We start from the raw sequence: 521,432 nt of genomic DNA, 5'->3' as shown, positions 1-521,432 counted from the left end.
TTGGGTCCATCTGGATCAGCTGAGTATAAAGATGCTATTAATTATTAATCAGGCACCTTGGAGTGTGCCAAGTTATTAATAGTTTCTGATCTTTAAAGGCTTTGAAACTAATATCTGAAGTACCAGTGATCTGAAGATCACTGGTATTTGTTGTAAGGAGGACATATCATAGAGAAGTGAGTGGTGATTGAAGTTGTACCTTGCAGATAGACGTGTAGTAAATGAAAAAAATACCAAGCATATAGTAGGTGCTTTACACATTAAAAATCACCATTCCTGCTTTGCAGTGTAGCCAACGTTTTTACCTATGGTTTTAGTCTTTAATGAATGAGGGAGGGCTAGGCAGGATTGATGCCCTTACGCAGCCTTGAAGCAATTTCAGAAGACTGACCTTCTTCCCTCTGCTTCCCATTAGAATATGGGAGTAAAATCTCTGAGGAGGGAATGAAACTCTAGGGAAGAGGGCATTCCCCTTTAAACAACCATTAAAAGAATGACAGCCATCAGTTCAGTTCAGTTCAGCCTGTCAGTCGTGTCCAACTCTTTGCAACCCCATGAATTGCAGCATGCCAGGCCTCCCTGTCCATCACCAACTCCTGGAGTTCACTCAAATTCATGTCCATCGAGTTGGTGATGCCATCCAGCCATCTCATCCTCTGTCGTCCCCTTCTCCTCCTGCTCCCAATCCCTCCCGGCATCAGGGTCTTTCCCAATGAGTCAACTCTTCGCATGAGGTGGCCAGAGTATTGGAGTTTCAGCTTTAGCATCAGTCCTTCCAGTGAACACCCAGGACTGATCAGATGTGACAAAAACTGGTTAGAACCAACTATCAACTAGATCCAAGATGGCAAAAGATTCAACTTCCAGTGGGCCTTGAGCCTCCATATATGCTTATTGTAATACATTAGCATATGCAAAATGACACCTACCAGTGCCATGACAGTTCCAGGACCAACCACTGAAAGGCCAAAAGGTGGGCAGTGGCCCAATTCCTGGACATCGCCGCCTCTTCCCCATAATAATTGGGATAATCCTCCCACTCATTAGCCTGTGAAATTACCCAGCCTGTGAAAACTAACCATTCCATATTTCAGGGCCTCTTGGCTTTTCAATTGGACTGTATTCTGTCTATGGAATGTGCATCTCTCTAAATTTGTTTGTTACCTATAAATAAACAAGCAAGCCAACAAACAAATGAGGGAGGGTGGGAGAAAGGATTATGTGAGCCATTCACTTGAATTTAATTAGGTTTGCATGGTAGGTATCCCTTCATTACAAATTGGAATGTAGCCTGAAACATCAAGTAGTTTGCCGAAGGGCACCAACTAATGACAAAGCCAGGCATGGAGAACCAGGTATTTTGACTCCCAAGTTTAATTTTCTTGCTTTGACTGCTCCAAATGGCTGTTCTGATTGAGACTTGTCTAGTCATTTGAATCCGCATAGGGCTACTTTAGAATAGTAAAAGGAGAAGAGATGTTGGTTGAAAATCAGAGTGAAAAGTCATTGAATTACAAAAATCCTTGCTTTATTTTTCTTGGCCATTATTGCCACCTGAAAACATTTATGCTTGTTTATTGACTCTTCCTAAAGTTAAGCTCCGTGTAGGCAACTAGTAAATATTTTCTGATTGAATGGATGGATGTACAGATGGATGGATGAAGACCATCCATAGACGGTTTACTACCAGTGATCTGTGTGATACATTAACTCTCTAAATTTTAGTTCTTCGTCTGTAAAATGAAAGCGGCATGTAATACGTGCTTCGTTGGATGGTTATAAAGATCAAATGAGAATAATACATAGAAAGGCCAACCTGCTATCAGGTAGGCCCTCAGGAAATGTCAGCTGACGGAGAATTTCTGTTACTAGAGGTCCTTTAAGAGAGAACAGGTATGCTTTTGCCCTGCATGGGTTAATCCTTCATTTCACTAAAACTCCTGGGGTTGAATCAGGTCATTTCCCAAGGCCCTTTCTAGTCCTGAGATTCTGAGATCTGATTCCTTTTTCAGAGGTGTTTCTACTGTTGGGGATATAAGAAATGTCTTCAGTGCCCCCCTCAAGGCTCGCTTTGCAGGCAAAAACCAGTTTGATTGTCTGGACACACTTCATCTGCCACTTTTTAAGTTCCATTTTGACCATGGTTAATGACAGTGAATAACCCAACAAGAAAAGGCTGCTGACAGGTTTTCGGCAAAGGACGCAGCTAAATAGCTACAAACAGATTAAAAATCATTCTCACCACCCAGAGAGCCTGTGCATAAAAACAAACACAACTCATCGATGATGATCAAAGAGCTGGGAATGGTTCTGCAGTTTCATGGACTAATAAAGCAGCGTCAGGCCCTCTGCCCTCTCCCAGAAGCCTGTCTGCATGATGGACATGAAAGGCTGGCAATGACTGAAAGCGAAGGGTCACCAAATGATCATTCTGTGAAGGATTCCACTGATGGACGTTTCCATCGAAAGTCTCATTCCCAAGGTGACAAGTGGGATTGTTACCCATTTTGGGAGAAGACAATGATAACTTTGGGAGCTTTGAAGAAAACCTTTGTCTAGACAAACAGCTTGGAAAGCTTGTGAAATGCACCATCTGAAACGTGGCTGACTTGGTTATAGCTAGGTAATGCTGACTCATCCTATGAAATACCTTCCCCGACCTGATGGGACTTTGGTCTCAAATTCAATTAAGGTTTATAGCACTTGGAGTCAGAGGATGAGTGTTAAGTTCAAGTGTCCTGAGTTGAAGGTATGTTGTTTGGTTGCTAAGTCATGCCTGACTTGCAGCCCCATGGACTGAAGCCCACCAGACTCTTCTGTTCATGGTGTTTCTCAGGCAAGAATACTGGAGTGGGTTGCCATTTCCTTCTCCAGGAGATCTTTCTGACCCAAGGATCGAACCCCCATCTGCATTCTCCTGCATTGCAGGTAGATTCTTTTTTACCACTGAGGCACCAGGGAAGCCCTTTGAAGTTATGTTACCCACAGATCAGAAATGGCTAGGCCAAAGAAGCAGACAACATCTCTCCAAATCTAAACAGCCCAAGGGCATCTCAATTCTACTCCCCTCCAAACCCTGTTCATTTTTCCTAAGTTATTTTTTCTTCCCTATGTCCAGACATTTCCACAAAGGGAAGAAAATAACGACTGTTTTTTTCTTTCTCACTAACCCTTGATACATTGCATCTCCTTTATACCGGTTCAGTAGAAGTTAGTCTCTCTGAGAATTTTATTTTTAGCCCTAGAAGCTACAGAGAAAAAATAAATTATTGAGCATCTGTTATTTGCTGCCTGACTCAGGCAAGGTGTGTTGTGTATATTATCATTATCTCATATAATAAACACTGGTGAACTTTCATAGTTAATTATAATCACAAAATTATAAAATATTAAATACAAATATCATTTAAGTTTCTGTATCATCACAGGAGTTTGTGCAACTTTTTAACGAAGTCATTAAAAACTGAATTCCATGCTTTTGAAGGCAGACAGTTCTATGGGACACTATTAAACTCGTACAGTCATACTTCTCACACAGCCCTTTTCTCATTGTCATCGCCGTTCCTGCAAATGGCAGGCATTTGCAGACATTGCTTCATCTTCTTCAGTGATTTAAAACACCCACCTTAGTCTCAACTGGTTACCTTCTAATCTGGTGCCCTCCCAGTTCTTTAATATTGCCAGTTTCTAGGACCTTCACCTCCAGACTTCAGACTCCTTGAAAAACTTTGTCATCCATGAGCTTCTGTGTTGACTTGAACTGTTTATAAGACCTCAAGCTCAGAACTGTCTTTGATGTGCCATGTTCTCCTCCAACTGGTCCCCTTTATATCATCCCAGCTGTCCTACTCTTTTCACTGTGAAGCATCTTGAAAGGGCAGTCTTTAGCCTTCCCTCTGCTTTGTTACCCCACTCCTTTCACAAAGGTCTCTGGAGATCTTTTAATGGCTAAATCTAATGGATCCCTCTCACATTTAAATCCCCTGACAGCTCTGACTCATATGATGCTGTCCACTCCCTCCTTCTTGCACAATGACATCTGCATTTAATTACCATGATCTCACACAGCCTGTTTCTCCTTCCAGCTTCTTGGTCCTCTTCAGAGACATTTTTATTGTGCCACTCCTTCAGAGTAGGCCTTCTTTCCCTGGGAAATCTCATCTGCTTCCTGTTCAGTCACTAAGTCTGTATGCGTGTGCCTCTCAGCCTACAGCTGTCCTTGATTTCCCTCCTGACTGCACTGCCAGCATTTTCAACTGCTTGTGGACAGGAGTAACCTGTTACTAGAAACCCAGCATCTCCCAAAACAAGCCGTGTCTCTTTTCAACCTGCTTTCTCCTTTGTGTTTTTTACTTCAGTTGGTGAGAACTCACTAGACACATCTCTTAACTTCTTCCTGTTCCTCATCCACAACCCCATCCTCTATGAGTAGCCAAGACCTATCAATGCTGCTCCCACTTTATCTCCCAGTCCATCCCTTCCCTTTCCCACCGCCACTGCCTTTGTTTAAGCCCTCACTTCCTCTTTCTTCATGATTGCAATAACCCTGTTGGTCTGCCGCTTCCTACCACCAGAGTGATTCTCAGCCACAGCGCTGAACAGTTTACCCTCTCTCCAAGCCAAAAAAAACGTTTTTTTTTTTTCAATAGTTTGCCATTGTCTACAAAATAAAGTTCAAGTTATTTTCACCTGGCTCTCAGTGCCTCCTAGAACCTTTTCTCAACCATCATTTCTAATCTCCTATTACTCAGGTTCTGTTCTCCAAATACAGTTCCTTGCTTAAGGCTACATCCCCCAATGCCTTTCCTCCTAGTCCTCACCTCACTTGAAGCTAGAATAAGCCCCTCTTTTCTTTGTATCATAACATTTTTCATTTTGAACACCAGTTATAACACATAACCTATTTTCTTCATACTGAGGTGAAATGGGTTCATTTTTCTTCCAGATCGTAAGATTATTCAAAGTCTACTCCACAAAAGATTATGAAGCTTGCCTTTTTAAAATGAAGTGTTGTAGTAGCAATTAGGATTCAGTAAAGTGTAAAAGTCTGCTCTGGGACTGGATCTTTCCAGTAGGAAGAGATGACACAGAAGCACAGAGCCACTGAGCTGTGTGGCAGGAAGTGGGCATGTCTCACCAACATCTGTTTCCCCTAGTCTAGGATTTCACACGTATCAGAAGAAAGGCATCTTCCAGCTTGAAGGCCTAAAAGATCATGCAGTCCAATCTTCATGTGCTCTAGCATGGGGAAGTGAGATCCCTGAAGTTAGGGACTCGCCCAAGGTTACCAGATTGGTGAGAGACTAAGCCGGAGGGCAAACTCCCACACCCCAGGACAGCCCCTCTGCCTTTGCGCCCTCAGGGTGGGGGTAAGGTGTCACAGTTGTTAATCAGTGTTATGAATATTCCAAAAGCAATACAGTGTAATTAATTACTATATTTGGGCTGAGTATCCAAATAAACAAGATCTTGAACGACATCAACGTTTCTCCTTTCCTGAAGGCATCATTTCCCTAAAACTCCCATTCACTCCATTGCTTTTATGTCACTTGTTGGTAGTTGATTTTGTCCTTTTTGAGTCTTTTTTTTTTTTTTTGAGTTTGCCACACAGCTGCAGGATCCTAGTTCCCTGATCAGGGAATGAACATGGATCCTCTGAGCAGTGAAAGCTCAGAGTCCTAACTACTGGCCCACTGGGGAATTCCTGAAAATCAAATTGTTCTATGGTTAGTTAGATGTTCAATCATAGAAAAGGGGAAGATGGAACATTTTAAGAGGTCTTATTCCTGGATTGGCATGCCTCCCTATGGCATTAGGAAAGTTGCAGAAAAACTGCCTGATTTTTCTTTCCCCCTTTAAAAAAAGTTACATGATTGACATGGGATTTTATTATTATTATTCCAAAAGGTTTCTCAAAATCATTGCTTTATTCTCAATAGGACTGAAAACAAAAGTCTCACCAGATGTCTCTCAAGGCATTTTATCCAGAAAGAAAGTTCTCTTAAAACTGCTTTGTCCCCTCTCTCTCCTTTTTTTTTTTTAATTTATTTATTTGGCCCCATCAGGTCTTAGCTGCAGCACTCGGGATCTTTAGTTGCAGCACATGGGACCTACTTCCCTGACCAGGGATTGAACCTGCATTGGGAGCTTGAAGTCTTAGCCATTGGACCACTAGAGAAGCCCCTGTTCTCTCTGTAAACTCATGTCTGCAAGGTGTAGTATATTTATTCATACATTTCATAACACATATTTTGAAGAAGTAAATGGAAAAAAAATCTTTATTTCTTTTTTCCTGCATTGAAAGCAACCACATAACCTGTACAGATTAAGAAAATATACTTAAAAAAAAATTATTACTACTTTAGAAAAGAGAATGTCAAGGTGCCTGCCCATTAGCTGGAGCAGAAAAAAGGAATGAAGAGTGTTATTACCACCTATACAAGGCTCCTGAGAAAAGTCTCTCAAGGTTCTCCAATGAACAGCATGGTTAGTTCGCCTCTCCTGCAACTCAGCCAGGAAGGTATTATAATAACATGAGTGTTTTCTCTTTTTTCTTTTTTTCTTGATTAGAAAATATATCTCACCTATACATACTTGCTTCACTGAAACTCCCACTGGAGTAAGAACCAGCTTGGAGAACAAAATGGACACATTACAGGAGTTTGTGAGAATGTAACTAAGTAATGGGTAAGAAAATAGCTGTTTCTTGCTCATTCAAACCACAAATCTCCACTTGCTTCTTAAGAAAAAGTAAAGCTTGGTGGTAGATCATGGCACAGCATTTATCTGAGCAGCCAGAAACAATAGAATCCCATAATTCATCATGATAAATATCAATAATACATTTTAACATGGATTCAGCATTCCACCGGTCATGTCTCCTGCTGCTGCTGCTAAGTCGCTTCAGTCATGTCCGACTCTGAGCGACCCCATAGACGGCAGCCCACCAGGCTCCCCCATCCCTGGGATTCTCCAGGCAAGAACACCAGAGTGGGTTGCCATTTCCCTCTCCAATGCATGAAAGTGAAAAGTGAAAGTGAAGTTGCTCAGTTGCATCTGACTCTTAGCGACCCCATGGACTGCAGCCTACCAGGCTCCTCTGTCCATGGGATTTTCCAGGCAAGAGTACTGGAGTGGGTTGCCATTGCCTTCTCCGTCATGTCTCCTAGAATCTTAAAATAGAAGATAGAATGCTAGTGAAGAGTGGTTTACTCTACCCTGCTTCTGAAACACTGAGGAAATCACACTCCATCTAGAGATCATTTTTAACCAGGCCTACTCTCTGTAGAGCTAATAAATAACACTACTAACTAAATCATTGGATTGTAGCTTGCAGATTACCAAGGTCTTTAATTTACGCTTCTGTGAAATAATAGGACAAGGAAGCTGAGATGCAGAGAGTTTAAGGACCATTTGCTCAGGCACCCAGTTAGCAGATGACAGGGCAAGGGAGAGCATGGTCAGAGAGAAAGCAAGCCTGGGCTTTGGGGTTAGGCCAACTTTGGACTAGATCTCAGCTCAGCTAATTCTTGAAACACTAACTACTGGGCAGGGCATGTAATCTCTCCCAGTCTTTTTTTCTTCTTCTTTTTTTAACTCCAAATACGTATAATACCCACCTCACAGATTTATGAGAATAAATTGGACAAAATGTGAAAAGCAGCAAAATTTCTGAAAAGACGTTCATTGCTTGTTAGCATCCCTTCATTCATATATCTGAAGAAAGGGGGTAATAAAACCTACCTCAGTGTGGAACTTCAGTGAATACCTGGAAAAGGCTCACCCTTGTTAGTTTCCTCTTTTCATCCTTTTCCTGGTTCCTCCACCCCTCCCTACCCCCTTATTAGCAAAGCTGTCTCTGTGGAAAGGGGAATGCAGCACATTAGAAAACTGGAGAGGAAGCTTATCTTCACATGTCAACAAGCATTTGACTTACCTACTGAATTTATAATTGTTTCTCAGGAAAAAAAAAAAAAGACCAGAATTAAGTATTTTTAAAAGACTGCCAAAGTCTTTCATTTCAATATAGTTGAAAGCCCTCAAGGTGATAGAAGTTTGAGAATGCACCAGCCTCCATCCCTCCCTCCCCTTCAACCTGGTTGAAAGGAGCAGGTCCTTTTCCTTTTCCTATTTTACAGTCACAGTGTTACTTTAACTGAAGGTTAGGTGGAGTGAGAACAAGGGGAGATGAAAGGAAAATGGACAAAACAACTAAGAGGAGAAATAAGTTTTCATACAAATCTGAGTTCTCTTCCAAAAAGATCATTGATACTAACATATGTTGTTATTCACTAAATACTACGAAGTTTCCACATGGCCACTTTCTGATAAAACAGGATGTTTCAAATATGTAATGTATTTTCTAGTACCAACGTTCAACATGCTCAGTCAACAGCACAGGCTGGTCTTGCAGGCTCTGGCAAATGTGTTTTCAAGTGTCAGCTTAGGATCACCTTCATCCAAAGCATGGTGTCATTGCATTTCTCATCAGTTCCCAAAGGCAGGAAAACCGTTCCTCTCATCTTAGGACTGTCATTTAGTTAGCTAGTTCGGAAAGTTCTTCTTTGGTTATTGGTTGAATTTGTTTCAGTATTTACATCCCTAATTTACCCACCCCTGCTGACTGTGGCAAATTTCCGTTTTGAGCAATTCAGAGTCTGGTACGTGCATAGTCGCTCAGTCTCCTCTGTCCATGGGATTTTTCAGGCAAGAATACTGGAGTGGGTTGCCATTTTCCTCCTCCAGGGGATCTTCCGGACCTAGGGATCAAACTGGCATCTCCGGCATTGCAGGCCGATTCTTTACCCGCTGATCCATCAGGGAAGCCCTTGAGTGTGGTACAGCTTTTATTTGATATCGGCAGAGTTTCATTAGCATCTTTAAGTTGCAGGCACATAACAAATAAGGGGTGGTGATGGTGGAGTGTGGATGGAAACAAATAGAGTGTCAAAATCTTTTTCTCCCTAGAGCACTCATTTCTATTTACTAAGATTTATTTCTGGAGAGCAGGATCGGAGTGGGGTGGGGTGGGGGTGTAGATAGCAAATGCAAACTACCTCCGAAGGGAACCTTAGAGCAGACGCCAAACGCGCGCAGAGCCGCTGGAGGGGGCTGGGCCGGGGGGGGCGCTCGCTAGCTGGCCCCGTCCTCGGGCTCGCTGCTGGGCGAAGGCGCCGATGAGGCCTTGGACTCGCCATCGCTGTTGCATTCGGCCCTGCGTGAGGAGCCGGCACCGGCCGCACCCTCCTGTCCCGGTGCGTGGCGCTCCAGCACCTCCTGGAGCTGCTTGATGTAGCCGATGGCGGCGCGGAGAGTCTCCACTTTGCTGAGGCGCCTGTCCGCCACCTCTCGGGGCAGGTGGTCTCGGAGGCGCGCGTACCCCTCGTTCACGCAGCGCACCCGCTGCCGCTCGCGCTCGTTGCGCTTGCGGAGGAAGGCGGGCTCGAAGGCGCCGTCCAGCCGTAGGGGCAGGTAGGGCCGCCTCGGGGCGCCGCCGCCGCCGAGCGCCGGCTCCCAACTCACGGAGACTCTGAAGGAGTCCCGCATGAGGAGGCGGGGCAGGGACCTCGGCACGCCCAGAGGCACCTGGCTCAGGTGATGCGGCAGGGTCAGCAGTCCGTCCTGTGGACGTTTCTCCATGATTCGCCAAAAAGAAAACCAATCACCCCAGAGATGAATCTCCCAGCAGAAGATGAGACTGAAAATCTTCAAAGCGGATATCCTGGTCCATTTAGACTGCCTGATACTGCTGGTCAGCTTTTGGAGAAGTTTCTGGGTCCGGAAGCTAGGTTTCAGAACAAGCTTCAAGAAAACGTTGCAGGATTCCCTTCCCTAAGTTCATTGCACTCCTCGATCTTTTTATAATGATCCAGGAGGAGGTGATAGGCAAAGATTTAGGAACCCCCAACCCACACTTCAAACCCTCTCTTCCCTTCTGATCTTCTTATTTCAAAAGATAACAAAAGGGGTTCCTCTCCTCGGTCCCGTGGCCTGGAAATGAGAATGCACACCAAACACTGAGTAATCTTCCAAAGCCACCAAAAGCTTTGCAATTACTGTAATCCACCGCTCTGGGTCTTCATGAGCACAGGAATCTTCAAGGTTTCAGAAGAGCTCCTCCCAGGAACCAACAGATCTACTGGCGGCTGAGCGAAAGTTTACCAGAGGCTTTCTCCTTGAAAATCAAAACTTGACTGCCCTTTGTGGTTTCCGGCGTCCAGGGCTAATGGAAGGAGCTTTTAGACTGTTTGCAAACTTACACTTGCCCTTTCATTTCTGGAGAGTTGGAGAGACCTCATCAAAGGGAAGACTGCTCCCTTGTGGTTAAAAAATGTGTCAAGTCAGGGAGGACCTCGGGGAAAGTTTGAGAGTTTTCTTCTCCAAAAGTTTGAGCGTTTTCTTCTCCAAAACTTTTAAAAACCCAAGTAGACATTTTTTGAAGGGAACAGAAAAGAAATACACTTTAGCAACAAATATATGTGTCTGCCTATTATTATGTTGAAGACTGGGCGGTGATGTATTTGTGCTGCTTTTTAAGAGCACATCAAAAGGCTGAGCAGTAACAAACACTTTTAGCCAAAGTTATTTCTCAGTGCTTACTGTAAACACAGCTTAAACACTGCTTCCAGACCTCTTCTAATCCCACCCAGGATATAAGGACATCATCTCTCCACAGTGTAAAGAGTATATTTCTATTGTATTCTTTTTGTTTAAAAGAGAGATGCAATTTATTTTCACCCTTGAGGGTGAGAAAGCAACATTTTAAAGGGGGAGAGCCTCATTTCCAAGGAGAAAAGATGATGGCTTTGAAGACTGTCTTTTTAAAACATAACTAAAAATGAATAATTAAACCACCGTGTTGGTGAAGAGCTTTGAAGATGACAGTGTCATTAAAAATCCAACTGTACTGGTTAATGTCAAAGAATGTGTTATCACACTGAAAATCAGATTTCCTGTTCTACAAACCAGCACATTAAAGGCAGCTTCTACTTTAAAAGTCCAATTTAAAAACAAGAGAAGCAAACCTCCCTACATTTATAATCAGACTCTCTGCCTGTTCCTCAGGAGCCAAGGTGTCGCCCTAACATGCTTTTTTGACAAGTCCTATGCGTCCCTGTTTACTCTAAATGATCAGCCCGAAGCAATTGGAAAAGTGCTTCCATCAAGGCAAATAAAATAGAAATAATTATTCCTTTCAGGCATAAGTTGTCACATTTTAAAAGGTGTAGCTTCCTCTGAGACTTATACCAGCAAACAAACTAATATGTCATCTTGATTTCTCAGGAGAGTAGAGACCCATTGGGAAAGCTCTACTGAGCAAAAAGCTCACCAGAGAGGCAGAAATTAGACCACAAGTTGCTTTTTGGCTGTGTCAAAACGTGACTCTTAGCCATTATTCTAAGAGTGATGGGAAATAAATAAGGCCTTTTGAGCAGAGAGATGATGTGGTAAAGTTTTTTTTGTTTTTGTTTTAAAGATCACTGCCAAATAGAGAATAGATTGGAGGGGAACAAAAGAGAAAATGCTTACAGATACCATTTTTCATCTTCAGATTGGCAAAAAATTAAAAGATTGCTAACATCCAGGACAGGCAAGGATTTGGTAAGTGGCAGAACATACATTTCTACAAGCTTTGGGAAAAGTAACTGTTAACATTAATAGTACACATCACATATCTTATGACTCAAGATCCCTGCAGTTTTATCCTGCAAAAATAAATGCACCAGTGTGGATTTACATATAATAATATTTATTGCAGCATTGTTTACAGTGATTAAAACAAGAAAACAAATGGAAATAGGCTAGATGTCCATCAATAGGGAAAGGGCTAATACTGTTAGGATATTATGCTATTAAAAATAATGGATTAGATCTGTACATAAGAAATTGCAGAGATGTCCACCATAATGTGTTAATTGAGAAAAAAAAGCAAATGGTAGAGTTAACACACAGCATGAACTTAAAACAAACTGGATGATGCATTTGTCTTTATATGTGTGTGAGCACAGAGGAAAAAGGTAGAAAGACACATACTAAACTTTTGTCATTGGCTGCCTAAATTGGATCGGGGATGGGAGGGTGGTTCATTTTACTTTATGGATATTTCTACTATTTAAATTATTACAGAAAACAAATATTACTTTTGCTTTTCTCTGATCTAGTGAAGCTTAAAATACTAAGATAAAATATATAAAAAACTCAAATGATAGTCTGCTGCTGCTGCTGCTGCTGCTAAATTGCTTCAGTCGCGTCCGACTCCATGCGACCCCATAGACGGCAGCCCACCAGGCTCCCCCGTCCCTGGGATTCTCCAGGCAAGAACACTGGAGTGGGTTGCCATTTCCTTCTCCAATGCATCAAAGTGAAAAGTGAAAGTGAAGTTGCTCAGTCATGTCCGACTCTTCTCGACCCCATGGACTGCAGGCTACGAGGCTCCTCCGTCTGGTTTGACGCAAATCAACAGATTTATAACATAATTTAAAGTGCTTGAGCCAGGTTTTCTGGCTTCTTAAAAATTCTCTCTCTGAGGAATAAATATCTACAGGATTTTTTTCCCCACTATAATTTGTTGTTATTTAGTGTCAGACTTTTGTGACCCCAATGGACTGTAGCCTGATAGGCACATTTGTTCATGGGATTTCCCGGGCAAGAATACTAGAGTGGGTTGCCATTTCCTTCTCCAGGGCATCTTCCCAACCCAGGGATTGAACCCTTGTCTCCTGCATTGCAGGCAGTTCCCTTACACTGAGTTACCGGGGAAGCTCTTTCCACAACTACTACCACAATCAAAAATAGTCAGATCCTGATCCCATAGTGGTGTTTTCATAGGGTGCAGTAATATTATGATTACTACATGGTCTACATGGTAGACAAAGAATGCTGACACTCTTTCTTACACTTTTTGAAGGTGCAAGTGCTTTGGAAATAAGTGGCTTTTCCAAAGGAAGAAGCACTGTTTTACTCGCATGGTGTATGTATATGTGGTGGGAGTAGGGTGTATTGGTTTGGGGAAGGAGCTGCCTTCTTTTTTACATAAGAAATCAAAAGAATAGCTTCTGACTTCCAGTCACTCCCCAGTCACTCCTCAGTCAGTTTTGATCCAGACAAATGTTCTCTCCAACTTTAAAAATGTCTTTCTTAAGACTGGCTAGATCAAGTTACAGATATGCAAAACTGCCAAGAATGCTAGGACTAGGTTTGTGTAGTCCAATTTAGATCTGCTTGTAAAAGGGGGAATAGGATTCCCCCAAACGTCAGGCTCCGTAGATTTAAAGATATCTCTAAGGCCAAGGAAACTAACTTTCCACCCCTAAAACTCAGATGGGTCCCTTATCACCTGCTTTAAGCATGTGGGGTTAAGAGACTTAGATGGGCTCTTTTTATGAAGTATTTGATATCATATTGTAGATTTTGGTTTCCTAAACCAATGGCACAGAGGGATGCATATCTTTCTGGCACCATACCTGCAGTTTGCACCAGCTGCCACAGGGGGAACAGGGAAACATATTTTATTACCTCGTCATATAAATAAGATTTAGGCTTCCCTGGTGGCTCAGTGGTAAAGAATCTGCCTGCCGATGCAGGAGATGTGGGTTTGATCCCTGGGTGGGGAATATTGCCTGGAGTAGGAATGGCAGCCCACTCTAGTATTCTTGTCTGGGAAATCCCATGAACAAAGGTGCCTGGTGGACTGTAGTCCATGGGGTCAAAAAAGGGTTGGACACAATGACTAAACGACAATAAAGGATAAATTAAAACCTAAAGCTTAAATAACCTTACCTTATAGATTTAAATTCAAAAATATCAACATCAACATTTCTTTGGTTAAACTCCACAGATTATTCCCTGCTGCCGCTGTCTGCTGCCAAGTCGCTTCAGTCGTGTCCGACTCTGCTACCCCATAGATGGCAGCCCATCAGACTCCCCCGTCCCTGGGATTCTCCAGGCAAGAACGCTGGAGTGGGTTGCCATTTCCTTCTCCAAGATTATTGGAGATTATTCCCGCCCCCTCACCCAATTTCTGATTCTACTCAGTCTCAAATAGAGGTGGTATACTGCCAAGACTGAGCAAAGTCAGGCTCCTTCAGCAGTTTTAGCCTAGGTGATCAGCCACTGAAATTCGTGTAGCTTCTTAAAATCTGAGGAATGGAATTAGTTCAGCCACACACATGTTCTTCTTTTTTAAGTCCATACAGCACACAAAATTATCCCAGTTCTAGTCCCATACCCACTACATTTTGAAAACAAGCCATTCTGCAGCCCTTAGAAAAGTTAAACCGAATACTTGGAACTTGTCATTGTTCTTCAGTTGTCCAGTCATCCCACTCTTTGCAACTCCATGGACTGCAGCATCCCAGGCCTCCCTGTCCCTCAACATCTCCTGGAGGTTGCTCAAGTTCATGTTCATTGCATGCATGTTCCAAACACCAGTGCTTACTCTTTTATACCCATGTAACGGTTTCCAAAGTTCAAAGCAGGAAATCAGTGGTATCCAAGAAAAGGCAGGCAGCCTCTCAGAATGGCCATCAAATAAACCATCCTCAGAATCAGTAGCTTAAGACAATAAACAACATTTAATTCTTGAGCCTGAGGGGCAAAGATTTAGGCTGAATTCTAGTATATGTCTAACATGCAAACTCAGAATCAAGGAGCAGAAAACAGCTTTTTCTCTTTTTCCTAGGATGATTGAACTATGAAGTCTCTCTGCAAAGGGCATGGTTACAAGAGGAGTGAAGAACTGGGGCCAGTAACATAATCATTAGAGATAAAATGACACAATTTAAAATTATACAGTTGTAACTAGGGACACTTCAGGGGCTCATTAACCACAAGTGGTTAGTGGCTCCCATACTGGGCCATCCAGTGCTAGTCACTGGCCTCCTTGCAGTTCCTCACACTTACCAGGGATTTTCTTGCCTCTGGGACTTTGTACTTGACGTTCCCTCTGAGTGAAACATTCTTCCAAACATGCACATGGGTCACTCCCTCATTTCCTTTGGTTCAAATGTCACCTTTTCAATGACAATTTTCCTGTCTACTGTATTTAAAGTTCCTGCTGCTATCCCTGAGCACTTTCTAGCTATATTCCTTGCCATATTTTTATGGTATTTGTTGTTATCTGGTATATTTTATATTTAATTACTTGTTTATTGTCCATCTTTCTTTGATATAATGTAAGCTCCATTGTTGTGGTGGTTTGTTGTTTAGTCACTCAGTCGCCTCCAATTCTGGACTGCAGTGTGCCAGGCTTCCCTGTCCTTCACCATCTTCTGGACAAGTTTGTTCAGACTCATGTCCATTGAGTCGGTGATGCCATCCAACCATCTTGGCCTCTGTCACCTGCTTCTCCTTCTGTCACCTGCTTCTCCTTCTGCCCTCAATCTCTCCCAACATCAGAATCTTTTCCGGTGAACCAGCTCTTTGCATCAGGTGGCCAAAGTATTGGAGCTTCAGCATCAGTCCTTCCAATGAATATTCTCGGTTGATTTCCTTTAGGATGGACTGGTTTGATCTCCTTGTAGTCCAAAGACCTCTCAAGAGTCTTCTCCAGCACAACAATTTGTTAGCTTCAATTCTTTTCTTCTTTATGGTCCAGGTCTCACATCTGTACATGACTGCTGGATATTTGTTTTGCAAATATTTTCTCCTTATCTCTGGCTTGATGTATCATTTTGTCAGCAGTGTCTTTTCAAGATCAAAAGTTTTAATTTTAATGAAGTTGAATTTGTCAAATTTTTAGTGGTTCCTGATTTTTGTTCCTATCAAGATTGTAAAGGTTTTCTCCTGTATCTCCTTCTGTCAGTAACATAGTTTTAGCTTTCATATTTGTCTGGTCTGATACTTACACTGTTGTTGTTGTTCAGTTGCCAAATCGTGTCTGACTCTTCACTACCCTGTGGACTGCAGCATGCCAGTCTTCCCTGTCCTTCACCATCTCCCAGAGTTTGCCCAAACTCATGTCCATCGAGTCAGTGATGCCATCCAACCATCTCGTCCTCTGTTGCCCTCTTCTCCTTCTGCCTTCCATCTTTCCTAGCATCAGGGTCTTTTCCAATGAGTCAGCTGGCCAAAGTTGGCCAAAGTATTGGAGCTTCAGCTTCAGTATATGTTTACATACTTCTGAAATTAAATAATTATTCAAAAAGAATAGGCAGAATGGAAAGCCAGAATGAAATTATTTAGCTTTTATAAGACATCATCATTCCCTAGGCCCCAGGTTTGATGTGACATTTTAGGGAAAAGTGTCTCTCTCTTGTGATATGAAGACTTTCTTGATTTAGGTTTCTATTTGTCCTCAACAAGTGAGCAGAACCAATGGGACCTGCCAAATGTTCAGTAATTAGTTCCCTCAACTTCTCCTTCTGAGAAGGAAGGGAAATATTGTTAGTTGATTCCTGTCTAGGCTCTCCTACAAAACTGTATATGCCTCTGTTTTCACATGAGACTGAATTTTCAAAACTCATCAGTCCCCACTACGTTGCAAGCTGTTGAAATGTACGTTTGAGATGTAATTCAATAAGTGTCTTCTGAATGAAAGGAGGAATTCCTGGGTCTCTTTTAGTCCGCTGGTGAAAGGAGGCTACCAGGTAGTGTGTTATAGACAATATCCAATCCTTGCGAATTTGGGACCATTTTCCTTTAAAGCCATCTCAGTATCCCTAGGGTTTAGCAAAGCGCTTGGCTTGCAGTAGGGAAAGAATGGCAAAGAGCGAATGGAAAGGTAATCTGTACAAAAATCCCCCAAACCACCCTTTATGACTTCAAGCAGGGAAATTGAGAGACCTTCAGGTGTAACTTGTGGTGACAAATATTTTGGATACAATCCCAATTCCTCCTGGACAACACCGCCAACATAGCTGGTTAAGTCCCTTATTTCAAATCTTGTAGGCTTGCGTGAACCCACGCTTTTCTAACTGAAGGATGCCACGAAGACCGAAACCCGAAGTCTAGGGGATTTTTGCGACTCAGAATCGGCTCCCAGGGCTCTGGCCAGCCCCGGTTGCTTAGCAACGGGGTCGATTGCTCGGCGATCGATTTGACCGGTCCGGACTGAGACGCGGCGCTCCAGGCCTAGCCTCTCACGGCCCGCCCCCTCCGGCCAGGGTCCTCGCCGCGCGCAAGCGCGGGAGTGGGGGGATGGGCCAGGGGAGGAGGAGTGAACGCGCGGGGCGCCGCTTGCAGGCCGTAGCGGGGAGGGGCGCACGCACGAGGGGCGGAGCGGCGGGCGCCGAGAGTGGCTGAGGAGCCGGAAACGCGCCTTGGAGGGTGCGGCCGGGAGGAGATCGCGGGCTGGGTCGGGCCGGGCCGGGCGGGAAACGTTAGGCGAGCGGCCCCCGGGGCGCGGGGGTCGTGCGGGCGGGGAGGGCCCCGAGGCGAGCTCTGCCCGGATGAGGAACAAAGCGGCGGGGCAGGCGCGCGCGCCCCCCCGCGCGACCGGCAGGTGGGCTGCGCGCGGGCCCTGCCGGGGCGGGGCGAGGGCGGCCTGCGAGCCCCAGGCCGGCGGGCGGGTGACTTGGCCGCCCTTGGGAGGCGGTGTCCGCAGGCCCAGGCTCTCCGGCGGCGGAGGACGGGGGCTGCATCCTCCTTACGTTTGGGTGACCGCCCTTGTCCTCTCCCTCAGGTCGGGCAGCCCCCCTCCCGAAGCTTCTGGAGGAAAGGCCCCGGGTGTCCCCTGGCATGCCCCATCTCGCGGCAGGGTGCGCGGCCGCCGACCCTCGGGAGAAGTTGGGCGGTCCCGGGCGGCCCCGGGGACGAGTGGCCGCGTTTGTGCAGCGGTTGTAAGCAAGATGCGGTAGCACGTGACCTTGGAACGCAAACCCTGATGCCGGTTCCCCGCCACCCGTGTGCGCTTTTCTCTGACCCTTGGCCCCCAGCAGATGCATCACAGGTGAGTAGCTTAGTGGGCCGAGCGCTGGTGACATGTTTGGAAAACATGTAGCAAATAAGACTTAAGAATGCCTTTGTTTGTGGTGCCGTTGGGCAGGTTACAGGTGCGATTTGCAAATGGATTTGTCCGAAAGGGAACAGGAAATCCAGAAACCAGTATTGGGTTGAATATACTCTGATTAGGCTTGATTTGCGCCACATGTGAGTAGTTATTCTGAATAGCCACACGTTGATTGTTGGCTTGTTGTGCATCCTCATCCTTGCCTTTGAGTTATTTGCGCCTTTAATTACATATTTGAATCTGAGTTTCGAGGTGTATTTTTAGCTCATTACCATGTTTCACCTTGAATTTGCTGGTTACCAGCTGGCTTGGCTGGTAATAGAGAGAAATTAAGTTCTTAATTCTTCAGACTTAATGTTGAAAGTACTATACTCCACAGTATAGAAATGTGCCAAAGAGTTACATTTGACTGTTCTTTAAAGGGCCCTTTCATAGGCTGTTGAGGATAAGGAAGATTTTAAAAATTCACTCGAATTACTGAAAATTGTCCATTGCATTTGCAAAGTGGCTGCATTTCAGTTAGGTTCTTACATGTCATTCTAACAAAAAGTTAGTAAGATGAGCGAATGGTTCGTACTTGTGTGTGTGCTCAGTTGTGTCGGACTCTCTGCAACCCCATGGACTGTAGCCCGCCAGGCTCCCCTGTCAATGGAATTCTCTAGACAAGAAGCGGGTAGCCATTTCCTTCTCCAGGGGATCTTCCCCACCCAGTGATTGAACCCAGGTCTCCTGTATTGGAGGCAGATAGATTCTTTACTGTCTGAGCCACCAGGGAAGCCCCATGGGTCATACATAGGTCATGTAAACTAGAGAAGATGAAGGGAATGATTCTACAACGAATATACGTAGGGAAGAATTTCGAGCTTAGTACAGTATCTTGATTCTGGCCCTTCTCCCAGCATTGCTTCCTAGAATCCTGTATGAAAAGTAGCTAGGATAGAATTGCACTTTGGAATGAGAGTGTCTTAGGAGGATCGTATTGTAAATTCCCTTCATCTGCTTTGTCTCTGTGGGATACTAGTTACCTTTGGTTTATGGCTGCTGAGATCATCACATTTTGGTGACTCACAACAAAGCAGAAATCTGCTGAGCCTCACATTAACTCTGGTTTGAACTGGTTTGAGAAGGTCTAAGAGTCAGCCTAGAAACACCATTTTGATTTTTATCTTGAGATTATTTGCACAGATTAATACTCAGGAATTTTCAGTATAGAGTTTGAAGCTACAGACTTTTAATTCTATGTATGTGAAAGTGGCTCAGTTGTGTCCAACTCTTTGCGACCATATGGACTGTAGCCTGCCAGGCAACTCTGTTCATTTCTTTCTCCAGGGGATCTTCCCGACCCAGGGATTGAACCCGGGTCTCCCGCATTGCAGGCAGACTCTTTACCGTCAAAGCCACCAGGGAAGCTTTTAATTGTACTTCAAAGAATTACTGTAATCGTTTTCTGTAGGTCATTCCTGCTCTACTGACTGTAAAGTTTTAATGTTTGTAGCTATAAAAAGTTACAGGAGAATCAAACCCAGAAACTTTGAAATTTATGGTAGCTATGGTGTCTTTAGGTTGTACGGAGTTTTGCACTTTTTTAAAGTTATTTTTTTAATTGAAGGATAATTGCTTTACAGAATTTTGTTGTTTTCTGTCAAGCCACTTCTTTTATTTTTAATTTTTGAATTTTTTTTGCCTCTCCTCATGGCATGCAGAATCTTGGTTCTGACCAGGAATCAAACCCATGGCCCTTGCGGTAGAAGCACAAAGCCCCAACCTCTGGACCACCAGGGAATTCCTACATTCCTTTCCTTTCCCTTCCTTCCTGTGCCGGGTCTTGGTTGCTGCATGCAGGCTTTCTCTAGTTGCAGTGAGCGGGAGCTACTCTGGTTGTGGTGCACGGGCTTCTTATTGCCGGAGCTGCTCTTGTTGCGGAGCACGGGCTGTAAAGTGTGCGGGCTCGGTGGTTGAGGCAGATAGGTTCAGTTGCTCAGCAGCATGTGGGATCTTCCTTGTATAGCATAATTAAATACAGTTATTAATGTGCCGTCCCTCATAAGGTGCACCTCATTTGCTAATGTGATTCTAGTTGTCTTTCTAGTAAGAATGAGTTTGCATTGCTTCATCCAAATCAGAGTGCCTACTCTGTACAGGGTACTGTCCTCAGTTAGTTTTGTACACTTAATTAATGTCTGGGAGCTGAGGTTTATGAGATACCTGGCCTGGGGTAAGGTTGAAGTCTGTAAATATGGAATAATGCAGGAATACGTTTATGTCTGGAGAAGGCAATGGCACCCCACTCCAGTACTCTTGCCTGGAGAATCCCATGGACGGAGGAGCCTGGTGGGCTACAGTCCATGGGGTCACAAAGAGTCAGACACGACTGAGCCACTTCACTTTCACGCACTGGGGAAGGAAATGGCAACCCACTCCAGTGTTCTTGCCTGGAGAGTCCCAGGGACGGGGCAGCCTGGTGGGCTGCCGTCTATGGGGTTGCACAGTTTATGTCAGACATTAAGCATACTCCACTGTGTAAACACACAGATCCTGAGTGTTGGAACTGACTGTCAAAGGCAAAACAGTTCTTTTATTGTAATTATCTTAGTTAAGAGCTTGGCTGTCTTAAATTAGGTGAACCTGGATTTAAATGCCAGTTCTGTGACTTCTGTAAATTAGGCAGATCTGGAGTTAAATCTGCCCCTTACTAGTTAATGTAATTTTGGGTTTCTTGGTCTGAGTCCCAGTTTCCTCATCTCTAAAATGGATTAAGAATAATACCTACTCACAGTAGTTATAAGGATTGCTGTTACTGTTGTTTTAGTCCCTCAGTCCTGTCCAACTCTTTTGAGACCCCATGGACTGTAGCCTGCCAGCTCCTCTGTCCATGGAATTTCCCATATAGAATACTGACTGGCGTGGGTTGCCATTTCCTTCTCCAGGGGATCTTCCCAACCCAGGGATAGAGCCCCCGTCTCCTACATTGCTAGGTGGATTAATCACCACTGAGCCACCAGGGAAGCCCAGTTATAAGGATTAGGTGAGATCATTACATGTTATCACAGCCCAGTGTCTAATACCTATAGTAAGGGAGTAATCAGTGTTAGTAATTACTATTTTCATGTTGATTCATAGCTGATGTAGCCATTTTTCAGGTTAAAAACCTATTATGTTTTGTTTTCACTGCTAAGGAGTGTGTAGATCCATTTGTCCCCTTCCTATTCTTCACTTCTCCCATGTACTTAGGCACACACATAAGACCTTGCATCACTGTGATATTCGATACAAGGACTGGAGGTTCCTGGTGACCTTCTTTGGATAACCTGTTGGCTGGACTCTTGAAATTGTTTATGATATGGCCGTCTCTGAAATTTTTTTTTTGGACAGTCTTTAAATTCTGACATAGGAACTAATACTTCCTGATAACCTCCAGTAGGGTCTTACGAGTGTTCCTGTTACTCTAATGATACTGCTAATGGCAGTGCAAGATAGATTGCATAGAAAAGGCAGTTCTCAGATTCTCAGCTTGCTGAAAATGGTCTGTAGATTTTAAAAAGTTTGATGTATTGAAAAGCTTTTTGACAGTGTTTTGCAGCATGATCTGTGTTCTTCCGTTTAATTGCTCTGTGATTTGGGGTGTATGATAAGCCCTCTTTGAGACTCAGTTTCCTCGATTCCCTTATTTTGAAGAATTAGTGAGCTAATATGAAGTAATTTTTTTATAAAGTATCTAGCTTACCTAATGAACCTTGTTATGTGGAGGATTTTACTAAGATTATTGATTAATTATTAAGGTATCTATACAGAGTTTTAATAAAATGCTGATCCATGGAGAAGATACTGTGCTTCTTCACACTGTTTGCAGTCTAATTCAGACCTAGTATCACTTTTAACCTCTGGTGAAAAGAGTTAGTAAAAATTCTTTGAGTAAGTTAAAACAAGTCCTGGTTTCAGGTAATAAACCAGTTGGAGAAACGAGATACTGTGAAAGAAAACAGGTGAATTAAAAACACAAAAACGCCTCATTGCGGGTGTACTCTAAGGATTGCAAACTTTGCTTTAAATAGCATGCTTAATATTTGGAACAAGGCACACCTGAGTTAAATCCTGTTTCTGCTATATGACAGCCAAGTTAACATCTCTGAATCCTGATTTCCTTATCAGTAGAAAGACTATCGGAGAGCTGTGTGCATAGAAATGAAGTTGTAGTTGATCAAATTGTATCTCTGCACCACCATTGTTTTAGGTTCTTCAGTACCTTAAACAGAGTCACTGAGGCAATTTTTGCATAACTGGTTGTGTCTAATCTTTCTTAGGATGAATGAAATGAACCTGAGTCCTGTGGGGATGGAGCAGCTGACTTCATCTTCTGTGAGCAATGCCTTGCCGGTCTCAGGGAGTCACCTGGGGTTGGCTGCCTCACCCACTCACAATGCCATCCCTGCTCCAGGTGAGTGGTAAGGGAGAGGGACTGGATTCCAACACTTAATTGCCTTAACCCTTCTAAATGGAATGGGTCAGAGCCCCTTTCAGAGTGGATGGGAGTAGCCCAGCAGGTCAATGGCAGTTTCACCTGTGGTAGCCATTTTTGTAGAGTACTGAAGTTCTAGTGGGTAGGATAGGGGTAGCAGGTTTTCCTGGTTGTACTCTTCTTGAGTTAGTGCCTTTTTGTCTAGAGCTGTAGTTGACTTGGCGTTTTATCTAAGATTACCCATTCATCTATCCTTGCCCTTGACATTCTGTCCCTGGGTTATTAGGAGAGAATTACTGTACTAACTCTTCCTAGAACACATGAGAAATTCAGCTTTGTTCTCTATCATACCTGAAACTGGCACCAGCCACAAATGCGCCAGACCTAGAATTATGGTCAAAGAAGAGGTCTCAGAGAGGGAGCTCCTACATGAACTCCCCCTGAGCCTCAGTACTCGGACAGAATAACAGTGTATGGAAAGCTCATTTTCCCCCAGCACTGTACATTTAAAACCTTTTTATCTGCCCAGTTGAATTTTTTCTTTCTATTGAAATAGAAAAGAAGCAAGCTCTTGAGTCTTATAGCAGTAAGCTAGTGCTTCTTGTGGGTCTCTGACATTGTAATGTATTGGACTCTGTTTATCAAAATAAGAGTTAATGCTTAAGAGTATTTTAAATCTGCAAGTTTAAATAGTTCTCTCTAGAGAATTACCTGCTTAATTACTAAAATGTAGAATCCCAGGAATGGGGGAGCCTGGTGGGCTGCCGTCTATGGGGTCGCACAGAGTCGGACACGACTGAAGCGACTTAGCAGCAGCAGCAGTTAAATAAGATTCATCTAAATTAGGGTCTCTTCACATTCCTTTTAGTGTCCACAAAAGAAATTTTTAAAAAATGTATTAGTTCTTAACTCATTTGTTTATTTCTTAGTCATTCCGTTTAGTAGACACTCTTATTAAGGAGGAAAAACCTGTTTAAAAATACTTCCAGTGGCAAAAATAGTGCAAATCTGCACTGCCCAAGTTGGTGAGTTCATTATGATGGGAAGCCACAGGGTCACTTCAGCATTGTGTGGCTAGATGTAGTCCAAGGTGGATATTGTGTGTGAATTTTTAAAAATCAGGAAGTATAGCATATATGCAAAAGATTATATCAAGAAATACATGTAGTTTTACATCTGACTTTAGGTTTTTTCCCCAAGTAGAAGCATATCTATGAAATTTTTAAAAGTGATACATTCTCACCATATAAAATGGAAAGTATAATAAAAAATATTTTTTAAAAATCTGTACTGTCACTACTTAGAGACCACTCTGAAGTTTGATATATTTCTTTGAAATTCGGTGTATATTTCTTTCCATTCTTTTTATGTCTAAATAAATTGTTTTCTTAAATTGTATTTAAACTAGGTTTTAAATTGTAGTTAAATGTTTTGGTACCCAAGAGCAATACAGATAACTGAACGATCAAGTTGGCATTTTAAAACTGACTTGCAGACTAAATTTAGGGCTTGTCTGTGGATGTCTGCCAGTACTGTCTGTCTGGGGATGTAAAGGGCTACTGGGTGAGATTTTTGCCTGTTGCAAAAATCTTTGTAAGAGTTTAGCCAGTGATTACAGAATTTTAAAGTACTTACTTTTAATTGAGGAAAACAATTTTTTTTTGTAGGCCTGCCAGTGGCGATTCCAAACCTGGGTCCCTCCCTGAGCTCTCTACCTTCTGCTTTGTCTCTGATGCTCCCAATGGGTATTGGGGATCGAGGGGTGATGTGTGGGTTACCTGAAAGAAACTACACCCTACCTCCACCACCTTACCCCCACCTTGAGAGCAGTTACTTCAGAACCATTTTACCTGGTAAGTGTTACAGTTATTTGGAAATTTACAAGAAATAATACATCCGACCCTTTTTGTTTTGTTTTAGTTATTTATTTAAATGCCCCGGGTCTTAGTTGTGGCACTTGGGATCTTCGATCTTTGTCAAGACATGTGGGATCTTCAGGTGTGGTGTGCAAAATCTTAGCTGCAGCATGTGGGATTAGTTCCCTGACCAGGGATCCAACCCAGGCCCCCCTGCATTGGGAGTATGGGGTCTTAGCCACAGGACCATCCGGGAAGTCCTTATAGCAGCCGACTGTTAACTTCAGTTCTCAAAGACTTGAATGATGCTTTTTTCTCTTTGTCACTGTTAGATATGTGGGGGGAAAATTGTATTTATGTACTTCTCCTCTTAGAACATATAGATAACATTATTAATATAACAGTTTGACAAAGGTTAATTTCTTAATGGCACATAAACAATTCTTCCCTTGTCTCTTCTAGGTTCAGTTTTTATAATTGGTTCAGTTTTTATAATTCTCCTTAGTTCAGTTTTTATAATTCTCCAATTCTAATTCCTACCAACCACATGTCCTGCTGTAGTGTCATTGTTTATTATAAAGTTTACTGAATTTTTATTCTAAAATATTATATACTCATATCAGAAAATTTAGCAAATAGGGAGGGGAATTATTCATAGTCCCATCATCCATCTTTCTGGTGTACTTCCATCCTACCTTTTTTTTTTGTGTAGCGGTTTTTACTGTTTTCCATAATGAAAACTGTAGTACTTGCAATACAATTATATACCCTTTTTTTTCCACTTAATGTTTTTCTCTATTTTTACATAGTTATTTTCCCCAGCTGTTACATGGTTTTCATAATCATCCTTTTTAATGACATATTACATTCTACTGATGGTTTATTCCATGGTTTATTATATCAGTCTTTATTGATGGACACTTTTTACCAGTTTGTTTATTACTGTTATGTAAATATTTTGGGGTATATTATTTACAAAATGCATTTTGGGCAGTTTACCGTAAGGAGTTTCTTATGCAAGAGGGTATGAATATTTTTGAGGTTTTTATTATATATACTCAATACTTTGCAAAGACATTTTAGAAATTTGGGCTTCTATTGGAGATACAGCATGTACCATTTCACCATATACTCATTAACAGGAATGTTCAAATATTTTTTCTGTTTTAATAAAGCAAGTATAATTGTGACTTATTTTGAATAGAGCCTAATGTTTCTTGATAGTTTAATAAAAACTTAGTTATATTTAATTAAATTTTATTTTTCATATGGAATATCTGCTTTTAAATGATTTGACCTTTTAGCTATTATAGAGCAAATTTCAGCATCTTGGGACTCAGGAAGTCCAACCATGTATATGTTATTAATGGCAGAAATGATTAATTTCTAGTGACTTCAAAGGAACGTTAATTTTTATGATTTCTGAGTTTCACAAAACTGAATTATGGTGTATTATGTTGCTATTTATAAAATATATATATATATATCAAACCAAAGAAATAGATAGGAGCTTATTTTACTTTAGTTGCATTTGTAAGAAAAATAGCTTTTAGCATTTGGAATTGTTAATATACTGAAAAGTTACTGATATCTCATCTTTTCCTTTTCCCAGGCATTTTGTCTTATTTAGCTGACAGACCACCTCCTCAGTATATTCACCCTAACTCCATAAATGTTGATGGTAATACAGCATTATCTATCGCCAATAACCCTTCAGCGCTAGATCCCTATCAGTCCAATGGAAATGTTGGATTAGAACCAGGCATTGTTTCAATAGACTCTCGCTCTGTGAACACACATGGTGCCCAAAGTCTTCATCCCACTGATGGTCATGAGGTGGCCTTGGACACAACAATCACCATGGAGAACGTCTCTAGGGTCACCAGCCCGATCTCTACAGATGGAATGGCAGAAGAGCTGACGATGGATGGTGTTGCAGGCGAGCATACCCAAATCCCAAATGGCTCCAGAAGTCATGAACCTCTGTCTGTGGACTCTGTGAGCAGCAACCTTGCAGCAGAAACTGTAGGACATGGTGGTGTGATACCCATGCATGGGAACGGCCTGGAGCTCCCTGTGGTCATGGAGACAGACCACATTGCAAGTCGGGTCAACGGGATGTCTGACAGTGCCCTCAGTGACTCCATCCACACCGTGGCCATGAGCACCAACTCTGTAAGCGTGGCACTCTCTACCTCACACAACCTCGCCTCCCTAGAGTCTGTTTCCCTCCATGAAGTTGGCCTAAGCCTAGAACCTGTGGCTGTCTCCTCCATCACCCAGGAGGTTGCTATGGGGACAGGTCATGTAGATGTTTCTTCAGACAGTCTTTCTTTTGTACCGCCTTCACTGCAAATGGAAGACTCCAATTCAAACAAGGAAAATATGGCAACCTTGTTTACAATTTGTGAGTGTGCTTAGCCTTTTTCTTTTGGAGATATTGATAGAAAGGGTCATCATCCTTAACAGGTTTAGTCGCAAAGTCAGGTGTTAATTACGGGAGTGTAGAAAGTAACTAGACTTTGAAACTTCTGTTTGCCTGTGTATTGTCCTTTGTGTTAATGTGGTGCCTTTTTCTCACATAAGCCAAGTGATATATAGACATTCTGTTGGTTCTTAAAAAATCTTCCTGAAGTAAGAAAACAGTCATTTCTGTATTTTACAGATAAGCTTAGCCTAGAAATACTTATTTCCCAAGGTTTCACAGAGTTAATTATATAAGTAAATTTCAGTAAGGTATTCTGTGTGACCTGCCATGCTCTTTTTCTACATAAGACGAATTTATTAGATCATGTGTAATTTTTCATCCCTGTGGAAAAATGTAAGTGGATACAAGTAAAATTTTGGGGGTTTTTTTTGCTCAGAATGCATATAAATTACCATAGTTTGGCAGGTAAAAATTCTTTTTATGGGGCAACAGTAACAAAAGCAATATAAAAAGTCTAGTTGTTGGTGTCACTACCGCTTCATTCACGCAGTAAACATGCTGAGTGCTAGCAGGCACCAGCCTCTGTACTAGATGCAGCATAAAAATAATCTGCGAGAGGCTTTAAGTAACCTACAGTCTGAAGGGAAGCACAGGCTAGTGAACAGGCTATTGCGTTATGGTATACTGAGTGGAAAGGTGGCATTAAGTGTATGGTGCTAAAGGAGCCTGAGCTGGGAGCGTCTCACCAGACTGTGGAAAGTGCAGGGAAGACTACATATGTGTTAACACAGACCTGAAGAGCAGACATGTCCAAAGTGGAGAATCAGGAGGAACAGTGTGCCCCGTGGGAACTGGCACCTGTAGTTTGAAAGAATTGTGAGTGGTTCAGGATTGCTGAAGCATAAAACAAGTGGAGAGGGATTTCCCTGGTGGTCCAGTGGTTGGGACTCTGAGCTTCCACTGCAGGGGGCACAAGTTCGATCCCTGATCGGGGGCTAGAATCCTACATGTGGTGCGGTACAACCAAAAAAATACAACCCTCCCCGCCTCAAAAAAAAAAAAAAACAAAACAGAGGTGGGGAGAGGGATATGTGATGAGAGAAGTAGGGGCCAGCACACAGAGGGTCTTCAAAGAGCAGACAGGGATTTTGAGGAGGGAGGGTTGGGATAGGGGTTCTGCTGCGGTGTGAGGGTAGCAGGCTTGTTAGTGGCAGAGAGGTAAAGATGCCATGGTTTAAGTGCAAGGTCATGGTATTCCAATCTAGAATATAGATAATGATGGAAAAAGTGGAAAATATTAACAGAAAACTGAATAGATCTTGTTGATTGGGTGAAGTTGGAGGAGAGAAGGTTTAAGGAGAAATTACTGGTTTCTGGCTGGGAAACTAGGTGGATAGTGACCATTCCTTAGGATGATGAACGATGGAGGTGGAGTGGTTTTTTTTTGGCTGCCCTTGATCTTCCTTACTCCGTGAGGTCTTTCTAGCTGTGGGCAGTGAAGGCCACTCTTGGTTGCGGTGTGTGGGCTGCTCACTGTGGCTTCTCTTGTTGTGAGGCACGGGTCCTAGAGCGTGGGCCTCAGTCTTTGAGGCCCATGGACTTAGGTGCTCTGAGGCATGTGGAATCTTCCTGGATCAGGGATCAAAGCCATGTCCCCTGCACTGGTAGGCAGGTTCCTCCTCCGGGCCACCAGGAAGTCCCTTGTTTTGTTTTTGATGCGTGTAGGTGAGTCCAGTGTCAGACATGTTGATTTCAGTATCCAGTGATACCTAGAGATGTCGGGTGAGAACTTGAGTCTGGAGCTCAGAGATCTATCCGGAAATATTCAGGAATCCTCAGCATTAAGGTGTTAATCATAGCCATGGAAGTGAGGTGAGATCCTATCCTAGTTAAGTGTGTGGAATGACAAGGCTAGGTATGCTAAGGTACAGTGGCAGAGGAAGAGCTTGTAAAGTAAGTTGAACAGGATGGTCAGAAAAGTAGGAGGCTTCTAGTGCTACTGAAGCCAAACCGTGGGGAGACCTTTCGTGTTAACCCTTTAAAGTCTCAAATTTATAATTTTAAAATAATTCAGGATCGTAATTAATGTATAGTCATTAATTGAGGAGAAGGTAAGAGGTGGTTTAAGTCAGTCTGTTTATCCTTCTGCGGGGAGGGTCTACATCTAGCGTCGTGTGGGATCCTCGTCCCCTGACCAGGGATCAGACTTGTGCCCCCTGCAGTCAAAACCTGTCGTCTTACCCACTGGACTGCCAGGGACGTCTCCTGTTGATCCTTTTTCAAGTGGGCAAGTGGAACCTCTTGCTTCTGAGTGTTTTTCAGAAGAAATGTAATTCACATACACATTTTAGTGTATGGTTTTTAGTATAATGGTGGTTTTTAGTATAATGACAAGGTTGTAGTGACAACAATCACTACTATCTAATTCAAAAATTTTTGTTACTTCATAAAGAAACCTTGTTAGCAGTTGCTCTTACCTCCACTCCCCATTCTCAGGTAACCACTAAACTGCTTTATCTATGGATTTGCCTAGTCTAGACATGTCATATAAATGGAATCCTACTGTATATGGCTGTGCCTGGCTTCTTTCCCTTAGCATAATGTTGTGATGGCTTATCCACGTTATAGCATGTATCAGAATAATATTCCATTGTATGGATATACCACATTTTGTTCATCCATTTATTTTTCATGAACATTTTGTTGTTTCTCCTTTTTGACTATTCAGTGCTGGTATGAACATTCACATACAGGTTTTTGAATGAACGTATGTTTTTAATTCTTGGATATATATGGGATTGAAATTCCTCTTTTTGAGGAATCGCCAGACTGTTTTCGAAAGTAGCTGCACCATTTTATATTCCCAGCATCAGTGTATGAAGGTTCCAGTTTCTCTACATCTTTGCCAAGATTTCCTTTTTTTTCTAGTAATAATTGAATTTTATTTGTAAAAAAAAAAAAATGTGTATTTATAGCAATCATAGTAGGTGTGAAATGGCATCTCATTGTTTTAATTTGCATTTCCTTAATAACTAATGATGTTCAGCATCTTACATGACTTATTCACCATTGGTATTCTCTTTGAAGGAAGCCTATGACCCTTTTTTTGTCATATGATATCTGAATCTCCTTTGTTTGAAGAGTTAACATGGTTTATAATTAGGAGCATTGGAGAATAAGTCCTCATAGAGTGTAGGGGATCTCTAGTCTGATTTTAAAGAATTTTAAATCAAGTAGTACTTGAAGAAGTAACGTATTATTACTACTTTGGCTAAATATGAAAACTTTAACTGATATTTTACGCCATTTAACTGGTAATTTCTAATAGGTTGTTTAGGGGAATAAAGGTGCCTAGAAGACTGTGGTTCTACGTATTTCAGCTGTTTTGTGAATGAATTTGGAAAATTTGAACAGTCATTGACGAAATAGGGTCATGAATACTACTCCTTATCAAGGAGAAAGGAAAGTAAAGAGCAAAAGATTTGTGGAGGAGGACACTCCTGAGCTTGTAAACGTGAAGTTACAATAAGCATAGAACAATGTATGAAGTCAGCATTGTTTTTTTGACAATACAAAAAGAGAGACCATATGAACAATAAGAAATTAAGAGTGTTAAGCAAACATGTCTGCAAGAGTATGATCCTACCTGCTGTCCTGAAGAGCAGACTGCATATTTTCTTTGTCTTAAGACCCTGTCATCCAAACGTGGTCAGCCAGTTTGTTAACAGTGAAGCAGGCTCGAGCGGTGGTGTCAGCGTCTCTGACTGCGTTGTGCTGTGTTGTCACTGCATCACCGACAGCGTTTCAGCTGTTTCCTCTCAGAGTTTGGTAGACTCTGAATCTTTTCGACTTCAGAACATCATATCTGAAGGAATTACTTGTCCACTTAATGTAAGAAATGACACACTTGATTCTTGAAGTAATGTGTTATTTTTTGATCAGCGTTTTTCTTATGCACTGAATAGGAAACTTGTCCATTTGTAGTAAAAAAAAAAAAAATCGAATCTTGCTGAAGAAGGATATGAGTGGGTATACATGTACGTGTAATAAAGTGGCCCTTTGATCAGAGCATTTCTCCTAGAACCTTGCTTCATACTGGTTACATTTTAATAATTCACATTTAAATAAAGCAGGTGGTCTTTGATCTGTCTGCTGGAACTGACCCCATTTATGTCTCACATTTGTCATCTGCAGGGTGCACTCTCTGTGACCGAGCCTATCCCTCAGACTGCCCTGATCATGGACCGGTGACTTTTGTTCCTGACACTCCAATAGAGAGCAGAGCCAGGCTTTCTCTCCCAAAGCAGCTTGTTCTCCGCCAGTCAATTGTGGGAGCAGATGTTGGTAAGACCCTGGGAACCATAAAACTTGATCAAAGTCTCTTCTTCCTTTGTAGGGTACAGTTGTAAAAGTGGATGTGTATAATTTAGAGGTTACTTGCTTGATCCAGAAGTCAGTGTATGGCTGAATATTTATCCTTTTATGGAATACTTGTCCAGTGGTGATAGCACTAAATCAGGTTGAACACTTTATTGGAAAAGTTCCCCTTAGGATCAGGATTGAATAGAGGAGAGAATCCTCCTCAAAGGCTGAATCTTTGAAGACTTGGCTTGTATTTTCAGCTGTATCATCCACTGTCAATTATCATGACAAATCACTCTTTGAAACTTAGTTTCTTTTATAAAACCTGGAAAATTTACCATTTATAACTTTTTATCACCAAAAATACTTTCTGTCAATGTCTATAAATTGCTTAATACTCCTTAGGAAAAGAGAGTAAGAAATACAGACTGCCACGGTATGCTTATCCATACTGGAATGTAACGTGGTATCTGAATCTTTGTGCCATTCTTTGAAAATACGATACTAGACTCATTGTTCTTTCAGGTGTAGCTTAGGCATCAGTCAGTTGAAAGCATTAAACCACCTAGGTAATAAAGAGCAGTGCTTTAAGCACAAATGATCTTAGAAGTTTGATTTATTTTGTAGTAATTGCTTTACTTTTTTATAATAGAGTAGTGTTGTCTGATCCTTTTTATGTATCAACTTTGAGGGACATGGTTCCTTGTGTATAAACATTGGTTCAGGAATTTCTGATACTGCTTCTTAATCTGCATATTTCTCCTGAGCCCAGTCTAATCTGTTCATTACTTTTTCCTTATTTATAGAATAGAACCCATAAGACGTACCTACCTTTCAGGAGTGCTAGAATATCAGCAGTTCATAGATTCATGGAAAATAAGACTCGTGGCATGAGTTAAGCTACTGTCTTCTCTATCCTATTAGACGTTTAAATCACTGATTGTGTAGTTGGTGTCCTTCCACTGATAGGTGTGTGGACTGGAGAAACCATCCCTGTTCGGACTTGCTTCGGGCCTCTCATTGGCCAGCAAAGTCACTCCATGGAAGTAGCAGAATGGACAGACAAGGCGGTTAATCATATCTGGAAGGTCAGTGTTTTTGGAAATTTTCTGTGACTTTTGGATGCTTTTAGAGTAATGAAGTAATTAAAAGCGATGTAAAAGTCAAACTTAGCCAAGATTCATACAGTGCCAGTCATCCATCAGTCATTGAATACTACTTTCTGTTCTTGGTAGCCAAATTATAATACATAGCAAAATGTCAGATATTGAATATAGAAGATAAACTGTTTTAGTCTCCATTTTGTTAGTAACCCAATGACTGCTCATTTTTATTACTTGTGGCAGCTCAGGCTTTGGACTTTGTTTATATGTTGAAAGTCTTATTTTGTAATCAGCTAAAGCATTCAAATATTTAGCTAGGGAAACAATTCTAGACTTGGAAGCTAAGATTATTTCTCTAGTTTTCTAATGAAAAGGGCTGAAAACTTAAGTTTCTGATATACACACCTGTTCCTATAACATGTTTATATAGAATCTTAGTAGTTTGGGAATGATGCTCGTTAACATTGAATTAAGGCAGAAATGGGTCTTGTGATAGTTGGAGAGGTGAAGTGCCACTGGCATTGGGGACTTTAGTTGTGTTGTCCAGACGAGAACACAGGAATGCTAGGTTGACTGGAGAAAAAAATAAGAGGTGGTTCTCTGACCTTAATGTTCATTTGTGTGGTGGGTGATGAAGACAACTAGAGTTTTTTATGTCTATTCCAGTCAAGCCAAAATGTGACTAATCAAGAGCAACAAGATTCTGTATACTGAGCACTAACTGTAGATCTCTAGTGGTCTTTATTGCTGGAAATAGGGTGACTGGTGAAATGACAGACACGTGAGAGGACAGCCATGTGTTTTCACACTGGCTAGGAAAGCTGGTACCTACTGCAAAGTAAATGAGATTATTGCAAGAACTTGTCAGTTCATTTGATGTGTATGTTTGCCTTCTGTTGGCAGATATACCACAATGGTGTCCTAGAATTCTGCATCATTACAACTGATGAAAATGAATGTAATTGGATGATGTTTGTGCGCAAAGCCAGGTGAGATGCAATAAATAGTTATGATTTGGATATTTTTCAGTAGGAAACTTTGAATGCAATAGGAAAGAATTGAAGAATCCAATGACAGTGATATCTGAACATAGCTTAAAGCCTAAGGCTTTTAATTTTCTTCACTCCAGTAGTTGTTGACTAATGGTGATTATAAATTAAAATATAAGAAATTATCCCCTTTTTATGAGCAGCTTGTTCAATTTACCAGTGCAATAAAAAATGATACAGTTACCATTGAATTTTTGAGTAGGTTCCTTTTCTTTATATTGGCTATTGGTCAACCCCTTGGGCTTCTCAGGCAGCGCTAGTGGTTAAGAACCTACCTGCCGGTACAGGCGACGTAAGAGATGCCAGTTTGATCCCTAGATCAGAAAGATCCCCTGGAGGAGGGCATGACAACCCCCTCCAGTATTCTTGCCTGGAGAATCCCCATGGACAGAGGGGCCTGGAGGGCTACTGTCTGTAGGGTTGCACAGAGTCAGACACAACTGAAGTGACTTAGCATGCACACATGCAATCAACCCCTTAGGCTGCTGTGTTAATTCTATTTCTGTGTCTTTGTCATAGTGTTTTAAGGCTTCATTTTACTTACTTTTCTTCTAGCAGTAGACTAGAGTGTTTTCTGACTATAAAGAGCAATGAGGTGATATACTGAAGTAAGAGTTCTGTTTCTAAACAAGTTAACCCTAACAGGTAGTATAGGTAATTAGAGAAATGACCTAGAGAAATAGTACATCTAAGTTTTCATGTAAGATTTCACTATAGGGATATGATATATTTAGTATATATTTCAAAATTAATATGCTTGATGGTCATTCCCTGGATGGGGAACTGAGATTCTACAAGCTATGCAGTGTGGCCCCCCAAAAATTTTTAAGTAAATAAATAATAAGATAAAATTAATATGTTTGATTTGTTAAAGGAATCGGGAAGAACAGAATTTGGTGGCTTATCCCCATGATGGAAAAATCTACTTCTGTACTTCCCAAGATATCCCTCCTGAAAATGAACTGCTTTTTTATTACAGCCGGGATTATGCTCAGCAGATTGGTAAGTTTATATATAAGATTTGTTTGTCATGAATCTAACACAGTAAAAATACCAAGGATCAGTAGTATAGTTTTGGTAATGATTTATGTGTAAGCAGAACACCCCACTCCAGCATTCTTGCCTGGAAAATCCCGTGGATGGAGGAGCCTGGTGGGCTAAAGTCCATGGGGTCGCTAAGAGTCGGACACGACTGAGCGACTTCACTTTCACTTTTCACTTTCATTCATTGGAGAAGGAAATGGCAACCCACTCCATCCAGTGTTCTTGCCTGGAGAATCCCAGGGACGGAGGAGCCTGGTAGGCTGCCGTCTATGGGGTCGCACAGAGTCGGACACGACTGAAGTGACTTAGCAGCAGCAAAAGCAAACCACATACCTTTGTGTATGTAAAAGCAAAATATTAACCTTACGATAGAAGTGTTAAGATCTGTGAAATTCTTCATATGCTGAAGAACCAGGCAGCCATACCAGCCAGGCAGCATGAACTTTGTGTTAGGACTTTGGGGAATTTGCAGTTCCTGGGTTCCTTTTCGAACCGTTAGTTTTAAGGTCATAAAGGACAATGCTGTGAGTTGATTTAACCTTCATAGTCTCTTTCTTTGCACTGTGTCATAATGACAAGTGATGACACTCCGTCCCCTTTCTGATGTCTGTGTCAGAAGCGTTCTCTGTCCTTTTTCACTGTAATAAAACTTCTGCCCCGCCCCCCCACACACAAGAGTTTGTGTGTAACAAAATCTTCAGTTTATTGCCTAGGAAGATGCCTTAAAGTTTAGTATTTACCAGGTCTTCCCTATGTGCCCGACACACTATTTGAGATGCTGGCACTAGACCATTGAACAAGATTTGTTTAATTCTACAGGTAGTGGGCAAGCTGGAAATTTTGATAGAAGGGAAATTAGAAGCAACAATCACTAAGTTTTAAAATTGAAGTAAGTACATTGAGTAATTTTATTTTTAAGGTGTTCCTGAACACCCAGATGTGCATCTCTGTAACTGTGGCAAGGAGTGCAGTTCCTATACTGAGTTCAAAGCCCACCTGAGCAGCCACATCCATAACCACCTTCCTAGCCACGGCCACAGCAGCAGCCATGGGCCGAGCCATAGCAAAGAGAGGAAGTGGAAGTGCTCCATGTGCCCCCAGGCTTTTATCTCTCCTTCCAAACTTCACGTCCACTTTATGGGTCACATGGGTATGAAGCCCCACAAGTGCGATTTCTGTAGCAAGGCTTTCAGTGATCCCAGCAACCTGCGGACCCATCTTAAGATACACACAGGTAAGCTGTCCTGGACCATGAAGTGGGATTTTGAAAAATTAGAAATTGGTAAGGGCGTGGCAGCAAGACAAGTTTTCCAAATAGGGTTGAGATTAGATGTTAGAGAATTGGCTGGCTGACAGGAGGACTTCATTGGGTCATGAATTGTGTGGAATAACTGCCTCCTCAGAGAATATTACTAAGTTGCTCCATCTTCCAGGTGGCCTAGTCATAGTTTGAAGGTGACTGGGAAAATGCAGTTAATAATCAGGGAGTTCATCTATGTGTTTGGACCTGAAGGTAATTCTTCAGAAACAGCTAGAGCGTACTATTAGAGGTCACCCCTGTCACTAGCCAGAGCCAGTTTCTGTCCTTTGAATATTGTTTGTTGAATACCACCAGAATTTATTGAGTTTCTATTTTCTAAACTCCATGCACACCAAACCCTTTCTCTTAGCTGTAAGGTTTTATCATATGCACTGTAACAATAACTGGTTTAGTTTGGTTTTCTTGGTTGGGTCATTTTCTCCAAAGCTTTGAAGGTAAAATTCTTCCTTATCCTTTTCCATTAAGACTGAGTAGTTCCAGCAGAGTGTGTGTGGCCCACAAACCTTAAGATTCGGAATGGCTTATAAGAAAAGGTTTGCTAACCTCTGACTTAGAGTAACTTTTTTTCTGCATTCTTAAAAAGATTTTATTTCATCCTTGGTTTATGAAGACATGTATTTTATTTAAAAAAGAAAACTAAAATTTAGGTTGTAAAAATATGTTTGCTTATGGACAAGTACTAGAATTCTTGAGGTCTTTTTTTAAAAAAAAAAAAAGATTGAATTAAGTTAGGCACTAGGGTTATAAGTGATTTTTTTCCCCCAGAACTTGTATCGTGTGTTAGCTGTAAACAGTAAAGAGTGTGTGTGTAGATAAGCAGTCATAGGTCAGGTTTGTTAGCTTCACTAGCTTTAGTCGCAGCATATAATTCAGTGGCTCTGAGTGGCTCTAGGTAGACAGTCCTAGAATGTGAGGTTCCATGTACCAGTCAATTCTGTTTTATTCCTGCCTCTGCCACATACCTGTACAATGTGTCTCTCCATGCCGAGAGTGCTCTTGGCACTTTGATTCACAGTGGGATCATTCGGGTTAATATGCAGGTCAGAAGAACTACAGGTGTACTTTGTGTGACAAGTCTTTCACCCAGAAGGCTCACCTGGAATCCCACATGGTCATCCACACGGGGGAGAAGAACCTCAAGTGTGACTACTGTGACAAGTTGTTCATGCGGAGGCAAGACCTCAAGCAGCACGTGCTCATCCACACGCAGTGAGTGACCTGTAGCTGACTGTTGCTCAGGCGATGAATGGGGGCTTGTGTGTGCCTGCTCACTGTCTCTCTCCCGCCGTGGCGCCTGTAGCTGTCTCCTGTGTTCCACACAGCCTGTGTTCTCTGACCACACAGATTGTGTTCGGACCACATAGGTCACAAAGCTAAGGTTCTCGTTTATCCTGGAAGAGTTTATGTGCTTGCTTTGTTTTCTTATTTTCACTTCTACTCTATTTCCTTTTTTCTTTTATATTTTTGAAACATACTTTCATTTGATTAACAAATTTTTAAGTACCTCCTTGAAGTTCAGTAATTTGCTAAATGGTGAAAATACAAAGATGAGAATGGTCCTTGGATTTAAAGAGCTCAGAGGCCGTTAAGAGAAACAGAAGAGTAAATACTTGCCATGCTGTGTTGCAGATGTTAGAGTAAGTGTAGGATCCTGAAAGACTATAGAAGAGGGTTACCTCGCCCAGTCTGCGAGTATCCTGAGAAAGCTTCCTGGTAGTTGGAGCTAAGTGTTAAGGTAAATTAGAGTTATTCAGGGAATAGTCTGCTAGACAGACGAAACGGGGTATGTAGAAACATGAATGTGAAAAGGACTATGAAATGAAAGTGGTTCTCTATAGTGAGAGCACCCCATGTATGTGAGAGCAGTAGCGGGAGGCAGCAGCCAGTAATGAAGAGCCTTTTATCCAGTTCAAAATTAAATTTCATTCTGGGAATAATGGAGAGTCATAGGGGCATTTTTCCTCCCCATGTACCAGGAATTACCCTGCTTTGTGCGTGTGTGTGCATGTGCGTATTTTCGTTATGGTATATAACACATAAATTTTTCTGTCTTAACCCTTTTTAAGTGTGTAGCTCAGTGATGTTAAATGTATTCACATTCTTGCACAAGCATTGAAGGATTTTAAGGGAAAGAATGTCATGGTGAGATGTCTGTTTTATAGAGACTACTCTGGCAGCAGGCCAAGGGGGTGGAAGGAGGAGAAGGCCAAATATTGGACAGCTCGTTAGGAATTTATTGCATGAATCCAACTGTAATTAATTGTCCAGCCTGTGTTATAGTTACAGTGACAAATAGAAGAGAGCAGGTTCTGTGGTCCTTCGCTTTTAGCAAGTGTTAGAAGAGGGAGAAAACATTAGCTTGTATTTTATTTAGAAATACATCAAAAATGGAACCTTTATTCTTTTTATTTTTTAAATTTTATTTTATTTTTAAACTTTAAAATATTGTATTAGTTTTGCCAAATATCGAAATGAATCCGCCACAGGTATACATGTGTTCCCCATCCTGAACCCTCCTCCCTCCCCCTCTCCCTCCCCATACCATCCCTCTGGGTCGTCCCAGTGCACCAGCCCCAAGCATCCAGTATCGTGCATCGAACCTGGACTGGCGACTCATTTCATACGTGATATTATACATATTTCAATGCCATTCTTCCAAATCTTCCCACCCTCTCCCTCTCCCACAGAGTCCATAAGACTGTTCTACACATCACTGTCTCTTTTGCTGTCTCGTACACAGGGTTATTGTTACCATCTTTCTAAATTCCATATATATGCGTTAGTATACTGTATCGGTGTTCTTATCATGGGTTTTAGATAAATATTTTGTTTTTGTATCAGCTCTTTTATCTGATTTGTAATCACAGTGCAACCTGAAACACTAAAATACCAAAGGAGTCTGGATCTACATTCCTGACTCTCAGAATGACCTTTTAAAACAAAGTTTTCATTAAGTGGTTTCATTATTAGTATGAAATTTTAGAAATTAGATACATTAATTATCAAATTTTATATATAGTTTTACATAGTTGGAACTGAAAGAGCTCTCTGGGGTCATTTAGTCTAGCTGCTTATATTAGCTTGAGCTGCCACATCAAAATACCATAGACTGAGTGGCGGCTTAAACAAAAGAAATTATATTCTTAAACTTCTGGAATCTGAAAGTTGAGACCAGGGTGCTAGCATGGTTGGGCTCTGATGAGGGCCTTCTTCCTGGCTTCCTTCTTGTTATGTGCTCAGGTGGAGGAGAGAGTGGACAAGCTCTGATCTCTCTTTCTCTTCTTCTGAGGATATAACCCCATCATTGGGGTCCCATCCTCATAACCTCATCTAAACCGTAGGTCCCTACCTCCAGCTCCCATCGCGTTATGAGCTGAAGCATCAGCATACCAATTTAGGTATTCAGCCCCTAGCACTGCTCGTGATAGTCACTTGGGAAATGTGAGAAACAATGATTGGTCCAAGGCCCCACCTCCAGGGATTCTGATTTAGCTGATCAGGGGCAGAGCCCTGGCCTTAGTATTTTTAAAAAGCTCGCCAAGTGGGTCTAAGGTTCAGTCAGGGTTGAGTGCCCCATTTTATCTGTTTAACATGTTGGATTTTCATTAAGAAACAGCGTTCAGATGCTCAAAAAAAGTTAAAAAATTCTTACTCTGTATGATCCCCAAGTTTCTTGTCAGCTCTAAGATGTCTGGGCCAGGGTTATTACTCCAGCCTTGACACTGCTGACGTCTTGAATTGGATACTTCTAGGGGCTACTGTTAACACTATAGTTAGATACCATTATGTTGGTCAGTTGGCAAACATTTTCAAATTTGAGTCTTCCAGTTAGTAAGAATGTGGGGCAACAGGAGCTCTGAAATGGCTGTTGATGGACGTGTATATTGATACAACAGCGTTGGAAAATAGCGTAGCATCATTGTGGTAAAAGTGAAGGTGTGCATATCCCTGGATCCAGCGGTGCCTCTCCTGAGTATATGCCCTAGAGGAACACCCACACACCGGTGTAGAAATGTTCACATAGCAGTCTTGCCTGTGGTGTTAAAAAACAAAACCCCCAGAGTACCCATTAACAACAGAGCCAGCGCCACAACCAAGTTGTGGTGTATTGGTAAGTAGCCTCCTGCCATGGAAGCAACTTGACTGAATTTCAAAAAGAAGCAAAAACACAAAAGAGATACATACAGTACAATCCCATTTACCTAGAATTCTAGAACAGGCAAAATCAGTCTGTGCTGTTTAAACTGCACACATGTCTTTTGGCTGTTCTATATGATACATCTCCTATAGAGAAGTTTGATTCTAGTTGGGTAGAGCTTCTCAAACAAAGGTCTTGAGGTTGTGCAGAGTAAGTGTGTGCCTCAGTTGTTTTTGTAACCCCAAATCAAATGTTTTGTTTTGTTTTTTCCTTGTGTTCCTCTTAGAGAACGCCAGATCAAGTGTCCCAAGTGTGACAAGTTGTTCTTGAGGACAAATCACTTAAAGAAACATCTCAATTCACATGAAGGAAAACGGGATTATGTCTGTGAAAAATGTACAAAGGCTTATCTAACCAAATATCATCTCACCCGACACCTAAAAACCTGCAAAGGGCCCACCTCCAGTTCATCAGCACAGGAGGAGGAGGAGGAAGATGACTCAGAGGAGGAAGAGCTGGTGGACTCGGTGGGGACAGAGGACTGTCGCATCGGCAGTGCTGTGTATTCAGCAGATGACTCTCTCTCTGCACATAAATAGAAAGAAGCTGACTATTCTGGATGGAAAATGCAAAAGGGAAAAACACATAACCAGTTATTCACTACAGTGGTTTTTATATAAAATAGTTTGATTCCTTCCAGCCAACAGTCAAAACAGACTAAATGGGAATGGATAAAGCACTTATAGAAGAGTATCCTAATGAAAACACTTTTAAAAATATTGAGAATAGAGCACGTGTCCTCTTTTTAAGTGGTGTATGGGGAGGCAGGTGTCAGGTTTTGGGATCTGTTCTTTATTTACATGATAATCTGGGTGATAACATGCCCAACAAATCAGATTTATTTTAAATTCTTTCATTATTTCGTTTTTCTCCCAACCCATTGATTTGGTAGCAACCGTTGACTTGGTCCCTGCGTCACAGTCGTCCTGATTGTGGTTCTGGTGTTACGTTTTATGCAGACTTGTGACTTAAACACATCCCGGAATGGATTGAAACGTAACAGTGTAAGCTTGTTACTCTGACGGCGGTTCACAGATTTAAAGCACCACCTGCCTTCATCTCTCCTGGCCGCTGGGGAGTTTAGGGTAGATCTTGCTTCCCAGAATTTCACAGGTACCTAGAGGGCAGGTGAGAAAGGAACAGCCAGGCAGCAGGCACTAATGGAGAGAAGAAAAGGAGAGGCGCCTGGGCCACTGTCCAGAGTGCTTCTGTCGCGTGCTCTGATGGAAGCTGGGGTGAGAGACCTGATTGCTGTTCCTTAGAGGTCTTTGAAGGTTTCGACACATCTCTCTCTCCAGTGAAGCTTCCAGCACCCGGGCAGAGTATCTGGAGGTCTAACAAGCCAAGTAACGCCTGCTGCGTTGTCTCCTGATAGCAAGGACATGTGGACCAACTGACAGAGAGGTACCTTGGCCCATGGAAAGAAGGAGGGAGTGATCCTTTCTATCTGGCTGATTCTCTGAAAAGGATCAAGACACCGTTAAAATGTTGCCAGCTCAGAATGAGAAGACATGTTGGTGTGTTTGCAAGGTTAGGCGCTCCCAGTTGTCTGTGGTGAAGGACCTCATCAGTTAAACACTGTGGATTCCAGAGGGTTTGGAAGGTGCAGAAGGTCAAATGGTCACCACGTGGATGTATTTTCAGGGTTCCAGCTTAATTCACCTACCCATCTGATCTGTCATCTGGTTTTTCTCATGTATAGCCTGCTTTCAGCAAGAAGCAAACATCCTGAAGTCAACGGTTGATGGAACATGCTCTCCTGCTCTAAGGCACAACCTCTGGGCTGGAGTGGAGAGGACTCTGGTGGGAAGGTTTTGCTGCTAATGTATTTATGGAATGAATGTATTTCATTCAAATCTGTATTCCTCTAGGAAGGATTAAAATAAAACCTTTTTAAAAAATACCTCTTGTAATCTCATTTTGTGGAAGGAGAAGATTGAAGCTTTTACAGGAAAATGAGGTCCAGCTTGAGTTTTTCTAAGGTCAGAAGCTGGAGAAAGTATTTCCTAACTACCTTAGCTTTGAAATTAAATTTTAGAATGCTTGTGCAAAACAGTGCTTAGATAAATCGTGCTTCCTGCATCTCCAGCTCTTGTCCCTGCCCTCTTCCTTCCTTAGGTAGTGCCTCTTCTTTGCTGCCTCCATGGAGAAGTACAGGTCTGCAGTTGAGGGAGTGGGTGAGGTGGTGTTGGTTAGAGGTGGCTGTCAACATGAGGTCATGAGCTGCCGTTAGGGAGCTCTGGTGGGGCTGAGACAACGCCACGTTCAGCTTCCAAGCTGGGAAAGGTGTCCTAGCGGCAGCCACTCCTGTCCCCAGGAAGCCACTGGTGCTGGAGCTCCAAGTGCCCTTTCTCTCTTTGACTCCTGCTGAGTTAAACTTCATCATCTCCAGATGCTGGTTGGAATGCTGCCCAAGATAGTTAAAAGTGTTGATCAGTCACATCTGACTCTTTGTGACCCCATTGATGGTAGCCTGCCAGGTTCCTCTGTCCATGGACCTCTTCAGGCAAGAATACTGGAGTTGGTACACATTCCCTCCTCCAGGGGATCTTCTGGAGCCAGGAATTGATCCTGGGTCTCCATTGCAGGTGGATTCTTTACTGTCTGAGCCACCAGGGAAGCCCAAGATAGTTATTAAAGCAAACAAAAACAGGAGAGGATTTCTGAAAAATAGTTTAAGTGAGAATGAAGATGTTATTTCTTGCTAATGACTGTCTTCCTTTTTTTTTTTTTTTTAACCTCTTAGACTTAAATAGCACGTTCTAAGTCTTTCTCACAAGATGAGGAAATAAGTAGCTGCCCCTTTACAAGATTTTACTCTGAGCCTTTTCTGCTCGTCACATGTCGCCTCGTCTCTTGCCGCTGTTGGGATCCAGCTGCTGTTGGGTGAATGGTCTCATGCAGAGGCAGGGTATTAAAAGGGTGGGCTCCCGAGCCTGGCTGATTGTTCTCTCATCTGGGCTTTGCTGCATGATGGTCTGGAAGCGTGGTCAAGTTGTGTAACCTCCCTGTGCCTCTGTTTACTTAACTGTAAGCAGAGACTACTCATAATAGTTCGAATTTCATAGCATTGTTTGATGTTAATTCATGCAAAGGGCTGGCGCAGTGTTGCAGTTCAGTCGCTCAGTTGTGTCCGACTCTTTGCGACCCCATGAATCGCAGCACGCCAGGCCTCCCTGTCCATCACCAACTCCTGGAGTTCACTCAGACTCAGGTCCATTGAGTCGGTGATGCCATCCAGCCATCTCAACCTCTGTCGTCCCCTTCTGTCCCCCCGATCCCTCCCATCATCAGAGTCTTCTCCAGTGAGTCAGCTCTTCACATGAGGTGGCCAAAGTACTGTAGTTTCAGCTTCAGCATCAGTCCCTCCAATGAACACCCAGGACTGATCTCCTTTAGGATAGACTGGTTGGATCTCCTTGCAGTCCAAGGGACTCTCAAGAGTCTTCTCCAACACCACAGTTCAAAAGCATCAGTTCTTCGGCGCTCAGCTTTCTTCACAGTCCAACTCTCACATCCACACATGACCACTGGAAAAACCATAGCCTTGACTAGACGGACCTTTGTTGGCAAAGTAATGTCTCTGCTTTCAAGATGCTGTCTAGGTTGGTCATAACTTTCCTTCCAAGGAGTAAGCGTCTTTTAATTTCATGGCTGCAGTCACCATCTGCAGTGATTTTGGAGCCCAGAAAAATAAAGTCTGACACTGTTTCCACTGTTTCTCCACCTGTTTCCCATGAAGTGATGGGACCTGATGCCATGATCTTTGTTTTCTGAATGTGAGCTTTAGGCCAACTTTTTCACTCTCCTCTTTCACTTTCATCACAAGGCTTTTTAGTTCCTCTTCAGTTTCTGCCGTAAGGTTGGTGTCATCTGCATATCTGAGGTTATTGATATTTCTCCCGGCAATCTTGATTCTAGCTTGTGCTTCTTCCAGCCCAGCGTTTGTCATGATGTACTCTGCATATAAGTTAAATAAGCAGGGTGACAATACACAGCCTTGACATACTCCTTTTCCTATTTGGAACCAGTCTGTTGTTCCATGTCCAGTTCTAACTGTTGCTTCCTGACCTGCATATAGGTTTCTCAAGAGGCAGGTCAGGTGGTCTGGTATTCCCATCTCTCTCAGAATTTTCCACAGTTGATTGTGATCCACACAGTCAAAGGCTTTGGCATAGTCAATAAAGCAGAAATAGATGTTTTTCTGGAACTCTCTTGCTTTTTCCATGATCCAGCGGATGTTGGCAATTTGATCTCTGGTTCCTCTGCCTTTTCTAAAACCAGCTTGAACATCTGGAAGTTCACGGTTCATGTACTGCTGAAGCCTGGCTTGCAGAATTTTGAGCATTACTTTACTAGGGGGTGAGATGAGTGCAATTGTGCAGTAGTTTGAGCATTCTTTGGCATTGCCTTTCTTTGGGATTGGAATGAAAACTGACCTCTTCCAGTCCTGTGGCCACTGCTGAGTTTCCCAAATTTGCTGGCATATTGAGTGCAGAGCACTGTCACAGCATCATCTTTCAGGATTTGAAATAGCTCGACTGGAATTCCATCACCTCCATCCACTAGCTTTGTTCATAGTGATGCTTTTTAAGGCCTACTTGACTTCACATTCCAGGATGTCTGGCTCTAGGTGAGTGATCACACCATTGTGATTATCTGGGTCGTGAAGATCTTTTTTGTATAGTTCTACTGTGTATTCTTGCCACCTCTTCTTAATATCTTCTGCTTCTGTTAGGTCCATACCATTTCTGTGCTTTATCGAGCCCATCTTTGCATGAAATGTTCCCTTGGTGTCTCTAATTTTCTTGAAGAGATCTCTAGTCTTTTCCATTCTGTTGTTTTCCTCTATTTCTTTGCATTGATCGCTGAGGAAATCTTTCTTTATCTCTGCTTGCTGTTCTTTGGAACTCTGCATTCAGATGCTTATATCTTTCCTTTTCTCCTTTGCTTTTTGCTTCTCTTCTTTTCACAGCTATTTGTAAGGCCTCCCCAGACAGCCATTTTGATTTTTTGCATTTCTTTTCCATGGGGATGGTCTTGATCCCTGTCTCCTGTACAATGTCACGAACCTCCGCCCATAGTTCATCAGGCACTCTGTTTATCAGATCTAGTCCCTTAAATCTATTTCTCACTTTCACTGTATAATCATAAGGGATTTGATTTAGGTCATACCTGAATGGCCTAGTGGTTTCCCCCACTTTCTTCAATTTAAGTCTGAATTTGGCAATAAGGAGTTCATGATCTGAGCCACAATCTGCTCCCATCAGAAGGGGGTAGAAAGAGTACCCCCTTGCTAGTGTTAGCAGTGGAGTTATATACTCTCCAATGAATGAACGTCTGGAGGTTGTAAAGACCTCACCACACTTATTCCCATAATTTGCGTTTTAAGATAACAGAATTAGAACGTTTAATCCAGAGACTGTCCTCAGGCAGGATACATTATTGTTATATAATCAGGAGCAGCTGAGAGGAGCTACCCCGTGTCCAAGGCCAGGGGCGGCGACCAAGAGGAGCTACCCAACGTCCTTCGGAGGTTAGGGGCGGCGGCTGAGACAAACTACCGCATGCCTGAGGTCCAGGCGGCGGCCGGGAGGAGCTACCCCATGCCTGAGGTCAGGGGAGGCGGCCCAGAGGAGCAACCCCACGTCCAAGGAGCGGCGGCTGCACTGGCAAAGGAGGGCTGAGAGGAGCTACTCCACGTTCAAGGTCAGGAGGGGCAGCCGTGAGGAGATACCCCTTGTCCAAGGTAAGGAGCAGCAGCTGCGCTTTGCTGGAGCAGCCGTGAAGAGATAACCCATGTCCAAGGTAAGAGAAACCCAAGTAAGACGGTAGGTGTCACGAGAGGGCATCAGAGGGCAGACACACTGAAACCATAATCACAGAAAACTAGCCAATCTGATCACACGGACCACAGCCTTGTCTAACTCAGTGAAACTAAGCCATGCTGTGTGGGGCCACCCAAGATGGGCGGGTCATGGTGGAGAGGTCTGACAGAATGTGGTCCACTGGAGAAGGGAATGGCAAACCACTTCAGTTTTCTTGCCTTGAGAACCCCATGAACAGTATGAAAAGGCAAAATGATAGGATACTGAAAGAGGAACTCCCCGGGTTGGTAGGTGCCCAATATGCTACAGGAGATCAGTGGAGAAATAACTTCAAAAGGAATGAAGGGATAGAGCCAAAACAAAAACAATACCCAGTTGTGGATGTGACTGGTGATAGAACTAAGGTCCGATGCTATAAAGAGCAATACTGCATAGGAACCTGGAATGTCAGGTCCATGAATCAAGGCAAATTGGAAGTGGTCAAACAGATGGCAAGAGTGAACGTACGTCGACATTCTAGGAATCAGCAAAATAAAATGGACTGGAATGGGTGAATTTAACGTCAATGACCATTATATCTACTACTGTGGGCGGGAATCCCTTAGAAGAAATGGAGTAGCCATCGTGGTCAACAAAAGAGTCCAAAATGCAGTACTTGGTTGTAATCTCAAAAACAGAATGATCTCTGTTCGTTTCCAAGGCAAACCATTCAGTATCACGGTAATCCAAGTCTATGCCCCTACCAGTAATGCTGAAGAGGCTGAAGTTGAACAGTTCTATGAAGACCTACAAGACCTTTTAGAACTAACACCCAAAAAAGCTGTCCTTTTCATTATAGGGGACTGGAATGCAAAAGTAGGAAGTCAAGAAACACCTGGAGTAACAGGCAAATTTGGCCTTGGAATACGGAATGAAGCAGGGCAAAGGCTAATAGAGTTCTGCCAAGAGAACGCACTGGCGCAGTGTTTACCATATGGCAAACACTGGCTGGTATCCCTTAGTTTTAGATTTACCAGCATAGATTTCTGTCCTAAAAATATGGCTGTTTATGACCCAAGAAGTGCTGGATTTTAGTAAGACAAGTAAAACTGGCATGAACTGAGTTTTCAAGACTAAAGTCTAGAAGTTACTGACCTATCTACACACTTCCCAGTCAGCACCCTTTTAACTGTGCCTTGAGGAACATAAACGTTGCTAGAGCTATCAGCCTCTTATCAAGTATGTAAACATGTATTACCTGATCACCGAGCTGCCTCTTAGAGTCAAACACTCGAAAACATATCTTCAGGAACATAAATGATATCTGTTGTGGGCAGAATTGTGTTCCTTCAAAGTTTGTGTTTTGAAGTTCTAACCCCAGTACCTCAGAATGTGAGAATATTTGGAGATAAGGTCTTCAAAAGAGTGATTAAATTAAAATGAGGTCCTCAGGGCACACCTTTGGAGAAGGCAATGGCAACCCACTCCGGTTCTCTTGCCTGGAAAATCCCATGGGCGGAGGAGCCTGGTAGGCTGCAGTCCATGGGGTCGCAAAGAGTCAGACATGACTGAGCGACTTCACTTTCACTTTTCACTTTCATGCATTGGAGAAGGAAATGGGAACCCACTCCAGTGTTCTTGCCTGGAGAATCCCAGGGATGGCAGAGCCTGGTGCGCTGCCATCTGTGGGGTCGCACAGAATCGGACACGACTGATGTGACTTAACAGCAGCAGCAGGGCACACCTTTATCCAGTGTGACTTGGTCTCCTTATAGAAGAGGAAATTTGAACAGACTGGCGTGGAGGGAAGACCCAGGGCGCTCTGTATCTGCAAGCCGAGGAGAAAGGTCTCGGAAGAAACAGCTCTGCTGGCATCTGGACCTCCGACTTTTGGCCTCCACAACTGTGAGAAGAATTTCGCTCGTTTGGGCCTCCCAGTCTTAGTTCTTTGTTGTGGCAGCCCTGGCAAAGGAAATACTGTCCACCTGAACACGTCATTGTTAGGAAGATAGCTTATGGAGGAGCAGCTGCCTGGGGAGTGATTGCAGTTTCACCACAGTTTGACAAGTCATGAGCTGCATCATGGCTGTGACAATCTGCAGTGGTGTGTTGCTGAAGCGATAGAATTGTTCCTTAGTTATTCCTTGTTTCTCTTGTGTATACACACTTGACAGTCTTGCAGCCCCCAGGCCTGTGTAGTCCTCCAACAAGGACAAGTTTCTTTTCAAAACCATCTATTGGCAAACAAAACAAAACCAAAATATTTATTTATCAAGTTCTGGCCCAGATTAAAGGCATTGGAGGAGAACAGGAAAATGACCAGAATTTATGCCTTTGTCCGGAAACTCAAAGATTTGCAGAGATGTGGATGCTTCGCTAGATCACCGGAGGAAATGAGAACAGTCAGGCGTCAGGTAGCTACTAATGAGCCTCCTGGGCTCGGCAGGTGATCCTGAAGCCGTCTGAGGGAGTCTTCTGTTGGAGACCACGCAAGAGACTGATGCAGACACCTACACCTAAGGTGAGCCAGAGATGGCAAGTGTTTCAGGTACGAGAGGTCTTAAGATCTAGGGGCAGAAGTGAAAAGTGCCATACTAAGAAAAGAACAGTAAGGAAAAGTGGGTGACACAGCCTGCATGCAGGCTACACGTCTTTAAAGGCAGTCACACAAAACATTTAAGTTATTCCGTTTAGACAGAGCATATTTATATACATGAATTAGGGAGCTTGTGGAAAGCATGCTTTGCTCTTTGTATTCTCCTCTGTGTTGAACGCCCCCACTACCCATCCCCTCCCCGTGTTTTGTCCTGAGGCATAGACTGGAGTTGGGCTTTAGGGTGGGACAAACGTCAAGATCTGCTGATGGCCAGAATGAGGAGAGAAGATCACTATGGGATAAAGTACTAACTTTGGGAAAGTCTGCTTCTGGACTGAGCTATCGCTGGTCAGTAGACAACTTCCAGCCCTTCTTGGCTACCACGTTACAGGACGTTTGAGACGCATTTATCTGTGGCTGTCCTCTGTGACAGCAGGAGTATATTTTAGTTTCGCATTTGTTGAGTCCTCATCAGTTCAGCTGCTTGGTCGTGTCTGACTGTTTGCAACCCCATATTATAAAAGTAGATTTTACCCTCATTTTATGGTTATTGAAAATGAAATTCAGAGAAAATTAAGATTTTCCACATTTCATATTCATTGCTTTGCTGCCTGGGAGCACTTTTTAAAAAGCACATTTTAAAATGTATGTATTTCTCCTGCAGGGATCTCTTCCATGTGAATCCACATGCTGCCATTCCCACAGCTCATGTCGGGGTGCACCACACTGCTACCTGTACTAGTTGTGTGTTTGTGCTGGGATTGTGAAATGCACTTTTATAAGCAGAGGACACCATTATGGACCATTGCATTTAATTGGTTAGAGACATTTGGCACTCAGCTATGAAAAGTGAATTAGTCTAGAGCATGCGCGATAACATAATATTCTGTCAGGGACTTTTTCAAGATGCCTGACCCAGATAGGCTGTAGCAAAAAAAGCGAATAAGGCTATTTTGCATCTGAAATTCACAAATGCAAATAATACTTTGAGGCAAAAGAATAACAGGATGATCCATTCATTCAATATATATTTGTTTTCTTTGAGAAAGGAACATTTTAGACTTTAAGGGGGTAGGGGAGGGAGATAAAAACAATGGCTCGTGACCAGGAAATCCAGTCCCCAGTTTTTTGTACACACATGTGGAAAAGTATATTCAGGATCCTAGTCCTTTCTTATGTGTGTGGTTAGGATGAAGGATACATCAGTGTTTTTAACAGCAATGACAAGAAACCTAAGTGTCCTCCAGAAAGGAAATGTTTAAATGATGGTGCATTCATAGTGAGCAATACAGTGCTGCTGTGAAAAAGGATGACTGCTTCCCAGACTCCTTTAGAGCTAAGATTCTGAACAAAACCAAAGTTCCTCTGATCAGATGCACTTGTGTGAGACTTTTGTTTCAGAACTGAGTTATGGGGGAGCAGAAGCAGGGAGGGCCTGAGGCATCTATTTATTATGTAGGCTTGGATCTTAACAAGAGTGACCTGGTTTTGGCGCTGGTGGCTCTGTGGATGGAAGCTCTCTGGTGTGACAGGTAGCTTCTTGATTGTAGAAGCAGCTCCATACCTTGCAAACTGACTTCTATGGTAAGGGATTAGGAGTCATTCTTATAATTCAGCTTATACTCCATTTCTAAGAGCTATCTCTACTGCTTCCCTGGTGGCTCAGCTGGTAAAGAATCCACCTGCAATGTGGGAGACCTGGGTTCAATCCCTGGGTTGGGAAGATCCCCTGGAGGAGGGCATGGCAACCCACTCTGGTATTCTTGCCTGGAGAATCCCCATGGACAGAGGAGCCTGGCGGGCTGCAGTCCATAGAGTTGCAAAGAGTTGGACATGACCGAGCAACTAAGCACAGCACATACTGCTCAGTAAATTCCTTTTGCTTAGCTTGAGAGGATTCTATTTTCTGAAAATAAGAAAGCTGATCACATAATTGGTATTCAGAAAGAGTATAGGAAGTAGATCCTCAAGGAAATAAGATCTTGCATTAGTTGTCTGACCTGGCTGGGTTTCAAGGCATTGAGGATCCAGCTACTGTTAGAGTATGGGGTACAAAACTGTACCTCTTCCCCCGGCTGAAACATGAGTTAGATCACCAGTGACCACTTATATTGAAATGTGCCCAAAACAACACATTCAGCTTCATCGAAATTATGTTTCTCCTTCCCAGTTTGGCATCCTTTGGACACATTCCTCAAGCATTAGGAAAGCCTTGTAATTCTGTTACTACATAACCTTTCTTTTCCAAATTTTGAAATTATAGAGAATTTGAGGGTTTGGTTTAGTCATAGGTTAGAGGCAGTAGGAGGCCCTAGGAGTGGTAAATGAAAGGAATTGGAATTTTATTTTGGTGTGGTCATTACAGGGTATTCAAGACAGTCAAAACCATTCTCATTAGGGGAGAAGCTGCTTCTATTGACAAGGGGAAATCTTAGGGCATTAGTAGTGAGTGGAGTTATTACGATTCTCTTAAATCTCACTGTTCCATTTTTCAGGGTGTACTCCCTCCCCACCAGTATTATAGTTTCCACTCAAGAAGTCTGCTGAAGCTCTGAATTCAACCTGTGTTGTAGACAGTACTCTACAGGATCAAACTCTGCTTCTGGTTTGTCATGTGTCAGCCTTATAGCTGCAAGAAGGAAGAAATTCTTTCAGGGCAGTCATGGACAACTCCATGGTTCCCTCACTTAGCTTATGTGTCGTCTATCAGGCAGTTAGATACGAATGTTAAGTGTGCTTCAGTATTCTGATTTTTTATTTTTATCACTTCTGATAAGTTATATATTTCTAGGAACTTTTACATCTTATTATACAGGTTTAAATTTCATCATATAAAGTTCCCATCTTATTAATGTCTTTTGGATCTGTAACAATCTCCCCCTTTTTGTTCCTGGTGTTGATAATGTGTGTTTGTATTTTATGATCAGTATTACTCATGGCTTTATCAACTTCCAGCGTTTTATGATATTATCAGGCATTTTAATTTTACAGACATCTTAAGTCCTACACAAATTTTTTGTTATTGCTTTATAAAGTAATACTTACTGAAATTTACCTATATTGATCATTATTCTTTCTTGCATTTCCATGTTCCCATCTGAGATCATTTTTCACTCTTAAGTTTAATGTAGGTCTAAAGATAATGTATTTTCTCAGTTTCAAGATACTTTGTCTTAAAATGTCTTTATTTCATCTTTAAGAAAAAATACCTTTAGGGATTCTCTGGTGGTTCACTGGTTAGGATTTGGTGCTTTCATTGCTAAGGCCTGACTTCAATTCCTGGTTGGAGAACTAAGATCTTGCAAAGTGCATGGTGCAGCAAAAAAAAAAAAAAACAAACACCTTTTTCTGAGGGTAATTTACTTACCATAAAATTCATTAATTTAAAATGGTTGAATAGGCAAAGAATCCACCTGCAGTGCAGGGTTCGATCCCCTAGGTTGGGAAGATCCCCTGGAGGAGGAAATGGCAATCCACTCCAGTATTGTTGCCTGGAGAATACCTCAAGGACAGAGGAGCCTGGCAGATTATAGTCCAAAGAGTTGCAAAGAGTCAGACGTGACTTCACACACAGGCACAGCACAGTGTTCAGAGATGTGCAACTGTTGTCACAATCTTATTTTAAAATGTATTCATCACCCCAGAAAGAGCCATTGTGCCTGTTGCAGTCACTCCCATTCTCTCATCCCAGGAAATCATTAATCTCCTGTCTATACAGATTTCCTTTTTCTGATAAATAATATAAATGGAATCATACAGTCTGTGAGCTCTTGTGTCTGTCTTATTTCATTTAGTGTGTTTTAAAGGCCCATGTATGTTGCAGTGTGTGTCAGGAGTTCATTCTTGCTTATCACAGAATAGAATTCCATTGTATGGATGTAGCACATCTTGTCTATTCACCAGTTGATAGACATTTGGCTTATTTCCACTTTATGGCTATTATGCATAATGCTGCTGAACGTTTGTATACAAGTTTTGTGTGGACATGTTTACATTTCTCTTGTGTATATAGAGTAGATTTACATTTTTGCATGGTAGATGTATGTTTTACTGTTTTCCAAAGCGGCTGCATGTCTTTACATTCCTGACTTGTATCTGAATCCCCATGTTCCACAATCCCTTGGGTCTGACCACCTCTGTTGCCTGTCTAATCCCTTGAATGTATTTGTCACTTCTACTGTAAAATCATAAGGGATTTGATTTAGGTCATACCTGAATGGCCTAGTGGTTTTTCCTACTTTCTTCAATTTAAGTCTGAATTTGGCAATAAGGAGTTCATGGTCTGAGTCACAATCAGCTCCTGGTCTTGTTTTTGCCGACTGTATAGAGCTTCTTCATCTTTGGCTTCAAAGAATATAATCAGTCTGCTTTAGGTATTGACCATCTGGTGATGTCCATGTGTAAAGTCTTCTCTTATGTTGTTGGAAGAGAGGGTGTTTGCTATGACCAGTGCTTTCTCTTGGCAAAACTCTATTAGCCTTTGCCCTGCTTCATTCTGTACTCCAAGACCAAATTTGCCTGTTACTATAGTTATTTCTTGACTTCCTATGTTTGCACTCCAGTCCCCTATAATGAAAAGGACATCTTGTTTGGGTGTTAGTTCTAGAAGTTCTTGTAGGTCTTCATAGAACCATTCAACTTCAGCTTCTTCAGCATTACTGGTTGGGGCATAGACTTGAATTACTGTGATATTGAATGGTTTGCCTTGGAAACGAACAGAGATCTTTCTGTCGTTTTTGAGATTGCATCCAAGTACTGTATTTTGGAGTCTTGTTGACTGGGATGGCTATTCCATTTCTTCTAAGGGATTCTTGCCCACAGTAGTAGATATAATGGTCATCTGATTTAAATTCACCCATTCCAGTCCATTTTATTTTGCTGATTCCTAAAATGTCAGTGTTAACTCTTGCCATCTGTTTGACCACTTCCAATTTGCCTTGATTCATGGACCTAACATTCCAGGTTCCTATGCAATATTGCTCTTTCCATCACTGGTCTCAGGATTCCCTTGGACTGCAAGGAGATCCAACCAGTCCATCCTAAAGGAAATCAGTCCTGAATATTCATTGGAAAGACTGATGCTGAAGCTGAAACTCCAATACTTGGCGACCTGATGTGAAGAGCTGACTCATTTGAAAAGACCCTGATGCTGGGGAAGATTGAAGGCAGGAGGAGAAGTGGACGACAGAGGATGAGATGGTTGGATGGCATCACCGACTCAATGGACATGAGTTTGAGTAAACTCTGGGAGTTGGTGATGGACATGGAAGCCTGGTGTGTTGCAGTCCCTGGTGTTGCGAAGAGTTGGACACGACTGAGCGACTGAACTGAACTGTTGCCTGTCTGCTCAGTCACCATGGCCTGTGCTGGCTTTTGGCAGTAGCTGCAAGCCTAGACCTGTTCTTTTTTTGCGACTTTTATTTTTTTTAATTGAAGGATAATCGCTTTACAGAATTTTGTGGTTTTCTGTCATACATAAATAAGAATCAACCATAGGTACAGCCATGTCCCCTAGACCCATTCTTTGATCCCAGGTGTCCAGATCTGCTCTAAGGGGTACTTCCTGCTTAGCGTTCATCACACCTAGTAGTTTCAAGCTGGAGATAGGAATGTCAGTCCTGTTTCGCCATTTAAAATGTTTATTATATGTGTTAAATAAGAATCCTTATGCATATTATACATATGTTTAGGCAGAGCCATACGTCTATATAAAATAGTGAAATATCTTTAATTTTTATACCTAACTTTTCCTGAGATATCCAGGAAAGATGCGTTTTTTGGGTAGCTATTCTTTAGGAGAATACAAAATTTGAAAGAGAATTAACTATTGAATTTAAATGCCAAGTCAGCCTCCAGCTGTCCCTAGTCCGGGGACGGTCATAAAGCCAAATCAAAACAAAACTAAAATAGTTACTCCATCCTTCAGTCTGCAGTCCTTTCTAGAGAGATTTAGTGAACCCAAGTTGCTGTACCTTTATACCAGTATCTAATTTGGAATGACACTCTGTAGGTGGTGTTCAGTTGCTCAGTCATGTCCGACTCTTTGTAACCCCATGGACTGCAACACGTTTGGCTCCTCTGTCCTTCACTATCTCCTGGAGTTTGCTCAAACTCATGTCCATTGAGTTGGTGATGCCATCCAACCATCTCATCTTCTGCTGCCCCTTCTCTTCCTGCCCTCAATCTTTCCCAGCATCAGGGTCTTTTCCAACGAGTCGGCTCTGCGTATCAGGTGGCCAAAGTATTGAAGCTTCAGCATAAGTCCTTCTAATGAAGACTGAGGGTTGATTTCCTTTGGGATTGACTGGTTTGATCTCTTTGTTGTCCAAAGGACTCTGAAGAGTCTTCTCCAGCGCAATTCAAAAGTATCAGTTCTTCGGTGCTCAACCTTCTTTTATGATCCAACTCTCACATGACTAGTGGAAAGACCATAGCTTTGACTATACGGATCTTTGTCAACAAAGTGATAGCTCTGCTTTTTAATATGTTGTCTAGGTTTGTCATAGTTTTCCTTCCAAGGAGCAAGTGTCTTTTAGCAGGATTCACACTAAAATGACTGAAGTCATGTTCATGAATTACACAGGAAATATTAATAGTTCATGAACTGATGATAGCTTTTATTTTATCGTTAAGTTTGGGTTTCATAAGCTAATTTTTACTGCTTGCTAAAATTCACTTTTAATAGGACTTAATAATTAGAATTGTCCCATTAGGAGTTTTGTTTTCTTATTCACATTGAATTTCCACATGTCTGTATGGCACTAGGTACAGAATAGGCATTCAGTATTTGAAAATGATTGAACAGTCTGCCTTTTCTCTCTTACTTTTCAATGTCCATTTATGTGTTGTCTGTGGCTACTTTTGTGCTACAACCGAGTTAAGTGTTGTGGCAGATGCAACTAGCTAGAAAGTTTACCACCTGGCTATTTTTTTGAAAACTTGCCAGCCCCCATTTTAGGTTATAGTGGTCAGAAAACTCTGTGGTTCTTGAAGGATATTTTGTGCTTCAAGAAACAGAATGCAATTCAAGCTTGGCTACTGACTTCTTTCAGAATTTTCTAGTGTCTGTTTTTTTCAGTTTTCAATTATGTTTTATTGTTTCTTTCTTTACCTGATTATTTTTATGCCCTGATTATTGCATATCAAAAATTTTAATAAAACTGTATTGACCAGTACTTTTCTTGGGACTTTGATCCTTTAGATTTCTCTTTGTCACAGAATTATCTTTTGTGTATTTTATTTTATTTTTAATAAGGGCTGAGCCCTGCTCGACTTCCTAGCAGCTTTTCGGTGGCTCTTAACAAGAGACGGTGGTGAGAAGAGCGCCTTCCTGAGCCTTGTGGAGCTGGGTATCCAGGCAGGAGAACACTCAGGATGAGCTTCTTCCATTCCCGACCTGCTCCCACACAGAGAGGTGCCAGTGGCTGAGCGGACACCACCTGGAGATTCCCTTTTGTGTATTTTAATATTTGCCTCTTCCATTTATTCTAGTGTAGGTCTTCTGACAGGAAGTTCTGTTTTTCATTTGAATGTAACTTTCACTTTTGTTCTTGAAGAATAATTTTGCTAGATATAGAACTGAAATTTGGCTGCTGTTTTCTTTCAGTACCTTAAATATATACTTCTATGATCTTCCAGCTTCCATTATTTTTGTTAAGAATTCATTGTATGTTGAATTGTTGCTCCTTTAAATTCTCCTCAAAAAAAAAAAAAAAAAAAAAGATTCTCCTCTCTGCCTCACTGTGGCTGTGTCTTAGCTTTTGCTACAGTTTTCAGCAGTTTACCATTGTGTACTTAAATAGGGTTTTCTTTGGTATATTCTGTAGTGGGGCTACGGTGCCTTCAAATCTGCCATTTGTTTAGTCATTAATTTGATGACTAAGTAGTCATGGAAACCTACTAGCCAGTAATTTTGCACGTATTGCTTCTATCCTAATCACTCTTTTTCTTCTAGAGAACCTCTTTTCAGTTACATCTGATCTGTTGTTAAGGCCATTTATGCAGTTTGTCATGTCTGTTATGAAGTCTTTCAGTTATAAACTTTACATCTTAAATAGAATTACTAGTTCTTGGCCAAAATTGTCCATTTTTAAGTTTCTTTGATCATGTTAAAGATAGTTATTGCAAAATCTGTTTCCTTTTTTAAAAAAAAATATGTAATTTTATTTATTTTTGGCAGTGCTGGGCTTTTCTCTGGTTGCAGAGAGCCTTGGGCTACTCTTCGTTTCAGTGTGTGGGCTTCTCATTGTGATGGCCTCTTTTGTTGAGGAGCAGGGGCTCTAGGGGACAGGGCTGCAGTCGTTGTGGCACATGGGCTCAACTTTTGTGGTTCCTGGGTGCACAGGCCTACTGCTCTGCGGCATGTGGGATCTTCCCAGACCAGGGATTGAACCTGTGTCTCCTGCATTGGCAGGCAGATTCTTTACCAGGGACGCCCCAAGATCTGTTTCTGATAACCCCTTTGTTTGGAAGTCTTGTGTGTTTCTATTATCTTTTTTTTGTTTTCTGTTTTCAATTATGTTTTGTTTCCTTCTATACCTGGTTATTTTTATGCCCTGATTTCATCACATATCAAATAATAAAAATGTATGGCCCAATATGATGCTATCTTCCTCTAGAGAGAACTTGTGGTTTTGGTAGGTGGCTCAGACGGTAACACAAGCTGGAATCAAGATTGCCGGGAGAAATATCAATAACCTCAGATATGCAGATGACACCACCCTTATGGCAGAAAGTGAAGAGGAACTCAAAAGCCTCTTGATGAAGGTGAAAGTGGAGAGTGAAAAAGTTGGCTTAAAGCTCAACATTCAGAAAACGAAGATCATGGCATCCAGTCCCATCACTTCATGGGAAATAGATGGGGAAACAGTGGAAACAGTGTCAGACTTTATTTATCTGGGCTCCAAAATCACTGCAGATGGTGACTGCAGCCATGAAATTAAAAGACACTTACTCCTTGGAGGGAAATTTATGACCAACCTAGATAGCATATTCAAAAGCAGAGACATTACTTTGCCAACAAAGGTTCGTCTAGTCAAGGCTATGGTTTTTCCTGTGGTCATGTATGGATGTGAGAGTTGGACTGTGAAGAAGGCTGAGCGCCGAAGAATTGATGCTTTTGAACTGTGGTGTTGGAGAAGACTCTTGAGAGTCCCTTGGACTGCAAAGAGATCCAACCAGTCCGTTCTAAAGGAGATCAGCCCTGGGATTTCTTTGGAAGTAATGATGCTAAAGCTGAAACTCCAGTACTTTGGCCACCTCATGCGAAGAGTTGACTCATTGGAAAAGACTCTGATGCTGGGAGGGATTGGGGGAAAGAGGAGAAGGGGACGACAGAAGATGAGATGGCTGGATGGCATCACTGACTCGATGAACATGAGTCTGAATGAACTCCGGGAGTTGGTGATGGACAGAGAGGCCTGACGTGCTGCGATTCATGGGGTCACAAAGAGTCGGACACGACTGAGCGACACTGATCTGATCAGACGGTAAAGCGTCTGTCTAGACTGCGGGAGACCCGGGTTCGAGCCCTGGGTTGGGAAGATCCCCTGGAGAAGGAAATGGCAATCCACTCCAGTACTATTGCCTGGAAAATCCCATGGACAGAGGGGCCTGGTAGGCTACAGTCTATGGGGTCACAAAGAGTCGGACACTACTGAGTGATTTCACAAGGGTATTAGCAGTCCTGGATTACATTAACTCAGATGGTTCAAAACTTGCCTTCAGTCTGCCTGTGGGAGGTACAGTTTCTGGCTAGTCATTACTTCTAGGCCAACCCAAAGCCCTGGGAGGTTATTCAGGTAGCACCTACTTGACGCCTCTCAATACCAATTGTTTCCTACTCTTGCCTGGAAAATCCCATGTACGGAGGAGCCTGGTAGGCTGCAGTCCATGGGGTTGCTAAGAGTCGGACACGACTGACTGAGTTCACTTTCACTTTTCACTTTCATACATTGGAGAAGGAAATGGCAACCCACTTCAGTGTTCTTGCCTGGAGAATCCCAGGGACGGCGGGGCCTGGTGGGCTGCCGTCTATGGGGTCGAACAGAGTCAGACACGACTGAAACGACTTAGCAGCAGCAGCAGCACTTCAGTGTAAAAAAAAAAAAAAAAAAAGCTCAGCTTCTCAGGCCCTTTGCTAGGTTTCTATAATCCACATGTTCCTAAGGAGCAAAAAATAGTTCCAAAATTCTGGTACAGTTTTCTCAGTCTGTTTTCTCCTGGCTGTTGGTGCTGTAGTTCCTCAATGACTTAGTTTCTTGGGATTTCCTATGATCTGTATTTCTTAGTCCCGCATTTGTGCAATAGATGTTGGACTGTGTAGTGGATGTTGGGCTGGACCGCCTAGAATCCTTTTCATGAACCTCTTTCCAGAGGTGCTGGCCTATGACTGCTCACAACTGAATTTTTCTCTGGAGATGGCTCTCAGCCTACGGCAGCTGCCTTGCTCGGGGAGACCGCTCATCCCTGTGGGCACCTAAACCAAATGACTGGCTGGTGTACAGGTAAAGGCTCAGTGACAGTTTAGGGCTTCCGGGACGGTCATTTCAGCATTAGGGCTAGAGATTTGAATGGGACATCTGTGGAAAGTTCCTATCAGGTTCACCTTACCACCGCATAATTCTGTTCCCTGTTTATTACAGATGTTTCAGAGAGTACTCCCAGTTACCCTGTCACAGAGTTCTAGGGCACTCTGAGTCTTCACTTTTAATATAGTTGTATCATTGCTTTTTTGTTATATTTAACTTATACTGGAAGAGAGAAAGTTCTTTTAGGAGAAATAGAAAGTTTGGGTGAAGTAATACACTTTGTCTACTGACAGAGGCAGTTAAGATACATTTTGTCTTTTGCTTGAGGGTGCACATCCTTACTGTTTTACATTCTTTCCCTTTTTTTATTGACATATAACATTAGTTTCAGATGTAAAACATAATGATTAATTTTGCATATATTGTGAAATTATTACCACAGTAAGTCCTAGTTAACATCATTCAACACAATTTTTATGATGAGAACTTTAAAAATTTACTCTTGCAACTTTCAAATATATAACACAGTGTTATGAACTATTGTCACCAAGCTGTATATCACATCCCCAGAACTTGATTTTGTAACTGGGAATTTATACCTTTGACCCACTTCACCCACTTCACCCACTCCCCATCTCTGGCAACAACCAGTGTCTTCTCTGTAGCTGAGCTTGAGTGGTAGTGTTTTGGTGTTTTTTTTTTTTAGATTCCACATAGAAGTGAAATCATACAGTTCAATATTTGTCTTTCTCTGACTTGACTTCACTGAACATAATAATGCCCTCAAGGGACATCCATGTCACGAACGGCAGGATTTCCTTCTTTTTTTATGACCAGTTTGTGTGTGTGTGTGTGTGTTTGTGTGTATACGTTTTCCTTATTCATCCACCCATAACATGTTTCTGTGTCTTGGCTATTGTACGTAACACTGCAGTGAACATTGGTGTTACATGTATCTGTTCGAGGTAAGTGTTTTCATTTTCTTTGGTTGAATACATAGATGTAGAATTTCTGGATCATTCATTACCGCTATTTTTAATTTTCTGAGTAGCTGCATCCATTTTCTGTAGTAGTTGTGCCAATTTACACTCCTTTTTCCCCAGATTCTTTGCCAAAACTTATTATTTCTGTTTTGATTAATAGTCATTCCAACAGGTATGAGGTGGTATCCGATTGTAGTTCTGATTTGCACTTACTGGATGATTAGTAATGTTGAATTTCTTTCCATGTACCTGTGGTTTCTGTATGTCTTTGGAAAACTGTCTATTCAGATTCTCTGTCCATTTTTAAACTGGATTTTTTTTTGCTCTTGAGTTGTATACGAGTTTTTGATATATTCTGGATCTTAGCTCCTTATCAAATATATAATTGCAAATATTTTCTCCCATTCTATAGATTGCCTTTTCATTGTTTGGTTTCATTTGCTGCATAGATGCTTTTTAGTTTGATGTAGTTCAACATATTTATTTTACTTTTATTCCTTTTGCTTTTTTAACCAATGGCAAGGAAATTAGTGCATAGGTTTCCAATAGTCATGTATGGATATGAGAGTTGTACTATAAAGAAATCTGAGTGCCCAAGAATGGATGCTTTTGAACTGTGGTGTTGGAGAAGACTCTAGAGAGTCCCTTGAACTGCAAGGAGATCCAACCATTCAATCCTAAAGGAAATCAGTCCTGAATATTCATTGGAAGGACTGATGCTGAAGCTGAAGCTCCAATACTTTGGCCACCTGATTGGAAGAACTGATTCATTTGAAAAGACCCTGATGCTGGGAAAGATTGAAGGCGGGAGGAGAAGGGGATGACAGAGGATGAGTTGGTTGGGTGGCATCACCAACTCGATGGACATGAGTTTGAGCAAGCTCCAGGAGTTGGTGATGGACAGGGAAGCCTGGTGTGCTGCAGTCCACAGGGTCGCAAAACAGTCGGACACAACTGAGCGACTGAACTGAGAGGTTTATGGTCTCAGGTCTACTGGTCAGGTCTTAGAGTTAATTTTAATTTTTGTGTATAGTCCAGTGGTCCAGTAAGACAGTGGTCCAGTTTCCCAACAGCTTTTATAGAAGAGATTGCCCTTTCCCACTGTATGTTCTTGCTTTTTGTAAATTAACCACGTGTGGGTTTATTTCTGGGCTTAATATTCTATTCCATGGGGCTATGTATGTTTTTATGCCAGTATTTTGATTACTATAGCTTTGTAATATAGTTTGAAATCAAGAAGCATGTGCCTTTAGCTTTTTTCTTTCTCAAGATTTGACTATTTAGGATCTTTTCTGGTTCCCCACAAATTTTAGGATTATTTATTCAATTTTCATGAAAAGTGCCATTTGAATTTTAACAAGAGTTGCACCGAAGATGTAGACTGCTCTGGTTAGTTTATGCATTTCAGTAGTATTCATCTAATCCATGGGCACTGACTATCTTTCCACTTATTTGTGTCTTTGGTTTCTTTCCTCAGTGTCTTAGTTTTAAATGTATAGATTTTTTTACCTCCTTGGTTGAATTTATTCTTAGGTAGTTTATTCTTTTTAATGCAATTGTGAATGGGATCGCCTTAATTTTTTCTGATAGTTTGTTATTGGTGTATAGAACTGCAACAGACTTCTTCTGTGTATTGATTTTGTATCCTGCAACTTTACTGAATTTATTAGTTCTAAGTTTTTTTTTTTTTTTTTTTAGCATCTTTAGGGTTTTCTATACATGTCATCTGTAAACAGTGATAATTTTACTACTTTCTGATTTGGATGCTTTTTATTTTTCCTGCTCTGGCTAAGGGTTCCAATACAGCACTGAATAAAAGTGGTAAGTTGAGGGCATCCTTGTCTTCTTCCGGATCTTCAAGGAAAAGCTTTCAATTTTTCACCACTGAATATGTTAGCTGTGGGCTTGTCACATATGGCCTTTATGTTGAGGTACATTCCCTTTGTACCACTTTATCATAAATGGATGTTGAATTGTCAGGTGTGTGTGTGTGTGTGTTTTTTCATCTATTGAGATGATCCTGACTTTTTTGTTAATGTCTCATTAATTGATGTGGTGTCATATTAATTGATGTCATGTTGATGTGCTGTCATATTAGTTGAGGTGGCGTCATTGGTTGGTTTGAGGATGTTGAACCACTCCTGCATCCCTGAGATAAATCTTAACCACGGAGTATGATCCTTTTAATGTGTTGTTGAATTCAGTTTGCTAATACTTTGTAGATTTTTTGTATCTATATTCATAAGGGATATTAAAATTAGCCTTTAATTTTCTTGTGGCATCCTTACCTGGTTTTGGTATCAGGGTAATGCTGGCCTTCTAAAATGAGTTTGGAAGCATTCCCTTCTCTTACATTTTATGGAAGTCTGAGGACCAAAAGAACATTTCATGCAAAGATGGGCTCAAAAAAGGACAGAAATGGTATGGACCTAACAGAAGCAGAAGATATTAAGAAGAGATGGCAAGAATACACAGAAGAACTGTACAAAAAAGATCTTCACGACCCAGATAATCACGATGGTGTGATCACTGACCTAGAGCCAGACATCCTGCAATGTGAAGTCAAGTGGGCCTTAGAAAGCATCACTATGAACAAAGCTAGTAGAGGTGATAGAATTCCAGTTGAGCTATTCCAAATCCTGAAAGTACTGCACTCAATATGCCAGCAAATTTGGAAAACTCAGCAGTGGCCACAGGACTGGAAAAGGTCAGTTTTCGTTCCAATCCCAAAGAAAGGCAATGCCAAAGAATGCTCAAACTACCGCACAATTGCACTCATCTCACACGCTAGTAATGCTCAAAATTCTCCAAGCCAGGCTTCAGCTATATGTGAACCATGAACTTCCTGATGTTCAAGCTGGTTTTAGAAAAGGCAGAGGTACCAGAGATCAAATTGCCAACATCCACTGGATCATGGAAAAAGCAAGAGAGTTCCAGAAAAACATCTATTTCTTCTTTATTGACTATGCCAAAGCCTTTGACTGTGTGGATCACAATCAACTGTGGAAAATTCTGAAAGAGATGGGAATACCAGACCACCTGACCTGCCTCTTGAGAAACCTATATACAGGTCAGGAAGCAACAGTTAGAACTGGACATGGAACAACAGACTGGTTCCAAATAGGAAAAGGAGTACATCAAAGCTGTATATTGTCACCCTGTTTATTTAACTTATATGCAGAGTACATCATGAGAAACGCTGGACTGGAAGAAACACAAGCTGGAATCAAGATTGCCGGGAGAAATATCAATAACCTCAGATATGCAGATGACACCACCCTTATGGCAGAAAGTGAAGAGGAACTAAAAAGCCTCTTGATGAAAGTGAAAGTGGAGAGTGAAAAAGTTGGCTTAAAGCTCAACATTCAGAAAACGAAGATTATGGCATCCGGTCCCATCACTTCATGGGAAATAGATGGGGAAACAGTGTCAGACTTTATTTATCTGGGCTCCAAAATCACTGCAGATGGTGACTGCAGCCATGAAATTAAAAGACGCTTACTCCTTGGAAGGAAAGTTATGACCAACCTAGATAGCATATTCAAAAGCAGAGACATTACTTTGCCAACAAAGGTTCGTCTAGTCAAGGCTATGGTTTTTCCTGTGGTAATGTATGGATGTGAGAGTTGGACTGTGAAGAAGGCTGAGCGCCGAAGAATTGATGCTTTTGAACTGTGGTGTTGGAGAAGATTCTTGAGAGTCCCTTGGATTGCAAGGAGATCCAACCAGTCCATTCTGAAGGAGATCAGCCCTGGGATTTCTTTGGAAGGAATGATGCTAAAGCTGAAACTCCAGTACTTTGGCCATCTCATGCGAAGAGTTGACTCATTGGAAAAGACTCTGATGCTGGGAGGGATTGGGGGCAAGAGGAGAAGGGGACGACAGAGGATGATATGGCTGGATGGCATCACTGACTCGAGGGACGTGAGTCTCAGTGAACTCTGGGAGTTGGTGATGGACAGGGAGGCCTAGCGTGCTGCGATTCACGGGGTCGGACACGACTGAGCGACTGATCTGATCTGAGGATTGGTTTAAAATTTAACTTGTTTAGTATACATAATTCACCAGTGAAGCCATCTGGTCCTGGACTTCGGTGGGAGGTTTTTGATTAGTGATTCAACATTCTTACTAGTAATTGGTATGTTCAGATTTTCTATTTCTTCATGATTCAGTCTTGGTATTTGTTGGTACACAGTTGCTCATAGAAGTCTCTTACTAACCTGTGTATTTCTGGGGTATCAAGGTATATAACATTTTCCCTTCAGTTCTAAGTCCTTATCTCTTTTTTCCTTACTGAGTCAATAAAGGTTGGTCAGTTTTACCTTTCCAAGAAAACAGCTCTTGGTTTCATTTTTTTATATTTTTTCTATTGTTTTTTTGGTCTCTATTTCCTTTCCCATGTTGACCTTTTCCCTTCCTTTTACTAAGTTTGGGCTTTTTTTTTTTTTTTTTTTCTAGTTCCTTGAGATGTAAAGTGAGGTGGTTTGAAAATTTTTTTCTTGATTGTAGGCATTTATTGCTAGGAACTTTCCTTAACTACTCTTGCTGTAGCCCATAAATTATGATATGTTGTATTTTCATTTTCATTGCTCGATTTCTTCTGACACATTAGTTGTTTAATCTCCACATTTGTAAAATTTTCCAATTTTTTTCTTGTAACTGATTTCAATGTTTTATAAGATTTTAAATTTATTGACTTGTTTTTGTGGTGTAACATCCTATGATCTGTGTATTCTATTGCTTTTGGATGGAATATTCTATGTATTATCTGAGTCCATTTGGTCTAATGAGTCTCTTACCATTTGCTTTATTTACAAATATTATATCCACTTGTGGACTGAGCCCTTTATCACTGTATCTCTTTTGTTTGGTAACAATACCATGCTGTGGACAGAAAAGGCATGCCACCTATAGACGAGCAGCACTAAGACTTCTAAACCTGAGCATTGACTGGAGAACAGTTGGTCAGGAAAAGTGTAGTCCCCCATGGACCTACCTCTATTCATGGTCTACTCTGGAGTCTTGGCCTGATCACCACCTTCCCAAGGCCTAGGTTTACCCATCTCTTAAGATTACAGGATTTTCTCCTTTTAAAATTCCATGAAGTATTACTTATTTTACATCCTAGACTACCTGTGACAGATGGCACATTTAAGGAATGAATTTCTAAAAACCTTTTTATTATTCCTTTCAAGAATGCAAGTGGAGCCCTGTATACCACACGCTTGAAAGCTAAGCACAAAGACCAGCCCCGTTTGTGCTGCCACCGTAGCTGCAAGGAGGAATGTCGGGCAGTTTTGGTTCCGTCATTTTGATGGCTGCAGCTACACAGGGAGCATCTTTAGGCCAGCTTTTAAAAACTGAGTTAGGATAAATAAAACAGGAAACTGTATGATCTTCATTAAGACTCCATTGGTGTTTCTGAGCTCCTGTTCCCAAAGGGGCCACTAATAGACGAAGTTCTTGCATTGCCGAGAACAAGCCTCTCTCGTCTTCCAAATGCTTCATTTACTAAAACATAAAATAAATGGTTAAGCAACTACCAGATCAGAAAATTGAGAACCTATAATATAAAAAAAGAGACTAAAATGCAGAAATGAACAATGAGGTTCTCTGCCCTGTGGTGGGAGATTTTGTTTTGAAAAACATGTTTAGCGCTTTATAAATAGGAAAGTAACCAACTCAAAGTCTAAAATGTTCTGAATGAGATTAACTGTTTTATACTGGTCTATTTTTTTTTATACTTTACTTTTTTTACCTTGTGCTAGATTTATTGAATCCACCTTGATAACAAATGCCCAATCCCTCATGACAGTGACTCTGTCTTTTCCTTATTATACTTATTTCTGATTATTTCCTGCCTTCATCTTTCTCTGTATCATGACCACAATAGAACTGTTTTGGATTTGGGACTTGTTTTCTTCAGGGAATTGAAGATTCAGGAATCAGAGTGGGGCTCCAGCATTCCAAATTACATCAAAGTAATAGAAGGGAACCTGGCCCCTTCAGGAAAGCTGGATTTTGGGAATATGGGAGGGGAGATCATGCTATATACCCTTCCAGCTTTCCAATAAAATCTTTCACTTTTAAAATTCAAATTTTGTCATAGATATTTTAAAATTAAAGTATGAAGACAAGCTTATTTGTGAATATGAACATTTCCAAATTACAATTTGATCTTGTCTGTTTCCTAAGCTGACTGTACTGGACGATGAACACTGGATCTGCCTTTGCTATCTCCTTGATGTATTCAAGCCACACATTCTATGTTAGCTCCTACAGAACTTATCCAGAAAAAGCAGAAAATGAAGATTCTTACCTGAAGAGACTGTGCTTATATCCCAGACCCGAAGCCCTTCCTTCTGACCTCCAAAAGCATAAATAAATGGCAAATCAGGGCAACAGGAAGAACAGAAGAGAACTCCCTGAGAAGAGAATACAAAGTCAGTGATTTCAGTCTTCCCAGAAAGTGCTAATCTTGATTTCCTACTCCTGTCGATTCCCTACTGCTGTCTACAAGACCCTACCATTGAATGTCACTGAAAACCAACCCACCAGAATCTCCTTCGGGGCGCCTGTAAAGGTACTTCACAGTCAAGTTGGCGGGATTATCTCTGTGAGAATGGGTGCAGTTCTGACCACTCAGGCTCACATCGCTATTATCATCTAACAGGGATTTCCTAGTAAATCTAATCTGCTTAATACTCCCAGAAACTAATTCTCCTTTTTAAGTTATAATGCTATAGTACAATCATTTAAAAGTTTAATGTTTTATTTTTTATTACTAGATAATAAAAAGTAATTTTTTGTTACTAGATAACACATGCATCATAGCCTTTCCCTTCTCCAGGGGATCTTCCCAACTCAGGGACTGAACCCAGGTCTCCGGCATTGCAGGCAGATTTTTTACCTGCTGAGCCACAAGGGAAGCCCAAGAAGACTGGAATGGCTAGCCTATCCCTTCTCCAGGGAATCTTCCTGATCCAGAAATCGAACCAGGGTCTCCTGCATTGCAAGCAGATTCTTTACCAACTGAGCTGTGAGGGAAGCCTACATGCATCATAGAAAATATAAACAAGAAGTATAAAAATAACTGAGATAATCAGCTGTTCATGTTTTGGGATAGGGTCTTCTAGATTTACATATAAGCATTCAACACTTAAGTACTTAAAATATATGCATCGGATACTACTATAAAAACTGCTCTGTAGGGTGGGGAGGGACGTTCAGGATCAGGGGGGCATGTATACCTATGGCCAATTCATACTGATATATGGCAAAAACCATCACAATATTGTAAAGTAATTATCCTCCAATTAAGATAAATACTTGAAAAAAATGCTTTACAAAACTAGCTACCCACATTTTAAAATACAAACATTCATGTATACAGTTTTAAACAGCTGTATAGTGTTCTATGTCTACAGTTGAATTTTTATGATGCCTGGTATGCACTATATGTTCAATAAATATTTGATGAATTGTTGAATTCTAATCATTTCTAAAACTTTTACTACTATGTAGTAATTTCAGTATAGTAAGAACTATTTAAATAGTTATACAAAGATGTAGGTGATAAACTGACCTCAACAGCTGTGGTACCCAAAAGGTTCATGATTTTCAGAGATGGGCTTGATTTTAAGGTTAAAAAACTGGAGCATACAGTTACCAGCAGGGAATGGGGGCGGGGGTGGGAGTTAGGAAGTGACGTGCACACTGCTGTATTTAAATGGATAACCAACAAGGACCTACTGTAATGCACAGGGAAGTCAGCTTAATATTATGTAACAATCTTAATGGGAAAATAACTTGAAAAAGAATAGATACATGTGTAAGTATAACTGAATCACTTTGCTGACACCCGCAACAACATTGTTCATCAACCATACTCCAATGTAAAGTTGATAAAAAAAATTGTAGCCATTCCACTTCTGTCCTAGAAGACCACCTCCTCCTCATCCTGGTTTTCCACAAGCATTTGTTAATCATGAAAGTTGGAAAAGGAAGCAGACAGTCATTGATTTCTCCCCAAACTGCCCTAAATTAGAAAACTTCCAGAAGTTGACTAAGCCCCAGATTAACTTGCCAACAAATCCATATTCTTTTGTGCAGGGATTCCTAGAGAAAAACAATAGATCAGAAACAGAAAGAACCAAGATGCCCACAAGTATTCTTACCATTTTCATATCCCGAGAGTGAACCAGACTTGGCCTGTCTCCTAATATGTCCCAGATCTTCACATACTTGTCTGCTGATGCAGTCACAAGACAGCCCTTGATTTGACTGCTTAGATCAAGACCTAGAGGAAGATAAGACTTGTTCAGGGACTCTCACTTTGAAATAAATTTACTTCATCATAGGTTAATAGAAATGAAAGAAACCATATTCTTGCTCACCAGAAATTTCATCATTGTGTGCGTTAAGTGTAAAAATTGGCTTATCTGAACGTGCATCCAAATTATATACAAAGCCATCATCTGTACTGGCCTGGAAAGAGTAAAAGAGCACAGCAATGTTACATGACAATAAAATTTAGCAATGGGTAAATAGTATAAATCCTTGTGAAAATCATCTATGGATCTGACATACCTGAGACACTTATTAAAAATTAACATGGACATAAAGAATTCACTTGTGGAACGCTGAGTTGGCTCTTACAAGGACTAGTTTAGCTGACATGTCTATTAGGCAGTTGGATATGAGTATGGAGCAATGGTAGTTGATACAGACTGGGGTCAGAAATATGGCGGCACAGAGGCAGAAGTTACATCCATGAGAAGAGAAGGGATTTGCTCTGTGAGTGCAGAATTTAGAGCACCGTGTTAAGGACAGAGACCTGGAGAGCACACCACTTAGGGTAAAGGCTGAGGAGGAGCTCACAGAAGTCAGAATCAAAGAGGGAGGAGAAAATAACAACCCAAGGAAGCAGGGCTTCTAAAGAAAGTAACAATGCTGTCAGTATTTTGGCAAAGAGGTTTAATTAGAAAAGGACTGAAAGGCAGATTACAGTCCACTTTCAAGAAAAGAAGAGAAAACTTTGAAGGGAGTAAGAGACAGACCTGGTCTCTGATGGGAGACAGACTTGAGCCTATATACAGGCCAAGGGCAAGAGTCAGGCAAGAGTGGCCAAAAAAGGGACAAGTGATGCAGTTTTATAGGTGGGGCTATAATGGGCACAAAAAAGGAAAAGGAGGGGCATTTCATCTTTTGAGACTTGAGGAATGGAGTATACCATTTTATTTTGATTACTTTCCATTTCCTTAAATATTTGTGATTTAAGGACCGATAACCATTTGGCAGCACATAAGCTAGGAAATGTGCGCGCCTGCCTGCTGAAAGCCAGCATTCAAATTTAACTGGGACTTCGCTTGAGAGAACTGCAAGATGGAATCTGGCTTGAGGTGGCTCAGGCTGGGAACTGCATGTGCCTCTGCACAAGGTTGAGATGATATGCCCCCAGAATCACAACTGCAGGAACCTTACTGAAACTTCACATATTCAAAGAAAGCTTTTTTTTTTCCCCCCAAAGAATTCTGTCCCTCTTTTACAAAGCACTAGATATTTGCTTTAGGAAAATTAGGAAATACATGATACCTTCTCTTCTGGATAAAAGCTGGGATTTTATTTTTCCATGAACTTAAATATCAGTGGCATCTTTGGATGCAACATGGAAAACTGTTCTCCTGCAGATATTATGGGTATTCATAAAATGATCATAAACTTTCTTCCCATATGGGAGACAGTGGTACATTAGTAAGTAAGTGTTAAGTCACTCAGTCGTTTCTGACTCTTTGTGACCCTATGGACTATAGCCCACCAGGCTTCTCTGTCCATGGAATTCTCCAGGCAAGAATACTGGAGTGGGTTGCCATTTCCTTCTCCACGGGATCTTCCCAACTCAGGAATCGAACCTGGGTTTCCTACACTGCAGGCAAATTCTCTACTGTCTGGACCACCAGAGAAGGTATATTAAGTGCTATATTAATTAAACATGCTAGCATTAGCATCACTGGAGCTCCATTTAAGTAGTAATATTTAAATAAAGGAACATTTTCTTCAACTGATTTAATCACTGGAAACAAAATGAATTTTTGTGATTTTAGTACTGATAACCATGTTAGCAAATAACCTAGAAAATATGTGTGCCTGCTTAGTATTTGTCATGCTCAGTATTACAAAATAATTTTACAATGATCAACTAATTATTACAACCAAAAAATGTGGCATGCTTTGGAATGGTTGGAAATTAGCAAAATTATTTACATGTTTACCATTTTTTTTTTGTGGTAAATTCACTGTTCTCTTGTTAAAGGGATCTTAAAAAAAAAAAAATAAATAAACCCCAAATGCAAATACTTCACACTGCTGATATAGAAAAAGCTTTTCTATAATGGAAGTAAAGAAAATAAGTGATTAATAATCTATTAAACAGTAATATGCGTATTCTTACCAAAAAATGACAAGGTGAAAAGTGATTCCAAGTCACTCTCTCAATCTGCCCACTGAAACGCCACATTCGATGGCTCTCCTCCGGACTCCGGCAGTCATACAGAGCCACGGACCTGGGCGTGTTCAGGCAAAGTTAGGAGTTCAATAAACACCACCATGAAATCAAGACCCAATTATTTACAGCCTATTTTAAGGTTCTAAAAGAACAGATGAACTGATTTTTACTAATTGGTGAACTCTGGTCCTGTCACTTGAAGACACTGGTGGCTCCGGATGTCACAGTGGCTTTGACATCCCCCAGATTGAATCCTCTACTTTCAAGATGAATCATCCCTATTTCCCAAAGAACAGGACAATTTCTAATTTGTCGTTCCTGAATACTGCTCAGAGCCAGTCTTAGCCACATTTACTTTTTATAAGCAGGCTACCGTGTTGGGGGAACAGATGAATGAAGTGAAGTGAAAGTTGCTCAGTCGTGTCCAACTCTTTGCGACCCCATGGACTATACAGTCCATGGAATTCTCTAGGCCAGAATACTGAACTAGGTAGCCTTTCCCTTCTCCATGGGATCTTCCCAACTCAGGGGTCGAACCCCAGGCTCCCGCATTGTAGGCAGATTCTTTACCAGCTGAGCCACAAGGGAAGCCCAAGAAAACTGGAGTGGGTAGCCTATCCCTTCTCCAGTGGATCTTCCCAACCCAGGAATCAAACCAGGGTCTCCTGCATTGCAGGTGGATTCACCAACTGAGCTATCAGGAAAGCCAGGTAACATGTCTCAATCACATTTACTCTCTACAAGCAGGTTACTGTGTTGGGGGAACAAGATGAATAGTCTTGTGTAGTTTTGCATGAATCCCAACTACAAAAGGACAGGGATACAAAATAAAAGACCGCATCTTAGTTTCTGTGTTTACTAGCTACCTCTCCCATCTCCAATCTGTAAAGAGCACACACATGATTTGGAAACCCCCTGTGATGACTGCAGTGGTCCAGGTCTTCATCTCTCCCCACATCCATGCCCTCTGTCAGTGATCTAGGAGTTCCTCCCCTAAAGGCAGAGTTCATCTTCTACTCCGTGTGATGTCTGTTTCGGCCTACAGTAAGACAGATATGTAGTAGGTCTGAGCCCATGTCTAAGAGGCCTTGGTGTCTCTGCTTGTACTCCTGACCTTGCTGTGGCAACGTACGTGGACTAGCCTGCTAGTTTTAAAAGGATGTAAAACAGGAGAGTCTCTGGGCCTAAACAAGTCAAGATTAGTAGAGCTATCAGTTGAATCTAGCCTCGATTAGTTCAACCTTGCAGAGGTCAAGAAGCAAATATTCATCGCTTAAGACACTGAATTTTGAGATGGCTTGCTTCAGAGCAATGTCTAACTCACACACCCTCTAAAAATTGAAGGAGTAGTTGGGAATTACAACAGAACCATATTCCCTTGCAGACCGAGAGGATCAAGCTGAAAGGACATATAAGTACTACTAAAGATTTAAACACATAAAAGCCATAGTAATAAATTCTATCTGAACACTCAGTGATACTTTCTGAATTAGTTCAAGAGGAAAAGAAAAAAAAGACAACAATTAATTCCTAAAATGCTTTCTTACTTATCATATGATCCAGAAATCAGAGTCTGGGCTTCAAATGGGTGAAACTGGAGAGTCTGGACCTAAGAGGAAGAAATATAAATTAATAGATGAATGTTTGTTTGGTTTTGGTAAAACTGCCTAATACGTGATGGGAATCAACTTAGCAGTGTTCCTACAAATTCTTTCCTTTGAAATGTATTATATGAAGAAGCATAAATGTATTACATAATTAAAAGGACAAAACATACTTCTAAATAAAAGCTGATACTTAAAAGACCCAATGCAGCATTCCCCAAATTGTGCTAGGCAGAATACATATGTCCCTCAGATGTTAAAGTATAATCAGAAGAAATAGGGGAGTAGTCAAACTTAACTGGGCAACGCTACACGTTCTGAAAGTTTCACAACGTGCATTAGCACATTAGATTCCTGGGTTCTGCAGTATCATCTGTTAAAATTCTTTAACTCCATTAAGTGACTGAAACCAGTCATCCCTTTCTAGGAGCCTCTGTAAAAATGCTGTAAAGCACTGATGTTCCTAGTCACTTTACCTTTCTGCACCTATTTCTGCAAAGCTCAAGAGGATCATAATTATAACTATCGCAAAAGGCCCTGTGAAGATCCAGTGGGCTAGCACGTCAAAGCACTGTGTAATTCACAAAAAGTCATATATAAGTGTTTGGGATTATTTGTTGTACTTCATACACGTCCCAGCTTTTTTAGAATGCCCTTTATCCACGAAATCACCATACCTTGTCTGTGTGAACGGCAAGGCTAGCTGCTGGCTTCCCCAAGGACATATCCCACAGAATAACAGTGTTATCAGCTGATGCACTGGCCAGCACATTTCTGAGAAAGGGAGGAAACAAATCGGGTAATCTTTTAAAAATCAAGAGCATTACATGTAAGAATTCTGCTTATAACCCTACCAAAAAATAAAATACCTAGGAGTAAATTTAACAGAAGAAATGCAAGATTTTCAATATTCTGAGAGGTTACCCAGAAGTTCCGATTTGCAGCTAAGTTTGGGAAATACTAACCTAAACAACATTCTCAAGTCCATTTGCCCAAACAATTGTAACTCTGTAGAGGTCCAAAGACAAATGAGAAGACAGGACATCCTTCAGTAAGCTAGCACTCTGGGACCTTCCTAAGAATGCTCAAATTATGACGTGTCCAGTGTAACAGAAATGCTTTTAAAAAGCTGTCTTGGGTATTCAAGTTTGTTCTTCCCCTCTAAGTAAGTTGTACTCAATGCTTACCTTCCTTGCCTCAATAGCCCCTCAAACCAACTGTATTATTAGGAAAATGGCCCTTTTGAGATAATAAGTATAAAAAAATACATGGATGACATGCAAAAGAATTAAGTTGAACTCTTACCTTACAGAGTATACAAAAATTAACTCAAAATATATCAAAGACTTAAACCTAAGAGCTAAAACTATCAAACTTTAAGGGGAAAATCTTCGTGACAGTGGATTTGCCAATGATTCCTTTGCTGTTACACTAAAAGCATAAGCAACAAAAGTGAAAATGAACCGCACCACTCAAAGCGAAAAACTTCTGTGCTTTGAAGGACACTTAGCAGAGTTAAAGTCAATCCACTGAATGGGGGAACATACTGCCAAATCACAAATCTCATAAGAGATTAATTTTCAGAATATATAAAGAACTCCTACAACTTAACAGCAAAGCGGATCTTCCCAACTTAGTGATCTAACCTGGGTCCCCTGCATTGCAGGTGGCTTCCTTACCATCTGAGCCACCAAGGAAACCACATTTCATTCATTTATGACAGCAAAAAACCAAACAACTAAAAAAATGGACAGAAGGATTTGGATAGACATTTCCCCAAAGAAGGTATACAATGGCCAACAAGTACTTGAAAAGGTGACTGACATCACTAGTCACCAGGGAAATGCAACCCAAAGCTACAATGAGGTACCACTTCACACCAGTTAGGATGGCTACTACGAAGACAACAATAACGAAAACAGCAAGTATCAAGTGTTCAAAAGGATGTGGAGAAACTGGAGCCCTTGTGCACTGCTGGTTAGAAGGTAAACGGTGCAACTGCTGTAGAAAACAGTATGGTGGTTTTTCAAGAAGTTAAATTTAGAAATACCATCAGCTCCAGCAATTTTAGCTGTATATTGAAAAGAACTCAAAGGAGGGACTCCAACAGATACATGTAAACCCATGTTATTATATGTATGTGAATAACACCAGCATTATTCACAAGAGCCAAGAAGTGGAAACAGACCAGGTGTCCATTCAGTTTAGTTCAGTCACTCAGTCGTGTCTGACTCTTTGCGACCCCATCGCCAGGCCTCCAGGTCCATCACCAACTCCCGGAGTTCACCCAAACTCACCTCCATCAAGTCTGTGATGTCATCCAACCATCTCATCCTCTGTTGTCCCCTTCTCCTCCTGCCCCCAATCCCTCCCAGCATCAGAGTCTTTTCCAATGAGTCAACTCTTCACATGAGGTGGCCAAAGTATTGGAGCTTCAGCATCAGTCCTTCCAATGAACAACCAGGACTGATCTCCTTCAGAATGGACTGGTTGGATCTCCTTGCAGTCCAAGGGACTCTCAAGAGTCTTCTCCAAAACCACAGTTTAAAAGCATCAATTCTTCAATGCTCAGCTTTCTTCACAGTCCAACTCTCACATCCATACACAACCACTAGAAAAACCATAGCCTTGACTAGATGGACCTTTGTTGGCAAAGTAATATCTCTGCTTTTCAATATGCTATCTAGGTTGGTCATAACTTTCCTTCCAAGTAGTAAGTGTCTTTTAACTTCATGGCTGCAGTCACCATCTTCAGTGATTTTGGAGCCCCAAAAAATAAAGTCTGACACTATTTCCACGGTTTCTCCATCTATTTCCCATGAAGTGATGGGGCCAGATGCCATAATCTTCGTTTCTTTGTTACTCTCCTTTTTCACTTTCATCAAGAGGCTTTTTAGTTCCTCTTCACTTTCTGCCATAAGGGTGGTGTCATTTGCATATGTGAGGTTATTGATATTTCTCCCGGCAATCTTGATTCCAGCTTGTGCTTCTTCCAGCCCAGCGTTTCTCATGATGTACTCTGCATATAAGTTAAACAGGCAGGGTGACAGTATACAGCTTTGACGTACTCCTTTTCCTATTTGGAACCAGTCTGTTGTTCCATGTCCAGTTCTAACTGTTGCTTCCTGACCTGCATACAAATTTCTCAAGAGGCAAGTCAGGTGGTCTGGTATTCCCATCTCTTTCAGAATTTTCCACAGTTGATTGTGATCCACACAGTCAAAAGCTTTGGCATAGTCAATAAAGCAGAAATAGACGTTTTTCTGGAACTCTCTTGCTTTTTCCATGATCTAGCGGATGTTGGCAATTTGATCTCTGGTTCCTCTGCTTTCTCTAAAACCAGCTTGAACACCAGGAAGTTGACAGTTCACATACTGCTGAATCCTGGCTTGGAGAATTTTGAGCATTATTTTACTAGTGTGTGAGGTGAGTGCAATTGTGCGATAGTTTGAGCATTCTTTGGCACTGCCTTTCTTTGAGATTGGAATGAAAACTGACCCTTTCCAGTCCTGTGGCCACTGCTGAGTTTTCCAAATTTGCTGGCATATTGAGTGCAGCACTTTCACAGCATCATCTTTCAGGATGTGAAATAGCTCAACTGGAATTCCATTACCTCCACTAGCTTTGTTCGTAGTGTCCATAACAGATGGATAAACAAAATATGGCAAATATGTACAATGGAGTATCATTTGGTCTTAAAAAGGAAGGAAATCCTGCTATATGCTACAACATGGATGAACCTTTTCTAAGTGAAATAAGCCAGTCACAAGAAGACAAATACTATGATTCCACTTATAAGAGGTACCTGGAGGAGTCAACTCATAGAGATAGAAACTAGAATGCTGGGTACTAAGACGTGGGTGGGCAGGAAATGGGGAGTTGCTGTTTATTGGACATATAGTTTCAGTTTTGGAAGCGGAAAAACTTCTGGAGTTGAATGGTGGTAATGGCTGCACAACAATGTGTGAGATGTCCAGAAAAACTGTGTCCAAAAAACTATACACCTAAACATGGTTAAAATGATATTTTACAAAAAAAGAACATGTGGACAAGATGTTGTCAAAACTAAATGAAGTGAGAACACGTCTTCCGTGCAGTAACGACTCTGCACCACTGGCACTGCGACCGCAGCACGTGCTGCTTTTCCCAGCGGTGCTGGAAGAAGGGCCTTGGTCCCCAAACATGTAGTGAGCATCTGCTAAGTGAGGAGACGGCAGGCGGGGTGGGGGTTGCAAGGATACAGACAGCGGCGTTCCTGCCTCCAGCAATGTGTACTGCAGGGAGAGAGAAGAAAGCAAGGACACAAGGACGCGAAACACAGTGCAGAGAGAGTAAATGGAGGCGGGAGGTAAAAAGCACAGTGGTTAGTCTTTAGCAAGCCTTCAAAGAGTATCTCTTCTTACCTGACCAGCTTATTCCAAGAAAGGTCAAGGACAGCATCTGTATGCCCATCTGCTGAGGAATTCTGTAATAATCGTTTAATTACTTTTGGTATTAAAGCATACCCCCAATAAAATTGGTTTATTAATTTGAAAGATTCTTTAAAACGTTAAGATTATTCTGATCTTAAGTAAACTTGCTCCAAGATCTAGGGAAAGAAACACCTTGTCTCCCTCTTACTTCAGAGATACGATAAATGTTCTTTACAGGGAAGAAACTACAGTAGTTCTTAACCTGTTATAATTCTATAAATCAACCCCCAACCCATCTCTCCCTCACCAAAAATGTAACAATTTTAAAAGCTATAGGAATACAAGGATATTTAGAATTCAACATACTCAAGGCTAAAGAGAAACATTTTAAAAGTTCAAAAACAGCACATTAGTGTGAATAGCTACTATACATAAAGGAGGCTCATAATCTAAGAGTAACTTGTCTTGTGCAAAGATGAATAATGTGCCAGTGTAGGTTTTATGTAATCAGAAATCAGTTTTTCCTTGGATGGGCTTTTTGAAACTAGAAACTACAGTAACTTTGTAACTACCTTATCTTATTCCACCAAAACCCTCTGGTTGAAACACTGTACGTTCTCAGCCCCTGTTCCCACCTCCCCCCAACCTATTTCTAGTTATCATTAGAGTTTAAATATCTATTAGCTTGTTTACCTTCTTTCCTTTCTTTTTCTTCTTTTTTGACAGCTTACTTCCAAGTGTGAAGACTGGCTCTAGAGAGTCCACTATATCCAGGTCCCACACTTCAATAACAGGGGTCATGTTTCCCACAGCAATGTAATTTCCTACAGGAGGAAATGATACATTTGTGATTTAAAAAATAACTTCTAATGAAATACATTATACTGCAGACTGAGCCACGGCTTAGAGCAAGTTCTCTCAAACTTTCATGTGCGTGTACATCACCTGGATGTTGTTAAAATGCAGATTGTTTCAAGAGGTCTTGAGTGGGGCCTTAAAGCTGCATTTGTAACCGGCTCCCAGATGGCTGCAATGCTGTGCTGCTGGTCCTCAGATCACAGTGTGAGTAACAAGGGCTCCATCTCCTGGTCCAGGGTCTTCACTGATAAAATGACAGACCCTTCCTACCTTCATGGCTGTGGTGAGGATGAGGATTTGCCTAGATCGTGAATGTGAACAAGCTTTGCAAACAAGACGTGAGGTGTATTAACAATTTTTACCCTAATTATTACGTGTGATGGGGCAATGAACAGTGTGCCAAAGGGACTAAGTGAAGATTCCAATTCTCTCTTCATTCTGGTTCTACTTGATGTTTTCTGAAAAGGGCCGTGCACTAAACTCTACCTGATGACACTGGACACAGCATGCCAGCTTATGCTGGGTTTTCAGGAGACGCCCTCACAGTTCTGAGCCCTCATCAGGCCCTGTCCTTCTGCCTAGTGAGCAGCTACCTCTTTAGCCCGTTGAAAGTCTGGAGACATACAGACCCCAAGCAATTAAGTGGCTGTGGTCTGAAAACTATGTAACTTCATGAAACATCAACCATTCTGGAAACACTCATACAAAACAGATGACATGTGTAGCTAGGAAAAACACACAGGAGTAGAACCACTGAGCAATCTTTTAAGTTTTCTAATTACCAGTTGAGTCATCAGGGCTAGGATCAAAATTTAGCCATTCCACACTCAAAGGGTATGCAGACAACAGGATATCATGGTGGACATAAAAAGAATCTTCTTCTTGATTATAAACTGAAAAGATTGGGAAGAGAGATTTTATTACATCAGAGTAAGAAATCATATCCCACTCAAAAGAAGAGAGACTCCCTTTTAAACCTATGGCAGTCACTTGCTTAAAGTCATACATTTAATACACTTAAAATGATGACACTAAAGAAATCCAAAGTATATACTGCTAGGCAAAAGTTTTTCATGTCTAATATATTCCTAGTACCTGGTGAGCCCCAAAGGGGAACAGAAACACTGACAGAGAATTTTCATCAGGCTGAATGCTCCATCTGCATGTTCCCTGGCTAAAACGGTCTGACCTTTTGGATCACCAACGACAGAAAACGTTCATAACGTCTCCATTAGAAGTGCTTCATCACTATTTTATCTTTTAAAGATCTATTTGGTCATAAGTCAGAACAAATCAGTACTGGAGAGAAATAACTCATAGTTTTAGAAATTTAAATGCTTATCAAAAATTGCTTCTTTAATATTTATTATTAAAATCAGTAAGAAATCTTAAAAATTATATAATGAAACACTGATAAACAGAGAGCCTAAGTAACCAGAAATTCTCCCCTAATATGCTTTTTACTAGAAAGAAGCAATTTAAGATGAGCTAAGGATTTTTAAAAAATTCTTCAGACCATGGTATCTGGGGTAGATCTTGGGACTAGCTGATTCCATGTAATGTTCTGGCGCATCACTTTATGATGAGAATGCATGTTCAAAAGCAACAGCTTGTGGTCCTGCAAGAACCTCAACCATGGTCAATGTACTCAGCTTACATTTTAAAGAAAGATGACGATGAAGCCTTAACATAATCTTCTTTTGACCATGCCTTTTTATTATTCAGATTTAGAGTAATTTTGAAATTATTCCTGAACAGAGATATACCACGTAACTTGGAGATTCACACCAAATCCAAATAAAACATATCATTAATGACCTAACTTAGAATGAAACAGGAATACAATTACTTTACTTCAACTTCTCAGCTCCTGTGTGATAACTCACAAGATTCAAAGGAATGACTAGTGTAAACTTTCAAATGAGAATGTATAAAAATCAGTGATGACTAACTGTAATAGCTCCAATTTTTTGAAACTGGAATTGGTCTTTAAAAAATTCCACCAATATGGTTTACGTTTAAAATATGTAAAAAGTTCAAAGATAATTAGAAGAATAACTTCACATTGAAATAATTGCTATTTAAAGCCTTTTTGATTGTATAAATAGATCACAATGGGCCATGGGATAAAAATGGCCTAATTGATAGGCTTCCTACAGGCAAACTTAAAGGCTGTAAAAAAAATCCAAGTTAATAAATAGAGTATGAGTAATCTAGAAGGTGCCAATGAACATTAAGCTCAAGGGATTTAATTTTCATACTATGTAACTGTGTTTCCTATTAAAAAAAGGTATTAACCTAATAATCTCTTTAAGCTTCAAAATTTTAAGACAGATGAATAGAATCAACTAAAATGAGATACAACAGGACGTGGTGCCTAGAAATCCATAGTAGTTACTATGGTGTTTATTTTAATATCACTTAAGTACAGAACTTTTTAGTAAGAGATGTATTCCACTTACCATGAACCTCTAAATTGCATTGGTCCTGTTCAGCTCTGCCACAAACTATGAGATTGTCACTGGGCTTAATCAAGAAATCTTCACGTTCATATTGCTCCTAAGTGGAGACAGGAAAAGTCATTGATTAGACTCAGCTATTTGGGAAGGTTTTTCAAACACTTGAGGATAATTAGAAAAACCACATAGGTATTTACCGTATCTTTCAGAGTGACGTAAGGATCTTGATCATTACTCCCATAGACTGTAAGACCCAAGAGAGATTCACCAAGAGTTTCAGCATCTATAAGAATTCATACAATGAAATGAATAAGCCAGTCCTTTTGACTAAAGCATTCTTCCTAAGACATGGGCTTCCCTGGTGGCTCAGACAGTAAAGAATCTGCCTGCAATGCTGGAGACCTGGGTTTGATCCCTGGGTCAGGAAGATCCCCTGGAGACAGAAATGGCTTCCCACTCCAGTATTCTTCGCTGAAGAATTCCATGCACAGAGGAGCCAAGCAGGCTACAGTCCATGGGGTCTCAAAGAGCTGGACACAACTGAGTGAGTCAAATACACACACACATCCCATCTTTAAACTTAGACCCTACTGTCTATTTCATAACTGAATCATTTATAATTGGGAAAGGAAATAGTAGATAATAAATAGGAATTTAAAAGCCATTTACTTTTGGCCCTGGAATGCACATCTAATAGTCTTGAAATATACACTCTTCCAATACAAGAATCAACTCAAACCAAGAAACTCCCTTTTAGAAAATATCAGAACTCTGCTCAGATCCTCTAGCTTGCTCCTTGTAATCATTCAAAACTGCTACAGAGAGGTGGCCTTGTAGACCTGGAAAGAAACAGGTCCCTAAAACACTGGTATCAACACATTAAGTGTTGCCTGGTCAAAGAAAACTGTAAACTGATGAGCCTCATACAGTTAAGTGGGCTTCTTTATTGCAAGATATCTCATAATTGCTGACAGGCTAACTTGCCCAGTGAATCTGAAAGAGGAGATACTACCCTTTACACCAAGTTTACCTCAAAGTGACATTCTTTCATGGCATGTCTACAAAGGTGACAGAGTAGACCCCGAGTAACAGAAAACTCAGGAGAAGGAAGATACTCTCAATTTCCAGGAGAAGCTACTTTAAGGAGGCAGGGCTCCTAGGTCTTAAACATCTGACAGGTAACAGACGGGAATTTCTATGGGACAAGGCAGACAGAGTCAGCAGGGAATGGAGTGTATGAGGAAGCAGTGTCTGAATGGCTTTTCTCTGGGCTGATTAGCTCTTCCTTCTCCGTATTTCAATGGTACTCTGTCCTAACAGGATGGAAGCAACCCAGAGCGGGGCCTACAACCCAGAGTCCAATGGAAAAAAAGTATCCTCTGCATCTGAGGAAGTACACTGAAAAGCATGAAGGTTTTAGAGTCAGAGGATATTCAAACCTCAGCTCCATTATTCACCAGCTGTGTGACACTGGTAAAGTTATTTCATCTCCGTAAGCCAGTATTTTTTCTGTAAAATGGAGGTAATAATTTCTCTCTCATAATTGCAGATAAAGAAAAATGAATTACAGATTAACCACTACTTGCAATAAAATATACAATACTATTTTTTTGCTTTGTATTTTAGATCTTAGATAAGTGGGTTGAACTGATTTTTTTAAACCAGTTTAGGAAACATGCTGTCTGCCTTGAGCCTTGACCCAGATTATCTGACTGACATAAAGGACAACGGGATTTCAGAGTAAAGCTTTGGAACCCTAGTAACATGATCTAATGCACTGAGCTTGGAATAAAAACCAGTGTAAGTGACTAAATTCTAACCTGGGTCGCCTTCCTCATCATATTTATCCAAGTCGTACTCAGCCAGCTCGTCATCATCCAGCGTCCTGTCATCTTCTGGGTCGCCATCCTCCAGGGGCTCCCGTGGTCGGGCCTGGGTACGTGCACTCTGCATGCCATCCTCTGAAGGATTGCCCGTTTCCTGTTCATCACTGCCACCTTCTTCTCTATGCCAGAGAAAAAAAGAAAAAGTAAAAAGATCAGCCAAAAGACACTGTTCAATAATAAGACCACCCTGTTATCACTGTTTAGCATTTACAGTTCATCTAGACTTGACTACAGGAATCAACATCCCCAAACTTACTGTAATTTTTCCTTTGCTTCAGCAATGAGACGTTTCACTTCTTCTTTACTAAGTTCTACCTATAAGAGAGCAAACATTTCATTATGATATATTTAAGGAAACCATTTTTAAGTCTCTGAATTAAAAAGATTGCAAATTAATCTAAAATATGGTTTTAAGAGACATCCAAAGTCAAATATCAATCCAAAGTCTCTAAATTTAATATAAATGGACTTCTGACATGTCCTTATAAATTAAGATCCCTCCTCACCCAGAACTGTTAAAAAATCATGTTCTCTCCAGACTTTTTTTTAAAAAAGATGGACTTGTATAAACTGCCTTCTAGGATAGCTCATCTCATTTTCTTCTGATTACCTCCGCTCGTTGGCCATTTCTCCCCATGTTCCCTGTGGATATTCCTAAACAAACCACTTTTGCCTTCATCCCCCACTCTGTTCCCTGGTATCACTGCCAAGTATTCACTCACTGTGCTGTCAACACCTTGCAAAGCTCATTCTCTCTGAATGGATTACTCCAAACTTTCCTTGCTCTATCCCTGTACACTGCAGTTTCATTTTTCTGACTGTCTATAAGACTCTCCACTTGGACATCCGGTTCAAAACTGGTCATCCTCTTTAGTGCCAAACTGTAAGCTCCTGGTTACTGTGTTCCACCATTCTTGATAGATGATGAACCAATCAATCACCCAGTTTGTACCAAAATGCCTTTAATAATATAGAAATCCTATTGGATAGGATTTCTATCCAGAAACTAAAGGGTCTTAAAATTTTAATTAGGAGATACTTATTTTTCTAATTTCTCTTTCTGGGACTTTGTAGAACAAATCCAATTTCTTCTTCCTACAAACTCTTATGCAATGGTTCCCAAATCTGTCTCACATTAGAATCACCTGAAGGACTCTTTAATCTCAGACTATACTCCAAACTAAATAAATCACAATACCTGGGAGCTGGTAGTTTTTGAAGCTCCCCAGGTGGTTTCAATGTGTGGACATATTTGGAAATCAGTGTCCTCAAGTATTTGAAGTCTCTGGTCCCCTTTTAACAACTCTTGGTTCCTTCAATAATTTTTAATATATTATTTCCTGTCCCCATTCTATATGCATGCTCAGTCGTGTCCGACTCTTTGCAATCGGATGGACTGTCCTCTGCCAGACTCCTATGTTCATGGGATTCTCTAGGCAAGAATACTGGAGTGGGTTGCCATGCCCTCCAGGGGGATCTTCCCACCCAGGGATAGAACCCGCCTCTCTTACGTCTCCTGCATTGGCAGGTGGGTTCTTTACCATTAGCGCCACACTGAATGCCTACCGTGTGCCAAATGCTGGGGAAACTGGAGAATAAAACAGTCTATGTCCTGGTGGAACTGGCTCAATAACCTGAAACAAACACTACCCCGCCCGTTTTTTTCCTTAACATTTATTCCCACTGACAAAGTATTATATATGCACATGTCAACTCCATAAAGGCAGGGAGGGACTTATCCTGTTTTGTTCATGCCTATCCCAGGACCCTGAACAATACTGGGAACGAGAAAGCACTTCGTTAAATATCTGTTGAATAACGTAGGTAATCTCCTCGGCTACAGACTCAGTCTCTCTTGTAGGCTTTTCCCCTTCATAAAGTGTCACCGTTTACCTCTACCCCACCGCCCGCGGCCTCATCAACATTTCATTTGCACTACTGCGAGAACTCCTAATTCAATTCTCGAGCTCACGACACCGTAGTCTCCACACCAGTTTTTCTACACCACGGTTTTCATCCAGTTCATTCCTCCCCGCCGAGGGGAGGAGGGGAAAGTGGAGTTTCGCCCCCTTTTCCCGGTTTGCCTGAAAACGCACTAGGGTGGTGGGAGACTATGTGGCGTCGTCAAGAGGTCTCGATGGAAGTTCTCAGCAAGCACCATCCCTCCTCCTTCCACGAGGTCCACATGCGTGCGAATCGCGGGGTGTGGGGTGGGTCGGGCTCGGGTGGGAAGGGACGGCGAGGAGGCGGGGCCCAAAGGGCCAGGAGTCCCAGACCCTCGTAACCACAGCCCTAGCCACGACAAACAGGCCACAGCCGGCCCCACCCCACGTCATTCCCACCAGCGGCGCCAGGGCCGCGCGTTCCGGGTCCAGGTTCCCAGGAGGCGCTGACCCAGGATGCTGCAGAGAGGCTGCTCCCCCTATACCACGGAGCGACCGGGCCTCACCTTGTCTGGCGTCTCTTTGGCCACGCCGCAGCGGACCCAAGCCACGCACGTCACCTGGCGGCTGCGGTTCATGGTCCTCGGCGCAGCGACGCCTCACGCTACAGACTTGGCCCCGGCGGGTCTGGAAACCCCCTCCGCCCTTCGGCCAGCAAGCTCCGTGAAGGCCTCCCGGCCGCAGCTTGGGGAAGAGCGCAGGCGCCGGCCACCTGGTCCTTAGGGGTCGGCGCCCGCTTCTGACGTCATTCGAAAGCGGCGAACGGGAAAGGGGTGGGGAAAGATTTGGTATCCGAGGCAGCGGGGTTAGGAGTCCACGAGGGCTAGACTGCTGTGTACGGTGGTGTGAATGGGTTTTACAAGACATCCGTGACGATGTCTGCGGGCTTCGTGGGAGTAATGAATAAATAAATTGGAACTGTAAAGGTCAGAGCCAGATTTACACCAACCTTTATTTTGCCTCCATATTCTCAGAGCTGACAATGGTAGAGGTTTTAGGTTTGTTTTTAAAAGCTTTCTCCAAAATGAACTTTTTTTTTTTTTTTTTTTCCTTCTCTGGCCAGGCGGTAGGGCTTGTGGAATCTTGGTTCCCCAAGCTCAGCAGAGCAGTGAAAGCCCCAGCCTTACACAGGATGACCAGGGAATTCTAAATGAATTATTTCAAGGAGATAGTTCAGCCATTACATTTCATTACATTCTTGCATGTTACTTATGTACTAAGTACAAGGTAGTGGTTGTAGCAGCAGCAAACACAGAGTGCTTGATATATACAGGAGGCACCATTTTAAGTGCCTTATGTAAACTTGGTAACTTCTTAACCCTTTGTGGGAGATCTTAGGGGGAATACTATCCTTCCCAAGGCCACACAGCTAGCAAGTAGCTAGGATACTGTCAACTACAAATTGGCACTTACCATGGGCACTTGCTTCCCTGGTGGCTCAGACAGTAAAGAATCTGCCTACCATGCGAGAGACCTGGGTCTGATCCCTGGGTTGGGAAGATCCCCTAGAGGAGGAAATGGCAACCCACTCCAGTATTCTTGCCTGGAAAATCCCATGAACAGAGGAGCCTGGTGGGCTACAGTCCATGGGGTTGCAGAGAGACACGACTGACCAACTAACACTTTCACACACTATGGACACTTGCCATCTACCTCTACAAGAATTAAATCATGATGGGCTTCTGGAGCTGCTGACCTTCAATGCACCGTGAGACTAGTTCAGGGTGGGGAGCAGAAATGAGGCTGTGTGCTGGGGAAAAACTGGCAGGACAGTCATCAGGTAGGTAGATATTTTCAAGAGCTGATTTTCTTGGCTGTGTGACCCTGTCTTGGTCACTTGCCCTCTCTGAGTTTTCATCTCTCTTCCCTACATCTGAGACTGGCAAGCAAAACAGGAGGGTGATTGCTATGGAGAGAGTGGTGGCAAAGAAAACCGGCAGCATATGCTCTGCTCCATTTTTATTGTCAGAATGGGCTGTCCACATATGGGGTCAATTTGTGGGCAGTTTGCAACACATTTTCCTCACATACTATAGTTTGCTTGGTTTTGCAACAATATTGATTAAACATGATGAAAAATTACCTCCATTTAATTTTTTCCAATATTTTGGCTGCACCATGTGCCTTGCAGCATCTCAGTTCCCTGACCAGGGATTGAACCCTGGCTGCAGGAGTGAAAGCCCCGAATCCTAACCCCTAGGTCAACAGGGAACTCCCCGTCTATTTTGAGATCACACTCAGTTAGGGACTGGCAGAACTACAACTAGACACCAGCAACTCTGTACACTCAGCTGGATCCCCTTGGAACTTGCCCAGCCCGGGGAGGGATCCTCTCAGGCGTGAACTGCTAACCCCTAGGGTAGGCTGAGTATGTGTTCATCTCTTCCAGGACTGTTTCTCTAAACCGATTCCTCTGTAGCTTCTTTGCTTTTGGTCCATTTTATTAAAAAACCCAAACCTTTTATTTATATTTATTTACTTATCTGGTGTGCCTGGTCCTGGTTGTGACATGTGGGATCTTTAGTTGCATTCGAACACTTAGTTGCAGAATGTGGGATCAAGTTCACTGACCAGGGATTGAACCCAGGCTTCCTGCATTGGGTGCACAGAGTCTTAGCTGCTGGATCACCAGGAAAGGGCCCTACTTTTGGCCCATTTTCAAAGGTGGTATGACAGGCTGTATTTTTTCAGAAATGACTGCAACAATATCTTCCTTCAGACGTGTTTTTCCACTATGTGTTCTTGATGCTCCCCCATGAAGACCCGGGGTCTAGCTCTACCCACCCCAGCCTTGAGTTTGGATAGGCTTATGACTGGTTTGACCAATATACAGCATGCCAGAAGTTCCAAGGTTAGGTCATAAATAGGATGCAAGTTCTGCCTTTTCTCCCCCCATGAGACACTTATGTTTGGAGTTCTGAGCTGCCATATAAAAAGTCTGACTACCCTGAGGCCACTGTGTTGTGAGGAAGCCAAACCACATAGAGAGGCCACACGTGGGTGCCCCAGTAGACAGTCCTAGATTTTGAGTCAAGCCAGACACAGAAATGAAAGAGCCTTCAGATGGTTTCAGCACACAGACACTAACCCCTCCTCTCAGCCTTTGAGTTTTTCCACCTGAGACCCAGACCTTGTGGAGCAGAGATGAGCCCTCCCCACTGTGCCTTGCCCCCAATTCTGACCGCTCTCCCCTGAATCTGTGAGCGTAGTTAAATGGTTGCTTCAAACCCTTAAGTTTTTTTTTTAATCCTTCCATAATTTATTGTGGTTAAATATACTATAAAATTTACCATTTTAACCATTTTTAAGTGTACAGTTCAGTAGCATTCAGTACCCAACTACTAAGCTTTGAGGTCATTTTAAAATGCAGCAATAATTATGGGAACAGGCAAGAACCTGGGCTATATTTAGACCAGAGCACATGAGCTGATTTATTAGTAAAGACTGACTTATTAACATCTGGCTGCACTTAGGTGTACACACCTGGTATGCAAGAGTGGGCTCGTATTTGAGTAGTTGCCTCTGGATTCATTCACTCTGGGGCTGCCCTATCATGAGACAGCTTCTGCTCCATGATGGTGCTGGTTCAGAGTGGGTATTTGATAAGTATTTGTTAAACGAGTAAATAAAGAATAGAAGGTGGAGTATGGCTCTAGCTACCTTGGGCCTGCTGAACTGACACTTTTTTTTTTTTTTTATTGGTTTTAGATCTGACATTCTGCCACTTCAACCCAAGCTGTGAATTCCCTTTAGGATTGAAAATCCAACTGCAGTTGGCGTTATTAGTTCCTTACAACAAGAATTGAAAGAGATCATGCTTAAGTAGTTCCGTTTCTAAGCTTGATTCTTGGGAACACTGATGAGCATATTTAACTCAGAAAAGCCTCTTTGCCAGAGGCCAGAACAAAATATACTTGGTAGCATGTTGGCTATAGAGCTAAAGGTCCCAGAAGATTGGACTCAAGCCCATGCAAGGCTATCATTACACCTTTTAGGCTCATAAACATGATTTCTGATTGGTCCTTAGCCAGAGAAGGAAGTGAAGTGCATGGTACCCCTACACCCATTACACTAGGCTCTACTTCTTGCCCCTTCTATAGCTAACCCTACAATATTAGTTAGCTGACAAGGAGTGGAAGGATAATAGCTACCAGTTGCTAAGTGCTAGAAACTTCTACTTCAAACAGATTTTGCCATGACACAATCAATTTTATTTTTTCTAGAACTGAACTTTTCATTTTCATGAAAATAGGAACCGTCAGGGCTTTGTTACTACAGTAGAGCCAATCAATACCTAGCATGGTGCCTGGCACAATAAATGCTGTTAGTATTTGTTGAATCAATGAATGATTTGCTGGCTTGCTCAGTTGCTTCAGTCACGTCCAACTCTTTGGACCCCATGGACTATAGCCTGCCAGGCTCCTCTGTCCATGGGGATTCTCCAGGCAAGAATACTGGAGTGGGTTGCCATTTCCTCCTCCAGGGGATCTTCCCAACCCAGGGATAGAACCCAGGTATCCTGCATTGTAGGCAGCTTCTTTACCATTGAACCACCGGGGAAGTCCCAAGTGAATGATTATCAGAGTTCTAAACTGAAGTCCACAGACATCAGGCAACTTGCCTAGAGTCACATAATTAGTAAACAGCAACATACCATCCTGAGTTTTAGCACAGAATCTTTTCCTCTATGCCTCAAGTTTTCTGGTAGATTTTTCATCCATTCATTTATCTGTCAGAACTCTTCCAGATGCAAGTGACAGATAACCAAACTCTAATTGACTTGGGCAAGAAATGGAATTTACATACTCTGACGACTCAAGGATGCAATGGCTTCAGACCTGAGCTGGATCCAGGGGCTTAACCCATATCATCAGGATTTGACCTCTCTCCTATTTTCTGTCTCTGTTTTGCAATGCACTTAACTAATTCCAGGCCTTCAGCAGTTTCCAGGTTGTACTACTTGCTGTCTTAACAGAAAAGCACTTGCCTTTATAAACTCTGCTTCTCTGTCTCATTTGTCTCCTTGGTTCTGAAATGGTCACTTGCCCACTCCTAAACCAGTCACTGTAGTCAGGAGAAGGTGATGTTTTGTTTAGCAGAGACATTACTTTGCCAACAAAGGTCTGTCTAGTCAAGGCTATGGTTTTTCCTGTGGTCATGTATGGATGTGAGAGTTGGACTGTGAAGAAAGCTGAGCACCGAAGAATTGATGCTTTTGAACTGTGGTGTTGGAGAAGACTCTTGAGAGTCCCTTGGACTGCAAGGAGATCCAACCAGTCCATTCTGAAGGAGGTCAGCCCTGGGAGTTCTTTGGAAGCAATGATGCTAAAGCTGAAACTCCAGTACTTTGGCCGCCTGATGCGGAGTTGACTCATTGGAAAAGGCTCTGATGCTGGGAGGGATTGGGGGTAGGAGGAAAAGGGGACGACAGAGGATGAGATGGCTGGATGGTATCACTGACTTGATGGATGTGAGTCTGAGTGAACTCCAGGAGTTGGTGATGGATAGGGAGGCCTGGTGTGCTGCGATTCATGGGGTCGCAGGGAGTTGGACGCGACTGAGCGACTGAACTGAACTGAAGCATGTGTCCAGCTCTGGAACCAGGGAGGGAGTCAGCTCTTACGTGGAGCATGTGGGTGAGAGTGGGGAAAAAGAGAGTTCTTTAGAAGAGAAACTGAGACACTGCTCCCAGCAGTGGGCTGGCAGGAAGAACTGATGCTCATGACATTCATAAAATATTTTCTCTGAGATTTCCACGGTGGTCCAGTGGCTAAGACTCTATTCTCCCAACGCAGGGGGCCCCATTTTGATCCCTAGTCAAGGAACTAGATCCCACAGGCTGTAACCAGGAGTCCACACGTTGCAACTAAAGATTCCACATGCCACAACGAAGAACGAAGATCCCCTGTGTGGCAACTAATACCCTATGCAGCCAGATAAATAAACAAATAGCTTAGAATTATTTTTTTTTTAAACCATTTTCTCTGACATCTTTGTGCAGAGCTCTGAGAGACAGGAAGCTACAAAGAGGAATATACCATAGTCCTCCCCCCAAGAGGAGTTGACACCCTAACGGAGGACCAGAGGTGCAGTTTCTCAAGGGAAAACTGAGAAGTGCAAGTGAATGTGGTTGTGGCGGCCTGATTCCGACTCACTTACCTGGTTCCCTGTCCAGATGCTGTGGGACAGCTGAAGTTTCTGACCACTTAGCCTGCACCGAAACTCTGCATTTTCCCAAACCCTCCCTTCTGGATGCCACCACCATCTCTACCTCTTAGGAAAGAAAACCCTTTCCCCAAGTTCAAGGAAGGTCCTGGGTAAGACCTCACTGTTTGTCTTAAGTCGAAACTTCAATCCCATAAGCTTGCTAACTCCAGTCCTACCTTGGTTTTCTGCTCTCTCCAGGTGACCAGCCGTGCGGTACTGAGGTTCCAACCCCAGACGTGAGGCTGGAGCAGAGTGGACAGGAGAAGACAGGTGGAGAGGTGGGGGCAGCCTGATGGCGACTGTCTTGGCAGCTGGTGGTAAGGGAGGCTGGGGGCCGTCATGGGGCATACGACAGACAAAGGGCGCATGTAACTTAACGTTTTCATGTCATCTGGTCTCCGGTGTGTAGAATGTGTGCTGGGGGACCAAGTGAATGTGGGGAAACCATCAGGAGGCCACCATATGGCTAACCTAGGGAGAGATGATGCCATTTGGATTACAGCAAGGCCGAGGAGGGATGGAGGGAAGTGGGAAAAGCCACCATCTGCTGATGGGAGGGTCTGTAAAGAATTGGTGGCTGTGTTTAATTTACCACAGATGAGAAGACTGAGACCCAGAAGAAGGATGTGACTGATCTAAGATACCGGATCAGGGCCTGAGTCTTCCAACTTCATTCTTAGTGGCTCCCTTCACACCTGCACGGCCCCTTCTGGAAGGGAAGGCAGGAATGTGCACCCTGGGAAGACGGAAGCCCCACCAAAGCCCCGGGTGAAAGAAATCAGTCACATCCCCGCCATCTCAAGTCCCACCTGGTGGCATTCAGACAGGTTTCTGAGGAGACAGAACCCTATTTCCATTGTCACGAGAACAAGGACTGGGAAACGGATCCAGTTGCCCACAAGAAGCAGAGAAAGGATGGGCGGGGCAAAGGTTTTGATATCCCTGCTTCAGGATGCCAACAGAGAACCGACTTGACGCTAAAGGGTCCTGGAGACATTTAAAGGCAAGTTCTGGGCTCCTCTGGCCAGCCTCTGGCAAACATCAGCCATCACACAGGTCAAGTTGAATGCCCGTGTTTGACTTGTTCACCAGAGAGTGATCCATCTTATGACTCCCAGAGCTTGGAGGAGAAGACAAGCCCAGTGAATATCTGAATAAGAAGGGGAAGCATGACATCTCTGGAGCCCTCTTAAGGATGGAGTGAGTAGAATGATGTAGTTGTTGCCTAGTTATGAGACATTAAAACAGAGTTATCAGATTCTAATTACAGGGTTTGTTAGTGCAGTGTTCACTGCTGTATCACCCTGCCTAGCACAGAGTAGGTACTGAGTTAATATTTACTGAGTGAATGAGTGAGTGAGTGAACGCATGAGACTCCTCAGTCACTCCTCTGGAGACAGTTTGAGAGCCCCCTGAATGTGGAAGTGTGGCTCCACCTAGTGGCCACTCAAGTTTTGTGCCTGGAGCTTGAGCATTCTTTGCCCCGACTTGTTCTTGAACTTAAGCATCTCTAACTGCGATCTCTAATTTCCCATTGGAAAAGACCCTGATGCTGGGAAAGATTGAGGGCAAGAGGAGAAGGGGGTGACAGAGGATGAGATGGTTAGATAACATCACTGACTCAATGGACATGAATTTGAGCAAACTCTGGGAGATAGTGAAGGAGTTGGACACGATTTAGCAACTGAACAACTCCACCCAGTTTGGCATGAACCACCACATAGGACAGCCCAGACTTGCAGGTGAGCAGAGTCTATCTGCAGCCCTGAAATGGGAAGCTTCAGAACGACACTATTTGGGGATGGGGGGACCGGCTATGTGAAATAACTGAGAATTGCTGATGTGTCAAGAATGCTGGACCAGGTGTCCAGAGGCCTGTCACTAGACTGCTGTGTGACCTTGGGCAACCAACTTGCTCTCTCTGAGCTTCAGTTTACCATCACACAGCTGTGCACCCTGTTGTACCCCTGTGCTAATTCTCAGATCCCAACACAGCTTCACTGGACACATGGGGACCACTTTGCCTATGTTCCAGCAGAGGAAACCAGCTTTAAATGAAGAAGCCCATGGCCGCATGGCTAACAAGGATCAGAATCAGGATTTGAGTTCAGATCTGTCTGACTCCAGCACCTGTACTGCTAGCATCAGTCACACTGATGCTAGAATTTCTAAAGCCATTCAGTGCTTCTGCACATCTTCTTGAGCCCCTGTCTTTCCTTTTGAGAGGCTATGTATCACAAGACTTAAGGGTGTGGCCTCCAGAGTCCACCTCCCTCAGCCTGAATCCTGGGTTTACTTATATACCTGATTCTACGAACATACCTAAAGTTCTAAAGTATGTGACCTTTGGCAAATCACTTGATTTCACTCCATTTCAGTTTTCCCTTCTGTAAAATGGAATTGAAAACAACATAGGATATTCATTTATTATTGATTTAACTCAGAATACTACCTAGGCCATCCAGTACTTATATGCATTGACCATAAATATATAGTTACACAGATACATACATACATAGGTAAGCTTTTATATGTTTTAACTATTACTTTCTGTCTTTGAACTTTTGCTGCTAATGACATAGCCTCAAAGAGCTGTACATTTAGATCTTTAATATTTTTCCAAGTAAAGTATATTTAGAGCTACAGACCAACAAGACTGAAGAAAAGACTTTCACTGTCCACCTATAAGGTTGTGTCCTATTATGGGACAACCTTGTTTGCAGGGCACTCTGAAATAACATTTGAATTTTATAAACATTGTAGTTATATTGCGAAGAGCACAAGTATATTGCATTCTATTATTCAGGGGTAGAAATATTAATTCCTTATATGCAAGTATTTAAAATTAATTGGTATTTTTGTAATCTTGTTTCTGCCTTTCTTTATTTTTATACTTGGAGCTTCCAAAATGGATATGACCTGGATTTCTCTTGACCTCCCAGAGGCCTCCATCTATGCCAAGATACCAGGATTGGAAGAAGCTAAACCTCAGAAATCCCCTTGGAGACTACAATGTAAATGAGGGGGCTTTGCCCTCCCACGAGGCCCTGTGGTAACATAGCTGAGGTGGCCGAACCTGGTGGTAGGGTCTGGAGCCATCTCGGCTCATTGCTAGAGTCTGTTCACGCAGACTTGCCTGTGACCCAAGAAACTATGGGAGGAAGTTCTGACCCAGATTCCTTCAACACCGCCGTGCTGAGCAGCGAATAAAAACACAAACCCATCTTCCCAGAACAGAGCTTCTCAACCTCAACACTGAAGACATTTAGGGTCCGATGATTCTGCCATGGAGCCTGTCCTGTGCCTCGTAGGAGGTTTAGCAGCATCCCAGCTCTGTCACTAGATGCCAGCAGCACCCCCTCCCTCAGCTGTGACACCAAAAATATCTCCAGACCTTGCCAAATCCCCGGGAGGGAAGCTCACAGCCCCCTCCCCTCGCTGAGAACCTCCATCATAGAGTAAGTGGAGGGTGTCACAGGCAGGTGGTTTGCTAAACCAAGTCCCAGTCACATGCACGGCTGGTGCCTGGGTCAGATAGTTTTGGAGAAGTCTGCGATGACGGTTTGTGTACACAGGTAGTTGGGGTGGGAGGTTGGCTTTGCTTATCTGGTTCGTTGACCAATACTCCTTCTCCACACTGCCTTTTAGGCAGGGCCTTGATCTCCTTTGGACGAAAAGACTTGCTTTTTGCAAAAAAGCAAAAAGATCATGTTTCATTAACAGGTATATAGAGACATAATCTAAAGGCTGAAATCGTAGGAGTTTGGGGCTGTCGGTAAACACCATAGTTTCTTGTTCTAATTTTTATGCTCTCAAAGGACGTTTCTAAGGAAGATGTTTCAGACAGTCAGCCCCACTCCCTCTGCCCATGTACCCTTGAAACATCCTCTTTCAAGCCATTCACACTTCTTTCCCTTAATCCCCTTCTCTGCTCCTGCCCATTGAGTGGCCTCTCTGTCCCACTTGGAACACAAGCTGCTTTTGGCCAATCTGACGCATGCATATGTGGTTTTAAAAAATGCCCTTAGCTTTCTGTGTCATCTCTCCCCAGAATGGACTGACTTATATCTAATGCTTGCTAAAGAAACTAATTCCTACATTGTCATCAGAAACAGGTGACTGGAAAGGGTGACTGCTTATATTTAATAATATATGTGGTGTTTCAAAGCTCTCTTCACAGTGCCCCCTGGTGAGACACAGCAGGAAATAAAAGCCACTCAGCAGGGAAGGCAATTTACCAGACATTTGCAGCGGGCTTGAAAAACATCTCACACCTCTAGTCAGGGAGAAGTGACTGGCAGCGAAAGGATGCACAAGTGACTATTAGAAAACGTCTCCGAGAACACGGAGGTCTTAGAACAACTTGTAACAGCTGAACAAAGAAAACATTACGAAAAGTCTTCTCCCACGTCCCGCCCTGGTCTGCCCCCCAAGTCCTGACATCTATAGATGGTCTTTTCAGGCATGTTTTGGGGTATCCTTTGCGAGATGCCTGATGCAGTCACAACGGCTTGGGAGGACAGAGCAGTATATCAGACCCCAGAGTACTCAGCAGTTGCTGCTGCTGCTGCTAAGTCGCTTCAGTCATGTCCGACTCTGTGCGACCCCATAGACGGCAGCCCACCAGGCTCTGCCATCCCTGGGATTCTCCAGGCAAGAACACTGGAGTGGGTTGCCATTTCCTTCTCCAACTCAGCAGTTACCTGGGTACAATGCGCAGTCCAGGGCTGTAGGTCTGGGGTGGTGGTGAGATTCTGCACTTCCTGCAAACTCCCAGTGGAGCTGATGCTACTGTCTGAGAAGCCCACTCAGAGAAGCAAGGAAGTCAAGTTGAGCACGTCTTTTAGAGAAAGCTACCTATCCTTGCACAGACAGAGAAGCAGGGGTCAAGCAGAGAGCCCTCTGACTTGCCCACAGTTGCCAATAATGGCCAGAGGGAGTGGAGTGTAGGGCTGGGTGGAGCCAGTGGTGTCTACTTCTCTCCTGTGCTCTTTCCCTCATTCCAAGCAGAAGCAGCAGTGGAAGCAGAAGGAGCCAGACTGTACCTTCCTCACTGGACAATTAAAGGATTTTACCCAACCGTGGGCTTCCCAGTTAGTGTTAGTGGTAAAGAACTTGCTTGCCGATGCAGGAGATAGAAGGGATACAAGGTCAGTCCCTGGGTGGAGAAGATCCCCTGGAGGAGGGAATGGCTACCCACTCTAGTATTCTTGCCTGGAGAATCCCATGGACAGAGGAGCCCCAAGGGCTGCAGTCCATGGGGTTGCAAAGAGTCAGACACGACTGAAGTGACTGAGTTCCCACCCAACGATACACAACCTCAGCTCATGCTGCATCCTGCCTGCATCCATGACCCTCCATCAACACAATCGATCAAGTAGTGAGGTGACCCCCATACATTAAGTCACAAACAAAGGCCAGTCCGTCTAACCCCAGGCTGCCACTGAGGACCCTTCCCTGCAGTTCAACCCTGAACCACTGATTTGATGTTGTCCAACGTCCTAACTTTCTGCTGCCTGGGCATCACAGTTATTCACTTATTTCCCTATTTCACTTTAAAAAAAAAAGCACTTGCTGGGCTTTCTCAGTCTGCTCTTGTTCCCCCAAACACAGATATTTTGAAGGTGAAGATGCTGTATGTACAGTAGGAAATGGGACAAACAGAACGATGTTTCAGTTCCAGCTGCTACTGCTGCTGCTGCTAAGTCGCTTCAGTCGTGTCCGACTCCGTGCAACCCCATAGGCGGCAGCCCACCAGGCTCCTCTGTCCCTGGGATACTCCAGGCAAGAATACTGGAGTGGGTTACCATTTCCTTCTCCAATGCATGCATGCATGCAAAGTCGCTTCAGTTGTATCTGACTGTGTGCGACCCAATGGACAGCAGCCTACCAGGCCTCTCTGTCCACGGGATTCTCTAGGCAAGAATACTGGAGTGGGTTGCCATTTCCTTCTCCTCGGTTCCAGCTGGTCTATTACAAAAACAAAACAAAGAACAGCCATGAAAAACCTCGGGTGCCTGTGGAAGTGTGAGGAGCTTCTGGTGGTTTATTCTTGAGGTGCTTCTGAAAGGTTGCAGCCAAAAGCAAAATTCATGTTCAAGGTGGTCTTAGCAATTGGGAGCAAACAAGTCTCTTGTCCTCCAGGTGGAAGTCAGATAAAGAGTCTAGTTGCTGCGCTGCACTGGGCCGTGGAGGGAATAAAGGGGGCCTTCAACCGCAGGCTCTGTGAGCCTTTCCTCGTTTAGAAAGCTCTAGGGACTTCCCTGGTGGTCCAGTGGCTAAAACTCCAAGCTCCCAGTGCAGGGGGCCTGGGTTCAATCCCTGGTCTGGGAACTAGATCCATATACTGCAATTAGGGTTGAAGATCCCAAGTGCTGCAACTAAGACCCAGCACAGCCAAATAAGACAACAACAACAACCGAAAAACCATTAAGAAGCAGTGGAGTCTTTGAAGCCTTTCTCAGCTTTAACAAGAGACTCAAACCCCAAACTCCCAAATTTAGATTGTTCCCTGTGTAGGGAAAGAGGAATAAATCCAATTCTGTGTTAACACAACCACATTCTGCTCCCCACGTCCTGCGGTAACAGAGTCTTGGAAGCCAGGAGATGCTTCATAGGTATGTGCCCTGGGGAAGTGATGGGAAGTTACTCCATCACTGAGTAACTCTTTGGGGGTGAAGTCAGCCTTCAAGAAACTTCCCTCTGATGCTTTTTCTATTTATCCACAAGGCTAGAGACTTAGGTCAGTGGGACCTTGGCCCAATAAAAGTCATATTTCTGAATTGGGAAAGGGGCGGGCTCAGAGGCATAAATGGGCCAATCACGTCTCCTGTTTGACCCATTGCCTGGCAAAGCATGATCACAACTGGTGACCCATCTGCCAAAGAGACATGGGGTTGATCCTGGGGTAGTGGGTCCCTGGAGGCTGTCTGCCCACCTCTCACCACCTCACTTTGCACGGAATCGGCCAGGCAGTAACTTGGTGCCCAGGCTGTGCCTGTGCGTCAGGGAGCACCTTGAGGGACCCATCATACTCCTCTCTGTCCCCAGTGAAATCAATACCCATGAAATATTGGCTGATCTGATCAAAACCCTGATAGCACTCAACACTCCTTTCTCCACCAAACAAAACTCACAACAAAACTACATCCCGAAGCAGCTGACCTTGGACTAATAGCTCACCATAGATATACACGATTAACCTCTGTCTTAGCCCATAAGGCTTTTTCTTCCTCTTCCGAATAGTTATCTGAATGGTCATTTTTAAAGCACTGGGGAGAAGAGAAGCATCATGCTTTCCCCAGCTCTCTTTATAGAAGGCAATGAATGAAGAGGTATGGGTTTGCTTAGAAGTCAGATCAGCCCTGGTCCACAGCCCAGCTCTGCACTTAGCTTTTATTTATTTATTTTTAGAAATATTTATTGATTTATTTGGCTGCACCGGGTTTTAGCTGTGGCATGTAGGATGTAGTGCCCTGACCAGGGATCAAACCCAAGCCCCCTGCCTTGGGAGCGTGATGTCCTGGACACTGGACCACCAAGGAGTTCCCTGCACTTGCCTTTCAGCTTTGCTCTCTGTGCCTCAGTTTTCCCACGTGTAAGATGGAAACCCAGATCCTTATCAGGTAGGGTTCATGGTGAGGACTGAGATAGTGCATATAAAGTACTTGGTATAGTATCTGCCACATGATGAAAGCTGAATAAGGGTTTGATATTACTATAATGTCCAAGTCAGAGCAATGCTGGATTTTACCTGTTTTCATGTTTATATACATGCAGAATGTCTTTCCATGGTAGGAATGTAAGTGATTTGCTGTGGTGATTGTTTACCTGTCAAAAAACCATTCTCTAAAACCAACACCATCCTGTCATGCCAATTTCTGCAAAGATATAAAAGAAGAACATGAAATATAAAGGAATGGGGAAAGGCCACTCTCCCACGCACTGAAAATGATATTTCGGTCACATAGAAGCGTCTCTGATGCAGTAAACAGAGGTTTCAAACTTGGGTGCCACTACCACCACCGCTCGGATGAAATGTGACAGCGACTGACACTCACAGAGTAAGGTTCCTTACCTGAGAGCTCAGAGCAGGAGTCCCCGGAGGCTCCGGGGAGTGAGGCTGTCAAGAGGGTGTCCAACTGGAATCTGGTGGGTGACTCCTCAAACTCAACAGTGTAGTAAGGGGGAGCTGTCAGGCTGCCCAGGGCTGGATGACAGACAGAGCCACTGCTGGCCTTTGGGGACCCGAGCCTGTGCGGGAGCTGGATTTAACTGATCAGAGAGTGATAAGACCGGAGGCAACCAGCGCCAGGGTAGACAAACCCCAGTTTACCTCCTGATCTCCCTGTTTGCCCAGCCCTTGGTGAACACTGCATTCTGCATTTTGACAGAACCTTCCTCCTCACTCCCCCCACTGCTGCAGAAGTGCCTCTGCACCTCTGGCTTCATCAGTGCAGTGACAGTCCCATTCTTCCTTTTCTTAATTTTAATTTTTTTGGCCATGCCATGCAGCTTGCAGGATCTTAGCTCCCCAACCAGAGACTGAACCTAGGTGCACAGCAGTGAAAGCACTGAGTCCTAACCACTGGACTACCAGGGAATTCCCCTGATGTTCCCATTCTGCAGGTGAGAAGACTGAGGCTGGCAGGGGACTCACTTACCAGGACTCGTGGCCAAACTAATGCACCACTCATGGTTTTTCTCTGAGTCTGCCTTTAAAAACGCATAAGAGTTGTGGCGTTAACACACATGATTTCACACACCTGGATATCTTTCTACTTTAAAAAATGGCCCTCCCTAACTTGATTGCTTTACTGAAATCTATTCTTTACCCCTTATAAAAAGGAGTCCCATTTTTCAGCGACTGAACTGCTTCTAGCTACTTTTTCTCTTTCCGGCTGGTGAGGCTTGGTAGAACATTTCTCTTCCTTCTGTATTTGATAAGTAAGACTAATGAATAGATCTGCTACCTCACTAACTGTATAAGGATAAATAAGGTGGCAGATTTTAATAAAATGAAGCCCTGGCAAAAGGTAAAGGCCGGGAGATCAAATTCTATGTAAGATCTATGAAGATTGATTTCTTTCTTAAGGCCAAATTGATGATTACTATCAGAAGGAAAGAACTAATTAGGACAAAATCCCTGACTTGTAAGAGACCTCTAAATTCTACCCTGCTCCTGTTTACTGCTTGAATCTCTAGCAAGTGGTGGACCAGGATTTTCTTGAGTGCTTCTGGTGGTGGGGAATTCACTACCTCATGAGAGAAGTCATTCATCTTGAGAAGGCTTTGTTCTGACTTCTAAAATTTCTTTTTTGTGCTTAGGTGAAATGCTTGAAGAGTCCATCATTGGAACAGCTCTAATCCCTGTGGCCATACTGAATGTGGCTAATTCCTTTTATGTATGAAATCTCTTGGAGAAGGCAATGGCACCCCACTCCAGCACTCTTGCCTGGAAAATCCCATGGACGGAAGAGCCTGGTGGGCCACAGTCCATGGGGTCATTAAGAGTCGGACAAGACTCAGCGACTTCACTTTCACTTTTCACTTTCATGCATTGGAGAAGGAAATGGCAACCCACTCCAGTGTTCTTGCCTGGAGAATCCCAGGGACGGGGGAGCCTCATGGGCTGCCGTCTATGGGGTCGCACAGAGTCAGACACGACTGAAGCGACTTAGCAGCAGCAGCAGCAGCATGAAATCTCTCCCTCAGAAGATGACCACGATGGTCACCCAAGTCCTCTCTTCTATGGAGAGAAGCAGCCCCACTTCTTCAGCTGTTCTGTCACTGTCCGATTATTTCCTTCTGATGAGGCTGCAGTTTCTCTGTGGCTTTTGTTACGTGCAGGGGACACCTGTCGTTTCATGGCCACCCATCATCTTTCTCTATTTGTAGAAATCCACGGTTTAGGTCCTGTCTCCCTAATGCGGCAGTAAGAACTGAAATTCCCAGCCTCCCCTGTACCGCAGACACAGTCCCATGTCTCAGGTTCCAGCAGTGGGCTTCACTGAGCTGAAACACTGTTCTCGCAGATGGAGGCAGAAGCACTGAGCATCTCAGGGAGGCTGAGTTCCTGGTGCAGGAATGGTACAGGTGCTTGTGGGTGTAGTAGTCACAGAAATCAAGCCCCTGGTAACTGCAGACCTGCTGTTGTCAATTCCTGCCTTCGCAGTATCTGCTGGCAGCCCTGACAGCAATGGCTTCATCAGGACTTTTCTGTGTCACGGTTTGTAAGTTATTCCTAAAAGCCTCGTCTTTCTCTAACCCTCTCAACAATTGCATGAATCATCTATGGGAGCATATTCACTACCATGCGTAAAGTAGGTAACAAATGGGAATTTGATGCATGACTCAAGGAACTCAAAGCTGGGCTCTGTAACAACTAAAGCAGTGGGAGCGGGTGGGACGCGGGAGGGAGGTTAAGGAGAGAGAGGTCATATGTGCACCTGTGGCTGATTCATGTTGATGGATGGCCGAGGCCAATACAGTATTGTGAAGCAATTTTCCTTCAATTAAAAAAATAAGTTTGGGAAAAAAAAATAATATCTTTGAATAAATTCCTTTTTTGTCTTAAATTAGCTGGAGTTGCTTGCTGCTGGGAACCCTGATTCATCCAGGCCCTCACTGGACACACAGCTCCAGCAGGGATCCCTCCAGAGCACAGAGAACCATCCCAGCCATCCTGCTTCTACTGACGAAGCCTGGACCCAGATTAACTCTCCTGAGTGACCATGCCACACACCTGACTCACATTAAATTTAACGGTCAACTGAAACCCTCACACTTCTGGGGCAGGGACTCACTCCCTGGTCCAGGGAATTTCTAGGAAAACAGACTTTATGTAGTTCCTTATTACTTGTTCAATGGAAAATGGTGTCTGAGCTTCCCCCCACCCCCAACCACGATATTTAATGTATGAGAGTGATGCCTTTGAAGTGCTGAAAAAGTGCAGTCATTCCCTTGACAAGGAAAGGGAGGAATTATGGATGAAATCCTGCCCCCTCCCTTCCCTGCAGCACATGCTGTCGGAGTCTCAAGGTCACCCGGCAGCCGTCTCAGGCAAATGCTTCTCTCTTCCCTCTTCACTATCAAAGTGTTTTCAAGGGAACCACAGAAGGGACAGCTGCCTTTGATTGTTCCCTTCTTGATCCTCCTGGGTCCCTAACCACTCCCAGGGGTCTCCGTGAGTGCAGAAAGAGGCCTCATAAAACAGCCTTAAAATAAACAAGAATTTTCTCCTTTTCTTCTACTGCCTGCCCTGAAGGAAAAAGGGAAAAGAAAAGCGAGGGAGAGGGTGGGTGTTTGATGGCAGAGAGGAGAGTCCCTTATGCATCTTACAACATCAGTAAACACCTGTGAGATAAATACATTTGATTTAGACCCAACGCAGATCAGGAAAAAGGGAGGGTAGTATGAAGTTCTGTGCAAATAATTCCTTAGGGATAATTCTGAAACCACCTAGAAAAACAGAATTCGAAATTATTTCCCCAGATGTACTAAATGTCTTCATGGTCTGGGTCAGAAAGACAGGCTCATAATAATCCACCTGGCCTTTCTAAAGGCCAGGTGATAGAACAAAAGCCCCAGGTTGGTCTGGCAGCAGGAAATGTTGGAGATGAATCTCCACACTCTACACCTTTGCTACTCAAAGTGCGGTCCCTGGACCAGCAGCATTGGCATCACCTGGATGCTTGTTCAAGATGCTGAATCTCAAGCTCGACCTAGCCCCACTGAATCAGAACCTGCATTTCAATGAGATGCCCCGTGATGTATATACAAAGTGAATGTGAGAAACCTTTTCCAATACCGTCAATGAGATGTTTGGGAAAAGTCAGTCAGTCTTAGAAGGACCTTTCTGCAGAGCTGAAAGACCCAAGTGAGCCCAAGTGAGAGCAGTGGCTCTCAGTGATTCATCACCCACACGGAACTGTAGGACTAACGTCATGGACAGCCTCCCCTCAGTGCTGTGGGGTGGGGCAGTCGTGTCCAGCTCTCAGGAGACACCGTTGTCTGGGAGCTCTGACCAGAGAGGCAGCTGCCACAGCCAAGCTGTCTCACTGCCATACTTCCTGACACGCTTGTGCTTTTGGTAAAAAGGAGATGGGACACTGGGGAATACTACTGAGCAACACAAAAGGAACAAACCCTTGACACACGCAATATTAATTCTTGGATGGATCTCAAGGGCATTGTGTCTGAGTGAAGAAAGCCACTTATTATATGGTTCCACTTATAGGACATTCTCAAGATGACAACACTACAGAGGAAAACAGGTCAGTGGTTGCCAGGGGTTCGGGATGGTGTGTGTGCAGGAAGCGGGTAGGAGTGACTATAAAGGGGCAGCACGAGGGGGAATCTTTGTGTGGATGGAATAATGATTGTGGTGGCAGTTAAACACACGTACCACGTCATAAATGGCTTAGGGCCATAAACTCACATTGTGCCCATGGCCGTTCTCAGGTCTGATACTATACTGGAGGCCCTTGAGATGTTCCCAATGGGGGAACTGGGTGAAGGGCACACAGAACCTCTCTGGACTCTCCTTGCAACTTCCTGTGAATCTATATTGAAAAACAAAAAGTTAAGAAAACAGAGGGAGATGGCAGTCATGAGGCCATGATCTGGTGAGACGCATCCTTATAGTGACATATCCTGGGGGCCTTGTTTGTGCTTGTGCTCAGTCACTAAGTCGTGTCTGACTCTTTGAGACCTCATGGACTGTAGTCCGCCAGGCTCCTCTGTCCATGGGATTCTCCAGGCGAGAATACTAGAGTGGGCTGCCATTTCCTTCTCCAGGGGGTCTTGCCAACCCAGGGATCGAACTTGTGTCTCCTGCTTGGCAGGTGGATTCTTTGCCATTGAGTCACCTGGGAATCCCGGGAGCCTTGTTGCAAGGCTTCTTTACTTTCCTGCCTGTTTTAACAGAAGACATCATCATCATACTCTGAGGTCCCTTTTCCTAAGTCCTCCTGCATGCAGTCCAGAACGTTCTATCACACTTAAACAGCATCACGACCATTCTGAGATATCTATCTATCTAATGTGTAAATGTAGTAAGAGGAGCGTGTGTGACATGTCCCAGCAGAACATCAGCTCAGAAAGACTCTCATTTTGAGTTGAGGAAACAGGTTTAGAATGGAGAAGAGGCCCTGCCAAGCTCACCCGAGCAGCTGACGGCAGCGATGGGCCCAGAGGTGAAATCTGGTGGCCAGCCTGGAGCCCTATGTTGTACCACCTGTCTCCTGTCTTTGCAGCTGAGTACCAGAGATTTGCAATGGCATTAAAATTCAGAATGCATCCAAAGGTTAACTCCGAAAAGCAACATCCAAAGAACGTATCAGCGACATCAGGGCATCTCTTTTAATTGCCTATTCACGCAGGCAGATAGTCTTTTCATATTCAGAGCTAAACTTAGAGATGTGTCCTTTTGCGGGGCTCTGTTATCTGACTGCCTCATCAGGAATGGGAACTAATGTGCAATGTGATTGCTGAGTTTGAGTTCTATTTTTTTTTCCCTATGAAGCAGGAAGTTTAAAATGTGCTGGGTTATTTTTAAAGAGGGTGAAAAAATAGGCATCCTACCAGCTTCTGTAACGGCCCTGTCGAAAGGCACGTGCTGCTTTATTCAGGCACTGGCCAGCTGGGAGGAACAGGAGTGGCTTGAAGTCTCACTGGGGAGGTTTCCTGGTGGACGGATTGGGGATGAGTGTCCCTACACTCAAGTGGCGGCAGAGGACATGGGCTTAGTTGCTGACTTGATGCGGACAGAGATCTTGGGGTTTTTTTTGGCAGTGATATCTAGTAGTTTGTTTCCTTTAGGAATTTCATGCTCGTGATCAGTCGTATCAGACACTTTGCGACCGCGTGGAGTGTAGCCTGCCAGGCTCCTCTGTCCTTGGGATTTGCTAGGCAAGAATACTGGAGTGGGTTGCCATTTTCTGCTCCAGGGGATCTTCCCGACACAGGGACCGAACCCCATGTCCCCTGCGACTCCTGCCCTGTCAGGTGGATTCTTTACCACTGCGCGCTGCCTGGGAATGACCGCCCACTCCAGTATTCTTGCCTGGAAAATCCCATAGACAGAGGAGCTCACTGACTCGATGGATGGGAGTCTGAGTGAACTCCGGGAGATGGTGATGGACAGGGAGGCTTGGCGTGCTGGGATTCATGGGGTCGCAGAGTTGGACACTACTGAGCAACTGAACTGAACTGAAGCAACCTAGTGTGCAGGCATGAAAGAAAATCTAGTTGAACTTGGTTTCATTAAGTTAAACATTTCTTGCTCACCGACATTGCATAGGGTACTGTCCTAGGAACAAGATTTGCAACACAATTGTTTTGGTGCAATTTTCTCACAGCCCCTGGAAGAGCAGCAAAACCCTAGAGAATCATAAACCACCATGGGGGAACACTGCAGCAGAAAGTTCCAGAAATGAATGGCAAACAGGTCAATCTTCCTTGTGTGAGTTATCAGTTTCCTCTTCTCTCTGCCCAGTCTCAGAAGTTCAGAACGCCTTTTCTCTGCTACTGCAAGTGGAAGCCCTGTCAAAATACCTTCTCTAATATCCTCCCAACAACCCTGTTAACTAGCTATTTTTTTTTAAATGCAGTTTAAAAAAGATGAAAATGAGAACTAGATGGTGCAGTAACTTGTCCATCAGTTCAAAATGAATCAGGGGCTGAATCAGCTGAGACCACGAACGTTTCAGGTTTCAGACCTGCATTGGATCCTGGTGCTGTGGAGAAGCTGGGAAATTTCTCCCTGACTTGAGCCCTGGGGCCAACAAGCCCAGGAAACGCTCCCCCAGTTGGGGAGGGTGTCCACCTGGGGCCGGTGGGAAAGGGAGTCAGGAGTGGGAGGATGTGAATACATCTCTGACCACTCAGCTGGGACTGAGGCTGGCGTATGTAAGGCCAGGGGCAGGGGGAGGTGAGTTGGGACCCCAGGATGATTGAAACAGATTTTTTTTCTCAAAGACTCACCTAGGATCCTTACCCTATATCCATGCCCAGAGCACACAGCCTGAGGTTAGTAAATACTGTGTGTTAACAGCCTACATGAGACAACCCTGAGTGAAACATCACCCAGCTGGAGTTAAAACTTTTTGCCTGAGGCTTCCCAGGAAATCTCAGGGGTGGAGAGGCTCGCAGATCTCCTCCAATCCTTACCTGTGGCCTGACCGCACTTTCTTCCAGCTTCTGCCTTCTTGTGTTGGGAGCTCACACCTTTATCTTGGTGCGATTTGGGTGAAGAATCCTTCTTCAGGGGAGAATGGGTGGCACTCAAACCTGGTGTATATAAGAACCATTGCAAGCTGAGAGGGAGGGGGCAGCAGAAGCCAAGTAGAGCCGTTTGTATTGATACTTGTGGCTGCAGGCGCAGGAGTCATGTGATTTCTCACTGCAAACGGAAGGGGTGCACGGAGCTGAGTGGCCGGTGGGGAGGCTCCCCTGCCTCCCCCAGATACTAAGGGGCCCTTGTACAGTGGCTAAGAACTGAGTGAAAAAGCCCCCTGCCGGACAAGTGAAAGGCAAATGTTGCAGACACTTTAGCTTCCAAAAGGAACACATTAAATGCCTTCTTCACACTGATGCTACACAGAGGGTGATGCACAGTTAAAAATAAACTGACCTTCTGTTCTCCTGCCCTGACTCAGAATTCTGGTCCCCTGGCACTCAGTTGCTTGGGTTGCTTCCTAAAGAAGAAACAGATGTCGAGTGCTAAGCAGGGGTGACCAGCCCTTGCCAGAGGTGCTTGTGACGTCTGCTGTGTACTGGGCCTCACTGTCCCAGGCTCCAGGGGACTGCCTGGGCCTCTCCCCAGCTCCCCAGAGGTCTCAGTGGGTACAGCAGGAGTCCTCTTCTCCACCAGACCTGGGCTGGGTCAGGAGCCAGAGGGGATCAGCTGGAGACTTGGTTTGACCTCCCAAGGGTGAACTTTGACCCTCCATGACCCTCACCCCAATCCCAGAATGCTACCCCCATCCATAAACATCATTTCATGCTGGCCCTTGGGGCGGGGCATGCCAGGTTGAGACAACCTGTTTTCCTCCACTGCCCACCCCTCCCCTCCCAAATCTTGGTCAAGGTACGCAAGTGACACTCAGAACTCCACTCTCTGCGGACGTGTTCACTGCAGGAGGCAAAAGTACTTCCAAGTGGCACCTATATGTCCTCTGCCTGACGGGAAGGAAATCCAAGGGTAGCACCCAGAGGCGTCTGCAGTCCCAGGGGGTAGAGCTTGGTTAGCCAAGTTCTAGTTGGCAGAGCAGAAGGTGCTCAGCGACACGAGCACCTATCTTGTGCCTTCTAGATAGCGCCTTCATTTCCCTTGACTTTTTTCCTGCGGGGTCATCTTTTCCGATTTCTTAACCGAGTGACTTTCTTAGGCTACAGCTGGGTACGAGTTCACAGGTACCATAAAAACAATGCGCGGCTTGGGAAAATCATTTCTTTTAATGACAGAGAAAGCACACCAAACTATAACAGAAGCCCATCAGGAGTTGCCACTGTACATAATCAATGCCCAAAGGCCCTGAGCTAGCATCAGACATTCACAGGGAAGTCAGGCGCAGTTAAGGAAACATCCAGGCAGCATCTCTGAGGACAGGAGGAGGTGAGAGACAGCGAAGACTCAGGACATGCTGTGTATCTGTAACTTGGATTCCTCTGTAGACAGTTTGTTTTTCCCCCCTTCCTCATTGGATGGTAGGGGCTGGGGAGGTTTGCAAATGACCAAGTGGAAGATAAGCCTTGCATCAGCATCAGAGAAGAGCCAATACTGTAGATGGACGTGGCCCGCGTACGCCATGGGTCATACCCAAGAAACAGGACTTGACCTTGGTCCTCTGAACAACGGCTCAGGGGCTAGTACAACGTTTGAACAGCAGCTCCTTTAGACTCTGGGGTCTGTGCACAAGTTCCCAAAGGCATGCTAGGAAATATGTTTATCAACAAAACTTTGCCATCCCAAAGGGTAAGAGTCATTCTCCTAGTTTTTAACCGCATGTTATCTAGGTTTCAAATGAAAGGACAAGAAAGAAAAGGCAGCAACTCAGAGATTGTTTGGAATATTGTGGCACTTCACTAATCTCTTCTGCTTATAATATATGGCAGAGCAAACGGAACCCTGTCGATATAAACTTTCATTATAGATAACCCTATACTGTACACTCTCGGAATACAGAGAGAATCCATCCTATCATACATCTTTCATCTTTAAAAATAATCTAACATAGTCATATTCTCTGGCTAGTAACAAACTATTAACATCTTCTGAGAATACAGAGAGAACTCTGGGATTAATAGTAAATCCTCCAACGTGCCCCGCCCCCCATCCCCTATGCAGCATCATCTATGAACACATTTCTGCAACAGCATCTCAGGGACATTCATAACTATGGAAGGGAATGGATATGTTAGTTTCACCAAATGGACTTTTAGCAAGAAGTGATGGGACATTTTTACCTTGGCAAAAATGAAGCACAAACATAACAGTTTACAGGTTCGGGCCATGCAAATGCATGTGTGAATTTTTTAATGTGGGGGGATTTTATTCTCACCCCGAAACCACAATCAGCATGCAGGTTTTTTTTTCAACTATTGAGTTAGAGATAATTGTTGGCAGTGCAGCTCTTTTGTGTAACCATGATCACTAAGGCAAGGTTATTATTTCACCTTGTGTAGAATATCAGCAATATCTTGTCAGATGCATGTTTATACAGTACAGATCTGCTACTTACTGTTTTTTTCTTCAAAAAAGAAAAGAAATCTCAAAACACAGATCCCTAAACACAATTCAGTTGAAAATGAACTGTTAAGCTTTTAGAAATATATTTTAAACTACAAGGCTGCCCTGTTTTGGGGGTTTTTTATATGAACATTTTAAAAGGTTCCCACCCCTAAAAATTTGTCTTCGTTATTGGTAACAGTCTCACCAATTTGCTATCATGTTGACTCTTACGGAACTGCAGCTACTAAGGTCCTTAATGTGTAATAAATATAATGCTATTCAGGGTCAGTACGGTGAAGTTCTCCAACTGTCAGCCTGGAACCTGAATGACCTTTAGTCCTCAGTCCACCCACTGGGCAGAGGCCCTTGGCAAGGGGTGTCCAACTGCCGCAGGGGGGCTTTCAGATGAGGCCAGTGTGGCTGCCCCCCGGCCTTCTACCTCTGGATCCGGGTGCACTCGGATCTGTAGGCCAGTGACATGTCCTTTGTTTCTCAACAGGAGCTCACGAGAGCTGCATTTGCTTTGTCAAGAGCAGCTGAGGCAGTAGAGGCAGCTCCTTGGCTCAGCCAAAAACAGATGCCAGGTGAGATTTGCAGGTTCGTGTGAAGCCAACGCAGCAGCAGAACTGGCAAGTCCCCGGGGAACATTCCCTGGACCGGACGTCTCATACAACAGAACCTTTGGAAGATGACAAGTGGATTGACTGAATCCTGATGGCCAACGTCCTCTGTAAGTCCTGCAGCACATCCTGGCCCGTGCCCTCGCCATTTTTGTCATATAGGAGCTGCTTGAAGGCTTCATTTTCGATAAGGACCATCATGTTTTTGAGAAAGTAGCCTTCGCAATATGCTGACAGCTCTGTGACTCCAAGAAACTGTGGAGAGGAAGCACGAGATGGTTATGTTTCTGAAAGCACCTGTTTTCATCTATATTCTGGTGAATACCTATTAAGGTAGCTTGACCGCGACAGTGGCCCTGATTCTGCGTCCTTTATTGTATTCACCCCAGTGGACATGACCTTGTAGCTCCTCCCATCGGAGGGCTGAGTTCATTTCTCCACGCCTTGGCCTTGTGAGTTGCTCTGGCTAAGAGGATGTAGCTCTGTGAGAGGTGCCAGTTTGGAGCTGGCTTGAAGTGTCTGTCTGTGCTTCTGCAAGCCCTCTCCCTGCCTGCAGACACAGTTCTAATCTCTTTACATGATTCATGCATGCTAAGTTGCTTCAGTTGTGTCCGATTCTCTGCAACCCTATGGGCCACACCCCTCCAGGCTCCCTGTCCATGGGATTCTCCAGGCAAGAATACTGGAGTGGGTTGCCATGCCCTCCTCCAGGGGATCTTTCTGACCCAGGGATCAAACTCGCATCTCTTACATCTCCTGTATTGGCGGGCAGGTTCTTTTCCAGTAGCGCCACCTGGGAAGCCCCCATAGAAGCTGCTAAATATCTTACCATGCAGAGGACAGACCCCTCGGCAGACAATTACGTAGCTCACATTATCAATAGTGCTAACGCTGAGAAACTGATGGAGAGACATAGTTCCTGACAGACTAAACCAATACAGCAGGGCTGACATCAACCTGCCTCATGTTACAACCCCAAGCAGAAGACTTGGCAGACGGCAGACACCGTACGGATTTGCTGAATGTGTGAATGAGCAGTTCACTCTCACAGTTACAGTACCAGCAGCAAATATGTATTGAGAGCATCATGCTTAGACACTTTATGTGCATCATCTCATTTAATCTTCAAATTTCCTTGAGGCAGGTACTGTTACCACCTCTGACTTATAGATGAGGAAACTGAGACAAGAGAGTAGCTGACAAAAATTCAGACAACATGTCAAAGGCAGAACCAGGAGGTGAACCCTGTAACTCAAGTCTTGAAGGCTGTGTGTTTAACCATTAGGATGCACTGCCTCTAGCCTGATACCATTAAATCTCAGAAACGTGCTTGCTAGAGGAATTCATGTTTGAGATGAAGAAACAAATGTGGGTATGAGGGCTGGCTGTCTGTCTTCAGGCCTTTTCTTTGGTTTTCAAAGCTTGCAAGTCTCTCTCTTGCCATGAGCTGCATGCTCAGAAGTTAGTTATGTGCTCCCTGAGATGATATCCTGCTGCTTTATTTAGATGCTGAATTATCTAAATTATCTGAATGTGGAATTCTTTGTTCTGAACTCCCTGATATTCTGTCCATTAAGCCACAGATGCATTTCCAGCTGCTTGCTGTGGATGGTGGAATGATAATGAGGCAGTGCCAACAGGGCAATGGAGGAATGAGTGGGAGACTTGGATTCAAATCAGGGCTCCCCCATTCTGAATTTGTACCAAAGCTGCTTTATTTGGCCTTTGGCTTTAGGTTCCTTATTTTCAAACTGGAAATTATGTCCTCGCATCATGGACCTGTTGGGGGTACTGAGTGGAACGTAACTGATGGTGGGACTCTGTCATCTGCACACTTAGGGAAGGCAGGATAGCAAGGGCACTGAGGGAGGGGGCTCTGGAATTTACTCCAGACTGTACCATTCCAGCCATCTGCTGCTGGCTGAGCTATTGAACCTCTGTGTCCCAGTATTCCTATCTCTAAAATGGGGGCAAATAATAATACCCACCTAATAAGCTGTTGCTGGCCTTAGGTGAGGTGATACATGGCACATTCGGAACAGTGGCTGTTTGCAGTCAGCATCAGCACTCACTCAATATTAGCTGTCATGCTAAATGTACACTATTTATAATTATTACTCTCATCTCACTCATTTATATCCAGGGTCCCACGTGGACAAAGTAGTGGCTAGGTTAGGATAAGGGGAATTGGCTGTATCTACAGAACCTAGTTCAGCTAACTGGCCCATAGTAGGACCAAGCCTGTAACCTTGAACTCACTGACCCCATGTGATAATTCAGTGAGCCAATGACCTGTCTTCATAAAAATCATATGCAACTTTGGGCAGGTCAAATCACTTCTCTGGGCCTCAGTTTCCCAAACCACAAAATGTGGGGGCTTGGACTAGTGAGTACCATGCTCTTGAGTATTTAAGACGTGGACATACCAGCTTATTCTGTGAGAGGCTTAGGGAGCTTATTGAGGTTTATCAAGTGAGTAGGTTTGTTATTACCCAAATGTTACACAGATGCATAGTATCCTGGAGCTGGAAGAGTTCTTGCTGCTGCTGCTGCTAAGTCGCTTCAGTTGTGTCCGATTCTGTGCAACCCCATAGACGGCAGCCCACCGGCTCCTCCATCCCTGGGATTCTCCAGGCAAGAATACTGGAGTGGGTTGCCATTTAGGAATGTTTTAATTCTTTCAAGATGAATCCAGTTTTTTGAGTTACAGAGAAAAGGCCTCATTGTACATGTGGGGAAACTGAGGCTCAGAGTTGCCTATCTCTGATTCTGGGGACACAGAGAGTCCCCTTCTCTTACCACTCCTAGCTACTTGCTTTGTATAGGAGCGTTTCTTATTGTAAGCTAGTGTAATTAGAGAATAATAAGTACTTTCATGCGAAGAGTTGACTCATTGGAAAAGACTCTGATGCTGGGAGGGACTGGGGGCAAGAGGAGAAGGGGACGACAGAGGATGAGATGGCTGGATGGCATCACTGACTCGATGGACGTGTCTCAGTGAACTCCGGGAGTTGGTGATGGACAGGGAGGCCTGGCGTGCTGTGATTCACAGGGTTGCAAAGAGTCAGACACGACTGAGCGACTGAACTGATCTGATCCAAGTTTATACATGGTGATATTTACTGAATGGTGACTATACATCATATGCTTGCCTACTTTTACATATCTAATTACAGACAGAACTGGGACTGGAACTCTCACCATCTAGACCAACAGTTGACAAACTACAGGCCTCAGTGCCAAATGTGGCCCACTATCTGGTTTTATAAATAAAGTTTTATTAGGACACAGCCACACCCATTCATTTGTATATTGTCTCTGGCTGCTTTTGCACTACAAAGGCAGAGCTGAGGAGGATCAAAGTGACCACATGGCCTCTGTGAATATATTTACCTGGATTGTCACAGAAGAATTTTGCTGACTCCTGTCCTAGACAAAATTTTTTCAAGTGCAGAGACCATGTCTTACCAGATGTGTATTACACATCTGAATACACACATTCAAATATGTATACAATTCCTGGTAAATAGTGGGCACTCAATAAATACTAGGGAACAAATCCCTTGGTTTCCAAACCCATGTTCTTCTCATCACAGTGCCCCATTGAGTTTACTGCCTTAGCTTAGATTCAATTTGATGAACAGGCTTGTTCTTTTTCTCAAGCTGAAAGACACCCTGCAAGAGCCATCAGAGGCTCCAGAGCCTCTTCTTCATGACTGAATAGTTTGGGACAGCTTTGCTAGGAAAACAAAGATGATGAAGCCATGCATTTATGGGCTGGACTTCTCTTCTCAATAAAACTCCACAGATGTCGCCAATGGTTATGTGCACAACAGAAGTAATGCTGCCAAGAACTTGCTGATATTTGAAACATGGTTGTTAGTACCTAAATGCCTGCATTTCTGAGGGTTCCAAACCAAGTGTTGGTTTCTTTCTTTTCTGGCTCTTTTACTAAACCAGCCTCAGTCTGCAGCACAATCTGCCAGTAACAGAATCCACATGGCAGGTGACTGTCAATGCTGCAGGATCCACAGCACAGGGGAAGCAGCGCATAGAGGGGGCACGGGGTCATGAAGGGCAGGTGTTGACCTTGGAAATGTCCCAGGATGAGGCTGAGAGGGTAGGCAGAAGCTGGCGTCTGCAAAAGGCCAAGCTCTGGCTGCAGAGGCACATACATGAAAGAGGCAGTTCTTTGCCATAGGTGCTGTAAGCCTGTAGCACAAACGTATTCCCAGTCCGGGCTCACGTTGCGTTGGCTGTGTTATTAAATAGCAAGAGAGCTACAGAAGCTGCCTGCCAAGGAGGCTGAAGTGATTAAAATGGGGCTGTGGCGTGCAGGCCTTGCTGCATTCCCAAGGACACAGGCCACGGCAAAGCCACTGTGGATGTGGGGTTCACAGGGCAATTTGGGCATCCATGGCCAGGGGACGGGGCAGAGGAAGGTGAAACTAATCAGGCCCTCTTCCTGGGTAGAGAGTTTTCTCTGGATGCTTTTTCTGCAAAGTAACCAGTTTAAGATAAAAAAATTTTTTTGTTGTGTCCCAGGAAACCAGGTTTTGGTAAAAGCCTCATTTAACCAAAACACCCACTGCTAGTGGGGAGCAAGTAGCCTCCCTGTATCTTTTGATTTACTAATGACCAATCAGAAAATCTTTTGAGTATCAAGAATTATCACAAATATTTCAAACATGTATTAGGCCAGACTGTAAACACAAGGAAGAACCTGTGCTCTGAAGTGAGGTCTACCCTTCTAGGCATATACACCCAAAGAACCGAAAGCAGAGACTGTAATGGATATTTGCACACCCCTGTTCACAGCAGCATTATTCACAGTAGCCAAGAGGTGGAAGCAACCCAAGTGTACACGGATGAATGCATGATATATGGTATATACATACAATGGAATATATTCAGCCTTAAAAAGAAATTAAATTCTGACACATGCTACATCATGGATGAACCTTAAAGACATTGTGCTAAATGAAAGAAGCCAGCCACAAAATAAGCCAAACAAATACTGTATGATTCCACTTAATATGAGGTACCCAGAGCAGTAGAACTCATAGAGACAGAGGGTAGGATGATGGCTGCCAGGGGCCATGGAGGAGGGGGGAATGGGGAGCTTGTATTTAATGGGTATAGAGTTTCAGTTTAGGAAGATGAAAAGTACTGGAGATGGATATTGATGATGGTTGTACAACAATGTGAATGTACTTAATGCCGCTGAGTTAGACACTTAGAAATGGTAAGTTTCGTGCTCGCTTCGGCAGCACATATACTAAAATTGGAACGATACAGAGAAGATTAGCATGGCCCCTGCGCAAGGATGACACGCAAATTCGTGAAGCGTTCCATATTTTTTCCACGCACATATGGACACCTTATCTTCGACAAAGGAGGCAAGAATATACAATGGATTAAAGACAATCTCTTTGGTGCTGGGAAATCTGGTCAACCACTTGTAAAAGAATGAAACTGGACCACTTTCTAACACCATACACAAAAATAAACTCAAAATGGATTAAAGATCTAAACGTAAGACCAGAAACTATAAAACTCCTAGAGGAGAACATAGGCAAAACACTCTCCGACATACATCACAGCAGGATCCTCTATGACCCACCTCCCAGAATATTGGAAATAAAAGCAAAGATAAACAAATGGGACCTAATTAACCTTAAAAGCTTCTGCACATCAAAGGAAACTATTAGCAAGGTGAAAAGACAGCCTTCAGAATGGGAGAAAATAATAGCAAATGAAGCAACCGACAAACAACTAATCTCAAAAATATACAAGCAACTCCTACAGCTCAACTCCAGAAAAATAAACGACCAATCAAAAAATGGGCCAAAGAACTAAATAGACATTTCTCCAAAGAAGACATACAGATGGCTAACAAACACATGAAAAGATGCTCAACATCACTCATTATCAGAGAAATGCAAATCAAAACCACTATGAGGTACCATTTCACACCAGTCAGAATGGCTGCGATCCAAAAGTCTACAAGCAATAAATGCTGGAGAGGGTGTGGAGAAAAGGGAACCCTCTTACACTGTTGGTGGGAATGCAAACTAGTACAGCCACTATGGAGAACAGTGTGGAGATTCCTTAAAAAACTGGAAATAGAACTGCCTTATGATCCAGCAACCCCACTGCTGGGCATACACACTGAGGAAACCAGAAGGGAAAGAGACACGTGTACCCCAATGTTCATCGCAGCACTGTTTATAATAGCCAAGACATGGAAGCAACCTAGTTGTCCATCAGCAGATGAATGGATAAGAAAGCTGTGGTACATATACACAATGGAGTATTACTCAGCCATTAAAAAGAATACATTTGAATCAGTTCTAATGAGGTGGATGAAACTGGAGCCTATTATACAGAGTGAAGTAAGCCAGAAGGAAAAACATAAATACAGTATACTAACGCATATATATGGAATTTAGAAAGATGGTAACAATAACCCGGTGTACGAGACAGCAAAAGAGACACTGATGTATAGAACAGTCTTATGGACTCTGTGGGAGAGGGAGAGGGTGGGAAGATTTGGGAGAATGGCAATGAAACATGTAAAATATCATGTAGGAAACGAGTTGCCAGTCCAGGTTCGATGCATGATGCTGGATGCTTGGGGCTGGTGCACTGGGACGGCCCAGAGGGATGGTATGGGGAGGGAGGAGGGAGGAGGGTTCGGGATGCGGAACACATGTATACCTGTGGCAGATTCATTTTGATATTTGGCAAAACTAATACAATTATGTAAAGTTTAAAAATAAAATAAAATTAGAAAAAAAAAAAAAAAAAGAAATGGTAAGTTTCATGGTAAACGGTAAGTTTCACATTGCATATATTTTACCACAGCGGAAAAAAAATCTCAGTCACAGTCGTGTGACCTTAAGCAAGTTACTTCACCTCTCTGAGCCTCTGCTTCCTTATTACAACATGGATTAATGAAAGGATTGTGGTGAGCATTAAAAAAGGTAATGCAACAAGGCTCTAAGCACAGGGGCTGTACATGAAAAGGGCTTAGACAATGTTGACTTAAGACAAAATAATATCTCAACCACGACTTGTTTTTTTTTTTAACAACAAGCAGAATAACTGTTATTCACATCAGTGGTTCCTCTACAGACTGTGGATGTGGGAGGCATATGTGCTGAGCTCCAGTTCTATCAAAGAGGCATGCTTTGTTTTAAATGAACTCCTAATTCATCTCATTGTTTCTTTCTAGCAGATGCTAATCCCCCTGTCCTGAGCACATGAACCAAAATTAAGTGGCACCTGGCCACATGATTTTAATCTCCACTTGTGAAATAAATTGGATGAAATTGGTGGTTCACTGATTTTACTCCAAAAACTGGAGTGAGGACTGGTCTTAGGGCTGAAATCACAACTGTCGCCCTAGGACCCTGCTTAAAATATAGATTCCTGGATTCCTCAGCAGAGATCTGGGATGAAAGGCCAAACAGATTCCAAATGTCTCCCCAGGTGTTGGGTCCACCTGAGTAGGAGGACTCCTTGGACTTCTTTAGCCTTGACAACATGTTCTCAACCTTGGCACATCTGAGAGTCACCCAGGAAGTTATGAAAAAAAATATCTCTTTTTCCCAGGTTCCACCCCCAGAGACTGATGAATTGGTCTGTGAGAGGTCCCAGACATGGGGATTTTAAGTGAGTGCCCAGCTGATTCTTCGATGCAGCTAGTGTTGGGAACCTCAGTTCCAGAATAATGGTTCTCCCCCATGAACAACCCCAGAATCACCTGGAGGGCTTGCGAAGCTGCACACGACCAGGCCTCACCCCCCAGTTTCTGACTCAGTAGGTCTGAGTGGGGCCTCTAATGTGCATTTCTGACAAGCTCCCGGATGATGCTGGTGCTGCCGGATTGAAGACCACTTGGAGAACCACTGTTCCAGAACTTTGCTGCTTAAGTGTGTGGCCTGTGGACTAGACCAGGTGCAGAGGCTTCACCTGAGAGCTTATAAGAAATGCAGAACCAGGGCCCAGCCTGGGCCTGCTGAAGCAGAGCCTGCAATGTGATTCATGCACACGCTGGAATTTGAGGATGTCTATGCTTTTAAAACTTCTGGCTTTCTGCTCCATTGTATTCTGGAGGGGCGTAAGAAGGGAAAGACATCTCTCTTAGAGCAGGAAGCAGACCTTAGGAAGAACGAGGTCAGCTTGGCCTGAATGCACAGACCCAGCATCCACCCTCTGCCCAGACTCAGAGCATCTGCAGAGAAAACCTCTCCCACAAAAGTGCATGGGGCATGCTTGGACAACGAGAATGGGATTGATTACCTTGGCATGGTTGTAAATATCCACACAGTTGTCAGTATTGATGCTTTTTGCACAGATAATCTCACAGTGTCGCTGCAAAGCCTCCAGCTGGAAAAATTTAGCAGCAGACAGGAGCTAAAAAGCATAAAAAGAGCCTGTTAGAGGTTGGGAGGTGGAAGGAAAGCAAAGACTGTGGTGAGAAAACCCTTCATCTCCTACAGTGGAACCCAAGGTGCAGGCACTGAGAATAAAGGGTTGATACACCACTTTAAGGCACAAAGGTTACACAGGCGGCCTAGGACCCGGCAACAGAACTCGACTGTGGGGGCAGATGGCAGAGGGGAGGCGTGGGGTCGAAGTGAATCAGATTTGCATCTATTGCAGCAGGAAGTCAATCAAAGATGCTTAAAATTGTTACGTCCAGAAATAAGGGTCAACTTTTTATTTGTGTGTGTGCTCAGTTGAGTCAGACTCTTTGTGACCCCACGGACTGTAGCCCACCAGGCTCCTCTGTCCATGGAATTTTCTAGGCAAGAATACTGGAGCCAGTTACCATTTCCTCTTCTAGGGGATCCTCCTGACCCAGGGATCCAATCTGTGTTTCTTGTACCTCCTGCATTGGCAGGCAGATTCTTCACCACTGAGCCACCTGGGAAGCCTGAATGCTCTTAGTTAGCAGGATGGATATCGAGGTGACTCACTTCCTCTGTTCATTCAGGTCTCAACACAGATATCACCTCAGGTCTCCTCGCTCCATCACTGTCTGTCTCCCTTAACCTGTCTTAGTCTTCTTCGCAGCCCTTCTCACACCAGACATGATGTCATGCCCATCACCTTCCCCAGAGACCTGGAGGGCAGGGATCTCTGCCCCTCTGCATCACAGTCATATCCCAGCCCTGAGCACGGTACCTGGCCTCGGAAGATGCTGAACAGAGGAAGGGGAAGAAAAGGACTGAAGCAAGAATTCAAAGGGATTGCCTTTGGGGAAAAGACTGAGGGATGGAAGGGAGATGGCTGGATGAGGGGCTTTTTAAGTATTACAAAGTTCTTCTGTATTATTTACATGATTGAAATGTATGTTCATTATTCTAATTTGAAAATAGCTTTTTAAAAGGTTTATAAAAGAGTCTGAGTCCTTAGAGTGCAGTCTAAGTTCTGAGGCTATGATTTGTCAGAGGAGTGGTCCAGAGGGACAAGAGAGGAACTTCGGGGGGTGGGGGAGTGACCACGGAAGGTTTCACAGAATAAGAACAAAGGGATAAAGGGCTCCACAGTGAACACACAGCCCCTGTGGTAAGCATCTTACAAACAGAAACTCTTAAGATCTTCAAAACCCAGTGGGGTAGATATCGTCGACCCCATTCTGTAAGTATGAAAGCTGAGGATGAGAGAGGTTAAATTACTGGTCCAAGATCACAGAAGGGGCAGAGCCTGGATTTGAAGCCAGTCTGGCCCAGAGTCCATGTGTGAACCACCATGAGGGGTCACTTCTTGAACGACTCCTCATGTTTTAACATCTCTCATCAGGCCCCCTGGACTTCTGGCACCTGAATGGGGTCCTGGCTCTTTCTCTCAGGACTAGCAGAGTCATTTTGGCTTCTGGTTTAAAGCTACCCTGGTGGCTCAGCTGGTAAAGAATCCGCCTGCAATGCAGGAGACCTGGGTTCAATCCCTGGGTTGGGAAGATCCCTTGGAGAAGGGAATGGCTACCCACTCCGGTATTCTGGACTGGAAAATTCCACGGACTGTATAGTTCATGGGGTCGCAAAGAGTTGGACATGAGCGACTTTCACTCACTTAAAGCTACGACCTTTGACACAAGAGTCCCACTCCTAGGAAGGAGCAGGGGAAATCTTGGCTTTGGACAGATGGGAGCAGAAACAAGGCCCGAGGAGCAAGGAGGGGGAGAACACAGAGTTACAAGAGGTGGACAGGAGATGGGGAGAGCCAGGGAGCTGCTGAGTGAAGCCGGGAGAGCTTGCAATTGCCTCTTAGCTTCTGCCTCAATGGACACGCTGAGATTTGAGGAAAGCTTTCAGATGAAATGTTTTTCCTACAAATGACAAGGGAGAAATCGTCAAGGATAGTTTCTGATGATGCTATTTGAGCCCCAGCTGTGCCTGGAACTAGAGGTAGCCTCAGACTCTTCAGTAAATTTCCTTTCCTCCACCCCCAGGGCCAGATAAAATTAGGCTTCACTCAGCTGCTATTGAAAGAGATCGGACTAGCACATCCAGCACCCCAGCCTTCCAGGGATGGGCTCTAGGGAGAAGTCCTTGAGAGATCTAAGGGAGGCAGGCAGGACCCCCAAGCCTGCATCCAAATGAAAACCAGACACAGGCTGCCCCCAGACACCACCCATGTAAGCCACCCACTCAGAACCACGGCAGGCTGCTCACCTCCATTATCTCGTTGTTTTTAATGAGAAGTGACTCTGGGCCACCGTAGTAGAGATACTGCATAACCAGCTGGAAAACAGAACATGGTGAGCAAAGAGCCCATGGCACACAGACACGGTCATCTTACAGCCACCCAGTCGAAGCCTCAGAGTGGCTCTGAGTCCCTGCGTGGCATCCTTTCACAGGGGTGGCCATTCCCCCTGGATTGCTGCCTTTCAGGAAGAAGTTCCATTCACAAGTTTTATAGGCCGGATATGTTTTCTTACACCATGCTGTAAATCTGTTGCCCTGTGGTTCACCCTCAGGGCCAAATTAAACAATTCTAAGCTCTGCTCCCCAGGACAGTTTTCCCCCATCTATGGGTGACAATCATGGGTTGTCTTTTCACCCCCACCCTCACTGAGCTGCCCAGAACTGTAGCACATGTGGCATGACTTAAAGACCCTGAACCAGCCGCAGTTCTCCTGGGACATGACCCGGTTTGACCGGAAACCTCTGGTTTCAGCTTCAGAGGGTGACTCTGAGCCACCACAAGACCACCTTCTCCTTATTATAGCTGGATAAGGGCCAAGATGAAGTCATTAAGGGTCCAGGGTCTCAGTGTTTTATTGATGGTGTGAACTGTCCAAGCCAGGCTTCATACACATGACTGGATGGTGTGTAAAGTCCCAGAGCTTTGGAAAGTGGTGTCTCTTGGGCAGAATGAAGCCCAAGGCTGCGATAGTATTGGCCGTCACCACCTCCCATGAAGCTAGTGTTAAAACTTTAGGTGGTGTGTACCCTTCCCACTGGCCACAGTCTCCACATTCTCTAGTGTTTTTTGCCTGCCTAGCTGACACACTGACCTCAGCTGCCTGACCCGAAGCCGCTGTGCTGGAAAAGCCTGCAGACTGTTTACATCCCATCCCTGGGCCTCTGGACAATGAGGTGACTGGACTGGGTTGCACTCTGTGGTCCCTTCCGGCTCTGACGGTCAGTGACCAATTCAGGACAGTGGTTAAGAGCAAGGTCCTGGAGTTGAACTGCTTTGGTTTCTGACTTGGCTCTGCCACTTAAAAGCTGTGAGACGTGAATTAAGTTAGGCCCTCTATGCCTCAGTTTCATCATCTGTAAAGTGGGGATAATATTACCCACCTCATGGGGTTGTGATGAAAATTAAATGAGTTAATACATGTAACAGGCCTAATAGGGACCTGGCAGATACATGGCAAGAACTCAGTAAATGTTAGCTTTTTAATTTTCTCTGAGGGTGAAAAATCTTTTTCTAGTATGACCTTCTAGTATGACCTTTCTAGAATGACCTTCCATTTTCTTTCTCAGGTCATTCAACATCGTTTGTGACTGATCTCAATCTACATTTTGCAGATTTAAAGTAATTTAAAGTAAAGGGTTTAAAGTAATCGCTTCTAATGTAACTCAATGACAAAAAACAAATAACCCAACCAAAAAATGGGCAGACGACCTAAATCAACATTTCTTCAAAGAAAACATACACATGGTCAATAGGCATATGAAAAGATGCTCAGCATGGCCAATTATTAGATAAATGCAAATCAAAACTATAACAAAGTTGTACCTCACACAGGCCAGAATGGCCATGATTAAAAAATCTACAAATAATAAATGCTGGAAAGGGTGTGGAGGAAAGGGAATGCCACCACACTGCTGGTGGAAATGTAAATGGGTGCAGCCACTGAGGAAAAGAGCATGGAGGCTCCTTAAAAAAACCTAAAAATAGTCTTGCTACGTGATCCAGCAATCCCAAATCCTGGGCATGTATCCAGACAAAACTGCAATTTGAAATGATACATGCACCCCAATGCTCACAGCAGCACTATTTACAATGGCTAAGACATGAAAACAACCTAAATGTCCACTGACAGATGAATGGATACAGAAGATGTGTGTGTGTACCTATATCTATCTATGAATACATATATATATATATACACACAATGGAATATTAGTCATAAAAAAAGACTGAAATGATGCCATTTGCAGCAACATGGATAGACCCAGAGATCATCATTCTAAGTGAAGTAAATCAGAAAGAAAAAGACCATATGATATCACCGATATGTGGAATCTAAAAATGTTTTGATTTAAAGTACAGAGTTCGGACTTTTCTGGTGGTACAGTGGTTAAAAACCCGCCTGCCAATGCAGGGGACCAGGTTTGATCCCTGGTCCAGGAAGATTCCACATGTCCTGGAGCAACTAAGCCTGTGAGCCACAACTATGAGCCCACGTGATGCAGCTACTGAAGTCCACATGCCTAGAGCCTGTGCCCTGCAATGAGAGGAGCCCCTGCAACGAGAAGCCGGCGCACCACACTAGAAAGTGGCCCCTGCTCGTCTCAGCTAGAGAAAGCCTGTGCACAGCAGTGAAGACCCAGTGCAACAAAAACCAAAGCACCCAGTTCAGTGGTTTTTAGTGTATTCAAAATGTACAACCACCACCACAAGCTAATTTTACTTTATTTTGGCCACATCACTTGGCATGCAGAATCTTAGTTCCCATGCCAGGGATCCAACCTGTGCCCCCTGCAGTGGCAGTGTGATCTTAACCACTGGACTGCCAGGGAAGTCCCACCACAATCTAATTTTAGAACATTTTCAACTCCCCCCTGGAGAAACCTCGTGCCCATTAGCAGTCTCACCCATTTCCTCCTTGGGTCAGTCATGACATCTACTATGATTTGCCTGTTCTGGACATTTCATATACATGAAATTGTACAACATGTGCTCTTTTGCATCTAGTTTTGTTCACTTGGTGTGGTATTTTCAAGGTCACACATATCACACTCCTTCACTTCTTTTTTACTGCTCAACAACATCCCATTGTATGGATGTCCTACAGTTTGTATATCCATTCATCAATTGATGGACATGTGGGTTGTTTCTGTTTTTTCACTGTTGCTGAAATGAATGCTGTTGCTTTGGATCGATTTACTTTTTCAGATCTCACCTGCCACTCCTCCCTCCTCTCCTTCTAATCTCAACTGTTGTTGTTCAGTCACTAAGCTGTGTCCGACTCTTTGCAAGCCCATGGAGTGAAGCACTCCAGGCTTCCCTGACCTTCACTATCTTCCACAGTTTTCTTAAACTCATGTCCATTGATGCCATCCAACCATCTCATCCTCTGTTGCCCTCTTCTTCTCCTGCCCTCTATCTTTCCCAGCATCAGGGTCTTTTCCAATGAGTCGGCTCTTTGCATCAGGTGGCCAAAGGATTGGAGCTTCAGCTTGAGTAGCAGTCCTTCCAGTGAGTATTCAGGGTTGATTTCCTTTAGGATTGACTGCTTTGGTTTCCCGCTCCCAACCACTTGCCTTTATCAGAACCTACTACCGTCTTTTTCACTCTGCTTTTGCCCACGCTCTTCCCTCTGCTTGGATGCCCTTCCCTTCTTCTCCACCTGTTGATCTCTGGCCCCTCTTTCAGGATCTGGCTCAGTAGTCACCTCTGCGAAGCTTCCGCAGATCTGCTTAGATCTCTTAGCTGCCTCCCACCCTGTGCTGGGCGGCACACTGCCCACGACTGCAGCGTTATTTCCCGCTGGGGTCTGAGGGCACAGAGTGGGTCTTACCCACCTCTGCATCCCTAGTGCCTGCCAGCGGCAAGGACACTTCAACCAGAAACACAATTCCTCCCCTTCCTCTTTTGTATCTGAGTCTCCCACTGGCCAACTGCCTGTGGCAGAGTGGGGCTTTAGTGTTGATGATTGAGGCTTTGTGAAATGATAACATAACACTGTTTACTCTTCCCCTGGACCCAGACAGGTCATAAACATCTAATCTTTGGCAAATGTTGAGACACTGGCTTTATTAAAATCCATTTATTCCCCAAGGACCTCTCTTTTATAAAGGCCAAATCAATAATAGTGATGGTAAGAGCCATAATAATAACTGTCCTGAAAACAGGGTCTCTCCAGTTACAAAGCACTTCTGCAGCATGCTATCTCATTTCCTCAAGGTTGCGTTGTTGACTGGAAATGTTGCTTTCAGGAGCAGGCATGGAGCCCCATTAACCATGGGGCTAATGGAATTAAATTGGGCTGTGCTGTGGCACCTTCAGACTCAGCCAGCACGAGCCTTTTATGCAAGGGAGTGAAACGGACCCTGATTAGGCCAAAGGGTCTGTTTATGGAGTTGTTTTTCTTGGCAGCTGCCAACCTGCATGAAGCAGGATGTAAATCGCGTCCACAGCCTGGTGGAGGCCCTGCTCCCGGGTGCAGCCTCAGTTGCAAGGGGCTCTTGCCCGCGTGTGATGTTAAACAGTCTTGCAGGGAGGAAACTCAAAGCCATCTCATTTACTAAAATTCTTCTGTTCAGCATGGAAGGGAAGTGAGCTGGCCCCTGGGAGCCTCCTTCTGGGTCAGATTCAGCCTGACTTGGCCTATTTTGAGCCACGAATGAGGCTTTTCTTCTTTTATGGGGAAGGGGCAGGCACGTGGAGAATTCCCCAGGGTCTGCTCAATCTTCTCTGCCAATTACAGTAACTCAAGGCTAACGTGGCTGGGAAGCTTTCCCTAGCCAAAAGTAAATACAGGCGTTCGATTCCTCTGGGGCTGTGCCTTCCTGTGTAGGTCTCTCATTCAACTAGCCCCCACAGCAAACATTTATTGAGTGCCTACCACAAGTCAGGTTCTGATGACAAGAACCCCTCCAATTAGTCCTAGGCTTGATGGCATAAGTGCCCTTCCATGAGCACTTGGAAAGCTGGGGAGGGGGGTGCACGGTTTTCAGCATTGGGCTCATGCTCCAAACACTAATGGGCCTTTCCTTGGGGCTGGGTGATTTTTAGGGAGGACCCAAGGCCCCATAGCAGGGAGACAGTTAAGAGATCAGGTCTGGAAGTCAGCCAGGCCTGGGTCTGAAGTTCAGCTTGGCCACTTCCTCTACCTGTTTGTCCAGGGGGAGAAGAGCCACCTGGAGAGGGAGCTGGGAGGCCTGAACTGAATTAGATGACACGGGGCATGGTTCTCAGAGTGGGTCCCTGGACCAGCAGCATCAGCATCACCTATGTTCTCATAAGAAATATGAATTTTCGGGCCCCATCCCAGGCCTATAGAATCAGGAACTCTGGGGGTGGGGCCCAGGAATCTGCATTTTAGCAAGTTTTGTGGCTTAACGGCAACTCTATTCACCCCCACTGCTTCCCCTGGAGATTCTGATGCTTCCTAAAATTCGAGAAACACTGTAACTTAGAGCACTGGTTCTCCACCTTGGCTGCACATGACTCTGGATGATGGCATAGGGTGGAGACTTAAAAATGCTGATGCCTGAGCTGCAGCCCAGATCCTGAATGACAGCCTGGACACTGGGAATCGTCAAAGCTCCTCAAATGATTCCACTGCACAGCTGAGCCTGAGCACTGCTGCTTTTGAGCCCTGCACATAGCTGCTGCACAAGAAACAGAGCTTCTATTATTATTGTTTCTCTTTGTGTTCAAACTGTGGTGCTGGAGAAGGAGAGTCCCTTGGACTGCAACGAAATCAAACCAGTCAATCCTAAAGGAAATCAATCCTTAATCTTTATCAGAAGGATTGATTCTGAAGCTGAAGCTCCAATACTTTGGCCACCTAATGCGAAGAGCCAACTCACTAGAAAAGACCCTGATGCTGGGAAAGATTGAGAGCAGGAGGAGAAGGGAGCAACAGAGAATGAGATAGTTGGAGGGCATCACCGACTCAATGAACATGAGCTTTAGCAAACTCTGGGAGATAGTGAAGGACAGGGAAGCCTGGCGTGCTGCAGTCTATGGGGTCACAGAGTTGGACACGACTTAGTGACTGAATAGCAACAACAAAGACCAGACTGGGTTCAAATAATGGCTCTGTCATTGACTGGCACCAAGGTCTCTGGACCTCAGTTTCCCTAACTCTAAAAGTGGCAAGATTTATCCAGATAACTACATGCAAGCAAAGGCCAGTGCCTCATTCATAGTTGGAGTTAAAAATGGGGAAAATGAGGTTCAGGGAAGAGAATGTCTTGCCCATGCTTATTCTATAAGGATTCTTTATTTTGAAGTTTCAACATAACCAAAGGAATGCATCTCTAATGGTGGAAATATAGGCACCTGAACAGGATTTAGGGCTTACTGTGAGGGCATGGTGGATTCCTGGTAGCACTCTGAATTACAGGATCTGGGGGACCAAGGTTAGTAAATGGAGGGAAGAACCATCATCTGGCCACTGGCATTTGGCATCTACTATGTTGAACTGTGGTATTGGAGAAGACTCTTGAGAGTCCCTTGGACTGCAAGGAGATCCAACCAGTCCATTCTGAAGGAGATCAGCCCTGGGATTTCTGTGGAAGGAATGATGCTAAGGCTGAAACTCCAGTACTTTGGCCACCTCATGAGAAGAGTTGACTCATTGGAAAAGACTCTGATGCTGGGAGGGATTGGGGGCAGGAGGAGAAGGGGACGACAGAGGATGAGATGGCTGGATGGCATCACTGACTCGATGGACGTGAGTCTCAGTGAACTCCGGGAGTTGGTGATGGACAGGGAGGCCAGGCGGGCTGCAATTCATGGGGTCACAAAGAGTCGGACACGACTGAGTGACTGATCTGATCTGATCTGATGTGGTTCCAATTTATCTTTTCAGTGTCCAGTCTACCTTAAGACACAGCCGAATGGACTATAATCACTTTCCTCTAACACACACCAGGACTTCCCACTTTTGTGCCTTTGTTTGTGCTCTTTCTCCCTCTGGAATACCCTTTCCCTCCTATTCACCAGATAAGGAAACTGAGGCTCAGAAAAGCTGGGTAGTTTTTTCAAGGTCACATGAAGGATAATGATTTTAAACAGGGGGATGCTGCTGTTTAAACCCAGGGGTGTAGCATTTAGATCCTGAAATGCAGCTCTGTCCTTCACAGCCCAGACCAGGACCTCTGCCCCGAGACCCTGGCCAGCCCTGACACCTGCTTATCTCTGTGTGGTCTCCTCAACCCTCCTGGAATGTGAGTCTCCTGAGGGCCAGGCTGTGTCTTCCCCACTTCTTCCCAGGGCTTTCCTTCTGGAACTGAACTGGAGGAATCAGGTCATGATCAGAATGCTATAAACTCCATCCCCAGGTCACCCACATTGGCCTACTAGCCCTGGCTATAGGAGGACAGCAGGGAGGAGCCGCAGTCTCCCCTGCAGGCTCCTTGATGATGTAAGCAGCCCACCAGCCTTCACATCCCTGATGAGATGCAGAACTCCAGAAATAGGGCTGTGAGGCTAGCTAGGGGTGTGAATTTCTATTAGCTGTGAGATGTCACTGAGGGGCTGGATTTATGAATCAGGCACGAAATCCAGGAGCATATGGCTTCACAGGTGTATTCTACCGAACAAAGAAGAACATACACCGGCCCTTCTCAAACTCTTCCAAAAGACTGAAGAGGAAGGACCACTCCCAAAGATCTTCTATGAAGCCACCATCAACCTGATACCAAAACCAGACAAAGACACCACCATACACACAAAACAATCGCCAATGAATCAGACATGAAGGATGGAGGAAAAGGAAGAATGTTGCTGTGCTCCCTTCAAAGGTGCCCGATAAACCAAACAGTATCGCCGTCAATCAAACAGAGATATGGCCATGTCATCTGGCCTCTGACAAGCCTTCCTTCCTATTTACATTAGGTTCAGGCCTATTAACCAGAACCTATTAATATTAACTATTAACCTATTGATATCAACTATTAATTAGCCTATTAATGTTAACATGACACTGGATTCCCTAAAGTCTACTGGTTCCTGATCACACTGGGCTCAATCTTCTTTGGGGACTTCATACCTCCTGTTCCCTGCCTGCAGTGTTCTAACTGGCCCCATCCCCGTTTTAAATTTATGTATTTGGCTGCACTGGGTCTTAGTTGCAGCATGTGGGATCTTCAATCTTCATTTCAGCATGCAGGATCTTCAGTTGTGGCATGTGAGATTTTTTTAGTCACGGCGTGTAAACTCTTTGTTGCATTATGTGGGATCTAGTTCCCTAACCAGGGATTGAACCCAGGCCCTCTGCATTGGAAACTCAGAGTCTTAACCACTAGACCACCAATGAAGTCTGTCTAACTCCCTTTCTTAAGCCCCAAGCCTCCCCACAGTTCACCAGGTTCTCTTCAGCTGCAATATTCCAGCTGGCACCCCATCAGGGGCCTTCCCCAGTCTCCCTGCTCTGAGTTGTCACAGCACATTGGTTCTCTGACGCTCACTCCAACTTTATATTGTAACTGACTAATTACTCAGAGTTATCCATTCTGGATTGTGAGGCCCCCGGAGGAGAATGTCCTTTATCCTTGTGTCTCCAGGCCCCAGCACAGTGTTGGGCACAGAGCAGGTGCTCAATTAACGCTGTGGGCTTGCATGGATGGTAAGAGGGACGGGCAGTGTGAAGACAAGGGCCAGAAGTGCAGGAGCTGAAGACAGTGCAGTGGCTGATCCACAGGTGGAGGCTCGGAGGGACCCACTGGCGCCCCGCACCCACAGGCAGACTCCCGGGTCACAGCAGGGGCTCACCTGGAAGATGGGGTACTTCACGTAGCCGATCTCTATGCAGGTGCTGTCGTTCGTTGGTTTGCTGGAGAGGAGGGCTTTGAACCTGAGCAAGAACATAAAAAGGGAGATAAGAAGACTCACAGAGACATCCACAGCTTGCAAGACTCAGCTCTCTGACGACAGAAACATGTAATATATCCCCCCAACTCGGAAATACGATGACATATCCATAGATTGTCTAATATAATGTCCACTGATATGATATCATAATCAAATTTGAAGTTAAAACGCTAAAGTTAAAAACAGTTCGATGCACGATACTGGATGCTTGGGGCTGGTGCACTGGGATGACCCAGAGGGATGGTATGGGGAGGGAGGAGGGAGCAGGGTTCAGGATGGGGAACACATGTATACCTGTGGCGGATTCATTTTGATATATGGCAAAACCAATACAATATTGTAAAGTTAAAAAATAAAATAAAATTAAAAACAAAAACAAAAACAAAACAGCATCTGCTGCTACTGCTGCTGCTGCTACGTCGCTTTAGTTGTGTCCGACTCTGTGCGACCCCATAGACGGCAGCCCACCAGGCTTCCCGTCCCTGGGATTCTCCAGGCAAGAACACTGGAGTGGGTCTAGAACTGTTAAATTACTTCTCAAGCAGGTGATTTGAAAAGAACAAATGCCTTTTAAAATGCTGTCCAGGGGGAGGGTATGGGGAGGGAGGAGGGAGGAGGGTTCAGGATGGGGAACACAGGTATACCTGTGGTGGATTCATTTCGATATTTGGCAAAACTAATACAATATTGTAAAGTTTAAAAATAAAATAAAATTAAAAAAATAAAATAAAAAAACAAAACAAAACAAAAATGCTGTCCAGGGAATTCCAGCTAGTGGTCCAGTGGTTAGGACTCAGAGCTTCCACTGCAGGGGACCCAGGTTTGATCCCCAGCTGGGTAACCAGGATTCCTCCCGTGAGGCCAAAAGAATAAATGAAGTAAGAAACAGAAAACCCCTTCCACCCTGCAGGCCCTCACAAAGGCTGCCTCCTTCCTGGAGTCCTTCCTGCCTCAAATTTCAAGCTCCTCAGGTGCCCATGGAGCTCTCCAACTCACTCCTTCCTCCTCCCACACAACCTTTGTTCCAAGAGGGGAGGGACTGCTGCTGACTCTAGCCTCTGCTGCATCCTCAGAGCCTGAGCCAGGCTGGCCCTGATGCATGGTGGGTATTTAACGTCATAGGCATCAACATCTGTTGATTACCCATCTCCCTAAATGAATACCTTCTGTTGAGAGTTTTAGATGCATTTTCCTGCCACTGGCTAAACTAGGTTCCTCGTGGGTAGAGACCCAGTCAGTGGATCGCATTGATACTCCATTTATTTACTTATTTGGCTGCATCGGGTCTTAGTTGCAGCATGTGGGATTTTCACTGCATCATGTGGGATCTTTCAAAATGGCACATAAACTCTCTCATAGTGGCGCTTAGGCCCAGTGGCTGCAGTGTGGGCTCGTTGCCCCATAGCATGTAAGATCTTAGTGCCCTGACTAGGGATTGAACCCTCGTCCCCTGCAGTGCAGGGGATTCTAGCAACTGAACCACCAGGCAAGTCTCCCATACTCAATACATTTAGAAATAAGCTAAGACGTGTCTCTTTTTATAAATTAAACTTTAAATTTGAAATACTTTCAGATTTATAGAAGAGTTGCAAACATAGCACAGAAAGTTCCAGTGTGCCCTTCACCAGTTTGCCCCAATGTTATCATCCGACATAGTCATGGTGCCTTGTTAAAACTAAGAAGTTATCATTGGTACAAGCTATAGTTCATGGGGTCGCAAAGAGTCGGACACAACTGAGCAAATGAACACACACACACAGAGTATTGATATAGCTCTTTCATGATGTCACAACAGAACCATGCAAAGGATAGTGTATTTTTCTTCCCTGTCCTTCACTATCTCCTGGAGTTTGCAGGGATGATGTTTTATTGTTGTCAACTCCAGGGTTCAGGAAAAGTAAGATTCAGGACCTGTGTATTTTGAGCGCCTCATGCCAAAGTTCCCTGATATTTGGAGAGCAGGCATTGCAAGGCTGCAGTGTGAGTTTTCAGGTTTCGTGAGGACACCTGGCTGAGGAAGCTACAATCCAATCCATTCTCCACTCATGAAGCTCTGTGCTCAGTATGTGCTCCATCTGCCCAGAGGAACAGTATCTTGTCTAAGCCACACAAAGACTGCTGATTATGCTAGAGACTGCCTGTATTCTTCTTCCAAATTGTGGTTAAAAAACACATAACATAAAATTTACTGTCTTAACCAGTTTTGAGTGTTTACTAATATTTACATGGAGTATATTCACATCATTGTGTGATCGATCTCCAAGACTTACCCTGTCCTCAAAAAACAACTCCTACTCCCCCTCCCCTAGCCCCAGTTCCCAGCCTACTGTTTACTGTCTCTATGAACTTGACCTTCCCTGGTAGCTCAGCTGGTAAAGAATCCGCCTGCAATGCGGAAGACCTATGTTCGATCCTTGGATTGGGAAGATCCCTTGGAGAAGGGAACAGCTACCCACTCCAGTATTCTGGCTTGGAGAAAAGAGTTGGACATAACTGAGCCGCTTTCATGTTCATGAACTTGATTATTGATGGTTCATATAAAAGGAATCATATAGTATAATGTCTTTTTATGACAGGCATATTTCACTTCATATAATGTCCCCATTCATATTGTGACATGTGTCGGAACTGGCTTCATTTTTAAGGCTGAATAATGTATGTATATGTGTGTGTGTGCTGTTGCTTCAGTCGTGTTTGACTCTTTGCAATCCCATGGACTGTAGCCCGCCAGGCTCCTCTGTCCATGGGATTCTCCAGGCAAGGATACTGGAGTTGGTTTCCATGACCTCCTCCAGGGGATCTTCCCGACCCAGGGATTGAACCTGCATCTCTTATGTCTCCTGCATTGGCAGGCAGGTTCTTTACTACTAGCGCTACCTGGGAAGCCCAAGGTATGTATATACTACATTTTAAAATCTAGTCCTCCATGGATGGACTCCTGGGTGGCTTCTTCCTTTTGTCTTTGTGAATCATGCTGCCTGAACAAGGTATACAAATGCCCTATAGTCTTGGAACCTTGATTTTGAGAAGAAAATCTGCCCGTTCAGTGATGACACCACCCAAACTGAATTTTAGAGAATAGTAATAACCACCCTTATAATTCAGTGCTTTCAAAACTGATGATACATACCTTGGAGATGCTGTAAATAACAGCACTTTGTGAGCATAAAATGGTCTTCCTTCTACCAGAAAGGTGACATCTGACATTTCTTTATTGTTCAGGAAATGAGGATCTGGAACAGGAAAGGGAGAGAGGGTAGCTTTAGAGGAGAGAAGGATTATGTTTGGATTCCTCTTTGGGAAAAGCGCCCGTAAGAGCTGACAAGGAGGCCATGGTGATAAAATACTCGCTGGAGAGACCGTGACCAAACAGGAAACAGGATCAGTTACAGGAACGTGCAATTAACTGGAATTCAATATTTCACAGGGACTCTTCACAGCTTACTTGTGATTAAAAGTAGCATTTCCCCTTAGGAGATTCACCCCCAGCCACAGTTCAGATGACTGTCAGCTGCAGAGAGTGACCATCTACCCACCTGGCCTCTAAGGAGGCCACCCACCCCACCTCACTCCTCCTTCTCCAGCTCAGCTCCCTCCTTTCCTGATGGAAGTGGTTCCTGCCTGCTTGCTGCTATGTTTCAGGTGATTCGAAATCCAAGCCTTCTCTCAGGATCAGAGGCAAATGAACCAGGCTCCTGCCCGCATCTCCAAGAAAAAAGAAGCTGTGTAACTAGTTGTACAGCGAGTACTCTAGTACTCACTGAGCATTCACGATGTGCCAGGCACCATGCAAGCTGGCACCTGCAGCCCTGGGAGAGAGGGACCACTGTCAGGCGAACGACAGGGACATGATGCCAGGAGTCACAGTGACTTGGTCAAGCGAGTGGCTGGTGGAGAAGCCAGGATGTGAACGTGGACATTCTGACTCCAGGGCCTGCATTGCTAAGCACTGGAATCCTCCGATTTGCCTGGCATCTTAGCCATTTCTCCTGGGGCTACAAAAGGCACCAGTCCGTCCTTAGCTCAGCACTTTGGTCTCTCTGGGAAAATCCACCAACTGGCCCATGCGTCTCTACCCCTACCAGACTCCACCATGCTCCGTTTCTAAGTCAGACCCCTGGTCTGGCCCCTTTCACAGACCCTGCTGTAACTTAGAACCAGAATTTGCCTTTTTGGCTGATTCTCCTCCTGGTTGATTCACCCTAGGTGGTGGTCCTGGGTATCCTCCACTCATATATCTCTGTCAGGACCTATAGCCTCTTGACCTCTTCCCAATAAAAAAGATTTAATCTAAAACATATTAAAAAAGGCACAAAAATGTCAAATCATCTGTAATTATACTCTTAAAAATTTTTTTATTAAAAAATGCAACAAAACCCAAACTTCTAAAACTTTTCAGGTAAAGGGAAGAGATTGGAGGAGGAAATCACAACCCACTCCAGTATACTTGCCCAGGAAGTCCCATGAACAGAGGAGCCTGACAGAGGGTCCACGGGGTCAGAAAAGAGTTGGACATGGCTTAGCGACTAAACAACAACAAAGAGAAGAAAGGCCACAGAGGAAGGCCAGAGAGCTGACTAACACTCGCCTCTCCACTTGCTTTAAAGACTGTTAGCAGGTCGGAGTGACATTCTCCCTCTTCTCAGCAACCCACCTCCCCTGCTCGGACTCTCAGTCCCACTGTCCACCTTCAACTAGCTCCCACTTCCCCTTCCCAAACTGCTGACATCTCCTACCTTTAGCTCTTTTTACCATTCTCCCCCAGAATTCACTGGGAGGGCAGAGGACAACACACTATAAAAAAAATCAGGCATGGGCTCTCCAGTTAGCCACAGTCCCCACCACTCCCTATTGTAACACAGCAAACCCATTTCATTCATTTACATGACCTTCCTGGCCTTTTGGAGATGCCACTTCGGGACTTTTGTCACTACTCACTCTTCTCTTTCCTTATAAGCAGGTCCCTAAGGAACAACTATTTGGCCACCTTTAGTTATCTGAGCTTGGAATGTTATACTGAAGATGCAAAACACTATATGCTTTGTGTTCCACTTATTAATTATTATATTATGTCCTTTTGCTTTCATCTGTGAGCTTTGAACTTCTCAGGCCTGCCTTCTTTCCTCTGGTGCTAATAACCTTTGGAATTCCAATGCTTGGCCTGAAAACCAGGCCCTTTTAATTGCTAGTGAAAGAAATCTCAGCAAATTCAGGAGGAAAAAAAAATGTTCTCTCCTCTCTTATAGCTACAGGAGAGCAGATTTTATGCTGTGTCACTGAAACAGCCCTTGCAAATGTTCGCTCTAACAGGGGTGTCTTGTAAAGCACCAGATGTCAGAAATTATTGCTATGCCCTAGCAGTGTAACCCTCACTCTCTGAAGTCTGTAAATTTGATGGATCTTTATGATTTGTTGCCCTGGTAATATTTTAATTAACACCTGCTTTCTACAAGGTAGAACTACTTGCAGTTTTAGTACATTTTGGATTGCCTACATGCTTAAAACATTCAGAAAACTACGATCATGGCATCCGGTCCCATCACTTTATGGGAAATAGATGGGGAAACAATGGAAACAGTGCCAGATTTTATTTTTTTGGGCTCCAAAATCATTGCAGATGGTGACTGACTGAAGCCATGAAATTAAAAGATGCTTGTTCCTTGGAAGAAAAGCTATGACCAACCTAGACAGCATATTAAAAAGAAGACAATACTTTGCTGACCAGGGTCCATCTAGTCAAAGCTATGTTTTTTCCAGTAGTCATGTATGGATGTGAGAGTTGGACTACAAAGAAAGCTGAGCACCAAAGAATAGATGCTTTTGAACTGGGATGTTGGAGAAGACTCTTGAGAGTCCCTTGGACTGCAAGGAGACCAAATCAGTCAATCCTAAAGGAAATCAGTCCTGAATATTCATTGGAAGGACTGATGAAGCTGAAGCTCCAATATGTTGGCCACCTGATGCAAAGAATTGACTCATTGGAAAAGACCCTGATGCTTGGAAAGACTGAAGGCAGGAGGAGAAAGGGATGACAGAGGATGAGATGGCTGGATGGCATCACCGACTCAATGGACATGAGTCTGAGGAGGCTCTGGGAATTGGTGATGGATAGGGAAGCCTGGCATGCTGCAGTCCATTTGGTCGCAAAGAGTCAGACACAACTGAGCTACTGAACTGACTGACATGAATGGGCATAAAGAAAACCAGGCAATCTTTGACTCAGCTGCTAAGTTTTCTACTTTAGCAAAAATTTGTGCCATTTAAATTAATAGGTTATTTGTGACAGGAACAAACATACTTAAAAGCATTTCCATGAATTAAGCCTTTTCACTAATTTAAACTACGTCACCTATTTCAAAAGTAGGGGCTTTGCTAAAGGATAGCATTTTTCAGCTGCTTCCATTTCTCCAGAGTTTCCTGGTCTTTATAGGAAAAGGAAACAGGAAGTAGGAAAGTCCCCAACCTTAATGGGAAGGGGAGTCCTTTATCTGTAATATTTTATCAGTCCCCAGGCAGTGAGAGACAAGCCTTTGCAAAAGAAGATTCGTGGTTCAGGCTTAAAGGCAGTCAGATATTTGCCTTTCCCCCTGGTTGATTCACCAGTTTGCCAGCAGCCCCAGGATCTGAATGAAACTGGTGCCTGATGGAAAGGTTTCTTCTGGAAAATCCCAGAGGCCAACTGGAGAAAGATGGGATTGTGGCTTTGGTGGGGGACTGGGTTCATGCTCCAGCTCCACCTGAACTGATGCTGAAGCCTCTGCAGAGCCTCCCTGTCTTCTTCAGCTGTAACCCAGATAATACTGCCTGTCCTGCCTGTCTCCCGGGTAGCCCAGGGATTGTTTGAGAGAGGGTAAGGAGGGGCTTGGCTAGGGCGAGCTCAAAGCAAGTGTCCAAAAAGGGTGATGAGTGATTACAGTTAACCTGATGGGAGTTCAGGGCATCCTGTCTCCTCAGTTCAGAGCCATTCCCCTCGTGTGTGTGTGTGTGTGTGTGTGCGTGCGTGTGATGTGTTTGTCTAGAGGGTGACGCTTGCTCATCTCTCCTTCCAGTTCCTTGCAGGACTTCCATTAGCAGCATCCTACCGGCCTGTCACTGTACCCTGCTCGTTCCATCTCAAGGAAGAGGAACTTCTTAGAGGAGAGGATGGGGGGGAGTGGCTATGCAGATCTCAGCCTTCTCTGGACTCTACCCGGCTACTGGAAGGGTGTGGGCAGTCATGACTGTCGGTGATGTGCAGAAGAAAGATGCTCAGTGGAGGGATGAGGTACTGGTGAGTCCTCTTGTCCATATCCCCAACATATGGTCTCCAAACAGTTTAATCATGTAACAAAGGTGATACCCCGATCTCCACCTGCCTCACTCCTGTATCCGCCCTGTTTGCCCTCCAACATGTCCAGTCTCTTCTTTGGCTGCGTTTGCTTCCTTCCTGTCCTCAAATCACAAAGCAACAGTTCAGGGCTGGACCCAGGAAGCCCCCACTCACCCAGGCGTGAGGTCTGCTTCCGTTTGATCTCTGTGAGCTTGGGGATGGGGTAGGGCCCGTAGCAGTGAGTGAAGATGACACACAGCTGCTGGCTGATCACTTCATTCTGTGGAAAGGAAAGAACAGCTCACATTGATGGGGGCTGTGTGAGACCTCATCCAAGCCCCTGTGTAAGAATGGGCCCCGTGCCCCCGCCGTAGGCCAGAGGAGCCCACAGACTGACTGCAGGTTCCGAGAGAAATTCCCTGGACATCACACCTTTGCTTTGCTCAATAGGCCCTGGGTTTGCTTGTTCAGTCTGTCCACCATTTCTAGCAGGTTTATGGTGGAAGTTTAATTTGTAATTAAATCTTTTCTTGCTCCAATCATTTTTTAAAAATTGGAATATAATTGCTTTACAATGTTATGTTAGTTTCTGATGTACAACAAAGTGAATCAGCTATATGTATACATATATTCCCTCCCTCTTGGGCCTCCATCCCATCCCCTTCCCAATCCCAACGCTCTAGGTCATCACAGAGCACTCAGCTGAGCTTCCTGTGCTTTATAGCTCTCCATTTTACACATGGAGGTGTATGTATGTCAGTCTCAATCTCCCAGTTTATCCCACCCTCCTCATCGCCCCACTGGGTCCACATGTCCATTCTCCATGTCTGCATCTCTATTCTGGCCTTGGAAATAGGTTCATCTGTACCATTTTTCTAGATTCCACCTATATCCGTTAATATACAATATTTGTTTTTCTCTGACTTTACTCTGTATGACAGATTCTGGATCCACCCATATCTCTAAAAATGACCTTATTTCATTCCTTTTAGTGGCTGGGTAATATTCCATTGTGTATATATACCACATCTTCTTTAACCATTCATCTGTCATTGGACAACAGTCCCACTACTGGTATCAGTTCAGTTCAGTCGCTTAGTCGTGTCTGACTCTTTGCAACCCCATGAATCACAGCATGCCAGGCCTCCCTGTCCATCACCAACTCCCAGAGCTCACCCAAACCCATGTCCATCAAGTCGGTGATGCCATCCAGCCATCTCATCCTCTGTTGTCCCCTTCTCCTGCCCCCAATCCCTCCCAGCATCAGAGTCTTTTCTAATGAGTCAACTCTTTGCATGAGGTGGCCAAAGTATTGGAGTTTCAGCTTTAGCATCATTCCTTCCAATGAACACCCAGCACTGATCTCCTTTAGGATGGACTGGTTGGATCTCTTTGCAGTCCAAGGGACTCTCAAGAGTCTTCTCCAACACCACAGTTCAAAAGCATCAATTCTTTGGCACTCAGCTTTCTTCACAGTCCAACTCTCACATCCATACATGACCACTGGAAAAACCATAGCCTTGACTAGACAGACCTTTGTTGGCAAAGTAATGTTTCTGCTTTTGAATATGCTATCTAGGTTGGTCATAACTTTCCTTCCAAGGAGTAAGTGTCTTTTAATTTCATGGCTGCAATCACCATCTGCAGTGATTTTGGAGCCCCCAAAAAGAAAGTCTGACATTGTTTGCACTGTTTCCGCATCTATTTCCCATGAAGTGATGGGACCAGATGCCATGATCTTAGGGTATATGCTGCTGCTGCTGCTGCTAAGTTGCTTCAGTCATGTCCGACTCTTAGCGACCCCATGGACTACAGCCTACCAGGCTCCTCTGTCCATGGGATTTTCCAGGCAAGAGTACTGGAGTGGGGTGCCATTGCCTTCTCCGGTAGCAGATAATTAGCCTAAAAATGGCAGCAGGAAGCCCTCTGGTCCTGTGCCCGCACTCTCCACCATCAAGACACAAATGCTCCTGATTTAGCTTTCCTGTGTACTTGATTATGGTGCTGAGGCATTTCTGGATCCAGAAGTGCTCAGCTGAATCACTTTCTCCTAAAAAAAAGTATGTGTGTGTTTTGGAGGAATAGTTCTGCGATGCAAAACTACGGCTGTTCCAGTACTCTGGGAGCCTGTTTCTGATCAACTTCCGTCCTTCACATCCTTCCCTCCTGTCCTACTGGGCCCATGCTGGTCCATTAATCTCCCTCAAACTGCAGGTGTGCAGGAGGGAAGCCAGGAATCATAGCATATTTTGGATGCTTTTTATTGGGTGAACGGGGTCGAAACCAGGGGCTAAAAACAGTGGTTAGATAGCTCGATATTTACAATATATTAAGAAAAGTAGGTTACAACACAGTTTGTACCATGTAGTTTTGGAAATAAAAGCCTACATATATATTTGGATTGATAGGTATAGAAAAAGGTCTGGAAAATAGAGTAGCTACCTTTGGGTGGGACGATGATGTTTTCTTCTTTTATATATATATATATCTTTTTACAATAAACAAGTGTTGCTTTGTACATAAATGCAATAAATGCTATTTTTGATTTTAAAAAGATAGGTTTGGGACTACTAATGATGTTATCGGTTCAAGCTATGCTTGAATCTACTTCACTGTGTTCCTGAAAGAGAGGGATTGCAGTTCAACAAATGAAAAGAAATCCAACCCTTTGATCCTACAAGACACCATGTTACCTCAGATGGGGTGCACAGAGGTGCCCAAGAGGAGGCAATTATATTGGATAGAAAAAGGGATTTTGCTTTCAAAGATGAAGGCCTTCTGACAGAAGGTGTTACCTGCTCCTCTCACTTAACCCTCACAAAGCAACTGGCTCATGGTTCCAGCGGTGGTTCTCAAAGTGTGGTCCCCAGACCGCCTAAGCTTGTTAGAAATGCATGCCCTCAGATCCCATCTCATACCTCTGACTCAGAAACACTGGGGGTGGGGCCCAGCAATCAGCATTTTAACAAGTTTTCTGCTGATTCTAATGCCCATTAGGTTTGAGAACCACAAGTGTAATGTCCTGAAATTCTGTCTTAGGTTTGACCTCAGCTGGCAACTGTAAATTTCCTCTGGTTTAAAGCCTAGCCATGGGCTTGCCTGGTGGCTCAGTGGTAAAGAATCTGCCTGCCAATACAGGGGACGCAGGAGACTTGGGTGTAATCCTGGGTCGGGAAGATCCCCTGGAGAAGGAAATGGCAACCCACTCCAGTGTTCTTTCCCGGACAATCCCATGCAGAGAGAAGCCTGGAAGGTTATAGTCCATGGGGCTGCAAAGAGTTGAACACAACTTAGTGACTAAACAACAAAGCCTGATCACAGAAATATGCTTCACTGACCAGCATGCGAGCTTTCGAGAAACAGACTCTCACCCTAGGCCCACTGAATCAGATCCTCATTAACATGCTCTGCAGGTGACTCCCATGCACACTGATGTTGCAGAAGCACCGGGTGGTAGGCAAAATTGTGGTCCCCAGTCCCCCACCTCCGGGATCTAATGACTGATGATCTGAGGTGGAGCCAACGTAATAGAAATAAAGTGTACAATGATTGTAATGTGCTTGAACCATCCTGAAACATTCCCTCCCGCTTCCCAGTCCATGGAAAAACTGTCTCCCATGAAACCGGCTCCTGATGCCAAAAATGGCTGGGAACCACTGCCCTAGAAGACGGTATGCCCTAACCCCTGGGACTAGGAACATGATGAGATACCATGCCCGTCAATCTGTTCTCTTTCAGGGCAAAAGGGACTTGGCAGCAGTAATTAAGGTCACTAAGTAGTTGCCCTTAAAAGAGGGAGATTACTTTGTATTATCTGTGTGGGCCCAGTGTAATCACGTAAGCACTTAAAATGCATGAAAAATTCAGAAGGGGTGGAGGAGAAGAGGAAGTCAGAGGGACTGGAAGCCTGAGAAGGACTTGATGAACTGTTGCTTGAAGACAGCAGGGGCCACATGATAAGCTTGAGAGGCAAAGCAGGCCCTGACACTGGGAAAAAATATGACCCCCTAGCTGACCCTCAACAAAGAAATGCAACCATGAGGAACTGAATTCCACCCAAACCCGAATGAGGTTGCAAGTGGATTCTTCCCGAGTGTCTAGGAAGGAACCCAGCTGCTGACACCTCGATATTGGTCTTGTGTGACCCTAAACAGAGAGCCCAGCTGAGACCCTGTGCCTGGACTTCTGACCCATGGAAACCACGGGTGTTGTCTTCAGCCTCTAAATCATAGTCACTGTTATTGTGGCAGTGGAAACTAATATAGTTCAACTAGCGTTTGCCTCAGGTGGACTCTATTTTGTCATCCCTATGACCCCAGGGAGTCTGACACATTAGGGATGCCCAGTGAGTACTTGCATGTCACGTGAAAGAGGAGATGGTGACCTGCAAAATGCTCTGTGCAAGCTGTGTTGACAAATGGTGCTGGACTCACTACCTGTGCCCAGGGTTGTCTCAGGAGCCTTGCTGGCGAGTCAGCCCCTGTCTCATCAACTCTGGGAAGGAATGAAGATGCCCTTCCTGGACTTGATGACCCTTGAAGCCTGGGAGCTTTCCTGGTGCCCAGTGGTTAAATATCCACCTGCCAATGCAGGGGACACAGGTTCAATCCCTGGTCTGGGAACTCAGATACCACATGCCACAGGGCGACTAAATCTGTGCCCCACAACTACTGGACCCATAAGCCTAGAGCCTGTGCTCCACAACAAAGAAGTCACTGCAATGAGAAGCCCGTGCACCGCAGCTAGAGAATAGCCCCCACCCTATCCACAGCTAGAGAAAGCTTGCGAGCAGCAATGCAGACCCAGAACAGCCAAAAATAAATAAATGAATAAATAAGTAAAAATATTAAAAAAAAAGAGAGAAGCCCGAGCAACCGGGCCCTTCATAGGGCTTTTTTGGTAGTGGTGGTGGTTGTTTAATTCAATTCAATAGGTACTTATTCAGCATCTTAAGAGGTGACCTGCACTGTGAAAGGAGCCATATTAGGGGCAACAAAGCAAGATCCCGTCTCTCCAGGACCTCACAACTTGCCCTTGCTTCTTCACTTCAGTATGTGTTGTATCACCCGAGGAAGTAAAGACAAGGGCTGCCTGTTCTGAAGGGACAATCCTCAAACACTTGGACATTATCTAGGAGGCACATAGCTCCCCAGTCCGATGTCAGGGCTGCACATAGTGATTTGGTCCCAAAGAGCACAGTCTGGAAAGTGAGAGGAAGGGGAGAGTAAGTTTGCAGTGGAGAAATTTGGCAAACACAGCATCAGCCAGGTGATCAAGGTCATCTTCTCCAGTGATGAGTCACACTGATAACATGTACCCTTGATGTGATAAGAAAGGCACTTTACTTCTGAGGTCATCCTCCCCAAACTCATGACCTCAGTCTAAATCATGAGACAATCAATGCCTATTCCACTAGAGGGGCAGCCTATAAAATAGTGACCAACACTTCCCAAAAAAGGTCATCAAAAACAAGGAAAGTCTGGGACTTCCCTGGAGGCCCAGTGGTTAAGAGTTCACCTTCCAGTGCAGGGGGTGCAGGGGATCCCTGGTCAGGGAGCTGAGATTCCCACATGCCTTAGGGCCAAAAAACCAAAACATAAAACAGAAGCAATACTGTAACAAGTCCAATAGAGACTTAAATTATCCACACAAAAAAATCTTAAAAAACCAACACACACAAGGAAAAAACAAGGAAAGGCTGGGATACTGTCTCAGCCAAGAGTGGCCTAAAGAGGTATGACAGCTAAATGTAACACGGTGTCCTGGATGGGGTCCCAGAGCAGAAAAAGACACTGGATACGGAGAAAATAGCAATAAAGTATGGGGTTTAGCTAACAATTGGAGAAGGAAATGGCAACCCACTCCAGTATTCTTCCATGGACAGAGGAGCCTGGAGGTCTATAGTCCGTGGGGTCGCAAAGAGTCAGACGCTACTGAGCGACTAACACTGAGCTAACAATAACAAATCCATGTTGGTTCACTGTTACAATGAACATACCACACTAACACAGGATGTTAATAATAGGAAGCAGGTGAGGACTTCTATGGGAACTCTCTGTGCTATCTTCTCTATTTTCCTATAAATCTAAAGTCATTCCAAAAATGAAGTATACTATTAAAAGAATCTGCTCCAGTGAGGAAATGGGGAAATGATGAAAGCACTATACATTCAGGAAAGAAAGGGAAAGAAGACAGTTCACCAACAGTTCCGTAGGCTTGACTTATTCATCCCCCAAAGTTTTCACAAATGTACCCCTTCCCCCATGCACTAAGCCATGCGTTCATCCATTCATAAATTCTTTCTTCAAATACTCATTGAGCATCTGCTAAGTGCCGGGTGCTGCCTAGGTCCCGAGGGATGGGCACTGTGTGAGGGATGATGGTGATGCCAGCTCCAAAGATGCTGCCGTTTCCAAGACTTTCTGGCTGCTTCTCTTTCAGAGACAAGAGCCTTCAGAGAAGACCCATCACTATGTCTTTGAACTCATCTGTTTGTCAAGGTGTCTGCTATGCATGCTTCTCTGTGCCTCCTCCAAGCAGTGAGGTTGTTGGGATAATTCCCTTTGCTTCCCTGGCATGCTGTCATCAGTCTCAGTTAACAGCTCTGGTGAGGTGAGATGGTCAGTTTCAGGCAGTGAACTGGGTTAACCTATGGGTTTGGTTAACTCTGGACCCAAACCTGAAGACAGCAGATGGAATTAACCAAGCCTGAGGCTCACCGTTTTCTGGAGCAGGAGAGGGTGGGGTGGCTGTGCTGGGACAGATGGGGACACTCTCCTCTGAGTGACACATTTAAACTTGGAGCTTTTAGCTCAAAGGGCCACAAGGCTCAAGCCTCCAGGGCAGCAGGGGATTTTAAAATGTTCACGTAGTCCACAGGAAGGCAGAAAAAGAAAAGACAGAGAGACCAAACAGAAAACAAAAAGTAAGATGGCAGATATAAGCCCTAAAGTAGTGATAATTGAATAAAATATAAAAGGTCTCAATATACCAATTAAAAGAGATTGGAAGAGTGGATGAAAAGCCCAACTATATGCTTGTTATAAGAAAGTCACTTCAAATCTAATAAAACAGGGAAGTTGAGAATGAAGGATGGAAAAATATATATCGCATGAACATTAATCAAAGGAAAGCAGGAGAGGCTATATTAATATTAGATAATGTAGATTTCAGAGCAAAAAAACTAGCAGAAGAGAGAAAGGCATTATAAAATGATAAAAGCGTTAATTTACGGAGAAGATGTTGCAGTCCTAAATGTGCATGCACTGAACAACAGATTTGCAAAATATGTGAATCAAAAATTGATAGAACCAAAAGAAGAAACAGACAAATCCACAATCATGGTTGGAGATTTTACTATTCCTCTCTCAACTGATGGAATAAATAATGAGACAGAAAATCTGTAGGATATGGAAGAACTCACCATCATCATCAACCAACAGGGTCTTATCAACAGTTACAGAACACTGCAGTCAACAATGGCAGAAAACAGTCCTTTTTCCTTTGGCCATGCCGCACAGCTTTTGGGATTTAAGTTCCCTGAGGGATCCGACGCCCAAACCCAGGTCCTGCCAGTGAAAGCACCGAATCCTAACCACTGGACCACCAGGGAATTCCCAAAACCAGTCTTTTTAAGTGCCCATGAAACATATACCTAGATAGACTATATCCTGGTTCATAAAACCAGCCTCAACATTTTAAAAGGATTGAAATAATACAGAATGTTCTCTGACCACAATGGAATCAACCTAGGAATCAATAACAGAAAGATAAGAGAAAAATCTCCAAACAATTGGAAACTAAATAACACATTTCTAAATAATTCATAAGTCAAAAAGGAAGTTCCAAGGGAAGTAAAAAACACACTGAACTGAATGAAAATGAGAATAAAACATATCAAATTCGATGGTACACAGCCAGAGTAGTGCTGAGAAAGATATGTACAGTATCAAATGTACATAAAAGAAAAAAAGGAAAAATCTCAAGCTTCTACCCAAAAAATCTGGAAAAAAAAAAAGTCAGAAAAAAAACCCCAAAGAAACAAATAATAAAGATAACTTAAGACAGAAGAGTAGTAGAGAGAGAAGACACAAACTAACAAATTTGTTCTAAAATTTACATAGAAGGCAAAGAATATGAATTCATTTCATAAAAGAATAACACGGGAGGAAACAATTTACCCAATTTCAAGATTTATTTTTTAGCTACAGTAATCAAGACCGTGCGTGGGGACTTCCCCGACAGTCCAGGGGTAAAGACTCTGAGCTTCTACTGCAGAGGGCACGGGTTTGATCCCTGGTCTGGGAACTAAGCTACAGCCACATGGCACGGATCAAAAAAAAAAAAAGCTGTGGTAATGGTGGAGTGACAGACACACAGATCAACGGAACAGAATGGAAATCCCAGGAACAGACCCACACAAATATGCCCAACTGACTTAACAAAGGTGTAAAAGTAATTGATGAAAGAGTCTTTTCAACAAAGATGCTGGAGCAAGTGAACCTCCACTGGCAAAGCAAAAACAAAACAGCAACTTTGATCAAAGTCCCACACCTCACGCAAAAATTAACTCAAGATGAAATAAACCACAGTCTTAAATGTAAAACATGAAACTATAAAGCTTCTAGAAAAAAAAATGAGGAGGAGACCTTCAAGATTTGGGCTAGGCAAAGCAGCTGGATGAATCACAAGTTGGAATCTAGCTTGCTGAGAGAAATATCAACAACTTTGTAGTTGCAGATGATACCACTCTAATGGCAGAAAATGAAGAGGAACTAAAGAGCCTCTTGATGAGGGTGAAAGAGGAGAGTGAAAAATCTGGCTTAAAACTCAACATTCAAAAAATGAAGATCATGGCATCCAGTCCCATCACTTCATGGCAAATAGATGAAGAAACAATGGAAACAGTGAGATATTTTATTTTCTTGGGCTCCAAAATCACTGCAGATGGTGACTGCAGCCACAAAATTAAAAAGATGCTTGCTCCTTGGAAGAAAAGCTATGACAAATCTAGACAGTATATTAAAAAGCAGAGACATCACTTTGCTTACAAAGGTACATACAGTTAACGCTATGGTTTTTCCAGTAGTCATGTATGGATGTGAGAGTTGGACCATAAAGAAGGCTGAGAGCCAAAGAATTGATGTTTTTGAATTGTGGTGTCAGAGAAGACTCTTGAGAGTCCCTTGGACAGCAAGGAGATCAAATCAGTCGATCCTAAAGGAAATCAACCCTGAATATTCATTGGAAGGACTGATGCTGAAGCTCCAATACTTTGGCTACTTGATGCGAAGAGCTGACTCACTGGAAAAGATCCTGATGCTGGGAAAGATTGAGGGCAGGAGGAGAAGGGGGCGACAGAGGATGAGATGATTGGATGGATTCACTGACTCCAATGGACATGAGTTTGAGCAAGCCCTGAGAGTTAGTGAAGGACAGAGAAGCCTGGCGCATTGCAGTCCACGGGGTTGCAAAGAGTCAGTCACAACTTAGCAACTGAATGACAATAAAGCGTTCTGATACTTGATACCAAAAGCAGAATCTCCACAGAAGGAAAAACTAAAATTGGACTTCCTTAAAATTAAAAGCTCTATAAAAGACCCTGTTAAGAGGATAAAAAGATAAGCTACTGAGTGGGAGAAAGAAAGTATTTGCAAACCATATATCTGACAAGAGATTATTTTCTAGAATTTACAAAGAACTTTCAACATTCAACAGTGAAAAACCAGTTTAATTAGAACATAGGCAAAGGACACAGACATTTCACTGAAGAGCATATACAGATGGCAAAAAAAAAAACACATGAAAATATGTTGAACATCATTAGCCATTTAGGGAAATGCAAATTAAAACCACAATGAGATACCACTTACACATCTAACAGAATGGCTAAAATAAAAAGATAGCAATAGCACCAAACATCGAGACTGTGGAGAAACTTCATTACTCATATTTTGCTGGTGGGAATGTAAAATGGTGCAGCCTGTCTCAAAAACAGTTCAGCAGCGTCTTTAGAAACTAAATATGCAACTACCATACAACCCAGAAATTGCACTCCTGAGCATTTATCCCAGAGAAATGAAGACATATTCACATCAAACACCTGTGCTGGAATGTTATAGCAGCTTTATTTGTAATAGCTCAAAACTGGAAACAACTCAGATGTCCTTCAGTGGGTGAGTGGTTAATAAACTGCGATCAGGCCACACCATAGAGTCCTAGGCAGCAACAGGAAGAAACAAACTACCAACACATGCGATGACCTGGGAGAACCTTCAGAGAAGTATACTGAGTGAGAAAAATCCAGTCCTAAAAAGTTACCTACTGTATGATTCCATTTAAATCATATTCTTGAAATGACAAGATTAGAGAAATGGAGACCAGATTAGTGGTTGCTGCTGCTGCTGCTACTGCTGCTAAGTCGCTTCAGACGTGTTTGACTCTGTGCGACCCCCTAAACGGCAGCCCACCAGGCTCCCCCGTCCCTGGGATTCTCCAGGCAAGAACACTGGAGTGGGTTGCCATTTCCTTCTCCAATGCAGGAAAGTGAAAAGTGAAAGGGAAGTCGCTCAGTCGTGTCTGACTCTTAGTGACCCCATGGACTGCAGCCCACCAGGCTCCTCTGTCCATGGGATTTCCCAGGCAAGAGTACTGGAGTGGGGTGCCATTGCCTTCTCCGAGATTAGTGGTTACCGGAGCATAAAGAGGGAGTTGGGGCAGAAGGATATGGGGGTAGCTAGAAAAGAGCAACATGAAAAAAAAAAAAAAGAAAAAAAGAAGGACTTCCTTGGCGTCCAGTGGTTAAGACTCTGCACTTCCACTGCAAGGGACCTGGGCTTGATTCCTGGTCAGGGAACTAAGATCCCCAAGCCAAAAAAAAAAAAGAGCAATTCGAGGGAGCCTTAGGGTGATGGAAATTTTCTGCATGTTGACAGTACCATGTCAGTATCTTGGTTGTGACATTTAACTGTCATTTTGCAAGATACTGTCAGTGGGGGAAGCAAAGTAATCTCTCTGTATGTTTTCTTACAACTGCATGAGAATCTACAACTGTCTCAAAATAAAAAGTTTAATTTACACAAGGTAAATTTTTAAAAAGTGGGGAAATAAAACTTAAAAAGTGTACAAGTCACAAGGGAAAAAAAAAAAAAGCTGCATAGTTCACATCTTGCCCTTGGCTAAAGTCCCCAGTGGTGTTCTATTCAGTGCACGTGGAGGAAAACCCAAGTGCACCCTGGAGAAAGGCCCGAAGTCTGACTTCACCTCTCACACTTCCTCCTGCGTCCCTCCACTTCCAGGCACTCCAGCACACCAGGCACATTCCCACCAGTAACTTCACTCCTCCAGGTTCCCGATCCCCCCGAGTGGAGTGCTTTTGCTCCAGGCCTGTGTGTGGCTGGCAGCTTTTCCTCACTTAGGTGGTTGTTCACACACTACCTCCTCTGGGAGACTTTTCTTATCATCCTGTCTAGATTAGACCTTGCCTGCCCCACCCCCCGGAGACTACATTATTGTCCAAGATCATTTTTTTTTTTTTCATAGCATTTATCTTGCTTTCACCCTCTTTTGCTGATTTATGTCCTTGCTTTCTGTGGGTCTGCCCCTTCCCTGGACACAGTAAGCTCCAGGAGGGTGAAGAACATCCCACCACTGCTGTAGCCTAGTGGGCACTCATGGCTATGGAATGGATAAACGTCCAGAAGAATTATGTATGCGAGAAATGGCCAGAAGCTCTCTTTGAACAGACCTATTTTTAAACAATGACTGCATTGTTCTACTCCTAGGGAAATCTAGAGAAACTGAATTCTTTAGATATTTAAAGATAAAATTTAGAAGTGGGGATGGGACTTCTTCGGTGGTCCAGTGGCTAAGACTCCATGCTCCTAATGCAGGGGTCCCCTGGTTGATCCCTGGTCAGGGAAGTAGATCCTATATGCCACAACGAAGATCGAAGATCCTGTGTGCAGCCACTAAGACCTGGTGCAGCCAAATAAATAAATGAATAGAAGTGGGAGCAAAAAAGCACATCTGCAACCAGATGTCAAGTAACATCTGACCAAGCACGCGTCAAAGATGGGGAGAAAGCATCCGCTTCACTTGACCGGATGGCTATGATTCTCCGAGTTGACTGCAAAGTGGATTTATTAATATTTACAGGAATTCTATATTCTTGTTCACTACTCTGATAGAACCAGATGTTTGTTCACACAGAGCAGCAGACATGATCTGAACACGAATTTATTAGTGGAGAGAGCAGGAACAATGCATTGCTACTCATGCCTTCCAAGAGGATACTTTCTGAGGGCAGAGCTTTGCAGCACCTTCTCAACTCTCTGCCATCATCTCTCTCCAGACATCTTCTGACCACAGGAATATCACTGTGCTTGGAGAATGCTTGACTTCACCCTGTAGCCACCAGAAACTGATCACCTCTTTTTTGCCCTCTGTAGAACTGTGGTGTTGGAGAAGACTCTTGAGAGTCCCTTGGACTGCAAGGAGATCAAACCAGTCAATTGTAAAGGAAATCAGTCCTAAATATTAATTGGAAGGACTGATGCTGAAGCTCCAATACTTTGACCACCTGATGCAAAGAACTGAATCATTGGAAAAGACCCTGATGCTGGGAAAGACTGAAGGCAGGAGGAGAAGGGGATGATGGAGGATGAGATGGTTGGATGGCATCACTGACTCGATGGACATGAGTTTGAGTAGGCTCCAGGAGTTGGTGCTGGACAGGGAAGCCTGGCATGCTGTAGTTCATGGGGTTGCAAAGTGCTGGACATGACTGAGTGACTGAACTGAACTGAGTCAGTATTAATACCACATCTCCCAAAGTCCCTAACAGTCTGTGAGTCTCCTTCTGTTTTGTCAGTTCATTTGTGTAATTTCTTCTTAGAGTCCACATACAAGGGATGTAATATGGTATTTCTCCTTCTCTGAGTTACTTCACTCACTATGACACTCTTTAGGCCCATCCATGTTGCCACAAATGGCATTATTTCACTCTTTTTAATGGCTGAATAATACTCCATTGTATATATGTACCACATCTTCTTTATTCATTCGTCTGTCAATGGACATTGACGTCTGTCAAAGCAACATAGGTTGCTTCCATTTTGGGAAGGTCATGTACACACTGCTAGATTTAAAATGGATAACCAACAAAGACCTATTGTATAGCATATGGAACTCTGCTCAATGTTATGTGGTAGCCTGGATGGGAGGGAGGTTTGGGGGATAATGGATACATGTACACGTATGGCTGAGTCCCTCCGCTATTCACCTGAAAGCGAATTGTTATTGTTAATTGGTTATACCTCAATGTGAAATGTTTTTGGTGTTAAAAAAATACCACAATTCACCAGTAGGGGTTGCCATTGACCACCCCCATTCCCACCTCTCCCCCGTTAGGGAAAACCTGACTTTAAAAAAAAAAAACATTTTTGTTTATTATTTCATGCAGTGAATATACTGGAGGAGGGCATGGCAACCCACTCCAGCATCCTTGCCTGCAGAATCCCATGAACAGAGGAGTCTGGTGGACTACAGTCCATAGGCGTGTAAAGAGTCAGACACGGCTGAAACGACTTAGTACCAAGCATGCTGTGAATTTACAATTTATTTGCCCATTCTACGTTAATGGGTATTGGAGGTGTTCCCAATTTTTTCCTATCACAGGTAACATTGCTATGGACACCCTTGTTGTGCATATGTGCTCAGTCATGTCTGACTGTCTGTGATCTCATGGACTGTAGCCTGCTAGGCTCTTCTGTTTGTGGGATTATCCCAGCAAGAATACTGGAGTGGGTTTTCCTTCTCTAGGGGATCTTTGCAACCCAAGGATCGAACCTGCATCTCCTGCATTGACAGGTGGACTCTTTACAACTGAGCCACCTATTTAATATGGACACTCATATATATATGTTACAGACATAGATGGGCTTTCCTGTTGGTCATATAGGGCAAACCTGACTCTTGAATGTGCCTTTTCCCAGACTGTCGTCTCCTGACCATGAGTGCTCCTGCCCCATCCCTGGCTCCCCGTCCCCTCCAAGATCAGGACAGCTGGACGGAGCAGGCTCTAGTACACGTGCATGTGTGTGGGTTAAGTCACTTCAGTCGTGTCCAACTCCGTGCGACCCCACGGATCGTAGCCTGCTGGGCTCTTTCATCCATGGGAATCTCCAGGCAAGAATATTGGAGTGGGTTGCCATGCCCTCCTCCAGGGGATCTTCCCAACCCAGGAACTGAACCCCCGTCTCTTAAGTCTCTTGCATTGGCAGGCAGGTTCTTTACCACTAGTGCCACCTGGGAAGCCCGCTCCAGTCCATGTCTCCTGCCAAAGGCCCCTCCCTCCTTTCTTTTAGGCCTCTAGCTACTGCCATCAGCTGCTGCTGGGTGCCCGTTGCGGGGGCGGGTAGTGGTTGAGTGGGACCCAAGGCACCTGCGGGAGTGCTAGCAGTGTTCTGTTTCTTGGTCCAGAAGCTGATCACACAGGTAAGTTTGCCTTGTGAAAATTCATTAGACTCCACAGCTATGACCTGGGCACTTTCCTGATGTATGCCATACTTCAAAATAAATTTACTTTAAAAATCCATAGAGTAGGTCTCCTTAATACACAGCAGGCCTTAGTAATTTCTGGAATTCCTATTACAGCCCATAGAAGGAAAAAAAAAAAAACAAAACCAAACCAAAAACCAATTACAACACCAGACCCTGGGAACAGACCCAGCAATGTTTTTCACTAAGGTGGCCTCTTAGGTAATTTCAGGGCTTATCTATTTATTTCTTTTCAAGCTGGGGGGATGGGTGAGGGCTGAGGGGCAGGGAGAGTTTGGTTTTGAAATGCTTCCAGTGGGTTCTGCTCTTAGTGGAATCGCTGAGGCTCATTACCTGAGGCCTGGCACACCTGCTCCCATTCTGGGTCTAAGTGGGGCTTGACATCAGGCACATATCCAGCCCACAGGGGCCCCTAAGTCTCTGGTGCTAATGAGAATAACTGAAGGGACCCACACTGGACTCTGGGCCAGGTGCTCCGAGGCTCAGAAATCAGCAGGACATGTTGCCGGGGCTTTGCTGTGGGCCGTCCCCCACACCCTACAGAGCAGGCTGCTCCACACTCCCCTCCCGCCTCTGGCAGGGAAATCCATGCAGCCCTTTTGGTTCAGAGGCCTAATTCCCTGACACTTCACAGCCTCCACAGGTCTTAGAAGGACCTGTTGTGCAGGGGTTGCAGCATTTTCCCGATGCTGGGAACGAAGTGTCAACAGAAACGCAGGGGCCCTTGAAGAATGGGTGAGTGAGCCTTAAGGGCTAGGCACGTGCTGTCCTCAGACTTGAAAAGCCTTCTTGGGGCCTGGCTTTCCAGGGACCCCTGTGGGGTCTGCATCCAAGGCAGTTACACCCATTTCCCTCTTCCCCTTGAATTCCCAATGTCCTATGTCCTACTGTCTGTCCAGGCCCGCCCTGGTCTCAGCATCTCAGTGACACCTTCCCCCAACCTTCCCACACTCCTCAGAGCCTTTGCCACCCAACTTAACACTGTTTCACAAGCCACCTCAGGTACCCTTGGGCTGTAGCACCCCCACTTTTGTGCAAGTTCCCTGGCTGCAAGGTATCCTTTACTTTGTCCCATGTGCCCAAGTGCCTGGGACGGAACATGTGCTCAGCAGAGCAGGTGCCTTGTGAGTGGCCGCACAAGCAGCTGTAAGCAGCCAGGGTACCAGACCAGTGCACCAGAGCAGTGACTGCAGGGTTCCCACCCGAGGGGCAGGAAGGCCAAGATCAGAACCCCCCGGCTGTGCTCTCTGCCCACAGGAGCCCCTCGTACCTTGCTGGCCTTCAAGATCTCAAACATCAGGGGCAGGCCCTGGGTGACCAGCTCCTCCGTGTACTCTTCCTCCTGAATGGTCTTGAACTCCTTCAACAGGCACTGAATGAGAGGTCTGCGGTGCTGCTGGAAGGCAATCCGCAAAGACTCCAGCCACGTGTGCAGGGTCCACGGGACACCTGGAAAGGGGGAGGGCGGGGTGAGGGAGGGGAGGGCAGACAACAACCAGAGGAGAAGGCGTGTTTTTATGTGGAAGCTGGCCTTTCCTGAGGACATTACCAGATCATGAGACCAAGAGACTGCCTTTCATTGCATAGAGTCAGAGCTGTTTTGTTTCTTCTTTCCCAAAGACTTGCAGAAGTTAAAATTAAAGGTCATAATTTGAGTCCGTTAACTATGGGTATCTAGTTGTACACACTCCTCGTGTTATTAGGGGCTGCTGCTGCTGCTGCTGCTAAGTCGCTTCAGTCGTGTCCGACTCTGTGCAACCCCATAGACGGCAGCCCACCAGGCTGCCCCGTCCCTGAGATTCTCCAGGCAAGAACACTGGAGTGGGTTGCCATTTCCTTCTCCAATGCATGAAAGTGAAAAGTGAAAGAGAAGTCGCTCAGTCGTTGTCTGACTGTTAGCGACCCCATGGACTGCAGCCTACCAGGCTCCTCCGTCCATGGGATTTTCCAGGCAAGAGTACTGGAGTGGGGTGCCATTGCCTTCTCCATATTAGGGGCTACATAGTTTACAAAGTATAATCACCATGTAGAATATTGAAACTGTAATGCAGACTGCAGCCTTCTGAGTTCTGACCTCTTCCTTCCCCATCCCCTCTGCCTCCATGCCCAGAGCTTCAAGCTGGTGAAACCCACAGTGGATCTCACTGTCAGCTGCTCTGGCCAGGGAGGGCATTTCCATTTGAATATGAAGACACAGGAGGATACCGCTGCCGTGTGCAAAACATTTCCATCTGCAGGCACTTCATCAGGTCTTCCTCCCTTAATAGAAATCTCTCCAGCAGCTGATGGCTGTGACTCGCTTCTCCCCCCACCGTGAGGCTGGGGCACCTGGTACTGCTTATAAATGCACCATTCAGAGTCTTGAGCCTCAGAATCCAGCTACACAGGTTGCCAGGGGAATGGTATAATATCCCCCATACTCAACAGCCACTCTCCGAGAGAGACAAGTTTCCAGAATAGCACTGGAGGCCTCAGCCTGCCTGACCTGCTACACCCTGTGCTTGCAGCCCTTGCTCCGCCCTGCTGTTTCTGGGCAGGGCTGGTGCCATTAGCTGGGTGAGGGCTGGGCTAGCCCATTCCCCAGATGCATGGAAGAGATGGCCCTGGGCTAGCCTGCTCAAGGGAGAGACACCCAACTTTTCCTTTGGCATGGCTTTGCTCCTGTAGTCGGGGGAGTCCCACTAGGGACCGGATGCCCTCATCCTAGCTGATGCTAGCAGCTGCTTCATGGATCTGAGTGCTCTCAGGCAGCGATTCTCCAACCACTGGGAACCACCTGGGATGATTGTTAAATATAAAGATTTCCAGCCTTTATCCATCCAGACCCTCGACAGCAGAGCCTCTGGGTGTAGGGCCTGGCAATCTGTATTCAGACAAGCTCCCCAGGTGATTCGGATTCCTAACTCAGGGTCCAGGGTTTGGGAATCGTGGAAGGGTGCCTTGAGGATGGGTTTCTGGGGCCGGCAGAATGCTGCTGTCCATGGGGACCATGTGGGGCCTTAGCCCAGAAGTGCTCCAACCAGCAAACGAGAAGTTCCCTGAGCTGCAAGGGGTGTGTGCACAGGGGTGTGTGCATGTATGTGCGTGCATATGTGTGTGTGTGCACGCGCATGTGGGTATGTGACCTGGAGCTGGGTGGATGCACCGTGCCCAGTGGTGGAAGGCCCCCAGACTGACCTATGCTCCTGATATCAATTGTGACATCCACGTAGCCATGCTCAGCGCTGTGATACATGGCCTCCCTCAGGGCTCTGAGTTTCGCCTTGCTGTTGCGGCTGGCGCACAGGGGGGGCGGGGCTGTCTCTGCCAGGTCAGTCCCCTCAGCCAGAATCTCCTCCAGGGACAGGATATCACTCTTCTCCTTCTCTGGCTGAGCGAGCAGTTTGCGGAACACATTCCTGTCAATCATAAACCCAGAGAGGAAGACACTCAGAGATGCAAGGGCTGTGCCAGGGTGGGGGCGGGGCGGGGCGGGGGATGTGGGGAACCCTCTCAACGTGGGACAAAAGAAGAACGGGACAACTCTGGGGTGGTGGTTTCAGAGGTGTGACCAGGGCACTACTGGTTGTGGCTGGAGCAGATGGTGGGGTGGGACTGGCTGCGTTTCCTTGAGGATGACTTGGGCTAAGTGCTTTCCCCAAATATCTAGAAGGTTCTAGAACTCTGCCTTTTTAACAGTCTGCCTGCACTCCCCCCATGGTGAATTTGCTTCATTTGGGGTTGCGCGTAGTAAAATCTGATGGGGTAAATCCTGAAGGAAATGTAGATGGGAAGTAACCAAACATGAGAGGTTTTATTATTCTTTAAATGGATTCTTCTCACTTCGTAACAGGTGATGTGATGAACTCTGACCAACACTGGCAAAGAGTGACATCTGTGAGATGAAAGCCGGTTGGGGAAGGACCCGTGGACGTGCAATGTGTGAAGTTGGCCAGGCCTGGACTGCCTCTGGGCCCCACATCCAGAGATGCAGTGAGTCTGGGGTAGGCCTGGGAATCTGCATTTTTAACAAGCACCACTTGGGACCTCATGGCCCATCCTAGCCTACCTGTGTCCATGGGCTGCGGCCTGGCTGAAAGAGTTCATATCACCCTGGGGGGTGGTAGAAATTCCATTCCTGTACATGGTTCCTATCAGGGGGTCCGCGCCTCGCTCCAACAGCAAACTAACCAGTTCAAAATTTCCTGCAAGCCCAGAGAAGGGGGTTTGATAAGAGAATCAAGCAAACACACAGTCACAGACACATCAAGGGACAGGGTGCTAGAGCCCCTTGGCTTGGACGAGCATCAGAGACTCTTACCTACGGCGGCTGCAAGCTGGAGGGGCGTTTCTGAGTAGTTCTCCTCGCCGTGCTCCACAGAGCCCTCCACCTTGGCCCCAGCGTCTAGGAGGAGCTGTGGAGGAAGAGTGGCCATTGAGATGTTTAAAGGACATGCCAGGAAAAGCTGGTGGAAATCAGTGTGGTGCCAATGTTCCTGCTGTCCTCTGGGTCCATGACCACGTGCACAGGGGGAGGGCAACTGCACCTCAGAGGGTGAACTGAGAGCCTCTCACATCTCCTAGGGCCTCAGACCACTCAAATCGCTCAAATTGTGGTCCATGGACGGTAGCACCAGCATCCCCTGGGAGTTTGTTTGAAATGCGGGTTCTCAGGCTCCACCCCAGAACAACTGATTAGAATCTGCATTTCAACAAGCTCTCCCGGTGATTTCTATGTACATTAACGTTTCTAGAAGCACTGAGCTAGAAGTTTGTGGCGCCACACTGCTAGAGAACTTCCTCTGGGGATCAGTGACAAAAAGCCTCAGAGTATTAGAGAGGTCTCTTAGAACCATAGAATCTTAAGAGTTCTGAAGGACTTTGGGGATCACTGGGCCAACCAGGACAAGAATGCCTTCTGGAACATCCTAGAAACTCAGCTTAGCAAATGCTGAGCTTCCTGGCCAGCAAGATCAGTGAATAAAGTGGCAGAATGAGCTTCCAGGAGAGCTGCTGCGTATGACTCCATTCTGTGCATTCTTTAGGATATCTGGGCTTCCTAAAAATGGAGATTCTGTCCATGCCGGGTCTCACAGTGATGTGCTGTCAGCACTGCTGATGTAAAATGAGGGGGAAATGCCTGTTTTACCTGCACAGGACTACCTGAGGGCATAGTCAGGAGGGGCTGCCTACTTGGTGCTCCATCATGTGTGCACCTGCAGCAGAGAGGTGACCTGACTTCCGTTTGGCTTTGTGTGGCTGCCCGCTGCTCTTATTCCTGATTTAAAGGCTGGGGATGCCACTGCACGTTAAGGGATGTTATTCGTATCCATTAGGCCACCCTCCAACCCTTTCTTTCTTAGATTCCTCTACTAGGACTGGGCTGGTCATGATGTTCTACAGGCAGAAGTCAGCTCTTGGTGTGACACGTCACACGCTCAACCTCCTGAAACATGCCTTTGATGTGTGTTAAGGATTCCCATGACCTAGGAAACAATAAAGGATTCCTATGGAACTCCAAGATTGCCAAGGGGTCCCTGACATACTATTTTCTGCTCTGTGTAATTCTAAGAGGCTTGGACCACATAAAAGGAGGGGAGTTCCTGATGTACCTGAAACTCAGCATTCACTATGGGGCCAGATGTGGTCAGGGAACTGGGGGGTGCCGATCTCTTTTTTCCAATGAAGTAAAGTTTTAAGATCTAGAGTGAACCGAGTTTAAGATCTAGAATATACTGGATGGCTGTCCATTGAATACCAACTCTACAACAACCGGAAATGGTGAGGGCAAAACAACTTATGTGCCCAAAGGATCTTGGATGAGGACATCTCTCCATATTTGGGTATCTGTTTCAGAAGACACACAAGAAAACCCTACCCTAGACCTCTTATGTGGGATTCTCCATAAGTGGGATCCAAGCAAGTGTCATTTGGAACCACTTCCTTGGTGGCTCGGCTGCTTCTTTCCACTGGTTGGAAACCCCTAGACTCTATGCAAGCACTGGGGTCACACCTAAGGGAAGTTTCTAAGGTCTCACACCAGCCACGTCTTAGGTTCACGTTATGACAAGTATAAATGAAAAAATCCACAAAATCATAGCTCAGGCCCCACCTTTGAGCCATTGGGAACAACTTGGTAGGTTTGCCACTCTGTGTGTAAGGCTGCATGTAGGTATGTGATAAGTTCATATTGGTTAAAGCCAGGCCATATAGATCATTCCATATAGTATTTTCATTCATATGATATGAATGTGCTGCATTTCATTGCAATTAACCAATATGAATCTCTGGGGGAATAGGCATGCCGGGAGAGGTACAGATTTGCGTAATGAAAGAGGTACAATTAAATGTCAGATGTGGATAGGGAAATACGTTAATACCTGAACTACAGGAATATGTCCATGCAACACAGCAAAAGTCAGAGCCGTCCAATGGCGGGTCTCAGGGTGGACGGATGGATATTTATGAGGAGTACTGACAACCTATAAACAAATTGAAATTATTTTCAAAATGTAACCTTCACAATACTTAGACTAGCAAATCTGACCTATCTGTGGCTGGGCACGCGGGCTAGAGATGTACAGAGGATGTCCTGGAAGGCGCCTTGGGCAATGCTGGAGACATACAGGGTAGTGACTTTATATCCTCTGTGCACAACAAAAACTCCTTTGCTGCTCATTAGAAGAGAGTTAAATGGGTGACTGCTGACCACCTCGAAGGAGTCTTGAAAAAATTGTAATGGTGGCTACAGTGAACCAGCTCACCTGCCTGGCTCCTCTTCCTGCTTAAGGGAGGGCAGGCTTCTGAGAGCTATAGGATGTCAGGTGAGGCCGCCACCATCACATCCACATCTTTAGGGGAAATTCTTGGCAGTGGCAAACCCCACACCAGGGGAGGTCTGCTTCAAGCTTCCAAGTCAAGCAAGACCATCGCCCATCTGATGGAGAAAGATCACTGCCTGGTCACAGCTCCTCCCACACTGTCCTAATTTCATATTTCTGCTGGCTTCCTGGTTGACAAGGACGCTCATGCTACTGGAAACCTAGGCACAAACCTTCCTTGGGCACGAATGAAAAATCTGATATTGGTCTTCCCACATGGGGACCTCAAAACACCCCAGACCAAGAGACAGGCTGCAGGACAGACAGGTTAGGGCCCCGTGGGATTGCCTGTCACCCATCCATGGCTTTTCTTCCAAACATCCCCGGGGCCATACAGCTGTGATGTCTGCTGCTTTCAGAAGAGTCGAGTTCACTAATCACTGGTTAGGCAAGGACCTTGAGCTGGGAGCTATGGGATGGGCTAGAGGACCAGAGACCAAAACTGAGGAGCTCTTGCAGGGATCTGCACGGTGCTTGGGGATTCATAGCAGGGAACAAAAATCCCCAATACTTGAAAACCTATAAGATCCCACATGGTTTTGGATCCAAAACCATATCTACTGCCTGTTTTCCTCAGATGAATATAAAGCATTTTTTTTTTTTTAAAGCACAGTACTAAGACTACAAGAGCATCTAATTTTGAACTAAAAAAAAAGTTTTCTGGAGTGGCTGAGTTAGCACTTCAGCAAGTCCATCAATCTTCCCAACCTCTGAACTGCTAGAAGAGAGTCGGTTGTTTTATGTCTCTTTTTAGTGAGAGTGGGTCCTAAGACAGCATAGAATATGATCAAGAAGTATAATTTCACCTATCATAAGCCCTGAGGGAGGAACCAATATTAACTGAATTCCAAACTGATGCTCCTCTATATTTATTTCTTCCAACAACTGTCTGAGATGGGTATGATTATTCTCCCATTTCACAAAGGGAAACACTGTGGCTCAGGAAGGTGAAACTACTCGCCCAAGCAGAAAAGCAAGTTACTAAGATGCGGCAGTTTCAGAATTTGAACCCACGTATCAAATTCTGAAGCCTGTGGGGGCATGCTTTCCACTATGTCACACGGCCTTGAGGAAGCTCTGCAATTAGCTTTAAGATCCGTGGCTTCAGCAGGCCAACCGAGTGGGCCAATCAGGATTCGGTGAGGGAGGGTGGAAGATCCGGGGGTCACAGGGGACGTGGATCAGCTTTGTATTTGGCAGTGGGAAGGGCTGGTGGTTCGGGAGAGCTCTCTCTGCCGGATCCCAGGAGGAATGGATCAGTGGGAAGGATCAGAGACTCGGTATTGCTGAGCCAAGGGAAAAGTTAGAGCTCTGTGCAGCCGCATGGGTTGTTTTAAAATGAAAAATGCTTGCAGGCAGCTCCTTGGAGTCTGGTTGGGCTGGGGCCTCAGGATGGATGGAGGAAATCCAACAGCTGGTCTGACCTATTTGCTGGACTGAGCACCCTCAGTGGTGGCTCTTGAGAGAGAAAGCCCCCCTCTCTTTGCTCGCCTTTCCCGGGGACTGCCAGGCCCAGGGGCCCTGCAGCCCTCTGTACCCTCACCTCCACATTCAGGTCAGCTCCGGCATCCAGCAGCATCTGAACCATCGCCTCGTCCCCACGGACACAGGCGTACATCAGGGGGGTCATGCCCTGCGGTGAGTTAAAAACCAGAGAACGGAAAAGGTTTACAAGGTGGCTGTGTCACTCGACAATAACAAACGGAAAATCTTACTCATGTGAAAGAGACTACGCTTGTTCTCCGAATCCAGCATTCTAAAGTAAATGTACAGCCCTACAATCCTCCATATTTTGAAAACCAATATGAAAGCAAGAAGAGAAACATAAATTGTCTTTTTTTTTTCATTTATCTGGGCTTAAGTTGGAGGATTTTGTGTGTTTGTGTGTCTTAGGGTGCAACAGATCTAAGAGTGTTTGCTAAAACAAGTGGCTGGTTTAACTGAAACCTCTTAGGAACTTTCTGGATTCTGTAATATCAGCCCTAAGCTATCTGATCGGTAAATACTGTTTCCATGGCATTTTCTCTGTCAGGATTTAACAAGTGTCGTCTTTGCTCTGTACGGCCTGCTGGTCAGTGTCAAATGAAATTGGTGCCTCTGAATATGACCCCAGCACTCATCTGCTTTGACATTATCATTTACAAGCAAAAGGCAAGAGAATGAGGAATGATTTTCAGGAATTCCATATTTGCCCATGATTCCTGCTTATTACAAAGTACCATAACCAACAGGAAGTAAGGGGTGGATTTTTCAATAAACAGTGCTGTGAAGAAAGCTATGTGGGAAAGTGTTAAAGTTAGAGCCTTATCTCATACCATACACCAAATCATTTACAGTTTGATTAGAAATGTAGAGAAAAAAATTAAAACCATAAAAGACATCTAACTGAATCTGTTTCTAAAAGGTATAAAGTAATGGAAGAAAGCACAAAAGAAAGTCTTGACAGCATTGAGGATGTGAGATTGAAAACATAAACAAAATTAAGAGGTAAACAATAAATTGAGACATATGTGTCACATTATCACAAAGGGTTATATGCCTAATATGTAAAGAGCACTTTGAAATAAAGAAGAAAACCAATTAAACTCTAATGAAAAACAAGCAAAAGAGAGTAAAAGATTAACAGGGTACACATAAATAGTTGGAGAGTGTGTACAAGGAAACAGTCCCTGAGGAAGTAATTTGAGATTGAAGACCTTAAGATAAATTGATGCATTTGAGCAACTATTTCCACTTTAAAAAATTTCTCTAATGAAATAATCAGATTTGAGCAAAGACTTGAGTAGTGAGTATATCTCTCTCAGTACTATTGATTTAAGTAATTTGAAACAATCCAACAACTGAACTATGTTTAACTGAACAAATAATATGACCACTTTGTTAGTTGCTCATTCGTGTCTGACTCTTTGCGACCCCATGGACTGTAGCCCCCCAGGCTTCTCTGTCCATGGAATTCTCCGGGCAAGAATACTGGAGTGCCTTGGCATTTTCTTCTCCAGGGGATCTTCCCAACCCAGGGATCGAACCCAGTTGGCCCACATTGCAGGCAGATTCTTTACCATCTGAGCCAATGTATCCATTTGAAGTGATTTTAAAGAGAATATTTAATGATATTATGAAGTATCTTAAATATAAAATACTGAAAAAAAGAAAAAATATAATAAATCCCTGTTTTTTTTTTTTTAAATAATGTGTGTGTGTGTGTGTGTATTAGGGCTCCATTGGTGTTGCTCAAAAAAAAATTACTAGCTAATATCCCATCTCTGGAACTTGCTGCATGAGCTGCTCATGTGAGAAACAGCTCCATCTGTCTTGTGATTTTCCATCTGGGGCTAACATTGAAAGCTGCTGTTTGTTTTCTCCACGCATGACATCTTTCACCCACACGGGGACATCTCCCCAATAGACACACAAGCTCTCTGGACGTCACTTTTAGGGGTTTGGGAGGTGGCTGACTAATTCTGAGGTATCTCCTAGGGTCCTTCAGAATGACTTTTGTGTATCTTAAACATATCCTGAAAGTTTGGTGAAAATCTGCTTGGATTAGTTCCATGATGCACTAAGAGGCCGGCAGAGAACTAATTTTAACCATGCCGGAAAAAGGACTTGAAGGATACATGCTAAATATAAATGATAGTTATTTGGATGATGGCATTATTTCCTTTCTGGAATAAGTCTATTTTTCTCTATTTTCCATTTCAGCTGCAATGATCACGTGAAACTTCTATAAGGATGAACAAGGATACTTTTATAAGATATTTTAAAAACTTAAAAAATAAAAACTAAGGGAAAAAAACCAATAGGAACAACAACAAAAAAAATCACTTTTCATCACCAGTAGAGGGAGCCTCTATTCAGTGCCTGCTGTTTCCCTCTTGCCCTAGGGCGGGGCATATGGTGGAGGCGGGGTGGCTATTCAGACATTGGGAGGACCCATACCTGTTCGCTCATGGTGTTGATCCCATCGGGCCCCAGGAGAGACACTGCCTGCTTCACCAGGTCTGTCCGCCCACAGTTCAGCATCCGGAAACCCAGGTCCTGCTTAAACTTGGCTTCGATGGCCACTGCGTCCAGCTTCCGAGAAGCGCAAAAGCAGTCGTCGGCCCTAAGGAAGGAAGAGATTGTCAGTTGGGTGCCGTGGCTTCATCAGGGCTGTTCCTTGGAGAGCACAGAGTTAGGAAGCACCAAGGAGACTTTTCATTTGCTGTTCATGTCAATTGCTCATTTCTAGGCTCCAGTTCCTGGATAAGGGCATGGCAACTCACTCCTGTATTCTTGCTTGGAGAAACCCATGGACAGAAGAGCCTGGTGGGCTACAGTGGTGGGCTGCAGTCCACAGGGTCGCAAAGAGTCAGACACAACTGAAGCGACTTAGCACACACACACAGGCTCCAGTTAGAATACGGATATCTCTTGATCCTTCCTGCTTTGTAACTGACGCTTAGCCTTGTCTCTCCTCTGCTCCCACAGCATACTGAGCTAAGAATAATCATGGCTAATATTTACTGATTGTATACTCTAGGCTAGGCTCTCTAGTATTGGAGAAGGCAATGGCACCCCACTCCAGTACTCTTGCCTGGAAAACCCTATAGACAGAGGAGCCTGGTAGGCTGCAGTCCATGGGGTCTCGAAGAGTCTGACACGACTGAGCGACTTCCCTTTCACTTTTCACTTTCATGCATTGGAGAAGGAAATGGCAACCCACTCCAGTGTTCTTGCCTGGAGAATCCCAGGGACAGGGGAGCCTGGTGGGCTACCGTCTATGGGGTCACACAGAGTTGGACACGACTGAAGTGACTTAGCAGCAGGCTCTCTGGTATAGTCTTTACATGAGTTAATTCGTTTACTCCCCACATAACCTCAAAAGGGAAGCACCCGCGCCTTTAACCATGGGAAACAGACACAGATATAGGACTCACCCAAGGCTACAGAGCCGATAAGCAGTGGAGCTGGGATGCGAGCCCAGGGCAGTCTGTGGAGAGCTGGCCTGGGTACCTGCTGTGTCACCCTGTCCCCTCACCACAACTCATACTGTTTGCCTCTTTCCTTGTTTAAATTCTCCTCCAGCCTGGGGACTTTTGAGAGCAGATACCCTGTCTAACAAGTCTCTGCATCTGGTCCAGACAGCACACAGTATGTGGAGGTATTAAAAATGTTAGCTGAATGGACACGGAAGGCCTGGAGTCTCTACTTCCAAAGTGGAAGCATGGCAGAAATCTGGCAAGATGAAATAAGAGTCCTAGTGGCAATATGCACCAGAAAGTAATCGAGCCAGTGAGGCACGGGGAGCCAGCTTAGGGAAGTGTAGGGAGGAGAGTCAGGGATTCAAGAAAGGCGTACAAATTCTACTTGTAAAGGATGTCACCTTCTCATGGTGAATTATCAAATCAAATGACCAAGCATTTACTGAGTGCCTGTTTGCAAGAGGTGCACAAGGTCCTGAAGGGCAGAGGGCACAGGTCCTGGTCACGGGGGTGCCTCGTGGTGACTGTGGTGACAGGTGATCAGAGACGTGCACCAAACAGAACCAAGGGGATCCAGCAAGGCTTCCTGGGGGGTGCCTTGAGATGTGTTTTAAATAAGGAGAGAGATGTGTTTAAATAAGGAGAGAGAAGGACAGAGTGTAGGAGAACCTGGAGCAGGTCTTGTCTGAGTAAAGGTGTAGACATGAGATGTGGTGGGCTACAGGAGCTAACTGGAGCCCAGGAGCTGAGGGAGGGGCACTTTACTTAATCCTAAGACTATCCTTAAGAGCCACTGAAGGTTTCTAAGCAGGCACCGGAGTGATATGGTTGGAGGGCCAACTCTGGGAGAGAGTGGAGGATGAATTTGAGGGGAGCTGGCCCTAGAGGTGGAGAGATGTGTTAGTGCTAAAAGAACCAGCTGGATGGGAAGAAGTCACTGCTCAAGCAGGAAGTGACAAAGGCTGAGTGCAGGCTGGGAGGAGCAGAGGACGAGGGTTTTGTCTTCTCTATGAGCAGGCACCCATTTCTCAGATGATGGCCCTTGTCCCGAGGCTGGTGAATTCCATGCCCTGCATCAGCGGGAGTCAGCGCTGGCACGGACCCCTTCATATTCCTGCTCCTTGCTGATTCTGGGGGCGGATACTCAGGAAAGGAGCCAGGGGTTTAGAATTCCTGGTTCTAGTCCTGCCTCTAACTAACCCACTTTGTGGCAAGAGGAATGGTTAAGTTTGCCAGGGAACTTTGGTTTTTATTCTTGGGGGAAATGAGAGGAAGTATTGTTCTGAGAGTTTGTGGCACTAAGGCTCCTCTGTAGGGCTAGGACCTGGGGGAAAGAACCTGGGGGATGAAGAGCAGAGGGAGTCCTAGGAATCGACCGAGATGGGTGTGCCCTTGGCCTTTCACCGGGTTCCTGATCTATCCCTCATTTCAGCTGGCAAAGGAACCTTGGAGGAAGGCTGTCCTGAAATAGGAACCCAGTCATAGGTGATGGTAGGGATCTTAGAGGACACTAGGAGTTTGCTTCTGGCCACCAGAGGGAGCTGATGCAGTGAAGATGGAGTCCAGAGAAAGGAAGCTAGATTAGACCTGGGGTAATTTGCACACAGGCCTCAGGGACTGGGCGTCACGCCAGGCCTCCAAGGGCCTATTTGTACAAGAGCCCTGGGAAGAACTAAGAAAGGTATTGCACTTGGACCCAGATTCTGGACTCCAAGATTAAGACTTTTTCACCGCAGGTAGGGGAGCCAAGACCACCCTGGTTGGAAGACTTTCCAGGGAAGCCCAAGAGCTCCCCAGGTGTGGGTGGGGAAGGGCTGAAGATGCCAAGTCTGACTTTAGGCCATGGCATCAGCACCCACGATGAGAAATTCTAGGGCACAGAATGTGGCTGTGCGCTAGGGTGTCTTAGTCCAGTTCATGGGAATTTGGACCTGGGGTTCTTATAGCTAACGTGGCCAGAGTCAGCAAATAAAAATACTCTCGCAAATACTGAGCAAATTGAACTTTAAAAAGAAATCTGGGCAAGGGTAGAGCCACGTGCCATGACTTGAAAAGAACAGGAAATGAGATCATGGACCCCACCAAAGTGTAGACAGAGGGAGGGGTGGTGCTTGGTGTGGTAGTGGGCTTTATTTAAGGGACACATGTTCTCCACACATTGATTAAGGCAGACACTTTGGCCAAAATGAACAGGACAGAGAGAAGAGGGCTAGATCCTGGGGCACACATCACAGAAGCCTCCAGAAAGGGAGAGGTGGGGCCTGCAGGTGCTATACTGAGGTATCTGGAGCCCTGAGGGGGATGTGTGTGCATATCTCAGGGAGGGGGTATCTGATCTGACTAGTGGTAAGGAAATCTTTCTTGTAACAGACCACTGTCCAACTCTGGAAGAGGTTGCATTGTGAAATCTTGGGGAGCAAAGATGCTGTGAATTGTCACCATCACTGAATTTGCAATTTCCTCTCCTGTCTGTATCTGAGGCCCTTCTGCTCTCCTCAGTGCCTGATTGCCTTTCTTAAATAAGCATCGTTTTTTGTTTTTGGAATCAAGCTAAGTTCTACGAGACTGGATGAAGGTTACTGGGGTGCGTCCTGTGAGTGGGCACCGGGAGGGGCGCTTATGGAAAGACACAGACACCACCCCATGTTCAGGGAGCTCCCAGGCTGGTAAAGCAATAATTCCAGGAACATTAGGAGAAGTGTTTACCAGCTACAGAGGTCCTTGATTTTAATTAGAAAGAGAAATGGCAAGAAAATTACTGTCGCTAAGATGATGAGGATGATAATTGTTATTACAGGGAGCCAACATTTATTGAATACTTACTATTGAAATCTAAGCTCTTTCATGTATTAACTCATACAACCAGCATGACAATGAAGGTCCTCTTGGGGGCCCTGTTCCAGAGATGAGGAAACTGCCCAAGTCATAGAGCTGGTAAGTGACAAGTCGGGAGTTGACCAGGCTGATCTGTGAGCCCTCACCCCGACGCTGGCACTTCTCTGTCATGCTGGCATGCTCACACATACAACTGCCTACTGGACCAAACAGCTTCAGTGGCTTTCAGACCCTCAAACTGAGCATGTCCCAGATGGAACTTTGTATGAACATTTGTCCACACCCACTCTTCATCCTCGTCCTCCTGTCATCCCACCTCCATAAAAGGCACCATTGCCCACCCCAGCGCTCTGGCTGGAACCTCCTCTCATTCCCATATCCATCCCATCAGCTGTTAATGCTGCCACTCAAATCTCAGACCCCAAATCCGCTCACTTCCCTCCACCTCCACGGCTCATACCCTGGTTCTAAACACCAGCATCTCTTGCTTAGAGGTCGTAACTTCAGTTCTAGGAAAGTGCTTGTAAGACAGAGTCTTTTCAGGTCTGGGCATATTTTTAAATCTCAGGTCTGTGATATTCTAGACACTTGCTGACAAACAAGGACTGTCGAGCACCAAGCACAGACGTAAGAATTCATCTTTCAGGCTCAGAATATGACAGAGCTTTGGCTTGGGTCATTAGCACGGGAGGACTGGAAAGGGACAGTTATTTAGGTTTTTATATTTTGGAAAGTCGTCTTTTGAAATATTTTAGTAAAAGTTTTCCATGTGATTTAATTTGTCACACACACACAAAAGCACTTTCATTCTTCTCTTTATCTGAACCAGTTTCTCACACAAGTTGAGAGTGAGCTTAAAACATCTATGGGGCAATTCCTTGGTGGGCCAGTGGTTAGGATTCTGGCATTTTCATTGCCAAGGGTATGGGTTCAATGCCTGGTTAGGGAACTCAGATCCCACAGGCTGCAGGGTGGGGCCAAAAAATTAATTAAAAAAATGTCTAAAGGACCATGTTCTGCCTCTGCTTAACATCTTTTAATGCCTTCCCATGTACTGAGAATAGACTCCAGCTCCCCATGCACGGCCTGCCAGGCTATGGGGTACTGGCCCTGACCTGCTCTCCAACACTCCCCTTCTGCCTTCACTCTCACTAGCAACTCATCTCTCTCGTCTGTCCCTTCAGCTGGCCAAGGTCCTTCCCACCTCGAGGACATTACTTGCATAGTTCCCTCTCGCTAGAATGCCCTTCCCCTGGCTCTTTGCAGGCCTGGATCCTTCTTGCTCCTCAAGTGTGAGCTTGGATGTCCTGTCCAAAGGACATCTTCATTGACCATCTAAAGGAAGGCAAATTTCTCTCCTATCTTTATATACCTCAGCTCCAGGCCAGTTTCATCTGTCTCCTTGTTAGCACTTTTCACAGCCTCTGACTATTTTATTGATTTACTTTTTCACTTTTTAAAAAGCTTTTTTTTTTTTGGCACACTTTTTAAATTAATTTTTTTGGCCACCCTGTGCGGCATGTGGGATCTTCCGACCAGAGATCAAACCCATGCCCCCTGCATTAGAAGTGGAGTCTTAACCACTGGACCTCCAGAAGAGTCCCTGGCACACTTTTTAAAAAAACTTTTTATTTTATAATGGAGAATAGATGCTATGGACTTTCCTGGTGGCTCAGGGGTAAAAGAATCCACCTGCCAATGCAGGAGACATGGGTTCCATCCTTGGCTCAGGAAGATGCCCTGGAGAAGGAAATGGCAACCCACTCCAGTATTCTTGCCTAGGAAATTCCATGGACAGAGGAGCCTGGGGGGCTATAGTCCATAGGATCGAAAAAGAGTTGAACATGACTCAGTGACTAAACAACAACAACAATAGCTGATTAACAAAGTTGTGATAGTTCCAGGTGGACAGCAAAGGGACCCAGTCATACATATACATATATCCATTCTTTCCCAAGGGCTTCCCTGGTGGTTGAGTTGGTAAAGAATCCCCCTGCAGTGCAGGAGACTCAGGCTGGGGAAGATCCCTTGAAGAAGGAAATGGCAGTCCACTCCAGTATTCTTGCCTGGAAAATCTCATGGACAGAGGAGCCTGGTGGGCTACAGTCCATGGGGTCTCAGAGTTGGACAGGACTTAGAGACTAAATCGCCACCACTACCACCATTCTCCCTCAAATTCCCCTCTCATCTGGGCTGCCACATAACATTGAGCAGAGTTCCCTGTACTATACAGGAGGTCCTTGTTGGTTATCCATTTTAAATACAGCAGTGTGTACCTGTCCATCCCAAACTCCCTAACTATCCATTCCCCTGTGAGCAGGTCAACTTCCTGAGGGTAGGACCGCATTTATCCTCTTATCTGTTGTATCCCCAACAGTGCCTGAAGCCTCATGGCACTAACTGATGTGTGATCCACGCATGAACCACCATTCGTTCTTGGGAACAGATCCCAGGAACCGCCTGTTCGTCAAGAATCCCTTGGTCATGCAAAATAAGTAATTGTTTTGGTTACTGAATTCTGCTAGCCCATGCAGGCAGGCAAACTGAAGCAGGTAAGAAACAATTGCCATAAAGGTCTATGAAAACACGACTTTCTGTTCAACTGGGTTTGTTAGAAAATTTAACTCTGCAAAATCTTAGTTCCTGCAGCATTCCTGTACACACGACTCAGAGCTCCATTTACTCTTTCTGGAAAGTCTTGAGGGATTGGTCTTAGAAGGACCAGCAGGTCCCCCTGTGGCCTGGACAAATGTGCGTGCCTGCCCACGTGCAGAATTTATTTACGCAGAAGTCTACTAAGCCAGTCGCCTGGGGCTTTACCAGAAGGTAATCAACCCTGTGGTTTTCCCTTTGAGTGACTTTCAGTGATGCCATACAAAATCTGATCAGTTTAAGTAAGAGGTCAGCTACCAACGTGGTCAATTTCTCTGATTTCTCAAGGGCCCCGGCCCCAAGAGACTATTTTCGGTATTTCCTACCACTTCAGGAACATGACTTCAGAAAGATGTTTTCCAGGAGGCCTGCAGGCCTGAGGACTGCAGTTAATTGCACTGCCTTTTCCCTCTGGGAAGGAGGCGGTATTGAGGCCAGAGCTGATACATTCTGCTGATATCTTTTTTTTTTCCCCTTGATGCACTCCAACTGACAGATTCAAGCTGGTGAAGCCTCAGACACATTTTATTCATTTATTAGTTTTAACGCTAGCATAGAGGTTCCGAGCATGACCTCTGGTTTTTCCCAGCTCTACTATTTAGCAGCTTCTTGATCACAGGGCAAGTTATTTAACCTCTGAGTTGTTCAGTTTTCTCATCTGTAAAATGAGCTTTTAGTAATAATACATTCCTTGTAGGACTTTGGGTGGGGATTAAATGAGATAATCCATGTACAGTGTGTGGAAGAGAACAGAGCTTAGCACACAGCACTCATTAAATGTGAGAGATCTCATAATCATTATTACAAATCACAAAGCGAGGTGTAGACTACAGAAAACACACTATATTTCAAAGAAGCAGATTCACAGACATGGAGACTAAAGAACATTTTAGGAATAGCACTTCTTAAGGCCTCACATTAGACACTGTATCTAACAAACTCTACCAGAATAAAGGCAGCCCTTTTCCTAGTGGGGAAACCTGCCCCAAGAAGGGCTGCCATTCCTGTCCTATGTGCTTCTGCAGGCAAACTGGAAGTGATGACAACAGCTGGGCAGGGAGGAGGGATGGGAGTCACATTCGACGAAAGCACAGTTTCTGGAACAGTTCAATAGCAAGAAAAGGCAGAACCTCTCAGGATGCGGTCGGCCTACCCAGCCAGGCTCCCAGACCCCTTCACCTCCTCCATCCCTAGGACCAATCCGGTATCCGGCAGCTTCCAGGTTCCCTGAGCTCCAGTGGAACGCTGCTAAATTCCCTAGGCTGTGGGCTCAGAAGCCAGACTGCCTGGGTTTACCGCTTGGCTCTGCCCTCACTCACTGGTAACGCTGCACAAGTGACTTAATCTCCTTTGTGTTTCTCCTGCGTAAAATAGGGACACTAACATTACATGCTTTACTCATCTAACAAAGACTTAGAAAGCAACGACCATGGACCAGGCATATCATAAATTTTTTTTACAAATATTCACTTGTTTAACTCTCATGATAACCCTATGATTGAAGTCGCTTAGTCATGTCTGACTCTTTGTGACCCCATGGACTATAGCTTGCCAGGTTCCTCCGTCCATGAGATTTTCCAGGCAAGAATACTGGAGTGGCTTGCCATTTCCTTCTCCAGGGGATCTTCCCAACCCAGGGATCAAACCCGGGTCTCCCGCACTGCAGGCAGACTCTTTACAGTCTGAGCCACCTGGGAAGCCTCAATAAACCCTATGAGAAAGGCATTACTGTTATCATGAACCTGTCTTACAGATGAGGAAAATGAGGCACAGAGTGGTTAATTAACTTGTTCATTGTCACACAGCTGACAAGGCGGAGTCAGGGTTTGAACTCAAGCAGTCTGGATCCAGAGTTGGTCCTACTGACTAGTCTTACACTGTCCAGTTCTTAGTGATGTGCTGGCAACCACTGGGTTTCCAAAGGGACTCCCCATAACCCTGGGACCTGTACCCCCAAAGGCCTACACAGTTCTCACAACCATGACCTCCTCATCAGTGATAATTAAAAAGAAGCTACGCTTCCTGCATGCTCATTATGTACCAGGTGCTGTGCGAAGTACAGCACCCACCACTTCAAAGGAGTCTCTCCTTGAAGGAACTGTTGCTATCATTATTCCCGTAATACTGGCAAGGAAACTGAGGCTCAAGTCTGAGCGACCAACGCCAAACCTCTGAAACAACGCAGGAAGCGGAGCCCAGGGCCCAGCACCAGACTCCACATCCCTGTCTGGCTTCTTCCTTGCTACCGGGGATGGGGAGCTTAACCTCCCTCAGCCTCCGTCCATTACAGCCTCTGTCTGTTACACTCTGCAAAGCAGGCGTGACAGCAACAGTACTCACTGTCTCTATCTTCAAGGAGGATTAAACATGATACTTTTGAACTGCTCAGCACAGTGTGTGACCATAATTGCCCAATACATGGGATGCATACTTAATACGACACTATTATGTTATAATTGCAGGTCCTCTTTCTAGGGATTTAATCAGGCCATCTGGAATCTCGGTCCCCCTTCCCCATCCTCCAACTGAACAATCCTCCAGTCCCAAGGCAGGTCTTTCCTCGCCCCCACTGACAGCTTCAGTTTCCTTGTGTATAAAATGGGGGTGTTGAGTTAGTCAAGCTCTTGTGCCTCCAAGCATGGACATTCTTTGAGTTTTTGATGGGTTTTCTGGTGCTTATATACCACTATTTACTGGGTGACAGCTTTTCTCCCTGACTCCATCCTGACATTTTAATTCTCAGTTTTTGCTTTTATTTCATGCAAATACTTATTACTGCAGCCAAGAGGGTCTCCTGGGAGAGAAACGCATCTAGTTTCCCAGCTTACTGGGCGCTGGATGAGGCCAACCTGGGAGGAAATAAGTCCAAGAATTTGCCAGTTTACACTTTTATTCAAAAACAGCCCAGTGGTTCTCGAAGAGCCACAAGGAAAGCCACCCTCTGTCTCTGCCTGGAAGGGAATTTTAGGAAGGAGGGACAGATGCCTGGCCTAGGAGCAGAGGGGCAAACTATAGGTCAGTGCATTCCTAACACCCATGTTGCTCACCAGCACAAGGTTTGAAAACAGCTGGAAAACTTTGATGTGAGGCATATACATGCCTCGTTCTTGTCTCATTTCCAGTCGAGTCCACTTATTGGTGTTCCTTGCCTGGTTCTGGGATGTCTGAGTTTGGACTATGGACTAGGGAAGGTTGGTATGTAATAAATTCTAGTATCATAGATGGGTATGAAGAAGCCAATATTTTACAAAATCTTGGTTAATTCATTCATTCAGAATGAATTATAATCACCTATTATATTTCAAGCAGTATGCCAGGCATACTAAAAATATTTTATTGGTTTTCAAACAATAATAGTGATATAATAATAACAAACTCATACAGTACTTATTGTGTATAAGGAATTGTTCTAATTTTAATATATATATTTTATTATATATATATGCTTTCAATAAACATATTTTGTTACATGCATATGTGTGTATGTGCTCAGTCATGTCTGACTCTTTGTGATCCCATGGATGGCATCCTGCCAGGATCCATGGGATTTTTCAGGCAAGAATACTAGAGCAGGTTGCCCTTTCCTCCTCCAGGGAATCTTCCTGACCCAGGGATCGAACCTGAGTCTCCTGCATTGCAGGCAGATTCTTTACCACTGAGCCACCAGGGAAACCCCGTTATATACATATACACACATATATATGTGCATGCACACATCCACAAATATACTCATTCACACATATGAACTTATCTAATCCTTACTTTAACCCTAGAAAATTTATCTTTGTTGTTCAGAAGAAGAAACTGCAGCACAGAGAGGCTAAGAAAATTGCCCCAGGTCACAGAGCCTGAAAGTAGTAAGCGGAACTGAGATTTGAACCAGGCAGGCTGTTGCTGGAGCCCTGCTCTTACCACCATACTCCCCTGTCTCTCTGTGCTACCAAAGGCCTCCCAAGTTCTTTTGATTCTATTCAAATGCTGCCTGGGTACCTACTAGATGCCAAGTCCTGGGCTGGGTGCCAAAGAAATATAAATTCCTAATCACAGGCTTCAAATTCAAGGTTGTCCGGTGGCTGTCCCTCTGGAACGTTCCCCACCTCCCAATCATTTCTTCCTTCTCACTGTTCCAGCCACGAGGCCTGCTTCCCACTCCATACACACATTTCCCTACCTCTTTCTTGCCTGCATGCATGCTGTGTCCCTCACTGAAAATTCTCCCCCCAAACTGTTCTTTCCTTCAAGTCAAATTCTAGACCCAAGGTTACAGCTTCTGACCTACAGAATCCCAGGAGGTCAGTGCTAAAGGACAGCACTCAGCTCAATACCTTATCTTCCTAAGGAAACTGGAAGCCTGAGGAGATTTCACTAATTTCTAGGGGTCATAGGGAGATTGCTTGGAGAAGGGAAAGGCAACCCACTCCAGTATTCTTGCCTGGGAAATCGCATGGACAGAGGAGCTCGGCGGGGTCCACCGGGTTGCAGAGAGTCAGACACGACTAAACGACTAACATTTTCACTTTCACACTAGATGTATTTAGGAGCAGAATTCATGTCTTCTAAGGTTATTTAGCAAGTCTTCCTATGGATACCTTTAGGTGTTGCAGGTATCTCAAACAAGGGTGATTTTGTCTCCCAGGGGACATCTGGTAATGTCTGGAGACATTTCTGGCTGTCCCAACTAGGAAGATGCTACTGGCATCTAGCAAGTAGAAGTGAAAGATGACACTAAACATTCTACAATACACAGGATGATGCCCCAACAGTGATTCAGCCCAAGATGTTAACAGTGCTGAGGCTGAGAAACCCTGGTGGAGGGAAATACAATTTTTTTTTTTGCATCATCTCATGTATCAGGCAGTTCTCATTACAGGATTCTGTAAGCGTGACAATAAAATGGTACCTTCAGAAATGAATCGTGAAATGGCAAATCAGAGAACTAGGCCTCACTTGGATAGAGGCCCTCAGGCCCCCTCCTCAACACATTTTCCCAAGGAAGCCAAAGTCCTTTTCACAGCCTTCAAGTCCCCTCAGTAAGGAGTTTTTCCTTTTCTTTTGGGTAGCAAAAAGACGAACAAATTGAGACTGTTTTGTGCTGAAGTAAGTCACACTGAGATCTCTGTGCACCTTTCTGAGAAAAAAATTACATGATTGCAGCAAATGGAACATATAATGCTTGCAAAGTTCGGAGAAATCTTTGTCCAAAAGTTGTGCCCACTTGCTGTTTAATGCTACTATTGAAGTACTCTGTACTTTAAAGAGCCAGCTCATTAAACCTGTCGTGGATAATGTAACAAAAGTGTGATTCCATATTCTCCTCCTCCCAGCCCATCTTTTCTGCCTTGTGAGATGTAGCAAGGGGCCTGAAAACTTTCTCCTCCTTAGAAGTAAATGCTCAGTTAGTGGCAAAACCCACTTTGCCAAAATAGAAATTCTAGGTCTGTTCAAATATGTGAAAAAAGACATCTCAAACACCAGGTGTAGGTAAACCAAACTGGTGTGTTCATATCTGAACATGTTGTCATGTTACTTTGAGTAGAAAATAATGAACCATAGTTACATGTCTCTTGCTCTGGCAGCATGGCTTATTTTATTCTATTATTTGGAGGGTAATTGCTTTACAATACTGTGTTGGCTTCTGCTGTACAACAACTGTGAATCAGCCATGAAAAAAAAAAGTGAAAGTGTTAGCTGCTCAGTCATATCCTGACTCTTTGCCACCCTATGGACTGTCCATGGAATTCTCCAGGTAAGAATAGTGGAGCAGGTTGCCATTCCCTTCTCCAGGGGATCTTCTCAATCCAGGGATCAGACCCAGGTTTCCTGCATTGCAGGCAGATTCTTTATATACCCCCTCCATGTTGAGCCTTCCTTCCTCCCACTCATGGCTTAAGAGTTGAAAATAAGGCCTTTCCTTACAGAAAGGAGTCACTATTGATTTTGGCAAGCCCTTAATGTATCTTTTTTTTGGGGCACAGATTCACTGCTGTCCTCCAGAATCCTTTACCTTTTTTTTATGTATGAATTGTAGAACCTGAATTTTTAGCTGGGCACATGTCTGCCCAGATAAAGACTACATTTCCCAGGTTCCCTTGCAGCTAAGTGCTGACCAATAGGGAGTGAGGGGAAGTGATGTGTGCAATCTCTGGAGCAGGCCCTATCCTACGTTCCCTCTTCCCACCCGACAGCCATAGCCCTGGTGGGTGGGGTCAGCCATGTTGGGCTATGCAGAGAAAGGTATCACCTAAGGGATCACAGAGCAACAAGAGGGAGGGTGCCTGGGTCTCTGACCTGGAGCTGCCATAACACCCCAGACTGCCCAAGCCTTGATTGTTAGATGAGGAAAATGTTAAGCTCCTGTTTTATCCAAGCCACAAGCATTTCCTATGTATGTTACAGCTAATGAATCTATATCCTAATTAATCCATTCCACAAATGGATCTTTAATTTAAATCAATTCAGTGAAGCACTAATATATAGTGGCTATTGCACTGGGTGCTGAAGGTCAAAGATGAAACACCACCTTCTAAGGGATTCTAGAAAGAATGGATAGTCTTCTTCATAAAAAATTTCACAAATAAATGAACCAATTCCTGAGATGTAAAGGGCAAAGTTCTATTGTTACAATCCCCAAATTAATTCCTAGTAACACCAATCCCATAAACAGATCTGCACATTGAAAACATTTTTTTCCCCTCTATTTTTTGGCCATGCCATGTGGCATACAGGATCTCAGTTCCCTAACCAGGGATCAAAATTGTGCCCTCTGCAGTGGAAGCATGGAGTCTTAAGCACTAGACTGCCAGGGAAGTAAGTCTCCAGATCTGCACATTTTTTTTTTTTCTGTAAAGGGCCAAAGAGTAAATATTTTAGGCTTCATGGGCCATTTGGTCTCTGCCACAAATACTCAGCTCTGCCTTGGTAGTGAAAGTAGTCATAAACAATGATAAACAAATGGGCATGCCTATTTCCCAATACAACTTCTTATACAAAAATAGGTGGCAGGCAGCTCTAGCTTGCTGACTCCTGATCTATGGTAAAATAATTTAATAGGACGACCTTCTTTTGGGGATTGACAAGAAACATGGGGTGTTAAAGACAGAATTTTTTTAAAAAATGTTAAATTTTATTTAATCCAGTGTCTTCCAAATTTATTGAACCACTTCAAATTTTAAAATAATATTTATTAGTATCCCAGGACCAGCCTTCGAGGGTGCTGTTCCAAACACTGGCTAAGTAATTTTTACTGTTAGTGGGTTATTTTAGGCATACATAAAATATATAGTAGTACAATGACCCCGACATGTCCACTACCCAACCCAACTGAAAAAATAAAGCATTTTAAATACAAAGACCTCTGTACACCTATCTTGATTCCATCATCTCTTCTACCCTCCTGAGATTACCACCTCCCCTGAATTTGACATTTATCATAGCTATCTTGCTTTATATATATACGCTTTTACTATTTTATGAATTCCTACTAATATGTAGACTATTTTGCATGTTGGTAGGCTTTATGTAAATGTTAGCATTAAACCCAAATCCTGCCTCAACTTGCTTTTTTTGCACAATATTGTCTCTGAGATTTATATAATAATATGTAGCTCTAGTTCATTTATTTTCTTTGCTAGTTGGCATTCCTGTGAATGAACATAGCAGCATTTATTCATCTGTTCTCCAGTAGAAAGCTCGTTCCTTTCTCTTTTCTTTTTTGTTTTTTGTTATTTGTTCTTTTTTGTATTTTGTTATTACAAACACTGCATCTATAAACATCTTTGTACACAGGGGAGAGTTTCTCCAGGGTATAGACCTAGGAGTAGCATTATGTGTTTTCAAGTTTACTTGAAAGTGGATTCAGAGTCCCCTCTGGTGCTGTTTAAGAGTCCGTGCTCTTCTATAGCTTTTCTCAAATCCGCCAGTCTAATGGGAATGAAATACACAGTAGGGTGTGGTTCCAGATCTCATTTCCAGGGTTACTAGGCAGGCTGAGCCTCTTTTCATACATTTCTTGGACTATTTTTATGTTACTTCTCAGGGATCTTTGGCCTTGGATGATGCTGACAGGGTAGATTGACACAGGAGACTGACAGGCATAAAAATTTCTAAGGAGAACTAAGGCTAGAGGCTGATCCTTCCAAGATGAACCAGTGTGCCTCGTTCAAAAGTCTGTTTCCCATTTCCCAATGCTGATTCTTTGACTGAAGTTACCTTAAAAACTAATTTTTATGGGAGTATAGTTGCCTTACAATGTTGTATTAGTTTCTTCTGTATAGCAAAGTGAATCAGCTAAACGTATACATATATCCCCCCTTTTTTGGATTTCCTTCCCATTTAGGTCACCACAGAGCACTGAATAGAGTTCCCTGAGCTATACAGTGGGTTCTTGTTAGTTATCTATTTTATAACTAATATCCATAGTGTATATATGTCAACCTCGATCTCCCAATTCATCCCACCCTCCCTTCCTCCCTTGGTGTCCATGCATTTGTTCTCTATGTCTGTGTCTCTATTTCTGTTTTGCAAATAAGATCATCTATACCATTTTTTTAGATTCCACATACATGCATTAATATATGATATTTGTTTCTGAAATTACTGTTTTAGTGGAGAGAACTTGGGCTTTGGAGTCAGACAGGCCTGGTTCTAATCCAAGATGAGGCTCTTTCTACATGTGATGGTAGCCAGATTTCCCAGCCTCCTGGAGCCCCAGTTCCCTCGGGTGTGAAGAGGAAAATAGTCTTGCATGCAGACAGGGGAGACTGAACAATGTGAGAAGCACCCAGGACAGTGTCTGGTCTACAACTCACGATCGTTCCCTCTGTCATCCTGTGCAATACAGGAGATGTGAGCTGAAGCTCCGCTCATTCTTTCACCCTCTGCACACCTCAGTTTCCTCCATGGGGAAAAGTGTCACACCATTTACACACAGAAAATCAGACCACAAAACTGAATAACCCACAGAGCTCGAAAAGACTTTGGAGATCACCCAGTCTGGTGGTTCTTCATCTGTCATAGGGTGATTCCATGAGCTTGTAAAAGACAAGTTCACTTTGGAAAAAACGGCACATATGCTCTAATCGCTGGGTTGACTACAAACTTTCTGAAGGATGGGACCTGCTCCTTCATCGTTACCCAGAGCACCACTGTCATGACCTTATATGAAGGACTTTGTATAAGGATATGGCTGTATGGTAAGTACTGGTTGGCTGGCTTATTGCTAAGGGAAGTTAACACTTCTGTGTAACTAACATTTTCACCTAGAGTTTGGGAGGTTTGCTCGCAGATGAGAAAATAAGCATCTTGGACAGAAATTTGACTCAAGAGGGGACCCCCTCCCCCCCAAAAAAAACCTGTTCCCAGGAAGTCAAATCTCATGTGGCAAACTACATACTCTCAAACTTCCGGACTGAATCTGAAGCCCCAGTCGGAAGTAAGCCCCAAATACCATTTAAGATTTAGTTTTCTGCCTTTCTGTAAGCACCAAATGTGTTTGTTTTACTTTCAACACTTTGGAAGCTCAGAACAAATTCCAAGTGTTGGCAAACTGTGTGCGGGTACAATCTGGTTTCTGCCCACGCTGGGCTGTTGAAACTGCTGCTTCGGGCCCTGGTGTCTCCCGCAGTGCCAAGCCGAGGCGCCTCCTGTTGGTCTGCATCTTCTCTGCCTGTGGATAGCCTCGGATGCTGGCAACCCCTCCCCATCTCAGTTTCCTACATCTGCTACCTCACTTTCTTCAGGCTTTTCTCGGACCTGGGAGCCCTCGCCTTCTGTCTCGTGATGACGCCTCTTCATTGGTCCTTTTCCTGGGCTTCAGGCCTACCCATGACTTCAGTGGCCACCAGTCTGCCAGCGTGCCTCCCCAAAGCATCTCAGTTAAGACCTTTCTTCTGAGTTCCCTGCCTGAACCTCACCTGCCTACCACTGTCTCCATGTTGCTTTGCATCTGAATTAGGTAGGAAAAGCCCTGTCTGTCACGTCTAGTATCAGCAACACACTTGGTAACAGCCCTTTGTATCATTCATTCATTCAACAAGTATTTACTGGGCTCCAACTATGTGCCCAGTAAACGTGGGCCTGCCCATGTTCTGTGGCAGGCCCCGCAATCAAGGAAACAGATTTCTGGCCCAGCCCTAAAGAGAGAAAGAAGCTACTCTTTGAGATAAAGGCTGAGCTATGACTTTTTCTTCTGGAGTATTCTATGCCCCCTCCCTAACCTCTGACCACTTGGGACAAGCCCCCATCAATGAAAGGCCGTATCTGTTGTCTACACATCTTCCTTTCTGTTGTTGTTTCCTGCTAGTGACTTCATCTAAGGTTGCAAGTACAGCTGGTAACAGACAATCAATGACTTTGGTCAAAGTTCCAGGATACCATCCAATGATGGTCTTCAAAAATCCCACACTTCAGAGAAAATATAAAACCTGAGTATCCCGAGGAACTCGGAAATCACTGAGGTGGGGACAGTGGCCCCCAAGCCAGTCAGCCCCAATCAATTTTCTTCCTGCACTTGGAGGGGGGACTGAGCCACCAGAGAAGAAGGGCCAGGACACACCTGCCTTCAGCCTGGGCTACAAACCACATCCCTTGTTGGCACACTAGCACATCGCTTCAAGATATTTATTCCTTGTCCCTCTTAGAGGAAGTTGAGGCTATTGTTTTTGGTAATCAGGAGAAGCTGACCTCCTTGGTCCCCAGTGGGGGAGCAAGGATATTCGCTAATATTTAATGTGCATCTTCTGTGACACGAGTATGCTACATGATTTACCTGCTGTGTGTGTGTTCAGTCACTCAGCCATGTCTGACTCGTTGCGATTCTACGGACTGTAACCCACCGGGCTCCTCTGTCCACGGGATTTTCATAGCAAGAATACTGGAGTGGGTTGCCATTTCCTTCTCCAGGGAATCTTCCAGACCCAGGAATTGAACCATGTCTCCCACGTCTCCTGCATTGCAGGCAGATTCTTTACTGCTGAGCCACCAGGGAAGCCCAGTTTACTTCCTACGTGGTGTTAAATGGTTTAATTATATCATTTTACTTAATTCTTCTGATAAAGAGTGGGAATATTATGGTTCCTATTTTATAGATACAGAAATTGAATCCCAGAGAAGTGCATAACTTGCCTAAGGTCACACAGAGAGTAAGTAGTCAAGCCAGGATTTGAACCCAGGCAGTCCGGCTATAGGCCTGCACTCCTAGGCACTCTGCTTGGCTCCTTCTCTAATTAGATGACAACATGAGCCCTTAATTCTCTGGCAATCTTCCTCTGATGGAGGAGCCAGACACAGACTCTCTCATTTCCATGGACAACCAAGTGGGCAGCATCTGGCACTCAACATTTTCAAAATTGAACCCACTGTTACTTCTCTGACATTGTCTGTGTCCTGTATTTGTTAATAGCGTCCTTAGCTACACACTCCCCAGAAACCTGAGTCAAACTCTAATATAAAAGTTTTTGGAGGGGAAAGGGTTATCACATGCACATGCTACCACATACAACAGGGGAATAAATTTCCCTCCCATTTCTGGCTCCCCCATATGATGGCTGAATTAGGTCTCCCCCACCCCCAAGAGATATGCTGAAGTCCTAAGCACCTAACCCACAACTATGAAGTGAAGGTAACTTTATTTAGAAATAGAGTCTTTGCAGATACAGTCAAGTTAGATGAGGTCATTGTTGTTGTTTAGTAACTAAGTCATGTCCTTGTGACCCCATGGACTATAGCCCACCAGGCTCATCTGTCCAGGGGATTCTCCAGGCAAGAACACTGGAGTGGGTTGCCATTTCCTTCTCCAGGGCATCTTCCTGACCCAGGGATCAAACCCTCATCTCTTGCATGGCAGGTGGATTCTTTACCACTGAGCCACTGGCAAAGCCCCACATGAAGTCATTGGGGGTGGGCCCTAATCCAGTTTAACTGGTGTCCTTTACAGGAAGGTGGAGGTTTAGACACAGAAACAGAGAGAAGACAGCCATGTGAAGGAGGAGGGCAAGACTGGAGTGATGCTAGCACAAGCCAAGGAACATGGGGCTACTAGAAGCTGGAAGGGAACAGAAAGGATCCCCCTCCAGGTACTTCGGAGGGAGCATGGCCCTGCTGACACCTTGATTTTGGACTCTAGTCTTCAGAACTGTGAGACAGTAAATGTCTGTTGTTTTAAGTCACCAAGTCTGTGGTGCTTTGTTTCAGGAGCCATAGAAAATGGATATGCTGCTGCTGCTGCTAAGTCGCTTCAGTCATGTCTGACTCTGACCGATCCCCTAGACGGCAGCCCACCAGGCTCCCCCGTCCCTGGGATTCTCCAGGCAAGAACACTGGAGTGGGTTGCTGTTTCCTTCTCCAATGCATGAAAGTGAAAAGTGAAAATGAAGTCACTCAGTCGTGTCTGACTCTTAGTGACCCCATGGACTGCAGCCTACCAGGCTCCTCTGTCCGTGGGATTTTCCAGGCAAGAGTACTGGAGTGGGCTGCCATTGCCTTCTCCGAGAAAATGAATATACCCAGTTTTCTAATTCCCCTCCTTGGCTGGTTATTGGTTTCATGCATACTCTTCCAGAGACAATCTAAACATGGATATAGAAAATACTCAGTTATGTTATTTCACACAAGGGCGACACCTCATACACTATTATCTATAGTCTTTTTCACTTGATAACCCATCAGGACTAATTTCAAAAATTATAATAAGTATATGTAACAGAAAAACTGACAATTTTAATATTAAACAAAAATTTTTTTCATGCCACACAGTATGTGGGATCTTAGTTTCCCAACCAGTGATCGAACCTGTACCCCCTGCACCAGAAACGCAGAGTCTTAACCACTGGACTGTCATGGAAGTCCCTATTTTTAACATTTTAAGTGTACAATTCTGTGGCATTAAGTAATTCACATTGTCATGCAACCACCATTACCAGCCACCTTCAGAACTCTTTCATCTTCCAAACTGCAACTTGGTACCCACACTAACCCCAGGCCCCTCTGTCCACAGCACACCAGGGCCATTTCCAACAATGCTCAGTCCCTCACCCCCTACATGTGTCCCCAGGTTTCATCTTCTCTAGCCTCTTTCCCCATCTCTCCATACCCACTGCTTCTGCATCAGTCCAGCTGCCAGCATCTCTCACCTGGATCCCTGTACGAGTGTCTTCGTTCCAGGCCCTTGCTGCCTCAGCCCATGTCTCTCACCTGGATCCCTGTAAGAGTGTCTTCGTTCCAGGCCCTTGCTGCCTCAGCCCACGTCCCCTGCCACCAGCCCCTCTCTCTAAAGCACTGCCGTCACTCTCATCCCTAACCATCTGGGATGGCTCCTCCCTCCCACAGAATAGTGGCAAAATCCTTTGGTGTGGCATAAAAGACCCTCCCTGGGCTGAGTTTAGCCGAGATTTCTCTGTGGTATCCAATGTCTGGTCCAGGGTCTGGCCTACAGGAGGTGCTCAGAGCACTGCTGGTTGAACCTGTGTTCTTAGTTTCAATTCCTTGTGTTTCTTCCAACACACAGTCCCACCTTGGCCTTTGTATATGTGGTTCCCTCTGTGTGGACTTATTTTTTTCTACTGCCCTCTCCCTTCCTCTTGTAGCTTCACCTTCTCTACCTAGCAAATCTGTTTATTCTCAGGATTCACATCAAATGGTACCTCTGGCATTTCAAGCTCCCAGACCTAGATCTTCACTGCCTTATAGTAGAGCATTTGCCAGATTTTTCCATAATCCCTTGACCTCTTTGCCCACCCACTCCCAGTCTAACTCCCAGTAAGCCAGGCACACAGTAGGGGCTGGTTTGGGCCTGCTGAGTGCAGGGCACCTCGCCAGCTCTGCTCCTGGACCTGCTCTGTGGCTCCTCCCTGACACCGAAAGGGGAGGACAGTCGAGCCCCAAAGCGCCCGCCTGGGAGCACGCAGAGCGCGGCTTCCCATCTTGCAGGAGGCGCTGATGCACTGACATCAGGCAAGAGTGGCAGCAGCTCCCACAGGGTCATCTCTGGGCCCAGAGGGCAGTTTCAGGTCCGCTGGAGGTGAAGGAACTGGCATCCCGTGCCTGCACTTTTAAGCCAGCCCAGCTGAAGAGGCCAGGAGTGGCAAGGACAAGGACACTCAAGAGGAGAAGTGAGGAGAGAGCAGTTCCCACTCTGAGAGGCTGGGGAGCCTTCCAGGGCCCCACAGAGGCACGTGCAGGGCCCAGGTGCTCCGCCTCTGCAGGTGATCTGACGGAGAGAACAGGGAGACCCAGGTCTGAATTCAGGGGCCCACGCGGACTTGACTGAGGGAAATGGCTGCCATAGATGCGGCTCTAGATGTCCCACCCCACCCAGTTTTTTCCAGAAGTCCCTGGCCAGGATACCAAGTATTCCTTTACAGCAGGAGCCTGAGGCTGTCCCATCCTCTCGAGGTCCCGAGGTGCTCCATCCCTCCCTCCTCAGTGCCCCTCTCCCCCACACTCTCCTTCGCTTTCTTTGTATTCAGACTCTGTGAGATTATCTTGCTAATCTGTTTGCCATTGCTTATTGTAGGCATCTCCCAGCAGCACTTCAGTCTCCTCTGAGCCCAGAAAAGACCTGGCTCCATAAGGCTGGGGAAGGAGTGGGTGGACAGCATCTTTCCTTCTGACACTAAGGGCCAGAATTCCCCTCAACCAGGTGATCCTCTTCTTAAAGGGCCACAGAAGCTTGTGGGAACAAGGACTAGCAGCTCCAGCAGCACCAGGCCTGCTTCCTATGTGATGGGCAGCAGCTGGGTTTTCCCTGGCTTGATGTCCCTGGATCCCACCCAGGTTCTGGCGGGCCATCAGCACCCCATACGTGTTTGGTAAATGAAACTGAATTTCCAGCTGTCATTATAAGGCTGTGTAAGAGGCAACAGAATTTCAGTTCAGGTGCCTCAGGGGCACAGTCTTTGTCTTAAAACCTAGTTTGACCTAAACTAGACAAATAACAAAACCTATTAACCTATTAACCTTGGGCAAACTTCAAGAGATGGTGAGGAACAGGGAGGCCTGGTGTGCTGCAGTTTATGGGGTAGCAAAGAGTCAGCCACAGCTTGGCGACTGAACAATGAACAACAAATTAACCTCAAAATGTGCCCAAGAGACCTAAAAAGTGCTAGGAGGGGCGGACCAAGCAGTGGTAAAATTTGTTAAATTCATATGTGACCTCTTAGTGAAGTTCCCCATTCCACAAAGCAGTCGTCACCCCCATCTTTACAGGGGATGAACCTGGTCCTGTGAGATGGGCAGAGTGACCTGCCCAAGGGGACCTGTTAGAAAGCAGCAGATCCAGATGAGAGCATATAGTGTGGGGCTTGGCCTTAGGAGCTTGAAAAATGTAACAGAAGAGCAAAGGAAAGAAAACAATGCGTGACCTTCGACAAGCTCTGTAGCCACAACTAGCCTCACCGTTCCTATTTTGTAATGTCCTGGTCTGATACTCCTAGCATCTTACCATCCCCAAACGTACCCCTTCTGGACAGCTCAAAGTCTGGTTTGGATTTAAGAAACACTTGCAAAAAGATTAGCCATTTCCTGGAGGGAGCTCATGGTTCCAACAAGCTCCAACTGCTGTCGGTCAGTGTCATTTATCAGCTAAGAAAGGATTTGAGAACACCCTTTCCTACCTTTATTTTAACACAGCCTCACTCTGGAGCAAAACTGCCTCTTACAAATGTGGGGAAAACAGCAGCATTTACTGTTCGTGTTTCTGAAATGTTTCAAGACCAATTATTAATAGGAAAATGTACAAAGCCTAATAAGAAAATGCTGCCGGGAGGTATTATTTATTTGTTCTTTCCTTTATTCTTACTTCCCTCCCATTTCCCAAAGGACAGGAAAAAAAAAAGAAAGATGATCTGATACTTTAATTAAGGAAGAATAAATGGGTCACCCTTGTCGGTTTACAACCTGCAGCTGCATTAAATGGTGTTCCTCTGGTATAAACTCGATTGCCACGGTGAGGCTTTACTGTAGCAGAATAAAGACAAAAGGGGAGCTCCCATAGGACTGACCAAGGTCACTGTGAAAACCAATGCAGCACTAGCGTCAGACCTGGGAATCCTTGACTGTGCTTGCTCTGTCCCGGCTGGTGTCCAGGCTGCCTCCCACCAGGAAACGTTGGTCGGCTGGTAGGTAATTATATGTTCTAATAGTCACTGACACTCCAGCTGCCAACACCACGTCCCAAGTTCCCGCATCGGTTAGAATACCAAACTACTTACACTGTTTCTAAGACTGATTACTTATAGCAGCATGTTAAGCTCCAAATGATTCAGAACTAGGAGTCTGCCTAGCAACTTCAAAGATGAACGTCTGAGACAGCAGAGACAAATCAACTTGCAAAGTCCTTCATCTTACACCTCATCTGCCTTACAGTAGCTATGTGATTTAGGACAAGTCCCATAAATGCAACTAGCCTCAGTGTTCCTATCTGTAAAATGGGACAATAAAGTCTGCCTTGCGGAATTTGTTTGGGATGGCACACTGTGAAGACTTAGTGCAAGGCAGGTGTCCAGTACCTATTGTTGGCTCTCTAAATGAACAACACTTCTTTGATCCCATCCCTTGAAAACTGGAGACAATAATTCCTACTTCACATCACACTAAATGTGATTGTAAAATATATGTATAGATGTATCTATATATTGCCCAGGCTGAAAAATAGATACTCAAAAAACAAACAAACAAACAAACAACTGGCTGATCATATCATGGACTGAATTTAGCCTAGTTGATGGAACTTATCTTACATTTATTACTTAGGAAAATTTTTAACTAAATATTTTAGTTCTTTTTGAAAATGATTTCCAAATGTGAGGAAAATTTAGCTGGAACAACCAATTAGCATATTTCCTAGACACAAATCATCTTGTGCACAAATGAGTCAAGAACTGAGAGAAAAATGCCTAAAAATAGCTTAGAGACGCAGGTGAACTGGCTTCCTTTGCTTCCCTGCTCACTGTGTGCGTCGTGGCCTGGCAGGTGATCACACTCACATCCCGAATGGCAAGGCTGATTCGTCAAACTGGACAAACCCTGAAACTGAAATCCTTGGTGCAACTGTCAGAGCAGCACACCCCTGGTCACTAGACCCTGCAGTGAAAGCTCTGTGCTGGGGGAGGGGCCTACAGATGACAGTGGTCCTTGGAGTTCATGTTCAGTCTATGGATTTAGGAAAGGAAAAGAAGCATCTGGAAGGTGATCAGCATCCAACAAGGGGGCTGACTCCAGATCCAGGGCAGGGGCCAGAAAAGTTGGTTATCTCTCTGGGCATCTGGGTTTGATGTTCGACTTCTAACTCTCACTTAACATCTGTGTGATGTTAGAAGAGTTACCTAATCTTGTTGGGCCTTGATATCTTTCTTTGTAAAATAGGGAAGCACTATTTTCCCAGTTAACAAGAGTGTTTGTTTTGAGGTTCAAATGAGAGCCTTAAGATAAAGCAATACCTAGATATGAACCTCCATTATTACTACAGCGATAGTAGAGATTTACACTGCTGCTGCTACTGCTGCTAAGTCACTTCAGTCGTGTCCGACTCTGTGCGACCCCATAGACGGCAGCTCACCAGGCTCCCCCGTCCCTGGGATTCTCCAGGCAAGAATGCTGGAGTGGGTTGCCATTTCTTTCTCCAATGCATGAAAGTGAAAAGTGAAAGGGAAGTCGTTCAGTCATGTCTGACTCTTCGCGACCCCATGGACTGCAGCCTACCAGGCTCCTCCATCCATGGAATTTTCCAGGCAAGAGTACTGGAGTGGGGTGCCATCGCCTTCTCTGAGAGACTTATAATGCTCACTAAAAATGACCGTGTCATGAATACTTACTTCCTCTTAGGCATTGTCAGTGTGGTCCTTTATGTTTGTGATCCTGCTTTGTGCTTGCACCAATATCTGAAGGGGTTGCTATTACTATGTCCATGTTACAGGTGGGAAATGAAGGTCCAGAGAGGTTAACTAGCTTGCCCAAGTTTGCACAGCTAATTAGTCATGTTGGTGGAATGTGGACTCAGGCAACCGGACTCGAGCCCAGGTGCCTACCCTTTAGGCTGTGAGGTTTCCTGAGAGCATGACAAACAACAAGTTCTTTATCAGCAAAAGTTAAGGAAGTATCCTACTTTCCCAGCCACCCAGCGGCCTCAGGTTTGCTTCAAGGAGGAGAGCTGGCGTCTCAAGGTCATCCCAGCCCAGAGCTGGGGACTGTGAGCAGCAGCAGCAGGAGTGAGCCTGCAGGTAGGGTGCCACACCCATGAAACAGGAGGCAGGAGAGTCTCATGGGCACAGGATGGGCTTCGGAGCAAGAGTCACAAGGATCGCCACCTTGACATCTACACTATCAGCTGTCCCACCAACAACTTCCCAGTCTGTAAAATGGGAAGTTTACACTACCCTCAGGAGGCTGCTTCAGGGATCAGAGTAATGAATGCAAATCTCCTGTTGCAATTAATACCCGCCACACAGCGGGTGCTCAGTAGATGGCTGCTCCTGTGTCTCTCTCCCTGAGACCCGTGGTTATTCTAGGTGATAAAATGTAAGGGATGGTGGCACTGACAGATTCTCTCTGGACAGAAACCTCCTGAGGAGAGTACAAATCAGGGCTTAGAACTATGGGGTCTGGGAGTATGGGCTGCCTGAATTCACATTCTGGTTCCACCACTTACAAATCTTGTGACCTTAGGCACGTTACTTAATCTATCTGTGCCTCAGTCTCCTTGTCTGTAAAGTGGGCATAATAACAATACCCACTTCATTCATTATTAATTAGTCTGTGTAAAGCAGTTATGACAGTGCTCACTTTGTGGCAAGCTTTCAGTAAATGCTTGCTGACTTGCATCAGGGCCCTGCATGTCCCTGGGTGGTGGGGCATTTATGAGCCTTCAGTGGGCTATGCTGTTTTCTGCAAACCCTCCCCTTCTTTGCAGACTTCCAATCAGATCTTGGAAGGGTGGAAATCTCTGAAGCCTGGCCACATGACAGGCTACCCTAACCTGGTGGGCAATGGGGATTTGAAAATGGTGTCCATGACACCTAGACAACAGACCTGGGAGTCGGGAAAGCACCCACACTCATGCACACACACCTATGTCTGAGTTTCTGTATTGTCTGCATTTACAGCCAGGTTTTGACTCAAATGAGTGGTTTCATTTCTTTCACTTTGGATAAAAGTGAGTCTCTCCCTACCCCTGCATGGGGTCCCTGAGTGGTGCATGAATAATTCCCACCTTGATGCAGTAGATACCTGGATGCAGGGGTGAGAAATGGAGGGCGAGCCAGTTCATTCCATGCAAGTGAAAAAGCACAGGCGCTCTCAGACCCAACCAGAAATTCTACTCTGCACGGTTTAGTTAGAAAACTACAGGGAGACAATAATTTACTTCTAGTAGAGAGAGGGAGAGAGGGAAGACGAGGGCGGGAGGGGGAGAGGGAAGGAGAGAAGGAGAGGGAAGGAAGAGAAGGAGAGAAGAGGGGCAGGATGAGAGGGAGAGAGAACGTAATCGAAAGAATACGCCTAGAATCAAGATCAAGGCACACGGATATCTTGTAATCTAAGAATCAGGAGCATTCCCATATAGCCTTGCTCCCAGCCCTCCTGCGTCCCTGCAACTCGAGGGACCTGCTTATTGTCAAGCCTGCGTCTCTCCTTTAAACCAGAGGAGCCTCGATCTTCGTGACAGCGAGGCTGCCCGCGCACACCGCCCAGGGCGCAAACCAGCCCAAAGCCCCCGCGCGCGGCGGCCGCGCTCCCCGCACCGGGGACGCGGGCTGGGTGTGAGAGGAAGGGCGCCCTCCCAGAGCCCCGCCGCCCCGGGATCTCCAGCCCGCCACCCTACCTGAGCTGGCGCGGCTCGCAGTCCACGCCGGGCAGCAGCAGCCGGGCGGCCTGGCGGACGTCGTCGCTGTCCATGGAGAAGCTGCGGCGGTGGCCGGCGTGCGCCACGGCCACCCGGATCCACTCCATCAGCGGCGGCAGCACGAGGAAGGGCCTGCGGCGAGGGAGGGACCGAGACGCGTTAGGGCGACAGTAGCAGGGGCTCCCTGCTCAGCCCCACCCCCTGCTCATCGCCGACTTCCCCACCACCCGCCTCCCCCTTTTCCCTGGAGACACTGTCTCTCAATTCAAAGTGAGAGAACCTTTGGAGACATCCGGACCGCACCGGTGACCTCGGGGCAGGCTCTCTGGAGTCTTTGGGCCTCAGTTTCCTCATCTGCAAATGGGGGATAATGTGACTGAAAGGATACGACGTGACTCTTCTGTGAGTGTAATCTCCCTCGGCGATCAAATGAACATTAAGGAAATGACTCACTTAAAGCACCAAGCACAGGGTCAGGTGCTTAGTAGAGAATCCAATCCACTCCTGGGGTTATTAGGACTTGGGGCTCCCCACGGTGAGCCCAATCTTAAAGTGCCCTCCAACATTCCCTTCCCACCGCTAGGCTGCTTCCTGTCATCATCCTTCCGAAGTTCTCCCAGGCCTCAGCTCTTCTCAAGGACCAGACTGCTGGCAGACTTCAGCATCTGGGAAGAAGCAGTCTTCTGGGAGAACCTGGAGGGGCAGCCCAGAACTGCCAGCGATGTGCGGGGGAGGAGGGGGCGGTGCTCTGGGGCCTTAGCCACACCCCCGTGCTGTGGGAAGTCTCGGCTCCCCACTAGCTAAAGGGGTCACAGCAGGGGTCCAACTCGCTGCATGAATTAACCGAGATCTTGCTTCTGGCTGAACTTTCTAGGTGTAATACATTTGTGCTATCTTCCTGTTCCTGAAAGTGATTATTATAAATTCCATCTTCTCATTAGGACTGAGGACAGGGAGCTTTTGCAAAATCCTGATACCCGAGTCCTATGCCAGGGATTCTAATTTAATTTATCTAGGATGATGCTGGACATTGATAGCTTTTAAAACCTCCCCCAGGTGAACACAACACGGCTCAGAATTCTCTGGAGAGTTTCTTAAAATGCAGATTGCTGGGCTCCACCCCCATAGTGTCCGATTCAGGAGATCAGGGGATGTGGCCAAGAATTTGCATTTCTAATGAGTCCTGGGTCTATGCTAAGGCTGATGCTACTGGTTAGAGGTGGGTGCGTGTTCAGTCTTGTCCAACTCTTTGAGACCCTAGGGGCTATAGCTCACCAGGCTCCTCTGTCCATGGAATTTCCCAGGCAAGAATCGTGGAGTGGGTTGCCATTGCCTACTTCAGGGGATCTTCCTCACCCAGGGACAGAACTCCCATTTCCTGTGTCTCCTGCATTGGTAGGCCGATTCTTTACCACCTTGCCATCTGGAAGCCCTAGAGGGGCACACTCAAAGAGCTTCTGCTCTAAAGTATGGTATAGGGCCTGGGGATCACCTGGTTTTGTGTGTGTATGTGTAAATGCAGATTTCCTGGCCTTATCTCCAGTAATGCTGATTGCACAGGGCTCATGAATATAGTTTTAATAAGCAGCCCCTATGATATTGATTTAGGTAGACCAGGGGCCACACTTTGAGAAATGCACGGTGCAGGTCAAAAAGGTTTCCTATTCATGCGTTATGGCTACAGTTGGGTTGAGGCATGCGGGGCATGTGGGTGTAAAATTTAGGAAGGCCAGATCATGTCAACATGTTCCAGCAGCTTTCTTGCTTCACCCTAGCCCTGGAGCTGCTGTTCAATCCAGCATGGCTGCCATGGGTGGGAGAAGAAAGTGGTAAGTAAAGGGTTTATTTACCCAAGGCAGGAGCACCTTCACTGTATGCAGTTGTCTCCCCATTTTGGTGGCAGGTTCCAGTTTTTCTAGAATGCTTTCTGGTTATCCAATGTTAAGACTTAACAGCTGTTACATTAATCTCAGTTAATCCCATTCATGATCTCAGCTAAATGCTTAGGACAACCTACAAGCTAGTCATGATTATGCCTATTTTCTAGATCAGGAGAATAAAGTGTACTGAGGTTAAGTAACATGCCCTGGCTCACAAGGTTGGCAAATATGAGAGCTGGGAATCAGACCCAAGACATTTGACTTCACAGCCCATGTGCAGTAACCCCATGTGGTACTTGTCCAACTTCCCAGCATGCACCTGTTACCCCAAGGGGGCCCATCTGGTCATGGACCTTTGATGGCAGGTCATTTTCATTCCTGCTCACTCAGCTCCATTCTCTCTCTATAATATAAGGTTTCCAATCCTTTGAAAATCCACACCCTACTTAACCTTCTGACCACAATTCAAATCCCACCTCTCCCTAAACATTTCTCCTGGGGACTCCTCCCAAAACAGACCCTTCCCACAGTGGCCCCCACCCCAGTGGCCTGACCTACCAGTCTTGCAGATGCCACATGAGAATGTGAACTCCATGAGATGGGGACCTGGGATTGCTGGATTCACCGACCCAGCCCCATCCCCAGTCGTGGGACAGTGCCCGGCAGGCTGTGAGCACTTAATAAATGACGTGTTCATGAAACGGACTAAGATTTATCAATTCCTCACTGGGAGAAACAGATAAAATCGAGTTTCTGAACCGGTGGACCTGTGGGGCAGGTTCCCAGGGAATTTCTGCCTGGATCAGCCTGCTGCTTAGGCTGTCGTCCTCATTCTCTCATTCTCTCCATCACCTAAACCGAATCAGGCACTCAATAAACACACACTGACTTGAAATTGAATTGGATTCTACAGTCTCAGGTGAGCAGAACTTATTTTTGTCACCATGACTCCATCACTGCTGAAGCCAAACCGGGTCGCCCCTCTGAGCTGTTTCCGCAGAGGCAGCACCCCCAGCCCCTGGCCTGCCTTTGCTTTGCACGGTCCCAGCCCCTCAAGCACAGCCCACAACTCCCAACCCCTCAGGGTCCTCTGGAACACTGCCCTTCAGCAGCTGTCTTTCACGTTAGATGCTGAGGCCTGGGGCACACAGTCAACTCCTGATGAATACAGAAGAGGAGAAAAAGACGCTCTACTGCGCCTTCGAAATAACACTTTTACCAAGACGAGCATTCGAATGAGAAACCTTGAACCCCAGATTCCACCGCCTCTGGAATTTTCTATGGACTTTTCTCCCCTTTCAACATTGCCTTCTTTTCGTCAGTCTGACCGCAATAGTTTATAAGCTCATGAATTCTTTGCCAGCAACTCATTTAAAAATCTTCTTATCTTGTCTACTCAGAGGGAAAGAAAAATAGTATTATTTGTGAAGTTTCTTTTGGAGGAGGTTGGAGATGGGAAAGAATGCTGGGGTCTTGAGTTAAGGAGAGGGTGGAGAATGCTAAGAGGGAAAAAGACTGCATTCTCCTGATACATTTTTTAAGAAAACACTTTGTTGGTGAAGTTGTCTGTAGTGACTAAAACCTAGAGGAGGCCCAAGGAACTCATGGTTTAGTGAAGCAGATTCAACCTAAGAATCAAGGCCCAGTGTGGGAGGTGGGTAGGGAGGGGGGTGGTAGATGGATGGGTAGGGTGTGGAGGGTGGGAGGGCAGCAAGGAGTGTGTGAAAATTGCCAAGGCTCTGATTTCACCCCCAGAGTTTTGGTTCAATAGGTCTTGGGTGGGGCCTGGGCACCTGCATTTTTAATAAAATCCCCTGGGAATTCAGGAGCAACCCAGATCTAATAACCTCTGACTAGGTGGCCTGAGGTGAACAGAGGAGTGGGGGAACACAATCAATTCAAACAGGGCAGTGCCATTAAAATTGTCATTGTGGCCTTAAAATACTGAAAACAGAGTTACCTACCATATGATCCAGTGATCCCACTCCTGGGCATAAATAACGACAAAATGCCAATTCAAAAAGATATATACATCCCAATGTTCATAGAAGTCCTACTTACAACAGTTAAGAAACGAAAGCAACCTAAATGTCTGTTGACAGATACATAGATAAAGAAGACGGTGATGGAATATTACTAAGCCATGAAAAAGAGCGAAATATTGTCATTTGCTGCAACATAGACAGACCTAGAGATTATCATACTAAGTGAAGTAAGTCAGATAGAGGAAGACAAATATTAATATGCTATTCTTTATATGTGGAACCTAAAAAATTATACAAATGAACTTGTTTACAAACAGAAACAGATCCACAGTTGTAGAAAACAAACTTATGGTTATCAAAGGGGAAAGGCAGGGAGGGATAAATTAGGGGTTTAGGATTAAAATGGTATTTCCAGAAGCTAGTGGTAAAGAGCCTGCCTGCTAATGCAGGAGACATAAGAGATGGGAGTTTGATCCCTGGGTCACGAAGATTCCCTGGAAGAGGGCCTGGCACCCACTCCAGTATTCTTGCCTGGAGAATCCTGTGAACAGAGGAGCCTGGCAGGCTACAATTACACCCTACTATATACAAAACATGGAGAAGGCAATGGCACCCCACTCCAGTACTCTTGCCTGGAAAATCCCATGGGCGGAGGAGCCTGGTGGGCTGCAGTCCATGGGGTCGCTGAGGGTTGGACATGACTGAGCGACTTCACTTTCACTTTTCACTTTCATGCGTTGGAGAGGGAAATGGCAACCCACTCCAGTGTTCTTGCCTGGAGAATCCCAGGGATGGGGGAGCCTGGTGGGCTGCCGTCTATGGGGTCACACAGAGTCGGACACGACTGAAGTGACTTAGCAATAGCAATATACAAAACAGCCAACAAGGTCCTACTGTCTGGCAGAGGGAACTATACTCAATATGTTGTAGACTGTAGTGTGCCTAGAACTAGCACAACACTGTAAATCAACTATATTTCAATAAAATTTAAAAAGTAAACCCTAAAAATCCTTTAGGTTGCACTCATATTGCAGGTATGCTTCCAGGGGCTGGAGATAGAGTGGAGAGCAAGACACATCTATGTTCTCATAGAGCTAATGGTCTAACAGGAAGACAGACATATAAGAAACCTGTAAACCAACCAAGTAATAAAGCAATTGCAAACTGTGATTGGTGCCAGGTTGCTGGGATAGAGAATAAATAGGTTGAGGTGGGATGGTGGGAAGGCCTCTCTGAAGAGGAGACAAAACCTCAAATATGGGAAGGAACTGACCCTATGCGAATGTGTAGAGAGATGGGTATTTTAGAGAGCAGTAATAGACTGCGCAAAGGCCTCGAGGCAGAAAAGACTTAGAGCTCAACCAAGGGACCTTCACGTGAATCATGTCCTATTTGGCCCTCCAGGACAGATGCGGGGGCCAGGACACATGTGAGGAAGAGTCACTGTGGTTGGCTGGATAATGGCCCTCAAAGATATCAGGTCATATTCCCACAGCCTGTGAATACTGATGGCACAAGTGAGTCTGAAGATATGGTCCAGTTAGGGAACTTGAGAAGATTAGCCTGGCTATCCAGGTAGGTCCTAAATACAATCGCACGGGTCCTTAGAAGAGGGAAATAGGGAGATTCAGTACAGGTGATACTGAAGCAAGATGCTCTGCTTTTGGGTTGAGCTGAAAGGAACCACAAGCCAAGGAATACAAGGAGTGCAGCTTTAGAAGCAGGAAAAGGTGAGGAAATGGTCTTCTCTCAGAGACTCCAGAATTTAGCAGACCTGCTGACAATTTGGTTTTGGCCAGTGAAATTGATTTTGGACTACTGACCTCTGGAACTGTACGAGAATGCGTGTGTGTTGTTTTAACCCACCAGGTTTGTGGTAATTTGTCCCAGCAGCCCCAGGAGACTAAACCAGGGTATTGACAGGGTAACTGCAGGTGAGTTTGGAGACCAGAGAGTGGAGAATGTGAACCAAATATTAAAGCTGGGAGTGAGGGCATCCAGAGGGCTCTGGAATCATCTCCGAGATCTGAGCTGCCTTGTTCCTGAGGTCAGAGCAGTTCTTGTTGATATGGGCTGAATGATATCAACCCCAAATTCATGCATCAAAGCCCTACATGCCAAAACCTCAAAATGTAACGGTATTAAAATAAGGCCATTGGAATGGGCCCTAATTCAGCGTGACTTATAAGTGTCCTTATAAGACGAGGAGACTGGGACACACGGAGAGACACAAAGAGCCAGCTATGCGAAAGATGCAGAGAGAGGGCAGCGGTCTATCAGCCAAGGAGAGAGGTCTTGGAAAAAACCGCACCTCTGACAAGTCTCTAGCACTGTAAAAAGATAAACTTCTTTTGTTGAAGCCACCCAGTTTGGGTTAATTTGTTATAGAAGCCCCAGCAGATGAAAATGCCTGTGGTTTGACTTAAATTTTGCTCACCCCTCAATATTTTAGTCTGTGGTAGAGGAACTTCCATTGGAAGCTGATTCTTTAGAGAGCTGCTGGTTTTCGTTCATTTCCTAGTGACAACGGAAGATGAATTCAAAGCCATTTGAAGGCTGTACCGTGCAGAGGTCAGAAGTTTGGGCTTTGGAGACAGGCTGAGTAAGAGCTGGATTCCAGCTCCACCCTCAAACTGTGTGACCTTGAACAAAGTATAGTTGTCCCTTGGTATGCACGGGGAATTGGTTTCAGGAACCTCATTGGTACCAAAATTCTCAAATCCTTTATATAAAATGGGATAGAACAGTACTCTGCATCTGCAGATTCAACCAACTGTGGATGTGGACCCTACAGATGGAGGACTCGCTGTATTCCAATGGTCATGCCTTGGTCCTCTCACTGGGAAAGTGGGGATAATAACAGTATCTACTTCAAGGGGTGTGGTTGGCCTAATAATGTCACCCCACTGAATGTCCACATCCTAATCCCCAGAACCTGCCAAGGTTATTTGGTAAAACAGAGTCTGCACATGAGATTAAGTTAAGGATTTTGAGCAGGAAAGACTAGCCTCAACTACCAAGGTGGGCCTGAAATGAAATCACAAGGGAACTTAGAAGAGGGAGGTGAGACAGTCAAAGGTGAGACTTTCCTGGTGGTTCAGTGGCTAAGACTCTGCACTCCCAATGCAGGGGGCTTGGGACTGATCCCTGGTCAGAGAACCAGATCTCACATGTTACAGCTAAGAGTTTGAATGCCAAAGTTAAAAGATCCCACGTGCTGCAACTAATACCTGGGAACAGTCCGGGGGAAAAAAAAAAAAAAAAAGGTCAAAGGAGGGAGTAGATGTGACGACAGAAGCAAAAAGTTGGACTAATACAGGAAAGGGACCAGGAGTTAAGGAACACAGGTGGCCTCCAGATGCTGGAAAAAGCAAGGAAACGGATTTTCCCCTGGAGACTCCAAAAGGAGGCAGCCCTGCCGACACTTTAAATTTAGCGAAACCGATTTTGTATTTGTGACCCCTAGACTGTAAGATAATCAATCTGTGTTGTTTTGAACCTCCACGTTTATACCAGTCTTTTTTTTTTTTTTTTAAACATCAGCCACGGGAAACTAGCACAGAGGGTTACTGTAAGAACTGCATGGGATGATGTGCATGTAGCCCGGCGCCTGGTACCAAAAAGTGCTCATAAGCAGTAGCTGTCATAATCGTCATCATAATCAGCATTGTTTTTAGCATCACTCAGCCTTCTCCCTCCTGGATGGAGGAAAAGGCCTTGCTACACAGAGCGATGCTCCCGTCTTTCTTCAAATTGAAGCAAATCTCTGCAGTTTCTATGCCTTTCTTTATAAATCATGTGGCCCTGACTTTTCATGTTTGTTATTTGTTGAGTCTTTCTTAGGCTGGAGAAGAATTTAGATGTTTGACTGTGGTTTGGGAGGCTCATAATTTCAGGGACACAGGGAGTGAAGGACAAGCAGCACAACTAGACAATATCCAGGGCTGGTTTCTATAGCAATATTCACTGCGATCTCACTGTAGTGGTGAGACCAAAGATAGGAAGATGATGGCAGAGGTCAGAAGTGGTCATGGCTGGTTACTGTAGTGACAGCCCTATGGTGCAAAGTACGGTGGGCTTGCCCAAGGGGGTGGTTCCTGAAGACAGCCTAGAGAGGGAGGAGCCAAGGGTGTGGGCTACAGCAGAGCTTCTTGAATATTAACATGCATATGAATATCTAGGATCTTTTTAAAATGAAGATTCTGATTCAGTAGGTCTAGGGTAGGGTCCAAGATTCTGCATATCTACCAAACTCTCTGGCAGTGATTCAGCCACCAATCCATGGACCACACTTAAATAACCAGGCCCTAGAGAGTATATATATGTGTGTGAGTGTGTGTGTGTGTATAATGAAAACTGGGGTATCTTTTTGATTTATGGTTTCTCCAAATATATGCCCAGGAAATCAGAAATGGTGAATTGTGTTATCATGTTTAAGGGGGAGAAGGTGAGGCCAGGAGGGTGAGCGCTGTAAGACGGTGAGAGGCCCAGGAGACAACAAAACAGAAGGAGGTGTTTGTACCTTGATCTCCTGATTAAAGCTGGGGGGTGGTGGTATGCTATACTGGATTGGCTAAACCTGGGTCACAAGCCTGCACCAAGCTGTAGGGGAGGTCGGGAGAGCAAGTTTCAGCCTTTATCAGGGGAGGTGGGTTCCACCTCCCACCAGGATTCTCCTTCAGTTTCCCAACAATCTTACAAAATATAATCTTTCAGTCTTGGGGAGTTTACTCTGAACCAAGCACGCATCTTATTGTCTGATAGGTATTTTATATTCATGACTGTGTTTAGCATCATCTTGAGAAAGTAAATACTCAAAAAATACACTTGGCAATGGTTATATCTAAGTAGACATTATCTCCAAAGATACCTAAGTAGACATTTATCCAAAGAAGACACACAGATGGCCAAAAAAGCACATGAAAATATGTTCAACATCATTGATTATCAGAGAAATGCAAATCAAAACTACAGTGAGGAATCAACTCAGTGGTAAGAATGGCCATCATCAAAAAAATCTACCAACAGTAAATGCTACAGAGTGTATAGAGAAAAGGGGAGCTTCCTACACTGTTCGTGAGAATGTAAACTGGTGTAGCCACTATGGAGAACAGTATGGAGGTTCCTAAAAATCTAAAAGTGGAACTACTATATGATCCAGCAATCCCACTCCTGGGCATATATTCGGAGAAACCATAAATCAAAAAGATACCCCAGTGTTCATTATACACACACACACACACTCACACACACATATATATATATAAAATGGAATATTACTCAGCCATAAAAAGAATGACATAATGCCTTTTGCAGCAACACGGATGGACCTAGAGATTATCATACTGAAGTCAGTTAGAGAAAGACAAATAGCTGTGAAATCTAAAGAAATGAAACAAATGCACTTATTTACAAAACAGGAATAGACTCACGGACACAGAAAACAAACTTATGTTTACCAAAGGAGAAATGTGGGGGGGTAGGAATAAATCAGGAGCACGGGATTAACATATGCACTACTATATATAGGATATGTAACTAACAAGGACCTATTGTACAGCACAGGACACTCTACTCAATATTCTGATAACCTTTATGAGAAAAGAATCTGAAAAAGAATGAATATATGTATATGTATAATTGAATATCTTCACTGAAATTAACACAACATTGTAAATCAACTGTACTCCAATAAAACTTAAAAATATATATATACTTTGTGGTGGTTAATTTTATATGTCAGCTTGGCTGGGTCACAGGTACCCAGACATATGGTCAAACACATATTACCAGATATATAGTCTGGATGTTGCTGGATATTGAAAGTATTTTTTAGATGAGATTAACAATTAAATCAGGGAACTTAAAGCAATTTATCTTCCACAAGGTAAAAGACATTTGTTCTTAAGAAAAGCTATGACAAACCTAGACAGAGTATTAAAAAACAGAGACACCACTTTGACCTCAAAGGTTCTTATTGTCAAAGCTATGTTTTTTTTTAGTGGTGCTGTACAGATGCAAGAGTTGGACCATAAAGAAGGCTGAGCACCAAAGAATTGATGCTTTCAAACTGTTGTGCTAGAGAAGACTCTTGAGAGTCCCTTGGACTGCAAGGAGATCAAACCAGTCAATCGTAAAGGAAATCAACCCTCGAATCTTCATTGGAAGTATTGATGTTAGAGCTGAAGCTCCAATCCTTTGGCCTCTTGATGTGAAGAGCCGACTCATTTGAAAAGACCCTGATGCTGGGAAAGGCTGAGGGCAAGAGAAGAAGGGGTCCACAGAAGATGAGATGCTTGGATGGCATCATCAACTCAATGAACATGAGTTTGAGCAAACTCTGGGGTATAGTGAAGGATGGGGAAGCCTGGTGTGCTGCAGTCCATGGGGTCACAAAAAGTCGGACGTAGCTTAGTGACTAAATAATAACAACAACAAGATGGGTAGGCCTCATCAATCAGTTAGAGGCCTGAAGAAAAAGAAAGACTGATCTCTTCCAAAGAATAAGGACTCTGCCAGCTCACTGCCTTCAGATCTGAGCTGCAGCATTGACTCTTCCCTGAGTGGATCATACACACATCCTGCTGGTTCTGTTTCTCTGGAAAACTCTGCCTAATACACACCTGCAATGGGTGCCATGGGACTTAACTGTCTGCAGAGAGGTAGCCTCCTCTTTCTACGTGGATCCCGCCCCCTTCAGCCTCATGCACAACTGGCAGGGGCAGGGAGGAAGCCGAGGCCTGGATCACAGAGGACCACTTCCTAGCATCCCAAGTGTGCCCACAACTCTTGGGAAATGAGACAAAGGAATCATGGGTAGGGTAAGGCCAATGCTTTTAGGAAAGAGAAAGCCATTCGGTACCAAAGCACAAGTCCTTTGCTATGTGAAAGTCCATATAATTACATAAATGCCCTGAAATGGGGCAAGTGCCAAGGGGCACTGGTGAGGAGGTGATTTCTGCTAATAATGCCAGCAGGTACATGTGAGTGATCACCCGACCTTCTTTGTCTTTCCTGTCACACATTCTGAAGAAGGTGATATAGAGGGCTGGGGGTTCATGAATGCAGTACTGAGGTTCAAGCAGGTTCAGGCAGAGCAAAAATGGTACACAAATTATAATAATCTCCTCATCTCCCGGCTGCCAACAAACAGCTGCACCTCCCCTAGTCTTCATCTTCCCTCCCACCCTGGAGAGGAGGGACTCCTCCAGTCCTACCCACCCCCCACTTCCCTGGGCACATGACTCCATCACTTCTCTCCCCACAGTCCCACAGCTCAACCTCCACCTCCTCTCTGGACTTTCTCATCAGCATTTAAGTGCTCAACATGTCTCTAACAATTTGAACCGGAGAGCAAGAATGCTGGCGAGTGCAAAATTCACAGTTCCCCTGAATTTCAATCTAGGTCCTCGGTCTAGTTTTCCGTATGGCAGAGGGAGCTCAAAATCATCTGGGAACTGAATGAAATGCATATTCCTGTGTTTCCTGTGGCTGCTTAACAAACCACCACAAACTTGGTGGCTTGAAACAACATAAATTAAGGGCCCATTTTATGCTAAGCATGGGTCTGAGCGTGAAAGGAAGCAGAGAGGTTATATAACTTGCCTAAGGGCACATAGTTATACGCAGCAGCACAGGCAGACAGACCTGGAGTTGAGGCTAGTAACTGCATTCTGTCATCTGCAGGCAGTGGCTACAGTATACACAGGCTGGAGCTGACGAGGAGGGGAGAGAGTGGTGGAGTGAGGTGGACGGGCAGGAGGCAACCCTGGAGAGAGACGAGGGAAGAACCACCCAGGGCCTTGTAACTTCTGGACTAAAACTGTAAACTCCTAATACTTGAATTGCAGTTGAAAAACACAAAATCAGAGAAACATTTGAAAAGAAATATTAAAAATGGGTTGACAAAAATATTCACTCTGAGCATGCAAAACAATGGGTTCACCATAACTGTTTGTTTAGAAAGAGAGCGGGGAGTTTTTTATATTCTGGCTGAGATTGCTGGCTCTCACCTTATATGTGTCTTCTTTCTGCTTTGTAATAAGACCCCTAATATTCACATGGGCTCATGACCACCTCGCTTACATTTTTCAGCCTCCCTTTCAGCTAGGAGACTGGTTCTTGCAAAGATATAAGCAGAAGTTTCTTGTGATACTTTTAGGAAAGTTCCTAAATAGAAGAGGCCCAACTTTCTCTGGTCTTTTTCCATTCTGCTGGCAAGAATGTAGACAGAATGGCTGGTGCTCAAGCAGCCAAACTGAGCTATGTGGTAGAAGCCACACGGCACAGCACAATGATAGAAGAAGGATGATTGGTTAGGTGGCCATACCTGCCCTGGATTCTTAATTCCAGACTTGGTTTATATGAGAAATGAATGTCTATCTTGTTTAAACACCTGCTATTTGAGTTTTCTGTCACTGACAGCCAAATCTAATTCTAAGTGACACTCACATCAATTCCTATAACATGTACATTAAATCTCTATTTTTCCTTTATTTTTGTCACCATGGATTTGAGTTTCTTTCTGTTTAGCAAAAAAAGATAAACATTTTTTCATAGTTATCTTCTAGAGACTATGAATCTGTAACCTTGAGATTGTATTAACATTTGTTCCTAGAAACTACATTTACTCAAGTATTTGTTACAGTGAATTGTTTATTCATTTCAAAATGTAAACTACGTCATAGGAAGTTGATTTTGTTCATCAGCTTCAGGAAATTTTACTGACAGTGGCTTGGAGCTCGTCATAATTAACCCACAAAAATCACAATACAGATACTCTTGGAGACAGAAACGTATCTCAAAGACTTCATCCTTGCAAAAGTTCTCTTATAAGGAATTTTAGCTATTTTCCCTCAACGTTATTGAGGTAGAGTTGACGCATACCAGAGTGTAAGTGTGGGGTGTACAGGATGACACTCTGATGCACATATATTATGATCACCATGGTAGGGTTAGTTAACACCTCCCTCACCTCACATAATTACCATTCTGTCTTTGTGGTGAGAACTTTTAAAATCTACTCACTTAGCAACTTTCAAGTGCATAATAAAATATTATTAACTACAGTCACCGTGCTGTATATTATTAGATCCTCAGAACTTATTCCTCTTATGACTGGAGGTTTGGATCCTTTGGCCAACATCTCTCCCCAATTCCCCTACCTCTTGCCACTGGCAGCCACCTCTCTACTCTGTTTCTCTGAGTTCAGGTTTTTCAGATTCCACTTATAAGTGAGATCATACAGCATTTGTCTTTGTCTGACTTATTTCAGTTTGCATAACGTCCTCAAGGTCCATCCACGCTGTCACTTATGTCAGGATTTTCTTTTTATTTTCTCTTAGCGGAATAATATTCCATTAACAGATCACTTTTTAAAACACCACGTAGAATCTCTTTTTTTAATACAACAAAAGAGGAGCTGAAGGTGAGGCTGGGCATAGTCTGGAGGTTCCCCTGTGTGTCCCTGGCGTCCTTGCCACTGGGCTGCAGCTTTGAGAAAATGATATTCCAGCTCTCTTGAGATAAACCCCTTGAACTCACATTACCCTGCACTTGGCAGTCTGACAGGATGGATTAAATTCATACTCCAGCCCTGATCAATCAAAACCCTACTCATCAAATCACAGACTGAAGACAGCTGATTCCCCAGGTCTCCGTGGAATGACTCATGCCCTGGGTTAGGAACATGTTTTAGAGCAGGCTCTGCCACTAACTGACCACGTGACTTGTGTGTCCTTGGGGCTTTGTGGGCCTTGAGTGTACTCACAGTAGAGTTAAGGGACCAGAGAACTAGAGTAACAGTATAATATTTTGAAATAAATAAATAAATCAATAACATACTGCCACAAGGAAGTTGGGGGGAAAAAAGCCACGAAGGCAGCTTCCAACAGAAGTTTTTGCTGTGATGGAAGTGCTTTGAATCTGTGCTGTCCAACACAATGGCCACAAGCTGCTGTGGCTACTGAACACTTGAAATGTGGCTAGTGCGACTGAGTAGCTAAATTCTAATTTTATTCAAGTTTAATTGATTTAACTTTGCGTGGTTTAGTCAGTAAGTCCTGTCCAACTCTTGCGACCCTATGGACTTTTAGCCTGCCAGACTTATCTGTTCATGGAATTTTCCAGGCAAGAATACTGGAGTGGGTTGCCATTTCCTTCTCCAGGGGATCTTCCTGACCCAGGGATTAAACTCAGGTCTCCTGCACTGCAGGTGGATTCTTTACCAACTGAACCACCACCTGCTAGTCACAAGTGGTTAGCGCCCACCTTACCGGATGGCGCAGTTCTAAGGAATATCCTTCAGTTCAGTATAGTTCCAGATAGGAATCCTGGTGAATGGGGAGGTGGAAAAAGGGCTACAGCAGATATCAAGCAACCTAATTTTGGACTCAGTTTTTCTTCCCATTATCATGGTCTACATCATTGTCATCATTATTAGGATTTTATAGCATCTACTGGAGTGCTTACAATGGGCCAGACTCTGTGCAAAAAGCTTAAATGTATATTATTTCATTGAATTACAGTAACAGCCTTGGAAGGTAATTATGATTATCATCCCTATTTACAGATAAGCAAACTGAGGCTTTGCTTTGCAAGAGTCAGTAACCTATAGGATACCACAAGTATTGGCACAGAGCTGGGATTTGATCCCACGTCTGCCAGAATCCAAACGCCTCCTACTTGGCCATTCTTATATGGCTCCTCCAAAGACCAGTGTGGCATTGACTGAGTCACCGAACATTGAGGCATTTCGGTTCATCATCTGTGGAGGAAGAGACTGGGCTACATGCAGTCTGTGACCCACTCACGTAAGAAAGCGTTGTGATTCCTATACTCTACTCTACCCCCTACCCAGGGGGCCACTTTTATATAATGAATGCTATTGTTTACAGATGGGACCGTGTGCCTCCAAAAGTACCTGACCGCTCTGAGCACAGATCAATAATTTCCCTCAGTGGAACCCATGACTTGGTTGCAGATTGTTTTTAAGAGCTTCTCTGTATTGTTGGGCTTCCCCTGTGGCTCAGCTGGTAAAGAATCCATCTACAAAGCAGGAGACCTGGGTTCAATCCCTGGGTTGGGAAGATCCCCTGAAGAAGGGAAAGGCTACCCACTCCAGTATTCTGGCCTGGAGAATTCCATGGATTGTATAGTCCATGGGGGTCACAAAGCGTCAGACATGACTGAGCAACTTTCACTAAACACTTCTGGTGATTCAGATCACCAGGAGGACCCGAGTATCAGCCCTGGACTGATCTTGCTAAAGTCAGAAAAGATTCTTTTTAAGTTAGATGATGAGTGCTTTATAATGCATGTTTCTCTTTTTGCCTTGGAGGCCAGGAAACTCAAAGCTAAATCTTGTTCTCAATTTTAATAATAAACCTTGGGGGAGATTTTTCTGGTACAGTGGTCTTCCTTAGTGTTAATTACATGAGGTTTTGGGGTTTTTTTTTGGTATTGTTTATCCTTGTTTTGTGGTTCTGATAGGGACGAAGTAAAAGGACAAAGTAGCTGATTAATAGTTAATCCCACTAAGGGATTAACTTAGTGAGTAAGTAAAGGAAATATATGGGAGACCTCTGCAAGTTAATGATCACTCAAGAAAGCAGTTTGCTTACCTGCAAAACCAAGCAGGCTTGCTTAGCAACAAAACCCATGTAGCAGAAGCATGAAACACACCCCCAAACAATGAAACAATGGTGAAATGAGACCCACACCTTGGCCAGTAATGTCAGTAATTTAATGATTCCTAGGACATACTCCTTTGCATACACTAAAAAAAATAAGGACATTATACTGAAACCGAGATGATTTACCGTATTTTAGTATATGTTGCCATCTTTTTGCTCATTTCCATTGTACCATGACAGTCCCAGTTTGACCATATAGGAACAAGAAAACTGTCCTGCTCTACATGGAGGAGGAGTTGATGCTGGAAGTTTGACATTTACTAAAAATGAAGAAGAAGGTGGTCTTCTGCCCCTCCCCACTTTTCCTTTGATTATAAAACTGCAGTCCATAAGTTCTCACTGTGGCACTCCCGGGTCTGCCCGCTTCTATCTCTCAGAAGCATCCTATACTAATAAACTCTTTCCTACCTGTACGCTGTTTCTCGCTGAATTTTTTCTGAGCCAGGACAGAAGAATCCACGTTTTATCAAGGCCAGAGACATGTCCTGCGATTTCAGTTCTATCTAACTCATATTGTGAGTCTAGCTCAAGTCTTTTTCAGAGTTAGTTATAAATGATGAGTGGATAACATCATCTGTCTCAGACTGTGCCAAGGCCCCAAGATTACCTGGGATAATAAAATAAAAAAGAGAATGTCACTATGTAGCATGTGGGCGGGGGGTCCTTTGGAAACATAGAGGATGAAAATGGGATAGAATTTCCCTGTAAAAAGGAAAATAAAGAAGGGATATGGAGAAAGGAAGGAAAGAAAAGAAAAATCCTGAGACTTAATAATCAAGGAAGGGACTAGAGCAGGAGGAGAGACAATTCTGATGCCTACACAAAGCAACCATTTGGCCATGGAGCAGACTTACGGACTCTCCATATGCATGAGAAGAAAACATATGCACAATTTACTTCTCTGACTAAATGTTAACAATTTTACACTTTGTTGAATCTGAAAGTGAGAGATGACAGAAACCAGGAAGGATTTAATTAAAGGAAAACCAAAAGGGCTATTTGTTAAGCTGGACTTTGGTGCTATCTTGGAAAGGATTCCTTGTCTAGGTCAGCACTCCCGGTGACCCTCTCCAGCCACATAAGTGAAATAATCAGGACTGATTAGCTGATGAGATGGAAAGGTCTGGGTGTTCCCTACCCACCTGCCACGACCTGTCCAATCCTCTCAGGAGCATTCCTGCTGCCTCTTCTAGTGAAGGGGTCAAGCTTTGGGCCAGTCTCAGGGGAGGCAGTGTAACGAGATCCCATCCAGGGATGAGCCTAGGTCAGGGAGGGGGACTGGGCCAGGTCAGGAGCAGTACTTCTCTGAGATGGAGGAATGGACTGGCAAGCAGGGTGGGGGTGGGATGTGTGTGTGGTCAGATGGGGTGCGGACATTGGTTCTGAATGGAAGCTGAGTGTGTGGTGAGTAGATAAAGCAAAGGTGTCATGAATCTCTTAGATTCCTCTCTCGCCTGAAGACGAGGATAATGTTCACTGGCCCTTCTTCACAAGGCCACTGAGAAGATGAGGTAATAGGTATGGAAGTACAATTAAAGATTTACATTTAGGCATTTTCATGTACACCAGGCACCTAACACACTTGGGCTAAGTTGCTATCAACTTAAACATCAGATTAAGATAAACACTTTTTTTCCAGTAGTCATGTACGGATCTGAGAGTTGGACCATAAAGAAGGAAGACTGCCAAAGAACTGATACTTTTGAACTGTGATTCTTGAGAGTCCCTGGGACTGCAAGGAGATCAAAACAATCAATCCTAAAGGAAATCAACCCTGAATATTCATTGGAAGAACTAATGCTGAAGCTGAAGCTCCCATACTCTGGCCACCTGATGCAAAGAGGCAACTCATTGGAAAAGACCCCAATGTTGGGAAAGATTGAGGGCAGGAGGAGAAGGGGGGGGGCAGAAGATAAGATGGTTGGATGGCATCATTGACTCAATGGACATGAACTTGAGCAAACTCCAGGAGACACTGAAGGACAGGGAAGCCTGGCGTGCTGCAGTCCATAGGGTGGCAAAGAGGTGGACATGACTGAGTGGCTAAACAACAACAACAACAAGGAAGGTAACTCTGATAACCAAAACCTCATCTTGTCAGCAGGAGAAGGCAATAGCACCCCACTCCAGTACTCTTGCCCGGAAAATCCCATGGATGGAGGAGCCTGGTAGGCTGCAGTCCATGGGGTCGCGAAGAGTCGGACACGATTGAGCGACTTCACTTTCCCTTTTCCCTTTAATGCATTGGAGACGGAAATGGCAACCCACTCCAGTGTTCTTGCCTGGAGAATCCCAGGGACGGGGGAGCCTGGTGGGCTGCACAGAGTCGGACACGACTGAAGCGGTTTAGCAGCAGCAGCATCTTGTCAGCGTCTTTCAGCCACAACTGTAGCAATACAACACACTGCCGAAAGAGGGAGCTCCTGCACACTTGCTCAGCACACAGGCTGGGTTCTCGTGGACTTTCCTATCAGTTCCTCACTCCTGTTCTCCTTCCGCTTCCAGCTTTCCAGCCTCTTAGTCTTGCTGTATTCCCCTTTCCTTATTACTGGAGCAGTCCACCTTTCTAGGTACATCTCTCTGCTGCATCCTCCTAGAGATCTTCTTTTCCAGACATGGCTCCTGCACTGGGCTGGCCTCAGCGCTACCCGCAGGAAGCAGGCTCATGACATGTGCCAAATATGAATCACTTATCTCCTGGAAAACTCAGACGGCAGGCCAAAGTCAAGGACACATTATCACAATGCCAGGGTATTAACTCCACTATTCAAATGACTAGAGTGTGGAGCGCTGGATTTCATTATCCATGCTTATTTATCTTCAGTTTTCCCTTTCTGTGATACCCAAGGCAAGGGGTTCAAAGGAGTAAGTGCTAAAAAGTGTCAAGTTAAACTGATAACTGTTTCTATGAGTTCAGGGTCTGGTGTCAGATGGTCGTGAGTTTTGGTCCTGGTGCTGCCAGTTAACTGAGTCAGTGACCAAATCTCAGCAAGTCACATGGCCAGGAGCCTCAGGATCTAATTGGGAAATGCGGAAATAGGGAAATACGTACCCTCCAAACTTTCCCGGCACGCAGAAAATAAATTTCAGTAAATGGCAATTGCTTTGAACAGCAAAATGGTGTGTCTGAATTAGAAATTGGACTGGTGTGTTCTGGAAATCTCAGGGAGCAAATGAAGAAGTAGTGGTGGAAGCTCCAGGGAGCAGATCTCATCTCCACTTAAGTAAGACCTCAGAGGAGTCTTGGCTGTCTGGAGCTAGGGTGGGAAGGAAGCCTCGAGGGCTGCTGCCTTGGCAGGGCAGTCCCTTGGGTAGGACCTTAGGAAGGAAGTTGAAACACTGAATAGGCAGTTGGTCTAGATGGCTATTTGGAATCCCTCTTCATCCTAAGGGTCCAACATTCCACATTTAACTGGTTGCCCACTGATGTAAGACTCTTTCTAGGATTGGACCATTGCATTATTTTCTAGTTTTTCTCTTGTATCTTTTCACATTGCTGTCACGATGAATGTGCTGAGACATAAATGGGGTCATCTGATAAAAGTATAAATTCCTCGGCCTGCCCATTTGTTAACGGGCTTCAACCCATGTCTTCACTCCATTCCCTTCATGCTGGTCCAGCACCACTGTGCTCCAGCCACATGAAACAACCAGCCGTTTCTGGAACACACATGTGCGCTCGCACCTCCCTGCCTCGCTCTTGCTGTTGTTCCCTCTCTCTATCCTCTCCATCCAGTTAAGTTCTACGCATCCTTTGAGAAACAGATCAAATCACTTCCTCTGGGAAGTATTCCCCAAGAGCCCCCCCCCCCCCCGCCATACTCATAATATAGTTAGTCCTTTGTTTCCCTCTGCCTTGATAAGCATTGTGTATGTAATTCCATAATACCATATGTATCATATTATTATTGCAATTTATGTCTTTACTACTATCCCAGCTAACTGTAGGGGCATGAACTATTCAGCTTTGTATCCCCCAAACTTGAACATCATAGTGCTTGCCACTCAGGATGACATTTGATATTAGTGTCCTGATTTATTCTGTCTCCTCCACTAGACTGTCAGCTTCATGAGAGCAGGGATTTATCCTGTGCTCTGCTTTATCCCAAACACTTCTGTGGTGCCTGGAACTTCGTAGGTCCTCAACCAACATTCTTTGAGTGAATGAAAGAATGACTGTTGAATGAATCAATAAATGTGTGTTAAATGAATCACTGAATGTGTGATTAAATCCTGTGAATTTGCTTAGCTTAATTCTGGTGGCTTTCTCACCTTACCGTGGGTGATGGGTCACTGGAGTGGTTTTTATAAGGACTAGGTAAAATGATAAAGATAGTCACATGTTGTTTATTTTCAGTTGTGTTAAGAGTAGGAATGCACATAATTAAAATTCAATGAGAACCAGGCTTGGGTAAAAACTCTATAAAAAGTTATGTTCAGGAACTTGGCCAAGTGTCCCAAATAAATCCCAGTGACCCTCAAAGACTTTAGACTCTGGGAAAATCAGACATGAAACATAAATGGTGGGCAGGCTTTGGGGCCACATTTCTCTTGTGTTGAGATGTTCCCTGTATCTGATTTACCACCACAATAAAACTAGGGAATGAGGGGAGGCTGGCAAATTGTCACTAGCAACAAGTTCTCTGGAATAATCTACAAGGCTGTGCCAGTTCCAGAACCGGTTTTAAAATTGCTAACTGGTTTTAAAATTGCTACTTCTAGTGCTTTTCCATTTGTAGATAACAAGGGCCAGCTTGTTAGGGATTTTGCATGTTTCAAACATTGTATGTGGTCTATATACCAAGAAAAGACACAGTTCTGTTCACTTCAGTGAACCAATTCAGTTCAGTTCAACTCAAATAATTCAGATTAACAAATATTTACTGAGTTTCTCATTGTACATGGACTAGAAATCAAACTCCTCTATATACTCAAAAAGTTCTGCAAGATCTAACACTGTCCACCTTGGACTTCATTTCCTACCATGCTCACTCATTCTGTTCCAGCCTCACTGAGCTCCTTGCTATTCCTTGCATGTTCCAAGAATGTTCCTGTACCAGGGCCTTGGCACTTGCTGTTCTCTTTGCCTGGCAAGATCTTTGCTCAGATAGCCACCTAGTTTCCTGTCTTGATTCCTTTATTTCTCTGCTCAAATTCTATTTCCTTGGAGGAAACTTCCCTGACCATCCTGGATAAAATTGTACCTCTCATCACTGTACTTGGTTCAGGTACCAGTTTTATTTCTGTTTATGTCACTTATCTGTGCCTGATACTTTACTATTTATGCATTTGTTCTTCCTCTGCACCCCCTAGTAGAAAGTAAGCTCCGTGAAGACAGATATTTCGCCTGGCATAGAATACATGTGCTATACATACAGTCAAATAGATGAATGAATAAAATGAGCTCCTACTATGCATCAGCTTCTATACTTGATGATATTGAAAAGACTTTAGTCTTCAACCAACTCATGATCTAATGTGAAAAACATGAGAAAAGTGGCTTATCTGAAAAGCCTTTTGATAAAGGAAGGTACAAAGTCTTATGGCAGAATGAATCAGAATCAGCTGGAGCTGAAGAGGGTAAGAGTATGTTGCAAAATGCCGTCCTGAGCCTGCAAGTGGGAGAGAGAAGGACTCAGAAGAGGAATCCAGGCAGAGGAAGTCAGATGAGGAACTGCAGAGCCAGCTTGGGGGGCTCTGTGTGGACCGGAGTAGCTGAAGGGATAAGTGGACGGGAGGTACTGGCGTGGATGAATCTGAGAGATGATAAAGGTGTGAACAGGGAGGACTATTCATGGAGCAGGCCAATCACTTAAAACTTGTTCCTTATTTACTGACTCTCTCCTTAGAGCGAGGGTCCATGTTGAGCTTTGTGGAAGACACAAGGATTTAAAACCTGAACCCTGGTGTTCAGTCTAGCAAGGGAGGTTAGTGTGGCCACATAACCCCAGTTTCCCAGGGCGTCCCTAATGGTGATGTCTGTTTGCCCTTAATTATCCTGTAAACTTGTTAGATCATGACTTTCAATTGGGGGATTGGAGCAGAAAGTGGCCATCAAAGAAGGAAGGGCAGATAACCATGATGCAAGGCTGATAATAAGTGCCTTGTGGGATGTTCCTGTAAAGTGCTCTGGGGTCTGGAAGGGGCAGCGCCTCCAGGGATGGATTTTTGGAGGCCGTAGAATCTGCAGTCAGTGTGAGTGTTTTCAGTAGGTTGGTCCTGGATTTTGACTATTTATTGGTTCCCTTTTTCCTTCATAACAATATTCTTTCCACACCATGCTGCCATAAGGGGCTGGAGAATGGCCATATGAGGGGTGGAATTCTATGTAATGAATTCATAGAGAGCAGCGTGACAAAGGACTGCCAAAGGACCAGCTCCAGCCTTGGAGTTTGAACTCTTCAGTGAGAACAAAGCCTGGGAAAATATGAACCTTCTTTTGCCAGCATGTTCTGCCCAAATTCCTGGGCAGGCCTGAACCTGACCTGCTGAATCTTGACCGAACTCCTCACACCAATTTGCAAGAACTGAGGAAGTCTTCCCTGGGAATGTTTCTTATCTACAGGGTGAAAACAGAGCGAAGACTTTAAATCCAGAGTTATAAACAAACACAGCCAACAAACAAACAATTCCTGGAATACTGGAAACTTCATTCTCTACAGACATGGCCAAGTACATGTGCAATGAACTCTGTACACTGTACAAGCTCAAAACTTGCTTGATGATGATGCTGGAATTCTCTTCTCTGTTCTAGAAACTACATGGGAAGGAGGGTGGGGAATTCCAGGGATCCCTAGAGCAGCCCCCTGGTTTCTTTTTATTTCTTTTTTTTTAAAGTTTAATTAATTAATTTAGCTGCACTGGGTCTTAGTTGGGCTTCCCTCGTGGCTCAGATGGTAAAAGAAATCCCCTGCAATGTGGGAGACCTGGGTTCGATCCCTGGGTCAGGAAGATTCCCTGGCAACCCACTCCAGTATCCTTGTCTGGAGAATCCCCCTGGACAGAGGAACATGGTATGCTGCAGTCCATGGGATCTCAAAGAGTAGGACATGATGAGGCATGTGGGATACTTCTTTTTGTAGTTCGGCAGTGTGTGGGATCTAGTTCCCTGACCAGAAATCAAACCCAGGCCCCCTGCGCTGGAGTGCAGAGTCATAGCCACTGGACCACCAGGGAATTCCCCGCCCTCTGGTTTTATCTGACTACTCACTGTATGGCTTTGGGCAAATCTCATGCTTTTCCTAGACTTTCCTTCCAGTCTCATAAGTTGTGAAAAGCAGCTCTGGCTGGTCTTTCCACTTTCGGAATCCAGGGAGGTTGCAAGTGTGGGCGATCCCCGGAAACCAAGAAGCACTCGCTCCAGGAGATTTTGATAATGACTGTGGTTAGAAGCGTTATAGACAGGGTGTTGCCCCTCCTGATATTTCCCACATGGCATTTCTTCCTGGAAAAAGCAGCAGGAGACAGGGCTGGGGAAGCCCACCTTCCTCTCAGGGCTCTCCCCCTCCTGCAATTTCTCCCTCACATGGGCCATCAGAGACCCGTGAATTAACCCCTCAGTTGCTCCAGGCAGACTACTCTTTTTATACCCATTCCCTCTACATTGGTGTTTTTATCACACCACTGTGGGCAGTTTTAAAAGAACAGCAATTCACAGATTGGAAACAAGTCAAATGCCCAGCAACCTGGGAACCGTTAGGCAAATTATGGTGCCTTCACAAGACGGAATATTTTGTAGTCATTAAAAATGATGTTTATGAATGCTCTGTAGTAGTGCTAGGATAATGCTTATGGCATACTAGTAAGTGAAATAAAAAAGATATAAAATTGTATATACGCCATACAGTTATTTTAATTTGTATTAAAAAAAGGAAAAAATATGTGAAACAATCATTTTGGCTACCTCTGGGTAGTAGAATTGTGGATAACTTTAATTTTCTTTCTTATATTTTTATGTATTTTCCAAAGTTAAAAAAAATGAGCATATACAACTTTTCAGTAAAAAGACAGATCTGTATAAAAATCTGTATTTATAGCACCTGTATTGCAGTTGTAAATATATGCAGTCCATGAGGACAGCAGAATGGTTGGAGGGGAGAATGTGATTAAATCAATAAACATAGCAAAACTGTAGACTGGGGTACATGGAGACATGTATAGGCTTTGTTTGGGAAGTCAAACTTTGAGGAATGAAAAGGCAACCCAGATGCTCTGTTGCTCAGGGCAAATGACCAGATTTACTGCCTGGACTCTTTCCTGTAACACGTGAAACCCAGGTCTGTCCTGGCAGCTGTCAATATCACTATTTCTGAAAGGATAAAAAAGGGGTGAAAACTTGGCACAGGAGCAGGTGGATTGAAAGCAGGCTGAGCCCAGAGAATGCCCTCCTCCTTCCCTCTCTTTCTCTTTCTCCAGGCCTTGCTGGTACCAGGCGCTCTGGCTCCCACTGCCTTTGCCACCCTGGGGCAGCCCACAGTTTACACCAGGCAGTTTCAAAGGCTCATTTGTGTTGCTGTTCTTTACAAAAATGCTTTCCTGCTTGTTCAGAACATTCACGTACGGTTCCTGAGGCCCTGGAAACAGGGCAGGCAAAGGGTTCTGGGCAAATGAGAAAGAGCCAGAAATCCAAGGAAGCTAATATAGCTTTCCTCTGGACCATTCAGCAGAGGGAGGAGGCCACTGGTGACCCCTCTCACTGGGGGACTCTGCCACTCCGCCAAGCCATCCTTGTGGGACTTTTGCAGGAACATTCTAACTGGTCCTTCCATCACCCCCTGCTCCATCCTCCCGCTGCCATGCACTCAGATCATCTTCATAGCCCCCTCTACTCTGTGCCAGGCTTGGCTGGCTGCCAGAGAGAGCAAGAGATGATCAAAGCCCAGTCCCTGCCGGCAAGGAGCTCAAAGTCTGGCAGCGAAGACAGACATTTGGAAGCAAATGAGGCCAGAGTGGTGACTGGGGCCACACAGGAGCAGGTCAAGGGGACACAGGCTCTGGAATCACAGTGCAAGGATCAGCCTCCAGCCCAGGCACTTACTAGCTTAGCTGTGTGACCTTGGGCCAGTCCTTAGACTTCTCCACTCCTCCCCATATGTATGTAGGCAGCGTTACAGTATCTCAGAGGCTTCCCTGGTGGCTCAGCGGTAAAGAAGCTTCCTGCAATCCAGGAGCTGCAGGAGACATTGGTTCGATCACTGGGTCGGGAAGATCCCCTGGAGGAGGGCACGGCAACCCAATTCAGTTTTCTTGCCTGGAGAATCCCATGGACAGAGGAGCCTGGCAGGCTACAGTCCATGGGGTAGCAAAGAGTTGGACATGACTGAAGCGACTTAGCATGCACGCACAGCATCTCAGAGAGAGACTGGGGCATTTAAGAGGAATAACCTGGAAAAGCTCATCACAGGGCCTGGCTCAGACTGGCATTCAAGAGTTGTTATAATCATTCACAGAGGCCTTCATGGGCACCAGGGGTGAAGGGCACAAAGGTTTCACAGCAGAGGTGAGGATGCAGTTGAGTCTTGAAAGATGAGCAGTTATTTGTACCTTGCTCAGGCGTTTCCCTTGTCCAAACCTTCACCCTAACTCCAGCATTGAAGGAACAGAGGCCCATCAACACCTACAGGATGTATTTTTCTTCCATAGACTTTCAACTCAGTGTGTATTTTCTAAATCCTTGACTGTGGGGGAGGCCCAGGCACCACCTAACTCCTATGGTCTTGATGCAGACAGGACCTTCTATGGGCCAGACACCCTGCTGCAGCAGCTGGACGGCAGGACACAGGCAGGGTGGGAAGAGGACAGGTGGGGCAGCAGCTTTTTATCAACCCCTACAGAAATATTTCAGCATTTTAACAACTGGCTGAACATCTGCACTTCTGCCAACCAGCTGAAGGTCAGTCTGGCCTCTGGTCTATGGCATGTGCTTCCTGCCTGCCCCCACCACCCCCCCGGCCCCACCCAACATGTATCTTGTGATTTCCTTTCTTGGAGCCTTTGCCAGCAGCTCCTCCCACCTAGAATGCCTGATCTCATCTGTCTTTCAAAGTCTGACTCAAAACCACCTTCCCTGAGCCTCCCAGCAGTTTATCTGCATCTGCCTTCTCACCCTTGGCACTTTCTATCTTTGATGATAAATGAGCTGCTCAGGGTAGAGCCTAGAGGTCTCTGGGCTTCCTCGCCTCCCCCCTCCCCCCAGCACGGGGCCACTTCTGAGCCCTGTGAACTTGGACAAGTTGCTGAACCTCTCTGCCTCACTTTCCACATCTATAAACGGGGGATGACGATAACAATACTTCCCTTCTGGGGTTCTCGTGAGGGATAAGTGAGTTAATTCATGCAAAGTGCTTATAATGGTGCCCAGCAAGCAGCTCTTCCAATTACTATGCTTGAAAGAGGCACTTGAGGGACTTCCCTGGTGGTTCAGTGACTGGGAGTCCACCTGCCAATGCAAGGGACATGGGTTCAATTCCTGGTCCAGGAAGATCCCACATGACATGCAGCAACTAAGCCCATGTGCCACAATTACTGAGCCTGTGCCCTGAAATAAGAGAAGCCACCACAATGAGAAGCTCACACACTACAATGAAGGACAGCCCCCCACTCATCGCAACCAGAGAAAGCCCTCCCATAGTAACAAAGACCCAGAACAGCCAAAAGTAAGTAATTTAATTAAATTAAAAAGAGGCACTGGATGTATGTTCAATGAATGAATGAAGAATGAACAACTGAATAAGAAGTCCATTAGTAAATAAAACAAGTAATTAAGAACATCGAAAAGTACAATAAGAAATGAAAAGCTCAAGCAGCACTGAGGTAAAGATTTAAGAGGCAGGGTCTGTATTTACATAGCCAGCTATTTGTTTCAGGAGGTTAACATTCTTCTCAAAGATTTTTTTTTTTTTGCTATTCTCTAACCAGATGAAGGCAATGGCACCCCACTCCAGTACTCTTGCCTAGTGTCCATGGGGTCACTAGGAGTCGGATACGACTGAGCAACTTCACTTTCCCTTTTCACTTTCATGCATTGGAGAAGGAAGTGGCAACCCACTCCAGTGCTCTTGCCTGGAGAATCCTAGGGATGGGGGAGCCTGGTGGGCTGCCGTCTATGGGGTCGAATAGAGTCGGACACGACTGAAGCGACTTAGCAGCAGCAGCAGCAGCAACCAGATGAAGTGATTTGATTATTATTATTCCACTTACATTAGTGATACTTACTGAAGCCTAAGCTGGGGGAAATATTAGCAGGAAAAGGGAAGAGGTGGGGGAAACATATTAAAACAAGAATCTCCTATTGGCCTTTACCCTTTCCAGGGAATCCTGTGCTCCCTGCTTTATGCCTGATATCCTGCCCATCCCAGTGGCAGGGCACCTGGTTAATGGAGCAAACTCTGGACTCTACCCTGACTTGCTGTGTGACCCAGGCAAGCTGCACAATCTCTCTGAGCCTGAAGTTCCTCAGAAGAAGGCAGACTGTGATAGTGTAAGATATGCTACTATACTCTTAGGATTCTAGTGAAGACCCAATGACTAATGCACTTAGTAGAGTCTGTGTGTGTGTTAGCTGCTCAGTTGTGTCCGAGTCTTTGTGACCCAATGGACTGTAGCCTGCCAGGCTCCTCTGTCCATGGGGATTCTCCAGGCAAGAATACTGGAGTGGGTTGCCATTTTCTTCTCCAGGTAGAGAGTCTAGTATGTCATAAATACGTGGTGATATTTGTCGGTGATGATGATGATGATGGCTGCTTTGAAAAACTTTGCTCTAAGATGATCAAAACACAGAAACAAGAAAAATGCCTCCACAGTGGAGCTGGTCCCTACACTTCTTACTTTATTGCTTCAGGTGTGTGAGTCTCATGGACTGTTTTTCCTTTAAGAGGGACACTATGTGCATTGAGTCTCTAGTTCAGTCTCTAGTTTTCTGTGATGTTGGTAATGTTTCCTATCTGGGGATCCAATACAGGAACCACTAGCCACATCTAGTTATTGAGCATTTGAAAAGAGGTAAGTGGTCCTAAGGAACCAAAGCTATAGTTTTAGTCAACTGAAGTTCATTTAAACAGTTTCACATGGCTACTGGTTACCATACTGGACACAGCAATGCTAGTTCCTTTATCTTTGTCATGAAGGTAAGGTTTTCCTTCCGTCCCATAAAATAAGGAGAAGCTGGTGTCAGACCAGACCAGATGGTTAACTGGGATTCAGAAAAGACTTGGATACTGAAATGAACAAGTGACATGCATGTGTTTGATCAGACTAACTCCCCAAGTTGGGAGAGGGGGCTGTTTTTAAACTTGAACCACCCAGCTTGTTACCTATGGTCAGGAGCAATCACTCCCCCATAGGCTGGGAAAAAACTCCAGGGTAATGGTATAAGCTGTTGGACTAGCCCTGAGGGCTGGAGGCGTTTAACAGCCCTGAAGCTGACATGGTTTAGGATCTGCCCTGCTGCCTCTCCCTGGGGAGGACACCTGTCAGATCCTGCCTCACCCTTCTCCTGCACGCTGTGGCTAATTTGCTATTTCCGAGCCTCTGCTGGCCACCTTGTTAATTGGACGATGATCATTATATTTGGATGCTCAGTGCTTTCCCTTGGTCACTGCTCCAAAGCCTGAGAGTTCTGCAGGCTGGTCACATCTGACCTCTGGAATCCATTCATTTTGGCAAACTGCAGCAGGATCCAGCATCTCCATGAATTAAGGGGAATTTGTCATTGTTGTTTAGTTGCTAAGTTGTGTCCGACTCTTTTGTAACCTCATGGACCATAGCCTGTGAGGTCCCTCTGTCCATGGGATTTTCCATACAAGAATACTGGAGTAGGTTTCATTTCCTTCTTCAGGGGTTCTTCCTGACCCAGGGATCAAACTTGTATCTCCTACATAGGCACACGGATTCTTTACCACTGAGCCACCAAGGAAGCCTGTGAGTGGGAATGGAGGCCTTGCAGAGCTCAATCTGGTCCCCCCAACTGGGGAAATATTTCTTGGACACCTATTACGTGTTGAACTCTGCCAGAGAGATGAAAATACCAAAAAAGGTTCATTCTTCCCTTTGTTGTTCAGTTGCTAAGTTGTGTCAAACTCTTGGACTGCAGCACATCAGGCTTCCCTGTCTTTCACTATTTCCCGGAGTTTGCCCAAACTCACTCACATTCATGGCTATCTAACCATCTCATCCTCTGTTGCCCTCTTCTCCTCTTGCCCTCAATCTTTCCCCGCATCAGGGTCTTTCCCAATGAGTCAGCTCTTCGCATCAAGTGGCCAAAGTACTGGAGTTTATGAAACTTGAAATGGGGGTAGGAGGAGGTTGGGGGAATGAATGACAAACACACAAATCCACAATACTGTTATTCACATGATGCTCTGTGGAGCACTGGCACTACCCGGCAGCCTGCTAGAAATGAAGCACTTCAGGAACTTCCGTGGTGATCCAGTGGTTAAGAATCTGCCTTCCAATGCAGGGGACACAGGTTCGATCCCTGATTGAACAACAAGACAACACGGCCCCCAGGGCAACTAAGCCCCTGCCAAGACTAGAGAAAGCCTGAGCTCCACAACGAAGAGCCTGGGTGTGGCAGAGAAGACAGCGCAGCCAAAATTTTTAAAAAAAAGAAGCACTTCAGGCCCTACCCCAGATATAATGAATAGAATCTGCATTTTAATGAGATCCCACGGGATTCAAATGCACTTTAAAATTTGAGGAGCCCTCCTACAGTATACCTCTAGGTTATAAGCACTGTGACTGTGAGACTAATAATGGCCGTTGTCTATAAAGAGCCTAATGCATGCTGGATTTTAAGTGCTTTCTATATATTAACACATAATAGCTTCACACTAGCCCTCTGAAGCAGATTCTATGACAGCTCCCACTTTACAGATAAGAAAACTGAGGCTCAGAGTGGTTAAGTGGTTGAGTTAAGGTCACAGAGATAGGAAGTGTCAGAACCTAGATATAAACTCAGGCATTATGGCTCCAGAATAAAAAATGTCCAGAGGTATAATTAATGCGCTATGAAGGTCCTTAGCATTACCTAAAGAGCTTCCAAATAGCATTTTCCTACTAGTAGTGACTAGACTTAACCATCTCACAGGTAGATGAAGGCATTTTTACCTCACAAGGTGGAGTGTAGTGGTTCGGTTAAACTCTGTAAGTAAAATAGCCCACGTAGCACACGGCACAATAATAGCTGCTTATCAAATGTTCATCACCTTTCTTTAGGCACACTTATGCCTCCATCAAGAGAGGGCTTATGAAGTACCAGATGGAGTTCTGGTCTCTCACCTTCCTTCTCGCTCCTCATTTCTTATAGGAGAAAGTGCTGATAGCCTGGCGGTTCTCTCAACCTTCTTTACTGCCTAATTTGTTCTTCCACCCAACAACTCTTCAGAACAAGGTCTTGTTTTCTGTTCTTTCGCCTTCCTTTCCCCCACCCCGTGGTATGCATTCCATTCCCTTAACAGAGAGAAACAGAGAGAGAGAGAGAGAGAAAGAGGGCTTCCTTCCCTCTGGCCACACAGCATTCATTTGATGTTTCTGATACTCTCAGACCTGCCCAGGGCTTCCCAGGTGGCACTGGTGGTACGCTGGTGGCAAAGAACCCGCCTGCCAATGCAGGAGACATAAGAGATGTGGGTTCAATCCTTGCGTAGTCCCAGTGCACCAGCCCCAAGCAACCAGTATCATGCATCGAACTTGGACTGGCGAGGAGGGAGCAGGGTTCGGGATGGGGAACACGTGTATACCTGTGGCGGATTCATGCTGATGTATGGAAAAACCAATACAATATTATAAAGTAATTAGCCTCCAATTAAAATAAATAAATTTATATTAAAAAAAAAATCCTTGGGTAGGCAAGATCCTCTGGAGAAGGGCATGGCAACCCACTTCAGTATTCTTGCCTGGAGAATCCCACAAACAGAGGAGCCTAGTGGGCTACAGTCCATAGGGTTGTAAAGAGTCAGACATGACTGAGGTGACTTAGCACGCACGCACACAGACTTGCCCAAGTGTATAACTTTTTTATTTAACCTCACCGCACCTCAGTTTCCTCATCTGTGAAATGGGGAGACGTGAGGCTAGCTCCTGCCTCAAGGGGTATTCCAAGGACTGAATTAGTTAATAACATAAAGTATGTAGAGCAGGATCTGCCATATACTAAGTGCTGGTCAAAATCTCTTATAATATCTAAGAAGACATCAATCTGGATTAAGGAAGTAAATAATAACCCCTGGTCATTTATGGATCACCTGTTAAATGTCAGTGATTACTTTTGGGGATAGCTAGGGAAATAAGCCTGGAGCATGCGAGCAGTAGAGCCAGTGCCAATCCGAGGGCTGCCAGCTGGCAATGGCCACATGGCTCTCTGGATGAGAGATAGAACATGCAGGTTTCAGACCCAGCTCTATTCAGTTCTGCAAACATTTACTGAGCACTTACTAAATGCTATCCACTGAGCTATGCCCTGGACACTCAGTGCATCCTCAGACAATAGGGAAGGATTTTTGGAGGAAGAGATGCTTAAAATGAATCTTGAAGGATGAAGTGAGATGACGGAGCAGAGGGGACAGTGGTCCAAGAAGAGGGCAAAGCATGTGCAAAGGCACTGAGGCACTGCCTTTGCAAATCCACTGAAAATACGCTTATGACTCCAGACAAGTACACTCATCCCTCTGGGCCTCAGTTTTATCATCTTCAACATGAAGTGTGTTCAACGTGCCTGTGCTCAGCTGTCTTGACTTTAAATTCCATATCCAATGATGGGACAGTCCATTGGAAAAATAATAATAATAATCCACGTCAATTCAATGACATGGATCAACTGCATTTACCATTGGGTCCTTATTTTGTGAAACAACCAAAAAACTTTTGCACATACACAGAAAACTAAGATTGGAAGGAAATTCCCTATAAGGTCTTAGTGCTCATTCCTGGATGCAGAGACTCTGGGTGACTCAAAGTTTCTCCTTCAAAGTTTTTGTATATTTATATTTTATTTAATAAGTATATTCATTTTATATCCTGTAAACACTCATAAAGATTATAAAAAGATTCTAGAGATTAGGGATGAGGCTTTCAAATATTTCTTTCAAACCATAATCCAGGGACAGCAAAACAGACTAGCAAAGACAAACACTGAGTAGGGCCTGATGCCAAGAGTTCAAAGACTAGTTCTGCAATGTTAGCTGCATGACTTTGGCAAGATTATCAACTCCAGTGAAGTTAATGTAAAAAAAAAAAAAAGTTTCAAGAAATATAGTTACCTTCCTCCAGGCAAGAGACTCTATTTTTTTTTCTATTAAATTTTACTTAATTTCTAAAAAAATGCAAGTTAACAACCACAGCATCAGGAACTAGCATCTTTTTTAAGAAAGGGCTAAATAGTATTTTCAGCCTGGTAGGTCATTTGGTCTCTGTCAGAACTAGCCACAAGTGCCAAAGAAGCTATAAATAATATGTAAACAAGTGAGTTTGGCTGTGTTCCAATAAAACTTTATAAAAACAGGCAGTGGGCCAAGCTTGGCCTGCGGGGTATCGTTTGCCAATCTCTGCACTGCGTTGATTTAATGGCTCATTAATGGGCTGTAACCTGCAGTTTGAAAAATATTGGGATTAGAGTTGCTTTTACCCTGGCCAGATGAAGTAAATTGCAGTGACACTCATGTCACACATAGATCATGTTTTAAAACTTTGTTTCTTAAGGTAATTATTTAGAATTCAACACGCATTTTTTTCATTAGAACTGTTTATACAATGGTTGGAATTGCAGGCAAGCCCACAAATAGCCCTGCAGAAAACAGGTCTAAAAACATGGTTCTCCCACTCTGGGTTGTCCCTATTCATCCACTGGTTCTGAATTTCTCCAGGACCCACTAGCACTGGGGGTACATTTTAGAGGACTTTTGTGCCAGATGTGATCATGGCCCTTAGGAAGATGAGAAAGTAGCATTCTTCCTCTGGGAAAAGGCATCCTGCATTGCTGCTTAGAATGCCAGGAAAAAAATAGTTCTCCTGTCTCTTCCTTCTTGCTGTCGAGGTTCCTAGGGTGTCAGCCGAAAGAGTCCATATGTTGGGGAGTATTCCCTGTGGTATATAAGCCAATCAGTTGTGAGCTGTGTGGCTAATCATGGTCAAAAGTACTGAACTGTGCAAATGATCCACTTATGTGTTATTTATTTTTTAAAAAGTAAAGTAGAAGAGTGTAGTGACCCTCTGTCAAGCTTTTGGGAGCCTGGAACCACTGATAACCTTACTGTTTGGAGAATTTCCCGTATCATAAGTTCATGGTTCAGTAAGGTAGAAATTCATGTTCCCAGTTGCCCCTCCTGCTTTGTGCAGGGATGTGGCCCAGGCTCCACTGATTTAGAAGCAAGTGGTGTGACATAAATGGAACATGACAAAGGAGGTAGCAGAGACATTTAGCATTCAAGGGTAATGGTGACAGAGGTCCTCTGGGAGTGACCATTGTCCAGCGTTAGTTGCAGCATGTGAACTCTTAGTTGCAACATATGGGATCTAGTTCCCTGACCAGGGATCGAACCTGAGTCTCCTGCATTGGGAATGCAGAGTCTTAGCCACTGGACCATAAGGGAAGTCCCACACCAGAAGTCTTCTTAAGCTCTACTAAACATATAGACTTATGGGACCATCATAGCCACTCTTGTCCTGTGTGACAACATCAGACGTTCCCTTTACTGGGAGGCCTTGTAACAATTCACCCAGCCATCTCAAAGCTATCTTCTACCCAGGTGATGCTCAGGTGCAAGAAGATAAGATCCAGTTGCCCTGATTTATGAATCCAAGCATCTCCTGTAACAACTCCACAGAAATAGCTTCCAAGGTTCTTGAAAGGAACATCACTATTATAGGGATCAGTGAATTCAAGGAAGCCCAAATCTCTGGATATTTACCAAGTATTTATAGTACTATAAGGCCAGATATAATGTGCCAATCTAGGGTCATTTTGACCATAAGCAATGTTCGTCTCAGGCATTACCGGCTAACCCAGGCAACAAAACACTCCTATTTATCCTCCTCTTTTTAATTTTATGGTGACAAATGACTGAAATTATTCATGTTCAAACACATCTAGGAATCACTAGTATTTCTAGTAATGATGTTGTTGTTGTTCAGTCACTAAGTCATGTCCAATTCATTGTGACCCATGGACTGCAGCATACTTGGCATCTCTGTGTTTCACTATTTCCTGGAGTTTGCTCAAATTCATGTCCATTGAGTCGGTGATGCCATCCAACCATGTCATCCTCTGTTGTCCCCTTCTCCTCCTGCCCTCAATCTTTCCCAGCATCAGGGTCTTTTCCAATGAGTCAGCTTTTTGCATCAGGTAGCCAAAATATTGGACCTTCAGCTTCAGCATAAGTCCTTCCAATGAGCATTCAGTGTTAATTTCCTTAAGGATTGACTACTTTGATCTCTTTGCAGTCCAAGAGACTCTCAAGAGTCTTCTCCAGCACCACACTTTGAAAGCATCAATTCTTTATTGAAAGCATCAATTCTTTGGCTCTCAGCCTTCTTTATGGTTCAGTTTTCACATCTGTACATGACTACTGGAAAAACCATAGGTTTGACTATATGGACTTTTGTTGGCAAAGTGAAGTCTCTGCTGTCTAGGTTTGTCATAGCTTTCCTTCTGAGGAGCAAGTGTCTCTTCCTGACCCAGGGATTGAACCCAGGTCTCCTGCATTGCAGGCAGATTCTTTACCATCTGAGCCTCTAGGGAAGCCCCAGTAATGATATAAGGCAGGAAAATCTTGTCATAGATTTAAGATGATTCTATTAAAAAACAGTAGTAGCCACACGTGACCCCTAACCTCAGAACTGAGGTGTTTACATTTATCATTATTGTTTGGGAAATACATATAGCTTAATCATAATCTTACAAAATTTATCTGAGTTTTTTTTTAACATAAAGTGAGAGATTTCAGAAGCTCAAAAAATAGTAGCCAAAGTTCTGGAACAACTTAAACTACAGAAATTTTATGCTGGCACTGAGCTTCTTCAAAACCCCACAATGAAAAATGAAACTATTCAAAACAAATGTAGCAACTCGAAAGCTATGCCCACATGAAAGAGGAAAATGGTATACGGAGACCTAGTTCCAGATACTCCAGCCAAGAAAGGCTCTTCTGACAAGCAGAGATGGTTTGAGGCACAGAACAATCTTTATTTCAGTCAACAAATATGTCTCAGACTTTCTGTTGGGTATGGATGAAAAGCACACAATATTCAGCTCCTGTTCTTGAAGAGTCTGTGATAAACATATAAGCACTGTAACCTTACCTGACTTTGCCAGCATAGATAATGAAAGCAATGTTGTTTGATTTTGGGGAAAAGGATACAGGAAGAAAGATAAAAAACAGCTCCAAATTAGGATGCTCCCTCCCACTGGAAACGTCTTGTTAGTAAGTTTTGGTATGAAGTGGCTGTAAATGTTTTACTGGAAACAGAGCCCTCTCTCCTCTGAAGCCCTTTCCTGCGTGTTTTCAGATGCTAGTAAATACCAAGCTCTATTCTAGCTCAGAATGGGAAGAAACAGCTTTTTGTCTAGAAGGAATCATACACAGGCTTCTTTAGGGACAACGACAACAGCATTTTAGAGCTAAAAAATAAAAAGATGTATATCAGCTACTCTCGCAGGATAAGGGGAGCTCTCCTCCTATTAAGCACGGCACTGGATGTCTTAGTTACAATATCTAATTTATGGCTTACACCAGTCCCAAGAGGCTGGTCTTATTCTCATTTTACAGTGGAAGAGAAGAGTTTCAATAGGGATGAGATGACTTGTTCAAGGTCCCAGAACTGGAAGAAGCAGAGCCGGGATCTGATTCCAAAGTTGTTCTGACTCCCAAATCCATATACTTTCTCAAAGACCAAAGTGAACAGAACTCAAAAAATGGTAAGTTCTTTCTGTTTTGTGTCATCCCCTGAAAGTTCAACCAAGGAGGAATGGAAATATTGACATAAAGGACTCCGACAAACTATAGAACATGTTCTCTTTACTGGGCTCTCCCTCACAGCTCATTCCTCTTTAAAACTTGTTCCAGAAAGTTTGCAACCCTTAGATGGTCTCCCTAGACTAATAGTCACTTCAACTACACTCTGAATTCTGAAAACAGATTCCAGAAGGGAAGATGGAAACTACATAACTGAAAATACAATGGGAGCCACGCAATGCTTGGGGAGTTGGGGACAGGGATAGGTCACAGGATGAGATATGTATTTTAGAGTTTCAGTTTGGTGGCCGTGAGGATGGAGCTGGTCAGAGAATATTAAGCTTCACACCCAGGGAGACCATTTAGAAATGAAATGCAGTGTCAGGTGTGACTTAGCGACTGAACAACGGCAGCAGTAAAGGGAACGAGGGGCTGGGCCTTGCAGTGTGGCAGCAATCTGGGGAGGAAGGGTTAGAATAGCAGTCCCCAACCTTTTTGGAACCAGGGACTGGTTTCATGGAAGACGAGTTTTCCACAGACCAAGGGTGGGGGATGGTTTCAGGACGATTCTTGTAAGGAGTGTGCACCCTAGGTCCCTCGCATGCACAGTTCACAGTGGGGTTTGTGCTCCTGTGAGAATCTACTGTGCCGCTCACCTGACAAGAGGTGGAGCTCAGGCAGTAACGTGAGCAATGAGGATATCCATCTGAGTAAATACAGATGACACTTCGTTCGCTTATCCACCGCTCACTTCTTGCTGTACAACCCAGTTTTTAAAAGGCCATGAATGTGGGAGGGGGGGCAGGGTTGGGGACCCCTGGACTAGAGGAATGGGAGATGGCACAGATATTGCCTCAGTAAGATCTACTGACTAGCTGGCTATAGGAAGGAGGGAAGGAAAGGAAGGAGTGTGGGGTGAGGCCCGGTTTTCTGACTGGTTTGACTAGGTTGATGGCGATGCCATTCTTGGAGACTGGGGAGAAAGGAGGAACAGTCGGTTTGAGGGGCAAGATGTTGGCCTTAGTTTTGAGGTGGTTGTGAACACTCCTGATGGAAATGTTCCATAGGCAGCTGGATCAATGGATTTGTCCATTCTTTCACCCTACAAATAATTATCGACTTTGTGATATATACCAGATGTTGAGTTTGGCATTAGGTATGGAGCGACAACCGAAACAGATGTGTTCTGTGTCCTCACAAAGCTCACAGGCAACACACACACACACACACACACACACACACACACACTTGCTGTGTTGGGCAGAAAAGAATAAGGTATCCTGAGAAGATCCAGCCTGAGAGTGTGAGACTTGACAGTGAAACTGGAAGGCTGAGTTGCATAAGGTTCTGGCGCTCAGTGGTGATGAGGTCTAACTGGAGATACAAGGGGGTCATCTACAAAGAGGCAGGAATTGAAGGGTGTGGGGAGGAGATGAATCAGAGGAACTACCCCATTCTACAGGCTTTTGGGTGGGGCTGAAGAACTAGATACCCCAAAGCTGAGACCAGTGGCTTCCATCCTCCCAGCCATCATGATTCATACTCAGAACACAAAGTCTTGGTGTGTCTGACTGAGGTTGTTTTCTGCCTGGTGACCATGTGCACGTTGCCACCTCTCCACTTTGGGTATGTTTGGCACATGAAAATATACACAGGGCACCACTGATTTGGCCTGGATACTGGCAGACGTGACTAATCCCCTGATTAAGTTAATTCCAGACTGGCTTGAAATATTGATGCTAACTTGGGATTCTTAAAAAAAAAAAAGAGAGGCAATTTCTGTCTCACCCATGCTCCATCCTCTTCTTTAACTGAAAGCCAAGAGACATGGTTTAGGAGCCCAATTAAATCCAATCCATTCTGGCAGAATTAGAGCATCCAATGAACATTTCAAAACCACTTGGAATCATTTAATAGAGAAAAAGTGCATTGAGCCCAAACTGGGAGCTGTTTAGCTATGTGTGGTAAGCTCTCCAACAACATTTATAAAAGGGAATGTTTATTAAGCATTTACTACATGCTGGGCACTGTTCAATGCATTCAGTCTTCAAACAGCCCTATGAAGGATTTATTCTTATTTTATAGATTTTATAGATGAAGAAACTGAGGCACAGGGAGGTTAAAGGCACTTTTCCAAGATACCCTAGCTTTTAATTGGAAGAGCCTGGATTCAAACCTACAAGTCTGGGTCACAGAGCCAGCTCTTTTAACCACTCAATAAACAGGGTCATTACTGTAGTAGTTACAGTGAACAAGCCTGTGTATATTGGAAGATGGGCCTGATTTGTGAGATGCTGGGGGAGATGAGGGGCTTCCTGGGTGGCTCAGTGGGTAAAGAATCTGCCTACAATGCAGGAGACGCAGATAGATGCAGTTTGATCCCCTGGTTGGGAAGATCCCTTGGAGGAGGGCATGGCGGCTCTCTTTAGTATTCTTGCCTGAAGAATCCCATGGACAGAAGAGCCTGGTGGGCCACAGTCCACGGTGTCACAAAGAGTCAGACACGAATGAAGCAACTGAGCACCCACGCATAGGGGAGATGAGCTTTGTGGACCTGTCTGCATGGAATGAGGGGACGCCTCCAGGCAGCCTTCTGGACTGATAGCAGTTTGGATGCCTTGCCTCTGACAGGGTGAAGTCATCCTCAGAAAATCCTGGGGTTTTCCAGGCAGAAGGGAACCTGGAAACCACTTAGTGTTGCTGCTGGTTTATGGACGAGGAGGTTGAGGCACAGGGGAGTAGATGGATGGTGCTGAGGAGCAGCAGAAGCTGGGTCAGAGGGAGCTTCCTCTTCCAGGAAGCCCTCCCTTCCTTCTCTGCCATGAGGACTCTGCCTCATGGAACCTGCTATGCTGTCCCCCATGCACCCGAGAAGCCCACTTCTGGGTGAGCAGGTGTGACAGTTTCCCCCTGAAGTGCCCAGGACAGCCAGGATGAAATGAAGACAGACATCTCCCACCCATAGGGCTGGCATCCCCCAAAGGTGCCTTCACAAGGAAGCCCACTGGCACTGCAGAAACCCTCATCTCTCTGGAATGTGAAGACCCACTCTTCTGACCCAGGCCACTTTTATCCCAAATTGGACCGGCCCTATGCAAACGCATTTCAAAGATCCCACTCAGGTCTCAGGGCTTCCCAGGTGGTGCTAGTGGTAAAGAACCCGCCTACCATTGCAGGAGACATAAGAGATGTTGGTTCAATCCCTGAGTCAGGAAGATCCCCTGGAGGAGGGCATGGCAATCCACTCCAGTATTTTTGTCTGGAGAATCCCCACGGACAGAGGAGCCTGGTGGGCTACAGTCCATAGGGTCACAAAGAGTTAGACGTGACTGAAGCACTTAGCACGCCTGAAGTCTCAGATACTCCTCAGGGCACAAGATTCAACCTCCAGTGAGTTTCTGGAAACTGGGCAGCTCTGGCCCCTCCCCTGCCCCACCCTTGCACCACCTCAGAGGCAATACCCACCCACCACAAAGTGGTGTCGACCCGAAGGGAGCTTCTCTCTCTGGTCATCCAAAGCCAACACATGTCTTACCTTTCCACCTGGAGGTTGACTTTGGAGGGCTCCACGTTGGGATTTTCCCATTCCATCTGCGGGCAGTGCATGAAATAGCAAAGGGTATACAGGGCCTCGGGCTCCCAGTAGAGCGCCCCCTGCTTGTGGTGCAGGGGAGTGCCATTGCCATGGTGCTTGGCATTGAGCGGCTGCAGGTGATGCATTGCTCGGGACACCAGGTCACCTGTGGACAGAAGCAAGATTTCAGATCCTTCAAGCAGCCAAGACTCACAGAGAAGGGGTGTAGAGATTCTCGAGATTCCCTCATTCAATGGAAATGGTCTCATCAGGCAGAGAGGGAAGCGTTTGTTCATTCACCACATGCCAGTCCACGACTTATCAGGTTTGGGGTGCTGCTTCAAGCAAAGCAGGCTGCTACGATAACTCCAGTCCTGCTCTTTGGAACCCACAATTTCTAACAAGGCACAGAAAGCCCTTTTGTACGTGTCTACTTCCAGCCTTCTTCATCTGGGACACACCCCTCTGTCACATCCTCTGCTGTAACCAGTACTGCCTCCCTTGCAATCACAAGAATGGACTATACTGTGTCTTTCCTCTGAGCCTGGGCATAAACTGTTATTCCCTCTATCTAGAACATTCTCTCTCTCCTCTTTTCCAGGCTAACTCCTGCTGATCATCCAGGTGTCGGCTTATATATTATATTCCAGGACACCATTCTGGAATTTCCCCCACTTCCCTGTGTCAGATGCCACACTGTACTTTCTTTATTACAGCACTTAGTACACTGTGACACAGTATTCTTTTTGTCCATCATTCCAAACGATAGCAACTCAGTCTGAAATGACACCTATTTGTGACAGCACAGTTAGAGCACTTTAACATTGAATTCTTATAACACCCTATGAAGTAGGCACCTTTATAAACCCATTTTACAGATGAGGACACAGAGGCCCAAAGAGGTGAAATAACTTCTCAGCAGGGCAGAGCCACTAACAGTAGAAGGAGGATTTGAACCCCAGCACTCCGGCTCCAGAGTCTATGCACTTAACCATGCTCCTTGAGGGGCATGTTTTACTATTCTCAGCACTGGCAAACTCTGAAAACACTCTGGTTTTTCTCATGCTTTCTTAGAAGAAAACTAGCTTTCTCCTTCATCAAACCAGACCTGCACGTTCCCAGGTTGGCCGTGGAGAGAATATCTTCTTACGGGAGACTGGTTGGGCCTGAAGCTCTGACTTTCCTTGACTAAGACTGTGTTTCTCAAATGTGGTTAGCTTGTAAGCAACCTTCAGGAATGTAGTTGTATCCAAGCACCACCTGTATCATTATTTACTTAATCTTCGATGGACTCATTTTATTTTTTAAATACATATATCTAAAAAAGAAACATTATGTCACTGCCATAAATGGGAAATCAGTATCCCTTGCTGTAAACAGAAGGTCATTGTGAAAGTTAATTCAATAAAAAGAGTGTGATTAATTTATACCTGAATTCTGGTTCTGTTTTCTTTTGTTACAAAGGGCAAGTGAAAGAGTTGTTAGGGGCACATATCAAGTGGAGCCTTTCCTCTGAAAGCAATTAGAATGGAAATAGAATTGAAAAGCATCACTCCCATGACCAGTGTTATCTAAGGCACTGCCCCTGTCCCTCTGGAAATCATCTCTTGCACAGTGGGAGGTGTTGCACATCTGGGGAGATGTTCCTCGAAGATATTCATGATGGTGAATTTGTGTGTCAACTGGGCTAGGCTATGGTGCCCGGTTGTCAGTCTAAATGTTGCTGTGATGCTATTTTTTTTTTAAGTTTTTTTAACTTATTTAAATATATATTTAAAATTTTTTCAATATTGTGTTGGTTTCTGCCATACAGCAATGCAAATCAGCTGTAATTATACATATATCCCCTCCCTCCCAACCCTCCCTCCTCTCCCCCCATCCTGTCCCTCCAGGTCATCATCACAGAGAGCTAGAATGGGCTCTCTCAGGCTACATAGCAAATTCTCACCAGCCATTCCTCTTACACTTGCTAGTGTATGTATGTTGCTGCCACCTCCTCCGTTCATCCCACTCTCTCCCTCCCACACTGTGCCTACAAGTCCATTGTCTACACTTGCATCTCCATTTTTCCCCTGCAAATAGGTTCATTAATATCCTTTTTCTAGATTACATATATATGCATTAATAGACTATATTTGTTTTTCTCTTTCTGACTTACTTGTGAAGCTATTTTTTACATATGATTAATATTTATATCAGTATATTGTGAGTAAAGCAGATTACCCTCCAGAATGTGGGTGGGCCTCATCCAATCAGTTGAAGGGAAAAAATAGAGGAGAAAAGAGAGAAGCCCTTGAATAAGAAGGCATTCTGTCTTCAGACTCATGACTGAAACATTAACTCCTTCTAGAATTTAACCCTCCCTCTCCAACCTAGCTCCCTGTGGGGGTCAGGGACTGTCTCCCCCATTCCCAACCCCTCATTACCCAGCTGAAACCAAGCCTGCAGAGCCCACCAGTTCTCTGCCATCCAGCTGTACCTTTTCATAAGACACTTGTACCTAAAATCCAAACAGCTCAGTGAAAGGCAGGAGTTTCTCCTCTACAGGCCCAAGGCCTACCTTCTAGGTTCCCATTTCTTGTCTGAGGGAGGGGCTACTTCCTCAAAAGGAGATTGACAAGAGGGCTATTCATCCCCTTTGTGGGAGCCGGCCAATGGAGGTGAGGTCTCAGCTGAGGGTGAAAACGGCAAATATTCCCCTTTCTCTTCCACGTCCATGGCAGACATGCTTAACTGATCACAGAACTCCTATCCACTGAGTGGAGATGCAGCCTTAAAGTCCTTCTTGAGACAAAAGTCCAAGTGGTCACTATTTACTCTGATTGTCAAAGGACAGAAAACTCCATATCCTAAAGCCAGAGCCCTAAGGTGTCATCAAGATAACCTAACCAGAGTACAATCCACTAAGCTTAATATCTGGACAATGATGCAGGGGTTAAACAGACAGTAGTGAGGGGTTAAACTTCCCTACACCCCTCTGCCTTCTACTAAGCCTTAACCTAGAGTCTGACCCTCCTTCTCTCCATTTCCCACAGCAGGAGAATATATGCAAGAAACTCAAAAAAGAATCAGAGAAGGAAATTCTCTTTTAGGGGTAGGTGGGCAGGAAAGATCTTAAGAGGACCTGTAGATGGAAGCTGTGGCATCCCATGATTCTATGTGAGCAACAGTCCAGCTGTTGTTCACTGAGCATCTACTCTGTGCCAGGCACTGTGAAAAAGCACCTCACATGCATTGTCTCTAGGACTCACAAGGCTCTATAGAGTACTAGACCATTCAGGTATGAGCTAAATCAAATCCCTTATGATTATACAGTGAAAGTGACAAGTAGATTTAAGGGAACAGATCTGACAGACAGAGAGCCTGAAGAACTATGGATGGAGGTTCATGACATTATACAAAAGGCAGTGATCAAGACCATCCCCAAGAAAAACAAATGCAAAAAGGCAAAATGGTTGTCTGAGGAGGGCTTACAAATAGCTATGAAAAGAAGAGACACAAAAGGCAAAGGAGAAAAGGAAAGATATACCCATTTGAATGCAGAGTTCCAAACAATAGCAAGGAGAGATAAGAAATCTTTCCTCAGGGATCAATGCAAAGAAATAGAGGAAAACAATAGAATGAGAAAGACTAGAGATCTCTTCAAGAAAATTAGAGATACCAAGGGAACATTTCATGCAAAAATGGGCTCAATAAAGGACGGAAATGGTATGGACCTAACAGAAGCAGAAGATATTAAGAAAAGGTGGCAAGAATACACAGAAGAACTATACAAAAAAAGGTCTTTATGACCCAAATAACCATGATGGTGTCATCACTCACCTAGAGCCACACATCCTGGAATGCGAAGTCAAATGGGCCTCAGGAAGCATCACTAAGAACAAAGCTAGTGGAGGTGATAGAATTCCAGTTGAGCTATTTCAAATCCTAAAAGATGATGCTGTGAAAGTGCTGCACTCAATATGCCAGCAAATTTGGAAAACTCAGCAGTGTCCACAGGGATGGAAAAGGTCAGTTTTCATTCCAATCCCAAAGAAAGACAATGCCAAAATACTGCATAATGGCACTCATCTCACATGCTAGCAAAGTAATGCTCAAAATTCTCCAAGCCAGGCTTCAACAGTACATGAACCATGAACTTCCAGATGTTCAAGCTGGATTTAGAAAAGGCAGAGGAACTGGAGATCAAATTGCCAACATCCATTGGATCATCCAAAAGGCAAGAGAGTTCAAGAAAAACATCTACTTCTGCTTTATTGACTATACCAAAGCCTTTGACTGTGTGGATCACAACAAACTGCGGAAAATTCTTCAAGAGATGGGAATACCAGACCACCTGACCTGCCTCCTGAGAAATCTGTATGCAGGTCAAGAAGCAACAGTTAGAACTGGATGTGGAACAACAGACTGGTTCCAAACTGGGAAAGGAGTATGTCATGGCTGTATATTGTCACCCTGCTTATGTAACTTATATGCAGAGTACATCAAGAGAAATGCTGGGCTGGAAGAAGCACAAACTGGAATCAAGATTGCTAGGAGAAATATTAATAACCTCAGATATGCAGATGACACCACCCTTATGGCAGAAAGCAAAGAAGAACTAAAGAGCTTCTTGATGAAAGTGAAAGAGGAGAGTGAAAAAGTTGGCTTAAAACTCAACATTCAGAAAACTAAGATCATGGCATCTGGTCCCATCACTTCATGGCAAATAGATTGGGAAACAGTGGAAACAGTGACAGACTTAATTTTTTGGGGCTCCAAAATCACTGCAGATGGTGACTGCAGGCACGGAATTAAAAGACGCCTGTTCCCTGGAAGAAAAGCTATGACCAACTTAGACAGCATATTAAAAAGCAGAGGCATTACTTTGCCAACAAAGGTCCATCTAGTGAAAGCTATGGTTTTTCCGGTAGTCATGTATGGATGTGAGAGTTGGACTATAAAGAAAGCTGAGTGCTGAAGAATTGATGTTTTTGAACTGTGGTGTTGGAGAAGACTCTTGAGAGTCCCTTGCACTGCAAGGAAATCCAACCAGTCCATTCTAAAGGAAATCAGTGAATATTCACTGGAAGGACTGACGCTGAAGCTGAAACTCCAATACTTCGGCCACATGATGCAAAGAATGGACTCATTTGAAAAGACCCTGATGCTGGGAAAGATTAAAGGCGGGAGGAGAAGGGGGCGACAGAGGATGAGATGGTTGGATTGCATCACCGACTCAATGGACATGAGTTTGAGTAAACTCTGAGAATTGGTGATGGACAGGGAGACCTGACGTGTTGCAGTCCATGGGGTCTCAAAGAGTCAGACACGACTGAGCGACTGAACTGTACTACATTATTTTAGCTTTACAGCAGTGATCCACAAGCGGGGTGATTTTGCCTCCCAGGGGACACGTGGTAATATCTGGAGACATTTCTTGTGTCACATCCCAGGGACTGTTACTCTACCTAGTGGGTAGAGGCTCGAGATGTTGCTAAACATCCTACAATATACAAATCAGTCCCCATAAGAAAGAGTTTTGCCCAGGAGTCAATAATGCCCAGGATGAGAAATTCTGTTTTACAGATAAGGAAACCAAGGCTCGAGGTCACAAGGCAGAGAAGATTGGAAACCTGGGTCTGCCTGATTCTAATGTCTGTGCTCGTCACCCTACACTGACCTAAGTCCTTTTTACAGAGACAGCACACCGCAGCCGTGGCCAGCTCCAAGTCCATGATGGGGCAGTTTGGCATTGTGTAGCCAAGGTGTTAACAAATGCTCCTTTCCTTTGATTCAGTAATTCCATTTCTGGGACTCTGTCCCAAGGTTGGAATCCAGAATGCAGCAAAATCTTCATGCACAAGGATTTTTATCCAAAACCTTATTTATAGAATCCAAAATTTGACAAAGAAACAAATGTTTGAAAATCAGAGCATGGTTAAATAAACTCTGGTATGTGATAAAACTTATGCAGTTACTAAAAATGTTTACAGAGAGCTGCAATAAATGAAAAAAAATCTTTAAAATGGTAAGTGGCAAAAAAGTGAAATTCAAAATTGCATACAGTGATCAGGATTATGTTATTAAAAATATGCACTGAGTAAATAACAGGGGGAAAAAAGCAAAATGTTGACCAAGGATTTCTCTGCCTAGAGGGATTGTGGGTGACATTCCCTTCCAACTTTTCTTGTTATTTCTGAATTTTGAATTATGGCATATGCTTCTTGGGTTCATCAGAGTAATAAGCTTAGCGAGGTGGTGTTTACTTTCTAGTGCCTCCTATGTAGGGCCAGGTTGGGGCACATTCATCTTTCCCTCTGTCTTTCTTGAAAGCACTCATAAAAAAGCTCAAAATAAGAAAAATCAAAATTGGGTGGAGAAGAGAAGAGGATCCATGTTTTGAGGCCACACGTCACCCCTCCAGGTCCCCAAGGCCCTGGGAAGGCTTTGGTGTTGGTTGGACTAACCGTGTCCTCAGAGCATCATTCAGTTCGCCCTGCACTTCTAGGCTCTCCGCTTTTTCTCTTGCTGTTTTCTCACTTTATAGGAACCTTCCCTTCATCTTCTCATCTACTGAAGACTCTCAAGGCTGTGATCAAATGCCACTTCTTCCAGGGAGCCCTCCAGGATGCCCCCATTCAGAATCAATTGCCCTTTACTCTGTGTACCTACAACACCTGATGATAAAGTCTAACATGTTACGTGTTTAATTCAGACATGCTTTAGATGCCCATACATCTGCTTCCCCTATTGACTTTAATGGATAGAGACATGACTCATTCATTGCCCTGTTCCCGGTGGAGCAATGTGTTTGGTGGTTAGGGACAAGTTTTCTGGAGTCAGACTCTCTGAGTCTGAGTTTCCAACCTGCCACTGACCAGCTGTATTATCTTGGGTGAGTTAACGTCTCTGTATTTGGGGATAATTATGTCCTTTGTGAACTTGTTGTGTGGATTAAACTGCTAACATGTAGAAAGTACCTAGCATTGGTTTCTTCATTTGGAAAATGGAGATAATAATAGTTCCTAATGAAGCGATCATATAAATCACTTAAAGCACTTGAAATAGGGTTGGGCACATTCTAAACGTATAATAAGTATTCAGCATATATCTTTTACTTTGTATTGTTACTACCATCATCATCTTCATCACCAGCACCATTTTTTCCATCATCTTGGCCACCATTATCATCTTCATCATCATACTATCTACATCACCATCAGTGTCATCACTGTCATCAGCCCAGTCTCTGGATCACAGGCCTAAAGGATGTCTCTGATGAGTGTTGGTCATGGGAGATGAAATCGGCATGGGGATTCTACAATCACTAGCTCCACTTCAAATCCCACTCTATGTGTGTGCTATCTGCTGCTTCCCGGTCAGCTTCATTCATGAACCCAAAGCAACAAACCCACTGTCACTAGCTACACTGAGTTTGGGTGGCTAGAGTTTGGTTCTAGGAACCTACTTGAGAATCTGCTTATAATCAGGTTTCCCAAATGTCAGTCATTTGAAAATCAGCATCATGAATTCTCACATATCTGTGTGCCATAGGTCCGATTTATTTGCTTAATATTTTTCTTTAAATTGGCTCCTTCTTTCACACAATACATTCATTGAAAAAAGAAACTTTATATCAGTGCCATAAAAGGAAAACCAATATTTTTCTAGCACCCATAAAAAATTCATGGCAATTAAAAATAGAAAGTGTTTTGTGTATTGCCTGCAATCTCCCTTGCTACCCTTTGGGAAATGGAGCTCTGCCTTCCAGACTCAGGTTATCAGTGCAATTCCCTTTAAGCTGTCTTCCTGCATGCCACTGTGATCACCCTGAGACAAAGGATTGCATATTCCAACATGGGTTCCTTTCCCCAAAACCTGTACTGTGACAGCACCTTCAATTCCTTCCCTGCTGTTCATCCACAGTCAGCTACCACTTTCTATGTACATTTTCAAAATTTCCCACAACCCTGGGGTAGGAGGTATCATCACTCTCTTTTCAGAGATGGTAAAGCTGGGAATCAGAGTGATCAAGTTACTTGACCTAGGTCACACAGCACAGATGAGGAAATCAAGGCACTCTCCAGCATCATAAACCGTGGTTTAACTTGCCTCCCAAATTTTATTGGGCTCCAAAATCACTGCAAATGGTGACTGCAGTCATAAAATTAAAAGATGCTTGCTCCTTGCTTCTGAAGAATTGATGCTTTTGAACTGTGGTGTTGAAGAAGATTCTTGAGAGTCCCTTGGACTGCAAGGAGATCCAACTAGTCAATCCTAAAGGAAATCAGTCCTGAATATTCATTGGAAGGACTGATGCCGAAGCTGAAACTCCAATACTTTGGCCACCTGATGCAAAGAACTGACTTATTGGAAAAGATCCTGATGCTGGAAGGATTGAAGGCAGCAGGAGAAAGGGACAACAGAGGGTGAGATGATTGAATGGGCACCACCAACTCGATGGACATGAGTTTGAGCAAGCTCTGGGAGTTGGTGATGGACAGGGAAGCCTGGCGTGCCGCAGTGGGTTGCAAAGAGTTGGACGTGACTGAGCGACTGAACAAAGACAACTCATTCCCTATTTTATACATGAGAAGATTGAGTCACAGAAGGGTTAAGACCAGTGACACTTTACCATTGAAAAGGGTCACAGGTACATTCTAGTGGCTAGAGGCAGCAGGACCTTATGAAAAGACCCCATTTCCCCATTTACATTTGAGAGGCTCCTTGTCCAAGCAGAGGGCTTTTTTTTTTTTTTTCCTGGTGACACTGAGGAGAGACAACCCAGAAACCCTTTTTATGCACAGTTGTAAATTAATGGTCCTGTTTCGAGTAACACATTGAGTGGGAACTGCAAGTTCACAGTTTAGTGTAAAAAGAAAATAGAAAGAGGCATTTTTCAATGAAGCCCTCATTTTTTTTCCCTTTAAATAACAGAAAGCAATTACTCTACTTAATGGCTGTCCAATGCAGGTTAATTGGGAGCTTGGGGGCAAGGCAAGGAACATTGGGCAGAAGAGCTGCAACAAGGTCTCAGAGGACACAAATATGGGATGGATGGGACCAAACGAAGAGTCGAGTTGATTCAAAAATGAGCACAGCCAGGGCCTCTGCTTTCCCTGGAGATGGGGTGGACTCGCTTCCGGCAGACCTACTCCTGACCCAGATCAGGCAAGGAGGCCTGCCTGGTCTGCTCACTGGACTCTAAGTACTGTCTTGCTAATTTCCTGGGGCTCACGGTTAAGAATCACCAGCCTGTGTCAGTTTGGGGACCTTTGTGAGTTAGCTTCTCACTCAAATAACGTGAGTGGCTCAGTTCAGCTAGTAAAGAATCTGCCTGTAATGTGGGAGACCTGGGTTCGATCCCTCGGTTAGGAAGATCCCCTGGAGAAGGGAAAGGCTACCCACTCCAGTATTGTGGCCTGGAGAATTCCAAGGACTACAGTCCATGGGGTCGCAAAGACTGAGCGACTTTCACTTTCAAATAATTTGACATACAGAGATTCCAGTTCTAGCCCTCTGAGTTCAAAATTCAGTTCAATAGAACACTAAATATTTGACAAGAATTTCATTGAGTTCCCCTCCCCTGTAGCATTTTCTTCAGCTTTTGTTTCACAGACTAGTTCACTATGGGTCATTCGTGTATTCATTGGACATTCAACAGGTATTTCCCAAGCTAAGGGCAATGTGTTAGGTGCTTAGAATGCAGAACTCAACTGGACACAGCACAGTTAAGCAGAAAAAGAAAAGATGATTTGAAATGGGACTCTGCCACTTAGGAGTTGTGTGGCTTTCGGTAAAACATTTATCCTTTTAAGTCTTAGTTTTCTTATCTATAAAATGAGAATAATAATACCTTTCATGTGCTTAAAGCATTTGGCACACAGCAGGTGGTCTGGAAATAGTGGATGTATTTTTGCCCCAAGCCATAACATCACCACTATACATCACCACTGAAGGCAGTTTGGGGTTTTAATATGATGCCCTGAGGATAGAAGCAGGGTGTATACAGAAGTTTCAGTGGGCAGGGGCAGGGTGAGGCGGGTGGGAGAGTGGGGGTGGGTCTGTCATCTACCTGCTGGTGAAATACTCGGTAACCTTTCTGAATTCTCACATCTCCAATTTAGTTTTGAGGACAGCATTCACAATACCTGGTACAGAGCAAACTGTAGATCCTCAGACCTGGAAGGAACAAAGGTCTGACTAACGTTCTGATATTATAGAGGCAGATACAGTCCACCCATATCATCTAGAAATACCCAGGCTTCCCCCAGAGACAGGGAGTCATGTCTAGTGATGAAAGCTCTGCCTGGAGAACTGGATTCAATTTCAACTCATCAACTCACAGGTGTGGTTGATCTTAGACAAGTTATTTATCCCTTCTTACCTTCATTCCCACATCTATGTGGATAATAATGGTTACATTGGAAGTAGCTCATGTAGATTTTTCATAGTTCCCTAGATTAACATCTATTATTGTTGGCTATTAAGAAGGCTATAGTCAGGGGCTCTGCCCTCAACCCCGAGCAGCCTAGTTCAAGAAGAACAGGGACAGCTGGGAACAAACTCTCTCCATCCCGCCGTTGCTGGAACAACAGTGGTTTCTGGAATCCGCACGGGCAGAGTAACCTTTGAATATGAAGAACAGTTCTCTATGTACACAGACAGGGCAAGGCTGTATTGATTCAGACCATAGAGCAAGTCAGTCTAAATTACAGTCAGATCAGAAAAGAAGGCAATTTTATTACTTTCCATCGCCGACGTGGCTTATCAACATGCCTCTGCACACACATTCTACGGGGCTGACTTAATGAATGGAGGGAACCTATTCATAATTAGCAGCACCTATTTGTGTGCCAACAATTCATATGCGAAAGTCAATATTCAACAGCAACGACAGCATTTAATTTACAGAACAAATTGTCCTTAAAAACAATTTACGTGGCAAGCTGCTCCTGCGGACTGCCTGCTTAGGTAAAATGCAGATTTGTTTAGCAAATCCTTTTCTTCAAGAGAAGCACTGGAATTGAGCGGAGCTCCAGCCCAGGTGCTAGGAGGGGCCCTTAAAATACTTCAGGACATACCTTTGAGACCCCAGAGGAGAACATGTGGGGGCCTCTTCCAAGGTGGCACCCATGTAGACATGATCCAACCCTGTAGCCAGAATCGGCCTTTCCAAGGTCATGGGCATGTCTTGGAAATTGGTGGAGTTCCAAACAACATGGCATTTCTTCTTTGAGATGTTTCCCCAAGGGATCTGCTTGGACCAGCTACATCTGAATCTCTGGGGGGGCTGTTAAAATGTAGACCTTTCCTTTTCCCGTTCCAACTGTTGCAGATATCTCAAAATATCATTCACACACATCACCACCTCAAAATAATAGGTCATCAGAGTTGCTGCTAGATCTTGTTTTATAATGTTCTAATAAAAACATATAATGACTATATCACAATTTAGCTAAGATATGTTGATAACTGTCTTTTAATATAATTAGCTTCCTTTACAAACTGGTACACTTTATTTCATGCATTTAAAATACTGTTCTAAGGCAGGGTCCACAGGCTTAATCAGGCTGCCAAAGGGGTCCACAGAATCCTTAAGTTTAAGAACAATCATACAGCTGACCAGTGGCTGGAAGACCCTGTAATCAAAGGCATCTCATGACTTTGGGGATTTGATGGGAATTTCCAAATTCAGGTGCCAAGAAAGTAGCTCTAGTGAACATAAGGAGCCCCTTCAGCTCGAATCAGCGACTGCTTCCCTTTGCAGAGGTGCAAGCCATGTACTCAAGGTAGGATGACTGTCCTGGGTATACAGGGAATTCTTGGGAAGAGGTACAAGTTGCTTTATGAGTCCTTAAGTCTTTTATAGTTCAGAATTTTCTAGAATTTCACACTACCTCATACTTTAACATACTCTAGCATTTCTGTGATCATTACTCTAGTTCCATCTGGAGCTAACACACAGCTGTGTCATTTGACAATCAATTGGATCATAAGTAAATACAGATTTATATTCCTCTGGTTGGCCAGACTCAGCCCAGACCTAAATTAGGAGGTGTAGAAGCACAGCAATCGTTACTCAAACTTGGGAAACCCCAGCCTTCTTCTCTCCACCTTTCTGCCCCTTCTCTCCCTCTCTTCCCATCCCTCTCTTTGTCTCTGTCTCTCCCTTTTTTCATATTTCCCAAGGACTGACTATGTGCCAAGCAGTATTCATGGTGCTGAGGTTACAACAGTGAACAAAACAAATATCTCTTCTCTCTGTGAGAACATATTCTAATAGCAGGAAACAGATAGTTTAAAAAAATGAGTCAACTATTGAGGGTGTCTGGGGGAAGGAGGGAGGGGAATGATTGCTAATGGCTATCAGGTTTCTTGTTGGGGTGATGAAAATGTCCTAAAATTGATTGTGGTTATGGTTGCATAACTTGGAATTACACTAAAAGCCATTGAATGATGATATACTTTAAGTAGGTGAACAGGATATAAATTATATCTCAGTGGACTTGTTACTGAAAAACAAAAAGAAATATTGAGCATGTCATAGGGTAATAGCTGAGAAGAAAGGTAAAGCAGTGAAGAGGGAACAGAGTTCTTAGGGTGTTATAATTTTACATAGGGTGGTCAGGGAAAACTTCATTAAGGGATAACATTTGGGTGAGGACTTGAAGGTAATAAGGAAATAAGCTATGTGGATATCTGGAGGATGAGAGTGGTTTATACAGAGGGAACAGTATGTGCAAAGGCCCTGAGGTATGTCTGCTATGTTCAAGAGGTACCAGTGTGACTGAGTTCAGCAGGCCTGGGGAGGAAGTGGAGGAAGATGTCTGAGGGATACAGGTGGGGAGCCTGGATGAAATTTTGAGGATTTGGGCTTTTCCTGTGGATCAGATGGTAAGCCAGTGGAGGATTCTGAACAGACGTGGTCCCGTTGTGGAAATCAACAGTCTTTACAGCATTTACCGTAAATGTAGTGCTAGGGACTAGGGTGCGAGGGACTGCAGAGACCTCCCTGGTGGGTGTCAGCTTGTTGAATTACCACAACTACATTCTAAGTGAAGTATTACCATATTCTCTGTTTTATAAAAAAGGAAATGGAGGCTTAGAAAAGGGTAGGAGGCTGACCTCCATCAGAGGCAGTCTTTACCAGTCTACCTGACTCCAGAGCCCTCGCCTTCACCACGGCCATCACTGACCTGTGTACGTAGCGGGTGCTTAATAAAAGGAGCCACCAGATAGGTTACAGAACACTGCCCTGAGCACAGTCAGCCCCTTGGGCACAGAGTAGGCAGAGAACCAGCATCCACTTACTCAGTTCTGCGATGCTGCCGACGCGGGTGGCCAGCAAGGACTGCTCGATGGTCCTCAGCTCGGACTGGCTAAACATGGGCAGCTCTCCCGGCTTGCTGGTCCGCTGCGGGTCCCGGTGAAGGTTCAGGCTGTCTGGCAGGCAGAGCACTCCTGCAGGTGGTGGGAACAGAGGGTGAAAGGAAAACAGATTGTTATTTTTCTGCTACCCAAAGGAGGGGTGCAAAACCCCTCAAACCCCATACACAGCCTCAAACCACACCAGAGTTGGTAATGCAAAGGAAACATGGGAACCAAGGCTCTGCATCCTCTTGGAAATGATGTCTAGGTCTTTCCAAAGGTCTCCTGATTTAACAAACATCCTTCTGTATGTGCACATGCCCAAAGGACACAGAAGAAAATCATTTCCTCAGAACTGGCAGGGACCCCACCTGTGCAGAGACTCAGTGGGGTCTCAGAGACTCAGACCACCTCTTGAGAACTCAGTGGTCATGGTCCCACCAGCCTTCCCGAGGCAGCTGCCACCCCAAGCGCCCTGGAAGACATCTCTCCTGGCAGTCCTCTGAGGGCTCGCTTTACTTCCCCAGCAAATTCCACTCTGGGTGGTTGGGCTGTTATCTGTCAGACAAAGCTCTGACTTTCTCCATAGAGCTGTATTTCAGGAGCTAAAAAGTCCCCACGGGCTTTTGTAGCTTGTATGGTGAATACCCATGGGAGATCCCTGGAGTCCAATTATTTTTATCCCGTCCTTTCCATTCCATGATCATTTAGTGAGAACCTGAGAACTTACTTTGATTAACTACTCAGAAATATTCACTGTTCCTGTCATCACCACAGCCTCCATAGGCAGAGTGTGCTTTCTTGCTCCTTGACTTTTGGTTTCACAAACTTTGGCTAAAGGTATGTTAAGAGATATGATGGAACCAAACGTCTGAAAAGCACCTGTGCAGTTGAACTTGCTCTTTTGCGCTTTTGCATTGTCATGAGAAAAACACACCCTGCTTAGCCTGCTGGTGTAAGGAAGGTGAGAGACCCACAGAGCCGATCCAGTATAATCTGTAGCTTGGAGCTGCCCCACAAAAGCAAGTGTTAATTTAATATGCCATTGAGATACCCAGGGTTGTTTGTTACTCAGTATCATTATGGTGATGACTAACAGATACACCTGCTGTATGTCAATCACAGAGGAGACAACGAAAGAGGCAGGCATGTGTTGTCCTGCATTAGGGACTGAGGATATGGTGATAGACAGGCTACACCTACTCCAGTTCTCAATGGGCTCACAGTCTAAGTGAAGGAGATGGACTATTATACACATAACCACAAAGCCATACCATACATGCTCTATGGTAAGAGAAGATGAGAAGATTAGCAGGGACCTGAACAAAAGTAGTTGTCAATAAGTTGGAAGCATTTATTGAGTGCCAACAGTAGTCCCAATTCTGCTAGGCATTTTGGAAATGCAAAAGAAGCAGAAGATGTATTCAAGAATAAACTCACTGGAGAAACAAGACTGCCAATGACAAAACAGCTGGAGTACAATGAAGCAGTATCAACACACAGGTGCGGAATTATTTAAACCAACTGTCAGGGCGAGGGGACAGACAGAAGGCAAAGGTCAAAACTCAAGTCTACTCCTCGCCCTGTTTGAACCACAAATGCCCAGCAAACAAAGACTCCTCCTCTTCTGCCCCCTGCTGCATAATTAGTGGCTCCAGCCACACTGACCTAGTCACTCGTCTTGAATATTTTACTTTCATACCTAACAAGCTGACACAGTGGAGAAGGCAACCATAACAGATTTTTTTGAGTAATAAATAAATGGATAAAGAGTACAAATGACCATTAGAGTTTAATGTTCTTATAATTAGGAAACTGGTCAAATGAGTTTCTGAGATTGTTTTCTAACTATTGTTTTTCAAAAATCTTAGACTCAATAAGAATATATTTTATATCACAACCCAGTACACACAGCCTTCCCAGGTGGCTCCGTGGTAAAGAATCTGCCTGCTAAGCAGGAGACGTGGGTTCAATCTCTGGGTCAGGAAGATCCCCTGGAGAAGGAAATGGCAACCCATTCCAGTATTCTTGCTTGAAAATCCCAAGAACAGAGGACCTTAGCGGGCTACAGTCCATGGGGTCATAAAAGGGTCAGATACAACTCAGCATCTACACCACCACCACCAATACACACACACAAACACACACGCACCATCACCACCACCACTACTACACCCAATTCTCTTGTTTTCCATGAAGAAAAATCACGGAAATAATATTAATCCTTACTATGTATGAGGCATGCCCCATTTTTTTTCTTTTCACTTCGTTTCTATCTTACCAATAAAAAATCCTGAGTGTAGCACCAAAAGTGATCTCATGGCCCGCTAGTGGGTCGTGACTAGCAATTTGAAAAACTCTGTGAGCCAGGCTGGTTCACACCTTGACATTAACTGGACAATACAGATTGCTGATTTATTGGATACTACTTAGCACTGGGCTGGGCTCCACATCGGCGACTATAGAGAAGGTTGAGAGGTGATCCCCACACTTCAGGGACCCCCATCTTTTCAGGAAAGGCAAAATCTTCACAGAAATGCCCGTCATGTAAGGCTGGCCTCCTGCCTGTCCTTTTCCTTTAACACCTGAGTCATCCCCCAATCACCCCAGGCAGGGACGCCCTGAGTCATCCTCGGTTCCTCCTGTTTGCTCACCTGCCCAGACATTTGGTCAGAGGTCAAGTAGCCATTGCCATGGCAACGAATGCTGGGCCAACCCTTCATCTGATGCCTCTGAAGTTCCTGACTCTAATTCAGAGATTTACCACTCTTAAAAGTGCATATGGCAAATGATAGCAGGTGACCATGACCCAGTGGGACAAGTGACCCAAGGTTCAGGGGATGAGGCCCTCTGTTGGGGGAGGGGGTAGTAGTCAGGGGGCTTCACAGTAAAGGAGACCTGGGAGTGAGCCCTGACTGTCAGGGAGGATGACATTCTCTAATGAACAATACAAAAGGCCCTGACATGTACTCACAGGTTTGCTTTCTTGGTAATAGCATTATACACAGCAAGTTCTTATCCCAGGCTGGCATCTGAAACATTGCTTCACACATGGGTTGATGTACAAGCAAATGTGCCTCAAATGTGACTCCAGACTTGGAATCTGGAACCCAGGGCATCAGTCTTGGCTCTACCACTTTCTACCCATGTTTAACTTTGGGCAGGTCAGAGAACCTCTCTGGACCTCAGTTTCCTCTTCTGTGAAATGGGAGTGATAAGAATGCTGAGGGTGGGAGATGAAATGAGACCATGTGTAGTAAAGTACTTTGCACGTGCTGAGCAATAGTACATGCTTGACATATGTTAACTGAGATGAAAATTGGTCAACGTGTATAAACGCAACTTTGAACTGCCTTATGCTTCATCATGAGAATAAATAATTTCCCTCAGAATTATTCATCCTTCCTTTAGAGCATTATGAAATTTAAATGTGAAAATATAATTATTCAAAGAAGCTTTGAAAGCTAGAGTACTAGGACTTGAGAAATCTATAATTGATCTATTATGCAAAGATTATATACCAGGGTTTTCCTTTTTTTCTTTTGTTTTGACGACTCTGTATGGGGTACACACATAAACTAGAGTTATTTTTTTGTGTATAAAAATCAACTAGGTCATTAAGAAGGTCCCAGCTGCATATTTTAGTGCCAGATACAGGCTTGAGTGTTTTGGAATACTCATCAGTTTCTGTTATTGGAGTCAAGGACAGTCGCAGCCTGGTGACTGACCCAAGTTTCAAAACAGGGGAGACCTAAGGTTCAAATATGACTTTGGATCTAAAGGAATATGGTCACCTTGGAGAGCAGGTGACCATTGGGGAGTGGCTACTGTGTTGAAGGGGTCACCGTCTTACTGAAATCTATCACTGTGGAGTGGGTTATACATTTGTCTAAGGGGAAATCCATTCACATTTTCAAAGGGGTTGGCAAGTGCTAAAAGATGATTAACCAGTGTCTTTGAATGTCCACATTTCCAGCCATAACCAACCTGGGACTGACTAACCATGGGGAGGCCAGAGGCCAGAGACAGGCTTCAGTCCTGCCCCAGTCCCCTGGGCAACCTGGACAAAGCACTTCCCAGACCTTCAGTCAGCTTCCATGTCTGCAAAGAGGGGTTAAAGTAGCCACATCATCAGTTTATTGTGTTGATTCAAGAAAAGAAATATTTAAGGCCTCCAACCTATAGCAAGTGCCTAACTGAATGGCCTCTTCCCACAATGTGCAGCTTTGTTTATCTAATGTCTGGATTCAAATAGTCTTGCAGATCATCCTTCCACAATCCTGTGTGACTGGAGACAGACAACTTTTTAGTTAGGTCATTTAGGATAGAAAATATGAGAACCACTCCTCTGGGTGGGCCCCTGGACCAACCACTGATGTGGCATTCTGTCTCCGCTGGCGGCGATCCAGGCAGTTCTGTCTCCCTAAATGCCTACCTCTATAGGATGGTATAGAGGTATACATACCAGGCAAATACAACACCCTGCCATCCTTTCCCTCCACTCAGCTCTTCTCTGTGTCTCCATTCTATCATTGGATCAGGATGCTATTTACCCACCAAGAGAAAACCAAATAAGACAACCATCAGCACTCATCCAATCTCCCCTTGATGTGATGATGGTGATGGGAGACAAGGGGGCTACGCAAGGTCTTGGCATCCTGGACCCAGGCTTGGGTTCTGCCTTGTCTGTCTCTGGCTGTGAGAAGGAGACAGACTGTCCTGTGTTCTGCCTGCCAAGCTAAGCCTTGTTTTCTGCTAGGTTGTCCCCAGAATTTAAAGTGGAGGGTCCTGGCACCAGTCCCAGCTTTAAAAAATGGGAAGGAAGCAGCTGGGGTGCAGCACACCAGGCCTCAAACTGGCACTGGACAGACCTGGCTGGGTTCAGATTCCTGCCTCACCGTCTCCCAGCTGTGAGGCCTGGGACTTGTGACCCGGCTCCTCTGAGCCTCTGTTTCTCCCTCTGAAACTTGTTTGATGCTATCTACCTCCTAGTGTGCTTGGGAGGCCATAATGGGCTAATCTACATGGACAACCTGTCACAGGAAAGGGGGTCGATAAATGTTTGTTAATAATCCAAGTGAAGTTCTTTGAAGGGAAAGATTTAGGAATTCAATAACACGCTGCTAGAGGGCTTTCTTCTACTGTTTAATTTATTAAGAAATAAGGTAGGAAGTTATCAGATTTTTAAAAATGTTTGCACAATAGGCTTGGAAACTCCTTTTTATTTTAAGAAATTTGGCAGTGGGAAACAAATTCATGGCTGGCTTGGTGAGCACATACATCTGTGAGAGGCATGCCATATTCCAATTAGGATACACCCAGACCACAGTTTATTTTTCCCCCATTATGAATTACATTCAGTGGGAAAAGCTCTTAGGAAGTCTGAAGCTAAACCATCAAAAGAAACAAGAGGTAGAAAACACAAAGATGGAGAATTTTCAGAAATGAGTTCAATAACATGCTGGTCCTTGGCAGCTGAAGTGCCCAGGGGGAATAAGCATGCTGACCTTAAAAGAACATGAAGATATCTATAGAACTACCATATGACCCAGAAATCCCACTACTGGACATACACCCTGAAAGTGAAAGTGTTAGTCGCTCAGTCATGTCCCACTCTTTGCAGCCTCATGGACTGCAGCCCACAAGGTTCCTCTATCCATGGGATTTTCCAGGCATGAATACTGGAGTGGGTTGCCATTTCCTTCTCCAGAGGATCTTCCTGACCCAGGGTTCAAACTCGCATCTCCTGTGTCTCCTGTGTTGCAGGCAGATTCTTTACCCACTAAGCCATTGAAAATCATAATTCAAAAGGACACATGTACGTCAGTGTTCATTGTAGCACTATTTACAATAGTCAGACATAGAGACAACCTAAATAACCAAAGACAGATGAATGGATAAAAAAGATGTGGTACATAGATACACTGGAATATAACTCAGCCATTGAAAGGAATGAAATTGGGTCATCTGCAGAAATGTGGATGGACCTAGGGTTTGTCATACAAAGTGAAATAAGTCAGAAAGAGAAAAACAAATATCATATATTAAAGCATATATGTGGACTCTAGAAACATGGTACAGATGAACCTACTTGCAGGGCAGGAATAGAGACAGACGTAGAGATGGACATGTGGACACTGTGGGGAAGGGGAGGGAGGGATAAACTGAGAGGTTAGAATTTATATATATATATGTGTGTGTGTGTGTGTGTGTGTGTGTGTGTGTGTAGTGATTCCCTGGTGGCTCAGACGGTAAAGCGTCTGCCCACAATGCGGGAGACCTGGGTTCAATATCTGGGTTGGGAAGATCCCCTGGAGAAGGAAATGGCACCCCACTCCAGTACTCTTGCCTAGAAAATTTCATGGATGGAGGAGCCTGGTGGGCTACAGTCCATGGGGTCACAAAGAGTCGGACACGACTGAGCAACTTCACGAGATACACACACACACACACACACTACTGCTGCTGCTGCTGCTAAGTCGCTTCAGTAGTGTCCGACTCTGTGTGACCCCATAGACGGCAGCCCACCAGGCTCCCCTGTCCCTGGGATTCTCCAGGCAAGAATACTGGAGTGGGTTGCCATTTCCTTCTCCAATGCATGAAAGTGAAAAGTGAAAGGGAAGTCGCTCAGTCGTGTCCGACTCTTCGCGACCCCATGGACTGCAGCCTACCAGGCTCCTCCGTCCATGGGATTTTCCAGGCAAGAATACTGGAGTGGGGTGCCATCGCCTTCTCCGATATACATACTACTGTGCATAAAATATGTAACTAGTGGGAATCTGCTGTATAACACAGAGAGCTCAGCTCAATGCACTGTGAAGACCTAGATGGGTGGGATGGGGGTGGGTAGGAGTCAAGTACAAGAGAGAGGGGATATATGTACACATATAGCTGATTCACTTCATTGTACAGCAGAAACTAATACAACATTGTAAAGCAATTATACTCCAATAAGAAACAAAATAAAAATAAATAAAATAAAACAAAAAAAACTAAAAGACTATGAAGGTATCTATGGATCATTTATTCATTCACCAACACTAAGCACCACAGACAGCAGGACACATTTCTGTTCTCAAAGGCTCCTGGTGGGCAAGGGAGACAGACCCCTCCACCAACTGAATCACTATGGGAGAAAGAGCAGAGCAGAGGCATGCGTGAGGTCCTCATGGATCACGGTGGGTGAGTCAAGTTGGCCTGGAAGTGTCAGGGCAACTTCCCAGGGCAGCTTAGGAGACCTGAGGAAGCAGACATCTTATGGCAAAGTTGAAAGAGTGTGGATTCTGGAGCCTGAATGAATGCTCAGGTTGAATTGCACCAGTGGTACTTCAGAGCAACGTCACCTAGGGATGCTATTTAGCTTTCCTGTATCTCCGTTTCCTTGTGAATAATATGGGAATGGTCACTGTATAATATGCTCCTAAGGCCACTGGAAGATCAAATGAGTTAATGCATGTAAATTTTGGACCCTATACATAGCTCAACAAAGGTGATGATGATGATGAAGATAATGTTGGTGATTAGAGAAGGACATTCCAAGGAAGCGCAAAGGCCCAGGGTATGTGCTCTGCCCACAAGAGTGGTTGGAACAGAGGGTACATGATTGGCACAGAGGGTGCAGAAGTTGGGGGAAGGAGCAGGATCGGGTAGTAGGGGCAGACCATGGAGGGCATTGGGCCAAAAAAAGTTTGTTCTTAAAAACGAAACTTTTACCTTCCAGCTAGCCTGTTTCTCTCTCTTTGCTTTTCTTAGGCAAAATTCTAGGAAGAGTGGTCAATACCCACTATGCCCACTTCTTCCTCTCCCTTATTATCTCTACACCTACTACCTACCTTTTGATGGATGCCCAGCAAATTCATGTTCATCCTTCAAGGCCCAATTCAGAAGTCACTTCTGAGACCCCAAGACTAAAGAAGTTTCTATTCTTAGAAAGCTCTTAGCCCAGAGAGGAAGATCTGTGAGCTGTGGAAAGGTCCAGATTTAGGAGACAATCTGGCTCCTGGGACCACAGACTGTGGCCATTTGGAAGTTCTCTGAAAAGCATCTGTCTTCTTTGTTCCCCTACACAGCAGTGACACGTGTGGGCACAGAGTCATGTGGTGGTAATAACCCAGCGAGGTAATAACCCCAAGTGGGTAATAACCCAGTCCTGGGTGTGACAGACAGGGAACTTGTGTGTTAGAGTGTTTGAGTTAAAAACTAGTCTTTGACATTTCAATTAACACATGGCAACAGACCAGAGTAAAATAATGAGGAGGCAGCTTTGTGGACAAGGGAGGCTTTCCTGCTGTACATCAAGGTGGCCATTCTGCTTCCTCTTGAATACTTATAATTCAAATGCATTCATCAATCATTCATTTATCCATACATCCATCCAAACTTCCACTTTGATTATGGATCATCCTTTAATTAATTAAAGGGTAATTAATTAATTATTTTTTGAGCATCTACTATCCAATGCATTGTGTATTGGACGTATCCAATACAACGAATACAATGGGGATACAGAAGGAAACAATACGGAGTAGTTGCTCTCTTGGAGCTTAACTTCCATTGATCTATTTACTTATCCACCCACCTAACCTCCCTCTCTCCCATCCATCTATCCATTTCCCCACCCCTCCATTCCTCCATTCAGCCATCCCACATAATGTGTCAGACTGAGGCTATAACGAAAAGACACAGATCCTCTCCTTAAGAAATTCATAATCTAGTGGGATAAGTACACATGCTTATGAGTGTACTTATGTACAGGAGCGGTAAGAGAAGCTCGTACATGCTACACTAATGGCACACATAGAAATTGGGTAGTCTACCTAAGTGGCGTTGACAGGAAAGGATTCACGGATGAACTGTCCTAGGATCAGTACCAAAAGATGAGGCGAGGTTTACTAGGTGAATGGGATGGGCTGTGGGGAAGAGAAAGGTGTAGGAAAGGGCAAAACAGAGGGAGCAGTGAAAGCCAAAGCACAGAGGCAAGAAAACTGATGTGTTGAAGGGACTGTAATATGCTCTTTTTATACATTATTGGATCTGATGTGCAAATATTTTGTTCAAGATTGTTGCATCTACGTTCACAAGAGATACGCATCTGTAGTTTTCTTGTAGTATTGTTGTCTGGTTTTGGTATTTAGAGTAATGCAGACTCATCAAATGCACAGAACGAGTTAGGAAGGATTCCTTTTGCTTTCGTTTTCTGAAAGTGGTTGTTTTGTTGTGGTCAGTTGCTCAGTCATGTCTGACTCTTTGCCACCTCATGGACTGCAGCCCACCAGGCTCCTCTGCCCATGGAACTTTCCAGGCAAGAGTGCTAGAGTGGGTTGCCATTTCCTCCTCCAGGGGATCTTCCTACCCAGGGATCGAACCCAAGTCTTCCACACTGCAGGTGGATGGGGGCTCTTTACCACTGAGCCACCAGGAAAGTGCAAAAGTGGTTGTAGAGAACTGGTAAAATTTCTTCCTTAAATGTTTGGTAGAGTTCACTTGGAGAAGGCAATGGCACCCCACTCCAGTACTCTTGCCTGGAAAATCCCATGGATGGAGAAGCCTGGTAGGCTGCAGTCCATGGGGTCTCGAAGAGTCGGACATGACTGAGCGACTTCGCTTTCACTTTTCACTTTCATGCATTGGAGAAGGAAATGGCAACCTAAGAACCCAAGAACACTCCAGTGTTCTTGCCTGGAGAATCCCAGGGACGGGGGAGCCTGGTGGGCTGCCGTCTATGGGGTTGCACAGAGTCGGACACGACTGAAGCGACTTAGCAGCCGCAGCAGCAGCAGAGTTCACTACCTGGGCCTGATGCTTTCTGTTTTTAAAGGTTATCAGTTGTTGATTCAATTTCTTTAATAGATATAGGCCTCTTCAGAGTGTCTATTGCTTTTTTTTGGCTGTGCTGCATGGCTTGTGGGATCTTAGTTCCCTGACCAGAGATTGAACCCGAGCCCTTGGCAGCGAGAAACGTTAACTCCTGGACCACCAGGGAATTCCCCAGATTGTTGATTTCTTCTTGTTGTGAGCCTTGGGAGATTAAGTCTCTCAAGGAATTGGTACATTTCACCTAAGTTATCAAATTCGTGAGCACCAAGTTTTTCACAGTATTTCTTAAATGACCATGGGATTTATAGTGATGCTTCCTTCTTCATTTCAGTCATTTCTCTTTTTATTCTTAGTTAGTCTGGCTAGCGGCTCATCAATTTTACCAATCTTTTCAAAGAACCAGCTTTGGTTTCATTGATTTTCTCTATTGATTTCCTGTTCTTAATTGACTTCTGCTCTAATTCTTACTATTTCTTTTTGTTTGCTTTTGATTTAATTTGCTCTTCTCTTTTTAGTTTTCTAACACAAAAGCTTAGATTCTTGATTTTACATCTTTTTTTTTATAATTTTTTTTTAAATTGGAGGATAATTGCTTTATAATATTGGGTTGTTTTCTGCCATATATCTTCTTTTTTAATACATGAATTTACTGCTATAAATGTCCCTGTAAGCACTGCTTTTTCTGCATCCCCAAAATTTTTATGTTGTGTTTTCACTTATTATTAGTTAAAAATATTTTTAAAACTTCTCTTGAGATTTTTTTCCTCTGGCCCAAGTGATATTCAGAAGTGTGTTGCTTAACCTCCAAGTGTTTGGAATTTTCCAGCTATCTTTCTCCTATTGTTGTCTAGTTTAATCCTGTTGAGGTCTGAGAACAGACAGTGTATAATTTCTATTCTTTTGAAGTTGTTAAGGTGTGCTTCATGCCTCAGAATGTGGTCTATCTTGGTGAATGTTCCATGTGAGCTTGAGAAGGATTCTGTTGATGTTGAATGAAGTAGTCTATAGATGTCCATTATGTCCAGTTGATTGAAGGTGCTGAGTTCAACTCTGTCCTTACTGATTTTCTACCTGTTGGATCTGTCATTTCTGATAGAGGAATGTTAGTCTCCAACAATCAAAGTGGATTTATCTATTTCTCCTTTCAGTCCTATCAGTTTTTGCCTTTTCTTATTACAAGGTATGTTGAAGTTATTTCAAGCTGCTGCTTTCCCAGATTAATTTAAATTCAGAATCATTAAGTATCTGAAAATGGTTTAGTTAGTGCAGGTGATGACATTAGAAAAAGAAGGAAGGAACTGATAGGCAGCAGGAGTGGTAAGGCAGTATATATCCATTTAAGAGACCTCCTAGATTTATTTTCAGAGAAGGCAATGGCACCCCACTCCAGTACTCTTGCCTGGAAAATCCCATGGACGGGGGAGCCTGGTGGGCTGCAGTCCATGGGGTCGCTAAGAGTTGGACACGACTGAGCGACTTCACTTTCACACATCGGAGAAGGAAATGGCAACCCACTCCAGTGTTCTTGCCTGCAGAATCCCACGGACAGAGGAGCCTCGTGGGCTGCAGTCCATGGGGTCTCACAGAGTCGGACACGAATGAAGCAACTTAGCACCAGCAGCAGCAGCAGCAGATTTATTTTGAATATACAGCATGTGCCCAGCTGTGCCTTTCTCTGTTGCCAACTCTTCTGTTTTACTCTTTTTCACTGAGATTTCCTTAAAAAACATAAGTTGAATTAATAAATGAGGCCTGGGTAGAGTTCTTGATGGAAAAGAAAGATTAGTATGTTTTAAAGAAAGGTGTTAATGATACATTAGCACCCCACTGAGAATTTCTCCCTATTAGAGAAAGAACAGGGGCTGGAAAATGGATTTCACAGCAGCTGTCAGAACATTTTTATGCCAAGGACAAATATTCACAGGTTTGTCTTCCCCAGGATGTCTAGGAACCATTTCCAGGTAATTGCGAGGGTACCTTCTACAGTAGAAGTCTGTGCATTGGGCAAAATTCCATCTGGAAATCTCTTTCCAATGGAACTTCTGCAGAGTAAGAGCATGAAGATCATTTATATTCATAACAAAGGCCTCCAAGGCCTGTGAGATCCTGAATCACCCAAGAAAGATTAAATCATGTTCAACCGAGCTTTAGTGTTAAGTATATTTAATTGTATTCTAACTCTTCAAAGACTGATTATCTTTAATTAAATAGCCTGGTGACTACAGACTTATCACTTATTTGATATGATATAGTGAGGAACTATTCACTAGGATATTTAATAAGTTGAAATACCCTATGGCTGACCACACAGAATGACAGAGGTGTGTGTGTGTGTGTGTGTGTGTGTGTGTGTGTGTCTACAGGCATGGAAGAGATTAGGCCAACATTTTGAGAGCTGGCTAAATGGTGCTGTTAACATAGTGTAGATGTTAATGGCACATAAAAGCATAAATCTGCCATTTGCAGCCACGCATGTGTACGGTGATATAAATAACTAATAGGGCTTTCACAATCCATTGAAAATATAAAGATTACTAAATTGGCTTTTAAAAACATTAGAATCCCATTAGGCCAGAAACTCAGCAGCTGATTACAGAGCAAAATCAACCTCAAGAGGACTCTAAATTCTCATTTGTTGCTGCTGTTAAAAGGTACTGCACTTTCAACAAGGCCATGGGCCCCTGGGGAAGAAAGCTCACAGTCCTTGCTGGCGAAAAAGGGCCCTATCCAGCTATGCATCTGGTTAAGGATGCTTATGGGGAGACTCTTTCTCCTAGCACCTGTCCTGGGAGTTCCATCAAGAAATATTAATATATGATGTAGCCCAGATATAAGTCAATGTTTCTGAACTTAAAAAACTTATGGCTCCCTCCCTATAAGACTTTTAGGACATTTTCTTTCCTCCCCACCCCCACCTCTACTATATTCACCACGTCTTTTAGAACTGTCTACTCAGTTGGTGATTTTAAATGTTTTGTACTGCCTAGAGCAGTCTTTAGCCCATGGCTACCCTTCTCCACTCCAACAACCTTCAGAGGCTCCCATTGCCTAGAGGATAAAATGGGAACTTCTTCACTTTCGCGATCTTTACCTAACCTAGCTGTCCAATCGAATTTCATACCACTCCCCAAGTGACAGAGGGACTCACTCGCCTTGGTATGACGCCACCCCCCCGCCCCCACACCTCTGCTTCCACAGCTCCTCCCATCCAGAACGCCCCTCACTCGGCTTTCACAGGCAGCGAGTCCCCCTTCCTTCAAGGCACAAGGTAAATACCACTTCCTTCAGCAGCTGCCTCAGATCTCCTCGAGGGGCTGGGACCCCTCCTCTTTCCACAGCAGGGTGACATATGGAACTTCCACATCCTTTAAGGGCTGTGGCAAAGACTCATAATGCTGATGAGAAACAGTAGTTTAGATTTTATATGGCACTTGCTATGAGCCAGCCACTATTTTAAGTGCTTTGTGTGTATTAACTATTGTAATCCTTACAGCAGTTCTCCACAGTTGATATTATTATTGTTGTTATAGTTTACAGGTGACAAAACTGAGCTGTGCACACACACACACACACACACACTCTCTCTCCCTCTGTGCGTGTATATATACATGCATATGTATATATACACATACATGTACATACACACATTCAGTTGTCCATCCTTCCATTTATTGTGTGTGTGCATGTGTGTGCATGCATGTGTGTGTAATTGAGTGCCTTCTCATACAAGGATATGTGTCACAGAGAAAAATGACACAAATGCTCGGGAGGAGTTCTCTTGACAGATGTGAATATCCATTTTGAAAACTTGTGTTTTGTTTTATTACTTAGAACCATGAGTAGTGAAACCATTTTAAAGTGGTGAAGCCTTTGACACCACTAAATCCAGTGCCCCCAGTCAGTACACATGTTTTCTGAGTGCCTACTATGTGCCAGGCCCTGGGCATGAGATGGTGAAGCCATAGTTGCTCATTAGGAGAGTTTACTGCTCAACTCTTTATTTTAGAGATGAGAAAACAAAGGTTTAACCAGAGAGGTTAAGTAACTCTCCTGAGGTCACACTAACTTAGTTTAATCCAATTTCTGAATCATAAAAAACCACTTCCAGTTCCAGAAATAAATTATCAATTAAAAAATTTTAAATTGCAGTATAGCTGATTTACAATGTTGTATTAATTTCAGGTATAGAGCAAAGTGATTCAATTACGTACACACATACACACACACATATATATTCTTTCTCAGATTCTTTTCTATTATAGGTTAGTATAAGATATTGAATACAGTTCCCTGTTTCCCTGTGTTATACAATAGTTCCCTGTTATTTATCGGTTTTATATATGGTAGTGTATATCTGTTAATCCTAAACTTCCAATTTATCCCTTCCCCCATTCCTCTTTGGCAATCATATATTTGCTTCTATGTCTGTAAATCTATTTCTTATTTCATAAGTAAGTTCATTTGTATCATTTTTTAGATTCCACATATAACTGATATCATATGATAGCTGTCTTTGATTTACTTCACTTAGCATAGTAATCTCCAGGTCCATGCATATTGCTGCAAATGGCATTATTTCATCCTTTTTTTTAATGACTGAGTAATAGTCCAGATGGATTACCAATTTTGAAAGAATCATCATATAATCCTAAATCTGTAATACCATGTGGTAGGCCACATCATGGTCCCCAAAGATGTGCGCGTTCTAATCCCTTGAACCTGTGAATAAGTTGCCTGGCCAGGGTGGAAGGAATTAAGGTGGCAGAAAGAATTAAGGTTGCTAATCAAGTGATTTTAAGATTAGGAGGCTGTCTCGGATTATCTGGGTGGGCCCAGTGTAATCAGAAGGGTCCTTCAAATAGGGAAGAGAGAAGCAGAAGAGCCCATGTCAGAGTGATTCAGTGGGAGAAAGACTGGACTGGCTATAGATGGAAAGCGACCATGAGCTGAAGAGCGTGGGCAGGCCTAGAAGCTGGAAAAGGCAAGGAAAGGGGTTTCCCCCTAGAACCTCCAGAAGGGAACATAGTCCTGCTGACATCTTAGTTCTGGCTCAGGGAAACTCATTTTGAACTCTGACCTCCAAAACTGTAAGAGAATCCATTTATGTTACTTCAGGCCCCCCAGTTGGTAGTAATTTGTTACAGCAGACATAGGAGACCTATGCCTCCTATCAGGAGACAGCCTTACAAAAGTCCTCAGGGCGCTGGGGACCTGACGGCGCCATTCTGAAATGAACATCACCTGTCTTTCTAGAAGTCCAGACATCTAATTTCACTTTAAAACTCAGTACTATCTATCCTCAGTCTGGACACCTTCTCAGCCTCTGCCTTTTTCTCCTCTGGGTAAATTCCAGTGGTTAATGCAGAAATAGAGATACCAAAGAATGCCATTTTTCATAACTTTCTTCCTCAGTTCTTCCAGACACTTCTCTCTCTACTTTTAGATCATTGTCTCTGGCATTTTATTTTCAGAAATGCTCTTGGTATTCATTCCTTGGAGCCCACTGAAGAAGTGACCTTGAGGGCCGAGGTTTCCCGCCCCATGCCCCCCACCTTCCTTTCATTTTTCAGTTTCTGTTTGGAGACTGTCTTCCACGTTGGGGATGGGCTTATGATTCAAGGTCCTCCTAATGCAGAGGGAAGGGAAAGGGGCTCACAGAGTGGGGCCAGGCTCTGTGTTCTGGTGTGAGAAGGAGGAATCACTTCTGCCCACTGGAGTCAGAGAGGTGATGTGGGACCGAGCCACTCCCAGGAGAAGGAAGGATGCATCCATGACCTCGAGGAAGGGAGATGGGCGGCAAATGGCTCCTCTGGGGACTCAGAATAAGAGCATCAGGTTTCCTGACACTGAAAAGCTGTCCCTTTCTGGGAATGTGAGTGATTGTGAGAAATGCCTCACCATCCAGCTTTCAATAAAACATTCGCTGAAAATCTTCTTAGTGCCAGGTTTTGTGCCGGGGGGGAGGGGGGGTCTAGATGATGAAGGGGATGATGATGGTGCTGCTGCTGCTGCTAACACCCACAATGTACCAGGCACTGTTCTAAGTACTTCTCAAATATACTCACGTTTTATATCTTCAGGTGGCGCATATGAAATATGTGCTGAATTAATGAATAGAGAATGACTTGGTCCCTACCTCCCTAAGCTCACAGCCAGGGGTAGGGAGTGACAGAACAGACTGAAGTGAAGATGGGTGAGGGGAAATAGAAACAATAATTGTGATAGGAAAAGAGCTGTGGTTACGCACACGGGCTCCAGAGTCAGACAGCCGGGGTTTAGATTCAGCTCTGTTTCCTACTAACTTGCTAGCCAAATGGATGAATCTCTCTGTGCCTCAGTTTCCTCATTTGTAAAGGGGCAGTGATCAGAAGAGCATTTACCTCGTAGGGTTGTTTTGCACGCACCCATACCTGAACAGTACCTGGCTCACAGCACAGTAACTGTTTCTTGTTATTACAAGGTGCTCAGCAGAATTCCTCTAAGCCACTTGAAGGCAGGTTTGGTTGCTTCAGATTCCTAATTTGGCTTCTCTCCTAGACTAGTTCTCAGCATCTGATTGGGAGTCTTTGCTGCCTCCATTCTCACTGCCATTCTGGCCAATAAAATCCCCACACCTGATCTCCTGTTTGCATCTTTATTTCTCTCCAGCCGAGGAAGACTTCAAGGAACAGATGACATCTGAGCTGAGTCTTTAGGAAGGTGTAATTTTAAAAAGAGAGGAAGTTAATTAAAAAAAAAGAAGAAGAAGGAGCTGATCTAGCTAGAGGGAGAAGGCAGGGGAGAGAGGGGACTCCTGGGGCAGCAGGCAGAGCCGAGGGATAAGGAGGTGGCAAGAGGCAGAACTACAGGATGAAAACCCTTGACCAGCAAATTCACATTTTACAGGTTCAGTGGGAGCCACTAAAATTTCCAAAGCTTTATAAACCCGTAATTGTTATAGAGGACGGTGCTTACCCTGGGGGTAGCATTATTACCAGCTCAAATGGCAGTTGTAGTAGTGATAATGATGTTAATAGTCACAGCAGTGATCATAGTGGTGGGAGTAACAGCAGCATCATTGTGAACACTCAGAGCACCATCACCATCATCTTTCTTACAGTTCCGTTTTTTTTTTTGGCTGAGCTGGGTATTCGTTGCTGCTCTGGACTTTTCTTTAGTTGCAGTGAGTGGGGGCTACTCTAGTTGCAGTGCGTGGGCTTCCATTGCGGTGGCTTCTTTTGTTGTGAAGCATGGGCTCTAGGGTATGCAGGCTTCCATAGCTGTGGCTCTTGGGGTCTAGAACACAGGCTTAGTAGCTGTGGTACGTGGGCTTAGTTGGTCTGAGGCATGTGGGATCTTTCCGGACCAGGGATCGAACACGTGTCTCCTGCATTAACAGGTGGATTCCTCACCCCTGAGCTACCAGGGAAGCCGCTTCTAGTTACTTGTATTTAGTACTTACTATGTGCCATTCCAAATACTTTTGAGTCTTATCATACTTAATCCTCACAGTAAGCATATGCGGCAGCAACCATTATCATCCCCATTTACAGATGACAAACCAGGGGCAGGATAGAGTTATCTGACCTGAGTAAAGCTGCAATTGGAACCCAGGACCCAGGACCCGGATGCTTGTTAAAGACTGCATAAAGTACACTGAGGAGCTGCCCTGACTGGCTGACCCCATGGGAAATGGACATCAGAACTGATACCTTAAGGGGCACTGGTATCTTTGGCAGTTCCAGCTGAGGACAGGAAGGCCCTCCCTAAAGTTCAGGGAGCACTCAGGGAGGGGAGCCCCTTAGAGGTGATTGTGGAGTGCTGGCTGAGCCTTGGAGGTGGTAATTGAGGGGGGCACCCAGTCCCAAACTCTGATGTCCCTCTGGCCCCAGTCAGAGATGGTGTCCTGGATGGCTGTGCCCCGTTGTAGCCATACACAGGCCAGGGCCTAGGATTAGCACACAGGGGCAGCCAGGAGCCCCCTCTGCAGGCCCCCATCCCCTGGGGGTGCCTCGCCTGGCCATCTCCCCCAGGGTATGGGGGTTGGGCTGTGACTCTGAGCCCCTCTGCCACCTGCCTCAGGTCTGGTCTACCTGCAGAGCACATGGACAGAGGACCATTCACACCACAGAGTGGCTGAGCCCCTGCAAGTGGGCCTGGCTCCGCCCCACCCTATGCCTAGGTTGGATGCCCGCCAAGTGGTCCAGCAGGAGGTGGACCCCAAGTGCAGTTTGGCTCTGCTGCCTGCAAAACATGTCATACCCCCTTCTACTCCCCCTTCCCAGTCACCAAGGAGAGGGGGTGGGGTCCCAAGGACGGCTGAAGGTGCAGGCGGCCTTACTCACAAACACCCCTGGAAGGGGACCCTCAGGCAGCTGGGGGTCCCGGCTGCCCCACCCCCTTCCCCTGGGTCCTGAGAAGTGACTGTCAGTCTGCACCTTATCTCTGCATCTCTCTGACTCTGTTAGTGACAACTCTCCTGTGGTCCCTATGGTCTCCTGCCAGGAGATGAAGCTTGAAAGGCCTATTTTGCAGGCTCCAGGGGGACTGCGGTGCCATCTTTCTGTTCCTTGATTAAGAATGATTCTGGGGCCCTTCTGAGGGAGAGGCTGAGCTCTCCTAACTGCAGGATATAGGAAAGGAGGGCCACTGCAGAGCCCTCCACAGCAGGGAAGGGAGGCGCTGCCTGGGGACGGCTGCTCCAGCCTGAGGGAGATGGCAGGGGGATGAGGGAGGCCTTTGGGGAATAACTTGTTCTGGAGCAGCAGGGAGAGGCCCAGGCTTTGAAGGCTTGCAGGAGAAGAGCACTGAAGACGCAAAAGGCAGATATGCCTAGGACACCTCGATGACCTCTTGGGTCCTGACTCCGGTGAAGCAGAGTCTCATAGCTGGGGCCGCTCAGCTCTCTGACAGTACCTGGCCTCGTCCAGGGAAGCCCCTGACCTTCAAGCAGCTGGCTGAGGGCTCTATCAGCTTTTTGTCAGCTCCTCACCCATGACTGCCCCAGACTTCTCACCAGTGACTCAGTTCCACACCCTCTAGGCTTGTCCTGGCTTTTCTTTCCCAGCCTGCTTACTGTGGGAGGGTGGAGGTCTTGGTGGGACTCATTCTGCGGGCCAGGAATTCCACGCTGCCGAGTGACCCCCTGGGATCTCGCAGTGCTCCTCAGATCTCCTTTGCTTCCAACCAAGACCCAGGATTCAGCGTTCAAGTGTGTCTACCACAGTCTGTGTGCTTGGAGCTAAACAGAGCTAGGCTCATACCTGTCCTCTTTCTTACTTGCTCTGTGGCTTTGGACAAGTGACTTGACCCCTCTGATCCTCTGTTCCTATGTTTGTAAAGTGTGGATAATAATATCTCCCTTTGCAGGCTTGTTGTGAGGTTTAAGAAGGTAACTCACAGTTCTGGTTTGCTAGGGCTGTCATAACAAAATACCACAAGCTCAGTGGCTTAAACAAAGACATTCATTATGTCACAGTTCTAGAGGTTGGACATCTGAGAACAAAGTGTTGGGAGGACTGGTCTCTTCTAAGGGCTGCGACAGAGAATCTGTTCCATGCCTCTCCCCTATATCCTGGGGCTTCACTGGCATTCCTTGACGTGAAGAAGCATCGCCCTCATCTGGGCTTTCATCTTCACGTGCTGTTCTCTCTTTGTGCATCCGTGTCTGTGTCTACATTTCCCTTTTTTAACAAGGCCATCAGTCATATTGGATTAAGGGTCCATCCTACTCCAGCATGACCTCATCTTTACCCACATCTGCAATGAACTTATTTCCAGGAAAAGTCACATGCTCAAGTGCTGGGGGATGAGACTTTCGGGAGGACACAATTCAAACCATAACACATAGGGGAAGCCACAAAGCACAGGATGGATTCTCAAAAAAAAAAAAAAAAAAGCCAGACCCTTTGGCTTCCCCATGAAAGGGGAGCTGGCTTCAGAGGCTGAGAGAAGGTTCTAGCACTCTGACGGTGCTTCGCTCATGGAGGCAGGCTCTGCTTGCTGCTGCCGGCAAGTGCTATCAGAGGGCCACCTTCATGCTCCAGCCAGACTTTCCCATCGGGGTGTCCTGCCCCAGAGAGGACCTCCCTGCCCCACACCCAGGGCATCTTCTGCATGGTGGTTCCCGCTGCCTGTGATGGGGGAGGGAGGGGTCAACTCACTCTCCATCTTTCCTGCCCACCCCTCCCTGCAGGGACCCTGAGTTGGGAGGCCCCATGAACCACCTCAGTCCCCAGGTGACTCCTCTGGGCTGGATTTGGTTCCCCTTATATTTTCTATTATGGAAGAAAATTCTTTTCTCTGTGGCTTGGCCCTGGGGAAGCTTAGCTCACCTCTCCAGCCCCGGGCGCTACTGTGCCTCCTGTTTGTCTAATGTCATTCTGATCCTCACAGCAGCCCTGGGAAAATAATGCCTTCTAAACACTGAGGCCAGGTGGCACTCATTAGCACAAAGCTCCTTCCCTGCCCTCTGTTCCTGCACGGCAGCTGCCCATCGGGTTACCTCTGGGAAGGCGAGTGGCTGCCCAAGGGCAGAAAGCTAATAAGTAAGCAGAGAAGTCAGCACAGGTTCTTCCCCGCGGCGATCCCTGCGTGTGCTGGCTTGAACAGCGACACTGCTTTCTTTGGTTGTGTGGAGTGCGGTTGGTTGGCCTCTTCTAGGGGGGTCTGGGAGAGTCCCAGGGGAGGCGGGAGGAGGGCCTGCAATGGAGGGAGGCTGAAGTGAGGAGAGGAGAGGCAGGGGCAGTGCGAGGGCCTGGGGCACAGGACACCAAAGTGCCACTGGTGTTACGAGCATGCTGGGGTGAGGGCGGGAAATTGTCCAGCTTTGGAGCTGGGAAGAGCCAAGTGCACACCCTTTCTCTGCCTTTCTGAGGGGCACCCTGGACAGGGCACTCCAAGGACTCTGGTCCTCCGCATCCCTGGGAGCCTGGCTTTAATCTCTCTCCTCCAGAAGTATTTCTGCCCTGACCCAGCCAACCCAAGGGTAGGCTCCCCCTCCGTGGATGCCCACCACCTTGTTATCTGTGTCACTCTTTGCTCATTGCTCAAATAAATACTCAGCTGATGGTAATCAAATACTGTTTGTTTGTTTTTTAAACCTGTCCTTTCCCTCTAATAAACCAAGTGATCCCTGAGGGTCTTTCTAGCAATGACTGTGGTTTTGTGACTGTAAAAATGTAGCTTGGGTCTTTGTCAATCAACAGGTTTCCTCAAAGATCAGGTTCACTGGAATGAAAAGGGGTAATTTATTTTTTTTAATTTTTGCTGAAATATTTGCCGGTGCTGGCAGAATTTATGCTGACTTACTCCTTAAGTAAGCTCCAATACTTTGGCTACATGAGTATTGGAAAAGACCTTGTTGCTGGGAAAGATTGAAGGCAAAAGGAGAAGAGGGTGGCAGAGGATGAGATGGTTAGATAGCATCACTGACCCAACGGACATGAATTTGAGCAAACTCTGGGAGATAGTGAAGGACAGGGAAGCCTGGAGTGTCTGTGGGGTCACAAAGAGTTGGACATGACTTAGCAACTGAACAACTCCTTAAGTGTAATCATTGAAAAGGTGGCCAAGTGGTCAGGTCACATTAAACACCAGTAAACATGGCAGGTAACATCCTTTCCTTCTCCGAAGTTGCTCCTGGCAAAGTTAAACAGACACTTTTCCTAATGGCCATCAGTCCAGAAGGCAGAGGCCTCAGGTCTCAGGCGCCAACACCCATGTACAATGTAAATGATGAGCTGAAAGGAACAAAGAAATGGAAAAGCACAGGCAGTCAAACAAGAGAGCTTCCTATTCCCAGAAAAACTCCTTCTTTCTTGTCCATTTGCTGAGCACACTTCTCTGAGGCAGGCACAGCACTGGACACTGGGGATCTGGTGATAAATGACACAACCTCTCTGGCTCTGAGGGGCTCACAGTCCGGAAAGTGACCCCACTTAAGCCTTTGGCCACTAAGCATATGCTGTGTGCCATGCATTAGGGTTTGGAGAGAGGAAGAGTGTTTCTGCCCTCGATGAAATCCTGTGAAGATGCAGACACAGATGTACCTTATTATAACACGATGGAATATGCACTGTGTAACTGTTGTTTCCATCTGTAAAACGGGGGATAGTACTGGTATCTATGACACGTGGTGATCAACCTGGTCTCTACAGAAACTTCCTGGGTTTCCTGCTCATCTTTTTACCAGCTGTGTGAATGTGCAAAAGTTAGTTAATGTCTCTGGGCTTTAGTCCCCTCATTTGTAAAACGGCGATAATAGAGGCACCTACTGGTCTTCCTAAAGGAAATCAGTCTTGAATATTCATTGGAAGGACTGATGCTGATGTTGAAACTCCAATACTTTGGCCACCTGATGCGAAGAACTGACTCATTTGAAAAGACCCTGATGCTGGGAAAGATTGAAGGCAGGAGGAGAAGGGGATGACAGAGGATCAGATGGTTGGATGACATCACCAATTCAACGGACATGAGTTTGAGTAAACTCTAGGAGTTGGTGATGGACAGGGAGGTCTGGTGTGCTGCAGTCCATGGGGTTGCAAAGAGTCGGACACGACTGAGTGACTGAACTGAGCTGAACTGGCCTTCCCTGGTGGTCCAGTGGTTAAGAATCCACCTGCCAATGCAGGGGAACACAGGTTCAGTCCCTGGTCTGGGAAGATTCCACACACCACAGAGCAACTAAGCCCATGCACCGCAACTACTGAGCCTGTGCTCTGCAATAAGAGAAGTCACCATAGTGAGAAGCTCACACACTGCAAGTAGATGGTAGCCGATGCTTGCAGCAACTAGAGAAAATCTGTGCACAGCAACGAAGACCAGAGCAGCCAAAAATAAATAAATACATTTTTTTAAAAAAAGTACCTACTACTTAGAGTTGCAATGAAAGTTAAGACAGTCTGTGTGACATGCTCAGAACAGTAGCTGGCATGTGATGTTCTATGAACATCCATGATTATTTGCTTATTCAAAATCCTTTGGGAGCCTGAGGAGGATGTGGTTCTTTGTTTTGGGCTAGGCTGGCTATAGAAGTTTCTCAGTAGAGGATAAACCTAAGTTGGACCTTGCAGGATACATAGGAGTTTGCTAGATAAAATTCATGTGTGTGTGTGTGTGTGTGTGTGTTGGAGCACAGGTTATCCAATTTTTCCTATAAAAGGCCAGACAGTAAATGTTTTCAGTTTTATGGGTCATATAATCTCTGTGGTAACTACTCAATTCTGCTGTTGAATAAGAGTGGCTATGCTCCAATAAAATTTGATTTACAAAAATAGGCCCTTAGGCATAGTTTGCCAATCCCTGAATTAGAGGACTAAGGGGACACAAACCCAGATTTATGGTAAAACTAGACCCAGCCAGGCCCATTGAGATTAATGGTGTTTTTTGCAGAATTGATCCTCAGGCATGGCTCTTTCCCACAGCTGAGTTGTAAACATTTGTTTTAAAATTCTTAAAACCAACTAGAGGGGAAATTAATGCTCAGATAAACATCACTGTGCTGTGTGTGTATATTTGAGAGAGAGAGGGCTGCATCCTGGGCCATGCCAGGGAATACATCCCAACGTCTGTCCTCCCTGACATCATTCCTGGCAACCAAGGAGTTTTGAAATGGTAGCTTTGGATGGCATGACAGCCACTTCTTCCAGAAGTCCTCAATACATGACCCCTTGAGGAGGGGTGTTTCATGGGAAGGGTGGGCTTGGGGGTTAATGTACATGTCTGCCCATGTCAGGGCCACTCACTGTGACCCCTGACCCACACTGGGTAGAATTTACAAATGACATCCAGAGAGCCCCAACTTACAAATGTGTTGTACCATAGAAAAATCCAAGGCTTTGGCATCAGATTCAAATTCTAGCCTCACCAGGTACCAGGTCAGTAACCCAGGGCTTCCCTATAAACCTCAGTTTCTTACCTGTAAAATGAGTTGTTATGAGAATTTAATGAGGTAATGGACACCAAGTAACAACGTCAAACACATTACTGAAAATCCAAGAACCTCAGTTATTTTTATGCTCTAGGTATACACCTTCCAACCAGTTATTTTCATGCCCCAACCTTGGGTATCTTCCCTGCACTGCTCAAGTATTCTGTTACTAGGAACCTAGAATCAGAAAAATCCCTGCCACCTCAGCAAGCTTCAGAGAAACATTTAACAGAATAAAATAGATTCATAAAGTCATTTCTTCAGATTAACCATAGAGACAATATATTTTCTTTCATGTTCCAGCCTTGGAAACATTGCTTTCCAGAGAAAGTTATGTTGTATGTCAAGAGAGTATTGAAAAAAAGGAAGAAGGAGAAGAAAACAATGAACTCATTTCTTGCCCAACAGGTGTAATCCCTCTTGAGCTGGTAGACTAGCTGATTTATTTGCAAGGTTGGGTTATTCATTTCCCAAGTTCAAGCATTCTGCTATTTTCACCGTTCCAACCTCTAGTGTACAAAAACAGATACAGAAACACAGACAGACAAACTCAGAGTCCCCAGAAGAGCTTTCTTGTCAAGAAGCAAGTGGCAGGGAGCCAGAAGAAAGAGGCATTAACAGAAGAGCATTCACGTGAATGAAACATCCCAATACTCTCATCTTGGGAATGGTATCTGTGCCCTTGACACCCACAACCCAGACAGCCCTGGGCACGGCAGGAGCCAGGGAGGCCTGCAGTCTTGAGGTGCAGCTGGGGTTTCTGTTCTCAGCCCGAGATGACGACAACATTCACTGGTTATACTTTTCCCCACTGGTTATATTTTTAAAGATTTTTTTTTTTTTTTTAATGTGGACCATTTTTAAAAGGTCTTTATTGAATTTGTTACAATATTGCTTCTGTCTTATGTTTTGGTTTTTTGGCTCCCAGGCATGTGGTAACTTAGCTCCCCAACCAGGGATTGAATCCACGCTCCCTGATTGGAAGGTGAAGTCTTAACCACTGGACTCCAGGGAAGTCTTTCCCCATCAATTTTTAAAATATCTTGGAAACCAGTATGACAAAGAGGAAAGAGGAAATGGAGTTGAAATCAGAGGAGTCTGACCTATTTTGTCACATAGGCATTCTGTGACCTCTGATTAGTTATTTGCCCCATATGATCCTCAGTTTATTCATCTCCAAAATGGGTATAATTTGATCTACCAGTCCATGACTCTTATCCACATTAAAAGAAAGAACATGTATGAAGGTCCTTTTGTAAACACCAGAGCATGCCGCCAGCAGCCTTCTCCATCTTAGCAGATGCCTACTGGACATCTTCCCACGATGTCACAGGGCATCTCACACATAATACATCCCACACTGACCATTGATCAATGCCCATCCCCCAGCCTGCTCCTCAGCATCTTCCTCATCTCAGGAAACAACCACTCCATCCTTTGATGCTCAGGACAAAAGCCTGGGAGTCAGCCTTGACTCCTTCATTCTCTTACACACCACGTTGAGTCCCTTAGCAAATCCTGTGATGTCCTTCAGAATAAGCTCAGAATCCAACTGCTTCTTCTCAATATCCCTACTGCTACCCCCAGTCCCGCCATCTCATCTCTTGAGGGGTTATTGCTTGACATCAGGAGTGGTCTCCCTGTCTTGAAACAGCAGCCAGAGTGATTCGGACAGAAAAAGTCAGACCAGGTCCCTCCTCCACTCAAAACCCTTCAGTGGCTGCCATCTCCCTGGGGGAAAGGCTGAATTCTTACAATCCCTTTGGGAATGGGGTCCATTCACCTCTGGGGCTCAGCTGCCACTTCCACGACCCGCCCTCGCCCTGTGACGTGGACTCATCACTTCCTGGAGCCTCTCCCCAGACATCCCAGGGCTCTCTCCCTCCCCTCCATCAGGTGTGTGTGCAAATGTCACCTTCTCAGAGGCTCTGGAACTCCCTGTCTGAACTCGCAGCTTCTATCTTCTATCCTCAGCCCACTCTATTTTTCTCCACTGAGCCTTTCCAATCTGACGTACTATCTACCTGACAACTTATATGTTCACGGGCAGCTCTGCAAAGGCATGGAGGGCTATCTTGTGTTTCCGTCACCATCCCCAGATCCTAAAATAATGTCCGGCACAGAGTAAAGACTCAGTGGACACCCACAGAAGGACTTACAGCTGTTTATTTAAGAGGCAGAAGCACCCTCGATATGCCTGGTTTGTACTGGATTATAAGCAAACAACCTGGACCGTCTCACCAATGCCGGCTCCTCTACATCAGGAAAGAGCTCAGGCAGGCATTTCCAAATCAGAGCAACCGAGTTCATCCTGCTTCTAGCTGATGCCGGTCAGGTAGCTGCCAGAGGCTGCTGGGGAAGGGGAGGAGGCTGCAGGACGGAGGCTGGGAGCCTGGCACCTGGCAGGGTGCCCGGGAATGGGCGGGGAGTGCCTGTAATGCCAGAGGGTCTGACCACCCACAGGTCCCGGGAAGAGCAGGGAAACCACAGGTGGGAGCCATCCTCTCCGACATGCCTGACACATGAAAGGGGATTAAAGTCAGCATCAAAGTGAGCTCTGGAGGGGCCAGGAAGAGGAGGAGATCTCCTACAACAGACCTTCGGCCTGGAGGGGAAGATAAGGGAGCAGACAGTAGGCGTGCAAGTCCTGTTTACTGGGAGGAAGGCAGTCAATGACTGAAGTCATTGACTTCCTAAGTGCTGGACCCAGGCCCCTCTTGTCTTCTTTCTTCCTGAGTCATTGCCTCATCAGTCATTGGCCTCTATCCCCTTAGCACAAGTCCGAGCCTTGAAGAGAGCAGGGTCCAATCTCAGACTCCACTAGGCTGAGCTCTCAGCCCTGGCCCACCCTCTCCCCCATCTCCTCCACCTCCACTCCCTGGGGCCAAGCCTCAGCACCATGAGTGGGACCTTGGGAGGCAACCACTCTGCTTGCCTTAGGAGGCTATGGCAGAGATGAAAGATCATGCTGATAACAGGACACCTGGGCTGAGTGTCTGCTTGACCACCTACTAGCTGGGTTTGATGACCATGTGTCATTTGGTTCATGAGTGTCCATTCTCCTTGGTTTAGTAGCAGCACCCCCAAACTTCCTCTGGAGTACTCCCCCACCCCACCTCCAGCCCCTGAGCAGGCACTGTGGCTCCTCCTGTCTGCTTTGACTGGTCATTCAGAACACCCTTCCCCTCCAGCTACAAGACCTGGATCAGGGGTGGACATATCCTCTAATTCAGAGCCAAAATGTGCATGCAGGGGCCATTGAGAGAGAGGCACATTACTTACTCCTCACGGGGGCTGTGAACAGATAGCCTGGAAACCCAGCAACTCTCTTACCTCACAGGAGAACAAGACTCAGAATGGCAAGGAGAGAGAAGAGCTGAGGACTGAAGAAGTGACATGGCCAGGGTTCCTGCATCCAGTTGTGGCTGAAGATGGAACCCTGGATGTTTAGATTACTGGATGAAGATGCTTGAATTAATCCAACCTGAGCAGGCTTCCTCTTGACAAAGGAGTCTGTGTGGCTGCATAGTCACAGGCTAGGGCAAGTCAGATCACTTCCCAGGGATTCAGCTCCTTCCTCTCTCAATACTGGGTAGGCGGGGCTGTGGGGGAACAAGTCCTAAATTACCAAAAATGAGGGGGAGGTTCATCCTAGTGTCCAGAGGGAACCAGGCCAAGTGGACACTGGTCAGGGCCTCCTGAGTCAGGTCTGGGTCCTACACAGTCCCCTTTTTAAGGAGGGTTAATGGATATCACAAAGTCATCTAAGTACCTGCATCTGATATAAGTCTGTCACTCCATAGGAAGTCAGTTAGTTAGTCCTCAGCCTCTCCTGGAAGCTTACAGTGGAAGGCACAAACCCAGTGGTCCTGCTGAGCCTCTATGCATACTTATAAGGCAAGACTTCTTTTTTTCTCTAAAGTAGGGTTTCTCATCCTCAGCGCTACTGACATGGGTTGGAAAATTCTTTGTTGTGGGGGCTGCTCTGTGCAATTTTAGAATGATCAGCACATCTCAGGTCTCTAACAGTGACACACGGATAGCACAATCTCCTTTACTTGTGACAGCCTGATGTGTCTTCAGATGTTGCCTTGGAAAGCAAAATCACCCCGTAGAGAATCACTGTTCTACGGAATGTTGACGAGCCAGAGGACAACTCTTGGTTCCTAGGCCTGGAGTGCTCATTTCACCTCTAACTGTCCTTCTTCCTCCAGTATCTTTCTGCCTATCTACTTATCTATCACCTTTTTTCCATTTATCCTTGCTTTTAGACTCCAGGAATTGTTCCTACGGAATCCTGGGCTTCGCCTTCGAGTGTGACCCCTGATGAATCTCAGCGGTTCATCACTGTTTTTGTGGCTGTGAATTCCCCTAAGAAGCTGATGCAGGGGACCATCTCCTGACTCAAGTGACAACTGTGTGCACATTCCTAGGAAAGACACACACACACACAATCATTCTTCCTACAGTGTCAGGTAGTCTTCAGACCCCTTATTCCAAGAGCCATGTTGGATGGCATCACTGACTCGATGGACATGAGTTTGAGTAAGCTCCAGGAATTGGTGATGAACAGGGAAGCCTGGCGTGCTGCAGTCCATGGGGTCACAAAGAGTCAGACATGACTGAGTGACTGAACTGAATTGACCTTTTAAAACCTTCTAACAGGTTCAGCCATGACTTAGCCTGAGGAGCAATAAACCCAGAATTTATAGTCAGAAGGCCTGACTGGAGTTTGGGCTCTGACCTCAGTTCTAGAAAATTTGGAATGTATCTTTGCTTTCAAGTTGCAAGGAAATAACAGACATCATCATGTCCAGTAATCTCCCAGTGTCCATTCTCCCCACCTTTCATTCCACCTGACATTCCTCTGCCAGGTTAATCTTCCTGGAGCACAGCTGTGGGGATGTCCTCCTCTGCTCAAAAGTGCTCCATGGCTCCCTACTTCCTAGAGGCTAACATCCAATCTTGTCATCCAATGCCCTCCACCATCGGGTCTGTGTTTGCTTTCCACCTGCCTAAACTCCAGTTAGAGCTAGCTATTTCTGTTTCAACATTTTCTGGGGTTTTACCTTTATATCTTTGCTCATGATGCTTCCTCACCTGGTGTTTTCTCTGTCTATCCTTTTAAGGCCACCTCCTCTGTAGGTAGCTTATTCCTACCCCCAAGTTCCTATAGCACTTGGCATCACTCGTTTTGCCTAATACCACACCAGTGCTTCTTACCTAAGGACTTTCCTTTGTGTAGTAGTGGAGAACACAGGATTTGGGGTTGACTCTCTGGGATCAAGTCCTGGATACCACTTGCTTCCTCAATCAGCCTTCTTTTACTCAGCCAAAAAATGGAGCTAATAACAGTGACTACTTCAGAGAATTATTGTGTGCATTAAACTCTGTCAGGCATGGAGCCAAAGTACAGGATCTCAGATGGGATATATATGTCAAGTAAGTATATACAAAATGCTTATATCACAGTTCCTGGCACAGAGAAAGCACTCATAAATTTCAGTACAATCAGAGCCATCATTATCATGCCCTGGGGAGAGATTAGGAAAAAAGATTGTTCTATAGGACTAAAGTGATAACTACCAATTAAAGGACAGGACCAAGTTTTAATTCCTCAGTGGCCCCAGAGAAGGAGGAAATCGGAAAGAATAACACCTACTTTGTGCTGAGTATGGGTCAGGCATTGTCAGCCCTATAAGGTGTAGACCATGAGCTCTGTTTAAGAGATGTGAACATTGTAACACAGAGAGGGCAAATAACTTGCTTGAGATCACACAGTTGAGCTGGGAGTCAAAACCAGGTCACATGACTGTCCTAGCAGAGTACATCCTGCTGCTGCTCATTTGTGATGTCTCTTGGGACAGAGACCTTGGGAAGTTCTTCTCCTATAACTGGAGAAGACAGTGGCAAAGACCACCCAGGAATCTGAAAGGTGCCTTTATGCAGGGCTAGCTGCTGTTTAGTCTGAGCTCCGTGCATAACCACTTGTGACTAGCTACTACTTTGCAGGGCTGGAAAACATTTGAGGCCCAGATGTGTCCATCATTCCCTGAGCTGAGTAAATGTGTGCACAACTTTCAAAACCTGCTGCTTCTCAAAGCATTTTAAATACTTTGTAGGAAGGAGGGAGAAGGCGGGTGGGGAGTAGAGTTAGAAAGAACATCCTGGGGAGACTCTCAAACAAATCCCATTTCTCTTATTAGTTTCAAAATTCTGAAGGATCAGGCAGTTCAAATGTCGCTCCTGGTTCAGTGTGTCTGAGAGCAAACCTAGAAGCTGGCTGAGTTCAAGGCTGTTCTGAAGGGTCAGAGGCTGAGACGGTGGGAATCCAAGCAGTTAAGACAGGAAACCTAGAAGCTGGCTGGGCTCAAGGCTGTTCTGCAGGGTCAGAGGCTGAGACGGTGGGAATCCAAGCAGTTAAGACAGGAAACCTAGAAGCTGGCTGGGCTCAAGGCTGTTCTGCAGGGTCAGAGGCTGAGACGGTGGGAATCCAACCAGTTAAGACAGGAAACTACTCCTGGATTCTAGATAATGATGCAACTAGGGTCCTTTCATCAAGAGGTGAGATAAGAGGGGATTTGAGGCATTCAGAGGGCCACGTTATGATTCAGATGACCAACTCTGCTGCTCCTGCTAAATGAGTCGGGCTGGTTTAGCGCAGGAATCCTTGCGGAAACTATTGGTGTTTGAAAGTGAAAGTCGCTCAGTCATGTCCCACTCTTTGCAACCCAGGCCAGAGTACTGGAGTGGGTAGTCTTTCCCTTCTCCAGGGGATCTTCAACCCAGGAATCAAACTGGGATCTCCTGCATTGCAGGTGGATTCTTTACCAGCTGAGCCACAAGGGCTGCCCAAGAATACTGGAGTGGGTAGCCTATCCTTTCTCCAGCAGATCTTCCCAGCCCAGGAATCAAACCAGGGTCTCCTGCACTGCAGGCAGATTCTTTACAAACTGAACTATGAGTTTAGGTATATGTTATAAGATGATGCTGTGAAAGTGCTGCACTCAATATACCAGCAAATTTGGAAAACTCAGTAGTGGCCACAGGACTGGAAAAGGTCAGTTTTCATTCCAATCCCAAAGCAAGGCAATGCCAAAGAATGCTCAAACTACCACACAATTGCACTCATCTCACACGCTAGTAAAGTAATGCTCAAAATTCTCCAAGCCAGGCTTCAGCAATATGTGAACCGTGAACTTCCAGATGTTCAAGCTGGTTTTAGAAAAGGCAGAGGAACCAGAGATCAAATTGCCAACATCTGCTGGATCATCAAAAAAGCAAGAGAGTTCCAGAAAAACATCTATTTCTGCTTTATTGACTATGCCAAAGCCTTTGACTGTGTGGATCACAATAAACTGTGGAAAATACTGAAAGAGATGGGAATACCAGATCACCTGACCTGTCTCTTGAGAAACCTATATACAGGTCACAAAACAACTGTTAGAACTGGACATGGAACAACAGACTGGTTCCAAATAGGAAAAGGAGTCCATCAAGGCTGTATATTGTCACCCTGCTTATTTAACTTATATGCAGAGTACATCATGAGAAACGCTGGGCTGGAAGAAGCACAAGCTGGAATCAAGATTGCCGGGAGAAATATCAATAACCACAGATATGCAGATGACATCACCCTTATGGCAGAAAGTGAAGAGGAACTAAAGAGCCTCTTGATAAAAATGAAAGAGGAGAGTGAAAAAGTTGGCTTAAAACTCAACATTCAGAAAACTAAGATCATGGCATCTGGTCCCATCACTTCATGGGAAATAGATGGGGAAACAGTGAGAGACTTTATTTTCTTGGGTTCCAAAATCACTGCAGATGGTGACTGCAGCCATGAAATTAAAAGACGCTTGCTCCTTGGAAGAAAATTATGACCAACCTAGACAGCATATTAAAAAGCAGAGACATTACTTTGCCAACAAAGGTCCGTCTAGTCAAGGCTATGGTTTTTCCAGTACTCATGGATGGATGTGAGAGTTGGATGTGAAGAAAGCTGAGCGCCGAAGAATTGATACTTTTGAACTGTGGTGTTGGAGAAGACTCTTGAAAGTCCCTTCGACTGCAAGGAGATCCAACTAGTCCATCCTAAAGAAGATCAGTTCTGGATGTTCACTGGAAGGACTGATGCTGAAGCTGAAACTCCAATACTGTGGTCACCTCATGCAAAGAGTTGACTCTTTGGGAAAGAGCCTGATGCTGGGAGGGATTGGGGGCAGGAGGAGAAGGGGACGACAGAGGATGAGATGGTTGGATGGCATCACCGACTCGATGGACATAAGTTTGGGTTAATGCCAGGAGTTGGTGATGGACAGGGAGGCCTGGCATGCTGCAATTCATGGGGTCACAAAGAGTCGGACATGACTGAGCAACTGAACTGAACGGATACATTTTTTAAAGAAGACATGGAGATCCAACCAGTCCATCCTAAAGGAGATCAGTCCTGAGTGTTCATTGGAAGGACTGATTTTGAAGCTGAAACTCAAATACTTTGGCCACCTGATGTCAAGAACTGACTCATTGGAAAAGACCCTGATGCCGGGAAAGACTGAAGGTGGGAGGAGAAGGGGACAACAGAATGAGATGTTTGGATGACATCACTGACTCAATGGACATGAGTTTGGGCAAACTCTGGGAGTTGGTTTTGAGTTTGAAATTTTGAAAAATTACAGACCTACCTTAACGCTAACCTCTAGAATTCACACTAAAATTCAGAGCATATTCTAGTATCTTCTTTCTAAAGGCCTGTCTGTACTGATAGGTATATATTCCCATCTCAACTGATGTATTTGGCAGGAGCAAGTTTTAGTGTCAATGTGTCTGCTAACCCACATGACCTTCCCAGCCCAATTAAAAAAAAAACCTTTCATCACCGTTTTCCCACTAACAAGCATTAAGAGGGAGTTGGCCTTCTGGTCCTTTGTTTTTCACAGTGATGTCTGTTGACCTCCCCATTGAACTCTGCATCATGCACACGTGACAGAGACAACAGCAGGAGAGAGGCCACAGGCCCCTTGACCGTACTTCAGAGGCAGAGATACAAGCGGCTTTTTGCAATCTTTCAAGGCCTGAGCACCAGTGCCTGGCTTTTTTTTTAAGCACAAAGGCCCAGACACAGTTTTATTTAAATGTTCCTGCATTACCAGTGCTGAGCACTAGCAGTTCTGTGGACACTGCTGTTGTGGATTTCTTCCAAAAGCTGGATCCCCAACTGGAAAACATAGTAGCTTTTTAAAAAACATATATTTATTTATTTGGCTGGGCTGGGTCTTAGTTGCAGCATGTGGGATCTAGTTCCCTGACCAAGGATAAGGGCATGCTGACTTCGGAGCACAGAGTCTTCGCCACTGGACCTCCAGGGAAGTCCCCCAAATTGCTTTTCTCCAGTCAATGCAACAAATATTTCTTGAGCACCGACTATGTAAACATCCTATTATATACAAGCATACAGACATGAAATGAACAATGAGTACAGATGTGTGTGTGTGTATGCACAAATAGTGAGTTAGCAAGTAGATCCAAGCATGCATACCTCATCCCTATACATTCTCTTGCCTTCAAGCAACTCACCAACCAGCTGGGTATAGGGGGACAGACACCTGCCTACAATCTTGGCTCTCTATATTTCACTAATTTCTACAGAGACTTTAGAAGGTAGCTTAAGCCTTATCTCCTCCAGGAAGCCTGTTCTGATACCTCTACCGTGCCTCCCCCACCCAAGGCAGGTCAGGTGTCTCTTGGGTCTGCTGACAGTACTGGGATTACAGGGTACACCTGACATGCAATTTGTGCCTAATAAATATCTGCAGAATGAGGGAGTGAATGAGTGAGTGAATGAATAAATGCTGTTTCCATAGCAACACAGAACTAGAACTATCCTTTCTGAGCAGTTATTGTGCATGGTGGGAAATTCTTTTCAGCTCTTATCTTATTTAATTTTTATCCACAAGTGCCTTACAAGCTGGAAACTATTACTATCTCCATTTAGTGAAGTGAAAGTTGCTTAGTCATGTCCCACTCTTTGCGACCTCATGGACTATATAGTCCATGGAATTCTCCATGCCAGAATACTGGCCTTTCCCTTCTCCAGGAGATCTTCCCAACCCAGCGATTGAACATAGGTTTCCACATTGCAGGCGGATTCTTTACCAGCTGAACCACAAGGGAAGCCCAGGAAGCCCAGGTGCAGATGGCAAAGAGAGGTGCAGATGAGACCCTAGGAGACTGACATGTCCAGGTTTCACCTCCAAGCAAAGCAGGAACTGGGACTGAATCCAGGGCCCCCGACACCCAGAGGTTAAAATGAGGGATTCAATGATTAGATTATTCTTCAGGAAACTGAAATCTCAGCTCACAATTTAGAAGGAGGATGTGCGGATGATGGATACCAAGCTGGGTAGCTCCCTGCTTCCATTTGACATCTCTCTGTGCCCCAGAAGTCTCACCAGGGATGGGCAGGCAGTGGGCCCAGCAGCCTGAGTCAGCTCTGAACACCTTCTGTTGGGCCTGGCCAGCCAGCTCCCTCTGCCTTACCTCTACCTGGCATGGGCCCCTCCTTTGCTAATCTCTCTCTCTAGCCTACTGGAGGAAGTGGTGGTTTGACTGCAAAATAGGCAAATCAGGTCTGCAGCTGCTGGGGGAATGTTTTCATCTTGCCCTGTCCTATAGAAATGCCAGCTATCACTCTAATCCTGAGTCACCTAGAAATGATATCTCAGATGGCAACACGAGACTGGGGGCTATAAGATGTTCTCTGGCCAGGCCAGGCGGTCCTATCCTGAGTTATCTGACTACCTTGAGCTAGGGTGGCATGTGCTGCTGTCAACATTCACCCGCAGTGGCTGGAGTACCCAGAAAGGCCTGAGAGCCAACTGGAGAGAACGTGGGCTTCAGTGTCAGGAGCCTTGGGTGCAAGACCCATGTTTATTGCTGACCTGTCTGTACCTCTGCTTCCTTGTTTTTAACAATGGAGAGAACAATTATACTGTCTGGAGAGGTTTGCTGTGAAGAGGAAATGCGATAATCCACGTTAAAGTCTTTATACCACAGGGTCTGACATGGAGACACTATAGGATTCACCTTAGTTCCCTTGCTCCTGAGGGGCTGCCATGCAGGAAGAGTCCAGGTCAGAACTGGGTTCTACTGGGATCCCACCAGGAGCTGTGTGGAGAAAGACTAGAAGGGACGAGACTGAACACAGGGTTACCAGGCAGGAGGCTGGTGAGAAACTCTTGGGTTCTGTCTTCTTCTGGCTGCTCTGAGTACCTAACTGGTTATATAAACCATGCTCAGCAACTATATCTATTGGAAATCATGACAACTTGCTGATCTAGGTCTTATTTGTCTACAGATGATGAAACTGAGGCTGAAGAAGATCAAGATCAAGTCAGATGTCCATTCAGAACCCCACCATATGTGGAGAATTACTCCTGACCTTGCACCCAGGAAGATACTGCCCTTTAAAAGGTACCAGAGAGAGGTCAACATGAAGGGGTGTTGTTACTTAAAAGTGCAGCCACTACACAAAACAGTACTAGGTTTCTCAAAAAACTAAAAATAGAACTAGCATAGGAGCTAGAAATTCCACCCCTGAGTATTCATCCAAAAAACCCCCGAAAACACTAATTTGAAGACATACTTGCATCCCAATCTTCATAGTAGGGTTATTTACAATTGTCAAGATATGGAAGGAACCTAAGTGTCCATCAACAAATGAAAAGATAAAGAAAATGTAGAATACTATTCAGTCATAAAAAAAAGAATGAACTTTTGCTGTTTGCAACAAGATGGATGGACTTGTTTTACTTTATGCCAAGTGAAATAAGTCATATCAGTTCAGTTCAGTTCAGTTGCTCAGTCGTGTCCGACTTCTTGTTACCCCATGAATCACAGCACGCCAGGCCTCCCTGTCCATCACCAACTCCCGGAGTTCACTCAGACTCATGTCTATCGAGTCAGTGATGCCATCCAGCCATCTCATCCTCTGTTGTCCCCTTCTCCTCCTGCCCCGAATCCCTCCCAGCATCAGAGTCTTTTCCAGTGAGTCAATTGTTGGCATGAGGTGGCCAAAGTACTGGAGTTTCAGCTTTAGCATCATTCCTTCCAAAGAAATTTCAGGGCTGATCTCCTTCAGAATGGACTGGTTGGAGCTCCTTGCAGTCCAAGGCACTCTCAAGAGTCTTCTCCAACACCACAGTTCAAAAACATCAATTCTTTGGTGCTCAGCTTTCTTCACAGTCTAACTCTCACATCCATACATGACCATTGGAAAAACCATAGCCTTGACTAGATGGACCTTTCTTGGCAAAGAAATGTCTCTGCTTTTCAATATGCTATCTAGGTTGGTCATAACTTTTCTTCCAAGGAATAAATGTCTTTTAATTTCATGGCTGCAGTCACCATCTGCAGTGATTTTGGAGCCCCCAAAAATAAAGTCTGACACTGTTTCCACTGTTTCCCCATCTATTTCCCATGAAGTGATGGGACCGGATGCCATGATCTTAGTTTTCTGAATGTTGAGTTTTAAGCCAACTTTTTCACTCTCCTCTTTCATCTTCATCAAGAGGCTTTTTAGTTCCTCTTCACTTTCTGCCATAAGGGTGGTGTCATCTGCATATCTGATGTTATTGATATTTCTCCTGGAAATCTTGATTCCAACTTGTGCTTCATCCAGCCCAGCATTTCTCATGATGTACTCTGCATATAAGTTAAATAAGCAGGGTGACAATATACAGCCTTGATGGACTCCTTTTCCTAGTTGGAACCAGTCTGTTGTTCCAAGTCATATAGAGAAGGACAAATACCATTTGACATCACTTATACGTAGAATCTAAAAAATACAATAAACTAGTGAATATGACAAAAAAACAAACAGACTCGCAGATACAGAGAACAAACTAGTGCTTACTAGTGGGGAGTAGGAAGGGGGAGGGGCAAGTAGGAGATTAAGAGGCACAAAGTACTATGTACAAAATAACTAAGTTGCAAAGATATATTGCACAGCACAGGGACTACAGCCAATATTTTATAACTGTAAATGGAATATAACCTTTAAAAATTGTGACTCACTGTGTTGTACACCTGAAACATATAATATTATACATCAACTATACCTCAATAAAAAATTGTGGTATAATCAGACTATGAGATACTACTCAACAATAAAACAAAAATAAACTTTTGTTACAAGTGTAGGGGAGAAAAGCAGCCTCAAGAAGCTAATCTGGGATGGACTTACATGCAAAGTTGAGCTAAAGCTACAGTCAGATAGGGTGCATGGTAAAAAGTCATCCTGAGAGCAAAGGGTACACTTGGAGTTGGGGGGAGCTGAGCAAGTCAGGAAGTGAGCTGAGGTTGTGAATGGTGAGTCAGGAAAGCTGAGTCCCTTTGCTATGGGGCCCAGTGTAGGCCAAAGAGACTGGTCCCTTAAAACAGTAGTTTTCAGATCTATTATCGGAATCACTACTGGGACTTGTACAAAAATATTGCACCTCTGGCCCCAGCCTGGGAGAATATGATTCAGTGGGAGGTGGTGGATCAGATGTCTGTTTTAACCTCAATTTTGGGGTGGGGGGACAGACTTCTGCTGCCCTGGGAGACTGGGAACCATGCACTGAGTGAAAGGTGGGTAAATGGTGGTAAAAAGTGGAGGTTCATTGTATTAGTCTCTAATTCATTATATGTTTGGCCATCTCCTCCTTACCCATCCCTCCAGGGCCAAGGGCATCCTAACCTTTAATCTTTCTGAATTTCTCTAGAATGCCCCACCCCTGTTGTGTGACTGACCATTACCCTTCTCAGCCTCACTGGTCCAGCTACAGGTCTGAGGTTCCAGCCTGCTTGCCCCAGGGCTGAGCCCATTAAGAAAACAGGCTCTGATGCCTTCGCTCAACCATCCCTGTTTCCCATGACTTTTAATCATTTGTAAAGTGTCTGCTGTTTGGAGCAGTGCTCCCTTAAATGTGTCGATATCTCGTTATAAATCTTTTATGCTGCTCCATTCCAGGGGTTTGACTCAGGGTCACACCCTCATTAGAGAAGGTAACTTTCAGCTGTGGTGGATGGATGGCTGGGAGCCTGCAAAGGGTTTAGCTTAGAATCTGTGTCCAATAAATGTGGGCTGAAGGGCTCCTTTCGAGCCCTATGCTGGAGGTTAAGTACAGAGGAATCAGCCATCCCACTCCCAGAAATAGACCCAGCAGGACACAGGCAAACCGCCTCTAGAAACACATTTTAGAATGTTCACAGAAGCACTGTCCATGGGAGCCCCAATCTGAAACCACCTTATGTCCACAACAGTAGAATGGATAAATCCGAGTGTGGTTTCTTCATCCCATGCAATCAAATACAGCTACACCTAACAACATGGGTGAATCAAACAAACATAATATTGAACAAAAGAAGCTAGACACAAAAGAGTACATACTGTGTGATTCCATTTATGGGATGTTCACAGAGCGGTGAGACTAATCTATGCTGTAGGAGTCAGCAGTCACACAGGTCTGCTCAGGTGGAGAAAATTCACTGAGCTGTACACTTTTGATGTGTGCATTTTCTGAATATCTGTTACACTTCAAGTGAAAAAACCTCACCCCGGAGATATTCGTGAATGAAAAAAAAGGTACAAAGGGTCCAAAAAGTTCCATGTGACATTTCTCTGTCCCTCTTTGGCTACTGCTTTGCTGGGGCCTCACCTTGGTCCCTGGGCCTCCCATTTCCTGAGTGTCATCCTTCATTTATAGAACAGAGGCACTGGGATGGGAGACCTCTGTGGTCTGGAGAAGACTGTCTCTGCTGATGGTGCTGAGAGAGGTCAAAAGGCCAAGGTCACACGACAGAGACACCCGACTTCTTCTAACACTCCCAGAGACCATCTCTGAAGTCTGCTAATCCTTATGGGATTCTCGATGCTCGATTTTGTCATTATGTCTTGTCCCACCAGCCTATGAGTTCCTCCAAAGCTCATTCATCTTTGTACCAGAAGGGCCCAGTTCTAAGTACAGGATCAGATATACTTGTGTTGAACTGCTGATGTCCCACTAGGTGCAGTGGTGGTAACAGTAACAGCCCACGCACATACAGTCCTTACTGTGCTTGCGCCAGGCACTGTTCTAAGCCCTTTCCAGGCAGGTTTTATCTACCAGCCCATTTTACACTCATAAACTGAAAAACAGAAGGGCTGACTGTACTGCCTAAGGTCACACAGCTAGGAAATGGCAGGGTGGGGTTTCAAACTGAAGAAGTCTGGCTCCAGAGTCTGTGTGTTTCACAATCTCCTTAAAGCTGGCTGGCCATTGATTTACCACCATCCTGTGTGCTCCATTCATGCTTTTCCTTCCACCTTGAATAGGCTTCCATCATTGCCCCTTTTGGCCTTTATCCTTCTAGACTGAAGAGGCCTTTAAGGTTCACCTGTCCATACCCAGTTTACCTGTCCATAGCCACTCAGAGCCTTTCATCATTGTAACTGCCTTGATGTGTCTCTGAAATAATAGAGATGGATGGAGAGGCTGTGTTCTGGGCTTCATCACATGAGATATGTTCAGAGGCCCCTTGGTGTTTTCTCTTTGGTGCCAATATCCCTCCTCGTGCATGCATGCTCAGCTGTGTCTGACTCTTTTGTGACCCCAAGGACTGTAGCCTGCCAGGCTCTTCTATCCATGGGACTCTCTAGGCAAGAACACTGGAGTGAGCTGTCATGCCCTTCTCCAGGGGATCTTCCAGACACAGGGATCGAACCTGCAGCTTAGTCTCCTACACTGGCAGGCAGGTTCTTTACCACTAGCACCACCTGGTAATGGCCAGCTATTCTGTCTTTAGGTTCAAGAGATGTATTTCTTTAATATTTATTTCTTTACTCAGCTGCACTGGTTCTTAGTTGCTGCATGTGAGATCTTTAGTTACAGCACTCGGACTCTTAGTTGTGGCATGTGGGATCTAGTTCTCCGACCAGTGATCAAACCCAGGTGCCCTGCATTGGGAGCAGGACCACCAGGGAAGTCCTGGTTCAAGAGATATTGAGGAGCCTTGGGTTCCAGTCACCCCCTGAGTCTCAGTTTCTGCCTCTGAAAAGTGGGGAGATTATGTCTGCTATGTCTATTGCAGGGGGACAGGGTGATTATCAGATCCAAGAGGAAAAGTCCAGGAGCTCAATGGCTGGGGTCAATGTTGCAATTGGACAGAAAGCTCTAAGGCAAGGGAACCAACTCTTGACAACTCAAGGTACTAGGATGAATTAGTGCCACTGTGTCATTGAACCTCAGTCTTTGAGAGAGAGGCATTCTTGGGTCCACTTCAGAGATGAAGATACTGAGGCACAGAGAACTCACCCACTGTGGCGTCAGGACAGATGAGCCCAGGGAGCCCCAGTGGTCTGTCTTATAGCCTGACCCACTGGACTGAAGAAGAAGGAGCTGCTGCTCCTTTCCAGGGTCTCCAGGGCCATCTGCCATGCATCCTATTTGTAAAAGCTACACCACACACTGGGGACAGAACTCACACCAACTCAAAGTATTGCTGCTCTAAGGATTAAATAAGGTGAACCAGCTCAAGGGCTTGGTATAGAACTCAGGACACAGAAAGGGCTCAATATCTCCCAGGCACTTTTGAAAATAAAAATACAACTACTTCCTCTCCTCTATTCTTTTTTTTTGTCTTCTCTCTTTAAATTGCACTGGGAGCCTCTATTTCTATTACCAACCCTAAGATTCTAGGTAAATGAAGAACAGATTCTGGAAGAAGATTAAGTTAACTCAGAGAATCCCTACAGATCTCCAAATTTTGTGATCTGTCTCTTATCCCTAATACTTCTTAGTTGTATATTACGATGGTTACTGAACTTCTCTCTGTGCTTTAGTTTCCTCATCTATAAAATGGGGTAATAATAACTTCCATAGAGTTCTCATGAGAATACAGAGTAGGTAAATAAGTATGTAGGTAAGTAAACAAATAAATACATGCTTAGATTAACACTTGATTGAAAGCACTACATAAGTTTGCTTTTATAATTTACGCTGAAAACACTTACAGAGAACGGCTGTGTACTTATAGCCCCTCCATCCACACATCAAGCCATTCAACGACTTATTATTTATTAAACGCCTCCTCGATGGCTGGCACATTCGGTACTTCACATCTGTTCTCTCTGACAGCAACAATTCCCAACAACTGTTCTAAGGTGCTGGAGATCCGAATGGGAATAAGACGCCCACATGCCAGCCTCCCACCCCTGTCACTCCCGGTTTAGACTAAGATCTCATTTCACCCAGGTGGCCAGTGAGGCATCAGGCAGGCCACAGCTTTCCAGATGGCTTGGTGCTTCCTCCCCCGAGTCTCCATTCTCGGTGGGTTTCCTTCTCTCTGGCCACCATCCCAAGTAGCACAAGCAGCCCCTCCAAGCTGGGGCCCAGCCAGCCAGAGCCAGGCACTGGGAGAGGTGCCACAAGACCAGGGTTGGTTAATCTTGCCTTTAATTAGCAGACATGCTAAGTGATGAGGCCCAGGGGTGACCCCACAGATGGCTGCCCACTCAGCTTTGAGTGATAAATTGGAAGCATCCAGGTCTGCAAAGGTCCATGTTCACACTGGTTCCTGTGACTGCGCTTCTCATACCTGCTGTTCAGTGGGTGAGGGTGGGGGATGGTGGGGCCATCCTTGGGGCCAAGGTCCCAAAGGTGACACAGAACAACAACACTCAGATCACACAGTGACTGTGAGAGTTAGATGTTATATATCATAATTTCAAGATTCCTTGAAAACTTTGATGCAATGTGTGCGTGTGTGCTAATTCCCTTAATTTGTGTCCAATTCTTTGAGATCCAATGTACTGTAGCCTGCCAGGCTCCTCTGTCCATGGGATTCTCCAGGCCAGAATACTGAAGTGGGTTGCCACGCCCTCCTCTAGGGGATCTTCTCCCAGAGATTGAGCTTGCAGCTTCTGCATTGCAGGTGGATTCTTTACCACTGAACCACTGGAGAAGCCCTGTTTGATGCAATAGTTAATGCTAAATGTCAGAGAGGAGGGAAATAGGAAGAACACCCACCCCTCCTCCGACCCACCATGCTGTTCTACCTTTTTTCCACAGAACACATAGTGTTTATGGATTTACTTAGTTACTTATCTTCCTCCCACCAAAATGTAAGCCCCACAAAGCAGGGCCCTCTGTTCATCTCTCTACCCACCTAAAAGAATGCCTAATACATAGTAGGTACTCAACAAATACTCATTGTATATTAGGAAACAACCAAGTCGTTCCCTTCATCGGGTATGAAGCATCACTCAGCTCACAAACCACCCCGAGCAGCTCATCTTTATACATCATCCCTTCCCACCCGGCCCCATCCACAGTGTGTCTTTGAAGAGGCGCTGTTTATTTTCAAGGTCACCCTTCAAGGACCCCTGCCCATCCCTGCAGGCCCTCACAGTATGTTGCTCACATGAGATTTCCTTACCATCTGTAATTCCTATGGCCCTGGGCAGGGGCCTGCCACAAGCCAGAGGCCCCTTAAACTCGGCCCACTCACGAGGTCACTGTCTGGCCAGCTTCCCTCTCTCCCAGTGAGTCGGGTTGGGAGCGCCTTTCCCCTGCCAGGCCCACAGAAGTGAAGAATAAATAGCCCACGCTGGCTGGCTCCAGCTCCACCTTCACGGCTGCCAGGGAGGACTTGCTCTTCAGATTTTCCCCTTTTTTGCTTGATTAATGCAAGGTTAATTCCCCAATGCTCAGCTTTTCTGAGGGGCGCGGTTTTGTTTTCAATTCAGCTGACCTCAGCTCCTGCGAGAAGGGATCCTATGTAAAAATGCAGGGGCAGAGGACAGATTTGGCATGTCCCAGTTGTAAAAAGCCTGGACAGGTTTTAGCAGAGCTCAAGAATCTCTCAAGTCAAGGCAAAGACAAGGGGGTTAAGGGTCTCTGCAGGCGCCTCCTTTTGCTTTGGCAAGTGGTGAGGGCAGGCACTTTCGGCCTGGTCGGGCGGATCCCATCTGGAGGGAAGGTTGGTGACCACACCTGGAGCCCCTGCAGCCAGCCATGCCTCTGCTCTTTGTACTGGTGGGCAGCAGGCAGCAAGGCGGCTCCAGAAATCATAAACCAAAGCAGGGAATGACCTTTGACGTAAAACAAAGCCTGTTCTCCTGGTCCTTTCTCCAAAGTCTCCAATAAAGAAAAGCAGGAGGAAAAAGAGCATTGCTTCAAGAAACTGGTTTCTCTGGAGCCCTGAGTGGGTCAAAATATAGGTTGGGTCTTGATGTGTGTGTGTGTGGGGGTGTGTGCATGTGTGTATGCCTGTGTGCGTGTCTCTTGGGCTGGAGAATAACGTAGCTTCCCAAGCAAGACTTGACTTAGCTGCTTCTAGAGTCAATAGATGGATTCAATTCAGTGAACAATTATCGAATGTCCCAGCTGGTGCTGAGGACAAGAGAATGACAAGACAGCCTCGGGCTGCCAGGAGCTTGCAGGCTGTCTGCCACATGCCAGGCCAGGCCGAGCTTGCTGCAGCCACAGGGTGCCCACTGGGAGCACTGGCCAGAGTGGGCAAGCCTGCTGGTCTCTGAAACAGCACACACAAAGGCCTGCTTTCATGTGGCCCCCGAGAAGCTCAGGCCAATGTCTGCGCAGTTGGCTCTCTTCCCTCCTGGTTGCTCACTGCACCCCAACTCTGCAGACAGGGGATGTTAGAGTTTGATAGTTCATCCAACTAATGACACAGGGAGCTCCCGTCTATTGTCACCCACGTGCTGTCTGGCACTGTTCTTAGCGCTCCACTTGAATAAACTGATTTTTATCCCTCTTGGCAATCCCATGAGATAGATGCCACAGATACACAATCCGTTTTCCACAGTCCTGGGGCCCAGATGTGTTTGAGAATTAACGAATTTTTAAATTTTAGAAAGATGATATTGCGGGTAGATTACTAACACTCAAAGGATCCATCACCTTAATGCTCCTGCAGACACTCCTAGGACTGTCCCCACTTGGAATAAGAAGGCTGCAGACAGCCTCCCGCCCGCTGGGCCAGGTTCAGCTGCCAGATGACTTTGTGCCAGGTTCATGAAAAAAAAAAAAATCCTCTGGTTTCCAGACCTCTGGGGCTTTTGCAATTACAGATAACGGAGTATGAAGCCTTGTTTGCAGAGCAGGGTGAAACGTGAGGAGTGAAGCTGATGAGTGCAGAGGCAAGCTTCACACCCAGGAAAACCGACTCTGGAACCGGGTTCTCAGCCCTGCACACTGCACAGCCTCCCGTACATACATGTGAGCACTGCAAAAGAGTCATCTTCACGGATGCAAAGGTCCTGGTCCCATAGTACCTCCCCAGACCAACAGCTCTTCATACACTTCCATTCCCACCTGAGGAGCACGTCATACAGGATTTGGAACACACCAGTATCTTTCACTCCTTTTGGCTTTCGCAGATTTTTCCTACTGCCTTGAATAGCCCAAGCTTCTCTCACTGTTTCAGTTTAGTTCAGTTCAGTCACTCAGTCTTGTCCGACTCTTTGAGACGCCATGAACTGCAGCATGCCAGGCCTCCCTGTCCATCACTAACTCCCAGTGTTTGCTCAAACTCATGTCCATCGAGTCGGTGATGCCACCCAACCACCTCATCCTCTGTCATCCCCTTCTCCTCCCGCCTTCAATCTTTCCCAGCATCAAGGTCTTTTCCAAGGAGTCAGTTTTTCACATCAGTTGGCCAAAGTTTTGGAGTTTCAACTTCAGCATCAGTCCTTTCAATGAATATTCAGGACTAATTTTCTTTAGGATGGACTGGTTGGATCGCCTTGCAGTCCAAGGGACTGTCAAGAGTCTTCTCCAACACCACAGTTCAAAAGCATCAATTCTTTGGTGCTCATCTTTCTTTATAGTCCAACTCTCACATCCATACATGACCACTGGAAAAACCATAGCTTTGACTAGACAGACCTTTGTTGGCAAAGTAATGTCTCTGCTTTTTAACATGCTGTCTAGGTGGTCATAGCTTTCCTTCCAAGGATCAAGTGTCTTTTAATCTCATGGCTGCAGTTACCATCTGCAGTGATTTTGGAGCCCCCCAAAATAAAGTCTCTCAATATTTCCATTGTTTCCCCATCTATTTGCCATGAAGTGATGGGACCAGGTGCCATGATCTTAGTTTTCTGAGTGCTGAGTTTTAAGCCACGTTTTTCACTTTCTTTTCACTTTCATCAAGAGTTCTCCCTGTTTGGCCAACTCCTATTCATCCTTCAAAACCCACTCAAATGTCCCTTCCTCAGTGAGACACATGCAGATCCCACTTGGCCCAGAATGAACTGCTGTGTACTTCTTGACCCTGCCCAGAGGCTTCATGGTTCCCTGTTAACTCACCAGGAGCCCTTTCTGCTAAGCATTAACCAGATGCCAGGGGACCCCATCTGCTCTTTGGAATCTGGACAAGCAAGGAACCAAGGCCCAGTTCCACACCCCTCGGAAGTCAAAAGACACTTCCTCAAATTGTCCAAAGATTCCCAGGGGTGGGTCTTATGTGTGCTCACTGCAGTCCCCAGCTGCTTTCCCACTGAGTTTCATTCACAGGATAACCAGACCCTTCTGTGATGCCCACCTGAATCCACTCCACAAAGCTTGTGTCAGAAGTCTTTGCTGGACATTTGTGTTGGGGTGTAGTCATGTATGGATGTGAGAGTTGGACTATAAAGAAAGCTGAGCACTGAAGAATTGATGCTTTTGAACTGTGGTGTTGGAGAAGACTCCTGAGAGTCCCTTGGACTGCAAGGAGATCCAACCAGTCCATCCTAAAGGAAATCAGTCCTGAATATTCACTGGAAGGACTGATGCTGAAGCTAAACTCCAATACTTTGGCCACCTGATGCGAAGAACTGACTCATTTGAAAAGACCCTGATGCTGGGAAAGATTGGAGGTGGGAGGAGAAGGGACAACAGAGGATGAGATGGTTGGATGGTATCACTAACTCAATGGACATGAGTTTGAGTAAGCTCTGGGAGTTGGTGATGGACAGGGAAGCCTGGTGTGCTACAGTCTATGGGGTCGCAAAAAGTTGGACACGACTGAGCGACTGAACTGAACTGTTGGAGAAAAGGGGTCGTTCACAACCCAACCGAATGTGGGGTCCTCTTCTTAAATGCTCCCAAAGTTTCCTGGCCCTCCACCCCACCCCCAGCTCTCCATGTCTCAAGCCTCTTCGTCTCACTGGTCCTTGCCTTCCCATTCCCTCCCCTCCTCATTTACTCTGCTCTCTTCTTGTCTTTGCTGCACCCTCTTAGGAGCAGGTCCAACTCCTGTTTCCTCCTTAGAGAGGTAACTGACCAGCTTTTTCTTTGCTAGGCCCTCCTAATTCCCTCCCACCCCATCCCCTGGGCCTCAAGCTCCAACTTCTATCACAAGCCTCTCATCAAGGCTTTTCCTCAAAGTAAGCAGCATCTGCCCAGAGGATGCTAAAGGCAGAAGCTAAAATTATAAATATGGTCCAGCTTATTACAGTTGTTTACTTGTCTATCTTCCCCACACTGATTTGCTTTGTTCAGCTCAGTGTCCTCCGTCTCTAGCAAATACTGGGGACACGTAATAGAGTTTCAATACATGATTGTGAAATGAATGAATGAATGATGAACAGCCCTGAGAGGCAGAAGTTCAGAGAAGATTTGTTTCATACAAGAGCACAAAAGACATAAACATTCCTCCTGAGTCCCCTCAGGGTGCACCAAGAGGGGCAGCTACAGTGGCTGATGGCTTGATGGAGCAGGGTGAGGCTGGCCTGTGCACTGTAGGAAGTTTTAATAGCATCCTTGGGTTCTAGACACCAGAAGTATTGCCCCACAAGTTGTGTCATCGAAAAATGTTTCCAGACATTGTCAAATATCCCTTGAGCAGGTAAAAAGGACTGGAGTTGAGAATCACTGCTCTAGACACACTGTTTCTCAAATAAATAAGACCACCCAGAGCCCTGGATCTCGGCATCTGTGGTTCCCTCTACCTGGGGTTCTCCTCCCCCAGATAACCAGGTCACCTTGTAACGATGAAATGAGCTCATGTGTGAAAAGTGCTTAGCAGGTGGCCAGGACATGGCCAGTCATGAGAGGTGATGATCACCATTATCATCATGACCGTGATCTTGAGCATCACTAACACCACAATCATCCCCATCCCCATCCCCCCAATCACCATTGTCACCATCACTGTTATCACCACCATCATTATCACGCCCGTCACCCATACCTCCATCATCACCATCACCATCAACTTCATTATCACCATTCTCATCATTCTATCTTGCCATGAAGCTCCAGCAGAGTGTCAGGCCCTCAGAAGGGTCCACAAATCTACTTGTTGACTGACTTTTAAGTCCTACCCATTGATTCCCAGGAAAGCTTTGGCTCTTCCCCAAACGTTTGCTTAGAGGATTTCTCAACTCTCAAGAAAAAAAAACAAAAACAAAAAACTGTTCCAAACACAAGAGAGATCAAGAGGAGGGCTGAAAGATGCACTCAAGATAATATTATTCATTGAATATTAGACCAATATTAAAATCTCACCTCTTTTTAAAGGCATCAATAAAAATAAGACATTTTTTTTAAACTTTACATAATTGTATTAGTTTTGCCAAATATCAAAATGAATCCGCCACAGGTATACATGTGTTCCCCATCCTGAACCCTCCTCCGTCCTCCCTCCCCATACCATCCCTCTGGGTCGTCCAGTGCACTAGCCCCAAGCATCCAGTATCGTGCATCGAACCTGGACTGGCAAGACATTTTTTAATAATAAATTTTCTGCAAATAAAAAGTCAGTGCAAAAAAGATCCCCAGGACTTTTAAGCCCTGCTCTGTCCTCTACTAAAGGGATTTCTAAACTGAGGCTGATTTCAATCTCAGGAAATCCCCAGGAGCCCCAAAGAGAAACAATCAACCAGGACGGACTCAGAGTTTTTTCCCCACAGTCTTCTCCCAGGACACCCTCTTCTCTGTCCCCACCTGCTATGCAAAATCAATGAAACTCTCCAGAGAAACCTTGGCTCAGGTTGGCTCTCCTTATTTATTCATTAGCACATTTTAAGTCTAGCTGACTTTGGAATATCGCCAGGGGGAACACTTGATTATGCCTGGAGCGCCACACTCTAGGCTCCCGGCTCCAGGCCTGGTTTATTTTCTTTCTCTGGAAGCTTTGCTGTGAACCTCTGATGTTTGGGTTTCTTACTCTAGGCTAATCCATGCCCTTTTCCTCCCTCACTTCCCCATCCACAAAACGTCTTTCTTTTTCTGTGCAAATCTGCCAGAGAAAGCCCAAGTAGGAAGTTGATTATTCAGAAGCCATAGAATCAAGGATCTGAAAACCAAGGAGAGCTGGCCTATCTGTTTCCCAGGACTGTCCTCACAAATTGCCACCAACTGGGAGGCTTAAATAACAGAAATCTCCTTCTTCCTGGTCTGGAGGCCAGAAGTCTGAGATCAAGGTGTCAACAGGGTTGGCTCCTTTCTGAGACTGGGAAGGATAATCTGCCCAGGCCCCTCCCAGCGTATGGGGGCTCCCGGCAGCCCTGGCACTCATTCCTCTGCTGAGAACTGCATCTTTCCCATCTTTGCCTCTGCCTTCACGTGGCCTTCTCCCATCTGTGTCTGTCCTCTGTGTGCCTACTCTTCTTATCAGGACACCAGTTATATCAGATTAGAAGCCCATCCTAGTTCAGTATGGCCTCATCTTAACTCATAAAATCTGTAATGACACTGTTTCCAAATAAGATCACATTCTGAGGCTCCCTGGTGGCTCAGATGGTAAAGAATCTGCCTGCAATGCAGGAAACCTGGGTATGATCCCTGGATCAGGAAGATCCCCTGGAAAAGATCCCCTGGATCCCTAGGATCCCCAGGGAATGGCAACCCATTCCAGGATTCTTGCCTAGAGAATTCCATGGACAGAGGAGACTGGCAGGGGGTCCATGGGGTCAAAAAGAGTCAGACATGACTGAGCAACTAACACCTTCATTTTCTGAGGTTCCAGGTAGACATGAATTTTCAGGGATATTACTCAACCCAGGAGAGGGGGCAAGAGTTTAAACAAATGGTTTAGTACCCTGCCCACACTAGGACCCTCTCTCTGAGTGCCTTGAGTAGCCCTAAAGTAAGATGGCAAAGCAGATGCCAAGTGAGCAACAGAAGCAATGCTGTGGCCCCTCTGAGGGAACCCATGGAGTTTTCAAACTATTTTCCCCCATCAGTATGCCAGTATAACCTCATAATGACCATAGAGGGACCATGGACTTTCTCATTGCCCAATGAAGAAACAACTCAGAGAGGTTAGGTCACTTGCCTGAAGTCACAAAGCTGCGAGGTGAAAAGCTGAGCCTAGAACCCAGGCCTTCTCTCCCCAGTCCAAAGCTCTTTCTCTCTCCTCATTTTCTTACCAAGGAAAGAACAGGGTTGGTGAGTTTGTACCAGAAAACAGTTGACTTGGAAACCTGTTGAGGGTCTGGGGAGAAACTGTCACTTTCCAGACACAGCAGCAGAGCTCTGGCAGGGTAGAGGGGGCCAGCTCATCTTCCATTAAAAACTCAAGAGAAGCCAGATGTTGCTGGGTCCCCTTTCCCATCGATTCCTCAGATTGGCTCTCCTCAAATCCTGCTACAGGTTCACTGTGCTAATTCCTTTTTATGCCCTTCCCCCCACGAGTGCAGCTTTAATCTTGGAAGAGGTGACAGTTAGGGGCTGATGTGTGTCTGGAGGGTAGGAGCACTGTGCTCACCCAGCCAGGTTGCAGGGGGTGCTCTGGTGGGTCAGCTTTGTCCCTTCAACACTGCATCACACAGGCTGGACCACCAAGGGCCATGAATGTCAGCCTGCAAGCCTGGGTTTCCCTCTGAAAAAAGAGCAGGCATTATCCTGTGGTTTAATGAATGCCTAATAACCTAGAGCATGAAAACTGGCCTCTCTGCCCCCACCTGCCTCATGGCGACTGCACCTGCTGTTCCCCTTGCCTGGAATATTCTTTCCCTAGACAGGTATATGGGCACTTCTTCACCTGCTTCAAGGCTCTGCTCAAAATTACCTCATCATGGGGGCCACCTCTGATCAGTCTTCTAAAAATTGACCCTAGCTGTCCCTAGCTCCCTTCTTGTATTTTTCTCTAACATCTTATGTTTCTTAGTTTTAATTTTGTTTATAGCCTATCCCTCCAGATTGTCAGGTCCATGAGAGCAGGGATTTTTGTCCATTTTATTCACTGCTGAATCTCTAGTGTCTGTCATATTACCTGGCGCTCAGTTAACATTTGTTAAATAAATCAATACATGGATGAAAACATTTACAACAGGATTCAGTGCAGCAATGCGAGGTTCTGGCAGATTCTCTAGAACCAAAGCTAACTCCTCACAGCCTGGCATGGGAGCTTGGGCAAATCACTTACTGTCTCTGGGCCTCAGTTTCCCTATCTGTAAAAAGTGGATAATAGCACTGTTATCACAGGGTTATGAGGAGAATCAACGAGATGAATCTAAAATGCTCGGCGCGGCGCTACTCCCCACATACATACATCGGCTGTTTTTATTCCTGCTGGGTTTTTCTTATCATTTGGGGCAGAACACTGCAAAGTTCTGCAGGAGAGGATGAGAGAGCAGAGACTGACCTCATCCTCAGTGCAGTTAGCACTTCAAGGCATCCACCACTATCCCAGGGCCTGGCACAGAGTGGGCATGAAGAAGGGGGCAAAAGAACAAAAAGAAGGGCCTCATCCCAGGGCTCCTGACACAGGACGGTTCCCCATTCTGTGGCCTCATTCGTGCAAGGCAGCTGATAACTCGGTGGTGAGAGGAGCTGGGGAGGGTGTGTCCAGATGGAGTGAGTAGTCTGTCAGCTCACCCTCACCCTAATGGGCCCTTCTGGCCACAAAAGTCCCTGAGACATCTGGGTTTAAGTCCTGGCCCTGCCCCCAACTGGCTGCGTGTCTCTGGAACAAGTCCCTTGACCATGTGAGGAAGTAGAGCCCCCTTTGAGCTAGGACACTCTTGGGTCCTTGGTGGTCTCCATCAGCCTGACCATGCTGAGTTTCTACCTTTGGAGACTTTCAGGAGGACCATCCCACCAGATTCTGCCCTGTCTCATTAAACAAGTATCGGTGAGGCTGCTGATCTGGGTTGAGTCCTACTGCCAACTGCCCAAAGGGTGTGGACCTTGGTCTCAGCACGAACTGGGCTTCAGAGCAGGCTCTGCTCCTGCTTGCTCAATGACCTGACAAAAGTCGGTTAATTTCTCTGATCCCATTCTCTTTACCTGTCAAATCACAATAAAATCCCTTTATCCCACAGGGAATTGTGACAGTGAAATAAAAGAGCCTGCATGAAATAGTGCCTGGCACACAGCAGGGACCCGGTACCTATTACTTCCCTTCTCCTCTAGCCTGGGAGGAGCAGACAGCCTCAGTCTCAGTGAGGAGGTGGAAGAAAATGAAGCCGGCAGCAGAGAAATTATCAAGTTCTTACACCCAACCTTTGCAAAGTTAAATATATCACCCATTTCAATCTTCACAGCACTTTTAGTCTCATTTTCCAGAGGAAAAAACTGAAGCTTGGCAAGGTCAAGCAAGCTGCCCAAGGTCACATAGCCACTAGTGGACATAGCAGGAACCCAACCTCATTGCTTTCTGTTGCCAAAGCCTTCACTGTAACTGTCAACGTTCTGACTGCCTCTGGGGTGAACACTTGAGCCACTGGTTCTCTCGGTCCACTCGGCCAAGCAGGAGGTACAGAAGGAGGGACAGGGTGTGGGGCGTGGCATGCACCAGGCATCTTAGGCCATGTTTCCAGGGTTTCAGGTGACGCTGCTTATTTTCATCAAGCTGAAGAGGGCCATGTTACTGCCATCTGCCCAAAAGGACTCTGGTTATGGGTTGGGAGCTGGGATGGCTCTGTGGTTGCAGAATTCTTTCTGCTCTAACAAGATTGAATGCTGGGAATCTGTACCTGGAGACCCTGTCCATTAGTTGATTAAAAGCCATAGATCAGCATGCCTGGGACCTGCCAGTGCCATTATGAATAAGAAGTGTCAGGAAATCTTTCGGCATAACCAATGTCTTTGAAATCGCCATGGTGACAGTTAATAAAACTTCCGAGTCTATCTTTGGACAAGCCGGCTCTGCTGCCAGGCAGTAAAATTTGGGACAGCTTTTGAAGCAGTTTGTATTTAGATGAGCCGTGAGTGCCATATCTCAAAGTCCCACACCCTCAGATTAAAAGGCACCATAGCCATCAACAACGACCTTGTCAAACAGCTATTCCAGGCTAATAGAAGGGGTTGTGAACAATATTAAGGTCTTCCCAGGATTATGGAGAGAGAGAGGCGATAAGACTACCTTTCTGGCTATTTACATGCTCTCTGCAGCCAAATGACTGTCCATGTTCAAATCCAGGTTCTATCACCTCCTGGCTGTGTGATATTGGGCTACTTACACAAACTCTATGTTTCTGTTTCATCTCTAAAGGGGATAAAACTTAGTAACTACTTCAGGATGTTGTTGTCAGGATCAGATGTGTTAATATGGATGTCTTAACCCATTTGGGGTGCTAAGACAAAATACCATAGACTAGGTGGCATATAAACAGAAAATTAAATCTCACAATTCTGGAGGCTGTTAGCTCGAGGTACCGGCAGAGTCAGTGTCTGGCAGGGACTGGTCTCCTGCTTCATAAATGGCCATCTTTCTGCCATAACCTCACATGGCAGAAGGTGCAGGGGAGCTTTCCTGGGTCTCTTTAGAAAAGTGGAAGTTTTACTCATGTCTGACTCTTTGCGACCCTGTGGACTGCAGCCCGCCAGGCTCCTCTGTCCATGGTATTCTCCAGGCAAGAATACTGGAGTGGGTAGCCATTCCCTTCTTCAGGGAACCTTCCCTACCCAGGGTTTGAACCTAGGACTCCTGCATTGCAGGTAGATTCATTACCATCTGAACCACCAGGGAAGCCTTTTATAAGAGCACTGCTGCTGCTGCTGCTGCTAAAGTCGTTTCAGTCGTGTCTGACTCTGTGTGACCCCATAGACGACAGCCCACCAGGCTCCCCTGTCCCTGGGATTCTCCAGGCAAGAATACTGGAGTGGGTTGCCATTTCCTTCTCCAATGCATGAAAGTGAAAAGTGAAAGGGAAGTTGCTCAGTTGTGTCCGACTCCTAGCGACCTCATGGACTGCAGCCTACCAGGCTCCTCCGTCCATGGGATTTTCCAGGCAAGAGTACTGGAGTGGGGTGCCATTGCCTTCTCCATAAGAGCACTAATCCCATTCAAAAGGGCTCCATCCCCATGACCTAAGCACCTCCCAAAGGCCCCACCTCCAAATACCATCATCACATTATGAGTTTAGGTTTTACCGTGTAAATTTTATGGGGGACACAAACATTCACCTATAGCAATGGAAAAGGCTTAGAATGGTCCCCATAAGGATGTGCATATATGTTTACTTAATAAATATTTATTGTGCATTGTATCTCTAATTTTTCACATTTCTGATCCATACTCTCTGGGAGTACCCTTCCCTACTGATTCTGAGCTGGACCTTGTGATATCATCATAGAATACAGAAGATGTGACAGTGCCCCAATACTGAGCCTAGATCTAAAGAAATCCTGTTCAATTCCATTCCCTCTCCTGGAGCCCCAGTGTAGCCATGTGAATGAACCTAGGCTAGCCTGCTGCAGGAGGAGTGCCTGTGAGGAGAGGGCAGACAGGGCTCTGGGCCATCAGATGTGCCATCTGAGGCCATCCGAGACCTGCCTGCAGCCAGCCAACTCCCAAACCTGTGAGAGGGCCCAGCCCAGAAAGCAGAGCTGATGCAGCAAATGACAACCGACTCTGAGGATGCTGAGACCAGAAGAACGGTCCTGCACTCTCTCCAGACTTGTGAGCATTAAGAGATGCTTATTGTTTAAGTCATTTAGAGTATGGGGGTGATTTGCTATGCAGCAGAATCTAACCGGTACAGTATGGAGTACAGAGAACTCTCAAAGTGCTGCTCTTCAATATGCCAGCAAATTTGGAAAACTCAGCAATGGCCACAGGACTGGAAGAGGAAACAGCGGTGAATGAGATGTTGCTCACACCTTCAGTGGTTTGCTGTCTAGTTGGGGAAACAACACCAAATGAAAAGAATCCCATCACAACTGGCTCTTAGAGGATCCCTCTCAAGAAGGAGAAGGGTCAGTCCAGGCAGGAAGACCAGCATGAAAGAAGGCACGGAGGCATAAAGCATATCCCTCCCACCTAAGGCCATCCTCCAATCAGCAGGGAATCTGAGCATCCCATCCCTCAAAAGTGAAGGAATAGGGAGGAAAAACAAATACCAAGTAACCTTCTCTGAGTAAACAAGAGCTCAGCACTTTAGACAGAGTCAAGTAATCATCTCAACAGCTTGGGTGGTAAGATTTTTCAGAAATTAGGAGACTTGCCTAAAATCACAGAGTTAAGAGTTGGCATGGGTCATCTCCCACCAATGTGGAATCGTGCCCCAGCTTTGGAAACAGAGAGACAGGGGTTTAAATCCCCACTACTTTTTTTTTTTTTTTTTGGTCCCTTACTAGGTTCATGACCTGCAGGTAAGGTGACACATATCAAGCCATTTGTTATTATTATTTATAATAGCAACTAGCAGCCGTTTGTTATTTATTACTTTCATATTACTATTGATAATTTATTACTATTTATAACAACAAATAATTATAATTCAAAGCAACCTGACTGAACAGATACAAAGATTACAGGAAAAAGAGAGTAAAGGAAAGGAGTGAAAATATTTCCCCTCCCCACCCAGCACGGGGGCTCTGGGGTCTTCATGCCTTTGGGGCCTGGAGTTCAGAGAGCAGGAGCCAACTGCCACGCCAGCCACACCCTCACGAGCTCTGCCTTCCCACCTCCAACGTGGCTATTGCCGGCTGCACCAGGGCTGCCCCACGAGGCAGGGAGGACACATCTTCAAGGAGACATGCACGTCTGAACTGCTCCCCAGGATTTGCAGGCTGCACACAGTCTGTCCCCACTGGACTCCTTGAACATCTGGGCTCCTTCTGCTGCCTCTAGGAAAGTTCTGCATCAGGCTTTATCTCAAAATCCCTGGATGAACCCATGTTTGTGCTCAAGAATTTGGCTGGCTACTTAGGAGCAAGGTCAGCTCCGTGGGCGTGTGACCTGTGCGTTTGCACAGCACCTCGGGCTTGGTTTAATGCTATCCCGTCACTAGATTGAATTTCTTAATTTTGGACAAGGGGCCTACATTCTCATGTGGCAGTAGGCCCTGGGAGCCTTATAGCCTGTCCGCGTTGGGCCTATTCAAGTGTGGCCTCTCTGGGTATCCCAGGGCAGATCTACAGCTCCAAGGACCAAAGCTGTAGTCCCACTAGTTAGGTAGACTTGAGTATGTATTCATTCAACAAGCATTTAGGAGCGCTGGGCATAGGGCTAAGAGCTGGACTTCTCAGGTGGAACTAGTGGTAAAGAATCTACCTGTCAGTGCAGGAGATGCAAGAGACAGCTTCAATCCCTCGGTTGGGAAGATCCCTTGGAGAAGAAAATGGCAACCCATTCCAGTATCCTTGCCTGGGAAATCCCACAGACAGAGGTACCTGGAGGGCTACAGTCCGTGGGTCATGTAGAGTGGACACGACTGAGTGACTGAGCACACACATCGTATCCTGGACACGGGGCTAAGAGCTGGGGTATGTACAGTGAATAACACATAGGGGTTTGTGTTACAAGAACTTTGCACACTCCAGGTGCACACTTAATTTCCCTCAAACCTGTTCCCTTCTTCTTGCCCTGAACCTCTCCCATTCAGTAAGTGGTTCCACCGTGCTCCCAGTCCCTCCAATCAGAAACTAAAGTGTCACCTGGATTCCACTCTCTCCTACTATGTTCAAAACAGTTGCAAAGTTCTGTTTTACCCTCCAAATTTAGCTCCCATCCCCATTTCTCTTTATTTCTAATGGTACCTCTCCTCCAGGCCACATCCTCTCGTCTGGGGGTTCCCACTTCTATTCTTGCCCCAACCCATTCATTTTCTCTTCAGTTCAGTTCAGTTGCTCAGTTGTGTCTGACTCTTTGAGACCCCATGGACTGCAGCACACCAGGCTTCCCTGTCCATCACCAACTCCTGGAGCATACTCAAACTCATGTCCATTGAGTTGGCAATGCCATCCAACCATTTCATCCTCTGTCATCCCCTTCTCTTCCGTCAATCTTTCCCAGGATCAGGGTCTTTTCCAAGGAGTCAGTTCTTCATATCAGGTGACCAGAGTACTGGAGTTTTGGCCTCAGCATCAGTCCTTCCAAAGAATATTCAGAACTGATTTCCTTTAGGATGGACTGGTTGGATCTCCTTGTTGTCCAAGGGACTCTCAAGAATCTTCTCCAACACCACAGTTCAAAAGCATCAATACTTCAGCACTCAGCTTTCTTTATAGTCCAACTCTCACATCCATACATGACTACTGGAAAAACCATAGCTTTGACTAGACAGACCTTTGTTGGCAAAGTAATGTCTCTGCTTTTTAATATGCTGTCTAGGTTGGTCATAACTTTTCTTCCAAGGAGGAAGCGTCTTTTAATTCTCTTTTAGCAGGAATTAAAATATAAATAAGATATCACTCCCTTGTTTAAAGCCCTCTAATCACTTACTCCTGCTCCCAGCAGAAAATCTCAGCTCATAACCTTATCTTCAAGCCCCAGGATCTAGTTTTCTAACTCCTCTTGCTCACAACTATCCAGACAACCTGTTCTCCTTTCAGTTCTCCGAGTACAGCAAACTCATTCCCATCTATAGGTCTTTGTACATGCTGTTCCTTAGACCTAGATCACATTCCCCTTGCTGCTCCATATGAGGTAGTACTTTCTGAACAGAAATGTAACAGCCTTTCCTGACCACCATGTACAAATGTGTTTCAGCCCAGTCCCAGTGTCCCATATCACATCTTATCCTTTTTAATCCATCACTCATTGCAATTGGTAATTACTTGATTGATGCATCTTTCTAAATTTTTAAGAATCTCCCTTCCACGGTCTACCCCTGGAGACTGTCAGCTCTACGAGGGCAGAGCCCTTTTGATCTGTCTGTGTCATTCTCAACCTTGGTAGCAATACAGTGCCTGGCACATAGTTTGTGCTCACTGCTTGTCTGCTTCCCTGGTGGCTCAGAGGGTAAAGCGTCTGCCTGCAATGCAGGAGACCCTGGGTTCAATCCCTGGATCGGGAAGATCCCCTGGAGAAGGAAATGACAACCCACTCCAATATTCTTGCCTGGAAAATCCCATGGACAGTGGAGCCTGGTGGCCTACACCCCACGGGGTGGCAAAAAGTTGGACACGACTGAGCAACTTCACTTTCACTTGTTTGCTAAATGAATGAATGAATAGGTGGAAAAGCAGAAAGGCAGGAAGAAGCACATGTGTCCGACTGTTTGGAAGCAGCCCTGGTTGGGTAGAGGGAAAGCAGTAAGGGAGGGGGCTGGGGAAGCAGGCAGGGGTCCAATCCCAAGCCTTGTCAGCCATGATAAGGGGCCTGGACTCTGAGAGCAGTGGGAAACCTACAGAGAATTTAAAGCAAGACATGTTCTGTGTTTAATAGTGTGTTGTGGCGAGTGTGTGGAGGATGAATTAGAAGGGGCATGCGAAGACAGTTATTTATAGGCTCCAGGGAGCGAGCACATGTGTCCATTTCACACAACCCTTAGGAGTGTTCAGGACCACAGAAGGTGGAGAGAGGGTGGCGGGTGTCACAGACAATCCTGCCTTCAACATGCTCGAAACAAGTTCACCTTCAGAGTCTCAACACTCAGCTGAAGAAGAAATGAGGTTTCCACCTTGCACACTGCAAGGAAGAGAGCAAAAAGAGCCATCAGAGCACACCAATCTCATCTCAAGTTATGTTGTGAGCAAGAGGAAGAAAACCCATTCTCTATGGTGCCATATTTTTCTCTCTTTAATGTCACTCCTTTCAAACCTATCAAAGCCAGATGTGCCGTTGCATAACATCTCAGGAGCTCCTATATGGGGTCCATCTGCTCTGAAAAAGGGCACCATTTCCAACGTTAAGTTCCTTGACCTGAGACACCATAAAAAAAAATTCCAGATTTAAAAAATACTCCATTAAAAAAAATTTCTTAATCCAGAGTGGTAATTAGATTTTTCTTCCACTCTATTATGGGAAGAGAAGAAAATGGAAAGAAAGAAAGAGGGAGGGAAGGAGGGAAGGCAAGGCAGGGAGGGAGGGAGGGACGGAGAGAGAGAGAGAGAAAGAGAGAGAGAGAGAGAGAGAGAGAGAGAGAGAGAGAGAATCAGTAAGCATAATATAGACCAGAGACAAGTGAGCCAGCCCCAAGAAATCACTCAAATCATTTCCTCCCTGTCCCCATGGACTGTTCAGAACTAAGAGTTCTAGCAACCACACATTAATCATTTGTACAGCGAAGATCTACTATTAAGGGAAGAAGAGCACTGACATTTATTGAGCACTTACTGCACACCAGGCACTGTGCTAAACTCATCAATTCAGTGAACCCTCACATCTTTCCTTTAGAAATGAAGAGGTCTTAATACCCTTATCTTCAGATGCGAAAACAGAGGCCTGAAAAATGAGGTGATGTGGCTTAGGTACGCGGACTGTACGGGACCGTGGGTGTTATCATGCCCCATGGTCAACACAGTGCACTGCTTGGAGGGATCCCAAAGGAGTGGAAGGTGGGGTTCCTTCCTCCAGAAGCTTGGCACCTTGTGGGCTGGGAAGAAAATGAAATGGCAGTGAAATAAGGAGGGGAAAAGTTCCCTGCAGCCTTACATGTCTATGTTTTGGGATGTCCATTTATGTTAGTGGTCTCACATGCCCTCTGGAGATAAAGTGCTGATGTAGGCAGTTTAGACTTAAGAGTTCTGCTTCATCAAGCAACCTAAACGTCCATTAACAGAGAAATGAATGTGGTACATATAAATGATGGAACATTACTCAGCCATTAAAAAGAATGAAATAATGCCATTTGCAGAACATGAATGAACCTAGAGATTGTCATACTGAGTGAAGTAAGTTGGACAGAGAAGGACAAATATCATATGTGGAATCTAAAAAGAAATGATACAAATGAACTTATAAAACAGAAATAGCCTTAGAGAACAAACTTATGGTTGCCAGGGGGAAGGATTGGGGGGAAGGGACAGTTAGGGAGCTTGGGGTGGACACATACACACTGCTATATGTAAAATGAATAACCAACAAGGACCTACTATATTAGCACAGGGAACTCTGCTCAATGTTATGTGGCAGCCTGGATGGGAGGGGAATTTGGATACATGGGTTCCCTGGTAGCTCAGATGGTAAAGTGTCTGCCTGCAATGCAGGAGACCTGGGTTCGTTCACTGGGTGGGGAAGATCCTCTGGAGAAAGAAATGGCAACCTACTCCAGTACTCGTGCTTGGAAAATTCCATGGACGGAGGAGCCTGGTAAGCTACAGTACACGGGGTCACAAAGAGTCAGACACGACTGAGCGACTTCACCTCCTTTCTTTTTATATGTTTGGATGAGTCCTTTCCCTGTTCATCTGAAACTATCACTACATTGTTAATGGGGTATAGTGTTAGTCGCTCATCAGTGTTTCTGACTGTCTGCAATCCCATGGGCTGTAGCCCGCAAGGTTCCTCTGTCCATGGGATTCTCCAGGCAAGAATACTGGAGTGGGTAGCCATTCTCTTCTCCAGGGGATCTTCCTGACCCAGGGATCAAACCCGGGTCTCCTGCATCACAGGCAGATTCTTTACTGTCTGAGCCACCAGGGAAGATTTAATCATCTATACCCCTACCCCAACACAAAATAAAAAGTATATGAAAAAGAGTCTGCCTCATCAGAGTGATGCAGCCTGTCTGTGCTCTGGAAACAGACCCATCACAGGATGCAGAGAAGTCTCACTGCAGAGGTTCTCCCTGTGGTGCTGTTGGGGCCTCCTGGACCCAGACACTGGGTGCCAAAGTGCTGGAGTCTAGACTTCCCCCACCTACGATTTTACAAGCAGGAAACCTAAGGGCCCAGACACATGACTGCATCATCCAAGGTCACCCAACTGGCAGGTGGCAACACAAGGTTGGCCCAGGGTCACCTGGCCAAAGCCTCCTTCTCCATGCCTCTTACTTCTCAGTACTGGGCTTCCTCATGCTTCTCCAGACACTGCTTGAGTTCATTCATCCATTATTCAAGAATCCCACTGAACCCTATGAGATCCTAAGGCCCCACAGCAAGCAAACTGTAGGCTCTGCCCCAGCCCTAGTGCTCCTCTCAGAGGTAGCTGATGGAGTGTGCTAAGAAGGCCTTGCTTTGGGCTCAGTTTGGAGTTTCACTTTAAATTATTTTGCTCCAGTCTCTTCTAATTCTTTGGAAACTCCCTTTCTGGGAGCCTTTTTACAGAGACAGGAGTGGGTGTTGGAGAGCAGACTCTGAATGGCGCCCCCTTGGGGCAGAGCATGGAAAAGTGAAAGTGAAATTCCCTCAGTCATGTCTGACTCTTTGCCACCCCATGGCTATGCAGTCTATGGAATTCTCCAGGCCAGAATATTGGAGTGAGCAGACTTTCCTTTCTCCAGGGGATCTTCCCAACCCAGGGATCGAACCCAGGCCAAAGATAAGGGCCCTAGAGAATCACCAGACTCAGGTAAATCCATTGCATAGCTGCCGCTCATGGAGTTCCTACCTGTAATTTACACACTTTCATTCATTTATTTCTCACAGAAGCCCCTCAAGTCAGTAAATGATCCCCATTTTTGCGGATGAATAAACCAAAACTGAGAGGATCAGTATATGGTGCAAGTCACACGCTCATCTTGAGAGATGGGACCTGGTTTGGGAGATGGATTTCTAACTCAGATCAGTCTGATTCCATTTCCATCTGGGCCTTATTCTTCCAGTCTCTAAAATGGGAATTATAGAACCTGATTTCACAGGGTTGCTCTGAAGTGCGCTGGAGATAGTTATGGAGAAGCACTTAGCCCATGCTTGGCACATCAATTCCTTGGTATATATTTGGGAGGAGGGGACAATACCATGAACCTGTGCTGAGCACGGGGCCCCTGGGACCTGCCCTGGCCAAGAACATTGGGCCTACCTGGCTGGGGGTCAGAGGTTGAGACTCAAGTTCTCTCTGGGTTTGAATAAACAAGTTCAAAATTGTGCCTTTAGTTTGCAGGAGGCCTTAACAAAGAGGCTGTGCCTGGTGCCTCTGATCCTCTCCCCCACTCTCTCAGCAGAATAGACCCAAGACGGGCTCCATAGACAAAACCATTACATGGTCGACCTGCGAGTTCTGTCAGGAGCCTTTCTCCCTAATAATCATGGAAGTTAATACAGTGCAGGAAGTGCTGCAGCTATTTGAATTTCAAATATGGCCAAGCTGTTGGAAGCATTCCCATGTGTAGGAGAGAGTATATTTCACTGTCTTGCTACACTGACCACCCGCCTCCAGCCACCAACTTGGGGTGCAGGTGTGGGGGACCTGGATTCTCAGGTAACCACCAACATGAAGAAGCAGGCAGGGTGCAGAGAGAGGGAGAAAAAGTCAATCTTAAGGGCCTCCACCCCCTCTTCTTAGCCAGGGCACAGATGCCCGGGACCATACATTCTGTTTCCCCATAATGTTCTGGAACAGTCTGCTCTGGAAAACAGTGTTTTCTGGTTAACTGAGAGGGGCTATGGGATTCTAAGAGGATGACCACCTTCCAAGCTAGAATCTGCTTCCCCAAACTCAACACTTAAAAAATTATAAAGCTCTTTATTTGGAAGGCACTTTCCAAGCATGATGTCATCAAATCTTCTCAACAGCCCTGTGGAGTAGAAGTTATTAACCATACTTTCCAGATGAGGAAATTGAGACTCTGAGAGGTTAAGTAATGCCCAGGTCTGCATCGTCTGCCAGCAAGACGGCTGAGATCTGCATACATCTTCAGAATTTGGATCCAGCCTCTTCCTATGATCCCATGTCTACTGGACACTCCATGTGACAGAGGCATTTCTTTTCTCTGGGGTTAGGAACTTTGTCGGCATTGGTGGTCACTCTGGGGACAGACACAGAGGCAGCAGGAGCCCAAGCCATAGCTCTGCTGACCTGAGAAGGGACCCAGGAGCTGCTCTGCCCTTCTTGTGGTCACCTAGGGTTCACCTCCCCACCCAGATGGTTCGGGACAGAGGAGGAAGTGACCCTGGATTCTGGGGTGTCTCATTTACAGTGTCCATGCTCTAGCACACAGTGGATTTATAGTCTCTAAAATTTATAAAACCAACCATAGGGGTACCCGTTGCCCCTCCCAGTCAGCATGGTGTTAGGCCTTTCCCAGTCTCTAAACCACTCCTCCCTCCACAAGCCACCACAAACAAACACATCGTTTAAGTAAAGATGGTGTGCTCATCACACAATATGGCAGCTTCAGAACACACCCCTGGCCTACCATTCTACTCAGACTAACCCGTGGCCCCTCCTATGTCAGACCCCAGAACTGAAAACCACTTCTCACCTAGCAGGAGGGCCCAAAAGGCTCTAATTTTTCTTCCTGTGCATTCACATAGCACATGGCACTATGTTTATTATGGTTTTGTTTAAGCGGTTTCTCCTGCCTGAAACGCTCTTCCATCTGTGGTAGGCAGAATTATCACCCCCGAAGATGGGGCCAGAGCCCGTGAATATGTTCCCCGTGTGGCAAAAGGGACTTTGCAGATGTGATTATAGGAAGGACCTTGAGAAGGGGAGATTATCCTGGATTCTCTGGGTGGGTCCAATGTGACTACAGGTTCCTTATAAGAGGGAGGCAGGAGAGTCAGAGACAGAGAAGGAGATGGAGTGACAGAAGCAGAAGTCAGAGAGAGAGATTTGAAAATACTATGCTATTGGTCTTAAAGGTGAAGGAAGAGGCCATAAGCCAAGGAATTCAGGTGGTGTCTAGAAACTGGAAAAGGAAGTAGATTCTCCCTAAGGCATCTAGAAGTCACACAGCTGTACCGATATCTTGAATTTAGAACTTCTGATGTCCAGAACTGTAAAATAATACATTTATGTTATTTAAACATTACTAAATTTGTGACCATTCTCTATGAGTCTCATAGTTGGCTTCCCAGGAACCTAATCTCCTACAGGGTCTTCACTCAAATGACACCTTCTCAAGGAGAACTTTTGTGGACTGCCCTAGTAAAATGTCTACTTGCTCCGCCCCAGAAACTCTCTGCTTCCCCACTTCTTGCTTTTTCTACATAGAACTCATCACCATCCAATAGTCTGCAATTTATTTGCTTAATTTAAAAAAAATGCATGTATATATATTCTTTCTCCTCGACTAGAATATAAACTCCAAGAGGGCAGGGACTTTGTTATGTTCACGGTTGTATTCTCTTCCAGGTGCTGAGGCTACAGCAATGAAGAAAACATAGTGGAGTGGAATAAACAATTGTGGAATGAATGAATGAACGAGTGCTCGTCCTCCTGGTCACATGCTTCCTGAGTTGACTCTTCTAGTATGTGACTTCCCTGATGGGCAGTGTGGGGCATCCTAGTCCCTCCACCCTGCCTGCTGCTCGGTCCTCCCAAGTGTCTCCTTTGCTTTTGAGAAACCTAAGAAGACAAGCCATGCCATTTCATTTTCTCCAACTCCTCCTGACCAAATGCACCCCCAGCCTTGCAGATTTTTAATAACAATGTGGCCGCCCTGGGGATTATGTACACCAAGTCAAGGAGAGAAGATCCAGGATGGTGAGCAGGCCCAGTGACTCCACCCCTCCTCCACACTCTTTACCTAAGAGTCCTCCTGGGCCCCCAGGAAGCATGGTTCTCTCCCAGGGTTTACATGCTTTAAGCATTTCATGAGTTCCTTATCACCTATCCTGGAACCATGACTGGCTGGGAGGAAAAGAAAGGAAGGAAAAAAGTGGGACCTATTTATCTGCTACTCCATTTCCTAAAATTTTGGAGCCTTGAGAAGAAAAGCTAGCAGATGTTAGGATATTTGGCCAAATAAATAATATCAAATAAGCCATCAAAATCAATCCTTCACCATTAGTATGACACAATTCAACAGCAACAACAACAAATGTTTGGCTTCCAGTGGGCAAAAAAGGAAATGAAATCTACAGTCTTCTCTACTTTTCAAACACAGTTAGGTTACAGTCCAGAGAGGAGGAAAGTGATTAGAGTTAACACCCTATTAAATTCCAATACGACCTGAATTATTCTCAAAATTTGTCTTACTTGGGGGAAAAAATGATCCAAAATGAAAACATTCACTCATTCATTCATTCAGTCATCTATCTGTTGAGATAATGCTTACCAAACACCAGCTCTGTACCCCATACTGGATCTTGGAAATGTAAAGGTAGGAAGATCCCTGGTCATCCTCAAGAGCAAGAAGAAGAAAAAAAAAAGCCTGTACAGAGGATACTGAAAAGATGACTCTAGGGCCCCCCATCCAAGGCCTACTGAAGCAAACTTCTGGCATGAAATCGAAATTCTCCATTTTAAGTAAACACTACAGGTGATTCTTAAGCACTTAAGAATCTTAACAGTTTGAGAACCACTGACCCATCATGGTTGAGGCTGGTTTGTCTCTTCCTCCAGCGTCCAGCTAAGGGTGCAAGCAGCAGGCAGGCCGGCCAGCTCCAGACTGAACTCTATCTTCTGCACTGCCTAGCTGTGGATTTGGGCAAGTGAGTGAGTTGATCAGTTGTGTCCAACTCTTTGTGACCCCGTAGACTATACAATCCATGGAATTCTCCAGGCTAGAATACTGGAGTGGGTAGTCTTTCCCTTCTCCAGGGGATCTTCCCAACCCAGGGCTCAAACCCAGGTCTCCCACATTGCAGGCAGATTCTTTACCAGCTGAGCCACCAGGCAAGCCCAAGAATACTGGAGTGGGTAGCCTATCCCTTATCCATTGGATCTTCCCAACCCAGGAATTGGACCGGGGTCTAGAAGGCAATGGGCAGTGTGGGGCATATGAGATGCCCCACTCCAGAGTGGGGAGATGCCCCACTCCAGTACTCTTGCCTGGAAAATCCCATGGATGGAGGAGCCTGGTAGGCTGCAGTCCATGGGGTCGCTAAGAGTCTGACAAGACTGAGCGACTTCACTTTTGCTTTTCATGCATTGGAGAAGGAAACGGCAACCCATTCCAGTGTTCTTGCCTGGAGAATCCCAGGGATGGGGGAGCCTGGTGGGCTGCCGTCTATGGGATTGCACTCAGACACGACTGAAGCGACTGAGCAGCTACTGCGTTGTAGGTGCATTCTGCCACTTTCAATTTGGAGCCTCATTCTCCTCATTCACAATATAGGAGAAATAGTAAAAACTTGCTAAGGTCATGGTGGGGCTTCCTGGGTTGCTCAGCTGGTAAAGAATCCACCTGCAATGCAGGAGACCCTGGTTCAATTCCTGGGTCAGGAAGTTCCCCTGGAAAATGGACAGGCTACCCACTGCATTCAAGATGGCAGAGTAGAAGGACATGCACTCATTTTCTTCTGCAAGAACTCCAAAATTACAACTCACTGCTGAACAACCATTGATAGGAGAATGTTAGATCCCACCAAAAAAAGATACCCCATGTCTAAGGGCAAAGGAGAAGCCCCAGCAAGATGGTAGGAGGGGTGGAATCACATTTAGAATCAAACCCCATACCAACCAGAGATGCTCGTAAGGCTCAAACAAACCTTGCGTGCACCAGGATCCAGAGACCCCACAAAGACTGAGCCAGACCTGTGTTTGAGTGTCTCCTGTGGAGGTACAGGTCAGCAGGGGTAGGGGCTCTGGTTGAAGCAGACCTGGGTATGGCATAAGCCCTCTTGGAGGAGGTTACGATTAAGCCCACCATACAGCCTCCAGAACTTACACCGGACTGGGAAAACAGGCTCTTGAAGGATACAAACAAAACCTTGTATGCACCAGGACCCAGGAAAAATGAGCAGTGACCCCACAAGAGACTGACCCAGACTTGCCTGTGAGTGTCCTCTGGCAGAGGCGTGGGTCAGTGGTGGCATGCTGCAGGATTGGGGGCACTGGGTGCAGCAGTGTATGCATGGAACCTTTTGAAGAAGGTCGCCATTATCTTCATTACCTCCACCATAGTTTGGCCTCAGGTCAAATAACAGGGAGGGAACACAGCCCCGCCCATCAACAGAAAATTGGATTAAAGATTTACTAAGCATGGCTCTGCCCATCAGAACAAGACCCAGTTTCCCCCCCAGTCAGTCTCTCCCATCAGGAAGCTTCCATATGCTTCTTGTCCTTATCCATCAGAGGGCAGGCAGACTGAAAACTACAATCACAGAAAACTAACCAAACAGATCACATGAACCACAGCCTTGTCTAACTCAATGAAACTATGAGCCATGCTGTTTAGGGCCACCCAAGACGGACGGGTCATGGTGGAGAGTTCTGACAAAATGTGGTCCACTGGAGAAGGGAATGGCAAACCACTTCAGTATTCTTGCCTTAAGAACCGCATGAACAGTATGAAAAGGCAAAAAGATAGGACACTGAAAGATGAACTCCCCAGGTCGGTAGGTGCCCAATATGCTACTGGAGATCAGTGGAGAAATAACTCCAGAAAGAATGAAGAGATGGAGCAAAAGTAAAAACAACTCCCAGTTGTGGATATGACTGGTGATGGAAGTAAAGTCTGATGCTGTAAAGAGCAATATTGCATAAGAACCTGGAATGTTAGGTCCATGAATCAAGGCAAATTGGAAGTGGTCAAACAGGAGATGGCAAGAGTGAACATCGACATTCTAGGAATCAGTGAACTAAAATGGACTGGAATAGATGAATTTAACTCAAATGATCATTATATCTACTACTCTGGGCAAGAATCCCTTAGAAGAAATGGAGTACCCATCATAGTTAACAAGAGTCTGAAATGCAGTACTTGGATGCAATCTTCAAAATGACAGAATGATTTCTGTTAGTTTCCAAGGGAAACCATTCAATATCACAGTAATCCAAGTCTGTGCCCTGACCAGTAACGCTGAAGAAGCTGAAGTTGAATGGTTCTATGAAGACCCACAAGACTTTCTAGAACTAACACCCAGAAAAGATGTCCTTTTCATTATAGGGGAATGGAATGCAAAAGTAGGAAATCAAGAGACACCTGGAGTAACAGGCAAATCTGGCCTTGGAGTACAAAATGAAGCAGGTCAAAGGCTAACAGAATTTTGCCAAGAGAACGCACTGGTGGTAGCAAACAGCCTCTTCTAACAACACAAGATAAGACCCTACACATGGACATCACCAGATGGTCAATACCGAAATCAGATTGATTATATTCTTTGCAGCCAAAGATGGAGAAGCTCTATACAGTCAGCAAAAACAAGACCGGGAGCTGACTGTGGCTCAGATCATGAACTCCTTATTGCCAAATTCAGACTTAATTGAAGAAAGTAGGGAAAACCACTAGACCATTCAGGTATGACCTAAATCAAATCCTTTACAATTATACAGTGGAAGTGACAAATAGACTTAAGGGTTTAGATCTGATAGACAGAGGGCCTAAAGAACTATGGATGGAGGTTTGTTACATTGTACAAGAGGCAGTGATCAAGACCATCCCCAAGAAAAAGAAATGCAAAAATGCAAAATGGTTGTCTGAGGATGCCTTACAAATAACTGAGAAAAGAAGAGAAGCTAAAGGCAAAGGAGAAAAGGAAAGATATACCCATTTGATGCAGAGTTCCAAAGACTAGCAAGGAGAGATAAGAAAGGCTTCCTCAGTGATCAATGCAAAGAAGTAGAGGAACACTACAGAATGGGAAAGACTAGAGATCTCTTCAAGAAAATCAGAGATACCAAGGGAATATTTCATGTAAAGATGGGCACAATAAAGGACAGAAATGGTATGGACCTAACAGAAGCAGAAGAGATTAAGAAGAGGTGGCAACAATACAAAGAAGAACTATACAAAAAAGGTCTTTATGACCCAAATAACCACAATGGTGTCATCACTCACCTAGAGACAGACATCCTGGAATGCAAAGTCAAGTGGGCCTTAGGAAGCATCACTATGAACAAAGCAAGTGGAGGTGAGGAATTCCAGTTGAGCTATTTCAAATCCTAAAAGATGATGCTGTGAAAGTGCTGCACTCAATATGCCAGCAAATTTGGAAAACTCAGCAGTGGCCACAGGGCTTGAAAAGGTCAGTTTTCATTCCAATCCCAAAGAAAGGCAATGCCAAAGAATGCTCAAACTACTACACAATTGCACTCATCTCACATGCTAGCAAAGTAATGCTCAAAATTCTCCAAGCCAGGCTTCAACAGCATGTGAACCATGGACTTCCAGATGTCCAAGCTGGATTTAGAAAAAGCAGAGGAACCAGAGATCAAGTTGCCAACATCCGTTGGGTCATCCAAAAAGCAAGAGAGTCAAGAAAAACATCTAGTTCTGCTTTATTGACTATGCTAAAGCTTTTGACTGTGTGGATCACAACAAACTGTGGAAAATTCCGAAAGAGATGGGAATACCAGACCACCTGACCTGCCTCCTGAGAAATCTGTATGTAGGTCAAGAAGCAACAGTTAGAACTGGACATGGAACAACAGACTGGTTCCAAATAGGAAAAGGAGTATGTCAAGGCTGTATGTTGTCACCCTGCTTGCTTAACTTATATGCAGAGTACATCATATGAAATGCCAGGCTGGATGAAGTGTAAGCTGGAATCAAGATTGTCAGTAGAAATATCAACAACCTCAGATATGCAGATGACACCACCTTTATGGCAGAAAGCAAAGAAGAACTAAAGAGCTTCTTGATGAAAGTGAAAGAGGAGAGTGAAAAAGTTGGCTTAAAACTCAACATTCAGAAAACTAACATCAGGGCATCTGGTCCCATCACTTCATGGCAAATAGATGGGTAAATAATGGAAACAGTGTCAAATTTTATTTTTTTGGGCTCCAAAATCACTGCAGATGGTGACTGCAGGCATGAAATTAAAAGATGCCTGCTCCTTGGAAGAAAAGCTATGACCAACCTAGACAGCATATTAAAAAACAGAGACATTACTTTGCCAACAAAGGTCCATCTAGTCAAAGCTATGGTTTTTCCAGTAGTCATGTACAGATGTGAGAGTTGGACCGTAAAGAAAGCTGAGCGCCAAAGAATTGATGCTTTTGAACTGTGATGTTGGGGAAGACTCATGAGAGTCCCTTGGACAACAAGGAGATCCAACCAGTCCATCCTAAAGGAAATCAGTCCTGAATATTCATTGGAAGGACTGATGCTGAAGCTGAAACTTCAATACCCTGGCCAACTTCTTCGAGGAACTGACTCATTTGAAAAGACCCTGATGCTGGGAAAGATTGAAGGCAGGAAGAGAAGGGTATGACAGAGGATGAGATGGTTGGATGGCATCACCTACTCAATGGACATGAGTTTGTGTAAGCTCCGGGAATTGGTGATGGACAAGGAAGACTCGTGTGCTGCAGTCCATGGCGTCACAAAGAGTTGGACACGACTGAGTGACTGAACTGACCCATTCCAGTATTCTTGGACTTCCCTGGTGACTCAGACCATAAAGAATATGCTTGCAATGTGGGAGACCTGGGTTCGATCCCTGGGTTGGAAAGATCCCCTGGAGGAGGGCATAGCAACCTACTCCAGTATTCTTGCCTGGAGAATCCCCATCGCCAGAGGAGCCTGGCGGGCTATAGTCCATGGGGTCACAAAGAGTTGGACACGACTGAGTGACTAAGCACACACACACAAGGTCATGGTTAGAGTTTAAGGGCTGTGGTCATCATGCCCTCAGCCCAGGGTTTAGCATGGTGCAAGCATTCACTCTGTGTAGCTGTCATCTTCCTGTCTTCCTGTCTGGTGGGCCTCACCCTCTCCACTCACTCCCACTGTCTTTTCCTGCACCTTCCTTTCTGTGTCTTCCTTCTTCTATTTAAGAGACTCATCCTCTGACCTGTAAGTTCTTGGCATGGTGTTAGGTCACCGAAGAGTTCAAAAGTGATCATCACAGACAAGGTTCCAGTCCGGGTGGAACATACATTCTCACAGGGAAGAGTTTATAACAACATGTGAGTAAACCAGATAATCAAGGCTGGGCTGACTTCTACGAATGAAATAAAGACAGCACAGAGGCAGAGCATGAGGGAGGGACCCTGAGGAGGATGCAGGGTAAAAGAATACCTCTCTAAAGAAGCAACAGCCAAATGGAGGCTGGAAGGATAAAAAGGGCTTGAAGATGAGAACATTCTAGGCAGAGGGCACAGCTGGCGAATGCTCTGAAAAGCAGGCATGAGCTTAGGGTGTTCAGGGAGCTGAAAGGGGTCAGTGTGGCCAGATGAAGAAGACAAAGGTGTAAACCCGGGGATGGGAAGCTGAGATCAGATGTAGAATCTTATTAGCTGCATGATGGTGGAATATTTAGCAACAGCTATAGCATCAGAAGGGATGCTGACCACACTGCTGAAGCCCAGCCGGAGGCCCCAAGGTGCCAGGTGTTAACCTTTCACTGATGGATTATGTGAAGCTGTGGAAGGAGGGAGGGGTCCCTAGGCAATAAGCCAGACAAGACTTCTAATAGCCCGTATCAACCAACGGACACCAGATGAATATCAGGCCATCAAATAAGTCCCATGAAGGCATTTAGATTTTATTTCAGGCACAACAGGAAGTGACCGACAGGCAGAGCAATGGGAATAATGCCAGTAGGATGATGTTTTTAAAAGCCCACCCTGGTTGCTGTGTGCGCAAGAAAGGCAGGGGCCGGAGTGGGAGGGGAGGCAGGGAGAAGGCCTCTGTGCTGGTCCAGGGGAAATAGGGGGCCAGGGAGGGGGCAGTGGAGGAGGACAGGCGGGGCCATTGGGTAGTCTCAGCCCTGCCTGTGTGGTACCCAAGGTGCACTGGAGCTCTACCCTACAGATGGGCTCCCAGGCAGCCATAAGGGCTCACCAGAGGAGGTGTGGCCTGGGCATCCCAGCCAGCAAGCAGATGGGTAGAGGTGCGATTTCCGACCTGCAGATGTCTCCCCAGAAATAAGAGGCCTAGGGTGAGAAGTGAGAGGCTAATTGATCTGAATGCCTCTTGCCTCATTCGAACATTTTTTGAGCCAAAGTTCAGACCTGCCTCTTGTCAGAACGAGAGAGTCAACCTTATTATTAAGCCAGGCATGTCTGGCTAAGGTTAAATCCTGGAAGAAGAAAACACACAGACATTTGAAGAGCTGTTATCTGCAAATTACAGCACCATTAAAGACTTGCAATTATTAGCACTTCACGTGTGGGTGACGGTCTTTATGTTCAAGCCACAAACAAGCTGTTTGTTCTTCAAGGGACAAACATTAGCTACACTTCCACAGCTGTTAACAACCAAAAGAATAAAATAAAATGAAGGACGCTTTGTGTTTGCAAAACACATTCCCATTTGCTAATTGCCTAATATTGGTACAAGCAAGGGTGCATTCTTCAGCTAAACAGATATTAAAGAAGACTTTTTTGAAAGGTGGAGCCATGGCTTGTCATTCAAAGTTATTTTTCCTGGAGCAACTGCTTTCTGAGAGGCAAGCAGCTGTGGCCTTCTGAGGATGGAATTTATTTTTCCATCGAGATAATCAACTACAAAGTATCCGATGCTAATGTGTCATTTTGTCCCATCTTTGGTGAGAACTTTGGGTTACTAAATGGATTGTCTCTAAGAACTCACTGGATGAGTGGGGCAATCACAGCAGTTCACTGGTTAAAAAAGAGAGACCTAGAGGGAGAAGTTCTCAGAGGGCTGATGCCTTTTATCTGCTAGAAGATGTTTTTCCAGAAAGCACGGATATTTGCATTTCCTGAGGACAAAGCATTGAGCATGTAAAGAATATTCTAACATCTCTCAAAGCTGCAGCACTCAAGTTTTCAACAGAGCAGAGAAGCTGGAAAAGGGCAGGCTTCATCTGAGAATTCATTCATTCACACAGCTCCACTGGAGTTCAGTACCACACCCCCACCTAAAGGAATCCATCACAAGGTTCACCAGAGTTGATATAACACAATGTAAAAAAGGCAATCTTGTTTCTGTGGCCTCAAAACACAAGACTCGATGACGCTCCATCCTCAGGAGGATGGCCTGCAGACAGTCCCATCCATGCTTGCCAAGCATGAAAAGGGGGCGCTATACAAGCCCCCAGCTCAATCTCCTTTCATGTTTCTGAAAAATAACATCACACAGAGTGTTTGCAGAAACTGTAACCCAGAGCAGAATCAGGGATTCAAGAGCAACCCAGTGCCTTGGGCCTGGCTGTACCACCTTAGAGCTGAGCCTGGCCCAGCTTGGGGTCTCTTTGTCACCCCTGAATGGCCTCCCCATTAGAGAATATCCTCAGACAAGACTCCCTGGCACCAGAAGAAACAGGAAAAATGCAAACCGGTCCCTGTGGTTCTGACTAAAACACCTTCAGTCAAGGTCAAGGCCGTTTGGAGGTAGCACTCGGACAACAGTAAGAAAAGCCAAACAAACCCCCATACTCACTATAACAGGTTTAACAGTCCCCCACCCTCCAAACATACGTCCACATCCTAATTCCCAGACCTGTGAATGTGACCTTCTTTGGGAAAAGGTTCTTTGCAGATGTAATTAAGTTAAGGATCTTGAGATGAGGAATCTTCTTGGATTATCCAGGCAGGCCCTAAATCCAATGACAAGCACCCTGATAAGAGAAAAGCAGAGGGAGGCTGAAGACAGACAAAGGGGGAAGAAGTAATGTGACCAGGGAGGCAGAAATTGGAGCTATGCAGCCATGAGAGAAAGAGTGCCAACAGCCACCAGAAGCAGGAAGAGGCAAAGAACTGAGGGTTCTGCCCTGGAGCTCCAAATGAGAGCTGCCTGGCCGACACCTTGATTTTGAACTTCTGGCCTCCAGAAGTGGGAAAGAACATACTTTCACTGTTTTAAGCCACCCAGGTGGGGGTAAGGTGTTATAGCAGCTACTGGAAACTAATACACACAATCAGATGATGTAACCCAAAGGAGCTTGTGTGTGTGTATGCGTGTGTGTTCAGTCACTCAGTTGTGTACATCTCTTGCAAACCTATGGACTGTAGCCGGCCAGGCTGCTCTGTCCATGGGATTTCCCAGGCAAGAATACTGGAGTGGGTAGCCATTCCTTTCTCCAGGGGATCTTCCTGGCCCAGGGATCAAATCTGTGTTTCTTGTGTCTCCTGGTTTGGCAGGTGGGTTCTTTACTGTCTGAGCCACCAAGGAAGCCCACCCAAAGGAGCTTAGCATTACTTAAAGCCCAAGCTTTCCCAGGAAGGACCTGTGGACCTCTAGGAGCTCACAAGGGCTTTCTACCCATGAAGTCATATACAAACTCTGTATAAGTAAACAGTCACACAGAAAGTGGGAAACTGTCCACGGATTGTCAAATGGGACCAGGACCCAGAGAGTACCAAACAACACGGATCTCCCTGCAGGCCCGGAGCTGTGCAGGGTCACAGAGCTCATCACTTATTCCCTCACATGTTCTAGAAATCATCCTGCAGAGGCTTATAAGCGCTCAGTGTGCCAGGTGCACAGCTGTGCACTCAACAGGCAGAGCAGGGAGACGTCCTACCGCATGCTGGGAGAACACAGACACAGAGCGAGCTCAACATCTGGATTTTCTGCCTGAATTCCTTTAGGCCTGGACTCACTGCATCTGGAAGAGTGTGGCAGGCAGGATGAGCCTCCCGGATACTCTGAGTCAGTCATAGACTTGACTGTTGCTATGCAAAAGCCTGCACACCCTCCCAAGGCTCCTGAAACTCCACTATGGCCACCACACTCGAGACTGCCTGCCTTACCCAGAAGTGGCCCCCTGATCCTTGTTTAGACAATGTGACCCAATTTATGGGGCAAAAAACACAGTCCCAGAGCTGACTGTGGGCCACACTCAGATCCCCAAGCCCAGTTCATCCATCCCTCCTCAGTACCCCCATCAGTCTTTGATTAAGCCTCTCTTGTGTCTGTCCCATATTTCCTAAAGGGAAGGTGGTGACTCATGGATAAGCTGCTTGAGGGAGGGGAGGGGTGTCAGCTCTGAATTCTCCCAGCACCATATATGGCACCTTGGAGCGCATTCAGTAGATGTCTTCTGAATGAAGAGATGAGCCAGTGAACTGCTCCTGTTGCCATTCCTTCCACCTTGGCTTAGGAAGAACCATCCACTCTCCATGTGGGCAGAGGTAGGGACGTGGGTGCCCAGTGGGTTGGTTGCATTTTTGAGGAGGATGCTCTGCAAATGCAGGAAGAGTTAAACACAGATTGTACCTGCACTGTCCAGTGTGGCACCCACTAGCTACGTGGGCTAGTTCGAGTTAAATGATTTAAAATTTTAAAAAGTTAAAAATTCAATGTCTCAGTCACACTAGCCAGACTTTAAGTACTTAATAGCCACATATGGCAAAAGGCGGTTGCACCGGCAGCACAATTACAGAACATTTCCGTCACTGCAGAAGGCTTTATTGGCCAGCACAGGGCTATGCCCTCCAGGCCCCACAGTTCCACTTCAGGAATTACATCCTGGGGAAACATTAAAGGAAGAGCAACGTATCCTGTACAGAGGGCACCGCCTAAAACAAAGGGAAACTGGAAACATCCCAAATGCTTCCATGTAGGACATTGCGGAAGCAAACTGAATTATCACGAAGGAAACAATAATGACCCTCATATTTGCACTTGTTCACTCAATCAGCAAATATCTATTGAGGACCTACTGTGCACCAGACCCTGTGTCAAGCAGGAGATGGATGCCAAAGTCCTTGTAGTCTTTTTATTCCAGCCAAAGCAGAAGAGCCAGATGATAAACAAGTCAATGAATGAACTAAGAAGATTATTTAAAGATGTATTAAGTACATCAAAGATATAAAAAGCATAAAGCCACAGAGAGTGATGAGGACTGAGAGAAAGGTGCTATTGACAAATGGTTCTCATAAGTATTACTTCCCTCCCCCTGCAAAGATGCAGCGGCTTCTCCCAGAGAATGTGGGTTATAGTCAGGGCCTGGGAATGTGGGCCCACAATGTCACGTGTAAGCACAGGAGGAGTGGCCAGTGTGCATGGACTAAACTCCCAGAGAAACGTGTGTGTGAAGCAACAACACGTGAAGAGAATTCAGAGGCACTTACGTTTAATTAATATTCAGCAAGCATGGTTCTGGGCTTCCCTGGTGGCTCCGTGATAAAGAATCTGCCTGCCATGCAGGACACGCGAGTTCAATCCCTGGGTCGGGAAGTTCCCCTGGAGAAGAAATGGCAATCCACTCCAGGATTCTTGCAAAAGGGTCAGATGTGACTTAGTGACTAAACAACAAAGCATGGTTTTGGTCTGTGTTTCGGTAATGCTGTTGAAGTTCACAGTGTCAAAGAAGAAACATCAGCCAAGTATAAAGAGCTCCAAAATTAGGAGCATGCCAGTATGTCCACGGGGCACATGGTGGTCATGTAGGGGTAGCTCTGGTCACATTCCAGAGCCCAGTTGCCACTTCCTAGGCTGCCCGTCCTGAGCACAATGAATTCTTTTCTCCTCCATGTTCCCATCAGCTTTTCTTTCCTAACACTCATTTGGTTCTTGGACATTGAATTAGAGTTAGCATCTGTCTCCTGGGTCTGCCTTAATTATTTGGATACAGCAATTGAGCCTGACAGAAGCTGGTGTATAAATACCCCAGCAGTCTTTCCCCACAGCAAGGAGAATTCTGAGATATATGTTCTGACCAACTGCCAGTCAGCCTGGTGGGAATAAGCCCCAGGCACCCACCATGGTAGCTGGCTTGCTAACATACCCTTTGGTGGTGGTCTTCCCATCCTTGAGTCAGTCTTCACTCTTCTACTTTCATCTTTCATATAATTTTCTAGCACTCAAATCCTCACTTAGGATCTGCTTCTGGAGGAAACTCAACCTAAGACAAAGTTAGGTTAGAAACCTATCCTATAGAAGGCTGCTATGAGCATTCAGAGAGAATAGCTATCACACAGCCAGAGTACACCCAGTAGGCACTTGAGAAGATCAGCCCTCCCTTCCTTGCAGGTGGCTCCCCTGACTCCAGTTCTATCTCCTCCCCACATCATCTTGTCCACTGAGCCCTGAAAAGCCTTCCTGGGCGGCCCCTGACATGCTCCACTATGTCCCCAGCAGCTGATGGGTAATTATAGACTCTAATTATAACTCATCTTCATGATTTGGATAAATTCATTCAGAGCCACCTCTGACAAACCTCCATTGCTCATCTTGTCGTGAATGTGTTCACCACGCTCCACTGTGAAAAAGAGGCAGAAAGAGGTGTGATTGTTAATGAGTGGGCTGTGAACAGGAAGCTTTTCACAACATAGTCTCATTAAGGAAGATCACCTGGTGCATGGATGACAAAGTGAAGGGTGTGTCAGAACCTCTCAAGGCAAGCTTATTACAAATGCGTAATCCTGGGTCCCTCTGTAGAGACTCTGATACAGAGCATCGAATCTGCATTGTAGCAACTTTCCCAAGGTTTTCTGAAGCAGGAGGAGCCCTCCGCCCCTTCCAGGACACACTTGGAGAAACGTGCTCCTTTTTTCCTTTCTGGGCACTAGTGTCAAGTGGCCCAGTGACTGGATCAGAGTTTACTCTGATCCATCCACTCATCCATCATCCATCCAACATCTCTCACTGGACACCTCGCCTGTCTCAGCCACGAAGCTGTGCACTGGGACTACCGTAACATCGGCCAACTGAGAACAGGGTCCATAGCTGCTGCTTTCAACACATAGGGAACCGGCATTAAACACACTCAGTGAAGACTCAAGGACTGCTGGGACCTTCTCAGGGTAAAGAAAGGCATTTGGGAGCCTGCCTCCCTGAGGACTCAATAGTTTTATGTGTCTCTGAGAGGCCACCTGATGCAGAGAGTCAACTCATTGGAAAAGACCCTGATGCTGGGAAAGACTGAGGGCAAGAGAAGGGGGCGACAGAGTGTGAGATGATTGGATGGCATCACCAATGGCATCAGTGGACATGAGTTTCAGCAAACTCTGGGGGATGGTGAAGGACAGGGAAGACTGGCATGCTGCAGCCCACAGGGTTGCAAAGAGTTGGGCACGACAGAGTGACTGAATACAACAATGAGGTTAAAATGTATCAGAGGGTCTTCTACACAAAATCAGCTCATAACCCACTTTCTTTACATCCTTTACCATTCTCTTACAAACAAAAATGGCTCTTCCTTCTCTCTCAACACCCATCAGCTCCCTCCAGCCTCCGAATGACTTTGTCTTCTAGGGCTTTCCATCCTCAGGACCACCTCTGGCTACATAAGGGAAGGAGAATCGAGTTGGAGGGAGGTGATCCAACTTGGATGTATCTGGACACAGGGACATGACTTAACTACTTGGTGCTCAGGAAAAGGTCATCATTTACAGCTCTTTGTGTTGACTTTTTAAAAGTACCTACTACATGCCACAACTCCCAGGGGTGCAGAGGTAACTAAGCCAGGCCTGCTTACGGGATGGAATGAACGTTTATGCAATCCTTTGTGCATTGGCACCCAGTGGTCAGCCAGGAACAGGAGCAGAAATCGAATCAAACGAGTCATTTTTTTTTCCTGCACAGAAGCACAGCACCCGCCTTCCCCTACTCCTGGGGTCTGCCAGGCTTTGCCTGTCACTCATCCAGGTCAAGTAGACCCTGATTCATTTACTGGGAGGAGCACAAGCGCTCATGCGTTCACATGTTCCTGGTGTTTATAAGAGTGGACAGCCAGGAAGCTTTTGCATTTATTTTATAAAGTTAATTGAACACCACCTTAAAAACCCTATGCAGTGGTATGTTCTAAAGAGCGTAATAATATGTCTTGACTCAGAAGAGCTTATCCCACTAATAACATGTAGTTTAATGTTAGGAAGATAATGTGGCTCAATCACACCAATTGATTCAAAGAGACACACAATCAATTTTCTCTGTGAGATGAAAGTGTTAGTCGCTCAGTCATGTCTGACTCTTTGTGGCCCCTTGGACCCACCAGGCTCCTCTGTCCATGGAATTCTCCAGGCAAGAATACTGGAGTGGGTAGCCATTCCCTTCCCCAGCGGATCTTCCTGACCCAGGGTTGAACCCAGGTCTCCTGCATTGTAGGTAGATTCTTTACTCTGAGCCACCAATAAAAGATATCTCACTCTCTGCTTTAAGATTTGACAAACTAAGAGCACAGGACATTCTTTTACTGTTATGGGAAATGGCTGTAATACTATCATACCACACGATGAAACACTAGAGATTCCTACTAAATTCAGAAACAAGAATAAGCGACATTTCAGTGTAGCTTTTTATTTTAGAAATTGTAGCTGACTGGCTACAGTTGAGGAAAGGATGGGCAGAAGGATAGAGGGAAGAAAGACAAACATTAGAAAGCAGGGCACAGGTCATGACTACACGCAAGTATGGTGACTGATGATACAGAAAGTCAAAAGTGTGGGGAAGCGGGTACTTAACACTGATCATGAGAGTATAAATTTGTAAAATTTTCAAGTATAATATTAAACCAATAATCAAAAGCAAAAGTCTTTTTTATACCTTTTAAAATAGACATTTTTCTTCAGGAAAAAAATCTGAGATGCATGGGTAAATTTATGTTCAAAGATGCTCAACATTTATACTATTTATAAAAGCACAAAAGTAGGAACAACCCAAATGTCCAACAAAAAGGGACTGAATAAATAAATTATGGTTTCCCCAGGAGATAAATGGAATATAAAGCAGTACTTTAAAATTATATTTTAGGAGAGTAATACTTATTGTGAGAAAGAGGTCATGCTACATCACTAAATGAAAAAGGCATAATATAAACAGTAGACTTTGGATAATCTGATTCTGTAAATTACAGCGAATAGAAAACAGATTAGAGAGACTCCCAGGCAAATGTGAAAATTGATTATCTTGGTTTTGTTTACCCTTTCTTTGTGTTTGTTAGTAAGTAATTAGAAAAGAAAACGTGCTTTTTAAGAAATAAGTACTGTCTGCCATGCTCTATTTCAGAAGGTCACACACACAGTGGGAACCCAAAGACATGGCAACCCATACCCCTGGTCAGTGACAAGCCAACAGCCTTTTCTGCAATATGGCTGACTCAGACCCCATAAATCTGTGAAGAAAAAACAGTATACACAATCATAAACAGACTGTCTTGTGTGCTGAGCCCTGAAGAAAACCTAGCCGAATGACCAAATCTCTCATAAACAGCCATTCACCAAGTGGAAGCTCATGGAGTTATAAGAAATCAGCAGTTCCCACTGAGCTGACCTTGCAATTTGAACCTGGCTGCTGCTGCTGCTGCTAAGTCACTTCAGTCGTGCCCGACTCTGTGCGATCCAACAGACAGCAGCCCAACAGGCTTCCCTGTCCCTGGGATTCTCCAGGCAAGAACACTGGAGTGGGTTGCCATTTCCTTCTCCAATGCATGAAAGTGAAAAGTGAAAGTGAAGTCGCTCAGTCGTGTCCGACTCTGTGCGACCCCACGGACTGCCGCCTACTAGGCTCCTCCGTCCATGGGATTTTCCAGGCAAGAGTACTGGAGTGGGCTGCCATTGCCTTCTCCATTGAACCTGGCTGCTACCACTAAGTCACTTCAGTCGTGTCTGACTCTGTTCAATCCCATAGATGGCAGCCCACCAGGCTCCACCGTCCCTGGGATTTTCCAGGCAAGAGTACTGGAGTGGGGTGCCATTGCCTTCTCCAATGCATGAAAATGAAAAGTGAAAGTGAAGTCACTCAGTCGTGTCCGACCCTCAGCGACCCCATGGACTGCAGCCTTCCAGGCTCTTCCGTCCATGGGATTTTCCAGGCAAGAGTACTGGAGTGGGGTGCCATTGCCTTCTCCATTGAACCTGGCAGGTGAGGACAAATGCCAGAACTTCCTAGAACCCAGCCTGCAGGGTTGGGAACTGTTTGGCCCAGGTGAGAGGATGAGACAGCTGTGATTCACTGCACACTTCACTTCTCAGCCTCCTGGTAAGGAGGGCAGACCAGACAGAGAATGAAAACCTTTAAAGGGCTGAGTGGGCTAAGAAGTGTGGTCGACCTGTTGTCCAGGCAGACGGCAGTAGAGGGTCTTATCTCAAACACAGAGGAAGGAAGAGACCCAGAGGCCTCCTGACCTGGGCACCCAAATCTGAAAGGAGGGGACGATAGTGTAAGCCTTGGGAGAGATGCAGTCAAGAGTCAGCTGGTCCCATCCCCTTGGACAGACACCACCCAGGCTCAGTAAGGCTGACTCAACTCAGACACAGAGTAGAGACTGAAGGAGTGGACACCTACCTGCTGAAGCTAAAAGAAGATCAGCACTTTCTATGCTTTAAACCAGAAGAACAACCCCATAATCCCTTCCCCCTGGCAACAAGTCCTCCTTGAAGGATGGTTCCCTCCTCACCCCATCCCCTTTCTCTGGACCTCCCTGCTCTGGATGCTGAGACTGGAGGTTAAGTGAAGAAACATGCCAGCTACGTGACTTTGAACAAGTCTAATCACCTCTCTCAGCCTCCATTTTCTCATCTATAAAATAGGACTACTAATAAGGACCATATAGCACAAGGAACTCTGCTCAATACTCTGTAACGACCTATATGCAAAAAGAATGTAAAAAAGAGTGGATATTTGTATAAGTGATTCACTTTACTGTACAGAAGAAACTAACACAACAGTGTAAATGAAATACACTCCAATAAAAATTTAAAGAAGAAAAAAGAGGACAACAGTGTCCACCTTGCAGGGTTGCTGTGAGGATCAAGTGATATGACTGCTGGTGGCTTATCACAGTACCTGGCACCTAATGTTAGGTTTTATTATTTTAACCTGATGCTGCCTCCTCACAGTATAGTATTTTCATCTGGAGCTCCCCCCACAGCAGACCCTGAGACAAGACTTTGTTTGATTTGGGAGGTGAATGGGGGCAATTCTGGAAGTGGGGAGGAAAGGTTGCTCTAATGAGAGGGTTACACTATAGGGAAATGGGGCTCAGCCTTGCTGAGGACCCTCTGAGATGCTGTGAATGCACCCAGAATTGTCCCACCAAGGGGGGGGGGTGAGGACGCTGCAGGGGGTATCCACTAATTCCCATCCTTCACTGATGAAGGGTCACTCCTGGGCATTAACTTCCCATATTTCCTGCTGGGTTGAACACACCCCAGAGGCCAGAGGATACACAGGAAAGACACGCAGTATTCAAGATGGGGCTGAGGACACAGGTAGGACGTTGACAGCACGTGTTAAGGTGGGGAAGTGTGTTGGCCAACGCAGTCCCTGAATGTCAATTATGCTGAAATCTGCAAGTCACTTTGGGGCTTAGCCAGTTATAATGGTCTTCCTACTCCATTTATATATTTTGTTCATTTCTTCTAGCCTTCATCCACCCATTCACAAAGCACCTAATGAGTACCTACTGACTGCTGTGCCAGACACACCACGAGAGTTAGAGGAAGGAGGTAGGTTTTGAAAGTCAGAGAAGAGTGGGAAAGTCATTTCACATAGAGGCGCCAGCCCAGCAAAGACTGAGAGGAGAAGCCTCCATGGTACAGAGGAGGGAGCAAGTGGTTTAGTCTGGCTGGACCTGGGACATATCAAAAAATGAGGTGGTGACAAGGAGGGCAAGGGGCTTAAGGCTGTTCTGGAGGATTCTGACTCTTGTGAGAAGAAGCTAATGGGCTGGGGACATGCCAGGCATACAGTGAACACTCCATCCATCCAGCTGTCAGAATGAACCTTTGATCTGTAAGCAACAGAGAGCCACCACAGACTCTAAGAAGAGAAAGGTGGGTATTTTAGGAAGATGGGTGGGCTGTGGTGGGCTGAATCACTGTTCACCTTCCATCCCCTGCCTCAAAGGACACCCACATTTTAGTCTCTGGAACCTGTCAATATGTTACCTCATGGGCTTCCCTGGTGTCTCAGATGGTAAAGAATCTGCCTGCAATGCAGGAGACCTGGGTTCAATCCCTGGATTGGGAAGATACCCTGGAGAAGGGAATGGCTATCCACTCCAGTATTCTTGCCTGGAAAATCCCATGGACAGAAGAGCCGGGCTACAATCCATGGGGTTGTGAAGAGTAGGACACTACTGAGCAACTAACACTTTACATGGTAAAAGGGACTTCACAGATACGATTAAATTCAGAATCTGGAAATGGGGAAGATTGTCCTGGGTTTTCTAGGTGGACCTAATGTGATCACAAGGGTTCTTATAAGAGGGATACAGGAGGGTCAGAGGTCAGAGAGGCCATGCGATGAGGGAAGCAGAGGATGGAGTGATGTAGCTGCAAGCCAAGGAATGTCAACAGCCTCTAGAAACTGGAAGAGGCAAAGGACAGTGCCCCCTGAAGAATCTCCAGGAGGAACCAGTACTGCTGACACCTTGACTTTGGGCCCATAGACCTGTTTTGGACTGCTGATCTCATAACTGTAAGAGAATACATCTGTGCTGCTTTAAGCCACAAAGTTGGGCTTCCCTGGTGGTCCAGTGATTAAGAATCCACCTGCTGATGCAGGGGACACAGGTTCGATCTCTGTTCTGGAAGAGTCCACATGTGCAGGGCAACTAAGCCTGTGTGCCACAAGAGAACTACCACAATGAGAAGCCTGTGCAACCAGAGATGAGCCCCCATTCACTGCAGCTAGAGAAGGTCCACAGGTAGCCAGAGAGACCCAGTACAGCCAAATTAATTAATTAATTGATTTTTAAAAAGCCATAAGGTTTGTCATAATTCATTACAACAGCAGCAAAAAACTGATACAAAGGCTCTGGGGGCAGTGGGGGAGATAGATGAAATTGAGAAGAGAGTGAGAGAGTAAGGGGGCCACAGACAGGTCTTAGAAGATGGTGACCTAAGAAGATGGTAAAACCACAGCAGACACAGGGAGAGTGGGTGACTGGAAAGAAATAAGAAGGACAGGACCCCCAGGGCTTGACAGAGGTGGGAGAGTAGGGGGATGGTGGAGGCAAAGTCAGGCCCAGGTTTTTGGTTTGGGTGAACGAGCAGAAAGTGGTGAAGCGGATGAAGAGAAGGTTGAGGTCTGCCAGGGGGAGACACTCGAGTTCCAGCCCTCTTGCTCCCTTGGGTCAAGGCAGTGCTGACCCTCCCTCTCCATAGAGGCTGCCTCTCTTTGCCCTGACCCTCAGCAAGGTCTCTGCATGCCAGGGAGCTAATCCAGAAAACCAACCTAGTCAAATTATGCAAGATACCCTAGTGGGAGACTGCAGGAGTGCCTCTGGATGGTTCCTGGGTGACCAGTGAAGGAGACAGAGAGGATCTGGGTGGGGAGAGCAGGAAGAGAGGCCAGCAGCACCCCTGGATCCAAGCTCTGGAGCTGACCCTGCACAGCAGGTCAGGAGTCCACGCCAGGCCTCTAGCTGGAATCAGTCCACACATGGATTTGCAGACTGGGTCCCCTCAGGGATGGGGAGAGCGGCCCGGAGGGATGTGCACTGAGTCACAGCAAGCTCACAGCCACCACTGCAGGCACGGAGTCTCCCCTCCCATTTGCCTGTCCCCATCCATCTACCTTCAGCCTGTCCAGACACAATGGGGCCAGCGGGCCACTACTTGGCCCTAGTTCTGTCCTAATCAGTTTAAACTGCTCCAGAAAGAGGGAGGGAGCTCTGCTGTGAAGTGCTGATGGCACAAAATTGGAAAGAATAGTAAATAAAAAAGAAACACCCAGGAGAGGAGGCAAAACAGAGATGCCAGCATTTATGCAACTAGGCCAGAGCTCTGTGAATCCCCCCTCTCAGAGGATGGGTGGGAGGGGGCTGGGAAGACAGACAGCGTGGGAGATGCAAATGCCTTCTCCGTGCAGGAGATCCTCAGAAGGCTGTATTCTGGACATCTCTTAAGGCTGTGATGGATGGTCCGACCCAAGAGGGCAAAGGGGGCTTCCTCTCTCCAGAACAGGAGGACTCGAAAGGTTACAACCTTCTAGGAAGACAAAGTGGGTGGGAAGGTCAACATGGGAGCATCACCTGGGATCTGGCCCTGTGTTAGAGCAGAGGATGCAGACTGGATGGAGCTGGACAGATGCCCTCAAGATGCTCACAGGCCGCTGGGGGCACAAACAGGGAAATAAACGAGTGCAGTGAAGTCCTGGGGGGAGGCGGTCTGATAAAAATCTAATAGACAGCATATGATGGACAGAAGAGCCAGCCTGGAAAGAGGGGTCTATTCCACCTGGGTGATTCAGAGAGTTTTTAAAGAAGATTCTTTTTAATTGAGATGAAATGCACACAACACCAAATGAACCATTTTAAAGTGAATGATTCAATGGCATTTAGTAACATTCATAATATTGCACAACCACAACGTTTACGAGGCTCTCAAACATCTCCGTCACCCCCGAAGGAAACCCTATACCCATTAAGGAGATCCCGTTCCCCTAATCCCCATCCCCAGCCTGGGCAGCCACCCATCTGCTTTCTGTCCCTACGGAATTTTTTTTTTTATAACCTTTTCTGGTTTATGTAAATGGAATTAAACAATTGGTGACCTTTTGTGTCTGGCTTTTCCCACCGCAGCATAATGTTTTCAAGGTTTATCCATGTTGTAAAATATATCAATACTTGACTCCTTTCCGTGGCTGAAAAATAGAGGAGGTGATTCTGATTCTTGAGCTGATCTTGAAAGATGAGTAGCTGTAAGCACGTCAGGGAGACCAAGGGGGAATGGCATTCATGGTGGGGGAGGGGATATCCACAAAATCACAGAGGCATGAAACAACATTTTAGAAGGTACGCAGGGCCTAGCAGGCTAAGGGGCTTTCTGCTGGGACGATGGGGGCCTTGGAAGGCAACCGGGCTGTGACATGCCCAGGCTTGCATTTTAGAAAAGAAGTCTCGGCTGCAGCATGGACCACAGAGGCGGATAGGCTAGTTGGGCGGCTCCCGGGAGGTGATGGGGCCAGGGCTAAGGCAGGAGCTGTGGGGGCACAAAGGAGGGACCAGTTGCAGGTGTGTTAAACCTAGCAGACTTGGCCCACGCACTTTGGACATGGGATGCAGGAGTCTCAGATGAGTTCTAGGAGGAGACATCCTGAGGGCGTAAATGAGAGGAGCTGAGGCAATCTGCTGTGAACGAGTTGGGTTTCAGGGTTCTGTGGGTCGTCCAGGTGGACCCTTCTAGCAGCAATTGGTGGCACCTAGGTCTGAGTCAGGAGAGGAGGAAGGCTGAAGAGAAAGGTTCATGAATCTCTCACTCTATTGATTCCTTATTGAAGTCTGCATTTTAGAATAGACATGATTCCCATTCTATAGATGGGTAAAAGGAGACTCAGAGAGATTAAGCCACATACCCAAAGCCACAGAGCTAATAAGTGGGGGTTGGATTTTTTTTTTTAATAGCAGAGGTGGGGTGTGAACCCCTATTTGGCTGATCATAAAACCTCTGAGAATCGCACGGACAGAAGAGCCTGGCAGGCTACAGTCTATGTGGTCACAGAGTTGGACACAACTGAGTGAAAAATGCTTTCACTTTTACATTCTTTTCAAAACCTCTGAACTTTCCATTAAGCCCAGCTGCCTTTTAATCCTTTTCCTACAGCCCCTACTCCTTTCCCCAAGCTCTAAATCCACTCAGCACATCCATGGGAGATGGAATATCGGCCTGACCATACCACAGAGCAGCAATTCTGCCATCTTGATACTACTTGATGTTCATCAAGTGCAGTGGGTAGGAACTGGAAAAGGGAAAGACAAGGAGAAAGACAGTGCTTTTCCAGTAAACACTTAAAATTCCCAAGGATGCACTGGAGATACTGCTGAATCTGAATTAGACCCCAGTGTCTGAAGACAAAGCAGCCTCAGATAAGGTAACCAGGGAGACGCCCCCAGGCTGAGAGGCAGAACCGTTGTGTTTTTTTTACACCATTTAAGTGCCCACTCTGGCCTCTCAAAGTAATGGTATTAGCTGATTCCCTCCCCCTGTCACGTGGCTCAGCTTATGATGCCATGGTGGGGAGGAAGATGCAAGTTAACAATTTCATGGGCAAATCTGGGGCTTTGGGGAGCTTCTTAACTGACACGAATAAAGCAGCCCTAGAGGCAAACAAAACCTAGGCAAGAACAAAACTATCCAAAGAAGACAACGCAGGGATGTGATCAGGTATCATTCAAAGCAAGAAAGCTAATGGAGGAACCATTATTTTAATGAAGCAAGAACAGCATCTTCTTGGAGTGTTTCTTTAAACGAGCCCAGCTTGTATTCTCAAGGCCAAACAGCCCAGGCTGCCTAGGGCCAGGCTTGGAATTGTTATCTGGTTGTCACTGAACTTGCATTTGAATAATTCAAATTTACTCAGCCATCTTTTTTTAAAAAAGAAAGAAACCGAAAACCTGATGTCCAGGAGTCATTAGGCATCACAGGCTACAAAATCTGGACCTCTGTGCCACGGTCCCCACCACTGTCTGAGTCAGTTCCTCTCCTGCGCCACCGCCCCCACCACATCCCACCTCATTGCTGATATGATTCTCCACTCTGCCTACACAATACAGGGCTCTATCCCTTCTGAATGCACGAAATACTGGGCTTCTTTCTGTTCTCACTGGGCTCATCAGGTGGCTAGAGAACATGTGACTGTCAGCTTTTCAGGCTCAAGCTCCTTTTCTTGGCATGGAGCTAACCTGCTCTGCAGCTGGATCATGTATGGGGAAGCTCTTTGAAAACTGGTATCCAGCATATTGTAGTTCTCATTGCTACAATTACTTTTTTGTGTCTCCAGGAAAGCATATTGTGTGACACAAGGAAAACGAGAGGGCAGAATTCTCATTTATTTAAAAAAAAATCTTATTATGCCCGGGTAGTGTAAATCGGTTATTTTTGCCTACACGGCATCCATTTTTCCTTCTTCTATTGATGCACAATTATTTTCTGGGGGGAAGGGGAAGTAGTCTTTCTGCCACCACCCCTGATTCTAGGTTGAGAACATGACACAGGGCACCAATCGATATATTTCATTTCCTTGGACAGAGTGATGCACAGATGACTTATGGTGAGTGAACTGTCAATTTTATTGAAACCAATAAGCCCTGCTTACTCTTATTCCCTTGCCTGACTTTATTCTGTAGCACTTTCTACTACCCAATGTCATGTTTTTCCACTTGTATACTGCTTGTCTTCTCCACTGGAATGGAGGTACCATTTAGGCAGGGACTTAGTCTGTCCTATGCACCGCTGTAGCCTGGGGCCCAGAACAATGCCTGGCACATTGTAAGCACTCAATAAATCTTTGTCAGGAGCCTGAGTAAGTGCTAAACGTGTGCCGAATAACCTTGGGTGATTAACAGCCTCTCTGGTCCATCAATTTTCCGTATGTGAAGGAAGAGATCAGATGAGATCTACAGCTTTCAAAGTATAGTTCACTTTTAGACTCAGGAGGGTGGGGGGCACTCTCAGGCCACTTCCGGCTTTGATGGAGCAGCTCAATTTTTATTTTTACATATATTGTTCCGCGGAAGAAATGAAAGTGTGCCGCTGTTACAAGGGGGCTGGGATGGTCTTTCAGATGATTTCAGTGCTAGGCCTGCAAGCCCACGGTTCCCATTTCTCTAAGTCATTTCAGCACTTTTTACATTTTCTCTGAGCAGTAGAGCTTTGCAGGCTTTTTCTCTTTGCCTTAAATTCTGAGAAAGTTTAAGCAGATTCTCTTTATTAAAGAAGCACAGAGGGGTTACTGGCTTCAGGTGCCGATATATTATCTGATGGCTACTTGCCAACCAACCCCTTCTGCTATGGAAGGTCCCAGTAGAGAAGTCCTCGTGCTTCAGGTGTTTAAGGGAAATCCCTTCCCTCACTTGGGGACAAATCTCTCCTTTTTCTTTTACCGCATGCAATTTAGAGAAATTGGCAAACTTCTCTAAAACTACAGAGATGTTAGGTTTAAATAGGAAAGGAAAATCGATCTGTGGATGAGGCTAATTAAAAAGCCTCTCAGTAGGACTGTGCTTCTTGCCTATTCTTGCACCTTCTCTCGGAGGCAACATTCTCCTCCACAGACTCAGCACATTAAGAGATGCACATGAAAAAAAAAAAATCTCAGAGTGAACTTCAGGCAATAACCCTTCAGTGGCCTTCTCCCAGGAAAGGGGCTCGGAGACCTCACTCCTCTTTTATAATAGCTTAAAAAGTTGGCAGAGAAGACAAGCACAATTGGGAACCAAGGCTTATGTAATTTGAACAGTATTGATTCAGGCAGCTCTCTTGGAGAATACCTACATTTGGGGGCAGGAAGAGAAAGGAGGAGATAGAAGAGAAAAGGATACCAGGGAATGACCTCTATTTACTTCCTGTTAATCCCCAGGCAATTCTTTTCATCTCTGAGGATGAAGAAGCTTCTGAAGGAGAGAGGAGAGGGATTTGCCTGAGTCCCACAGCAGAGACAGGGGTGGGGCTGTGATTTTGAGGACAAAGGTCAGGGTTCTCTCTCCATCACCCTGCACTGCCCCCCCCAACCCCGCCCCACCCTAGGGAAACCTAAGAACAGGTCAGGGACATCAAAGATGTGGAAGGCTTAGGGGTGGTGTGGTCAACTATCAAGTGTGATATAAAGATCAAGAAGGACATCACTGAAAACCCAAAACTGGATTAGCAAACTGGGGTACCAGAGAGAGCAGTGAAGTCATGGGGATCCTGATCTTGGATTTCATCTCTGTGTGGGGAAAATGGTTCAGGGCCATCATTCCTGACACAAATCTGGCCTCAACATTCCCTGCTGAAAACCCTTCACTGGTACCCTACAGCCAACATCCTGACTTAGCTAACAAGGGCTTCTGTGACTCCCCAACCCTCACTTCCCTTTTCCCTCCTCAAGCACTGCACACTCTTAATACCACTCAGCTGGACTCGCTCAGCTCCCAATGCTGCATCTTGTCTTTGCTCATACTGTTGATTCTGCCCCAAGACGATGGTCTGAGGGTTCTGCCTTCAATAAGCTCACATTCTGCCAAGGGAGCAAGACCATATACAAAGAACCATAATAGAAGGCAAGTATGTCCTCTAACAGAATGATATCCAAATGCCATGGATTGAAAAAAAGATGAAGAGTAATTCTGTCGAGGAAACAGGAGATGCTATAGTCAGGAGGGAACATCTGAAATGCCCCTAAGGGCTATTTCAACAGACAGAATAGGTGCATGGGGTAGTATAGCAATGCCCCCCAAGGATGCCCATGCCCTAAGTCCTGAAACTTGGGACTGTGTTCCCTTACAGGGCAAAAGGGACTTTGCAGATGTGATTAAATTAAGGATCCTGAGATACGGAGATCATCCTCTGAGCAAATTCAATGCAATCCATAAGAGGAAGGCAGAAGAGTCAGAGTCAGAGAAAGAGACACGATGATAGAAGCAGAGGTTACAGAGCTGTCACGTGAGAAAGACTAGATGGGCCCTTGCGGCTTTGAAGATGGAGGAAGGGACCATCAGCCAAGGAGTGCAGGAGCCTCGGAAACCTGGAAAAGGCAAAAGACAGAGTGTCCCCAAGAGTCTCCAAAAGGAGCACAGCCTAGATGGTGCCTTTATGTTAGCCCAGTAAGACCCACCTGGGATGTCTGAGCCCCAGAACTGTAAGATCATACATACAGTGTGTTATTTTAAGCCCTGGAGTCCATGGTGATATGTTACAGAAGCAACAGGAGACTAGTGCAGTAGGGAAGGGCATTCCCAGGCAGAGGACCAGCACGTACAGAGGCACAGGGAGCTAAAAGGCACAGCTGGGTTTGGAAAACCAAGAGGAAGGGGGACTTCCCTGGTGGTCCAGTGGTTAACAATCCACCTTCCAGTGCAGGGGACATGGGTTTGATCCCTGGTTGGGAATTAAGATCCCACATGCCCCAGGGCAACTAAGCCTATGTGCCACAACTACTGAGACTATAAGCCACAGCTAGAGAGAAGTCTGTGTGCCAAAACAAAACATCTTGCATGCCACAACGAAGATCCTGTGTGCCACAACTGAGACCCAGTGCAGCCATAAATAAATAAATAGGTATTTAAAAAAAGAAAACCAAGAGGGGTCTTGGCCTTAGGGTACATGCAGAGATTGGCTGGAGGTGACACTGAAAAGTATTTGAAGCTGGGGATTCCGGACCTTTGATGCCATGTCTGCAACTTGGGAAAATCTCTGTGGGCACTAGGGAATGCCAGGAGATGTTTAAGCCTGATAAGGTGGGGAAGTGAGCTGATCAGGTCAGTACTCGGGAAAGAACTCTAATAACAGTAGTGAAAATGGTGTGAAGGAAAAAATGAGGAGAAAGGAGGTAAAGCACAAGGAACCCCAAGATCCATAACTTGGGGCTCATGGCCCATAACAAGGAGAACTCTTCCTGACAAGCTCTGGAGGCCAACTTGCAGCCCTGCAGTGTGTCCCCACTCCAGTCCCCATCCTCCCAGTCATGGGAGGGCAGAGAGGGTTTATCTGAAGGGCCAGCTCCAGGACCGCCTGGAGGGTTGTGTTCACATCCAGCCTCCGTGGGAAGAAGTTCTGTGATGGATTCGTCATGACTGCTCCGGGCCTGCTAGTGGGGATAGTGCATGGGTGGAGTTGCCCTGAGGGGGCCACAGAAGGAGTGTGGTAGTTCCTTTAGGAGTGGAGTGGTAGCAGGTATTGGGAGTGGAGATGGTGAGGGGGTGTTGAAACAGGGGGGTGATGGGAGGGCATTGAGAAAGAAAGCAGAGAGAGGAAACGGTAAGGGTGAGGCATTTGGAGGGTGCCAGTCTAGCTCGGGTTGGGAAGTGACTCCTCCTCAGGGCCCTAATACACATTCAATAAAGTCCATAGAAACTGGAGTGAGGGGAGTGCTTGTGAGAGGGGAAGTGGGGTGAATTCTGCGTTCTGATACCAAGGGAGGTACTTGAAAATAAGGAAGCCAGTGTGGACAATTGAAAAAAAAAAAAATCATCGGGAAGGCAATGGACTCTCACAGGGGGTAGGACTGAGGCCAGGGAGCCCTGAGTGACATCTGGTGACACAAATTGGGACTCTGAAAAGCTTTTAAAGCAGCTTTATGTTTTTGTTTTGAAAAGCAGGAGAACTACCTGCTCTGAATCAGCCCCATTGAACTCTAGCTGAGTATCTGGGCTTTAGAAGTTCAGAATCTTGCCCAATGTCATACAAGGAAATTGCCAAGCGGAGATGAACACTTCTGCCAGCTCTCCATCAGGCTAACTCTCCTTCTTCTCTGTCCAGTTTTAGGAGATAACATGCCCCTCCTGTTCTTGGAGTGTTCCCAGCCCTGTCATCTGTGCCATACCCACCATGTGGTGGATGAGAAATGTCCTTATCAATGCCAAACACAGCAAAGTCCCTGGGGAACAGGGTGAGTGGGAGGGGTGGGGGGACAGGATGCAGGGCTGGAGCAATTTCTGTAAGTCAGGTGCTGGTTTTCTCTGTCCTGGCAATCCTCTGGAAGGTATCCTAGGATAAGTTGAGGACTTTTCTCGAACTGCCCCTTACAAGTGGGTCATTCCACACACATATAGGAAAACTGGGTTTTGCAAAGTTCCTGGGCACTCACATAGTTAGGAATGCACATAGAAATTATACACAGGTTTTCCAGGTTGTGTCAGAAAGGGTATCAGGGGACACCGTGTGAGCCCAGCATACAACGGACACTCCATAAGTAAGAGCAATTGCTATCAATGGAGTATGAGCTCTGAATGGGCACTGAAAAAGCTTTCCATATCTTATCACTACTAGGTATAGAGCAAGGGCACCTCCATTTCACAGCTATAGTTATTGAGGCTCAGGAAGGTCGAATAACCTGTCTAAGGTTGTACGTGGAGTGAATGGTGGGACCTATGAATGTGATCTTTTTTTTGAAAAAGAGTCATTGCAGAGGTAATGAAGTTAAGGATCTTGAGATGAGATCCTTGAGATGAGATCCTGGACTTTCTGCATGCGTGCTAAATTGCTTCAGTCATGCCCGACTCTTTGTGACCCTATGGACCATAGCCCACCAGGCTCCTCTGTCCATGAGATTCTCCAGGCAAGAATATTGGAGTGGGTTGCCATGCCCCCCTCCAGGGGATCTTCCTGACCCAAGGACTGGACTTGGTCTCTTATGTCTTCTGCATTGGCAGGCAGGTTCTTTACCACCAGTGCCACTTGGGAAGCCCCTAGACTTTCTGGGAGGTGCAAAATGCAATGACAAGGGTCCTTTTAAGAGACAGAAGATAAGAAGAGGAAGGGATTGCAGAGATGTGGCTACAAGCCAAGAACACTTGGAGCTGCCTGAAGCTGGAGGAGGCAGGGAAGGATTCTCCCCCAGAGCCTTCAGGGGGAGTTCGGCGCTGCAACGACACCTTAATCTTGGATGTCTAGACTCCAGAACTGGGAGAATATATCTCTATTGTTTTAAGGCACCAAGATTGTGGTAATTGGTCACAGCAGCCCTAGGATACTTATGCAGATCACAAAACTAGTGGGTGGAAGGAGTGGACCTGTTCAACCTCAATTACTGTGCTCTTTACTGTGAATAAACGCCATACTTGAATGAATGAAGGAAGGAAGGAAGGAATAAAGAAAACCCATTACAGCAGAGGACCAATATTATTTCCATGACAGGATGGAGCGGAGGGAGACTCAGGCCAAAAAAAAAAAAGAAAAAAATTCAATTGCATCATTTCTTTGCTTTCAGGTGTCACATTTGACACTCTTAATGCTGCCTGTTCATTTATCATTAGGAAAGAAGAGAATAGCAGGCTTTGCATGAAGATACCACGGAGTGAAACAAGATGAACACTGGCCTGGGCCAGGCAATAAACTGCTTTTCGGCTCAAATGTGACCAGGTCACCCCTGGAAGGAGAGAAAGAGGCCATGCAGAGAAGTGACAGGTTTCCCATCACAAAGAATCATTCATTCTTCCATCAGGAGCTCATCCTTTTTTTCACTGTCTCCTTCTTCAGGCCTAAGGGATGGATGGGGAGGCTCCGGGTTACAGAAAGGGCCAGTCAACTGGATTTCCAGAAGCTGGTACATGTTCTCAAGCTGCAGGTGTTCAAGAAAAGGAAGGAATGACGTTTTGAGGGCTCAGATCTTGGCATCATGTTTCAAAACTGCACAAGAGGGACTTCCCTGAAAGTCCAATGGTTAAGAATCCATGCCTCCATTGCAGGGTGCCTGGACTTGATCCCCGGTTGGGAAATTAAAATTCCATATGCCGTGTGGCCAAAACAAAACCACAAAACTGCACAAGAAACAGAAGGGAAGATGGAGGGATTTTCTTCTCACTGCGTCAAATACATGGACCCCGGCACCCCTCCTCGCATTCTGGGCTTCACAGGACACACAGGTCAGACATTTCTTCAAGCTGCATTTACCTACTGTTTCTGACCACAGTCTTTTCCGATTTGCAGCTGGGCCTGCCTGAATTCTTTCAGACTCTGGAATTTTTTCCAAACTCCCATTACTGGCTGGCTGTGAAACAGAGCATAACATGCCAATCATTCTTTTTTTCCCCTCTGTCTCTCTCACATTCCACAGTCATCTGACATCATAACAGATTTCAGACTCACACTGTCAGAATCTGGGCTCAGATACTTCTCAGCCAGCCTCTGAAGGACAAGAGACCGCTTGGCGCGATGCAAAGAACCTTGGACTTGGGGTCACACAGGCTGGAGTTCAAACCCTAATTCCAGCACTTACTGATGGCAGAGCCTATACCAGTGTTCCAACCTCTGAGTCTCAGTTGTGTGTTTACTCAGCAGTTACTGAGCTCTCACCCAGTGGCCAGCTCCTCTCTGCTGAAGGAGGCAGGTCAGAAACAAACATAAGAAAACTACCAGATGGTTATAAGCGTTACTCTGAGAATTAAAACGGGCAGGAGCAGGGAGAGTGGCTGGATTGCAGCTTTAGATGGCTATGAAGGGCCTCTAGGAGGGGGTGACATTGGAAATAAGATCCAAGGGACAAGAAGCAGCCAGTTACACAAAAAGGAAGGAAGGAAGAATTCCAAGAAAGGGAAATAGCCAGTGCAGAGGCCTGAAGGCTGTGTCACGCTTGGAAATTCAGATAGAAGCTGTGCGCTTGGGGTACAGGGGGCAAGAGTAAAAGGGTTAAAGATGATGCTGAAAAAAGGAAGGGACCAGATCACATGGGGGCTTCAAACTGGGGTGCATGCTCTGATATCCAAGGTGCAGGAAAAAATGAGAACATCTAACTACGTTGATTTGTGAGTCTAAAGTTCTAAGAGGGAAATTAAACTCAACGAGTTTCACTATGTATCAGCAGCACATGTATTTAATTTCTAAAGAATAGGCATATAATGAAGGTGTATGCTCAAATTTTTTGGGTGGGCGTATGTAAAAACAGTTTTGGACATCACTAATGGAGGGCTCTGTAAAAGAGAGTGGGATGGTGAGCCTTTCAAGAGTTTTAAAGGAGAATGAGAACAGCTGGTGGTATTTTAAAAGCATCATTCTTTATAGAATGCAGCAAATTTCCTGGTCCATATGACCAACCCAGTGTGTTTGGGTCCCCCAGGTAACACTAGACTTATTGCTTACAGAAAAGCTAGTCTGGATAGCCTAACAGGTATTAGAACTATTACCAGTTACCAAATTATGCCCATTACACAAAAACAGTCTAACAAAAAACATTCACGCTCATTTGAGCTTAAAAATTCCATTGACCTCTAAAGTTTCACGTGACCTACCATCACCTCCTCTTACCAACACAAATTCTCTCCATACCGAAAATGGTCCTTCTTTTCCCAGTCATGATCTCTATTATGTTCCTGATCACCAGATCAGAAAATCATCCGTTTATTTTTCTTTTTGGAGATCCACAATGCACATTGGGTATTAAAGGCCCTGAGAAGTTCTGCAGTTATAAAAACCTCCACTTAACTTTGTCTAGCCTAGTGGCTAGGGAACCTTATAAAATCTTCATGCCTGAGTCCTGCCTCTAAAGAGGGACTCAAGGGTTCAGCATGAACAGAAGCAGATGTCAGAGGTTTTCCGGGTGGTTCCAATGTGCAGCCACAGTTGGGAATAACTCTTCTAACTTAACCGTTTCCAGACTTAACTTGCTTGGAAGTGTTTGTTTGTTTTATATATACCTATTCATCTCCCCGTGGAACTGAGCTGGTGTTCTATGGAACACATTTCGGGAAGAGCTGGACTAAGGCAGCAGTTTCCAAGTTTGACAGCATGTTAGAATCACCAGGGTGATCTCCCTGGTGGTGCAGTGGTTAAGAATCCACCTTCCAATGCAGGAGACCCAGGTTCAATCCCTGGTCGGGGAACTAAGATCCCACATGCCACAGGGCAACTAAGCCCATGCACCACAACTAGAGAGAAGCCCGTGTGCCACCATGAAGAACCTGTGCACCCCACTGGAGACACAGCACAGCCAGAAATAAATTTATAGGTCCCCTGTGTGAGTCTAATGATCTCATGACTTTGAGGGCCATCCATCTAGGTAATTCAGGCACCAGAGGGGAGGGTGGAAGATGGAGGCCACCACGTGAGGGTGAAGTCCCTTAATTCAGAGCTTCTCCAAAACTCAGAAGGTCTTCTGACCTTCCTTCCACCTCGACCCCATGCTGCTGCCCCCAGCAAGAGCACCCTAACTGAGTGGGGGACCAGGCTGCAAGTTTGACCATACAGTCAGGGTAGGGTCTTCATTATCCATGTATCACCTTGGAGTCCTTCATCAACTGGGGCCCCGGTTTTTTCATTTGAAAAATAACAAAAGGATCTCTGAGGTCCTGTGCAGATCTCCTACATTTCCGAGTTCCTCTGTTAATGCATTTTCATGAAGGCACCACTCTTCGGAAGATGCCAAGCACAAGCGGCTCCCCTTTACGGTCTCTTACAACCTTGAGAGACTGATGCGTCCTGCTTGGATGAGTAATATCCAACAGGAAGTGTGTGGGCTCAGGCATGTGAACCAGGTTCTGACCATGAGCTGTGTGTAACCACGAGTTACTTGGAGCAGGTAAATTGAACTTGCCAAACCTCAGCTTCTGCATCTACAAAATGGAGACAGGTGTATTATGCACACCACAAGGGCTGTTGCCAGAAAATAAGGAGGGGTTATATACACAGTGTTATTAGCAGGGAGCCTGGCAAACATTAAGAGCTTAATAAATGTCTGCTGGTGATGATGGCAATGAAGTAGAGGAATAGAGGGTTGCCCTCTAAACACATTTGACAGCGGTCATAAGGCCCACAGTTTCCAAACAACACTGAAGCTGCTGTCTCTCCCAGTGAGTCAGGGTTTGCTGGCGCCCTGGCATCCTTGACTCAGGAACAAATGCTCCCAACACCAAGTGAGTCACTGCTCTGTGGCTCCCAGGGCTTCAGGCCATGCTAGGACTCTCTCATTCTCAGCTGCCAGAATCACCAGTTTAACACGGCTGGTTGGAGCTCAGGTCATAAACTACGTCATCCACTTGTCAGTCAGTTAAAATGCACCCCACTGGGCACCACTGGTCATTCCTGCAGGGCCAAGGGCCTAGGTGAAGGGGAGCCATGGGCATAAATCTGTCAGCATCCTGGAGCTGAAAGACCATGGTATCAGAGGTGGTGGCCCAGCAGCTGAAAATCTGCCTGCGGATGGGAAAACTGAGGACCAGAGGGGTAACAAGACTCACCAAGACATCAGAGCTTGCCTTCTGGAAGTTCTGAGGGAAAGTGAAAGAAGGGGATGCCAATGTGTGTTGAGTGCCTACCGAGTGAATATTCCAGTCACTCAGGCAATATTTAAGATCAGCCAGGCACTTACTTCCCAGGGCTTCCCACATGGCAGTAGTGGTAAAGAACCTGCCTGCCAATGCAGGAGACGTACGGTACATGAGTTCAATTCCTGGGTCAGGAAGATCCCCTCGAGAAGGGCATGGCAACCCACTCCAGTGTTCTTGCCTGGAGAATCCCATGGGCATAAAAACCTGGTGGGCTACAGTCCATGGGGTCACAAAGAGCTGGATACGACTGAAGTGACTTAGCACAGCATGGGCACATACTAGGGTTACAAGAGAGTCAGACATGACTTAGCAACTAAACAACAAGGCATGTAGTAGGTGCCTTACATACATGGCATTCGATGCAATTATCTACCCACTAGGTAGGTATTGATGTCTACACAGAGGGAAAAACTAATACTAAGGCAGGGAAAGGACTGGAGTGACTGGTTTCAATGCCAGCCCTGCCACTTAGAAGCTGTGAGACCTTGGGGAAGTTATTTAACCTTCCATTGGCCTCATCTGCAAAATGGAAATTAGATTAAAATAAAATATAATACAATGAGTAGAACACTTAGAGCAATGTCTGACACTAAGTGCTCAGTAAGTGTTAGCTATTCCCAAGTCCCCTAAATCCAGCCCAGCATCTCCATCCATCTTTCTAGAGGTGCTCTCCTCACTAACAGAGTTCCCCAACTCTACTGCATGTTTAAACCATTTCCTGACAATCTTTAAATGTGCAAATTAGAAATGTCAACATGTGCCTCCAACGAGCTAGATAAGGGTGGGACAGCAGACCGCAGGACTCTGGGTTTTTAATAAAAGAAAAATAACCAACAATATCAATTTTTCAAAAGCACCTGCTGTACAATTTCCAAATTACCACTCTTTGCATTTCTTTCCTTTGTGCACATTGCAGTTAAATTACCTTTCTCAGAAAATCTTGGCCACACAGAGCACGCCTGTCTCCTCACAAAGCTGCATGCATTTCTAGCATCCGCTTGGGGTTTTATTGTGGAGAGTACAATACACAGCAAGAGACAGTTTATCATATTTGGTCGGCTGGCCCCTCATTTTTCCAGCTGATAGTTTTATTTATTTCATGGTAAAGACAGGTTTATGGAGAGGGGGGTCAGGAGAGAGGCATTCCAGGGCTTTGCATTCCAGCCTTCTGCACCCTCCTCCATCTCTTGCACAACATTCCTGGGAAGAAAAATCCCAGGCTACAATCCCAGGCAATCTGGGTATAAGATGGGAGCAACCTTCTGTAGCAATGATCCAGTGAGTGTTTCAGGGCTAGTGTCCCCATGTAGAATTGAAAATATAAAGGACGCCTCAGATCACTGACTCTCACTGGCAGTTCTTACACTAGTCCTCTCCTGTGGGTTCTTGGGAGGCACAGCAGGGCCCATTAATGTCCTGAGATCCTTCATTCCTGCTGCTGCTCACACCCGCTACTTGCCATATGACTACAGTTCCTTCCACTAAAGGATGGGAATCTATTTCTCCAGGCAAGAATACTGGAGTGCGTTGCCATGCCCTCCTCCAGGGATCTTCCTGACCACAGATGGAACCCGCATCTCCTGGTCTCCTTCATTGGCAAGCGGGTTCTTTACCACTAGTGCCACCTGGGAAGCCTACATAGATATATATATCTCATATCTTTGCCATGTGACTGCAGTTCCTTCCACCAAAGGATGGGAATCTATTTCTCTAACTCTTGACATTGATTTTGACCCTGTGGTTGCTTTTACCTACAGAATGAGGTGGGAGGGACAGTATTGCCCCAGCCCGAGCCTTCGGAGGCCTTGCGTGTTTGCCCTCTGGCATCTCTGCATCGCAGTGAAAAGCGTATGTATTCCATGGGTAGCTCCTACTCTCTGAGACCAGCCCCAAGATAGACTGACCACACGTGGAGCAGACCTGAGCCCAAACTTCAGTGAAAAGACATGTCCGGCTAGATCTGTGCCTCAAAGCACAGCAACCCAGTCTAGCCTAGAATATTTCAGCTGCCTTATCTCACCCACAGACACGGAAGCAATTATAAATAGTTGTTATAAGCCATCCAGTTTCAGAGTGATTGGTTATGCAGTGGTAATGAATCAATACAGGAGAGGAGGAGGAGCTACCACTCTGTGCTAAGCCAAATATTTTATGTATATGGTCACATCTAAGCCCTCCACGGTGATCAGGGAGCTATTTTACACCCATTTTACAGATGAAATTGAGATTCAAAGAGTAACTTGCCCAAGGTCATACAGGGCAAGCGATGTTCTAAATGTTTTATGTGTATTAACTCCTTGAATCCTCCAGACAGTCCTAGAATGTGAGCATTGTTATTTTAAAGATGAGGGAACAGGAATGAAAAGGTCAGGTGACTTGCCCATGGTCAAGCAGCCAGGGAGGGGCAGAACTAGGACTCAAAGCCCAGGCCCATCCAACTCCAGAGCCCATGCTCAGGGGGAACAATGGAGTGAGGGCCTAGTCTGGAGGAGGGTGGCTCAGAATCCCCAGAGGAATACAGTAGGGCCTTCTACTGATAGAGCAGTGAATCTCAACTGGAAATGGGGATGGTAGAAATCAGAAAGTCACCTACAGTTTCCCCAAAGCAAAACCTGGAGATTTCTGCTTATATTTTACTCGCTTACTTGCTGGGGTCTGTTATCTCCCATGAGACTGGAAGCTCCATAAGGACAGGGGTTTCTGCCTGTATTGGTCACAAACACATCTCCAGTACCTAGAACAGGATCTGCCACACCCCACTAAGGCCTGCGACGCCTGCTCACTAAGCAGCGCTGAACGAGTGCTTGGTGAATAGAGACCGTGGCTGCATGAGACCACCTGGGCATGATTTAAGTCTGGGCTTAATGGCAATTAGGCTATGAGACCTGGGATGGTGGGACTAACTCTTCAAGTGGTAAAAACCAGGGCATCTTTAAGGAGCAGCCTGAGAGTAGCTAGCTCCAATGGTGTAGTGCTGCTGGTGCCAGGCATTATCTAGGTATCCTGTGTGTATGAGCACTTAATCCTCACAACAATCTCTGGGACAGCTACTGTCATAACCACATCGCTAGCCCATTTTACAGGTGAGGAGACTGATACCCAGAGAGGCAAAGTAACTTGTCTTCCAACTAAGTGGCAAAACCAGAATTAGAAACCAGGAGTATGTATGATTCCACTCCACTTAACCACTACACTGTGCTGCCCCTCAAACAAACCAGAGTGCAGAAAGAAGAGCATTTCCCAGGTCATCTGGACCATGCCCTCATTTACCGCTGGAGAAACTGAGGACTAAGAGTGGGAGCATCCTGCCCAAGACAGGGTGCTGGTCAGAAGCAGGGCAGGGATTGGCACTGGGTTTGTAGTGGCCCAGCTCAACCCCCTTTCATGGACCTGTGGACGATGGGCCCCAGAAGGGCAGTGAAACAGAGAAGCCGGCTCCTCCAACTCCAGGCAGGGAGAACTTCCTTGGCCAGTGTCCATGCCAGGCCTGTGTCTATTTACAGCACAGCCCCCCAGGGACTGGCCTCCCCTTCCAGCACGAGCTGGCGGGTCAAACAACCGCTGTGGCTCCAGCCCAGACTCGTGGATCTCTGTATCTGCTGTTTTGCCAGGCAGGACAACCCTGGGCACCCATCCCAGCACTGACCACTCGCCTGTCCCCACTGCTCAGAAGGTGGTTGCCTTTAAGACAGGATGAGGCAGGGATTTTCCTGACAGACCACTGGTTAGGATGTCACCTTCCGGTGTTGAGGGTGTAGGTTCAGTCTCTGGTTGGGGAGCTAAGATCCACATGCCTTGGGACCAAAAAAACCAAAACATAAAATCTAAAGCAATACTGTAACAAATTCAATAAAGACTTTTAGAAAAATGGCCCACATCCAAGCAAAAGTCTTTTTAAAAAAGGAAGAAAAAGAAAAGATGAGGCTAAACAAAGAAGATGTGCATAGATTTTAAAAAATACAATAAAAATAATGACCATTTCAGCCATTTAATGATGACTTACTGTTTGATCCTGACAATGATCTGATAGTTTGCTTGCATCATTACTTCCATTTAATAGCTGTAGAAACTGAAGTAAAGAGCCAGGTCACCCTGCTTCAGTAAGAATCAGCACTTAGAGTGGGCTGGGTACTGTGCCAAATGGTCTGCAGGTATAAATCATGACAACACTACAGACAGGTCCTGCTATCATTCCCGTTGTACAGAGAAGGAAGCTGAGACTCAGAGATTAAGTACCTTGACCAAGACAGCAGAGAGTGAGTAGATGACCCAGGGAGCCTGGTTCCTAACCATCAGGCCATACAACCTCTTTTTCATAGATGCAGCAAAAGTCACAGCTTAGTGTTCAAATAACTGGAACTTGGGAAACACTGTCCTGGTTCCCTGTGGCCACTCAGGTGACTCCACTTCCTTGTGGTCACCCTAAAATCTGTTCCATTCATTGCTGGCCTCCTTGGGGGTGCCCCGCCCCTATCCCAATGTAGCCCCTCTGAACGGGACAGCCCAGCAGACAGGTCCAGTCTCCCTTGGGGCTTGCTGGTGGGGCATTCAGAGCTGCTTCTCTGAATCTTAGGTAGTCAAATTCCTTTGTATCTAGTTGGGAGGTTTTTAAATGTTTGCTTATTCGTTTATTTGTAACTACTGGCAACCTTTAATCAAAGTCTCCCTCAAAAATCTGATAAAACAAATAGCAAGGCCACTTCTCTGGTGTCAGCAGCCTCTGAGTTCCCACAGAATCCTTGAAGGTTGGGGAACCCACTTTGAAAACCATTGCTCCAGCCTAACCCCTCACTTTACAGATGAGAAAACTAAGGTTCAGAGAGGAGAAGTGATTAGCCCAAGGTCACACAGCAAATTAGTAACCAAACTAGGACCAGACCCAGGTGACTTCTAGTCAGCTGGGCCAAGAGCAGGCTGGCAAAGCATTGGGCATGGCCAGGGTGGGTGGGGGACTGGACGGGGTAATAGCTAAAGGGCTGGGGTCGGGCACCTCACAGCCTGGGTTGGGATCACAGCACCACTGCTTCTGCTGCCTTAGAGGATCTGTTCCCAGGGGCTCATTTTTCTTAGATGTAAAATAAAATGAATGTAAACACCACATAGGGTTGTTTGTAGGAAATAAATGAGATGGTGTCATTCCTAAGACGTGTTACACAGTGGGTGTCCAACCAACGTCAGCCATTATGATGGCTTCTGAGCCGAAGCCTGAGCCCTCTCTAGAGCCCATGTGCATTCACTAAAAGCTTTAGGGTCTGTCTGGCTCTGGCTCTCTCTCTCTCTCTCTCTCTCTCACACACACACACATGCCTGTGGGCCTGTCTACCCACCCTCTGGGGAACAGATCTCCTTCCCTTTACAACCTCGAATGGATCCTTTGGAAGTGGTGATCCTAAGCTTTTCCTGGGCCAAGAAGCTTAGTACCGGGCCTAGAGGACTCACAGGGATTCTAGAAAGGCCTGCTGTCCTCCCCCCACCGGTGGAAGACTGGGCCTCAGCGTGTCTGTGTCTTTTCACACAGGCCTCTGACATCCCTGATGTAGGCAACTGTCCGTTTTTCAAGACTCCACCTTGCCCTCCTCTGGATCCTGATGGCCCTTACTGCACTATGCTACCAACCCTCAGCCTCTGGCCTCCAGTATCCCCTCCTTTAAACAGAAGAGAAAAGGGAGCCCCTTTCAGATACTCAATTAATGAAACCACTTGCCAAAACAGAGAATAACCACCATCAGTGCCGAACACCCAGTAGTTTTCTCTGCAGCCTGTGTTGGTCTTCAGAAGGTTAAGCCATACAAACTTGTCATCATGGTGCCTGCTGCACATGGTGGGTGCCTTCCCTCCCCAGAGCTCTTGATGGCAGAGCTGTGTGTCTTCATTGCTTGCTGGGTCACAGCTGGCATTCCTGGCTGGGACAGACACTTGGTTTCTTCCACCCTACGCCAATCATTAGGAAGCTGGCAGAAAGCAGCCTTGCAGAGGCATCTGTGGCCTGAATGTTGGGCTTTAGGTGGCCCAAGCCTGAGAGGCCCAGGATACCGGCTGGGGTGGCCCAGGACAAACAGGGGAAGAGCATCCCATTTGAGATTGCCTGGGGAAGACTGGAAAGGCATAAATTCTCTGGAAAGAGGAGAGGGGACTCTTTCATTAGGTGGATTCACTCACTTCACAGAGGCAGCCATGGTCAGGCAGTGGCATGGACATAGCTTCAAAGTCACAGAAGTGTGGGTTTGAATCCTACCCATGACATGTCCCTAAGCATGGCACTCAGCCTCTCTGAGATCCTCACTGAGCTTTGTGAAGATGAAAGGAGAGAGCTGATAGCTGATAACTAGCACCCAGAACAGAACCTGGCACTTGGGAGGCCATCTCAATCAAAGCTTCCTCCTTCTCACCAATCTCTACAACAACTCCTTTCAAATTTTTGTCCTGAACACGTAGAGATGTTGGGGCAGTATGACAAAGAGAAAAAGGCACATAGAAATTTGCATGTAAATATTCATAGTGGTGCTATTCACAATTGCCAAAAAGTGGAAACAACCCAAATGTCCATCAAATAAGGAAAGAATAACCAAAATGTAGCCTATCTATCCAAGGGGATATTGTCTGACCATAAAAAGGAATGAAGTTCTCATGCATGCTGCAATCTCATGCATACATGGATTAACTCTGAACAGTGCCAAGGGACAAAAGTCAAACACAAGAGGCAACATACTGTGTGAGTCCACTCATATGAAAAGTCCAGTAAAGGGAAATCCATAGAGACAGATGTAGATTAGCAGTTGCCAGAGGCTGGAGGGTGTGGGGAGGTGAAGATGGACTGCTAATGAGAATGGGATTTCTTCCTGAGGTTATGAACTGATCTAGAATGAGACAGTGAGTGCTGTTCAACTTTATGACTCTATAAAAACAACTTAATTTTACACTTAAAAAATTAAAAAGAAATTCAAAAAGAGAAATTAGATGAGGTCAAATAAATGACAACTGTTTATATTTTGGACTTCCCTTGTGGCTCAGCTGGTGAAGAATCTGCCTGCAATGCAGGAGATGGGGGTTTGATCCCTGAGTTGGGAAGATCCCCTGGAGAAGGAAAAAGCTCCCCTCTCCAGTATTCTGGCCTAGAGAATTCCAAGGGGGTTGCAATGAGTTGGACACGACTGAGTAAGGAGAGTGAAAAAATTGGCTTAAAACTCAACATTCAAAAAACTAAGATCTTGGCATCTGGTCCCATCACTTCATAGCAAACAGATGAGGAAACAATGGAAACTGAGATACTTAATTTTGGAGGACTCCAAAATCACTGCAGATGGTGACTGCAGCCATGAAATCAAAAGACGCTTGCTCCTTTGAAGAAAAGCTAGACTGCATGTTAAAAAGCAGAGACATTACTTTGCTGACAAAGGTCCATCTAGTCAAAGCTATGGTTTTTCCAGTAGTCATGTATGGATGTGAGAGTTGGACTCTAAAGAAAGCTGATCTTTCTTGTTTATATTTTAATACAAATAGGAAAAGATATATGGTTGTGAGCGTGCGCTGTGCATGCATGCTCAGTCACTTCAGTTGTGTCCAATTTTTTGCAACCCTATGGACTGTAGTCCACCTGTCTCCTCTGCCCATGGGAGTCTCCAGGCAAAAATACTGAAGTGGGTTGTTGTGACCTTCTCCAGTAGGTTGCCATTAGGGGGATATTAATCTATTCATTCAACTAAAACTGCAGACCATTTATTAAAGATCTACTACATGTCAAGCCCTGGACAAAGCATTGCGGGGGCACTAAGATGTATGGCCAGATCAACTGGTCATCTCCTGAACCAGCTCAAAGCCTAGTGGGGGAGACACCTCACACAGGGTCATAGCTGTGATGTCAGTGCTGTCAGAGACACACAAACTGTGTGATAAGAAAGATTAGATGAAGGGAGAAGAGTTCAGGGAAGCCTTCACAGAAGAGGCTGCACCCTAGCTAAACCTTGACAGTAGAATTTGGACACAATAAGAATGAGGGATGGCATTCTACATAAGGCAGATAACAAGGTAGGAGGCACCGAGGCAGGAAAGTATGGAGAAATTCATTTGTGCTGGAAGGTGGGTAGAGAAAGGGGTGATGGTAAGTAAAGTTGTGCAGATTATAAAAACAACAGCAGGGACTTCCCTGATGGTCCCGTGGCTAAGACTCTGTGTTCTGGAGCCCAGGTTCAATCCCTGGTCAGAGAACTGGATCTCACATGCTGCAACTCAAAATCTTGCATGCTGCAATGAAGACTGAAGATCCCAAGTGCTGTAACTAAGATCTGGCACAGTCAAAATATATATATACATATATATAATATATTACGATATAATGCATATATTTTATTTTTTTAATTTAAATTTACTTAATTGGAGGATAATTACTTTACAACATTGTATTGGTTCTGCCACACATCAACATGAATCCGCCACAGGCGTACACGTGTTCCCCATCCTGAACCCTCCTCCCACCTCCCTCTTTGTACCATCCCTCCATATATATTTAAAAAAAAAAACAGTAAACAGGAACAGCCAACGTTCATGGGGCATTTAGTATGGGCCAGGATTGTCCCAATCACTGTACATGGATTAACTCATGCAATCCTCACATCAACCTATGGAGAAAGGCAGTGCTCTCATTCTCTTTTCATACTGTTCATGGGGTTCTCCTTGGAAGAAAATCTATGACAAACCTAGACAGCATATTAAAAAGCAGAGACATCATTTTGCCTACAAAGGTCCATACAGTCAAAGCCATGGTTTTTCCAGTAGTCATGTATGGATGTGAGAGCTGTACCATAAAGAAAGCTGAGGGCCAAAGGATTGATGCTTTTGAACTGTGGAGTTGGAAAAGGCTCTTGAGAGTTCCTTGCACTGCAAGGAGATCAAAACAGTCAATTCTGAAGAAAATCAATCCTAAAAATTCATTGGTAGAACTGACGCTGAAGCTGAAGCTTCAATATTTTGGCCACCTGATGCAAAGAGCCGACTCATTGAAAAAGATCCTAATGCTGGGAAAGATTGAAGGCAGGAGAAGAAGGGGATGACAAAGGACGAAATGGTTGGATGACCTCACTGACTCAATGGACATGAATTTGAGCGAGCTCCAGGAGATGGTGAAGGACAGGAAGGCCTGGCGTGCTATAGTCCATGGGATCACAAAGAGTCAGACACAACTGAGTGGCTGAACAACAAAAACTCATTCCCATTTCATAGATGAGAAAACTGAGGAACAGGAGGCTTAAAGAACTTTCTCTAGGTCACCCAAGTGGAAGCAGAGCAACAACTGTCAAACCTAGAGATGATGGGATTGTGTACATTTTCCTGAGCCCTGCCATGAGTAAACAGCTGAAAACAGAATTCCAGGGCTGTCATTTTGGTTGTGCATCTTGCACACTGCACAATTCTAGAGGGTGCCATTCATAAAAAACGACACTGTGGTTAATATACCCTCTGTGGTTGTGCAGTGCACAACCTCGCCAGTTCTATGCCATGGCCCAGACAGCAGTGCCTCCTAAGGCTACCAAATTGAACCAGCACTTTGTCTATATCACTCCCAGTTTCTGCTCACCAAATCAGAGTGTTGCAGCAAAATATCATGGCTGTGGGCTTGTACCAACATGAGTTTGTATCCTGGATCTGCCACATTATACTGACACAAGACCTGCGGGAGGCCCTGAACCTCACCAGATCTTACTATCCTCAACTACAAAATGGACAACAATAATAGTGCTTTCCCTATGGGTGATTATGAAGTTTACAGGAGCAAAGACCCTTAAAGAGTGCCTCAAACACAGCCTGCATTTGGGGCATAGTAGCTACTGTGATGAAAAATGCTTGGAGTAGGGAGAGGGATCTCTGATCGAAGCTGCCCCAGCCAGGGAAGAGGCTGTGCCATTCATCAAGCCAGCTATGGCAGTGAAAAAGCACCTGCCTCCAAAGAGCATCACAGTAACATTAATCAGTGCTCCCCAAGCTGGGAGGAAAACTAGGTATGCATTATTCCTAGAAGCCAGAGGACGTCCCAGGAGAGCCAAATCCAGCAAGTAGTTCACAAAATACTCCGTCTTTTGGGGTGCTACATGAGATGCTGGAGCTGTTTCCAAAGGCAACCTTGAGCAGATCTGTCTCCATGACACGTTTTAAAGAGACAGGAGAGGCAATGGAGAGATGACACAGCCACCACTCTGCCTATCTTGAGTAGAGATCATGTCTTCATGGAGTCAATTTCCCAAACTGCAGTTTCACTGGCCCCTCTTGCTCTGCTCAAGAGAGCATAGGTTTTGCTGTGGAAACAAGTTCTTTCCAACAGATGGGACATGGATCATTAGAATAAAATCTGGTTGCCATTGACTTTGATTTCTCCCTAAATCCCAAAGACTTTCATGCATTTTAGTAGGTCTCTCTATCTGTGCACTTCTGATTTGGGGAGGAGGCCAGGAAAGGAGGTTCTCTCACTGGGATCCTCAGAGTTTCAAGTGAAAAAATTGGCAGCCTTTGGACAGGTGTGTTCCTGGCACTGCCTCAGACTTTTGGAATCTGTGATCACAAAGGACTCCCTGACCACCCAGTCCAGCCTGTGCCCTCAGAGAGCTGCATGCTTTTTTTAAACAAAAATGTTCCTGTATTGAGGGGGATTTAATCAAGAATAAAGAGAATAACATTTACTAAGTGTCTACATTTTGCAGACAGGATCTCTCTTTATTTTCCCTACAATCCTAGGAGGTGTTATTAAGTATTTGTAGACCCACCTGAGAGATGAGAAAAACCAACGTTCATTGGAGAGGTAAAGGCACAGCCTGGGCAGATAGAGTTGGTAGGGAGCTGGGTCCCCCCATCCCTCAAGCTTTCTTATGGATTCTGGAGATTGAGGGAGCCCAGTTAAACACCTGCTTCATTCTGGCCTGTGTCACATGAGACATGCATATTTAGACTGTGCAAATGTAGATCTGTCACTAATGGTCTGGGTGATTTGCAAATCTCTCTGCCTTCATGAGGCCTCAGCGTGCTCATCTGTCAAATTGGAGACCCATCTCACAAGCAGTCGGGAGGACTCACATATGTGATCTACAGACCATGTCTAGGGCATCACAGGTGCCATGTTAAAGGGCATCCACACAAACAGATAGATGCATGACTTGGACCCAAGGCCTGCAGGAGCCCTCTGGGCAACACACAACAAAGTGGGGAGAAGAAGGAGCTAGGATTGTGCCTAAGGCCTGCTGTGGCCGGGGAACACCCCTCCCCAACCCCTAACAGCACAGTTTGGGAAGCAGACAAACACAGGAACTACAGTTACTATCCTGGACTATCCTGGCCACATGGATTTCCAACCCTCTAGGCCAGACACAGAGACACAAACCCAGGAAGAAGAGGAATTTAGGTGTTAGCAGACGTTCAAGGATGTCATTAGGTAAAAATTTTATTTTCAAGATCTAGTGTTGGGTAAAGCTGGAGAAGGCAATGGCACCCCACTCCAGTACTCTTGCCTGGAAAATCCCATGGACGGAGGAGCCTGGTAGGATGCAGTCCATGTGGTTACGAAGAGTCGGACATGACTGAGCGACTTCACTTTCACTTTTCACTTTCATGCATTGGTGAAGGAAATGGCAACCCACTCCAGTGTTCTTGCCTGGAGAATCCCAGGGATGGGGGAGCCTGGTGGGCTGCCATCTGTGGGGTCGCACAGAGTTGGGACACGACTGAAGTGACATAGCAGCAGCAGTGTTGGGTAAAGCAGGGTTGGGGGCCACTAGAAACAAGACAGGAGGAGCCAACTAGGGATCAATCCCTACACAATTGTTACTTATTGTGTAAAAAGCAGAGATCAAGGCTAAAAATACTATGCACTTAAAAAAAAGAGAGAGGTTGCTTTTCTACTTTATTGTTTTGCCTTGTTTTCTATGCTATTCCTTTATATGTAAAGCAGTGAGTCTCAGAATTAAGGATTTCATAGATCTAGAATTTCTCTCTGAGTGGACCAACTTTGTGTCCTATCAAAATAACAGAGGCAACCATTAATTATTACCAGCGTCATTTTTGATTTCTTAAAAGACATTTTGACATCAGCTCAAGATCAAGCATCAGCCTTCAAACTGTACATACTTTGAAGTTTTTTGGGGAAAACCTGCTACTCTGCCCTTATTTCCGTGTCATTCTGCCACAGACGGTGGAGACTGTCCCCTACTCAAGGATAGGGGACCAGAGACAGAACAGTGATCGGCTGTTCCTGGTATTCAATCTCCCCTATCCCGCCACTTGGGAATGCTGGTGACTGGAGAGGTGTCTATTTCCTATAATTACTGAGTCTTAATGTAATCACCGAAGCAGAGAGCCAGCTGGAAAGGATGGAGTCTGACATCCCGCAAAGAGAGACAGCTAAATAAGTCATACGGCTTGCAGACAGCCTGGCTGCTGGCTTATGTAATCACCTCCGCTTGGCTCCCTTTCCGTTGGTCCGTTTCTCCGTTTGGCCTTTTCGTGCTTTTGCTTTCTGAGGCTGAGCCTCTACAATAGGCAGGGAAAATATTGGACATGAAAGAGAACTCATTTGGGAACATGGTATAGACAGCCACCTCATTTGTCTCCAGGCTCAGAACCAAACCCCAGGTTTCCATGGGAGCCAGGATACAGCCACAAGAAAAGTGCTGGAGCTGCTGGTCCTGCATGTGAATGCGGATGGTCGGCGGCCTGGCACAGGCAGGCAGGAGGCAGGGCATGGGCCTTCCCAGATGGCCGGTGGCTCCTTGACAAACACAGTCTACGCATTTGGATTTTGACAGGGGCCTTTTGAAACAGGACTGCTGAGGGAGTCAGGAAGTAATCAATTCTCTGCCAATCCATTTCCCTCTGGGCGCTGAATCTACATGTGAGAACCAGTGAAGGGAGATTAGCTTGGGTATATCCCAGCAGTAAACTGGGTAAAGACCACTCTGTTTGGTAGCACTGATGCAGGGGTGTGAGTCCTCTTTGGGCTCCTGTGTCTCTAAATAATAGGAGTAACAATTGTAGTGTCTGTCACTTAACCAAGTACCAAACCTCATGCTTTGAATGCTTCATCTTCCTGAATTCTCACATGCTCTGGGCAGTAGATCCTATTACCATTCCTTTTTCACAGAAGAGGAAACTCTGGTTGAGGAAGGCTCAGTTCAGGGTCTTCCCTGGTGGTCCAGTGGCCAAGAATCCATGCTCCCAGTGCAGGTGGCCTGGGTTCGATCCCTGGTCGGGGAATTACATCTTGTGTGCTGCAACTAAGACTCAATATAACCAAATAAAATAAATAATAGATAAATATTTTTAAAAGAGAGCGAGAGAGAGGCTCAGTTCAGGGGAATAGCCATATGCATGGAAACTGACACAAACTTCACAGTGCTAGCAAAGCAAACAAATAAGGACAGAGGGAAATAAGTCTGCACTTCTGAAACCAGGCTGCATACAAGCATTACCTGGAGTAGTTGTTAAAAACACAGATTCCTGGGCCCTGACCCAGATCTTCCCAATCAGATATCCCAGCAGAGAGGCCTGGCAAGCTGTCTGGGGAAGGAACGCCTCAGGTGATCTTATCACGGAGCACACTGCAATGTTTATTACATACATAATACCAAGTAAGTTAATCAGAGACTGCATTTAGAACAGTGCTGGGCATGTAGCATGAGCACTATGGTATGATTTTATCATCATTTTGGGGGCAGGTGATTCCACCCAGTCATCCAGGTGAGCTCATGCCCCATGTTTTCTGGGGAGGTGGGGGTCTTGAGTCTCCTGCTTCCTCCAGGGCTCCCAGCCTCCTGAATGGGCTCCCCTCTTGGCCCTGAGTGTCAGCCCAGGGTTCAAAAACAGAGGTAAAGCCAGGTTCTAACAGTAGAGGGAACAGGTTTGGGAATGGAAAGCTGTGCCCTTGCTGGGGAAGCTTCATGGGGTCTTGTTTCCACACTGCTCCTTTCTTCATGGTCTTAACAACCATCACGCTGCTATGTTACATAAATATTGTCAAAAGGAGTCACTCTTAAGAGAAGATGCTTGGTGGGCCCCTTTGCATTCCCTAGCCAACTGTACTTCTGCTTAAAGAAAGTTTAAAGGCTTTCAAACACATCCCCTAAACTCACTAGCCACCTACTTCAGCTGGGGCTCCACCAAAGAAGTGGTGATCTGCTCCAATGGTAGAGGAAAAACTAGCTGCAGTAGACCTGTTTTGGGAATGGATGTCTATAGGTCACACTTTATAGACAACGTAAGGGATTTTTTCCAGCATAGCATAGACTCTCACTTAATGCACTGATGTTAGACTTAGTCCCCTGCTCCCACCCCATGCAAGATGGGACTTCACTGTAGCTTGTTTAGGATAACACAGAACTCAACCCTGGTCTGATCTCCAGAGTCCAGACACAATGTTTTACTGATTGTACTGATTCTTAGAAGGTACAGAGAAGCCAGAAGGCACCCCGTGAATTGTACAGAGCTTCCTGGAACGCCCTGCAAAGTAAATCCTCTGCTTTATGAGTTAGACCCTCTGTGTAAAATTTAAACAATTACCTTCCCCCACAACTCCGAGTTTCCTTCAGCCCCAGTGTAGCAGTCTCCTAAGCTGCATACACGGGGCTGTAAAGTGAGATTGAGCTGCATGAGAATTATGTGCTGATGCAGCACTCTGGATGCAAGAACCAGAAGTGGGAAATGAAGAGACGTTTCTGAATGCCCTGGGGCCCAGGCCAACGCTGCAGCAGGGCCATGGCACATGAAATGCAGCCTCCAACTGGCCAAGGCAGCCAGCATGCTTGCTTCTCAATTGATGGGCTCCGCTCTGGGGAACAGATGGGAGAACCCATCCTGGGAATTTACCTCCGGCCTCCTTTCTCAGTTGGAAGATCCCCACTTGTCCTGCCAATGAGCTCACAGACTTTAAATATTTTTTCTGGGAGCCAACTTGTGCAGTCATTCATCGGTGTTATCTAATCTCTGTGAGGACAGGCCCGTGGCCATGGTTAAATTGCACTGAAAAATGACTCTATAGCGGTGAGGACAGGCGTGCATAAACACCGGGCTTCTGCAAACAAACTTGGGCCTCGCCTGCACATGGCCACCCAGGGTGGAGTGGTATCTGACACTGCTCAATGTGTCAGGCTTTCTTCGCCCAGCTGGTGCCCACCCCAGCCCCATCCCAGTGCTAGGACGGACAATTTTACATAAGATGGCTAGGCTGTGCAATGAAAAGGTCCATTACTTTTACAAAAGCTAAGAAAGCAAAAGAATAGAGCAAAGGAATGAAAGGCCTGCCAGTTTCCCTTCGGTATGTTCTCATAGCATCCTGAGCTTTACTCTGATGGCATTTGCCACAATTATGATTAAGTAATACTTTATATCTAGACAGAGGGGACAAAATAGTGAGCCTAGAAAAAGACCACATAAACATATTAATTCAGCATAGAACAGTGGTGGTGCAGACTAGTGTTGGGACAAATGGCTTTCCTTAGAAGGAGAAAATTAAATTAGATCCCTATCTCACACTACATACAAATATAAGTTCCCAATGGATTAACCACCCATACGTGAAACTAAAACAACAAACATCAAAATTATGAGAAGGAAACTTGGGAGAGTAACTTTACAATCTTAATCAAGACAAGAAAGCTGTAATCCTAAAAGACTGACCAATCTGATCATAACAAACTAAAATCTTCTGCACGAGAAAAAGTCTAATAAATAAGGCTCAATGATAAGCAACACATTGGGAAAAGGCATTTGCAACATATACAACAGATAAAGAATCAGTCCCCAAGATGAGTCAAGAACTCCCACAGAAAAAAAGTGGGTAAAGAAAATGAACAGGTATTTCATTGAATGGGCTTCCTTGGTGGCTCAGTCGGTAACGAAACTGCCTGCAAGGCAGGAGACCCAGGTTTGACACCTGAGTCAGGAAGATCCCGTGGAAGAGGAAATGGCAACCCACTGCAATATTCTTGCCTGGAGAATCCCATGGACAGAGGAGCCTAGAGGGCTATAGTCCATGGGGTTGCAAAGAGCCAGACATGACTGAGCAACTAACATTTTCACTTTTTATTCCATTGAATACCTGAAAGTTCAGAAAGCTTAGAATCATGTCCAGCTCGCTAGTGATCAGAGATACACAGATGAAGACAAGGAGGAGATGCCATTCCACATCCAATCAGATTGGCACAAATTAAAAAGTCTAATAATACCAAGCACTGGTGAGAATGTGGAGAAACAAGAACTCTCATATGTCGCCACGGTAAATCGGTACAAACACTATGGAAAGCAAGTTGGCACTAGCCAGCCAAGCTGCAAACGCGCACACCCTATGATTCAGCAATTCCACCTTTAGAAATACCTCCCATGGGAGCTGGAAGAGAGGCACACCAGCCTGATGACAGCGGCCCTGGGAGAGAGCAAAGGTGAGCAACTGACAGAACAGCATGTAGCAACCGAATGAATGTGCAAACTCGGTGTTTTAGCATGAATCCATCTAAAGAACAATGCTGGGTGAAAACATTGAATTGCAGAATATCACCCACAGATGATGTTATGTTTGAAATGTAACACAAAAAAGACCATCCATGATTTATGAACAGATTGAGAGACAGCAAAATATGAAGACAGATTGGAAGACTTGCCCCAAATTCAAGATCACAGTTGTCTCTAGGGAAGGGGGAAAGACTGAGGGTGTGGCTAACATGAGGGACTTCAACTCTTACTAAAACGCTTTCCTCCTTTTATTTGAGAAAATCATGCTAATATGAGAAATTCTTAACTATTATTAATTCTACTGGGTAGTTTTTATACACTCTACATTTTTAATTATTGAAAATTTCAGAACATGAATCTCAAAGCAAGTAAAATTAAAATTCATCGAGTGAAAAAAATTATCCACGTCACTATTTATTTCAGGTTCACCTCCCCAGAGGGCAGAGCTTGGGACCTGGTGTTTTGCTATAAATGCAGAGCTCAGCAGAGCACTGGCCACAGTCTGGGGTGCTGGCTGAATGGACCTTTTTAATGCATCACTTCATTTAGTCCTCACAACAGTCTTAGAAGTACACCCATTGTAGAGATGAGAAAGCTGCAGTTTGGGAAGATATAATAATTTGCCCAAGCTCACAAGGCTATTGGATTTTGAACTTGGCTCTAACTCCACATGAGTGGGCAAAGTTCAGGGCATCCATGCTACAGGGGAAGCAGTGGCTGGGGAGAAGGTATGGCAGAGCACACGAGCTGCAGGCCTTGTTCTAAATTCTTCATATGCAACAACTTATTAAAACAAAACAACGGCCCTACGGGGAAAGTATTATAAACATGCAGAGGACAATGAAGGGAAGAAGAGGGAGGTTGAGTTGGGTTGTAAAGGGTCTGAAACGCAAAGGCCAGGCCTGCTTGGCCCAGGACCTCCCGGGTTTGGGCAGGAGGAGATTCTGCTGGAGCACCTCTGTGTACTCATGGCTCCCTGTCCACTGCAGGATGGCACCCAGGTCCCGGCCCCCGGCATTCCTCCCAGTGCAGCCTCCTGGGGCACAACACACGGTGCTCTGAGATTCTCTGGTCTCCATCCATCTGCCCCACACATGATTTCCATGCTGCCTTTTGTGAATGACTTATGCTCTCTGTGCCTTAGCTCCCTTCTGGGAAAAAAAACACGGGAACTGAAAGGACAATGGGTATAAGAGGGAAGACACCTGGGAACGGACAGCCTGGAGTGAGGGGAGTGGCCAGGGCAGGTCCTGCCGTGGGTGGGTAGCTATCCTGCAGCACCTGGGAGTCTGGCCGATTTGGGAGGCCATAAGCATACACAGAAGGTCCTCTGATGGGTGAGTGGCAGCACCTACCTGAGTGGGGTTGTGCCTGCACCTGGGGAAAGGCTTGAACATTTGGACTTGGACAGTTGGCACAGACAGTTGGTGGTTAACAGCACAGTGTAGGTGTTCAATAAACATGCTTAATGAAACTAGTTTGGAGCTACTGGCTAGGGTTACAAACAGCACAGGTGAATGCCCAGCGGGGTGTGTGTGGGGAGAGGGTGGGTGTTAAGGCCACAGGCAAATAACCTAGACCAGTTGGTGATGGACAGGGAAACCTGGCGTGCTGCAGTCCATGGCGTCACAAAGAGTCGGACATGAACTGAGCGACTGCACTGAACTGAGTGGCTCAGATGGTAAAGAATCTGCCTGCAATGCAAGAGACCTGGGTTGGGAAGATCCCCTGGAGAAGGAAACGGCAACCCACTCCAGTATTCTTGCCTGGAGAATTCCACAGACAGAGGAGTCTGACAGGCTACAGTCCACGGGGTCACACAGAGTCAGACACAGCTGAAGCGACTTAGCGTGCACACATATGGACAGCTTTAGCAGGTGACCTAAAGGCCACACCCAGAAGCCTCAGGATATGAAACAGGTAAACCAGTGGGGCAGGGACTAAAGCTCGATGCAGATGCAGGTGGGTGTTAGAATTCATTCCACAGATGAGGACAACAGGAGCACTTCCAGATGCCACCTGCTGATGGGGGTGGGCTGCAAAGGCAAAGACCTGGGACAGAGACTGGGCTGGGCCACGTGTGCAGAGCTCAGAGCTGCACAGACAGGCTGGAGGAGAGTAAAACATAAGGGTAAGACAAGAGCCTGTTAAAAGTCCCCAGCCCTTTTTATAGAACAGCCTCCAAGGCTGAACTGCAGGGCATACTGACTCTGCTGGGGGCCTTCATGCTACCCCAAGGGAAGCCCCGGCATGCCTCTATTTTAAGGAATAATCATGTTCTTGATGATTATTATGATGGAGAAGATGATAAGAGCCACCACCTACCGAGAGTGCGCTGTGCCGGGCATTGTTCTAAATGCTTTTTGTGCATTAACTTATTTCAACAGCACAACAAACCCATGAGGAAAGTATCATCATGCAGAGGAAGAAACTGAGATACAGAGAGGTTAAGTTAGACCGCTGGGATTTATTAACAGCTGGGATCCCATCATTTGGCTCGAAAGCCCATTTCCCAAGAGTTGGGCTGTAAAAACCAGCTAGCATTTGAACAGCACCTAAGTGCTAACAAAAGCACATATGTATTCATGTCCTCATTTGAGCCTCAAGTGGTCTTAATGGCATGGAGCTGTACCCACCATGAGCTGGCTGGATAGGGTCAGGATGGATAGAAATTTGGGTCAAGGAAGAAGAACCAAGTTAATAGGAGGCACACTTCCCTCATGAAGTGTCTATAAGTCTTAGTTTGACTCTGGAACTCTATCACCTCTTACTCTGTGACTCGGGTAAGTGGATTACCTCTCTCTAAGCTCTAGCTTTCTGCTCTGGAAAAAATGAGCCACTGTGGGCTCTGTCCAACACCTACTGGAAGAATTACATAAGATGATATATACAAATTGCCTGAAGAAATCCTAGTTTTGGGGGGTTATTTGTGGGGCTTCAAGAAGCAACAGTGTGGAAGTTCCTTGCAGAAGGGAGTGATGGAGCAATGGTTATGAACGCTGCTTTGAAGTCAGGTGGTCCTGGGTGGGAATCTGAACCTTGTTAGCTGTGCAACCTGAGGAAGTGAATTCACCCTCTCTTTTCCTTGGTTTTATCATTCATTCCTTTGCATTTACTGAGTACTTACTATGACCCAGACACATGACAGATGTGATTCTGTAAAGCGAGGTGGAGTGCGGAAATGATTAAATGACACAGGGGCTTCCCTGGTGGTCCACTGGTAAGACTCCCAGTGCAGGGGGCCTGGGTTCCACCCCTGGCCAGGGAACTAGGTCCCACATGCTGCAAATGCCTACCAAAACTAAAGATCCCCAGTGCCACAACTAAGACCTGGCACAGCCAAAAATAGATAAATAAATATAAATATTTAAAAAAATTAAATGGAGGCATCACACCATGCCTGGCCACAGTCGACATCACTGGGGAAGATGTCTAGCACTGTAAATGCTAGAGTCCAGGGTCTGAGTTATCACTTGGAACTCATTGTCTCCTGGTCCCATTGCAATGTAGCACAAAAGCTGAGGAAGGCTCTGGATGCTTCAGGATTTCCACCTTCCTGGCCCGCCTGATCCCCAGTGTGCCTCTGCCTGAGATGTGAAATGAGACTCAGAGATCTCCTTTTCTGCCCTGCTCACCCTTCCTACTAGAAAGTGCACTCTTCCCGTGACCTCATTAGAAAACCATAGAAAATTTATTTTTAAGGAGCAATGACTGCATTTTGCAGAGCAGGAACTCCCATGGCTCCCCAGTCGCCCCTAGGGCCTCTCAAGGAAGTGTTTTCTGAGTCCCCTACATGTCAATCACCAGCTTCCTCAATGGCTGCTACAGAGACACCCACAGAGGCCAGAGATGGGCACATCTAGCACCCACTGGCACCGAGTGGGTGCTTCAAGGTACTGTTGAACAAAAGAATGGATGGACTCAAAAACAAGGCACCTACCCTGTCGTCTTTCTTTACAGCACCTGGAACATTGGATACCGAATCACCATCACATCTGGTGATTCGTTTAACATCTGTGTTCCCACTGAATCAAAGTGCAAGTGTTAGTAGCTTAGTCATGTCCAACTGTTTGTGACCCCTGGATTGTAGTCCACCAGGCTCCTCTGTCCATGGGATTCTCCAGGCAAGAATACTGGAGTGGATAGCCATTCCCTTCTCCAGGGGATCTTCCCAACTCAGGAACCGAACCTGGGTCTCCCACATTGCAGGCAGATTCTTTACTGTCTGAGCCATAAGGGAAGCTTCCCACTAAACAGCCCCCTGCAAGTTGGCAGGGATCCTGCTTGTATTGTCACCAGAGTCCTCTGCACCCAGTCAGGCACCTGACACACGGTACTCACGGATACTCACAGACTTAGGGACAGAGACTGCCTAATATCAAGAGGGATGGGAGAGCCCTGTCTGCGGGAGCAATTTTGCAAGGATGTGAGGTTTAATGTGGGTTTGGAATGTAGCTGCCTGTCTTATTCACGCCATACACACACGTGTGCACACACACACTTTCCATTTCCTTCTACTTCTCCCCCCCGGAAGGTCCAGGCCACTGTGACACACCAAGGATATCACTGTGACATGACACAATTAGAAAGCTGTGTGTGGCAGCTGCAGTCAAAGGATGGAGCAGGGCGAGGCTGAGCAAGCCGATCTGCCAGGACCCCAGGAACTCCTCCCCTTGCCTGGTCTGCAACAAAGGCCAAGGGATGATGGGTCAGTATTGTCAGCTCACTGGGCACAGGCTGACACAGGACAGACTTGGACAAGTGTCCTTTGAGATTCTAGAAGAATTATCCAAATTCCTGAAGATACTGAGATGCTTCTTCCAGGTCGATGTTACAATCCTGTTGATAATAACACATTTCCCTTTTGCTTAGTGTTTTTCACTGACAAAGTCGTCACTTACATAATCTTATCAGAATAGGTGCTCAGCAACAGACACTTATTGGGCATCTACCATCTACTGTATGCCAAGCATTCTGCTATATGCTAAAGGTATAGCCATGGATAAGACAGCAAGGTGCCTGCCTTCACTGGGATCAATAAAGATGTCACTGGCCCAAGAATCCTACAAACAAATGCCAGCTGACAACACTGACCAAGGGAAAGAAGGCAGCTCTGTGCAGGCCCATGAGAGGGATAATGGGGAGCTGACCTGGTTAGGTAGGTGTGATGATTGACTGAGACCTGATGGAGGAATGGGCTTCATTAGATAAAAGGGAAAGAGATAAGGAAGAGCATTCTAGCAGAGGGAAGAGCCTGTGCAAAGGTCCTGACGCAGAAGAGAATAACCTTGAGAGGCTGGCAAGGCTCTATTCACCTTATCCCCATTTCACAGATGAGGGATTAAAACCCAAAGAACCACACAGCAGAATCAGGATCAGAACTCAGACTTCTGACTCAAAACCTGGTTTTGTGAAACTCCATGGATCTTCAAAGCCTCCAGCTTGCCTTTTCTGGGGCCTTCCATGGTCCTGGCTCAGGCTGGGTTGGGTGAGCTGGTGGGGATGGGAGGAAGGTGGGGGCAGGACTGTTCTCACAAGGCATTTCCGTTCCAGATCAGCCAGAAGCAGGAAATGGAAAAGAACGCTCATTCTCACAAGACTGCCCAACTTGTGTCTAGGCTTGGAGGAGGGGTGGGGGGAGTAGGGAGGGTTTGTGCAGCCCCACGAACTCTCATCATGGCAGAGCTGCTCTGATCCCTACTTCCGGGGTAGGCGGGCAAGGATCCAGGTGGGAGGCTTTCCAAGGAACATCTCAGCCCTGCCAGACAGAGGACAGCTGAGTCAGCGGGCATCACACCCTCCCCCAGAGCAGTTTCCTAGAACCCTACCCTAGCTGGCAGGAAGGAAATACAGGCTTCCCAACCTTGACAATGACAGTTAAGCCAACCTGGCATTCAGTTACACTCAAATGACTAATATTTGTCGTGTACGGGAAGACTGCAGTAGGCAGAAGGGAATGCAAAGATATGCAAGCCACCAACTTGTCTCTGTCACCGAGAGGCCCTCCAGTCACTATCCCAACATCTTGCTTTATTTTCATCACAGCACTATCACTGCTGGAAATTATCCCATGTGTTCACTTGTCTGTTGTCCGTTTTCCCAGGAGAAGGTGAATGCCATGAAGATAGCCCATCTTGCCTGCCTTCTCACCGCTGTATCCCAGAACCTGGCACTGACTCAAAAGAGCTGTGGGATGAGCGAACAATAGAAAGGAAGGAAGGAAGAGAAAGGGAGGGAGGGAGGGAGAGAGAGAAAAAGGAAGACAGAAGAAAAAAGGAAAGGAAAGAAAGGGATAGAGAGAGGGAGAAGAAGGAAGGAAGGAAGAAGGAAAACTTAAAGAAAGAAAGAAAGAGAAAGGGATGGTGAGAGAGAGGAAGGAAGGAAGAGAAAGGAAGAAAGAGGAAAAAAGGAAAGGAAAGAAAAGGATAGAGAGAGGAAGAAAGAAAGAAGGAAAGCAAAGTAAGAAAGAAAGGAAGGAAGGAAGAGAAAGAGAGGGAGGGAGAGAGAAGGGAAGGATGGAAGGAAAGAAGGTTGCTTTCAAGGAAGGAAGACAACTCATGTGGAGTTTGTCCATTTGCCAGAAATTGGATTGGAAACTTTATACTTTATCCCACTAACTCTCATCATGCCGCTGAAAGGCTGGGTTTGTTCCCATTGCCCAGGGAGTGAGCAGACCACATCTAGTCCAGGGAGAAGCACTGAGCCCAGCCTGAGGATGCTGATGGGGTGAGAAGGTGAGAAGGTGAGAAGGGATGTGACGCAGGAGAACCAGCATGGCGTGGTGATGCAACACAGGGCTGAGAAAGACACAAAGTCCAAGCTACTCTCTTGGTTTCTGGTTAGGACCCCTGATTCCAGAGTGACTCCACAGTGACTCCAGAGTGAATAACAGATACAAAATTGGTCAGAGTCAGTAATGCCTCATGTAGCACATGGAGTCTGCAGGGCTTCCTCCCAACACACCCTTTTCAAGTTCAAGGCACTCTGCCCCTGTCTGCTGAAATTCTTTCTAGGAACTGCTGAGCATAAAGAAGGACCTTGCCCAAGGTCATGTCGCATCTTAGGACAGCTGTGTCTAATGATGGATACAAGTGGAGGTACAATGGCTTGGCCCCCTTCCCCAAACCGGAGGCAGCTCTGAAGGGACATTCCAGCTTCAGAGCTCCCCAGGGCACTAGCAGAGACCTCTGTTGCAGTTCAACCTCCCCATCTGTCCATTTCTGCTCCCCTGTGTTGATCACAGGAGCACTCCCCACCCATCCTCCTGCACTCGAATCTGAATCTCCTCCAGGAGAACCAACCTAAGACACCTCCTAAGATGCACTCTGGAAACCAAGGAAACCCAACCAGGACCTCAACTTGGGGTCAGTGCCACTGACTTCCAGTCAGTGAGACTTGGGGGCTTTTTGTTTCTGGATAGAAATGCTCCCATGCTAGCTAAGGACGTGGTTGCCTCTGAACTCAGGCTGCCTGAGTTCGAAACTCAGCTTCACGTTTTCTGGCTACATGAGCCTACGCAAGTCTTTTCTGTTTTCTCCTTTATAAAACAGAATTCTCTGTCATGAGACACTGAAGATCACACACGTCAATACATAGGAAATCTTCAGAATAGTGCCCATCATTCTGCAAGTGCCCCAGACACAATAGCTCTTAGTTATGGCCAATTTTGGAGAAGGAAATGGCAACCCACTCCAGTATTCTTGCCTGAGAAATCCCATGGACAGAGGAGCCTGGTGGGCTACAGTCCATGGGGTCACAAAGAGTCGGACAAAACTGAGGGACTGAACAGCAGCAGCATGGCTGATTTGATTATTCAAAGTGTATGCTCGTCTCCTCTCTCCTGGAAGGACTGCAGGTGTGTAGGTCAGCAGCCCAGCGAGACCAGCACGGCCAGGTCTGTGTTTAGCCTGATACTAAACACAAGGCCGATGGTAAATTGTGCATGCCTGGATGCTGGATGCTGGGAGTGATGCCTGGATGCTAGTGAGGCTGGCAAGGGTGTTCTCTTGCTGTTCCTCATTACCAGTCTTCCAGAAGCTTTCAGAAGGAAAGACCCTGAGCAGATGGAAGATATTGTTATTATCTGAACTGTCTGAAATTTGCTTATCACTAATTCAGATCAACTAGGGACATGCCATTTCCATAAATCAACCAAACCACACAATCGGCCCGCCTGCAAAGCATAAAGATGACAATAATAATCCTGTGTATTTATGCAGTGTCTTTGTTCTGGAAAGCTCCAAACAGTCGACAATCATTATCTCATTAATTCTACAGCCATCTCTGAAAGGTAGGCAGAGAACAGGCACTTCCCTCCTTGAATAGGCAGGAAAATAATGCTGAGAGTAATAGTAAATACTTACCAACTGCTTATTGGGGGCTGGGCCCTATTTCAAGTTCTTTATGAATTTTAACTCACTTATAACTCTGTGAGGTGGTTACTATTGTTGTCCTCATTTTACAGAGCCAACTAGGACCCAGAGAGGTTCAGGAATTTGCCAAGGTCACCCAGTCAGCAGGAATGAAAGCAGTGTTCCACCCTAGGTGGCCTGACCTGGGGGCCCTACTCACTCACTTCCTGCAGCCAGTGGCCTCCAAACCCAGGAAGCGACATGGCACCAGGGACAAATGCAAGTCAGGGCTGTGGATAGAAGACACCCCAGAGATGGTGACGGTCTCAGGCCAGCTATACACGCAGGGGAGGGGAAGACCCACAGACCCGGCTTCAGAAGTGGATCTGAGCCTCAAATGTGGCATTTACTTGCTGGCCAAACTTGTCCCCAAACCAAGAGCCACTCAGTAAGCTATTGCTGTCACTGGGACCTTTGCCTGAATGAGCATCAGCGCATGACAGGCAGGGAAGGGGGACGACACAGTGGCACTGGTAGTCACTCGAGTGAGGGGCAAAATGTCATCAGAAGAGGGACACACTACTTACTGCCCTGCGGTGACCTGAACGAGAAGGAAGTCCAAAAGGGAGGGCATATATGTTTATGTGGACTTCGCAGGTGGTGCTAGTGGTAAAGAACCTGCCTGCCAATGCAGGAGATATGAGACATGGGTTCGATCCCTGAGTTGGGAAGATTCCCTGGAGGAGGACATGGCAACCCACTCCAGTATCCTTGCCTGGAGAATCCCCTGGACAGAGTAGCCTGCTGGGCTACTCCATGGGATGGCCAAGAGTCGGACACAACTGAAGCAAATAACATGCACACACAATGTGTTTATGTGGGCTGATTCATTTTGCTGTACAGTAGAAACTAATACAACCGTGTAAACAACGATCAGTTCAGTTGCTCAGTCGTGTCCAAGTAATTGTGACCCCATGGACTGCAACATGACAGGCTTCCCTGTCCATCACCAAATCCTGGAGCTTGCTTAAACTCATGTCCATAGAGTCAGTGATGCCATCCAACCATCTCATCCTCTGTCTCCAATAAAAATTAATTTAAAAAAAAGAAGGACACAGATGAACACATCTTTTTCTCTCACTTTTGCTTCTCACTATGTGATGAGTTCAGGCACCAGCCACAGGATCTTTTGTTGTTATTGTTGGTTAGTCGCTCAGCTGTGTCTGACTCTTTTGCAACCCCATGGACTGTAGCCCACCAGGCTTTTCTGTCCATGTGATTTCCCAGGCAAGATTACTGGAGTGGGTTGCTATTTCCTTCTCCAGGAGATCTTTCTGCCCCAGGGATTGAATCTGCATCTCCTGCATTGGCAGGCAGATTCTTTACCACTGAGCCACCTGAGAGGAGTTCAATTTCATCACCTCCTAAGCCCTCCAGTGCCTTTCCACCAGAACGCTTTACCTTTGCAGACCAGGTCCTGGCCTTCTCTTCCCCCACTTCATCCCAGACATTCTGATTCTCCTGGACCCTCGCACATACCCAATCTCACTGCAGATAAGTCACCACCTCAGGGAGGCCCTTCTGGGGGAAGTCACCTCCTCAAGGACACCCAACTCAAGGAAGCCCTGGGCACCTCTGTATATCCCTGCTCTAACTGTCCCCTTAGTCTTATCACTGACTGATTTGTTCTTGTTAATTTATTTATTCATGTATTATTTTTCTCCCCTAATTAGAATGCAAACTCCATGCCAGGGTGGTTTGGTCACAATGTAACCCCAGCCTGGAGAACAGTAGGCTTTGCAGTTAATATTTGTTAAATGAATTATAAAAAGACTTGCAGAGCACTTATTCCATGCCAGGAATGAGTTCTGTGATTAACATGAATTAGCTCGTTTAATCCTCACATCACCCTGATGCAGCTGGCCCTAATTATCATCCCCATTTTACAGATGAGCGAACAAAGGCAGAAAGGGTTAACTATCCTGCCTACATGACACCCAGGATAAGAATCCAGGCACTCTGGCTGTCCAGTCTTAGCTCTACACCACACGGAGGTCCAGTAGCTGTGGTTTGGGCTATAGCCTCAACTCCCTTACACAACGAGATCAGATCTAATCTCCTTTCCAGCCTCATTCTGGCCATTCCCTGATGCACACCCTAAGTTCTAGTCCCATGGAAACTTCTGGAAGACCCCGCCCTTTGTTGTCTCCACAATTTACCTTTGCTGTTCTCTACCCAGCATGCTCATCTTTCTTGACCAACTGCTTTCTTGCCCTGAAGGTTCCAGTTCAGGGTTTCAGCTCAGTAGGCTTCCCTGAAGGCTTGGGTCAGGTGCCCCCACAGTGTCCTCCTAGGACCCTGTACTTCCCCAGTCCCTGTGTGTAGTCCACCCTGGTGCACATGTGTGTTCCCCCATCTGCAGTGGCTCCCCACTCATTCGTTTGTCTTAGCAGATATTTACTGCATGCCCAGCCTTGCAGGTGCTAGGGAGACAGCCCTGTGCAAACCACAATCTCCAACCATGAAGACCTAACATCCTAGTGAATGTTACTAGGATACACGAGAAAGAAACAAAAATATAAAGTCAGGGAAAATGATGCAGGCAAAGGCAGAAGAGAGGGAGAGAGAGTAATGGGGTAGGGTTATATTAAAGGGCTCAGGAATGGCTGTGCATTCACTACACTAGTGGTCTCCAAATTGTTTTGATCATATACCCTGTAATTCTTGAGGGTACCTCCCCAGTATATGAACATATATTTGAAACAGTATATGAACATATATATGAAAAATCACAGGCTCCCCTAATCACTGCTGTACTACTCTATCACAGTTCATTATAAAATAGACATAAAATATAGAAATATCTTCCCTGGTGGCTCAGACGGTAAAGCGTCTGCCTACAATGCCTACCATGTGGGAGACCTGGGTTCAATCCCTGGGTCAGGAAGATCTCCTGGAGAAGGAAATGGCAACCCACTCCAGTATTCTTGCCTGGAAAATCCCATGGATGGTGGAACCTGGTAGGCTACAGTCCATGGGGTCGCAAAGAGTCAGACACGACTGAGCGACTTCACTTTCATAGAAATACCTTAAAGATGAGTAAAAAAATGACTTAGGAAGAGATGTTCTGGAATGTTCCTCTTGCCTCTTGGTGCAGCATCCTGCACGTTTGTGCGTGTACCCTGACTTAAAGACCCCCGTGCCAGAACTGCAGCTTGGCTTAGTGTTAAAAAGGAAAAACACAAACAGAGAAACAAGGCTACTCCTGATCCTGGCAAATTACATGTAGCAGACACCCCAAAATAATCTGTCAGGTGACTCAGGGAATGGGGCTCATTAGACACCAGGTAAGTCAGCCTCAGACAGTCACATCCTAATCCTTGGTCTCAGTTTCTCCGTCTATAAACACAGGGTGTGGTCTCCATCCCCAAGGGCCTCGGTGAGTCTACACGGGCCCAGAAACCCAGGCTCGGGTTCCCTCCGCCTGAACCAACCACTGTTCCCCAACCTAGAAGGAAGCCCACTTGATCCTACAGCAACACACAGCAAGCTCTGGTGTGGGCAGGGCTTTCATTTGCTGGCCATTTATTGATTTTTACTGGTTCACACAGAAAGGAAAAAAATGCAAACAAAGAAACAAAGGCACTCCATCTCTAACCCCAGCAAATTATGCAGAGATTCAAGAGAGTAATGAAAACCATAAAGCATCTGCTGAAATAAGAGCTCCCAATCTTCTATAATCTTTGGTGATAAAACGCAACTCAGCAGGCCAGTGACACCCATTCATAAATCCTGGGTCCATTTACCCGTGCTAAGAACACTTTTGCCAGTGCTGAGAACCCATCCTGTTGTTCTGCACACCTGCCGGGGTTAAAGGCCAGTCCTTTAAATGCCACGGGTGGTACTCAGCATTGTCAAAGCCAGGGATGCCAGGGGTCTGGGACTTCCGTTGCTGCAGAGTGTGTAGATGGTAGAGATTCGCTGGCTCTCTGGACAGTGGCCAGACAGCCCTGTGAGGGGTTAGGGTAGATGTGAGTAAAGTCCATTGTTAGGCTCAGGAATCTGGGGCTCCGAGAAATCAGTTTGTCCCAGAGTTACACAGAGAGGAGTGGAGGCAAGATTCAAGGTGAGACTCAAGGCCAAGGCTACCCAACAGCCTGACCCATGAATACTCGTTCTTCTGGAAGTTTCTGTAAGCTCAAGGCTGGGTCAGTCTTTGTCATCTGTTTCCCACTCCCTAGGACAGGGCTTTGCAGGTAGGAGTAGGTGACTAACATGGAGGAAGGAATGGAGGGAGAAGAGAGAGGGGGATTCAGTTTATGGCTTGTCTGCTGATACTGAGAACAGTGCTAAAAACAACCATTCACAGAGCCTTACCTCACATCAGCTGCTGCAACCAGTGCTTTAAATACAGCGTCTCAGCTACTCTTTTCAACAACCTCTGGGGAGGTCAATGTTGCAATCCCCATTTGTTTAGAAAGGGAAGGGGAAACAGAGGCACAGAGAAGTTCAGTAACTTGCCCAAGGTCATTCAGCAAGTAGGTGGTCAACCCGGAACATCAGTTCTGACGGCTCCGATGCTTGACCACCTGCCTGTCACTAGGAGCAGAACCTGAGCTATTATTTCGGCACCTCCGCTAGCCTGCACTGTAGGAGTGGGGGCAGCTCTCATATCAGGAGGAGGCAGCATCCAATGACTCCTGTGACACAGCCTCCTGGGAACCCTGATGTCTGTCCACAGGACGGGATGTACAGCCAAAGCCCCGTCAGGGAACATTTGCACAAGTGACAGAAGATCCACTCTCATTCCCCAAAGCAAAAGGTGTCAGAAGTTGTAGATTTGGACATGAAGAGTCTGGACACAGATGAGAAAGGAAAGACAGAGAAGATAGGCTGGTGTGGAGCTGGAACCAGGAGGTTCAAGGGATGAAGAAGCACCAAGAGAATGGGCCGCACTGACTGGACTGCACTTGCTCTGAGACCCTGGGCCTCCCAGAGCTTCAGGCTCTCATTTATTAATATAAAACGGGGATAATAATGGTACCTACCTTATAGGATTCTTATAAGGATTAAATAGTGTAGGTAAAAAAATAAAATAAAAAATAAATAAATAGTGTAGGTAAACTGCTTTAAGCACAGTGGTTGGCATATGGGAAGTGCTCAACAGGTAACGGTGGTGGTGGTAATGGTCCAGTCATATAACTGATGTGAAACATAAGGGGAGGAAAAAGCTTGGGCAGGTAAGATGTGAGGAGGGAGCAATCATATCACCCCCAAGCTTTAAGTGACAGGAGGTTAAGAGACTGTATCTGAATACAGCCAAGGCAAAGACCGTCATCAAGGGACATGCCCAAGGCTGAGTCACAGCATTTTCTGGGCAGGGACTGTGGCTGAATCATCCGATATTTCTAGCCCTGACATCGGCTTTGCAGAGTGTGCACTCCACTGAGGTTTGAGAAATATCCAAGTGGCGGGTCTCCCAAAAATAATGATGAGATTATGTTTCCTACTTTCTCCCTTGGCTTGATCTCCCATTACTTCCCTCACTGCTGATTCATTGATCCTCTTCTTCCTTCACTTTTTGAGCATCTGTTGTATGTCATAGTCCTGCTGGAAACTAGAAGAGTATTAAAAGGAGTCTGGGACAGGGCTGTAATTGAAGTAACCAGACGTAAGCTCTAACAACCAGAAGGTGAATTATATATTACACCTGGCCACATCCCACTGCCCACCCCAAACCAGGTCTTTCCCTTTCCTGTTTGGGCTCTGTGTGAAATTTTAAAAGAACAATCTCATTTCTGCCTCTCTTATTTCCAGTTCTCAACAGGCATTTCCTAAGAAGATCACAGCATGCGCTCACAGCAGCTCAGCAAAAAGTTGTTCATCTCATCAGTGGGCCATCACAACTCAGAATCACAAGGAGAAACCATGCTGAGTCTCACACTCAACCGTCCCCTCCCGCTGGTCACCACTACCAATGAATAGTCCCAAGTCTTCATGCTGCACAAGCTGGCCCTCCAAGACCCAAGACACCTCTCCAAGGGCATGTAGAGGGGATCCATGCAGCTGAAGAGCAGGTGGAGGTTTACCTATAGGACTTATACACAGAGACAAAGGAGTGCTCCAGGGCTTGGCCCCTGTGTGAGGGAAGGTGAGAAGCAAGACTGGGCAGAAGGAGAAGATGGGCTGTAAGTCAGTCTCAGCAAAGGCCTCAGCCCAGCCCACTAAGTGCTGAGAAGCTGGGGTGACCTTCAGAGCTGTCCTGAACTTCTGAGTGGGGGCCCAGCTTTTACATCCCCAATCTAAAACAAAAAAGAAGCAGGCTCACAGTCACTGAGAGAGGGCTGTCTACAGAGGGATATGACTTCAGCCCAGATATTCTTTTCTTTTCAGTTGAATGAAAGATTCTTTAAATTCTTTAGTGCTCTACAATTTTCAAAAGTTTCACACACATGATTTCATATATTCCCATAATAACCCTTTTTCTTCCCACCTCTGAATTCCCTCCCCACTTCCTTCTCTCCACTAGTAACCACTAGCTTGTTCTCTATACCTGTGAGTCTGCTTTTTTAAAATTTTATTCACTAGTTTGCTGCATTTTTTAGATTCTACATATAAGTAATAGCATACAGGCCCGGATGCTCTTTGAACAGAGGCAGTTTCCAAAGAGAGCTGCAAGCCCAGGGCTGTACCAGCAATGCTTCAAACAGTGAGGAGGGGCCTTCAGTCCTGAAAGGGTACTCAGTGGCACACCTCTGTGTCAGGGTGCTCTGGTGACAGCCACTGACTTTTTTTCCCATTGAAAAGCAGAAGAACAGGGAAGTGGTTGCTATGTTAGATTCTGGAGTCAGACAGGCCTGGGCTCCAATGAAGGACCTGTCCCTTCTACCTCTAAGCTCTTCACCTGTAAACTGGGGCCACTAACAGTATCCCCACATTCAGCTACTGTAGGGCTGGATAAGACAACACACACGCCTTGACACAGTAGTCATTCCATATAAGGCAGATCTGGTCGTTATCACAAACCCACAGTAAAGGCATACACTGCTTACTCCTGGCCGTAGCAGTCATATTTTCTCCTTCTTAGCCTCACAGAGTCTGCAGCACACATGTAAATCCATCAGAAATGTATTCAGGGCCTACAAATATATACAGGGAATAATCCCAGGTCCCAGAAGGACTGGTGATCCATGGAGAAAGCCTGGCCGTAGTGGATTTGAGTGGAACAAGAGAACAAATGTGTTCTTGGCTCTAAGAAGGAACATACAGGTCCAGCAAGAGGACAGAGGGGGCTGGCAGGGGTTGGGATGGTGGAGAAAGGGGAGGGTTGTTTGGACAGAATGAATGCCCAAGGAATCATCTCTGGAAGCAATAAGCAAACTCCAGATGGAAGTGAGGAAGGAGCACTGGGTGCCTGGGGGACACCATCCTGGTGGTTGGGAGCTGCCTGTCATATTTGGAGAATGGCAAAAAGGGGCCTGAGATTAGAAAACCATGTACAAGCAGAAAGGCCCTGGGGCTGAAGAGGCAGCCAGGCTGGACCATACAGAGCCTCAGGTCAGGTGAGAATTCTGGATTCTCCTCCAAGGGTGATGGGAAGGAAGGCCTTGGCAAGTTTTTGAGCAGGAGAGGAACACTGCTGGGGTTCGTGAGATTCTAACACACAAGAGGAGACGTCCATAAACAAAAATGGCCCAGCTGAGTCTATGTCAGTGGAGGAAGAAGGGAGAGGATCCAAGACCCCAGAGTGGTAAGGAGTCTCCTGAGAGTATCTGGCCCAGCTCTTTGCCTTCTGGAAACTAAGGATGAATATCGCCACGCTGTGGATGAGGAATCTGAGCCCAGAGACGTCAGGAGACCTGCTGAGGGTCCCACGGTCAGTGAGAGACAGAACAGGGACCAGGACACTCTGTTCTCTCTGGAAGTGCTCCACCAGCCCATGCCAGGGAGCGAACGGGCTTTGGTTTCTGCTGCTGCTGTTCTGTTCTAAGGCAATCCCTGGCACTAATGTGGGTTGTAAAAAGAAACATTTCAGAGAGGTTCCTCAGTTGCAGCAGCTGAGGTGTCAGTTCAATGGTTTCTCTACATCCTCTGACCAGACTCTCTCTGTTCCAAACACTGGAGGAGGCCAGAAAGACTTAACCCTTCCCTGTAGCCACCTACTTCCTCCATCCTTGAGTCCAGCCCAGGACCCAAGAAAGAAAACATCCCAGTTCTCAGATAAGCATGAACTCCAGAGAGTCTCCAGTGTGTGAATCAGATCATTCATCACAGAGGGACTCTGCATGGTGCCTGCAGAAAAAGCATGAGAAGATTCAGGACCACAAGCCAAGAAGCCTCTAGCTTGAGCCCATCTTCCTCTGCCAAGGCCCAGAAAGCAAACAGGCTCCTGAGGATCACTTTCTGTACATTAAGCATCACTTGCAAGCAGGGGCAGCCAAGAATCCCCATCCTGGCATCAGAGGAGGAGCTACGATGTCCAGGACCAGGAACACAGCCCGTTTAGATAGAAGAGGAAGGAGGGCGTGAGGAAAGTCCCCTCAGACCCACCTGCCTCTCCCCACCTGGCCCACCAACATGCAAAGATTTGAAAGCCCAATCTTGGTCTCAGTGTGAGGAGGGTCTCAGCCTCGGAGGGTAAGGAGTGGGGAGAGGACATGAGTGAGGTCTTGGAATCTACCCACCCACTGTGGGGCAGGGCAGAAGTCACTCATAGCTCCAGGAGGGGCCTGACAGGTGCAAGCAGCAGGGGGAGGAAATGTAGGTTAGGCATGTAGGGCAGTTCTGAAGCTGGGGCCTGTCTGTCGGGAAGTTAGGCAGGGGCCATCAGAGACAGGAAGTAGAACAGGCAAAGGACCAATCGGACCTCAAAGCCTCCCATTTGGAAAAGGAGCAGAGGGAGGAGAAGAAAGAATTGCTCTGCTGAAGCAGAGGGAGGGGTGTCGGGGAGGCCGGCTGAGCAGAGGCAGAGCTGCCAGCAGGCCCTCCCCCACCGACTCCCACAGATACCTGGGCCAGGTGGTACAGGAGCCGAACAGCCACCGACCTGCCATGGAGACACATGGGGACCCGAGGCTGGGCCGCTGCCCAGGACACTCACTCATAATTCCACTAAAAGTCCTCTCTGCCGGAACAAATGTCTCCCTCCCGCACATCCTGAGCTCCCCTCATGAACTCCACTCCAGCATTTATCCTGTCTGACTTTTATTTGCTGGGTTGTGTGCTCAATTCTTCCACAAATATTTACTGAGCATGAATAAGGCGCTGGGCTGGGGGCTGTGAAGGATACTGAGTTACAAGATCATCCCTCTTTCAAGGACAGACAGCCCAGCACCTGGAATCCAAGTTCAGCTCCATCCCTTCCTAGCTGTGTGACCTTGGGCAAATTCCTCCAGCTGTCTCAATTTCAGTTCTTTTTCTTTTTTTTTTTTTTAAATATAACTTTATTTATTTTAATTGGAGGTTAATTACTTTACAATATTGTATTGGTTTTGCCTGTACAGAACAAGAGATGGGGATATGGAGTGTTATGGGGATAGGGAGAACAGGGATGGGGCTATGGAGTGATAAAACCTGAAAGGGCAAAAAGGGGTCAGATCAAGGCTTCTGCATAATATCATAATTGCCATTTATCAATCTCCCACTAGTAGTAAGTATCCAGAACTGCTTCCCATGCTTTATGGATATCATTCCTAAATCTTACCATCACCCTACAAAGTGGGAATTGCTCTACCTGTACACAGATGCAATGGTAAATGGGAGTGACCTTGCACAGTGCCTGGCATATGGTAGGAGTGGGAATAAATGTTGAGTTAATTCATTCTCTGGACACATAATTGTGTCTGAGTGCATGTGTGCTAAGTCGCTTCAGTCATGCCCAGCTGGATTATCGCCCTCCAGGGACTGGATATGGACTATCGCCCTCCAGGCTTCTATGTCCATGGGATTCTCTAGGCAAGAATACTGGAGTGAGTTACCATTTCCTTCTCCAGGGGATCTTCCCAAACCAGGGATCAAACCTGGGTCTCTTATGTCTCCTGCATTGGCAGGCAGGTGCTTTACTACAAGTGCCCCCCTGGGAAGCCCACAGTTGTGTCTGCTGCTGCTGCTAAGTCACTTCAGTCGTGTCCGACTTTGTGCGACCCCATAGACGGCAGCCCACCAAGCTCCGTCATCCCTGGGATTCTCCAGGCAAGAACACTGGAGTGGGTTGCCATCTCCTTCTCCAATGAATGAAAGTGAAAAGTGAAAGTGAAGTTGCTCAGTTGTGTCTGACTGTTCGCAACCCCATGGACTGCAGCCTACCAGGCTCCTTCATCCATGGGATTTTCCAGACAAGGGTATTGGAGTGGGGTGCCATTGCCTTCTCCGACAGTTGTGTCTACTAAGCACTAAATGTTTCTAGGCCAGTGTTTCTCAACCAGAGGCAATTTTGCCTCTCCCCCGGGGAACAATCAGCAACACCTGGAGACATTCTTAATTGTCACAACTTGGAAATGGGCAGTGATGCCGGCATCTAGTGGGCAGAGGCCAGGGATGCTGCTTGAAGTCTCACAAAGCACGGGGCAGTGCCCCACCAAGGGGGGTTATCTTGTCCAAACTGTCGACAGTGCTGAGGCTGAGAAACCCTGCTCTAGCGCACCAAACAGACGAGCGTTCCTGGAGTGTACCTCCAAAAGAATGGACAGAAAATGGACAAATAGTAAGTTAACATGGCGGGGTCTGCTGAGGAGAAAAATACAGCAGAACAAGAAGGAAGAGTGATTGAGTCAGAAGGGGACAGAAGAGGACACTGAGCAGAGACCAGAAGGAAGTGAGGAATGAACTGGTAGCTGCTGGGTGTGATGGACCAAAGCCCCGTGGCAGGGCACACAAGCATCCTCAGGTGAAGGAGGAGGTCCGTGCAGGTGGACTGCAGTGAGTCGGGAGCCTGTGGTGGAGATCGGGTCAGAAAGTGACTGGGACAGTTTAGTTAGTCGTGGACATCTTCTGGCCCCCAGGGCTGGTGCACTCGTTGAGGACATAGGTCATGCCTTTGTACATAACCTCTCAGTACCACATGCTTGATGGAACCAAGCTGAGGAAGACACCAAGCTGACTTATATTTTGGCTCAGGGCAGGCAGTTTCCTGTATTATGAAATTTGCACAAGACACATTGTCACTACTTTGTTCTGGTTTGGGGCAGGAAATGGGTTTAAATGTGCTTTCATCTTTCATGTTTAAGTTGTTAGTTGGCTTTCAATCATTTCAGGAGAGAGAATATAATGATAAGTATCACTGAAGAGGGAATCACAAGTCCTAGAGCTGGTTGTGAATAGAATTTTTACACTGGCCTCTTAGTCCAAATGAGAAAAGGTATCCATTCATGGATCCAACACATAGTTACTGGAGATAACCATAGGGCAGAACTCGGGTGATGCAAAAATGAATCAAGCACAGATTCTTCTCTCCAGCAGCTTACATAGGGGAGGGGTAGAAAAGTTAAAATGTATATATAGTTAATAATATAAGGTACAAAGTGGTGCCTAGAATGATGTTAAGAAGGATTCTGATACCCATGTGAACTCGGTGAGAAAAAATGCTGTGATCAATTATCTGGGTCTGCCACCAACAGGGAAGACAGGTAGCTGACATTCCTAGTATTTTTGCTTAAGTGGAGACCAAATAAGTGGAAATGTAGCTTTAAGAGTGAATTATGTCCTTCCTTTTTAATGTTTAACACAGAAATATAATTAATATGCAACACTATTGAAGTGGAAATGGAGGAGCAGCAAGAAACTCAATTTCATAACATCAAGTGCATGTTTACTGATCTCTTCAACTCTAGGGGTATTTAAGAAATAAGAGAAAGAGTAAGGAGTTCTCTGCTTTTAAATGGCTAATTACAAGCAAGACTCAGCCAAGGTTTACCATTTAAAACCAGGGCACAAGGGACTTTCCTGGCAGTCCAGGGGTTAAGATTTGTGCTACTACTGCAAGGGATGCAGGTTTGAGCCCTGGTTGAGGACCTAAGTCCCTTGGACTACAAGGAGATTCAACCAGTCCATCCTAAAGGAAATCAGTCCTGAATATTCATTGGAAGGACTGATGTTGAAGCTGAAACTCCAATACTTTGGCCACCTCATGCGAAGAGCTGACTCATCTGAAAAGACCCTGATGCTGGGAAAGATTGAGGGTGGGAGGAGAAGGGGATGACAGAGGATAAGATGGTTGGATGGCATCACCGACTCAATGGACATGAGTTTGAATAAACTCCGGGAGTTGGTGATGGATAGGGAGGCCTGGTGAGATATGGTCCATGGGGTCAGAAAGAGTTGAACACAACTGAGCAACTGAACTGAACTGAACTGGGGACCTAAGATCCCTCATGCTGCATGGTGCAGCCAAAACACACAAAAAATCTATACTTCAATTAAAAAAATTAAAAAAAACTGATTAAAATCAGGAGGTGAGCTCTGGACTGCAGGCCCCTCCCCAGCCCACCTCTACCAGGAGGTGGACTTGAGGAGTGTGGCAGGAGAGAGTGAAATCTCTTCTGGGAACTGGATTTGCCAGTCAAATCCTTCCCTGCCAGGCCCTGGACAGACAGGACAAGATATCCTGTGACTGCCCGGACCTTTGCAAGCTTGTGCAGTGACAGTTTGGGGGCCGACTTCCCAAGTCACCTTTCTTTGGGATTCTATCCACTGCCCTTTTGTTCAAGCTGTTGAAGAACTCTGCCTGGCCGAAGCAGCCTATAGATGGGACTTAGTTTAGCTCTGACATAACAAAGCTCCAGAATGATCTTCCCACTTGCTAGTCAATCTGGGATTGAGGTAAAGGCAGTGCACAGGTTTCAGGATCCAGAGAGAGATGGAATTGCTTCATCAGTATCACAAAGTGAAGGCACGTGGGGAGAGAGTGTTCTGGCTCTGCCGTGCCAGCAGTACTTCAAGACACAAACAATGGGAAGGGAGCTGGGGAGGAGGGAGGTAAGGGGAATCCCTCAAAGATGCACCCTTCACCCTTCACCCTCAGAGGGCTGCTGTGTTGGGAGGAGGTGGTCAACCTTGCTGGCCAGTGTGTCCTCTCAGAGGGACAGCCCTCCAAGGCTCAGGAAAGAAGGAGACAGAACAGAGCTGCAACCAACAGATCAAAAGCTTAAGTCACAAAAGTGTGTGTTGTTTTTTTTTTTTTTAAGTCCTTTTTTGAAAGACAACCTAAAAAAGTGCCTTCACATAGCCAGCTTTATGCCACCTTTAAACTGTTTTCAGAGGCAGAGGCTGAACAGCCCAGAGCCCATTTGTGAAGCCTTCAAACCTGCAGCCCAAAGACCTTGCTTTATTTTGTTTCTATTTTCATTTCTGGAGAAAGGGCTGAAAGGGGAAGGGGAGCCAAGCAGAAATACTACATGTTCCAGAAGCCCACGTGCAGAAATAGTCAGGCAAGATGAGCATTCAGATGGCTTCTTCAGCATCCCCAGCTAAGCATCTGCCACATGCCAGGCCCTTGTCTCAGAGCCTTGAGGGGCTGGACAGAGCAGGTGCTCCATGGGGACCTTGGTGGTGATCACAAATGTGCTGGTGAGAAGGCCAGTGGAAGCTTTCATGAGTCCACATGGGATACCACGGGAACACCAGAAATAATTGAGTGGAAGCTGTGGAAGAGTGGGGGCAAGAGACAATGACATTTAGGGGGTAGGAGTAACATGTTCCCTCACTTAAACCCACACTTTGATGAGGCCTGGGGAAATAGCTCAGAGCACCCTTAAAGGCATTGTCTGAGATGAATGGATAAAGAATACGTGGTAAATATATGCAACAGAATACTACTCAGCCATAAAAAAAAGAATGAAATAATGCCATTTGCAGCAACATGGATGGACCTAGAGATTACCATACTAAGTAAATCAAAGATAAATATTGTATGAGATCACTTATATGTGGAGTCTTTAAAAAATGATATAGATGAACTTACTTATAAATAGAAATAAGCTTACGGACATAGAAAACAAACTTATGGTTACCAAAGGTGATAATGAGAGGCATACTGGGACTTATAGATACACTCTACTATATATAAAATAAACAACAAGAATCTACTGTATAGCATAAGGAACTATATTCAATATCTTATGCTGCTGCTGAGAAGTCGCTTCAGTCATGTCCAACTCTGTGCGACTCCATAGATGGCAGCCTACCAGGCTCCCCCATCCCTGGGATTCTTCAGGCAAGAACACTGGAGTGGGTTGCCATTTCCTTCTCCAATGCATGAAAGTGAAAAGTGAAAGTGAAGTCATTCAGTCGTATCCGACTCTTAGCGACCCCACGGACTATAATAACCTATAATAGAAAAGAATCTGAAAAAGAATATATATATGTGTACATGCATACATACATATCCAACTGAATCACTTTGCTGTACACTTGGAACTAACACAACATTGTAAATCAATTACACTTCAATTAAAAAAAAAATATTTCAAAGTCATTGTCTGCTGCTGATCATCTGAGGGGAAATAACATTCATTGAGGATTATGCATTTCCATATATTGTAGCATTTAACTCTTACAACAATCCTGCTGCTGCCAAGTCGCTTCAGTCGTGTCCGACTCTGTGCGACCCCATGGACTGCAGCCTACCAGGCTTCTCCGTCCATGGGATTCTCCAGGCAAGAACACTGGAGTGAGTTGCCATTTCCTTCTCCAGTGCATGAAAGTGGAAAGTGAAAGTGAAGTCACTCAGTCGTGTCTGACTCTTAGCGACCCCATGGACTGCAGCCTACCAAGCTCCTCCATCCATGGGATTTTCCGGGAGTTGCCATTTCCTTCTCTAATGCATGAAAGTGGAAAGTGAAAGTGAAGTCACTCAGTCGTGTCTGACTTTTAGCGATCCCATGGACTGCAGCCTACCAGGCTCCTCCATCCATGGGATTTTCTGGGCAACAGTACTGGAGTGGGGTGCTATTGCCTTCTCCTACAACAATCCTAGGAGGTGCATATTATCATCTGTTTTACAGATGAAGAAACAGAGGCTCAGATGGGTTGAGGAAGTTGCTTAAGTTCACATGACTGGGAAGTGGTGGAGCCAGGACTGAGCACAGGTTCTTCTGACCTCAAGAACAACATTCATTTCATTATGCCTCACCACTTCTCAGCATTACAGGAAACTGTCAAGGCTGACTTGCTCAGAATGCAACATACCGATTGTGCAAAACAAAAACCTCGTTCTGCTTGTTTTCGGATGGTAAGGTTCAGAGAACTCAGAAGAGAAGAAAAAGCTCAGAAACAAACCTATGCATACAAGAACCTGATTTATGATAAAGGTTGCCTCTTATGTCAGTGGAGAAAGGACTGACTCTTTAATAATGCTGAGAAAACTGGCTCACTAAATGAATTTGGATCCCTCCCATACTTCACACATATAAAGGTAGATTCCAAATGAATTAAAAAACATAAATGTGGAAAAAGAAATCTATAAGCTAGCAGAATAAAGTGGGAGACATTATCTTCATGAACTCAGGGTATGGAAGAACCTCTTAAATAAGTTCCCCAAAGCACAATCCATAAAAAAAAGTACTTGATTAAATCAAAATAAAAGGCTTCCATTCAACAAAAGGCACTATGGACAAAGTTAACAGAGAAGTGGCATAGTGGAAAAAGATATAGATTGTGCAATTTCTAAGCACAATGAAGGATTAATATTTAGCCCACCCTAGGAACACCAATAAATTAATAGGAAATAACAGAAAAAATGGTCTGTGAATATGAATTGGCAGTTCAAAAAAGTGGAAACTAGAATGCTAGCATGCTCAAAAGATATATAGAAAATTCCCAAAGTCATTATTAATGAAAGAAATGAAGAAATTCCTCACTATACCCAATGAACTGTCAAAATTAGAATGCTTAATATTGAGTGTTGGAGAGGATATGGGTAAGTGAGAACCCACACATCACTAATGGGAGTCTAGATTGGTGTAGCCATTCTAGAGACTCATCTGGTAGTGATTATTGAAACCAAATGCCTGTAAACCCTATGACCCAACAAACACATGCTTGGGTACAGAGCTCAGAGAGACACCTGCACAGGTCTATAAGGGGATAAGCAAAGGATATTTGTGACTGTACTGCTCATGGTGATGGGGAACTGGAAGCAACTAGCTGCCTATGGCTAAAGAAGGGATAAATGCAAAAATGGTGGGCACCTACTATGTGGTAGTTTTAGGACATTTCACAATCATTTCCAGCTTTCCTCCTAAAATTCATGGGAGGATTATATTTTCTATCCCTTACAACACTGGGAATAGCTACGTGACTTGCTTTGGCCACCTGTGGATCAGTATGCACTCTGCCTCCTTTGGAGCCTTTACATTAAGCCAGTGTGTGATTTGCCACTTTCTCCTCTCCCTGCCATGGTGAATGGTGGAGGCTCCATCAGACTATGACCTGAGTGAGATGTGAAGCAAAGTTTCCACTGACCTGATGGACCTGTAGTATGGCCAAGCAGTAAACCTTTATCATTTCAAGTCATTAAAAATCTGGTGTTGTTACTGTACCATAACTTAGCTTACCTTGATTGATATAACTATGCAGATGTTAGAAGCAATAAACTAGATGTACAGCCAAACACATGGATAGATTTTAAAACCACAGTGAGAACAAGAGTGAAAATGGTAAGAACAGAGGAAGCTTGTTGGCACAATATCTTTCCTATAAATCATTAATACACACACACACTGTATTTTTTACAAACATATGCCCGCTCCAGGGCATGTAATAGACACCTTACATGGGTACTGACAGGGAAGTGGAGATCACAGATGATGAGAAAAAAATTAAGAAGATGAGAGAAAACCTGGCGATGCTCATGATGATACTTCCATAAACTTATGAGTATGAATTACTCAACTCTTCTTATATCTGAGAACCAAAAAGAAAAGGCAAGGGAAAGAGGTCGAAATAACTTTCCTTAGTTGATTTCAGAATGCGTTTTATGCCAATCAGTCTTTACACCAACCAGACTTGTAAGCACAGAGTTTCCCTTTCCCCACCAAGTTTTAATTGGCCCAGACTGACATTTACTTCACAACCTTCATAGTCACCACACTTCCTTAGTACAAAGATGACAGCCACAGCAGCTACTGCCCATACTGCACTTCGCTATGATCTAAGAAGAGGTGCCCCCATGAGGGAACAAAGCAGCAAACAAGCTGACTGGAGAGGCAAGATCCGAATAGCACCAACCGATGGCATTGATGGGCTGCAGCCCTCCATGTGGGGAGTGATCCCAGCTCCTGAGAGAATCTCAGATGAGAACAAATGGCCAGCCAGTGGGCGAGCCAGCAAGGCATGCTCAGGCCTGCACCTGCAGGAGATGATGCAAGGCTTTTAGCCTGAATTTGCTGTGTCTCAGGAGGATGTGGGGTTCAGGAGTAGGCTGGCTTGGAAATCCACTACATAGACACATTAGAGCAATGACTATGCAACAAACACAGCTCAGCCCAAACAGTTCACCAGAGAAGGTCCCTGCCATTTTTCCTTTCCTTGGGGTTCCATAAAGGGGTTGGACCTGGAGTCAGGCAGACCTGAGTCTGAATTTAGGGTGTGCCCCAAGGAGAAACTGTGAGTCTCTACCAGACTGTTGGCTCTCTGGGGGCAGGGATCAGGGATTAAAAGACACTTGTTCCTTGAAAGAAAAGCTACACCAAACCTAGGCAGCATATTAAAAAGCAGAAACATCACTTTGCCTACAAAGGCCTGTCTAATCAAAACTATGGTTTTTCCAGTAGTCATGTATGGATGTGAGAGTTGGACCATTAAGAAGGCTGAGTGCTGAAGAATCAATGCTTTCAAATTGTGGGGCTAGACAAGTCTCTTGAGAGTTCCTTGGACTGCAAGGAGATTAAGCCAGTCAATCCTAAAGGATCAACCTTGAATATTGAACCCTGAATAATCAACCCTGAATATTCGTTGGAAGGACTGATGCTGAATCTGAAGCTCCAATACTTTGACCACCTGATGCAAAGAGCGGACTCATTAGAAAAAACCCTGATCTGGGAAAGACTGAGGGCAGGAGGAGATGCGGGTGACAGAGGATGAGATGGTTGGATGGCATCACCAACTCAATGGACACGAGTTTGAGCAAACTCTGGCAGATAGTGAAGGACAGGGAAGTCTGGCATGCTGCAGTTCATGGAGTTGCAAAGAGTAGGATATGACTTAGCAACTGAACAACAACAAATCCCCAGCACCTCCTTAGATGTTTATTGAATGAATAAAATTATGAATGAATGACTTAATTAACTGATTAACAAATTAATTTTTCTTTCAATGATCTTTATTTTACACACCTTCTTCCCCCGAGGCATCTAGAGCATTAAGGTATTTATCTCCATGCTGAGCACTGTTCAGGCACACAGCAGAAGCTTATAAATATTTGCTGAATTGAACTGAACTGTTTATATGCTTCTCATTATTTTTATTTTAGAAACCACTAACTTAAATTTACTCATTTTATTTGAGCCACCCCACTTCCAACTCCTAGAATGTAAATAATAGTAATTCCTCTCAACTGTCAAACATCTGATACGAGGTTCTTTTGTATTCACTGTCAAGATTAACCCTTATATCAATACTCTTTTATTATGCTCTTTATATAGATAAGTAGGATAAAGCTCAAAGAGGATAAGCAATCAACCCACAGTTTTCTGGAATGCAAGCTAATCATTGTGGAAGGAACAATAGAACTAGAAAAATCACCATTTTGCAATCTTTAGTAAGTGACTCGGGTGAAGATCATCAACGGAGGCTAAGACTTCTGAGAGGAAGACTGTTGGAGAATAGGATATTCATGTGCTGTCAAAATATCACTCACTTAACCTGTGAGTTAAAAAGGAAATCTGTGTCTTTACAATGATGAGCTCCTGCTGTCACTTCCTTTAACCAAGAAATCAAACTTTGTGTCTCCAGCTGTGGGACAGCCTGATGTTACGTGCTCCAAAAGGGAGAATGCTATAACAAATATAAAGTCATACCTGTGGGCATTCCTGCCAAATGTGTTTCATTTTACCATAACCGGGAGGAAACCATCAGACAAATCCAGAATAAGGGGACATCTGCAAGACACATGGCCTGTTTTTCTTCAAAAACATTATCATGAAAACACAAAAAGGCAGGGGAGCTGTTCTATATTTAAAAGGGACTAAAGAAATTTAGCAATCAGAGGTAATGCATTGGTTGCAGGTCTGTTAAAAGCTATCAAAGTCACTCTTGGTCCATTTCAGGAAAATTAAATAAGAATCGACTAGCAGATGATATTACTGAATTAATATTAATATTCTGAGGTGTGGTAATATTATTGTATTAATGTTACAGCTCTTGATTGCAATAATGGTCTTATAATTATGCAGGAGAATGTCCATGTTGTTAGGAAAGGCAGCTGAAGCATTTGGGGTAAAGATGAGGGATGAAGTGTCATGATACCTGAAATTTACTTTTAAATGGTTTGGCAAGAGAGAAATGTCTGTGTGTGTTTATGTGTAAAGAGAGAGAAAGGGAAAGGGAGCATACAAATGTGACAAAATGCTAACAGTTGGTGAAACAAGGTAAGGATAAAGGGTATGAAGGTATTCATCATACTAGTTCTTCAGGTTTTCCACAGGTTTGAAAAATCTTAATTTAAAAAAAGTGGTGGCTCCTGGAGCTGGGAGGGACTCTCCTGGACAGTCTCTGGCCACCCCAGGTCCTTGGGCTTCATTGAGGAATATATGACAAGTAAAATTATAATATATTTAAAGTGTGCAATGTGGGAAGAAGCAAGATGGCAGAGGAGTAGGTGGATGTGGAACACATCTCTACATTACATGAGATGGATCTCACTGATATCTTCAGGACAGTCCATCCAAATGCAGAATACACCTTCTTCTTAAGTGCACATGGAACATTCTCCAGGATAGACCACATCTTGGGTCACAAATCAAACCTCAGTAAATTTAAAAAAACTGAAATGGTATCAAGCATCTTCTCTGACACAACGCTATGAGACTAGATATCAATTACAAGAAAAAGAATCATAAACACATTGAGATTAAACAACACGTTTCTAAATAACTAAAAGGTTACTGAAGAAATCAAAAGGGAAATCAAAAATTTCTAGAAACAAATGACAATGAAAACACAATGACTCAAAACCTATGGGATGCAGCAAAAGCTAAGACGGAAGTTCATAGCAATTCTACCTCAAGAAACAAGAAAAACATTGACTAGACAGCCTAACTTTACACCTAAAACAACTGGAAAGAAAAAGAACAAAAAACTCCCAAAATTAGTAGAAGGAAAGAAATCATAAAGGTCTGAGCAATAATAAAAGAAACAATAGTAAACCTTAATAAAACTAAAAGCTGGTTCTTTGAGAAGATAAACAAAATTGACAAACCTTTAGCCAGACTCATCAAGAAAAAAAGAGAAGAATCAAATTAACAAAATCAGAAATGAAAAAGGAGAGGTTACAACAGACAACGCAGAAATACAAAGGATTATAAGAGACTATTATGAACAACTATATGGCAATAAAATGGATAACCTGGAAGAAATGGACAGATTCTTAGAAAAGTTCAGTCTTCCAAGACTGAACCAGGAAGAAATAGAAATTATGAACAACCCAATTACAAGCACTGAAATTGAAGCTGTGATCAAAAATCTCCCAAAAAACAAAAGTCCAGGACCAGATGGCTTGACAGGAGAATTCTATCAAATATTTAGAAAAGAAATAATGCCTATCCTTCTGAAACTCTTTCAAAAAATTGCAGAGGAAGGAACACTTCCAAACTCACACTACGAGGCCACCATCTCCCTGAGATCAAAACCAGACAAAGACAACACACAAAAAGAAAACTACAGGCCAATATCACTGGTGAACATAGATGCAAAAATCCTCAACAAAATTTTAGCAAACAGAATTCAACAACACATCAAAAAGCTCATACACCGTGATCAAGTTGGGTTTATTTCAGGAATGCAAGGATTCTTCAATATATGCAAATCAATCAATGTGATACATATTAACAAACTGAAAGATAAAAACAATATGATAATAGATACAGAAAAGGCCTTTGACAAAATTCAGTACCCATTTATGATTGAAACTCTTCAAAAAGTGGGCATAGAAGGAACCTACCTCAACATAGTAAAGGCCATATAAGATAAGCCTACAGCAAACATTATTCTCAATGGTGAGAAACTGAAAGCATTCCCCCTAAGATCAGGAACAAGACAAGGGTGTCCACTTTTGCCACTATTATTCAACATAGTTCTGGAAGTCCTAGCCACAGCAATCAGAGAAGAAAAAGAAATAAAAGGAATCCAGATTGGAAAAGAAGAAGTAAAGCTCTCACTGTTTGCAGATGACATGATACTGTACATAGAAAACCCTAAAGATAGTATCAGAAAATTACTAGAGCTAATCAGTGAATTTAGCAAAGTTGCAGGATACAAAATCAATACACAGAAATCACTTTCATTTCTATATACTAACAATGAAAAATCAGAAAGAGAAATTAAGAAATCAATCCCACTCACCATTGCAACAAAAAAAATTAAATATCTAGGAATAAACTTACCTAAGAAAATGAAAGAACTGTACACAGAAAATTATAAGACACTAATGAAAGAAATCAAAGATGACATAAACAGATGGAGAGATATTCCATGTTCCTGGGTAGGAAGAATCAATATTGTGAAAATGACTATACTACCAAACGCAATCTACAGATTCAATGCAATCCCTATCAAATTACTGATGGCATTTTTCACAGAACTAGAAGAAAAAAATTCACAATTCATATGGAAACACAAAAGACCCTGAATAGCCAAAGCAGTCTTGAGAAAGAAGAATGGAGCTGGAGGAATCAACCCTCCTGGCTTCAGATTATACTACAAAGCTATAGTCATCAAGACAGTATGGTACTATCACAAAAACATAAATATAGACCAATGGAACAAGATAGTAAGCCCAGAAATAAACCCATGCACCCATGGGTACCTTATTTTTGACAAAGGAGGCAACAATATACAGTGGGGCAAAGACAGCCTCTTCAATAAATGGTGCTGGGAAAACTGGACATCTACATGTAAAAGAATGAAATTAGAACACTTCCTAACACCATACACAAAGATAAACTCAAAATGGATTAAAGACCTAAATGTAAGACCACAAAATATAAAACTCTTAGAGGAAAACATAGGCAGAACACTCAATGACATAAATCAAAGCAAGATCCTCTATGACCCACCTCCTAAAGTAATGGGACCTGATTAAACTTAAAAGCTTTTGCACAACAAAGGAAACTATAAGCAAAGTGAAAAGACAACCCTCAGAATGGGAGAAAATAACAGCAAATGAAACAACTGACAAAAGATTAATTTCCAAAACATACAGGCAGCTCATACAACTCAATACCAGGAAAACAAACAACCCAATCAAAAAGTGGGGAAAAGACCTAAACAGACATTTCTCCAAAGAAGACATACAGATGGCTAACAAACACATGAAAAGATGCTCAACATCACTCATTAGAGAAATGCAAATCAAAACTACAATGAGATATCACCTCACACCAGTCAGAATGGCCATCATCAAAAAGTCTACAAACAATAAATGCTGGAGAGGGTGTGGAGAAAAGGGAACACTCTTGCACTGTTGCACTCTTGGTGAGAATTGATACAGCCACTACGGAAGATGGTATGGAGATTCCTTAAAAAAACTAGGAATAAAACCACCATATGACCCAGCAATCCCACTCCTAGGCATAAACCCTGAGGAAACCAGGGTTGAAAAAGACACATGTATCCCATTGTTCATTGCAGCACTATTTACAATAGCTAGAACATGGAAGCAACCTAGATGCCCATCGACAGATGAATGGATAAAGAAGTTGTGGTACATATACACAATGGAATATTACTCAGCCATAAAAAGGAATGGGTGTCCCTCATAGCTCAGTTGGTAAAGAATCTACCTACAATGCAGAAGACCTGGGTTCAATCCCTGGGTTGGGAATATCCCCTGGAGAAGGGAAAGGCTACCCACTCCAGTGTTCTGGCCTGGAGAATTCCATGGGGTTGCAAAGAGTCAGACACAACTGAGCGACTTGCACTTCACTTCATTTCATAAAAAGGAACACATTTGAGTCAGTTCTGATGAGGTGGATGAACCTAGAACCTATTATACAGAGTGAAGTGAGTCAGAAAGAGAAAGATAAATATCGTATTCTAACGCACATATACAGAATCTGGACAAATGGTTCTGAAGAGTTTATTTACAGGGCAGCAATGGAGAAACAGACATAAAGAATAGACTTATGGACAGGGGGAGAGGGGAGAAGAGGGTGAGATGTACGGAAAGAGTAACATGGAAACTTACATTACCATATGTAAAATAGATAGCCAATGGGAATTTGCTGTATGACTCAGGAAACTGAAACAGGGGCTCTGTATCAACCTAGAGGGGTGGGATGGGGAGGGAGATGGGAGGAAGGTTTGAAAGGGAGGGGATATATGTATACCTGTGGCTGATTCATGTTGAGGTTTAACAGAAAACAATAAAATTCTGTAAAGCAATTATCCTTCAATAAAAGAATAAATTTTAAAAAAGTTGTGAGAAAAACACAGATGTTCTGATTTTAAGTCCAAGGATAACCCAGGATACTGACCCCTCACCCCTAGACGTGGCCCCTGATATACAAGGAATGTCCCTCCTCTCTGTCTTTGGGACTATCATTGGATCCCTTAATAGGCAGAAAGAATAATTCAGATAATTCAGATACAGGGGTTACATTCCTTCTTATTCACTAAAAGGATCTTTTCTGTTGATAAGGTACAAATATATAGTCATTATGGATAAGATGAAGTCTATTTTCCACCCCATTTTCATTTTAATAGTAAAACATATTTACTAAATATCTCTATTAAAGATTGAAGAAAAAGCCATACTTCACTGAATAAGCTTCATTTTCACTAATTTGGTCGCTAGTTAGAGGTTTAAGAGAGATGGCAGCTGTCAGGCATAAGTGCTGCTCTCTTCTCTGCCCTCTCCCCAGCAGGCATGACTAATCAATCACTGAACATTTTCCATAGCCTCAAATGGTACCCTGCAGAGTTTCCTGGTGGTAAGGTTTATCATCTTTACTTTCTTAAAAAAAAAAAAAAAAGACATGCGATGAGAAGGAAAATACCCACTCTACTCTTCCCAGGAGACTCATTATATTCAAAGAGCTTATGTAACATGTTTTCCCTGGAAAATAGGTGTTTTCAAGGTCTCTGATTTCCTCCTGCAATTATTCATTCAATAATCGCCTGTTAACTGCCTACTGTGTGCTAGTGTCTGGAGTGCCAAGATGAATGAGATCTAATTTCCCTTTGGAAGGCTCACTGATGGATACTGATCATGCGTTCAAGTAGGACACACAGCAAGGAAGGGGAAGAAAGGGCTTCAGAGAAGAAGCAGCACATTCTCAGAAGCCTTCCAGAAGACCAAGTGTGGAAAGGTGCTGGTGGCTGCACTCTCATCAGCCATGTGTGATGTGTCCTCCTGATGCCTTACTCTCACTCTGGCTTCATCAGCTCCCATGGGTACCCACAGGCACCTGAGCCAACTATTGGTCAATCTTAGTGTGAGGTCATTCTTCCAGAGTATAAGCTAGATTTAGAAAAGGCAGAGGAACCAGAGATCCAATTGCCAACATCAGCTGGATCACAGGGAAAGCAAGAGAATTCCAGGGAAAAAAATCTACTTCTGCTTCATTGACTTCCTTGGTGGCTCAGACGGTAAAGCGTCTGCCTACAGTGTGGGAGACCCGGGTTCAATCCCTGGGTCAGGAAGATCTCCTGGAGAAGGAAATGGCAACCCACTGCAGTATTCTTGCCTGGAAAATCCCATGGATGGAGGATCCTGGTAGGCTATAGTCCATGGGGTTGCAAAGAGTTGGACATGACTGAGCGACTTCACTTCTTCACTTCAAAGCCTTTGACTATGTGCATCACAACAAACTGTGGAAAATTCTTAAAGAGACAGGAATACCAGACCACCTTACCTGACTCCTAAGAAATCTGTATGCAGATCAAGAAGCAACAGTTAGAATCGGACATGGAATTGGTTCAAAATTGGGAATGGTGTACCCCAAGGCCCTCTGCTTATTGTCACCCTGCTTATTTAACTTATACACAAAATACATCATGCAAAATACCAGGTGGGATGAAGCATAAGCTGGAATCAAGATTGCCAGGAGAAATATCAATAACCTCAGACTGGCAGATGACACCACCTTTATGGCAGAAAGCAAAGAGGAACTAAAGAGCATCCTGATGAAGGTGAAAGAGGGGAGTGAAAAATCTGGCTTAAAACTCAACATTCAAAAAACAAAGATCATGGCATTTGGTCTCATCACTTCATGACAAATAGATGGGGAAACAATGGAAATCGTGACAGACTTTACTTTCTTGGGCTCCAAAATCACTGTGAATGGTGACTGCAGCCATGAAATTAGAGGATGCTTGCTCCTTGGAAGAAAAGCTATGACAAACTTAGATAGCATATTAAAAAACAGACACGTTACTTTGCCAACAAAGGCCCATATAGTCAAAGCTATGGTCTTTCCAGTAGTTATGTATGGATGTGAGAGTTAGACCATAAGAAGTCTGAGTGCCAAACAATTGATGCCTTTGAACTGTGGTGTTGGAGAAGAACTCTTGAGAGTCCCTTGGACTGCAACGAGATCAAACCAGTCAATCCTAAAGGAAATCAACCCTGAATATTCATTGGAAGAACTGATGCTGAAGCTGAAGCTCCAATACTTTGGCCACCTGATGCAAAGATCTGACTCACTGGAAAAGACCCTGATGCTGGGAAAAATTGAAGGCAGGAGGAGAAGGGGATGACAGAGGATGAGATGGTTGGATGGCATCATTGACTCTGGAGCAAGCTCTGGGAGTTGGTGATGGACAGGGAAGCCTGGCATGCAGCAGTCCATGGGGTCACAAAGAGTCAGACATGGCTGATCAACTGAACAACAACAAGTGTGAAGTGGTTGCTTCAGAGGCTGTTCAATATTCCTTCAGAGGCTAATTCCATGAATGCTCCCCATTTGTGAGTGAAGTCGAACCTTTTACATTGTGGTGGGTCAGTTCACTGCAGCAGGTGGAATGGGCAGTTGTCTGTTGAGATGTATGCAGTGCCAAGCTGGACCCACCCAAGGTCATGAATCATCTCTCTGCCCAATGTCCATAATTCCATCCCATCGTGGGAAGAGCCCCATAGTAAGAGAACATGGAAGGATGGGGGAGGGTGATGGAAACCAACATTTACTGAGCAGCTGCCATGCACCCACATTGGTAAATGTTTATATCAGCTCGTTTACCTGGCAACAACCTTGGGAGGCAGGGAAGAGTTGAAGATGTCCCAAACGGCTACCCTACAGCCAGATCAGGATCACAGTCTGACATAATTATGAAGCAGGTGGAGACAAAAGGGAAAAATTGTTTTTGGTGTTTACTCTGTGTATTAAGTATCTATGCATATGACCTACAAAGCTCTAGATTCCACATATATGAGTTAATGTATGGTATTTTGTTTTTCTTTTTGACTTATTTCACTCTATATGACAGATTCTAGGTCCATCCACACCTCTTTGTGGAATCTAGAAAAATGGTACAGATGAACCTATTTTCAGGGCAGAAATAGAGGTGCAGATATAGAGAATAGATATGTGGACAAGGGGCCGGGGGAGGAGAGGTTGGGAGGAACTGGACATTGGGACTGACGTATATACACTACCATGTGTAAAATAGCTAGCTAGTGGGAACCTGCTATAAAGCACAGCGAGCTCAGCTCAGTGCTCCGTGAGGACATACAGAGGTGGGATACAGGGCATGAGGGCATAGGATACAAGAGGTAGGAGGTGAAGGAAGGCTCAAGAGGGAGGGGATACATGTATACATACAGCTGATTCACTTCATTGTACAGCAGAGACTAACACAACATTGTAAAGTAATTATACTCCAGTCGAATAAAAAGATAAAAAGCTCTAAAATGTTAGTATTATTATTCCCACTTTGCAGATGAGCAAGCTGAGGGTTCAGAAAGCTGTGTCCCATATTATCTCTGTAAGTTTCATTGCTGTAAACATCTTTGCTGCCAACAATTTTGGCCCCCATTTTCACTGCGTAAATAATTGGCTGTAAGGCAATTTTGCCATAAAAGATAAAATAATGAAAAATGAAAAATAAAAGTGGGGTATTAAAAAGGACATAATGAAAAATGAATAACAAAATTAGAAAGATGATCCCATGATAACTGTGAAGTCACTGAGTCCAGGAAAGGTTAAATCACCTCATCAAGATCACATCCAGTAGGTGTTAGTTCTGAGATTCAAATGCAAGTCCACCTGACTCTAAGCCCATGTTCTCAAACACAACTGATGCTACCTTTCAAATATGTGATACCTACTAAATGACAGGGCACTAAAGCAACTATTGTGACAGAAGCTTACCACCTCCCAGGGGCATCCATTTGGGCCTCTTTGAGTATGTGGGAGTTATTCTTTAGACCAAATCTAAAAAGAAAGTAAAAATAGCCTCGATAAAAATTAAAATTGTATTTTGGCATGCTGCGGTTCATGGGGTGACAAGAGTGGGACACGACTGAGCAACTGAACTGAACTGAACCATCAGCAATGAGAGCTTACTCTTACTTCACGCTTATTTTTAACAAGCGCTATGCACATGGTGGTGGACGTACCTCTTGCTCACCCATGTCCCCAGTTTCCCTCTGCTTCTGGTCTTTTCTGCCACCTTGAATTTATGCATCCCTATGCAATTTGCTTTCCCCAGTGAAACACAAGCAAAAGTTATTTGTGTCACTGCCTGTCGAAGCCTTTGGGAGCCAGTACGTAATTCCCCAGCATACCTTCTCTGCTGTAGCAAGCATGGAAGTATGTTGATATGAAGGGGCTGTGAAACTGGAGCAGCCTGGAATATGTTGAGCCGACACATAGTGGGCAACTGCACTGGGAATCATGCAGATCTTTGGGGGACTTTGCATGAGTGAGAAATAAACTTTGGTTGCATCAAACTTCTGAGATTTGGGATTTAATGGCAACCCGCTCCAGTTTTCTTGCCTGGAGAATTCCATGGATTGAGGAGCCTGGTAGGCTACAGGCCACGGGGTCGCAAAGAGTCGGACACGACTGAGCGACTTCACTTCACTTCACTGCAGTGTAACATGGCCCGTCTTGACTATCTTGAACCCTTGTAACAATTATGATGGGGGTGCTGCTGTTAAGCCCATTTTATAGACAAGAAACTAAAGCACAGAGAAGTTAGGCAACTTGCCAAAGATTACACAACTAGTAAAAGATAGCACAACTGTGAACCTCGGGAATGGAAACTCCAGAATCTATGTTTTTAATCAGTACCCTTCATTTCCTCACTAACGTTTTTACCAGTCAGATATTAGTGCATAAATATCAAGGTCTATAAGTTTCTTGGTAAATCTTAGCCAATGTTTAAAGAATAAAAGAATTATAATAACATACAATTAAAGGAACACCAAAATTGCTTGCTTTAAAAAAGAAGGGGAAAAAAAGTCTAGCTTCTGCTTGTAAAGCAATTAAAACTGAAAATGGGTTACAACAGAGGCGACTGTTCTTTGGGAAATTGCCTGGAACAGCAGAAAATCTCTTAAAGAAAAACTCAGTTTCTCTTTCTTTACCCACTTCCTTAGAGTTTACCCTAAAGGGCAAGAGACACAATTAAAAGTATAATTAGTGTTCTCACCCCATCTTCCCAATTACATGTTTCCTTTCTAACTGAAACAAAATATTTAACAGATTCATTATTTTCTCCCTAAATCCAAGCAAATTCTTAATGAGTGGCTGAGATCCTTAAGATGACATGGAACCATCAGAAACCTCACGCTGTGAACTGGAGGGTGTCTGAGTCCTCTGTGAAGTAAGGACACTTGTCAAGGTCCTCTCTATCCTGTGCGGTCTGGCATAATCGCTGCTCGTCGTAATTCAGGACACTTGGTCAAGTGGTTCTCTCAAAAGCAATTAATGAATTTTATGGGAACAGGGCTGGTCAGAAGGTCTGCCAGTGAGGGGCATGCCATCTCAACCTGGGGACACTCACAAGCTGGCAGGTATGGCTCTTAGCTGACTCTTCCTCTAAGTTTAGGGGTTGTCAGCCTTTCAAAAGTCAGATGATGCTGACGGTGGGAAGCAGATTCCTAACGGTCTCTGGAGTCAGGCTGCCTGGGTTTGAATCCCAGTTCTTCTGCATACCAGCTAGGAGATTGGGGATGTACTACTTAATTCTCTAAGCCTGTTTCCTCATTTGCATGACAGACAGGGACAGAATGTCTATTTCGTTGTGCAAAGAATCAAAGAAGTTGCATGCACAAAGCCCAGCACAGTACTCAATACAAATTAGCTATCATTTTCATAATTATCACTAGAGAAAGCTTATTGCCCTCTCTTGCTGTTTACCTGCCTTGTGGAGAGACATGTATTTGTATAACAGTCTAGGCTTTTCTTCGCATACTTTACTTACTCTTCTCTGGGGAGGTGGAATGACTCATCTGGTTAGTGAATTGGGGAGGAGGAGCTGGGCAGGCATAGCCCTGCCCCTTTTCCCACCTTCTCCCTGGAAGTCAGCTGCCTACAGGAAGGGAGAGGTCCTCTGAACTGCTCTGCCATAGTTTTTCAGGGTGAGGTCTGCAATTTTCCAGTACAGTCCACGAGTAGGTGTTTACCCCTGATTAGTGGCAGGGTCTAGTATTAAGAAGCCCATTGTAGATGCATATCTAAGCCATGTTCTCCTAACTAGTCTTTATTAGTAATAAAAGCAGTGTTTTCATCTCCATCTTCCGATCTCCTATGTCTCTCTCAGCTATATCAGAACTGGTGTAGAGAAAGAGGTGCTGTTTATTGGATTACCTTCAACCTCAGTGATGGTCACTGCGATATTTCTGGTGGGCATTCATGGCCTTTTATGAGTTGGCTGGTTCCTACATTTAGGAATTTAAATTTCTACATTTAGGAATTTAACCTTAGGATATAATCAATCACATGTGACATTACAGGGCAATTCACAACAGAGTTGATTATAAAAGTGAAAAATGGAAGATTTGGGAGAATGGCATTGAAACATGTGAAATGTCATGTATGAAACGAGATGCCAGTCCAGGTTCAGTGCACGATGCTGGATGCTTGGGGCTGGTACGCTGGGACGGCCCAGGGGGATGGTATGGGGAGGGGAGAGGGAGGAGGGTTCAGAAATTAATAATTTAAAAAAAATAAATAAATTAAAAAAAAAAAAAAAAACCCTTGATGAGTTGCAAAAAAAAAAAAAAAAAAGTGAAAAATGGGCAACAACCTAAATGTCCAATATCAGGGAACTCACTGTAAGATAGCACATCATACAGCCGTTTAAAGCGACGCTGCCAAGAGTGTGTAACGACATGGAAAGATGTTCATAACCTAAGTGAACAAAACCAATACAGAACAATATCTACAAGATGATTCTATCTCGTAAGGAAAACATGAAATGCAGAAAAACATTTGGATAGGATATACAGGCTATTAACACTATCTCTAGAGGGTGAAATGGAGGGTCATCTAAATTTTTTTATTGCTTATGGAAATGTTCCATTTTTCCCTAATGTACATGAATTTCCTGAAAAATAAGAAAAGAAGGTATTGAATACTTTTCATTTTTCAAAAGCCAAGTGTGCAGTGGCTGATGGAGAGAACTCCTGCAGAGCGCTCAACCTGTACTTCTCAGCCTCAGATGGTCCTGCCCTCCAACCCTTGGAAACAGCCACAAGGCAAACAGGACTGTGTTCACACCCTTCAGGGTCTCCCCTGACCTATCAGTTGAGGTCTGGTTGCTCTGACTCTCTTCTGATAAAAGTCAGGGTAGGGTTCTGTAGGAGCCCTGTGGAACAGTCAGTACTGGCCAGGGAGGGCAGATGGTGACCCAAGCAAGGAGTTTAGAAAAGTTATCAGGAAATGGGCACCTGGACTTTGGGGCCTTCACTGCCAAAGGTTTAAGTCTCAGCCACTTAACACAGCATTCAAGGCTTTTGAATCAGGTCCTCATGCTTAGCCTGCTGGCTCAGATCCAGACACAGAAAGCTCCCACCACTCCTCAAATTGTCCAGACCCTGGTCCCTCAGAGCACCTGATGGGATGTTTCTTCTCTTCATTATCCTCCCCTTTTTTCTGATCCTGCAGCACCTGCATCCCCCACACAGTTACCTACAGCACTAATGCCTCCTACACCTACACAACACAGCTGACATCTCCTACATCCATCCAGCAGCAATGTTGTCTGGGTGCCACCAAGCCTACAGTCTTTGTGCTCAGAGCCTAGAAGAACAATGAAACAGAGAAGGTGCCTTCAAGTCCAGAGGACCCACAGGAACCTCACGTGTATCCAATTAGCAGCTCTTTCCCCGCTCTAGGCTTCAGTCTTTTCTGATCAATTTGGGGACAAGATTGATGTCCTCAAGGTCTCTCCACACTGACAGTCAATGATCCCAGCCCTGAAACACTGGCCCACTCATCCCTGCCTCCTACCTTCTGTCCCTCAAAGTCACCTGACATCAGTTTGAGCATGGACACAGCATCTAACTTTTCAATTAGTCTGAATGTCAATGTCCAGACACCAAGATGATGGCGCTTCTTGGGGTGAGGAGGTTAGGTCAATGATGATCACCCCCCTGTTTTATATCACACACTGGAGGGAGTAGCAGACCCTGTAGAAATGGTCAGGCAAGGCTTAGGTGTTTGCTATCAGGGGTTCTCACATTTTAGTGGCATCAGAATCCCTCTGGAGGGTTTGTTTAAACAAATATTGTGGACCCTACTCCCAGAGTTTCTAATTCAGTGGATCTGGGGTGGTTCAGAGACTACATTTCAAGAATCATCATTTTGGATCCCAACCCAGAGACTGAACCTGGGTCTCCTGCATTGCAGGCAGATTCTTTACCATCTGAGCCATCAGGAAAGTGTGCTTATTTTGGTCAGAATTCTCAGACTCTTTTGAGGTCCGGCCATCATCCCTCATTACCTGCCTGAAGTCATCTTCTACACTTTCCCCTTGTTCGACCCACGCTAGCCACTCCTTCACTCTTCTTCAAACATTTTGGGCACATGTCTACCTCTGGGCCTCTGCATGTGTCCCGCTGCCTAGAAGGCCTTTCCTCAGTTATCTAACTGTAGCGTTTCCCAGGTGGCGAGAGTGGTAAAGAACCCACCTGCCAAGGCAGGAGATGTAGGAGACGCAGGTTCGATCCTTGGGAAGATCCCCTGGAGAAGGGCATGGCAACCCACTCCAGTATTCTTGCCTGGAGAATCCCATGGACAGAGGAGTCTGGTGGGCTACAGTTCATGGCGTTGCAAAGAGTTGGACACAACTGAAGTGACAGCTTGCACACACAGTTATCTGTAGAGCTCATGCCCTCACCTCTTTGAAGGTCTATACTAAAATGTCACTGTCTCAGTGATGCTTTCCCCTGCTCCCTATCTAAAACCACTATCTCCCATCCCCATTCCCTACCTTTTCTCTGTAGCATTTACCCCCACATAATATACTATATATTTTATATCATTAATTTCATTTATTTTTGGTTTAAATATTTCATTTTCTAAATTAAAACGTTTTCCATTGATTTTTTTTTTTTTTTACTTTCTGTCTTCCCCACAAGACTGTGGGCTCCATGAAGGCAAAGGGGTTTGTCCGTTCTGTTTACTGCTAAATCCCAGAATATGCTGGTATATTGTAGATTATCTAGTATTTGTGGAAGGAAAAGAGAGAAAGGCAAAGGGAGTGAGGGAAGGGAAGGAGAGAAGGGAGAGAAGGAAGGAAAGGGAAAGGATGCAAAGAAGGAAGAAAGAATTTCACAGATAAGTAATATTCTTGTAATAGTTTCAGATCAACAATAGGGGTGCCAACTTTATTTTGCAGAGTAAGTGCTTTAAAAGCCCAGAAACATCAATTACCATCTCCTATACCTTCAGGGCCCCACGGGGTGGACCAGAGGCCACTGAACACATGGTAGCCTAAGTGAAAGGTGCCCCAGGGGTTATCTTTACCATTACACAGCACATGTCGTTCCCTGCAGCACTCTAAGCATCAGTGTCTCATGAAATAAACAACATTTTAGCACCAGTGCCTTTCAAGTAACAGAGAAAGGGCTGTGGATTTCACTTCAAATACCAGCACTGAATGCCTAGGGCACCAAAGGATGCTGAAGGAGGCCATCTCCAGGGCCCCTACCGTGGGGCAGGTGATGAGAATGGGAGCACACGTGAGCCATGAACTTGCCACCCTTGCACAAGATGCCCCATAAATGTTGGCTGAATTAATGAATGACGTATGCCCGTCCAATGTGCTCATAATATTCTGGTTGTCTAAGGGTACAAGTATGGTGACATTCCAAGACCCTGTCCTACACACATGCAACCTCCCAAGCTGTAATTCAACAAGATTCCTCAGGGTCCACTGAGCTTCTTGAGGGCAGGAAGCTTTGTTTTCTCAAGGCTGAGTTCAGCCTCCCCTCTGTCCCCATACAGTTATACACTGTGTGTTCAGTCATGTCTGACTCTTTGCGAACCCAGGGACTGCAGCCCACCATGCTCCTCTGTCCATGGGATTTCCCAGGCAAGAATACTGGAGTATATTGCCATTTCCTTCTCCAAGGGATCTTCCTGACCCAGGGATCGAACCCACATCTCTTTTGTCCCCTACGTTGCAGGTGGGTTCTTAACCACTAGCACCACTTGGGAAGCCTCCCACATAGTTGGGCTACAATAAATAATTGTTGAGCTGAGTTTTTTCCATTTAAACTCAGAAATCAAGTTCTCTCTTCAATGTCTATGCCTAGATGGTCTGATTCTAAAGTAAGAAGAAACTTCAGGTGCCCTTAGCCCAGTGTTTGGCACATAGTAGGTCCTCAATAAATGTTGGCTGTTAAGTTCACTGCTACTAACTAGGACTGTGGTCGCGACAGCTCCCAGGCTTGTTACTGCTGCCTTTTCCGCTAGAGGAGATGGTGCAGAATCTGCCTGGTACGCTGTTGGACCATTTGAAGAGGCTTGAGAAGAAATGAAAGTGGCCACTGGGTCACAGGGTGGGGACTCTTTTGGCAAGAGAAACCACCAGAGATGGGCTGACCCTTCCACATCCAGGAATCAAAGAGGCTGGATGAACTAGAGAAAGATGACAATGTCTACAGTCCCACAAACCAAAAGCTTGAGAGGGCTAGAAGGACTTCACAGGGAGAAAGTGAGCCTCCCAACATCTCCGTGGTGACCACAGCCATCACACCGTCTAAGCACTCTTGTCCCCCTGGTGCTAAGGCCCCAATGGCCAGAGGTTTCCTTCTAGTCTTCTCATTAAGGAAGGGGAAACACCACTCACTCTTTCCCTTTCTCACTCCATTCATTCTGTCATTTATCCATTAATCACATAGCAAGTCCCTATAATGGGTCCATTATGGTGCTGGATGCTGAAGATGCTGAGATGAATAAACCACAGGCACAGCCTACCTGTCACTCCCCATCAAAGGGGAAAGATAGACCTGCAGGCAAATCACTGCACATCATGAGTTTCCTTCCCCAAAGTGTGATCCATATACTGAGCTGGTCTTAAGCGACATATAGATGAACATTTTTGAGTTATGTGTTTATTTTCATATATAGTCAAAAATTACAACTAGCACATCAAACACTGTGTCATGCGCACTTGTGCTCTGGACTTGTTTTTGATGAACAAAAACTGTTCTTGTAAAGCTGATGATAGTAAAGAAAAGTTAAACAACTAAAGTTCAGGTGGCAGAAGGGCTTAAGAATGTGGTGTGCAGATGACTGAGGTCCAAGACCCACTGGAAGTGAATGAAAGTGCAGATGGCAGGTTCAAATCCCAAGCCTGCTGCAAATTCCAAGCCGGGTAACTTTGAACGAGTTATCTACCAGCCTGGGATCTTGATTTCTTCCTGCATAAAGTGATTATGTCTACCTCGTGGATTCTGCTGTACATAATAAACCTGGTAGGTACAAATTCATTATTAGTTTATTATCATTACATCCTGTTCTCCGTGCACATATAATAGAGATGGAAAACTGCTACACTTGGGGTAGGGTGGAGAGGGGTGGGGAGGTGGCAAATGCTCAAAGTTGCCAGCCAGCCATGAAAGCAGATAAGGGAATGAGAAATGGCTTTATTTATGAGCCCAAGACAGCATCTTAAAAAGCACAGCCATTACTTTACCAACAAAGGTCCATCTAGTCAAAGCTATGGTTGTTCCAGTAGTCATGTATGGATGTGAGAGTTGGACTATAAAGAAAGCTGAGTGCCAAAGAATTGATGCTTTTGAACTGTGGTGTTGGAGAAGACTCTTGAGAGTCCCTTGGACTTCAAGGAGATCCAACCAGTCCATCCTAAAGGAAGTCAGTCCTGAATATTCATTGGAAGGACTGATGCTGAAGTTATAACTCGAATACTTTGGCCACCTGATGCGAAGAACCAACTCACTGGAAAAGACCCTGATGCTGGGAAAGATTGAAGGCAGGAGAAGGGGACGACAGAAGATGAGATGGTTGGATGTCATCACCGACCTGATGGACATGAGTTTGAGTAAGCTCTGGGAGTTGGTGACGGACAGGGAAGCCTGGCATGCTGCAGTCCACGGGGTAGCAAAGAGTCGGACACGACTGAGCGACTGAACTGAACTGAACTGAATGAGCCCAAGGAGCTTTTGGGACTCCCTGATGAGAAGGGAGACAGCCGGGCAGCAGAGGTGCTGGCTCACTGTCAGCAGCTGCCCCAGTGGTCCAGGGCCCATCTGTCTCAATGGGCTTCAGCCCTCTCACCACAAATGGTATGTCAGAGCCGCAACACAGAAATTCTAACGCTGGTGGGTTCCTAGGCACTGCAGCTCACAGGACTCAGCTCTACAGCTCAGAGGAACCTAAAAGAGGAGCAGGCTGGGTGTCCTGCAACACTGGCAGCCCAGGGAGGCTCAGAAAAGGCCTCCAAAACTATAAAAAGTCCTGACAAGGGATAAGGCTTAGTATTTGATTCCCTGGGCAAAGTGTCCACTTTACTGTGCAGACAAGCACAGGCACCTAGGGTACATCCATCCAAGGCAGGGAATGCAACTCAGCCAAGAAAAGGAGTGCAACCACACGGGTGGATCTCCAGTGCCTTATGCTGGAGGAAAGAAGAGAGTCAGAGGCTGCATCATGTATGATGACTACAGCTATCACCTTCCGGGAAAGGCAGAGCGAGAGGGCCAGAGAGTGAATCAGTGGTTGCCAGGAATGAAGGGTACATATAGAAGACTATACATTGAGACACCACTTCATACCCACTGGGATGGCTGGAATCAAAAATACAGATAATCATAAGTATCGGCAAGGATGTGGAGAGACTGGAGCTCTCATACACTGCTTGTGAGATAGCAAAATGGTGCAGCTACTATGGGAAACAGCCTGGCAGCTCCTCTAAAACGTTACACATACTTACCCTATGACCCAGCAATTCCACGGGAAAACATATACCCACATAAAAACCTGTACACCAACGTTCATAGCAGCATTATTTATGATGGCCAAAAAGCAGAAACAACCCAAATGTCCACCAACTGAAACATGGATAAACAAAATGCAATATATATAAAATAGATTATCATTCAGCAATGAAAAGGAATGAAATACCGACACATGCTACAACACGGATGAGCCTTGAAAATATTCTGCTCAGTGAGAGAAGCCAGTCATGAAAGACCAGATAGTGTGTAATTCCATTTAGACTAAGTATCCAGAATAGGCAAATCCATAGAAAGTAGATTAGTGTTTTTCAGGGGCTGGGGCAGGGGAAGAAGGAATAAGACCAGGGAATTTGGGGGTAGGTAGTAGAATAGTGTGTATCTTGTTTGTGGTACTGGTTACAACTCATAACTGGTTCTGTCAAAACTTAGAACTGTACACCAAAGATTCAAAAAACGATGCCTGTCCTAATAATATTAAAAATGGTTTAAATTATTAAAAATTTTAATCTAGTAGACACTCTGCTAAACACTTTATATACCTTGAACTATTTAATCCTTAAACCACTCAGGTATTACTATACCCATTTTATAGATGGGCAAACTGAAGCTCGGAGAGGCTATGTGATGGGCCTAGGGTCACAACTAGAAAGTGTTTTTGAAAGCCAGATTTTAATCTCAGTTCTGATTCCAGATCCCATGCCAATACCCATAGTGCTCTGCCTCCCTCCACTCTGATAATCTGGAACATTCCTTGAGCACCTCTCAGAAGTCTTTGATGGGGGACTGTCCACTCATGACTGCCCCACTGGTGAGTTCCTTGAGGGCCAAGGTGGTGCCTCTGGGCTCTGTATCCCCCACTGCACTTGGCACAGAGCCAGGCACTTAGCAGGCAGTCTACAAATGTTTGGGTATGATCAGGGGGCAAAGAAAAAGAGGCAGGGAGAATGCCATCGGGAAATGTAGAAGAGCAGCCTACGATGAAGTTCATGCCTGGGTCTCTTGGCTCTTGGCCTTGAGTCTGTCCATTAGACCACACAGTCACCATCTGATGGGCCTCCTACAGCGGGATCAAATAGCCGAGCATGAGCTGGAGAGCAGGGTGCCACACTGAACTCTGGCTCTCTCAGGAGCCTGGGGGCAAAACACTAATCCCATAGGCTGTGTTCCTCCATGATTTAGTATTTCTGTCCCGGAAAGAAAGTCTTCAGCTGAGTAAGTCACAGGAAGCAATGAGAACCAGGTGGTTTGTACAGGCCATGACTTCTGAGACTCATATCCGTTCACCGGTCTCCATTCAAACTGCCTCCCCAGGCTGCCACTCTCTCTTTCATGCCGACCCCTCCCCAGCCCATTCTTCACTTTCCTCCTGATCCTTCACCCAGCAAATCCTACAACCAGAGAAAAGGCTCAAAAACACAAATCTGATCACATCATTCTCCTGATATGGAGGAAGGCACCAGCCCTTAAAGCTCCTCGATTATTTTAGGAGACAAAGTGGCCCTGCACTGAGACCCATGGCCTGGGAGGTGGAGGGGCTCCCCTTAGCTGGCACCCTTGTGCAGGACACGACCTGGGAAATCACCCAGGGCAGCTCTGACCTTCAGTGTCTGCCTGTTGCTCTGAGAACAAACACCAAACTCCTCCGGGGAGGCCCTGAGGTCCTGCGCAGTGTGCTGTTGCTGTCTGACTCTTTTGTGACTCTGTGGACAGTAACCCACCAGGTTCTTCTGCCCAGGCAAGAATACTGGAGTGGGTTGCCATTTCCTTCTGCAGGGGATCTTCTTAATCCAGGGTCAAACCCATGTCTCCTGCATTGGCAAGCGGATTCTTTACTACTGAGTTAACAATGTCGCCTCTATTTCCTGCAAGTTCTTCCTGCTCCGGTCTGTTCCCTCCCCACTGCATGCCATCCTCCATCCAGTCAGCACAGTTCTCAATGCCCAAACAATTCTGTGTGTGTGCCCCCTTTTGAACAAACTGTTCCCTCCAAGCCCGGCCAACTCCTGCACATCCCTCAGCCATTACCTTAGATGTCCCTCCCTTCACCAGAGCCTAGAAGGGTGACCCCAGGCTACCTGGCACCTCCCTCCTACAGCTCTTTTCACCCTGTGCCATGATCGTCTGTTTACTCTGCTGTCTCTTCCCAGAACCTTCCCTCTACAAGGGCAGGAACCAGATGCTTATTCATCAATTTGCCATTGTATCTGGGGCACGTACTTGGCACAAAGGAGATATTTATTGAATAAATGAATATATCAGCTAATGACGAGTAAGTAAATGAAACAAAATGGCTCATCATTGGTAGGACACACAGGGTTTTGGATCAGGAGAAGATGCCTACTAACTCAGCCTGACCCATCACTTTATGGAGAAGGAAGCTGACACCTCAGGAAGGTCCCACGACTTTCCTCAGGTCACACACATGTGGTCCATTGGAAGAGGGTATTAGAAGCCAGGCCAATCCTCCTCCCACCATAACAGATGGAGAGGGCAGAAGTGCCTAAACCCGTGGGACACTACTATAGAGAAAATCTGATAGCAAAACACAGTAGAACACAATGGTTAAGCACAAGGGCATAATTAGAGTGCCCAGGGCTACTTATTAGCTGTGTTTCCTTGGGCAACTAATTCGAACAGTGGGTCTCCAATCTGTAAAATGGAATTCAGGCACCTACTGCACAAGGTATGGGTGGGGTCAATGAAATGTTGTGTGACAAGCATTGAGCACACTGCTGGGCACTTATCAGTCTATTAAAATTACCTATGAATCCTGTAATTGAATAATGCTTTTTATAACCCCGTGATACACACTGGACTCAACCCCAGCCCTGTTTTGCCAATCAATCCCATGAGCACAAATCCTATCTATGACTCCCTCCCAAGCTTCACTGGGCTTCCCAGGTGGCGCTAGTAGTGAAGAGCCCGCCTGCCGATGCAGGAGACTCAAGAGACGCAGGTTTGATCCCTGGGTCAGGAAGATCCCCTGGAGTAGAAAATGGCACCCTGCTCAAGTATTCTTGCCTGGAAAATTTCATGGACAGAGGAGCCTGGAAGCCTACAGTCCATGAGGCCACAAAGAGTCGGACACGAATGAGTACACACACATCCTTCACCACGGTGCAATGGAAAACAACCCTCAAGGGGACTGGGTTTCTAGAACTGGCTGCAAGCAGCTAATGGGACTCCAAGATAGCATTGAGGTTCCCAGGGTTTTCCAAAAAACCCCTCAATCTAACATCCCCTACCACATCTGGGAAAGAAGAGGGAGCCTTCAGTAATGCTGATCAGACCATGCTTCATACCAGGCCACATATCTCCTAGGGAAGACAAGAATGCGTCTGGCAGATGTTACCTTCTACAAAACATTCCCAGACTCTCCTCCCAGTATTTTGATGCTTGCAGCTTTGCCCAAAGAGAGGCTTTGGATAGACTGTAGTTTGGAGCTGAAGACTCCCATTGTGTCTCTCTTATTACATCCCTGGTGGTGCATGGCAAATTTACCTCTAGATCTCCAGGGAAGCAGAATAATGAATTATTAGCATTTTATCCAAGAGATGCACATACCATAAAGTCAGGGAACAATTTTTTCCCCTGAATTAATTTCATTTTATTTTTGAATAGCCTATAGAAAAAAATAAGTATAAGTAATGGATTGTCTGTTTCCTGATCAACAGAGATCACTCTTTGCTTTGAGAGGGAAGAAAACAGAGGTCATCTTCCTGATTGCTCAATAGAAAAGCAAACTTCAATTGTCTGTTTCACTTAATGTGTTCGCACTCTGATTTCATGGTGTCAGTCCCACAGTACTGGGGATGCTCAACAAGCAAGAGTGAGCCTGGATTTCTTAAGAGCCCGAAGGGTGATGTCTGTTTCCACAGAACTCTATCCCTCTGACCTGACTTACATCACCCAGAGAATGGCAATTGCATTCTTCATGCCTGTCTGACCACTATCACATGCTCCTCAAAGTCAGGCATTTTTTTCCCCTCATCTTTATTCCCAGATAGCATAGCCGGTTAAAATACTGGATGCACAGTTAAAACTAAATGTCAGATAAGCATGCAACATTCAGGACATAACTTATACTAAAAAAATACCTCTTCTTTATCTGACATTCAAATTTCATTGGCATCCCGTCCTTTCTATTTGCCAAATCTGGCAATCTAATCTCTAGAGTTTCATCTCATCTAATCCTCACAACTCTGAAAAATAGGTATTATACCATTTTATAGTTAAAGAAACAATGGCTTAGAGAGGCTGAGATGACATGGCTCATAGGTGGGAGAGCTGAATTTGAACCTCTACCTTTCCATCTATGTGCTCAGTACATGTGTGGGGAATGAATGAATGAATGCACACCTGCAGAAGATGAGTAGCCAGGGAACCTGTTACGCGCCTACCTCTGAGTCATCATTGCCTCTCTGGAATCCCAGCCACATTTCCTCATTAGTGAGATTGCTCACTGAGAGGATACTGCCCCACTTTCCTCCTCTTGGGAAAGGGCCAACTTCCTGAGAACAACACCGATGCAGTGGGTGATGAGGACAGGTTTTCCCTAAGTGAAAACAAATCTCCTGGTCCCAGAACAGTGGGGGGCGGGGAAGGGGAAAGAGGGAGATGTCTGGACAGAACAGGCTGCTCACCACCCTGGGCAGCCATCGCCCTGGAAGCTGACCATCCTCCACCTTCAGCTGCCCTCCTCAGGCTCAGATCCAGCACCCTGGATGGGGTATCGCCCTGGCTCTAGCCTGTGACCTCAGAATGCCAGAGGTCACACAGGCTCTGCTGTTCTCTCTGCCTGGAATTCTCCGCCCAAGATCACCCCCACGTCTGCTTAAGTGTCACCTCCCAAGAGAGGCTTTCCAGCTGCTCTGTCTCAAACAGGTAAGGTCTCCACCTTACCGCTCAGGACTACCCAAAATCACATCACATATTAAGATGTCCATTTGCTGACTGTTGGTCTCCAGCATAAAATAAAAGCTCCAAAAACAGCCTCTTGTTCACTACCTTTGTTTTCCTCACCACCATTCTAGAATAGCACATAGAACACTGTTTGACATACACTAGACACTCAGGACATGTTTGCCAAGTGAAAGACTGAATAGAGTCTTGGTTTAAAAAATATATACATATTACATACATATATACACATACACACATATGGATATGTATATATGTATACATATATTTATATACACATATGTAAATATACACACATATTTATATACAGCCATATCTACACACACACACACACACACACACACACACACACACAAAATATTAAATTAAATACAAGTAATGAAGTGTTGGGGGAGTTTCCAGGTAGACTCTTCATGAGGACCCCACCACACCTTCACACAGGCTATGCCCTCTCCCTGAAATGCACAGTCCAAGTCATCTTTCAAAACCTGATTCAGTTCCCTCTTTCTCCTGGAAGACTTCACAGACCCTCTCCCTAACCCCAGCCCATTAAAGACCCTGCTACTCTATCTCTGGGCTCCTCTTTCAACTTGCTGGTGCTCCTTGTAGTGGCTATTAACCTACATTGCTGCTGCTGCTGCTGCTAAGTCCCATCAGTCGTGTCCGACTCTGTGTGACCCCATAGATGGCAGCCCACCAGGCTCCCCTGTCCCTGGGATTCTCCAGGCAAGAACACTGGAGTGGGTTCCCATTTCCTTCTCCAATGCATGAAAGTGAAAAGTGAAAGTGAAGTCGCTTGGTCGTGTCCAACTCTTCGTGACCCCATGGATTGCCGCCCACCAGGCTCCTCCATCCATGGGATTTTCCAGGCAAGAGGACTGGAGTGGGGTGCCATCGCCTTCTTGTTAACCTACATTATACTCCACTAAATGGCACATCTAGTTGTCCTTTGTGGCAGACCGTACTTGACCAAAGATGGCTGGGACAATCCCTCTCATCGCACATGTTCTTCTGCAGTGCGACCTTGCCAATAACTCCCCCATCCAAAGGTGGAATTCTTCCTACTCCTTTGGAAGTGAGTCCTGCTTTGTGCTTTGAGACTGCTTAAGCCAATGGCAAAGTGTTGCTGTGCCACTTTTGGGGACAGCCATGAATTGATCTGGAAGCTTTCACTTTCCTCCTCTTGGAAGCCAAGCATCACAGAAGAAGGGCAATGACCCTAAGACCTCCAAGTCATGTGGAGGGGCTCTGGAAGATGGGGTGCTATGAAAAGAGAGATGGGTAAGCAGAGGTACCAAATATGTGAGTAAGGAAACCATCTTGGGCATGGGTCCTCCAATCCCACCTACCCCAGAGATGTACAACAGAGATGAACTGCCCAGCTGAGCCCTTGCCAGCTCCCTGACGCACAAAGTTGAGAGCAAAATAAAATAGGTGTTTTAAGTCATAAATTTTGCAGTGGTTTATTATGCTGCAACAGTTAATTGAAACATCCTTGAAGGTAGAAATTCTATTATATGTAACATTATATCTCCTAGCTGAGAACAGTGTGAGGCTTATAGTCAGCTCAATAAAATTTGCCTAAATTGAACTGGCTCAGACTGAATTAAATTTTCCCCAGGTTAGGAGGACTACTTCAATAAATAAAGTCAAACTGTCCTCAGTGATCAGCTGAAGATACGACCTGGTCCATGCAAAAAATGAATGGGCAGAGTTTACATGGAGATTTACAGGATATTATTCGTTGCTGTAAACAAAGGACTTTTATAGGGATGAAATAAAACTATGATTACCTCTGGTAAGTTTTAGGAATATTGCTGGTTATGACAGTTACTATAAAAACATCGCATAAAAATACACTATTTCTATGTCTGGTGCTAGGAAACCCTGACAAATGTCTTCATTCTCTGCAGAACCAGAATGGAGGTGTGGTGTTATGGGTGCTAAGTGGCTTTAGTAATGTCCAATTCTTTGTGGCTCCATGGACTGTAGCCTGCCAGTCTCCTCTGTCTATGGGGATTCTCCAGGCAAGAATACTGGAGTGAGTTGCCACGCACTCCTCCAGGGGATCTTCCCAACCCAGGGATCGAACCCACATCTCCTGCGACTCCTGCATTGCAGGTGGATTCTTTACTGCTGAGCTGCCAGGGAAGCCCATGAGGTGTTATTGCCTTGGCTATTTACTCCTGGACATTCAGAGACAGAGTCTGGCAAGCCAGGGTCTCTGCCTCCAGGAAAATTGCATTTTCTTTTTATCAGTCAAAATTAGGGCTTCCTGTCATGGGAGTCTCCTATAGCTGAGAGATCTGACTCTAGGATGCCTTCATTGTGAGAGAGTCATTTCCTAGGCAGGTTGATAAGAAGTCTAGGGGACCCAAGGAGAGAGGGGTCTGGAATTCTCAAGGAGGAAGAAAGGACTAACTTTTTTTTTTCTTCCTCTACACTCCTTAGGATTATATAACAATAAAGTATCCTGCCTGAGGACAGTCTCTGGATTAAACCTTCTGGCTAATCCTGTTATCTTAAAATGTAAATTATGGGAGTGGGTCTGGTGAGGTCTTTACAAGGATTCAGTTCAGTTCAGTGCAGTGGCTCAGTCCTGTCCGACTCTTTGCGACCCCATGAATTGCAGCATGCCAGGCCTCCCTATCCATCACCATCTCCAGAGTTCACTCAGACTCATGTCCATCGAGTCGGTGATGCCATCCAGCCATCTCATCCTCTGTCGTCCCCTTTTCCTCCTGCCCCCAATCCCTCCCAGCATCAGAGTCTTTTCCAATGAGTCAACTCTTCGCATGAGATGGCCAAAGTACTGGAGTTTCAGCTTTAGCATCATTCCTTCCAAAGAACAACCAGGGCTGATCTCCTTTAGAGTGGACTGGTTGGATCTCCTTGCAGTCCAAGGGACTCTCAAGAGTCTTCTCCAACACCACAGCTCAAAAGCATCAATTCTTCGGCACTCAGCTTTCTTCACAGTCCAACTCTCGCATCCATAAATGATCACTGGAAAAACAATGGACCTTTGTTGGCAAAGGAATGTCTCTGCTTTTCAATATGCTATCTAGGTTGGTCATAACTTTCCTTCCAAGGAGTAAGCGTCTTTTAATTTCATGACTGCAGTCACCATCTGCAGTGATTTTGGAGCCCAAAAAGATAAAGTCTGACACTATTTCTACTGTTTCCCCATCTATTTCCCATAAAGTGATGGGACCAGATGCCATGATCTTCATTTTCTGAATGTTGAGCTTTAAACCAACTTTTTCAATCTCCTCTTTCACTTTCATCAAGAGGCTTTTTAGTTCCTCTTCACTTTCTGCCATAAGGTGGTGTCATCTGCACATCTGAGGTTATTGATATTTCTCCCGGCAATCTTGATTCCAGCTTGTGCTTCTTCCAGCCCAGCATTTCTCATGATGTACTCTGCATATAAGTTAAATAAGCAAGGTGACAATATACAGCCTTGACGTACTCCTTTTCCTATTTGGAACCGGTCTGTTGTTCCATGTCCAGTTCTAACTGTTGCTTCCTGACCTGCACACAGGTTTCTCAAGAGGCAGGTCAGGTGGTCTGGTATTCCCATCTCTTTCAGAATTTTCCACAGTTTGTTGTGATCCACACAGTCGAAGGCTTTGGCATAGTCAATAAAGCAGAAATAGATGTTTTTCTGGAACTCTCTTGCTTTTTCCATGATCCAGCGGATGTTGGCAATTTGATCTCTGGTTCCTCTGTCTTTCTAAAACCAGCTTGAACATCAGGAAGTTTCCAGTTCACGTATTGTTGAAGCCTGGCTTGGAGAATTTTGAGCATTATTTTACTAGCGTGTGAGATGAGTACAATTGTGAGGTAGTTTGAGCATTCTTTGGCATTGCCTTGCTTTGGGATTGGAATGAAAACTGATCTTTTCCAGTCCTGTGGCCACTGCTGAGTTTTCCAAATGTGCTGGCATATTGAGTGCAGCACTTTCACAGCATCATCTTTCAGGATTTGAAATAGCTCAACTGGAATGCCATCACCTCCACTAGCTTTGTTCGTAGTGATGCTTTCTAAGGCCCACTTGACTTCACATTCCAGGATATCTGGTAAGGTGAGTGATCAGACCGTCGTGATTATCTGGGTCATGAAGATCTTTTTTGTACAGTTCTTCTGTGTATTCTTGCCACCTCTTTTTAATATCTTCTGCTTCTGTTAGGTCCATACCATTTCTGTCCTTTATCGAGCCCATCTTTGCATGAAATGTTCCCTTGGTATCTCTTATTTTCTTGAAGAGATCTCTAGTCTTTCCCGTTCTGTTGTTTTCCTCTATTTCTTTGCATTGATCGCTGAGGAAGGCTTTCTTATCTCTTCTTGCTATTCTTTGGAATTCTGCATTCAGATGCTAATTTCTTTCCTTTTCTCCTTTGCTTTTCACTTCCCTTCTTTTCACAGCTATTTGTAAGGCCTCCCCAGACAGCCATTTTGCTTTTTCTCATTTCTTTTCCATGGGGATGGTCTTGATCCCCATCTCCTGTACAATGTCAGGAACCTCAGTCCATAGTTCATCAGGCACTCTATCTATCAGATCTAGCCCTTTAAATATATTTCTCACTTCCACTGTATAATCATAAGGGATTTGATTTAGGTCATACCTGAATGGTCTAGTGGTTTTCCCTACTTTCTTCAATTTAAGTCTGAATTTGGCAATAAGGAGCTCATGATCTGAGCCACAGTCAGCTCCCGGTCTTGTTTTTGCTGACTGTATAGAGCTTCTCCATCTTTGGCTGCAAAGAATATAATCAATCTGATTTTGGTGTTGACCATCTGGTGATGTCCACGTGTAGAGTCTTCTCTTGTATTGTTGGAAGAGGGTGTTTGCTATGACCAGTGTGTTCTCTTGGCAAAACTCTATTAGCCTTTGCCCTGCTTCATTCTGTATTCCAAGGCCAAATTTGCCTGTTACTGCAGGTGTTTCTTGACTTCCTACTTTTGCATTCCAGTCCCCTATAATGAAAAGGACATCTTTTTTGGGTGTTAGTTCTAAAAGGTCTTGTAGGGCTTCATAGAACTGTTCAACTTCAGCTTCTTCAGCATTACTGGTTGGGGCATAGACTTGGATTACTGTGATACTGAATGGTTTGCCTGGAAACGAACAGAGATCATTCTGTCATTTTTGAGATTGCATCCAAGTACTACATTTCGGATTCTTTTGTTGACCATGATGGCTACTCCATTTCTTCTCAGGGATTCCTGCCTGCAGTAGTAGATACAATGGTCATTTGAGTTAAATTCACCCATTCCAGTCCATTTTAGTTCACTGATTCCTAGAATGTCAACGTTCACTCTTGCCGTCTCCTGTTTGACCACTTCCAATTTGCCTTGATTCATGGACCTAACATTCCAAGTTCCTATGCGATATTGCTCTTTACAGCATCGGATCTTACTTCTATCACCAGTCACATCCACAATTGGCTATTGTTTTTGCTTTGCCTCCATCCCTTCATTCTTCCTGGAGTTATTTCTCCACTGATCATTATTGTTATATAATTACACGGATTATATAACAATAATGTATCCTGCTTGAGGACAGTCTCTGGATTAAACCTTCTGTCTAAAATGCAAATTATGGAAGTAGGTCTGGTGAGGTCTTTACAACCTGCAGACATTCTTTTGATTCATTGGAGAGTATATAACTCCATTGCTAACACTAGCAAGGGGGTACTCTTTCTGCCCCCTTCTGATGTCTATGTCAGAAGCTTTCTCTATCTCCTTTATATTTTAATAAAACTTTATTACACAAAAGCTCTGAGCAATCAAGCCTCGTCTCTAGCCCCAGATTGAATTCTTCTCCTCCAGAGGCCAAGAATCCCGGCATCTTTTCGTGGTTCAGCAACAACCTTTCAATTGGACCATCACAAAGGCCATGCTCTGGATCAGGATGCCTCTCAAGTCCTCTCACTTCAGCCCCACCCATATCCAGACCATCGGAGCCACCAGAGAAGCCCCCAGACCTTCCAACTTTCCCCAAATCATAAACTCAGCACCAAAAGGGATCTCAGGGCCACCTATGCCAGGGCCTGGCCAAAAACCTACTCAGGAGCCTCAGTCTTTTTCAACCAGACCTTTCTGTGTGCAAGGCTTTGGAGGGAACAGGTACAAACTCCATCTCAGCAGCCCTGGATATGAATCCCGATTCTGCTACTTAGAAACAATGGGACCTGAGACAAGTCACATGACCTCACTGGGTCCACAGAGGCCAAGGACAGCTCATACCTCAGGGGGTTACTGTGAAGACTGAGTGAGATAATGTCTTGTGAAACTCTTAGACGGTAGTAAATAGTCAATGAAAGACACAGATCAGCAGTGGGGGACCATCTCCCCACTTACAGGTAGCCTCTCTAGCTCACCCTTCATTTTCTTCTCCCTACCGTTTCGTCTTTGTTCCGTCTGCACTTTGTCCCATCCCTTCAAGACCCACCCCTAACACCTGCCCAAAGTCGATTCAAATATGGGGGGAGAACATACCTCTGCCCTTTTGCTTCCATCCTCAAGCCTGATCGGTCTAATACAGAACTTCCTTTATCCCCCCACCCCTACCTCCCAACCTCCCTGTGCTCTAATCCCCACATTCAAGTCTCTTATGCTTGCCTAAGTGTCCTGTCTGTCTCCTTTGCTTGGCTGTGAGTTTTCAGAGTCAGGAAATGAATGTTTCATCTTCACATGCCAGAGCCTAGCCCAGGGTCTGGCTTGAACAGGGGCTCAGTAGATTTGTGTGGGGTAGGTGGGGAATGTATTATCAAACAATTGAATAAATGAGTGAGTGAATGAACATGCTGGTGAGAACAGAGCACAGGATACCCTGAAAGATCAACTTTCTTGCTGAAGGCTCAGGGGCTCCACAAAGCATCCTCTCTTTCCCATTCCAGACCCCAATTCCATCTTCTGGAATTCCTGGATGTTGGAACTGTTTGGTCTCCAGGTCTCTTGGGCCACTCTCCTTTCAGGGGAAATTTCATTCCAGCATGGGTAACTCCTGTACCACACTGACTGGGTTGGGGATGGGCCCAACCAACACTTGTTCAGAACCAGTGAGCACCAGATGTTTACGGGGATACCTGGGAAGGGGATGGTCATTCTCTCCTCCTGATATACTGTGAGGAAGTCCAGTCTAGGGTAGTGACAGCCTCTCATCTGGCTAGCACATGAGAAGATGAACTGAAGATAAAGTTACACAGGGAGGAAGGTGCAGCGGAAAGGTATCAAGGGCAGCTGAGGCACAAGGACCTGACAGAGTGATCCAGCAGCCCTGTCCCTGGACCTCTCATTTACATGAACTATATCTCCCTCTTACGAATGTTTGGGTTGGATGTTTCATCACATGCATTGGAAAGAATCCAAAGACAAGGACAAGACCAAATCTCCCTCCAGTTTTCTTTGCTGGACAAATCCTATAAAACGCTAAAACCAGGAAATGAAGCATCTACTTCTCTCACAAGTGGCCTCAGAGATAGGTTTTTCAGGCCCACTGAAGTATCTGCTTGTTTATAAAGGATCTCTTGCTTCCATCATACTTGATTTTGCCCATCTTTTCAACCTTGAGACAATCCATTGTAATCCACAAACAAGACACTCTACTCTCATTTCTAAACAATAAATGCCCTACAAACAAAGGTGGGTAAAAAAGGACTCTCCTTCTAGGCAGAGAACATCATAAGCAATGGTTAAAACTGGGGTGGTATTCAGTAGAAGGTATATTCAGTGAGCTGGGATGAGTGACCATGCTGGAAGATCTCTACATTCCTTTGGAAGTAAACAAGGCCCAACCATAAAATCATGTGGTGGAGTGCTTTCTGGTCCAAAGCTAATTTCTTTCAGAGTCCCTTTACCCACCAAAGTGAATTTAAAAGCAAATTGATCATTTTAAAAAATCACAATTTACTCTTATTACTCAGGTAGTTAAACAAAAACCTACATAAATAATAAATTAAATCTGTGTTGAAGCTGAAAGTTGTGTGGAATCAAGATTATGCTCATCATCAAATACTAGAGACAATGAATTTAACGCAGAGGCTGTGACCTGGCTTTAGCAGATCTTTAAAATGATCCAGAACCCCAGGACCATTCCTCAGTGCTAAAGGCTGAGCTGGCAATGATAAGGATGTCAGCCATTGCTCTTAATGGGGCTAGTTACTGTTCAATGACTTTGGGGGCTCAAGGTGAATCATTCAAGAAACACTCATCTGAGGATGAGGTTTTGGAAAAACCCAACGTTAAAGTCTTTGGATTCACTGGCAGAAAATTGCAATGCACAGACTGGAAAAATCCATGACCTTCTTTGACAAGCACCTACTCAGCTTCCCTGGTAGCTCAGATGGTAAAGAATCTGCCTGCAATGCAGGAGACCCGGGTTCGATCCCTGGGTTGGGTAGATCCCCTTGGAGAAGGGAATGGCTACCCATTCCAGTATTCTTGCCTGGAGAATTCCATGGACAGAGGAGTCATGAGAGCTACAGTTCATAGGATCTCAAAGAGTCAAACACAACTGAGTGACTAACACACTCAGCCTGAAACACAAGAGTGTTATTAACCAGCTACAACAGCTGGCTGCCAACCCAATCAATATCCCTTTCTGCCCTCTTGCTTATTAAAAGAACTCTGATTGGGTAGTAGTGGTGAGAAAAATGTGTCCAGCTAAATAACTAAATTTCTTAGCCTCCCTTGGAAAAATGGTGACTGAGGGATTAATTGTTGGTTAAAGAGATAAAAACAGGATTATTGGGTGAAGCATCAGTGAAGCTCCTTAATATTATAGGAAGGCTGACTCCACTGGCAGGTACCCTTCCCCCTATTCTTCCATCATTCTTCACCATGCTTAAGATGTAGAAGTGATGACTGGCGCTGGAGCAGCCATCTTAGGACCATGAGGGTATCTTTAGAATGCAAACCATATGCTAAGGATGGCAGAGCAGAAAGAGGTATAGAACTACTTTCCCGACCTTGGACAGCCTACCTGCCTTGACTGTTATAAGATGGAAAACCAACTCCCTGTCATGTTTAAGTCACTGTTGGTTTGATCTATGATGTGTGCATGCATGCTAAGTCACTTCAGTTGTGTCTGACTCTGTATGCCCCTTTGGACCATAACCTGCCAGGTTCCTCTGTCCATGGGATTCTCCAGGCAAGAATACTGGAGTGGGATGCCAAGCCCTCCTCCAGGGGATCTTCCTGATGCAAGGATTGAATCCATATCTCTTACAACTCCTGCATTGGCAGACAGGTTCTTTACCACTAGTGACACCTGGGAAGCCCTTGATCTATGATACAAGTGGTCAAATACAATCTGACATCAGATGGGCCAATTAAAATCAAGTATTCTTATTGATCAAAGATAGCACCTTCACCTCTGGTCACCTTTAGCAATCAGAATGCTCTAATTGAATACATTGGTTCGTGCTCCAACTCAGGAGGAGCTAATCAAGGAATGGCTTCACTGAGTACAAAAAAAAAAAAAAAGAGAGACAAAAGAACTGGAAGATCCAGACTCTGCCTTCAAAGAACTTGTGGTCTAATGGGAGAGGCAGGTCACGGTCACAACAAAAGATTTCCAGCAACATAAGGACTTACATGATCCACAGCCGAAGTGTTTCAGACAGTAAGCAAATGCTGCAGGGTTTCAAAGAAAGGGAAAACTCCAGGATGGATGCAAGGCTTGGCTTGGGGCAGTGCAGCTGAAAGCAGGGGAGGATAGGAGCCATTCCAGGCGGATAAATATCCTGTGAATAAGCTTAGAATAAGGAATGAAAGTGTTCAGGGGAAAGGTGAGGGTAGCCTGGAAGGGTAGAGAGGTTCCACTGAGGCAGGTTTAGGGGGCTAGGATAAGGAGTTTGGACTTGACCGTCCAGCCAATAGGGGAAACAATACTATCGGAGCAACTCTGATCTGAGGTGTCAGGAGGAATAGACTGAGACGAGGAGGAGGTGGAGAACACAGCTAAGGTGAGGCTCCAGTAAGGAGGCTGACTGTGGTGTGGGTTCCAGGGACATTCTGATGAGGATGGGGTTCAGTGCCTCTGGCTAGTGTGGCAGATGGGATGGCAGGAGCAACAGCACCACCACTATGGTCCTCCAGCTAAGAGTCACTCTGGACAGCCAGAGGGACAGAGGAAACTGACTCCACATCATCCCTCTTCTTCTCCTCTGCAGTCAGGCTCCTCAGATGGAAGCGTCAACATTCATGCTCCTCCAGCCCCCCAAAGAAAAATAAAGACTATGAGTCTGGTATCCATACAGAAAGAAAGATGCTAGCCCCTACCCAACCGAAAGTTCAGGATTCCAGACACAAGATCCTGAAGGGACCTCACCTGTCAGCGAGAAGTGACAGAATTTTAGAATAGCAAGGGCTCCTGGAAGGCTCCTCAGGGACCATGTCACCTACCAGTTTTCAAAATGGGTTCCATACAGCAGTAGGGACCACTGTACATAAAGGGGATGTGGATGGGACCAAAACAACTCTGCTTTTTCATGCCTCACATATTGAATTTCCCAGAAAGGTTGTATTCCAGATCAAAGGGTCCCTACCACGTCTGAGACCACTGACAATCCAACACCCTCCTTCATCTGCTGAAGCTCACCAAACTCTGCATTCCCTTTTTGGTCACCTTCATCAATTTTATAATGACTCAGTTAACGTTTATATTTCCTGGGCAGCCTCACAAGATTAGGGCAACGCTGTTCCCATTCACTTCAGGATCCCCAGATCCTGGTACAAAACGCACCACAAGGTAGGTGCTCCATTAGCATCTACTGAATAGAGCTATGACTGAAAGAGGATGGAGGTGGTTTTCAGTACAACACTGGCAGAGCCAAGGTTACTCAAGCCTGGGCCACACCCAGTTGTTGCAGGCCACCGAGCTTGGGCCTGCAGTGACAGGACATCGTTGGCTCCTCTGCTCAGAGTTCCCAGCTACCTGTGGCAGGGCTTTGAGTCTGTGCCCCAGCTTTTCCCATGCCGCTGTCTCCAGCCTGCATCCTGTGTTTGAGTAATGGTTCAAACTCATCAAGGGCACCCACTGCATCACAGCTGTCCTTGGCCAGCACCAAGCCTGGCCAAGATATACACTCAGCACTGCCCTTCTGCTTCTCTTCACCAAATTCCTGATCTTTTAAAAACATGTGGCAAGTCTTTGAAAACACAGTTGGGAACGCACAGATGGTAAAGTGACTGCACTAGAAAAATTCTCCATCCTGGAAAGTCTCTGATGAATCTCCCAGGAGTGATTTTTTTTTTTCTTTTTTTCCTGCTTGGTTCTCATTTCTTTTCTTCTCTCTAAAATGAGAAGGTTGGCCTCGATCAACCCCCGAGGATGGCATCAGTGTTCCATGTAGTTGTAGGAAAAGGACTGCTGACGTGTATAAACAAGGAATCACATCACAGGTACCAACTGTGGTTTCATTCCGCATCTCTGAGCCCAAACACCTGTAGAACCAGACTTCCTGTCCAGATTTGCATACATCACACAGCATCATCCAGAGTGAGCTGGAGATGCAGGAGAGGGCTCACTGTTGATTTTGCATGAGATTCCAGTGATTTCAACAACTATAAAAAGTGTATGTGTGTGTGTGAAATGACTCAGTTGAGCAGTGAAACTCTCAGAATGACCTTTCTGAGGCCAGTCTCAACCCAGTTTCTTGATGTCACCACATAGGCCTTTTTTCCACAAGGCAACTCAGTTCCAGGACTCCTCAAAAATATCTGAAGCCTTATAAGTTAAAATTATCGGCTATAAAACATGAAAAGAAAACTGAAAAACCATAATTAATAACTATGTAATTAATCCATACCATGAAGTCAACATCATGAACTGTTGGTTTCAATTTTCATAAGAGTTTCATTATAGTTGGGGGTAGGGATAGGGAGGCTGCTTAGATTTTTCTGCTTTTGTAAGAATTCCTGAGGACACATGATAACAATAGAGAAATCAAGCCCACCATAAAACAGGTGAGATACACACACAGCAGAATAATTCCCAAAGCAAAACCAGTACAATTTTTTTCCAGCCGTAACACAAGTTTAATGGAGTATGTTTGGGTATGACATGGGATGGTCCCTCCATAGATAGGGTGGCTGGCTACACAATTTTGGAAGATGTTAAAACTACTTACATGACAGTCTAAAAAATTTTAGCTATTAAAACTCAGAAGTTACAGCAGAAATTTGATTTCTGACAATTATGCTGAGCTAATGTAGGTACTTGTGCATGCACATACATATGTGTGCATGTACATGCGTGCACACACACACACAGAGTGACTGCCTGTTTCCCTGGTCTCTGTTACAGTAACAACTATTGATACTTTCCCTTGCTTCATCCAAATGCAAACAAACTGAAGGTTTCCTTGATATATGATGTACAATCAATAAACTCCTACTACTCTTTTTATAGAAAACTCATTTTACTCTAAGGCAAACATGATGAGTGATTAAGATTCATAACAGAGACACTGTGAATGGAATATATAAGGATTTCTGGTTGTGATAGTCCTTGCAATGGAAAGCTTTTGGCAAACCGAAGACCTGGCTGGGCTCATGTCTCCCACTGGTCACGCCCATTTTTTCAGGTACCCAGTGCAATACTGGGCAGCCCCTTTGGTGTGGTGACAGAATGGATTTTACAGCTAAGCTGAGGCACTCTGGCGTGTGAGCTTCTATGCTTGTGTTTTCCTTCAGAAACAGTGAGCTGAGGCTGAGCTTGAGCTTCCTCTAGAAAGACCCACTATGGGAGAGGCTCAAGTAGCCCATGATGGAAGCTTCTTCCTCTGGGGCCAGTGGGAAGCTGGCGAAGGGGCTGTCTGCAGAGCCCACAGAAGCTCTGATGATCCACAAGTCACTTCCTCCCACGGTCCCTTCTCTTCTTTCTGAGTGGATGATCCATGGACTTCCTGACCTTCAAGTAGCAGCATCTGAAGTACAAATCAAAATGGTCTTGGGGTCCCTCCTACAGCTGTAAATGGAAAGGTGGGGACCAAGGTTGGACTCAAGGTTCCACTGAGTTGTGAGAGGATGCAGTGGGGAGACAAAAAGTTCCATACATCCAAAGGTTGGGGGATCCAAAGACTGGGGTAACCTCTACATCCAGATGAGTCCTCAGATGGGGCCCCTGTATACTCTTCACACACTCCTTTGGGATATTCAATCCAAGTGCTCAAAATATTTGAGCACCAAGAATGCTCATGGAGAGGTACTGGAAAGCACAGAAGCAGTTCTGCACTAGGAGTCAGACGCTCAATGCCGCCACTTACTTGGTGATCTTGGACAAGATCCTTCACTTCTCCCATCCTCAGCTGCCCCATATACAACAGTAGGGTATGAACACCTACCCACCCTACTACACAGGGCTGTCACGAATATTAATGAAAATAGTTGATGGGGCTTTGCAAACTGTGCAAGCCTAAAGAACTGGGATACTAACAAGGCACTGGAGGATTCAAAAGTACAGCCAGTGCAGCCTGAGAAAGAGTAAAACATTCCTTCCTGTTGCCCCATGGGACCCCTCCTCAGTTCCACTCAGGTGAGTTTGTTCCCTTGGGAAAGGGGAAGAAGAGGCAGGCCTTGGCCACTCAATAGGAACATTAGGTGAAATCTGCTCAGAGAAAGTATTTGAATCGATAAGTGTCACACTGTGCTTTCTAATCACAAAACTGGACCAGACACTGGCAGTGGTGTGTGCTTTTCCTCTTATAGCAGAGCCTGACACCTAGTAGATACTGAATTATTTCCCAAAAGAAAAACTAAAGGGAAAAAGGAGAGAGATCCCCTCCCAAAGAAAAAAAAAAGACATCCACAAAAAACAAGTCATAAGGGAGAGCATTAGACAAAGGTTGCAATATCTTTACAACGCCACACTGCCCATCTGATTAAATTAATTGATTGTTCACCTAGTGGCTGATTCCCCTACATCCCCTACCCTCAGAATTAACCAGACACAGTCTAGACACAGTCTTAGCGTCATCAGAATATTTAAGGAATTTTCAGTGGGTCACATGGCCTCCTCGTTATAGTCAGCCAGCTCGGTTAAGGGGCAAGCCTGTGGATAACACGCCACATGGGAATCCCACCTCCTGTACCCACCCTGCGTGGCCTTCCCTGGATTTGCAGTGGAAGTAACAACACTGATCTCATCAGTGGAGCTGGAGGGATTAATGAGAGAACACCAGGAAACTGCTCAGCATAGATCCTGGCACCTGAACACCTCCATAAAGGGGACCCAGGGGTTAGTCACAACTAAGGAAAGGAAACAAAGCCAAGTTTCTTCTTTTTTCTGGGGCAGCATAGCATCATGGAGAGACACCAATCTGGGGGGTTCAGGGAGCTGAGGCAACCCCCTGCCACCACGTGAAGTCAGAACTTTCTACCTCTAAAGCTCGGGACCTTGTCTCACCCACTAAGCTTGCTCATCTGCCAGCGGCTCTGTGGCTCCACACATCTATTCACCCCCCTGGTTCTCAGGTGTCTGGTTTGCAAAACCTGCCTGATCCCCAGGCTGAGCTGCCCCAGGAGAGCTGGGCAGGCTCCTTCCAGCTCAGAGATCCAAGAGTCTCTGCAGACACGGCTTTCAACTCTGAATTAGAGCAAGGTGCCATCTCACAGGAAGACATCGGGTATAAAGGAATAATGAACAATCATTCCCTTTCCGTTCTTCAAAGAGAAGCAAGCTTTGAAAAGGAGAGATTCTCCGAGCAGAGAATTCAGAAACAGAGGAAGATGCCCAGCCAGTTAGCCAATGGTTAGCGCCAGGTTCCTGGCTTGCCTGTTAATGCAGTTCCATGGATTTGTGGTTCATTTTACATACCACAAATATTGATTAGGTGCCCACTACGTGTTGGGTTGGAGAAGGCAATGGCACCCCACTCCAGCAGTCTTGCCTAGAAAATCCCATGGATGGAGAAGCCTGGTAGGCTGCAGTCCATGGGGTCTCTAAGAGTCGGAGATGACTGAGCGACTTCACTTTCACTTTCATACATTGGAGAAGGAAATGGCAACCCACTCCAGTGTTCTTGCCTGGAGAATCCCAGGGGCAGGAGAGCCTGGTGGGCTGACGTCTATGGGGTCACACAGAGTCGGACACGACTGAAGTGACTTAGCAGCAGCAGTATGTGTTGGGTGATGGTGGTAACCGATCACACAAATGCACTTGCTTGCGTGGAGCTTACATTCTATGACCTCCTTCATCCATTGAACAAATGTACTTAAGAGCATACAATGTGCCAGATGCAGTACCAGAGACACAAAGATGAAGAAGATAGAGTCTGATCTATAAAGATTAATAGGTGAGGAAATTATTCCATATAACCTGGGACTTCCCTGGTGGTCCAGTGGCTAAGACCCTGTACTCCCAATGTAGGGGGCCTGATTCCACCCCTGGTCAGGGAACTAAATCCCACATGCTGCAACTAAGACCTGCTGCAGCCAGACAAATATATTAAAAAAAAAAAAACAACAACCTGACGAGTGCTATAATAATAGCGGTTTCAGATGACTAGAGAATGATAATACCAACAATAACAGCTGACATGCATCGAGCACCCACTATCCCAAACTAAGTGCATATAAATGTCATGTCATTTTATTTTATCCCGAAAATACTCCTATGAGGTGGGCACTCTTACAGGGGAGAAAACTGACCGAGAAGACCTTGCTCAGTTGCCAGGAGTGGATGGCACTGGGATGGGCCCAGACTTCTGGTCTCAGTGGTTACATGACATGACATAACATGTTGCGTGTGTGCTCAGCCACTCAGTCATGTCTGACTCTTTGCGACCCCATGGACTGTAACCCACCAGGCTCCTCTGTCCATGGGATTTTCCAGGCAAGAATACTGGAGTGGGTTTCCATTTCCTACTCCAGGGGATCTTCCTGACCCAGGTATCGAAACCATGTCTCTGGCGTCTCCTGCATTGGCAGGCAGACTCTCTGGCACTGAACCACTCGGGAAGCCCATACCATGTTGACTACTCTCCATAGCATCAACCAGATTAGATTTTTGGTGAGTAAATAACTTAACAACCCCTAAGTCACAATATCCCAAAGTCACTGCCTTCTACATTGGGATTTAGGAATTCAGGACTGATTCTTTCTGTTTATGTAAAATTGATTTAGCCACAAAACTCCTTAGGGGGAAAAATGCATATTTCTTTAATACAGAGGCAAGCCAGTTTAAACTTCAGACCTTTGAAGACCACAGGTGAATGTGCCGACTTCGACAAATGAAAGCAAGCACTTTGGCACGGAATGCTGGCAAGTGTCTGGCTGGACAGGATTATTTTAGGTTCAGAGGTAGCTTTGTTAGCAGAGTTCTACCTCTGCTCCCTTGTATCAGAAATGCCACCTGGGAGGTGAGGATGAGGCAGTGGAGGAGGACAAAAAAAGAGCTTTGCATCAGGCAGTGAGCAGAATTGCAAATAAGGAGGATATAGAAAGAAAAGTCACATCTAACACTGAAGTATCTGGCTGTTGGACCCTGCATTCTACCAGCTCTGCTTCTTTCCAGTATTTGTTCCTCTAGTTCCCCTTTTCTCTTTCCCAATTCTCTTGGGTCCTGGAGCTCTACAGGGTTCCAAGCACAGCACTTAGCTTCCTCCCTGCTCCCCACTCCACCTGGCTCAGTGCTTCTCCCGAGCCTCAGCAGGACACACTCTCCTGACTAGTCTCCCGGCCAAAGTCAAAGCACATTCCGTGATCCCTGGTCCCTGGGTAGCTTGAGCTTCCTGAGATGTCAGAGCAGGAGGGATTTGCTAATCCTTCAGGCCAGTGCTTTACAAACTTACTCTAGCAACAGACTCCCTTTTTCAAATGCATTTTATGCAAAAGTCCAATATAAAAACAGATGAATGGGTAGCAACTCTGAGGAAGTGTAGGGGTAGGGGATGGGAAGCCTCCCCATGTGACCCCTACAGGGTCTATAAGGCCCTCTATAGGACTTAAAAAAAAAAAAAAAAAGGTCAAGATCCATGAGAACCCAGACTAAAGTCACTGATTTGGCCTAATTCCCACAGGTTGGATCCCTGGGTGAGGAAGACCCTCTGGAGTAGGAGATGGCAACCTGCTCCAGTAGTTTTGTCTGGAAAATTCCATGGACAGAGGAGCCTGGTGTGCTACAATTTGCTGCTGCTACTGCTAAGTCGCTTCAGTCGTGTCCGACTCTGTGCAACCCCATAGACGGCAGCCCACCAGGCTCTCCTGTCCCTGGGATTCTCCAGGCAAGAACACTGGAGTGGGTTGCCATTTCCTTCTCCTGCTACAATCTAGGAGATCACAAAGAGCTGGACACAACTGAGCATGCATGCACACACAAGCACACACAACCTCTGTCTATAGATGACATGCTGAGGCCATTTTGCCTTCATCCTCTTGAGAAAACATCCCAAACATCCTTCTGGTTCACTATGGTTAGTGTGGTTCCCATTAAGCACATTGATGCTGCTTGTTCACTGGGCCAAGAAACAGTGCCCAGGGGTACCAGGTAGAAATACCCCCACAGCCCAGGATACAATGGTGGGAACCACCTCTCATGTCACATGACACAGCTGATCACTTTCTCATAGATATTTTCTTCTGTTGACTTTCAGCATATTTCTAGCTCTTCTTCTTACTGGCTGCTCCTTCTCCATCTCCTTTGCTGGTCTTCCTCTTCTGCTCAGACCAAGGAAAGGCTCAGTCCTTGGTGCTCTGGTCTCTTCTACATTCACTCCTTAGGTGACCTGGCCCTGTCTCATGGTTTTAAAAACTACTCACAATCTCCCAGCTCCCAAGTTTGTATCCCTAAACCTTCCTCTCTCCTGAACATTAGCCATGACTGTCCAACTAACACCTGACATCTCCACCTGGATGTCTGAAAGGCATCTCAAACTTAGCAGAGCCCCATCTGGACTCCTGATCTTTCCACTGTCTCAAACCTGCTCTTTCCAAATCTTCCCCTCCTAGTATATGGCAACTCGATCCTTCCTGTTATTCAGACTAAACCCTGGAGGCACCCTTTTTTTCCCCAATTTATCCACCCCACCCGCACATCCTTTGTTTTCTATGGCTGCAACTCTGTTTGTAAATAAGTAGTTCATTTGTACTGTTTTTTAGATTTAACATATAAGTGATGTGTTATGATACTTGTCTTTCTGTATTTGACTTACTTCACTTAGTATGATCATCTCTAGGTCCATCCATGTTGCTGAAAATGGCATTATTTCATTCTTTTGAATCAGCAACACCCCACTGTATATGTACACCACATCTTTATCCATTCATCTGTTGATGGAGACTTAGGATGCTTCCACGTCTTGGCTACTGCAAATACTGCCAGTCTGAACTGCATGTATCTTTTTGAATTCGAGTTTTCATCTCTTCTGAATATATACCCAGGGGTGGGATTGCTGGATCATACAGCAACTCTGTTTTTAAAGGAACTTCCAAACTGTTTTCCACAGTGGCAGCACCAATTCACATTCCCGCCAACAGTGTAGGGAGGTTCTCTTTTCTCCACACCCTCCCTAGAGGAACTCTTGTTGTTCTTTCATTCTCTCACACCCCATACCCAATGCGGCCATGACATCTCGCTGACTCCTCCTTTCCATTATGGCCCAAATCCAAGCACCTCCACTGCTACCAGCCTGGCCCAGGCCACCATCACCTCCCGCCTGCATTGCTGTAAGAGCCTCTATACACTAGTCTCCCTGCCTCCCGCTCCTCTAGCCTCCATTCTCAACCAACAGCCAACGTGTTTCTTTTTAAATCTTCAGTCAGATCTTCAAATCCTGACTCAGTATTCTACAGTGAACTTTCTAGTTCACTAAAAACAAGAGCCAAAGTCTACGGTAGCCCATAAGGGCCTACTTAGCCTGGCGCCTCAGGACTCTCTGCTTCTCTATCTTATCCCTGGCTCACTCACTTCTCTACACTACAATGGCTTCTTTGCTATTCCTGCCTCAGGGCCTTTGCACTGGCTGTTCTCTCTGCCTGGAACACTCTCCTCACCTTCTTCACCTTTCTCTGCACCAACATCACATGGTCATTGAGACAACCCTAACCACACTATTTATAATTATAACTCACCATCCCCAGCCCTCCAGATCCCCCTTGCTCTGATTTATTTTTTCCATGCTGCTGCTGCTGCTGCTAAGTCGCTTCAGTCGTGTCCGACTCTGTGTGACCCCATAGACAACAGCCCACCAGGCTCCCCCGTCCCTGGGATTCTCCAGGCAAGAACACTGGAGTGGGCATGTATCAATTTCTAACATGTTTATGTTAGAAGTATGTTTATTGTTTAGGGTCTTATGTTTATTATGTTTATTGTTTAGGGTCTTATGTTTATTATATTTATTGTTTAGGGTCTTATGTTTATTGTTTAGGGTCTCCTTATGTTTATTGTTTAGGGTCTCTTTCCACTAGAATGCAAGTTCTATGAAGGCAAGAATTTTTGTCTGTTTGAACACTGATGTATGTTATGTGCCCAGAACCATGCCTCCTCCATAATAGGCTCTCAATAAATATTTGTTGAATGAATGAAAAACAAATGATTACTTTGCAGCTTATAGATCACTTTCACATCTGATGATTCCTTTGAGCCTCAAAACTCTGCTGGTTTTTTTTCAGATAAGAAAACAAGTTCAGAGAGGTTAAATAACTTGCCTGAGATCACACAGCTTGTTTTACAGTGGACCTCATACTCTCTTCTGTCCTTAAACCCTCAGATGCCTCTGATTTAACCACACTGGCAACAGTCCCTCCAAGGCCCAGGCCCCACCCAGCTCTCTCCTTCTCCCCAGACTCATACCCCGCCATGCTGGGGACCACGTTTACAGGTTTAGGGATTATTTTTCCCCCAGAGGAGCATTTTGTACACTTTCCCTCAAATGAACTCATATCTGATTTCTAGGGACCATCTGACATAGACATCAGCTTCCAAGGCCAGCTTCTAACCCCAAGACCCTCCTCCCAAACACAGGAGGGACACTGATACACTTGCCACTCCCAACCTTCTGTGACACATGTATCATCATATCTGGACATTCTGTAAGGAATGAGAGAGGAGGTGCAGACAGCAGGAGGGGAGAGAAGCACTGCAAATCAAGAAAAGGCCCTCCTAGCCCTTTCTTAACAACCAGGGGCTGAAACGCGAGGTCACTGCTGCACCACTTAAAAACCGCTTCTACTCTCCTGCTGAGAAATTTCTTTTGGGCCTGAGCCACAGGAACAGCTACAGCAGCTCGTTTATTTCTGCCTCATCCATCACACTCTGAATTGTATATCTGCTCATGATGACTCCTTTTTTTTTTTTGCACAGACTACTGGGAAGCTCGAGGCAGCAAATCGTGGTTCTCAGGTCTTTGGATTCTAGTACTTGCACGAGTGGCCCCCTGGTTCCCTGGTTCTCCTACTCACACATGGTAAACTGTAGCATTTCTTGGCTTCCATAACCATATAAGCCAAATCCTATAACAAATCTCCTCATATATGTGTGTGTGCACATGTGTGCACATGTGTGTGTGTGTGCTCAGTCGTCTCCAACGCTGTGTGACCCCATGCACTGTAGCCCACCAGGCTCCCCTGTCCATGTAATTTTCCAGTTAAGGATATTGGAGTGGGTTGCAATTTCTTACTCCAGGGGATCTTCCCTACCCAGGGATCATACCCTTGCCTTACATCTCCTGCATTAGCAGGTGGATTCTTTACCACTGCACTGCGTGGGAAGCCCATATGTATGTGTATGCTCTTCTGGTTCTGTTTCTCTGAACAGCTCTAATACTGGGGCAAACAATCCATGTTAACTTTTACCAGTACTTAGTGCTGGTAATGGTTTTCCAAAGTGTTGCCTCTTTTGACACTTGCAACCTTCTATGAATACCAGAACCTGGTAGCATCATGATTTCCTGTTCTTACACAAGGAAACTGAGGCTCAGAGGGGTCACCGACTGTCCAAGGTCACACAGCGTGGGCACACCCTGCGAGGCCTGAACCGAGGTCTTCCCACTCACTGGAAGGCTCATCGCCCCTCCTGCACCCCGCTATCCCCCACCCCAGGCTCCCAGCAGCCCCCAGGCATTCCACATGATACAGCCATCAGAGGCCATGAGATCACCACTTGCTCGTGGTCTGTTCCTTAATCCACAGTCCATGCTGGGAGGAAGGCAAACTTGGGGCAGCAACCAAATCAGCAACAGGAGTGGAAGCAGGTAAGAAGGGTGTGGAGGAGGTCAGGACACAGAGAGAGGTGGGGGGCCTCACACTGGCCCCTGGAACTGAGCCTTTGCTCCCTCGCCTGCACCAGCCTGCCCCAGTGACCTGAATATGAAGCAACAACAGACTCATCAACTGGCCCCCAAAATGGCAGCTGCAGGATGGAGAGACCAGGGTGGCAGGGGTTGGTGAGAAGGCTTCAAAAGACAGAGGAACAAGATACAGAATTCAGAGATGCCAACATGGGGAGGGGATGCCTGACTCTTCCCCCCCACCCTCCCTGATGGCAAACTCCAGCACCAGAAGAGAATTTCACATCTTAACCCCAACCCCACACCAGGCTCCAAATGTCTGGTGGCCCTGTGCTGGCCACAACCACTCCTGGAAGCATGAGGGAGGGGCAGCTGCACTCACCTCACATCTGAGGAGGAGGCTTTGTCCTTGGGTCACATGAACCTCTCTTAAGTATTCCATTGGCCAAAAAGTTTGGGTTTTTATTAAGCTGAGATGGCAAAACCCAAACAAACTTTTTGGCCAATCCAATAGTTCCTGCCATGGGTGCAGTTTTACTTCTGGGTGATGTTTTGTGAATAAACAAGCTTGCCTCAGGTCTTCAAGCTGCACGAGGGCAGGAACCATGTGAAGTTTTGCTCACAAGCATGGACCCAGGCCCTGAGCCTCAAAGTCAGCCAAGAAAAGGCTGAAGGGCCTGAGGGAGGAGGCCAAGGGAGGGGAAACCATGTATTCATGAATGCTCCCCAGTATTTGACATTTTAGAGGTATTCAGAGAGAGAGGAGGTGATGTGTGTGTGTGCATGCTTCTGACATGCATCCTGACCCCCTGGCTGGCACTGAGCTGGATTAGGAAGAAACAATGATATACACTATCCCAAACCCCCTGCTGAACCCAAGCAACCTCAGCCTCCTTCAGGTTCCACTTACCCTGTAGAGCTGCCTCTCTGATTTGCTCTCAGATGTTCATCCACTGGGGAACCACTCACTTGATCTTGCCTTCTGAACACCTGAACTGCACAGTCACTGCTTCCCTTGGCCCAGCCACAAGCTAACGGAGACCTCTGCAAGCTTCTAGATTAGCATTCCTTCTGCTGTGAGATGCACGTAGAGTAAAACCCACAGTGTTACACCCAGGCTATAAATTAACCTCAAAAACTGCTGTCTGTTGACAAGACAGCCTCTCACCCCACTCTGCCTCCCAGGAGTGATCTGGTTTGGACGAGACAATGCATCACAGTGGAGGAGAGATGAGCTAAGAATCCAGAAAGCTGGGTTACTGGTCCAGCTCTGCCATGGAACCTTGTGACCATGGGGAAGGCAGTATCAGTATCTCACTCTGGGCTTCAGTATTCCCACCTGTAAAATATGAGAGGTGAACCAGAAGCTCCCTTGGCATGAAGCATGGCATGGGTAGGAGGCAGGTGCAATGTGAAGTCCTTCAGGCTCAAGTTCAAATCCCTGCTTTGCCATTTCTTGTCTCAGCAACTCTGAGAAAGTTACTGAGTGTTTGGTAGCCTCAGATTCTTCCTGTGTAAGATGGAAGTGATAACAGTACCTCACTGGCATTACTATGTTTACCCTTCCCTTCCTGTCTGCTCCTCAAACTGCTTTTTAAAGCACAAATCTGATCCCTCCTTGAAAAGTGAAAGTGTTAGCCACTCCGTCGTGTCTGAATCTTTGTGACCCTATGGACTGTAGCCCACCAGGATCCTCTGTCCATGGAATTTTCCAGGCAATAATACTAGAGTGGATAGCCATTCCCATCTCCAGGGGATCTTCCTGACCCAGGGATTGAACCCAGATCTCCTGCATTGCAGGTGGATTCTTTACCATCTGAGCCACCTGGGGAACCCTCTCTACCTCCTTAAAAGCTTCTAAAGGCTCTCCAGTATCCTTGGAAAGACACAGACTCCTTACTCTGGAAGATGCTTACTCCAGCCTCTAACCGGCCCCCCTCACTTGCTTCTCCCATTCCAGTCACACTGGCTGCTCTCCTCTCGCCATACTCCCTTCTGCTAAAGGCCCTTTGCACACTCTGTTTGCATACATGGAATACTTTGGTACCTTTTCAACCAAATATGCCATGCTTCAACCTCACTCAGGCCTCACTTCCTCACTCCTGACTACATCTAGAGCCTCAGTAAAGACTCTTGCAGTCCCCTGTATCTCTCCTTTGTACCTACTGTCACAGTTGTAAATTTACATATGAATGATTGCTTTGGGGCTTCTTTAACAGTGACTGTTAAAGAACCCGCATGCCAATGCAGGAAACACAGGAGACACAGGTTCAATCTCTGGCCGGGAAGATCCCCTGGAGAAGGCAATGGCAATCCACTCCAGTATTCTTCCCTGGAAAATTTCATGGATAAAGGTGCCTATCGGGCTACAGTCCATGCAGTCACAAAGAGTCAGACATGACTCAGCTCACACTAGAGGAAGGAAAAGGATTGTTTGATGACAAAACTAAGTTCTGCAGTCTCCATGAGGACAGAGACCATGTTGCTTAACATCTAACACAGTGCCTGTAGAAAAAAATTTTAATGAACATAATAAAATCCAACAATGCTGACATCTATTAAGCAATTTCTATATGCCAGTCACCCCCTAAAAGACTTTATTGTTTCTCTCATTTAACAAAAGGAAGACTGAGTTGCAGAGGCGTTAGGTAACTTGCCCAGTATCACACAGCTAGTAAGGTGTCAAATCATACAAGTCTGCTTACTGGAAAATTATTTAAAACCTTTCACTCAACAGAAGAAGCAGGATACAGGGAACAGATCTTCAAGCAAGGAGGCTGGCACTTCTTAAGCACTTCATCATCATCATAATTGCTAACAGACAATTGATGTATTCAGTTATGGTGTGTTCAATATTATTCTGAGGATTTTACATAAATTAACTCATCCTCCCAATGACCCTACAGGGGGAGTACTACCATTATCCTCATTTAACAGATGAGGAAACTGATGCTTAGAAAGATTAACTGGTTTGCCCACAGTTACCTGGCTTACAGGTAGTAGAGTGTGTGTGTGTGTGTTAGTTGCTCAGTCGTGTCCAACTCTTTGCAACCACATGTACTATAGCCCACTAAGCTTCTCAGTCCATGGAATTCTCTATGTAAGAATACTGGAGTGAGTAGCCATTCCCTTCTCTGGGGATCTTCCCAACCCTGGGACTGAACCTGGGTCTCCTGCATTGCAGGCAGAAGTAGAAAGTGGGTCCACCTAATTCCAGAGGATCCCAGAAACAATCCTTTTCTAGGAAAACCCAGCCTGTGATTCCCAGGGAGGACAGATTTCCCACCAAGTTTCAGGTTTCTGCCTTCAGTTCTAATAAGCAGACTGAAGCTCCTTCTAGCACTGAGCCTACCCAGCTAAACAGGGTATGGACAGGTATGGCCACAAAGCCACCCACTGCTCCAGGGCCTCAGCTGAGGAGGCTGCATAGCATCATCATAAACAGTGACTCACAGGGCAGCCATGGAAAAGGAAGACAGTGGGGGCTAAAAAAAGACCTGTGACCACATATTATAGAGAGGACGATCATCAACCATGACCACCAGGGCAAGCCCTGCCTCCACTCCACACACATCCCTCCAGCTGCACTGGAATCCTGCTCTGGGATCCTCTCAGAGGCTCCTTTGAACTGGATTTTATCACTGGGCCTCAGCTGCTCAGAGAACAGGCTCTGAAGCCCCAATTCTAACTCTACCCCTCAGTAGCAATGGCATCTCAGACCAGTCATTGAACCCACCTGAGCCTCAGTTTCCTCCCCAATAAAATGGGGATAAGAAACACCCACTTCACAAGAACAGTATGGAGATGAAATGAGTTAATGTGTGTGTGAAAGGCCTCGCACAGTACTCAGCTCAGCAACTGTTAGTTCCCCCCGTGGATGAAAGGAAGTGGGTGGCAAAGCGGAGAAGACAGGCATATAGTCCAATTTTCCTGGAGCACCCACTCTTTAGGGTTCACATATTACCTGTGCCTGAGAGCTTCACACCAATTCACTGTTCATCCACATAGCATCCCACTTCCAGAACATGATGACGATAACAAGAATAATCGACAAAGAATAACAGTTGTTAAATATGTACCATGTAGGAGACACTGGGGAAAACACTTTGCACTCATCACATTATTATTTAATATTACTTTGATCATCATAAGCATTTCATAAGGCAGTCCAGAGCCATACTGCCCACATTCAAATCTGACACAAATGCTTACTAGTTGTGTCAGCTTAGGTAAATTCTTTAAATTTCCTATTCCTCAATTTCCTAATCTGTAAAATGGGGATAATAATAATAGCACATATTTCATAAAGTTGTGGCCAGGATTAAAACAGTTAATACATGATGGCAGAGATGTTTAGTGCCCGACCCAAAATTAATGCCCCTTTAACAGTGTAGAGTTGTGGCCAGGAGTGGCTGCCCTGATGGAAACCACAATTTCCAGTCCCTGATATCTTGTTGAGGCCATGTGACTAAACTCTGGTGTTTGGAATGTGGAAGGAATTAACATACCCACATCCAAGACTGTCCTATAAAAACCTCCCCATCATCCTTACTGTTGTCCCCAATCAAGGAATTTCCTGAGAGTCGCATATTCTAGATGGCAGACCCTCTATCAGATTCCATGAAACAGAGCATCTCCTTCCACTAGCTTCAACTGGACTCAACATGAATGAGAAAACAAGTTTGATTGTGTTCAGTTGCTGAAATGTTAGAATTTATCTGATGCAACAGCTTGCATTACCCTAACTAATAAAGAAACTGAAATTGACACTGGAAGTAGGGTACTTATATATGTGGCATTGGCTTAGAAGTCAGATGGTGGGTTAAGATGTTCAAGGCTCGAAAACTGGAGCCTCATGTTTTGCAGCAGTGAAATGTTTAGTTAAACTGTCGCTATGATAATTTAGAAGGCAGAACTTATGCCTACTGAGCCTGTAAGCTCTAGGGAAAAAAGATTGAAAAATAATGGTAAGAGAGTTTGCTGCTTGTTCTGGGCTAAGTTTAGCAAGATATTAGGGGAAGAGAAGATCGCAGGCATGAACTAGTCAGTTTGCACGTAAAATTGGGAAGGAGTAGTGCAGAAGACAGCTATTCCTAGATACTGAGCAATAAGAACAAAGATTGAGCAGACATCTAAGTGAAGCATCAGTTAGAACTGGACATGGAACAACAGACTGGTTCCAAATTGGGAAAAGAGTACGTCAAGGTTGTATCTTATCACCCTGCTTATTTACCTTATATGCAGAGTACATCATGAGAAATGCTGGGCTGGATGAAGCACTAGCTGGACTCAAGATTGCTGGGAGAAATATCAATAACCTCAGATATGCAGATGACACCACCCTTACGGCAGAAAGTGAAGAAGAACTGAAGAGCCTCTTGATGAAAGTGAAAGAAGGGAGTGAAAAAGTTGGCTTAAAGCTCAACATTCAAAAAACTAAGATCATGGCATCCGGACCCATCATTTCATGGCAAATAGATGGAGAAACGGTGGAAACACTGGCAGACTTTATTTTCTGGGGGCTCCAAAATCACTGCAGATGGTGACTGCAGCCATGAAATAAAAAGACGCTTGCTCCTTGGAAGAAAAGTTATGACCAACCTAGACAGCACATTAAAAAGGAGAGACATTAACTTGCCAACAAAGGTCCATCTAGTCAAAGCTATGGTTTTTCCAGTAGTCATGTATGGATATGAGAGTTGGACTATAAAGAAAGCTGAGTGCCAAAGAATTGATGCTTTTGAACTGTGGTGTTGGAGAAGACTCTTGAGAGTCTCTTGGACTGCAAGGAGATCCAACCAGTCCATCCTAAAGGAAATCAGTCCTGAATATTCATTGGAAGGACTGATGCTGAAGCTGAAACTCCAATACTTTGGCCACCTGATGTGAAGAACAGACTCATTTGAAAAGACCATGATTCTGGAAAAGGTCGAAGGTGGGAGGAGAAGGGGATGACAGAGGATAAGATGGTTGGATGGCATTACCTACTCAATGGACATGAGTTTGATTAAACTCTGGTAGTTGGTGATGGACTGGGAGGCCTGGCGTTGTGCAGTCCATGGGGTCGCAAAAAGTCTGACATGACTGAGCGACTGAACTGAACTGAACCTAGTGAAATAAATGTCAGATAGAGTGTATAAGGTTCCCACCTAAGCCTGATGGCCTCATTAAGTTGAGAGAGAAATAGAGGTTTGAGGTGAAGGAAGAAATAATCCAAACTGGAGAATTAGGTCTAGGAAAAAACTGGCTGCTGGTAAGCAAGATGTCATAGATGAAAATCCTACTGAGCTGTTGAGGGAATTGCATTGGCAAAATCTATGAGCCTAGATTTTTAAAATCTTTTACTGTTAAAGCATTAAAACAATCCTTGTGTTATGCAAAGTTGCTTCAGTCATGTCTGATTCTTTGCAATCCCGTGGACTATATGTAGCCCACCAGGCTCCTCTGTCCACGGGATTCTCTAGGCAAGAATACTGGAGCAGGTTGCCATGCCCTCCTCCAGGGGATCTTCCCCACCCAGGGATCAAATTTGCATCTCTTATGTCTCCTGCATTGACAGATGGGTTCTTTACCACTAATGCCACCTGGGAAGCCCAAAACAATCCTTGGGCCCCTTAAAGTTCAAGGCAAAGACTAGATTACTAGATTTAGAGCCTCAAAGAGGTCATATTCCCTAAGACCCACTTCAAGGGTGGCCAAGAAGCATCAGGAACGATATTCCTCCTACAGAGCCACAAGTGTGAAGAACAATGAACCGGGAAATTGCTCTCAGAGAGGAGCAGAAGTGGGGCTTAAGCAAGGAAACCTCACCCATGGTCTGCTTGGCAGATTTCATAACTACTAGGGGCCAGTGACTTCTGTGTATCTCTCACTGCTGCCTCTTCCTAATGGGTTATCGTCCGATACAGGCACAGAGGGGAAGATAATGAGTTTCTTTTGGATCCTGGGTCCCTGAACCATGAGGAGCCACATTCAACTCCATGGATAGGACAGGAATTCACCCAAAGATCCAGAACTTCAAGTTGAAAGTAGTGACTGGATAGAACATGAGGATCTTCCCTTAGAGGAAGGGAACCATGTTTTGTGTCTGAAAAGAAGGAAACACAGAGATATTTGGTGGTCAGAGGGCCTGTGACATATCTGGCCAGTGATATACAAATATGATGATGAAGGCTCCTTTCAGGCTTAGCCCATAACACCGTTCTTAAGATGCCCACGCTCTCCTTCCTCTACCTATGGGCTGGATAAATGTCCAAAGAAGGCCCTAAAGGCCACAGGTTGAAGGTAAAGAAAGCACTCTCTCCAACAGTCTTGGTATTCAAATGACTCTCCAGTTCACTCCCACCACACTCCTCTCCCAATCAGTCTTTAGTGAGTAAGAAATGACTAGTCAGCCATTAAAAAGAATACATTTGAATCAGTTCTAATGAGGTGATGAAACTGGAGCCTGTTATACAGAGTGAAGTAAGTCAGAAAGAAAAACACCAATACAGTATACTAACGCATATATATGGAATTCAGAAAGATGGTAACGACAACCCTATATGCGAGACAGCAAAACACACACAGATGTATAGAACAGTCTTTTGGACTCTGTGGGAGAAGGCAAGGGTGGGATGATCTGAGAGAATAGCATTGAAACATGTATATTATCATATGTGAAACAGATCACCAGTCCAGGTTCGATGCATGAGATGGTGCTCAGGGCTGGTGTACTGGGATGACCCAGAGGGATAGGATGGGGAGGGAAATGGGAGGTGGGTTCAGGATGGGGAACACATGTACACCCATGGCTGATTCATGTCAATGTATGGCAAAAATCACTACAATATTGTAATTAGCCTTCAATTAAAATAAATAAATTTTTTAAAAAAAGAAAGAAATGAACTTCTATTGTGTTAAGCTAAGATTTGGAGGTTGTTCTTTATAACAGCTAATGTAACTATAACAATTATAATATATAGCACTCTTCGAACGGTGCTTGGCATATAATAAACACTGCACAAGTGTAGCTATTACTATTACAAAACCCATTTTACAAATAGGGAAACTTATGGGTGTGTCTGACTCCCGAGTCAATTACTATTTTATATTTACTTCTCAGTAAATGATAGCCAGATCCATTTTATAGGTAAGTTTGGTGTCTGGCTCAAGGTCACAAATAACAACAGATCCAGAATTAGAGGCCTTTCTTAACTATTCAAAGGCCATTAGCCACCCCACCCCTTAACCCAGATCTCCAGGTTGGTCCCCTATTGTTTTATTTTGTTGTTATTTTTATGGTGTGTTTCAGGAAACACTCTACTTACAAATACTCCAGCACTGAACTGGTGAATCTGAATAGAAAACCAAGCAACCCTCCGCTGACCCAAATTTCAAGTTTTAATTTACATTGAGTTAGTTAATTAAAAACGTGCTCTGTGAGCATAGACACTGACATGGCTGGCTGCTGAAATTGCTTTTGCAGTTCTTCACAAAAAGCTGGGTTTCTTATGGTTTCGTCCCACACAGCAACCCTGTACTATGGAATAACTCAACCAGCTCGGGAGATCTGAGGGAAGATGGGTAGCGGGGGTGGATTTGGGGGATGATGGGTGGGCCAGGAAAACAGCTGAGTAAGCATTTGATCTATGGAGCAACAGAAAAGCAAAAGACCTGAACACCAACTTACCCACCAAACCAGGGTTGGTGAGGTGAGGGCTCATGTTAATTAGTGTTTATAAAGTGATTGGGGATCCCAGAAGTGAATGAGACTATTCAAAATCCCCTTATTATTATTATCACCAGTCTGAATAATCTGTTTTTTAAGGAAGCCACTATTATCGAGTGCCTACTATGTGGCAGTTGCTTTCACACATCTGATCTAATTCTTTTAATCACCCTATGTGGTAGGTTTGGGTTTTCTTCCTTTTTTATGTCTTTTTTGGTTTTGCAATCCTCACTCTGCAGATGAGAAAAACAAATTTAGCAAAATTAAGTCACCTGCTAAAGAGTGGCAGAGCTGAAATCTGAGGTTAGACCTTTCTAAGTGTAAAGCCCTTCTCCCTTTCATCACACCACACTGCCTCTTGCAATCTTCTCTTCAAATTCTTTCTGCATTTAAAACAAAATTCCATCCAAGGATGCCTATGGCTCTTTTTATGTCTTCTTTTTTACTGAAGTGTAATTTGCAATACAGTGAAACACACATATCTTAAGTTTACAATGCAATGCATTTTGACAAAGGCACATACCTCTGAACCCACACCCCTATCAACAGAAGGATATTTCTATCACCCAGAAAGCTCCCTGGTGCCCCTTCACTAATGATGCCCTTTTTTTTTTTTTTTTTTTAAAGAAATACAGTCAGTAAAATGAGCTACTTTCCTTTGATCAAGCCATCTATTTGTGACCTTCGCAATGAGGCTATGCGCATGAGGTTAATCTCTGAGGTGGGTGCACTGTCTTATTTGATGCTTTGAATATCAGGAAGGAAGATTCACATAAAATTCTGCACCCTGGTGGTTCCATCCACATTGAACACGTGGATAAGACAAAGATAACAGATACCATTCTGCCTGAATTATATGACTACCATCATCATTTTGGCCCCTAAAATATGTCATGCACCAGACTGTAATATTTATACAAATAATTTCATTTAATCCTCATAATTATTACCTCTACTTTACAGCTGAGGAAATTGGGCTCAGAGTGATTAGGTATGATACATAAGAACACACAGCTAGAAAAATGTAAGCCTTGAAATTCAAATCCAGGATACCTGATTTCACAGGCTTTTACGAGTGAACTCCGGGAGTTGGTGATGGACAGGGAGGCCTGGCGTGCTGTAATTCATGGGGTCACATAGAGTCGGACACGACTGAGCAACTGAACTGAACTGAATTGATGGGTAAATTTTATATCTCAAAGGTGTAATGGGCTAGTTATGATCATTCAACAAATAGTACCCAGAATTTACTGAGTGTTAGGTGCTGTGCTGAGTGATATGGAGAAAGATACAAAGATGATAAAGATACAGTCTCAACTGTTAGTGCCACAGTGCAATGGGGAGTCACTTAGAGCAAAGTCAGGGTCAAGATTCCCACAGGATGGGGAATGGGCTGTGGAAGGCCTAGGTTTTGGGGAGGGAAAAAGGGTTGCATCAAGGAAGGCCTCACAGAGATTCCAGAAAGACAGTTTTTGAACCAAGTCTTCAGGGATGAGTGAGAACTGGCCAGCTCTGATGGGGTTTAAGGTAAATGACTGCACAGACAATGGTGTGGTGAAGCACTTCTGTCTGTTCTTTATTGAGCTTTAGCAAAATCAATCAAGCCAAATTTTAAACCCCTTACTGAAATGCAACCCTCACTGAGTTGTCTTATCTATTTCCCCACATACTCTAAACAGCTGAGAGTCAATGAAAGAAAAAAACCAGCTTTGAAGAGTAAAACAGTCACCACAGAGTTCACACCCTAAGCTCACACGTGTGATTCTTGAGAGCCAGCAAGCCCTCACTGACAGCCAATTATCTTTTATTTTCTGAGTCAAGTCCCATGTGATCCATTTCCTGATTCTTCGGGTCATAGGTGCAGAAAATTAGAAAGGGGGACAGGTACAGAGATGGCAGTAAGAAGGGGCAACCAAGGTAGAAAGACTTGAAAAGATGATTCAAGGAATTCAGAATTCCACAGTTAGTTTCTGGATATCACTGTACAATATTATACAATAGCTTGCTCAACTCAACAGGCATCTAAGAAGCTGTGTACCAGGAGCTTAAATCCAGTTCTGCCCTGTACAGTTTGATAGGAACAAAAGGTGTATAAATTAAGATAGAAAGATTGTCAGGCTAAGAAGGGCCTCAGTTCAACTGCGTAGTTAATTAAGGGCAGCAAGGATGGCCTGAAGGCAGGGAATTCATCTGTCAGTAAAGAGCAAGACATTTATGTTTCCTGTGCCTCAATTTCCTCCTCTGTCTAGTGGGGATAACAGCAGTACCTTTCCAAGCGAATGCTGAGAGGTAAATGAGTCAATATACAGAGTGGTATTGAATGCACGTTAGCTGTTATTAGCTTGTACCGCTGCTTGCTCAGTGCCTAGATTAGTAACTGCTCAATAAATATTGATGAACAAATGAATTCAGGAATGAATAAATGATGCTACTGAGTTAAAGGGGGAGAAAGATTATGTACGGCCTGGGCTCCTTAATACGACTTGCAAATCAGAAAGAATGTCATGCAAAATAGTTGAAGAAACAGATTTGATGTTTAATGTATGTTTCAGATACCTAAAAAATTAATTGCTCATTTCTTACTGCTTCCTTCCATTTTTAACAAGCCCAAGGAAAAGAGATGGAGCCATCACAATGAAATTACAGTATATCTCATACTACAAGATGGTGGAAGGGGCCCTGAGACCTACGAGTTAAGCTCTGTGCTGTGGAAATGCTGCAATGGCAGCAAACCCCAACCACCACACACTCACCCTGCCCCAAACCAGCTCTGTGGTCTCCTCCTTCCTCAAATTATACTTACTCCAAAAAGGATAAACACAAAAACTGCCTTTAAAAGATGCTAAAGATCATAAAAGTAAAACCAACTTGAAAAAATATAGAGGCTGCTAACACAGACAGACAGAGCTACAAGAGGACTTGGGAGTGTATTACAGATCCAGGCCTTCATTATATAGAAGAGGAGACTGAGGCCCAGAGAAGCAAAGTGAGTTATGACCCACAGTCACAACTTCAAGAGAATGGCCAACTCAGAGGTGAAGCAGGGCACCCAGATTCCCAAGTGAAGTGAAAGTGCAAATGGCTCAGTCCTGTCCCACTCTTTGTGATCCATGGACTGTAGTCCACTGAAGCCCGGCAGGCTCCTCTGTCCATGGAATTCTCCAGGCAAGAATATTGGAATGGGTAGCCATTCCCTTCTCCAGGGGATCTTCCCTACCCAGGGATCCAACCCGGGTCTCCTGCGCTGCAGGCAGATTCTTTACGTCTGAACCACCAGGGAAGCCAAACTGGAGTCGAAAGGGGAATCCTTTTCTTCCCAAAGGAAACGGGAGTGGGAGGAGATTCCAGTAGGAACAGCAGGTAAGGGTTGGGGGGCGGGGAGGTAAGAACAGGGGCGGTGGGCTCACGCCGGTGGGAGGAAAATTAAGTCTCTCTGTACTTTTTGTGGGTGCAGGGTTTCAAACAGAAATTATCCAGTCCAAAGCTCCTGGGTTTTACAGGTGAATCCTTATTCTCCGCCAGAAGAAACGCACACAAAGACCAATGCCTTCTCCCAGGTGTTTCCATCTCATCAGGATTTCACAGGTACGGGTGGACCTGCATGGGAAGCCTTACAGGTACCCTCCCTTTAGAGGTTTCGCTCTCCAACAGGCAGCAGAGAGGGGGGGGGCTTTGGCGAAGATGCGGGAGGAGTCTTGATGAGCATCAGGGGGGAGTTGCCAACTTGGCCCCACCACCCACAAGCGCAAGCGCGCGCACACACACACACACACTTTTTGCTTCTTCCTTCCCCTCCCCCAACGATGACCAAAGCCAGGTGAGGGGACTGACAATTGGAGATTCTGTTTCCAAAGGGCTTCTGCTGGAGCTGCTTGCTTCTGAGCCACCCACAGAAACACGCGCGGACGCGCGCACACAGACTCTCACAAATATGCACACACTCCCATGCACACACTTGGCACCCCCAGAGGCCGGGCCACGCCCGTTGCATCTCTGCTTAGGCCCGGGGAAAACGACAGGCAGCAACATGAATGAAATCTGCCCAGAAAGACTGCATTTCAGCTCCAACCAAGCAGCCTCCAGCCAAACCGCCGAATATGTAACAAAGTTTTATTTCGCTTTTGGAGTCTCCAGTTACACTTCTACCATTTCCTGTGGAAAATTGAAGCTTTGAAGTGTCTAGCTCCGGCTTTCGCAGACAGGCAGGACCGCCAGCTCGAGCTCTCAAAAACAAACGCCCCGGCCCCACCCCCTCCGCCACCAGAACTGCAGGTTCAAACCCACCCAGCTCCGGCCTTCAAAATAGGGGGTGCGGAGAGGAATGACAGAACCTACTGGAAACCACCTCTTAAACCGGCAGTCTCCCCGGAACTCCGCCCCACTCCCATCCTGACGGGATCCCTTAAGCCAAGTGGTGACAGCCGCAGCTCCCAGACAGCCAACAGCGGCAAAAGCTGGGAGGTCTCCATCCGGGGGGTTGTCCATTGCGCAGCGCCCACCAGCTGTGAGCTCTGGCCTCAAAAACTGCCCCAGAAAAATTGCCCGTTCCACCCTCTCACCACGTACACATTTCCCCGACTGTTTCTAGGCCGAGTGAGCTCTCAGTCTGCCTTTACAGCTACGGGGCGTCTCCTTCACCAGCTCACCGACGGCGTCCCGAGGGCGCCGGGAAGCAAGCGGAATCGGGCGGCTGAGGGAGAAAAGCGTCTCCTCCCGAGTCCCAGGGAGCCAAACTCCTTCGCCCGCGTATTTGTCATCTTTAAGGTCTAAAACAAAAAACAAAAACTCCACAGGGCTCTGGCAGAAATGTATACTAGGCGCAAATGATCGCCCCCCAAAGTGGCGCTGTGTTCTGCCTGCAGGAGGCAGCCGCCGCTCCACCCGGAATCGCGGGCGGAACCGCAAGCTCTCTAGCCTGGGACGCTACCAACCACGTAAAGTACGCGCAGCGCATCCCGAAAGCAGGAGGCACTAGGTGGGGTTTCTGGCCGTCTTCAGATCGGTGGTCCCCTCAGAGGTTTAAGAGCAGCGGGCGGCCGAAAGGACGCGGGAGGGGACCGAAGGGCCAACTTAGGAGAGAGTTGGACGCGTTGGATGGGAGGGGGCGGCACCCGCGCGACCACTTACCGCTGGCGTTCTTCCCGCAGATGAGGTGCTGGTAGGGCTGCAGCAGCCCCCAGATCTCGGAGTCGTTGTTGACCGTGTACTCCAGCGTCTCCACGGTGAACTTGGGCGCCTCGTGGAGCGCGTGGTGGTGGTGGTGGTGGTGGTTGGCGGCGGCTGCCGGTGGGGCTGCGGCGGCGGCGGCAGCAGCAGCGACGGTCGGCGGGGCGCAACAGCTGCTGCCTCCGCTGGCGCTGCTGGCTGCGCTGCAGGCGCCGCCGCTCGCCGCTCCCCCTCCGGGGACCTCCCGCTCCTTATCCGCCGCGGGGGCTGCTCCGGGGCCCGAGCCTTGGCCTGGGCCGGAGCTGGAGCCCGGGCCCAGGCCGCTGCAGCTCCTGGGCAGCCCGGAGGCCACGACCCGCGCGTAGATGTCCCGGAATAGGCTCTCCATGCAGGCCGTCAGGTAGATGGCTGCGTGCTCGTGGATGCGCAGCGCCACGCGGCTGTCCACCATCCAGCGGTACACGCGGCCCACAGAGAAGGTGAGGCCGCAGCGCGCCGATTTGCCGCGGCCCAGGCGGTCGCCACCGGCACTGCTCATGTTGTAGAGGGACAGCGCGGCCAGCGCGGCCGCCGTGCAGTGCGCCGCCAGGCCCCAGGACAGCACGATCTCCATGGCGCTCTGGATCTCATACTTGGTGCACTTGGCGAAGCGCAGGCTCAGGCGCTGTGCCTCCTTGGCGATGCGTACCAGCGCCCGGCTCACCAGCGTCGACAGCTTGGCCAGTGCGTCTTTAGGCAGGCCGCCGGGGGCCACCGGGCCTGCCCGGGGATCCCGTGAGCGCAGGAGCAACGCCTCCAGCTCCTGGAGGGTCCAGGGGACCTCGTCGAGGTCCGGCAGCAGCCGCGAGCAGTGCTGGCCGGCACAGTCCAGCCCCTCGGAGTCTTCCACCAGGGCAGTGTTGACAGTGTCAAAGCTGTTGTGCCGGCTGTGCATGGAGTCAGTTAGAGGCGGCCAGCAGCTCCCGCCATACGGGGACGCCGGGTGCGAGTCGGAACAGCACAGGGACAAGTTGGAGGAGCGCACTGAGTCCGCCGCGCCACCATAACCCGAGTCCAGCGTTAGATCCTCCAGCGTCCGCACCACCGGCTTCTTACCTCTCCTGGCCATCGCTGCGCCACTTCATGCCGCCGGGAAGCCAAGGGGAAGGAGCAGCGAGGAGCAGCGGGCGCCGGGGCGCGGGAAGAGCCGAGTCAGCGCCGCCTCGGCTCACTTTTCCACCAGCCGCTGCTACCAAGTGTGACTACTTTCGGATGCCTCCCCGAGCCGCCGCCGCTGGAATCCACAGGGCACACCAGGGAGTCATCTTCCAGAGCCCAGGCCGGATCTGGGGCGCGCTAAGGAGCGAGCCAGGCCGGGGTAGAGGCTCACGCCGGACTCGCCCCTTTCTTCCAAAATAAAATAAAAGTGTCTGATCCTCTCCCTACTGGGCCGGGCTGGGCGCAGAAGCCGCTGGACGCCGGCCTCGGTGTTCGTAGGACGGAAATTTATTCAGATGCCGCCGCGGCAGCAGCTCCGCCGGCAGCTGGCTCTTGGCTCTCGGCTCCCCGGTTCCCGGTTCCCGGGCCGGGGTTCACTCCGTGTTCGCCCGCCCGGCACGGAAGAGCAGCAGCGACCGCGGCGGCTGCAAACCCTGCGGAACCCCGCAAGCCCTGGGCAGCCAGCGGGGCGGGCGTATGTAAAGCAGGGCCGGCGGAGAGCCAATGGGATTGGAGGATGCTAATTACCTTTAAATAAATATATATATATATTCCTCGGCTCCACGCAGCCCCGCCCCTCAAGCACGCCCCCGACCTGGGACCGAGGCTGCAGGAAGTGGTGAGCTGGGGCCTGAGAACTAGAGGTGGGTGTGTGTGGGGGGCAGTGGGAGCTTAGAAACGCGGATGATTATTAGAAAAGCAGGATGATTATCCCTGCTGTCCCTACCCTTCAGGCTTCGGCTTTGATACCAGACCTGGAGAAGCGTAGGTTGGGTAGGTTGGACAGGTGACCCACCCACCCACCGAGTTGTGCTCCCCCCAGCGGTTCACAATGTGTCTGCTTGGGGTCGCTTTATGCGCTTGGGTTTCGGATTTCACTTTCCTTTTTCTTTCTCTAGTACACACAAAGTATGTTTTTTCTTCCTCTCCTGCCTCCTCCACCTTCGGGTGCCCAAAACAATTAATGCTACCCTCTTTCAGACCCAGTTTGCCAGAGTGGAGATAAGAAACCAGACAAGCAGAGGGATAAGGAATGGACAAGGCTGGAAGGCTGTCTCTGGACATTAGCCGACAGACACCAGGGCTCGTGAACTACATTCCTTCATTTAGTACCCAGGAGGACCCTGAGTCCATCCTTCAAGTGCCTGGGGGTGGACTGGATGGAGGGCTTGCTGTGGTTTAGTCGCTAAGCCCTGTCGCACTCTTTTCGACCCCATGAACTGTAGCCCCCCAGGCTCCTCTGTTCACCGGATTTTCCAGGCAAGAATACCGGAGTGGGTTGCCATTCCCTTCTCCAGAGGATCTTCCTAACCCAAGGACAAAACCTGCATCTCCTGGTTGGCAGGCAAATTCTTTACCACTGAGCCACCTGGGAAGTCTCACTTTGACATTCTGGTGGGTATAGTTCCAGACAGCTCAAGAGTTGTTTTTTCTTTTTTTTTTTTTTTTAACTAAAGAGTGATCTATATGCATGTCTTAATTGCATTTATGTCCAATAGCATTGTCCTGTTAATTGTCCCCATCCACCAGGGCAGAAACCAAATCTTATTCACCTGGGGATCAGCAGTCCCACTGTCTCTGCCAGAGGGTAGGGGACTCTCCTGCTCTGGCTTGCTCTGAGTTTCTAGCTTAAAAATGCCCTTCTAGGGAAGGTAGCCCAGATCCTTCATGTTACAAAACAAAATTCAAGTAAATTTTAAAGCTCTTATTGGCTTTATTCAACCATTTGCAAATCTGGCAGTTTTGCATGTAGCAGATGGAAAGGAGCTTGGAGGAGCTGTAGGAAATCAAAGACTTACATAGACAGAATGGAGAGGGAACAAGGAAGTTACACCAGGCAAAAGAAAAGGTTGGTTATTGCTAGGTTGCTTTCCTTTCGGGGATGGCAGGGGGTCTAGAAGGTAGATTACTTAACTATTGCTCTCAAGTGATTCCTGATTGACTAGTTTAAGATTCCATTTCTGGAAGAGCCAGGTGGAGCTTAGCATGCGCTAAGTCGCTTCAGTTGTATCTGACTCTTTGCACACTATGGACAGTAGCCCACCAGGCCCTTTGTCCATGAGATACTCTAGGCAAGAATACTGGAATGGGTTGCTGTGCCCTCCTCCAGGGGATCTTCCCAACCCAGGAATTGAACCTGTGTCTCTTATGTCTACATGCATTGGAAGGTGGGGTTTTGTTTGTTTGTTTTTACCACTAGTGCCATCTGGGATTCCATTTGGGGCCTGGTGTCTTTTTAACACTCGGTACTGTCTTGGGTGTTTCAACGCCTCCGCCACTTCTGAGGCTGTTGATTTCTGGGCCCTTGTAACACTAGGTTGCTGCAGTCTGGTTACTGGTTAGATTCCACACTGAACTACAGATTCCCCACGCACAGGCTTGACACAGAGGAGGCAATATTTGTTGTACATTGGTGAAGGAAGGACATGCTTTTGAATTGCTGGTTCAATTATGGATTTTCCCAGATAACCCAGTCGATTGTCTGATGTCTCTCATCTCTGTCAGCCCAAATCTACCATTACTCATCCCTTCACCCTAATAAATGACCCTTCACCCTAATAAATGACCATTACCCTGTAGCTACCATCCTAATATCTATGCCCATCATCTCTTTCTGTTGACTATTACAATATTCTACCAACTGGTCTCCTTCTCTCCTGCCTCTTCTTCACCAAACCATCAAATCCAAGAATCTTCCAAAATCCCAGTTCTCATCTTATCTTATAAGATCTCATCTTATCTCATCTCATCTTCCTGTCTTGTAGTAAATTCAAAGGCTCTCATTTGCCTTGCAGATAAATAAAGTTTATATTGGCTAGCTGGCCTTCAGCCAATCTCATTCTGTTCTCAGACTTTTCCCATAATATTCCAAACCTTTTAAAAGAGATTGTGATAGTTAATTTTATGTGTCAGCTTGAGTGAGCCACAGGTGCCCAGATTAAACACTGTTCTGGGTATTTCTTCGAGAATGTTTCCAGGTGGGATTAGCATTTGAATTGATGGACTCAGTAAACTACTCTCTCCACTGGGGTGGTTGTTGTTCAGTCACTCAGTCGTGTCCAACTCTTTGCGATCCCATGGACTGCAGCATGCTAGGCTTCCCTGTCCTTCAACCATTGTGGCTGAGCATCATCCAGTCTGCAAAGGGACTGAGTAAAACAAAAGGTAGAGAAAGGAAGAATTCATTACTCCCCAACCTCCACCTCCCTGAGCTGGGACATTTCATCTCCTTCAGCCCTTAGGCTGGGATTTACATTACCTGCTCCCCTGGTTCTCAGGTCTTTGGACTTGGACTGAATTATACCAGCAGCTTCCCTGGGCCTCCAAGCTTGCAAACGTCAGATCATGAGACTTCTCATTCTGCACTATTACATGAACCAATTCCTCATAATAAAACTTTCCCTATATGTATTTTTTCACATACCATTGACTACAAGGATACACAGTCTTCAATGATCTGAAAACTGCTTTGTCCTCTAGGCTCTCTGTCATCACCCTAGCCTCCTGAAAACATATTCAGTCACATAGACACATGATGCACTCACACACCCACACAGATATCTGCACACACATGAACATACAGACACAAAGACACACATACACATACACACACACCTTTATTCTAACCATACTGAAATCACTTGCTGATTTTCCAACTTAACATGTTGTCCCTTGCATCTGATAAGTCTTTGCAGAGGTTCTTTCCTTTGCTCACTCTGCTCAAGGACACTTGTCTTCCTCTTCTGAATCTGGCAAGCCTCATCCTCTAAGATTCAGCTCCAAGAGTACTACCACAGCAAGGTTTTTCCTGACGCTGCCTCCTGTCTATGCAGCCCTGATTTAGCAAGATGCATCCATCTCTGTTGTTTGGGACTGGTTCTCAGAGCCCTTTCTCTTCTCCTCTGCATGTTTCCCTGGTGAGCTCATCCACTTGTATGCCTTTGACATGACATTGACATTGAAGTTGCTCAGTCGTGTCCGACTCTTTGCGACCCCATGGACTGTAGCCTACAAGGCTCCTCCGTCCATGGAATTTTCCAGGCAAGAGTACTGGAGTGGGTTGCCATTTCCTTCTCCAGGAGATCTTCCTGACCCAGGGATCGAACCCAGGTCTTCCGCATTGTAGGCAGGCGCTTTACCATCTGAGCCACCAGGGAAGTGTTTCCACCTATGTGCAGATACTGCTTGAGTGATGACCACTCAGAATGTAGGCAGCAAGAACCCAAGAAGAGCTCATGCACAGGGAAGAAAAGAGATGGAAACAATAGGCTTCACATTTATTTATTTTTTTCCTATGGCACCAGGTCAACTTGGGTTCCATTAATGCCTATGCCAATTTTCCAATCAGGTACCCTGAATTGACTCATCAATTTATTTTATTCTGTCTTTCCTTGCCTGTGGAATGCACAAATAATCACACCCATCTTTTGGGGCAACTAGGGGTTAAATGAGATTTCTCCATACATAGGATTTAACACAGTGTTTCACATGTGATAATTACCCTATGTACAATGTTATTATCTTCTTCATTTCCCTACTTTTCTGCAATAAACACATTACTTATAGAGTAAAAAAAATGACAAATGTTACATATAAAATCCAAATGAGGCTTCAAGGCTGGGCTGAAATGTCACCTTGTCTAGGAGGCTTAGCCATATCTTAGTGAACCTACTGCTGCCTGTTACACTGTAGATACTCATATGCCTCCTCTCACCTTCCAGAAGACACACTCCTTGAAAGCTGGGATCTTGCCCCCAACATGGTTCAGTACTAATGAGCATGTTCCTTGTGATTAGGCATAAACCAAAGCATATGTCTATTTAGTTTACTGGAATAGATCATTAATGATAATGTTAAGTACTGAGGGCACACCACCCTAAGCACTGAGAAAAATAAACACAGCAACCAAATGTTCAGTATTAGTCCCATACTATCAGAAAAGTCAGCATCTGCAAAAAAAAGTCTAAAGAAAGTTCAAATCTTCCCAAATTCCATCTCACAGAAATCAACACTAATGACTTGTGTTTCCTTCATATCTATTTTTTCCTCATCTTTTGCTTTTAACAGATGTATTTTGACAGAGTTGGAATTGTTCTGTAATTTTGCATTTTGATTTTTCCTTAAGAAATTTCCACCAGCTTGATATTATAATCATTTCCCCATGCTAGTAAATATTCATCCAAAATATTCTTTTTTGTGTAACTACAAAATATTCCGACATATGTTTATACCTTAACTGGTGGGTTGATTCCCCCATTTGGTTGTTTTTCTGTTTTCTAACTGGGATAAGTAATGCGGGGATGAACCTCTTTGTACATAAATAACTCTTCGTCAAAGCTAGAAGTGTTATTGATATCTATGTTATCCTTGGAGAAATGCAGATCAACAATGAACATACATTAAAGATTTTTTAGGGACTTCCCTGGTGGTCCAGTGGCTAAGATTCCATGCTCCCAATACAGGGGGTGCATGTTGATTCCCTGGTTCAGGGATCTAGATTCCTCTTAAGGATTGACATGTTGCAACTAAAAAAGATCCCACATGCTGTAACTAAGACCCGCCCAGCACAGCCAAATAAATCAATATCTTAAAAAAAAAAAACAAACAAACAGAAATTAAATTACTGGGGTTATTTTGCCTATCAGATTAGCAAAGATTTATAAAGTCAGTCGTGATGAATGGGTGTCGTGATGGGACCTAAACTGGGGCGATATTTTGGGAGGGCAGTCTGTCGATATGTATCAAAATGTCAATGTGTACTCCCTGTGGTTTCTCAGAAATCATATCTTCTGATATTATCTAAGGTGATTCTCGTGAATTTTTCAAAAATATACAGGATGTTCTTTGTAATGCTGTTTTAACAGAGGACTTGGGGAAACAACCTAAATGTCTTTCAATAGGGCCTGATGAAATAATTATATTAATTCAGATAGGGAAATATTTAGAGGTCTTGAAGAATAATGATGATCTTTCTTTCCATAGCATATTGGGGAGTGAAGAAATTTTTGAAAATAGGTCTTAGAATTGCATATTTAATATGATCCCATTTATGTAAAATGTTTTATATAGAGCTAAATATGTATATAAATATGTAAACTTGCCTGAAGGGTTGGAAATAATAGCTATAACTAGTTTATTGGATTTTTGAAGATTTTTTAAAAGGAGTTTTATTGATTCTAGTTCCATTCCTGGTGTTTCCTTCTTCTTTTGTTTTTTGATTTTTAAAAAAGTTTCTGTTTATACTTCTGAAGTGTTTACAATAAACAGGTATCATTTTACCAAAGCCAGAAAGCTGTTTTCCAAAGAAAATTAAATAATTTTCTGCCCGTTATTCTGAAGCCTAGCTGTCAATCAAAGTATTAATATAATCTTTCATTCTTCAGCATTCTGGAAACCAAGCAGCAAGCATAGCAACCAACCCAACAACCATAATGTGAACCAGCCTCGTTCAGCTGGGGTCACACGTGTTGAGAGCTTTATCACATGCTTTCTATGCATCTACTGGGTAGGAACAAACAAGGCCATTTGGTTTGGAAGCCTGGCTTCATTGCTTTCTACCCATGTAATCTTGAACAAGTTGTTTAGCCTCTCTGTGCCTCACCAGGCCTCTATTCTTTGTCTTTAATTGGGGATAATAACAATACCTCGATAGGTTGACTGTGAGGACTAAATGAGGTCATTAGAACACTGTCTGGCCCGCACTGTAAATGCTCAACTAGTGTTGGTTACTTCTATTATGGGTCAGGCACAGTGCTTGTCACTGGGGGCAATAGGGACTCAGCTTTCCTTCTGAGTACTACCCTTGTTGAGCTTCTAGTGGAAACAGAGACATTAATAAGAGCTGCAAGTGCAGCGAGTTTCCAGATAGGGAAGTTCAAGAATTACACACATGAATTAACAGACTGTGTATGTTTCACTGCACTATTTCTGAGCGAGCCCCTGGCAAACATCAGCTATTTCTTGGGTACATAGTGAATGTGTGTAAAGCTCAGCAATGATCCCTTTGCTGTGTGTGTCTTTGTGAGTGGAAGACTCTGTCATTAGGTAGAAGACTATTGATGAGTCCACCCCAACTTCAATCTGCTCCACATCAGTGTGAAGTGAAAGTCGCTCAGTCGTGTCTGACTCTTTGCGACCCCATGGACTATACAGTCCATGGCATTCTCCAGACCAGAATACTGGAGTGGGTAGCCTTTCCCTTCTCCAGAGGACCTTCTCAACCCAGGGATCAAACCCAGGTCTCCCGCATTGCAGGTGGATTCCTTGCAGCTGAGCCACAAGAGAAGCTCCACATCAGAAATGGACATATATGCCTACTTCTTCTGAACTTTCTCCTGAAAGAAAGAATCACAGTCAACATAATGGCTTGCTCATTTGTCGAGTGGGAATAGGTCACACAATGCAAAGAACTTTAAAGAAGTAACTTTTCAGCAAGAGCTGTAGATGCACCTGTTAATATGAGGCAGCTCTGAGAGCAGATCCCAGGGCAATCATGGCCCTCTCAGCATTGATTCTTCATGTCTTAGGGTCATGCAGCCTTTGACAAATGGGTAGAGCTGCATGCATGTGGATAAACATTATTCATATTCAATTGATATACTATATCTGGGGTTCACTGATCTAAAGATTCCACCTGTAGTTGTCAGAATTGTACATTAATATGATAATCATTACAAACCCTAACACTTTCTGAGAATGTACTTTGTGCCAGACAACTGTTTTAAGCATTTTACATGCACCTACCCTGTCAGCATCCCCACTTTATTGATGAGAAAACTGAGGTGCAAAGAAGCTGAGCAATTTACCCAAAGTTGAAGGGCTGTAAAATGTGGACACAGAATTTTAACCCAGACATTTCAACTCCAAAGTCCACTTTCTGAATCAGTGCCACAGGACTGTGTGTGCCAGGGGAGACCTGAAGAAGGGGACCCTAGCCCAAGGTGGGTGGTCAGAGATGGCTTTCTGGAAGAAGAGACTTGGATGGTCAGACTTCGAGGATGAGTAGGAACTTACCAAATAGGGGAAATATCCCCCCAAAGCAGAAACACCACATACAAGGGTACGGGATCAAAAGAAAACTGAGTTGTTTGGAGGAACTGGCAGAAGGTCATCGCTGCCTAGCTGAGAAGTAGAGGAAGGAATTTGTAAGATGAGGTGGAGGAGGGAGGCACCCACCAGCATAAAGGCCCAGAGGGCATTTTGAGGAGTTTGGACTTAATTCTGAAACATTTTTTTTTAACTCCTAATTTTATTTTATTTTTAAACTTTACATAATTGTATTAGTTTTGCCAAATATCAAAATGAATCCACCACAGGTATACATGTGTTCCCCATCCTGAACCCTCCTCCCTCCTCCCTCCCTATACCATCCCTCTGGGTCGTCCCAGTGCACTAGCCCCAAGCATCCAGTATCGTGCATCGAACCTGGACTGGCAACTCGTTTCTTACATGATATTTTACATGTTTCAATGCCATTCTCCCAAATCTTCCCACCCTCTCCCTCTCCCACAGAGTCCATAAGACTGTTCTATACATCAGTGTCTCTTTTGCTATCTCATACACAGGGTTATTGTTACCATCTTTCTAAATTCCATATATATGCGTTAGTATACTGTATTTATGTTTTTCCTTCTGACTTACTTCACTCTATATAATAGGCTCCAGTTTCATCCACCTCATTAGAACTGATTCAAATGTATTCTTTTTAATGGCTGAGTAATACTCCATTGTGTATATGTACCACAGCTTTCTTATCCATTCATCTGCTGATGGACATCTAGGTTGCTTCCATGTCCTGGCTATTATAAACAGTGCTGCGATGAGCATTGGGGTACACGTGTCTCTTTCCCTTCTGGTTTCCTCAGTGTGTATGCCCAGCAGTGGGATTGCTGGATCATAAGGCAGTTCTATTTCCAGTTTTTTAAGGAATCTCCACACTGTTCTCCATAGTGGCTGTACTAGTTTGCATTCCCACCAACAGTGTAAGAGGGTTCCCTTTTCTCCACACCCTCTCCAGCATTTATTATTTGTAGACTTTTGGATCGCAGCCATTCTGACTGGTGTGAAATGGTACCTCATAGTGGTTTTGATTTGCATTTCTCTGATAATGAATGATGTTGAGCATCTTTTCATGTGTTTGTTAGCCATCTGTATGTCTTCTTTGGAGAAATGTCTATTTAGTTCTTTGGCCCATTTTTTGATTGGGTCGTTTATTTTTCTGGAGTTGAGCTGTAGGAGTGGCTTGTATATTTTTGAGATTAGTTGTTTGTCAGTTGTTTCATTTGCTATTATTTTCTCCCATTCTGAAGGCTGTCTTTTCACCTTGCTAATAGTTTCCTTTGAGCAGAAGCTTTTAAGGTTAATTAGGTCCCATTTGTTTATTTTTGCTTTTATTTCCAATATTCTGGGAGGTGGGTCATAGAGGATCCTGCTGTCATATATGTCGGAGAGTGTTTTGCCTATGTTCTCCTCTAGGAGTTTTATAGTTTCTGGTCTTACGTTTAGATCTTTAATCCATTTTGAGTTTATTTTTGTGTATGGTGTTAGAAAGTGGTCTAGTTTCATTCTTTTACAAGTGGTTGACCAGATTTCCCAGCACCACTTGTTAAAGAGATTGTCTTTAATCCATTGTATATTCTTGCCTCCTTTGTCAAAGATAAGGTGTCCATATGTGCATGGATTTATCTCTGGGCTTTCTATTTTATTCATTGATCAATATTTCTGTCTTTGTGCCAGTACCATACTGTCTTGATAACTGTGGCTTTGTAGTAGAGCCTGAAGTCAGGTAGGTTGATTCCTCCAGTTCCATTCTTCTTTCTCAAGATCGCTTTGGCTATTCGAGGTTTTTTGTATTTCCATACAAATTGTGAAATTATTTGTTCTAGCTCTGTAAAGAATACTGTTGGTAGCTTGATAGGGATTGCATTGAATCTATAAATTGCTTTGGGTAGTATACTCATTTTCACTATATTGATTCTTCCAATCCATGAACATGGTATATTTCTCCATCTATTAGTGTCCTCTTTGATTTCTTTCACCAGTGTTTTATAGTTTTCTATATATAGGTCTTTAGTTTCTTTAGGTAGATATATTCCTAAGTATTTTATTCTTTCCGTTGCAATGGTGAATGGAATTGTTTCCTTAATTTCTCTTTCTGTTTTCTCATTATTAGTGTATAGGAATGCAAGGGATTTCTGTGTGTTGATTTTATATCCTGCAACTTTACTATAGTCATTGATTATTTCTAGTAATTTTCTGGTGGAATCTTTAGGATTTTCTATGTAGAGGATCATGTCATCTGCAAATAGTGAGAGTTTTACTTCTTCTTTTCCAATTTGGATTCCTTTTATTTCTTTTTCTGCTCTGATTGCTGTGGCCAAAACTTCCAAAACTATGTTGAATAGTAATGGTGAAAGTGGGCACCCTTGTCTTGTTCCTGACTTTAGAGGAAATGCTTTCAATTTTTCCCCATTGAGGATAATGTTTGCTGTGGGTTTGTCATATATAGCTTTTATTATGTTGAGGTATGTTCCTTCTATTCCTGCTTTCTGGAGAGTTTTTATCATAAATGGATGTTGAATTTTGTCAAAGGCTTTCTCTGCATCTATTGAGATAATCATATGGTTTTTATTTTTCAATTTGTTAATGTGGTGTATTACATTGATTGATTTGCGGATATTGAAGAATCCTTGCATCCCTGGGATAAAGCCCACTTGGTCATGGTGTATGATCTTTTAAATGTGTTGTTGGATTCTGATTGCTAGAATTTTGTTAAGGATTTTTGCATCTATGTTCATCAGTGATATTGGCCTGTAGTTTTCTTTTTTTGTGGGATCTTTGTTAGGTTTTGGTATTAGGGTGATGGTGGCCTCATAGAATGAGTTTGGAAGTTTACCTTCCTCTGCAATTTTCTGGAAGAGTTTGAGCAGGATAGGTGTTAGCTCTTCTCTAAATTTTTGGTAGAATTCAGCTGTGAAGCCGTCTGGACCGGGGCTTTTGTTTGTTGGAAGATTTTTGATTACAGTTTCAATTTCCGTGCTTGTGATGGGTCTGTTAAGATTTTCTATTTCTTCCTGGTCCAGTTTTGGAAAGTTGTACTTTTCTAAGAATTTGTCCATTTCTTCCACGTTGTCCATTTTATTGGCATATAATTGTTGATAGTAGTCTCTTATGATCCTTTGTATTTCTGTGTTGTCTGTTGTGATCTCTCCATTTTCGTTTCTAATTTTGTTGATTTGATTTTTCTCCCTTTGTTTCTCGATGAGTCTGGCTAATGGTTTGTCAATTTTATTTATCCTTTCAAAGAACCAGCTTTTGGTTTTGTTGATTTTTGCTATGGTCTCTTTTGTTTCTTTTGCATTTATTTCTGCTCTAATTTTTAAGATTTCTTTCCTTCTACTAACCCTGGGGTTCTTCATTTCTTCCTTTTCCAGTTGCTTTAGGTGTAGAGTTAGGTTATTTATTTGACTTTTTTCTTGTTTCTTGAGGTGTGCCTGTATTGCTATGAACTTTCCCCTTAGGACTGCTTTTACCGTGTCCCACAGGTTTTGGGTTGTTGTGTTTTCATATTCATTCGTTTCTATGCAAATTTTGATTTCTTTTTTGATTTCTTCTGTGATTTGTTGGTTATTCAGCAGCGTGTTGTTCAGCCTCCATATGTTGGAATTTTTAATAGTTTTTCTCCTGTAATTGAGATCTAATCTTACTGCATTGTGGTCAGAAAAAATGCTTGGAATGATTTCTATTTTTTTGAATTTACCAAGGCTAGGTTTATGGCCCAGGATGTGATCTATCCTGGAGAAGGTTCCATGTGCGCTTGAGAAAAAGGTGAAATTCATTGTTTTGGGAATCGGTGGGTAGCGCATTTAACAGTTAAATACATTTAAATAATGTATAGGTGACTGCATGACTGCAGTATTGGTAACTAGATAGACAACCAATTGAACTAGAAACCAGCTAACAAGTAACTGTCTAAATATTTAAAATACAGCTCTTGTTTAGATCATCCTTTGTTTTGATCACCTTCGGGGGGTGGGGTGGGGGAAGCCTGCTGGTCACACTGGAAATATATTAAGGCCAAATCTGATACCCATTTCCAGAGGTTTCTTTCAGCTGAATTAAGCCTCCAATTCCAGGGCAAGCCCAAGTTTGTGGCCTCCAGCATTAATGTTCTTCCTGTCTACCAGGGCAGACAGTGTAAGCTTCACACCAGGCCTCAGAGTCTGAGTATAGCCCACTCCAATTAAACTAGAGTTGTTGACTTTTGCAGAAATGGAAGCAGTGGGATCCAGTTGATATTTAGCTGCAATTCCAAAGCGAGTGCAGTTGGTTCCTGATGTCCAAGCAAGGTTTACTGAAGTGTCAAGATCTTCACATACTTTCTGATAAATTGATCCTCCAAATTCTGTACCATCATTGACATTAGTGTGTAGCTGGAAGTCCCCAGTCCTGTAGCCCACTGCAAAGTTATTCCTTGTCAGCTTTGATTTGGCACTGTCAAAGGTCATCTGGTACCCAGCAAGCCAGCCCTCATAACCGAAGACAGCCGAACCATGGATTGCAGGTCCAGCAAAATCAAAGTCAACATCACAACCAAGGTTTATACATTCCCTCTTGTAAGAAGACTTGATTTTACCACTTTTCTTTCCTGTGTTTGGTGAAAAGGTGGTATCAAATGTCAGTTTCAAACCTTGGCAAATCTGGTCTTTAATAGCGATTTCTGTTCCCAGAGTGTTATCAGTGTTCCACTTTTCTGTGAAAGTCAGACCATACTCACACCATTTATATTTGGTCTCCAAGGTCCCAGTAACTTTACCAGTGTCTGTATTAGATGAACCAGATGTTGAGAATTCCACGCCACTGCACGACTTTGTTTTCACATCCAGTTTCACCAACCCAAAACCAAATCCTTTGTTGAATATATCTCTGGCAGCTTTGCCAAGGTCAGCATATGATGGAGGAATACACATTGGCTGCGTGCAGTTCTGTCCATAGGTCGCCATGGCGAGGCCGTGGGGAGAGGTGATCTGCTGGTCTCCGGGGGGGAAGGGAAGGCGCCGCTGCCACTCCGCTAGCAGCTGAGGCCGTTCAGCTCGCTCGGCGTCGGGCTCAATTCTGAAACATTTTAAGACCATAGTTGTCCAATATGCCTTGCCTCCCTGAAATAAAAAAATTAGTAGGCCTATAAGATTAACTATGAAAAGGAAAGAAGGGCCACAATCATGCAGAAACAACTTGCCCTATCCCCATCAGAACCCAGAGATTTTATAAAGAGCTGTAAATGGCATTCCCAAGCCAAAAGTCTTCCCTTTTCCCAGCTCCATAAACCTCTCTCTGTTCTTCCTTAGGAGCCGGGTGACATTGTTGGGTGAGTGGGGTAAAGTTTGCATATTATAGTTAGTCTGTCCTGTGAACAAAGCCCAGTTGCAGCCCTATCTGTGATTGTTCTTGACTTCTAGCTGCAAAACTGGGAAATAATGCTTATGTCAAATTTTCAGGTATGTAATGTGTTTGGCTTATCTAGTTTAGAGCAACTGGTTACTCATCACTGAGAAGAGGAAAAGAAAATACACAAACAATCTTGTATCAGTCAGGTTATGCTAGATAATGCTTCAGTAACAAACAATTCCCAAATTTCAACAGCCTAAAACAGCAATGCTTTCTTTCTTGTTTAGGTCCAATGTGCAACATGGGTTGATAGCTTAACTACACTACTTGTAGTGTTCACTTAGGGGCCCAGGCTCTTGGAAGCACCATCACTGCACATGCTTTCAAAATTTATGAGGCAGGAAAAGCAGTGAGAACAAAAGAACAACACTCTGACTTTTAAAGTTTTCACCTGGAAGTTATACACTCATATTTCACTGGCTAATGCCATTCATACAACTGTATCTAACTTAAAAGAACTTCAAAGCATAATCTCACATGTACTCAGAAAGGGAACTGGAATATTTGTAAACAATCATAATGGCTACCATGAATGTAGCTTCTGCTCCTCTGGGAGTGTTATTCCATAGGAGGACAATTTATTTGATTGATAGACTCTGGAGGAGCTGTTCTCTCCAAGTTCATTATTTGCAAGCAGTCTGGTCAGTTAAAAGCTGAGGATGTTGGTGACAAGCACTGAGAGAGCAGCAGAGAACAGAAAACAGTTGCTTGAGTTTCTGGACCCTCTGATGTGTGGCTTAAATGAGATACAGATGAAAACTTCTCCAGAACACTTTCTACCACCCAACCCCCTGGACTTTCAAGGCTTAGCCAAAACTTGACTTCCTTGGAGAAGACTTAGGGGACCACCAGTACCCCTAGGCTAGGTCAAGTTCCCCTATTATCAGCTCTCATACCACATATACGTCTCTGTCAGAGCATGTACCCTAATTTTAACTTGCTTAATGTCTTTCATCCCAATTAGACGATATGATCCAAGAGTGTGTGGACCTATTTGTCTTGCTGGCTCTGTAAACCATATCACCCAGCACATAGTGTACCCAAGAAATGCTTGTTGGATTGGTTGGATAGATGTCTTAGCACAGAATCTGCCCCTCAAATGATACTACCATTATTGTTATTTTCCACCTGTAAGTCTCCATCTCCTCACCAGATTATCTGATAGGGTATCCCCAGGCAGTGACTCTGTGAAAAAAATGAAGTGAAAAAAAATGAGCCAGCCCCTTCTCCTCAGTGGCTTGTTGGTGCATTAATTGTTGCTGTTCAGTTCTTAAGTCTTGTCCAACTCTTTGCAACCCCATGGACTGCAGCATGCTAGGCTCCCCTGTCCTTCACCATCTCCTGGAGTTTGCTCAAACTCATGACCATTGAGTTGGTGATGCCATCCAGCCATCTCACCTTCTATCACCCCATTCTCTTCCTGCCCTCAATCTTTCACAGCATCAGGCTCTTTTCTAGCATCATCAAAGTCCTCTACTAAAATGTAAACTCCCCAAGGAAAGGATCACTGCTATATCCCCAGCACTTGCTAGGCACTCAATACATGCTTGTTGATTGAATGAATGAATGGGTAGAAATTATACTATAATTCAAGCTAAGCATGTAGAATAAGGAATTAAAATTCATTCCCCTTTCTTCTGTGTCTTCTCTTTTCAGATCCCACATCAGTGAGCCAATGAGGATTACTAGTGGGATCCAAGGCCCGGAATCAATCAAGTATTTTCTGAGTAATTCTATCTTCCTCCTTGTGGAATTCTAAAAATGGACAGATACAGTGCCTGTCCATTAGGAAATTCTGCTTTAAGTGGGGAGTCTAGCCAGGAAACAAAAATACTGTAGGAGTTTCAATCTGAAGGAATCTAATGCAAGTTCCAGAGGGGATGGGAGAGCTAAGGCACTGAATGGAACAGAAAGGAGACAAGGGAGGAAGTAGCAGTAGCAAGAAGCCTGTGCTATGTCCAGGATGGAGGGACAGAGAGAAGATGATGATATCAGAGACCTGAAGCCAAGCCATGTGGCAAGATCTAGAGCCACAATGGAGGCCGAGCAGGAGAGGTAGCTCCATGTTGGGAGGGGCAGCCCAGCAGGATCTGGGCTCATGAATGAGACATAGCTGCTGCCAGGAACACCACCCATAGCAGGCAGAGAGGGGCAGAAAAACCCTGGACTTGCCCCTCCTCCTGCCTCCATCTTCTGCCAGTGCATCCCATTGGCCAAACCCATCAAGAAGCTGGAAGGTAAGGGAATTTGGGGAAGGTAGTTCTTACAATACAAAATAGGTGGGTATAAGCACAAACAAGCCAAGGACCAGCTCAGGAAGATAAGGTGATATTTCAAGATGCGTATTTACTATGGTATGTCCCTAAGTAATACTGCAGACTTTTAGAGGAGAAAGCTTTGATTCTGTCCCTTCTTCCTTCCCACTATTCTTACTCTGGTAAAATTGTTCATCACCTCCTGTTGAAACTGCTCCCAAAAGTCCCTCACTTTGTCTGCCCAGTGACAGTCTCATTTTCTCATGCAGAAAACTCTGTTGCCTGGGTCATTTTTCAGAAGCAGCTCCCATCAGCATCAGAAAGAAGGAGCGCTGCTCTCTGTCCAGTCTTATTAGCTGCCATCTTCCTTGATTACCTCCCCCCTCACTCCCAGAGAACGAGTTATGGTTTCTTAAATACACTGTCTTTACTCACGCTCTTCCCTCTGTAGTGAATGCTCCACCAGCCCCTACTGTACTCCTATGGATCCTTCAAAGCCCATCTCAAATGGCACCACCTTAGTAAGAACATTCTTCCTATCTTCCTGCCCTATAAAACAAGCCTCTTTCTTTGCTTTTGCTTCTTTAAAGCGTTGACTATGTAACTCCATTACAGCCCTTATCAATAATTATTAGCTAATCTCAACATCACTCTCAGCAGCTATAGCAGCCTCTTCTCTCTCTGCAACAGTAGTTGAGAGTGTAGACTTGAGTGAAATAAGCTAGACAAAGACATATACTGCAGGGTATGTGAAATCTGAAAAATACTCTAGTGAATAAAACAAAAAAGAAGTAGACTCACAGATATAGAGAACAAGCTAGCGATTACCAATGGGCAGAGGGAACAGGGGAGGGCAAAGATAGGGGTAGGGAAAATAAAAGGGTTATTATGGAGTTATATGAAATCATGTGCATGGATCTTTTGAAAATGGTAAAGCACTAAAGAATTTAAAGAATCTTTCATTCAATAAAAAAGAAGTGTGGACTTGCGGTCATAAAGACCCATGTTTGAGTATAAGTGGCTGGCTTTTAGTAAGTTTTTCATCTGTGTGTGTGTGTGTGTGTGTGGCATGCTCAGTGGCTTCAGTCGTGTCCGACTCTTTGTGACCCTATGGACTATAGCCTGCCAGGCCCCTCTGTCCATGGCATTCTATAGGCAAGGATATTGGAGTGGGTAGCCATTCCCTCCTCCAGGGGATCTTCCTGACTCAGGGGTGGAACCCAAGTCTCCTGCTTTACAGGAAGATTCTTTACCCATTAAGCCACATTGGAAGCCCCTTTTCATCTCTGAATTTCTATTTTTTTGTGTGTAAGCAAAATCATAATGCCTCAGAATTTCATAGGGTTTTAGCAACATAAGGCAATGCACATTTAACACAGCCTGACATGTGAGGAGGCTCCAGTCAGTCAGTTCAGTTCAGTTCAGTCATGTCCGACTCTTTGTGACCTCATGAACTTCAGCACGCCAAGCCTTCCTGTCCATCACCAACTCCCAGAGTTTACCCAAACTCATAAATACCAACTAATAATCTTTTAACAAAAAAAAATTGAGATCATATTGTATATACTGATTTGTAAACTACTTTTTTCCTTAAAATAAATCATTTTCCTATCCTTATATATTTTTTTACATTTTCCCAGCTTTTCATTTTGAAAAATTTCATACAGACAGAAAGGTTAATAGATAAAAATAACCATTCTATTTACCCTTCACCCAGATTCACCATTGCTTTCTCTCTCTGTGAGATATTTATAAATATATATGATGTGTGTGTGTGGTGTTATGTTCTTTTTTCTGGAACCATTTGAAAGTAAGTTGTAAACATCAGTTCACTTTGGCATGTATTCTACATTTTCCTACAAAGCACTGTAGGAACTTTATCACACTCAAGAAACAGCACTGACACAATAACATTATCTAAGTCATATTTCAATTGTTCCCAAATGCCCTTTTAGTGGTTCTTTATGTCATTTGATGACTACATAGAATTCTACTAAATGGATGTCTAATAATGTGTTCAATGAATGTACTGTTGGACGTTTAGGTTCTTTTCAGTATTGCACAATTATACAGAGCTCTGAAAAAAAGTCTTTATAGTTGTTTTATTTATATATTTGACTTCTTATTTCCTTGGGGAAAATTCCTACTATGGACTTTGGCCCAAGGCAATGTAGCATTCTAATTCCTTAATGCATGAGGCTAAATTGCCCTCTAAGAAGACTGTGCCAAATTTATACCCCTAGCAGTGTACAAGAGTGCCTGTCTCCAGTCCTTTGACACCACTGGCTATTATCATTTTTATTATTTATCAATTTAATAAGAGAAGTAACAGCAACTAGCATTTATGTACCACTCCTGATGTGCCAGGCACTATTCCAACTGTATGATATGAACTTGCCTCCCACTTACAATAACCCTATTACCTTCATTTTATAGATGAGAAAAGTGAGGCAGCAACCCAGCCAGCCTGAATCCAGAGACTGTGCCATTACTGACTTTATGCTATTACCTTTCAATATAGATCTAACATTTACTTAATCACCCTAGAAGTTGATTTTCTTCACTTATTTTTCTTTTATACTTTTGCTCACAAGAATTCCCTGTTTATATCATTTCCTTTTTTTGGAGGGGGGAATGGGGCATCCTAAGATGTTTGTCTTTTTCCTAATGACTTTTAGGAACTACTTATAGAGTAAAAATACTAAATTTTTCTCTGTCATATACACTGCAGGTAGTTTTCCATGGCTTGCTCTTTTGCCCCTTTGTAGTTATTTATTTATTAGTTTAACATAAAGTTTTAATTTTCTCATAGTTAAGACTGTCAGTTCTTTTAATATTGGTAACTCTCCCATCCTCTCAAGAGGATAAGTATTATCCTATCTTATACCTTCACATTTCAATTTTACATCTTCAATCCATCCCATTTCTCCATGTCTTCGCCAACACCGGCACCACCTTATTTATAAACCATACCCCAAATGCCTACCAGAGATAGAAATGGGACATGGTTTGCTGAGAGGTTGGTCCCTGGACATCTCCTACTTCATTAAATGTCTCATGCAATCCCAAGGAGCAATGCACCAAAGACAAAATGGGGTTGCCATTTCAATGTTTCATAAATGAGGTACCTTACTCCCACCCCCCACCGCCCAGCCTGCGTTTCACCTAAAATATGAAACACTTGACACGTTAGGCAATTAAGACAAAAGTCCTGCTACCACAGGCTTTTCTGAGGCAGGCTATTGTGTGCAGAGCGGTGGCAGTTGAGGGGAAAGCATGCCAAGAATTCATTTCAATTTGAAAGACCTTTTCAGGGCTTTATTTGTTCCAAGAGTTCTTTAAACATTTTAAATACAGTCCGATGAAGTGTTTCAGGCACTGTTTCAATACCGATTATGTCTCCTCTCCTCTTGAGGACAATGCTTTGCTTCAATACGCATTACGGTTTTCAGCAAAGCTTTGATTTTAACATTAGCCAGTCCCATTCTTTCTCGCCTTTGCTCTTTGTCCAAATATTGTGGCTGAAACCATTACTCACAAAATGAAACAATTAGTGAATTTCCAAATACACTTCAGGAGAAATACAGCAGCCCCATTGCCCGAGTACCAGTTTGGTGCTTGCAGTGCCTTACAACACAGTGGATAATCAGTCAATGTTTGCTAAGGAAATTAGCGAAAGTGCACATGGGGTCCAGGAAAAGAGTAGCTATTAAGTCTATAATGAACAAAGGGCGGCATACTCCGAAAATTTTGCAGGGGAGCTTAAGCCTTTAAAATTGCAACTTTAATTCATTTACTCATTTAGCTACTAAGAGAATTTTCCAATGTGTGTTCCATAAAACATTAGCTCTATGAAATGCAGAGCAAAAAAAAAAAAAGGAGTTTAAAAGTTAGAGACCCATACTCCACTCTTAGAGATTGGTGGTGCACATTTGCATATTAAAGGCTCTATCTATCCCCTCAGAATAGAAACACATCTAAATTAATTTAAACTCCATAAGGGCAGAAGTCAGGTCTGTTGTGCCCATTTATGTGTTCCAAGAGTGTCACATACTCCTCTAAGATATTTATTGAACTCTTGGTCTCCTACTGATAAAGAATTACCCCCCAAACTTGGTGGTTTAAAACAAGAGTTATCATCTCACAGTTGTGGGTCAGGAACCCAGGCACAGTTGGAATGGGTCCTCAGCTCAGGGTCTTCCAGGCTGCAATCAAGGCATTGAGTGGGCTGCAGTCACCTCAAGTCTCATTTGGGGAGGACCCAATTTCAAGATTAGTTGTAGCTGTCGGAAGCCTGCAGGTCCTCACTTGCTGTTGGCTGGAGGCTTCAGTTCTTTGCTCACAACATGACAGCTGGCTTCTCTCTGAGCAAAAGATCAAGGGAAGATACCAGGATGGAAGCCACAGTCTTTTTATAACCTAACATTGGAATTAACATCTATCACTTCATCCATCACTTCTGTTTGTTAGATGTGAGTACATAAATCCTGCCTACACCCCAAGAGGAAAGGCTTACACAAGGGTGTGACTGTTGGGAGATGTGGTCATTGACCAGCTTAGAGGCTGCCTACCACAAAGAATGACTGAAAGTAGCCAGCATTTTCCATACTTACTCAACCTCCTAACCTTTTTCAAGTAATAGTTTTTAACTTAGGAGGACACTTCAGAAAACATGCAAATCTAACTGAGTGCTTGGTCCTAAGGCATAAGATTATTCTTTTAAAATATATGTGTGTGTGTGTTGACTGTCAACACTACCTCCTTGAATAACTCAGAATTTAGCTAAATCTGAAGTGTCCTCTGAGAATGCATCATCCTAGAAGAAGCAGACTTTGTTGATCAGCAATACAGATTCCAACCAACAAAGATGGGTTAGGATTCTGCCGTGTTGTAACTTTCTGACTGACTATCCTGTGTCCTCCCTCATGCACCTTCTTAATGGAGCACTACACATGAACTACCCTCGGCCAGTGGGATGTTACCCTCAGGATTTTGAATTTTAAATGAGTCACATTAAATGCAGAACTAGTGGGCAAGCATTCATGGAAAAACTTGTACTGGAACTGGCAGAGTCATCAAAGCTGATCACAAATATAAAAATTCTCATTTTGGGTGCTTAGTAGAATTGCACTTTCCCATCCTGTAAAAGATTAGGCTTTTGTCAGTTAGACGTGAGAGAAAGTAGTCTATATTATACTTAAAATAGAAGCTGTAAGAGCTATTAGATTGGCTAGCCTTTCCCTTTTCCAGATTCTGGGATCATGGAAGCATGAGGCCTCTACTGGCTTGGGCCCACCACTGCAGACATATAATGGGAGTGAAAAATGAACCACTGTCACCTAGGCCACTGAGACGTTGGGGCTGTTTATTACTGTAGCATAAACTCACTGATATAGTAGTCCTAGCAGCAAATGTCAGCATTCAGTGTCCAGCAGTGGTAGATTGAGTGTCCAGCAGAGGTGCTGCCAGTGGTGGTAGTGTAATCAGCCATGATTTTGGTTGTATCTTTTCTACCTAACCTCACTTCCTTCCTGTCTTTATTATGAAGCTGGTTCTGTAAGTTATATCCTTCTAATAAGTCCCTTTCCTGCATAAATCACTCAGGGCAGTTTTCCACTGCTTGCAGCCCCAAACCCTGCCTAGTAAATTCTGTTTTATCCAATAGGAATCTATTAAGCCCAGAGTGCCCATCACTGTCCTAACTTCAGGCAAGCTTATGGTTGGAACTCAATAATGAATAAGACACACCTTATCTCAAGTAAGGCTTCCCTGGTGGCTCAGATGGTAAAGCATCTGCCTGCAATGGTGGGAGACCTGGGTTCAATCCCTGAGTTGGGAGGATCCCCTGGAGAAGGACATGGCAACCCCACTACAATATTCTTGCTTGGAAAATTCCATGGACGGAGGAGCCTGGTGGGCTGTAGTCCATGGGGTCGCAAAGAGTTGGACACAACTGAGCTATTTCACTTTCTTTATCTCAAGCAATCTACAATCTCATTAAACAAATAATAAGCAACAAGTTGAGAACTAAAGGAAACTAGTTAAGAAATCTGAAATAAGCCATGTGAACCTGAAGTTAAATGGGTGGGTACTTTACCTAGAAATGTTCAGAAGAAACATACAGATGAAAAGAGGATTTGTGTATTTTAATCTCTTTATACTATGCTTTACTTGGCAAAATTCATCTTTCAATTAGAGTAACATTTTCTTGATGCAGGAAATATTATTACAACCATGCATGGCGCACAGGAAGCAGTGAGTATTTATCTGTTGAATGATTCACTGAATGAATGTGATCACGGGAACCTAAGCTGTAGAATCAGTGACTAGGGTTTGAGACTTGCCTCTGCCACTTACTAGCTGTGCGCTGCATTGCAGGTACCTTTTGGCTTGTTGTTGTTGTTGTTGTTCAGTTGCTGAGTTGCGTCTGACTCTTTGCTGCAACAGGCCAGGCTTTTCTATCCTTCACTATCTCCCCAAGTTTGCTCACATTCATGTCCAATGAGTTGATGATGCATCTAACTATCTCATCCTCTTCTGCCCTCTTCTCCTTTTGATTTCAATCTTTCCCAGCATCAGGATCTTTTCAAATGAGTCAGTTATTCACGTCAGGTGCCAAAGTACTAGAGTTTCAGTTTCAGCATCAGTCCTTCCAATGAATATTCAGAACTGAATTCCTTTAGGATTGACTGGTTTGATCCCCTTGCTGTCCAAGGAACTCTCAAGTTTTCTCCAGCACCACATTTCAAAAGCACCAATTCTTCGGCTCCTGAGTCTGAAACAGAGACTTCTACAGTCTTCATCACAAAATGGAGATGCCGCTCTTGGTTTCTCAGAATTGCTGTCAGAATTGAATATATATGACAGCATACAGGAAGCATGCAATAAATAGAATATAGGCATTTAGACACCCATGTATGTGTACCTATATGTGTACATACTGCTCAGAATTTATTTCAGTTCATTTGTTAATGCAGGTAGAAATAGTTCCTGAGTACCTACCATATGCAACACATATTGCTGAAGAAAGGAGCAATATAGTGAGCATCACATAAACCTTAAGCGAAGTGGGATGATAAGGGAAGTTCAGCAAGCTAGGAGACTTCAGTACAGGGAATGTGTGGGATGAACACTTACAAATATCAGCAATTTTGCCCTTTGTACTTTCCAAAGTTCTGGAAATCCTCCCAAGTTCCACCCTCTAATACTTCTGCTAAGTCGCTTCAGTCGTGTCCAACTCTGTGCGACCCCATAGACGGCAGCCAACCAGGCTCCTCCATCCCTGGGACTCTCCAGGCAAGAACACCGGAGTGGGTTGCCATTTCCTTCTCCAATTAATGAAAATGAAAAGTGAAAGGGAAGTCTCTGTCGTGTCTGACTCTTCGAGACCCCGTGGACTACAGTCTACCAGGCTCCTCCGTCCATGGGATTTGCCAGGCAAGAGTAATGGAGTGGGGTGCCATTAATACTTCTACCAGCTTAAAAAAAAAAAAAAAAAGCAAAAGGCAGATGAGGCAGATGCTGTAAGTTACTTCTTCAATACCTATTTCTCCTTTCGCATACTCTTAACATTTCCATATGGTCTTCAGGATATTCACATGTCCTGCTGTAATATACATTTCCTAACTCTCCCACAGCTTAGGGTGGCCATGAAGCTCTCGCCTAAGAGACATCAGCAGAAGTATGCTAGGCATTTCTGGGAAAGCTTTCTTCCCTGACATAGGTGTTACCTCCTCCTCCCAGTCATTTCCTACTTTAACCAGCTTGGAAACATGAAGGGGAGGTCAGAGTGGAGTAAACAACCTGTGTTCAAGAGGACACCATGGGGAAAAGAAAGTCACCCACCAAAGATGGTGGGGAGGGGAGCTAGAGGAGCCAAATACCCTGATGGCATTGCGAGACGACCCTATGACCTGAATAAGCCACTACTGTTTGGATCTTCTGTGAGGCAGCAGAATGATGAGTCTTTGATGGTATATTTATCTGCTTGACAAATATTTAATAAGCACCTACTATGTGCCAGGCACTATTCTAAGCCCTGGGGGTAGGGCAGAACAAAAAAGACAAAAATACTTATCTTCAAGGAGCTTACTTTTAGGGTTAAGGGTGTAAACAAGACAAGCAGTGAACTATGTTTTATGTTAGTGCACAGTTCTGAGGAGAAAAGTAAACCATGGAAGGATAGAGGCTTCAAGGGAGGGAAGGTTACAATTTAAATGAGGTGACCAGCAAAGTCTCTGGTGAGAAGACATATCGAATCAAGACCTGTGGGCAGTTAGGGAGCAAGTCATGAGGATACTGAAAGGAAGACTATCCCCGCAGAAGGACCAGACTTTCACAGCTGAGGTGGAAGGGGGTATCCTGAGTTATGGAAATAAACAGAGCCAAGTGTATGGATGAAGAGAGTGATCAAGAAGGAGGGTGGGAGGTCATGGGTCTTTGAGTTGACTGGAGAGTACAGATAAGATAGTCATATAGGGCAGAGGTTGCCAAGCCTTTCCAGTAAAGGGTCCTTGATTTTAGCCTTTGTAGACGCGGGTTCTCGGTAGGGACAGCTCAACTCTACAAGAAGCCTCTGAGACACTATATAAACAAATAGGTGTGGCTGTGATTCCAAACTTAATTTCTAAAAGCAGGCGGCTGGATTTGGCTGGAGGGCCAGAGTTTGCAGATCTAAGGCAGGACCATGTAGATCAGTATAAGGACTTTGGCTTTTACTAGAAGTAATTTGTTAGTGATTGGAAAGATTTGAGAACAGGAGTGACAGATCTGAATTGCATCTTACCAGGATCACTTTCTGGGTGTTGAGTAGAGAATAGAAATTAGAGAGTAGGGGTAAGAGTGAAAGCCAGGAGGCCAGTTAGGCGACAACTGCAATAACCACATAAAATATTTCCTTGGTTTCCAAATCATCATCAAGAGTATGACAATGTTACTCAAATGATTTATTCAACTCACCCTGCTGCTGCTGCTGCTAAGTCGCTTCAGTCGTGTCCGACTCTGTGTGACCCCATAGACAGCAGCCCATTAGGCTCCTCTGTCCCTGGGATTCTCCAGGCAAGAATACTGGAGTGGGTTGCCATTTCCTTCTGCAGTCAACTCACCCTACCTCATGCTTAATTAATGATACCCACCTCCCCCACAAAGGGGAGAAATGCAAGTGCTTTGAGCCCTGACTTGCCAAGCAGAACAGGAAGTCTTTATCTAATTGAAACAGTGGGGGAGATTTTAAATAGGCAACACACAGGAGCCAAATTAGAATAGACACAGGACATCAAGGCTCACAACCCCTACAAAAATCAAAAACAAAAGCAGCACAGGCCAGCTGCAAACTCAGGCGATTTGCAGAAGACCCAGAACCAAGGCTTTTTGTTGACAATAGAAGGAGTTCATCACAGATATTGAGATTTGGATAGCTAACATGGAAAGCTATTTCCCTCCCTTCTACTGAACATGATAAGCTGGCCCTGGAGTCAGGAAAGTCCCCTGATAAAGGGCAGTCATATCTGATCGGGTCTGGCTGAGAGGAACATGCTCAACAACCATCGAAGGGTACCGGAGGTTTGTTGAGGGGTGGAGATTGGCAGACACTCTTTTTTTTGTTTTTAATGAAGTATATTTGATTTACATACTTGTGTTAATTTCTGCTGTACAGAAAAGTGATTCAGTTATACACACACACACACACACACACACATTCTTTTTTAACATTCTTTTCCATTATGGTTTACCCCAGGACACTGGATATAGTTCCCTGTGCTATACAGTAGGACCTTGTTGTTTATCTGTTCTAAATGTAATAGTTTGGATCTACCAACCCCAAACTCCTAGTCCATCCCTCTCCCATCCCTTCTCCCCCTTGGCAACAAGTCTGGTCTCTATGGCTGAACACTCTTGTGGCCTCATCACCACACCACCCTTTTCCACTAAGAGGAACCCTCACCTTTGATCTCCCTGCTCTGAATGGCCAAGTCCCTGTACAGACTGGGCCCTTCCCTGCCCCGGGGATGACACTTTATTGGTCTATGCCAGCTGTGGGTTCTTGTTCTCCTTGGTAAATATGGTGGCCATGAGAATGTACCTCTTAGATCCTCTAATGCAGGAAGTGTAACTGGACATCAGCCCACCTGCTGTGCTCACATAGCCGTCACTGGTTTGGGCACTTCTGGTTCCCATGGGCTGCTCCCAGCTGATGACAGTATGTGGCAGGGATTCTAAAACAGGCTTGTTTCTGGGAGACACAGGACTCATCAACAGGTCACTCCACCTTGTGTGCTCCCCAAAGGCTTTGCTGAACTTGCCTGAGGCTGCACTGTGGGGTAAAGTGCTTCTCTCTGCTCTTTTCTCTGGGCCAAACCTGCATCGCTATCTGAAGGTTCTCTTAGTCTTATTGGCTCCCTTCCCATTTTCTCTCACAGACATTTCCCCTAAAAATTTCTAGCATGTTTAATCCTATCTCAGCATCCACTTCTCAGAGAACCTGGACCAACACAATTAAAGAGTGGGCTTGTGATACAATTTTGGTCAATGTAATGCAAAGGAAAGTTGGTGGGAGAGCTTCCAGGAAGCTTGTCTTTGTTCTTAGAAAAGAAACCCAGGAAGGATGATTTTGTTTTTCTGCCTTAGGACCAGGGATGGGTCTAGATTTTATAGGGCATAAAGCTTACCTAATTTGAAGCAGCTTCTTTTTGTAAAATAATACATATACTTATTTCGGAAAATTTCACAAAAGTATATGGCCATTTGAGTACGTTTCTAAGCCGTGAAGGGGTCTTTGAAAGTGAGGGACCCTGAAGCTTAAGTTTCATTAGCTTCATGGAAATCTGCTGCCTCTGCTCTTGATGTTGCCATCAACATATGATGACTGGAGCTGGGGCAGCCATTCTGGGACCACGGAGGGGGCCAACTCAAGAGAATGAACATAAAGGAAGGAACACACCATTGCTGTTGTTTCTAAGCTACTTGAGTTCCCAACTCTGAAACTACCTATCTCTGGATTTAGGGTTTAGAGAGCTAACAAACTAATAAATGTCCTTATTCCTTAAGCCACATTTAGTTGGGCTTTCTTTACTTTGCAGCCCAAAGTGTTTTAAATGATACAGACATATTTCTGAAAAGGTTTCATCTGGCAACCCCATTCTCTGTTATGCATTAGATAAAGATCTATCTGGGATAAGAAGATTAAAGAGAGGCAAGGTGGCAACTGCAGAGCAGAGCAATTGAGTCTTTACAGTTGATGTTTCCTTGGACAGCCAGACATTCTTCTGAGACGAGGTAAATGAATGATTGAGTTGGAGAATTTACTTGCCTCTGGGGAAATGATCTAGACTTTGGTTGTGACACAGAGCAGTGAGTCGGTGAAGAGACAACAGGATGGTACTTAAATCACAAAATTGCTTCAGGCTGTCCCTACTGTATCACCTTGGAAGCAGCAATGAGAACCTCATCAGGGAAAAAGCACTGGCATTGAACCACAGGCCTTAATGGCACACATAAAATCCTCTACCTGGGTTGACAATAAATACAGGTATCTTGGTAACTGTCAGCTAATAATACACTGAACTTCAGCTTTATGTCAGGCACTATGCCAGTACTTTATACACAAGGTTTCACCTACTCCTTATAGAAAATTTGTGACAGAAGAATTATTATCCTTTTTTACAGATTAGGAAATTGAGGTTCATAAAAGTTGAATAACTTGCCCGAAGTCACACAGTTTTGAAATGATGGAGCCAGAATCAAATATCAACAGTTTGAATCTAGCGCTAGCTTTTTCTTGTCTCATCTTCTTCTTCAAGACCTTCCCAACTTTTCCTAAACTGTTTATATCAAAGGCCAGGTGGTAAATATTTTCAGTTTGGTGGACAAGTATCTGTTGTAACAATTCCACTTTACCACTGCAGCACAAAGTCCTCCACAACAATTAATGTGGCTGTATTCCAATAAAACTTTATTTGCAAAAACAGGAAGTGGGTCTGACCTGGTTTGTGGGCCATCTAGTCTACTGACCTCTGTACTACATAATCATTCACTTGTTTCTCCTACTAGCTCTCCTGTGGCTTCCACCAACTACTACAACCATGCCCATTCCGGGTGACATACAGAGTTCAGTTGTGACAGTGTAGGAGGATTACTGTGAAGTTATTGAAACTTCAGCAACATTGGAGCACTTATGCAGGCTTCTTCTAAGGCCCTAGGTGGGGCCCTAGCAGTGTGATTGCATAGTAAGCATATACAGATATAAGTATAGATATATTTGATTTTCATAAGAAAGATACTTTAACAGTACTTCCTCTCCCTCCTCCTGGAGGAGGAAATAGCAACCCACTCCAGTGTTCCTGCCTGGAGAATCCCATGGACAGAGAAGCCAGGTGGGCTACAGTCCATGGGGTCACCAAAAGTTAGACACGCCTGAGCAATTGAGCACAAGCACTCTCCCTCCTACTTCTCATACAGGAGGCCTTGAAATGGTCATGGGCATTTTGGGGTTCTGGCCTAGGAGGAACCCTTTAGTTTGGTTCGAGGGGGATGTTTTTGCAGCTCACAGTCGTATATGTGTATGGTTAGGCTATTGCCTGCTGCCTAGTGTGGGGACAGCTTCCAGAGCACTCCTATGACCCACTGTGGCACTCATCCATCATCGTAACCTGAAGGTGTAGGCCTAAAGATGACACAGTGCCAAGAAAGTGTCCCATAGCACCTGGCACTGGAAGCAAGTGGGTAGTGGGGAGGAACCAGGCTTGAAATGTAGGAAGGCATTACCTTGTCAGTGGAAAATTCTTTTAGGCATCAGACATGTCAATTTCTAAGTGGAGGACTGGGTTCTCAGCCATGTCTAATCAAAGCAGAATTTCTCTCTTTTCAGGAAGACACTTGATCATGCGGCATTCGTGACTATGAATGCACTACACCATTTTTATGGGTAGTACACAAAATAGTAAGGTGCTTAATGAATGTTAGCTATTTTATTTCACTTTGCCTTCTTTGTTCTGCAAAAATGACTGGAAAATAGAAAATTGATAATGTTGATATTAGTACTAAGAAATGTAGCTCTCAGGAATGTAACACAGTATTAAGAACCAAGAGGAAGAACACAGAGCAGCCAAATCAGTGGATTCTCAGCCACCTCTTGATACTAATATAAGCTGGCCAATCACATCCAGTGGTGAAGGAAAAGAACAAGATGGAAGAACATGTACAAAGTATGGGAGCCATATCATCAAAGATGCTGCGTGACTTGAGATTCCACTGTTTTTGCAACTAGGGAGAAGCCCCTCCTTCATCCCTTACGACACTTAATGCATTTTCAGCTGGTCATTTTTTATAAAAGTCGGGCAGTGACTAAAGATACCTAATGTCCCTGAGCCTCAGTTTCTTGATCTGTAAAATGGGGATGATACTAATATGATTATTCTGAGACTTGTACTAGGAAGTATGTGTGAACATGTGTAACAGAGGGTTGCATCCCTGGTAGGGGCTCAATACATTTAATTATCTTCCTCAAACCCGGTTGTTGAACACAGAAGGACCAGCCAGACAACTTTGAAGGCCTGTTTGCCAGTATCTGCCAACGTTCACACCATTTCCTGAGTCTGTCCGTGGGCTTAGGCACGATACTGAGTAACATCCTACGCTTGCTCAGAAATGATTTCAACTGTCTGCAGCAGGCACAGCTCCCTGATCCAACGTGAAAATGTTTGTCCTTGTGTCCCTAGGAACAGGTCCAGGGTGATGAGTGCTCCAGAGAAGGTGTAAGAAGGGAGGGAAACACTTGAAACCTTTTTGGGAAGAAAGAAATAGTGGAGACCTGATCCTTCCTGAACTGGCCCTGAACTTGATCCTTGGAGGGAGGTGCCTATGCCACATGCATTTCACCCTCAAGTCTATCCTGCAAGCTACAGATTCTTAACCCCTTTCACAGACGGGAAAACTGAAGCACATGCGTTCCAAAGGACTTGCCCAAGGAAACATGGCAGGACAGTGGCAGAGCAGGGCTAGAGTCCCTGTCCTCTAAATCCATCTCTAGTGCTCTGTGGCACTGACCCCTCCTCCATCACAGACGCTGTGGCTCTCCCTCCTACTCATGGCTCCCCTGGTCCTGCTTAGTCCCTGCCACCTACCCTTACCACACAAGAGGAAGGACATTCTGCAAAGTTGCTGTCTATGATAAGCCAAGCATCTAGAAATTCTAAGGTCATGGGGGTGTCTCTGAGGATGCAGGACCTTGAATTCCAAGTCCAGAGAGCTTGGTCTCTGTTTTCAGGAGTTTATCAGCAAGAAAATATTCTTTTCAAGATCTCCACCCACTCATTCATTCATTCCAATGTGTAATGAGTGTCTGCTACATGTCAAGAGCTGTGTTGGGCATGAGGAAACAATGGTGATCATGATAGATCTGGTTCCTGTTCTCCTAGACCTTGCACTGCAGTGGGGAAGACAGACAAAAAGATGGGCATACATATAAAAAAATATTGCTGCAAAGGGTGATGAGGGTTAAGTTGGAGTTCAAATAGGAAGCTGAGATAGGGACTAAAACTTTGAATCAGGAGGTTCAGGGTGGCCCCTCTGAGGAGGTGATATTTAAGCCTAGTCCTAAAGAATGATGAGGAAGCAGCCAAACAAGGAGTGAGGAATGGGGGTAGGGAAGGTTAAGGGAACAGCATGGCTGAGCCCTGAGACAGGGCAGTTGGGCCTGTTGGAAGAACTAAGTGTGGTTGGGAGCATATGGAGAGATGGAGGAGGTGGTCAGAGTTGAGTTTGGAGAAGTTGTCAGTCAGATAATGGAGGGCCTTGTAGTCACTGGAAGGAGCTGGTTTTTCTGAGTGCCATGAGAAGCCACCGAACTTGAAATGCGTTGCTTTCTAGCTGTATTTTGATGATACAGTAAATCTAGACAAACGTAAAAGTCTGAGTTTGAACATTCATCTCATGGTAGGCTGATTGCATTAATATCCCTAATTCTTCACCCTTTTCTATATCCATATGCTTTATCATGTGACCTTCACTTCCTTTTGGTAAAGATTCACCTGGAATCCGGACTGGACACAAGACTTATTTTGAAAGGATAGTTATCAAATGCGATGCAAGCAGAGACTTGAAAAAGCACTTGCATGTTTCTCCTTCCTCGGCTATCACCATCAAACATATCCGGTCTAGCTGGAGGGAGAAAGACACGGACCAGACTTGGAATCCAGGCATCTCATTCAAGGGCTTCCTAGACCAGCTAAACAGCCAGCCAATTCTCATACCAGAAAGAGAGATGACCAAGCAAAACACAACTGACCATAGGCACGTGAGTGAGCCCAGCCAAGATAAGCCCAGCCCAGAACACTTTGTGCAGACTTTGAGCTAATAAATGTTTACTGTCACGTGTCATAGAGGTTTTGTGGTTGTATATTACATAGCATTACAGTGGCAATAGATAACTCATATATACCTCAAACTCAAATTGCTTAAATCTCAACTTCTGAAACCTTGAAATCAATAGTTCAGATGGAGTGTCTGGATGGTTTACTCTTTTTTTTTCTTTTTTTTTTTTTAATTTTGTTTTATTTTTAAACTTTACAATATTGTATTGGTTCTGCCATATATCAGCATGAATCCGCCACAGGTATACACATGTTCCCCATCCTGAACTCTCCTCCCTCCTCCCTCCCTGTACCATCCCTCTGGGTTGTCCCAGTGCACCAGCCCCAAACATCCAGTATCGTGCATCAAACCTGGACCTGGACTGGTGACTCGTGGTTTACTCTTTACAACATGAACTCTGGAGTCTTTGTATCCTGGATTCATATTCCAGCTCTGCTATTTATTGTCTGTCAATGATTGAACAGATTTGATTCTAAAAGTGAATTCAGTTTGATTCTAAACACGAACTTGCCCCTCCTACCATCTTACTGGGGCTTCTCCTTTGCCCTTGGACGTGGGGTATCTCCTCACAGCCACTCCAGCGCCTACCATCTTTTCTCTGGCCTTGGACATGGGGTATCTCCACACAGTTGGTCCAGCGAAATGTAGTGAAGCCTTCTTCAGTGATCAGTGCAAAGAAATAGAGGAAAATAATAGAACAGGAAAGACTAGAGATCTCTTCAAGAAAACTAGAGATACCAAGGGAACATTTCATGCAAAGATGGGCTCAATAAAGGACAGAAATGGTATGGACCTAACAGAAGCAGAAGATATTAAATAGAGGTGGGAAGAATACACAGAACTATATAAAAAAGATCTTCATGACCGAGATAATCACCATGGTGTGATCACTCACCTGGAGCCAGACATCCTGGAATGTGAAGTCAAGTGGGCCTTAAGAAGCATCACTACGAACAAAGCTAGTGGAGGGGATGGAATTCCAGTTGAGCCATTTCTAATTTCAAAAGATGATGCTGTGAAAGTGCTGCACTCAATATGCCAGCAAATTTGGAAAACTCAGCAGTGGCCACAGGACTGGAAAAGGTCAATTTTCATTCCAATCCCAAAGAAAAGCAATGTCAAAGAATGCTCAAAATAACGAACAATTACACTCATCTCACATACTAGCAAAGTAATGCTCAAAATTCTCCAAGCCAGGCTTCAACAATACGTGAACCATGAACTTCCAGATGTTCAAGCTGGTTTTAGAAAAGGCAGAAGAACCAGAAATCAAATTGCCAACATCCACTGGATCATCAAAAAAGCAAGAGAGTTCCAGAAAAACATCTATTTCTGCTTTATTGACTATGCCAAAGCTTTTGACTGTGTGGATCACAGTAAACTATGGAAAATTCTGAAAGAGATGGGAATACCAAACCACCTGAGACCTGCCTCCTGAGAAATCTGTATGCAGGTCAGGAAGCAACAGTTAGAATTGAACATGGAACAACAGACTGGTTCCAAATAGGAAAAGGAGTACATCAAGGCTGTATATTGTCACCATGCTTATTTAACTTATATGCAGAGTACATCATGAGAAATGCTGGGCTGGAAGAAGCACAAGCTGGAATCAAGATTGCTGGAAGAAATATCAATAACCTCTGATATGCAGATGACACCAACCTTATGGCAGAAAGTGAAGAACTGAAGAGCCTCTTGATGAAAGTGAAAGAGGAGAGTGAAAAAGTTGGCTTAAAGCTCAACATTCAGAAAACTAAGATCATGGCATCCAGTCCCATCACTTCATGTCAAATAGATGGAGAAACAGTGGAAACAGTGGCTGACTTTATTTTTGGGGGGGCTCCAGAATCACTGCAGATGGTGACTGCAGCCATGAAATTAAAAGATGCTTATTCATTGGAAGAAAAGTTATGACCAACCTAGACAGCATATTAAAAAGCAGAGACACTACTTTGCCAACAAAGGTCCATCTAGTCAAGGCTTTGGTTTTTCCAGTACTCATATATGGATGTGAGAGTTGGACTATAAAGAAAGCTGAGCACCAAATAATTGATGCTTTCAAACTGTCGTGTTGGGGAAGACTCTTGAGAGTCCCTTGGACTACAAGGAGATCCAACCAGTCCATTCTAAAGGAAATCAGTCCTGAATATTCATTGGAAAGACTGATGCTGAAGCTGAAACTCCAATACTTTGGCCACCTGATGTGCAGAATGGACTCATTTGAAAAGACCCCAATGTTGGGAAAGATTGAAGGCAGGAGGAGAAGGGGATGACAGAGGATAAGATGGTTGGATGGCATCGCCAACTCAATGGGCATGAGTTTGAGTAAACTCTGGGAGTTGGTGATGGACAGGGAAGCCTGGTGTGCTTCCATGGGGTCGCAATGAGTCTGACATGACTGAGTGACAGAACTGAACTGAACTGAATGAATGCACAAGATATTTCACTTTTCTGAGGCTCGGTTTCCTTATCTGTGGGATGGATTTAATGATTATACCCACCCCATAGGCTGTTACAAGTATCAGATGAGAAAAACACACTTTGTAGATATTAAATACTCTCTCCAACTTTTAGTTGTAATCACCAATGTATTCATGAAAGTGAAAAAGGAAGCAGCTGCTTGGAAAGCATGGCCTGGAGAAGAGATACAAGAACTTTAATGGAGCCTTGTGTTGATGGTCTGCTCTGGTTAGTCAGTTGCATCTGTTTTAGGGAATAACAGAAGAACATAACATGTTCCATGGGGCATAACATGCTTTGGTTGGAAACCACATTTCAGGTGATGGATTGAAAAGGAGAGCCAGAAGCTAAGAAACTGTCAGGATAGTGTTATCAGAGGCCCAGATGTGGCCTCCCAGGCTGGCCTCATCCACACAGCACAAGGAGGTGCTCCACACAGTGGAGTAAACTCCAAATAATTGAAAGACCCCGATGTTGGGAAAGACTGAAGGCAGAAGGAGAAGGGGACGACAAAGGATAAGATGGTTGGATGGCATCTGATTGCAAATTGATGGCAATTGATTGAAGCGTCCTGCCTGTTAGACATGGTCCTGAGGCCAACAGTGGTTGATTGGGTGAGGGTCACTCTCACCAGTCAGGCAGCTGTTGAGGGTAGTTCCTCCTCCTCCTCTCTGATCCCACTCCTGCTTCTTCAAAGGCCCTGCCTCATTGATTCCTCCCTCTTGTGTCTTGAAGCCCTGCCTCTCCCTGCATCCAAATGTGCTCAAGCCCCTTGTTCAAAACCATCTCTCCACCGGGCCATGCTCACCTGCCTTCCTTTCCTGCGATACTCCTTCAGAGAGTTGCCCACATTTCCCACTTCTTTCTAACTCTCCACATTTGCCTCCACCTCTCAGAAGCATTAGATATTAGTCATTTCTTAGACCCCAAAAACCAACTGTTTATAAAAGCCCAGTGGCTACATCTTTATTAACTCTCTCTTCCATTGTCTTGTTGTTTTGATGTCTATGACCTTGATTTTGATACTTTTTTAAAAAGAAAGTTGCAGTAATCTCTTGGTCTGTCTACTAATCTACATTTCATATCATTTCCAGACTCCTCTCTGAATCACAGTTCTGAGCCTGGCTTTCTCCTGCAGAAAATATCTCAGTGGCTCCCCAATGTCCACAGAAATAGTTTAAAGTCTCTAGATTATCTCAAAGACCTTCATGCTTTGGTCTCCTCCAGCTTTCCAGTTTATTTCCCAAACACGTTCATTCATGAGTCCTCTGCTCCTATCAAACTTAATCATTCTTCATTCCTTGTGCACACTGAGTACTTGAACACCTCTGTGCCTTTGTTTGTGCAGTCCCTCCTTTCTAGCAGCCCATCCTTGCAATTTCTACACACTTAAATCATATCAGATCTTCAAAGCCCAGCATCCTTCCTTCTCCATGAAGCCTTATTTTATCTTCTCAGGAGAAAGCAATCTTTCCCTTCCCCTTCCCTGGAAATGGATACTTTTGTAGCATTTAGTATAGTTTTTGTTCATATTATATCTCCCATATTGGACTAGGACTTCTTGAGAACACAGTGCATCTTCATATCACCACAGTACTCAGCACAGTGCATTGCACATCACAACTGTCTGATCAGTATTTCTTGAACAAATAAAACACTGTTAAATATTAAAAACACTATTGGCACAAAGATGATACCCATAAGTCATAATCGCCAACAATTATACCATATACTAAAGTCATGTTTATCATAAGAATAACCTACGGATTGCAAACTCAGGAGACTATCAAGGCCAGGCAGGTAGTACAAATGGTAAAATAAGGTTGGGTAAGTACACCTGCCTCTTGAGAAACCTGTATGCAGGACAGGAAGCAACAGTTAGAACTGGACATGGAACAGACTGGTTCCAAATAGGAAAAGGAGTACGTCAAGGGTGTATATTGTCACCCTGTTTATTTAACTTCTATGCAGAGTACATTATGAGAAATGCTGGGCTGGATGAAGCACAAGCTGGAATCAAGATTGCTGGAAAAAATATCAATAACCTCAGATATGCAGATGACACCACTCTTATGGCAGAATGTGAAGAAGAACCAAAGAGTCTCTTGATGAAAGCGAAAGAGGAAAGTGAAAAAGTTGGCTTAAAACTCAACATTCAGATAAAACTCCTAGAGGAGAACATAGGCAAAACACTCTCTGACATACATCACAGCAGGATCCTCTATGACCCACCTCCCAGAATATTGGAAATAAAAGCAAAAATAAACAAATGGGACCTAATTAAAATTAAAAGCTTCTGCACAACAAAGGAAACTATAAGCAAGGTGAAAAGACAGCCTTCAGAATGGGAGAAAATAATAGCAAATGAAGCAACTGACAAACAACTAATCTCAAAAATATACAAGCAACTCCTACAGCTCAACTCCAGAAAAATAAATGACCCAATCAAAAAATGGGCCAAAGAACTAAACAGACATTTCTCCAAAGAAGACATACAGATGGCTAACAAACACATGAAAAGATGCTCAACATCACTCATTATCAGAGAAATGCAAATCAAAACCACTATGAGGTACCATTTCACACCAGTCAGAATGGCTGCGATCCAAAAGTCTACAAGCAATAAATGCTGGAGAGGATGTGGAGAAAAGGGAACCCTCTTACACTGTTGGTGGGAATGCAAACTAGTACAGCCACTATGGAGAACAGTGTGGAGATTCCTTAAGAAACTGGAAATAGAACTGCCCTATGATCCAGCAATCTCACTGCTGGGCATACACACTGAGGAAACCAGAATTGAAAGAGACATGTGTACCCCAATGTTCATCGCAGCACTGTTTATAATAGCCAGGACATGGAAGCAACCTAGATGTCCATCAGCAGATGAATGGGTAAGAAAGCTGTGGTACATATACACAATGGAGTATTACTCAGCCATTAAAAAGAATACATTTGAATCAGTTCTAATGAGGTGGATGAAACTGGAGCCTATTATACAGAGTGAAGTAAGCCAGAAAGAAAAACATCAATTCAGTATACTAATGCATATATATGGAATTTAGAAAGACGGAAACAATAACCCTGTATACGAGACAGCAAAAGAGACATTGATGTATAGAATAGTCTTTTGGACTCTGTGGGAGAGGGAGAGGGTGGGATGATTTGGGAGAATGGCATTGAAATACGTATAATATCATATATGGAATGAGTCGCCAGTCCAGGTTTGATGCACGATACTGTATGCTTGGGGCTGGTGCACTGAGATGACCCAGAGGGATGGTATGGGGAGGGAGGAGGGAGGAGGGTTCAGGATGGGGAACACATGTATACCTGTGGTGGATTCATTTCGATATTTGGCAAAACCAATACAACAGTGTAAAGTTTAAAAATAAAATTAAATTATATTAAAAAAATAAAATAAAAAATAAAAAACATCCATGCAGTCAAAAAAAAAAAACAACTCAACATTCAGAAAACTAAGATCATGGCATCCGGTCCCATCACTTCATGGCAAATAGATGGGGAAACAGTGGAAACAGTGGCTGATTTTATTTTTCTGGGCTCCAAAATCACTGCAGATGGTGACTGCAGCCATGAAATTAAAAGACACTTACTCCTTGGAAGGAAAGTCATGACCAACCTAGACAGCGTATTAAAAAGCAGAGACATTACTTTGCCAACAAATGTCTGTCTAGTCAAGGCTATGTTTTTTTCCAGTGGTCATGTATGGATGTGAGAGTTGGACTATAAAGAAAGCTGAGTGCCTAAGAATTGATGCTTTTGAGCTGTGGTGTTGGAGAAGACTCTTGAGAGTCCCTTGGACTACAAGGAGATCCAACCAGTCCATCCTAGAGGAGATCAGTCCTGGGTGTTCATTAGAAGGACTGATGCTGAAGCTGAAACTCCAGTACTTTGGCCACCTGATGCGAAGAGCTGACTCATTTGAAAAGACCCTGATGCTGGGAAAGATTGAAGGCAGGAGGAGAAGGGGACGACAGAAGATAAGATGGTTGGATGGCATCACCAACTCAATGGACATGGATTTGGGTGGACTCCGGGAGTTGGTGATGGACAGGGAGGCCTGGCATGCTGTGGTTCATGGGGTCACAAAGAGTCTGACACGACTCAGCGACTGAACTGAAGTATACTGGCTATGTTTTGTGGGCTTCCCAGGTAGCTCAGCTGGTAAAAAATCCGCCTGCAATCCAAGAGACTCTGGTTGATTTCCTGGGTCTGGAAGATCCCCTGGAAATGGGATAAGTTACCCACTCCAGTATTTTTGGGCATCCCTGGTGGCTCAGACAGTAAAGAATCCACCTGCAATGCAAGAGACCTGGGTTCGATCTCTGGGGTGGGAAGATCTCCTGGAGGAGGGCATGGCAACCCACTCTAGTATTCTTGCCTGGAGAATTCCATGGACAGAGGGGCCTGGTGGGGTCACAAAGAGTCACAGCACAGCTAGTACACTGGCCAGTGCTGTGGTGTCTGCCACATTGAATGGGAGTAGCTTCTATTCAGTAGCAGCCAATTGTTGCCAGTTTGAAATATGGGCCCAGCATTACCAGCTCATTTGATTACTAGAGAGACACTAGAAACATAAATATTTATGTGAAATCAGCCAGTTTTTAAGAGTTGGCAACTAGTCAATTTTTAAAAGTTGGACTGCCAACTTTGTAAGCATGGGGATGGAGAACACTGTATTCTGTTTAAGTAAAACATGCTAGTTAATGAACTTACAAATACCAGACTTATAGTCAGTCAAAGATGGCAGGCTCTCAGAATTAGAGCATCCTACAACACATTTAAGGCTGGCTCCAGGGTTGATTCAGAAGGCACTTTGTGGCTTAGGCATGTCTAGGCTCCCCATTTTTGCCATCAATCATCATTAGGGAAAACCAAGAAGAGCTTTCTGGGAATGGGAACCCTCTGCTTGTTGTATTCTGGAAACAATGGCAGTACTTTTTTTCTGACTACATCTATTTCTGAGGTTGTTCTCATTTCCTCTGTCTCCTGTACTGAGCAACCACTTGCTGGCTTCAGGGCAGGAGCAGAAAAGTCCAAGGCCAGGTCTCCTAGCTTCTAAAACTTTTATAATCTCAGTAGCTTGGCAGAGCTCACACTCAAGGAATTGAGGGCCAGACAGGAAACCACCATGCTTTCCCAAAGCCCCAGATCTTGGCCCCATTCTTACAGGACTTAATTATGTATTGAATACCTAAGCTAGGCATTTCACAAGCTTTCTCACAGAAATCCTGTAAAGTAGATGTTTGGATTAACCAGGAGAAGTTAATGGCTATAACAAGACAACCCCTAAAATTCCAGTGGCTGAACATGATGAAAGTTTATGTCTTGCTCACCTGAAAAGGGTTATGTGATTCAGGTTAAGAGTGGGAGCTCTGCTCTGTGCAGTCATCTGTGGACCCAGGATCCTTCCACCTTGTGGCTGGACTCTCCTTTGAGTATCAGGATTCTCTCTATTCAGCGGGAAGATGGGGAAGGAGAACAGGGGTTGCACATGGAACAGTTTTATCAACCAGTCCTGGAAGGGCTCACATCATCTGCACTTATATTCTAAGGACTAGAACTCAATCGTGTGGCCAGATCTAACTTCAAGTACAGCCAGGTTGTATGCTCAGGAAGGAGCAGAAGCAGATATTGGTAAATTCTAGCAGCCTCTGCCATAATGGTCATTCCTATTTCCAGAGGGAGGAAAAATGAGGCTCAGCAGTTTTCTAAGATCACTAAGTGATCTTTGTGGGCCTCCAACTTAGCCTGGTCCAGCACTGACATCTGCTTTTCTTCACTGCCCTGGTTGACTTTTTGGCATCTACTATTTCATTATCAAGCCTTTGACTGTGTGGATCACAATAAACTGTGGAAAATTCTGAAAGAGATGGGAATACCAGACCACCTGATCTGCCTCTTGAGAAATTTGTATGCAGGTCAGGAAGCAATATTTAGAACCGGACATGGAACAACAGACTGGTTCCAAATAGGAAAAGGAGTTTGTCAAGGCTGTATATTGTCACCCTGTTTATTTAACTTATATGCAGAGTACATCATGAGAAGCGCTGGACTGGAAGAAACACAAGATTGCCGGGAGAAATATCAATAACCTCAGATATGCGGATGACACCACCCTTATGGCAGAAAGTGAAGAGGAACTCAAAAGCCTCTTGATGAAAGTGAAAGTGGAGAGTGAAAAAGTTGGCTTGAAGCTCAACATTCAGAAAACGAAGATCATGGCATCCGGTCTCACCACTTCATGGGAAATAGATGGGGAAACAGTGGAAACAGTGTCAGACTTTATTTTGGGGGCTCCAAAATCACTACAAATGGTGAATGCACCCATGAAATTAAAAGACACTTACTCCTTGGAAGAAAAGTTATGACCAACCTAGATAGCATGTTCAAAAGCAGAGACATTACTTTGCCAATAAAGGTCCATCTAGTCAAGGCTATGGTTTTTCCTGTGGTCATGTATGGATATGAGAGTTGGACTGTGAAGAAGGCTGAGCGCTGAAGAATTGATGCCTTTGAACTGTGGTGTTGGAGAAGACTCTTGAGAGTCCCTTGGACTGCAAGGAGATCCAACCAGTCCATTCTGAAGGAGATCAGCCCTGGGATTTCTTTGGAAGGAATGATGCTAAAGCTGAAACTCCAGTACTTTGGCCACCTCATGCGAAGAGTTGACTCATTGGAAAAGACTCTGATGCTGAGAGGGATTGGGAGCAAGAGGAGAAGGGGACAACAGAGGATGAGATGGCTGGATGGCATCACTGACTCGATGGACATGAGTCTGAGTGAACTCCGGGAGTTGGTGATGGACAGGGAGGCCTGGCATGCTGCGATTCATGGGGTCGCAAAGAGTCGGACATGACTGAGTGACTGATCTGATATGATTTCATCTTGTACTGCAGGCATTACTGAATTTGATATACGAACTTGCATAAGGCCACCTGCATCTAGTGAATATTTTATTGGCATATCCCCATGGAATTTTGCCTAAAGAGGCTCTCAACTCTTAAAACTTTGGACACACATACTGCTTTCTCCTAGGTTAGAAAGAAGAAAGAAAAGATGCAGGACACAAGTGAGGTGCAGGTCACCCATCCACTGAGGTTTATCTGGGACATTCCAAGATTGACGGTGTGCCACTACATATGGTTGGTGAACTTGCATATTGCTTCCCCTACCTCCCGTAGCTAGAGAGCACATCAAATACCACACCACCAGAAAGTTCCAGAGCTCTGCCATAGACATGTGTGCATCAGCAGTATCTATTTGTGTATTTTGGTTGTTCAATTTCTTAGGGTTAAGGTAGCTTACAAAGTGAAAGTGAAAGTCACTCAGTTGTGTCCAGCTCTTTGCAACCCCATGGACTGTAGTCCATGGAATTCTCCAGGCCAGAATACTGGAGTGGGTAGCCTTTCCATTCTCCAGGGGATCTTCCCGACCCAGGGATTGAACCAGGGTCTTCTGCGTTGCAGGTGGATTCTTTACCAACTGAGCCATCAGCGTTCATACAAACGCAACAGTGTTACCTATCTGAAGGAATTTGAGAATATGATTAGTTAGCTACAGATAGGAAACCTCAGTGTTACTCTTTCTAGAACTATCTTCACCCCTAGGGGAAAAAAAATACTTGGCTAAATGTTCCTGTCACATACTCTTCCAGCACTATGTATTCTAGTATACTTCCTTCATGACATTCATCACATTTATAATTTTAAAAATTGCTATTGTAATAATTGGTTTAATGTCTGCCTCTCCCTCTAGAGAAGGCAATGTCACCCCACTCCAGTACTCTTGCCTGGAAAATCCATGGACAGAGGAGCCTGGTGGGCTGCAGTCCATGGGGTCGCTAAGAGTTGGGAACGACTGAGCGACTTCACTTTCACTTTTCACTTTCATGCATTGGAGAAGGAAATGGCAACCCACTCAAGTGTTCTTGCCTGGAGAATCCCAGGGACGGGGAAGCCTGGTGGGCTGCCGTCTCTGGGGTCGCACAGAGTCAGACATGACTGAAGCGACTCAGCAGCTTAGCAGCTCCCTCTAGACTGTAAACTCCATGAAGGCAGAGATCATGTCTTTTTCATTCCCCGTTTGTTTTTTGTCAGTTGCTATGTCATGTCCTCGCTTGTATCAGTCAGCTAATGCTGCATAATAAACAATGCCCTAACTCAATAACTTACAACAATTATTTATTCTCACATATATATCTACAGGTTGACTGGGGTTTGATACATCTAGGCTGGCCTCTACTGAACTTAATTCCAAGCTAACAGTATGTCTTATTCTTTAGAACCACTGGCATGTTTTCCTCATGGCAACAATAGAAGCACATGAGGTAGTGAATGCAAACAAAGTGTCTTAATGCCTAGTCTTGGAACTGACTGGCACACAGGCACTTCTCTCCATGCTCCATGGGCTAAAGTGAGCCATATGGCCAAGCATGACCTCAGTAACATGAGAAAATACACTCTGCCTCTTGCGGTGGCAATTGCAGAGTTGCACAGCATGGGGCACAGGTACAGGGGTAGGTAAAGGATTGGGAGCAATAATGCAGTACATTACAAGGCTGTGCCTGCAGCAGACAGCACACTGCACTGCCCATGAGACGCTAAATAAATATTGCTTGAATAAATGTATAGGGTATTCTCTGTAAATTAATCTCTCTAGGTTGAAAAAAACCCACTGGTTGGTAAGGATTACCTAACATGGCAGGCTAATGTATTAAGAGATTAATTTGTGTTTGTTCTTCCTAAATCTTTCCCTCCCTGCGGTTACAGCAGGGAGCCAGGTAGACTTGTATGCCTGCTTACAGGGTAGAAGAGCTGAAGCAATCTGGAGCTGAGAGCTTCTCCCATCTTTTGTTGAAGCCTCAGCCATTTGAAGAGGAAATGCCAGTCTCCCCTAAAGAGAAGGGAGGGCAGAAAGACTCTGGAGAGAGAATGACCTGCCCAGCCAGGGAGGGGAGCACTGATGTGAATTCTTCATACACAGAGTCCCACACTTGGCTCTGTGGCCTAGTTTAGAAGAAGGAAGAGCTTCAGGGAGGCTGGTTGCTTGGTGTGCCTGAGGTACCATGGGCCCCTCAGTAAAGAGCCCCAAACCCTATGACTGACCCAGAAGCAGGGACTTCTGGACATCAAGAGTTCCCCCTGAGCTTGGACAGTAAGGACGCATGACCACTTCTGCCTCCCAGGTTCTATTAACTCCTTGAAACATGAAGGCATTCCTGTAAGATCTGAAATTAAATTTTCCACATCCAAGAGAATAAGGATCTAGTGTCAGAATTAAGGTGATTTAAAGGAGATAAAGAAAATGCTATTTTCTGTACACCCGAGTTAGAGAACAGTTATTCATACCTATTAAAGTATGAAAATTGTAGCTGGGAATTGGCAAATTAAGGCTCTTTGAAAGATTAATGTAATAATAGTATTTAAATATTTCGATTGTAAGTATTTTCACGTGAAACCTTATAAATCCATACAAAGGCCTGCACACAGCACTAAGAGAAAGATGCTAATAAAAAAATAAAGCCCTTTCCTCCCCACCTTCCAGGGCTGGAGGTATCTTTTGTAAAGCCCACACAATCCTAGATTGTGAAGTTAAATGAGCAATCATGGCTAAATTATGCAGGCTCCCAGCTGTGCTGTGATGTTTGCACACTTTCTAGGAAGTGACTAATTATAATTAGTGCTTAAATACAAAAGACATACCGTCATTACAAGAAAAGGAGAAAAATAAATCTTACATGTGTAGACCTTGGTCTCCCAGCACTGGCTGCTTGCATTCACTTGTGCTGGGCTGCTAGCTGAGTGACAGGAGGGAAATGAATGTTGGTTTTCACACTTCATGTGAGAAGATGGATCTAGATGTTCATAGGTCAAATGAGGACACCAGACACAGAACAATTCCCGAGACTAAGAATGTGATGTCAGCTGGTCACCTCACTGGGAAGGCAGGGAGGAGGAACAGAAACAAGGAGCAAGCCATCAGCAGAGCCAGGACCTCCTCCTGGTCTGTCCACTGTTATTTGTGGAAGGTCATTTAGTGTCTCTGAGTCTCAGTTTCCTGGTCTGCAAAATGGATCAACAATGCCTGCCCTAAATGTTTGATAAGTTTGTGTGTGTGTGTGTAAGTGTGTGTGTGTATGTGTGTTTTCTCCCCTGCAACAATCAAATAACCACTATTATTTGAGTGTTTATGAGGTATCAGGCCCTGGGCTGGATCCTGTGGATTGGAGGGCAAAGAAGAAACACAGAACTTCTCCTCTGGTGCTCCCCAAGCCATCCTATTTGTCTTTATCATGGTGGCTTCCACATTCATCTCCCTCACTAACCCTTTACCATCACCAGGGTTCAGGTCTTGCTTGCCATCCGCAGCACTTGTCATTGTGTCTGCGTGTAGTAGACACTTGATAAATATTATTTGGAAGAAGGGAGGGAGACAACTTGACTCAAATAGCTAGAAAAGAATTTAAATGTTAATCTTGCCTCATTTGCACCATAAAGTCTTTAAAAACAAGGAATGTGTCTGACATTTCTCTTGGTATTCACTACAGTGCCCAGCAATTCTGAGCATGTAATTATTCACATATTCCCATGAATATTTATTGAGCCCCAACTTTGAGGAATGTTCTACAGCAGGTTCTGAGGGCACAGCACTAACAACACAGCCACCCATCCTGCCTCCTGGGACTTAAGCTAGAAAGAATAGTCAGATCATTAACGAATCACCATACCAATAAATACTCAGCCACAAATTGTGAACAGCAATGCAACAAACACTAGTAGCTGCCTATTGAGCTGTTCCTTCTGTCTTTTACTAACAGAAGTCTGCTTTGTTTGGGAGGCTATATGCCCAGTTCTGAGTGACTCAGCATAACTTAGTTGAATTGGACTAAACTGTCATGATGCTTCCATTTCTCTCTGCCAGTCACTGGTCTGGAGTGGACATGTGACTCAGTTCTGGTGAATAGGCTGTAAGGGAGAGTCACCTGGGGGCGTCTAGGAAATATTCTCAAGGGAAAATCCCTTTTGCCCCTTTCCCCATCCTTCCTGCTCGGGATGCATTCATGTGATGTGATATTGGCAGCTGTGGCAGCCGTGTTGTGACACTAAGGGGACACATTGTTGATAGACGGATGATAGCAGAGTAGGCAGAGTGAACACACCTGGGCTGTTGATGTCATCTGCTGGAGTCTAAAGCAGCCCAATGAATAACTCCCTTTTTCCAATTCTGAGCCATTAACCAATTGAGAATTTGGGTAATGGAGGCAGAGATGAAGGAGAACAATATTACCTTGGTTGCTGATAAATGCTAAATATGTGGATGTAACTTCATGGAAGAATCACTGGGCCTGACTCCCCAAGTTAGGCAGACTTAGCACTAGTTAGAGATCACACCCAGAGCAGGAGAGACCAAGGGGAGCTTGATTTTAGCCACTCCTCCCCACTAAGGACAGAGAAGGTAAAAGGGAAGAAAGAGAACAGGACTTACAGTGACTGAGTGTCGTTCACATGGAAGGAAATTTCAGGAAGGGGCACAAGGCACGCCTCCCTCATTTGACCACATCGTTGAGCCACTGCACCAGTACTGCTCGGAAATCTCTTATTTCCTAAGACTCGTAACTGCTATTATTTAAGTCACTCTTAGTCAGGTGTTCTGTTTACTGCAACCTAACTGTTCTAAGAATATCCTGATGAAGCATCCTAACTGGTCTGAGCACTATGAAGGAAAAGCAAAGGATAGAGAAAGGAACTGTACCTTCACCACAAAAGGGAATTGAAAGGGGACTTTCATTTTTATTTGGACAGAGGTGAAGGCAGTTAAAGAAAACAACTGCATACTTTGAAAACCTGCACAGGTACAAATCCAGAGGCCACCTTTACTGCCCTTTTAACCTGCTCACAAGTTGATTATTTATTTACTGGAACTTGATAAGTTCTGTGAATAAAACCAAAATCATATCTGCCAGGTCTTCCCATCTTTTTACTAAACAGGCTCATTCTCTCCCTTTCTGGCATTTTCCTTGTGTTTTTTTGGTCAAGGCTGAGTCAGCTATTGCTTTCCTTCAGAATTCTCCACCCAGCTTTAGATCCTTGAGTCAGGCCCCAACACATATTCTCTGAGTCCCTATTAGTATGCTTTATGTCAAGTTCTCCTCCTACAAAGAACTAGCCTCCCAGTGGCTTTTTCTTTTCTGAACCATTACCTCTGTGACAGGAAGGAGCTCTCAGAATTGGAAGGGATGCCTAAGAGGAGAAACACTCAGACACTGGAGACTGGATTCTGTAGTTGGCCTCTAACAAGTGTTTGGAGGTCTCCACAGCTCCCCTCTTTCAACTGATAACTGGTCCTCCCATCTTTTAAGGGACCACCTCTTGATGGAGCATACTAGTCATGTTCCATACTCTGGCCTCTGGGGTTACTGTGGTCACACAAGATGGACCAATAATAAGGTCAGTTTCTTTTGGTCACAGTGATTGGTTCAATGATGAGCATGTGATCTCAGCTGAACAAATCCCCATTCAGCTTCATTCATTCTGGTCATAGAACCTGGAGCTGCTGGTGACCTGCTGCCCTACCAGGGGAGAACAGAGCCCACACAAGGAGAGAAAGCAGAACAAGAAAGAGACATCGTAGCATTTGAGACCCTTGGGGGCAAATAACATGGACACCAGTCCATCCATCTCCTTAACTATTCAAGGCCAAAAAAAAAAAAAAAAATTTACATATCCCTCTTCTACCCCATGTTTTTAAAATTTTCTCTTGCTGCTGCTACTGCTGCTAAGTCACTTCAGTTGTGTCCGACTCTGTGCGACCCCAGAGACGGCAGCCCACTAGGCTCCCCCATCCCTGGGATTCTCCAGGCAAGAACACTTGAGTGGGTTGCCATTTCCTTCTCCAATGCATGAAAGTGAAAAGTGAAAGTGAAGTCGCTCAGTCGTGTCTGACTCTTAGCGACCCCATGGACTGCAGCCTACTAGGCTCCTCCATCCATGGGATTTTCCAGGCAAGAGTACTGGAGTGGGGTGCCATTGCCTTCTCCACAATTTTCTCTTAAACTCATTTAAATTGAGTTTCTGTTACTTGCAGGGAAAATTTCTTGACCAACACAGATCTATTAAAGCTTTGACTCTCATATCTACAGCAATATCAGATATTAGAATAGAAAGGGATAGTTATATTCATTTTTTCATATGATCATGAAGTGAATATCTATCAAGTGCCTACTAGTCCAAGCAAGTATAATAATGATTAAGGGTTTAGTTTAGGAGTCAAAACTGTAGGTTCAAATCCAGACTTCACCTCTCTGTGGCATTGGATAAGTAAACTTGCTGAGCCCTAATTTCCTCACGTCTTCAAACAGAAGTTTAAAATATCTCTACATTATCAGGTTGTACAACTTAACCTATTGTAACATGTTTACCATTTAACCTACTATAGTCTAGGTGCTTACAAAATGACAGTTCCAAATGTTTATATTGTACACCACAGGAACATAAGATTTTTCAGGTTACCTAGTTATCTAATCTATCCTTAGATTTATCAGATTCCCTTAGAGAATCAAAGAGTTTAAATCTAATTCACAATACATTACTTTGAAGGGTTGTCATTGATTTAAATTTGGCCAAGTAGAGAGTAGGGTTACCGTGCTTCAAAACTCTCCTTTTAATATCAATTGGTTTACATGAGCTTAAGCAACAGAAACTCCAAGTTGTGGTAACTTAAGCACATGAGGTTTATTTTTCTCGCACAATTGAATGTTGGAAGAAGCTGATTCTGGCTGTGTGGAGACCCTACAATGCCATCAGTGATCCTGAATCTTCCTGTCTGCTCTGCTATCCATGGATGATTAGCTTTTATTCTCAGGGACACAAGATGGCTGCTTTATCTCTGGGAATCACTTCTACATTCCATCCAGGGAGAAGCAGAGGGAAGCAGGAAGAGGTGGTTATCTGTATCAGAAATATAAAAACTTTCCCAATAGAAGTTTACACATTCTATGTCCAAATACAGCTGCAGAAAATCTAGGAATTCTGTTTATCTGGGTGTGTTGCTACCCCAAAGAAAATCAGGATTCTTTAGTAAGGAAGACAGAGAATGAATATTAGACAGGAAACTTGCAGTGTTTACTATACTCTAACTTCCATTAGATAGCTAGGTTTACCTGAACCCCAAGGACTTCACTGATATTTCCTATCAAACACTTCAGTTCAGTTCAGTCGCTCAGTTGTGTCCGACTCTTTGTGACCCCATGAATCGCAGCACGCCAAGGCCTCCCTGTCCATCACCAACTCCCGGAGTTCACTCAGACTCACGTCCATCGAGTCAGTGATGCCATCCAGCCATCCCATCCTCTGTCATCCCCTTCTCCTCTTGCCCCCAATCCCTCCCAGCATTAGAGTCTTTTCCAATGAGTCAACTCTTCGCATGAGGTGGCCAAAGTACTGGACTTTCAGCTTTAGCATCATTCCTTCCAAAGAAATCCCAGGGCTGATCTCCTTCAGAATGGACTGGTTAGATCTCCTTGCAGTCCAAGGCACTCTCAAGAGTCTTCTCCAACACCACAGTTCAAAGGCATCAATTATTCAGCGCTCAGCCTTCTTCACAGTCCAACTCTCACATCCATACATGACCACAGGAAAAACCATAGCCTTGACTAGACGAACCTTTGTTGGCAAAGTAATGTCTCTGCTTTTGAATATGCTATCTAGGTTGGTCATAACTTTCCTTCCAAGGAGTAAGTGTCTTTTAATTTCATGGCTGCAGTCGACATCTGCAGTGATTTTGGAGCCCCAAAAAATAGTCTGACACCGTTTCCACTGTTTCCCCATCTATTTGCCATGAAGTGATGGGACCGGATGCCATGATCTTCATTTTCTGAATCAAACACTTTGTTATAGACAAATATTAATTAGTTAATAAATTAGCTAGCTAATTTATTGTTGTTTATTCATTCCTTTACCCAGTCAACAAGTTGCCAGATATTGTGCTAAGCAATGTGAGATTACAGAAATACTAAGAGATGATTTCTGCACAGAAGGAGCTCTCAGGTTAAGGAAGAAGACAGACAAAAACAAATTGTTAATATATAAATCTGGTGAATGGGGTACTAGCTATAGGTCCATAGAACAATAGAAGCATGGTCCAGGGAGTGGTCGCTAACCCTATCTGCACAGGTGAGTCAGGGGAAGTTTCAGAGAGGAAGTGACCTTTGGCCTGGGCCTCAAAAAGGAAGTAAGTCAGGATAGGTTGTGCTGTGCTGTGGTAACAAGTAAATCCCCAAATCTAAGGGCATTAGCACAATAAAAATTTCTTCCACACTTAAAGTGGATGCAGACATAACCGGTCAGGAGGCTCTCCTGGGTACTTCTCCATCACCTGGTGACTCAAAGGATTTAGGCTGTTCCATCTAGTGGCCCTACTGTCCCCTGAAGCCTCAGAGTCCTTTCCAAATACTCTGAATCCAGTGAAGAGAAAGTGTGCACAGGATTGTGAACCCAAACAGACCACATCAGCCTGAAGTGCCACATACTTCTGCTCACATACCACTGGTGCTAGTTGCGTGGCCCCACCTCCAGGAACAACAACTCTCCAATATGGAAGGATGGTGTCATTTCTGTTAACCAGTTAATCATCTCTGCTACTGTAGGACTTTACTAGGCAGAGAAGGAGGATAAAGAGCATGCAAAGAAGAGGCAGGGACTTATGCAGACCCTGGAAGTGTGGTGTATTAGAGGTGCAGAGAGTAAGTTGCTGTGATTGAGTTTTAGGTTACAAGGGTGATGTGAGCAGTGTCTAAGGAGGAATCTGAAACAGTAAATTTGACAGACTAGGGAAGATCCGCAAGGGAGCTTGAATTTCATGCCAGGAATTTGACCTTGTTTTATAGGCAGTGATGAGACATTAGGGGTTTTATATGTAGCTGAGCCAAGGATGGATTAGAAGATTCATAGACAGGAAGCAAGGATCACATTTAAGATGAAAGCAAAAGTCCAAGTGAAAAATTATAAAAAGCCTGATCTCTGGCAGTGGCTGGAGACCAGAGGAAAGGCCCTGGGAAACAATGCAGAGGTGAAGTTGACTGGACATGTCCAACAAGGGAGATGGTGGCTCCAGTAAAAAACTGTCTGCACCACTCAAGTAGAATTCTCTTCTGTACTCCCATTTCTCCTCCTTTGCCAACCTGCATTGGGTCTACAGTAAAACTGAGTCTATAGGAAAATTGAGACCACAGGAAAATTGAGTCTACAGGAAAAGTTACAGGAAAATCAAAGAACTCCTTTTCTTCACTTGTCAATTTGGAAAGGACCCATGCAACCTGGCATCACCCTGTCCCCCAACCTCAGAATCAGCCACCCCATCCCAGTACTCTTCTTACTCAGTAATCCAATAACAATACAAAAATGACTGGGGCAGAATAGTATAGTAAGAGTATGGCTCTATATGGAGCTGTCTAGGTTTGTTTCCCAGCTTTTGTAGTTACTGGCTATATGACTCTGAGCAAATTAAAGCCTTTCTGTGTTTTAACTTCTAATGAAATTAGGCAATTAATATTCTCTATCTTATAAGGCTGTTACAAGGGTAAAATGCCATAATCTTATATGAAGAATTTAGAACAATGTCAGGCTCTTGATAGGCACTCAAGAAACATTGGCTATTATCATTTTTGTTATCATTATTATTCAGCACCTACCATCAGGCAAGCACTGTACTAGACATCATCACACCAGAGCTGTCTCACCAAGATAAAACAAAAGAAAATGTTTCTATACCCCTTTGTACATCACCCTTCACTCCCGATTCCAGTGCTTCCATTAGACCTAGACTGGTGGGACCTCTGCCCTGGGCCCTGTTCCTTGGAAGATTTTGCTTAATACTAACATAAACAGATGCATTTATTAAAGAGTGCACCATCACTTCCATTCCTCAGAATTAAGTCAGCAGCAAATTGGATTGTGAGCCCAGGCAGTATGAGTCTGAAGCCAACATTAAGTGTAACCATTCTGATCTGCTAACCTCATGAGTTAGGTACACTACTCCATTTAATGCTCATGATTATCCTTGGAAGTAGGAAATATTCAGTCTACAGATAAGGCATCTGAGACAGAAAGACATTAAGTCATTTGCATGAAACAGAACAGAAAGTAAGGATTGGTATTCAAATCCTACCCTGGATTATTTGGTTTCGAGTCTCCTGCAGTCGTGGTTGAGCAGTTAAGCCAGCCTTGTCAGAGTCTCTTGCTTTGTCCTGCAGTATTAATGTCAGATAGAGATGCATCGTGTGGATGGCAGTTAGACTGGCTGGACGCATAACCGGCTAGATGACTGTGCCCAGAGCATACGGATTAATGGGCTGCAGTCCCTCCTCTGAGGAAGGTCTCTAAGGCAGGGTCATAGAACTCTGGCTGCAGCACTGTCCAAGCACAGAGGCCTGTGCCATCCATACCTATTCCCGTCTCCATGTGAATCCCGTGGAGTTATATCTGGACAGGCAGGGCTAGACTCGGAAGATGGACTCCTGTGATGTATTCCTCAGCATCTGGTCAATGTTGAAGACCAGTTTGTTCTGCTGGAGGAGAAGAGGATGCCAGAACCAGCTCACAGTGCTTCAGGATCTGTGACTAAGACCAAAGTGAGAGCTAGTTTGTTGTTGTTGATGTAATGGACTGCTGTGGATCCATATAAACCCAGCGTTGATAGGTTTGCAAGGGTGTTGCCTTTTCCCCCAACATCCCAGATTGATTTCTAAATGTCCTAGAAGGAAAAAAAATGGTAAGAACTAGATATTCATTCAGTTCAGTTCAATTCAGTTGCTCAGTCATGTCCGACTCTTTGCGATCCCATGACTGCAGCACACCAGGCTTCCCTGTCCATCACCAACTCCTGGAGTTTACACAAACTCATGTCCATCGAGTCGGTGATGCCATCCAGCCATCTCATCCTCTGTCGTCCCCTTCTCCCCCTGCCCTCAATCCCTCCCAGCATCAGGGTCTTTTCCAATGAGTCAACTCTTCACATGAGGTGGCCAAAGTATTGGAGTTTCAGCTTCAGCATCAGTCCCTCCAATGAACAGCCATTACTGATCTCTGTTAGGATGGACTGGTTGGATCTCCTTGCAGTCCAAGGGACTCTCAAGAGTCTTCTCCAACACCACAGTTCAAAAGCACCAATTCTTCGGCGCTCAGCTTTCTTCACAGTCCAACTCTCACATGCATACGTGACCACTGGAAAAACCATAGCCTTGACTAGATGGACCTTTGTTGGCAAAGTAATGTCTCTGCTTTTGAATATGCTGTCTAGGTTGGTCATAACTTTTCTTCCAAGGAGCAAGCGTCTTTTAATTTCATGGCTGCAATCACTATCTGCAGTGATTTTGGAGCTCCCCAAAATAAAGTCTCACTGTTTACATTGTTTCCCCATCTATTTGCCATGAAGTGATGGGACTGGATGCCATGATCTTAGTTTTCTGAATGTTGAGTTTTAAGCCAACTTTTGCACTCTCTTCTTTCACTTTCATCAAGAGGCTCTTTAATTCTTCTACACTTTCTGCCATAAGGGTGGTGTCATCTGCATATCTGAGGTTATTGAGATTTCTCCCAGCAATCTTGAATCCAGCTTGTGCTTCTTCCAGCCCAGCATTTCTCATGATGTACTCTGCATATAAGGTAAATAAGCAGGGTGACAATATACAGCCTTGACGTACTCCTTTCCCAATTTGGAACCAGTTTGTTCTTTCATGTACAGTTCCAACCTGTCCAAAGAACACAAAAGAAAAAATGGAAAATATAAAGCAGTGTTCTCTTTTCTCCATAGTAACATAAAACTGAGAAAATTTCAGCCAAATGGAAACTAAAAACAAAGATTCTAGGCATCATCTTCTAGGGATCCCTCCCCCATCTAAGCTAACACCAGCCATTTTCTGTGCTATGTCTGTGCAGTGGGAGATAGGGAGTTTCCTGTCAATGACATATTCAAGTAGAGGTTGAATGGCCATTTTGCATGGATAAGATGCTATACATATTTTTAAGCATTGATGGAGAACCAGAAATTCAACGAGTTTTCAAGCTTTTTTCAATCCTGACATTCTAGGGTGGAGGTTTCCATATCCTTTTGCCCATTCTGTTAGAGAATCTTCCCAATCTAATTCTGATTCTGTCCAGTTCCAGTTTGTGGAATCAGGGCATTCTGCATGGCAGCACATAGTAGGTGCTCAGTAAATGGTCAGTCAGTCAGTCAGTTCAGTCGCTCAGTCGTGTCCGACTCTTTGTGACCCCATGAATTGCAGCACGCCAGGCTTCCCTGTCCATCACCAACTCCCAGAGTTCACTCAAACTCACGTTCATCGAGTTGGTGATTCCATCCAGCCATCTCATCCTCTGTCATCCCCTTCTCCTGCCCCCAATCCCTCCCAGCATCAGAGTCTTTTCCAATGAGTCAACTCTTCACATGAGGTTGCCAAAGTACTGGAGTATCAGCTTTAGCATCATTCCTTCCAAAGAACACCCAGGACTGAGCTCCTTTAGGAAATGGTAGATACATGTTAAGTGGGAACTTCCTTTCCCCTTACTTCATGTTTCCAAACAGAGGGACCACCATTAGAGTAACACATCTTCCCTCTTCCCCCAGAGGAGGAGTGCCTTACTGGATTGGTGAATTTAAGACAAGGAGGTAAGCATGCTCAGTTTCATCTCTCTCTTTCTCTAGGGGCCAAATGCTCATCAGCTCTAAGCAGATCTGTCCCTGCAGGAGAGGTCTGTGTTTGGGGAATTAAGCTCAGTACTGGAAAGTGGTAGCAAGCAATGTGGCCAGATCTAAGCCATGCTTATTGTTTTATCAGCAATAAAACTGACATTTTAAGCTCCATCTGGATGACTCCTTAGGGTTTTTCTCAATTAATTAGGAACCTGGGCAGGGAACAGAGGTGTCATTTATTAGTGCCCTAAATCCCAACAGTAGAATCATCTTTACTTGCAGACAGGCCCTCCAATTTGGCTACCCACCTCATCAGCTTCATCTTACACTGCCCATTGCTCTTGGTTTATCCTTCAAGGATATCAGGGTGCTTATAGTTTCTTTCATGGTTCTTGCTATTTCATACTTTTATGTCTTTGCTTATATTATTTCCTCTGCCTGCATATCCACTCTCCCCCATCCTACTGCCTCATCTCCTAACACTTATCCAATTATCTCTCCTTAATGCCTCATTTCAGGGACACCTCATCCAGGAAGTCTTCCCTGACTGTCACCTTTCCACCACTCCAGGCTCCGTTTTGAGCTCCTGTATGAATAAGTCTCTGAAAGGAAGATGCATGGCACATTGTTTAAAAATATCTACCTCTCATCACCAGATTGAGAGTTTACTGAGGTGGGGACCAAGAGTTCTTCATCTCTGAATCCCTCAGAATTCAGAACCTTTCACAGAGGACAAGCACAGTACCTTTGTATTAAATCAATGCACAAAGTAGTGGGCAACATCCATTCCTGGGGCCAGGCTGAGCTGGAAAGGGTATTTATACCAGCCAGAGGTTAGGAGCAGAAGCAAAGTTGTAGCCAAGGAGACAGGACAAAGCATTTAGTCCCATTTAGTCCACAGGGCAAAGCAGGGCAAAAAAATGACAAAGAGAGCAGAGGGAAAGCAAACAGGAGGAAGAGGAGGCCAAAAGGAATATAGTATAAGGAACAGATCATGGCAGGTAATACAATGAATACGGTAAAGAGCAAATGAGTCTGATGCTCACCTCTTTCGTGGTGCCAGGTGCATGGTTTGGTGGGGAGGATGAGAATATTTATGGCCACAGGCAATGATTTGGTGACAGTGGAGGGCAAGGGAAAATTGTAAGAGTGAGTAAAAAGAGATGGGGTCTGGCCCAAGTTCTGCCATTGAATACACACATGAGCTTGGACAAACCACTTCCTTTTCCTGAGAGTAACTGAGACATAAATTCAAGCCATTGTACAATTTTGTGCTAAATTGTATGCTCTAAACCATAAGGAACTGTCAGAAATAAGGAAGAACAAGAGGGGCTAAAGATATCAGAGAAGATTTCATGCAGGACATAGAAGGTAAAAGGAAGATAGAGATGGAGGGAGGGATGGGTGAATGGGGGAGGGAGGGATGGGTGAATGGGGGAGGGAGGGATGGGTGAATGGGGGAGGGAGGGATGGATGGAGTAGGATAGCTTTAGTAAGAGGTATAGTCCAAGCAAAAGTGAAAACTTAAAATGAATCATGAATTTGTATGGGGCTCATTATGGAAACCTGCTGTGCTAGAGTAAGGAGAGGGGAAAGAGATGGAGCTAATCTCTGTAGTGTGAGATGCTTGCAGCTGAAATGTTTTAGTGTCTGCACTCCTGCAGGTCTTCTCTCTAGGAATCATCCCCATACAGAGCTGAAGGAGTGGGCTAGCGAGGGCCATGTTTGTATTTGAGTGACAATCTCATGTCCTGGTTACAGATCACTGGACCAGGGTTGGACATTGGACCTAAACTCCATCAGTCTAGTTCTGCTCCCAGAAATACAGCACTGGCCACCAGAAAACTGAACAGGACTTCTCTAGAAAGCCTAGGGTGTAGAAAGATCTAGGGAAGGAGGAAGTAGTAAGAAGTGAAATGAAACTAAGGAAAGCTGAGGACACCAGTGTGTGGAGAGCAAAGGGGAGAATGTGTGAAGAACATATGGAGACCCCATAAGACAAAGTCTGTGATTCCTGGGAGATGGAGCGTGTACCTGCATTCCAGCAATCCAGTTCTTGGTTCCTCCCTGAGAAATATTTTATTTTCTGTTCCTTTATTTCAGTTGAACTATTAATACTTTAAGTGGTTTCCTGTTCCTTGCAGTAAAAAGAGCCTTGGTCAGGACAGTCTGCTCACAAACATTTTTCTAGGTTAATCCCTACAACAATTCAATGAGATAGGTATTCTTTTTCAGTATTAATGTGGATACCAAGGCTTAGAGGGGCAACATAACCTGCTGAAGCTCTTAGCTAGTAAGATTCAAACTAAGATTCAAACTTAGCTAGTAGGATTCAAACCCAAGCTTGTCCAGCTCCAGACTTCAGCACAACTCCCCCCCCCCCGACCACCACCACCACAGGAGACCTTGTCAGTGTTGGAATCAACAGCTGACTACAAGAATATTTTCTCTCTAACCTGCACAAGACATCTCCACTCTGAGGGTTACTCTTTATTTATACATGGGCCAACTCAATAGCTTTCAGTAATTCTGAGATTCTCCTGTGGAAGTCTGGTCCTAGAAAGTGTATTTAAAATTCACTAATTCAGAACCGATGAAAAGTCAGGCCTTATTATTTGTACCTCTGATTGAACCAAATTCAAAGCGGTCTTGTCCTTGGAGAATTATGCAGAGTCTAATTAAAACAAACAAAAAAAAGAAGCTGGTCAAAATAGGTGGAAATTTTCCAAACCAAGATTATAAGAATTTCTTTAATTTGGGAATCAGCTAAGTAATTCATTCATCCTAAGCAATATTCGTTGAGTGGTGCCATCCCTAATTTTTCTATTTTAATAAACCATTACAAATATACTTTCTTCATGCATTTTATATTCTTACAGTCCTCTCAAATACCATATTATTCACCCTGTATGCCATAATATCTGTGAAAATTCATTTCCCTCTGCCTGTCCATCTGGAAAACTTGCATTCTTCCTTCAGATTTTGGCTACAGAGGCACCTCCTCCATAAAGCTGCCCTTGGCCTTTCACTTTCCACCCACACAGGTCAACAGCTCTTTCTTCCACAGCCCAGCAAACCCTGACATTAACTCTCTTCACTCTGTGCTGTTGAGGTGAAATGTTCTTCTCCTTCCTCTGTGAAGTCACTCTCTTTTCCAATTCCCATCTTTCCCCATCCCATCCCCCATCTAATGGGAAAGTAACTGCTAATTTGATGCACCTAAGATATTGACTCAGTTCAGTTCAGTTCAGTCGCTCAGTCGTGTCCGACTCTTTGCAACCCCATGAATCGCAGCACGCCAGGCCTCCCTGTCCATCACCAACTCCCGGAGTTCACTCAGATGCCACATTTTATTAGTGAGTGAGGTTGCCATGGTTAAGACCACTTTGTCCTTCCTGGAGAGGGTCAAGACTTTTCTGGACTTCCCCTAACACCAACAGAGAGTCTGGGAGGTAACTTGGTCAACTCTCTTTTTATTTCATTTCTTCTCTTTGTGCAGTTGGTAAAGTAAGAGAATATGCAGCCCTGTGTATGATGAAGACCAGGCAGCCCTGCCCTGTAAGGACCCCCTCTCTTCTCTGTGCCCGCCTCTTCACCTGCACCCACATAGGTCATCTGGGTGGGGTGAGCTCTGTAGGCTATACTGTCTTTTTCAGGGCAAAGAAATTGGAAGTCCTACTTGAGTTTCCTAGCTGAAGTCCAGCTGTTGGGCTCTGTTTACCAGAGAAGCACTAAGTTGCATGAGTGATGGTGGAGTAATGGGATACCTCCTCATCCATTAACAGAATGGAACTTTAGTTCTCATTTAGGTCTTTTTCCTTGTTATCTGAACTCTAGGTTCTCACAGTCAAAATTCTGGGAGTGGGGCATTCATAGAGCAGGGTTTGGCACTAAAATCCCACCACACCATCCCCCCAACACACTTTTTAATGAAATATTTTAACCCGGTGATTCTAAACCCTGGCTGCAGGTTGGAATCAGCTTCCACACCTGAAATCACTATGGTTCTAATGTGTGGCTAAACTGGAAAACCTTTGCAAAGCAGGGCTTAATAATTCCTCCTACCCCTTTCCACATGAGGATATGAGTTCTACTATGAGGCAATAAAAAGAAACTTCAGGAGTCAGTAGATTTAAGTAGAGCTCTGACTAATCTTGAATTTCTTCACCTCCTTGTGCTACACACCTACCATCTGCAAAACAAGAGTTTTCACTGACAGTTCTGCTTTTGACATTTTGGGAGTCATGGACACTTTAGAAATTATCCTGAAAGCTCTTGACATTTCCCCAGGAAAACAAACATTAGAACACACTCACATATTTGCTTCTGGGGTGCTTGGACTCCCTGAGATGCTGATCTAACAGACCAATAAGGCCCTTTCCAGCTTTCTGGTCCATAATCCCGAACTCTCCAATCTGGGGCCAGTATACTTTACCCCCTTTTCACTGTTGTTCAAAATACTTGTGATACATCTTTAAACACCACCATCAGCAAGATGCTCACACTAGAATAGGCACGCAGCATCTGATAACAACTGAGGGAAACGCAGATCCATTTTTTGGTCAAATATTTATTGAGTCTTCTAGGCACAGGCTCTGGGTGTATATAGTAGAGAGCAAAACAAAACAAGTCCCTGCATTCATGGTATTTATACTCTGAAGGGAGATTTGTATTAGGACATACATTCATTGAGTGGAATGCCCCATTCTACTTAAAAATCTTTTTCTGCCTGTCTCCTTCTCTCCCTCTCTCTATATGTGTGTGTGTGTGTCTGTCTGTCTCTTTCTCTCTCTCTCTTTTTATTAATGGGAGTATGATTGCTTTAAAATGTTGTTAGTTTCTGCTGTACAATAAAGTGAATCAGCTATATGTATACATATATCCCCTCTCTCCTGGACCTCCAGGCAGGTGGTGAGAGGAAGGTTTATTTCTTTTCTTCTTCTTTTTTAAAAAGTATTTATTTATTTATTTAACCTTTTGGTTGTGGTGGATCTTTATTGCTGTACATGGGCTTTCTCTAGTTGCAGAGAGCAGGGGCTACTCTTCGTTGGGATGTGTGGGCTTCTCTTGTTGCAGAGCACAGGCTTCAGTAGTTGCAGCTCCTGGGCTCTTGGCTCATGGGCAGTATTGTGGAGCGTGGGCTTAGTTGTTCTGCAGTATGTGGGATCTTCCTGGACTAAGGATCAAACTGGTGTTCCTTGCATTGTAAGGTGGATTCTTAACCACCGGACCACCAGGGAAACCTCCGTTTCTTTAATGGTTGAAAATGCTTTTTATAAGAAATGGTTTTTATAAGAAAGTGTATATTTCCCTTACAGCTGGGCAACAGACTCTACTCTTGGCCCACAGGTTGGAGGGTCCTGCTCTGATCTTTCTCTGCCCACGTGCCTGTACACAGAGACAGCCCATGAGGCTGAGAATATACATCCACTCCAAAGCTGCATGGCACCCTCCTACACCATGCCCTTTGTACCTATGACTCTGTATCCACTGCCACAATGTTCTGGAGCCTGACCCCAGGACCTTACAGACTTCTCCAGATCTGTCTTCCTAAAGCTGGGCCACACTGCTGGCTTATGTGTCCCTGAACCTGAGGGGTAGCTATGGGGCAGATAGTTTGCTGGGAGTGTGGAAGGAGCATGCCTGGGCAGGCTGGCACGTCCACAGGAATGTACAAGCCCCTTTGCAGAGAGTCAGAGATGGGAAGAGAGGCAGAGCAGGTTAGGAGGTGGGGACTAGGGGCTGCCTCTTCCTGCACTGTTACTGAGAGCTCTGAACTTGGAGGGAATTAAGAATTCTATTGCCTCAAAGAAGGCAAAGTGTATTTCCCCCCTTTGAATTTGACATCCATCACATGAGATGCCTTGACAAATGGGATATAGTACTCCTGTACTCTTTCACCGCCACAAGAACATACCCTGGGGAGCCTGAGCCATAGAATATGATGAGAGGAGCAGAGACAACTCAGCCAATCCATGGACCCATAAGTTGAATCATAGCTGCCCCAGTCAACCCTTAGATAAATGTGCAAGAAATAAGTGCTTGTTGTTTTATATCATTATTTTATGGTTGTTCATTAGCTAGCGATAGTTGGCTGATACATCTTTTATCCCTGGTTTGCTGTGGGTTTTTAATATGAATAGGTATACAGAGGCAGATTTATGGGAACTAATGAGGCCTCAGCTTCAAAATGCCTTACTTCCAAGGACCTTCTTCAGGGCTCTGAGAAAGGCCCTAGCAAAGTGTTTACATGAAGATGTATTGTGTTAAATGTGAAAAAGATATACACACTCTGATTAGTTTGGATCACTGTGGTTTTCCACTCCAGCTTGATCTCATTATACTTGGCTTTATGTCAGGTAGTACTGAAGTGGCCGTGATCATTTGTGGGGAATGTAGGAAAGGTAGAAATTCAGTCTGGAATATACTTGGTTTGTGGGATATATTTATATAGTTTTCACTCATATCTGTGAATAGTTGAGTCATTGCTACTGTCCTAATGTAGAAATGACTTCTGAGAATATGCCTATTGATTAATAAATGTTATCAGTTTCAAAAAGTTCTTAAGAAAAGCCACTACAGAAGAAAAATTCATATGCCCTGAAATGTTAGAAATTTTATATGAAAAAGTTTTGATGGATTTTCCCCAAATTGACAACAATCCTTAGTATTTATATTTCATTACCAAAAACGATTGCTGTGATTCATGGGGTCGCAAAGAGTCGGACACAACTGAGCGACTGATCTGATCTGATCTGATCTGACCAAGAACGAGTTTTTTTTTTCTGTAACATTTTTTAATTTATTGATTTTTTAATTGAAGGATAATTGCTTTACAGAATTTTGTTGTTTTCTGTCAAACCTCAACATGAATCAGCCATAGGGATACATACATCCCCTCCCTCCTGAAGCCCCCTCCTATCTCCCTCCCCATCCCACCCCTCCAGGTTGATACAGAGCCCCTGTTTGAGCTTCCTGAGACAAACAGCAAATTCCCTTCGGCCATCTATTTTACATAAGGTAATAATGTAAGTTTCCATGTTACTCTTTCCATACATCTCACCCTCTCCTCCCCTCTCTCCGTGTCCATAAGTTTATTCTCTATGTCTGTTTCTCTATTGCTGCCCTGTGAATAAATTCTTGAGTACCATTTTTCTAGATTCCATGTATATGCATTAGAATACGATATTTATCTTTCTCTTTCTGATTTACTTCACTCTGTATAATAGGTTCTAGGTTCATCCACCTCGGAACTGACACAAAGGCGATCCTTTTTATGGCTGAGTAATATTCCATTGTATATATGTACTACAACTTCTTTATCCATTCATTTGCCAGTGGACATCTAGGTTGCTTCCATGTTCTGGCTATTGTAAATAGTGCTGCAGTGAACAATGGGATACATGTGTCTTTTTCAATTTAGGTTTCATCAGGGTATATGCCTAGGAGTGGGATTGCTGGGTCATATGGTGGTTTTATTCCTAGTTTTTTAAGGAATCTCCATACCATCTTCCATAGTGGCTATATCAATTTACATTCCCACCAACAGTGCAAAAGCATTCCCTTTTCTTCACACCCTCTCCAGCATTTTGTAGACTTTTTTATGATGGCCATTCTGACTGGTGTGAGGTGATATCTCATTGTAGTTTTGATTTGCATTTCTCTAATAAAGAGCAGTGTTGAGCTTCTTTTCATGTGTTTGTTAGCCATTTGTGTGTCTTCTTTGGAGAAATGTCTGTTTAGGTCTTTTTCTCACTTTTTGATTGGGTTGTTTGTTTTTCTGGTATTGAGTTGTATGAGCAGCTTGTATATTTTGGAAATTAATCCTTTGTCAGTTGTTTCATTTCCTATTGTTTTCTCCCATTCTGAGGGTTGTCTTTTCACATTACTTATAGTTTCCTAAGCTTTTAAGTTTAATCAGGTCCCACTTGTTTACTTCGGTTTTTATTTCCGTTATTCTAGGATGTGGGTCATAGAGAATCTTCCTTTATGTCATTGAGTGTACCAATAACAAGTTTTTAATATAAAATATATATTTCCAAATAAGTAATAAAAAATTTAAAAAATGTCATGCTAGAAAAAAGACCCAATTATCTTTTTATTTTCTCTATAGAAAGTATTGAAAAAATAATCATCATAAAAAGGAGTGACCAAAGATTTATTCAGCCAAAAAGTGTAAGGGAAAATATTATAGAGTTATGTCAGACAATTAAAATAATTAAAAATTTTTTTCTAGGCTCTGTAATGCTTATGATATTTGTCAGCTTTTTACTATTTGTAACTTATTGGGATTTCTTTCACTAAATAAAACTTTACTTCCATGTATTTTATATTTTGCTGATAATTTTGTATCACTTTTATTAATATTAGAAATTGTATCAGTTTCAAGCCTTGCAAAACCTTGATGTGTTCCTGGATGTTTTAGCAAATTTCCTCTGTAACTATTTCATGCTCATGATTTTTCTCCTTTATTCTGTGAGTATAATGAATTATACTGATCACTTCTACTGTCAAATCTATTATGCATTCCTGAAGTAAATCTAACTTAGTTGTAATGCATTAAATATTATCCTTTTAATATATTGCTGAATTTGATTTGCTAATATTTAGCTTAGGGGAAAAGGCAATGGCACCCCACTCCAGCACTCTTGCCTGGAAAATCCCATGGACAGAGGAGCCTGGTGGGCTGCAGTCCATGGTGTCGCTAAGAGTCGGACACGACTTCACTTTCACTTTCACTTTTCACTTTCCTGCATTGGAGAAGGAAATGGCAACACACTTCAGTGTTCTTGCCTGGAGAATCCCTGGGACAGGGGAGCCTCGTGAACTGCCGTCTATGGGGTCGCACAGAGTCGGACACGACTGAAGCGACTTAGCCGCAGCAGCAGCAGCAGCTTAGGAGTTTTTAGATCTACAATTATGAGATAAATTCATTGGTGATTTTTCTTTCTTTGTAACAAAGAAGCTGAGAGGTGTTCTTGCTTTGTCTATTCTCCTGTTGATGTAAATAGTCAACAAACAATCTATAATAAAAACAAGAAGAGAGTTTTATTCAAGTCAAACTGAGGACTAGTGTCCTGGAGATTGAAGAAGCACTTGAATTGTGTTCTGCCAAACTACAAAATGAGGGAGGCTTATATAGGAAAAAACCTCAAAATTACCTAATTTGTTTGTCAGAAATTAGGATTGGAACTGGCAAGAAGTAAGGGCGGTTGTTAAGCTAGGACTGATTGGAGTCCTAAACAGTTGCCTGATTACAAGGGGAGACACCTTAAGACCATAAAGGTGCAGTTGGCAGCTGCTAGTAGATATTGTTTAGAAAACAGCTGGTGGTGTCCTTGAGTTTGATACAATTCAGCAAATTCAAGTTCTCAGAGATTCAGGAATGTGTCTGAAACCACATCTGCAATGGCCCCCTGGCTCCATTTTGAATGCCTGAACCATAGTTACTCCATTTTGATTTTTAAATGCATCCTTTTCTTTAACAGTTAAAGCAGATGTACATGCACTCTACATGTACAGTAAGTGTTTGACAGGCCATAGGACTGCATAAAATTCAAGCCAAGTCAGGTATACGCCAGAATGACTTCTCTATACCTCAATATGTGAAAATTTCTTCCACCACTCTCAACATTGAACTGTCTGGGCCTGAAGGCTAAAGTGTGGGAAAATTAGAAATTATTCATAATATTTCTTTTATAGATTTGATACTATTCATATCTTTCATTTCCTCACATGCCAATTTTAAGTTTTGTTTTCCTATGATTTATTCATTTCCTTTAAGACTCCAAGTTTTCAAATAGTCTTGAGTTGTTTAGAATGTTTTTAACACCCATAGAATCTGTAGTAACATCTCCTTTTTTATTCCTGAAATCTCTACCTTCTTTCTTCTTTTTCTTTTTTCTTCTTTCTCCAATGATTTATTGACTTCATAAGTCTTCTCAAAGAACTTTTGGTTTTCTTGACTTCCTTTTTTTATTTTTTGTTTTATTAATTGTTGCTGTTATATTTATTCCTTCTTTCCTTCTACTTTCTAGGGTTTATCACTGAATATTTATAAACTTCTCAAAATGGATAATTATATAATTAAATTTCAGCCTTTCTTCTTTTCCATTATATGCATTTAATACTATATATTTCCTTTTAAGCAATTCTTTATCTGTAGCCCACAAGTTTTCATGTGCCATATTTTCATAACCATTCAGTTCTAAATATTTTCTGGTTTCCAGTCTGATTTTTATCTTTGATCTATGGATAGTTTAGAAGTGTGTTACATAATTTCCAAATAATTAGAGATATTCTGGTTTCCCATTGCTATTTATTTTGAGTTTAATTCTGTTATGGCTAGAGAGTTTTGTTTTTTTTTTTTCAATCCTTTAAAATTTGTTGAGATTTGCTTTAAGGCTCAGCATCTGGCCAATTTTGGTAAATGTCCACGTGAACTTGGAGAGAAACTATTCTACAGTTTTTGGATGTAGAGTTCTAGGTGTTTCAACTAAACCAAGTTTTATAATCATGTCAAACTTTGGTCTGTTTGTTCTGTCAGTTACTGAGAAATGAATGCTAAAATCTCCCAGTATGCTTATAGATACCTATTTCTCTCTCTCTTTTAAAGATTTTTTTTTTTTTTTTTTGGTGTAGACCATTTTAAATGGGTTTATCGAATTTGTTAGAATATTGTTTCTATCTTATGTTTTGGGGCCTTTTTAGCTTCATTGCATGTGGGATCCTAGTTCTCTGACCATGGACTGAGCCTGCACTACCTGCATTGGAAGGCAAAGTCTCAGCCACTGGGCCTCCAGGGAAGTCCCTGCCAGTTTCTCTTTTTAGTTATGTCATTACTGCTTCCAAACTTTTGAGGTATTGTTAATAGGTTCATACAAACAGAATATTTATTTTTCTGTGGATGGTCTTTCACCATCTTGAAATATTTCTCTTATCACAGTAATTCTTCTTGCCTTAAAGCCTACTTGTCTGCTGTTAGTATAACTATGTCAGGTCTCTCTTGGTGGGCATTACCTGCTATACCTTTTCCCCACCTTTCTACTGTCCACCTTTCCCCTGTGCATATTAGTATGTAAAGTATATGTTGTAAGTGGAATATGGTTTTATTTTTCCATTTTAGTTTTTCAACCTTTGGCTTTTAATCAGAAAACTACGACTTTTTGTATTTCATGGAATTAGCCACATACTTGGGTGAATTTTTTAATTTGACTATTAGATTGTTTCTACTGTCTCACCTGTTTTATGTTCCTTTTTCAATTTTCTTTTTTCTCTTCGGTAAAGTGTGGATCCTAACTACTAGGGAATTCTCTATCACCTAGTTTCTTGAATGTATTAATGACAGCTATTTTAGTGCCTGTACTAATGCCAACATTTTTATTTTCTGCTAGTTTCTTTATGTTGCCTGAGTTTCTTTTCTAATGGTTTTTGAACATTTTTTCTTGCTTCCAGGTGAGTCTGGTAATTTTGGATTGGATATAAGACATGATATACAAGGATCTGGATGGTGTTATCTTCCTCCAGAGAGGATTATTTTGCTTCTGGCAAGATTGGCCCACCTTAATTAAATCAGTGAGTGAACAGATTCAGAACCAGGCTTCAGTCTTTATGAAGGTTGATGCATTTATAGTTCATCCATATTTCTGGGTTATAACCCTTGGGAGTTCTAACTGAAAGAATAGGGTAAACATCATGTTGCCTTTCCTTTGGTAGGCCCTAGACTCCATTTTTGTCTCTTCTGGGGTCGCACAGAATCAGACACAACTGAAGTGACTTAGCAAGCAAGCAAACCCCGCTAAAACTGCCAGAAGCGACACACAGCTTTTCACCTGTCAGTCTTTGCTGTGCAGCTTCTCAGTATCTTAGGTAATGCTTGTCAACTAGCAAATGCCCTGGAGGAAAAGCAGCACAGAATGTCAGGCACATTGTTCTTTGTTTCCCTTTTTTCTGAGATCTTAGGCTCTTAAAGGACTCACTTTAGTAGTTTTCCAATATTTTTGGAATGATTTTTGAAATTTTCATCCAGCTTTTCTCATTGTCTTTGGTGGGAGAGTTGGTCTGAAACAAGATAGCTATTTTGGAAACCCTCCATATCTAACACTTATTAAGAGCTTAGTATGTGCCTGGCACTGCTCCATGTACTTCATATCTACTCATTTTCGGTCATTTCAGTTCAGTTCAGTCACTCAGTCGTGTCCGACTCTTTGCGACCCCATGAATCACAGCACGCCAGGCCTCCCTGTCCATCACCACCTCCCGGAGTTCACTCAGACTCACGTCCTTCAAGTCAGTGATGCCATCCAGCCATCTCATCCTCTGTCGTCCCCTTATTCTCCTGCCCCCAATCCCTCCCAGCATCAGAGTCTTTTCCAATGAGTCAACTCTTCGCATGAGGTGGCCAAAGTACTGGAGTTTCAGCTTTAGCATCATTCCTTCCAAAGAAATCCCAGGGCTGATCTCCTTTAGAGTGGACTGGTTAGATCTCCTTGCAGTCCAAGGGACTCTCAAGAGTCTTCTCCAACACCGCAGTTCAAAAGCATCAATTCTTCGGCGCTCAGCCTTCTTCACAGTCCAACTCTCACATCCATACATGACCACAGGAAAAACCATAGCCTTGACTAGATGGACCTTTGTTGGCAAAGTAATGTCTCTGCTTTTGAATATGCTATCTAGGTTGGTCATAACTTTTCTTCCAAGGAGTAAATGTCTTTTAATTTCATGGCTGCAGTCACCATCTGCAGTGATTTTGGAGCCCCAAAAAATAAAGTCTGACACTGTTTCCACTGTTTCCCCATCTATTTCCCATGAAGTGATGGGACCAGATGCCATAATCTTCGTTTTCTGAATGTTGAGCTTTAAGCCAACTTTTTCACTCTCCTCTTTCACTTTCATCAAGAGGCTTTTTAGTTCCTCTTCACTTTCTGCCATAAGGGTGATGTCATCTGCATATCTGAGGTGATTGATATTTCTCCTGGCAATCTTGATTTCAGCTTGTGTTCCTTCCAGCCCAGTGTTTCTCATGATGTACTCTGCATAGAAGTTAAATAAGCAGGGTGACAATATACAGCCTTGACATACTCCTTTCCCGATTTGGAACCAATCTGTTGTTCCATGTCCAGTTCCAACTGTTGCTTCCTGACCTGCATACAGATTTCTCAAGAGGCAGGTCAGGTGGTCTGGTATTCCCATCTCTTTCAGAATTTTCCATAGTTTATTGGGATCCACAAAGTCAAGGCTTTGGCATAGTCAATAAAGCAGAAATAGATGTTTTTCTGGAACTCTCTAGCTTTTTCCATGATCCAGCACATGTTTGCAATTTGATCTCTGGTTCCTCTGCCTTTTCTAAAACAGCTTGAACATCTGGAAGTTCACGGTTCACGTATTGCTGAAGCCTGGCTTGGAGAATTTTGAGCATTACTTTACTAGCGTGTGAGATGAGTGCAATTGTGTGGTAGTTTGAGCATTCTTTGGCATTGCCTTTCTTTGGAATTGGAATGAAAACTGACCTTTTCCAGTCCTGTGGCCACTGCTGAGTTTTCCAAATGTGCTGGCATATTGAGTGCAGCACTTTCACAGCATCATCTTCCAGGATTTGAAATAGCTCAACTGGAATGCCATCACCTCCACTAGCTTTGTTCGTAGTGATGCTTTCTAAGGCCCACTTAACTTCACATTCCAGGATGTCTGGCTCTAGGTCAGTGATCACACCATCGTGATTATCTGGGTCATGAAGATATTTTTTGTACAGTTCTTCTGTGTATTCTTGCCACCTCTTCTTAATATCTTCTGCTTCTGTTAGGTCCATACCATTTCTGTCCTTTATCGAGCCCATCTTTGCATGAAATGTTCCCTTGGTGTCTCTAATTTTCTTGAAGAGATCTCCAGTCTTTCCCATTCTGTTCTTTCCCTCTATTTCTTTGCATTGATCGCTGAGGAAGGCTTTCTTATCTCTTCTTGCTATTCTTTGGAACTCTGCATTCAGATGCTTATATCTTTCCTTTTCTCCTTTGCTTTTCACTTCCCTTCTTTTCACAGCCATCTGTAAGGCCTCCCCAGACAGCCAGTTTGCTTTTTTGCATTTCTTTTCCATGGGGATGGTCTTGATCCCTGTCTCCTGTACAATGTCACAAACCTCATCCCATAGTTCATCAGGTACTCTATCTATCAGATCTACGCCCTTAAATCTATTTCTCACTTCCACTGTATAATCATAAGGGATTTGATTTTGGTCATACCTGAATGGTCTAGTGGTTTTCCCTACTTTCTTCAATTTAAGTCTGAATTTGGCAATAAGGAGTTTATGATCTGAGCCACAGTCAGCTCCTGGTCTTGTTTTGTTGACTGTATAGAGCTTCTCCATCTTTGGCTGCAAAGAATATAATCAATCTGATTTTGGTGTTGACCATCTGGTGATGTCCATGTGTAGGGTCTCCTCTTGTGTTGTTGGAAGAGGGTGTTTGCTATGACCAGTGCATTTTCTTGGAAAACTCTATTAGTCTTTGCCCTGGTTCATTCCGTATTCCAAGGCCAAATTTGCCTGTTACTCCAGGTATTTCTTGACTTCCTACTTTTGCATTCCAGTCCCCTACAGTGAAAAGGACATCTTTTTTGGGTGTTAGTTCCAAAAGGTCTTGTAGGTCTTCATAGAACCGTTCAACTTCAGCTTCTTCAGCATTACTGGTTGGGGCATAGACTTGGATTACTGTGATATTGAACGGTTGGCCTTGGAAACGAACAGAGATCATTCTGTCATTTTTGAGATTCCATCCAAGTACTGCATTTCAGACTCTTTTGTTGACCATGATGGCCACTCCATTTCTTCTGAGGGATTCCTACCCACAGTGGTAGATATAATGGTCATCTGAGTTAAATTCACCCATTCCGGTCCATTTTAGTTCTCTGATTCCTAGAATGTCGACGTTCACTCTTGCCATCTCCCGTTTGACCACTTCCAATTTGCCTTGATTCATGGACCTGACATTCCAGGTTTCTATGCAATATTGCTCTTTACAGCATCAGACCTTGCTTCTATCACCAGTCACATCCACAGCTGGGTATTGTTTTTGCTTTGGCTCCATCCCTTCATTCTTTCTGGAGTTATTTCTCCACTGATCTCCAGTAGCATATTGGGCACCTACTGACCTGGGGAGTTCCTTTTTCAGTATCCTATCATTTTGCCTTTTCATACTTTTCATGGGGTTCTCAAGGCAAGAATACTGAAGTAGTTTGCCATTCCCTTCTCCAGTGGACCACATTCTGTCAGACCTCTCCACCACGACCTGCCCATCTTGGGTGGCCCCACAGGCATGGCTTAGTTTCATTGAGTTAGACAAGGCTGTGGTCCCAGTGTGATTAGACTGACTAGTTTTCTGTGAGTATGGTTTCAGTGTGTCTCCCCTCTAATGCCCTTTTGCAACACCTACCATCTTACTTGGGTTTCTCTTACCTTGGACATGGGGTATCTCTTCACGGCTGCTCCAGCAAAGTGCAGCCGCTGCTCCTTATCTTGGAGGAGGGGTATCTCCTCACCGCCACCCCTCCTGACCTTGACCATGGAATAGCTCCTCTAAGCCCTCCTGCGCCCACGCAGCCACCTCTCCTTGGACATGGGGTTGCTCCTCTCGGCTGCCGCCCCTGACCTCACACGTGGGGTAGCTCCTCCCCGCCACCGCCCCTGACCTCGGACTGGGGTAGCTCCTCTTGGCCGTTCCTGCGCCGTCGCAGCCTGGCACTCTTGGCCGCTGCCCGTGACCTCGGATGTGGGGTAACTCCTCTTGGCTGCTGCCCCTCGGGCATGGGGTCCTCCCGGTTTCTGCCCCTGACCTCGGCCGTGGGCTCCTCTCAGCTAATACTGGGGAATAGCAGCGCTAAGTGCGCCTCATCCAATTCTAAAATATAATTCTTATTTATTAAATTATTATTTTCCCTCACTTTACAGAGAAAAGAACTGATGCATAGAGCGATAAATAGTTTGTCCAAAACCATACAAGGTAAGTAGTAGATCTAGAATTTGAAGTCACATAACTTGACCTAGAAACTCACACTTAGCCATAGGACTATAAAATTCTTAATTCTCAGTTCTTTCTGGAATTGGAATCCATGAGGTGTACCTAATGCCTTATATTAAAACCATGTTTTACTTGAGTTAATCTGAGTGGGTTTCTGTCACTTGCAAACAGATAATCACTGACCAAGCTCTTTGGACAAGCCACTCCTCCCTCAAAAATGCTTCATAAGAATGGAATGTACTAAGATCCTTCCCCCAAATAGATACAATTTTCCTTCCTAGAATGTCTCATTTATTAACATCCTCCTTGTTTTTTTGGACTTCCCTGGTGGCTCAGACAGTAAAGCGTCTGTCTACAATGTGGGAGACCCGGGTTCGAGCCCTGGGTTGGGAAGATCGCCTAGAGAAGGAAATGGCAATCCACTCCAGTACTATTGCCTGGAAAATCCCATGGACAGAGGAACCTGGTAGGCTACAGTCTATGGGGTTGCAAAGAGTCGGACACGACTGAGCGACTTCATGTTCACTTTCACTTTTCCTTGTTTTTTAAAATGAAACTCCCCGGATAATTCCCTCACACCCATGTTTCCAGCAAACCTGCCTATGAGAAGTAAAGGACACGTTCAGCTACAAGTAGGCAGCCTCAGTGAGGGAACAAGTCCTCCAGCAAGGTCAGAATTCCATCAGGCTTGTGTTCCAAGGCTCAGAGCACAGCTTGAGCAGGAGAGGTAATTGAGCCAGCTGCTGGGAGACAGCAGTCACATCCCCCAACTCATTAATCTGCCTCCTCGGATCTGAAAGGGACCCAGGGCTTCCATTTTACCAGCATGAGGAAGCACACTATTTTCACACATCATTCCATAAAAATCCCCACCTGGAGCCCTTATCTAAGAAAACAAAGAAGTACTCAAGGGAAGATTCTCTGCAGCATCACACAACTCATTATTTAGCTAATCTTACTGCATAAAAATTCACCCAGCTGTTTATTTTTTCCACCATCAGCCAAAAGTGATATTCATTGGTTGTTTTTTGGTTCATTATAGCCTGAACTGAGGGGCTTCCCTGGTGGCTCAGATGGTAAAGAATCCGCTCACACTGTGGGAGACCTGGGTTTGATCCCTGGGTTGGGAAGATTCCCTGGAGGAGGGCATGGCAATCCACTTCAGTATTCTTGCCTGGAGAATCCCCATGGACAACAGAAGAGCCTAGAGGGCTACTGTCCATGGAGGTTGCCAAGAGTTGGACACTACTGAATGACTAAGCACGGCCTGCACTGAAGCCTAGAATTTGGGAGAAGCCCAGAGAACGGTGTTTGCTTTGAGGGACATTGGAGGTAAGAAGCCTCCTGGGGAGAACAATCCTTCAGTTAAGGTGAAACAATCCCTCTTTGTCAAGACAGAATGTGGAAGAAGGTGGCATATATTCATCTTGTCCAATCAATCTGCTGTTCCCCAGTATCCAGAGAGAAACTCTGAGTTTCTGATCAGAAAGTAACTAAGAGGCCGCTAAGAACTTAGCAAGGGCATCAAAAAGGATTTATAGCACTTGTCTCAGAGAATTCCAACAGAAACTCTTTCCCAACTCATGTACCAGGATAATGATGATGATTGTTTGATTGGCTATTATGTGTCAGACGATCTGATATGGTGGTGGTGGCGGTTTAGTCACTAAGTCGTGTCCAACTTTTGCGACTCCATGGACTGTAGCCTGCCAGGCTCCTCTTCCATGGGATTTCCTGGGGAAGAATACTTGAGTGGGTTGCCATTTCCTTCTCCAGATGATCTGTATGCATTATCTCTAAGCAACCTGAAAGTTAGGTATTTTTATATTAGTTTACAAGTAAGAAGATAAAGTTAGAAAGGTTGAGTACTTTGAGACAGTTTCTCTGAAAATGGTAAAGCTAGGACGCTAAATTAAAGCCAATGTTCTTTTCAAAAAACTACCCTATCTTCTGATTTCTATTCATTATCATACCAAATGGTAATGGATATTTTTCAATGAGAGTGAATCTACACTACAACAGAATAACTGTTATCCCTTAGAGAAATAAAAATAAATACTGTCCAGTTATTTAAAATTATTTTGGGATTAACATATAGACACTACTATTTTTTAAAATAGGTAACCAACAAAGACATACTGTATAGCACAAGGAACTATACTCAAGTAATAACCTATAAGAGAAAAGAATCTGAAAAAAAAACATATATGTATGTGTAACTCAATCACTTTGCTGTGTACCTGAAATTAACAAGTTGATTTACTACAAGAAGGACTGATGTTGAAGCTGAATCTCCAATACTTTGGCCACCTGATGCGAAGAGCTGACTCATTGGAAAAGACCCTGATGCTGGGAAAGATTGAGGGCAGGAGGAGAAGGGGATGACAGAGGAGGAGACAGTTGGATGGCATCATCGACTTGATGGACATGGGTTTGGGTGGACTCCGGGAGTTGGTGATGGACAGGGAGGCCTGGCATGCTGTGGTTCATGGGGTCACAAAGAGTCGGACACGACTGAGTGACTGAACTGAACTGGAATCAACTATACTTCAATTAAAAAATAAAATGCATAGACCAGTTAGACCTAATTGATATCTATAGGACATTTCACCCCAAAACAATGAATTTTACCTTTTTCTCAAGTGCACATGGAACCTTCTCCAGGATAGATCACATCCTGGGCCATAAACCTAGCCTTGGTAAATTCAAAAAAATTGAAATCATTCCAGGCATCTTTTCTGACCACAATGCAGTAAGATTAGATGTCAATTACAGGAGAAAAACTATTAAAAATCCCAACGTATGGAGGCTGAACAACACGCTGCTGAATAACCAATAAATCACAGAAGAAATCAAGAAAGAAATCAAAATATGCATAGAAATGAATAAAAATGAAAACACAACTCAAAACCTATGGGACATTGTAAAAGCAGTGCTAAGGGGAAGGTTCATAGCAATACAGGCTTACCTCAAGAAATAAGAAAAAAGTCAAATAAATAACCTAACTCTACACCTAAAGCAACTAGAAATGGAAGAAATGGAGAACCCCAGGGTTAATAGAAGGAAAGAAATCTTAAAAATTAGGGCAGAAATAAATGCAAAAAAACCCCACAAAAGAGACCATAGCAAAAATCAACAAAGCCAAAAGCTGGTTCTTTGAGAAGTTAAATAAAATTGACAAACCATTAGCCAGACTCATCAAGAAACAAAGGGAGAAAAATCAAATCTACAAAATTAGAAATGAAAATGGAAAGATCACAACAGACAACACAGAAATGCAAAGGATCATAAGAGACTACTATCAGCAACTATATGCCAATAAAATGGACAACTTGGAAGAAATGGACAAATTCTTAGAAAAGTACAACTTTCCAAAACTGAACCAGGAAGAAATGGAAAATCTTAACAGACCCATCACAAGCATGGAAATTGAAACTGTAATCAGAAATCTTCCAGCAAAAAGCCCAGGACCAGATGGCTTCACAGCTGAATTCTACCAAAATTTTAGAGAAGAGCTAACAACTATCCTACTCAAACTCTTCCAGAAAATTGCAGAGGAAGGTAAACTTCCAAACTCTTTCTATGAGGCCACCATAACCCTAATACCAAAACCTAACAAAGATGCCACAAAAAAATAAAACTACAGGCCAATATCACTGATGAACATAGATGGAAAAATCCTTAACAAAATTCTAGCAATCAGAATCCAACAACATATTAAAAAGATCATACATCATGACCAAGTGGGCTTTATCCCAGGGATGCAAGGATTCTTCAATATCTACAAATCAATCAATGTAATACACCACATTAACAAATTGAAAGATAAAAACCATATGATTATCTCAATAGATGCAGAGAAAGCCTTTGACAAATTCAATATCCATTTATGATACAAACCCTCCAGAAAGCAGGCATAGAAGGAACATACCTCAACATAATAAAAGCTATATATGACAAACCCACAGCAAACATTATCCTCAATGATGAAAAATTGAAAGCATTTCCCCTAAAGTCAGGAACAAGACAAGGGTGCCCACTTTCACCACTACTATTCAACATAGTTTTGGAAGTTTTGGCCACAGCAATCAGAGCAGAAAAAGAAATAAAAGGAATCCAGATTGGAAAAAAAGAAGTAAAACTCTCACTGTTTGCAGATGACATGATTCTCTACATAGAAAACCCTAAAGACTCTACCAGAAAATTACTAGAGCTAATCAATGAATATAGTAAAGTTGCAGGATATAAAATCAACACACAGAAATCCCTTGCATTCCTATACACTAACAATGAGAAAACAGAAAGAGAAATTAAGGAAATAATTCCATTCACCATTGCAACACAAAGAATAAAGTACTTAGGAATATATCTACCTAAAGAAACAAAAGACCTATATATAGAAAACTATAAAACACTGGTGAAAGAAATCAAAGAGGACACTAATAGATGGAGAAATATATGTTCATGGATCGGAAGAAGCAATATAGTGAAAATGAGTATACTACCCAAAGCAATCTATAGATTCAATGCAATCCCTATCAAGCTACCAATGGTATTTTTCACAGAACTAGATCAAATAATTTCACAATTTGTATGGAAATACAAAAAACCTCGAATAGCCAAAGCAATCTTGAGAAAGAAGAATGGAACTGGAGGAATCAACCTGCCTGACTTCGGCTCTACTACAAAGCCACAGTCATCAAGACGGCATGGTACTGGCACAAAGACAGAAATATAGATCAATGGAACAAAATAGAAAGCCCAGAGATAAATCCACGCACCTATGGTCACCTTATCTTCGACAAAGGAGGCAAGAATATACAATGGAGAAAAGACAATCTCTTTAACAAGTGGTGCTAGGAAAACTGGTCAACGACTTGTAAAAAAATGAAACTAGAACACTTTCTAACACCATACACAAAAATAAACTCAAAATGGATTAAAGATCTAAGCATAAGGCCAGAAACTATAAAACTCCTAGAGAAAGACATAGGCAAAACACTCTCCGACATACATCACAGCAGGATCCTCTATGACCCACCTCCCAGAATATTGGAAATAAAAGCAAAAATAAACAAATGGGATCTAATTAAAATTAAAAGCTTTTGCACAACAAAGGAAACTATAAGCAAGGTGAAAAGACAGCCTTCAGAATGGGAGAAAATAATAGCAAATGAAGCAACTGACAAAGAATTAATCTCAAAAATATACAAGCAACTCCTGCAGCTCAATTCAAGAAAAATAAAAGACCCAATCAAAAAATGGGCCAAAGAACTAAACAGACATTTCTTCAAAGAAGACATACAGATGGCTAACAAACACATGAAAAGATGCTCAACATCACTCATTATTAGAGAAATGCAAATCAAAACCACAATGAGGTACCATTTCACGCCAGTCAGAATGGCTGCGATCCAAAAGTCTACAAGCAATAAATGCTGGAGAGGGTCTGGAGAAAAGGGAACCCTCTTACACTGTTGGTGGGAATGCAAACTAGTACAGCCACTATGGAGAACAGTATGGAGATTCCTTAAAAAACTGGAAATAGAACTGCCATATGACCCAGCAATCCCACTGCTGGCCATACACACTGAGGAAACCAGAAGGGAAAGAGACATGTGTACCCCAATGTTCATCGCACCACTGTTTATAATAGCCAGGACATGGAAGCAACCTAGATGTCTATCAGCAGATGAATGGATAAGAAAGCTGTGGTACACATACACAATGGAATATTACTCAGCCATTAAAAAGAATACATTTCAATCAGTTCTAATGAGGTGGCTGAAACTGGAGCCTATTATAGAGTGAAGTAAGCCAAAAAGAAAAACACCAATACAGTATACTAACGCATATATATGGAATTTAGAAAGATGGTAATGATAACCCTGTATGCGAGACAGCAAAATAGACACAGATGTATAGAACAGTCTTTTGGACTCTGTGGGAGAGGGCGAGGATGGAATGGTTTGGGAGAATGGCATTGAAACATGTATATTATCATATGTGAAATGGATTGTCAGTCCAGGTTCGATGCAGGATACAGGGTGCTCAGGACTGGTGCACTAGGATGACCCAGAGGGATGGGATGGAGAGGGAGTTGGGAGGGGGAATTCAAGATGGGGAATGTACACACGTGGTGGATTCATGTCAATGTATGGCAAAATCAATACAATATTGTAAAGTAATTAGCCTCCAAAAAATTATTTAATTAATTAAAAAATAATAATAAAATAAAAAGTAAAAATAAATAAAATGGAAATTTTGTACTCATGATATCTGTTTAAAAACTTATTTAATAAGATATTAAGGGGAAAGTATCTTAGTTCCTGGAATTGATAACTAAGACTGAACGAAGATTCCATGCAACTAGCCTTCTAATAGGCTATAAATAACTGTGCCAGTTATCCACCCAGGACTTCAAAAGAGCAGCAGAAGGACATGTTCTATATCAGGATGAGAGGAGTTGTGGAGGTCTGGGTAGTTAGTCACAGGCCTAGTGGGTCCTACTGCATTTGGGGTCAGAGAATTTTTCTTCTATAATGGGTAGGAAGGATGCTTCCTCATTTCTTAACATAGCACTTGTCACATTTTTTAGATTCAAGACTCCTTTTCACTCTTTAAAAATTATTGATGACCCTAAGGAGCTTTTATTTCTGTGAACTCTATCTATAAATATTCAGAGAATTAGAAGTTAAAACTAGAAAAATTTAAATTGTATACTTATAATTCATTTAAAAAACAATACACCTATTACCTGTTAACATAAATAACATTTTATTAAAAAATAATTCTGTTTTCCATTCACTCTGTTGTACTATGTTTGTTTGATTGAAAAATATGAAGAAATATGGATATGCAGTTGGAAAAGAGTAATATTTCATTTTATATAACTGTGGATATTCTACTTTGATATTATACCAAAACTCAACAAGTGTAATTTCTTGAGTGGAATCTGAAACCATTTCAATCTTTGTTTGTACTTTGTTATATTAAAGCCCAGTGAGTGAAATGATAAATTTGGTCAAAAGATATACTTTCCCAGTTTTAAGACAAGCCCTGGGGATAGAAATGTACAGCATGGTGACTATAGTTAACAATATTGCATTGTATATTTGAAGTTGCTAAGAGAATAGATCTTAAAAGTTCTGATCACAAGAAAAAAATTGCAACCATGTGTGGTATGGATGTTAGCTAAACACTGTGGTAATCATTCAGCAAATATAAATTTGTTAATAATATAATTTGTTAATAAAGAATTTTGAAACTACATGTGATGGATGTTAACTAGACATATTATGATGACAATTTTGCAATAAATACATATATCCAATCATTTTGTTGCACATCTGAAACTAATATAATGTTACATATCATTATATCTCAATTAAAAATTGCTTTAATCCATTGGTCTATCTTCTACTAGGAATGGGTCTTTTACCAATTTTTGTAACATCATTCATTGATTGGTTATTTGAAAATTTTAGTTCATGAGTTATGTTCCGTTCAGTCACTCAGTCGTGTCCGACTCTTTGCGACCCCATGAATTGCAGCACGCCAGGCCTCCTGTCCATCACCAACTTCCGGAGTTCACTCAAACTCATGTCCATCGAGTATCAGTGATGCCATCCAGCCATCTCATCCTCTGTCGTCCCCTTCTCCTACTGCCCCCAATCCCTCCCAGCATCAGAGTCTTCTCCAGTGAGTCAACTCTTCTCATGAGGTGGCCAAAGTACTGGAGTTTCAGCTTTAGCATCATTCCCTCCAAAGAACACCCAGGACTGATCAATCTCCTTTAGAATGGACTGGTTGGATCTCCTTGCAGTCCATGGGACTCTCAAGAGTCTTCTCCAACACCACAGTTCAAAAGCATCAATTCTTTGGTGCTCAGCTTTCTTCATAGTCCAACTCTCACATCCATACATGATTACTGGAAAAACCATAGCCTTGACTAGACAAACCTTTCTTGGCAAAGTAATGTCTCTGCTTTTGAATATGCTGTCTAGGTTGGTCATAACTTTCCTTCCAAGGAGTAAGCGTCTTTTAATTTCATGGCTGCAATCACCATATGCAGTGATTTTGGAGCCCCCCAAAATAAAGTCTGACACTGTTTCCATTGTTTCCCCATCCATGTAGATCTCTCAAATAAGAACATGACATTTACTAGTCAGAAATCAAATTAATTATCATTACCGACAGTGACATCAGAAAAATCTGAGTCCAGGAAGCTATCAAGTTCATGGTTTCAGATACAAGTTTTGGAAAATTCCAGTTACTGCTTGAAAATTCAACTTTAATCACTGGTGACAAATACTGTCAACTATTTTTTTTCTGCAACTGACAGGGTCAGTTTCCTTTTCAGGAAAATAGCTTCCAGATACCAAAGTCAGGATAGCAATAGTTTATATGTCAGTCTTTCTTCGAAGTAAAAAATGGTGTTCCATGAATGAAGAGGCTAGTTCAGTCCATAACTCAGTTGCAAGTGTTTATTTCTTAAGACAACCATCATACTTCAGCATGTAGCTAGATGTTTTTCATATATTTCCAATTCTCCCAACACAGAATATTATTATAAAGACATATACTCAAAGGCTGAGGTTAAATGTAATCATTTTTACTGCTTCATCAAGACATTCTTAAGTGACACTGGAATTTTTCCTACTGCTGAGTGCGTGGTAGTGAATCCAGCACCAACTAGAACATTCAGGTGCCACTCCTTGCTTTGAGCTAAAGGATCAGCAGTTTTACATACCAATTATTTTTGTACCAACAAATGCAAATATCAACAGAGTGAAAAGGCAATAATATTTTATTATTAAAATAATTTTTACCTTTTGGATGCCTTGAAAATTTCTTGAAGACCCCCAGGGGTCCATAGACCATGCTATAAGAACCACTGTCCTAGCAAATTGAGGGAAAGTGAAGTGCCAAGAGAATCAACTGAGCAGGAGGGGCATGTGAGAAGTGGAGACTGGCTCCCTCTTTGGATGCTTGAGGAACTGCAGTTAGTAGGTAACCCCTGGGCTGCCATCAAGGTGAAGGGATTCTTGGGAGAACCTAGTGTGTGTCCCCTAGAATTTGGGAGGGTCACGTATAGGATTGTGCATATTTGTCCTGCATTAGGTCACCTAGCTGAAGGAGTGAATAAGGGCTGAGGAGCAATGGAAAAGGGAAACTTTTTAGTAAACTTCTCCACTCAGATGGGTGCCCTTTTACAATTTGCATTAGGCAGAGTGTGTATTTAGTGGCAACTCTGTATGGGGGGCTGGCGTGCACCCAAGGGCTTCTTCCCTGGACATTTTTGAAGACAAGAGGCTTTCTGGAGTTGCCTGTGATGGCTCAGAGAGGGGGCCATGGATAGTGAGCACCTGATAAAAATGGGGCATTCTCCACTCCAGTCCAGTTTCCTGCAGCCATCTGAGTGTCAAAGAGGAAATCAGAGATGCCCAGAGCTCCCTGTCAGACAGCAGGGGTTCGAGGAAGGACGAGGAGATGTGGGCTGTCCAACAGCATCAAGAAAAAGGATATCCCACAAGGTGAGGCGCTCCTGGCAGGGAATGAGATGGTCATGGACAGCAGGGATCAGGATGAGACTCAGTATTGCCCCTAGGTAACCACCCATACCATCTACACAGAGCACCCCATCAGACAGAGGCCCCATGGGAGGACTTGTGATTCAGGCTTGTCCAATCGTGACACCCCCATCTCCTCCTGACAATGACTCGTGTCATGGGGTGGGGGTAGGGGGGGACACAAGACCCAAGTAGAGCCCCTCCAATTACAGACAATTCCCAACTTATGGTGATTGGACTTATAATTTTTCAACGTTATAATGGTGCTAAAGTGATACACATCCAGTAGAAACCATACTTCACATTTTGGATTTGATCTTTTCTTAGGCTAGTGATACATAATCCAATACTCTCTGGTGATGCTGGGCATTGGCATCGAGCTACAGCTAACAGCCAGCACATGACCATGAGGGTAAACAACCAGATACACTGATAACCATCCTGTATGCAGACAACCATTCTGGTTTTCACTTTCAGTACAGTATTCAATAAATTACATAAGATATTCAATACTTGATTATAAAATAGGCTTTGTGTTAGATGATTATGCCCAACTGTAAGCCAGTATAAGTGTTTTGAGCATGCATAAGATGGTCTAGGCTGAGTGACGATTCAGTAGGTGAGGTGTATTAGGTATATTTTCAACTTACGATGTTTTTAACATACAGTATTTATGATGGGTTAATCAGGATGTAACCTCACCGTAAACTGAGGAAAATCTGAAGTTCAATCTGTAATGGTAAGGAGGGGGATTTGCTTTTTCTAAAATCACGGTGCTGTAAGGATGAACTAATCCTGCTCCTGAAAGAGGCCATCTGTAGTGAACAGAGCCCAGGGAAGATCGAAAAGCTGAAAAGAAAACAGAGCTGAGGGGTGGACAGAAATGCTGTCTTTGGACCCCTGGGGCCCAGCTATACCTGGACTGAAACCCACCCCTTGGACTTCAAGTGTAGGGCCTGTTGTTCTTTGCAATTGAACTATGCTGACTTGAGGTTTTGTTGTCCCTTATTATCAAAAAGAGTCTGAATTTACTGAATTCTAGATTCAACCATTCCACTTACTAACATATGAATCTGGGCAAGTTATTAAACTTTATTCATTCTTTCATTTATTTACTCATTCTCTTATTTAACATATCTTTATTGAGGATATACTAAGTTCTATAGACTGAGCTTGGCACCAAGGCTGAAAGATGCAACTATTCCTGTCTTTAAGGAGCTCATAGTACTATTGAGAAACCAAAAAAGAAAAAAAGAAAGAAACCCCAAACAATAGAAAAATTGTTCTAAAATTCAACAGGAGCATAGAGAAAGCATAAAAGTCTGACTGGCAGATGAAATAAGTAATGCTTTGATCTTGAACCCTGCTGCTAGAGAGATAAGGGCATTCTAGAAGAGAAGAGTATCTTAAAGGCATGAAGGTTGGAGAGGAGTTGGGGTAGGACAGCTCTGGCATAGCGTAGGAAGCCGGTAGAGGCCCCCATCAGCCAGGAGAGGTGGGTGGGGCCGGGTCACGACTATGTCACACAAAGGAGTTGGGCCTTTATTCTAAAAGTCATCATGAGTCACTGAAGAATTTTCAGTAGGGGAAAGATTGGCTAGAATTTGAAAGATTTAAAAAACCCAACCAATACACAAGTTAACAATTCTAGATGACTGAAAGGGAACAATGGGAGACACAAAGGGATGTAGAGATGGTAGGAGTGAAGGATTGGGGGAGGTGGCTGTTGCAACTGACCACAGTGAGATGGTGAGTGACTTGGATAAGATAGTAGGTGTAGTAGGGGGCTTCCCTGGTGGCTCAATGCTAAAGAATCTGCTGCTAGCTCAGGAGAAGCAGGGGATGCGGTCTGATCTTTAGGTCAGGAAGATCCCCTGGAGAAGGAAGTGGCAACCCACTCCGGTATTCTTGCCTGCAGAATCCCATAGACAGAGGAGCCTTGAGGGCTACAGTCCTTGGGGTCACAAAGAGCCAGGCACAACTTAGTGACTAAACAACAACAACAAAGTAGCTATAGTAATTGAACAGACAGCACATAGACAAGTTCTTTTAATGTGGAGAAGCAGGGTGAGGACTGCACATTACCTCATGGGTTTTTGATGAGAATAGTTCTTGCATTTCCAAGATTCTTAACTTTTTGGAAGTCATGGATCCCTCCAGAATTTCTGAAATCTATATATTCTCTTCCCAGAAATATTAGCATGTGTGGAAATAATAGCTAACATTTGTTAAACACTTACTATGTTCTAGCCATGTTATAGAAGCTTCATTTAATCATCTTAGCAAACTGTGATTTGTTACTAACTCAGAGAGATTAAGTAACTTGTTCAAGTCACTCAGTAAGCGGCAAGACCAGAATTTGAACCCAGGTCATCTGACTCAGACTCAGTGGTTTAATGATGATGCTTCATTGCTCCTCATACAAGGGTACCTACATTGTACATACAGTTCAGGAAAGTCACAGATTTATCCACCCAAAGCCCATCCACTGTCACTTAAAAGCCCATAGATTAGAACTAAGAACATTCGCCATACTCAAGAGCCCTTGGTAAATGCTATGGAGTAAGATCAATATAAGTGATCCTCATCATTGATTTTGGGTTCCCACAACCCCACTTCACAAAACTATGGCCAGAAGAGGCCAGTTTATGCCAGTGTTATGGCCCTACCTAAAGGAGCACCTTTTTCCTAATAGATTTCCTATGAAACGTAAATAACACAGATATACTGTCCATCTGCTTCTGTCTTCTGGTGTTCATGACCTCGTGTTCACATATTCATTTCCTCTCTTGAGTGTGGGCAGGTAGGCTTTTTTTTGCCTACCAGTTTAAAAAATGTGGTAAAATACACTTTTAAAAGTCATCATTTTAACCATTTTTAAGTGTACTATTGAGTGGCCTTATATATGTTTACATTGCCACGCAACTATCAGCACTATCCATCTCCAGAACTTTCTCATCATCCCAAACTGAAACTGCACCCATTAAACACCAACTCCCCATTCCCCACCTCTGCTCCAGCCCCTGGTAATCACTGTTCTATTTTCTTTCTGTCCCTATGAATTTGACCATTCTTGATACCTTATGTAAACAGATTCATACAGTATTTTTTCTCTGTGACTGGCTTATTTTACTTGGCATAATGTCTTGAAGGTTTATCCATGTTCTAACATACATCAGAATTTCATTCGTTTTTAAAGCTGAATAATATTCTGTTGTATGTGTACACCACATTTTGTTTATCCATTTACTTGTTAATGGATATTTGGGTTGTTTCCCCTTTTGGCTATTGTGAATAATGCTGTTTGAACATGAGTGTATAAATATGTGTTTGAGTCCCTACTTTCAATTCTTTTGTGTATATGCCCAGAAATGAAATTACTGGATCATATGGTAATTCTATTTTTCATTTTTTAAGGAACTACCACTCTGTTTTCCAAAATAACTATATCATTTTTACATTCCCAGTGCACTATTTTCCCCAGGCTTACTTACTGACTTCCTTCTAACAAATAGAATGAGGCAGAAGTAATAGGAAGTCACCTCCAATGTTAGGTTATAAAAGGCTTGTCTCTGGGTCTGCTGACTCTGAGGGAAGCAAACTGCCATGCTGTGAGGTGCCCATATGGAGAGGTCCACATGGCAAGGAACTAATGTGTACAGCCAAGAGTCAGGAAGTACCTGAGGCCTGCCAACAGCCAAGTGTGTGAGCTTGGAAGGGGGTCATTCCCCTCTTGAGCCTTGAAATGACTATAGCCCCCAAGGACATCTTGATTTCAGCCTTGAAGGAGACCTTAAGCCAGAGACATCCAAATAAGCCATGCTTGGATTCCAAGCCCAAAAGAACTTTGAGATAATAAGTGTTTGTTGTCTTAAGCTGCTAAGTTTGGGGTGTCATTTGTTAAGTAGCAACAGAGATCTAATGGAGTGGAGCTAGATAGAGGTTTCTTAAGACGAAAGAAAGAAAATAGATTTGTGTCCTGTTGTAAATGATCTTGTAGAGGGAAAAATCGAGGAGAGAGAGGAGAGAACTGGTCAAGTGATGCCCTTTGGTAGGGGGGATGAGATCTTGTGTACAGGAGGAGGGACTGACTTTAAATAGAAGCCAAAGTTCATCTACATGGTGAGAGAGTGAATTCACTAGAGAAATATCATGTGAAGTTTGTGGTCATGAATTTAAAGTGAAACCAGCAATAAGTCTGTGTATTTTACTCCATCCATGTTTATAGCTGCATGGGTTTAGACACAGAGTCAGTGGTGCTGGATTTAACCAGGGTTTCCTTCTGCCAAGAAAGGATGACTAAGCTAAAGGGGGCAAGGGATATATATACATACTACATTGTATATATTGTAGTACACATAGTATAGTTGTAGTACATATGATAGCATATGTATGTGTATATACTATATGTAAGGTATATACAAAATACATGGTATCTGGAGATTCCTCAGTGGCTCGGCAGTAAAGAATCCACCTGCAATGCAGGAGACTTTCAGGAGATGCGGTTCTATGCCTGGGTCAGGAAGATCCCCTGGAGGAGGAAATGGCAACCCTCTCCAATATTCTTGCCATGGACAGAGGAGCCTGGTGGTTTACAGTCCATAGGGTCACAAAGAGTGGAACATGACTGAGCACACAGCACACATACATGCACACACACACACACACACACGACATACTATAATACTACAGTGGTTGACCATGGATAGTGACATGGTAGAATCAATAAACTGGAGGTCCCAGTGGGGAAAAAGGATTGTTGATATTGGGGAACTTTAGAGAAAGACCATAGAGGTTAGAGAAGAGACACAGAAATCAGGATTAAAGGTGGAGTGGAGTTATAGGATGTGGCTAGGAGAGAGAGTGAATGAGAGGGTGGAGGAGAAAATCATTGGAGGAAAGAAGTTAAAGTGACTAAAACACCAAGGTGTCAGATGG

At 44.6% G+C, this 521,432-nt stretch overlaps 4 protein-coding genes, 1 long non-coding RNA gene, 1 other non-coding gene and 1 pseudogene across 11 annotated transcripts; 3 read left to right on the top strand and 4 right to left on the bottom strand.

The window, feature by feature from the left end:
* Positions 1-6,266: 6,266 nt before the first annotated feature.
* On the bottom strand, positions 6,267-10,308 carry ASCL4 (achaete-scute family bHLH transcription factor 4). The gene has a single exon (XM_070789668.1). It carries the CDS (start codon positions 9,637-9,639, stop codon positions 9,133-9,135), a length of 507 nt encoding a protein of 168 aa, XP_070645769.1. The 5' UTR covers positions 9,640-10,308; the 3' UTR covers positions 6,267-9,132.
* A 6,859-nt stretch (positions 10,309-17,167) lies between these two features.
* PRDM4 (PR/SET domain 4) lies at positions 17,168-41,667 on the top strand. Of its 3 annotated transcripts, none has more exons than XM_070789665.1 (12): positions 17,168-17,265; positions 17,621-17,887; positions 22,249-22,382; positions 24,071-24,256; positions 25,872-26,666; positions 30,882-31,031; positions 31,998-32,137; positions 33,056-33,141; positions 34,076-34,203; positions 35,165-35,479; positions 36,607-36,775; positions 39,991-41,667. In XM_070789665.1, exons 2-12 carry the CDS (start codon positions 17,877-17,879, stop codon positions 40,301-40,303), a joined length of 2,427 nt encoding a protein of 808 aa, XP_070645766.1. In that variant the 5' UTR covers positions 17,168-17,265; positions 17,621-17,876; the 3' UTR covers positions 40,304-41,667. The 3 variants fall into 3 exon arrangements, with proteins under 3 accessions (XP_070645766.1, XP_019816810.2, XP_019816811.2); XM_019961251.2 differs by lacking the exon at positions 17,168-17,265 and adding an exon at positions 17,284-17,440; XM_019961252.2 differs by lacking the exon at positions 17,168-17,265 and adding an exon at positions 17,285-17,440 and having other exon boundaries at positions 32,019-32,137.
* Positions 41,668-64,838: 23,171 nt separating this feature from the next.
* PWP1 (PWP1 homolog, endonuclein) lies at positions 64,839-84,079 on the bottom strand. Of its 2 annotated transcripts, XM_019961250.2 has the most exons (15): positions 83,852-84,079; positions 81,659-81,717; positions 81,337-81,521; positions 79,714-79,799; positions 79,520-79,616; positions 77,840-77,950; positions 76,893-77,023; positions 76,191-76,252; positions 72,465-72,561; positions 71,731-71,792; positions 70,130-70,241; positions 68,076-68,166; positions 67,857-67,978; positions 65,999-66,104; positions 64,839-65,190 (listed from the first exon to the last, which is right to left on the bottom strand). In XM_019961250.2, exons 1-15 carry the CDS (start codon positions 83,921-83,923, stop codon positions 65,081-65,083), a joined length of 1,503 nt encoding a protein of 500 aa, XP_019816809.2. In that variant the 5' UTR covers positions 83,924-84,079; the 3' UTR covers positions 64,839-65,080. The 2 variants fall into 2 exon arrangements, with proteins under 2 accessions (XP_019816809.2, XP_070645767.1); XM_070789666.1 differs by lacking the exons at positions 77,840-77,950; positions 79,520-79,616; positions 79,714-79,799; ... (1 more) ...; positions 81,659-81,717; positions 83,852-84,079 and adding an exon at positions 77,145-77,804.
* Positions 84,080-105,991: 21,912 nt separating this feature from the next.
* Positions 105,992-438,135, bottom strand: ABTB3 (ankyrin repeat and BTB domain containing 3). Of its 3 annotated transcripts, XM_019961247.2 has the most exons (17): positions 436,437-438,134; positions 238,587-238,736; positions 225,252-225,456; positions 186,192-186,344; positions 159,870-160,035; positions 157,474-157,563; positions 155,430-155,531; positions 153,371-153,464; positions 153,119-153,254; positions 152,248-152,468; positions 150,341-150,519; positions 134,686-134,791; positions 130,333-130,435; positions 127,104-127,185; positions 118,592-118,660; positions 116,214-116,327; positions 105,992-108,161 (listed from the first exon to the last, which is right to left on the bottom strand). In XM_019961247.2, the coding sequence occupies exons 1-17, from the start codon at positions 437,581-437,583 to the stop codon at positions 107,952-107,954; spliced, it is 3,327 nt and encodes a 1,108-aa protein (XP_019816806.1). In that variant the 5' UTR covers positions 437,584-438,134; the 3' UTR covers positions 105,992-107,951. The 3 variants fall into 3 exon arrangements, with proteins under 3 accessions (XP_019816806.1, XP_019816807.1, XP_019816808.1); XM_019961248.2 differs by lacking the exon at positions 155,430-155,531 and having other exon boundaries at positions 436,437-438,135; XM_019961249.2 differs by lacking the exons at positions 152,248-152,468; positions 153,119-153,254 and having other exon boundaries at positions 436,437-438,135.
* Positions 113,161-113,267, top strand: LOC139183383 (U6 spliceosomal RNA). Its single transcript, XR_011566972.1, has one exon. It is a non-coding gene; the product is annotated as a U6 spliceosomal RNA (small nuclear RNA).
* A 191-nt stretch (positions 438,136-438,326) lies between the features above and the next one.
* On the top strand, positions 438,327-454,371 carry LOC109559479 (uncharacterized). Its single transcript, XR_002180779.2, has 2 exons — positions 438,327-439,067; positions 452,775-454,371. It is a non-coding gene; the product is annotated as an uncharacterized lncRNA (long non-coding RNA).
* On the bottom strand, positions 449,665-450,820 carry LOC109559478 (voltage-dependent anion-selective channel protein 2 pseudogene; annotated as a pseudogene).
* Positions 454,372-521,432: the final 67,061 nt, after the last annotated feature.

The sequence above is a fragment of the Bos indicus genome, chromosome 5, assembly GCF_029378745.1.
Source record: "Bos indicus isolate NIAB-ARS_2022 breed Sahiwal x Tharparkar chromosome 5, NIAB-ARS_B.indTharparkar_mat_pri_1.0, whole genome shotgun sequence".
NCBI lineage: Eukaryota > Metazoa > Chordata > Mammalia > Artiodactyla > Bovidae > Bos > Bos indicus.
The sequence above is the reverse complement of the archived record's forward strand: the minus strand, read 5'-3'. Positions and strand labels throughout refer to the sequence as shown.

Excerpts from the sequence above, each read along its gene's own strand:
- ASCL4 (XM_070789668.1), bottom strand. The coding sequence starts at position 9,639 with ATGGAGAAACGTCCACAGGACGGACTGCTGACCCTGCCGCATCACCTG.
- PRDM4 (XM_070789665.1), top strand. Across the intron at positions 22,383-24,070 it reads CAATGCCATCCCTGCTCCAG|GCCTGCCAGTGGCGATTCCA; the intron begins GTGAGTGGTAAG and ends TTTTTTTTGTAG. Across the intron at positions 24,257-25,871 it reads CTTCAGAACCATTTTACCTG|GCATTTTGTCTTATTTAGCT; the intron begins GTAAGTGTTACA and ends TCCTTTTCCCAG.
- PWP1 (XM_019961250.2), bottom strand. The coding sequence starts at position 83,923 with ATGAACCGCAGCCGCCAGGTGACGTGCGTGGCTTGGGTCCGCTGCGGC. Across the intron at positions 81,522-81,658 it reads GAAGCAAAGGAAAAATTACA|AGAAGAAGGTGGCAGTGATG; the intron begins GTAAGTTTGGGG and ends TCTCTGGCATAG. Across the intron at positions 67,979-68,075 it reads ACACAATGATGAAATTTCTG|GTCTTGATCTAAGCAGTCAA; the intron begins GTGAGCAAGAAT and ends ATCTTCCTCTAG.
- ABTB3 (XM_019961247.2), bottom strand. The coding sequence starts at position 437,583 with ATGGCCAGGAGAGGTAAGAAGCCGGTGGTGCGGACGCTGGAGGATCTA. Across the intron at positions 153,255-153,370 it reads CCAGCTTGCAGCCGCCGTAG|GAAATTTTGAACTGGTTAGT; the intron begins GTAAGAGTCTCT and ends CTGGGCTTGCAG. Across the intron at positions 152,469-153,118 it reads GCCGCAGCCCATGGACACAG|GAATGTGTTCCGCAAACTGC; the intron begins GTAGGCTAGGAT and ends TATGATTGACAG.